Below are 562822 nucleotides of genomic sequence, written 5' to 3' on the forward strand. Positions count from 1 at the left end.
AGGGACAGAGAGAAAGACAGAGAGACAGACAGGGAGAGAGAGAGACAGAGACAGGGAGAAAGAGAGAGACAGAGACAGGGAGAGCAAGAGACAGAGACAGGGAGAGAGACAGGGAGAGAGAGAGACAGAGAGAGAGAGAGACAGAGACAGGGAGAGAGAGAGACAGAGACAGGGAGAAAGAGAGAGACAGAGACAGGGAGAGCAAGAGACAGAGACAGGGAGAGAGAGAAAGACAGAGCAACAGAGACAGGGAGAGAGAGAGAGGTAGAGAGACAGAGACAGGGAGAGAGAGAGACAGAGACAGGGAGAGAGACAGAGAGAGAAAGAGAGACAGAGTGTTGCGTCTGTCGGTCTCAGACGGCTTTGACCTCTGTGCCTCACCTTTCTCTCTGCTCTCCCCACTAGTCTTGGGAAGATGGCTACCGCCGCATCTGCTTGCCGCTCTCTCCAGCGTCCGCGGAATGGCTATGGCAACGCTATCCGCCATGTTTCTCCTGAGGGCCTTCTAGGGTGCATGCGCGCACGCCACCCACATCTTTATCCAAGTCATGGCGGGAACCTCGGGGGCGTCCCCCTCGAGTGACATCACGCCATCCAGGTATTTAACCTGCCCTTTGTTTGCTAACAAATCGAGTTAGCAAGGATTGGATTCGCCTCTGGTCTAAGCTACTCTGCCGCTTCCGTGCTGCCACTGGAAGCGCTCTCTGCCCTTCGGGGTATTTCATCTAACCTGGGTACTGCTCCTCAGGGGCCCTTTGCTTTCTTACAGGTGCCTATCTGGGATACCAGGTACTTGCTCCTCGAGGGCCTGCGCTCCCTGCCTTGGTGCCTGCAATCCAACTACTTCTGCCTGCTGGTATCTACAACATTACAGCTACCAACTTAGTGAGTAATCTAACCTTTGTCAGTCTGTCTCATCTACAGCTCAGCCCTAGGAACCTGCATCCGGAACTCCCTATACCTTTGTGTGCTGGTAACATCTACCATTGTGAGACGAGTCTCCTCTGCCAAGGGTCCCTGGACTGCTACTACTGGATCACCTCACTACTGCCACCTCTGGTGGTATCATCCAGCTGTATAATAAAAGACAAATCTCTGTGTTTGCATGTCTCGAGTCTAGTCTAGTACTGCGGTTCCTCACGGGGCTCCTCCCCGTGGGAGTGGCCATCACCGCAGTACCCAAGAATCCACTCCAACACCTCAAAACCATAACAGATTGCTAACTCCATGGATTCGGCTAAGCTCACCGCATTGCAGGCCATTCCAGGCCTGGCCCAGCGAATCTCTGAACAACAGAACTCACTGGATAACTTGACTACTGCCTTTAACCAGTTGCACGCACAGATGAATACACCGACCACCGCAGGTAAAGAAGTTTTACACCGCCAGAAGTGACTGTCAAGACTACTGTACCTCTATCTGCTCCAACACGCTTCTCAGGGGAAGTTTGGAAATGTAGAGGATTTATCAATCAATGTTGCACGCACTTTTCTCTGCAAGCTAATCATTTTCCTACAGCATATGCCAAGACCACTTATATCCTGTCTTATCTGGATGGAAGAGCGTTGGCTTGGGCCTCTCTGCTGTGGGAGCGCAATGACCCTATCCTGAATCTTGCTGGGTTCCTTGAACTGTACAGATCAGTATTTGATGACCCTGCCCGGTACACAACAGCAGGATTTACATTGGTTCATCTCAAACAAGGTAATAAACCTTTACCAGACCGCCATAGAATTCAAGATGCTGGCATCAGAATTACATTGGGACCCAAGATGCCTGAAGACCCTCTTCTTTGAAGGCCTGAACTCCCGGCTAAAAGATGAGCTGGTGGCTCGAGAGATGCCTGAGACCTTAGCTGAACTAATGAAGTTGGCAACAAGGATTGATCACCGACTTCATGTCAAGGTCCATGAGGCCAAGAGTCCCAGAAGACCACTTCAGGGAGAGACTCAAGTCAAGTTATACCCAGGCCTATACCCTCAGGTCCTGTTGCTGGCAAAGAAGAACCAATGAAATTAGGCTGCAGTCATTTAACTTCTAAAGAGAGAAGAACGCGGAAGAGGTTGGGACTATGCATGTATTGTGGAAAAGCTGGTCATCCTGTGCAAACATGCCCTATATGTCCGGGAAACTGGCAGCCCTACGTCTTTTGGGAGGACTCTTCTTAGGTCTAACTGCACCCTCTCTTCCATTCTCTCTTCCTGTATCTTTAATCTGCGGACCTCTAGAATATCAGACCCTTGCCTTAGTGGATTCTGGGGCAGGGGGAAATTTCATTTTGAAACATCTAGTGGAACATTTGCGGATTCCCACCACTACCATGACGTCTCCGCTACTTTTGTCTCCTATCCATGGGGAGCCCTTACCGGGTGAAGTAATCCTGCTCACAGAACCAGTGAGCTTACGTACCGGTGCTCTTCATACAGAGACTATTTCCTTCTTTGTGCTAGAGAAGGCCATGCACCCCTTAGTACTTGGGCTACCGTGGCTGCAGAAACATATGCCACAATTCAACTGGGCCAATTTGGAGCTTTCACATTGGGGCCCAGATTGCCATGGCAAGTGCCTGATGGAAGTTTCTCCAATACCCTTGTTATGGTCGTGGACCCTTGGACCGGCTGAGACTGCAGATGTTGCACTGTGGGGACCCACAGTGAGTGTCGCTGCTGGGAGATGGCGCTGAAGATAGACTCCGGAGAAGACTTCACCACTGGAAGTCCGAGGTTCCCCCAGGAGGAGCCCGTAGGGACCCGAACCTCTTGGACTTAGGTGGGACCCTCTGCAACCAAGGATCCAGGAAGCGGCCGAAGAGATGGTCGAAGAGGATGGTAGGGCCCAGGAGACTGGAAGAGTCTTCACCCTCGGAAGCCCGCAGCTCTCTCGGGAGGAACCCGTGAGAGCCCGAGCCGCTGGGACTTAGGAGACTCCCCTGGGCCAGCAAGAACCGGATACCTGAAGAGGCAGAGGGAGCAGAAGTCGGAGTCCAGGAACGCAGCAAGGTCAGAAGCCAGAAGTCAGAGGTCCGAAGTCAAAGCCAGGAGCGGGAGCAAAGACGAAGTCAATGAACGAAGCCGGGTCAGAAGCCAGAAGCAGAAGAGACGATCCAAGATCCAACGCAGCAACTAGTAACTCAGGGGACTGAGTGAACCTCGTTGCAAGGCACTGGCTAGCTGTGGCTGCTGGGTTAAATAACCCGGCAGTGTCTGACGTCAGCAGGGAGGCGTCCTCTGTCTTCCCATGCTGGCCCCTTTAAATAGAGAGCCCCTGCACATGTGCGCGCCTAGGGGGCGGGGCCAGTGGTGGATCGCCGGTGGCGTCTCCCTCGCAGGGGAGACGCTGTTGTAGGCCGCATCTCAGGCCTGGGCGGCCGCGTCTTTGGTTCAGCGGACCGGAGGTGAGTGGAGATCCCGGGGCACGACCTGGGATCGCAACAACCCTGCATGCCAACTACTACATTACTGCCTGGGTTGCTACCTCAATATGCATCTTTTCAAGATGTATTTTCCAAAGAAGCTGCTGATGTATTGCCTCCAAACAGATCATACGACTGCGCCATCAATTTGAAGCCTAACACAGAACCACCCAAAGGAAGGGTTTACCCTCTCTCCGTAGTAGAAAATAAAGCAATGTCAGAGTACATCCAGGAGAATCTTCAAAAAGGCTTCATAAGACCCTCCAAGTCTCCTGCCGGCGCAGGCTTCTTCTTCGTGGGGAAGAAAAATGGAACATTACGACCATGTATTGACCTCAGAGATCTAAACGAGATTACTGTAAAGGATCACTATCCCTTACCACTCATCTCGGAACTATTCGATAGACTACAGGGAGCCAAGATATTCTCCAAGCTTGACCTCAAAGGAGCCTATAATCTAGTTCGCATCTGCTCTGGCGATGAATGGAAGACGGCTTTTAATACCAGGGATGGGCACTTTGAATACCTGGTGATGCCCTTCAGCCTGTGCAACGCCCCGGCTGTCTTCCAAAACATGATGAATGACATTCTGCGTGATCTATTCTACCAATGTGTCATTGTGTACTTAGACGACATCTTGATCTGGAAGATGTTAAAAGGGTACTGCAGAGACTTCGCGAGAATCGCTTATATGCCAAGCTGTCTAAATGCGAATTTCACAAGGAATCTATGCCCTCTTTAGGGTACATTGTTTCAAAAACGGTTTCCAGATGGACCCTCAGAAGCTTGAGAGTATTCAAAAATAGACACAACCCTCTGGTCTGAAAGCTCTTAGACGATTTCTGGGATTCACCAACTACTACAGAACCTTCATCAAGAATCACTCTTCACTGACAGTTCCATTAACTGTGATGATGAAGAAAGGTGCCATCTTCGCCAATTGGTCTGCAGAGGCGGTGACAGCATTTCAGAAGCTAAAAGTCGCCGTCTCAAGTAAGCCATGCCTCCACCATCCGGACCCTGCACGGTCCTTCATTGTGGAAGTCGATGCCTTGGATGTAGGCGTAGGAGCCGTGCTAAGCCAGACCAGTGACTCTAAAATCTTGCATCCATGTTCTTTCTTCTCCCGATGTTTCTTGCCTGCGAAGAAGAACTATGGCATTGGGGATAAAGAACTACTGGCGATAAAGATGGCATTCGAGCAGTGGCACTCTTGGCTTGAAGGTGCACAACATCAGATCACTGTTTACACTGATCACAAGAATCTGTAGTACCTCCGTCACGCCCAGCGCCTTAACCACAGACAGGCAAGATGGTCCCTGTTCTTCAACAGAACGTCACAGAAGATGCCCTATCTCGTTTTTTTCTCTCTGACGACATACCTGATGAACTCCAACATATCATCGACTCGAAGAAAGTTATTTTATCAGCTACACATCCGGTACCTTCGGGCAAGACCATTGTACCCTGCAATCTGTTAGCATAGGCTCACAATTCGAAACTGGCTGGACATCCTGGTCAACGAAGAACTCTGGCAAAGCTATAGAAGTACTACTGGTGGCCCACCATGAAGGAAGACACTTTTGCATACGTAGCTTCTTGTTCTAATTGTGCCAGACAGAAACCTCCGCCTGGACGTCCTTGGGGCCTGCTTCATCCCTTACCAGTACCAGAGGAGCCCTGGACCCACAATGCCACAGACTTTGTGGTGGACTTACCACTTTCAGGAGGTAACAATACCATCTGGGTTACAGTGGATCGTTTCCCGAAGATGGCTCACTTCGTGGCTCTCCCTGGCTTGCCTTCAGCCATGAAGCTTGCTAACTATTCATCAGCCACATCTTTCGCCTACACGGCATGCCAAAACACATTGTCTCAGACGGAGGAGTCCAATTTACAGCCAAGTTCTTGTTATGTTTTGTAGGGTTTGGGTGGACCCTTGGACACTGTGGCAGCTTACCACACCCATGGGGGGGGGGAAGTCCCGTGAGGGGCCACAGGTCAGGCTCAGCTCCAGACACACAAACACAGATTATATCTTTTATTAGACAGTTTATGAAGCCAGAGGTGGCGGTAGTGAGTAGAAGATGGAGCCCGGCTGGACTAGTATTCCTCAGGGCGCTGGAACAGCGGCTTCTCCGGTAGCAGTGCTGTACGAAGAAGAACTGAGAAAATGAGTACACTGAGATATTCACAGAGTCCCCAGTATGGAGAAGCCCCGAGATAGGGAGAGCTGGCCCTCGAGGAGCGAGTACCAGATCCCTGGGCACAGAGACTCATTGGCAAGTACTCTTGCAGCAGTTCTCCGTGGAAATGGCACTGGTGCTAGAACAGAGGCAGGCCCTCGAGGAGCGAGTACCTGGTTCCAGGGAAACAGCTCTGAGGAGTAGATGGTAGCAGTACTCACAGATGGTGTCTGTAGCGAATTCTTCCAAGTAGAAGAGGAGATGGACACAGGCAGCGAGTCGGGGAATATGGGCCCTCGAGGAGCGAGTACCGGTTCCTGATAGCGACCTGAAAGAAGCAGAGAGGCCCCCGAGGAGCGGGTACCTCGTTAACAGCAAAGAGTTCAAATAGAAGTTGGAGGCAGAATAGCTGGGTACGGAGAGCGAATCCCATCCGTAGGAATACCCTTGCTAACTCAAAGGCTAGCAATAAACAACAGGCTTAAATATCCGGGCAGCGTGACATCATCCCAGGGGGACGCCCCTGAGATTCGCGCCATGCTGCTTTCTTTGCGCGTGCCCTAAGGTACATGAAGAGCATGGTGGGAGGCAGTGCCCAAGCCGGTCCGGGGACACCGGAGAGGACAGCGGGCAGACGCCGTGGCAGCCAGACGTCCACAGGGAGCAGGAGGACTCACAGAAAAAGAAAGGTAGGTGGAGTGAAGCTGTCAGGCCGTGACTGTTGCAAAGGTACTCCCCTTCAAAGGGCGGTCTCCTCTGTGGGTACCAGGTTTATGTTTCCAAGGATACGAGAGATGGAACTGATGGAGTATCTCTTTGTCAAGGATATTTGCCAGAGGCTCCCAAGAATTTTCTTCGAGGCTGAAACCTTCCCATGAAAGAAGGTATTCCCAAGTCTTGCCTCGTCTTTGGACATCAAGAATGGCTTCGACCTTGTATTCTAGGTCATCTTCTGCATTGATGGGAGATGGTTCCTGAGACTTGGAAGAGAACTCACTGAGAATGAGTGGTTTCAGAAGTGAGACATGAAATGCGTTGTGGATGTTTAATCCAGGTGGTAGCTTCAGACTGTAAGTGATGTTGCCAAGACGTCCGAGGATTGGAAATGGTCCAACATAGCGAGGAGCAAATCGAGTGGAGGGTAACTTCAGTCTAAGATGCTTAGTGGAAAGCCAAACCTTGTCTCCAGGTTCAAAGATAGGCGCTTTGGAATGGTGAGCGTCGTAACATCTTTTAGCTCGATCACTCGCTCTGAGTAGCATTTCTTTCGTCTGAGTCCATAATTGATGGATATCATCAGCAGTGGATTGAGCTGCTGGGGATGTCACTGACAGCTTCAGTGGAAGTGGCGGTGGTGGTAAACGTGCATATACCACTTCAAAAGGTGTTGATCCAGTGGATGTTGTTGGATGAGAATTAATGGCGAATTCAGCCCATGGTAACAGTTCGGCCCAGTTATTCTGACAGCAACTCACATAGGCCCGAATGAACTGTTTCAGGGTCCTATTCATCCGTTCTGTTTGGCCATTTGATTGAGGGTGATAGGCTGATGTATACTCTAGAGAGATGTCGAAGAGTTTGCACAAGGCCTTCCAGAATTTTGCCGTGAATTGTGATACTCAGTCCGATACTATGTGCTTTGGTAGGCCGTGAAGGCGAAAGATGTGGGTTATGAAGAGCTTCGCAAGCTCCAAGGCTGAAGGAAAGCTAGGCAGCACCACGAAATGGGCCATCTTGCTAAAACGGTCGACTGTGACCCAGATGGTATTATTACCTCCAGAGGGAGGAAGATCAACTACAAAGTCAGTAGTGATATGCGACCAGAGCTGCTCCAGAGCTGGAAGCGGTTGCAGCAATCCCTACAGTTGGCCAGAAGTAGGTTTGTGCTTGGCACAGTTGGCACAAGATGCTAAGTAGGAGAATGTATCTTCCTTAATAGTTGGCCACCAATAATACTTCTAGAGCTTCAGCAGGGTACGGCGTTGACCAGGATGGCCAGCCAGCTTGGAATTGTGAGCCCAATAGAGCACTTTCTTCCTGAGATGTTTAGGCACAATGGTTATACCAGCGGGTACAGAATGGGTAGCACCTAAGATGACTTTCTTTGGGTTGATTATGTGCTGAGGTTCTTCGGGAACATCCTCCGAGAGAAAGGAGCGTGACAGGGCATCAGCTCTGGTATTCTTGTCTCCGGGGCGATATTTGAGCACAAAGTGAAAACGGTTAAAAAATAAGGACCATCTGGCCTGTCTATGGTTAAGACGTTGCACATAGCGGAGATACTCTAGATTCTTATGATCCATAAACACGGTAATTTGATGTTGAGCGCCTTTGAGCCAAGGCCGCCATTCCTTGAATGCCAGTTTAATCGCCAGGAGCTCTTTATCTCCAATCCCATAGTTCTTCTCTGCTGGAGAGAAACGTCGCGAGAAGAAAGAGCAGGGACGTAATGCTTTGGAGTCTACAGTTTGGCTCAATACAGTACCGGTTCTTGATAGCGACCTGAAAGAAGCAGAGAGGCCTCCGAGTTGCAGAAAAAGAAAGGTAGGCGGAGTGAAGCCATCGGGCCGCGATGTTTGCAACAGTTCTGGAAGGCTTTGTGTAAGAAGTTCGACATCACACTTGACTTCACCTCTGCATACCATCCTCAGTCAAATGGCCAAACTGAGAGAATGAATAGAACACTCAAGCAGTTCCTTCGTGCCTATGTTGGTTCACGTCAGAATGACTGGGCTGAACTGTTGCCCTGGGCTGAATTCGCCATCAGCTCCCATCCAGCATCATCTACTGGATCTACACCTTTTGAAGTGGTCTACGGACGACAACCCTTACCACCTTTACCACTTCCACTTTCTGTGTCATCCTTGGCAGCTCAATCTACTGCCAAAGATATCCAACAACTAATGAAGGGGAGGGCTACCCACCAGTGCTGAACACCTTGTAACATCCAAGGTAAAAAAAAAGACAAAAAAATTGAAAAAAACTACCTTTGGGGCTGAGAGGAGAATGCCGTGGGGAAGGCCATGATTGAGGGACCCGCCCCCTCCCCTGATGTCATCACAAATGGAGCTGGACCGTCGAAAGGCACCAAGCCAGCAGGCGCTAATGAAGAGGAGGGCTACCCACCAGTGCTGAACACCTTGTAACATCCAAGGTAAAAAAAAGACAAAAAAATTGAAAAAAACTACCTTTGGGGCTGAGAGGAGAATGCCGTGGGGAAGGCCATGATTGAGAGACCGGCCCCCTCCCCCGACGTAATCACAAACGGAGCTGGACCGTCGAAAGGCACCAAGCCAGCAGGCGCCGTGCGTCGAGCGCCGAAGGGGCGCAACAAAGGGGCACTCCCCTTTGTGCGCCCCTTCGTGCAACCCTTAATGTTAACCTTTCCCATGTTTTTATCTCCCTTGTTAACAATTTCCATGTTTATTATTGTTCAGTGTATTGACAAAGGAAATGCTTGATTTCCTGCATTTTTTGTTGGAATGTAAACCGATGTGATGTGTAAAATCGAACACTGGTATATAAAAATAAATAAATAAATAAATAAACAACTCTGGTGAAAGACTAAAGAGATGCTCCAAAAAGCAGGACAAAGAGCAAAGAAAGGCTATGACGCTCACCATAGCAAAGCTCCTGAATTCCATCCTGGTGACAAGGTCTGGCTGTCTACCAAACATCTGAGACTCAAGTTACCATCAGCTCGTTTTGCTCCACGCTTTGTCGGACCTTTTCCTATCCTCCGATGATTGGGTACACTCACTTACAGTCTGAAACTTCCTCCTGCAATGAAGATTCATAATGCGTTCCATGTCTCGCTATTGAAACTGCTTGTCCTTAGCGAGTTTTCCACCAAGATACCTGTACCTACTCCTGTTGATACAGAACAAGACATCGAGTACAAGGTTGATGCCATCCTTGATGTAAGAAAGAGAGGGAGAGTATGGGAATACCTCCTGTCTTGGGAGGGTTACGGACTTGAAGAAAACTCTTGGGAACCTTTGGCTAATATCATGGACAAAGAGATGTTTCGTCAATACCACCGATCGCATCATCATAAACCAAGACCAGGTAGGGGGTCTGGAGGGGGCCCTTTGAAGGGTGGTACTGTTGCGTCCGTCAATCTCAGACGGCTTCGACCTCTGTACCTCACCGTTCTCTCTGCTCTCCCCGCTAGCCTTGGGAAGATGGCTGCCGCCGCGTCTTCTTGCCACTCCCTCCGGCGTCCATGGAACGGCTTTGGCAAGGCTATCCGCCATGTTTCTCCTGAGGGACACCTAGGGTGCACGCGTGCACACCACCCACGTCTTTATCCACGTCATGGCGGGAACCTCAGGGGTGTCCCCCTCGAGTGTCACGCCATCCGGGTACTTAGTCTGCCATTCGTTTGCTAACAAATCGAGTTAGCAAGGATTGGATTCGCCTCTGGTCTAAGCTACTCTGCCGCTTCCGTGCTGCCACTGGAAGCTCTCTCTGCCCTTCGGGGTATTTCATCTAACCTGTGTGGTTGCTGGTAGTTTTATGGGGCATGGTAATGTTAAGGTGTGTGTATGTTTGCTTGTGGTGAATTCTTCTCTCTTGCACTTTTTACTTTGTCCATATCCTGCCTTTCCCCTCCCCTCCCTGTATGTGAGTGTTTGTGCATGTGTGTGGGCTGAATCTGTGAGTGGTGCTGAGCGTGTGATGAGGGAGGACTCTTTCTCCTTTGCACTCTCCATTTTCTCCCCCCCCCCCCCCGGTCACTCACCCCCTCCCCTGTATTTCCTCTTTCTCACTCACAATCCTCCTGTCCCACTCCTCTCCCATTCCTCACAATCCCCCTTCCCTCTCACCTTTCCCTGTGATGTCTTCCCTAGCACTCACCCCCCCTTCCTCCTTTCGTCCCCTCACCCTCTGCACTTTCTTCCTTCCCTGTCCCCCCCCCCCCCCCACTTCACCCAGTGTGTGGGGGTGATGGTGGTGTAATGGGGTCGTGTTTGTGGGAATGGTGGTGTGTGTGTGTGTGTGTTGGGGGACATTCTCTTCCTCTTGCACTGTTCACTTTGACCCTCCCCTTCTTCCCCTAGTGTGGATGTGCATAGGGAGAATGTGAATATGTGTGCATGTGTGAAAGAGTGTGTACATATGTGTGGGTGTATGGGGGGGTGGGGTGAATGTGTGCGTTGAGAGAGAGTGGAGGGAGGAATTGCATGGGTGGGTATCTGGAGCAATTTTTCTCCCTTGCACAGCACTTTTCCCTTGCACACTCCATTTTGTCCCCTTCATCCCCCCACTACCTCTCACTCTACCTTCTCTCTCTCTCACCTCCCTTCCCTATGTTCCCTCCTCTCCTTTATCTTCCCTTTCACTCATCCAGGGCCAGTTCAAGGATATTAGATGCCCTAGGGAGAACTTCAGCCATGCACCCCTCCCCCTCAAAACCCCAGGATCTGATATGTGCAGAGAAAGCAGCATGGAGAGTTTTCACTGGCTCCCACCATCAGAGGTGAAGGTCCTGACAGTGGAGCTGACAGTTTCAGTGCTGCTGCGAACCCAGAAGTGATGTTGGATCATGGAGCCACTGAAAGTTGCCACCACAGGTGTGAGATGTCAAAGCGAGGGAGGTAGAGGAAGTGGCAGAGAGCACATTGGCAATCTCCTGCCACTGTTTCAAGACTCAGGCCCCATATGGTGCCAGCCCAATCTTATCGCTGCTGCCCCCAAACTGTAGTGTTCTAGGCCGTCACTTAGTCCGTCTAGTGCTTCTACTAGTTCTGTACTCACTCCTCCCTCTTACCCCCTCACCTCCTCTCCCATCCTCTTCTGTTATCTTCCCTCCCACTCCATTCCGCCTTCCATGTTGGGCCTGGAAAAAACCCACCAGCCATTCCACCCCTGTGTATCTCTACTATCTTCAGCTAGTGGGGTATGGGAAACACCACCAGCCTTCCTACTGCTGCAGTACTAAGCCTGAGGCATCCAGCAGATCAGCCTGTTACCCAGCTCCAACCACCGATGCCGCTACTCCTTGTCTTCCTCCCGCTCCCGCTGTCCCGGCCGGCCCTCCTCATTTCTACCATCACCACTGCTCCTCTGTGTTAGGAGCTCCTGTGCGATGTGGCTGCCACGTGCACATGCACAGATGTGATACCATGCTTACCTGCAGCCCTAACATTTTTATAATAAAATGGCATATCCTTAGACCTACAAAGTAAAGTCAGAACTTCACATACACCCACCCTCACACATACACATTGCTTCTTATAGCCATCATCACTACCAGTTTGTTTTTAACTAAATATCATCAGACAAAAGATTTCTGAAGTTTCTGCCATGCTGAAAATTTGCTTTGCATGGTTACTAGCTGACATGGTACTAAAGCGGCCTCTTGTGGAATTTTCATTTTTTTGTTGCTTGATCTGAGCATGCTCCGTTGTTTGTGTGTCGACAGCACTGGAGCAAGCAACATCTTCAGCATGCAAATATAGACCCAGCTCCCAGTCGAGCTCATGTACATTCCAGGGAGAAAATACCAACTTTTTACTGGGATTCCTTGTGCTGAGGCATGAGGCAAACTATCCTGATGTGAGTAACATAGTGAAGTCTCAGAAATACGAGTAGCACTGCCTGATGTTTGACAATTAAACTGCTTCAGACAGTAATAACATCTACTGATATGCTGGCAGTTCTAGAACACTATTTAATGTAACATCATGCAACCTCTTAACTGGAACCTGCACTTTGTGTTATTTGTGTGCAAGATGGTTGGACTCAAAAGTGAGTGAATCCGTGGTGTTATTTGGAGTAACATGGGAGCATGGAGGGTGGAAGGACTGAAATGGAATGTACACACATGGAAGGTGGAGGGACTGAGATGGATCATATACCCAAAGCTTATCCCTTGGAGTTTCCTGCTAGTTTTTGAGAAATAGTGTGGTAGGCTACAAAGTGGCACCCAGAAGCTGGGGCTTATGGGTGCAAAATCAAGTGTTGAGCTGTTATGTGCAATAGTGACTGTCTATGCTAGTGTGGCACATTAAAATATAAGATGGCCAAGGGATCTGTCATCATTGAAAAATCAGCAAAAGAAGGTCTTTAGTGTCTACGCAAGCTGGAAGAATTCTCTAACACTATTATGTACTGTCAGGTCATCTCATCAAATAATTGTGGGTTAGGGCATTGTCCTGTGCACTAAGGAGTGTATGGTTCAGCATGGTGTATAGAGGACAGAGTGTGTTAAAAGAACTTTTGTTGAGCGGCTTGAAAGAAAGAGATTACAGAGTACTATTTTCCTGGAAAACTCTTGCTGAGCCTCGAACAAGGTTGGGTTGTGTAGTGTGGATAGAAGAGGATGTGTACCCTTTGTCCGAGGGGGAGTTGGCACTACCTGAAGGAGCGAACCCCAACAGGTCCCCACCGTCAGAAGGCGAGGCTTGAACTGAAGCAAGGGCCGGCTGGAGCTTCACCAATACCAACCCCATTCCCCGTGGGTTGAGCCTTTGGGTGCGTGGGGCCGGCTGGACTTAGGTGGGCCCTTGAGGAGACAAAGGAATCGGCGAGATTCAGTCCGAGGTCAGAAGCCAAGAGTTGTCGGAAGCCAATCCAAGGTCAGAAGCCAGAGAATCGCCAGTCCGGGGTCAGAAGCCAAGAGTCGTTGGAAGCCAATCCAAGGTCAGAAGCCAGGAGATCCGTCCAAGAGGCTGGAGCAGGGAAATAGGAGCAGGACAGGAACTTGGAAGCCAGGAGCAGGACTCGGAAGGTAGGAAGGACACTGAAAGCAGGAACAAGACACAATACCACCAGATTATGGAAGACCTCACAAGAAGTGAAGCAGACTCGTTGTCAAGTCAAAGAATGGGAAGAGGAAGCTCCTATAAATAGTCCCTGACCCCTGACGTCATCCAGGCAGCTGAAAGAAGTAAAGGTGATGATGGCCCTTTAAATGTATGCAAGAGGCGTGGCCGCGTGCCTAGGAAGAGGACGACCCACATGGGCTGCAGGAAGTGCAGGCATGCGGCCTGATACCATGGAGAGGAGGCCGAGAGCCATCTCTCCCATCGTGGAGCGAGGCAGAGGTTCGGCAGCCGGAGCTGCTAGGAAGGAGGGAGTCAGGAGCCTGTATCAGAAGTGCCGGCGGCAGTCTTGGCGCCGCTAGTGAAGGTAGGAGGGCCCAGCCACGGGCAGCTGTGGCTGGGAACTCTAACAGTACCCCCCTTTTTAGGGTGCCTCCCTGGGGGTTTTGGTTTTGGAAGGGTGGTTCGTGTGGAATTTTGCAAGGAGGTTCCTATCCAAGATATTGGCAAGAGGCTCCCAAGTATTTTCATCAGGACTGAACTCTTCCCAGGCTAGTAGATATTCCCACTTTTTCTTATCTTTCCTGACGTCCAGTACCTCTTGGACCTGATAGGTGGAGTTGTCCTCGGTGGAGAGAGATTGTGGTACTGGTTGCATTCTGGATGGCCATGTCAACACCAATGGTTTTAAAAGGGATACATGAAAGATGCTGTAGATTTTGAGGGATGGAGGAAGTTGAAGTTGATAGGCTATCGCGCCTACGCGGCAGAGTATAGGAAATGGACCGATGAAACGAGGAGCAAATCACATAGATGGTAGCTTCAAGCGGATAAACTACGTACTTAGCCATACCTTCTGGCCAGGTCTAAGTGGTTGGCTAGGTCTCCTATGACAGTCTGAAAACCTCTTGGCTGCTTGGTTAGCTTTGATCAAAGCTTGCTGGTTGGAGGTCCAAAGGTGGTGTAATTCTTCAGCGGACAGCTGCGCCACCAGAGAAAGGACAGTCACAGGAATGGGCAGAGGAGGAAGTGGTTGCTTGCCGTAGGCCACTTGGAAGGGTGAGGAGCCTGTAGCAGTGGAAGGATGAGAATTAAGGGCAAATTCGGCCCAAGGGAGCAGGTCCGTCCAGTCGTTCTGTTTGCTGTTAACGTAGGTGCGTAAAAATTGTTTGAGAGTCCAATTAGTTCTCTCCGCCAGACCATTGATTTAAGGATGATATGCTGAAGTGTATTCCAGGGTGATATCAAACTTTTGACAGAGTGATTTCCAAAATTTGGTGGTGAACTGGAGTCCCCGATCAGATAGGATGACTTTGGGTAGGCCGTGAAATCTGAAGACATGAAGTACGAATAGCTGGGCTAGCTGAGGTGCAGAGGGTAACCCAGGTAAAGGCACAAAATGAGCCATTTTAGAGAACCGGTTGACGATGACCCAGATGGTGGTGTTGCCTTTGGACGGGGGTAAATCAATGATAAAGTCTATTGAGATGTGTGTCCAAGGTTCATTGGAGACAGGTAGAGGTTGGAGCAGACCCTGCAGCAACCCTGGGGGGTTCTTGTGACAAGCGCACGTATGGCAAGGCCTATAGTGGAAGACCCACATCCTCCTTACTCTGGCAGCTGAGAAGTTCAAGAAAGAAGCGGACAAGTGGCCTTCTAGTGCCCCAGTTCAAATCTAGAGAACTAATTTGGCTGAGTACATGCAATCTCCACCTCAAAACCCCTTCCATCAAGTTTTATCCACGATTCATAGGATCATTTCCCATGGTTCGCCAAGTGGGGCTGGTGGCTTACCAGCTAAAACTTCCACCCATACTCAACATCCACAGTATTTTTCATGTGTCTTTCCTCAAACCCCCTCCTCTTGTCCTGGCCCTCAAGGGTGCCTCCCAGAGCAACTGAAGTAATGACTGGATATGGATTATGAAGTCCAAGAGATTCTTGATTCCCGGAGATGCCGAGGCCAACTCCAGTGGATCATTTCTTGGGAGGGCTTTGGACCTGAAGAGATCTCATGGGAGCCTGCTTTTAAGCTTCAAGCCACTCATCTGGTAAAAGAATTTCATCAACTTTTCACCCAGAAGCCTAAGCTAGGACCCTGGCAAGAGGGCTTAGAAGGGGGGGGTACTGTAATGTTTGGCCGGTTGTGGGACAGCCCCACAACCAGCTGCACTCATTGTAGAATGCTGCTGGACCATTCTGCCAGGTTGCCTTCATTGCGGCATGGATGCTGCCATCTTGCCTCCTCTTTGGCCCTCCCCTTAGGCGCTCACCAGAAGACAAGGTCCCTGTGGCGGGAAACAGGAGTGGTGCCAGAAGATGATGGCAGCACGGGACGGGGATTTAAACCCCGGCTGCGTTTCCAGACGGTGCCTCACCAACAGGTCCCCTGCCATGCTTTGCCTGCACTGTGCATTGCTTCTCATGTATCTTGACTTGCTGTTCCTTGCCTGCATTGTTGTCTCTCCATCTTGTCTAGTCTTCTTCTGTCCTCCTGCCTTGTCCTGGTCCCCATAGCCTTGCCTTGCCCTTCTCACCCTGCCTGGTCCCTCAGTACCTTGTCCTTGCTTGTTTCATCTGTCTTGGCCTGTTACCTGGTATTGACCTCTGCTACGGACCTGGACCACTCTCTTGCTTGCTACCTGGTACTGACCTCTTCTATGGATCCGGACCAGTCTCTTTGTCTGCTGCCTGCCCTCACCCTTGGCTTGGACCTGGACATTTTCTGCTCGCTGCCAGCTCTGACCATAGCCCATCCCTTGACTCTGTCTAACCACTTGCCTAAGTCCTGCCGGCTTCTGGAACCTAAGGGCTCAGTCTGTGGGGAATGGGGCTTGTACAGGTGAAGCTCCTGTTCAGTTACAGTCAGGGCATGTCTGCCAGCTGTCGGCATGGGCCTAGTAGGTTCGCCTACTAGGCTGCGGCAGCCCCGCCACAGCACTAGGGCTCACTACCATAACAGGCTATATTATTGTTGTCCCTTTGGGTGAATAATTGGTTAATTTATTGATTTTTATAAGAATTTAATATTTAAGGAAAATATTAGGGTACAATCATTAGATTGCCTGCTGATGTTTTGTTTACTTAACTTCAGTTTTTTCATAGTACAATGAAGATGGTCATACCAGAAGTTGCTGAACAGGGATTTTCATCCAAGGATAGTGTTCATTTTTTCTGCTAAAATTATGACTTCCTTAAAGATCTAGAGTGGCGATGGTTCTTTTCCAGGAGTGTGCATCTTTATGAATGGACCAAGACTGCCCAGTGATAGAGATCTAATTATTGGTGTATAATTGTATCTGTCTGGAGAATATTTTAGGATTTATGGATGCAGTTCACCTTAATTGGTGTGTCCAGGTGGAGTCACCTTAAGGTACTATCTCTTGTTTAAAAATTCCTCCATAGGAAGTTCTTTCACAGAGTCTTTGCTAGAGTGTGTCGCAGTCAGAGTGAAAGACAAAAGTATTATATCACCATTAACGTTTTGTCTTGTAAATATATCCTGGGTACAGTGGCATGTGCTGCCGTGGTACCACATATGTGAACATGGATATAGCCAGGGTTAGTTGGTTACCATCATATTTGGTATTTACTAACACACAAGATATTTATAAGGTATCATTGCAGCCATATGTTGTTTAACTATAATGTCATGTTATGTTTTTTGGGTATTGGATGATTAAGCCATATAATACGATGCAGTTTTGATGGGATTGCAGCTATATATATTGAGTGTCTACCATCCATTTATTTAGATATTGTTAAATGTGTGTACCTGTCGAGGATGTCAGGTTTGGGGGGGGGGGGGGGGACTAGGTGACCCATGGTTACTAGCTGACATGTTACTAAAGAGGCCTTTTGTGGAATTGTCAGTGTTCTGTTTTGCTTGATCTGAGCCTGCTCCAGCGTTTGTGTGGCCACTCCTTGGAGCGCACAGGAACAAGCAACGTCTCCTCACGCAGTTTCAAAGGGACCCAGCTCCCTGTCAACCATGGGGGTTACACAAGTCCCACTAATAGTGAAGTCTCAGAAGTTTGGGCAGCACTGCCTGATGTTGGACGATTAAATTGCATCAGACAGTATTAACATCTACTGATGTGCTGGCAGTTCTGGAACTCTGTTGAATGCAACATTTGACTTCTTAACTCAAACCCGCACTTTCTGTGTTGCTTGTGTGCAAGAAAATAAATTAAACGGTTGGACCGAAAGTGAGTGAATCCCATGGTGTTATTTGGAGTCACATGGAGGAACCAGTCTACCCCTTGGAGTTTCCTGCTGGCTTTTAAGAAACAGTGTGGTAGCAGGTAATATTTGCATTCTGAAAAAATAAATAGCAAATGTGGAGACCTGGACAATTATTTATCTTTTTCAAAACAAAACAACAACCTCAGGCTCATTTTGCAGTGGCTGTGTCTGATCTTTTATGCCTTATGAGTTCTGCATTCTCTGAGAGGTGCACAGCCGGCATCCGGGAAAAATTGAAAAACAGAAAGCTGAGGAGGGAATTCCGGGAGCCAAAGCTGTGCAGCACTTCAGAAGACAAAATTAAGAATTTCTCACCCTGTTCAACAATCTGAGGTAATCAAAGAGCCAATTAGGAAAAAACAGTGATCAAATAAGCACATTTTTTGCAGGGCTCCTGCTGTGAGAGTCTAAGACTGCAGGAGCTATGCTTTTTCCACAGCCAACACTGCTGCCTCATTCCCTACAGCATCTCCTGCTGGAAGAGGCTGGAACTGCAGCAGCTGTCAGCAACCCCAAAGCCAGCACGCCAGTTCTGCAGCTGTTATAAGGAGGATTATTGAAGGTCCCTCATAGGTACAGCTTTCTCTGAAACACTTTAGCCTTGTGATTATTTCAGCATATTCCATGTGTGAAATAGTTTCCATTGCTGTTCTTGAAGTCCCTGACTCTTTCCATTTCTTTCTGTAATTTTCTGAGCTTGAGTGGCAGAGTGTGTAATCAAATAAGGATCTCACTTCCCTCCTAGCCTGTTCCATGTCTTTTTAATATGTGCCATGTTGCCACGGTAACAGCACGCTTCCTGGCTCAGTCATTGATGATGATGTAATACCCAAGGGACAAGGCAGTTCCTGGACAGAGCCAGCAAGCTTCCTCAACAATGAGGAAAAAAATCCCCAAGTTTAAAAAAAACATTTACTACTAGTGGGGCCAGCCAGGATGACAACGCTCTGCCAATGCACCTCACTCTTGCACTCCAGCAGCCTCTGCTATTCTAGTACTGAGACACCCACAAGTAACTCCTGCTCTGTAGCACCCCTTGCTGTTCCTCTATTGAGACGATGGGGGAGGTCTCAATACTGAAATAGCAAGGGGTGCTACACCCAGTTCTGCCATTGCACCTCAGTCCTGCTCAGCAGTATCCCTTGTCATTTCATATTTCTGTACCACATTCTTCCAAAAAAGAAAAAAAGGACTCATAGTAATTTACAATATTGTTAAATGGCACAATAAAATAACAATTCACAATATACATATAATACAATAAAATCCTAGTGCATTACCAATCCCTATCCCCACCCCATTCTCACTATTGGCAGAGACAAAACTACATGTGGGCACCAACAACATAGGAAAATGTGGGAGGGAGGTTCTGGAAGCCTAATTTAGGCTCTTAGGTAGAAAGCTTAAATCCAGAACCTCCAGGGTAGCATTCTCTGAAATGCTCCCTGTTCCACGCGCAGGTCACCAGAGGCAGGCAGAGCTCCGGAGTCTCAATGCGTGGATGAGACGATGGTGCAAGGAAGAGGGATTCAGTTTTGTTAGGAACTGGGGAATCTTTTGGGGAAGGGGGAGTCTCTTCCGAAGGGATGGGCTCCACCTTAACCAGGGTGGAACCAGACTGCTGGCGCTAACCTTCAAAAAGGAGATAGAGCAGCTTTTAAACTAGAACAAAGGGGAAAACCGACAGTCGCTCAGCAGCGCATGATTCGGAGAGAGGTATCTTCATTAGAATTAGGGCATTAGAATTAGGGCATCCCAACAGTGAGATTCCAATAATAAGAAAAGTAGTCCAAGTGCTTGTAACTAAAAACTCACTTGAGCTAAAAAATTCCAACTTATCCCTATTATTTAAAAAGCAGAATAAAAATTCAAACAAAAAACAAACTTTGAAATGTTTATATGCTAATGCCAGAAGTCTAAGAAGTATTATATCTTTTTTGAGATGCGGCGACCAGAATTGTACACAGTATTCAAGGTGCGGTCTCACCATGGAGCGATACAGAGACATTATGACATTTTCCGTTTTATTCATCATTCCTTTTCTAATAATTCCCAACATTCTGTTTGCTTTTTTGACTGCCGCAGCACACTGCACCGACGATTTCAATGTGTTATCCACTATGACACCTAGATCTCTTTCTTGGGTTGTAGCACCTAATATGGAACCCAACATTGTGTAATTATAGCATGGGTTATTTTTCCCTATATGCATCACCTTGCACTTATCCACAATAAATTTCATCTGCAATTTGGATGCCCAATTTTCCAGTCTCACAAGGTCTTCCTGCAATTTATCACAATCTGCTTGTGATTTAACTACTCTGAACAATTTTGTGTCATCTGCAAATTTGATTATCTCACTCGTCGTATTTCTTTCCAGATCATTTATAAATATATTGAACAGTAAGGGTCCCAATACAGATCCCTGAGGCACTCCACTGTCCACTCCCTTCCACTGAGAAAATTGCCCATTTAATCCTACTCTCTATTTCCTGTCTTTTAGCTAGTTTGCAATCCACGAAAGGACATCGCCACCTATCCCATGACTTTTTACTTTTCCTAGAAGCCTCTCATGAGGAACTTTGTCAAACGCCTTCTGAAAATCCAAGTATACTATATCTACCGGTTCACCTTTATCCACATGTTTATTAACTCCTTCAAAAAAGTGAAGCAGATTTGTGAGGCAAGACTTGCCCTGGGTAAAGCCATGCTGACTTTGTTCCATTAAACCATGTCTTTCTATATGTTCTGTGATTTTGATGTTTAGAACACTTTCCACTATTTTTCCTGGCACTGAGGTCAGGCTAACCGGTCTGTAGTTTCCCGGATCGCCCTGGAGCCCTTTTTAAATATTGGGGTTACATTTGCTATCCTCCAGTCTTCAGGTACAATGGATGATTTTAATGATAAGTTACAAATTTTTACTAATAGGTCTGAAATTTCATTTTTTAGTTCCTTCAGAACTCTGGAGTGTATACCATCCGGTCCAGGTGATTTATTTTCTCTTCAGTTTGTCAATCAGGCCTACCACATCCTGAAAACCCGTCTGGATATCCTGAATACCCGTCAGGATATCCTGACAACTAGACCCATCTGGATATCCTGACAACTAGACCCGTCTGGATATCCTGAAAACCCGACTGGCTGGTGGGCCCCCAGGACAGGGTTGGCGACCACTGTTTTATAACATTAAGCTATCAGGCCAACTTAGTGTACAGTAAGCACAAAAAAAAAGAACCATAACTAGTTATATACTCATAGGAAGCAGAAGAACATGCGAGTACCATAATGCTTTCCTGATCCCGGGTCCCTCACCATTACGCCATCCTAAGGCAGTGGTTTTCAAACTTTTTCTCTCAGGTCTCAGTGGAAGAAAAACTCTTTTCATCATAAAGATGAAGGGATCAAGGACAGTATTTCCTAGCTATAATTGCTTCATGTCAGGTAACAACTAAAATTAGATATTGAAATTACTTGTAAACCATTCTATACACAGTATACAATAAATATGGTAAAAAAAAAAAAAAAAAAGAAGGGATGAGGTCATTCTACTAACATTTAACATGAGGGCTGGGTCTGCCTGGTCCTGATCTCTCCCAGTCTGGATCAAAAGATGAAAGTGTTGCTTCCATATCAGGTCTTCTGTCACTTGCTTCTTTTCTCTTTCTGGCTCACAGTACTGTCTCATCCCCTCCCCCAGGCCCCATTTCTCACACTCCCAGCCAGCTCCCATTGTTTTCCAGGGCCAGCTTTAAGATTATGGTGCCCTAGACAAAGAACTAGGGGTGAGGGGTATCGCCCTCAAGAAGTCAGAGAGGGCAGGAGTCCTGGTGCCTGGGCGCTTTCAGAACTTGGCACTCTAGGCAGGTACCTACATCGCCTAGGCCTAAATCTGGCCCTGATGCTCATGCTCCACTGCCAACATTCCCCCACCCCCTTTCACTTTTTATCCTCTTCTGACCTCCCAAGACACATGCTAAGATGCAGAGCTGCTCTGCTTCTGGGGTCTTGGGCAGGGCTGGAGTAAGCAGGGAAAGGGGTTACCTGGGGTCTCCCCCTTCTATAGACACTAGTTGCCCATGGCCTCTTTCCAATCTTCCCCTCACCTCTGACGCAAGGCAACAATGTTAAGAGGAAGAGCGCGGGGGGCCTCTAAGTTGGTGCACATGCAAACCCTGCAAAGACTTCACCCTTTCTGATACTAAGGCAGTGTTTCCCAGACTTCTCTTGGAGGCGAACCTAGCCAGTCTGGTTTTCAGGATTGCGACAATGAATATGCATGAGGTAGATTTGCATACCTGGGGGGTGTCTCCCATGTATGCAAATCTATACCATGCATATTCATTATGGATATCCTAAAAACCTGACTGGTCAGGTGGGCCTTCAGGAGAAGGTTGGAAAACACTGTACTAAGGAAACCTGTGTGAAGGGCAGGGCTACAGCAGAGCCTATGAGCATGTACTAGCTCACAGCCCAGCTCTCATCATCTTTACATTGAAGGCAAAGTGGATAGGGAGAAGTGGGGCTTTAGTGCAGAAAAAGGTGGTCACGGCAGGGCAAAGACCAGAACAGGGGTTTCAATCCAGTCATCGAGAGTCACAGCTAGCCAGTCAGATTTTTCGGATATCCACAAAGAATATGCCTGAGGTAGATTTGCATACAATGGAGGCAGGTGCATGCAAATCTACCTCATGCATATTTATTGTGGATATCCTGAAAATTTGGCTGGTGAGATGTGTCCCAAGAGCTGCGTTGAGAATCTCTGCAGTAGTGGGTTACAACCCAAGGCTTGAAAAACACTGTTTCTTCTCAGGAAGGGCAGCGTCAGGCATCTTGGCTGTTTACCAGTTTTCTGAGTGAAGAACGCCCTCTTGTGTTAAAAAATGTGTGGGAATCAGTATCAGAATAGAAGTGCTCTTCTCAATACAATCTCCAGGCTCTTGCCCGCAATGGGCTACAACCAGCATCATAAACGAACACTAGTTTCACATCAATTACTTCTTCCCAAACCTAACTATATTATTTCTAACAATTTTATTGAAATTACATATATTAAAATCACTTATCTTTTCACTTTAATTTCGCCAAAGTTCGGGAAGAAGTAAACGACGTGAACCTAGTGCTCGATAATAATACTGGTTGTAGCCCATTGCGGGCAAGAGCCTGGAGATTGTATTGAGAAGAGCACTTCGATTCTGATACTGATTCCCACACATTTTTTAACAATTTTTACTCTGCTAGGAAGCATTGGATCTTTGCAGGTGTTCTGAGTCTTCCTTTGGGAGAGAGTGGACAGGGCTGATATGTGTCCAGGACCGGCACGAGCCAGGGTGGTGGTCCGGCAGCAGCAAGAAATGCTGCGGGGCTGCCGGCGGCTAAAGAAGGAGAGAGGCCGCAGGCTGCCAGCAGAGCTCAACCCACCGGCGGCTGAAGGAGAGGCCCGTGTTTTCATTTGCATGCGCGTGCGCCCACGTGCCCACGCACAGCTTCCGTTCGCCCCCCCCCCCCAAGGAGTAAGGTCGGTGGGCCATGCTAGAGCTCATCCCACCATGGCTCGATGACACAGGAGGCCCGCAGGGCTAGGGTAGAGCTCATACTACCACTGCCCAATGACAACAGGAGGCCCTGTGTATATGTGAGTGGGAGCCTGTGTGAGTCTGTGAGAGCATGTGTGTCTGTGAGAGCTGTTGTGTCCGTCGGTCTCAGACAGCTTCGACTTTTGTGCCTCACCATTCTCTCTACTCTCACTGCTAGCCTCGGGAAGATGGCTACCGCCGCGTCTGCATGCCGCTCTCTCCGGCATCCCCAGAACAGCAATGGCACCCACGTCTTTATCCACGTCATGGCGGGAACCTCGGGGGCGTACCTCTCGAGTGACGTCATGCCATCCGGGTATTTAGCCTGCCCTTCGTTTGCTAGCTATCGAGTTAGCAGGGATCGTGAATGGATGGAAAGCCTCCGGTCTGAGCTACTCTGCCACTTCCTTGCTGCGCTGGAAGCTCTCTCTGCCCTTCGGGGTATTTCTCTAACCTGGGTACCCGCTCCTTGGGGCCCTTTGCTTTCTTTCAGGTGCCTATCTGGGATCAGGTACTCGCTCCTCGAGGGCCTGCTCTCCCTGGCTCGGTGCCTGTATACAACTACTTCTGCCTGCTGGGATCTCCACCTATACAGCTACCAACTTAGTGAGTAATCTAACATATGGTTATCTACTATGTATATATATAGTTATCGATATGGTTATCGATATGGTTATCTATATGGTTATCTATATGGTTATCTACTATGGTTATCTATATGGTTATCGATATGGTTATCGATATGGTTATCTACTATGAAGGTCGGTATAAAAAACTGCTAAATAAATAAATAAATAAACATTGTCAGTCTGTCTCATCTACAGCTCTGCTGCACTGGGAACCTGCATCCGGATCTCCCTATACTATCTCTGTGAGACGGGTCTCCTCTGCCGAGGGCCCCTGGGCTGCTACCTCTAGATCACCTCACTACTGCCATCTCTGGTGGTATATCTCAGCTGTATAATAAAAGACATCTCTGTGTTTGCGTGTCTCGAGCCTAGCCTAGTACTGTGGTTCCTCATGGGGCTCCTCCCTGTGGGTGTGGTCATCTTCACAGTACCCAAGAATCCACTCAAACACCTCAAAACCATAACAGATTTGCATTTATATGTATATTTCATGGTTCGGTAGGCAGATGCAGGATTGCCTTCCAAAGAAGGGAGAGGTGGGTGGGAAGGGAGAGGGCTGGGAAAAGGTTAATTCATCATAAAGCACATGTTACTATGTAACGGAGACTGCATTGATGTCAAGAGTTATACCAATTATGTTTATTTCATTTTGTGACATTCAAAGCTGTATATGTTAATTTCAATTGATTGTGCTTGTCAAATAATATTCAATAAAAAACCCCAAAAAAACCCCATAACAGATTGCTAACTCCATGGATTCGGCTCAGCTCATCGCATTGCAGGCCATTCCAGGCCTGGCCCAGCGAATCTCCGAACAACAGAACTCGCTGGATAACTTGACTACTGCCTTTAACCAGTTGCATGCAAAGATGAATACCCCGACCACCACAGGTAAAGAAGATACACCGCCAGAAGTGATGGTCAAGACAATTGTACCTCTATCAGCTCCAACACGCTTTTCAGGGGAAGTTTGGAAATGTAGAGGATTTATCAATCAATGTTGCATGCACTTTTCTCTGCAACTAATCATTGTCCTACAGCCTATGCCAAGACCACCTATATCTTGTCTTATCTGGACGGAAGAGCGTTGGCTTGGGCCTCTCTGCTGTGGGAGCACGATGATCCTATCCTGCACGATCTTGCCAGGTTCCTTGAGCTGTTCAGGTCAGTATTTGATGACCCTGCCCGGTACACAACTGCAGGATCTACGTTGGTTCATCTGAAGCAAGGTAATAAACCTTTACCAGACTTTGCCATAGAATTTAAGACGTTGGCATCAGAATTACATTGGGACTCTAAAAGTCTGAAGACCCTCTTCTTTGAAGGACTGAACTCCCGGTTGAAAGATGAGCTGGCGGCTCGTGAGATGCCTGAGACCTTGGCAGAACTAATGAAGTTGGCAACAAGGATTGATCGCCGACTTCGTGACAAGGTTCAAGAGACCAAGACTCCCAGAAGATCACTTCAGGGAGAAACTCGAGTTAAGTCCACACCCAGGCCTACTCCAGTTGCTGAAGAAGAACCAATGCAATTAGGCCACAGTCACTTAACCTGAAAAGAGAGAAGAACACGAAAGAGATTGGGACTATGCATGTATTGTGGACAAGCTGGTTATGCTGTACAAACATGCCCTATATGTCCGGGAAACTGGCAGACCTAAGTCCTGTGGGAGGACTCTTTTTAGGTCTAACTGCACCCTCTCCTCCACTCTCTCTTCCTGTATCCTTAATCTGCGGACCTCTAGAATACCAGACCCTTGCCTTAGTGGACTCTGGGGCAGGAGGAAATTTCATTTTGTAGCATCTAGTGGAACCCTTGCGGATCCCCACCACTACCATGATGTCTCCACTACTCCTATCTTCTATTCATGGGGAGCTCTTACCAGGCGAAGTAACCTTGCTCACCGAACCGGTGAACTTACGAATCGGTGTTCTTCATACAGAGACTATTTCCTTCTTTGTGCTAGAGAAGGCCATGCACCCTTTAGTACTGGGGCTACCGTGGCTGCAGAAGCATATGCCTCAGTTCAACTAGGCCACTCTGGAGCTTTCACGTTGGGGCCCAGATTGCCATGGTAAATGTCTGATGGAGGTCTCTCCAATACCCTGCATGCCAACTACCCCGTTGATGCCTGGGTTGCTGCATCAATATGCAGCTTTTCAAGATGTATTTTCCAAAGAAGCCGCAGACGTCCTACCTCTACACAGAGGCTACGACTGCGCCATCAATTTGAAGGCTAACACTGAACCACCCAAAGGAAGGGTCTACCCTCGCTCCGTAGTAGAGAATAAAGCTATGTCAGAGTACATACAGGAGAATATTCAGAAAGGCTTCATAAGACTCTCCAAGTCTCCTGCCGGGGCTGGAGACTTAGAGAGTCTTATGCATTGACTACAGAGGTCTAAACGAGATCACTGTGAAAGACCGCTATCCCTTACCACTCATCTCGGAGCTATTCGATAGACTACAGGGAGCCAAGATGTTCTCCAAGCTTGATCTTAAAGGAGCCTATAACCTAGTTTGCATCCGCTCTGATGATGAATGGAAGACGGTTTTTAATACCTGGGATGGGCACTTTGAATACCTGGTGATGCCCTTTGGCCTGTGCAACGCCCCGGCTGTCTTCCAAAACATGATGAACGACATTCTGCGTGATCTACTCTACAAATGTGTGCTTACCTTCCGTGGTGGCCCCCTCCCCTTTGAGAGAACCAACCCGAAGATTTAACAGTTATACTCGTGATGAAGTCACAGCCGAACTGTCTATCTGAGTCTTGGGCAACTTCTCTCGAGATGATGTCCCTGAGACGTTCCAATCCGAGTGCTTGCGATGTGCAACCGGACCGCTATCTGGCCGAGCTCGAGTTCCCGTGGAGTTTTCTATTGTCTAGTTGAAGCCTCCGACCAGACCACCCTGTCCTTCTTGGAGTCTCAACCTGGTACTCAAGGTACTTGGGGACCCGCCATTCGAGCCTTTGCGGATGGCCACCATCAAGGATCTTACGCTTAAGTCTATTTTTCTGGTGGCTATTACTTCAGCGCGCCGCATTTCAGAACTCCAGGCGTTGTCCTGTAGGGAACCTTATCTGCGTTTCACGGACTGCGGGGTATCTTTACGCACGGTGCCTTCTTTTCTTCCAAAGGTAGTCTCTTCTTTTCATCTCAACCAGTCGGTTGAATTGCCTTCCTTCTCATCGGAGGACTCTAGACAACTACGATCCTTGGATGTCAAGAGATGTCTTTTGCAATATCTGACATCTACAAATGATTTTCGACTCTCAGACCACTTGTTTGTCCTTTGGTCAGGGCCTAGGAAGGGTTGTATGGCTTCCAAGGCCACCATCGCCCGCTGGTTGAAGGGTGCGATCGCTCAGCGTACCTAATGGCTGGTAGACAACCACCGTTGACTATTAAGGCTCATTCTGTAAGGGCTCAAGCGGCATCCTGGGCGGAGAGTATGTCAGTATCTGCGCAGGAGATCTGCATACCTTTTCCAAGCACTATCGTCTGGACATACGTGCTCCCGTGTTCGGGTCTTTCGGAGATAGTGTCATTCGAGCAGGGCTTTCCATGGCCCACCCGTAGTAGGGAAGCTTTGGTACATCCCACCGTCTGGACTGATCCTGGTACGTACAGGGAAAAGAAAATTATTCCTCACCTGCTAATTTTCGTTCCTGTAGTACCAAGGATCAGTCCAGACACCCTCCCTAATATTTGGGGGGATTCTTGTTTGGGGAACGCCTCTGCTCGTCATCTCTATTCTTTTCTGTCTCTGCCTCTGACATTCCCTGGTTCTCCAGGGGGTGGTCGAGGTTTTGCGTTTTTGGTTTGCAAGTTCCATTGTTGTAAGTGTTTTTTAAAACAGTTCAATTGTTAATTACACTTTTTTGAACAGTTGTGTTTTCTTGATCCCTCCGTCTCCTCTCTTCTTGGCTCTGAAAGTCTTGTTACTGAGGATTCTAGCACCAGGTGTGAGGTCATATAGGACCTCCCCCCTCGAGCTTTTGTTCTGACTCCATCTGCTGGACGGGGTAGCTACACTGTTTTTTGTTTTTGTTTAAGCAGGCTGTCTCAGTCACGTTGCTTGAAGTCCCACAGTTGCCGTTCACTGAAGCGGAGGTATACACCAGAAGTACAGCTCGGTGAGATATTTGTCCAGGTAAGAACACGCTCTCCTTCTTATAAAGGAGAGCTATCAAATTTTATTATATTTACCCATTGGTAAATTGTTATTATGTCTAAGTTCTGGTCAGGAAAGTTAGGAGGTACAAAAGTTCTGGTCAGGAAAGTTAGGAGGTACAAAAAATGTTGTAGAGGTCAGCAAGTCATGTCCGTTAGAACGTGTTATCTCTTTGCACAAGCCAGATGAGAAGTTAATTTGCCTCTGGTTTGTTATGATTCGAGTATATTTAGAAAAAGAGCTTGAATCTAATCAATACCCACCCCCGTACACTGTTGTTACTGACCCCCCAGTATATTCGACGGTGTTTAATGCAGAGTACAAAGCCATCACCTTTAGAGGAAACAGTTACTGCAGTGGGGTATTCTCATTTAGTCCCAACTGCACCCTTGGAGAAGGAACCCCAATTGCGTCCCATGGCACCTACTGATATGCCGATGTCTGGGACTGTTAAGGTAGAAGGGACTCTACACTGTGTCCCCGTTGGAGAGAGTATTACCCCAAAGGAGGGACATAAATCTACTGAGGAAGAAAGGGGAGCACCTCCTGTTGGATCAGGTTTGTGCAGCCCTGCCTCTATCCTATCACATCCTGCAGATTCTTTGGACCCCACGCTTCCTCTATCCCAAACCCCCTCACTTCCTTACCTTACCTGTGATCCCACACTCCCTAGTCCCAAACCCCTAGTCGCCCCGAAGCCCAAGTATAGCCCCCCTCTGTCCCCACCCATTTTTAACTCTGAACTGATTGAGCGTGTGGCTCAATGCCGTTCCTGTATCACCCCAGAGGAAACCCCAAACTCAGAGGACACCCTAGATACAGAAGCAAAAACAGACGGAGTGTTTACGGCTACCAAAGCCATTCATGCTCCAGCAGATAATGTTGCAAGAGGGGTCCCTCCACCCGCTCCGCCCCCTCTTTCACTGACTCCTGAGCAATTAAAAAAAAAAAAAAAAAAAAGAGCCCCAATCCGTTGCATGGCTGGACACTTACTTTAAGCCCACAAATGAGAGCCTATTCTCTGGAAGGATCCCTGACCACAAATGACTTTAATACAGCCTTTAGAGCCATAAGCAATAACCCTGGCATTTCCTTGTTACAGCATTAACCCTGACAGCAGTGGAACTTGGGCAAGCCACTGTATAAACTTACATTAAAGATATTTTGTATGGCTTGTTATCCTGTAAGAGCCTCCTTCCCTTTCCCCCTTCTTTCCGTGATACCCCCAGTTCCTAAGTTTCTAAAAAAAAATCCCAGTATTTGTCTATCTATCCTGCAGTACCGTTTTTTCTCTTTTTTTTCTCACATCTTAATTAAGGTAATCACCATGCGCTAGGGTTCTTTAATCTTCTTTGTTGCTTCTTCTATATTTTGCTTTCAGTAAACGTTTCCAGAGATGGATGGCAAATCGCAAGCATTGTTTTGTGTGACTTGTTTTGTTTGAAGTTATTGACAAAATCATTTCCTGGTGTTATTGTTTAAAAACTCTAATGACACTGGTAGTTAAGGGGTTAATTGAGCAGAATCTTAACAGAAAAAAAGGGAGAAGAGGCAGGAGGGGTTGAATCAGCATGTGGGCTTCCTTCAGTGCAGGCGACCGGAGAGAAAGAAAAAGAAAAAAATTAGGTTTTGTTTGTTTAAACAAACGGAGCATTCCTATTGAAGGCATGTGTATATGAATAAAGATGGAAGTGTGGCATGGTTATGCTACTTAGATTGTTCTGAAAGTACAAAGAGACATTGAAAAAGTCTCTCTGTTCTTTAACGTGCAATTATTGGTGGAGGTTGGTACACAGCGTTCACTAACCATTACATTTCAGGCAACCTCACAAGCTTTTTCTTGGAAATCCTAATTGATTGGTATTTCACATTGAATTTCAGCTCAGAGTGCTGTTGCCTGAATTTATTCTCTAAGGTTGAAATCTAAAATTGGTATTATTCCACAAAGCGGCTTGTGATAGTACCTCCTAGTGGATGCATGATATCACTCTATTACTTTTTTGTATGCTAGCTTTTTTTATTTTTCAGGTCAATGGCCTTCCTGTCATGAAAGAATTAAGGCCAGAATTCTGGTTTTTGTTTTTCTGGCATTTCCCAGGCACTTTTCAAACACCTTTTTGGTTTACTTTTACTTTTGTTTTCATTTTTGAGCTCAAAATATGTGTTAACTGTTGTCTGTCTTGATGTTATGAAGACATCGTATGAATATTTGTGAATAAATGGAAATGTGTCAGTCTTGTGAAACATATGCTCTATGTAGTGTCTGCCGTACCTGAGTTGTCTGTGGTTCTGTTTATTACATTTGACTCCTGCTGCATCAATTTGAATTTCTGTTGCTCCATTACACACACATGTTCCATAAACACACATATTTATCTTAGGCCTTGATTAGCGAAAGATTAATACAACCTACTGAATAAAATGAATATTCCATTGATTGTCAGAATTCAGAGCTCGTCTTGGTGAGCCAGCCCAACATTATATCATTATATGACTGAGTTATCTACTCATTTGGCCTGATTTCTTCTTTGTTTTTATGTTTCGTTATTCTTTACCCTGATGTAGTTTTCTTGATCATATGAATCAATGTACCTTGATCTGCCATGCAATAAATGATTGTTATATGTATCTAGTTATTATGCCTTTTTGCAAGTGCCATGATTTAGATTTGCTAAATCAATGATATAATTTGAGGTCATGCAATTTTTACACTTGTAGAAATTTCCAGTCTTAAAATTTCTATTATGTGATTTCTTGAAATGTTCTTCTATCTCTGTCTATAAGCTAGTTTGTTTACATTTGGGATTCGAGAGGGAAATATATAATTTTTCCTTATTTCTGGTTTTTTATTCTACTACATTTCTTCCTTTTCCTGTGCAAATACACTGATGGTTTAGCGACCCTGCGAAGTACATTATTTTGTTTTAGACCACATAGCATGCTAAATATTTTCTCACAGAGTCAGCTGTCACTTGTTTCTATGATTATCCCCAATTACACTCAGACACACCATCGATCTAAGAGGGGTATTAATCCCGCTTCCCCAGAAGCACCTGAAGATGAAGCAATACAACTAGCCATCAACTACATTAACAGCATATATCCTTTGACCAAAACTTGTTTAGATGCCTTCCCATCCACAGCTGGGTCACCTCTTGGACAGGTGACTGCCACAGTTGAATTAGGAATGTCCATACAGCGATTACTTTCACTGCTACATGTTGTTGTCATAGAACTAAATAGCGCAATTAATACCCTGCAGGACCAGCATGATGTATTGGACTTTTGCTATGCCTTTGCCTACCATGCATATGCCTCTGCCTTCGACGATTTGGATCTTCCATCGCTGCAGCCATGCCCAGGTTGCCCGGACTGAAAATTATGGTCAACTCTTCATCTGCAGTGCAAGATCAAGTAACTACTATCCGTCAGCGCTTAATGATGGACATGCATGAGTTTCTCCATGAATTAGATGGGTAGGGAAAAACAGTGGGCTTAGCCAAGGACAGGTAAGATTTCTTTACCTAAGGCTAGCTTAGGATGTAAGGGACAACCTAAGACACGCAGTCACGGCCCCGCCCATATGTGAAGGGTTTCTAGGCATAACCCTTCAAGAGGGGGATGTATGTAGTATTATGCACTGACTTTTTGAGGCACCTCATTTCTGCTGTATTCCTGAATTCTAGTTTTTAGACAAAGAAAGCAGAGGACCCTGAATACATGCTGGAATGCAATGAGCCGACACCCCAGACCTATTAGCTGATTGGTCTAATACATACTCAAATCAAATGTACCGCACTTATCTAAAAACAACACTCTGAATATGCTCTGATTGGTCAGTATGAAGGGTTTATAATGCAATGCACACTGCTGGAAGAGCTGAGTAGCTGGGTGTTAATACGATTGTTCTGAGGACCTGTCTTACTCCCCGGGACAAATTATTTCCTCATGCTTTGTTCTGGTCCCTGTCCCTTTGTCTTTCTCTAATAACGTTTGGTTTCAGGTTACAATCTGCCTGCAATTTCTCTCGAATAAACAATTATTTCAAACAAAGGTTTCCAAATGGAACCACAGAAGCTTGAGAGCATTAAAAAATGGACACAACCCACTGGTCTAAAAGCTCTTAGACGATTTCTGGGATTTACCAACTACTACAGAACATTCATCAAGAATTACTCTTCACTAACTGTTCCACTAACAGCAATGACTAAGAAAGGTGCCAACGTCACCAATTGGTCTACGGAAGCTGTGACAGCATTTCAGATACTGAAAGACGCCTTCTCGAGTAAGCCATGCCTCCGCCATCCAGATCCGACACAACCCTTCATTGTGGAAGTTAATGCCTCGGATGTAGGCATAGGGGCCATGCTCATCCAGTCCAGTGACTCCAAGATCTTGCACCCATGTTCCTTTTTCTCCTGATGTTTCTCGCCAGCGGAGAAGAACTACGGCATTGGGGATAAAGAACTACTGGCAATAAAGATGGCATTAGAAGAATGGCGCCCCTGGCTTGAAGGTGCACAACATTAGATCACCGTTTTCACGGATCACAAAAATCTGGAGTACCTCCGTCACGCTCAGCACCTAAACCATAGGCAGGCGAGATGGTCCCTGTTCTTCAACAGATTTGACTTTGTGCTGAAATATCGCCCTGGAGATAAGAATGTTAGAGCAGATGCCCTATCTCGCACATTTCTCTCTGAAGATGTACCTGATGAACCCCAGCATATCATCAACCCGAAGAGAGTTATCCTGTCAGCTACACATCCGGTACCTGCAGGCAAGACCATTGTACCCGCTAATCTAAGGAAGAAACTGTTAGCATGGGCTCATGATTCGAAACTGGTTGAACATCCTGGTCAACGAAGAACTCTGGCTAAACTACAGAAGTACCATTGGTGGCCCACCATGAAGGAGGACACATTCGCCTATGTGGCTTCTTGCTCCAATTGTGCCAGACAGAAACCTCCACCCGGACGTCCTTGGGGCTTGCTTCATCCCTTGCCAGTACCAGATAAGCCCTGGACTCACATTGCTACAAACTTTGTGGTAGACTTACCACCTTCTGGAGGTAACAATATCATCTGGATTACAGTGGATCATTTCTCGAAGATGGCTCACTTTGTGGCTCTCCCTGGCTTGCCCTCAGCCATGGAGCTTGCAAGACTTTTCATCACCCACATCTTTCGCCTACATGGCATGCCAAAGCACATCGTCTCTGACAGAGGAGCTCAATTTACAGCAAAATTCTGGAAAACTGTGTGTAAGAAGTTTGACATCTCTCTCAACTTCACCTCTGCATACCATCCTCAGTCAAATGGCCAAACTGAGAGAATGAATAGAACACTCAAGCAGTTCCTTCGAGCCTATGTTGGTTCACACCAAAATGACTGGGCTGAACTGTTGCCATGGGCTGAATTCGCCATCAACTCTCACCCAGCAACATCAACTGGATCTACACCATTTGAAGTGGTTTACAGACGACTACCTTTACCACCCTTACCACTTCCACTTTCAGTGTCGTCCCCAGCAGCTCAATCTACTGCCAAAGATATCCAACTACTGTGGAATAAGACTAAAGAGATGCTCCAAAAAACAGGACAAAGAGCAAAGAAAGGCTATGATGCTCACCACAGCAAGGCTCCTGAATTCCAGCCTGGTGACAAAGTCTGGCTTTCTACTAAACATCTAAGACTCAAGCTACCATCAGCTCGTTTTGCTCCACTCTTTGTCGGACCGTTTCCCATCCCCAAGCCAAGGCCTTCCCATCAAGAATGGAGAGAATAAATGTGGTCTTGACGACGTCTGTAAAAAATTGTGCCGACTGCAGGGTAAAGTGCATAAAGCACTGGTTGAGGAACCCGCCGCACTGCTTGAGGTCGCCAGCATATTTAGGAGCGGGAAGGCGAATGATGGGGGCCACAGGTGCCGTCTGAGGAGGAGGAGGAGAGTTGGTGGGAGCTTCCGAGGTGTTGAAGCGGGCGTTTATGCTGCTGTTGCTGAAATTTCTGAGCCAGACCAGGTATGGCATGGAGCCCTGAGAGGTCCACCAGGTCCATGGCCTCAGCAAGCTGTTGCGATGTGGACCCTTGGACCGAGGCAGGGTTGGCACGACCAGCAGAAGGAGGTCCCCTCCGTGGGTCCCTGTTGTCAGCAGGTGAAGCAGAGTGGTGCAGAGACCCCACTGGACCTTCACCACTACCAACCCTCATTCCCCGCAGGTTGAACACTTGGGTCCCAGCAGGGCCGGTGCAAGGGGATTGGGCACCCTAGGCACCTTCAGCCTTGTGCCGCCTCCAGCCGCAGCCCCCCAAAAAACTTACAAAATACCTGGTGGTCCAGGTGGGGGCCTGGGAGCGAACTGCTGCTCCCAGGGCCTTGGCTGCCACTAACCAGAATGGTGTTGGTGGCCTTTAGCCCCTATCACGTGACAGGGGCCAACCAATGGCACCGGTAGCCCCTGTCACATGGAAGGGACTAAAGGCCACTGGCGCCATTTTGGTTAGTGGAATCCGAAGCCCCAGGAATGGCAGATCGCTCCCGGGCCCTCCACTGGACCACAAGGGGGGCATCGGGAGGGTGGTACGGATAGGCGGGGGCTGGCAGAATTTTGAAAGGGCACTTTTTGCCCTTTCAAAATTCTGCCGCCTGCCGCAACGCCCCCTAAATCACGGTGCCCTAGACACATGCCTAGCTCGCCTACTGGTTCCTCCGGCCCTGGGTCCCGGGGCCAGCTGAACTTAGGCGCAGGTCTCTGAGCGACAAATCCAGGAGGATGACAGGCGAAGGCAGAACCAGATGGGCTGTGTTCAGGGGCAGGCAGCAGAAGGCAAATCCAGGGAACAGGTCAAAGGTCAGGGCAGTCAGCAGACAGACGAAATCCGGGAAACAAGCCAAAGGTCAGGACGGGCAGGAGTCAGACAAAATCTGAAGAACATACCAGGGTTGAAGCCAGAAGAACTATCCAAGGAGCAGGAGAGAAGATTGGGGGCAGGAGCACGGGGCCAGGAGGAGAGAGAGAGCAGGTGCTGGAGCAGGGGCACAGAGAAGCAGGAACTGGAGCAGGAATGTGGAGAAGCAACTTGCTGTCTCAGGAGAGTTCAACTTGTAGCTGAGGCAAGGTTAGAGCAGCAGGAGCTACCTTAAATAGGCCATCCCTGCTGACGTGGACATCTAGGGCTACGGGAAGCTTTCCCACTGCGGCCCCTTTTAGTGTTGTGAGGAACCATGCGCCCACGCCTAGGAAGGGCTGAGGCTGGCAGCACGGTGGCGACAGTACCGGCTCCCCGCCACTTGGGAAGGAAGTGGCAGTGGCGGCTTCGGGGCGTTGGAGAAAGGGCAGGGCCGGCTTGGGATGTAAGTATGGCTGGCTGTGTGTGTTGCGGCCAGCCTTCACAACACTACATTATCCTACATTATCTTCCTAGAGTACTTCCCCCACTCATCCATCTCCCACTATCCCCACTCTTCTTTATCACAACCCTTCCATCATGGGTCCCTTCTCCCTCCCCCTCTATTTAGTAACTAGTCCTCACCCCCCCTCTATCCGGGGTCCTTTTTCCCTTAGTCCTTAGTTCTTCTCTCTCCCAATCCATTCCCTGCCCCTTCATCCCTGGTCTCCTGTCTCTCCAACATGTGCCTGCACCACTTCTACAAAACCTGACTACTATCTTTATCCCCTATCATCTCTCTCTTTCTCAGCCTCCTCTCTTGGTAGTCTTCCCTCTCCTCTAAAAAGGTTTTCCTCAAATAGCCATATACCCCTGTCCCTCAGCTCCAGAAGGCTCTCCTCACATCCTCTTTCCCTAGAGAACTGTCCCTCCACTCCCCAGGGCAGTATGGTGCAGTCTGGTCTGGTCACCCCTTCCCCAATTCCCAGTCCTCTTTCTCTAACCCTCCCCTGGATCTCCTTTCACTAATCCCCATACACTGCTGCCCCTCCCTCTCCATAGGCCTTAATCCAGGCTTCCATCAGGTTTTCATCACCATATCTGGGAACTTGCCCAGAGTTCTGGAATTCTAAAGGAGAAGAGGCAGGATGATCAGAACTACATCCCCATCATGCTGCTCCTCTCGCCAGCTTCTCAGGAGGAAGCGAGGATATTTCTCCACTGACATGTGCTGCTTCTTCAGCAACAGCAAAGGCTGGTATTTAGCAATTTGTAGTTATTTAGAATAGTTTTGGGTTGATCCTTGGACCAGTGGCAAGTGACCACGCCCTCGGGGGAAATCCCAAGAGGGACCACTGGTCAGGCTTAGTGTAGGAGACAGACACACACTAGTTCTTTTATTAGACAATATAGTAAACCACCAGAGGTGGCAGTAGTGAGCTGGAAGCGCCCGGCTGGGCTGTAGTCCCTCAGGTACTGGAACAGCGATCCCAAGGTGGCTGAGCTGTAGAGAAACTAAGAAAGTGAGTAGGCGGTATATGCAGAGTTCTGGAACAAGCCCTTGGCGGTAACTCTCACACAATAGTCTCTTAAGGCAGCCCAGGAGTTGGTATGCATTAGGCCTCGAGGAGCGAGTACCTGGTTCCAGGGAACGCTCTGAGAGATAGATACAGACTCACTGATGTTAAGCAACAAAGACTTCTTAAAAGCAATATATCAAACCACCAAAGGTGGCAGTGGTGAGCTGGAAGCGCCCGGCTGGGCTGTAGTCCCTCAGGTATTGGAACAGTGATCCCAGAGTGGCTGAGCTGTAGAGAAACTAAGAAAGTGAGTATGCAGTATATGCAGAGTTCTGGAACAAGTCCTTGGTGGTAACACTCACACAATAGTCTCTTAAGGCAGCCCAGAAGTTGGTATGTATTAGGCCTCGAGGAGCGAGTATCTAGTTCCAGGGAACGCTCTGAGAGATAGATGGAAACTCACAATGTTGTAAGCAGCGATGACTTCTTAGCAGAAGTGGTATTCAGGAGCAAGTCCGGGACGTGAGCCCTCGAGGAACGAGTACTGGTTCCAGACTGCGACCTGAAAAGTAAAAGAGAGAGCGAGGCCCCCGAGGAGCGAGTACCTCTAGTGAAGTCCGAGGAGGCAGAGTAGCTGGGTTTGCGGGGAGCGAATCCCATCCGCAGCGACTAGGAGAAAGCTAGGTAAACCAATCCCTTGCTAACTCGTCTTGTTAGAGACAACTGAGACCTTAAATATCTGGAGCTGGTGACGTCATCTCAGGGAGATGCCTCTGAGGTTCGCGCCAACGCTGGTACATCAGTCAGGCTGCGTGTGCGCGCCCTTAGGCATCTGGTCAACATGGCGGTTTGCAGCATCAAACCAGTCCGGGAACGCCGAAGGAGGACGGCCAGGAGACGCCCCAGCAGCAGCTAGCCTTCCATCAACCCCGAAGGGAGTTGCCGAGGTAAGGTGGGCAGAGCAGAGACGTCGGACATAGACGGACACAACATTGCTCAATCCGAGACAGCATGAATTCACCAGGGGAAAGTCTTGCTAGTCGAATCTGATTGATTTCTCTGATTGGGTGGCTAGAGAATTGGATCAGGGAAGAGTGCTCGATGTGATTTACTTGGATTTTAGTAAAGCCTTTGATACGGTCCCGCATAGAAGACTCATGAACAAAATGAGAAGCTTGGGAGTGAGCACCAAGGTGGTGATGTGAATTACAAACTGGTTGACGGATAGAAGACAATGTGTGATGATAAATGGAACCCACTCTGAAGAGAGAATGGTGTTAAGTGGAGTGCCGCAGGGATCAGTGTTGGGATTGGTTCTGTTCAACATCTTTGTGAGCGACATTGCGGAAGAGATAGAAGGTAAAGTTTGTCTATTTGCTGATGATACTAAGATCTACAACAGAGTGGACACGCTGGAAGGAGTGGAGAGAATGAGACATGATTTAAGGAAGCTTGAAGACTGGTCGAAGATATGGCAACTGGGATTTAATGCCAAGAAGTGTAGAATCATGCATCTGGGATGCGGTAATCTGAAAGAACTGTATGTGATGGGGGGTGAAGCACTGCTGTGCACAGAACAGGAGAAAGACCTTGGGGCGATAGTGTCTAGTGATCTAAAGATGGCGAAGCAATGTGACAAGCGATAGCTAAAGCTAGAAGAATGCTGGGCTGCACAGAGAGAGGAATATCTAGTAAGAAGAAGGAAGTGATAATCCCCTTGTAAAGGTCCTTGGTGAGGCCTCACCTGGAGTACTGTATTCAGTTCTGGAGACCATATCTCAAAAGGGACAGAGACAGGATGGAAGCGGTCCAGAGAAGGGCGACCAAAATGGTGGGAGGTCTCCATCAAATGACTTATGAGGAGAGGTTGAAATATGTATATCCTGGAGGAGAGGAGGAGCAGAGGAGATATGATACAGACTTTCAGATACTTGAAAGGTTTTAATGATGCATGATCAACAACAAACCTTTTCTGCTGGAAAGAAACCAATAGAACTAGGGGTCACCAAATGAAACTCTGGGGAGGATGACTCAGAATTAATGCCAGGAATTATTTCTTCACAGAGTGGGTAGTGAACGCCTGGAATGCCCATTCGGAGGAGGTGGTGACGACAAAAACGGTGAAAGATTTCAAAACGGTATGGGATAAATACTGTGGATCCCTAAAGGCAAGGGAGAAGGGAATGTAGTAAGAGTGCATGGAGGTAACTTGCTGGTGTGGCGGATACTACCCTTAATAAATAAGCCTTCATACTGTTCATGCAACTCCATCATTGCTCACTGCTTCAATGGCAGGGGGAAAAGAGGAATTGGATGCAGACAACAACCAACAAGGACATTGAACTGTCCAGTCTGTGAAAACAAATAAGCATGGAGGTAACTTGCTTGATGCGGCGGTTACTACCCTTAACCAAAAAGCCTGATATACACTTCTGATACAACTCTAACATTGCTCTCTGCTTCAATGGCAGGAGGTGAAAGAAAATTGGACTCAAACAGTAACCAACAAGAACCTTGACCTTGGTGGTCTGAGTAACTGATAAGTATGGGAAACTGATAAGTATGGGAGACTGATAATTATGAAAAACTGATAACTATGGGAGCTTGCTGGGCAGACTGGATGGGTCATTAGGTCCTTTTCTGCCATCACGTCTATGTTTCTATGTAGAGGCAGGTCCCAGCCACAGGACCACTTCCTGCCACACTCTTCTGCCAGATGACCTTGCTTCTCCAAAGCAGCATTAGGCTAGAGTTGGGACTGCTGTGCTATGTCCCTGAAGGTCTCTTCTCTGTATACCTCCATCTGCCTCCGCTCCTCCAGGTCTGCTCCTCTAGCCTCCAAACTCTTCTCCTCTTTACCTTCCTTCTTCGAGAATGCATAGCTCCTTCACGTTCTGTGTATGGCTTTTAGTGCAGTTCCTTTGCACCATCAGCTCTGTGGCAAATTTTCACATTATCTGCAGACAGGCACACTTTCCCTTCTAATCATTTCCCAATGTCACATAGACCCTGAAGAAGACTGGACGTTCCACTGAACTTTTTGGTACCCTGCTGATCACATTCCCTTCCTCAGCGTGGGCCCCCCATCCCCCATTGATTACCATTCTCTGACTCCTGTTGCTTAACCAATGTGTCACCCACTTTGTAGTTTTTCTTCCAGCTCCCAGACTGGCTAGCTTGCTCATCTTTCTTGTATGTGGAACTATCTCGAAAGCTTTACTGAAATCTAGGTAGGCCACATTTACTGCATCTCCTGATCTACCACTACTCTGCTTACTTCATCAAAGAAATTAATCAGATTGGTTTAGTAAGATTTCCCCCCCCCCCCCCCCCTGTTGTATCACGTTGCCTGTGATCCTGTAAGCCACTGGTTTCAAGCTGCTGCACTATTCTGTCCTTCAGCAGGGCTTCCGTTATCTTACCCAATGCCCACCACTGATGTTAACCTAACAGGTCTGTAGTTTTTCACTCCTTCCTTGTTCCCTCTCCTGGGGAGCGGTGCCACATCTGCTCCTCTCCCATTTTTAGTGATCAGCTGAACAGAGCTGTGGCCTGTGTGTGCAAATAAGTTCTTGAAAGCTAGTAGCGTTTACATTTGTGTGCAGTGTTCTTTGAAGCACTGTTCTATTTTCCTTTTCTTGTGTGTACTGTTTTCCTGTATGCACTTGTTTCTTGACCTGCATGCTCATACACACGGGCAAAGCTTACAGGAAACATTCTGTCCTTGTCTTTTGCCTTTGGTTCCTCACCCTCTCTTTCTAGTGTGAATGCCCAGCGAAAGTATTTGTTTAAGATACCTGCTTTCCTCTTATCCTCTCTTCACTAAAGTTGCCCTCCCCTTTAATTTTTATATTCCCATTAGTCTTTGTTTTATCATAAATACCTTCTGCCTTTACTGATTGGGTAATATACTCCATAAGAACATAAGATTGCTGCACTCACTGCTCACAGGCCCCGACCGTGACCAGCTTCATTCACCCTTCGGCCCAACGTTGCCAGTCTCCTGCTTCCAATGCGGCTCGGATGCCGCCGCCGCCGCTACTACCATTGTTCTCAGCCGCTTCTTTGCAGCCCAGCCGCTGCTGTTACCTTGCTCCGTGGCAGGGAGGGCCGCCGCCGACTCTGTCTTCCTGCGCAGCGGGGAACTCTGCCACGTCTGACACCTCCTTCTCCCCCGCAGGGAGGGCCGCCACTGATGTCTCCTCTTCCGTGGCGGGGAGAGCCGCCACAGATTCCACTTCTTTGTGGCAGGAAAGCCGCCGACGCTGCTGTTCTTCTCCTTCACTCCCCAGGCCCTGCTTAGGCGCGCGAATGCCTCAGTACTTTAAAGGGCCAGCGACGGGAAATGCTCTGCGGCCCCAACAGATGATGTCATCAACCAGTTCTGTCACCAGCCCTATAAAAGGGCTCTGCTTCTTCTCCTCAGGGCCTTCGCATCGGATCTTCATGGTCATCCATGGTTCTTCTGTCCGACAAGGTCTTCCATGGTCTGCTCCTGTCCAGATGGTTCTATGTTCTTTGTTAGATGTTCCTGGTCTCCATGGATATTCCTGTTCTTCATTGGAGCTCCTTTGTCGCCTGTTTCGTGTTCCTGATGTTCCATGTTTCCGGCGTTCCATGTTCCCGCTGTTCCAGTCCTGGTCCTGATATTCCCATCTCCGGCTCTTCGTCCTGCTTCCAGGTTTCCTTCTCGTCCACCTTTCCTGGCATGCCACCGTCGTGGTCCGTGACCAGCCCATGGGAGGCTGTGTAGGGCGCTTCATGGCACAAGACCCGTCTTCATGTCTGCAGCACAAGTCTCCGGAAGGCCCTTGCTTTTAATGCCGAGGTCTGTTCCTGAATCCGAGTTACGAATCCTGAGTCTTGAATCATTGAATCCTGATTCTTGAATCCTGTTCCTGGTCTTCGGAGCCCCTTGTTCCTGCTTCCGTCCATGCCTCAGACTAAAGCCAGAGCCTGCTCCGCTCAGTGTGGTCCTCGACCAGCTATGGGCGGCTGTGTAAGGCACGCCTTGGTGCAGGCCTCTCCTGAATCTTCGTCGTTCCCAGCTTCAAACCTTCATCTTCTCGTCTGGAGTCCGCTTCGCTTCCAGCATGGTCCGCGATCAGCCATGGGCGGCTGTGTAGGGCGCGCTGCAATGCAGTACTCACCCTGTACTAGTCCCTGAATCTTGAATCCGAGTCTGAGTCTTCCAAGGTCCTCGAGTCTTCGTCTGAGCCTTCCAAGTTCCTCGAGTCCTCGTTTGAGTCTTCCAAGTTCCTTAGTTCCATGTCTCATGATGTACCTGCCCTCAGCCTCCGTTTGGCCTCATGCACTCGTCGTTCCCAAGCGGCGGGTCCGGAAGGGCTACTGAGAAGCTGGAGGGCTATTCTTGAGACCAGCATTGCATTGCTGGCTCTCACCCATGTGTACAGGTCCAGTGGAGGTCTGAGCCTGCCTTGTTCCAGTTCCTCTGATGTCCCACACCTCGATCCTGGTCCAGCCTTGCTCCAGCCTGTGCTTGGACACTCTCACCTCCCACAGTGTGTGCCTTGGGGCTCCTCCCTGAGCCTCGCCATGGTCCAAGGGCTCACAATCCTCCAGAGCAAATGACTGCATCCCTGTGTTCGCAACAGATCTTTCATACTGGGTCAGTCCAAGGGTCCATCAAGCCCAGTATCCTGTCTCCAACAGTGGCCAATCCAAGTCACAAGTACCTGGCAAGTACCCAAACATTAAATAGATCCCATACTACTAATGCTGGCAATAAGCAGTGGCTATTCCCTATTGATTAATAGCAAATTATGGATTTCTTCTCCAGGAACATATCCAAACCTTTTTTAAACCCAGCTACACTATTTGCCTTAACCATATCCTCTGGCAACGAATTCCAGAGCTTGATTGTACATTGAGTGAAAAAGAATTTCTCCAATTTGTTTTAAATGTGCTACTTGTTAACTTCATAGAGTGCCCCTAGCCCTTGTATTAACCAGTCTTACTGTCCTTCCTGTCTTTTTTTTTTTTCCTTTTTCTTGGTAATTTTGCTTCTCCTACTCTCGCTGTGTGTTTGTATTTCCTGAGTGCTCTGGGGGGAAAGGGGGTTCTTCCCCTTGCTAACAAGCCTGACACATTATTTGTCATCATTTCACTGCTCCTTTTTTACTGCTATATAGTTTGTCTCCATCTCTTAGAGCCCCTACTCCGACAAGATTTCCTTAGCAAAATTATTTCTTTTCTTTCCTGAAATGTAGGCTCTTTGTTCTCATATAGGCTGGTTCTGATCTAGCTTTTATACTGAACTATATGGCAGTGTTTCCCAACCCTCTCCTGGAGGCACACCTAACCAGTCGGGTTTTCAGGATTGCCGCAATGGATATGCATGAGATAGAATTGCATGCAGTGGAGACCCAGGGAATGCAAATCTATCTTACGCATATCCATTGCGGCAATCCTGAAAACCCGACTGGTCAGGTGTCCCTCCAAAAGAGGGTTGGGAAACACTCGAACCCCAGAGTGTTTCCTGCCGTCACCTTAGTGGTTTTGTCTTCATTTCTCATTTCCAGGACCAGGTCAGTGTAAGACTGGAATCTGTTTGTGCCTACAGCAATTAAAACCATTAATATTTCAGCCATTACTTGTTGGTATTTGACTTGTTAGATAATTTCAGATCATCTTAAAAGTGTCTGTTTACTGCTGAACGTTTCCACTGGAATTGGAGCTTTTTAGTTGTGTGAATGCCAGCTCCCCAACTCCTAGAGGCAACTTGGTTAATTTTACTCTCCAACAAAACCGTTTTATACACTCCTCAGCTACATCTCTAGGAAAGCGGCTTCTGAAGAGCAACCTGTTCTGTCTCTGCTGGTGATGTTGTCCGGCCTAGGCAGAGGAACAGAGAACACAGCTTGCGCTTCATGGTCTATTTCCATGACCAGTAACCGACTGTTAAAAAAAAAAAAACGGGATTAAAAAAAGCTAAAACGGGAGAAGAGCTCCTCTCTACACATGGGGTGGGATTGTGAGACAATTCTGGCGTTAAGGTGGCAGATGTCATTGCTGACGTGACTGCAGTTCCTATATACCTTGCACCCCTTACGGGCCTTCTTGGTAGATGGGATGGTTCTCTGGTTCCCAGAAACAAACAGATATCTGGTGAGTCAAGGGCTCTTAGCGGCTAGGCTCTCCATTGCTACTTTTTGGAAAAGAAAACCCTTGTTTTGAGCATTGGCAGAAACAAGTTCGCCAGGTTGCTGATATTGAAAATCTTTGCTAGGTGCTTCGTCATGAGCAATTTAAATATAAAATCAGTTGGGGGTCCTTATCTTTCATGCCTTGGAAATTCTGCCACTTGATTGTTCGTATTCTCGCTGTTAGGCTCTACCACCAAAGGGCCAGATTTTAAAAACAGCGCAAGGGCGTAGAATCTACGCCTGATTTTATAACATGCGCACAGAGCCGCACGCATGTTATAAAATCCGGGGTCGGCACGTGCAAGAGGGTGCACACTTATGCACCTTGCGTGTGCCGAGCCCTAGGGGAGCCCTGATGGCTTTCCCCGTTCCTTCCAACTTTCCTTCCACCCCCCACCTCCCCCACCTTCCCCTATCTAACCCGCCCCCCAGCCCTAACTAAACCCCCCTCCTGACCTTTATCTCGAAAGTTACGCCTGCCTCTGGGCAGGTGTAACTTGCGTGCGCCGGCCGGCCATCCCTCGGCACGGCAGCTGGCCCGGAGGCTTCGGTCCTGCCCCCGCCACACCCCCGGGCTGGCGCCCTGCCCCCAGAACGCCCCTTTTTGCAAGCCCCTGGGACATACGCGCGTCCCGGGGCTTGCGCGCGCCGCCGAGCCTATGCAAAATAGGCTCGGCGCGCGCAGGGGCAGATTTTCTGAAAATCTGCACTTAAGTGTGTTTATTTAACAGTGTTGCAATCTTTTCAGTGTGTATTGTATTTGCTACCTTTGTTTTTTCCTTCTGTATCTGTATATGATGGAAAATCCAAGAAATAAAAAGTTAAAAAAAACAAAAAACTAAAACTGGGCAGATATTAGCCAAAAGTCACAGAGCAGCTGTAGGTCTCATTTTGACAGTGACATGTAACGGGAAAGAATAAATGAACAGTATAAGAGTGCAGATCGCAGGCTATATAGATAAAAATGGAGAACCCTTTTGCATCCCAAGGTTTGCCACCTCTTTTTAAAAATGTACATCTGGAAAAAAAAACAAAACAACTCTCCTTAAAAAATGTACCTCAATTAAAATGTTAGTGTGATTTCCCGGGCCCAGTCTTCTAGCTGAACTTATACTTTTGCTGGTCTCAGGTACTGAAGAAAGATAGATTGTGTTCTTCATGGGCTGTCTCACAGAAGAAAAGAGGATCCCATTCCCAGCGGGATCTGCCCCAGCAGACTGTCAGTGTTATGCAACAAGAAAAGGGGAGGCAGCTGGCCCTGCCTCGGGCTGGGTTAGCTCTGCAGCGGCTGAGTCACCAAGAGAAGGACGCCTGGGGTTTAAGTTATGCCGCCGTGACATGCCAGACCCGGGACTCAGACTGGGATGATTCCCCAGCTTTTCAGAAAGCACTCGTGTTGCTTTACTGAATTTCTGTAAGAGATGTGAGGTTCTGTATGCTGCTAGATAATCACAAGGCCCATCTATTCCTATGTGCTGCAATTGAATTATTAAGCGTGGACCGAGAGACTATAAATATGGAAATAGCTGGAACCCCCATCCCCACACCCCCTTTTCTACTCCCTATACCCTATGACTGTGCTGTAGAAAACACAAGGCCAGATTTCAGGTCAGAACAACAAAGTGAAGGTCACTTGCTTTTCCACAATTTGGAAGTTGCACATCCTTTGTCCATGGGCTTTAAATTTCCTGTAACTTCAGAAAAAATACATGCACATATCTGGGACACATGGTAACAGATACAAAAGGTTTGAAACTTGTCAGCAGCAGCACAATTATCAAGGCTTCAGCCACTAATGTGCACAAGTTTCAAACTTCTGCTGAATCAACCTCTTTGTGTGTCTGTAACGTCAGGAAGGGGAAAAAATATTCATAGAAAAAAAAATAGCGGAGGAAAAATTGTGCATGCAAAACTGCTGGTGTTCCTCTACAAGTACTAAAGGTAAGAACCAGGACCCTAGGCGCTTTCTCTCATTCGTGCTTGCACAATTTTTTTTTTCTGGTTTTGCTCTGGATTTCTTTTTTTTTCCCATTTTTAGAATTTGCAGGAAATTAAAATATGCAGGCAAAAGCTGTGCGATTTGAAAACCATTTAAGTAAACTGACCAAGAGAATCCCTGCATCTTTTTCGCCCAAAACTTCAACCTGTGTCCCACGGATCTCTGCTTCCCCACTAATCATTGCTTGTGCCGGGGGTGAAAGGAGAGACTGAGGAAAATCAGCTACAGGAAAGGAGGACACATCACAACACCGTGAATCCCAGGAAGAAGCATCACAATTTTATGTACAAATTTTCCAGCCTCGATTTCACATATACAGAATTAATCTCGCGCTGCTTTGCATGGAATGTTCAGCACAAGTGTTGTCCATGAACAGCTTATGTATACAGTTCCTGTGTTCCTCCCGGGCCGCCAATGAATCTGGGCAACGCACTCCAGATCCAGTGCGCGCAACAGTCCAGCCCTCGTGGAACACGTGGATCCGTTCATCCCTTCCATCTCTCCAAGTCATGGCTGCAGAGCCCGGGGGGGGGGAAAGTTCTGCCAGGACTCCTTTTTTTGCCCGCACTAAGCTCCCTGCTCGGCTCACCCCGTCCGCTGCTTTTCTTTGAATCCTCCAGGAAGCTGGAGGGGGTAGTCAGGGGTGCTCCCTCAAGAGGAGACCATCTTAGGGGTCGATGCGGAAAGCCAGCAGTTTCTCGGAGTGCTGGTTGTTGAGGGTCCGCAGGTCTGGAAGCCGGAGTAAGAGTTTGGGGAAGAGCGTGGAATCGTTGGGGTGTTTCTGGGTTATCAGTGTCCTCAGCGCCCGAAGGAGCGTCTCCTGCAGGTACTCCACCGCATCAACGTCAGAGACCCCGGAGCGATCTGCCCAGGAGAGGGAGAACGAGAGAGAGAGAGATTTTGCTAAGAGCTTTAGAATTAAGGGTGCAAATCAAAGAATCAGATAATACATTTTGTGCATTCCTGTTAAATCAATCAGCATTTTTTTTTTAATCTGCCGGGGATTTACCTGATTTAAATAAGGGCAATGGATGAAGGACATCATCAGAAGATGTAAATACATGACATCACCAAATGGGACCAACATGGTGTGGAAAGCTCAGATATATCATCTATGGAAAATTTTTACATTGGGCCAATAAGAGGCATCACAACCTGCAAAGGGTCCAATGCACCCTGCAGTGGGAATATGGCTGCCAACTGGCTCCAGGTTTTCAGGATAGGCTGATCCAGTCCTGGTTTTTCCTCACACACAGACACACACAACCCTTCCTCACACTGCCTGCATGGACTTGTAGCCTTGCCTTTCTAAGGGAAGCAATAGGGATGCAGAACTATGTCTATGCAGGCAGTGCGGTAAAAACCAGGACCAGATCAACCCGTCCTGAAAAATCTGTAATCAGCTGGCAACCCTTCGTCGGTATTCAGCTCTTGTCCTGGTGAACAACCTGATTAGAAGCAACCTAGGTTGAAGCGACTCACCTGCAGACATCAGGATGACTGCCATGAAGAGTGCCATCTCCTGGGGGTCCAGCCGCAGCGAGCCCAGCTTCTCACTGAACTCCAGCATGGCATCCAAGAGTGAGCCCATGCCCATGCCACGCAGGCTGCTCAGCGCATAGCAGCCGCCACCCAGGAAAGTCAGAGACTTCTCCTCGGGGTTAAAGAGCATAGCAAAGCGCACCATCAGGACCTGAGGAGAAAAAGAGAGAAGCAGAGCCTGCGTCAGAGACCGTCCAGCAAGAAAACCCACACCAGCTGTCTCCTCCTCCTCTTAGTTGGAAGGAGACATTTAAGACTGCGAAAATCTTTATTTATTAAGCACTGTCAGACAGACATCGAAAATGAAATAAATACCAAGGCCACTTTACTATTAGTTTCAAGAATACAAAGTTTTGCAAGAAATCATCTTCGTATTTCAAACTGGATTCATCTTGGTTGGCGCAGGTTCCCACACTCAGAACACATGCATGGCTGTGCACAAACATGCACTAACATTCCTCACCATGAACACCTGACTGACCGCACATATGTGAAGGCACATACATACTTGCTCATCCAGACATGCATGACGGCATACGGGTGTGGCTATAGCAGGGGTAGAGTAGACAACCCCAGGCAGGCATGCCATGTGGTAGCACCTGAAAAGATTGGGCGACCTGCTCCCTGGTACTCAGAACCAGAGAGCATTGTGTTAAGGAAGCACCAGCCTGGTCCCGGACCTGCGGTGCATCAGCAGCACATGCTGTCCTCCGCAAAACCTCCCTTGCTTCCAGTACCTGTCTTGGTGCCTCCTTAAAAAAACAGTCTTTTCTCCCACACATAGCAGGAAGGAAGGTGGACAGAGAGAAAGACAGAAGAGACCTGTCCAACCTGGGAGAGAGAGCTGTGAGCGAAACAGCAAATGAGAGAAGGAGACCTGGGCAAGACACAGGCTGTGAGAGAGAGAGAGGGGGAACGAGAACCTAACCCATTCACTGTCCCCACCCCCACCACTAATTTTGTTGGTCTTGCATGATGTATTTGTTTTGTCACTGCCCCAAAATGTTACTGATCCCTGGGTCTATAAACTCACTCACAAACATGCATGTAATCAAGCACGCTCACACATATTCATGTGATTGCACCAGGGCGGGTGCTAGATTTTTTACTGATCTGGGCAAACAATTATTGTGCTGTCCCCTTCTAGTTCTTTTTTTTTTAACGCTTAATTTTTGTTGTTTTTCCAATAACAAATCACAATAGAAATAATCTGTTTCAGTCTGTTAAGAAAACAGGACAAGGCAGGCTGCTATAGATCCCTACATAGAAACTGCTTGCCAGCAGAATACCCCACCTTGGTCACACACGCAAAACACAGGCAGACCCTCACCAAATACAGAATAAAGAGATCAAAAAGTATAAATAGAAACATGCAGACAACAACTGAACTGGAAACTGCAACAAACCAGATTCTGTATGCAGTGCAACAATGGAAAAACAGAAACATCACCATTCCTCATATAATATCAAACAATAAAATCAAGAAATATAAAACATTAATCAATAATAAAAGCATACTAACAAAAAAGAATAAATATTTCAAAACAGCTAATGAATAGAATAACATACAATAATTAAAAACTCAGAATGTTTTTTATTTCCCAGACACCAAAAAAAGTTTCAAAACAGCAGACACATCAAGTAATACTCAATAATAAATACACTAAGGATTAAAAAAAATGTCCTGCTCTGAGTTTGCCGTGGATTAGTGTGTGGGGGGATAGGGGGCAGCACAACATTTCTCCTCACACACATGAATGTTTTCTGTCTCTCACAAAACACACACACACATACACATATGCTTTCTCTCTCACATACACAAACATGCACACAATTTTTCTCTCTCACACACGCATGTACTTTCTCCCAAACACATACTTTCTCTCCCTTACACACACACACACACACACACACACACGCTTTCTCATGCAGCTGGGGGTTTCTCATTCTCATTCCTTTGTTTCTTCAGCTGCAGGCAGGATAAGCTCTGCCAGTGGCTTGTTGCAGCTTCTCTCTCTCTTGCACCAGGATTGGGTCAGAATGGCAAAGAGAGCAGGGGGTCAGCTGTCAGTGGCAGGATCCCATTCTGCAGATCCTCCTTGTGAACCGGCCCTGTATCATGTTCGAAACTGGCGGAGCTTGTACCTCCATGCTGACCTCACGATGCACAAGATCAATATAGAGGAAGTGCCAAGTCCCACCAGTTCTGAATATTGCAGGACCTGCGTATAAGAAAGGAAGAGTGGCAGAATGGACTCCTTTTTCTCCTTTCCCTCTCGGGTAGGGTCATGCAGGCTTTTAGGAGTGGCTTGCGCACACACGCGCTCAACTGAAAAGGAATACTGCTTGCCACTGGTTTAAGGAGAAAAGCATCTCCTCATTTTTGCCGCCAGGATTGTTTCTGTCTTTTATGACAATAGCCCTCTTCCTTTCTTCTGCTACCCCCCCCCCCCCCCCCCCCCCACAGTGTGTCACCCTGTACAACTGCAAAGTTTGCACACTTGGCAGTGCAAGGCCTGGATTGCCCACACACTTGCAAATCTGCATACGTGACTGCAAATGCTCACGCACACATGCGACTGGCACACAACATACATGCTTGCTCACAAACACTTATTTGCTTAATCCCATGCACGTGCTTTGTCAGGGCTTCGCAGAGGCTGACCTGGAAGGTTCCCGCCTTGAGCAGCATGACCTGGTCTTGCTGGCAGAGCGACTGGAAGCCTGGGATGCTCTTGGCGAATTCAACCACCTCCTTCACAGCTGGGGTGAAGCACTGGGAGAACTCTTCCCACACCTGCTGGCTGCTCTTCCCGCTACTGCAGTAAGGACTGAAATTCAATGGGCATGCCTGGGAAAAGAGAGAGGGGAAAACAAAAGCACAGCTTTAATCGCTGTACGATGTCATGTCCTGCCCTGCAGCACCCTCTGCTGTTCAAGTACTGAGACCTACGCACAGCTCTTCCCGCCCTGCACCAGCTCCTGCCAGCCCAGTAGTGAGGCACTCGCACCCATCCCCCACTAACACACCTCAGTGCTGTTCCACTGTCGAGGACACAACCTCCTTCCCCCCTCCCCCAAGCCCACCGCTTTGATAATAAACCTTTAATCCTGCCCTGCAGCGCCCCCTTTATAATCCCAAGGTCCAGGACCTCTCTCGGTAGTGGACTGATTGATTATTTGGCGGTTTGATCCTCCCAGTTTGGCTGGGGTCACAAACAGTTTCCTATCCCCTGTGGGGTTGGATGGTAGGTTGTTAATCCCTCATATTACACAGGTTCTCCAGTTCACCAAAAAGGCCAAGAAGTGTCCGCCCTCGGGCTACGATTCAGACCTCACATTTATCTAAGCCAAAAAAAAAAAAAGGGCTGAGAAATTATCATTCCAGGTCAACTAAGAACCTAAGGGAACACAGGAACCTGGATCTGCAGGGATGAGTGGCTCATGACATAACGCGCTACGTTAAGATTACTGTGAGCTGAAATCTTCTACCTTAGAGGACATCTGTAAAATAAGAAACATGTCCTCAATCTTTGCACCTCCAGTTCTTTTCCCCCCCCCTACAGCTGTGACTTGGATACGCCAGCCTCTCCCCTGACTGTACCAGGTATCTCTTCTCCCCAGCTACAAATGTCCCCTGCTACTCACTATGCCTTTGCTGATGGCGGATCTCCATGGACACGACCTCTGACCCGAAGTTTCAAAGTCTGGGTAGCAACCGGTGGTGTTCTGGGTGTAGACTGCCTGCTGTGCCTGGTAGATGTCATTCCCAAACTTGCGCTGGACGTTGTCTATTTGTCCTGGGTGCTCCGGGGAGTAGCTGTAGCTGCAAAGGCGCATGGCGGTCTGGTCATACTGGCCATAGCTGTAGGCGTTGTTCAGCTGCTGGTCACTGTAGCCGGGGGAGTAGCTGTCGGCCAGGCAGTGCTGGGTTCCTCGCTTGCTCGGTCCGTCCTGTCTGCTCGCAAAGATTTCGTGATAGGCCCGGGAGACGGCGCTGATGGCCTCCTCCACCTGGGAATCTGGGCTGGGGGGTGTCTCGGGCCCTGTGTCTATGTCCATCGGGGCCTCACTCAGGCTATTCATGTAGCTCTGCATCTCGTCCAGCAGCCTCTGCTTCTCACGCTTGGGGATGCGCCCGAAACGCACAGCTGAGAATTGGAAAACAGACACAATGCAATCGTGAGTCAAGGGCACCACCTAGCCACAATCCCAGTGTATCGCATAACACCAGAACTTCGAATAGCGCAGTGCAAAAATAATACCGAGGAGTTGCACATCCACACAATGCAACAGTTATCCCAGGGTATTTACATAACAGGAAAGAGCAATAATCCCAGGGAGTCACTGTTACATCACATGTCAGAAAAATCCAACACTGAATGAAATGAGCACTATAAGGACCAAAATGCATTGGGATGAGGGTTAGAAAACTTGAAGGTTTGTATCAGATCAAACTCAAGTCCAAATGTCTGCTGCTATTCTTCTACTGCACAGAGGCCCCAGTGTAATAAGGTGTGCAAGAATGTGGGTATGCTAGCGTGTAGTCGGGCACCTATTTTTGTGTGTACAACTTTACTCTCAATTTAACAAGGACTTTTGCACACAAAAGCTGTGTGCACAAAAATATGCAAACGCGTTTGCATGCCTCCATGCAAATCCCATGTTAATGAAGGCATTAGCTATTATTCCCCAATGCAGGGAGGTGCATTAAAGGCCCGAAGGCTTGACCTGTGTTTTTTTTTTAATGGTGGAAATTGAACTCCTGCTCAAAGATGGTGTAAAGTTAACTCCCATTTCAGGGCTGCGTTTCATCTATGGTGGCTGTGCCACAGTGTGGTCCTGGACCTGGATTTTGGGAGCCCTGGACTTGGGATCTGCGCGCATATTTTTGTGCACACAGCTTTTGGGTGCAAAAGTCCTTGTTAAATTGAGAGTAATAGCTGCGGGAAGGGCTGCAGGAGATCTGGGGACCAGATCGGGGAGGCAGCAGCTGGTCAGCAGAACATTTTTCATTCCCTCCCATGTTGACAGGTGGCAGAAGGAAGATGAGGAGAGCCCTTGGCCACATGTACACCCATGTGGTTCAAAGCAGCAGTTGGCCAGGCAGCACAGGAGGAGAACGTGGCCCGGGGCATCACTGATCTCCTTCTACCACCAATCAGCTGGGGGGGGGGGGGGGTGTGTGGAGAGAACCAGGCTAAAGGGAGGGGTAACTAGAGAGAATAGGAGTTGTGTAATTGCTGCTGGTCAGATTCAGAGCCTAGGCTGGGGGAGAGGAGAAAGAAAGGAAAAGAACGAGGGTAGGATGGAGTGGTGCAAGGAGAGAGAACAGGGGAGAGGGAGGGGTTATATGGGCCATAGGGAGGACAGAGAAAGAGATGGTTGGGGGGCTGGAGGTCAGAGAGAGGGGCAGGGGCTGAGCTTGGTTGCATTGTCGTCGTCGTCGTCCCCCAAACCGAAAAGGCATTCTGATGCCCCTAACTTTTATGAGCATAACTTTTATGCTCCTAACTCATGTTTTGTGCACAATAAGTATATTTCTGTGTGCATGCTTTTTTAACTTTTGAATCATGGCATTAGGTCTAAACACTTTTTTGTAGCATGTGAGGAAAGCAAATATGTGCGGAAATTCAGCGCACATTTTATACTTATGTCATATTACATCATGCCAGAAAAAGAGTCCCGCTGCCCGCCACCCCACACATTGTCTGTCTGCTACAATCTTTCCCTGTCTCTTTGTGGCAGGACGTTACTAGGAAAAGGCTCCAGGAGCCCATGCATACAATGTGTTATAAAATATTCTGCAATCTGGATCTCCGAGCTGCCTGCCCATTGCCCCACATCTGTAAAAAAAAACAAAAAAACAAACCCAACACACAAAAAAACCCCCCATAACCGCAGCCTCAAAACAAAAGCAAAGCTGTAGGTTTCAGTACCTCTGCCCCAGATTCTGAGTATAAGTGCCCTCTCAGGTAGTGTTATTTAATAAGGCAATGCCATAGAACAAAATGCCTTTTGCTTTAGATGAGTTTGGGGGATGGCCAGGTCGCACCCGAGGAGTGATAATATCCACAACTGGGCTTTTTAGGAAGCTGAGAGAGACAGAATGTTGCATTCCCACTAACTAGAAGGTATTTTGGGAGCCCGGCAGTTTCCTCTTGTGCTTCCTTCAGGCTTCCAGCTCCATTGGAGCTGGCCTTCCTTAACAAGAACCTGGGAGTAGGTAAGCCCGTCCGTCCATGCAGCTCAGTCACCGAAGCAACTGTCCTCAGCCAGAGGCCCACACACCACAGCCGCCCTACTGAGCCTTGCAACTGTGGGCCCTGAATCCAGCCACTCTGCATTACCAGTGTGCGATGATCGTGACTACCTCCCAGAGGGCTGTGAGCACTGCCTCCGCAGCATCCCCGACCCCACAGCCAACAACAGGGAACGGAAGACCTAGCAACCCTGGAATCCAACCCTGGCTTTCCACATGGCAGTGCGTAGCTCCCAATCACGAGGAGCCCGTAATGCGAGGATACCTTACGTGTTTACTCAGACACATCGGTTCGGCACACTAGCTCCCGCCGCAAGGCTAAAGCCCCAAGGCTGTGAAAAACATTTTCTGATAATGCAGTCAGTAGTTAAAACACAACTGTCCTCTTTCCTTGAGCAGACACTGAGGTCTGATGTAATCAGGCAGAGAGGGAGTAAAGTCTATGGGGCTTGGGGGCCTGCACTTGTGATTTTATGCACAGAAAATATGATTTATACAGACTCAAAATGTTTTCTACGTGGAAAACATGGTCTATGTGCATAAATCAAGTTGTATATGGCCTAAGCGTTTGAGTTTTTTTGAGTTATTGTGTTTATTTTAAACTCCAGGTGAATCAGCATATCGATAGCTCACTGCATCAGGAGTAAAAATCTTTTTATAGTGCCTGAGTAAAAAAAATGTGCGCTGCAACTTTATTACATTGGGACCATTAGTGTTATCGAGTTTTTGAAACCTCCTTGAATGGGACCCCCCCCCTCTGCTCACTGAGAATATCTTAAAAGAACACAGAATGATTACGAGAGTAAGACATTTCACAAAAGCTGGCCTGGTTTCCTGAAGGACACCCCGGGCCATTCTTAGTACTTTTCTGACAACTAGCCTCCAATGCATTCTGGTCCCTGCTGCACTGCTCAAGGCAAAAGGAAAGACTAAAGAGGTTAGGACTTTTCAGCTTGGAGAAGAGACGGCTGAGGGGGGATATGATAGAGATGTTTAAAATCATGAGAGGTCTAGAACGAGTAGATGTGACTCTGTTATTTACTCTTTCGGATAATAGAAAGACTAGGGGGCACTCCATGAAGTTAGCATGGGGCACATTTAAAACTAATCAGAGAAAGTTCTTTTTCACTCAACGCACAATTAAACTCTGGAATTTGTTGCCAGGGGATGTGGTTAGTGCAGTTAGTATAGCTGTGTTTAAAAAAGGATTGGATAAGTTCTTGGAAGAGAAGTCCATTACCTGCTATTAAGTTCACCTAGAGAATAGCCACTGCCATTAGCAACGGTAACATGGAATAGACTTAGTTTTTGGGTACTTGCCAGGTTCTTATGGCCTGGATTGGCCTCTGTTGGAAACAGGATGCTGGGCTTGATGGACCCTCGGTCTGACCCAGTATGGCATGTTCTTATGTTCTTAAGGCAGAAGCAAGGACCAGAGATATCACAACGCACACTGGGCTGCCAGTGCCAGAACCAAAACTGGCCCGAAGGTTCCCTCCAGGAATGCTCCTGCTGCCAGAGAGCTTGTGAGCTTAAGTCTGGCCGCAGAGAGGTTAAGTCACCAGCTCGACATCACACAGAGGGTGGTGGAGAGGGGACCTGACTCGGGTTTGCGGCTTTATGGCCCTCAGAGGGTCCAGCTGCGTTAAAAGAGGAACTGCTCCAGCCCTAGAACCAAGCGTTCCGAGTGGAGACTCACCCGCTCAGCTCACGCTTCAGTAATGTTATGAGCGCCATGATTAATATCAGCCCTTGCACTGTTATTCTGATTACATAAACCAGGAGACTGGAAGGGCTGTTTTGACAGTTGCTGTGGTTAGCAACTCAGAAAAATGCAAATCTAGTTAGAAACCACAAAGCTGTATGTGTCAGCACCACAGTGACCCAGAAACCCTCTTTTAATCATGGCAGAGACGGTGGAGGGAGGTTAGAAGAGCAGCCCAGTAACCCCAGACACTCCATTTAATCCCAGCAGGGGGGGGAGGGGTGAGGATAGCAGTCCAATAACACCTCCGACCTGACCCCCCTCCCCCCCACGGAGGCTGAACATGTGAAGGGGGTCTGAAATCCGGCGAGATGGGATGCTTTTCCACCTAATCACCCCTCATCCGCAGGCTCGTGTCCTGCTGCAACGCCACACGTCCCTAGCGAGCGGCACCACCCTGTTCTGGCACAGGCGTGTATATATGGGCTGTAGACAAGCCCTGATTCTGTACTGCAGTTTGAGGGAGATTTCTGTGACAAGGCATGCCAGAATGTTAGAATTCCATGGCAGCACTCTACCATGCCTACAGCAACAAAAGGTATTCCCATATCCTCCTGTGGAGAGCGAAAAACAAATCACAGCGCATGGAAGGAATGCATTTCTTGCATTAAGAAGAGGCTGAAAACTATGTTACTATAGCTACACAACTATTCCTAGGTACTGTAACCAAACCACACCGGATCGCCTTTAAATGCTATGTCAGGTTTGGTGTTGGTAAGAAGGAAGGCTGTTTAACATACTGTATCACAGCCAGTTCACCTACGAGCAGACTGTCTCAACATGTTCACATATTCATTCAATGTTAAAGCCTCGGTGTTCATGCTGAATGCACATAGTAATCACGTTTGCCTTTGGTGTTGTATCCATATCACTTTTCAGGACATGTCAGGGTTCCCAGAGGTATCCTGACGGGTGGGGGGTTTTTTGAATGCAAGCATGCACATGCCCATCCCAAAACGCAGGCTCCATTTGTTCTGCCTGAAGCTTCTTGGTTTGCAGGAATAGCTGCGAAAGAAGTAACTCAGAAAGGAAAGGAAAGGTTCTGCAGAAACGAGCATATTCTGCGGCCATTGCTTGCGTTGGAAGAATCACAGGAAACTAGGAGCTTTGGTTTGTAGAAAAAGCTGCGTATTTGTTTGCCCTACCTCCTGCCCGTGCACCCCCTCCACCACCACCACCAAGGTGGAGCAGAAAAATCTGCTGTGTGGTGCAGCTAGAGAATAGCTCTGGGAATCTCCCAAATGCTCCATTTGGAACTTGCAGTGCTTCGGTGTGACTGTGGGCGCTAATCCCCGACGACCCACGTGCCCACGGGGCTCCGAGGTAAAAGAGCAACCGAGCAAGACCTGGTTAATTGCAACAAGACAGGAAAAAAAGAGCACTTGTACTCAAAATAGTCAAAAGGTCCACAACGGTCGGGGATCTCACCAGGATATCTCTTTATTCATAACTTTTGGAGCCTAGGACTTAGCTGACGCTGCTACTCTACCACATGCCCTGTTTCTAGTGCCTCCGAGCAGCTGCTGCTTGACACTGCCGAGTGAAACCGTGGTAGGTAACTTGCGAGAAAGGGCTCCTTCCCAACAAGACTTCTGCAGTACTTGAAGGGTTAAGTCAGTGACACAGTTTGTAAAGCCGAAAGCCTGCACAGTTCTTAAATTAGTTGCTGGGTATTTTTTTTTTTTCCCTTCTATCTTGACACAAATTAATCATCTGCTGATGGGGGGAAAAAAAACTGGGATTCATTAATCATTGCTCTGTCTCAGGAGAAAACCAGAGCAGGGGACGGAGAGAGAGAGAGAGGAAGGTTTGCTTTTTCTTAGGTTTCACTCGTCCTCTTGTCCCCTTTTCTCATCCCGCTGCCCTCCACAGCATCCTCGTCAGTCGCTGTCATTAATCAGCCATCCAACAGTGGCCCACGGGGTTTAAAATGCCAGAAGTGACGCCAGCCCCAGCAATGGGGCAGCAGCTTACACTCTCAAACACTGCGCCCCATAGTATGGTTTGTGAGAGGCAAAGGTGGGATTGCCAATCATCAGTGTATAACGGGGGAGGAGGGTCACCAACAAGCTCCATGTCACTGGTGACGGAGCTGAATCAGTCCTGGTTTCAGCACTCACCCCCACCCCACCCCCATCCCTCCCCACTGCACTATATAGAATATGGAAACATTGAGTCCGATGGCAGATAAGGAACGTGATGCCCATCCACGCTGCCCAATTTAATTCCTGGTGTAGCTTCTGTTTTTCGTTTTTGTTTTTAGAGAAATTGCAAGAATTTCAATAGGCTTGGGGCAGATGCAGATTGCAGTGGTAAGGGTGGAGGCGGGGGTGCCTAGGTGATAAGGCAAATGGAAAGAGGGGAGGGGACCCTGAGTATTTTATCAGTCCTTCTGGAACCTTAGAGAGCCAGAAGAGGGGAGAATAGAAGGCAAATAGGGCAGAGAGAGGCAGTATGGCTGCATCGGGCTTCCAAAAAGGCTGGAGGAACCTGCCTAGAGCAGCCACAGTTACAACCCTAGCACTGGCCCCATATTTTTGGCACGTTTCCATTTCTTCTATCTAGTGATCCCCCGCTCCCCCATAGCAATGTACTCTGGGGCCAATACAATGAGACGCCCGTTTTCCTAATATGCAAGCAGCCACATCCCCTGGGCACTCGATGCTTTATTTAAATCAGGAGCTGCATAAAAAAAAAAAAAGATAACTGTGCTTCCCTAGCACCCAAATGCCTTGGACACTACAATCGCACTGGGCGCTCAATACGAGTGTACATTTTTATCCCGCTTCTTCTGGCCGATTTTGCTGAGGTTGCTGAATAGGCCCTTAGCTAAGTGCCCCTTGCTATGGGCGTCTAAATTGTGCATCCAGAAGATTTTTTTTTTTTTTTAAATCAAGCCAATATACATTTATTTTTCAATACCGCAAGCAGTAAATTTAAGTGTCACAACGATACTAAGTAGTAGGAACCAAGAGGACCATATTTTTTAACTTCTCATGAGCCATTGACTCACAGATTGACTTTACGCTACTTCCGGGCTGGAGTTAAATTTGCTGCGCTATAAAGTGTTCATTGGGCGCCCAGCGATTTTCTGCATCGGGGGGGGGGAGGGGCTAATAGTTAATAGCCTCGTCTACAAGGAGTTTACTTGTGATGGGCACTATCGGCCACGCATTGTTTGGGCGTGCGTTTTGGACACGCTAATCTCTTTATTGCATTGGGCGCTAGTCTAGTGCATTTAAAACGCATGTCTAACTACGTGTAAACCTGTGCACCAGGCTGGGCACACTTTTTTGCATCGTCCCCTCTGTGTCTATCCCAAGCATGCTTAAATCCTTCTGATGCCTTTAAGAGAAGCAGGAACTACAGTCATATAGCACTGCACCAGGAAATGTTTTTGTGGCTGCATAAATTACTACAAAACCTGGCGGCAAGACATGGAAGGAGGGCCTGGTTGTTGGATTAAGACAATTATAGGTCTTGTATGAACCAAAAAGGAAGATGACAAGGCCTGGAACAGCCTCCCAGCAGAGGTGGTGAGGGTCAATACTGTAGCAGAGCTTAAGCATAATTGGGATAGATAAGGCAGGTAGCGGTGGGAACAGGGTTGAGAAATTGGGTAAAAAGACATGGGGGCCCTGGTGTTGGTCTAGGTATGATAATTTATATGTTCATCTACCCAAAACTAGAGAAAATAAAGGAAGAAGACACTAAAGCAGACTGGATGGGCCAACTAGCCTTTATCTGCCATCATCTTAGAACTACAAATCTATAAATTCCCTTGAGGTTAAAACCAGGCCTGGCTCAGCCCACCCTTGATGACATGGAGCCGGCTGGTTACCCCATGTAGTTATACTGATGCCAGACTGGAGCAGTCCGTTGAGCAAAACAGTTTAGTATTAGCTAGAGGAGGCATCTGGTGGTGGTGCGTCCTGTACTCACCGTCTCTGGACATGCCAACGGAGAGGCACTTCTTGAAGCGGCAGTGCTGGCACCGGTTCCGATTCATCCGCATAATCAGACAGTTCTCATTCTTCATGCACATCTTGTAGTGAATATTTTGCTGGATGCTTCTCCGGAAAAAGCCCTGCAGTGGCAGAAAGTGTGGGGGTCAGCTCGTCAAATGATTCCCTGACCCAGTATTTCCCAACCCTCTCCCGGAGGCACACCTTTCCAGTTGGGTATTCAGGATATACATAATGAATATGCATGAGATAGATTTGCATGGTTTGGAGACCCAGGGAAACCACTGCCCAGGCCAGTGCCTCTACCTACACTGAAAAACATTGGGAATTCAAGGCTGGCCTGAAAGATTTCATGCACCCTGGAGCAGTTCTTTCATTTCTTGAGATGCCAAGAGACCCAGTTCCTGGCAGAAGACTTCATGGCCTAGAGTTTAGGAGGTTTTGATTACCCCTACTACTCTTCCACAATGCCTTCTGGTACCTGCAGTGCTGGATGCAAATGAAAGTGTCGGGTACTACAAATACCAAAAGGCAAAGGGACTGAAATTTTGAAGCCAGAACTATCCAAAACGTATCCTTCCAGGTTCTGGGTCACTTGTAACCCTGCAGATGGCTGGGCGATGTCACCTGGACAAAGGGAGCACAGTTCCCTACTCACCTTGCACCCCTCACAGGCATGGACACCGTAGTGGAAGCCAGACGCGATGTCTCCACACACTTTGCATAGCAACACCATCCCGCCTGTCTCTGCAACAAAAGAGCCCAGTGCCTTGTTAATACACAGCACGCATGACCCAGATATGCCTTGCACATTGCCTGCTCATTGCCAAGTTTACCCAGTCGTTCCCTTTTCCCCTGTCCTCTGCTATCCAAGGGCTAGAACAGGGCTTCTCAAACCTGCCCCATAGCCAGCTGGGTTTTCAGGATATCCACAATAAAAATGCATGAGATGAATCTGTATATATTAGGTCTCCAGCATATGCAAATGTATCTCATGCATATTCATGACAGATATCTTGCAAACCTGACTGTCTATGGGGGTCCCCAGGACATGTTTGGGAAGCTCTGGCAATAGTTCTGCTACAGTTCTCGGCTGACTTCATGTTGCCTGGGACAGGCAGTTCCAATCCGGGTGTTTTCCCTACGGCACGTATGAAGAGGGCATTCTTATTTCCCTGAAGAAAAAAAAAAAAGCTTATAGAACTCCCTGGTACATATAACCTTCTGGGCAAATGTGATTTACAGATTGCCAGCCACTCACTTGTGAAGGTGCCCGTCATGCTGTTTTGTTTGGCTCCTGTTGATCTGCCCTGGGAAGGGGGCGACTGTCCTTTACTGGGGTACTTCACTGCCCTCTCTGGAAACTGGAAAGCCGCCTTGGGGGACGCTGGGGAGGTGGCCCCCCGTGGCTTCAGTGCTCCAAGATCAGTCGGTGTCATCTCGGGCGACGCCGGGAGGGAGGGCGGCGAGGGCGCCAGGTCCCCACTGGAGGGACTGTTCGGGGAGGGTGCAGAACAGGCTGTGGAGCCCACGTAGAGGATCACACCACCTGCAAGGATGACAAGTGGAGAGACATGCTCAGCTTCTCCTGCCAGACAGGTCCCATGGCACTGTACGAGATGCTGTAATTCTCAGGCTTACGATGTCCCTGCCCCAGAGAATATACGATTTAACTCTGAGCACAAGGAGGTTACGTGACCTACTCGGTGTCGCAGGCCGCACTGCCCACTAGAATGACAATCTGGACTCTGAACCACAGAATACGTTAGAGGGAGTAACCTTGTCCTGTGAAAGCAGTGTATTACTCTTGGTTTTTTTTTTGTCTTTTTTAAGCATTATTTTAATCCCTGGCCAGCTGCAGACATATATTTAGAAATGTGCTCTACCTCTAGAGACCCATGAATTAGTAGAGCTCTGTTTCTGTGTCTCTCTGCTATGGATCTGTTTCTGACCTACTTAACACTTCGGTGATTTTGCTGATAAAGATTTAGGAAAATGCCAGAATTTCTACGTGTCCTCTCCACATGCTGCCCAAGGATCTATGTAGCAAAAAGTGGTGGTGGTGGGGGGGGGGGGGTTTTCTCTGCCACTGGTCGTGGTATAAATAAAGGAATAGAGGAAAAGGATCACAAGAGGAGGGGAGGTGGGGAACACGGCAGAGAGGAGAAAGGAAATGCAATGTGGAGAGCGGGAAAGCAAGGCAAGAAGAGAGCGAGATGGAGTGTGAGACTGAAAGGAGGGGACACGAGACAGAGTGCCAGAGACTGACACAAGAGTGTGCGTGTGTAAAACAAGAGCCACACGAGCAAAGGGTCTCTAAAGAGACAGAAAGATCAAGAGTGTGAGACAGATGCTCAGAGCATGTGAGAGGGAGGTAGGGCGGATGTGAGAGGGATTGTGTCCGAGAGCGGGAAGGGAGGAATGGAACACAGTAACATCGTAATTGATGGCAGATAAAAAGGTGAGACCTCAGGTCTGGAGACCGCACCTTCAAAAGGATATAAAGCAGATGGCATCGGTCCAAAAGGTGGCTACTAAAATGGTCAGTGGTCTTTGTTCTAAAATATATGAGGACAAGCTTGCAGATCTAAACACGTATACGTTAAAGCAGTGGTTCCCAAACCTGTCCTGGGGACCCCCCCAGCCAGTTGGGTTTTCAGGATATCCACAATGAATATGCATGAGATAGATATGCCTGCATATTCTGCCCTAGAGGAAAAGTGGGACATGTCAGAGACATTTAAGCACCTCAGAGGTGGGTCTTTCAACTGAAAGGAGGGGTCATGGGATGAAGGTGAAAAGGGTGGACTAATCTAAGGAATATTTCTTTACAGAGAGGGTGATGGATGTATGGAACAGCCTCCCAGTGGAGGTGATGGAGATAAGAACAGTATCCGAATTCAAGAAAGCAAGGCACAAGCACAGGCAATTCTTGTTAATGAACTTTCTGTTCCTTTTAACCATTGTCTTGCTTTATGAAAAACCCCAAGTCTCTTTCCTGTACGTTTGTCTTATCAGATTGTAAGCTCTATTGAGACGGGACTGTCTTTTTGTACGTTTGTACAGCGCTCCGTATGTCGTGTAGCGCTATAGAAATGTTAAGTAATAGTCGTAGGGAATCTCTGAGGGCGTGGCAGGGATTGTACAGCTGAGCAGTTGTATGGATGGGCACACTAGATAGGCCATATAGTATTTTTCTGCTGTCATGTTTCTATGTTCTCATAAAGTTGTTTTGCTTATTGTAAAGCCTACCAGCATCTAATGGCTTTGAGTGATCCTTGGGTCAACCCGAGCTGACAAAGCAATGATCAAGAGAGGAAGGAGTCCTGGGTGTCACACAACAAGAACACCCACTGACCGACTCGGAAGCATATTTTTCCCAGGTCTCAGAGGGAGCTGCGACCCGTGCCTCAGTCAGAGGACTGTCTCTAAAATGACAGGGCTAAAAAGAGAAAGGGGAAGACCCTGGCTAAGCTGCACATGGAAGCTCCTATCTCCAGCTGACTGCAGGTTCCAGCTGAATTAGAAACCCAAGGGAGCAGGACGAAACTGGGGGGATATGACCTCCTCCCCTCCCCCCGCCTTCTCCCTTCCCCTGGCAAACTTGGGGGAAAAGTAACTAACAGTTATCTCTATTACTTATGTTTAAAAAAAAAAAAAAACAATCTGAATACTTGCTTACAAACAAGTCCCTGTTGCAATAACTCGTTAAGTTACGTTTCTTTATTGCTGTTAACCTCGGGGCCGATGCAATAAACGTGCGCAGAAAAATGACGCTTAGTGTTGAGCGCCAGTTTTCCTAACGCGCGCCCAGCCGCCTCTCCCGGGCTCCCGATCCAATATTTAAATGAGGGGTCGCGCTAAAACGGAAGTGCTAGGGACAAACGTGCGTCCCTAAGCGCTTCCTCGGCGTGGGGCGCACGGGAGAGGTGGCTGTCAAGCCGGTTGGGAAAACGGACGCTCAATCTACGAGCGTCCGTTTTCTCCCGCTACCGGCATAGACACGCATAAGATACACGGCCTGGACCGTGTATCTCGTGTGTGTGTGTGTGTGTGTGTCGGGTATCCACAATTTGTTTTTCAAAGATTTCTTTTTTAAATAAATACTGTTTTATTTGGTTCCCCCTACTTAGTATCACAAAAATACTATTAGGAAAAATCTCAGAAAGCAGGATTTTTTCTTTTTTTTTTCAATGTGCCCTTGAGCGTGGCAGACCTTTATGCCAGCCTCGGGCGTGTTAGGCCGTGCGCGGTGGCTAGCGCATGGCATCGAATCAGCCCCCCCCCCCGTGTTTGGGACCGGTGTGGCCCCCTGCACTGAAAGTAAAGGAACTGCTTTCCACACACTGGTCTAAAGGGAAGCAGACATGTCATCTCCTGGGGTAAGGGGCGAGAAAAATATAAACCTACTTGTTACACATCACAGGACCGAGGAAGGAAAGCCAATCCTGGCCCCTTATACTGCTGGCACCAGAATTGTGCACCCATGCCCGTGGCGGGCCATGGATCCTCGAATCTCACCCACACAATGGCCAGTCATACCTCTCTGCAAAGCTCTGATCTGTTGCCTTTCCATTGACATAAAGCACTCATCCATGCAGCAAATGCCCTTTGGATATGTCTTTACAACACACAAAAAAAAAATAAAATGTTGGGATTTCTAATAACAACTCAGCAGTACATAAAAGGTTACAGGGCAGAAAAGAGGCAGCCTTTCACCCTGCTACCTCCACAAATAGTATCCCTGATTAAAATTAAACTGAAACGATCCTTCCGCCTCCCACCCACCCCACAGTCAGAAGACACTTTTCCTCGGGAGAGCAAAGTGCGTGCAGCCCCACTGATGCCGGCTTTGGCAAAGCTGCCGAGGCAGTCGTTCTTGTGCCCTTCCCCCACACCCAGCATCTCCAGTTCCCGGTAATGCATCGAAATGCACCTTAGTCATGCCTTCCCTTTTCAGATGCCCTTCCTTCTTTTACTACAACGTAAGCATAACTTCCTATTCCCCCCATCCCCATCCTGTCATCAATCAGTAGTAAATGGCTGTGGGAGATACGATAAGAAGAAGGAAAAAAAAAAATCAAACACCATTGCAACGTTAGATCTGTAGAAGCTGTTGTCATTCCATGCAGATCTGAGGCAGATATTTCAGTTCCCTCGCCACATATCGTTTTAAACCCTGTTGTCTTATACATTAGGATTTACCTACCAGGTAAGGTCGGTGCTGGCCAGGGACTGGCCTCAGTTAGCCTTCCCTGTAGCCACCTATTATCCTCTTCCTCCTGCTGCATCTCCGCTTGCACGTTGCTGTAACAACAGCCGGAAGCTCCGCCGGTACTTCCCTGCTAGGGAGTACCCACTTACTCTCTCTGCACAGGTACAGACCACCCCTCATTCTCTCCCTGACACCCACAAGACAAGAATCTCTCAGCCTCCTCCTCCTGGAAAGCTGAGGAGCTCAAGGGCTCATCTCCAAAGTGTGCGACAGCCTCAACCCGTTTGTGGAGAGACAGAATTTGGTCTGCAGGATTCTTCCTGGGCTGGCGATTCGCTTAGGTGTAAAGGTGAGAGACTTGAATTCCGACTCCGAATGACGAGACAGTGCTTGGCAAGAGCTGCCCTGGGTAGTCCGATCCTAGTGTTTTCCAGCAGGAGACGCTGTGGGGAAAGAGGGTCACAGCTCCTGCAGTCCCTGCCTCTCCCAAATGGGGCAAGAATACTAGCTAAGTGCAAAGACTGGAATTCAACATCTCACTATTTATGCTTATTTTTTCTTTTCTCTCTCTCACACACACACAAACATATATACAAACACACACTCTACATTGAAACACTTCCACAGACTATGTATGTGTGTGTGTGTGTATGTATGTATATACACGTGCACACACACACTCTCTCAATGTGTATTTAAATATGCCCACAGACTAAAAGATACACACACACGTCAGTGCAAATACAGAGACATAAATACAACCACACGGATATATACCCCCCTCACACCAAAATATAAATACACTTTCACACTATTACAAAGAGAACCAAGCTTTTGGTTCTATTCTACTTTCATAGTACTGTTTTCTCTGAATTTGGTGATAGTCCCTAAGGCTGAAAGGGGGGGGGGGGCTTATTCCCAAATAAAACAAATGTTGCATTACAAGTTCACAATCAATCACACTGCTCTTCTTCTGACAGAGCCAGAGAAGCAAACCTCAGCAAAGTCTTTAATTTTTTTGTAGCAATGTAGGACAATTTCTCTGTCTCACACACACATATATACACACACACACATACACACACACACATACACACACACACACACACACACATATATACACATACATATACACACACACACATATACACACACACACACATATACAAAGAACTGCTGATGAGCTGAATTCCTGTACATGGATTTTAACATTTTTGTGGCTCATATGCTCTCATCAATCCTGATTTCACTTACCTAGGTCTATCTGATTACAGCAGAGGACCTTAGAGGGTAGAAACCAGCAAAATGAATGTGCTGAAAATAAGAGCACCTAGCTAACGGTAGACTATAAAGCAGGGTTGGCCAACTCCAATCCTTGAGAGCCAAGAACAGGCCAGGTTTTCAGGACAGTCATGTGGATGCAGCACATGCAAATCTACCTCATGCATATTCATTGTGGACATCCTGAAAACCAGGCCTGTGTGTGCTTCTCGAGGACCCGAGTTGGTCACTCTTGCTATAGAGCCAGCCCAGTGCTTCACTGGTAATGCTACAGCTATACCAGGGCTTCCAAAACCTGTCCTGGGGACTCCACAGCCAGTCGGGTTTTCAGGATATCCACGATGAATATGCATGAGATAAACTGCATATCATGGAGAATCAGTATATTCAAATTTATCTCATGCATATTCATTGTGATATCCTGAAAACCCAGACTGGCTATGGGGGTCCCCAAAGACAGGTTTGGGAAGCCCTCAGCTACACACTGCCATGTGGAGGACCTGGGTTTGACTCTTGTAAGATCCTTCTGCTGCTCAGGCTGGCTGGGGCAGGATGTGCTGCTGAGGTCACATTCACAGCCCCTGAGGGGATGGATTCCCAGCAGCAATGCCTGATATCCAGACTTAGAATCAGAGTTATTGGACTTCAGAGGGAACCAAGGTTTGTGGCCCTTGGCCAAGAACTGTCACTGCAGTGACTGTATTAAGTGACTTGGGATGTGCATACAGGAGAAACAAAATCCCCCAGTAATTTTGAATGAAAGCTTATGGCTGCCAGATCCCAGCCCGAGCTTCAGCTCAGCTAGAAGTAGAAAGAAGGAAACTGTCAGGTCCCAGATGAAGGAACAACTATATATATAAATAGAAAATAGAGGGCTCAGACTTTTGGCTAAGATCCCAGTACACTCCCAAATTGGTCTTATGCTGGCTTTTCTGCATAACACCCTATTTATTTGGATTTAGCTCATACCTTTTCATTAGCAGCTCAAGGCAAGTTACATTCAGGTACCCCCCTGTCCCCAGAAGACTCACGATCTAACAGCCTCATTCACTAAAGCTTTTCTCCCATTCTGTGTCTATGGGGAAAAAAATGATAGTAAATCAGGCCATGTTTATAAGTGAAGGAATGGAGAGTACAGTAACATGTTCATGGTCACAAAGAGCATCAGCAAGATTTGAACTCTGGCTTTCCTAGGTCACAGCCCCCCACTACTCTAACTCCTAGGCTGCCACTCCACTCTAAATCCTGCTTTCTTTTCTGGGCATGATCATTTTTGATACACATGCATAAGAACCTTGTTTCAGAACTCTTAAACAAATATTGATAAAGGTGTAAAGGTGAACTAATTATGAAGATTTCAAATACTCAACATAAGCTATTTGTAGGTCACTTATTTTAGCATTTACTTCTGCAACTATTGACGACTAAGACAATGGCTTCTTCTGGAAATGTTGCAACCTAGTGGAAGCCCCCCCCCCCCCCCAAGTTGGAGTCCAGACTGAAAAACACAGTTCAGCAATTTGTGAAGGAGATGGACAGAGCACACCCTCTCTTGCAGAGGGACACTTTTGTGAGAAAGTTGGTTTTGAATGTGTGGTTTTCCACGGCTGAGATCTTCTGTTTGCAGAGTTTTCTTGTGAGCTGGCTGTTCCGCATCACTTTTTATTTCAGCAGGAGTCTGTTGGAGATACCGGACCATGCTGCAGGCAAAGAAGTCCAAAACCCCTTTCTCGTCCTTCGAAGTAGACTCCCTGCTGCGTTGGGAAAGCGAGAAAGGTCACCAACAGTCTCCAGGCCCTGGTAAAAATGTGAGTATTTTCCTGGGTTGATTCTGCAAAGTCATCAAAGAGCCTGACAGGATTGGAGAAAGGGTGACCTAAATCTGCCCGAGGATGGATCTGAAGGACAAGATGGGCTCCAGCATCTCCTGACAAGTTTCTCTATAGGGGGGTCCCTGCGCTACCCAGGTCAGTCCTAGATCTGCAGGACATGTGGTGTCCTCAGCTGCCAATGGAACAGCTCAGACAGACACTGACCAAGAAAATAACTAGTATCACCTCCTACTCCGGGTCTTCCTACTGCCAATCTGGAGAAAGCTAGGCAGGGGCAACTAGAGGATTTTATTGCCCTACATCTGGATACCCCTTCTACCCTGCTATTCATGAAGGCGTTCAGACTACAAATGTCATGCTCGTTTTATGGATAACAAGGTCATCTATGCTGATCTGTGCAATAGACATCACAAAACATTTGAACATGCTACTGGAAGCCACCTATACCACAGTGTGGCAAACTGTCGAATCTAGGAGACTGGTGAATCATCATTGCATGGATGGCCAAACAGGGCGGTTTACCCATAAGGGTATTCCTGTAAGCATGAGGCCTCTGCAGGTACGAGCACTTCCTGAGGAGATGCACAGCAGAAGAGATGACTTTTAACCTAGTCGGGGAATGCCCCTTCACACAGGATTTCTTGACGCCAATGGACATGGAATTCAGAAATTGCATTTCAGGGAAATATGTGATGCATCAATTGAAATTCTATGGACCATTCCCAAAGACAGATGCCTGGGGAGCCATGTAAGATGCTTGGAGGTTCTGCTTCATCAAGGATGCTCTTATCACTAGGAGCCGCTTCATGCTCCAGAGAGAGGCGGTGTCCACCCAGGCCTGCTGCAAGCAGATCCAGGCCTTATTCCGGGACTACACCATCACTGACAGCCCCAAGGAGCAGTATGAGGAATGAAGATTTTTTCAGTTTAGAAACAAGGTGCTCACTCTGATTGTTACTGGGTTTTTTTATTTGAGGTCATGTTTTTAGCTTAAGAATGGATTTGTTTTAACTATGAATCTGATGTATTGCAATCGGCTTAGTAGGGCTGGTCCGCTATAAGCAAGCTATAAGTGTTTTAAAATAAATAACTAAAACAATGCAGGTCACGGAGATGCCAGTTTGGTACCAGCAGGCTGTAACACCCCAGAACCCAACTAGGTCAGTCTGGCAGGTTGCTGGTGGGGAGGCACCAACTACTACTATGTTAATATGCTAATCTACAATATGTAAATATTTGAATTATTTGCCACACAACAGCAGGTATGTGATTTTCTTAAACTGCACTGCATCCCACCCTTACCATGCTTCTGACTGCAAACAGTTGCTTAAATTTTTAAAGTATTCAGCATGTAAATGTGTTGTGTAATCTATTTATAACAGTTATGGAAACTGATCTGTTTATCTTATTTGCAGGGCAACTGTAATGACTATAATGTATTTAGACCTGCTCTTTGTGTTATTTGCAAAAGCATCAAATGATTGATTGCAAAATTTAAAAATTATTAAAAAAAAAAAGACGACCCCAAAATGATGAAGAACCTAGGTGGTAAAAGCGCAGGGGGATTCTTGTACCCTCCCTTCCCCCCAGGTCCCTCCTTTCCACCCGCATTCCCCCACGAAAGAGAAAGAAATGTGTTGAAGCTCCTCCCCCTCCGCTCCGTCTACACGCAGACTGCAAGGGCTGAAAAATGCCAGGAAAGACTCCGGCAAAATATAAATAGAACCACAGAATATACATCTATTTATATGTATGACAATTCTGTGCTCCTCTCGCCCCAAACAGAAAAAAAAAAGGTTAAGCGAAATAAGGGGCTCACCCCCGTCATCCTAAAGCAGCAGACCCAAGAAAGACTGCGAAGATGCAGGAAGCCACAGCTGGACTCTGCTCTTAGGTAAAGATCCAGACCGATTCCGTCCCCGTGATGAGAAAGCCCCCTCTCCTCCCCTTGCAGCGGAGGGGGTTTGTGCACTCAGGGATATCCTGGCGCCTTGGGTCCACTCATCGCCTGCGGGCCCTGGAAACATTAAGGGGGGGGGGGGGAGAGCTTGATCTGTGCCCTCAGCCGCGATTCCAGCCGTCGGCTGCCTTTCTCTTTTTTTTCTCAGACCGCGCTGCCCGACTTTCCCCCCTCCCCCCCCCTGCCCACGCGCCGCCTGAGCCTTCAATCAGGTCAGGGGCTCACGTGTCGCCTTTCGCTGCCTGCACTGAGCCGACAGGAATAGCGAGAGCTCGGGCAGGGAGCCAGCGCCGCCGCGCCACCTGATCGGCGGCTCACATGGCCTCGGCGGCACACATGCGAGAGGGAGGGGCGGGAGGCCCCTGCAGGCGCATTCCTACAGCTCGCCGAGGAGGAGGAGGAGGAGCCGCAGCGGGCCGCTTCCCACGGTCACACGTGTGCCGGCCACATGCCCGAGGGAGGAACCACACATGCATCTGGTAACCCAGAAACCAGAGAAACACGCCAGGTAGCCAAAGTACACAAGCACAGAGCTACGCACAGCTCCATGCCCAGCCCAGGTACACAGGGCCGGTGCTAGCTTTTTCGCTGCCCCTTGCGAACAATTACTGTGCTGTTTCCCCGCTTCCACCCCCCCCCCCCCCCCCAATTCATTCAGTCCCTGTCCCTCAAATAAAGCCCAACTCCCTCCTGCAATCTATAGTTTTAAAAACTGACTCTCCACCCACTCCAAAACCCATGGATAGGGAAGGGTATTAGGAATTCTAGACAAATCTTACAACCTTGCACACATGCCTGCCTCCCTCACACACACACACACACCCTTTACAGACACACACAAATTATGCATTTATAACAAATTTAAATGACAAAGAACATTCAAAAGTACAGTCTTCTAAGGCAAAAATAACACAACATGCATATTATATTTACATGCACTGTTATGGTGCCAACCAGAAAACTGCAAAAAAGACACTTGGAGCACCTATGGAATTAGACTTTTTGTAACGCGTGCTGGGTGTGAGCTTGACCCTCAGAAAGCCATGAATAAACAGAATAACCATTACAATATAGTAAGCATCCCATACCAAAACAACCCTATATATGAAAAGGCAACACTGCACATATTACACCAGGTCCTAGAACACCAATAATACTCTTATTAGGAAACCAGGCTGCTATAGATCCCTACACAGAAATTACATGCCAGCAAAATACCTCACCTCAGACACATAGCCAGAACACAGAGAGACCCTGAGCAAATACAGAATAAAGAGATCAGAAAGTATAAACAGAAATGTGCTGAGAAGAACTGAACTGGAACCCACAAGCAGCCAGCCTCTATATGCAGAGCAACAATGGAAAAATAGAAACATTACCATTCTTCATAAAGCATTCAATAATAAAATCAAGAAATATAAAACAATCATATAGTAAAATCATATTCAGAAAAATATTTCAAGTCAATTAATGAATAGATTATCGAAAATTTCCCAAACACCAATAAAATATTTCAAAACATCTGATGAATAAAAATTCCAATAATTAAAAAATGGTCTATTCCCCTAAAAAATTTAAATATTTCAAAAGAATAGAAGCATCAAATTAAATCAATAATTAAAACTAATAAGGGTTAAAAAAAATCTCCTGCTCTCCATCCCTGGGATCTTTTGAGATCGTTATGGATTGGGGGAGGTAGGACGCACAAATTTTATTGTCTCTCTTACACACATGCACAATTCTCTCATACACTTCCTCTCTCTCTCATACACAGGCTCCCTCTCCCTCACAGATATATTTTGTATGTGTTTGTGCAATCCTGTGAGAGCCTATATGTGACACATAGGCTCTCACAGGCACATACACAAGCACACAGACTCACACAAGCACATTCACAGGCACACAAACTCACAAAGACAAACACACACACAGGCTCTCACATACACAGGCTCTCACTCGCTCATGCACACAGCCTCCTGTTGTCATTCGGCTGTGGTGGGATGAGTTCCACCATGGCCCTGTGGGCCTCCTTTTGTTGCTGGGCCATGGCGGGATGAGCTCCACAGTGGCCCTGCGGGTCTCCTGTTGTCTTCAGGCCATGGAGGGATGAGCTCCACTCCACCACGGCCCACCAGCCTTTCTGCTTGCGGGGGGAGGGGGGCAGGGGGAGCAGAAGCTGTGTGTGCCTGTGGACACAGGAACACCAACCTCATTTTTAGCAACTGAGCAGCTGGTGGGTTGACTTCTGCCAGCGGCCTCTCTCTCTCTTTAGCCGGCGGTGGATTAGGCTCCGCCAGCATTCCCATGGCCTCTCCTGCCACCGGCCCACCGCCCTGCTGGGTGTGCTGCCTCGTGCAAATGCACGGTATACACACACCCGGTCGCGCCAGGCCTGAACACAGAATGGGCATAGGCATAAAAAATGAGGGAAGACACATAGGCATCTATCTGCACAGTAACTAGAGAAACACCATCACTCGCCAGGGCTTACCCTGCCATCTCTTGTAAGTCACACTGCATACCCTCCACATACCGAGCTGGGATTGGGAGCCCAGCCACCACATCCTGGGCAAGTTACTTTCCCTTCCCGGGACTCCTTTTATCCAACTTGAATCAGAGAACTGCCATACTAAATACATGTTATTCCTTCTTCACTTCCAACCCATGAGAAATGTGCCACCAGGCCATTCACCACAGAAGTGGCTGCATGCTTATTTCTACAGTGCTATATAACAAAGGTAAAGTGCATTGGGATCCTCGTAGGGAGGAGAGGCTAGGAGTAGTTTACCGTTCTTAGTAGCATGGTATTGACTGGGAATTTGTATCACTGGATCAGGCATGGTTGGATTCATGATCCAATAACGGCTGCCTTGCTGGCAAGCGATTACAGATCCTAGCTAAGGGTTAGGGGTGTGGGGAGGGATAAAAGGGGATTCTGTATTTTGGAAAAAAAAAGGCAGTGTGTAAAAGAAATGGGATTAGGAGGGAAAGCAACACGAGATCAGCCTTGGTTTAGTGGAGCTGTCAAGAGACATGATTTACTCGTGCAGTTTAATCTTTCTCCACGTTCCTCCATCAGGGGGCAAGGAGGATGCTGAGAGTTGTTTTGTTTTTTTTTGTCTAAAAGTAGGTTAAGCAAAAGAGTGACAGGTGCATTCCTGCTATGGGAACAGCAGCAATGCTAATGACAGTCACATGGACAATGGATCCAACAATACAGACATAAAGAGAAACTTGGAGATAAGAAGAAGGAAAAACAGCCAGCGAAGGGTAAACAAAGGTAGAAAAAGAACAAGGCAAAGGGAAGAAAAATAGTTGGGGGAATGAGACATATAAAGAAAGAGGGAGAGAAGCATGAAATACACTCGGTTGCAGGGTCTGAAATGGTGCTCTGTTCTTTCAGTCTCTTAACAAGTTAACTGTTGTGGTGGTACCGACTCCTCCATTCTTAGAAGGTCAAAACTCCTTTCTTTATGTTGGGCCCTGTACAGACCTTTCTGCCTAATTATTGAATTCCATCTTTCTGGCCCCTGCTGCCCTACCTTCATTCCAGATTACAAACTGGGAAAAGTGTTACCGGGGGGGAGTTGCTGGCTGGACGCTCTGGTGGGCCAGGTTCCACCACCAGTGGTCACCGCTGATCTGCAGCCCGCCAAGACAAAAGAACGGGTCAGCCATGGCAAGATTTACACCCTCACCGGCAGGCTTTCATTTAGAAGCCATTGCTGGCTTACAGTTGCCCACGCGCTGCTGCTATCTGGGGCATGGAAAGACCCCACTTCATGTCTAGGAGCTAGGGAAGTGGGTGCACCATGGCATGCAGACTGTGAGCTTTGTGGGGCCAGGGATGCCTTCCCCAGTCTATATCTAGATGACAACACACGTCTCTCCTCTTTTCTCTCACCCCCCCAGTTTCCTGAAAAGAAAGGGGTAGAGGCACCAAGGAACAATGTAGGGGGGATGCCATTTTGTTTTTCAACTAATTTATACATCTACAGTGTAAATGGGTTAAAGACAGTCTTTTCACAAACAAACCGAGGGCATGATTTCTAAGGCTTTTCTTCCATTCTGGGTCTGTGGGAAAATGCTTGGCAGATCAGGCCATAAGCTGATTTTGAGAATTTCCCCCTGCCCACCCATACCCCCCACCCATACCCCCCCCACCCAACAGCAGCGGTGGATTCACGATGTCGGACCGGCCCGGGTATTCACCGCCCAGGCTGGCCCAGGACACATCACGTGGTCTGCCGAGCGCGGCTCTGTCACGGCCTCGCACGGCAGACCACGTGACTGGAGCGATCGGCCCACCGGGGGATGTCCGATCCCCCGATAGGCCAATCCGCCCCTGCCCAACAGAGACACACACTATTAATAATAGACCTGACTCAAACTCTCAAGGTTAGTGCATTTGGCAGATTCATCTTTTTTTCTAGTGCCTGAGATATCTGTCACTAGTGATTCCAGAAAAAACAAACAACAAAAAGGAGTATAGAAGATATACAAGGGTCTTCTGTGAGACATGCAGGGAGGCTTCACTAACAGGCCGATTCAGTAAAGTCCGCGGGAGAGCGGGTTGTCCCGGCGCGTGCACAGGCCACTCGCCTGTGCGCGCGATACAGTATTTAAATGAGGCCCGGCGGTAGAAACGGGCAAAAGGAGGCACTAGGGACACTAGCAATCCCTAGTGCCTCCTTTTTGACAGGAGTGGCAGCTGTCAGCGGGTTTGGCAGCCGACGCTCAATTTTGCCGGCGTCGGTTCTCGAGCCCGCTGACAGCCACGGGCTCGGAAACCGGACACCGGCAAAATTGAGCGTCCGGTTTTCAACCCAACAGCCGCTGGCCGACTTCCATTTTTTTTTTTTTTTTTTTTTTACTTTTCGGGACCTCCGACTTAATATCGCCATGATATTAAGTCGGAGGGTGCACAGAAAAGCATAACCCCCTATGCAAAATGGAGATTAGCGCATCCAAAACGTACATCAAATCGAGCGTATAGCTAAAAGCGCTCCTCGCATGTAAAGTACATGTAGATGAGGCTATTAGCTAATCCCCATGATGCAAAAAATTTCCTGCGCAGCCAATATGCCCTTGTAATACAGCAAAGTTTACGCCAGCCCCAAGGGCTGGATTGTAAAAAAAAAACAAAATTCCTGCTTTCTGTGATCCCTCCTACTAGCATTGTCGTGATACTAAGTAGGAGGGCTCACAGAAAGCGGAATCATGTAAAAAAAAAATATATATTGCTAAAAAAAAAATATAAAATTTTTGGGTGCCTAATATGCACTTAGAATATATATAGTCCAGGCCGTGTATATTGTGCCGGTAGCGAGAGAAAATGGATGCTCATATTGAGTGTCCTTTTCCTAACCCGCACTGACAGCCACCTCTCCTGGGCGCTCGATGCCAAGGAGGCGCTAGGGATGCACAATTTCCCCTAGTCTCTCCTTTTTACCATGGCAGCTAATTTTAATATTAAACCGTGCACCCGGGAGGGGTGGATCGGCACATTTTAGGAGAGTGGGCACGCAATCACGGGCTCCCGTTTTACGCGCACCGATATTGCATCGGCCTGAGAGGGAGTTATTTACTAAAGGTTTTCTTTCATTTTCTGTCTATAAGAAAAATGCTTAGTAAACAGGGCCCAGAGCTGGGGGCAGAGGGAAGTCTTACGCTCATGCTTACATACAATAGGATTTTTCTTGAATCACAGTCCAGTACTCTAACCACTAGGCTAATTTCCATATCATCAGAATGAGCTGAAACAGAAAATTTCCCTGGAGTTGAAAACAAAACTAAAATTGAAAAACATTAAAAAATACGGCTTCTTTGGAAGGTGAGAAAAGACTTTAACTCTGTTTGGATGTATCCCTAGAAAGCAACTGCTGGCAGAAATGAAAATATAGCAACATTAAGTAACAGTAATTTTAAATTATAAAGCATCTTTTACCCAACCAGGATCCCAGTGAGATTAACAATTGCAGCCCTTCAAAAGAGCAGACATGCAGCTACTTCTGGGGCAGGAGAGGTACAAGATGGGCAGAGTTTCTGCACTTGACACAATATGAAATAAACTTTGAAGTGCTATTATGGGCAGGATAGCAGCAGTAGTCTTCGGGTAACAGTGATCTTCAGATCCAGCAAATGCCCTATTAAGGTGAATTGGTGTCAAAGCTCTGGATCCCTTGCCTTTCTAAGTCACATTGATCAGCAAACTGGGATAAGCAGATTTCACAACCTTATCTCCTAGTGACAAGAAAAACACTACAGTCGGGAAGTGTGCCACTTTGTTATGCCAATGTTAGCTGCTGCTATGCAAAGCAGTCTAGAGGGACTGAAGATGTGCACTGACCCCTGACAGATTACAAGGGAGAGCTGGGTGGCTGACTCCATGTGCAGCCTGTTTTCTAGGTAGGTGAGCTTACATAAACCAGGTCAGCAGTGTATCCATGCTAATCTTCTCACAACTGGTCACCAAAATCAGAGTCTTCTATGCAATGAAGGTTGAAACTGGATTATTTAACACTTCTCTGTTAATTACAAGATTAACAATCGTTTTCAAAGCGAATACTAGGCAGCCCCCAAAGTGTGGCTATGACTGAATTAAACATCTCTTAACAACTGGTTTAATGCTTTTAAAGCAAGCTCTTCATTCACTTGAACTATCATAAAATCAGACTGATTTGAGACTTCCAGCTCATATCTACTCCAGACAGAAGTCAGAACTGTTCTTCCACAGACTCAGGTTATTTATTGCCTATGGAGAACAAAATCCAAAGTTCAGAAGATGTTGGGTTTTTTTTTCTATAGCTGGTGTCATCAGTTTGCTGACACCACTAGACAATGATAGTTTCATCATCAGTCAGCAACAGAAAGCACACATTTTACTTCTACTTTGAAGTCATGATTTTAGTTATCAGTTGGAAGTCACTTTTACCAACAGTCACTTTAACAGTGGGCATTATTGCTTAAATAGTGTTCAGTTAAGCCAGCCCTGCGGCTCAGGGGCACCTGGGTTTGATTCTCGATTCAGGTTGGGTGACCAAATCTAGACATGCTGCAGAGGCATTGGTCACAACCTGTGGTGGAGAGGGAGCTCCAGTCATCCCACAATGGAAACACCTAATGGCCGCACTTAGTGCCCATGATTTGCATGGCTCCAGAAGAAGTTCAGTCAATGCATTTGGGATGCAGTAATCCAAACAAGCCGTATCTGACTGGGGAGAAGGGGGGAGCAAAAGACTGATGTGCGTGGACTGAGAAAGACCTCAGGGTGAAAGCGTCTGACTATCTGAAGGCAGCAATGTGACAAGGCGGTGACTAAACCCAGTGGGATGCTGGGCTGCATAACGGAATAACCAGCAGGAATAAAGGAGGTGAGAAGGCCCCTATGCAGGTCTTTGGTGAGACCTCATCTGGAGTGCTGTGTTCAGTTCTGGAGACCGTCTCTCAAAAAGGACAGGATGGAAATGGTCCAGACAAAGACAACCAAAATGGGGTGGGGGTATGCATTGAAAACCATATCAAATGAGGCCGAAGGCCCTAAATATCTATACCCCAGAAGAGGAGAGACGGGGATATGATAGACTTTTAAACACTTGAAAGGGATCCATAATGCACACTAATCAAACGTTTTCCAATAAAAAGGAAGCTGTAGAACTAGGGGTCATGATATGAAACCCGCTCAGCTTAATTTTCATCTCACAAATCACTGTTTCTGCTAGCAGAGGATAAAAGCATTACCTGCTCTTATGCCACCACCTATCAGCTGCCAAATGATCACTATTCCTGTCCCAGCTGTTTACTGAAGCAAATAGCACAGTTTGGTCCCACGCCCACATTCTCCACCCCAGCATCTTCTGACTCACCACAGATCTTTGCTAAATTTAACGTGTTCAAGAAACTTGTACACGTGCTAGCTAAAAGAAAAGCAGAATGAAGCAGGAGATGCCAACAGCACTGCCACACAGGGAACATGAAGCATTTTTCTTCTGCAGCTTGCACAGTAACATGTATCTCATATTCCCCTTATGTGTGGTGCCCAAACTATCTGATCTAATTCTATTTTTACTGGATATTATAGCCAGATCTGGTTTTCTAGCCACCATCCCAATTCTGGATTTCAGGAACTGGAATACAATGGCTTTAGAACAGGGAAATGAATAACCAATAAAGCCACTGCATGCTGCCAAAATATACCCCTAACCAAGGATTAAGGCTGCCAACTAGCTCCTTTTTTTCCTGTCTATCCACATTTCCTTCTTCTCCTAGCTCTCGCCCCCCATTGCTGGTCAAGTTCTAGTTTTACCCAATCGCATGCTAGGACTTATATACCTGATTTCTTTAGGGAAATTAGAACTATAAATTAATGCATGCAGTAGGGTAAAAACTAGGGCTAGATCAGTAAGCAACCCTAGCAGAAGAGATAATCAACTCCGGTTCTCTACTCCAGGCAGCCAACAGGCCTTCTTTTCAGGATGTCCACAGTGAACAGTCATCATATGTCTGTATAGGCTTGACATAAGAATCTGGTTAATTTGCATTTCTTGGTTACCCTGACAACCAGACCTGACTGTAGAAGGGTTACTTTTAGGTAAGGCAACCAGATGGATCCGCTTTATAATAGATAGGTTCTGCCAGTCCTGGTTAACCCCTTTACTTTTTTTTTTAATATATAGATAACTTTTTTATTTAAACATCAAGCAGACAACAGCTCCTGTCTCTGTCGTGGGCTTTGGAACTCGCCATTCTTAGATTCAATTGGGTAAAACGCCCCTTAAAACACAGAGTTTGCTGGCCACAGGAGTTAGCCCCACCAACTCAATGTGCAGAGGTAAAGCCAGCATTTGGGGCCCGCCATAGCACGTTCCCCCGCGACCGCATACCGGGCGGCGCTCGTGCTGCTCCCTCACGTGCAGGCGACATGCGCCACGTGATCCGTGCGGCTCCGCCAGGCGCACGTGCATGGCTGGGGGCAGCAGGAACGCGCGGGGAGCAGGTGCAACCCGCTCGCCTGTCGCGGGAAATGCACGCGCCACCGCCGAGTCTATCATGTCCCTCCCCTCTCCTCCAGAATGCGCCAGGATGCAGCTCGCGCGCTGGCTGGGGCTGAGCCGCCTCCTCGTCACGCGTCACCTGAGCCTCTCCGTAGTATCGTGGCTGGCCGGAGGAATCTGCCGCCCGGGCTGCCACAAAACATCAGTGGTAATAATGCTAGATAATGGTGTAGCTCCATTGCCGGAGCCTTTCCAGCCTAGTGAAAGTTACCGTTCCAGGGACGGTATGGGATCCATGGCAGGTGAGGAAGAAAACCAGGGGGGGGGGGATGATAGCTTGTGTGGATGCCGCAGCGCCCTAAAGCGACGCGCCCCCCCCCCAAAAAAAAAAAAAGTGTAAATGAAGGAATTGCGCTATTCCAATCCTTGTCTGGAAGAAATTAATTACTGAAAAAAGCCTCCCGCACAGACGGCCTCATGAATTCATTAGTCACCTCCATATCCAATAGATAATATCTATGCATTTAAAAAGGGCATCTAATAATACCTGGGCAGCACTCCCAATAAATAATATCCATGCAAATAGAGGAGACAATAAATACCCCCCCCCCCCCCCCACACACACACACACACACACACTCTCTTTCCGAATAGTAATATTAATGCAAATAAAAGGGTACCCAATAAATATCCCATCTTAAAAGACACTCTGGAAATAAAAGACCATTTAATATTTAAATGCCCCTTCTGAAATTCAGTAAGAGCCTTTTAAAGTCTGACATACAGAATAAAAACCTCTGGCTGCACTGAAAATCTAAACGTTCAGGAGGGTTGAATCCCTCAGAACAGTTGTCCTATATTCTGAAAAAAAACAACCCAAAACCTGAATTATTAGATTAAGCAGTCAAGCTATGGGGTTATTCACAACCCAGATAAATTGCAGTATTAAGTCCTGTATGTAGCAGAACTGGCAGGAAAGTTGTGACAGTCGTGGGGGAGCACTGATAACCTAGGGCACAATATCCCTGCATCAAACTTCTATGGACAGAAGCATCCTTAAATTGTTGTAAAGGTTTCTTTCCTTATTGACAGTATCTACATTAAAAATAGTACACACACTATTCAAATAAAATAATGTTTGATCTTACCTGGATTATCCATTTTATGTTCTATTTATGTATCTTTTTTGGAGGAGAGTAGTGTTCACAAATGTGCTACTCCAGCATGGATCAGTTTATATATCTGAAAGCAGTGAGTCGCAGGGATTTTGCACCAAAGTCCTTCTTTGCTGGTTTCTAAGCGTCTATCCCAATAGCTTCAGACTGCAGCAGACTGTGGGCTGTACTCTGTCATTGTCTCCACGTGTGACTGGCTGGGTTCAGGGCAGTGCTGTATATATGTGGGTGAGGGTATTTGGTCATGCCCTTGCAGAGGTTTGTGTTCCCTCGCTTAGCTAGGAGGGAAAATAAGAGGAGGTTACTAATTTAGCAGTATGTTTGGCATAGCCATGTATTAGTAACTGGCTCATGTGGAGCCTGCATGTGATAGAGTCGGAGGCATGCCCCACTGACACACATTTCAGACAACAGAGAAGCAAGAGAGGGATGAGCTAAGCTTTCCGCAGCACATGTGCAGGAGGAGGAGACCAGGGTGAGTAAATGTGCCCATTTATACAAAGCTGAGCTCAGCTTGCAGTGATTCAGGGCTGCCTGCCTGCTCGTATTGGGGCTCTCTTTTCAGCCTTGAAGTGGGGCATTGGGAAATGCTGAATTTACAGGAAACCAGTGATAATCAATTTTTGCCACAAATTGTGCCTCATTTAGCAGCAGAACAGCCTAAAAAAAAAAACTAGTTCATGCAGTCTGTACTTACATTTTAACACTTTCCTATTCACTTTTTGATTATTTAACATTTTTTTTTCAGAATCCATTAGAATAAAAGAGCGATGCTAAGGATTTTAAAGAGTTACACTCAGTCTCCATCCAAGAGTCAAGTATAGCTACCGCAAGAGTAGAGTAGAAACCCTGCCATATACTTTTATCCTTAAGAATACACTGCTCCTTTTGTGGTGATATTAGTAACCCCTTGAGACTAATGTAACAAAGGGGCACATCAGATTACTCCTTTATCTTTACCGGCTTTCCCCTTTCACACATTTTGGTATAATAGGCCAGTTCTATGATCTACTGTAGAATTAATCCCATCTGTGAGGGTGCAATTCTTGGCACAACACTGCACAATTGCTTGCACTGGATTTAAGCCCACAACCAAGGTGGCAATATTTTTTTATGGACCGTCTGCCAGATGTTTACTGACCACCTGCAGGGTTGGATTTAAGATTGTGGTGCCTGTAGGCAGGACTGTGCAGCAGAAAGTGAGCTGGAAACAGAGTGCCATGGCTCTAAAGCAGAGCTTTCCAAACTTTTCATGTTGGTGACACACTTTTTAGACAAACATAATTTCACGACACGGTAATTCAGTCTACTAGTAAACCAGAGGTTAAAGGTTAAACGAATGAAACATATTTCGACAATTTATGTATGTTTCCTTAAATATATACATAAATAAAATGTTTCACGACACAACCTATCTCATGAAAACTTTAAATTTATATTAAAAATATATATTCCAAGATTCATGTTATTGTTATAATTTATGAGAAACAATAATAAAACAAATTGTCTGTCCCCCACACCCTCATCTCTCTCCTCCCCCTCAAGCACATGTCTGTCCCCCCAGCACGTTTGCCCCCCACTCACTCATCTCTCTCCCCCCAGCACATGTCTGGCCCCCACACTCATGTACTTCGTCTTTTTGATTGTTGCCAGTTAAGTGCTTCACTCCCTTCCATGATCACCAGACACTGCTGCTTGCAGTCAGTACTCCTCATGGCCAGGCCTCATTGGCAGCAGCAGCCAATGCAAGGATGGCTGGGCTCGTTCCACCCACCAAGCCCCCCCAAAAAACGCGATTGACAGCAAAAATCACCCAATAATAAGCAACCCATAAACTGAAAAAAAAAAGTGAATCTCTAGAAAAAAAAAAGCCCAAACTCGCATCAGAGTTGACCGGGCTTGCGCGACACACCTGCACACTGCAGGCGACACACTAACGTGTCCCGACACACAGTTTGGAAAGCTCTGCTCTAAAGTAAGTGGGAGCAGGATTTTCATGGCCCAGGGATTTGGATCCTTCAAAGATTTGGCACCCTAGGCTGTTGCCTATGGCTAAATCCAGGCCTGACCAGCTAATTTTTTTTACAGACACCTGTTTTACCATCACTATTTTGTGTACAGCTGGACTTGCTGTGCTGAAACCCACCCCTTTATGCACTGCAGAGTTCACCCTCCTATGCATCAAGAGTCTTTAGGTCTGTGTTTCAACTAGAGGACTGCTGCAACAAGTTTCGCTCATCCATATAGGAGGTCCTGTCATGCTCAGGCAGGCCCTGCTGATCTTCGCCACGTGTTGGTTAGCTCTGCTCCCTAACGGGGTCCCAACCTGTCCAGCAATTGCAAACTCAGCCACAGGGGTACAGACAGTTTTCTGAAAGACTTCAAGACTTTCGCTATGCTCCATCCGGGGAGTGCTGATGCAGGAACCATTCTTGCTGGTGGTCAGATGCAGGTGGGTAGACTCAGAGTACTGGAAAATCATGCACGCAGTGGTTGAGATGTAGCTACTGATTCCAGAGGTCTGCAGCCTCGCAGAGCCTGAGCCCCATGGCACCAGAGAAACAGGGCCATTGCGCATGCTGTTTTAATTTTTTTTTTTTATGAACATGTCATTTTTTAAATTCTTTTATTTTTTTTACTTGTCTGTCAATACAGTTAAAATTTGCCAACAGCTGGCAGCCCTGTCTACAACCAGCTTTACCACCTGGGCCTTTTTCATGGAGGAGAAAAAGAAGCAACTCCCTTAACTGAATTAGCAGGAAAACCCTACCTAGTTTAGCCTCCTTAGTCATTTCCTTCCCTTTGTCACCAATGATATGCTGCAGAGAGGTGTGTGTGTGTGGAGGGGGGAGATGCCCTTTGTTAAATAAATTTGTGAGGACAGAGAGCAGCACCAAGTGTAGCAGAGCTGGTGAAACCCCCTTGATAAGAAATTGGGAGCATGTCACTGCATATCATTGTACTGTGTCAAAGTGACCAAGTTTTCCTTTTCACTATTGAACAAAAAGAAATACCTTTAAAAGGTCAATTACCTTAAAAAAAATATAGATGTACTTATTGCTAAAAGTCATCTGTAATATACTGCTATCATCAGTTCTTTCTAGGGTTTTCAAAACTTTGCTGTAGAACAGGGGTGGTGAACTCCAGTCCTCAAGAGCCACAAACAGGCAAGGTTTTCAGCTTATCCACAAGGAATATGCATGAGATAGATTTGCATGTACTGCCTCCATTGTATACAAATCTATATCATGCATATTCAGTGTGGATATCTTTAAAACGCTTGCTTGTTTATGGCCACCCCTGCTGTAGAATATTCAGTGAAGTTACCGGCGACGGGCATATTATATACACCCAGGCTTATCCTTGGGGGGGGGGGGGGGGAAGGTGAAAATCGGGGGGACTGCCACTGCCTCACACTGGCCCCCATGCTGTTGCAGTAGCCCTGCCTCCTCAAGTCTGAGGTAAGAGTGGCAAACTCGTCAGTTCACTCTTCCCATCCCTGCGTTTCACACTCGGAGGGGGATCTTCATTTCTGAGGGGGCAATCCCCATTTTGGCTGCCCCAGGCTCTATTCCCACCCATAGGGTCAGCCCTGTATATACCCAAGGATTCTTCTAATTTACATTTCTCCTCCAAAGCTAGCAAAGATCATTTAATATTCTACAGCAAAGTTCTGAAAGCCCTGCTCCTTGTGACGTTGGGCAAGTCACTTTACCCTCCATTACCTTAGGTACAAACCTAGGGGGTCATTTATCAAGCCATGATATTTTACTGCAGGAAATATCACAGGGGGGGGGGGGGAGAGTTTCTGTGATAATTGGACCTTCTCTGGTAAAATATTGTAGCCATTTCTCTGTGATAAGTTTTATCACAGAAAAAAAAAGCCCACAATAAAAAATATCACAAGGAAAGGGTGAAAATGCACATTGGTGGCCCATCTTTTAAAAAGGCCAGTATTGCCCCCCCCCCCCCATCCCGAATGTGCAAAAATCCCCTCCCGTTCGTAGGTCATGGAAGACCTCTGCCCACCTACTCCTTGCCACCTGTAGAAGTGGTGCACCTATAAAAAAGTGTAAACAAATAGAAAAAAATAATCATACGGTGATGCCCCGCCCCTAGCCAAACCCCTCCCCTTTCTGAAAAAAATCACCCTGTGTTCTCCTTGTCGCAAACCTCCAAAGGCAGCCCATCTCCCCATCCTCCCAAACAGTAGAAGTAGTCACTGGTAGTCTAGTGCCCCACCCTCACCCCCTTCTATGAAAGAAATCACAGTCTAGTGATTTCTAGACTATCCCCTGGGCCATCCTATATCTATAGAAGAAATCCGTGGTGTCTGGTGGGGCCTGGAGTGCTTCCTGAGTCGGTCGATACCATTTTCCAAAATGGCACCGGCAACCTTTGCCCCATGACTAGACTACCAGAGACTATTTCTACTGTTGGTGGAGGGGCGGGATGGTAAGATGCCTTTCGGAGAAAGGAGGCAGTTTAGAACTCCAGGATGGGAGGATCAGAAAAGGGAGGGTTTTGGTAGGGGGGTCGGGGTGTTGCCTCATGATTATTTTATTTATTTATTACACTTTTTTACTGCTGTGTTGCCTCTGCATGCGGCAGGGGGAAGGGGAGGGGTGGGCAGAGGTTTAACTAGACTCGCAGGGGATTTGCCATATTGGTAGGGGGATGTTTTTTACAGGCTATATGGACCTTTTAAGAAGCATCCCGGGGACATTGGGATGTGTGTTAGTGTCCCGATGTCCCCAATATCAGCTACAATTCCTGAGATTGCCTTAGAAAAAGTACCGGTACTTGAATGTAATTTTTCAAATGCCTGAAAAAGCGAAATACATAAAATAAACACATTAAAAAATTTTATCTTGATGCAAGCTGTGTATTTGCATAGGATTTCCTATGAATTAGCTGTTTTATATCCATTTGTAAATTTTGTGCTTGCAAATGCATGCAAAGCAGCTAATTTCAATAGGGACAGACTTTAGATGCAAATATCATGCAACATCACAAATATTGTGTGATATTGTCCCAATATACGATTATGGTGAGATAAACAGCTTTTTACTCGTGTTGATCACTTATTGTGGCTTAATATATGTACCCCTTAGATTGTGAGTCTTCTTGGGATAGGGAAGTATCTGAATATAATCCACTTTGAAGTGCTGAAAGGCGGATTACATTCAGGTAAGAAATAAAGAAAGAAAGGAATACACATCCTAGATGACTTCCAACAACATATGGCTGGTAGCATCCAGAGAAGAATGGTTTCAAACACAAATGCAAAATCTTTAACAGTTATTCAGGAGTTCAAGGCATGATGTCTCCACCTAGGCTAAAAAGGTTTCTTGCATTTGTCTATACATGTAAATGTGCATTCTGAATACAAACTCAGCCTATTTGTGTGGTCGCTGTGTTAGAGCATTTCCTATTGCTCTAAGTCTACACATATGGTTGAGGGTGTTACGAAGGCCGTGGCCGGCTCTTCTCACCTCTTCCTCGTGGCGCAGAGGACTCTCTCCCTCTGCGCGGCACGGCAGGGATGCCGTCGCCGCCCACCTCCAGGCTTCGCGCGTTTCACCCACTGCCGAGCCCCGTTCCGGCCGGGGCCTCCCCTAGCTCTCCCGCACGCCTTTCTCCAAGACTTAAAGGGGCCGCCACGCGCTAGGGCTGCTGGGTCTCCTCTGATGATGCCATTTCCTCAGGGTTACTTAAGGCAAGCTCTGACTACCAGAGCTTGCCTTTGCAACTGGCTTCCTCCGTAGTTGTCTGGGCTCCCTGCTAATTGTGTCTGACTCTGAATACTCTTCTAATTGAACCTCTGCCTGATCTCGACCTCTGCTTGTTCTTCGACCACACTTGACCGCTGCCTGACCTCGACCTCTGCTTGTTCTTCGACCTCGCTTGACCGCTGCCTGATCCCGATCTCTGCTTATTCCAGCGTCTGTCTGCTCCTGCGTACCCTAAGAACATAAGAAATTGCCATGCTGGGTCAGACCAAGGGTCCATCAAGCCCAGCATCCTGTCTCCAACAGAGGCCAAACCAGGCCACAAGAACCTGGCAATCACCATTACACTAAGAAGATCCCATGCCTCTGATGCAATCAATAGCAGTGGCCATTCCCTAAGTAAACTTGATTAATAGCCGTTAATGGACTTCTCCTCCAAGAACTTATCCAATCCTTTTTTAAACACAGCTACACTAACTGCACTAACCACATCCTCTGGCAACAAATTCCAGGTGGTACCTCCAGACTGTCTTACTGGTACTGGCCTCAGCTTGTTCTTTGACCTGCCTGTCTGCCTGCCGCCTGCCTCAAGACCTCAGCCTGCCTTTGACCTCATCTGACCTCCGATACCTGACCCCTGCTTTACTGACCAATCCTCGGACTGACCTCTGGATCTTGACCTTTCCCTGCCTGACCTTGCCTCCAGATTCTGGATCTGTTCCTCGCCTTGTCATCACCAAACTCTGTTCTGGCTCTCCTTGTTCCAACCAGCCTCCAACTTCGAACCCGATCTTGCTGCCCCTGTGTCCGTGGGCACGCCAGACTTCCATTCTCCCAGGAGACCTCGGGCTTCCAGTGGTGAAGCTCTTCACAGCCTCTGTCTCCTCCAGTGCTCCGTCCCCTGGGGACAGTTACCGCCTGTTCCCTTTCAGGAGGCGTTCCTTCACTGTCCCAGGACAAAGGTCCACCCTCGAGTGCAACAGAGGGGGTCTACGAAAAATAAAGTCAGTTTTAAAAAGAACACCCCCATACCTCCTGATCTTTGTGGTGGCCGCTACAATGGTCACTGTAAAAATGTCTGACATCTAATGTATGCAGGTTCCTCTATTACGTCAGTTTGGGACCAAGAACACCCTCCCCCCCCCCAATCTAAGAAGCAGAGAGAGTGAGTACTGGGCTCTCATCCCTTTCCCAGGACATAGGAAGATAGAGAACATAAGAATTGCCAAACTGGGTCATCAAGCCCAAGTATCCTCTTTCCAACCATGGCCAATCCAAGTCACAAGTACTTGGCAAGATCCCAGACAGTAGATAGATCACATGCTGCTAACGTCAATGGATAATTAGTGGCTTTCCCCAAGTTCTCCTAATTATTAACAGTTTATGGACATTTCCTCCATGAATTTTTCCAAATCTTTTTATAATCCAGCTGTGCTAATTGCCTTTACCATACGTTCTGACAATGAATTCCAGGACTGTTTCTATGGCCAAGACCAAAAGCAAAGCACATCAAGTAGCATTGTCTGATTTTCAAGAAGGCTCCTCACCCAGTAAAAATGTTGCTAGCAGTAATTTTTTATGGGTTTGACAGTAGTTTAGTTTTGATTGTAAATATTACTACACTTATCATATGGCTTTGGGGTAACTGCATGGAGTAGCAGTTACTATCCTTAAGAGAAACATCAGGGTAACCTGCACAGCACAGCAGATACGTCCAAAAGAAGCTTGCTGGGCAGACTGGATGCACTGTTTTCTGCCATCATTACTTTGGTATGTATGTTATGTAATTGTGCGTTGAATGAAAGATAATTTTTTTCTGAATTGTTTTAAATGGGCCAATTACTAACTTCATGGAGTGTCCCAAAGTCTTTGTATTTTTTTAAAACAGTAAATAACCGATTCACATTTACACATTATATTCCACTCATGATTTTATAGACCTCTTATTATATCCCTCTCAGATGTCTCTTCAAGCTAAACAGCCTCAATATCTTTATCCTTTCCTTATAGAAGAGCTGTTCCATCCCCTTTATCATTTTGTCACCCTGGGATAAGCAGCATGAAATCTATCAGCCTTCTGGATCCTGCCACATACTTGTGACCTGGATTGGCCACTGTTGAAAACAGGATACCGAGCTTGATGAACCTTTGGTCTGATCCATTATGGCAAGTCTTACTTTCTTGTGTACTTACTTTCTTGTGTACTTTTTCCAATTCAACTATATATTTTTTGAAATGTGGCAACCAGAAATGCACACAGTACTCTAGGTGCAGACTCTCTATGGAGTGATACAGAGGTATTATGACATTCTTTGTTTTATTCTCCATTCCTTTCCTAATGATTCCTAACATTCTGTTTGCTTTTTTGACTGCCTTCGCACATTGAGCTGAGCATTTTAACGTATTGACAACAATGATACCCAGATCCTTTTCCTGGGTTCACTCCTAATATGCAACCTAACATCATGTAACTGCAATGTGGACTTTTCCCTATATAATCAACTTTGCACTTGTCCACATTAAATGTCATTGACATTTTGGCGCCCGTTCTCCCAGTCTCTCAAGGCCCTCCTGCAATTTCTCACAATCTGCTTGTAATTTAACAACTTGGATTAATTTTGTGTCTGCTGCAAGCTTGAATACCTCACTCATTGTACCCTTTTGCAGATCATTTATAAATATATTAGAAAGTATTGGTCCCAGTACAGATCCCTGAGGCACTCTACTGTTTATCCTTCACTACTGAGAAAACTGACCATTTAATAAGAACATAAGAACATAAGAAATTGCCATGCAAGCCCAGCATCCTGTTTCCAACAGAGGCCAAACCAGGCCACAAGAACTTGGCAATTACCCAAACACTAAGAAGATCCCATGCCACTAATGCAATTAATAGCAGTGACTATTCCCTAAATAAATTAGATTAATAGCCGTTAATGGACTTCTCCTCCAAGAACTTATCCAAACCTTTTTTGAACCCAGCTACACTAACTGCACTAACCACATCCTCTGGCAACAAATTCCAGAGCTTTATTGTGCATTGAGTGAAAAAGAATTTTCTCCGATTAGTCTTAAATGTGCTACTTGCTAACTTCATGGAATACCCCTTAGTCCTTCTATTATTCGAAAGTGTAAATAACTGATTCACATCTACCCGTTCAAGACCTCTCATGATCTTAAAGACCTCTATCATATCCCCCCTCAGCCGTCTCTTCTCCAAGCTGAACAGCCCTAACCTCTTCAGCCTTTCCTCATAGGGGAGCTGTTCCATCCCATTTATCATTTTGGTTGCCCTTCTCTGGACCTTCTCCATTGCAACTATATCTTTTTTGAGATGCGGCGACCAGAATTGTACACAGTATTCCAGGTGCGGTCTCACCATTGAGCGATATAGAGGCATTATGACATTTTCCGTTTTATTAACCATTCCCTTCCTAATAATTCCTAACACTCTGCTTTTTTGACTGCTGCAGCACACTGAGCCGACGATTTTAAAGTATTATCCACTATGGTGCCTAGATCTTTTTCCTGGGTGGTAGCTCCTAATATGGAACCTAACATCATGTAACTACAGCAAGGGTTATTTTTCCCTATAAACAACACCTTGCACTTATCCACATTAAATTTCATCTGCCATTTGGATGCCCAATCTTCCAGTCTTGCAAGGTCCTCCTGTAATGTATCACAATCCGCTTGTGATTTAACTACTCTGAATAATTTTGTATCATCCGCAAATTTGATAACCTCACTCATCGTATTCCTTTCCAGATCATTTATATATATATTGAAAAGCACCAGTCCAAGTACAGATCCCTGAGGCACTCCACTGTTTACCCTTTTCCACTGAGAAAATTGACCTTTAATCCTACTCTCTGTTTCCTGTCTTTTAAACAGTTTGTAATCCACGAAAGGACATCACCTCCTATCCCATGATTTTTTAGTTTTCTTCGAAGCCTCTCATGAGGGACATTGTCAAAAGCCTTCTGAAAATCCAAATACGCTACATCTACCGGTTCACCTTTATCCACATGTTTATTAACCCCTTCAAAAAATGAAGCAGATTTGTTAGGCAAGACTTCCCTTGGGTAAATCCCTTGGGTAAATCCATGTTGACTGTGTTCCAGAGGCCCTGCCCCCTTTGCAGTAGAGGAGGACCGGAAGGCTCATCTGCATACTGCTCCCAGCATCCCCCGGGAGAGGAGTCCGGAAGTCAGCACAAGCGATCCAGGGATTGACGCCCACAGCCCCAGCTTCCAGAGGCCCTGCCCCCTTTGCAGTAGAGGAGGACTGGAAGGCTCATCTGCATACTGCTCTCAGCATCCCCCGGAAGAGGAGTCCGGAAATCACTGCAAGTGATCCAGAGATTGACGGCCACAGCCCCAGCTTCCAGAGGCCCCGCCCCCTTTGCAGTAGAGCAGGACCGGAAGGCTCATCTGCATACTGCTCCCTGCATCCCCCGGGAGAGGAGTCTGATTCTAAGAACAGCCTTTCTCTCAGGTTACTAGATCTTTTTCCTCTTAAAAGTCTTGAAAATCAACATCAGGATTTTGAGTTTGTTTCTTTAAGGGACTGGTAGCTAATGTAGTTTTTATAGGATAGGTTACTGATATGATAATGTGGCTTGCATCCCAGTCATGCAGTGGAGTTTTGTGTTAGCTAGAGTCTGTGAAAGGCCTTATCTGTTAAACCCTTATACACTGTGTGTTGCAGTAATTTAATTGTGGACTTCTGTGGCTAGGTTCTTCTTTTCAATGAGGAGTCTTTGCGTTGTTCTTTTTTGGAAGAAGCAGGACTTTAGTGTTTATTTATTTATAAAATGTATAGCCCTCTGATCCATAGAGCTTAGTGGGTTGCAATAAACATACATAATAGATATATAAACTAAAACAGTTACAATTAAACAATTCAAATAAAACCAACAAAACAAAAACAAAGCATAATGAAAAATACATGTAAGCATTTCGTTTAACCTGGAATATCACATCCCCCACATTTGGAGATTTGTGCTGAGGTTTTATTGAAAAAATTGGAGTTTCGCCTCGTCAGGGAGATTGAACTAAAAGGCTAAATTGGTGCGAACAATTTTGGATATTTTATTTGAATTATATGTCTCCTCAGGCTTTGAATTTAGAAATAGAATGGCATTCTATAATTTGACAAGTGTTATGCCAACTATCGTTACGTTCACGTCATTCATTTGAAGTTTCAGGAAATCACATTAAATACCTGTCATTCAACAACTGTCTCTTCTGGTTGGAGACTTAATGCCATCTTAAACTACTATTGTGCTGTCATGTGTGAGTAGAGATGAGTTTGTAATTTATTTATTTATTTATTTATTTATTTTATATACCGACATTCGATCGAAATATCACATCGGTTTACAGGAAACTGAGAGAATAGGGCGGGGACTGCCCTATTTTACATTGTAACAAGGAAGAATGTGACTACATTACTATGTAACTATATCACATTGTAACATTAACAGCATAACAAGGTAAATTATAACTATAACTATGTTACATAATAGTATCAATATTTATGATTGGTCTCTTTTGATATTATGATTGGTCTCTTTTGATATTAGCATCAATAAATACATTTGGAATGATGCAATTATGTTACATGCTTCATACCCCTGATGAAGAAACAGAGGTTTCAAAACGCAGACAGTATCGGGATGGGACTTGCATTTGTGACACTAAGATGAAATAAGTTCTATATGCAATTTAAAAATTATATTTAAAAAAGTTGTGGTTTTTGCCAAATGATTAAGTATAAGACAATGAAGGTCGGTAGACTGGTAGCATCTAAATGATGGCATAATATCTATGCAAGATAGAAATAATTTGAATTCATGTATGTGGGGAATTTTCTCTTTGGACTGTCTTGGTAATTTCCTGGTTGCACTCATGCTTGTTGTTGTTGGATAAGTTAAGACTTAGCCAGATAAGTTGTCCATCTAAGTCAGACCTGCTCTTTAGCAGATGGATACAACTTAACTAGCTACATGGATATTCAGCGGTACTTTCCCCTCTTTTGGATAGTTCTTTCTGTATACCTCCTAATCAACACCCAGGGAATTCTGGCTGAAGATTTCCTCGATTTGAGGGCAGTGGGCAATTTCATGATGAGGAGCTGATTCGTTAAAATAACCTACCTGTGGACCCCTTGTCTTGGCCTCTTCATCTCCTCCATCTACAGAGAACTGTTGCCAGGAAAGGTCACAGCCATCACCCAACCAGTGACCCTTGGGGTCGGCCTCCTACATCATGAACTAATCTTATTCTATGTCCTTAGATGCTGGGTTAACACTCTGATTCTACAACATGGCCCTAAAATGGATTGGTCGACAGGAGACATGTTAACTTGGAGACGTACTGCTTCCAATACTGTCTCTGTCAGGTGGTTCCACCTATGAGTCTTGCTCTCTCAGATGTCCTTGCCTCTCGGATTTCCGCGAGTTTATGCGGCCTACCTGGATTTATTAGTTTTATTTAGTTACATATATTTATATTCAGCAATTCATTACCAAAAAACGTTCGAAGTGAATCACAACATTCTTGTGCATAATAATCTTATAATCTCATAATTAATAATAACAAACATATTTTTAAAATAAAGTAACATCATAACATCAATTTAAAAACATATTAAAAAGAAAGGTTTTCAATTTTTCTAAAATTTTGATAATCAGAAACCAGTTGTATATCTAAAGGAATAGAATTCCATAATACTGGCGCCATCTGAGAAAATGCAAGATGTAACAAGAAGCTAGTAGAGACCCTTCCACCTCATCAGACCTATAATTGCTCTAGCAAACTACAATCAGGGAAGATGCTATTGCATAGAAGAGTCTACCCACTATTCATGCCAGAGACTCAGGCCATGTCCCTATACATCAAGGAGAACCTTGAGAGGGGCTTCATCTGACCCTCTTCATCATCTGCAGGAGCGGGGTTCTTCTTTGTTGCTAAGAAGGACAGGATTCTTAGGCCCTGTATTGATTACCGAGGCCTAAACACCATAACCGTTAATAATAAATACCCCATATTTCTCACCCCTCATTTATTTATTTATTTATTTAACAGCTTTTAATATACCGGTGTTCGTGCGGGCACATCACGCCGGTTTACAATAAAACTTGAGAAAGGAGGAAAATTACAAAAAACAGGGAGCGGGTGAGGGGGCAGGTGAGAAAAGGGGGCGGGAGTGAGGGGGATAGATAGAGGAGGAAGGGATAGCAGGAAGACTGTAGAGGTGTGATAATTTAAAAACTAGAACTTATTTACATTGTACATTCTATACCTTATAACTTATTTACAGCAGTGAGTGATACAATTAACTTATGTTAAGCTAATTCAGGTGGCATGTTAGGGAGAAATCCATAGGAGCGTACAGGAAATGCGGTGGGAGGGGGGAGGCGGGGGGCGGAGTCTAGGGGGTGTCTAGGGGGTTGGCTACATGGGGGGGGGGATAGTCTACGGGGGGATGGTTTCAGGGTAGGCCTGTCTGAAGAGCCAGGTCTTGATGCCTTTTTTGAAGGTGGGCAGGGAGGGTTCAAGACGGAGGTGTGTGGGGAGGGAGTTCCAGAGGGCAGGGCCTGCGATGGTGAAAGCTCTTTCCCTGGTGGTGGAGAGATGTGCTGTCTTTAGGGGGAGTGTGTGTAGGGTGCCTGCTAGGGTGGATCTTATGGGGCGATGGGAAATGTGAAAGTGGGGCATTTTCTTAAGCCAGGCGGAGTTGCTTTTGTAGAGAATGTTGTGAAGTATGGTTAGGGTTTTATATTGGGAGAGGAAGTGGATGGGCAGCCAGTGCAGATCTACAAGAATGCCTCTGGCAGGCGTAACTTGCGCATGCTGCTGGCTCCCTGCCCCGGCATAGGCCTCTGTGTCGGAGCACTCAGCCCCACCCCTGGACCGCCATCACGCCTCCAGCCCCGCCCCCGGACAGCCGCCAAGCCCCCGGACCGCTCCTTATTCGAAGCCCCGGGACATACGTGCGTCCCGGGGCTTGTGCGCACCGCCGAGCCAATGCAAGATAGGCTCGGTGCGCGCAGGGGGAGCTTGGGGCAGGTTTTCGGGGGTTACGCATGTATCTTACGTGTGTACTTCTTTGAAAATCTGCCCCTATGGACCAGATTTCTTGGCAGTACTAGTGACCTCGGATGGTCTGAGACATCCATGTATACATGGAATCATGCCCCAATTGCACCTGAAACAAGCTCTTGCATCACTGTCCTTGGGGTCTTCTCCAGCCACATCCAGTCCCAGACAAACCCTGGACTCACCTGTCCACCGACTTTATTACGGACCTCCCTCTATCTGGAGCCAATAACTTACCATCAGCCGCAGATCTGAAATGCCTCTTTTTTTAAGGATATCTTCCGATTACACGGTGTACCAGAGCATTTAGTGTGCGACTAGGGGACTCAGTTCAACTTCAGGTTTTGGAGGAATCTCTGCGCTCAGCTCAATATTTTCCTCAATTTCTCAATTGGTCTATCACCTTCAGTCCAATGGACTCAATGAAAGAACCCTGGATCAGACCTCGATTCTCTTTCACTCACAACCTTTCTGAACCTCTGCTCTGCTGCTAAGTCCTGCTGGCTACAAGAACCTGCAGGCTCAACCCAAGAGGGAGGTGGTTGGTCAAGAAGAAGACCCAATTTTGAGACAAGCCAGCTGCCAACTGTTAAGGCCTGTCTTGTGCCCTCTTATGTCAATTTGACAGCAGACCAAGAGCTCACGGTAATGCTTTCAGTAATGGTGGACCCTTGGTGCTGTGCTGTGGTTGGTACAGCCTAATGAGCAAGCCTACTAGGCCCACACCAACAGCTGGCTGTTGAGTCCTGTGGCAGAACTGAATGGAGCTTCGCCTATAAAAGCCACCTCCCCCGCAGATTGAGCCTTTTGAGTTCTGATGGCCAACAGAACTTAGGTGGGTCCCTAGGTCAATGCAAAGAATGAGAGTCCAAAACAAGGAGAAGGTCAGAGCGGGCAGCAGACAACAAATACAAGGAGACAAAAGCCAGTGGTTGGGGCAGGGAGCAGACAAGGCAAGGTCAGGTCGAAGGCAGGGATCACATCCAGGCAGCAATCCAGAATGATCAGGGTCTAAAGCAAAGGTTAAAGTGTGGGAAATCAGGCCAAGGGGAAGACAGGACAAGGGCAGAAACACAGATAGGGATATGGCAGGGCAAGGGAGAAGGGAACCAGGTGAGTCAGGGGCAAGGCAGCGCAAGGGCAAGGCTAGGCAAGGAGGAACAGTGGAACAAGGCAAGGAATCAGGAGCGAGGCAGAAACTCAGCAATACTGGAACACAAGAACAGGAACACAGGAAAGAAGGCAGGGATAAGGTAACATGCACTGAAGACCAGGGTACTAGAGGAGACCTGCTGCTGAGGCATCAATGGAGTGTCCGGGTTGGTCTTAAATAGAAGGAGGCCTCAGGTGTCATCAAAGGGCACCACAGCCTCTTTAAGTGCAGGAAGGTTGGGCACCTAAGAAGAACTAGGAGGCATGGCAGTTGGGCAGCAGGGGAGCCTCACGAAGCAGCTATTGTGATGCTAAGCGGTGTCCCAGCTGCTGAAGACCTCCAGCCACATCCGGAGTGAATAGGGTGGCTTATGGGGGCCATCCCGCGAGTTCACCAAACATAACACTCACTTCCACTCAGTGTGACACTGACATTGTACCAGAACACCTGTCGTGTTCAAAGTTTGCGGAACAGGTTCTATGGGGCAGATTTTATAACATACACGCAGGCATACGTTTCTGCGCGCAACCCGGCGCGCACATATGTATGCCCGATTTTATAACATGCGCACACAGCCGCACACATGTTATAAAATCAGGGGTCGGCGCGCGCAAGGGGTGCACACTAGTGAACCGTGTGTGCGCCGAGCCCTCGGGGAGACCAGTTGGCTTTCCCTGTTCCCTCTGAGGCCGCTCCAAAATCGGAGTGAACTCGGAGGAAACTTTCCTTCCCCCCCCCCCCCCACCTTCCCCTACCTGTCCCGCCCCCAGCCCGAAAAAAATAAAAACCCTGTACCTTTATTTCACAGATCATGCCATGCCTCTGCCTCACCCCGCCCCCGGACCGCCCATTTTTTCAAGCCCCGGGACTTACATGCATCCCGGGGCCTTATGCACGCCGCCGGGCCTTTTGAAAATAGGCCTGGTGCGCACATGTTATAAAATTGGCCTGGCGCATGCATGTTATAAAATCGGGCGTAGCTTTGTGCGTGCCGGGGTGCGTGCACAAATCTACGCCTGCACGTAGTTTTTAAAATCTGGCCCTATGTGTGTAAATATACTTTACCTGCATTAAGTGGCATTTTAAGGATTGCCACAAGATATGCTATTGAATTGTCCATACATTTTACCCACATTAAGTGTACTTAACACAAGTAAATGTCTTTTGAAAATTGCTGCATAGCATTGTGCATAACTACTTTGAAAATTGACCCGTTAGCTTCAAAAACCCTCTGCATAGAAATCTTTGGGTCCTTGCAGAGATTAGATGCCCTATCAGAGCCAGTGACTATCCCAGTCTACGACATTCTGAACGTTTTGAAGATGAAAATGTAGAAATACCTATCTTTGGCATTCCTTAGGGTACAAAGCTGAATCTTGAATGAGAATTCAAACTCTGTGGGGTTTGGAATCGTCTAACTGCCGCATCAATCAGTCATTGTTGGGTCTGCCCTGAATAAGGCTGTTAGACATTCTTCCAAGGAAGTCTTCCAAAGCTCTATATTTACTGCCTGTATCTCTCAGCACCGGTTCTAAATGGTGCAATATCCTCATGACTGTATTCAAAATCTGAAGGTTTTTTTCTGCAATCTGCAGAAGGAGGGTCTTATTACCTACAGCCACTTTTGAAGGCAGAAAAGAGCGCATTTGTCACCTTCTCTGTTCTGTCTATGAGCTTTTCAACTCTTTTTCATGCATCAGCTTTGATTGGAGCTTGTTGTCCACTGACTTGCCTTTATCCAATATCTACATAGAGGTCTCCTCTCTCATTGGGATCGGCTGACCCATCTATTATCCACCACAGTCCAGATTTCCAAGGTGAGAGCTACTCTAGTGGTAAAACCACTTTGACTGTTTCTTATCAGTTCTTGCTAGCAATAGATACCTTCTCAAAAGGAAGGAGGCACTCACATGGGATCATTGCAATCCCAGGGTGAGAGTAGCTCTCACCTTGGAAACCTGGACTATGGTGGATAATAGATGGGTCTGCTGATTCCAATGAGAGAGGAGACCTTACAACAATCAATTGATGAACTATTCATTTTGGGGGATTGGTTGTCATTTGACCTGTTTGCACTAGTGCAGAGCATATAACTAGATTAGTTTGTTCTTATTTCTACCCAGTGATATCAGACTGACTTAGCGTCCTTTCCTCCTTAATTGGGGGACAGGCCTCATGTATACTTTTCCACCACTACTGCTGATTGCCAGGGACTACAAAGCTGCTGCAAGACCATGCTTCCTTACTTCTTGCTCTAGAGTGGCCTAGAAAGACATAGTTTGCATATCTCGTACAACTTCCAGCAGTGCCCCATATACTTGAGGGACAGACCCTATATTGTTAACTCAAGATGAAAGAACAATCTATCATCCAACCCAATTGGTTTAGATATTGAGTGTTCAGTACTTGCTCATCTGTCTTTATCTAAAGACCTTTTGGTTCTGGCCTAGAATGCAGTCCGCCAGAGAGTGTTATACCTTCCATGGAGTGAATATTCCAAAAAGAACCAACAGAAAACCTATGATCCATTTTCTTGTGAGCCCAAGCATTGCTGATGTATTTGTTCCTCCTTTCTGATTCAGACCTGCCACATTGCTGGTGAAATTCATCTCAACACCTTAGTGGCTTACCACGTTTCAAGTAAACTAAACCATCTACCAATCCATTGATATCTAGCTTTATGAAAGGCTTTTGGGGTTTCCTTTCTGGGCTTTTGCAGTTGAGGAATTTTTCTTTAATAAAATAATAAATCTTGAATTTTGAGAACCCTGTTTTTGGTGGGAAACAATGGTCTTTGGTTTGGGTACTTCCAAGGATAGGATAAGTCGAATATACAAGGCTCTTCATAAGTGAGGTGAGCTTGGGAATCTGCCTTCAATTAAGGTTTGGGGGAAGGAATTGGAAGATAGCTGGGAAAGTGGGGTCTGGGATCAAATTGTTTCAGGAATCTGGAAATGTTCTCTCTGAGCTCAGGTGGTGAATCAGCAATATCATATTTTTATAACAGCATACCTCACTCCTGAATGCCTTCATGTTATGGATTAGGCTAATTATGCTAGAGAGATTGTGACAAGATAGGGCATCTACTGCATATAATATACTGAATGGATGCCTCATTCTGCAGAATTTTTAGAGGGAGGTTCAGGGTGTTATTCGGGGTGCTATTGAGATCATAACCAGCATTAAATCCCTCACAATCTGAGAATCTATGTATTCTTATTTCCCTGGATACCAGACAGGGAGAGAGGGAGCAGAGGTTAATTAAAAAATTGTTCTCGGTCAGATCTAAGGTGGCATTGAAAAATGTGAAGTCTAAATGTTCCCCTTCACTAAGAGAATGGTCTGTGGAAATGGGTTTGATGTTGAAACTAGAGATTCTCACTGAAAAGATTAATGATAACTCTACTAAAGGAACAAAAATTCTGAGGACATGATGTATATTTTTAAAATATCCATTAGGTGCTTGGCTATGGTTTGTATAGTGGGGGAGGAAGAGAGCGTTTTTATCATTCAGTTTTGACTGTTACTATTTTTGTACTGAATTGTATTTTGACTTCTTTGTACTGGATGAGTCAATTGCAATAAAATTTAAGTTAAAAACAAAAAACATGAGTTAAGCCTTCAGGGCTTTAACACAATTCCCTGCATTGGGGAGTAATAGCTAATGCCTTCATTAACATGGGATTTGCATGGAGATGCACTATTTATTTGAAATCATTTATTTATCGCCTAACAGATTACATCTTCCTAAGTGATTTACAAAATAAACTCAAATAAAAAAAAAATTGTATGCATATTTTCGTGTGCTAAAATCCTTATTAAATTATTAATAAGGTTATGCTACTCCTGGGGGAATTCTGCACACAAAAACTTAAAATTCTGCATACTTTATATTGGTCAAAATAACACAATATACATGACCGTCTTTAAGTAATTAATTTAAAATGTAATACAGAAAAAAGTTATTACTTAAAGATGCAGAGTTTTAAATAATTTGAGCAGAATTTCCCAAGAAGTTCACTGTAAGTTCCACCCTTTCTCCCTACTCCCCTGGCCAGTCTCCTTTCACTTTGCTCTCTCAGGCCCCAACTCCTCCACCTGCCACTATCTCTCACCCCCAAGTTCAACTTCTTCCACTCTATCTCCACACCCAGAGTTTGACCCCTATCTCAGTACTGCCCCTCACACAGGCTCCCTGTCCCTCTCTCTCTCGCACACACAAACATCCTCTCATTCAGGCTCCCTCTCTCTCTCTCACACACACACACACATCCTCATACAGACTCCCCCCCTCTCTCTTGCACACACACCCACACAGGCTCCCTTTCTCTCTCATGCATACACCCTAACACAGGCTACCTATGTCTCTCTCTCACACACCACTGCACACTAGCTTCCTCTCTCGCTCACCCCCCTACACATAGCCTCCCTCTCTTTCTCATACTTACACAAATCCTTTCTTACACATACACACACCCTCTCACAGGCTCCCTCTCTCACAATCACCCTCACATACACACAGTCCCTTTTTCACATACATCAGCTCCCAATCTCTCACTCATATTATTATTATTATTAGAAAGGGAATGGTGGATAAAACGGAAAATGTCATAATGCCTCTGTATCGCTCCATGGTGAGACCGCACCTTGAATACTGTGTACAATTCTGGTCGCCGCATCTCAAAAAAGATATAATTGCGATGGAGAAGGTACAGAGAAGGGCTACCAAAATGTTAAGGGGAATGGAACAACTCCCCTATGAGGAAAGACTAAAGAGGTTAGGACTTTTCAGCTTGGAGAAGAGACGACTGAGGGGGGATATGATAGAGGTGTTTAAAATCATGAGAGGTCTAGAACGGGTAGATGTGAATCAGTTATTTACTCTTTCGGATAATAGAAAGACTAGGGGGCACTCCATGAAGTTAGCATGGGGCACATTTAAAACTAATCGGAGAAAGTTCTTTTTTACTCAACGCACAATTAAACTCTGGAATTTGTTGCCAGAGGATGTGGTTAGTGCAGTTAGTATAGCTGTGTTTAAAAAAGGATTGGATAAGTTCTTGGAGGAGAAGTCCATTACCTGCTATTAAGTTCACCTAGAGAATAGCCACTGCCATTAGCAATGGTAACATGGAATAGACTTAGTTTCTGGGTACTTGCCAGGTTCTTGTGGCCTGGATTGGCCACTGTTGGAAGCAGGATGCTGGGCTTGATGGACCCTTGGTCTGACCCAGTATGGCATTTTCTTATGTTCTTATGTTCTTATATACATGCTCATTCACAATCTCCTCACATAGGCTTCCTCTCTCTGGCACCCACACCCTTGCTCCCTCACTCATGTCTCTCTCTCAACCCCAAGGTTCGCAGTCTTACACACACTGTTGTGGGAGTCTCAGTTTAGTGGACCCTTGGGCCGACCTGCTGGAGACTAGGAAAAGATGGACAATGTCTCTGATGAACAGCGGGCCGGGAGGCAGATGTTCAGGCGGGACGTAGATGCTCTTCACCCTGGAAGCTGGTGCTCCCCAGGGAGGAACCCGTAGGAGCCCAACCGCTGGGACTTAGGTGGCTTCACCCTTGGAAGCCGAAGCCCCCCCGGGAGGAGCCCATAGGGGCCCGGCCGCTGGGACTTAGGCGGGTTGTGGATCAGGACAGGTAACTGGAACCAGACTAGGACAGTAGAGATACTGTAACTGGGTACGGGTTCTGGAACCAGGCAGGAACTGAAGCAGGACTCAGGTTCTGGAACCAGGCAGGAACTGTAGCAGGCTCGGGTACTGGAACCAGGCAGTAACTATAGCAAGACTCGGGTACTGGAACCAGGCAGGAACTGTAGCAGGCTCGGGTACTGGAACCAGGCAGGAACTGTAGCAAGACTCGGGTACTGGAACCAGGCAGGAACCAAGCAGGTACTGTAGCAAGCAAGCAGGAACCAAGCAGGTACTGTAGCAGGCAGGCAGGAACCAAGCAGATACTGCAGCAGGAACGGAGCGACGTAGCCAAGCAGGTCACTCCGGGGCGCAACGCAATAGGAAACCAGAATGCTAACCCGTTGCAAGGCAAAGGTTGAATGGCCACGGCCGGCTTATCAAGGCCGCGGCGTCTGACGTCAGGAATTGGGCGGAGTCAGTAGGCGGGAAACAGGCTCAAAGGCACCCAAGTGGCGAGTGCGCGCGCCTAGGAACAGGGCGTCCATCGGTACCTTCACGGTGGCGCTGCCCCAGTGGGGACGCCGCCAAACAGGCCGCAAGCCAGGACTCCGGAGGCGGGAGCCGGTCCAGGAATCACGAGGTAAGGGCCTGGCCGCAGTGCTCGCGGCCAGGACCGCAACAGTACCTCCCCTCTTACGCCCCCTCTTAGCCGGTCCAGGTTTACTGGAGTGGTCCAAATGAAACTGCCGTAATAAGTCCTTGTCGAGGATATTATGGGCCAGCTCCCAAGAGTTGTCCTCGGGTCCGCAACCCTCCCATGCAAGCAAGTATTCCCATCGGCATTGATGGAACCGGACATCCAAAACTTCACGTACTTGATACGTAACCTCGTCTGCTACTGAAGGGTCTGAGGGTTCAGGAGCCCTGGAATGGTATCTGGACAACACAAGAGGCTTCAACAATGACACGTGGAACACATCATGTATGCGCATGGAGGCAGGTAGGCGTAGACGGTATGAGACCGCTCCCACTCGTTCGGCGATTCGGAAAGGCCCACAGAATTTCGGGACTAGTCTTCGAGAGGGAATACGTATCTGTAGATTTCTGGTGCTAAGCCAGACTCGGTCTCCTGGGAGGAAGATAGGTGGTGGTTGACGATGCCTATCCGCCCACTTCTTGGCGGACAGGGCGGCTTTACGAATCTTTTCCTGGGTAGAGTTCCACAAGGCACGGACCTGGCGAGTTGAGAGTTGCACTGCTGGAAGTGCACTAGGTTCAGGCGAAGGCAGAGCCGGATGAAATTGCTTCCCATAAACAATGAGGAACGGGGAACTTCCCGTAGCAGCATGCATGTGATTGTTATACGAGAACTCCGCCCAAGGGAGTAGCTTGGCCCAATTATCTTGTCGTTCGTTCACAAAGGCACAGAGAAACGTCTTTAGGGTTCGATTGGTTCGTTCCGTTTGCCCATTGCTCTGAGGATGGAATGCAGACGAAAGACTAAGTTGCACATTAAAGCTCTTACATAGGGCTTTCCAATAGCGGGCTGTAAACTGTGGACCTCGATCGGAGACGATATCCTGTGGAACACCGTGAAGTCTAAAGATGTGCTGAGTGAACAGACCAGCTAGGTCAGGGGCAGAAGGAAGTTTTGGCAAGGGAATGAAGTGCGCCATCTTGGAAAATCGGTCCACGGTTACCCAGATGACCAAATTACCTCCTGAGACAGGAAGATCCACGACGAAATCAGTGGAGATATGTGTCCAAGGCTCCACCGGGATGGGCAATGGTTGCAATAAGCCCCTGGGCTTCCCGAGGAGCGGTTTTTGAACCGCACAAGAAGGGCATGAGCCCACAAAAGCCTGGATGTCTTGTCTCACCATTGGCCACCAGTAGAAACGGTTTAACAAATCTAACGTCCCTTTCCAACCAGCATGGCCCCCAGTGAGGGAGTCATGGGCCCAAGAGAGGACTGCTCTCCTGGAGCGACGCAGAACGACGGTCTTCCCTTGGGAGGACACCAAGGTTGCAGTAAGGCTGACTTTTTCAGGGTCCAAGATATACTGAGGTGTATCAGGGGTCTCTTCGACCTCAGAAGAGCGTGAGAGCGCGTCAGCTCGAACATTCTTAGAGCCGGGTCGGTAGCATAAGGTAAAGTCAAACCGATCAAAAAACAGCGACCATTGGGCTTGTCTTGGATTCAGGCGTTGAGCTTGCTTCAAGAATGCTAGGTTTTTGTGATCGGTATAAATCGTGACCGGGTGGTTGGCTCCCTCCAACCACTGTCTCCATTCTTCCAGAGCAAGTTTCACGGCTAGCAACTCTTTGTCACCTACACAGTAGTTTCTCTCAGCTGGGGAGAATTTCTTTGAGAAATATGAACAGGGCAACAGCTGTCCAGAATCAGAGTACTGGCTCAGTACGGCCCCCACGGCCACATTGGAGGCATCAACCTCCACCACGAAGGGCCGGCTGGGATCCGGATGATGAAGGCAGATATCTAGTAAGAAGGCTTCCTTGAGGGCCCAAAAGCTTGGCAGGCAGAAGGAGGTCAATCCACCGCGTTGGCCCCCTTTCGGGTGAGGGCAGTTAACGGAGCCACGATACGGGAGTAGTTGGGGATAAAGTGACGGTAGAAATTAGAAAAGCCGAGGAAGTGTTGCAATGCTTTAAGACCCCTGGGCCGGGGCCAATTCTTAATAGCCACCACTTTCTCAGGACACATTAGAAAGCCTGCTGCAGAGACTATGTAGCCTAGGAACGGCAGGGAGGTCCTCTCAAAACTGCAGTTTTCCAGTTTCGCGTATAGACCATGCTCCTTAAGTATCTGGAGCACTTGGCGGACATGTTGACGATGTGACAGCAAGTCCTGGGAGTAGACTAACACGTCATTGAGGTAAACAATTACACAGGTGTTCAGAAGGTCCCGCAACACCTCATTCATCAGGTGCTGGAACACCGCCGGGGCATTACATAAGCGGAAAGGCATCACGAGGTACTCGTAATGCCCTCTCGGGTATTAAACGCGGTCTTCCACTCATCTCCGGGATGGATTCTGACCAAATTATAGGCTCCTCGCAGGTCCAACTTTGTGAAAATCTTTGCTCCTTGAAGCCGATCAAGGAGCTCCGGGATTAATGGGAGCGGGTAGCGGTCTTGCTTGGTAATTGAATTTAGGCCTCGATAGTCTATACACAGCTTCAGTGAGCCGTCTTTCTTGCTGACAAAAAAGAAGCCCGCCCCTGCAGGCGACTTGGACGGGCGGATAAACCCCTTGGCCAAATTCTCTGCAATGTACTCAGACATGGCCCAGGTCTCAGGTATGGATAAGGGATAAACCCTTCCTCGAGGGGGCATGGTACCAGGTAGCAAGTCAATAGCACAGTCATACGGACGGTGCTGCGGAAGGATCTCCGCCTTGGTCTTGGAGAATACATCAGTAAAGTCCTCATAAGGTGCAGGGGGACCCACAGCAGAGTGCATCAACGGAAGTGCAGGGGTCCTAGGCACCTTCATACAATTAGCTAGGCAGAAGGGACTCCATTTAACAATCTGTAGCGTATCCCACTGAATCGTGGGCGAGTGTTTCTGTAACCACGGCAACCCTAGCACTACAGGGTGGACAGCCTTATCCAGTACTAGGAAGGCTATCTCCTCCAAATGGATCGCCCTGGTGCAGAGCGTAATGGGTGCCATGGACAGCTGGACGGGACCAGGAAGGAGCGTCCCCTGGATTGAGGTAATTCGTAACGGGACCTCCGGTCTATGCGTAGGGATTCGCTCCAGAGTCCAGGCACGCCATCGTCTCAAAGGAACCTCCAGAGTATTCCAGAGTAACAGGAACAGTGCATTGAGGAACTGTAGCACAGCCTAGGAGGAGCTCCTCCCGTCCTCCTAGGCCTTGGCGTTTTCCGCACACTCCTGGCAGCGTGCCAAGAAGTGGCCCTTCTGGCCACAATATAAACACAACTTCAACGAACGGCGACGTTGTCTTTCTTCAAGAGAAAGCGGGGCCCGTCCCAGCTGCATGGGTTCGCTGGTGGGGACGTCTGGACGAGAGCTCTTAGGAGAGGGCGCAGGTCTCGGCCCACAAGCCGGCTATGGCGAGAAGAGCGCTGCTCCTTGGCCCGTTATTGTAGGCGGCGGTCTATGCGAGCAGCCATCTCGATCAAGGCGTTGAGGTCTTCCGGCAAATCTCGAGCCGCAATCTCATCCTTAATGCATCTGGAAAGGCCTTCCAGGAAGAAGGCCTTAAGACTACCATCCTGCCAACCTACTTCCTGCCAAGGAGCGAGCCCCCTGACGAAGTTGCAGCAGATCAGACGTAGCCGTAGCTACTCGGGCAGGCTCATCAAAGGCCTGGTGAAAGTTCATGACGAGCAATTGTAAATCCGTTAGTGAAGAATCATTGTTTTCCCAAAGGGGAGAAGCCCATATCAAGCTTTCCCATCGAGCAAGGACAGGATGTATGCCACTTTCACCGCATCCAAGGGAAACTGCCGAGGCAACAAGGAGAACCATACAAAACATTGGTTCAGGAAGCCACGGCAGGTCCTTAAATCGCCAGCATAGCGGGAGGGTGCTGGCAGCTGAGTCACCGACGAATCTTGGGCCTTGGGTGCTGGTTCTGGGGCAGAAGAGGCCCGGGCATCCAGTCGGGCCGACAACTCCCCTACCGAACCAGTGAGGACCTCAAGATATTGTTCCTGATACTGCAGCTGCTGGGCCAACCCTGGCAGGTCCAAGGGAACAGGCGCATCCGCTGAGTCCATGGCCTTGCAATCTGTTGTGGGAGTCTCAGTTTAGTGGACCCTTGGGCCGACCTGCTGGAGACTAGGAAAAGATGGACAATGTCTCTGATGAACAGCGGGCCGGGAGGCAGATGTTCAGGCGGGACGTAGATGCTCTTCACCCTGGAAGCTGGTGCTCCCCCGGGAGGAGCCCATAGGAGCCCAACCACTGGGACTTAGGTGGCTTCACCCTTGGAAGCCGAAGCCCCCCCGGGAGGAGCCCGTAGGGGCCTGGCCGCTGGGACTTAGGCGGGTTGTGGATCAGGACAGGTAACTGGAACCAGAGTAGGACAGTAGAGATACTGTAACTGGGTACGGGTTCTGGAACCAGGCAGGAACTGAAGCAGGACTCAGGTACTGGAACCAGGCAGGAACTGTAGCAGGCTCGGGTACTGGAACCAGGCAGAAACTGTAGCAAGACTCGGGTACTGGTTTCAGGCAGGAACCAAGCAGGTACTGTAGCAAGCAGGCAGGAACCAAGCAGGTACTGTAGCAGGAACGGAGTGACGTAGCCAAGCAGGTCACTCTGGGGAGCAACGCAACAGGAAACCTGAATGCTAACCCGTTGCAAGGCAAAGGCTGGATGGCCATGGCCGCGGCCGGCTTATCAAGGCCGCGGCGTCTGAAGTCAGGAATTGAGCGGAGTCAGTACTGCCGGGAAATGGGCTACAAAGGTGCCCAAGTGGGGCGCACGCGCCTAGGAACAGGGCGTCCACCGGAACCTTCACGGCGGCGCTGCCCCAGCGGGGATGCCGCCAAACAGGCCGCAAGCCAGGACCCCAGAGGCGGGAGCTGGTCCAGGAATCAAGAGGTAAGGGCCTGGCCACGGTGCTCGCGGCCAGGACCGCAACACACACACACACACAAACACGCACACACAGATTCACTCTCACCTGGACCTGCATCATCTTTGCCGCAAGCAGGCCGGCCTCTGCCCGTGGCTCGCCGGGTCCTGTTCCATCTTCACCGTGAGAGGGATGGCCTCCGTCGCAGCATACCAGGGCCTGTTTCATCTTCGCCATGAGCAGGACTGCCTCCACTTGGGGCCTGTTCCATCTTCACTGTGAGACGGCCTCCGCTCGTGGCACATCAGGGCCTGCCAAATACTGCACAGAATCTGCACAGCAGTGGAATTCTGAGCTCCTCAGTAGCGCAGAATTCCACCAGGACTATTATGTGTACAAAAATATACAGATATGAGTAAAATTTACATTCAGCCTGGCCCATTTTATTATGTCGGCCCTAGTGCTTTCCCTTTGAAGACATAGTGTTGTGAGAGCGCTAGGGAGCGGTCCCAATTCTGTAGAGGTTAGTGTGCCTTTGGACCATGGCACGACTGCAGAGGAGCTCCGAGGAAGTGCCAAGGCAGGTAAGGCATATCCAAGCTCGGGCGGACAGGCTGAAGACCGGGAGCCCTGACCTCTACAGAACCTGAACGCAACAGAAAAGACCCAATAACGCAATGCTGGTCTCTGGGGTAGCCATCCTGTCACTCGATAGCCCTTACGGACCTACTGCTTGGGAATGGCAGATGCGTCAGGACGGACAGAGGTCGAGGACAGGCGATGTTACTGGAAGACGAAGGTACTTGGAAACATAGTCAGGCAAGACACTAGGTGAGTACACTTGATGAGTGAACAGAGGACAGCAGGTTTAAAACTCAGGATGAGGTGGAATCCGGGCAACACTCAAAGCAAGTTCCGACCAGAGTAGAGACTTCAGTGACCTGGCGCAACCGGCGACCTGGCAGGTCCACTGCAAGCATGATCCATGGGGGGGGCTAGGGCGAAGCCGGAACCAAGGACATCCGAGGGCTAGGCTTCCAAAGAGAGGAGCTGGAAAGAGTGAACACCAGAAGAAGGAACATCTGAAGACAAAGACATCAAGACATCTGAAGACGGGGACATCTGAAGGCACGGATATCTGAAACTTCTAAAGACAAGGACATCTGAAGATAGGATCATCAGAACATCTAGAAATGAGGACGTCAGGGGCACTGGAGGCGAAGAAATCAGGGACATCAAAAGACGGAGACACGGGATCCGACGAGAGACCAGTAACCATAGACGAAGAAAGGGAATTCCCACGAAGAAAGAGTATCTTGAAGAAGCGGAGATTGACTTCGGAGCCTCCTGGACTGAAGAGCTGGAACAGCAGAGAATCCTTAAATAGGGCTGAAGAGGAGACACCCTGATGGCATCATCAAGAGGGGCCGCGAGGCTACTCCCACTGTGGGCCCTTTAAATCAGCTGAAGAGGCGCGGCTTTGAGCCTAGGAAGTGGGCAGGACTAAGGACAGTGGCGTCCATGCCACAAAGAGAAGCACTAGGCCGCGAAGCCAGGACCTGGCGTTGGTGGCAGCTTTCTGCTGTTGTGGAAACTCTAGAGGCGGTTCCATTTCTGAGGAACTGTGTGCCCCTGGGCCATGTCGCAGCCGCAGAGGAGCTCCGGCAAACACCGAGGCAGGTGAAGAGTGTCCAAGCGTGGGCTGGTGTTGCTAGAAGTACTGGAAGTAGCGGCCTAACCTCTGCCGAACCTGTACACAGCAAAGAGTCCCAACAACGCAATGTTGGGCTCTGGAGTAGTCCTCTGACCACTCGATAGCCCTTTCAGACCTGCCACACAGGAGCAGCAACTGCGACAGGATGGACAGTGATTGAAGGATGAAGACATCAAACGAAGACAGGACTTGAAGACTGGAGACGTGAGGATGTCACGAAGTAGATGAAGATTCAGGTTGATTGAAGAGACTGAATTGGTACTGCCACATCTCGCGCCCTACACAGCCAAGGCGGGCTAGTCACGGACCACGCTGGTAAGCGCGCCCTACACAGCCAGGCAGGGCTGTTGTGGACCACGCTAGTGGTGCCCCACTCATGTTAGTTGAAGAAGACAAGACGAGACTCAGGTTGGTTGAAGGTGAGATGAGACTCAGGTTGGTTGAAGGAAGACGAGACGAGACTCAGATTGGTTGAAGGTGAGACGAGACTCAGGTTGGTTGGAGGAAAAAGGTGGTCTGACACGGGACTCAGATGGATTGATGGAAGAAGGTGGTCTGAGACGGGACTCAGATGGATTGATTGAAGAAAGTGGTCTGAGACGGGACTCAGATGGATTGATTGAAGAAAGTGGTCTGAGAGGGGACTCAGATGGATTGATTGAAGAAGGTGGTCTGAGACGGGACTCAGATGGTTAAAAGTAGAAGGTGATCTGAGACGGGACTCAGATGGTTAAAAGGAGAAGGTGATCTGAGACGGGACTCAGATGGTTAAAAGTAGGACTCTGGAAGGCTGAAGAGAAGGTCTGAGAAGACTCAGAATTGGTGGAAAATAGGAGGACTCTGAAAGAGTCACAGTGTCCACAATACTGTGTAGGTACTGCCACACCACGTGCCCTACACAGCCAAGCCTGACTGGTCACGGACCTCGCTGATGGTTCCCTACTCAGGCTGCTAAATCAATTCAGGATGAAGACTCCGGCGAGGCCTACTCCAAGGTGCGCCCTCCACAGCCAATCAAGGCCAGGCGTGGACCACGCCTGGCCTTGATTGGTCATTTGTGAAATCGGAGGCAGGCGCAATAGACTCCAAAGGTCCGGGAAGAAATAGGAGAAGGATGGAAGCTCGGAGATGGGACTTGGAGCCAGGATCACCGAGATGGGACTCGGTGAAGGAACACTGAGACGGGACTCAGTGCAAGGAGGATTAAAAGCTGGGAGCTTCAGGAGGTTGCGCTGCCGAGGACATGAGGATCAGGATGCATGAAGACAAGATACGTGGAGACCTCTGGAGGAGAAGATTAGGTCACATAAAGACATCTTGGCAATGAAGATCAGGATGTGAAGACATCAGGAGATGAAGGTTAGGTTACGTGAAGACATCTGGTAATGAGGATCAGGATGTAAAAACATCAGGAAATGAAGGTCAGGTTACATGAAGACATCTGACGGATGAACATCAGGAACATCTGGAACACAGAAGCTTGACGAAACGAGAGACCAGGAGAAGACGAAGACAGGATCCCACATAGAACAAAGTGCCTTGAGAAGCTGAAAATGAAAAGTCGTAAGGAGGACTGGATCCTTGCGAAAGCAAGGAAGGAATGAAAACTGGACCTTTTTATACTGCAGGAAAGGTGGGTCCCTTAATGACATCACTGATATGCATTATAAAATGAAGAAAAAAAAAGTCTTAAGTCATGATTTTATAAAGGATGGCATAAAAATCTGAAATATATTCTCTCTGGTTGCTTAGCAACAGACTTGTTGGTTCTCTGTTTAAGTGACATGAAAGACAGCAATTGTCATGTTCACCAAGCAAAAGAATAGAATTAAAAAAAAGAAAAAAACAGATTAGAGAATAAGACTTGTTAGAACACATTATGCTCTTCTCCAGAGCAGTTTCCAATATACATCTAAGCCCCCGCCCCTGCAGTGGCAGAGACGCGTTGGAGCAGCTATGGGGTTTCGTGCCAGAGTTATGGGGTTTCAGGTGGTATGAGAGGAGTCACAAATAAATTCCCTGAGTGGGAAAGGATAGAAAAGGAATTATCCTTCTTACTGGGTCTCCCAATATTAGGAATAGGGGTCTGGAACCCACCCAGCAAGTGTCCCAGGGGAAGAGAGAGAAAGCAGAACCCAAATAAGAAAACTTTGAATGCAAGCAGATGAAAATTTTACAGATTTGAACTGTGACTCAGATTTATTATTATAAGTTTAAACAGTGAGAAATAAGTAATGAAAAATACTATAGTTTTTCAGTTAACAGAACTTGGTTTTCTTTTAATTCCCAGTTAACAAGTATTTTAAATGAAGAGAACCGGTTCTCCTAACTTTATCATAAAACAATCGGATAAGTATGGTTTGAGTATTAATTGCTATACTTTCTATATCAAGAATTTAGTAATTAATGCTACTATGAAGAAAATAAATTTTTGTATCCCAATTCTGGCTTGCAGTTACAGCAGGACAAAATCAGCACTCCAATTGCAGGTAAGTAGATAACAAGTGTTTTGTGGTGTTTCCTTTCTATGTTGTTTGACTCTGTATGTCTATTTAACCTTTTTTTTTCTTTGTCTCTTTCCAGTGAATTCTCCAGTCCCTGTGGATTTTGAGGCTTTTGTACTGCGTGTCCTTCACTTGTGTCTCTGGCACAATTACTTATGTCAGCTGCTGCAGCGATTCTGTACTCTCTTTGTGGTGTTGAAAAGTTTCAGTCTAGCTAGACTTTGTGGGAAGTATACACTTAGTTGACTTTATTTAGGATGAATCTTCGTGCCCTCTGCCCCTGATAGGGGGTGGCTTGCTGCAAAGCTGCTCATGGGCGTGGCTTGAATTCCAGAGGGTCCCAGATGTCGCTCCCTGACTGCGATCCTCATGCTGTATTGGATACATTGTCTCTGGAGCAGTCAGAAACCTATCTATATTCTTTAAATAACAAAAATAGCATGTTCCTCCAATACACTAACCATGTTTGTCTTCCAAAGTGTACTAGGTGTGTTCCCTCAGTGTTTATTTGTGGCAACTAACAGGAACTGGGCTAGCTGATTGTGGAAAACAAAAGATAATTAAATATCCTTACTCTAGCTAGCACAGAGGAATTAAATTCAGATGCTCGCTCGTGAATGGTGAGGATTATTTTCACACTTTCATTCACTCATCTCTCACACTATTACCACAGTGCACTGAGTAAAGGTTCAGGTGCTCAATAGTCACAACCAGTGGCTATATATTTATAAACGTAATCTGAAAAGGCGCCAACAAATATTTTCATATTGGGGATATTATAAGTATTAAAGCACTATTATCTCTACTTCTGTGTACTCGGCCTATGTTCTCAACCTGGAGCAGAGTAAAGACTCATAGTATCAGACTGTTTCCACCTAAGATAAACAACAAAATGGTTCCTCTCACTTTAGAAGCAGCTCTGCTGTTTCACACCGCTTTCTTTTCTTTTAGCTTTCTCAGTGGGTTCTGTTATCAGCTTTGCTATAAGCAAAGTTACAGTTTCATATATCCAGTCTGTCTCTCACTGTAGCACACCACTACAGTAAACTAGACCTTCTCCTGGGTCAGACTCTGGTTCTCCTAGACCAGTTCAACTGGAGAGGTCATACTTCTTTAGGATATATGTGTATTCTCCTATATTATGAGAACTGAAGCCCTCTCCTTGTTAGAGAAAGCCAAGATCACTTATTATTATATATTTCTTAAAAGCAAGCCACAACAGTGGCATATACAGCCATATGTAAGTATAGTAATTGGAAAATCACTCACTTTATCCACTTTACATTTGCCAAATTTCCAGTCAACTCTTATAATATTATCAATGGCTGATGAAAATTCATCGCGATATAGCCAGGTTAATTTAATATTAACGATTAAACTGCCTACCCTGAACCTTACCTGGAATTTACCTTTTTTTTTAAAATAAATATCACACTACACAGTCACTCATACTTCAAACAACCATACTGGAGATGTGTGCCTTCCTCTCTGTGCTCCACTGATGTGTATTTCTGGGATTTCAGCGCAATCTCCGAAGAGAACTGGCCAGATGGCTTCTGCTCTCTCACTTAGTCAAACCCAGACCAACTGAAATCTCCAACTGACACACCCAAGAAAATCAGTGCTCCAAAGATGATCTCAGCAAAAAAAATAGTTCTAAGAGGCATCAAGGACCAGTTTTAACATACTTTTAACTTATGGATACCTCCCATCTTTGTATTAAGTTGTAGAAATGGATGTTTGAGAATTTTGAGGCATACTTTGAAACTGAGATGGAATCTAAATTTCTTTATCTGTGAGAAACTTATAATGTATCAGTCCACTAGTACCTTCACAGAATTTCCCTCCAGAACTGACTCACAAAATGGTATTACTAGCTCATTTGCATAGATGCACCACACTTTCTCTCTGAAATCTCACAAAACCCCTCCAAAAACACAGGATGAGTCTCTGACCTGTCCAATATTTATCATCAGGTTCACTTTAGGCACTTTGGGAAGCTGTGGTTACCTGTTCTAACTGGGGTATTTTTGTTCCAAACCACCTATGCTCACCTCAGGCCTTCCCTTTACATATCCCCAGGCTTTTGTTTTTCTGTATTTTATGTTTTTAAGGAGTTCTGAGCATTTTTAAGATCGATTTTGGCAGCATCTAATTGAGGTTTTAAAACCAAAGTGGAAGCTCAGGCAGGCTTTCTCTACGTAGAATCTACCTTTTTTATATATTTTTTGTTGCTCAGATCCATTTTTATACACTTTTAAAAGTTCTTCCGACCACTGAAAAACCAGGAATTATCTCCTCCAGGTCACTTCCAGGTTGATAATGCACAGCAATTCTTCTGTAATATTATTACACACACCCTGCCAGCTGCTCTGCTTCTAATACAGTACCAATCAGCTGATGGCTGTCCTTGAGCTACAGCTATAGGGTAAGAAACTCTTGTAGCTACTTCTTTTTATTTTCTCTCTCTCTCAGTCTCTCTTATCTATTACAGCACAATGCAAAAACAAATACTGTTTTCTTGCTGCACTGGCCACAACAGTCTCAGTGTCAGCATTTTCTCCAGTATTTTCAGTAAGTATTCCAGGGACCATGACAGCCTTACTGAACATGCAGAATTCATAGCATTCAGACAGAACCATAACAGCTCTCTCTCTGACAGATTTCTAGCAGCTCTCTCTCTCCTTGCAGGACCTCAGGATGTAGGCAAGTTTATTATATTAAAAAATAAATAAATAAAGATATATATATATATATATATGTATATACCCCCTTACTTAAATTTAACCACTGGTTGTGTACATAGTACAGAAGGAAGAGGGACAGGGAAACCAGGGGCAGTAAGGGGAGAAATTCAGGAAAAAATATATGTTAAAAGAACAATATATGTTTGTATAGACATCCCTTGGTCCTTATCCATATTGTCCCTAACTTAAGCCCTAAATTGGGAATTAGGTAGAAGGAAGGAGTTGGCAGACTCTCCCTTTCAGGAACCTCCTGTAAGGATACCTTGGATTGGTCAGCAAGTCTGCCATAAAAGCAGGCAGTGCAGGAGGATCAGTGTGGTATTTTGAGTTGCAGTTTTGAGTAGCAGGAGAGTTTTTCGGACCTCCTCAATTGTTTGGGCCCATAAGCCTGGCGTGCTGGCTGTGCATGGTCCAATGAAACAGGAGCACGGGAGGAGCCAGTGGGGGTGTTAGCCAATGCCTTAAGAGGAGATCCAAGCAGCACTGGAGCGATAGAGAGGCCTACATCTAGGACAGCAATCAACTGGGACAGTGCAAGTTGGCTTTTAAAAGGGCAGCATCCTGTGTAAATGGCAGTCTTTTGAAGATCCTCTGTGCCCTGGTTCTAACTCCCTCACCGCTACTAGAGTGGAAACCTGGACCCTTAGACTGAGTTCATGTGAGGGTGGCTGCAGGATGTCCCCCAGGAGCCCCTGCCACTACAGAGAAGGGGTTGCAGCTGCACTAGCAGTTGGTGCCAGGAGAGTTCCTGGTAGTGATGAGAGAAGCAGAAACTGATCCCAACCTGGTGAAGGAACTAATGGAGAGAAAAGAGGTGCTTTTTTGTGACCTGAGCTCTGCCAGATGATCTGTAATGGAGGTATCCTGTTGTGTGTAAACCCTTGGGCCAAGGCGAGATTGGCTGTACTTGCAGGGAAGAGCCCTGCTGGTTCTCACTATCGGCAGGGTGGACCTAAGCGAATCAGAGAGACTGGTCAGGACCTTCACCTACACCAGCCCATGTTCCTCTTGGGTTGAGCCTTTAGGTGCTGGAGCCAGCAAGACTTAGTTACGGGTTTCTGCTGATGATAGGAGGGGTGATCCAAGGCCAGGCTAAGGTCAGACACAGGCAGCGGGCAGGCGTATCCAGAGTCCAGGCAAAGGTCAAACCGGGTATCCATCGGAGGAAAGAGGATGGATAGGGTTGAGACAAACAATGATTGGAACAACCAGGGCAATGAAGACTGGAATAGGCTAAGACGAAGACTGGATAGCGAGGAAGCAACACGCACTACTCTCAGTAGATGGAAGCTGCTCTTATATAGGGCAATGGTGCTGACGTCATCAGTAGGGGACTTTCCTGCCATGGTCCCTTTAAAGATGGAAAGTTTGTGCGCCACCTAGGGAGAAGCATGGCACATTGTGTTGGCGGTGTCCCAATGCATTGTGGGTGATGTGCAGGCAGCGTTTTGCCACGCTGAGGAGTTGTGTGGCCAGCTTGGCATCTGAAGCAAGGGTGGCGGTAAACGGAGATATTGTTTTTTCAGTTGAGACAGACTGTAAACATCTGTCCTTTGCCTTCTCCATATGTGGCACATGTCATGTTTTGTTTTCTTTCAGATACTGAAATGTTTCCTGTGACCAGGAACTGAGTTTGGTTTGTTTTCAAGAAATAATAGCCCACCTTAGCCAGCAAGTTGAAAGACCTTACGAAGCCACTGGGGTTTGGTCATCTCTTGTAAGGACTAAGGACTGAGTTGCATTTATATTTTGAAATAAAAAAAGAAAAAAAATAGCAAAATTATAAAAACAAAAATATGATGTGCCCTAATTTAATTTAAAAAAATTTTGATGTTTTCCTTTTCAGGTGGGATCCCTATAATCAGAAAGCTCCCATCTCTCTACTAATTGTATTTTCTTTACAGTACCATTCCTAACCTGGGTGGAGGTGGAGGTGGTGGTCTAACAGTGTTTCCTTCCAGTGGAAGGAGGAGGGCCATGTTTCCTGGTCCAGGGAACTCCAAGGACCAAAGTGTGCAGGGAGATATTTCACAGTATCCCAACCAGAAAGGGTAAAAAATGTGTTGTGGTATTTGTGATGTGATGCTGTTCCCTGAAAATATGCAGACATGGATGGACATACTGGAGAGCCAATGTCAGTATTGTCACCCCATGGATTTCTGTCAAGGTAGTGGGCTATGGAAGAGTCCAGGTGTTGGGAATGATGCCCCAGTGTGATGATATAGCAGAGTTGTTAAAGACCAAATGTGGAGGTCTCCACCCTGCAGAGCTACAAAGCGGAAAAAGTAAAAAAATATTGTGATGTTATATGTTTTGTAGAAAGTGTTGCGGATGTGAACCCTTAGACCGAGGAGGCAGAGCTGGCAGAAGCAGAGGCCCAACTGGAGCTTCGACAATACTAGCCCATGTTCCCTTTAGGTTGAGCCCTCGGGTGCTAGGGTCAGCTGGTCTTAGGCGCGGGCCTCTGTGGAGGTGAAGATCCATCACGATGAAGTAATTGTAGGCCAGCATGGAGAAAGAAGCAAAGTCAGGACATGCAGTGTCAGAACAGGCAGCAGTCAACAGGGTCAGGTTCAGATTGTGGGCAGAAGCAGGCATCATTCTCACAGAGATGTGGTTCAGGCAGTGGTCAGGGCAGGCAGAGTTCAGTCAGAAGCAAAAGCAGGCAGTGGTCAGGGATAGGCGGCTGTCAAGGTCCAATCAAGGTCAAGCCAGAATTCCAATCCAAGTCAATGTAGCAACCAAGTAGAATAGATCGGTAAAAACAGGGATTCTTTATTGTTACAATGCAGAGTAGTAGATAAAGCTTTATTGCTACTTTGTTACATTGGAGCGGCTTCCATCTTGATTCCTGGGACCAATCCAAGTCAATGCCAGACGTCTGGTCTGAGGTCAAAGCCAGAAGTCCAATCTGAAGTGATGAGGAGGAAGGAGGATGAGGGACCACAGAAGCAAAACGAGACACTGAAGACAGACGAATGTAAGTGACCACGAAGTCAAGAACTCAGGAGACAAACCATTCTGCCAAGGAACCTGGAACAGGACTCCAGAGTACAGAAATGACATATAGCAGAAACCAGGAATGTGGAGGCAAAGCACTTCTCCGGGAGGAGTCAACCTATTGCTGAGGCACTGGAGGGTTCTTCGGCTGAGCCTTTTATAGGGCTGGCTGAAAGATGTCATCAGGGGGCACCTCAGGGGGATTCCCAGCGCTGGCACTTTAAGTTTGGGGCAGTCATCTCACGTGCGCCATAAGGGTTGGGGGCGCACCTTGGGGATCTTGCAACGTCCTGCTGCGGAGAGGAGAGCAGTTGCAGCCTAGCCTCCTACTACGATCTGAAGAGGGGCCAATACTGAGGAGCAGACGGGAGCCTGGAGGCAGAGGCAGTCACGAACATTGGCCACGTATCTGAAAGCTGGCACAGCATCAGGATAGCTAGCCCAGCCTGGTGGTAAAGGCGGGATGGGCTGCCGAACGCAAGAGTACCCTCTCCTCTAAACCCCCCCTCCCTGAGTGTTTGGGTTTCTGGGAGTATGTGGCATAAAACTCTCTTAGAAGATTCTTGTCCAGTATGTTTGAGATAGATTCCAACACATTCTCCTCTGGGCCTTATCCTTCCTAGGATATGGAGGTACTTCCATCTCTTGCTGCATCCCCTGACATTCAGAACCTTTTTTACCTGATAGGTAATGTCTTCCTCCGAGGAAACTTCTTGAGGTTCAGTGGCCATGAGAGGATTAAGGGTTTTAGTAGAGAAATGTGGAACATGTTGTGGATTCTGAGGTAGCCGAAGTTGACAGTTTACCGGACCCAACTGACATAGAATGGGGAATGGGCCAATGTATCGGGGAGCCAGTCATATGGAGGGCATCCGGAGCCGAATATGGCGAGGACTGGGCCAGGTTTTGTCCCCTGGCTTGAATTGTGGTGCAGGCCTCTAGTGCCCATAGGTAGTCTTCATGGCCCTTTTGGTTGTTTTATTCAGCATCTCCGTGATGTGTTCCCAGAGTTCTTGGAGCTCATGGGTTGTCAGTTGGGCTGCAGGTGAAGGGAAGGTCAGTGGAAATAACGGTTATCGCCCATATATGACCTGGAAGGGCGAAGACCCTGTGGCTCGGACCCTGTGTCACGGACCACGACGGGAGCGGGACAGCACAGGAACACACATCAGGACTAGAAGGCTCAGGAGCGCAGGACAACCGTCCACCGGCAGGCAGTCCACCCAGGAGTACTGCATCTGAGGGACCCCCGGCCTACCGGTACCAGAAGGCTCGAGAGCAAAGACGAGGTGTAGCATAGGGAAGAACATCCAGGAAGGCAGGAACACCAGGACGAAGAGAAACGAAGACACCTGGACATGGACCTCAGGCACGAAGACTTGGACATGGCATGGCAAGCATGACGAGACAAGACGACATCACGGTGAGGAGCTCCACAAGATGAGAAGAAGACCTTACAACGGGCTCTGGCAGGCAGGAGCCTCCAGAGTGAAGAGACGATGACGATGCAAGGCCCCAGAACAATGAACAGAGCAGCCCTTTATAGGGCTGAGCAGGAAACAGTCATCTAGGTGGGGCCCAGACACTTCCTGTGTCTGGCCCTTTAAATACTGAAAGAGGACGCAGCCGCGCGCCTAGGAAGCAGGAAGCAGAGGCTGTGCAGGACCATGGCCAGCGGCCTGCACAGCGTCTGTGCGAAGGAGTGTCAGACGAGGCAGGGCTGGCCTGGAACGCAGGCCCAGCGTGAGCAGCGGCTCCAGCCGCTGCCGGAGGCCCCGGGGGCAGCTCCTGCCGCTACTCGAGCCCAGGGCTACGGCCTGGACGCCACGAAGAGGCGGATGACGTTGGGGGCGGTCCCAGCCCCGTGGAAACCGCGGCTCCGACCGCGGAGCCGAAGAGGATCCAGGGCAGTCTCCGGGCCGTGGAAGAAACTTCAGGCCGCGGCTCCAGCCGCGTGGGAGGGCCGACGTCGGCATCCTGCCGCGTCGGCAGAAGACAAGCAGCATAGGGTGAGTGGCCTGCTCGCGGGGAGACCCGCGAGCAGCGCTAGTTCATAACAGTGTAGCTGTAAGAGAATTCGACATTAGTGAAAAACTCAGAGATTGGAGAAAGAAAAAAAAAAAAAAGAGGAAAAGCTGCTAGAAATGCCAAAGTCAAAGAAAGCCTTACATTTCAAAATTGCACCTTTTAATGGAATGGAAAAGGATTTGAATGACTGGGTAATGGAATGCAGACAGAATGGCTACATTGTGACTTGCTCGAGCGTTAGGATTTGTGCCCTTCAAATGGCAAAAGAAGAAAAATATTCAGCAACCGAAGGTCTGAAAGAATTCACTGCATCGTCTGGTTGGTGTTTGTGGTTCATTAACCGATATAGATTGTGCCTTCATCAGTGCACAAAGATTTCACAGAAACTGCCTAAAGAGCTTGATGAAAAGATCTGTTCATTCTGCAAATTCATTATTCAGCAGAGAATAAAGAATAATTTGGATATGAACAACATTGATAATATGGACGAAACGCCGATGACATTTGATATGGCTGGTGATCTCACTATAGCTGGTATTGGTGAGAAGACCATACTTGTAAAAACAACTGGTCATTAAGAGACCCATTTCACAGTGGTCCTGTCTTGCACTGGGCCCGGTGGTAATATTCAAGAACCTAAAAATTCTGGTAGGCATAACTGTTGGATTCATCCTAAAGGCTGGATGGATGAGAATTGAACAAAATAGTGGCTGTGCGATGTGTGGGATAGGCAACCAGGCGCAGGGCTAAGAAAACAACCGTCACTGTTGGTGTGGGATATGTTCTGCACACATATAACAGAGGATGTGAAGAACGATGCAAAGAAAATGGTGATCACATTAGCAGTGATTCCAGGAGGTCTGACATCAATGCTCCAGCCATTAGATGACTGTCTTAACAAGCCTTTCAAAGACCAATTGTGGCAACAATGGATGTGTTCTGGTCAAGCAACCTGATGAAACTAGACATTGATTTGGTAGCAAAATGAGTAAAGGATGCCTGGGAGTCAATTCCACCAGAAAAGATCAAGAAGTAATTCCTGAAATACGGCATTAGCAATGCTATGGATGGATCAGAAGACGATGCCATCTATGAAGACAAAGATGAATCAGCATCAGATGATGATTCAGCAGCTGAAGATAGCAAAGACAACATTTACGCTGATGACATCACCAAAAGAACAGTTCCATGATTTATTCGGACATTCAGACGATGAAGTATTGGACTTGGAAGGATTTGAATAAGGCACTTTATTCATTTAATAACTAAATAAAAGAGATTTTTTCTTAAGTTATTAAATGATAATGTTTCTTATGAGACACTTTATTCTTCTTTAATAAATAAAAAGTGATTTTCTTAAGTTATGTTTCTTAGTATGGATGTCACCGTCATTTCATAAGCTCCCTAGTTTTTACCCTGAACTTTCCACGGGTTACAGAAATTTCTTACTTTTTGAGCCCAAAAAATACCCTTGACCTATACATGAGATCGACTTATACACGAGTATATACAGTAACCTAGACTGTGATGGTCCCCACCCCTGTGAGCCTAGAGCCCTGGAAGTTGGATTCTCCTCCCTGCCGGATACAATCCTGGTACCACAGGGCCTTCTGTGGACTGAGTGGAGAAAGACAGAAAAAAAAAAGTGGCCCCGGGTACAACAGTATGCCCTGCATTTTAGGAGGTCCTCGAAAGGGGGGGGAGGGGGTTACACTTGTTGGTGAGAGAGCACCCTAGAGAAACTCTTCCTCTGCTTTTTTAAAAAATGTTTTATGTTTGTGTACTGCAGAACCAAAAGTTATCAAAACAAACTTCACCGAAATGACTGTACTAGTGGTGAGGCAGTCAAACCCATCTTCTTTTATGATTTCCTGATGCAATCAGATTTTTGCTGAGAGAGGTTCCTGAGCGAAAACTGTGAGACGAGTTTTAAAGTGAAAATAATCTGTTCTGTAGCATGTAAACTGAAATGTGTCTTAAGTTGGGCATGTTAGTGGGCGATAACCCAGAAATGAGTGCACAAAAAGCAAGAGGCATCAATGTGTCAGTGTATATTAGACAAAGGGGGGAGGGAGGGGAGAAGCAAGGAATAAAGAGGTCATTCATCCTTCTACTGTATAAGGTCTTCATCCAGTCATGTTTGAAAGCAATGGGGGCTCAATTCTGAGCACATAGATATCAACTGTGAGCACTTAAAAATCCCACACGCATAGACTGTATATAGTTATACAGGCCAGATATATTGATCTGTGGTCTCATTTTGTTTTTGATAGGGTTTAAAATGAATCCAGCCTTCTCTACTTGCAAATTTACAGTACATTCAGCAGATGATTTAAATCTACCTGTGTAATTCCCAGTTTCAAACAAGGGGCTCTCTGTATTAAGCATTTTTCTCCCAGACACAAAAGGGAGAAAACCTTTCGTGAGTAATAATTCAAAACTGCCCACATTGGTGCAATGCCCACTGGTACTTTTTACCATCGGGGTTTGCACCATAATGAACGCAAAACTCTTCAGGTTGTTTTCCTTTCATTGTTGCCCCAAGAAAAAGTACCTGCAGGTATTTGGGTCTGCTTTTTTCTGCGAGTGCTTATTTCTGGCCAAAGCAACATACGTAATTTAAAAAAATCCCAAACTCTGTATATTGTTGCCACCCCTGACCTAACCCTACCCTACCCATGGAAACACTTCGAAACAATGCAGGTAAAATTTTGCACATTGTAGAACAACAGGTAATTGTACCCAAATTGAAGGCAGGCAAGTTTCAAGGGGCCTATTTCCATCCGTTAAATGCTGGTTTTACCTACAAAGATGGCTTTGAAAATTGCCCTCTTAATACATAGGCCCCCATGTAGTCTAAATAGTGTGAAGAGAGGGTAGTGGTAAATGGAATTCATGCATTAGGAATACGGCAAGCCAAAGGATCTGGACGCAATGGGGGGAGGGGGAGGGGGGGAAAAGACTAATCTGCACCGACCAGGAGAGAGTCCTCAGAGTGATGGTGTACGACAATCTGAAGGTAGCGAAATAATGCAGCAGCTAAGGCCAGAGGGATGCTGTGCTGCATAAAGAGAAGCATAGCCAGTAAGAAAAAGGAGGTGATAATGCCCCTGAACCAATCCTTGGTGAAGCTTCGCCTGGAGCACTGTGTTCAGTTTTGGAAACCATATCTCAAAAAGGAGAAGCAGTCCAGAGAAAGGCAACCAAAATGGTGTGGGGTCTGCCCCAGAAGATTTATAAAAAGAGGCTGGAGGAACTATATACGCTTACCCTGGATGAGAGGAGAGACAAGGGAGATATGATACAGACTTTTAAATATATGAATAGTATTAGATGTTATGCAAAAATCAAACCTTTTTCAATGTAAAGAAAACTGTAGAACTAGGGGTCATGATACGGAACTCTTAAGGGGCAAGACTCAGGAACAATATCAAGAAATATTTCTTCACAGAAAGTATGGTGGGTGCATGGATTGCCCTTCTGAAAGAGATGATGAAGACAAGAATGGTCATGAAATTCAAAAGGACGAGGGTCAAATACAAAGGATCCCCAATGGCTAAAGAATAGAAATGAAGAAATGGGGTAACCTCTGTTACATATTAAGTTAACAATGCTGCAGGGACCAGTGGTCATACTCAACAGAAGGCATGGAAACTAACCAGTGGCAGTTACCCCTCAGCAATTTGCTGGGATGACTGGATGGACCATTTTGGTCTTTTATCTGCCGTCATTAATATATACTATGTTACCCTGAGGAGAGAAGGGTGATTAATGGAGTGCTTCAGGGACTGGTTCTGGGGCCATTTCTGTTCAACATCATTGTGAGTGATATTGAAAAGGAGTTAGAAGAGAAAAAAAAAGTTTGTCTTTTTTGTGAATGACAGTAAGATCTGCGAGAGAATGGACACCCCTGAAGAAACAGAGAGATGAGAAGTGAACTAAGAAAGTCTGTGGAGTTGTCAAAGGCTTGATAGTTAAGATTCAATGCCAAAAAATGCAGCGTCATGTATTTGGGGTGCAGCAATCCAAAGGAGCTGTATGCGATGAGGCGTGAGAGGCAGATGTGCAGGGATCAGGAGACAGACATTGGGGTGACAGTGTCCAATGATCTGAAGGTAGTGAAGCAGTGTGAGAGAGTAGGGCCAGAGAGATACTGGGATGCATAGGAAAAAAAGAAAGGAGAAGATAATGCCCTTGTACTGGTGAGGCCGCAACTGTAGTTTTGTGTTCAGTTCTGGAGACTTATCTCAAAAAGAATAGAGATAGATTAGAAGTGGTCCAGAGAAAGGCAACCAAAATGGTAAAGGCCTACACCAAAATATATATGAGAAAAGACTTGAGGACCTAAAGAGGGGGGAGAGGAGAGTCAGGGGGGATGTGATACAAACTTTTAAATACCTGAAAGGTATTAAAAATGCACAGGATCAAACCTTTCCCAATGGAAAGGAAGATATAGTACTAGGGGTCATGATATGAAACTCCAAATGGGTACACTCAGGTACAATGTCAGGATACCACGCATCCTGTATGGGCGTTGAGTACCGGGATGGTAACAGCCTTCACGTTATATGAAACCATCAATCTCTTCCATAAAAATTTGATTTGAAATCATTTAAAATAATTACTAAAAAAATTCTTTTGGCATACAAAATGCATGTTAGGATGTAGATATCCTTGGCATTTTCTGTTCATTTCGGGAGGAATGATGCTAACTTATTCTTGGTAACTTTGGCATAACATTTCTGCTTGGGGGTAACCTGCACAGAACAGCGGTGACAACAGTGAACAGAAGGCATGGGGGTAACCTGCATGGAATGGCAGTTACAACCTTAAACACTTTGCTGGGCAGACTGGATTCACCTTTTTGGTTTTTATCTGCAGTCATTTACTATGCTGATATGTAATACGCATCCCAGTCTGTAAAACCCTCATCTAGTACTGCCACCTAGTGGCATTTTAATACAGTCCAATTGAAATCTGTTTTCAGTTTTCACCATTTATTGAGGAGGAAGAGGGGTGGAGACAGAAACTAAATCTGAGACTCCCAAGCAGGGGTGGAAAACTCTGGTCCACAAGAGGTTTGGTTTTCAGGATATCCGCAGTGAATATGCTTGAGATATATTTCCAGGGCTCCAACACCTCAAGGAGCCCCTTAGGCAAAGCTGAGTGATATCACTGACACAGAGCTTCTGGGTGCCTGGCACTGGCAGGGCCCACTCGGTTTCTGCTCTGGGTCCAGTGTGTCTAACACCAGTTCTGCATACAACAGAAGCAGACCATGCACATTTATTTTGTGTATACTCCTTGTGGATATCTTGAAAACTAGTTGTTTGTGGCTCTTGAGGACCAGTCTTCATGCATATCAATCAATCAGATTGTTTCTTTCCGGTTTGGTCCTACCTTATTCAGTATCTCTGGCACTTCAGCTATGCTCCTCTGGTAATGGGTCCATGCACAATAAACGAGCAGTCTCGGCTTTGAGTATGTTTATTTACAGTGCACATGAAATCACAGAATATCTGCTTACCTTCAGCAACAATCACAGTGACAGACACCATTCACATACAGGATTCACCTTAGGTCAGCCATGTATACAGAAGCTGCCTTCTCCTGGAGACCTGAGCCTGATGTGCTGATCCCCGCTGGACTCTGGCTCTTAACCTCCCAAGCAGGGTCCCATCCACAGGGCTCTTCCTACCCAGTAGGGACCTGTTCACAGAGCTCTCTCTCTCTCTCTCTGGGGGGCCGATGCAATAATCTTCGCGGAAAGCGGGCGCTGACTTTTCAGTGCCGGCTTTCTTAACGCATGCATGGCCCCCACAAGGGGAGCGCCATGCAATATGTAAATTAGGGGGTCGCGCTAGGAAGGAGGGGCTAGGGTCGCTTTCGCGACCTTAGCCCCTCCTTGCTAACGCGACCCGCCGCGGCTGCCGGTCATGAAGACCAACGCCAGTAAACTCGGCCTCGGTTTTCATAACCTGCCTGTCTGCCAGTAATGAAAACGGCCGCCGAGTTTTGTGCTTAGGGGGTGGATTAGCACCTATTTAACTGTGTCCGACAGTGGGTTAAACAGTGAGCTCGGCTGTATTGCATCGGCCCCTGGGTATTTAAGGTGGACCAGGCATCTAGCTTGGCCTTGCACAGGTTAAGGAGGAGGAGTAAAGCCACACCTTCACATACCCTCCCCCTCAGCTTTAACCTGTTAGAGCAAGTGTCTTCACTCACTCTGAATCCCATCCAGGGAAGTGGCTTCACTCCCCAATAGACTCTATCTGGCCTCCTGCCAGGTAAACCCTTGGTTATTTATTTATGTATTAAAACAAATTATGTTCCGCTTATAATGGATACCCATGCTAGGCTGATCACAACATACTCAGAACAATAATACAATAATCGTTATTAAATAAAATAATACAAAAATACAATTATTAAAATAAAATCTTAGCAATTAAAATATACATTTTCTCCGAGTAAATGCTGTTACTTCTGAATAAAGAAAAGAGCTCTTAGTTACTTAGTGAAAGGTCAGAACATCGCCTGTGATTGTTAGCCAGTCTGGAAGGTTATTCCACATCCCCGGACCAATGACATTAAAAGCCCATTTTCTTGTTTCAACTAAATGTGCCTGCCTAACAGTAGTAATAGTTTCCCTTGGGATCGTAAATCACGAGTTGGTACTTATCTCTTTAAAAACTCTGACAAATAAGAAGGGCCTTCTGTCTGTTATGGTTTTGAGGTGTTGGAGTGGATTCTTGGGTACTGAGGTGATGGCCACTCCCACAGGGAGGAGCCCCGTGAGGAACCGCAGTACTAGGCTAGACTCGAGACAGGCAAACACAGAGATTTGTCTTTTATTATACAGCTGGATGATACCACCAGAGACGGCAGTAGTGAGGTGATCCAGTAGTAGCAGTCCAGGGACCCTCGGCAGAGGAGACCCGTCTCACAATGGTAGATGTTAGCAGCACACGGTAGTATAGGGAATTCCGGATGCAGGTTCCCAGTGCTGAGCTGTAGATGAGACAGACTGATAAAGGTTAGATTACTAAGTTGGTAGCTGTATAGATGTAAATCCCAGCAGGCAGAAGTAGTTGGATTGCAGGCACCAAGGCAGGGAGCGCAGGCCCTCGAGGAGCGAGTACCTGGTATCCCAGATAGGCACCTGAAAGAAAGCAAAGGGCCCCCGAGGAGCGGGTAACCAGGTTAGATGAAATACCCCGAAGGGCAGAGAGAGAGCTTCCAGCGGCACCACAGAAGCAGCAGAGTAGCTTAGACCGGAGGCGAATCCAATCCTTGCTAACTCGATTTGTTAGCAAGCAAAGGGCAGGCTAAATACCCGGATGGCGTGATGTCACTCGAGGGGGACGCCCCCGAGGTTCCCGTCATGGCGTGGATAAAGACGTGGGTGGTGTGCACGCGTGCACCCTAGGAGGCCCTCAGGAGAAACATGGCGGATAGCGTTGCCATAGCCGTTCCGGGGACGCCGGAGAGAGAGGCATGCAGATGCGGCGGTAGCCATCTTCCCAAGGCTAGCGGGGAGAGCAGAAAGAAAGGTGAGGCACAAAGGTCGAAGACGTCTGAGATCCACAGACGTAACACTGTCTTCAAAGCTTTGAAGACAAGCTTCATTAATTTAAAATAAATGCATTCTCTCACAGGCAACCAATGAAGATCAGACAATAACGGGGGCACATGGTCCCATCTTTGGCCACCACTAATTAACTGGGCAGCAGAATTTTGCAGCATCTGTAAAGGCCGAATAGTAGCGGCAGGAAATCCAATATAAAGAGCATTACAATAATCAAGAACAGTGATTACAAATGCTTGAATGATTGTCCAAAAATAATTTTCATCCAGGACAAACCTGAACAGAGACAACTTATAAAATCCAGTCCGCAGCACATGGTGTATTTGGGGCTGAAAAGTTAATTGGCTGGGCTATAGGGTCGTGCACCCCTCTTCTCACTAAGGATATCCCAAATGCCACCATCATTACCATCATCCACTGTGCCCTTACCGCAGTATCCACTCCCAGTCCTTCAACTGAGTCTGTATAGAGCTCTGGGTTCCATTCCTCCTCCAATCGGACTCTGGAATCTCCTATATTGGCTTTTTTTCTACTTGTTGCACAGATTAAGGAGTAGTAAAACCACACCTTCACATACCCTCCCCCTCAGCTTAAACTCACCCTCCTTCAGGCTTCCACTCTCAACTGTTGCCATGGCATTTTCTGATTCATCTGTGCCATCTCCATCTGCAGCACCTCCCTCTGGCCATTCTGCAGTGGTTGTATTTGGCCACCCTTCAGTGCCTTAGAACATAAGAAATTGCCATGCTGGGTCAGACCAAGGGTCCATCAAGCCCAGCATTCTTCCTCTGGCTCCTCTGTTGCACCTCTCTCTGGCCTTTCTGCCACACCTCTCTCTGCCTCCCTCTGTAGTGCCTCCATCTGGCCTCTCTGCAGCATCTCATAAGAACATATACATAAGAACATAAGATATGCCATACTGGGTCAGCCCAAGGGTCCATCAAGCCCAGTATCCTGTTTCCATCAGTGGCCAATCCAAGTCACAAGTACCTGGCAAGTACCCAAACATTAGATAGATCACAAGCTACTATTGCTTATTAATTAATAACAGTTTATGGATTTTACCTCTAGGAACTTATCAAACACTTTGAAACCCAGTTACACTAACTGCTGTAACCACATCCTCTGGCAATGAATTCCAGAGCTTAACTATGCGCTGAGTGAAAAAGAAGTTTCTTCAACTTGTTTTAAATGAGCTACTTGCTAACTTCATGGAGTGCCCCCTAGTCCTTCTATTATCTGAGAGAGTAAATAACCGATTTACATTAACTTGTTCAAGTCCTTTCATGATTTTGTAGACATCTATCATATCATCCCACAGTCATCACTTCTCCAAACTGAACAGCCATAACTTTTTTAGCCTTTCCTCATAAGGCAGTCATTCCATACCCCTTATCATTTTGTTTGCCCTTCTCTGCACTTTTATGAGATGCGGCGACCAGAATTGCACACAGTATTCAAGATGTGATCTCACCATGGAGCGATATATCCATTGTTTTATTTGCCATTCCCTTCTTAATAATTATTAACATTCTGTTTGCTTTTTTGATTGCCACAGCACACTGAGCTGACGATTCCAATGTATTATCCACTATGACACCTAGATGTCTTCCCTGGGTGGTAACTCCTAAGACAGAACCTAACTTTGTGTAACTACAGCAAGGGTTGTTTTTCCGTATATGCATCACTTTGCACTTGTCCACATTAAATGTCATCTGCCATTTGGAAGCCCCTTCCCTCACGCCATTCAAAACTGCTTCCATCTGGGCACTCTGTGTTGCCTCTTTCCTCAGCCAGGCTGTAAAGTTCCACCATGAGCTCTCTTGTATCTCAGTCACAATCACTGCATGTTCAATCAGCTGACGCTCCTCTATTTGTAAGTCAGGCATCTCTTCTGCCACCTGTCCCAGTGGTGTGCTCACTGGTTCCATGCCAGGTTTTCCTGTCACAGCATCCACAGACTCTGCTCTGCCTCCAGCACACTTGCTGCTTTTAACTTCCTCTGAAATTTTATCCACTTGGATTGCACCCAGTTCTGACTTTACTCTTGTCAAGTTGGAACTTAAGAGCCATGCTGTTGCTTCTCATTCTTTCATAGCACAGGCCCAAGAATTCTGGCACCTTTTTGCACCCTGTTGCGCTTGTCTCTGTCCTTTCAAGAGGCTTAGAAACACAGCTTGCATTTTGGCTTCCTTGAACTCTAGCTTTGAGCAGGATGCCTTCTGCTGGAGGGCCATACCCTATTCCCACACAGCCAACACTGGCAGCTTCACTTCTGCAGGGCCACACTGTTAGATTTTGTGGACCCAATGGTAGTGCAACAGTCTTACCTGACTCGGCTCAAGAAGGAATCGTAGACCTGAAGCTCCCGATGATAATCCAGCACCCTCTCAGGAGGAGAAACAGGCAACTGGAACCCTAAGACAGTCAGCAGACAGGCAGCAGCAGACAAGGCAGGCAGCAGACAAGGGTGATCCAGACAATCCAGGTGCAAGGCAGGCAGCAGACAAGAGTAATCCAAAGATGATCCAGGTACAAAGCAGGCGGCAGACAAGGGTAATCCAAATACAGTCCCAAACAGCAGCAAGACATGAGCTCCGAAGACAGCACCAGCACAAGCGAGCCTGTAGCTGAGGCAAGGGACTGTCAGATTAAATACTGTAGTTTTCCCACGCTAGGCATGGGGGCTGTCAGGAGGGATGCCAATGAAAGGGGAGGGGCAACGCTGTGTCGGCTTGAACACTGCATCGCGGTGCAGTACTGCGCCAGGAACGGCCTCGATCACGGCGGATGGCCAGCAGCAGAGCAGGGGCACAGGTTTGTTTCCTGACACACACTTTGTTCAAGCCCAGTCTCTCTGCACCGTTTCTCTTTTTTTTTTCCTGTCTCTGAGCAAAGGGAAAAAAAAAGGCAAAACAAATTCCACTTTTTCAGTCTTAACTTATTCCAACACCCCCCCCCCCCCCTAGAAAGCTACTCTCCTTAGCCTGTTTAAATTCTAACTCTCCTAAAACTTTTAAACTGTTAGGCTTTGTGCTCTTCCCTGAACCACAGTCTTTTACAGTCCTCAGTGCTGTGTGTACTCCTGTGCTCTGTACCCTGTTTATACTCTTCAGCATTGCTTTGCCTCCAAATTTCTTGGCAGACCACACATACAACAACCTTTCTTTCACAATCTCCCCTGGACACTTCAATTTTCTCTGTGTCTTGAGTAGACAAAAAAATCCTGCTGCTGACACCATATAAAGCATGATAAATGAGTGATCAAGGCTTCTTTGAGTACAGTGGACCTTTGACTTACGAACTCAATTCATTCCAGAGGGCTGGTTGTAACTCAAGTTGGTTGTAAGTCAAGACTATTTTTTCCATAAGAAATAATGGAAATACCCATAATGCGTTCCGAACCTCCCAAAGCACCCCTCCTCACCCCTTCTGAGCATATCTCTGGCCCCCCACACGCGCATTTCCCCCCCCCCAAACCCTCTGAGCACATCTCTGGCACACCCCCCCCCCCCCCCACATGCTCATTTCCTCCCCCCACCCCCTCTGAGCACATCTCTGCCCCCCCACACGCTCATTTCCTCCCCCCACCCCCTCTGAGCACATCTCTGCCCCCCCCACACACTCATTTCCCCCCCCCACCCCCTCTGAGCACATCTCTGTCCCCCCACACACTCATTTCCCCCCCCCCACCCCCTCTGAGCACATCTCTGTCCCCCCCCCCACTCATTTCCCCACCCCCTCTGAGCACATCTCTGTCCCCCCACACACTCATTTCCCCCTCCCAGCATACTTATTCCTCCCCTCCTGATACTGTACCTTGCCAGCTGAGTGCTGTTCCACGATGCTGTTGCTTGCTGTAATGCCGTGCCGGGCCTGCCCACGTGCGCCTGAGATGGACAGGCCTCATTGGCAGCAGCAACACCAGCCAGTCAATCACTGTAGAAGTCCCGCCCAAAAAGACCAAAAAAACGCGATTGGCAGTATATAACGACCAATTATAAGCAATCCGCAAAAAAAAAAAAAAAAAAAGCACACATGAGCGGCATTCGGGTCATAACTCGAAATCTGGTCATAACTCAAAACCGAACAACTTGGTCGTAACCCAAGTTGTTCGTAGGTCAAGCCGGTCGTAACTCAAGGGTCCGCTGTACTTTTATTTACATTGCACATGAAATCACAGCATATCTGCTTAATTTCAGCAACAATCTCCATTCATATACAGGATTCATCTTAGGTCAGCAATGTATAAAGAAACTGCCTTCTCTTGGAGACCTGAGTCTGGCCTGCTGATCCCAGCTGGGCTCTGGCTCTTAATCTCCCCAGCTAGGTCCCACCCACAGGACTCTTCCTACCTAGCAAGGTCCTGCCACAGAGCTCTCTCCTGAGGAAGTCAAAAAAGCTGTTCAATATAATGCAATATAGTTCAATTTAGCTAATAATTATAATTTGTTCTTTCCTAATTTATGCTCTGCTTGCTTACTATGAACTAAGATAGAAGCTACTTTTTAGATTATAATAATAAAACATATGTAAATAAATTTGTACAAGTTTGTACATCGGTAGACCTTTTGGCTCCATGGTCAAGATAAAAGATAATTATAATTGGTAGAAAATAGATATAATGATGTGTAACCTTTTTCTATCAGTAATAAAATGTGCTGTGCTTGTAAATAATTGCAAATAGAACATAGGTCAGGCAGACCTGTTGATTAGTCAGGACCTAAAACTTATGGTATATGAATAAAATAGTGATGTACTGTTATTGGTCAAGTTAAGATAAAATGATTTTAATGTTTTGCTTTATCATGCTAACCTTGTGTTTAGAAACATTATATAAGGTTGATTGTAATTACTGGATTTCAAGACTGCCCACTGAGATCCTGTTCGAAGTGTGGTTTTCTCCCATGTGATATTTTTCCTATGTGAATATTACATGTCAATTAAACTTGGTAGATTTGTACTGCAACAGATTCATTTTTGTCTATTTTCAAATTGTGGTGCACTATACTCCCTCTGTGGGATTTAAGGTGGACCAGACATCTAGCCTGGTCCCACACACGTTAAGGAAGGGTAGTAAGGCCAATCCTTCACAGGGACTCATGGCTCACGGCTCACTGGAGTCCGTCCTTAAGCTGGCTGGCAGGTAATGGTGCAGAGAAGGGCTTCTGAACCACAAAATCCCGGGAGACATATTGTGGGGCCAGCAGCTCTGATCTACCGGGTGGGAGGAGGCTCCTTTGTCAGGCTCGACATGATGCCGCTTTCTTCTTTTCCTACAGGCTGATTCAGTAAAGTCCGCAGGAGAGCGGACGAACGCCCGCTCTCCCGGCACGTGCACCGGCCCGTCGCCGGTGTGCGCAATGCAGTATTCAAATTAGGTAGCACGGTAGAAATGGGGAAAAGGAGGCGCTAGGGACACTAGCGCGTCCCTAGCGACTCCTTTTTGACAGGAGCGGTGGCTGTCAGCGGGTTTGACAGCCGACGCTCAATTTTGCCAGCGTCGGTTCTCGAGTCCGCTGACAGCTACGGGCTCGGAAACCGGACGCCGGCAAAATTGAGCATCCGGTTTTCAGCCCGAGCGGGCCGAATTCAAATTTATTTTTTTTTTACTCTTTGGGACCTCCGACTTAATATCGCCATGATATTAAGAAGAAATTAGTGCCGACCTTTGGGTCGGTGCTAATTTCTGAAAGTAAAATGTGCCTGCACATTTTACTTTCTGTATCCCGCACGCATACCTAATAGGGCCCTCAACATGCATTTGCATGTTGAGGGCCCTATTAGGTGCTGCGGGTTGGACGTGCGTTTTCCTCCCCTTACTGAATAAAGGGTAAGGGAAAATGCGCATCCAATAGCAGGCTAACAGTGCGCTTCATCGGAGCACACTGTACTGTATCGGCCTGCTAGTCTGGTGGGAGGCTGATCTCTTCTCTTCACCAGGTCAGGGCAGAATCTTACTGACTCTTCTTCTGGTCCTGGCAGGACATCAATTTTATCTCCCACTGTGATTGTTGAGGCTCTCTTCACTCCATGGGGCCCAGAAATGTCAGAAGCAGGAGGGAGAGAGTTGCATACTGCACATACACAGAATCTGCATACCTGAAAGGGAGAGCTGCAGCCAACTCCTCTCTCTGCTGCTTCTTGATAAGAAGAGTTGCTTCTGCACTGCTGCCAGTAAGGAGTAGGTAGAGCCTGGATGCAGGTTTTGAGGCTGGCTGAGAGCCAAGAGGGGGAAATGTATGTGCTGCTAAGCAGAGCAGGGTAGGGCTGGAGAGTATTTGGGTGTTAACTAAGAAGGGAGGGGTCAGGTAGTCGAGACTGCTTTGCAAGAGGAGTAAAGAGGGAGCCATGGGCCTGCTGTGTAGGGAGTGATGGGGGAGTCAGAAAGCTACTTGGCAAAAGAAAAGAGAAGGGGCTGCTGGGCAGGAGGAGGAGAGAGGAGTCAGAGATGCTGGACTGTGATGGTCCTCTGTATAGTGGGTCAAGCATTTAAATATGTGTCCCGATGGAAAAAAGGTTGAGAATTGGCATACACCATGACAGGAATGAAACAAAGATATGATGGGTGCAATCTCAGACTCAAATTTAATGCTAATTCCTTTCTTGATACTTGTATTGTTTTATTTGTCGAGTTTTATTTTATTTATTTGTTGAGTTTTATATACTGTCGTTCGGATTTGCCATCACAATGGTTTACAAAGAGAGCCTCTTTCTGGAGTTCATATGGTGTAATATATATTTACTAGCCGTTAAGCCCGTAACAACGGGCTACATTAAAAAAAAATTTCGGTCCATTTCCTTCCCCCTCCCCCTCACTCTCCTCCATCCCACCTCATTCTCCCCTCCCCCTCTATTCTCCCCTCCCCCCTCCCCTCAGTCACTCCCTCCCCTCAGTCACTCCCCCTCCGGATGGCACAAACAGAAGATCTCCGGGGGAGATCCCTCCCTCCCGTGCATGCGCCGCTACTGAGCCTTGCCGCCGCTGCTCCTCGCCGCTGCCCCTCGCCTCCACTGCTGCTGCTCCTCATCGCCGCCCCTCGCCTCCGCTACCGCTGCCCCTCGCCACTGCTCCTCGCCGCCGCCCCTCACCTCCGCTACCGCTGCTGCTCGCCTCCGCTCCTCCCAGCTCCATTTTTGTTATGGGCAAGCTCTGGCCGACGTGCTCGCCCGCGCATGCGCGGTAGAGCTGCTCTCTACTGCACATTTGCGGCACGTCGGTCAAGCTTCGTTTATTAGGTTGATATATATATACACATACAGCAAACATATTAAGGTGCATTTGGAAGTTCTCATTTTGGTAGTTTCCTCCAGCTCAATAAGAACTAGGACTGGGATCTGGCATCATAAGCCTTCATTCACAACATATTCATTCCCCTATTTTATATCCCCTTCCAACTTTCGGGCCGATACAGTACCGACGCGTAAAAAAAAGTGAGGCAATGTCGGGCGCCCTCTCATTTGACACGCGCACATTTTGGTTCTCGATCCGCTCGATTCAGTATTCAAATTAGACGCAAATACAAGCGGCGCTAAAGGAGTACCAAAAGAGCGCCTATGAAGCGGTAGGCGTTTGCAATCAATTTTACTGTATAGGGCGGTATAGAGCAGTATAGAGTGCCTATACAGTATCCAGGGTGTGCTGATCCATACCTGTCATTTCTAATGTCATTTTGAAAATGTAGGAAATGTTATCGATCTGGAAATGTTACATTCCAAACTTTTCATCGATCTGGAAACTTATCCCATTTTCCCCCCCTCGCCGCGTCATAATCCTACCTTGGACGTGTATATGTCACATTGCCAAGTAGCAAAAATCCCTTTGTATTTGGTTCGGGCCAGGACAGAGCGGTTACAGCGGTACCTTTGGATATCATTCGGATGATTGGCAACGCTTTCAGCAGGTAAGTGGATGGTTCTTGCCAACGATCCCGCATGGACACCAGGGCTGCTGCTCTGAGCATCCAGACATGTATGATCGGAGGCCCCGCTGCCTTCCAACGTCCATGGCCACTGCCTTGAGTGCCTGGACACTGCCTTGAGTGCCCGGACGCTGTCTTGAGCGCCTGGACGTGGAAGGTAGCGGGGCCTCCAATCAAGGACGTCCGGAAAGAGGCGGGAATGTCAGCCCCTACCTTCCACATCCGGGCGCCTGTGAAGGCCTGGAAAGGCGCTCAAGGCAGCCTGGACGTCCGGAAATAGCAGCCTTCCAACGTCCATGGCCGCTGCCTTGAGCGCCTTGAGGGCCCAAACATGCAAGGTAGGGGCCTCCGATCATGGACGTTCCCGCCTCTTTCCGGACGTCCATGATCGGAGGCCCCGCTGCCTTCCAACGTCCATGGCCGCTGCCTTGAGCACCTTGACGTGGAAGGTAGGGGCCTCCGATCATGGACGTTCCCGCCTCTTTCCGGGCGTCCATGATCGGAGGCCCCGCTGCCTTCCAACATCTATGGCCGCTGCCTTGAGCGCCTTGAACACCCGGACGTGCAAGGTAGGGGCCTCCGATCATGGACGTTCCCGCCTCTTTCCGGACATCCATGATCGGAGGCCCCGCTGCCTTCCAACGTCCATGGCTGCTGCCTTGAGCACCCGGACGTGCAAGGTAGGGGCCTCCGATCATGGACGTTCCCGCCTCTTTCCGGACATCCATGATCGGAGGCCCCGCTGCCTTCCAATGTCCATGGCTGCTGCCTTGAGCGCCCGGACGTGCAAGGTAGGGGCCTCCGATCATGGACATTCCTGCCTCTTTCCGGACATCCATGATTGGAGGCCCCGCTGCCTTCCAACATCTATGGCCGCTGCCTTGAGTGCCTTGAATGCCCGGACGTGCAAGGTAGGGGCCTCCGATCATGGACGTTCCCGCCTCTTTCCGGACATCCATGATCGGAGGCCCTGCTGCCTTCCAACGTCCATGGCCGCTGCCTTGAGCACCCGGACGTGAAGGTAGGGGCCCCGATCATGGCGCTCAAGGCAGTGGCCATGGACATCTTTATTGCATGTTCTGCATATGCTCTTCTGTTTTGTTGATTTTCCCTCTTTATTGTATTCAATCTTTATTGTATGCTCTACATGTGCTCCTCTTCTGTTTTGTTGATTTTCACTGTTTTCTGTGCTCTTCTTCTGTTTTGTTGATTTTCACTGTTTATTGTATTCAATCTTTATTGTATGCTCTGCATGTGCTCCTCTTCTGTTTTGTTGATTTTGACTGTTTATTGTATTCAATCTTTATTGTATGCTCTGCATGTGCTCCTCTTCTGTTTTGTTGATTTTCACTGTTTATTGTATTCAATCTTTATTGTATGCTCTGCATGTGCTCCTCTTCCTTCGGGGTCATTCTGTTCTTGATTATCGCTTCATTATTTGATCCCTTTCCTCCGTTTTTTTTTCTCCTATTCAGACAATCATGCCAGGAAAACATTCCATTGTATGGGTAGAGGCAGAGTCCGGAGATCGGCAACCGATGGAAGGCACTAGTTCAGGCTGTTGCTTGATGCTGTCCATGGGCCTCTCTTGTTTCTGATTCAATATTTTTTTCATTTATTCTGCTTCGGTCAATTTCCGTCATGCTGTCTCTCCATTCATTCTTCTTTTTTTTCCCATTCAGGCATGCTGGAAAACATACTATTGCGCAGGTCGAGGCAGAGTACGGTGAACATCAGGAGCAGGAAGGCACAAGTTCTAGCCAGCTGTCCAAAAAGCGAACCCGAAATGCTCGCTTCACAGATGAAGAAAAGGAGTTACTGTACCGTGCTGTCTGTGACAAATATAAAGTTCTCTTCCAGTCTTCCAGTCCTCTGCCGATGTGTCTGAAAAGAGAAAAAGTGAAAGCGTTACTGCTGTCGCACTTGTCGACATTTTAAACAGGATCCTAACCTCTAGCATTACAGTAAGTATGACATTTAAAAATGCAAATGTGATCGGCGTGCCACACAGCATTATACATCCACATGCTTTAACTATGCTGATGCTATTAAAGCTCACCTTGCTGTTCCTCTGGAGGAACAGATTCAGCGGTGGATGACCCCTCCGTGGTGCTCTCTGAAAACAGAAATAGCAAAAGTGTCACAGCTGCGCATGCAAAGATCCAGAATGGTACAAATGTTAAATTTCTTATTGACATTACTAAAGAAGACCTTGCTGCTTGCATGGCAACCATGACAATTGCTACAGCACATACCTTCCTCCGCTCTGCAGTGGGCCCGCAGGACCTGCAGGTATTCAGGCTCCTCCTGCCTGATGCGCCTTGCCCGCTTTTTCAATGCCTCAACCTGGCGGGAATACAACAGAAATAGGAAACACAAGTTGATATAAAACTTTTACTTTGCTTTTGAGGCAAAAAACAATTCAAACCAAACAAGTCAAGTGTCAGTTTTTCTTTTCTCACCCATGGCAATACAAAACAACCCCCAAAATACTAAATGTAATTTTACTTGGTTTTTTTCCTGCGTGCTAGAAGCTTACAAGCAACATAGACCAGACCTTAGCCAACCGCAACAGAGGCCTATGAACTTATCTCCCTTGGGTAGGAAGACTGGGCGTTGAATTGCGCCCTGAGCACCCGCCAGGCCTCATCGGCCCAGTCCTGGTCGCGTAGGCGCCCAGGGCGGAAATACAGGTGGCCTTTATTTTCAATAATCAGGGATGCCAGCAGCCTCTAGCATTACAGCCTGGCATACCCCTCTGTAAAGTTTGGCATCCTGCCACGCGGCATGTTGTTAGTCAGTGTTTAACAAAATGGCCGTCTGGGCATGGCGTTACACGTGCAAGCATCCTGCCACCTGCTTCCGGCATCTGTACAGGTGATGGACCCGCGGAGACGCAGGGACGCCTAATTGTGGACGCCGGGAGAAGGCCTGGCGCAGTGTCCTTCACCCGGCGTCCATACAGGCATCCATGGCTGCGATGGACCCGTGGAGCCGCAGGGATGCCTAATTGTGGACGCCGGAAGAAGGCCTGGCGCGGCGTCCTTCACCTGGCATCCATACAGGCATCCATGGCTGTGATGGACCTGTGGAGCCGCAGGGACGCCGAAATAACTTAAGGTAAGAAGCTATAATAAAAGGAAAGGACCTCTAAATTATGCAATGGAAAATACAGAGAAGACAAGGGAAAATTCAAACTCTATTTTGTTTCACAATTATTTGTTAATTTAAATCGACTTTTGTGCTTGCTGGGAAATGGTTTGATGGATGGATCAGCTTGCTGGGAAATGGCTAGATGGATGGATCACAGCTCCTGAAAGAAACACAACACAAGATTTAACATACAGTTGTGTACAGGCATTTAAAGTATTATATCTCGAATTATGCAGAGCTATGAGCAACAATAAAAACGCCATATCTGGGGGGCGCGCTGACGTCACCGGCAGGAATAGCCGCTTAGTGTGCGAGTTCCCAGCGCAGCTTTAAGAAATCAGCCTGAATCCTAACCATCCAGCCTGAATATCTCGCACTACTTACCTTCAAACGGCAGCGCTATCACTCCTGATGGCCCAAAAGAGAAAAACTCTCGATCTCACCCAGTTCTCGTATACTAAGCTCGGTGAAGATCGCGGCGTGGCTATAGAGGATCAGGCTGAGGGCGAGGCCCTCTTGCCAGAGCCGGAGCGCAATGCCCCTGAAACTCTCTCCGAACTGCCTTCTCGATGTGAAATGAGAGACTGGTTTATACAGCTGAGAGCGGATATGAAACAGCATAAGAGGGAGCTCCTACAGTCTATATCAATAGACTTGGGAACTAGGGTCAATGAACTGGACACCCGCGTGGAGCGGCAGGAGGATGTGTTGAATAAAATGGAGGAAGCCCAGCAGCGAAGCAACACTGAACAAATGATACTAGCTGAAAAAGTGGAAGACTTAGAGAACAGATCGCGCCGCAATAATTTGCGAATTCGGGGGGTCCCCGACACGCCTGACTATGCTGATAGTGAGGAAGTGGCTAAGAAGGTATTCCGTCATCTACTGGCAGCTGGGTTGGCAGAGGAGGCGGCCATTACGGAGGACACATGCCCTTTTCATATTGAAAGAGCGCACCAGACACTAGGCCCCAGAATCGCGGACAAGCCGAGAGACATACTGGTTTGCTTACAAACCTATAAAGAAAAATCGCGTCTGTATGAGGCATCCAGAAAATCGCGGGATTGGCTCTGGGAAGGTAATAAACTTTCTATTTATAATGATCTTGCTGCCATCACCCTGCGCAAGCGTTTTTTTTTTTTTTATATGTAAATAATTTTTATTGTCAATCATGGCATATAAAACACATACAGAAAATTTAACAATCAGTACTGAACGATAAGTACACAGCAAATAAGCCCAAGCGGGCCAAAGTGCTTCAAAATATGATTGACCAATTTTAGAAACAGACCCCAATCCCAACGCCCACCCCCCAAACAACTGGGTATGCATTAAAAGAGGTAAGGATAGTGATAAGAGAGAGAGAGGTATGGAACACCCGTACATGGTAGGGAGCATTTATACAATAAAAGATAACAACTAAAGAGAGTCAGGGAATCAGTAAAAGCTGCGAAACATGATATTGCTTAGCCACAAACATATGCAATCAAGTGTTGAGAAGAGCTTGCTCATCTAGCCATGATGTGTAAGGCCCCCAAATTTTACCAAACGCACCTATGCGATCCTGATGCACCGCTGTAAGTCTCCCCAGTTGATAATATGAATGAAGCCTATTTTGAATCTGAGCTAAGCTCGGAGTGGCATTGTCTTTCCAGTGTAACGCTATTTCTGATCTGGCTGCAATAAAAACCTGCAACATGAACTTGTGTGTGTCCTTGTTGTATCCAGGTATTGGAAGACCCAGTAACACATTCCAAGGTTTAGCCTCCACCTGTGCTAATAAAACCCATGATAGCCAAGACAACACCTCCCGCCAGACTATCACCACCTTCGGACACTCCCACCAAATGTGGTAATAAGTGCCAGCTTGTCCACATCCCCTCCAACAAGAGTCAGATAACACAGGCCGGAACCTGTGTAACTGCACTGGGGTATAGTGCCAGCGATAAAGCAACTTATAACAGTTTTCTTGCAACCCCGCTGAAATAGAACATTTATGGGCTAAGGAATATATACTGTCCCAGTCCTGCTTTTCAAGTCTGTAAAGAAAATCAGTTTCCCACTGTGTACGATGTCGTGGAGGCTCTGAGAGCGGCCCATTTAGCAGAGCATATGTTTTAGAAATAACCCCCTTGATAGTGGAAGCATTCCGACAATATGCCTCAAAGAGTGTACCGGTCAATTTTAAAATACCACCACGTAGACCCCTATGAATGAAGTGGTACAATTTGGCATAATGCAGGAAGTCAATTCCTGTCAATGTGTAGGTATTACAAAGTTGGCCAATGGACATTAAAGATCCTTGCTGTTGAATATGAATTAGTCTGGTTATACCTACTCGCACCCAGTTAGTCTTAGACAGTGATCTATCTGACAGGGGATATACAGTATTAGTGAAAAGATGGGTCATATTGGTATAGTATTCCTTCCCCACTAGCCTAGACCTCCACTGTTGCCAAACCCTAAGTGTTGTCCGTAAGGCAAAGGGTAAGGGGGAAGCCAAGCTCCAGGACGATTGAGGCTGCCAGGGAAGGGCTGATAAAGGGAAATTCCCTATTAAATTTTGCTCCAAGTGGACCCACTGTGGGATATCATACGTTCGGTGGAAAGCCACCAGGGCCCGTAATTGTGCAGCAGAATAGTACCACGTCAAATTAGGCATCTGTAAGCCACCCTGAGACTTCGGCAAGTATAAGGTGGTCCGTGCCACCCTTGGAGGTCGCTTGCGCCATATGAAACTGCATACAATTTGTTGCCATTTCCTGAGTATGAAAGAAGGTAAGCAGATGGGAATGGTAGTAAAAAAGTATAAAAAGCGGGGAAGAATATTCATTTTAACTATGGCGAGACGCCCCAGCCATGTGTGGGTTTGGTGCTGCCATGTCGCCAAGTCTTTTTGTACAGCTTTAATAAGAGGCTCATAATTGAGGGCATACAATTGACTAACTGAAGGGCCTAAATGTACTCCCAAATACTTCAAAGAAGAGGTAGTCCACCGAAATGGGAATTGCCTACGAAGTAGCTGTTCCACTTCTGAGGTCACAGTGAGATTAAGAATCTCGGACTTATCATAATTCACTTTCATACCGGAGACAGCGGTGAATCTTAGCAATTCCGCCATGACCCCCTGAAGGGAAGTTTCTGGCTGAGTAAGGGTAAACATCACGTCGTCAGCAAAAAGTGAAATCTTATAATGATTAGATCCCTTTTGTATCCCAAGGATGTTTGGGGCCCCTCTAATGGTCGTAGTGAATGGTTCTAAAAATAAAGCAAACAGAAGGGGTGAGAGCGGGCACCCCTGTCGAGTACCCCTTAGTATCTCAAATGGGTCACCATAGCTCCCATTAGCCTTAACGCGGGCAAAAGGATGTTCATATAACTTCAGTATCCAAGTTATAAACGAGGGACCAAATGACATATATTGTAAGGTTTTAAATAAAAACGGCCAGTGCACCAAATCAAATGCTTTTTCAGCGTCCAGTGATAGGAGAACCGCAGGTGTCCCATCAGATTGAACCAAATCAATGATATCAACAATCCTCCTAACATTGTCCGCCGCCAGTCGCCCTGGGACAAACCCCACCTGATCATTGTGAACCAAGCCAGGTAACACCCCATTGAGTCGGACAGCCAATATTCTTGCCAAGATCTTAAGGTCAATGTTAATAAGGGAAATAGGCCTGTAAGAACTACACCTGGTGGGGTCCCTTCCCGGCTTAGGTAATACAGTGATACCCGCTGTGTTGGTGTCCCTACTAAGAGACGCCCCGAGCAATAGGGAGTTAAACGATTCCGTCAGTGGACCCACTAATGTGTTGGCAAATTTACGATAATATGTACCAGTAAAACCATCGAGGCCTGGAGCCTTCCCCGGTTTCAAGTGCTTAATAGCGTCAAGCACCTCCTGTGGTTCTATAGGCTTATCTAAGAACTCCCTTTGGGGTCCCGTAAGCGTAGGGAGTATTACAGAACTTAAATAATTATCAATATCTTCAGTGGTGATGGTATTATCCTGGGCGTATAACTGAGAGTAGAATTCCGTAAATGAATTCCGTATGTCCTCTGATGTTGTAAGAGGTGGTCCCTGTGTGGTATGGATTTTGGCTATCACCGCCCGGGCCCTAGCATCTCGCAGCCTGTGTGCCAAATAACGTCCTGCTTTATTTCCCCCTTCAAAAAATTTTTGGCGCAGTAAAAGCAAATGATGGCTAATGGCGCCATCATCTAAGGATCGGAGTTGACCCTTAATTTTTAGCATTTTGTAATAGACAGATTGGGAAGAGGTGGAGCTGTGTTTTTGAGTTAAAGTGCGCAATTCAGCTAATAATGTAAGTCTAGTGCGCTCCCGTAGCCTATTACAATATGCAGCCTGAGAGATACAGATCCCCCTGATAACCGCCTTTGAGCATTCCCAAATAACCAGGGGAGACATACCTTCCGTGCGATTCTCCTGAAAATAATGTTTCATATGCTGTTCCACTTTAAGGACAAAGGCCTGATCTTTAAGGAGATTGTCATTAAGTCTCCACGGTTTGTACCCTGTAGCTGAATCTTGGAGAAAAATCTCAAGCCAGATGGGAGCATGGTCGGACCAAGTTATAGAGTCAATCTCCACTTTGTGAACCCTATTTTGAGATTGGGTAGAAACAAAAAGATAATCTATTCTGGTGTATGTGCTATGGGGGTTAGAATAAAAAGTATAAGACCTAGAGTGTGGATATCTTTTCCTCCAGACATCGATAATACTCCAGGTAGTCAAAAATTTACGCCACTGTGCCCGAAACTTAGTGGCTGGGGCTTTGCCAGTGCTATTATCCAGGGCAGGGTTCAGAGTAGCATTAAAATCACCCCCAAGGATTAAATCACCCTCTAAATGTTTGTGAAGAATATCCTCCAGCTGTCGCAAAAAAGCCACTTGGTCAGTGTGAGGAAAATATACATTTAGGAACGAAAGTATACACTTACCCACCCTAATTTTTAAGAAAATGAACCGGCCTTGTGGATCCAATGTACGAAATAACTCTTCATGCACAAAAGTATCCGAGATTAGTATCCCCACTCCCGTGTATTTGTTTGCCTTAGAGCTCGCCGCCCAATAGCAATTAGAATATTGAGGAAAAACGAGCAAGCGCTCGTGATGTTTTCTCACGTGCGTTTCTTGTATGAAAGCTACTCCCACCCTCTGCCGTTGGAGTTCTCGAGTGAATAGCAAACGCTTTCTGGGAGTATTCAACCCCTTCACATTAAGGGAAAATATCTTAGTAGCCATCAGTTGTAATTAAGACAGAAGCCTCCAGAGAGAGCAAGAAATCCCCATTCCATTGAAAAATTCCAAATATAAATGAAATGGTCCCAAGTGTTCCAGCCCCTCCCAGGAGCTAAAGTTAGACAACATGACCCCAGTGTATTCCCCAACAGTCCTATAGTATCCCGCCAGCTGCCCGTGGGATACTCTAATATCGGAGGCCTTGAACAGCCGACAGTTCTCAGACAGCAGCCATCGATTTCCCCCCCCCCCCCCAACCGTTAATGAGAAACAATTGTAATCTTAAACTTATAACCCATTTTTGAAACAGAATATAGCAAATATACCAACATAAACATCAGATTCAAAAAATGAAGCACTGCAACCAACTATCAGTGCCTAAAGTATCATGGATGTGCAGTCCCCAGAGTTCTGCTGCAGTTAAAAACATGCAAAATGTAGAGAACTCCAACCAGTTTAATACCCAAGATCACCAAGTATCATGTCATCCCTGATCCGACTGTGGCGACCTGCGTGCATCAGACTGCCTCCGGAGTCTTTTTCCGCCTTTATCCGCTCTTTGCCATCGTGGTGCATGGTCCAGCTTTCCCAGCGTAGGCGCCATCTTGGGAACTTGAAAGGAGGCAGGAATATTCGCTTTATTAAAAGCCTCTAGCGCCTCCTGAATAGATTTGATCTTATAAGTCACTCCTTGTACTTGGAACATCAGTCCAAAGGGATATGTCCAGCGATACTTAATGTTCTGAGCTCTCAAAGCGAGCGTAGCTTCCCGCAGATCATATCTTTTTTTTAGGGTAACTGGAGCAAGGTCCTGATAAATGAAGATATGATGATTGTTCCACGTGATTTCCTTCTGAGAGCGTGAACTAGCAAGGATCCGCTCCTTCAGCGTGTAATTGTGGAAACAGATTACAATATCTCTGGGCCTTTGATCCCGGCGGGGGCCTAGTGCTCTGTGAGCACGTTCCAGACTCACTGTGGGTGCTGCAGGTTGGGCATTATCCAAGGGCTCACGACCCAGTGAGAGCAGATGTTGGCAAATTTGTAGGGCCACCGCCATTGCATCAGAGTATTCTGGGCTATCCGGCACTCCGCGGAGACGAAGATTATTCCGTCTACTCCGGTTCTCCAGGTCTTCCATTTTCTCCTGGAGGGCTGTTATTTCGGAATGCTGTTGTAAAGACTGAGTCTGCAAATGATTTAATGCATCTCCCTGCGAGTCCACCCGGTTTTCCACATCATCTACCCTGTTTACTAATGCTGCCAGGTCCTCTTTAAGATCCGCAATGGAGGCCATAATATCCAGTTTATGCTGTTTAAGATCCCCTCTCATATCCATGAACCACTGACGAAGCTCAGCACGGGTGATAGAATCATCTGCCGGTGTAGCAGGCAAGTCTATGTCAGAGCCGGTAAAAGCTGCCGAATCTGCTTCAGCTCCCGCGGAGAGCCCTGCTGCGTCGGCGCCATCTTGTTCATCCTCATGTGGCAGCTTGCTATAGGAAAAGTGCCGTAGATCGGCGGTTTTCCGTTTGTGAGACATCTAAAAAGCAACGATGCCACTGCCTTGTGCAGGCTATAGAATTTGATGAAAATTCCGGAGCTTTTCGCCAGCTTTTGATGGGTTTTAGGCGGCTGGGGGAGCGGAGCACTCCGGCTACCCGTCCGTTCGCATCGGCTGCTAAACCACGCCCCCTGCGCAAGCGTTTTGAATTGCGTCCTGCCACAACAGCTCTGCATGACATTTCCATTCAGCCTTCAATTTACGGTGGAGGGGGTCACTCACCGAGTAAAGTCGATGGAAGACACGGCAGCAGCTCTTACTAAAGCCAACATCTCTCTGCCTTCAACTGTTACTCGTTCGGCACCTAGCTCGCATACTGTACCACCACCACGCTGGCAAAGGGTGGGCAATAACAGGCGCCTGGAACGACAGAAGCGAACGCCACAGGATTAATCTGTTCTGAGGAATACTGCCTCACCAGTGCGCTGAATACCAGACTTACTTGATGACTGTTCTTCAATATCTAGTACAGCAACTTTGATTCGGGACTGAGTTTTGGAATTACTTATGGGTTACTCGCCGGGACTGCGGCTAACTTGTTGGCGGCTAAGACCCCTTGGCAAGGAGTTATCCAAATGGGGGATACAAATGGTAATTTGGGGGGGTGGGAGGGATTATGTCCATGAGCTCTAGGGGAAAGTGTTGTCATTTTACCAGGTTAAGTTATGTCAGCAATGTAGATGGTAACAGGGAGACTCAGCAGGGAGCCCTTTACACCTCTAGAAACCGACTATGGCTATGAAACTTTGGTCCCTAAATGTCAAGGGACTTAACATCCATACTAAGCGCCAGTTGCTCACACGTGATCTCCACCGCCAACATATTGATATAGCACTGATACAGGAAACACATGTGCGGAAGCACCATGAGCGGTTGCTGCAATTTAAGGGATATCCTACCTCCTTTTTTGCGGCCAGAACTAAAACGTCCAGATATACTGGAGTGGGTATTCTTATTGCTCAACATATTACATTTGATTATAAATCCCACATAGCGGACCCTCAAGGACGCTATTTACTACTAAAAATACAAATGGACAAGCAATTGTATACTATCATTAATATCTACGCTCCTAATGTAGAACAGGGGTCTTTTTTCCAGGCATTGACGGAGGTTATCTCCGCGTTTGCTGAAGGCCACCTATTATGGGGAGGAGATCACAATGTGGTGTGTAATCCAAGGGTAGACACTTCTCACTATAGAAATGCAGGGAGTTGGAAAGCAACTTCAGTGTTATCTAGCCTCATGCACGATTGGGGACTGGTGGGCGCCATCCCACCTCCAGGTCCTACACATTTTATTCTAATCCCCACAAAACATATTCTAAGATTGACTTTGTATTAGTTGATAGAGGAATACAAAACCAGGTGATAGATACAGGAATAGAGGATATTACTTGGTCGGACCATGCTCCGGTATGGATTACCATCCTATGGCTGACCCAGACCCAGGTTACCACTATTGGAGATTGAGGGAAGATTTATTGAGGGACCCCACACACAGCAAGCTTCTTTTGGTCCAGAAGGAGGGCTCCCTATGGGAAGTTTCGAAAATAGTCATGAGGGGTCGCATTATAGCGCTTACTTCTGCCCTGTGAAAACAGAAGGAAAAGCAGCACACTGCATTGCTTCGCACAATTGCGCTCTTAACTCACAAGCATATACAGCACCCTAATGACCATGACCTTAAAAAATTACAAGCAGCACGCACTGAATTACACGTATTAGACGCTGCGCAGATAGCATACAATTTGGACCGCCTGAAACATCGTTATTTTGAGGGCCATAACAAGGCCGGTCGGGTCCTTGCCAGGCAATTGAAGCAACGCTATACCCAACATAATATTGCTAAGATTAAAGACGAACAAGGCCAAACATTGACTACCTCAAAGGATATAAGGGAATGCTTCACCAAGTTTTATTCCTGACTATATAGCGGGGACCAGAACATTACACCAGACAACATTGATAGATATTTGCAGTCCATTTCCTTGCCCACTTTAACTACCTCCCAACGACATTTCCTGGATAGTCCAATTCATACTATCAAGGTGCAAGCGGCTATAAAGGATCTTAAGGCTGGAAAATCACCAGGCCTAGATGGCTTTTCGGGAGGTTATTACAAGAGGTACAGTGCACAATTGGTGGGGCCCCTTACAGACTTCTTTAATGGGCTACGCGACGGGGACTCCTTACCTTTGCATACTAATGTGGCTGGACTAACTGTTCTGGTGAAACCGGGGAGGGATCCAACTCAATGCGGGTCCTATCGGCCCATATCCTTGCTTAACGTGGTCTTAAAAATGTTAGCCAAGGTTTTAGCAGCCAGACTTAATACCTTTCTCCCGCAGTTAAGTCCACAGTGATCAGGTGGGCTTTATTCCGCACAGAATGGCAGCGGATAATGTTAGGAAAGTTACAGATGCCATTTGGTGGGCAAAAAAGACAAAAGTCCCGTTAGTACTATTGGCCATTGATGCCGAGAAGGCCTTTGACCTTGTGCATTGGAACTTCTTGTTCGCCACCCTAGCACGGATGTCATTTGGACCCAGCTTTTTACGTTGGGTTCAGTGCTTATACCAAGACCCCGGAGCCAGGATAAAAATGAATGGTGGATATGGGGACCTTTTCCAGGTTCAGAGAGGGACTAGGCAGGGATGCCCCCTGTCCCCCCTTGCTATTCGCCTTATTCCTGGAACCCTTCACTACAAGGATACGGACTTCTGATTATATAACAGGAATCCACATGGGACGCATCTCTTTGAAAATATCTCTTTTTGCAGATGACATCCTATTGACACTTACTAATCCCAGGGCATCGATTGGAGAGGTTGTGGAAGAGATACAAGAATTTAGTGCAGTTTCAGGTTTTAAAATAAACCTGGATAAAACGGAGTTGCTAAACATAACTGCAGGCCAGGATGTCATTCTGGACTTGGTGAAGCATTATCCCTTTAAAATAACCCATAAATCCCTCAAATACTTGGGGGTCCACATTGGAGCGGATGTGAGTGACTTGTTCCGACTCAATTACATACCGCTGTTACAAAATATACGGACAGACTTATTAAAGTGGGATAGAGAGCAATATTCATGGATGCGGCGCGTTGCTATCATTAAAATGAATATCCTACCCAGATTCCTTTACTTCTTTCATACCATTCCAATTATCATCTCCACACCTATATTGCGCTCCTGGCAAAAAATCCTGTTTGACTTCATTTGGCGTAAACGCGCGCCCCCCCCCCCCCCCCCCCCCCCCGAGTCTCCAGAAGATTGTTGTTTCAATCTCGAGATAGGGGAGGCCTAGGAGTTCCCAATATAGAGTGGTATTATGTTGCTGCCCAATTAGCTGCAATTCCAGATATGCATAGGAAGGGTTCTCCTAAACAGTGGGCTAGTTTTGAAGGACATATCATTGGGGGTGTGCCCTTGTCAGCTCTGGTGTGGCAACCACGTTCCACCTGGGTAGCGTCTGGACAACTGACGGCAGCACTAGATACAACTTTGCGATTATGGGACAAGTGGAAAAAGAATGTGGTTGGGGGATCGGGTGTATTATTATTCCACAGGTTTATATTATAATTCGCAATTCCCGGCAGGACATTCAACCCCAGCATTTCAAGCATGGAAAGCGAAGGGAATACATCGAATTGAACATTTACTTAAAGGCGGATCTTTAATGAACTGGCAAGACATAAAAACTTTATAAAAGCTGCCTCCTGCGAATTTTCTTGCAGGGAGTCAAGTTTTACATTTTCTCCGCAGTCCCTTGATTCTCTCCTCTCTTCAACAGGGGAAATCGTTATTTGAGACATACTGTACGGAGATTGACAAAACACGGGGGATCATTTCTAAGATTTATACCCTTTTACTTGGAAGGACAGATGAACCCTTCCCGCATATGCAGTCCTGGGAATCGGATCTGGGTAAGGGCGCGAAACTTGGGAGCATCCCTCCGTAGTGACGTCATCCGCTTCCACTTTAAAAGGTCTTTGCTTGCAACTATGAATCGAGTTAGCAAGGGGAATTCTTTCTCCGTTGCTCTGCCTCCACCACCTTACCTAGGGGTACCCGCTCCTCGGGGGCCCCGCTCTCTCTTCTTGATTTCAGATTGCTAAGACGGGATCCGGTACTCGCTCCACGAGGTCCTACGTCCCTGAATGCTCAGAAGACTCCTTACTACCTGGAAGCGATCGCAGACATGAACACAGTGAGTTCTACAGATAGGAACCGGTACTTGGTCCATGAGGGCCTATGTTCCTAATCTCCAAAGACTCCCTTCTGTCTAAGACGTTATCGCAGGTACGGAGATCGTGAGTCATTACTGCAGATTGCAGATAGGAACCGGTACTCGCTCCACGAGGGCCCTTGTTCCTAAATCCCTTCTCAACTCTCTTCTATATCAGAAGCTATCATCTCTTCTATTTCAGAAGCTATCATCTACCTATATCTTGTGCATTACTATTATAGATTGCAGATAGGAACCGGTACTCGCTCCATGACAGCCATGTTCCTAAAACCCTCCAGACTCTCTTCTATTCCATAAGCCATCTCATACACAGATATTGTGAGTTCTCATTCCAGAATGCATATAGGAACCAGCACTCGCCTACGGCTCCTGTTCCTGAATATACTGAAAACTCTCTGTTGCATAGAAGCCATTACAGATATCTACAATTGTGAGTGTATCATCTACTACTGGTTATGTATCCTGCATACCCTGTTTACTCACTACCTATAGTCTCTCTCTACAGCTCAGCAACCCAGAGACCGCAATTCCAGTTTCTGAGGGACTTCAGCCCTGCCGGACACATCAGCTCATTACTGCCACCTCTGGTAGTTCTACTTCCTGTCTAATAAAGAACTATCTATGTTTGTCTCCATACTCCAGCCTAGCTGGTGGTCCCTCTCAGGATATCCTCCTGGGGGCGCTGTCATCTACCATCAGCCCAGGGATTCACCAGTTTACCTCAAGTGTTCATTCCTTATACTACTAGAGCGGTATTCTACATCTACCACTCTGTGGGAAGCCAACCCACCACAGATCATTAACTCCGCCTATGGAAAATTATAATTGTTAGCTCTTCCCCTTGGCAGGGTGATCTATAACAGACAGTTAACTCCTTGGCGGACTTATATCAGATTGCCACTCCTAGCAGCAGGGATTGATAACAGATTGTTAACTCCTCCCCCTCCAGGAGGAGATCCATAACAGACTGCTAACTGCTCCCCCTACAGGAGGAGCACGATAACAGATTGCTAACTCTGAGCAGCAGAATTATAACAGATTGCCAACTCCTCCCCTCTGGAGGAGCAGATTTACAACAGATTGCCAACTCCTCCCCTCTGGAGGAGCAGATCTACAACAGTTGGCTGTTGTTTCCAATAGGCCGTCTAGAATTCGCTCGCAGAGCATTTCTTAATCTCCTTCGCACCCATTGAAAAAAGATCGCCAAAGCCTATACATGTAGTCCATGATGCTGTCCGATGCTGTCCATTGGATATTCACAACTGTCAAGAGCACAGCACCACACTAATGCCAGGGTCAGGGTAGGCGGTAAATATTGAGGATAAAGACACGGAAAATGTGCAGGTTAAAGACGCGCTATTTTGGGCGCGCGTTACTGTATCGAGGGGAATAGCTAATCAGCTCATTATACATCATTATATATCTACATGCAGCGGGCATCAATTGTTACGCGTCGTTTTCAGCTCGCGCTAAGGACGCGGTAGAGCATATACTGGATCGCGCGTCTGTCTTACACGTCTAAAACGCACGTCCAAGTCGCGTAAAAAAGCGCGCAAGCCGGCCCGCGCTTTACTGTATCGGCCCGTATGTTAGTTCATCATTGCAGTAACAGTCCTGGGTCAGGGTCATACACTAGAACAGTTTTCCAAACCTATCCTGAGGACCACACAGCCAGTTGGGTTTTCAGAATATCACAATGAATATGCATAAGATAAATTTGAATATCATGGAGCCTCAGTATATGCAAATTTATGCCATGCATATTCATTGTGGATATCCTGAAAACCCAACTGGCTGTGAGGTCCCCAGGACAGGTTTGGGAAGCTTGCACTAGAGCTCCTACCAGAATCCAGCCACTAGGTGTCACCCTTAAGCAAAAATTATGATTTTGGATGCTGTTCTCACTCACACACAGCCCACGCCCCACTGATCCCTTCATTCACACCCCTACCCCCTTTGACCCTCTCACTCACCATACCCTCTCTGATCCTCTTCTTTCCACACCTATTTGTTCCTTCACTTTCTCTCCATACCCCCCTACAATCCTTTGCTTTCTCCCCACTCCCATCCCCATACCCCATCTCCTCCATTCCCATGCATCCTGCATGGTTCTCTGTGTGACATCAGCCCCAGGCAGCAGAGGACAAAGTCTCCTGCAGCGATTCCATGAGGTACAGCCAATTCTGTGGCAAGGGTCTGATTTTGCAGTCCTTTTGCACCTGTGGAATTGTGGGAGACCAGGGACCCTGTTTATAGTCAATCTATCTCTACTAAGGTTTTGGTTTTACTTACAGCTGGTCGTGATGGCTTTATTCAGCATTGACTAGTCTTCAGTTCCATATACTCCCCTCTTGTTGCCCATCTCTTCTAACCAAGATGTTACTGGAATCTATATGATCACATATTCTATCTGCATCTGTTCCAGTGAACAGTAGGCAAGTTATAGGTTGGTAACTTTGGAGAAAGTTACCGTACTTGTTTTTTCCTTTGAGAGGAGGAATGTTTCTCCTTTTATTAACCATTGTGGTGTTAGTTCTGACTTTCTTATCAATTTTTTAATTTTTTCCAGGTCCTGGTGGAGTGATATTAAATGTTTTGAGCCAAATGTTTGCTACTACATCAAGCCAGAGCTCTTCCAGTCTGAGGCTCTTCTTAATCTGGTTTACAGCTCTTTTGTTATTTACTGCCATAATTTTGAGGTTTTCATTTTCTGTATTCTCCTGTACACTAGCTAACCATTCACTTATCTACTCTGCTCCATGAGATTGTCCTATAACATTCTTCAGAACTTTTCTGTTTTGACTTTATTTGGCAATATTTTAACTGCACTTGTATTCTCCCCCCCCCCCCCCCCCCCATTATCTGTAAAATTACTTTGGATTGTCAAGTGGTGCTAGGTTTCTTCAGTGAGCGTATTTCCACTTTTTCTGCCATTTCAACTCTAGAATGTAGTGGATGTATTAAACAATAATGTAGTATAAACCAAGAATCTACCATCTCCTATTAATGTCACTAGGAAGCTATTCCATGCATCCACCATCATCACCCTTTTTGTGAAGAAATGCTTCCTTGTTTCTATTCTTCTCATATGATGGACATCTATTCTAGAAATGTATTTCTACTTAAAAAATGCATTTCATATATAATTAATGCACATAGTTTCTTGGTTTATAGGGTATTAATTATAAAATGCATTTTTTTCAGTAGAATTTTCTAGAATACTGTCCATCATATGAGAAGAACAGACAAACAGGAAAGGGTTAGCAACCTTCATAGTGACAGGTAGAGATATGCAGTATGCTTGTCTTCTTTCAGTTCCTTCCATCTCCCCTGCATATTATCCACTTGCTGTTCACCTATCGATATTTAAATGTACTCCTTAAGAGCTGCAGTCTAAATGTTCTTTGGACATTTCAGATCTAAGTATGAAGTAAGTAAATATGAGAAATACTTTATAGATATTTTTTAAGATGACCGGATTATGAATGAATGTGAAAGATGTACGAATGAGCAGCAGGTAGAACTGAAGTCTTGGTAATTGGTGCTACTGCTTACAAGATTCAAACTTGTGCTAATTCAATACCTTTTGGGGTCAGTATGCCTTAGTGATTTCAGCTAAAACATCCAATACAGGTCTTCTGTATTTTGCTAAAATCTGCAATGCTCTATTTTCACCCAACTGTTCTGCATTTCATTGGAGTTGCTAGCCAGAAACATCAGTGAATTCTATGTCAGCAGGGCCAGGATAGGCTAGTCTGAGTTCTGCTCATAGGGCATGCTGGGATTTGTAGTTCTGCAAATTCAAGATTGACTCAGCACTTGCTGCGATTCCAGCAGGTTCTCGACCAAAATTGTATGAGACACCCTTAGTTAGAAAAATGCTTCACGCGTAGGGAACGCTTTGTTAGCAGAATCTGCCGCGCGAGGAGGGCTGCAGGCTGCGCGAGAGGATCTCATGTCACGTGGCCTAACCACCAGCAGGGCGGTCTCCGAGATGGCTTCGCTTTTCCCGGAAGCGGAAGCAAAAGTATCCAGGTCTTTTGCTGGCCGCGAACTCACAGATGTCGCGTCGTACAGCCTCTCCGGGAGTGCTAGAGGCAAGCAAGGACGTGGCGTGAGGAGCGGGTGAGCGTTGGGCCGGCGGAGTAGGACAGACAGGGTTTATGACGGCACACGCTTTCTGCCCGGTCCCCCTTTCACCTCAGCTCTGGGAAAGTGAATTCCCGAATTTAATTAGGTCTTATTGAAATGTTCGCCTTTTAGGATGCAGAATGAAATTAAGAGCGCTTCTCCCGGGTGTTTCTGCCGGCTGCGCTCAGACTGGGGACTCTTTTGGTCTCGCATGGAAATTCTCTGCGGACTGCGATACCTTTTATTGGACCATCATAGGAGCTATGTGAAGATGAGCTTTCGAGACCGTGTAGGCCCTGTCTTTAGATTTCTTTGTTTTCCTCATGTTTCCCTTCTCTTTTCTTTCAGCGCTTTTCCGGGATTCCGTTTGTGACCACAGGATGCGTTTCTGAAGCACCATGTTGATTGCCACGTACGTCGCTTTCCTTATACTGCTAGTGCTGTGCTTGGGCTTGGAGCTATCTGCTTGTCGGTCCAAACTGAGCGTCAGGTCTTGCACCAACCCAGCCTTCTTGAAGTTCCAACTGAATTACTACCAGGTCTACTTTCTGGCTCTGGCTGCAGACTGGCTGCAGGGCCCTTACCTGTACAAACTCTACCTGCACTACCATTTCTTGGAGAGTCAAATCGCAATTATCTATGTGTGCGGATTTGCATCCAGTGTGCTTTTCGGGCTGATTTCTACATCCCTGGCGGACAGGCTAGGGCGCAAGAAGACCTGCATCCTATTTTCCTTGACTTACTCTATCTGCTGCTTGACAAAACTTTCCCGGGACTATTTTGTGCTGATAGTTGGTCGGATATTAGGTGGCCTGTCCACCGCCTTACTTTTTTTTGCCTTTGAGGCCTGGTATATTCATGAGCATGTGGAAAGACATGATTTTCCCCCTGAGTGGATTGGTGCCACCTTTTCAAGGGCAGCCTTCTGGAATGGTGCCATTGCCATTGGAGCTGGGGTTGTTGCTAACATTTTTGCCGAGTGGCTGGTGTTGGGGCCAGTGGCTCCTTTCATGGTCTCCATCCCTCTTCTTGTGCTGACTGGTGTTTTCATCATGAAGAACTGGGATGAAAACTATGGCAAAAAGAGCAACTTTTCCAAAACCTGTGTAGAGGGCCTGAAGTGCCTCTTATCTGATCGGCGGGTCCTGCTCTTGGGGACCATTCAAGCCTTATTTGAAAGTGTCATCTACATCTTTATCTTCCTGTGGACACCTGTCTTGGACCCCCACAATCCTCCTTTAGGAATTGTCTTCTCCAGCTTCATGGGTGCTAGTATGGTGGGTTCCTCACTGTACCGTATTGCTACATCCAAGAAGTACCACCTTCAGCCCATGCACATACTCTCCCTTTCTGTCCTCATGGTGTTTTTCTCCCTCTTCATGCTGACTTTCTCTACTAATCCAGGTCAGGAAAACCCATCTGAGTCCTTCCTGGCCTTTCTGCTTATCGAGCTGGCCTGTGGACTCTATTTCCCTGCCATGGGCTTCTTGCGTCAGAAGGTGATCCCAGAGAAGGAGCAGGTGGGCGTGTTGAATTGGTTCCGAGTGCCTCTGAACCTACTGGCTTGCCTGGGCATGCTCATTCTTCATGACAGTGACAACAAGACTGGTACTAGGAACATGTTCAGTATCTGTGCTGTGATGATGGTCATGGCACTGCTGGCTGTCGTTAGCCTTTTCTCTGTGGTCCGCAACGATGCAGACCTCAGGATGCCCCCTCCTCCAGAACAATCCCAGCAGCTGCTGGCCACTCCAGAGTTGTAACTTGCTCTAGTAATTTACTGGACTTGCCATGACGTCTTGCAGTTGCAGGCTCCTCTTTATCAGGAATTGATGTCACTACTTTTGAGGATTTTGGTGACTTTGCTCAGGAGACGCAGCTTGGCTAGGGGAGCAGACTTGCAATCTGAGACAGTTCTTATGTTCTCTCACATTTTGTTTTAAGCATTTACAAATTGAGGGCATAGGCAACCCGATGCCTTCCTCATTTGGCATGTGAGGTTGTGCTGTGCAAGTTTATGATATTAAGTTGAATGGTGAAAGTGCAGCTGTATTGCTGATGCCAAAAATATAGCAGTTGGATGATTTACATCACAAGTTTATAGTAAGTAAAATGTATTTTCTGTGTGCAGTATAGTGTTAAAAGTCACATGACCAACAGTAATACTCATATTTTGGCAATTAAAACATTGTTTTCTTAATTTAAAACCTATATAAGTGGTATTTTTGCAAATTCTCCTGCATTCATGTTAGTAAGACTAGGGTATTGCATTACACAGGTTGGATTAACACATATTGACTATGATGTCAAGCATGATCAGGGACTCAGTTTTATTGAATTTCTCTTCTAGCAACTTAATGAAAAGAGCATTTTATTTTGTGTGGCTTACCAGTACATGAAAACCCTTATCTGGTTCTGATACACCAATGCTGCCACTACCTTGTTCTACTGCTTTCATGGCCTCTTCCCTCCCTTCTATGCCCTGATCATCTGCTGCGGCTACCTCCGGTCTTCCTCTATCTCTGATATAGTGTGTTGATACTCTCTTCCACTTCCTTCTGCAGCCCCAGTCTTCAACAGCAGCCAATAATTTCACATTATTAGGAGATGTTGATAATTTTTTTTTCTTGTGATAAAATTTGGTTTCTACAAATGACATGCACTGTGTAAACCAATTGAATCTTGTAATGCTGTACATTGTATGACACTTCCAAACAACACTTTCGAAGGATGTTGGGGGGTGCAGCTGAGTGATATTGGTTTAGTTGAAAGTGCTATAAAAAAATAAAAATGAATATAATTTATTAGGATATTTATTAGTGTTACTGTTTATCGTATACTCTTTTTAAACCTAGTTTAGTATGTAGAGGGCCTGGTTTCTTTAATGATTCTGCATGAACTGCTATATGCACCAGTGATAGCACTTTTCAGATAGGGCCTAATTCACTAAGCTTTTTTTTCTCAGATATGGAATGGGATGAGTGCTTTAGTAAATCAAGCTCAAAGAGTTTTACCTTGTTTGAAAAGAAGTAGGATTTCCATAAAATAAGAGTATCTGTCAGCTGTGTGATGTGCTTGAGACAGCACTATTTTGTGACTCATTGACTTTTATATACATGTTGACTACTTGTGAACTTCATATTTGTTGTATAGGTTTTCTTGTCTCCTTTTTATTTTTTAAATTAAAAATGAAAATGTTTTTATATAGTCGAATGGCCTGATTACTGTTTCTGTATGTAAGATGATGGTATGGATGGGTCTTCAGTCTCGCTGATTCTTCTCCCTCATTTCTAATAGAGAATTTGCATATAAGAGGGTGGAACCACAACTAAAGTTGTATGTAAAAGTTTACAGGTATCCTGGCTAAATAGTTTCAATGATTTGTAAGAGAACAGAAGCTGACACAACCTTTACATTGTACAAAGAACATATTTCTGTATTTTTTTAATGCAAAATTTGCTGATTTTAACAGCTTGAAAAATAATAAAACAATGAATATTATGTGCAGAAGTTTGGACACTCAGTTCTATGAAGAAATACTTTCTTAGATTACTCCTGAGTTTATCTTCATCCCATGATTAGAACCTCCTTTTCTTTGAGTTAATCTTATTAGCAAATAGTACAGAACCTAATAACAAAAAAGAATAACAAAACAGAACAAATGCAGGATGGATTCCACACATTGTAGAAAAAAAGGCAAATGTGATTCTTATCAAAATATTGGTAAAATAAAACAATAGAAATTATTGCTGAGCTAGAAAATCTAGCATAGATTTAAGCCCTATGACTAAATGTACCATGGGCAGCACTTTCAAATTTATACACCATACATAGAAAGTTCTATCAAAATGTTACATTAAAAAAAAAGTACGCTTCCTCCAATTTTCAAGAATTTCATGCAAAGCAAGATCAAGCAAAACATCTAATAGCATCAAATGATTAGACAAGATCATTCCCTGGAACTCTAGCCTCCTTTCCTTTGAAACAGGTCCACTTTATGTGCATAGAAACCTTGCAGATATTTAAATGTCTGTAGTCTTTTTTAAATAGAATTGCTAACCATCAATTTCAAATGTCAGAAACATTATTAAGAAATGGAAGTAACATGGAACTATTGAGGTCAAGGCAAGATGTGGAAGACAAAAATCTTATAGAACTACCCAAAAATGGTCAGATCTACAAAACAGAACTCACCGATCACTGCAAATGACCTGCTGAAAAGTTTAGCTGATAGTGGAGTAGTTGTCCACAATACAGTGTTGCTTATACAATGATCTGTATGCCTTGGCTGCCAATGTGTAATTACACAATGATTATAATCAGTCTCTGCCGTAAGTCCACCTCAAAATTGATTGTTTCTGCAGTGATGACTTTCTCCTCTGCCTGATACATCTTCTGGACACCCTTCTGCAGACATTTGTCAATCGTATTCATATTGCCCTCCTACTCCCCCCTAAAGAAGAAGAATTCAATATGTTGCAAATAGGCCTCAAGTAGATGCATGGCCTCATCTTATGCCTAGAGCCTCCACCCCTATGATAGGTAAAAGTCCTAACCTACCTATTGCTCTGTAGGTCAGGCCCACATGGGACCAACCTGAGGCCTGGATTTATCAAAATGTGGTAAAGATTGAATGTGATGGGGGGGAAAGGTGCGTGTTTTATGGTAATAGGGAGTTTATTGCAATTTTGCACTAATACCTATGTGAAGAGCTAAGTTACCGCACATTGTGATCACTTTTTTGCACTTTGAGATAAGTGCCAGAATGTATTTCCTACATACAACCACTGGAGGGACTATGTTTACTACCAGGAAAGGAAGGGGGGGGGGGGGGCGGGAGAGAGAGAGAGAAGCCATTATACCCTCATACTAGATAGGTATTTATATCTCTATGGGAGGCCCACCTAGTAACTCGAGATGAAGTTTAGGTATTAGTGTAGGGGTTAGGGGCCACTTTGACATTCAATGCGAGATGTACGAACAGAACAGTGCTCTCTTGTGAACATTTGATGACCCTCGGAGTGAGGAAACTCACCCAGAGATGAGATTTGTGCAATGTTCTCTCAACCTAGCTTGATGGACTCTCTACCTGGGTAACATAGAAGTGTGCTGAAGAAAATACCGCCCACAATTCAGTCTATGCTGAAGATATGGGACCTATGGAAACATAAATTAATAGGAGATAGGGAATTCTTTTATAGAACTCCAATTTTCCAAAATTTGGGGTTCCCCCCCTGGCCAATCTAGGTTTGCGGCCTGTCGCTGGGATTTGGGAGGATGTTCTTGACTTGAACACAGGGAGCTACAGGGAGGTGTGATACGGGAATTCCGTGACTTGTTGGGACACACTGGTATCTTACCCTCTGATCACTATCTCTATATACAGATTCGACATTATAAGTCCCAGCCTCAGGTTAAGCAGGACCTTTTGAAGGGTAAAACATCGTTTGAGGGTTTCTGCGATAAAGCGGACACCATCCCTAAGGTTATATCAGAAATTTATGTTTCTGAATGGTGATTTGTCGAGCGTGCCTACTCATATCCAAGGATGGGAGAAAGATATCCCAGAGCTGCAGAATTCGAAGGTTGAAACAGAGCTCTGTTTCGGCTTCACTGGTAGAACAAGGTTATAAAGTTCTGTACAGATGGCATATTACCCTTTCCAAATTGCACAAATTTGCCCCGAAGTGTGATGACCTTTGTTGGAGAAAATGTGGAGAAAGAGGCACATGTGGTGGACATGTCCTAAAATAACCATCTTTTGGACAATGGTTGCGAACCTCATATTCGAAATAACTGACACACATATAACTCAAAATCCTTCTATGTTTTTATTGAATATACAGACGTCGGAGGTCTCAACAGATCAATCTCATTTAACACACAAATACTAACAGCAGCTAAAATAGAAATTGCTAGGAATTGGAAACAGGAAGAGGCTCCTTATAGATAGAAAATCATTCAGAAACTCGCTAACATTTTCTATTTGGAACAACTGACAGCTCTGGGGCATAAACAGATGGGTACGCTTTAAGAAGCGGTGGCATAAATATGTATCATGGTCACAATGCGAGGTTTCAGATACTAATCAACATTCTGCAGTATAAGTCCTAATTTCGGTGTTCTGGGCTCGAGTTGTGGCAACATTAATCATACTGTGCCTGTAATCCAAGAGGTTTTGAAAGCGATGACACTGAGGATGGAGACATTGGGGAAGGGTTGGGGGGTGGTGAGGGAGGGCGGGAGTGGGAGGACAAGAGTACAAAATGTGGGATACCATAGCGGGATCCTTGGATCCGTGTACATTGGACTGTTTATGGCTTGATTGTACCTTTTATTTTTCTTTGTGTTTGCTATAACTGTGGGCTTGGCCCAGCTGTTGTACAATGGATATCCTTGAAAAACATTAAAAAAAAAAAAAAGAAATGCAGAAGTGTACCAAAGAATAGGGCCTGCATTCCAGCTTAGCTCTAGGTTCATCTTACACACTGATAGTATTTTCATATTAAAGATCAGGAATTTGCATTAACCACTCGAAGAAATGTTTTGCTAGATAAGTAGCTGTCATTGGTGTATAGATTAGAGGTGGTGACCTATTTTAACCTATTGTATAAGTAAAGAAGCTTTGAGAGACCTCCTGTTTCATTTTGCATGGTAATGCAGTAGCACTCCATAAGATATCTTGCTTGCTTTTCTGAATAAAAATATTTTTCTCTTCTAGCTGTTGATATTAAGCGGTTCTTTGCAGCCCACAACACCTCGCTGTCAGCTTCAGAGTGTGATGGGGCCTGCTCATGGGCTATGTGTCCTGTTGGTGCATTTTGAGCTTGTGTTCCTCCCCCCCCCCCCCCCCCCTTGAAATAGCCTTAAACTCCATTTTTTGTTTGGAGGACATTTTGCCGAGGCCATCACGATAATGTAGACTACTGTGGTCATGATCTGAGTGCCAAAGTGCCCACATTTAAGCTATTTATTAAGCATCCGGCCAGAGTCCATGAGTTAGGCAGCCATTTGCAACTGTGATGCAGTTCCTCCTTAATATCTATTTTTTGTTTTTGCCATGCCCATTTGTCATGAATGTTATTTGGGGGGAAAAGGAGACCTTCATGGATCCATGGGAGATTCTTAGGGGGTACAGTAGTATTGGATTTAAGAGGGGCCAGGGTCTTAGCTGTAGAGAATTCATTTTTCCATTTCTGGACTAATGGTGAGTATGTCGAAGCTGGGGTTGTTGGTATGTTTGTTTGTTATTTATTTATTTAAGTATTTTTATATACCGCGGAACATCACCTCGGTTTACAGGTAACATAATGCAGCAACAGGCTTTACAAAAAACACAAAGCATAAAAGTGATTGAATAACTATGTGAGAGGTATGAATAACCATGTTAAGAATATGTACAAAAAGAATAACAGCAAACTGAATAACCATGTGAGAGGTATATACAAAAAGTACCCAGTAATGAAGTTTGTTAACGTTCAGGAGGGTAAGTTGAGGGCTGAAAGAGGGAAGTAGATGGGCAGAGTATCTGCCTGTAGGGGTATTGAAAGGGTATTACAGGGATTTCGACGGGACGTGTTCACAGGGTATTTACAAAAGAGTATTGAGAAAGGAGTATTTGGAAAAGAAGGGGTGGTGGAAGCAAGGGAGGGGGGGGGGGGGTGAAGGAAGCAATGGTTCAGGTGAAAGCCTGTTTAAAAAGCCAGGTTTTGAGGTTCTGTTTGAATTTTTTTGGACATAATTCCTGGCGAAGACTGGGGGGCATCTTGTTCCAAAGAGCAGGCCCTGCGATGGAAAGGGCACATTCTCTGTTGGTGGTGGTGGTGAATTGATATGTTGGTGTACACAATGTTTGCATGTGGAGGAGGACAGTGTCATGACAGCGGCCTGGGTCGGGGGCCTGCTGTGAAGGCGCGCGTAAATTACTACTGCCCAGAGGCAGTAGTAACTTTTCCAATAAAGGTGGGGGGGGTCTAGGTAGGGCCGGGGGGGTGGGTTAGGTAGGGGAAGGGAAGGTGCGGGGGGGGGGGGGGGGGTTAGAAAGAAAGTTCCCTCCGAGGCCGCTCCGATTTCGGAGCAGCTTTGGAGGGAATGGGCAGCACGCGCAGGGCTCTGCGCGCGCAAGTTGCACAAATGTGCACCCCTTTGCGTGCCGACCCCGGATTTTATAAGATACGCGCATCTTATAAAATCCAGCATACTTTTGCTCGCGCGTGCGTGCTCTCTTTTAAAATGTACCCCAATATCCTCTACCCCTCCCAATTTGGCTTCCGTAAATTCCTAAACATGGAAACTCTCCTAATTTCACTCACAGATACGCTCCTTAAGGGATTAGATAAAGGCCAATCATACATACTCTCACTACTTGATATCTCATCCGCATTTGATACCGTTACGCAATCCATGCTCCTAAACCACCTCGCTGACATAGGCATCTCAGGAACCGCTCTCCGCTAGTTCGAATCCTTCTTGAACACCAGATACAAGGTCAGAATAAACAACAAGGAATCCTCCCCCATCAGTTTAACTCAAAGGGTCCCCCGAGGCTCCTCCCTCTCCTCCACTCTTTTCAATATCTATCTTTTACCACTCTGTCAGCTTCTCGCAGACCTAAACCTGACTCATTTTGTATATCTGACGATGTTCAAATCCTTATCCCCATAACAGAATCCCTCCCCAAATCGCTTAAGCCTTGGGACAACTGCCTTCACTCCATCAACTTCCTCCTTACCAGCCTCAGCCTTGCTCTTAACACGGCCAAAACCGAACTCCTCTTTATCTCACCTGACCACAACAACCGCTCCCGCATCGAGCCCTCCACCTCCACTATCCTACAAGTAAGAAATCTCGGCGTTGTCCTCGACAGCCAGCTAAACCTAAAAAAATTCATTAATACCATAACAAAAGACTGCTTCTTTAAACTCCAAGTCCTAAAAAAACTTAGACTCCTCCTTCACTTCCATGATTTCTGCACAATCCTCCAAGCCACCTTATTCTCTAAAATCGACTACTGTAACACCCTTCTTCTAGGCCTCCCCGCAACCACCACAAAACCCCTACAAATGCTCCAAAATGCAGCTGCCAGAATCCTTACCAACACACACCAAAAAGACCACATTACCCCTATCCTCAAAGATCTCCACTGGCTCCCCATCCGCTTTAGAATTCTACATAAGAGTCTTGCTATCATTCACAAGACCCTACATAGCCAGCAATCAATGTGGCTAAAAGACTCCCTGCGCTTCCACACATCTAGAAGACCAGTCAGAACCGCCTACAAAGGTTCTCTCCACATTCCCCCAGCCAAACTCACTCTTCATACCTCCACCAAAGAACAAGCCTTCTCCCTAGCAGGGCCATCCCTTTGAAACTCCATGCCCCCTGAGTTACGCTAGGAACACTGCCCCTTTACCTTTAGAAAAAAACTTAAGACCTGGTTGTTCAAACAAGCCTTCCCTTAGTTACAGACTCCATTCTTGCCTCCCCCCCCTCCCCCCCCAATCTTTCTTCTACGTTTTCTTTTCCATCTTCAGAATGCTTCCGATAAAGATACTACCTGTTGTAAAAATATGCTACCTTCTGTTAAATTTACCTGCTGCTGAAACATGTGATCCCGTAAATATGCTTCCTCTCAAATGTTTATCCCACAAGTTTGACTCCCCTTAAATGATGTCACCTCATTAACATGTACTTTAAATGCACTTTGCGAATATGTACGTTATAAATATGTCATACTAACTACTATCTAGCCACTTTTGAAACCACTATAACATGGTTTCCTAAGCTCCTCCCCACCCTCTCCTCCCCTTCTCCTCCTTACCCCCCTCATTAACTCACTAACTTTTCCCCTTATAGCCTACAGCCAATTAGGTTACGTTATAAACGCTATGTTATATGCTATATCAACTGTAACATGTCATAAATCCTATGTTATGTGCTATGTTAAAATCCTCCCCCTCTATCCTATTATTATCTCTTTATGGACTCTATATCCATTTCTCTGATATTGTTTAATGGTTCAATTGTTTCTGTACCGCTACTCACTTATTAAGAAACTGTTTACTGTTCTTACTAATTCTTAGTTACAAGATATTTACACTTTTGTAAACCGTTATGATGGCTCAACCGAATAACGGTATATAAAACTCATCAAATAAATAAATAAAATACTATATCATCTGTATCTAGACTTGACCTTCTTCCTGTACTTTCCGTTATCGTAGTTTCATGACCCTGTTTTATGTAATTTAACCTTCTTTCTAATATTATATTTCCCCTGTTCTATGTGAACCGATATATGTTTACATGAATGTCGGTATAAAAAAGATTTAAATAAATAAATAACCATCTTCTGGACCTGGATAGAGCACTTCGTAACTTTTTCTGGAACAACAACAAATGGGCCCGGTTAGGTTTTACCAAATTACAGCTTTCCTGGGAGGATGGTGGGATGAATTTCCCCAATCTGCAATCCTATAATTTAGCTTGTTTGTTGAGAAATGCTTATGATTGGGTACTATTTTCCCCTCTTAGTTTCCTATAAGCTTGGTGTAAACCTTTTCTTGTGGGGAATCTGCTGTATGTGCCAGGTCATCTGTTGCCGGCTTACATTCAATAGTTAGGGCATGCAGACAGCCTGGAGGCTGTTGTGTAATAAGCTACAGATATCTTGGGAAGTCTCCCCTCTTTTGTCTATTTTGGGTCATCCATGGTTCTTACTGGGCATGGGAAATACAGTTTTTCTAGAGTGGGCTCACAGGGGGCTGATATCTTTGTCAGTTCCTCCAAGAAGATGAGAGAACGGTTTGTAGTTTTAGTGAACTCCAGTCGGAGTTTACACTATCCCACAGAGAATTTTATGCTTATTTACAAGTTTGGCACTTTATTGATCTTCTTAAATGTTCTCCACTTGTTGATAAAACTAAATTGGGGGGGGGGGGGGTGTTCAGTACCTCTGGGGAGGAAGATGTCTTGTGCCTTGCTTATTGCAGGTCTTAAAGGAGCGATACCTTGGTCAATGATCCTGGTTAATCATTGGAATCAGGAACTGACTACCCCGATTTCCCTCCAAATGCTCAATGGTTGTTTTGCACATCTTAGTGAAGTTTCTGAAAATGTGTTATTAAGGGAATCACATTTTACATTTTTTTGTTGTATCTATGTGCCCACTACTTGGATATTTAAAGCCAAATTAGTAAGCTCAGATCTCTGTATAAAATGTAGTGCTGCCCCAGGTACCTTCTCTCACAGCTTCTGGGATTGCATTGTTATAAGTGCATGCTGGAGAAAGGTTCTAGGTTATTTAAGCGAATTGCTCCATTTAGTAATACCAGTCTTTCCATTGTTGTGCTTATTTGAAAATTTTGCGGATTCCATCACTGAATCACAATGGCTGTTCCTGCAGAAAGCCCTCTTATTGGCCAAACAAATCAATTTTAGGCCATTGACTTGCTGTGGAGGCTTCATCTGTTATCTAGTGGAGGTTGCACCTACATAAAATGGCGGTCTATGAACACTTGACTGCTTGCCAGTCATCTCCAAGGAAATATGCTTCTTTCATGGACATTTGGCGAACCTATTTAACATCTTTAAGTACTAAAGCTAGAAATAACCTATTGGCTTTACGATAATGGAGGACTCTGAATTCAGTGCCCTATTTCCATGTTTCCTACGCTTTTCTGTAGGCCTTTTAGTTATTTGATCTTCCTGAGCCAATGAGGTGGAACATAGCAGGGCAGACAGGACTCTTGTACCCCGGTTCAAGTCTTGCCAGCTCTAAGCTCAGGGGAGGGGGTAAAGGGGAAGTTCTATGATTATATCCTGTATTTCATTCTCGATTTTAGTTGTTTGTTGGATGTAATTGTTGAAAATGAATATAAAGGATATATATACATAAAAAGTACTTTAACCGTAATCCTTTGTATAACAGACTGCCAGTGCAATAGTTTACGCATGGGAGGAACATGCTCGCTCACTCTACCCCCAGTTACGAACCGAGCAGCAGCATTTTGCAATATTTGTAAAACTTGCATATGACATTAGGCAAACCCCAAAGCAATATGTAACAATAATTCATAGTTGTTAATAAAAATGTTTGTATAATAGATCTAAGATCTCCTTTTGTAAGATATATTTCAGGTGTCATAGGCCTGGATTTATCAAAATGCGGTAAGTACCGCATGCGATAGCAAAAGGGGCGTGTTTTATGCTAATGTAGCATTTATCGCAATGTGCACTAATTATCTCTCTCTCCCCCTCTCCCCCTCTCTCCTCTCTCTCCTCTCTGAAATAAGCCTTACGGGACACATCACAAATGGTGATAAAACCTGACCCGCATGGTCATGGCATGATTGCCCCTTCTTGCGAGCCTGAAGTGCAGCCTGAAACCAAAACAATTCCTCAAAAATCTATGAAAATTCAACCACTGAAAAAATACAAAACAAAAGAAATAGCAGATACCTAATGAAAAAAAAAATCAGAAGAAATTACTATAATCTGATTTATTCAAAGTGTAACAACAATCTCACTGAAAACCTGCTAGGTCTGTCCACCCAAACAACTGTTTGGGGGTGGTGCTCTACATCTGAGGGTATAGCCCATAATAGGGTGGTGAAGTGCTGGCTTGAGGCACTGGTGAAGTGCTCTATGTGTGTGACTTATTAAGTGCCATTGCATTAAGCACTTGCTACATACTGACGTGCCACCAAGGATGACTGTACTGTACACACTTGTCCTCATGAGACACAACACACTCACACGCCTCCCCAGATTAGCTTACACCTTACAACAATTGTAGCTGTATTGGGCCGTACCTCTGTCAGTCCCTAATGCCATCATGGTGACATGCATATCGGTGCATCATTGACGCACATTTGGACTAATGAACCCAACCTACGTCACTCTTACCTTATTTGCCAACCCTCAATCTTATTGCCATGTGCGTCTTGCAGCAACACTAACGTCCCTTCAGTATGCAAGTGGTATCAGTGAGGGCCTAGGCAGCAGAGCCTCAATACACAGCAGGGAACACATATCAGTCCTACAACATCCTGATGCCTCATGAATGGGTGGGTGAGAAAAATGCACATCTAGTGCTGCACAGACGTATCTGAAGGTGCCTCATCACTGTAGCATCCCACAGCATCACACCTCTGGGATCACTGCAGCTGCTCGAAAGGAGAGCCAGCTATCTTGTTGCATGCACCTGGTTGTGGCGGCTGTATGCTGCTACAACCAGGTGATGATGTACAGTTTGCTCCCCCACACAGCTATGGCAGTATGTAGCCCACTGTGCTGTCCTGGGCCCAATAATACTGTGTATCAGCCTCCATAAACACATGTAGTACAGACCTGAAACTTCAGTCAAAGTTTGTACAGTGCCAGCTCCCACGAGTCGGTGGTTGGGTTTCACACACACCCTTCAACGGGCTCCCTGTAACTGACTATGCATGTACATGTGTTCTACCCTACATATCCATGCAGTACCACTTGAAAACTATCGCTGCTCACATCATGTATTGGGCTGCGACTGTGAAACCAGTGATGTGCGGCTCAATGGGCAGCCTGGCATAGCTGTCACAACAGGGCAGTTGTGGCTGCAAAGGCTGCAGACACCGTGTATCTTGTGTATGAATGTCAATCCTGAGGTGCTCATGTGCACATTGTGTACTGTACATGTATATGGTTTGTGAGTATTTGTACAGTAGGTAACACCCTGCCCATCATGTCCCCACTAACAGTATGAACTGTTTAGTCACAGTACAACTACTGATGGAACAGCAGCAGAGCTCAGCCTTGGTGTCTGAACTCAACACCGCCAACAGTGCCTGACATGAGCACTGCTATTGGAATAGACCGCTGCTCACCCCTTTCCCTTTCCACACAGATCATAAGAACAGGCTTACATCAGAACACTCCCTTACTGTGCAGTCCTTGTACTGAGGAACAGTACCTCTTCTAGTGTGAGGGACATGTCATGTACTCCCCTAATGTTTACTCTGCAGGGTCCCCCTTACCACCATACTATTATTATTATTATTATTTATTTCTTTTATATACCGACATTCAATCGAGATATCACATCGGTTTCCAGATAACCAAGGGAATAGGGCGTAGTCCGCCCTATTTTACAAAAAACAATTATAACATATTATAACAGTGGTACATGGAACAAAAGGTTATAGGATATAACAAAAGGTTATAGAAAATAACATATGTACATGAATGTGTTGTTGATAAAATAAAATTGGGATAAGGGACTTGTTGGGTAGGTAATTTAGGAATAGAGGTGGGGGGGATGAGGGAAGGGAGGGGGGGTGGGAGGAAGGTGGGGTGGGAGGAAGTAGCGGAGTGAGGGATTCAGGGGGGTGAGAAGACTTGAGTATGGGATGAGGTGGGTTGCGTTCGGGCAGGTTAAGGGTCGGGTGGGAAGGCTTTTAAAAACAGCCATGTTTTTAGGTGTTTTTTGAAGGTTTGCAGTGATGGTTCATTTCTGAGACAGGTGGGGAGGGTGTTCCATAGGGTGGGTCCCGCTATTGTTATGGCTCGTTTGCGGGTTGCGTTGAGGTGTGCAGATTTGAGATTGGGGATGGCTAGGAGGCCAGTGTTGGTGGATCTGAGGGTTCTTTGTGTGGGGTGTGGATGTATTGCGTTGTTTAGCCAGTTCATTTTGTTGTTGTGTATTTTTTTGTGCATGAGGGTGAGTGTTTTGTAATGGATTCTTTGTGTGATGGGTAGCCAGTGGAGTTCTTTGAGGGTAGGTGTGATGTGGGAGGATTTTTTGTTGTTGGTGATGATTCTGGCGGCGGCATTTTGTAGAACTTGGAGGGGTCTGATGTGGATTTCTGGTAGGCCGATGAGAAGGGAGTTGCAGTAGTCGAGTTTTGAGAGGATAATTGATTGAAGGACTGTTCGGAAGTCGTGCGCTTGGAGAAGGGGTTTAAGTTTTTTCAGGGTTTGGAGTTTGAAGAATCCATCCTTAATTGTATTGGAGATGTGTCGTTGAAAGTTGAGTTGGCTGTCAATTGTTACTCCTAGGTTTCTTGTGGATGGAGTGAGTGAGATTTGTGAGATCTGTGGCACTCCCGTGTTGATTGAGGTTCCTGGGTGGTTGGAGGGGGTGCACTTGAGGGGATAAGAGGGACGGTCATCGTGGATGTGAAGGATTTCTGTTTTGGCTTGGTTGAGGCATAGTGATAGTTGGGATAGTAATTGGGACAGATTTGAGCTGAGGTTGTTCCATTTTTCCATGGTGAGTTGGATGGACTTGTTTATGGGGAGAAGTATTTGTATGTCGTCTGCATAGACGAAGTAGGTGAGGTTTGCATCTGAAAGGTATTTGCATAGTGGGAGGAGGTAAATGTTAAAGAGGGTTGAGGAAAGGGAACTACTATTTGAACATAACTGTAAGGTATTTCAATAGCAGGTGCAGATGTTGCTATACTGAACCTCAGACAGGGGGCAGTTGTGAAAATCAGCATTGGTCCAACGTGTGATGCAGCATGTTAGGAGTGGCGGGTGTACACCAGGGGCACATTAGGAACATTACGAGGACACAAAAGGTGGCATGGTAAACCGGAATTTTATTCCTTACAACATTGTGCAGGGCATCGTGATGTATTAGATCATCAGTTTAACCATACATTAGATGTTCCTAGGTAGTCATAATCTGCAAGTACTAGATAGGTAATAGATCCAAAGTGGTCCAATTCCATGCTATTTACTTCACTTCACCATAAGGTGTATATACTGATATGCAGATAGTGGGTGTTATCAGAAACATAGAAACATAGAAATGACGGCAGAAGAAGACCAAACGGCCCATCCAGTCTGCCCAGCAAGCTACGCACTTTATCCATTTTTTTTTTCCCTTTTTCTCTCTCCCACCTTTTACTATTGGCTTCCAGTACCCTCCAGCCCTAATTCCCCTCCACCCCACCACCAATTTAGAGAGCAGCGCTGTATCTGCATCCAAGTGACATCCAGATCAATTAGGGGTAGCAACCGCTGTAACAAGCAGGCCACACCCTTGCCCCATACTCTTACGCACCCCTGTTTTTATTTTTTTGTTTGTTTTTTTATTTTTTTTGGAGATAGCAGCCCTCCATCCTTCCGCTCCGTGAAGGTGGAACACTAACTACTGGCCACTGGCATCCCGCTCCGTGAATGCCTCTGTGGCTACTGCCGCTCCGTGCAGTGTTTTGCTGCCTCCACTTTATTCACGCCCTCTAGACTTGATGGTTCCACAGTGTTTATCCCATGCCCCTTTGAAGTCCTTCACAGTTTTAGACTTCACCACTTCCTCCGGAAGGGCATTCCAGGCATCCACCACCCTTTCCGTGAAGAAATACTTCCTGACATTGGTTCTTAGTCTTCCTCTCTGGAGCCTCAGCTCGTGACCTCTGGTTCTGCTGATTTTTTTCCGACGGAAAAGGTTTGTCGTTGTCTTTGGATCATTAAAGTTTTTCAAGTATCTGAAAGTCTGAATCATATCACCCCTGCTCCTCCTTTCCTCCAGGGAGTACATATTTAGATTATTCAATCTCTCCTCGTATGTCCTCCGATGAAGACCCTCCACCTTCCTGGTCGCCCTTCTCTGTACCGCTTCCATCTTGTCCTTGTCTCTTTGTAGATACAGTCTCCAGAACTGAACACAGTACTCCAGGTGAGGCCTCACCAAGGACCTGTACAAGGGGATAATCACTTCCCTTTTCTTACTCGATATTCCTCTCTATGCATCCCAGCATTCTTCTGGCTTTTGCTATCGCCTTGTCGCATTGTTTCGCAGACTTCATATCTCTTCATATCAGTACTGGCAAAGCATGATTACCTAGGAACAGAGAAACAGGAAGTGGCACCCCAATAGCTAGGATCCTGCAATACATAGATTACCGCTGGACAATATACAATGTGTTGACTGGCATAGGCCCCAGGCGGTCCATGTTGAAAGAGTGCACTGAAAGGGGACTGCCTGAGAGGCCGGCCGGCAGAGTGAAAGTCCAGCCAACAGACACGGTATCCAGAAGTTCAGCTTGTAGGCAGCAGGCAAACAAATGAAGGGTGTGGCAACAGCAGTGAAGGCCCAGGAAGACACAGCAGCGGAATGGCAACAGGCGGAGGCCCAGGACAACACAGCAGCGGCATGGCAGCAGGAGGAGGCGCAGGAAGAGACAGCAGCGGCATGGCAACAGCAATGAAGGCCCAGGAAGAGACAGACCAAGTGCCATTTGGAGACATGAGGCACAGAACGCACCCCACAACCAGCATTAACAGCCCTTGAGCAGACAGGTCATCCCACAGCACACTGCCAGAATTTGTAGCCCTTGAGAACAGAAGGCGGCACACAGCAGAGTGGCGCATCGGATGCAGATGGCACACCGCAGAGTGGCGCAGCGGATGCCGGTGGGCCAGGTGACTAGGTGGGTGGGAGGTGGCGCCTCATCAGCTTTGCATGGTGCATCCTCTTCCATCTCGACGGCACTGCCCCTCTTTGGGGAGCAGCCAGTGGTGCATCCTCTTCCATCTCGACGGCACTGCCCCTCTGTGGGAAGCAGCCAGTGGTGCATCCTCTTCCATCTCGACGGCACTGCCCCTCTTTGGGGAGCAGCCAGTGGTGCATCCTCTTCCATCTCGACGGCACTGCCCCTCTGTGGGGAGCAGCCAGTGGTGCATCCTCTTCCATCTCGATGGCACTGCCCCTCTGTGGGATGGCCATCCCAGTGGTGGGTGGGAGTACCTGCCATACCCAGTTTGTGGTGCCTGATGGTCCCCTCAGGGCCCCTTGCCACATCATAATGGTCCTGTGGGAGGTGGCAGGTTCTTGGGGGGACAGCCCCTGCGGCCTCGGGACCCTGAGGGACTTGGCTGGGGTGTTGACGTTGTGGATGTTGATGACGCCTGCTGGTCCGGCATCCGCTGCAGGATTTGCAGCAATATTGTATTGTGTGTGCCAATCGCTGCTGCGATGCTGGTGGCTACCTGTGTGGTTGCTGCAGTCTGGAGCTGGAAGTCGCGGCTCAGCTGTCTGACGGCTCTCCTCAGGCCACGCAGTTCCATCCTGATTTGGTCAGCCTGTGTGGCAGTCATCGGGTCGGGGTTCGGTTGGAAGGGTGGCGCTGCTGGAGGTGCTTGTGGTGCTGGTGTTGGGACTTCTGGTGCTGGGGGATGTGCCATTGCTGCCCCAGCTGCTGGTGCAGGGCTGCATGGAGACATGACTGGTGTGGACCGAGTGGGCGGAGTTCCCTCAAAGGTCTGGGTGCAGAGCAGTGGGGGAGGTCCCCCACGCCATATCCTCAAGGGCCTCGCTCAGGGTGAGGGGGCTGCCTGTGGCTGCTGTTGTGGGCCGCACCTCTTCCTCCTCCTCCGATTTCGACCACTGTGTCATTGCATCTATGTGATAGGGCCTGGTTACCATTGGTGGTCGCCTTGTCCCCGGTGGGTCACTGCTGGTGTCTGGGCCCTCCCAGCTGGCATCTGTCATCTGCTGCGTGGGACCAGAGTGCTCTGTAGAAGATGGGGGAAAAAAGGATAGACAGCATCAGTACCACAGCGTTTGGTTGAATTAGAGTAACATCAAACAGGGACACAAAATCTTTGACCAACATGTCATTCTGCTTATAAAGTTAAGATGTTTATTTGTACCTAATGGCATGGGGGATGGGCCTGGGGGATGGGGCCTGAACCCTGGGCTGTGCACAGCACATGGGGAAACTGACAATGTGAACAGTTATAAGCATTTCTTTCACATTTCAGACTGGTAGCCTCTGCCTGGGGGAGGAGGAGATTTAGACAAACTGCTACTTCAATTAGAACAGAGGTACATTTTTTAGTTCAATAAAATAGAACCACATGGTCTAAACTTAGAAGTTGATTATTCTGTTTTCTTGTAATTTTATATTGCCTGGTCTCATGGATGATTTTACCAATATTAAGAATTGTTTTTTTCATTTTGTTACAACTTCATTTTTATCATTGTTAATTTAAATTTTTTAAATTTTTTATTTTTTGCTGTGTCCCTGATTTTGATTCACTGATGACCATAATTTTTGATTTTGTGTTCATTTAGCTACCAGTCTATGGGGCGGATTTTCAGAGCCCTGCTCGCCGGTAAGCCTATTTTACATAGGCCTACCGGCGCGCGCAGAGCCCCGGGACTCGCGTAAGTCCCGGGGATTTCGGAGGGGGCGTGTCGGGGGGGGCATGTCGGGGGGCGGGCCCGAACCGCGCGGTGTTTTCGGGGCGTGTCGGGAGCGTTCCGGGGGCGGGCCCGGGGGCGTGGCTACGGCCCGGGATGGCCCGGGGGCGTGGCAGCGCCCTCCGGACCCGCCCCCAGGTCGTAAATCCCTCGACAAAGGTAAGGGGGGGGCTTAGACAGGGCCGGGTGGGGAAGGTGAGGGGAGGGCAAAAGGAAGTTCCCTCCGAGGCCGCTCCGATTTCGGAGCGGCCTTGGAGGGAATGGGGGTAGGCTGCGCGGCTCGACGCGCGCCGGCTATACAAAATCAATAGCCTTGCGCGCGCCGATCCAGGTTTTTAGCAGATACGCGCGGCTCCGCGCGTATCTACTAAAATCCAGCGTAATTTTGTTTGCGCCTGGAGCGCAAACAAAAGTAGGCCTATTTGCGGAGTCTGAAAATCCGCCCCTGTGTGTTTTTGTCCCAAAGAAATGTTTCATCATGTGCACAAGTCATTTTTCCCATGCTAATTATGACTGTTTTGTTTTTCTTCTTTTTTATGTGTTTATTTTTCATTCTCTCAACTTACTCAACTGCTATATTGTTTTTTGCCTCCTTTTTCGCCTTTCCATTTCATTTGCGCCCTAATTCAATTAGTTCTAACCTTATAGTGTTTTCCTAGCTATCACAATATAGTCCCCCTGTTAAAGTTATCTCAGAGATGCGACTGCCTTGGTTTTGCTGTGATTTCAACCAGCGCGCAAAATTTGTACTCAATCATTTTTCATATTCCACAGCAGCAACAAAGTTTATTTGTATTTTTCATTAATCCATTCATTTTAGACATATATATTAGTATTGTAGCTAGTTCATTTGGATACACCAGTCTATTGTATAGAGGCAGTAGATACGGGCAACAATGGCACCGCCCATCCTATTTGATTGACATCCATTTTGGCGCGTTTTTCACCGTTTTTAACCACCAGACACTCAGTTAGTTTTTCCTGTCCCGTTGAATAGGAGACGAGCGCATCGGTCGGCACTTTGTCCTGAGTAATTTTATAGGTTCCACTGTTAAGATTCATTAATATTAGCCTCATTCGATGGTTTAGTTGGTTCCCTATGCCTACGTTTATTCTCCCCTTTACTGTAATCTTGATATGGTCAGAATTCCGTCACTGCTCACATGATTGTTTTAAAAGCGTTAAGTTCGCCTCACATATATGCGTTTAAAGTCTTCATATTATTGCTACTATTTTTGTTTTGTTCCATTTTTGCGGCACTTATAGATTTTTTGCTATAATCACACATCCATTGTTGTAGCCTGTTTATTTATATGAAATTTATCCCAATGTGACGCACAGTGTCTCTGCTTCATATTCGCATTTTATTTGGATGAACCGCCAAATCAGAGTCCAGTGCAGTGTGTTTTGAAAGTCGTATGACAGTCAGTCGGTTTCACATTTTCATTTATTTTTCCTTATTTATTTATTTTTTTTCTTTTTTAACCCCTAGGCATCGATACTTCAATGATGTGATTGACTATTGTTACAGCCTTGGTTATTTCAGTCATAAACCCTCAGTTAGATGTCCTCCACCCTTCCCTCCCCTTAGTTATATTTGTTCTTATCATTTTCTGCTTGGTTGTCTTTTCTTTAGTTTACACGCCCACTGTCCTGTGTATCAGCAGACTCGGCAAGATTCCCAGCACATTGTAAATTACTATATTAAAGATACTATCGCTCGGGGGCGCGTGACATCACACGCATCGATGGTAGCTTGATCCGGGAGCTCCTGCCGTCCCTCACCTAATCCTCCAGAATCTGCGTTCTTACTTCACCGATAATTGTTACATTATATACGACTCGATCGCCCAAACCAAGAGCTATGACGCTCAGAAAGAAAAATCCGGACTTTCAGCGATTTTCCTACCGAAAATACGAGCTTGATGATCCACCGGGCCGCGAGGCTGTAGAACAAGATGGCGCCGGTGCGCGATATGAAGGCCCGGAGCCCCATCAGAGCTGCCCTGAATCCACCGAAACCCAACTCTCAGAGCATCCGACCCGGGCCGAGTTCAGAGAATGGTTCTCTAGCATCAGGGCAGATATCAAAACTTACCGACAAGAACTCTTGGCACACATGGAAGAAATGAGGGAAGATCTAAATTCATTAGGACATCGGGTAGACAATCTTGATGAGCCCCTGGAAGGTAACCACGAGCTTTCCACTACTAATAAGGTTATGCGATGAGCTCCGGGCAGACAATACTCAATTATATTCTAAACTAGCCGACCTTGAAAATAGAACAAGACGGAGTAAGCTCCGTTTTAGGGGTTTCCCCGAAGGTCCGCCAACGGAAGATTGCCATGCGCTCATTAAAAGTTTTTGCCTCCATGTATTGCAGGAGACTCGCAAATGTGATCTTGATAATCTGCCCGCACTTCAATTTGACCGGGCTCACCGAGCATTGAGGGCTCCCCAGACAAATAAAGCACGGGACATAATTGTGTGCTTTACTGATTTCTCACGAAAGAAAAAGTTGTGACTGCTGCGAGAGAGAGAAACAATTGGACCTGGGAAGGTCATAACATCTCTATTTTCCCTGATCTCTCCTATGCAACTCTTCAAAATCGGCAAGCATTTAGGGATATCACGGTTTTTCTATGCACCAAGAACATTAAATATAGATGGATGCACCCATTTGGAATTTCATACTCCCTGGAGGGAATCACGCACAAATGTCTGATTCCAGACAAAGCATTTTCTAGCCTGTCGGTCATTGGCTTTTCCACCCCGCAGCCAATGCAGAAGAAAGGTGGCTTGCAAACAACACGTCCGTCATTCCCTGCCTGGCAAAGGGTCGGGCCTCGCAACAGCCGCCTGTGCAGGCACTCGGGAGGATCTTCGTCCAGTCAGGGCCCTACCTGATTTCTTCTATTTGGGCGACGCTGGATATTCTCATGAAGCAGACCGCATCTACTCTGATGAGTTCATTGTTTATCGATATATCATATGTGTATTTATTAAGTTGTGCTGAATGCTTCAGTATTGTTCACACTTTTGACGCAGTTTTCTGAGTTATTGTTGCTGTATTCTATGCTATGGAGGTTGGGTGGGGGCTGGCAGAGTTTGGCATCCCTCCGGGATCATATCTACACCCCCCACACCAAGATGGTAGTATACCTGCCTGGAGGGATTTGCAGGTTGTTCTTAGGGGTTCGGAGGACAATTACAGTCCTCCTGGGGATCATGCTATTATTAAGATTTCAGATTCTAATAGACCAGTCATTGTTTGTGCTTACTTTTCTAAACATTGGGAGGATGGGTCCCTTTTCCATTTTCCACTACTTTTATGGTACTTATTCTTCACAAGATACCCACAGTGTCTAGTATTACCATTGTTGGTATCTCTGATGACACTCTCTGGGAAATCTTCTTTATTCCAACCATAGATTAAGTTCTTTTCATGACATCATGGCTCAACTGAAAATTCTCTCAATGTGAAGGGCCTTAATTCCCCTCAAAAATGCTCCCTTTTTTATAAAGAGATGTCACTATCTATGCCGGATATTATACTACTACAGGAGACTCATCTTACTCGCAGATATGAGTCTCTCATGAAATCCTCTAAATTTAATGGTCAGTATTTTGCAGCAGCTACTAAAAAATCTAAATATGCTGGGGTTGGAATTTTATTTGCTTCTCATTTGGTTTTTAAATGTAAAAAATGTCTTACAGATCCTATGGTGCATTATATTCTTCTCTGTATTACTTTGCATAACACGGATTTCACTGGGCTGCTTTCTTTCAACAAATTCAACACCTCATACTGCAACATGTGGATGGACGGCTTATCATTGGTGGCGACCTGAATGTCATTATATCGCCCTCTATAGACACCTCAAAGGGTTATTCAAATACAGCTATTTTGCACACTAGAGCTCTTAAGGATTTATTGCAGGCACATGATCTGGTGGACCCCTGGAGGCTGACCTATCCACATTCCAGATCTTATACATTCTACTCTAAAGCCCACGATTCTTACTCTAGAATCGACTACCTGTTGGTGGATAAATCTCTATATCACAGTGTTCAGCGCTCTGAGGTGGGAATAATATCTTGGTCAGATCATGCCCCGATCTCTATAACGCTCTACCTCACGGGTGGTGACCTCGGGAGCAAATTCTGGAGACTTAATGACTCTATATTACAAGATCCCCTGTTCATTAAATCCACAATGTCTATAATCAATGAATATTTCCAACTAAATGAGAACTCAGTCTCCTCACCGATAATATTATGGGATAGTTTCAAATCCTTTATTCGGGGTCATTTTATTTCTCACACAGCTTTTCTTAAAAAAAAGGAGAGAAGCAGCCTGTGTCTCACTCCGGGGTCAAATTAAGTCTTTAACGCAGACTCATGTACAGACTGGGTCCAAGAAGGTTCTCACTCAGCTATCCAAGGCTAGAGAGGACCTCCAGAGACTTGAGTTGGATCATATTGCCCATGTGTTAAATCTTACTAGACAATCCCATTTCGAGGGGGGCAATAATGTTACGAGCGCGTGCGGGCGCGGTCGTCGTAAGCGGGTGGTGGTGAGCCCTTGGGCCACGGCAGGACTCAAGGAGGAGCCCCAAGCCACACCGTGGGAGGTGAGCTGAGCAGGCATGGTGAGCCAGGCAGGCAGGAACAGAAGCAGGGAGTCCGACCCTCAGCCGGACCTGCATGCCCATGGTAGCCAACACGGGGAAGTTGACTAATGAACGGTCCTCCGACTGTTCCTGGCCCTTTCGGACCTGCCGCAGGGAACTGCAATGGGCAGCAGGCCGGACAGAGGCGAGGGCAGACAGAGTCCTTAAACAGAAGACATCAGACGGGGCAGAAGCAGGCTGAAGCAAGACGGAGACATCAGGACAAGGGCTGAAGCGAGACACAGGAAAGATCCAGGCGAGCAGGAACTCCGATGCTGGGATACTCACATCCGAAGCCCCCTCGGCTGGCAGAAGCTCAAGAGCCCGTGGGACGAATCCCTCCTGTTGGCCACTCCAGGGCCCAACAGGACAGAAGGCTCAGGAACCAGACGAGGACGTAGGTCAAGGCAGAGACAGGAAGACATCCGGGCAAGGGCTGAAGCAGACACTGTAGACAAGGCTGGACGGAAACATGGCACTGTCCATCAGGGCGCCCTACTCAGCCCACCCGTGGGACTGAGTCGCGGACCACCCTGTCCCAGACGCGCCCTACACAGCCCAGGAAGGTTGGTCGCGGACCATGCTGAGAAGGAGGGTGCAGGGAAACTCCAGGCGAACAGGAACTCCGATGCTGGGATACTCACATCCGAAGTCCTTACGGCTGGCAGGCACAGGAACAAACATCTAGGCAGAGACACTGGACAGGAACCCATCAAGGCATAGGCGAAACCAGGGGACCTGGATCGGCAAAGTTACAGACGACTGTAGAGCCCGATCCGAAGGCCCTTTGCAAGTGAACAGAAAGTCCTTAAGTACTGGAGGTAGAAGGCAACTCCCTGGGAGGAGCTTGCCAGGACCGCCCACCGCTGGTCCTATAAGTCAGGTGGAGAGCTGCGGGCCAGCCCCTAGGAAAGGGCGTCGCCAAACAGGAAGTCCAAACGCTGGCAAGCAAGCCACAGGCACAGCTAGGCCTCTCAGGCCCTGGAGCAAGTCCCGGATGGAACACAGGCGAGGCCCAGGCTTCAGAGCGGCCCCCGGAGGAAGGTAAGAGACCTCCTGTAGCGCAGCAACAGGGGGGATCGCAACAAATAAGGCTGGAAAGATCCTTGCTCATCAACTAAAAAAACAAGCCCTTCAAAATCATATTCTCAAAATCAAAACAGACCAGGGTCACATTGAATCCACTCATTCTGCTATTGCACAACAATTTCTTAAATTTTATCGATCACTGTACTCTGCAGAGTCACATATACAGCACAGAGACATTGATCATTATCTTCAATCTATCCAGTTACCCCAACTAACCCCTGAAATGACGGACTTACTTAATGCAGAGATTACCACACTAGAAATCTTGGCAGCCATCAAGAATTTAAAGGTTGGAAAGGCCCCGGGCCCAGACGGCCTTACTGCCAAATTTTATAAGTCCTTTGGTTCCAACATCGCGCCATATCTACAGCCTTTTATACAGCCTACATATCTTACCTTTTACAGTGTACACGCATTTGAAGGCGTGGGAGCGAGACCTAGCCAGACCTGTATTGGAGGAGGATTGACAGGCCATCTTTTCCAGGATCACGCAGGGAAATGTGTCCGCGAGGATAATCGAGGCGAATTATAAAATGTTGTACCGATGGCATCTCACACCGGCTAGATTGCATCGCTGCTTCCATTCGCTGTCCCCATTGTGTTGGCGTAACTGTCGACAAGAAGGTACATATCTGCATATTTGGTGGGACTGTCCTCATATCCAACCAGTTTGGCATTATATATCCACTGTCCTTTCAACCATACTCTCTATCCAATATGTGGTTTCGAAAGAACAAGCGCTATTATCGCTCTTCAATGATGACTTACCTCCACATCAACAAACTCTCATCCAACAGATATGCACAGCTACCAGAATGGAGATTACACTTTATTGGAAACGACCTTTTCCACCCACTCCCATCGAAATTCTGAACCGTATTGATAGAACCTGTACTCTTTATCGTCTCACAGCAGTGAAAAATTACCGCCTTCTCAAATTCAATTCTATTTGGGAACCATACATAACCTGGAGGGGTTTGACCTTTTAATGTTTCCCTTCAGTATTATTGAATTACTCATGAGTCACCACTTTCCTCCCGAATGGAGAAGGGACTACCTCCTACGGTCAATTACTTGATTGGTATGATGTATTTCTATGTATTTCTTTCTTTCTTTTTATTCTTATCTAGCATGATGTTGGGGGGGGGAGGGGGGGAACATATCATTGTTTGATGTACGCTTCTGGCACATATTGGTTATAAGCTGTTCACCGACTTGTAGTCTTATTACTGTTCATGTCTTTAAACTGATTGACAGCAATAAAAATTACAAATTATAAAAAAAAAAGATACTATCGCTCAACAGATGATCAGTTTTGCTGGTGTCAAGTAAGATTGTTTAATCACCTCCGATAGTTGCTGTCACCATTTTATTCTAGATGCCCTTTTCATTGATTTTAATACCATTGGCACTGCCAACCTGCATAAATCACATACGTTCCTCTTCCTTTTTTTCACCAGGTGTTTGGTTGTTTTTTGGTTTAATTTTTGCAGCTTCATGCACGGTCTGAGAGCCTTTTTTGGCATGTATTACTTACAGTTCTCAAATTTAAATACAGACATGTGCTTTTACAGAAATACTACAGTATACATATGAGATAAGTATTATGTTTTTATTACATTTATTATAGGGCACAGCTTTTTTGAAAATATAACTGGCGCAAGACAATTTCTACACACAAATAAGACATTTCTTACACAGGTAAAATCATCCATTTTTTCATATATGCACATGTACTTGCTACTCCTGTATTTTACATTTTTCACCACATATGCCATTTTATATGTCCAATGTATATGTTCCAATTATACATGTTTCATTCCATGTGTTACCATGTTATTGTCTTTATGATTTGATTTTTGTTTTTTTTCATGTTTGTTTTTTTTAAATTACGTATTCGTTATTTGTGTTTGTAGCTCCTGAGGCAGCCCCTGAGGGGACGAAACTCGGCTTGAGTCACCCTTGCCTCTTGCCGTGGGATTGTACGTCACCAGAGACTCCCCGCCTAAGTCCAACCGGCCCCGGTACCCAAGGGCTCAACCTGTGGGGAACGAGGGCTGGTAGTGGTGAAGGTCCAGTTGGGTCTCTACAACGACCAGTTCCACCTGCTGACGATGAGGACCTGTTGGGATTCCCCCTACAGGTAGTGCCAACCTCGTCTCAGCCAGGGGTCTACTACTGGAACAGATTGAAGCCATAGTGACAGTCATTGCTGACCAGTTTCATATCTACGCTAATTCATCCATTTCTATGTGTGATTGACTTCACAATTGGAAGTGTTGGCCCCATATCTAGTAGCTTTTAATTGAATTCAAGGGAGGATATGTGGCCCTAACCCCCTGAGGGCTTTTTTCTGCAGGGTAAGAGGATAACTTTCAAACATGTGCGTGTGTATATGGCTGTACATAGTTTTGCCATAGTATTTTATAACCCGCATGTATGATATATACATATTTTATAAAATATGTGCATCTCTACCTTGCAACATATGCACGTATGAAGGCTTATGTGCAAATACATTGAATGTGCAATACTTTTCCTATTTTATGCTTGAAAGTAAAAGAATGACTTACTTGTGTAACTCCCACTTTATGCGCATAAGTTGGTCAATTTTAAAATATGTGTACAGCAAGGAATCTACCAGTTTTGCTATTTAGTCCATCAGTTCACCCAATCCTTCTCTAGGTCATCGAGAACTTCCTGGTTCTTCAGCCTGAACGCTACCCCCCCCCTCCCCCAGACCTCCCATCCAGTCAGTACTACACAATAAAGATGTTTAATATCACTTCTGCCAGATAATGAGTAAGTTTTTGCAATGATAGCGCTGAATGTGCTGACAGAACTGAGGGTCTATGCATCGAGGACTGAGGACTTGTGCATCAATGGTGCCAGTCAGGACAAGACCTTGAAAAGGACTTGAGCTGGTTTTAGCCCCAGAGTTAAGGACAAGAGTCCTAACCTGTAGACTAGTTGGAAACCTATACCAAGTAGAAACAGCAGGAAAGAATAGTTTAGGAATCCCTTCAGACCATACTCCTGGGTATCAGGCATTGGCTGGGGCTTGGCTAAAGTGAACATAAGAAATTGCCATGCTGGGTCAGACTAAGGGAACATCAAGCCCAGCATCCTGTTTCCAACAGAGGCCAAAACCAGGCCACAAGAACCTGGCAATTACCCAAAAACTAAGAAGATCCCATGCTACTGATGCAATTAATAGCAGTGGCTATTCCCTAAGTAAACTTGATTAATAGCCGTTAATGGCTTGGATACAGCAACCTGAAGGCTAACATGCCTTTTGCAATAGAACCTGCTACTTCCAAGAATGCAACTCATTCCTGATTCCAGCATCTTGCCCAAGTCTGCTTCCATATGAACTATTTCCTGACTGCAGCTGCTAATATGTAAATTCAGCTTCCTACTCAATCTTGCTTTCATATGATCTTGGCCCTGATTTGAGTCCCAGTTCCTGCTCAAACCTGTTTCTGTGTGAATCTATTCCTTACTCCAGCCTCTGACCAGCAACTGCAACTTACAACTCAAGTCTGCTATTGTTCTGGCTTGCAACCCGCTGGATTTTAAGCTGTTCCCAGTCTGTCTTAGGCCTAGCCTGAGCACTCATGACTGGAGCTTAGTCCTGCTCGAGCCTTTAAGTTACAGGAAGGCAGGAACCTAACAATGAGCAGAAAATAATAATAGGCAATAGTCCAACCATCAAAGATGAATAGCCAATAAGAGGAGGAAGGAAGTTTTATTATATATAGGCAAGAAAAAGTGTTCAGTCAACAGCATCAAGCCAAATGACTATTAGTAGATTCACAGTCCCCTGACACAGGCCGTGTTTTGAAAAGATTGCATCAGGAGGGAGCCAACGAGTAATTAGGAACTCATCTAAGTAGTGAGTGGTGTTATGGCAAGCCCCGTCAGTGTTCACTTGCCTGCTTCAAATCCTGGTAAATTTGTACTATCCCCGATAAGATTACTATAAAAGTTTTTCTGAATCAAACAATTTCCTTAAAGCACTATTCAGAAATCCATTTGAATATTTTTCTTTATTCGTTTGGGGATTCGCGATGCCACTCGCTGGCTCCCCCCCGACGCAGTCTTTTCAAAACACGGCCCTTATCGGGGGACCATGAATCTACTGATACAATCATTTGGCTTGATGCTGACGACTGAACTCTTTTGCTTGCCTATATATAATAAAACTTTGCTCTTGAACCTTATGGACCTTGTTGAACCAGTGATGGCTATCCTGCGGTCACAGACACAATCCTTGAAGCCATTGAGCAAGACCTTTTTGGAAACAGACATCTTCTTCCTAACACTTTTTTCCTTTTTTTTTTTTGAGCTCTAAAAAGTACTATTTGAGGGGCTGCCAAGGTAGCGAGAAAAAAATAAAATAAAACAACAGAGAAGATAAGCTGTAAGGCAGAGACAAAAAGTAAGAGAGGAAGTGCAAGTCTATTTTGAAGCCTGGACAATAAAAAACTGAGGGGCTCATGAGGCAGGGGACGACTCTTACACATGATTAGAAGCAGTCAGTTCAGTGCCATCGGATGATGTTACCCCACATGTCATGGCTAATTCAGCCCTGTGTTTGTCAACAGAGAATGGGATTCTACGAGTTTGATAAAAAGGGGGAAGCTAAATAGACATAGGCCATACTTGGGGAGGAAAGGGTTGTAAATATGGGAAACCATGTTGCTGTACTAGCCTCATCCCCAACACTATAATTTTCTGTTAGCTTGGAACCGTGCATTTCAGCATTCCAGAGTACCTCCGGCCCGTGGTTAGTTCATCCTGGTCCCTCTACCTTCCTTCCTAGGGTCATCCCTGGTTCAACAATTATTATTGCTACATTTTTTTTTAGAAGATACCCAACCCAGGTAGCTGACCGTATAGATCGGTAACCAATCAGCCTGTTATTGACTTTTCCTAGGCTTTCGGTCCAATCATTTCTTCACTTCAAAGGACTGAACAATGACCGATCCTTCCCTCTTCCTGTACTGGCTGGCCAGAGGCGAGACCGCATCCCAACCCAAAAAAAAGTCAAGCCAGGTCACAGAACAAATACATACTATTATGACCAATGAATAATCATTCTACTTATCCTGACAACTAGCTCTGCTATGGGAGCCACGAGAAGCTCAGATGTGCAAAGCCAGCCCGAAGTAAACCACAGTCCCCGGCATGCCGAGCGCCCAGCGCGATGACGTCCTTCAGAGAGCGGTCCGTCTGATTGGTTACTGGTCTATTTTTGAACGGGCCGGAAGCGCGAGTCGGCTTAATCCTAAACGGCTGGATGCGTGAGATTCTTCCGTATTGCGAGAAGGGGAGTAAGGGCAGCGGGTGAGTGGGGGTCCGGGCATCTCTTATTCCGCTAGTTCCCCCCCCCCTCTAACATATTCGCTAGAATAGACGCACTAGTGTTGTGAAAGATTTTGCCCCTTCCATTCATAGTTTGTTCATATGTGTCTGAATGTGTGTATGTTTTGGTTTATTTCTCTAAATATTTACACTTTTAAAGACACCTAATTCAAGTTTTTATTTTTTAATGGAAGCTTTTTTTTTATTAACTATATGTGAAGGATAGCCGTTGATTTTATTTTTGTATTGCATTTATGTTCTGAAACATTCAACCAATTTGATCAGTGCTGATTACAATGATCTAGTTCCCCCAGCCATTGGTTATGTTCACGATAGGCTGAATTTAGGTCGTTGGGGCAATGCCCATGGTTGCTAGAGCCTCTGATAACTAGTGCAATTTAACTTGCTTATTGGCAGGGACTGTAGATAATGTACATCTTTGAGGACTCCTGGTGCACATTGACTCAGTACTAGTGCTAGAGTATTAGCTGCCCTAGGCAGATCTTATGCCCCCAGTCCCCTCCCAAATAACTTACTGGTGGCAGCTCCAGCACATTGCTCTTTTCTTTGGCAGCATCGGCTTTGGCACAACACAGCCTCAATTTCCACACTCTGGCTAGCATCACCTCTCCCTCCCCTTGCCCAATATATCTTCATCCTTTTTCAGCATTTTCCTTGCTTTTCCTTCCACTTCATGCTTAGTAATGCTAAAGTCACCCCCCCCCCCCCCCATCTCTTTATACAGTGACAGTATTCTTTCTCCACCCACTCATCTGCCCAATACTTTTTCTCAATCCTGCTAATTGCTCAGTATATTTTTGCTTTCAGTACCCTGTCACCTGCTTAGTGCACGTTCTCAATCTTTCACCTGCTCAGTATACATACACTCCCCACCCCCATACCACACTTTTTCTCTCCCCCTCCCCAGCTTGAGATTCTCTTGTCTCTGCCATCACCCCCCACCTGCCTAATACCCTTTCTCCGTGCCTCCAGTTATTCAGCATTCATGTCCCTGTCTCTAACCCTCAAATGTGGAAGCTCCAGGCCTCTTTCTGGTAGGGAGGGCTCTACCAATGGCCCTAGGCCTCTTTTTGATATTTAGTTGCTGCTGAGAGGCTCTGCCAGTGGCACTACCACTAGAACACTTCCTGTTTTTGGTTGCTGGCAGGCTGGGCTCTACCAGCAGCTCCAGGTTTTGTGCTGATAGAACTTTGCCACCCCTAAAACTTTGAAGCACTAACAGGTCGATACAGTACAGTGTGCTCCAGTGGAGCGCACTGTTAACCGGCATTTGGATGCGTGTTTTTGATGCGCTAGCTTTACCCCTTATTCAATAAGGGGTAATAGCATGTCGAAAACGCGTGTCCACCCTCCCCCCCCCCCCCCCCCCCCCCCCCCCGAGACTAATAGTGCCCGCAACTTGCAAATCCATGTTGATGGCCCTATTGGGTATTCCTGTGCGATTCAGTAAGTAAAACGTGCAGCCAAGCCGCACATTTTACTTTAAGAAATTAGCGCCTACCCAAAGGTAGGTGTTAATTTCTGCTGGCACCGGGGAAGTGCACAGAAAAGCAGTAAAAACTGCTTTTCTGTGCACCTGCCGACTTAATATCATAGAGATATTAAGTCGGAGGCCCCAAAAGCTAAAAAAAGCTAAAAATAAAAAAAAAAATTTAAAATGGGCCTGTGGCTCGCGGATTGAAAACCAGATGCTCAATTTTGCTGGCGTCCGGTTTTCAAACCCGTGGCTGTCGGCGGGTTTGAGAACCGATGCCGGCAAAATTGAGTGTCGGCTGTCAAATTTGCTGACAGCCACCGCTTCTGTCAAAAAAGAGGAGCTAGGGACGCACTAGTGTCCTTAGCGCCACTTTTTACCGTGGGCCCTAATTTAAATAAATTAAGTTAGTCGCGCGCGCACAGGAGAGTGGCCTGTGTGTGTGCCGGGAGAGCGGGCACTCTCCCGCGTGGTTTAATTTATTTTTTTTTATTTATTTAGAATTTTTATATACCGGCAATCATGAAAACATATCTTGCTGGTTTACATAAAACAGGAGTGCATTATATACATAAAAACTAGAACTGTGGTGACCGAAGGTACAGTTACATTTAACAAGGGTAGCCGAACTTGGAGAAGGATGAAGATAGGTTTAATGTATTGGCCCATAAGTGACTAGTTTTCCTAATGAAGCATTGACCCTGTGTCCACTCCTGAGCCTTCCATTGGGAAGGGGCTTCTTGTACATGTGTATTAAAAATGCTGTAAACTATCTTCCATATCTAGGAAAGTAAACTAAAAAAATTAAACTTGGAACTGATACAGAATGCTGCAGCCCGTTTGGGCATTCCGTTATTTCAGCATTTCCACCTGGTATTGAGGGGATGCCATTGGCTACTGCTGCAATGGAGGATAAAATTCAAAATATTGATAATTTATAGATTACATGACAGGGAAACAAGTTCTTTGAAGTCTTAAGTTACAGAACTGAGCCATGGCATTCATTGTGATCACAAGAAGCAAACTTATTATGTGTGCCTCTGTTAAAGTATTGCAAACTTGGGGCTACCCAGGAAAGAGCATTTTCTTATATAGCTCCCACCTTGTTGCATGCACTTCCTTTGATTTGCATCAGGAAGTTGTCATAAATATTTAGAAAAAAAATTAAAAACACTATTTTTTAATGAGGCATATGGCTTGATCTAGGCTGCTCTTTAAGGTAATTTTATTGATTGTGTAAACATAATGTAAATGTATGACTAATCCACCTCATACATAATTTGTTGAAAAGGTGGAATACAAACATTTTAAACAAAATTGAATAAACCAGTTTGTAGCATTTCCACACTATTACTATTCTGTGTTAAGTCATTTAATATAGCATTGTGCAAAAGACTTTCCTCTCAAGCAGCTTAGCAGTCTTGTATAACCTGGCAGCTATACTACATTTTGAAAGTCTGTGTATCAGCTGCATATTTAACATGGATCCTTGCATAATTAAAACTTTCCAGGCTCTATTTTCATAACTTTTTGTCCTTTCCAAATTCCTTAGCACTTAGAGACATTTAAAGTCTTAGTTTTATCATATAGAGCTGCTCAAATCTGGTCCTTGAGTGCTGCAAACCAGTCTGATTGCCACAATGAACACGAAGGAGATTGATTTGTATGCTTTGCCTCTGTTATATGAAAATACACCTCAAGGATATTTATTGTGAAAACCCTGAAAATCACCAGTTTGGGTGACCTCTGCTATATGAATTGTTTTGGACCTGGGTTAGAAAAAGGGTGATAAAATTGACCCTATTTTTCTTTTGTACTCTTGGGTCCTGAAAAGCAGGATCCAGGAAGGCTAGGGAACTAATTGAAAGGTTATCTCCAATGCTGTTTGGTTTAAGTTTGAAATCTGTTATGAGGCCTGAAAAAGGCAGAATATCAAATGTGTGAAAGATCTCTGGCATAATCTAGTACCTGCCATACTAAGCTTCATATTTCTTGTTTAGTGTCTGAAAGCAAAATGAAGATTCTTAAGGGAGCAGACTTTGTGAAACAAACAAGCACCCAAGAGGCAGCAGAAAAGCTGCTTGCTGATGTAAAGGTGAGAAATGCCTTCCAGGTAGCTTGGCTTTTTCTTAACTGGACTGAATAAAACAGCCCACATCTATTGTTTTGGTGTGATGACTTCTCCTTCTAGCTGTTTGAACCAATACTGGGTTCCTGGTGCCAAGAGCTTTAATTTTCAGTTATCCAGTGACTTTTTTCCTTTATCTTAATAGACTCTTCCCCTATTCTCATGCTGTGTACAGTGCCTTGAAGCTATCTTTAATGAGATGTGTTTAAACTGCTATCCATTGTCTAGTGACTGCAACTGTCGTAGATCTGGGGGCCTATGCATCAGGGCTTTTACTGGAACCTTGCATTGTGGGCTCTAAATGTTGGCTCTCGAGGCTGAGTGTTGTGTCCTTGCATCCCCAGCTGGCTCAGGGTACAAAAGGCTTGATGGAGAATTGACTTTGTACTGTTTGGCAGTGATCAGAACTGTCACTAAGCTGTTGGGTTGACCTAGCCCACGCTATCTAAAAATGAACAATTAAAAAAAAAATTGTTAGTTAGGAAGCTGCTCTTGTGATGGAAACTTTGCTATTTGGTTGTCTGGTGTACTGCATTCTGATCACTACTTTTCACATGCAGCTAGACTAAGGTATAGTGCTGGCTCACTATAGGAAAAATGGAAGCTTCCTATATAACTGTATCAGTTACATGGAAACTGAAGTAAAGTGGTTTCTGATGTTAAATGGAAATGGTGGCACATGAAAAATACAATTAGGAAAAAAAAAAACTAAGTTGGCTGGGAATGAGGCAGGGAGCTTGCATTTTTTCATTTTAACATGAGATATCCATAAGATTAGTGTACACTTTAATTTGTATATTGCATTGGGCAATTCAGTTTTGAAGTGGCAAAGCAATGTCTAAACATGGTTCTTTTAAGAAAGATTCAATTTTTTTATAGTAGGAAAGCAAGCTAGAACACATGACTATATATAACTCCATTGATAACTTTTCAACTTCCTTTTAGGATGTCTTTATTGCCAGCAGCCCAGAGGAGCAGTTGACTGCAGACCAGATTGCTGAGCGCAGGGTGGTATTTGACAGAATACTCCGTGCTTGTAACCAGCATGTTGGGGAAGGCAAACTATGTCCACGGCACTATGAAAGTCTCTTGTACCTAGCAGAGCTGGCATGGCAGGGTTACATGGGAACAGGGCCACAGAGGACTCCATTCTACCTGGAGAAAGTACTCTTCCACTTTATAAAGAACCTCATTGCTCAGGGGTGGTATAATGCATGTGCCAAATTTGCTAATCACTTGTGCAACTCATTGAGGAACTGTGGCTCCTTGAAGATGCATGAAGACCTGTTGAAAGACTATGAGGCGATTGCCAAGAGTGCTTTTAGCATCCTGTGGAAAGGGGCAGAAGGGGTCTTCAGGTCTGAGCAACAGACTTCGGCAGAATGTCGGGAGGCGCTTTGCATCAGGCTGCAGGCTGTCAGTTTCCTCATGCTCCTGGAGGGCACAGGTCCATCTGTGCTGCCTGGTGAGCAGTCTTTCGGGTCTCTCTCTGCTCGTCATGCGTCTGCCGCCTTGGCAATGTTTGAAACCCAGAGCAGCTCTATGACGCAAGAGGAGGCTTGTTTCCAGAGTGATCAAGTTTTCTGCCTTTTGATCCGTCCCTTCATGGAAGGGAGGCAAGATGCTGCACCCTTGACACTAGCCCAGTCCTTTTGTATGATTGAACTCACATTGGAGAGGTGTAGGCGCCTCTGTAGAAGTGGCTGCTTTTCAGAAGGAAAGGAAGCTATTAAGCAAGCCGATTACTACTTCAGAACAGGCAGGCTGAGCCAGAGCTCTGTTGCTCTGGAACTCTGCCGCATTGGTGTAGAACTGCAGGAGACAATGTCAGGCTGTCTTCTGTCCCAGGCTGTTGCTGCTTTGCATCCTGTCCTTGGTGAAGGGGAGGAGCACTGTAGGCTGCTGAGCGGATGCTGCCAGTTTGTGGTCTCGTGCATAAAGAAGAATGATGGCAGATCTTTCTCCCTGGAGGATCTTCTGAGCCTCTTGTCCTTCTTGGAGCTCTATGACCAGCTTCTCAATTGGCAGATGACACAGGTGAGATGTTAAGCTTGGTTGGTCTCTTGTTTTTGTTTTTCTAAGTGCTAGCCCATTTTAATGGGGAAGGATCCAGTCAACCAATCTGAAATTCGGATCCTGACTTGGGTGAGGTGTATTTTTTAATAATTCTCCAAACTCTAAAGTAGGGTGGCCAAAGAACAAGAAGGCACAATATTAAAGCTTTAAGGGTTTGGGGTGCAGGGTCTGTCCATAAGCTGTCAACCTTCCCTCTTCCCCACCAGAGGCTCTTGCTCTTTCAAAATATTCCACGATTGGCACAGTTTCTCTCTTCCCATTGGTGATTTCTTGCCCTGGGTGGGCTCTCACCTGTGCCCCCAAAGTAGTAACTTGTGGGCTGGCACTCCTGATTACTGCTGCACAATGCATGGGATCAGATTTGGCCCTCAAGTTTCAAAAATGTGCACCAGCAGAACCACAATTGTGGATAGACAGGAGTTGAGCATTCTGGGAAGAATGCAAAGCCATACTTTAAAGAGGATTATGTGGCTCTCGTGATAGTGGTTGACCACCCCTGCTATAAAGGGATAAGACATTCCTTTGGAATCCTGAGGACTGGACTTGGGAGGCACTGATTGAGTCAACAAATCTGGCTTTCCAGTTATAAATATTCATGGGATATTGGCATACATGGACAAAAGTTAAAACTTGGTTTGGTTACACTGAAAAATCAGACCTATATTGGGTCTCTGGCTAGAATTTTGAGAAATTACCTTGGATTCCCAGTTAAATAGAAAGTCTCGCACCATTCTAACTATGAAAAACCCTTTAAATTGTCTGTACTTTACCATTTTTCCTTGGATTGTAAAATCATTAGAGAAGGGGTCCAGATAACTTTTTGTTTATAGATGTGGGTATCCTGATCCCTTTATCTTTCACTGAACTTTAGCATTCTCTTGTACTTGATTTTGTGATTTGTTTACTCAGGGCTATGTACACCTCTGCTGCTGCTTGAAATTTTAGGTTATATGCAAGTTGTTACCTCTGTTGTGTAAACTAGCATCTTCTCCTTCTACCCCTGTTTATGTGGCCAGGATGCTTTTAAATAGCCAGTGCAGAGCATATGCGGATATCTATCCTCTTAGACATTGAACGTTTGAGACTGTGGCTCCAGATACTGGGATCCCTAGCAAGTATGAAGATCTGTTTGCACAGCTTGGATGTATTTTGATGACTTAGATTTCTATAGCTGAGCTTTCATCGTGGTATTGCTTTGTTTTAATGGACTTCACTGTATGGCTTTGGTCTTCCTACTTTGCAGCTTCCTGCAGACAGCACAAAGTTGCAGAAGAATCTCAAGCAGCAGCAGTACAACAGTCTCCAGCTCTATACAAATGCTGTTTATAACTTCCTTCAGGATTTCCAGGTACTATAAAAGGGATTATATTTTTAAATGGTATACTGCATTATCTGTAGTTGTAGTATCTTCTAGTGTGGAACCCTTTTTATTTTGTCCAAAACCATTGCAGGGGTCAAACCAGTGAAATCACCTCATTTTCCAGCTGCAGCACCATGTTAATGTTATCTTCCATGATCCACTTCCTTTCCCCACCATATGCTTGCTGTCTAGCAGGTGAAAGTATGCTACAGATTCTCTGCAAAAAAAAAAAATCTTGCAGGCATCTCACCTGTCTAGTTTTGAATCTGCAGCAAGTTTGAAAGGTCTGGGCCTGTGAAGCCATCAGAGGGGAGCAAAGGTCTAGCCTCCAACTCTGGGGTGCAGGAGAAGCAGAGATGGGGATAGTTCCAGTTAACATCTTGACCCATGTACAAGAAAACTCCTATTAGTATGGGAATGCTGGCCTGGTTGAGTAGCAGCTTTCTAGGCCATGGTGCTCTTGAAGATTTATTTTCCCTTGAAGACAAACTTTAGAGTGGTTAGGGTTGGCTTGCCTGACATCTTCACTTGTTGGAAACTGTTCATCTAACTGTAGGGTTGACAACCATTCTCTGGGTTCAGCTACTCACTAATGTATGGAATGACTCTTGCTTGTGTAGGGTGTTTGGGGAAGTCACCTTTTTTTATAAAAGGTTGCATCCATATGCATTAGGGTAATATCCAGTTCCCGAGTTGTAAAGAGGTATGGGAAGATTACACTTACAAGGGAGGTCACACTTTTAAGCACTGCTGGGCACTGAGCTACTCTGCACAGTGTTGGAACACAGGTTCTGGGATGGAATGGGCCTAATCTGTAGGGCCCTAAAGGGATCACTCTCGGAAAGTGTAATCCATACAATCTTTCAAAGTTGAACTTACTGGAAGAAATCAGCCATTAGTATACAGCAGAGTACAAAAAAATCCAAGCAGGAGTTTAGTTCATAAATGAAGTTAGTTTCTTATGCAGATTAAGACCACTTCAAGTGTATGTAGGATTTTCAGATTAAACAAATTGTAGAGAATTGTTCCCTGTACATACCTAGATCAGTCCAGACTACTGGGATTTGCCTCCCTGCCACCAGATGGAGATAGTTTCACTGACACTGTACATAACCCAGTGTGCTACCTGCAGTCCCTCAATGTCTCCAGCAAATGGTAGATGGTATAAAACCCCAATGGGGCTTGAATGCAATGGAATCAGTTCTTCCAGCTTCTGACAGTCTTAACCAATTTCATGAAAATATATCGGATGGTGACACTGCCCAAGTTTATTAGGTCTTCCACTTCAACTACAGATGCATCAATTTAGCTTCACCATGGAGCCTCTACCCAGGGCTTGGGGTATGCATCTACAATTCAAGGTGCAAGGATAGTCACTCCAGGAATCATATTGCCATATCTCCTAGAGCTCACAGCAGTGTCATGCCTCAGGGTTGTGCTGGAAGACTACATTGTGATTTGGTTGTTGGTATGAATCATATGCTGAGAATGTATTTCAACAAACAAGAGGACATGAAACCTTAGCTATGTGGAATTGGACAAATCTACCATGCTACCCTCCAGGCTGTCTACCTTAGAATTGCAAATGGAGGCAGCAGACTCTAGAGTTTTCCAACACAAATGGGCTCTTTCTCAGTCACAATCTGTTGTGGTTTGGGCTAGCCTTGGATAAATCTATTCGCAACAGAATAGGAAGACCAGTTTCTGCTTTTTCTACTCAAGCTGCTACAAGGAAACACAGAATGCGTCCTAGTTTCTTGGTCCCAAGGGCTTCTGTATGCTTTTCCTCCAATCCCACTCATAGCAAGAACAGTACAGAAATGTGTGAGATGGAGCCAAGATAATAGCCCCAGCATGACCCAGACAACCATGGTATGCATCTCATTCAACTTTCAGAGCCCCAATGAAGTTTAGGAACAGATCCCCCCCCCCCTAAGGAGGGAGGGTTACTCCTCCATCCCTTGCATCCTTCTCTCAATCTCACAGCATGGAAATTGTGTACTCAGCCCTAGCAGGCTTCCATTTTTCATCGGAGGTCAGACATAGTTTCAGTAAGGAAACATCCACTCTGTAATTTCTTCAAATAAAAATACTGCATGGTGTGAATGTTCCACAAACCTAGGTTACTGATAGATTATCTTCACTACCTTTTCAACAAAGGTCTTCACATCTTCCATTCAAGTGTACCTGAGTGCTATATCCCTGAGGGAAATTCCATATCACACATCCTCTCATTTCTCAATTCATGAAGGGATTTCTGCATTTATGGCCCCCTTGCAGAAACCTCCTGTTCCTTGATGTTATAGTTCTGTAGGGACTGATGGAGCCATCTTTCAAACTCTTGGATAATGCCACACTAACTTTCCTAACCTGTAAAGTCTTTTTAGTGGCTACATTAGTAAGAAAAGTGAACTGCAGGCACTACTGCACTTCCCTTACAATTTTTCCATGATAGTGAACCCTGCCAAAGGTTGCTTCCACCTTTCACATCAGTCAATTATGCTTCCCACATTTTTCCAAAACCACAAACATTTATTTTTTTCTATACCAATGTTCAATCAGACATCACACCGGTTTAGTGACAGGTTCTATAAGAAGCTTATTTTACATTGAAACCTTTTAACATATGTAACAATATAAATTGTGGGGTAATAGTTATTTCCCTAGCTCTCTGGATAGCCTATTTACATTGATTCTTTTTACAAGAATGTAACAACTTGTGGAGTAAACATGAGGAAACTGCATTCTCTGGACTGCAAGAGGACCGTGGCCTAATATAAAGTGAACACAAAGACATAGAAAATCCTTTAAGCTTTTCAGCCTTATAACCCAAACAATTAGGAATGCAAGTGGCAAAACGCGCTCTCAAATCCTGTAAACAGTTATGCAAAGTAATCCCTTTGTCTCATCCTGTAAAAGCACATCAAGTTAGAGCAACAGCTTTCTTTGTGCATCTGGAAAATGTGCCCCTTGAAGACATCTCCAAAGTGGCCACATGGTCGTCCATCCATACATTCACATCGTGCTGTTGCCTAGGTGAACAGGCAAACTAGTAAGAGCAGTATTGTACCATCTTTCATCCAGATGTCCACAGAGGAGTCTGGGTTGGGGGGGAACACATGGCTGGCTTCTCTACCAAAGTATTTTTGTTCACAATCCTCAGCTTGGGATTCCCCATTCAGCATTGCTAATTCAGCCTGCTTATTAGCGGATAAAAGTACATTTGCTTTCTGTAAAGCGTTTTCTATCGTTAGCCATGTGTTCCTGCCCTTCCTCCCTGGACAGCATCTCTAGACACTATGGATGTTTTTGCTTTGATATGAACAGAGGAGGCTTCTGGAAGGTGCAGGAATTACTGCACATGCCCAGTAGGGCAAAAAGCCTTGAGACAGCTTGCCTAATGCTGCCCTGATGTCACCCATTCAGCATGGCTAATTCATCCTGCTATCTACAGAAAAGTTTGTGGTAAACTTATATTCTGACTTTTGGAAATGTTCCTCTGACATGCAGCAAAATAGATATCTATGCCCTCTCTCTTCTATGGCTTTCTTGCCTCATTTGGGTCCTTCTTGCCCAGGAATGTATGGCCATTGGTTATGGGAGTTTGGGGCAAGACAAGACCCTGAATACTTGGTGTCTGCCAGATGAGCCACAGATTAAACAATCCTCTCCCTCCCCAAGGGCTCATATCAGGTCACAGGCTGCCAGACTTTAGACTATTTTATTTAAGTCTTTTACCTGACCTTCCTAATTCAGGGCAGAGTACAAATAAACATAATTGTTAAATATTGTACAATATTTAACAAACTGCAAACATAAGATGTTACATAAACATCCTACCAGATCACAAAAATATTTAGTATGGAGATAAATCTAATAGTGTTACATATTCAACATGTTTCTATAGACAGTGAATCACACAATCTTAGTCTTAACCATAATAGTGAGCCATCCTTGGTGAAGCAACTTGCTGATTAACTACCTTTGTAATTGAATTAATGCTCTAAACTTATTTTACTGCTTTAATTGACTTTAGTGTAAACTGCTTTGTGACTGTATAGCTGCAAAAGGAATATCAAAAATTAAACTAAATTCACAGGGAGAACAGTCTTGGCAAAGCTGAGTTCCTCCCTCCAAATCCTCCTCATTCAGTCAGACCAGTCCAGACGAATGGGTTATGCTCACTGATCAGCAGATGGACAGACTAACAGGTCTGTGCTGTCACTCCTTTATGCATCTGTGCTGACCTGAGCCTGCTAGTTAGCTATCTCCAGAAGATGGTAGGCAAGCATCTTGTGCTGTGGGCTGAACAGAATACCAAGACTGGAGGCAGCTCTTGAGTTGAGACAAGTTTCTTACTCCCTCAATTGAGCAAGCCCCCTGCTGAAATGAGGCAGCTCCTGAGGTGAAAGCCTAGTGTTCTCCCTGTTGAGCAGAGGCTTTCAGGGGTCTTGAGGGTTTAGGCTGTTTCTCTTGCTTTATTCCCTCTTCTGTTCTCTTTAAATCTTTAGCTTTCTGAGGGGAAGAAAGTTTAAAAAAAAAAAAAAAAAAAAAAAAAATAGTAGCAGAGTGTTCAGTAACTATAATCTGATGACTTGTTTCCAATAGCAAGGATCCTGGGTGAGTTGCTAAAGCTGTACCTGGGTTTTTTGTTTAGCAGTTTTTGAGTGCTGGGACTGCTGAAGATGGTAACAGCAACTTCTGCACAGCATGGGAAGAAAACCATTGCATGTAATCTGAGAGGTGCAGTTTGAGGGAATTTCAAAGTTGTGCCATAGTTAGAGGGGACTTGAAGAGGAGCAATCTTGTTGCTTCAGGCGGGGAAAGGTATCAGCAAAAGGCTGTCGACTCTGCAATTGCAGTCAGTCCTGATTTTAAACTGGCAACAATGTCTTAACTGCAAGGTATCAAAGGAGATCTGAGATCTGTTACTCTGGCAGCCTTGAGCAGATGGTCTGCAATGAATTTTGTAAGCAGCTTCTACTCACTTTCCACTAGATGCTTCCGCCTGGATTTGGACCATGGTTTCTAAGATTGTGAAATACAGCAGGTATTTACTTTGGATCAGGGACCTGACCCTGGAACTGCTTCAACCCTACCCTCCTACAGAATTGGCAGGTGGCTAAGGAAGAAAATACAGAAAGTGTCAGTGAGGAACACATTTTTGGTTGAGTCTTATGGATTTTAATGAGTTCCACAAGGAAATAGTGAGGGAGAGTTGAAAGAAGGGAACATCCTCCCGAGGATAGTACATCTGTATCTCCTAATGGAAGAGATTGCATCCCTGATTGCCCAATGCCTGTGTACATTAACTATTAAAGGATAAAATGGCAAGGGCAACCACTTCTTCCACTGAAATAGTATCATTTTCATCAGATTGCCAAACCTCAGCAATCTGCTTCGGGCTGAAGGACTGTTTTTTGTTTTACTTTATATAGTCCGTAGGGAAGGCGGCTCTCCTGTTGGAGGCTAAGACCCCTGAGATGGGAGGTATCTCAAAGGAGGATACATATGACCTTGGACAGGGAAATGAGGGAGGGGACGAGGAGGGGGGTTTACTATCCATGAGCTCTTTGGGGATATATTGTTGCCTGTCTAGACATGATCATGTACACTTGGGGGGTGCTTGTACCCATATGCGGGTTTTCTTATTGGTAGGCTGATTCCACCCATGGCCCTGCTTATTTGGTCCCTTAATGTTAAGGGACTCAATACACCTACCAAACACCAATTGTTGCAGCGTGACCTACACCGGCAACATATTGATATTGCACTGCTCCAGGAAACACATACACGTAAACACCACAAGCACTTGCTGACCTTTAGGGGCTACCCAACTTCTTACTTTGCCGCTAGTACCAAGGCATGCAGGTACGTTGGGGTGGGTATTCTCATAGCCAATCATGTCATATCTGATTACAAAGCACACATTGCTGACCCACAAGGATGCTATCCACTCCTCAAACTTCAAATTGATAAACTCTATACTATTAACATCTATGCCCCTAACATAGACCAGAAGCATTTTTTCCACTCTTTACTGGAACTCCTCACTGCCTTTGAGGGTCTGTTAATATGGGGTGGGGACCATAATGTCGTACGCAACCCCAGGATTGATACCTCAAATTACAGAAGTGCGGGAGGTTGGAAGGCTACAGCAGAGCTCTCCCACCTTATGCATGATTGGAGTCTCATTGACATTTGGTGGCACCGAAACCCCACTTCCAGAACTTACACGTTCTACTCTAACCCACACAATACATAACTCCTGGATTGATTTTGTATTAGTTGACAAAGGAATACAAAATAAAGTCCTGGATATGGGTATTGGGGACATCCCAGTGTGGATCCATGTCTTACTAGCCAATATGGATACTGGCATACGCTTTTGGAAACTGAGAGGACATCTTGCATGATCCTATGCATAGTAAAGACCTTTTAGACCACTTACGGGAATATTTTCAGATAAATAAGGGTTCGGTTAAAGCAGCGAGCACCTTGTGGGAAGGTTCTAAGGTGGTTGAGAGGACGGCTTATAGCTTTGACATCTGCTTTACGGAAGCAGAGAGCAGCGGCGTGTTACACTATTGCGCTCAATCGCTACCCTCACACACTTGCATTCTACTCTAAATTCCAAAAATCTATCTAAGTTGCGAGCTGCTCGATCTGAATTGAATGTTAGATGCAGCACAAATCGCCTATGACTTGGATCGTACTAGGCAATGTTATTTTGAAGGCCATAATAAGGCGGGTAAAGTCCTTGCACAACAATTGAAAAGACACATACTTCAGTCTAACGTAGCTAAGATTAAGACACAGCAAGGGGATATATTAACCACCACCAAGGACATACAGGACTGTTTTACTTCCTTTTATACTTCCCTGTATCGTAGAGATCAGGCTATAACACCCACACAGGTAGACAATTATTTACAATCCATTATATTGCCTAGCCTTACTAAATCCCAACAAAGATTTCTAGACAGCCCTATCCATATTTTAGAAGTACAAGCCGCTATTAAAGACCTTAAGACGGGCAAATCACCGGGACTTGATGGTTTCACTGGGGGCTACTATAAAAAGTATTGTATGCAATTAGCAGGATATCTTGCTGACTATTTTAATGGGCTACTTGAAGGAGATTCCCTACCCCTTCACTCCAATGTAGCTGGCATTTCAGTGTTACTAAAGCCGGGGAGGGACCCTACTCAGTGGGGGTCCTATCAACCTATTTCATTGCTAAACGTAAACTTAAAGATTCTGGCTAAAATATTAGCATCTCGACTTAACTCCTACCTTCCACAATTAGTGCATAATGATCAGGTGGGCTTCATCCCCAATAGAATGGCGGCCGATAATGTTAGAAAAGTTACTGATGCCCTCTGGTGGGCTAAGACGACAAAGGTACCTTTAGTATTGCTAGCTATTGACGCAGAGAAAGCCTTTGACCTCGTTCATTGGGATTTCCTATTTGCTACTCTGGAAAAGATGTCTTTTGGCCCTGGGTTCCTCCGATGGATCCAATGTCTATATAAGGATCCCGGTGCTAGGATAAAGGTTAATGGGGGCTATAGAGAACTCTTCCCAGTTCAATGTGGAACACGACAGGGCTGCCCATTGTCTCCCCTTTTTGCTTTATTTCTGGAACCCCTGGCCACTCGAATTTGAGACTCCGCCTAGTCACAGGAATCCCATTAGGAACTTCTCAGATGAAAATCTCACTCTTTGCCGACGACATCCTCCTCGCCCTAACTAATCCCATGACATCCATCGGGGAAGTCACTGAGGAGTTTCAGGCCTTTAGTACAGTTTCTGGTTTCAAAATTAATATGGATAAAACAGTTACTAAACATTTCAGTACCCCAGATGCATTTTCTACTCTGACGCACTACCCTTTTAAGATTGCACATACCTTTCTGTGAAATATTTTGGGATCCATATCTGCACTGAGACTAATGATTTATTCTGCCTCAATTTTATACCATTGCTACAAGGAGTACGAAGGGATCTTCAAAAATGGGACAGAGAACAGTACTCGTGGCTGGGTCGTGTAGCTATTATAAAAATGAATATATTACCCCGGTTTTTATATTTCATACCATTCCTATCTTCATATCCTCAACTATACTGCGTTCTTGGCAAAAAATCTTATTTGACTTTATTTGGCGCAAGCGACCCCCCCCCAGGGTCTCTAGAAGACTGTTAGGTTATATCGACCCCAGGGTAAGGGAGGACTGGGTGTTCCCAATTTGGAGTGGCTTCATGTAGCAGCCCAACTCACAGCTATCCCTGATATACATAGGAGGAGATCCCCTAAACAATGGGTACTCTTTGAGGAGAAGGTTTTTGGGGGCCCAGCACTACATACCCTGTTTTGGCAACCACATCGTACTTGGCTACAGAATGGGACAAGGACAACAGCGCTGGATACTACGTTGCGCTTATGGGGGAAAAAGAAGAGAAAACTGGCTGGAGACCGGGAGTATTCACATAACCAGTCTTTATCACCACTCCCATTTCCCTGCGGGGCGCTCAAACAATGTTCCAAACCTGGCAAGCAAGACATACACCGTATTGAGCATTTACTCAAGGGCAGTACCTTGATGACTTGGAGGGACATATAAACCCTGTATAAACTTCCTGCCATGGACTTAGCGGGAAGCCAAGTGCTGCATTTTCTTCGCACCCCAGCAATCTCAGCACTCCAGAGGGACAAATCTGATTTAGAGACTTATTGCACAGTGATAAAATTCGTGGCATAATTTCCAAACTTTATGCACTCTTACTGGGACCTTCGGATACTCCCTTCTCGCATACCAGACACTGGGAGTCTGACTTGGGACTGCAACTGACAACCAAGGACTGGTCAAAAATTTACCAGCAGGCCCGTACTTGCTTGGTATCGGCCTCCTTCCAGGAGAATTGTTAAAATGATTACGTGCTGGTATCTCACTCCACAAACCCTACATCAGTGCTATCCCCAATTAGATGCCACCTGCTGGAGAGGCTGTGGACATACAGGCACCTTTTTTCATATATGGTGGTCTTGCCCTAAGGTACAGGTTTTGTGGAGCGCTACAGCACAATGGATCGAAAGTATATTGGGAATACAGCACAGACTGGACGCTGCCTTTATGCTCCTCCACCACACCCCACCAGCCTTAAACAAGACTCATGCACGTTTTTGTCACAAAGTCTTTATTGTGACTAGACTAGCGCTTGCTAGATTCTGGAAACAGGAGCTACCGTCTTTAAGGCTGATACAGCAGAAAGTGCATTTTTTTTTGTAAGATGGCGGCTATTACAGCAGAGCTTCACACAACTTCCCCACAATTCCGAGAGGTTTGGGACCCATACCTGCAATGGGAAAAACAAGCGATGCAGGCACTGAACTTATTCTCAAACTGTTTCTGGTGTCCTTAGGTGTTACCTTGTCCTTTTTCTTCTTGTGATAACCCTCCCTGTATGGCCTATTCAGTATTTTCACCTCCAGTACACGGGTAATTTGTTTACATATTTCCGATATTGTCTATTGTTATAGCTAATGAGCTCATGGATATGGGTGGGGGGTTGGGAAACAGGAGGGGGGGTTAGCTTGAACTCTTGTACTGCTTCACAGTTTTGTATTTTCTATTGCTGTTTTGGGTAACTAAAACTAATAAAACTAAAGTTACAATTCCCAGGACAGGTTTTTGACTGGGTCATAAGCGTGGTCCAGTGACCCATCTCTGGGGCAATGGATCCACCAGTGGCCCAGTGTATACTTAGACTAATAGGTTCCATCTGTCAAAGGGGCCAATTTGAACCTATTGACTGTCCCACCAATTGCCCTCCAAGTCCATTTTTGGGGTCAGTAGCATATCAGGATGTACAGCTAATAGCTCTCCTCCCTCTTAATGGCCAGAGTGGTCAAGCTTGTTCCCCAGGGCAAAGAGGGTGGGGATTTTACTCCAGGTACTTCCTGATTTCAAAGAAAATGGAGGACCCCTTGAACAAATTTATCAGTTAAGTTTCCCTGGGCACCTTGATTTCCCCCTTGCAAAAAGGACTAGTTATGCTTCCTTGGCCTGAAGGACACATTTTATTTATTTTAAAGCTTTTATATACCAGTGCTATGTCAGGGTACAAATTATATCGCAATGATAGGGAGGATCAACTTGGTCGGGGTGTGGCACTTCATGTCCGGGAGGGTATAGAGTCCAACAGGATAAAGATCATACAAGAGACTAAATGCTCAGTAGAATCTATATGGGTAGAAATCCCATGTGTGTTGGGTAAGAGTATAGTGAGAGGAGTATACTACAATCTACCTGGACAAAATGGTCAGACAGATGAGATGCTAAGAGAAATCAGGGAAGCAAACCAATTTGTTTATTTTTTATTTAACTTTTTTATATACCGAGGTTCTAGAGACAGTCACTAAGCACTTCGGTTTACAGAGAACAATTGAAATGACTGAAAGTGAGTCTTACAGAGAACAAGGAAATGAAGAACTGGGATGTTACTCAATTTAAACTCATTATGATATAGAAACCTTAAATGACAGAATCAATCAATATAATAATGGTAGTCAAACATGTAACAGTTGATTAAAAGTGACTAGAGTGATATGTGATTAAATCTGAGGTTGTTTGGTCATGAAAAACAAAATAATCTGAGTCAGGGAGGATAGGAAGGATTAAATCCAATTAGTCGTAGGCAAGGGTGAAGAGCCAAGTCTTGAGTCTTTTTTTTTTGAAAGTAATCAGGCATTGTTCAAGTCTAAGGTCTGAAGGGCGAGAGTTCCAATGATTCGGGCCAACTGTGGAGAAGGCTCTTTTATTTGAAAATGATTTAATTGGAGGTGTTTAGAGAGCCTTGTTGGGCAGCTCTCAACGGACGGGAAGCTTAATATAATTGTAAAGGGATCCGGAGGTCAAGAGGGGAGTTTTTGTAGATGGATTTGTGGATGATTGAACAAGTTTTGTAGAAAATTCTATATTTTATAGGGAGCCAGTGAAGATTCTTTAAAACTGGAGTGATGTGGTCCCTTTTTTTTTTGATTTTGTAAGAATCCTAGCTGTGGCATTCTGTAGCATTTGAAGAGGTCTAAGGGATGTCGCTGGGAGACCAATTAGGGCATTACAATAGTCAATCTTTGAAAAAATGATTGCTTGCAGAACTGATCTGAAATTTGGCAGTGCAATAATAATGGGAGACTTCAATTACCCCAATATTGACTGGGTAAATGTAACATCAGGACTTGCTAGAGACATAAAGTTCCTGGATGTAATAAATGATTGCTTCATGGAGCAATTGGTTCAGGAACCAACAAGAGGGAGCTATTTTAGATTTAATTCTTAGTGGAATGCAAGATTTGGTGAGAAGTAACGGTGGTGGGGCCACTTGGCAACAGTGATCATAACATGATCAAATTTAAACTAATAACTGGAAGGGGGGCAATAAGTAAATCTGCAGCTCTAACACTAAACTTTCAAAAGGGAAACTTTGATAAAATGAGGAAAATAGATAAAAACTGAAAGGTGCAACTGCAAAGGTTAAAAGTGTTCAACAGGCATGGACATTGTTTAAAAATACAATCCTAGAGGCGCAGTCCATATGTATTCTGCACATTAAAGGTGGAAGGAAGGAAAAACAATTAGTCATGGTTAAAAGGTGAGGTGAAAGAAGCTATTTTAGCCAAAAAAAATCCTTCAAAAACTGGAAGCAGGATCCATCTGAAGAAAATAGGATAAAACATAAGCATTGTCAAGCTAAGTGTAAAACATTGATAAGACAGGCGAAGAGAGAATTTGAAATGAAATTGGCCATAGAGGCAAAAACTCATAAAAACATTTTAAAATATATCCAAAGCAAGAAACCTGTGAGGGAGTCAGTTGGACCATTAGATGACAGAGGGGTTAAAGGGGCTCTTAGGGAAGATAAGGCCATTGCAGAAAGACTAAATGAATTCTTTGCCTCTGTTTACAAATGAGGATGTTGGAGATACCAGTTCCGGAGATGGTTTTCAGGGGTGATGAGTCAGACGAACTGAACGAAATCACTGTGAACCTGGAAGATGTAGTAGGCCAGATTGACAAACTAAAGAGTAGCAAATCACCTGGACCGGATGGTATGCCTCCTAGGGTCCTGAAGGAACTCAAATGAAATTTCTGATCTATTAAAATTTGTAATCTATCATTAAAATCATCCATTGTACCTGAAGACTGGAGGGTGGCCAATGTAACCCCAATATTTAAAAAAGGCTCCAGGGGTGATCCAGGTAACTATAGACCAGTGAGCCTGATTTCATTGCCGGGAAAAATAGTGGAAACTATTCTCAAGAACAAAATTGTAAAGCATATAGAAAGACATGATTTAATGGAACAGTCAACATGGATTTACCCAAGGGAAGTCTTGCCTAACAAATCTGCTTCATTTATTTGAAGGGGTTAATAAACATGTGGATAAAGGAGAACCGGTAGATGTAGTGTATTTGGATTTTCAGAAGGCATTTGACAAAGTCCCTCATGAGAGGCTTCTACGAAAACTAAAAAGCCATGGGATAGGAAGCAATGTCCTTTTGTGGATTACAAGCTGGTTAAAAGACAGGAAACAGTAGGATTAAATGGTCAATTTTCTCAGTGGAAAAGGAAAAACAGTGGAGTGCCTCAGGGATCTGTAATAGGAATACGAGTGAGGTTATCAAATTTGCAGATACAAAATTATTCAGAGTAGTTAAATCACAAGCAGACTGTGATACATTGCAGGAGGACCTTGCAAGACTTGAAGATTGGGCATCCAAATGGCAGATGAAATTTAATGTGGACAAGTGCAAGGAGTTGCATATAGGGAAAAATAACCGTTGCTGTAGTTACATGATGTTAGGTTCCATATTAGGAGTTACCACCCAGGAAAAAGATCTTGGCATCATAGTGGATAATACTTTAAAATAGTCAGCTCAGTGTGCTGCAGCAGTCAAAAAAGCAAATAGAATGTTAGGAATTATTAGGAAGGGAATGGTTAATAGAACGGAAAATGTCATAATGCCTCTATCGCTCCATGGTGAGACCACACCTTGAATACTGTGTACAATTCTGGTTGCCACATCTCAAAGATATAGTTGCGATGGAGAAGGTACAGAGAAGGGCAACCAAAATGATAAATGGGATGGAACAGCTCCCCTATGAGGAAAGGCTGAAGAGGTTAGGGCTGTTCAGCTTGGAGAAGAGACGGCTGAGGGGGGGATATGATAGAGGTCTTTAAGATCATGAGAGGTCTTGAACGAGTAGATGTGACTTGGTTATTTTCACTTTCGAATAATAGGACTAGGGGGCATTCCATGAAGTTAGCAAGTAGCACATTTAAGACTAATCGGAGAAAATTCTTTTTCACTCAATGCACAATAAAGCTCTGGAATTTTTTGCCAGAGGATGTGGTTAGTGCAGTTAGTGTAGCTGGGTTCAAAAAAGGTTTGGATAAGTTCTTGGAGGAGAAGTCCATTAATGGCTATTAATCAATTTCTTAGGGAATAGCCACTGCTATTAATTGCATCAGTAGCATGGGATCTTCTTAGTGTTTGGGTAATTGCCAGGTTCTTGTGGCCTGGTTTTGGCCTCTGTTGGAAACAGGATGCTGGGCTTGATGGACCCTTGGTCTGACCCAGCATGGCAATTTCTTATGTTCTTATGTTCAATATTCGTAGGAACATCATATCAGAGTACATGGAACAGGGTGCAAGTAACTTGGAGAGGGTTGAACTGAGAAATTTCATAGGGAAAGTGGATATACATGATATGGGTAGAGGAAATATATGCAATAGGGAAATAAGAATACATATACAACTTGATAATATTAGTAGAAATATACAATATAATACAAACAGTACTATGTGCTTTCATTATTGCAATACTCCAATGCTAATAGAATCTGCTATATGGGTTGTAGGGTGACATTGGGGGTGAAGTGAAGGGGTAGGGTGCTATTCAGGGAATGCCTGTTTGAAGAGCCAAGTCTTTAGTTTTTTTTAATTTCTGGGTGCATGGTGTTCCAAAGGGTGAGTCCTGTGAGTTATTGGGCTCTATCTTTTGTGGAGTTAAGGTGGGTGGTCTTGGGAGAGGGTTTATAGGGTTCCTTTGTATGCTGCTCTAGTGGGGCAGTTTGAGGTTTGGAGGCAGAGGGTATTGTCTAGTCAGTGTATCCTTACCATTGTGTATGGTTTTATGTATAATTGTGAGGTTTTTGTAGAGGATTTGGGAGGATATTGGAAGCCAGTGGAGTTCCTTGAGGACAGGGGTTTGATATGTTCTGTTTTGCGGGTGTTAGAATTCTGGCGGCAGTGTTTTGCAGCATTTGGAATAGTTTGGTTGAGGCGGGGAGACCTAGTAAAGAATTACAGTAGTCTATTTTAGAGAAGTGTGGCCTGTAGGACTATGCAAAAAATCATTGCGATGGAGACATTTCAGTTTTTTTGAGGACATGGAGTTTGAAGTAGCACTCTATGGTTGCACTGAATTTTAGGTTAAGTTGATTGTCAATGGTGATGCCCAGGTCTTGTACATTTTGCTGGAATGAAGTCTGGTGGGGGGGACGGAGGAGGTTACTGTCAGGGGAAGGGATAGGATTATTGCATGCTGAGATGAGTTCAGTTTTTGTTGAGCAAGGTGGAGGTTGGTGAGGAGGTGGTTCATAGCATTAAGGCAGGATTCCCAGGCCTTGAGACTTTGATGGGGATTCTTGGATGGGTATGAGGATTTGGCCTCACTACATGTAGATGTAGTGAGTGAGGCCAATATCAGAGAGGAGTTGGCAAAGGGGCAGAAGATATGATGAAAAGGGGGGGGGGGGGGGATGAGCGAGGATCCTTGGGGGATGCCTTGGGTAAGTTGGGACAGTTGTGGATTCTGTTTCCAATTCTGACTGTGTAGTGCCTGTTCTCAAGATAGGATTTGAACCAGTGCATGGCTGTTCCTGAGATGCCAATTTCAGGTAGGGATGAATGAGCAGACCTTGTCTCAGCAGAGCTGCTGCCACCACTATAACTTTGAATGGGCGGGGAGTTGTGGCCAGCCTGAACGGCAGAGCACAAAACTGAAAATGCTTGCCCAGGATGACATGAAGAAATTTGGTCTTTGGGTATGTGTAAGAATGCTTCCATCAGATTCAGGGATGCCAAGAACTCACCTTTGTGAGTTCTTGGTAAAAACATAGTTGCCAGGATGCTGTGACTGAGCGAAAGTTTCCATATGGCAGTGTGGTATCTTGAGAGCCTTGTTTACTTTTTTCAGGTCTAGAATAGGGTGGAAGGTACCCTCCTCTTTTGGGACCACAAAATAGATGGAGTATTGTCCCATCTTCCATTCGTCCTGGGGGGACAGGAGTTATTGCCCCTAAGGACAGAATGCGCTCGAGTCTGCCGGACGATTTGAGCTTTGGCACGGGATCCACAAGGGGAGATGAGAATCTTGGAGCTGCTGTGCAAATTCCAAAGTATAGCCGTGTTCTATGATGCTTACAACCCACTGGTCTGAGGTTATTTTGGCCCGTGCCTCGTGGAACTGGGGTAAGCATCCCCCCATGTGAGGAATCGAGGGATGGGCCGGCCTTATCTCATTGAGAAGTCTTGGAGGCAGCCTGGGCGGCGCTACATCACAGGAGTGTCTTCTCCCATGAAAGGAGGAAGACAGGACTGTAGCCTAGTCTATGGCTGTGGTCTGCTGGGACAAAATCTTCATTGGCCACATGAACTGAACAGAGCCTCTGCACAGAGATCTCCTTTTGTACTCCCATCAGACTAGAGAATTCACACATTCAGGGCTAGTGTCCTGTCTGAAGGGCCAATTGTTGCACAAAGTAATTACAATACTTTCCCTGACAAGGGGCTTTCTCATAGTAAGTTTTCTGGCCATTGGTACTGCAGTATGTTCAGGGTTACTGGGCTATGTATGCTCTTCAAGTCACCATCCTAAGCCTCTGTCAAACACCACCTGCAGGCTAGCACAGAGGAAATGGGCTCTTTGGGGAAAATGGTCAGTGCAAAAAACCTATGCATGCAAAAACCCTGTTTCACCAGTTTAGACATGTGCTTTGTTTTGAACTTGCTGCTCAGTTAAGTATCACTTATATGTAGTGATTGCTCATTGGAAATTATTGTAAATGTCAAGCTGTACTGACTACTTATTCATATTTTGTCAGGGTGGAAGGCCACCAACTGACATGGAGCTTCTGGTGAAGGCTTGTAAAAACATAGTTGCCAGGATGCTGGATGCTCTTGAGGACATCACCGAGCAAGATCTTCCAGAGTATTTATCTGTTACAGGTCAGCACTTTGGGGCTCCTATTTCTCCATACAGATGGAAAGCAATAGGGGAGGGGAAGATGCATTGTTTGATATGTATGTTGGAATAATCTTTTTTAAATTTAACCTTTTTGGCAGCCTCCTCAGTGTATAACCTGGGCTATGGATTTTATAGTTTGAAGCTGTATTCTGAGGCATGTGACATAACCAGTCTTCTCTGCAAATGGTTAAGCAAGGCTGGGGCCAGTGAGGTTCCTGAGCTACCTATTGAGAGGGTAAGTGTTCAGTGTTGCCTTTTCAGGGTTGCTTACACTTCAGTTTGAAGCTAAGTATAGGTTTTTCAGTGCCGCCATACATTCATTGGGCACTAATGGTTTTAGAGTCAGGAAAGGTAGTGATACAGTTACTACAAACTTAAATTTTATCAGCTGCATAAAAAAATAGCTCTAGTGCAGTGGTTCTCAACCCTGTCCTGGGGACCCCCCCAGCTAGTCGGGTTTTCAGGATATCCACAATGAATACACATGAGAGAAAATGTGCATGTTATGAAGGCAGTGTATGCAAACTTTCTCATGCATATTCATTGTGGATATCCTGAAAACCCGACTGGCTGGGGGGGTCCCCAGGACAGGGTTAAGAACCACTGCTCTAGTGATAGTTTAATAACCTAGAAGCATTTGTATACATTGCTATTGCATAGATTGCTGAGATGTACGATTTATGGCTAGTATCTGAAACCCTAGGAACAAGCACTAGAATAAGTTGTCAGTTTCTTTTAGTCACATGTTTTCTTTTCTTGCCCTCAATGCAGTTCCACAAGTGTTTCCGACTGCAGGTGGAGTGCTGTAAGAAGGCATGTCAGTTTGAGCGTGGCTTTGAGTTGATTGCACTCTGGCTGGTGGCTCTGCGAGGCGAAGTCACTCAGCAGATGGCAGAGCCCATCTCTCTTTGGGTTCGCATGAAAATGGAGGGGGTCAAGAATGGCAATGAAGATCTGCGTCTGAAGTAAGGCCCATGAATTCTTTTTTTTGCGAGGGCATTCTTTACATGGGTCTACTAAACTGTATGGAGAAATTCTTACCTTTCCTTCTGTGTAGCCAGATACTCAGGACCAATGGGTTATGCTCTCCTGCCAGCAGATGGAGACAGATTTCAAAGCTGACATCACCCTACATATACCCCTGCAGTGTCCTCAGCCCTTCAGTATTCTGTCTCCAGCAGATGGTGGATGTACCTATGGGGATTGCTGTACTTTTTGGAAGAAGAAATTCTACATTTAAACTGGAGAAAAAATTGAGCCCCCTCTCCTGTGGTGATACCTAAAGGTCCCTCCCCAGTTGAGAATTTCTGAGGAGATTTCAAAGATCCCTCAGATGTGCCATGGTCCACTAGCAGGTTCCTGGCATGGACTTTGCTGCTTAAGCAGCTGAAAGGCAGTGGGTGTAGGGAGCAGAGTGCAGAGGTGATGGCCAAAGCCCTCTTCCTCGCAGTCACTCTGTACTCAGCTGGTAAGCACTGAGCCCAGGTAAGAAGAAGAAAAATTACCTCCTACTTCAGAGACATTTGGAGGGATTTCAGTAAGACTTAAGCAGGTCTCTTTGCTCATTGCACTGTCCCAAACTTATTCCCAATCGCGTTGGGGTAAGGGAAAGAGGGTTTCTGAGCAGGTTGAGTGGCCCTGCTTTAGATTTGGTCGGCACACTGCGTGGTGCACCATGTGGCATCTTACTGCATGCACAAAGACGCATGCATCTCCTCCATAGAACATTGGTAAGCAGTATCAGCTCTGCACGTGCACTGCGCACATCACATGTGTACATATGTGCTCAACCTACTAAGCACAGAATAAGACCAAGCTGGGCGCACAGGCTGTGCGTGCACCTTGTGTCCTGCCTAGGCGCCTGAAATCTGTGCACATAACTTGTCTGCTCGTGCTTAGTTACTGCCATCAATGGCTCTGGCAGCCAAACAAGTTCCTTTGTGTGCTGCTTGTTGATTAGGGCTTAACAGTCTGATCTGGATTCCAACTTATGGTCAGCACTGTGAGGAAAGCCCAGGGAGAGTTGGCCTCCCCAGACTTTGCTAAGCCTGTCTCCTCCCATTCAGAGGATGGGTTAGCCACAGCCTTAACTGGAAGTATCCCTGGGACTGGCTCATTAAAGGGAGAGGGAAATTCAGCAGCACCTACTCCAGTACCTCCTGGGCTAGGCATGGATCCAGCTGCCTTCTCTTGGGTGGAATTTTTTTCCAGGGCCCTCAAGCCTTTGAACAGACGCAGTCTGCTACCTCACTTGGCCCTGTCTGGACGACTTCAGCTGGTAAGCCCTCCCTTTCCCAGTCCTATCGGCAGATCTCAAGGTATGCTTCGCCCTGCCAGGAATACCCTTTGTGAGGACCCGAATGGCACGGACGAAGAGGTGGGTACATATTTTTTGGAAAATAGGGAAATTCCACTCCAGTTCAGAACCATATTAGGACCATGTTAGTTTTTCCATAGACAAATTGCTGGTTCTAATTTCCCACTCTGAAGCAGGGAGTTCCTGAGGCAGACTCTGGAAGCAAAGAATCCCATTTTCATTTCTCTGCAGAAAGCCTCTTGCTACTTTCTAGTACTGGAAGCCATCCAGAAGTTGATTGACCTGGAATGGGATGCCCCAGAAGCGAGTGTTAAAGGGGGACAAGCATTAGAAGCTCTATACCCAGTAGATCCAGCAGTAAGCTTTTGCATTTCCCTAATGGGGATGCACTGGTCTAAGCGAACTCTGTGGATGGGGAGGAGTGGCCTTGATGTGTCCAATAGACTGAATCCATACTTAAGCCTTTGACACAGTAATAATGACCTTACAGATTGCTTCTTGTGCCCTGGTAGCTCAGTACTGCTTACTCTTCTCCCAGGAGGTGGATGACTTGGGGAATTCCAGAGTGGTTATGGACCCTACCACCTTTTTAGCTGATGCAGGCTCAGATCTAGTCGCTACTTTGGCCAGAGTGGCCTCATGGTTGATGGCTAGAAGACAGCTATGGCTTCAGAATTGGTCAGCAGATGCAACTTCCAAGGCACATCTTAAAGATGCTCTTTAATTGATCACTCCTCTTTGGAAGCAAATTGGAAAAGCTGGCCAGTAAATGAAGCAAGAATCCACTTCCCTGGCTACCAGAAGATGAGAAAGCAGTTGCTGCCCCTTTTCTGAGGGGTCAATCCAGGGACTCAAACACTTTCACCCCCACAAACTCGACATTTCAGAGGTCTCAGCCATTTGGAAGGTCTGGCCTTCTGTAGTTGACAGCCCAAGAGGAGAGGGTAAGCTCAGGTTTAGGTTAGTCCCAAACTCCCCAACAAAATTTTGCTGACCCACCCTCGAACAAGGAGGTAATGGGTCGACTGTCCCTCTTCTACCAGTGGTGGCTCAAGATCACTTTGGACAAATTGGATACTAGAGGTCATACAAGGATATGTACTGGAATTTCACAGCACTATTTGGGACATATTCATGATGTCTTGCCACTCCCAGCACAAGAAGCAGGCAGTGGAGACTACCCTGTGAAGGCTCTTCAGGATGAGGGCTATAACCCCAGTACCTGCACCCCAGAAAGTACAGGGTGTTCCATCTATTTCATTGTTCCCAAGAAGGAAAGTTCCTTTAATCTCATCCTGGACCTCAAGAGCATAAACAGCCATCTGAAAGTGGAAATCCTATGCTCTGGCCATACAATCAGGAGAGTCCTTAACCTCTGGCCATACAATCAGGAGAGTCCTTAACCTCTGGACCTATCTGAGGCCTACCTACATACTCCAGTCAAGAACAGTTTCCTATGCTTTGTGCTACTGGGTTGCCATTATCAGTTCTGGGCACTACTCTTTGGCTTAGCCACTGCCTCCAGAACATTTTCCAAGTCTATGGTGGTCATAGCAACAGCATTGAGAAAAGAGGGAATCCTGGTGCACCCACACTTAGACTGCCTGATCCAGGCCAAGTTCATGGAAGAGTCTGAGGGTGACCAACAGGGTGACACCTTGCTTCAGGATCTTGATTGTAAACCTGGTCAAAAGCAGTTTCAAGCCCTTCTAGTCCTTGGAATATCAGAGTCCTGATTGACACCAAGCAGGGCAAGGTCTTCCTTCAGACCATGTGGATAAGAAGGAAGTTGAGTACGATACACCCAACAGTGTGGAGCTATCTCCAAGCTCTGGCAGCAACCCTGGAAGTAGTACCTTGGGTGAGGGCAGACTCGTGACCACTATTTCAATACTCACTACTGACACATTGTAACCAGTCTCAAGACTTTTCAATTCACCTTCACTTACTGATGGGAGTATGCTCTCAGCTCCAGTGGTGGCTGCAGGAAGCTCATCTGAGCAGGGGAGTACCTCTGTCCTCCCCAAACTGGCTGGTCCTCACATACCATGAGCTGCTGGGGATCTCATTGTCAGGAAGTGACAGCCCAGGGACGTTGGACCGAGGGAAAAGGCCCTCTGGAACATGGACTGCCTGGAAGCCCAGGCAGTCAGATTGGTGTCTTAACATTCAGCCACAGACTTTCGGGGTCAAGCAGTCCACGTAATTTCAGACAATGCATAGACAGCCTACATCAACTGCCAGGGTGGAACAAAGAGCCAGCAAGTGTTAAAGGAGATGATGCTCCTTATGGAATAGGCAGAGGCAGAAATCTAGATTTTAGCCTCCCATGTCAAGGGAGAGTCTTGATCCAAGACAGTGGGAGTTCTGTCAAAACCTTTCAGCTGATTGCTGGGGTATCCCGTTCATCAACCTGTTGGCTGCATCTCACAATGCGAAGGTTCCCAGAGCCTTCAATTGCAGGTCCCTGGAGACATTTCTGGCTAGGTCTGAATGAGAATTGCTATGCCTTTCCTCCATGGTCCTTGCTAGGTAGGGTCATTGTAGAGTTGAGCACCTACTAGTAACTCCAGATTGGCCCAGGCAGACATGCATAGACTCTTGGTGGAGGACCTGCTACAGCAGGGACCAGTCCTTCACAAGGATCTGACTCTTCTGTCTTACAGTCTGGCTCTCAACTCACCTGATGAAGCCTCCTTACTCTACACTCTGTTCTCTACATCTCTAGAGTATGTGTAGGTCTGGAGAGTATTTGAGGCCTGGTGCAAGGAACACAGGGGCTGCCCCCTGAGTGGTCAAAATCCCACTAATTCTGGAATTTTTGCAGGACAGCTTGAATAAAGGCTTGATCCTTAACTCCTTGAAGATCCAGGTAGCAGCACTCTCCTGTTTCAGGGGTGAGATGAACTGAGCCCACCTGTCATGTCATCTAGATGTGGCCAATTTTCTGAAAGGGGTGAAGCACCATAGCCATTCTTTGTGGAATCTTAATCTAGTATTGAAGTTTTTGGCAGGACCCTCCTTTCGGCCGTTGCGCAGTCTTTCCTTGTGTTCCTGTTGGCTATATGCTCGGCATGTCTCATCTCTGAACATCAGGCATTGTCGAACTGTTCCTCCAGATGACTCCAGGAGCATAACAGCTTTGTACCATTCCATCCTTCTTGCCTAAGGTAGTCTCAGTTTCATTTAAATCAGTCCATTTTGTTGCCATCCCTAGATTTATTTATTTTATTTAGTGTTTTTATATACCGGCATTCGCGATAAAGTTCACATCATGCTGGTTTACATTTAACAAGGGGTGTAAAATGAAAATAACATAGAACTGTAACAAGTGAGGAGAAACTCTGAAGTTACAATAATTCTCACAGGACAAGCAGGATGGTTGTCCTCACAAATGGGTGACATCGAGGATGGAGCCCACCACGGAAAACTTCTGTCAAAGTTTAAACAGAACTTTGACTGGCCCCTACTGGGCATGCCCAGCAAGGCACTGACCCTGCAGCCAGCAGGGGTCTCCCTTCAGTCTTCTTTTTTCCGCGCAGCAGTTGCCACGCGGTGAAAGGAGCTCTCTTACCACGTTCCTGACAGGAATTCGGTATTTTTCTATCCGAAGAAAATTTGCCCCTCAGGGGTCTCCCTTCGACAAATTTTTGTCACTTTCGCGGAAACCGGTAAGTTTTTTTCCCTTTTTTAATCGGCGGCCGTCGATTTTGGCCCTTGAGGCCTGTGGGAACTTACTGAGCCCGCGCCTAAATTTGGCCTTAAGCCATGGCGACGGGGTTCCGTCGATGTCCGGATTGTACCCGGACTATGTCCATCACTGACCCCCATAGGGTTTGTGTTTTATGTTTGGGTAGTGAGCATGATGTCCTGACTTGCACCAAATGTGCCTTAATGACACCTAAGGGTCGCAAGGCCAGGATGGAGAAGATGGGGCTCCTCTTCCATGCACCCACCCCAACGCCATCGATAGCATCGACGTCATCGGAACCGGCACCGTCGAAGTTGCACCACCATCGCCAACCCGCCGGTGACCGTCCACCATCGATGACTTCTCGGCCGTCGACTCCTGTCCCCTCCCCGGATGACCGAGGAGATCGGAAGGATAAGCATCGCCATCGACGGCACAAGTCTCGGCCCGTCGAGGATCCGCAACCATCGACCTCTGAACAGGCCGAGCCACCGAAGAAAAAGCCTCGGTCGGACCTGGCACCGTCCACGTCTCGTTCGCAGGCACCGAGGAAACCCTCACCCTCCCGGGGTGCGGGGGCCGTGATCCCACCGGTTACGGTGGTCCCTCCGGCCCTGCCTCAGCCTCCCTCTCCCGTCGAGCCGGGTATGCTTACCCCTGGTCTCCGGGCAGAACTGGACCGGCTGGTCCAGGAGGCCATCGAGAATGCGATGCGAAGATTCCAGCCTCCACCGGCACCGCCTCCGGCACCGATTCCGGCACCGCCTCAGGCACCGACCTCAGCACCGACTCTGCCACCGAGGATGGAACCGACCACCGAGCCTATAGTGGAAGCGTTGGCACCGATACTAAATCGTATGGAGGCACTTATGCGCGCCCTTCCATCGGTGATTTCATTAGCACCGACTACACCATCATCTCCGGAAGGACATTCATCGACAGGAGAAACACCGTTCCGGATTCCTCCGTCCGGTGTCGTTCCATCGGTGCCTTCACATACCTTTCCACCGATTTATCCTTCGGCTCCATCGATTCCAAGATCGGCACCGATTCCATCGGTGGCCCCGAAGCCCTCGATGCCGTTCACTGTTCCGCTTGCAGCACCGGTTCCATCGATGCCTTTGGATCCTCTACCAGGTCCTTCAGGACAGCAAACCTTACATGATCCTTATGATACCTGGGGTGATGATTCATCTTCAGATACAGATTTACCATCCCCACCATCTCCTACAGAGAGTAGAAAACGATCTCCTCCTGAAGATCTCTCCTTTATAAATTTTGTAAAGGAGATGTCAGAAGTTGTGCCTTTTCAGCTGCAATCTGAGACCGATGACAGGCACCAAATGATGGAGCTGCTCCAATTTCTGGATGCCCCCAAGATCATCGCTTCCATCCCCATTCACCAAGTATTTCTGGATCTTTTAAAGAAAAACTGGGAATCACCTTCATCTGTGTCACCAGTCAATAAAAAAGCTGACTCAACCTACCTCGTTCAGTCAGCACCAGGATTTCAGAAGTCTCAACTGGATCATCGCTCTGTTGTAGTTGAGTCTGCGCAAAAGAAAGCCAAGCGTTTAAAGCCACACTCTTCCACTCCCCCTATCAAGGACAACCAATTTCTTGATAGTGTGGGAAGGAAAGTGTATCATGGGGCTATGTTGATATCTCGTATAGCTTCATACCAACTTTATATGACTCAGTACAACAGAGCTATCCTTAAACAAATGCAGGACTACGCTGACACCTTACCGGACCAATACCAGCCACAGCTTCAAGCCCTCCTTCACAAAGGATTTGAAGCTGGGAAGCACGAGATCCGAACGGCCTACGATATCTTCGATGCTTCCACGAAAGTCTCAGCTACTGCCATCTCAGCCAGACGTTGGGCTTGGTTAAAATCATCCAACCTTCGCCCAGAGGTTCAGGATCGTCTAGCCGATTTACCCTGCTTAGGGGATAATCTGTTCGGAGAACAGATTCAACAAATTGTGGCGGAATTGAAGGATCACCACGAGACGTTGAAACAACTTTCGTCTGTTCCATCTGAGGTATCCTCCAAACCACCACCTAAGAAGGACTCCAAAAAGTCATTCTTTCGGCCACGTCGTTATTACCCTCCGTCGACTAGGCCTCGTCCGGCTCGATCCTCCACCAGACCTCAGCCACGCCAACCTCGGAAACAAAGACCTGCTGTAGCCCCACCCCCCGGGCCTGCGGCAGGCCTTTGACTTCCCGACTCGGAGCACATGCCATATCCCACTCCCCCACATCCCTGTAGGGGGTCGTCTGTGCCACTTTCTACAGCATTGGATACGGATTACCTCAGACCAGTGGGTGCTGGCGATTATCGCACAGGGTTACCACCTCAATTTCATAACTCTTCCGGCAGACTCCCCGCCGCTTCAAGCGTGGAGTCTATCCAGCCATTTGGCTCAATTACAACAGGAAGTATCTCTTCTTCTGCAATCAAATGCTATAGAACTCGTTCCTCCCTCTCAACGAGGCAAGGGATTCTATTCCAGATACTTCCTAATTCCAAAGAAATCAGGAGGGCTACGTCCAATTTTAGACCTTCGAGCCCTCAACAAGTATCTGCAAAAAGAAAAGTTCAAGATGGTAACCCTGGGCACGTTACTCCCTCTGTACTCCCTCTGCTGCAGAAAGGGGATTGGCTATGCTCCCTCGACCTCAAGGAAGCTTATACCCATATTGCGATAACACAATCCCATCGCAAATATCTGCGGTTTCTCGTAGGCCGCGACCATTATCAATACCGAGTACTGCCTTTCGGTCTGGCATCTGCTCCACGGGTCTTCACCAAATGCCTCGTAGTTGTAGCAGCATTCCTCAGGAAGGAAGGTGTCCACGTATACCCCTATCTGGACGACTGGCTGATCAGGGCCTCCACCCCTCAGATTGCCCGGTCCTCCCTACAATTGACAATCAACACACTCCTTTCCTTAGGGTTTCTTGTCAATTACGAGAAATCTTGCTTCGTCCCATCTCAAACCTTATCTTTCATTGGGGCAGACTTGGACACCTTACAGGCAAAGGCCTACCTTCCGCTACAACGGGTCCAAACTCTCATGTCCCTAGCTCACCAGCTCCAGTCTCAAGACACTGCCACAGCTCGCCAATTCCTAGTTCTCCTAGGACACATGGCATCCTCGGTTCAAGTCACTCCCATGACCAGACTAGCCATGAGGGTAACACAATGGACTCTACGACAACAATGGATTCAAGCTTTTCAGCCTCTGTCCTCCATAATCACAGTCACACAAGCGCTGCGCCTATCCTTAACTTGGTGGACGACTCAGGTCAACCTCCTTCAGGGCTTACCCTTTCTTCCACCGGATCCGCAAGTTATCCTAACCACCGACGCTTCCCACATCGGTTGGGGGGCCCATGTGGACAATTTTCAAACCCAAGGGTTATGGTCCAACGAGGAAGCCGAACACCAGATCAATTTCCTGGAACTTCGAGCAATCCGCTATGCGCTCCGCACTTTCAAAGATCATCTCTTTCATCAGATAATCTTAATCCAGACGGACAACCAAGTGGCCATGTGGTACATAAACAAGCAGGGAGGCACAGGCTCCTTCCTTCTGTGTCAGGAAGCTGCGCAGATCTGGGCGGAAGCCCTCTCCCACTCTATGTACCTCAGGGCCACTTACCTGCCGGGAGTAGACAATGTATTGGCAGACCGGCTGAGCCGTGTCTTCCGACCGCACGAGTGGTCACTCGATCCTCTGGTAGCGACCTCTCTGTTTCACAAGTGGGGTTCTCCCCGCATAGACCTCTTTGCGTCCCCTCAGAACCACAAAGTGGACGATTACTGCTCTCTCTCATTCGGAGCCAGAACTCTCGGCCGAGGGATGCATTCTCCCTCAAGTGGACAACCGGTCTGCTCTACGCATTCCCCCCACTTCCTCTTGTGTCAAAGACTCTCGTGAAGCTACGCCAGGACGGAGGAACCATGATCCTGATAGCACCTTACTGGCCACGCCAAGTATGGTTTCCAATACTCCAGGATCTCTCCATCCGCAGGCACATTCCTCTGGGAAAGGACCCGCATCTGCTCACTCAAAACGACGGATGCCTCCTCCATCCCAACCTCCAAGCCTTGTCCCTGACGGCATGGATGTTGAAAGGTTAGTCCTTCAGCCTTTCAACCTTTCAGATTCCGTTTCTCGAGTCCTGATAGCTTCACGAAAGCCTTCCACAAGAAAGTCTTACTCATACAAATGGAAAAGGTACACATCATGGTGCACTTCTCAGTCCCTTGATCCCCTTTCCTGTCCAATTTCCAAATTCTTGGACTATTTATGGCATCTATCAGAATCAGGTCTAAAAACCTCTTCCATTAGAATGCATGTCAGTGCGGTAGCCGCCTTCCATAAAGGTGTACAGGGTGTCCCTATTTCAGTACAACCCCTAGTAACACGTTTTCTTAAAGGCTTGCTCCATCTGAAGCCACCCTTACGGCCTCCGGCCCCATCCTGGGACCTTAATCTGGTTCTTGGTCGTCTAATGAAACCTCCTTTCGAACCTCTGCACTCCTGTGAGTTAAAGTATCTCACATGGAAAGTGTTATTCCTTTTGGCTATCACTTCAGCTCGCAGGGTTAGTGAATTACAGGCCCTAGTTACCTATCCGCCTTACACTAAACTCCTGCAGGACCGGGCGGTACTCCGCACTCACCCTAAATTTTTACCTAAGGTAGTTTCTGAGTTTCATATCAATCAATCCATCATACTACCTATCTTTTTTCCCAGGCCCCACTCCAACTCTGGAGAACAGACCCTGCATACCCTAGACTGTAAACGAGCTCTAGCCTTTTACCTAGACCGTACAGTTTCTCACAGGAAGAGCACTCAATTATTCGTCTCTTTCCATCCTAACAAGTTAGGACAACCTGTGGGTAAGCAGGCTCTTTCCTCCTGGTTGGCGGACTGCATTTCTTTCTGCTATGAGCAGGCTGGCATTCCTTTCCAAGACCGTGTCAAAGCACACTCTGTGAGGGCCATGGCGACGTCAGTGGCACACCTTCGATCGGTGCTGCTTCCTGACATCTGCAGGGCTGCAACCTGGAGTTCTCTCCATACCTTTGCAGCCCACTATTGTTTGGACAAAGCTGGAAGACAGGACTCCATCTTCGGCCAATCTGTCTTGCGTAACCTTTTTCCAACCTGATGTACCAACACCCTTCCACCTTCCCGGTAGGGTGCGGATGCCCTTTCCCAAATTCCACCCCACTTGTACTGCCTGTTGCACGTCGTTGGGTGCATTTGGTGCAAGTCAGGACATCCTCAGCTCGGTACTCACCCATTTGTGAGGACAACCATCCTGCTTGTCCTGTGAGAAAGCAAATGTTGCTTACCTGATGTAACAGGTGTTCTCACAGGACAGCAGGATGTTAGTCCTCACGAAACCCGCCCGCCACCCCGCGGTGTTGGGTTCGTTTTGTTTTTACTTTCTAGGCACTGCCTGTAGCTTTGAAAATCAGACTGAAGGGAGACCCCTGCTGGCTGCAGGGTCAGTGCCTTGCTGGGCATGCCCAGTAGGGGCCAGTCAAAGTTCTGTTTAAACTTTGACAGAAGTTTTCCGTGGTGGGCTCCATCCTCGATGTCACCCATTTGTGAGGACTAACATCCTGCTGTCCTGTGAGAACACCTGTTACATCAGGTAAGCAACATTTGCTAACAGGGATGTTTAAAACTGGGAGAAGGAGAAAAAGGTGAGGAATTTAACAGAGCAATTTACAATTGATTACAATGTTCTAAGAATGTCTGACTGTAGTTGTCGGTGAATTAGGGATCAGTTGTGGTCTAGAAAGGCTTGCTTAAACAACCACGTCTTAAGCCTTTTTCTGAAAGTTAGCAGGCACGCTTCCTGTCGAAGATCAGTGGGATGGAGTTCCATAGCAGTGGTCCTGCTGTAGAGAAGGCCCAGTCTCTGAAGGTTATATGATGAGCAGTTTTGGTGTGTGGTACTTGTAGAGATTCTCTGTAAGCCTCTCTGGGTCTGGAGGTATGTTTTCTGAATGGGATTTGTAGGTTGAGTGGAGCATGGTGATGGATGGCTTTGTAGACAGTGGTAATTGACTTATGTATGATTCTGTAGTGAATTGGCAGCCAGTGTAGGTCTTTGAGGATGGGAGATGTTCTCTTCTCCTTGTGTTTGTCAATATTCTGGCTGCCGTGTTTTGGACCATCTGAAGAGGTTTGGTGTGAGAAGAGGGGAGACCTAATAAGAGTTACAGTAGTCTATCTTAGAGAAGATTATTGCTTGCAGAACTGTTCTGTAATCGTGAAAGTGGAAGAGTGGTTTTATTCTTTTCAGGACATGTAGTTTATGAAAACAGTCCTAAGTTGTTTGGTTGTTAAATGATTTCAGGTTTAAACAGTTATTAATAACTCCTAGGTCTCTTGCTTGTGAAATGTGAAGGTTGGCTGGAGGATTCATAGTGATTTTGCTGTTTTCAGGGGATATAAGGAGTTCGCTTTTTGAAGAGTTTAGTATTAAGTTTAAGCTGGTAAGGAGGCAGTTGATTTCTTGAAGGCAGTTTTCCCAAAATTAAAGTTTTTGTGATGGATTCTTTAAGGGGATCACGATCTGGACATCGTGATCCCCCTTAAATGAGCAAAAAGATGAATACTGCCTCATTTGAATGTCACTTGGTGAGGTATCTGGAAGTTTCAGAACTGGTCCAAAAGACAGACCACCTGTTTGTCCTTCATGGTGGAAGGAAGCAGGGCAAACCAGCTTCACGGGCTACCATAGCTTGCTGGATTAAGGAGGTGGTCACGAGCCTGTGGTGGCAGGAAAGCCATTACCTTATGTTAAAGCTCATTCCACTAGGGCTCAAGTGGTCTCATGGGCTGAAGTTAAAATGTCTCCCATCAATATCTGCTGAGCAGCAATGTGGTCCTACTTGCACACTTCCTCCAGGTTCTATTGCCTGGACATACAGGCCCAAGAGGATGCAGCCTTTGCAAGGGCAGTGTTAACTGGACTGTATGCAGCCTCATGCCATGATCAGGAGTAGCTTTTGTACATCCCATTGGTCCTGAGTCCATCTGGCTACATGCTTGGAAATGGCGTTTACTTACCTGATCTTGTTGTCCTTGGTGTAGACAGATGGACTTAGCATCCTGCACATGGCTGCCCAAGAATAGTACCAAGGATTTGCCTGTGGACTGGATATCTATTCCAAGAAATTAGAGATAAGCCATCATCCAGTCTTCAGATCAGGGCATCTATATTCTTACTGGGGTTCAGTGTTTGAGTACAGTTATAGTTATCAGTTTTAATCAATTTTCAATGGTATGTTCACTCTTTTTTGAAGAGAATCATGAAGGGCTGAGGTCACTGCAGGGGGTGTGTAGGATGATTTCAGCTTTGAAATCTGTTTCCATCTGGCAGGGGTGCATAACCCATTGGTCCTAGTCCATCTGCCTACACTAAGGAAAAGGTAAGCAATTTCTCCATTCTAACTTATTTTCCTTGAATTTTGCTAGATCAATTCATATGCATTGGTTTATGCTATCCTGCTATCAGATGTTATCCAAAAAAAATGGTTTATAGCCATCATATTAGGAGTGCAGCCTGGGAACCTGGCAGCATCCTTGTGTCAAAGCAATGGATTGGAGTCCCCTGTGACCTATGAAATTCCTTTTCGTTCATTCAGGCCAGTCAATTACACACGAGTTATGCACTTCTACCAGCAGATGGAGATAGATCAACTGGCTCACTCTCACTCCTTATATGCATCTGTGCTGACACAAGTCTGCCAGTATTCTCATCTCCAGCAGATGGTGGACATATTCCATGCTGGAAGCTGAGGCCTGGCTAGGCTGGATGAATAAGAATATGGTTGGGCAGCTCCTGAGGTGACAGCTGAGCCTCCCTCAGTTGACTAGGACCTGGACCTGAAGACTATGCCAATAAGCTTGGCAGCTCCTGAGGTAGCTTTGGATTCCTTTGCTCATTGGAGCACTGCAGAGGACAGGGTGACCACTGGTCAGAGTACTTCGTGGCTCCCCTCCTGTCTTCACTGTGCATGAAAAATGACAAGTCCTTTTATTTTCGTGTTTGGTTTGCCTTCAGCTGAGTCCTAATTTAAAAAAAAAAAAAATGGGGAGGTTGTGGGGGGAGGGAGGTACTTTCTGGATGGGAGAGGTGGGTCTGGGGAACAGGATTCGATTCTGGCGATCGGGGATGTATAAAACAATGTCGGATTTCTTTTCTGTTTCAGTTCAGTAAACATTTTATACTAAAGCCCACCAAAAGAGAGAGTGGACTCGGCATCTTCAGTGAAGGCTGGCTGGGAAAGTAGCAGGGGCTGTTCAGAATGCTCTTGCAGTTTGAAAGGCAGAAGCTTGCACTTGTGGCAGTGCAACTGGCATTTGCGGTGCTGGTCACTGAGCCTTTCAGTGTGCAAACTCCCAATGGTGGCAGGGATTGTATCAGACCCACACAAGATCTATGGGAGCACAGTAAACGAGTTGAGTCCAAGCTGCCTTAAAAGTTGCAAGAAATTGTTTGCACCTGACTGCAGCTGTGTGCTGGCTCTGCTTGGGACAGTGGATTTGGAAAGTGCATTTGTAGCCTTTTGAGGGGGGGGGGGGGGACCCACGTCAGCAGTCCTGGCTTGCATTGTTCCCACTAGATTTTCTTTTCTGAGGTGGAAATGATGGGCCATTTTGTGGCATGGGGGCAAAGAGGCAGGGTGAGAGGGCTCTGCTGATCCTGTTCCCATTGGTGTGCCTGTCCAGTTTCTGATGTGAAGGACAACCATGGCCTCAGAAGTTTGCAATTGTAATTTTATCTGCTACAGTGCTCTGTGTGAAACTGAATATTGGCAGAAGGTTTTCAATATTGGTTGATTTAGAACATGAGATGCCATACAAAGTCAGACCAAGCCCAGCATTCTGTTTCTAACAGTGGCCAATCCAAGTTGTATATATCTGGCAAATACCCAAACATTAGATCACAAGTTACTATTGCTTATTAATTGCCATAATTTATGGATTTAAGCTCTAGCAACTTATCCAAACCTTTTTTAAACCCAGTAACACTAACTGCTAACCACATCCCCTTGCAATGAATTCCAGAGTTTAACTGTTGCATGAAAGTTCTCTGATTTGTTTTAAATGAGCTACTTACTAACTTCATGGAGTGCCCCCTGGTCCTATTACCAATCTACATTAATTTGTTAAACTCCTTTCATGATTTTGTAGACTATCATATCCCCTCTGTCATTTCTTCTCCAAACTGAACAGCCCTAACTTCTTTAGCCTTTTCTTATAGGGAAGCTGTTCCATGCCCCTTATTTTGGTTGCCCTTCTCTGTACCTTCTCCAGTGCAGCTGTATCCTTTTTGATATGTGGTGACCAGAATTGCACACAGTATTCAAGGTGCAGTCTCACCATGAAGTGATAGAGGCAGAATGACATCCTGCTTTATTTCCATTCCTTTTCTAATTCCTAACATTTGCTTTTTGATGGCCACAGCACACTGGACAGACTATTTCAATGTATTATCTATGACACCTAAGTCTTTCTTGGGTGGTGACTCCTAAGATAGAACCTAATTGTGTAACTACAGCAATGTTTTTTTTCCCCTATATGCATCACTTTGCTCTCATCCACATTAAATTTAATCTGCCATTTGGAAACCCAGTCTTCAATCTCACAAGGTCCTCCTGCAATTCATCACAATCTGAGATTTAACTACTCAGCATAATTTTTTCTGCAAATCTGATCACCTCGCTCGTCGTACCCCTTTCCAGATCATTTATAAATATATCAAAGCACTGGTCCAAGTACAGATCCCTGAGGCACTCCACTGTTTACCTTTTTCCATTCTGAAAACTGACCATTTAATCCTACTGTTTCCTGTCTCTTAACCAACTTGCAATCCACAAAAGGATATCCCTTCCTAACCCATAACTTTTAGTTTTCTTAGAATCCTCTCATGCAGGACTGTCAGGTGATTTCTGGAAATCCAAATATACCACATCTACTGGTTCACACCTTCAAGAAAAAATGTAAATTTGTGAAAAGACTTCTCGAGTATTCCATGTTGGCTGTGTCCCATCAAACCATGTCTATCTAAATGTTTTGTGATCTTATTCTTTAACAGATTCCAGAATTTTCCCAGCACTGAAGTCAGGCTCATCAGTCTGTAGTTTCCCATATCACCCTTGGATCGCTTTTTTAAATATAGGGGTTACATTGGCCATCTTCCAATCTTCAGGTACATTGGATGGTTTTAATAGGTTACACTTTTACTACTAGTTCTGAAATTTCATATTTTAGTTTTCAGAACCCTGGGGTGTATACCATCCAGTCCAGGTGATTTACTACTCTTCAGTTTGTCAATCAGGCCTGCAACATCTTTCAGGTTCATCGTGAAGTCTGATCAATCTGCATCAATGACATAGGCACTGGATCTGGGAGCCATACTGCTGAACATCTCGCCATCGTCAGCAGGACAGTCTGCCACCAGCAAATGACTGGTCTGTCTCCAGCACCTCTAACTCCTCCAATTGAGGACATCTGGTTCCTAGTCATTGACCTCTGCATCAGGGAAGGACCAGGCCAAGCATTAAGGTAAGCCAAAGCATTGGCACCAGTCCCTATCAATGCATGGTGCCAGGCAAGGCATGCACTGGCTTGACACAATGCCCCTGAATCAACTCCCACAGTGAGTGCCAATCCTCCATCAGTACCAGGACTGCAGTAGTCTCCACTGGTCCTGATGTCAATCACCAATCTGCCTCAGGGGTCTGAAGATCTGGCCACCCCCTTCCTCAGTTGGTGTTGGCATCAGCAACGTTTGGGGATGGAGCACAGCTTCCAGCTGGCAGTAAATCAGGTGCTACAGCGTTTTGGTCATATGTCACCAGAGCCAGTGCTGGAGAAGCTAAACATGCTTTCCTAGCGTATAGCAGATGGACTCAGGACCAACGGGTATAGTGTACTCTTGCTAGCAGTTGGAGACGCATCAGATTTGAATCTGACGTCGGCCCCTAGTACATATACCCCTGCAGGAAGTGTATCTCTTCAGTATTTTCCATCTCCATAGCAGTTAGGGACTATCTGCATGCTCTCACAGCATTCAAACAAATTCAAAGAAGAAAATCCAAATTAAGGAAGAAACCTACCTGAAGTTGAGTCCTGCTCTCCTGTGGTGATACCCTCGGGTCCCTCCCCCAGTTGAGATTCCAGAGATGATTTTCGTGGTCCCTCGGAGGTAAGCCTCGGTCCGGCGGCTGAATCGCAGCAAGGACCTAGCCCCGATCCTCAAGTGCGGCTGAGAGGCAGCGAGTGCACCCTCGAGCGCAGCAGTGAAGGTATTTGCCCTCTCCCCTGCAGCCAGAGACCACCCAGGACGAAACGGGGAAGTGCCGAAGACAAGGTAAGGTAGAAATCTTCTGCTTGAATCCGGTCTCCAAGGATCGAGGAGGAGCACAGGTCGCCGGCCGGGACCAGTGCCACTGGGTTGATCCGCCCAAGCAGGGCCAGGCCCTGGTTATTTCCAAGGGTCTACCCACGTGGAGACTCTCAGAGGGGGTCACCGTATTGCCCGTGTGCTCGCAGTCACCATCTTGGCCCTATTCGCCATGCCGTTCGGTCCGAGCGCACAACTCTGACCTAGGCGCACAAAGCACTTGTGCGCATAGTCGAAGATGCACATCAGGTCTTGCGCGCTTAAGTTAAACGCTCAGAGCCGGGTGCACAGCTACGCGCACAACTACACACTTACCTTAAGCGCACCGGTGCGCATAAGAGTTTACACGCCAACAGCCATGGCACCTCCAGAAACAGATAAAAGCTCAAGGCCTCTGCCCAGCATGCCACATCAGAGCCGCACAAAGTGGAGGCCGACGCCCTGTGCACCCAGTGCGAGGAGGCCCTGGGAGATCAGGCTCAGGGCCAGTCCCACCCAGGGCCGAATTCTAGCTCCTTGGGGGTTCCCCAGACCTAGCCAGGGGGACCTCCCCACAGACAGGAATCTCCAAGGAACCAGCACTCCTCAGCTTTGACTCAGCATCGATCTCATGGGTGGAGTTCTTCAAGGAGATTCACACCTTTGTTCAAATGCAAACAACCTCTGGCTGTCCAGCCACATGCTCCACCGGAGGACCCTCATGCCCCAGGTCCTTCAAGACCTAGGCAAGGATTCCACTACCCAGAAGCCCCACCTATGGGGACTCGGACATCTCTGAGGAGGAAGCCAAACCCCTGGAAGAGGGGGAGCTCCCTCCGGGGACAGAGCCTCACCGAACCATGAGACGCTTCTTCACAAAGGACAAGCTCCTGGACCTGGTCAACCAATGCCTGACGGAACTCGCTATCCCGGGCCCAGGTACTTCAGGGGAACCTGAATCGAACCCCCTGCTGGAGGGTCTCCAACAGACTTTTTTCGCCTTTTCCCTCTGTTGCAAGCAGCACAACAGCTGATTGACCTGGAATGGAGTGCTCGAGTCCACATTCAAAGGGGGACAAGCCTTGGCAGCCCTGTACCCCCTGGACCCAGCAACCAAAGATCTTCTCGCATGCCCAGGAGTGGATGCCATGGTCTGTGCGGTCTCTAAACGCACCACTATCCCAGTGGATGGAGGAGCTGCATTCAAGGATGCACATGACTGGCGTCTGGAATCCATCCTCAGTCATTTGACGTAGCTGTTATGTCTCTACAAATTGCGGCCTGCTGCACCATGGTGATACGTGCCTGCTTATCACAAACCAGGAACACCCCGGGAGAATACATGGAACCAGCAGTATCATTCCTCGCGGACGCTGCTTGCAGCCAGTGTGTCATCTGTGGTGGCGGCCAGGAGGCAACTCTGGCTCCGAATCTGGTCGGCCGACGCATCTTCCAAAACGCGCCTCACAAGGATGCCCTTCAAAGGATCCCTCCTGTTCGGCAGCGAACTAGAGAAACTGGCCGACAAATGGGGCGAATCCCCATTGCCGAGCCTGCCGAAGGATAAGACTAAGAGAAACCAGCGACCCTTCTCCAGGGGCAGAGGTTCACAGTGCTTCAATCCTTACAGGAGCAACAATCAAGCCCCCCCGCCCTACGGGCAGGAACCAGTCCTTTTGGATCAAGCACAAGAGGGGAACCAGCTCGGGTGCAGGCCTCAGCCGACCCATCCAAGGGAAGAAGCCATAGGGGGCAGACTAGCCCTATTCTACCGCAGATGGGTCGAGAACCTCGGACAAGTGGGTCCTAGCCATCATTCGGGAGGGGTACTACTTGGATTTCCTACGAACCCCTCCGGACAAGTTCGTGGAGTCCCCCTGCCACGACCCCTTCAAGAGGGTGGCAGTGGAAGCTACTCTATCAAGATTACTGACCCTTGAGGCCATAACCCCAGTGCCTCCGCAGGAAATACATACTGGACATTATTTCATTTATTTTATCGTCCCCAAGAAAGAGGGAACGTTCAGGCCCATCCTGGACCTCAAGTCGGCCAACTGCCACCTCAGGATTCCCCGCTTCCGCATGGAAACCCTACAATCTGTTATAAAGGCGATACAACCAGGAGAGTTTCTCACATCCCTGGATCTTTTGGCGGCCTACCTGCACATCCCAATTCATCAGGAATATCAGTGCTACAGGAAAATTGTTTCTTACCTGATAATTTTCGTTCCTGTAGTACCAAGGATCAGCCCAGGAAGACGCCTAAGAACGCAGAGAGTGGGCCTTAAGCCCGTCCGGAACGGACTTACCACAACCAATGTACGTGGACGCGATCGAGCTCTTCAGCCAGCGGGCAATAGTTGCTTTAGAGGCCTGTAGTCCCTTTTTGGGCCCCTGCCACAAGACAAACAGGTGATCCGACCGTTTAAAGTCATTGGTGACCTCCAAATATTGCAAGAGCACTCGACGAACATCTAAATGCTTCAATTTGGAACCTTGAGAAGACTTCAGCTCCGCCTCCGAGAAAGAAGGCAAATCTACAGACTTAACGTGAAAAGCCGATACAACCTTAGGCAAGAACGAAGGAACCATACGTAACACCCCGGAGTCAGAAATACGTAAGAACGGCTCTCTGCACGAAAGCGCCTGTAACTCTGATACCCAACGGGCGGAAGCGATGGCCATTAAGAACACTGTCTTGAGGGTGAGATCCTTTAAGGAGGCTCACCTAAGCGGCTCAAAGGGGGCGACAGTGAGGCCCTTGAGAACCAAATTCTAGCTCCAGGACGGACAAGGGGCTCAGAGGAGGACGTAAGTTCCGAACGCCTCGCAAGAACCTGGCTACGTCCGGATGACATGCGAGAGAGGATCCTTCAATCTTCCCTCTCAAACAACCCAGAGCCGCCACCTGGACTCTCAGAACTCAGCAGTCTGGACTGATCCTGGTACGTACAGGGAACTACACTTCAGTCTGGAACCGGCACTACCCTTCAGGTTAGCCAGAGCACCCCAGACGTTCACCAAGGTAATAGTGGTGGTGGCGGCAACACTGAGGAAGGAAGGAATCCTTGTTCACCCTTACCTGTACAATTGGCTGATCAGGGCAAAGTCACCGAAGGAAAGCCACCAAGCAACCAGCAGTGTCATAACTCTACTGGAGAGCCTAGGATGGGTGGTCAACACACAAGTTCCCTACAGCCCTCAGTCTCTGGAATACCTAGGAGTCCAATTCAACACCAAAGAGGGCAAGGTCAGCCTGACCCCCACCCTACTGGGTGCAATCATTCTCAAGATACAACTACACAAGGGACTAGTTCTTCTGGTTGCAAGATCAGGTCAGAAGACTTTAGACTGTTTCATGGCAGCAGCATTGGACTTGGTTCCCTGGGTAAGGGCTCACATGTACCCTTTAGAGAACCTTGATGGCTCAATGGAATCCCCAGTCAAGATTACTCGGTGATTACCTCTTCTGGTGGAGGCTGGATTTTCCTGCTTTTGAGCAGGGGGATGGATTTGATACCTCCCATTTAAACTGTAGTGACCAGAACAAGCCTTTCCAGATGGGCAACTCACTATCAGGAACTCAGTGTAAGGTTAGTGGTCCAATATGGAGGCAAAGTGACCTATCAACTGTCTGGAGACTTTGGCAATTCATCTGGCACTCTTCAAATTCATGCCATGTTTATTTGGAAGAGCAGTGAGTGATATTCAATGCTATGGCAGTAGCATACATAAATCAAGGAGGAACCCGAAGCCAGCAGGTCTTTGGCGATGGATGTGATTCTTCCTTCAGCAGAAATTTCACATAGGAGACAACATGCAAGCCAATTTCTGTCACTCTGGATCTGGGAGAGTGGCTTCTCTCCAGGGCTTTGGACCTCATTGTCAACAGGTGAGGGTCAGCCATTCATGGACTTGATGGTGATGGGCTAGAATGCAAAAGCTCACTTCAGTCACAGGAGCGATCTGAAGTCTTTAGATCAATGTCCTAATACAGGATTGGCCAAGAGCAGAAGGCTTGTATATGATTCTACCTTGACCCATGATAGGGTGGTTCAAAAGATTGCCAGACATCCAGGCCTAGTCCTAGTGCCTCCTGATTTGGTTCTGGAAGCCATAGTATGCAGATCTCACATCTGTTTGACAGTCCTCTTTGCATCCAGCTTCTCGAACTTGCTTTGCCAGGGTCTGGTATCTCAGGATATAACTATGGCTTGGTCCTTGAAAGGGTGTTTATTGTGAATGGTTATTTGCCAGCTGTAGTCTCTTTGCTTTTGAAGGCCAGGAAGTTTTATACTTGGTCTATGTGCATGTGTCTGGCCATGCTTCAATTTTCCAGGTTTTGGATTTCATGCGGGAGGGCCTTAGTAAGGGTTTAGCTTTCCATACTTCCAAGCTGCAGGTGGCAATGCTAACTTGCTATAGAGGATGGGTTCAGAGTCTACTCCTATTCTCTCACCCAGCTATGTCTTGATTTTTACAAGGCATTAATGCATTCATCCACCACTCTGGATCTAGTTTCTTTTTTGGGAGATTAATTTTTTGGCAAGCCCTCATTTTGTTCAAGAGTTTCTCTGCACTTGCTCACATTGAAGACTTTCTGATTGTGGTTTGTTTGCAGACTTTCTCAGAGAGCCTTTTTTAACCATTACTCAGGACAGGGTACAGCTTCACATGATACACTCCTTCATTCCAAAGGTAGTTTCCTGTTTTCATATGAATTGGTCAGTCCTTATTGTCACTGAATAAGCAAGGGGACATGTGTGTGGCAGCATCTTCCACGGTAACTCAATGTTACTAATTTTGAAGCTCTGATCACTTCCTTGTGCTGTACAGAAGGATGAAACTACTGTTAGCACTACAGAGGCATGCTGGATTAGTTACCCTCTGTTTCTGTCCTTTTTAAGTTGTCCTTGGATAGTTCCAAGAATACAGTGACAAACCTGCCCAATTTTGGGTTTTGCAGACTGACCCTGAATCCATGCTTTTGTCAAGCTTTGACCTCATACATCTGGGTTTTGGCTCTGGTACCACATACTGCCTAATCTTAATAGACATTTTGGCTGGATTTGATGCACTCAAACATAATATATTGTTGGGGTTGACTTGAATCTCTAGGAATTGGTTCCATGGTTTGTTCTTTGTTTTATTCCTTCCTGTCAAATATGTCCTAGAAGGGTCATACTTGGGGACTTTATATCTCCTTGTCACCAGTGTCCCACAGGACTTAGCTTTCTATCATATTCCACACTATTGCTTCTATCTGCTCTCTTCAGTTGGCTGTGACTTCCAAGCTGCATGTTGACTGGTTTTTTCTTAACTATTTCTTCCACATTTGATCTTGTTTTCACAAAGCTATCAGTCTGACTAAAATAAAAAACTGACTTTATGCCAATAGATTGGCTTGGAATACCAAGAAACTGAATTCTGCTTCCCAGATCTCTTGCTCCAATCCCCCTGTAAGTTTGTTTTGATGTCTCTCTAAGCTCATGACCTGGGAATCAGGGTGGACGCCTCACTCCTCAATCACATATCAATGTGCTGATCAGCTCCCCCTATTCCTAAACTGCATCTTCTACATAAATTGAAATAAACTCTTTGGAAGCAAGACTTCCAGCTAGAAACCCAATCTTTAGTACTCTTATCCCTTGACTATTGCAATGTGTGGAGAATCAAAGTGGCATTCTGTTTGAAGTCTGAACACAACAGAAGCATAAGATGCACAAAGCATAAACAGCCATACCTGTCCTCCCTCATAACCACAGATGTCCAATAAATATTCAGAAGTAAACTTCTAGTCTGGGTAGGTAAAGAAGCCATATTGTCAGAATTCTCTGCTTCTTGGAAGAATGACTACACCTTCCCAGCACTAATTCCATGATTAACAGGTGGATAGTGTTCCTCCAGAAATCAAAGGAAGGGTTCACATCCTGGCTCCAATAATGCAGAATAGTGTTGAGCACCCAGCAAAGCTTTAGAAACCCATAGCTTTTGCAGTATAAGCTGTAGCCAGAGGAAAAAGCCCAAATACAGCAAGTTGTACAGATAAGGGCAAGTGTAGACAGTGGCTTCCAAATCAAATACTTCCAAAACACTTGAACATTAGTACATGACCAGATAGTGTCCTAAGGTATCTTCTGCAGTCATACATTACGTAAATCAGTCAGGTCCATTAAATAGGCTTGCTGCTGGGAAATGTTCTTGACGACAATTTAAATCGCATCTCCCACAGTTCATTTTGTGTGATATTAGGCACCAAAAACAAGCCTGAAAGTCAGACTAAGGGGGAGAGGTGTGCAGGTCATGGTTCCACTTGGACCAAATGGGTCCTAAAGAGATGCTACCAAGTGAGAATTGTAAAGATTTAAGAAAAAATGAATGTCCAGATCTTCTATATCAAACCAGTCCTGGAATACCTCCCATCCCTTAGCTGCAAATGCCTTTCCATCCAAAGATTTCACATAATGTAATTGTAAACAAACAGAATAGTAATGAGGAAAAATGTCACAAGGAATCCAGGATGAGCAATTCACCCTTGCTCACAAAGAATGTTTATTAGAGAAACCCCTCCCTGAGTCCAAGTCAGAAAAAATCCTGCATTCCAACCCTGGTGAAAAGGCCATATTACCAAGAATAGGCAAAATGGAGACCACAGATGTGAGTCTCTAATCGTAGAGGTGATCCAATGCCACACCCAAGTGGGCAGTAAGCACATGTGACTTCAAGTAAGAGTTGTGATCCAGTAACTTGTAGTATAAACTGGAGCTGAAATGGAAAGGTAACAGCTGCCTCATAAGCCTAGTCACAATAAGATGTAGTTAAGAGCCAGTCACCAGTATGGCAAAGGTGACTTCCATAGTTATATAATAGAATATCTGGAAGACCCATCCCTCGTCTGCTGGTGGCCAGCATTGATAGGGGAATCCTAGGTTTCTTCCCCCTCCATATGTCAAAGCTCCTTATGTAATCTGAATATCTTGATTAGAAAGAAGTAAAGGGAGAACATTGTAAAGCCATTTAGGGAAAATGGTCATCTTGTACAACTGAATGTGCCCCCCCCAGGAAAGATGCAGCCCTGGTGACAGTTATTAGGGTGGTAGTATAATTCATAGAGGAAAGATCCCCTGGAATCAAAATACCTAACTATTTTAGTTCTGCCCATTTTAAAGGAAAGGGGCCTATGCAATCACACCTTTCCATTGGCCAAAGCTTCAGGTTTGTTCAAATTTAGTTTCAAACCAGCTATGGTACCATATTGTACAACAAAGTTGGGAGATGGGAGTTGAGGATCCATAAGATGAATCAGATCAGCAAAAGCTGTGATTTTAAAAGTATGGTTCTGATGGTAACCCCTGGAATTCTGTCATTGAGTATGTGGACCAGGGGGGTCTAAGGGTGATAAAAAATGGAGAAAGGAGCGCCCTGAGTGCCCCACTGTAATGGGAAGGCAGCAGAAAGGGTGCCATTGACCAAAACCCCTGCACTAGGGTTCTAGTATAGACTACATATATAGTTCATGAAGCTACCCTGAAGCCCATACTTCCCAAGCACAGAAAACATGTAACTCCAATTCATGTGGTCAAATGCTTTCTCAGCATCAAATCTGATAAGGAAAGACTTCAGATTAAACTGCAGAGTGGGCTATGGAAGCCAACACTTTATGCATATTTGCCACAGCATATCTGCCTCTTATAAAACTCACCTGTTCTGGAGAAACTAAAAGGGGAAGGAATTTAGACTATCTGCTAACAATTTGGCCAGTAACTTCAAAGTTTAATGAACTGGTCATCTGCATCCTTCCGTGGCTTTAGAATTATAGTCACTGTATTAGTCTCCTTAAGTAGGGCACCCTGTTATAAGGTGGTTTCATACTCTTCCCCAAGGGTTATCAGATCATATCAAGTAGAATCTTATAAAACTCCCCTGGCAACCCATTGGGGCCAGGTGCTTTACCCAGGGGGGTGCCTGACATAAGAATACATTTCAGCAAACATGAAAGGAGCATTTAAAGATTGCAGCTGATCCTTGGTAAGCTTAGGGGTCGCAATCTAATTAAAAAATGACTATTTTCCACACCTTCCTCTGAGTATAAATGGCAATAATAGTAGCAAATCTCCTATTCCTATAGTGTACTGATTGACCACTAGGCCCTTTTATTTTCACTATGAGTCTTCCACCCCCTCCAATTCTGTACTAAATTAGCCAACATGACCAGTCTTGTTTCCATGCAGAAAAGCACAATCTTATGGACTCTTGAACATGGTGGATCAAGGTATTAAATGCAACTTGTTAAAACAGGAATTTTGATTTATGTATCAGGGTCAAGAAGTTTATCTGAACATAGAAATGATGGCAGAAAAGGACCTATGGTCCATCCAGTCTGCCCAGCAAGTTTATGATAGTTTATGTTGAGCCATACAAGTCCTCCATTCTTATCAGTTTCTCAGGCTGTCAGTCAGGGCCTTTGGTTGCTGTTAGTCCAAATTCCCTGTTACCTTCTGCCGTAGAAGCAGAGTACTGTTGGAGTTGCATCAAGAGTTTCAAGCTTATGGGTTAAGGGTAGTAACAGCCACATCAGCAAGTTACCCCTGTTTGTTTTTCCCAGACCGCAAAATTCAGTGTCCTAGTTATTTGCTGTCTAATTCCCTTTTCTTCCTGCTGTTTAAGCAGAGAGCAATGATGTGGCTTATTTGGCTAACTGCCACACCAGCAAGCTACCCCATGCACTCATTTTATCATATCTATCCTCTAGCCTTTAGGGATCCACTGTTTATCCCATGTCCCTTTGAAATCTTTCACAGTTTGTCTTCACCACCTCCTCCAGGAGGGCATTCCAGGCATCCACCACCCTCTCTGTGAAGAAATATTTCCTAACACTGGTTCTGAGTTCTCACTAGTTTCATTATATGACCCCTAGTTCTACTGATTTTTCCAATGGAAAAGATGTTTGTGCATTATTAACCTTTCAGGTATCTGAAGGTCTGTATCTCTCCTGCACCTCCTCTCCTCCAGGTCCTTCAACATCTCATAATTCATTTGATGGAGACACCCCCCCCACCATTTTGGTTGCCCTTCTCTGGATCACCTCCATCCTGTCTCTGTCCCTTTTGCGATACTGTCTCTAGAACGGAAGACAGTCCTCCAGGTGAGGCCTCACCAAGGCCCTGTACAAGGGGATTATTGCCTCTAGTTTAAAAAAAGTTATTCCTCTCTATGCAGCCCAGCATTCTTCTGGCTTTAGCTATCGCCTTGTCACATTTGCTGTCTTCAGATTGCTAGACACCATCATCCCAAGCTTCCTCATGCTCTGGGCACAACAGCCTTTCACAGCCCCCCATATCAGATACAGCTCTTTTGTATTACCACCCCCCAGATGCATGACTCTACATCTCTTGGCATAGTATTGAATCCCAGCTGCCATATCTTTGACCACTCTTCAAGCTTCCTTAAATCACATCTCATTCTCTACTCCTTCCGGCATGTCCACTCTGCAGGGTGGACATGTCGGAAGTATCCTATTTGCAATATCAAACTTTACTGTTTTATCACTAGTGCTGAGGTGGGTGCTCCAACAAAAGAATCTCCTTGGCCTGCCTCCATTTTTTCCAGACTGCCACCGAAATAGCCCAGCTTTAGCAGCATCCCAATATAAGAGCATCAGTGAACACTACATTCCACATACTCTTTTCCAATAGTCAATGAGGAGTGAAAAACCTTATCAGTATATAGCCTGCACTTGTGAGAAGGAAATCTGACACTAATATATAATCAAGTCGGGACTGTCATATGTCCACCTTTAGAGGATGACACCGCCAAACATCTACAAGACTAGATGTTTCCATTTATATGGAATACCTCTCCTGTGAGAACTCCTACTGGGGGATCTAGCCAGGCACAGATCTATTTGGGAGTCAAAAACCACATTAAAGTCCCCACTAAGAAGGATAGGTATAGGAGAATAAGGGGCCAATAGCTAAACTATCTGGGTAAAAAAGGCGTAAGATATTAGGTGCATAAGTACTCCCGAGAAGTAGCAGATGGCTGAATAGTTGACCCTCCACAAATAACAACCCTCAGGATCCTGCATCACATTTAGCTGTTGAAAAGGTAGAGATTTATGTATCAATATAGCTATGCCTGCTTTATGAGCAATAGTGCAGGCATGATATACTCTCCCAACCCATTGTTTCTGCAATTTAGCATGTTTTATAGTAAGGTTTCTTAAAGCAGTGCTACGTCAGCTTGGAAGTGCCGCATAGCCTGCAAGAGCTTGAAGCGTTTCACCACATTACCACTACCATACACATTCCAAGAAATACATCCTCCCTCTCAAAGGATAGAAAATAAAGGAACATGCATTATTACTGAGTAGACGCCCCCAGCCTAGGTCACCCTCCAGGAGAATCCATGTGGAACAGGACCTGTGAGACTCAAAATGAAACCTATATCTGTGGATAAACCTATAAACTCCCCCCAGGAAACTACCAAGAACACCATGTGGCTAAAAATCCCCAGAAAACTAAAAATAGTACATAAAAACCATCTGGAATCCACTCAGGGGGACACATTTCATGCTACGAGGATTCCTCCCCCCAAAACCCAGAAAAATCAGTTGTGTAAAAATTATGAAAAAGCATTAGCAACTAAGCCAATTGTTGGCCTGCTAAATACCAAAAGTATAAGGGGAATCAACAGCAACAAGTAGCCAAATATAAGGAAAAGAATAGTCAAGTACTATCTCTTGACAGACACAGCGCTTGTGGAGTAGTGAACTGTTATGCCTTGCCCTGGTGTATGACACATAGTTTAGCAGGAAATAAATGTACAAGTTCTTGATCAGTTAGGTGTAGGGATCTTCTCTTCCCTGCCACACTAGCAGAGTAATCCAGGAAAAGTAGAATCTTTTTTCCCTCACTGTAGATCACTCTAATTCCTGTATGCCTGGAGTATGTCCATCTTTATAGGTAAAGTTGAGAACATGAAAGATGACCACACATGCCTTAAGGTTCCTTCCAGCAGACTAAGAATGATTGTGGTGGGCCTATTCTGTGTTCTCTCTACATGTAAGGGTCCCTTAGAGGGAGAATTTGCTTGCGGCAGCCATGTTTCCAGGGTCTCTACCAGGCAAGAATCAGGAACGGACTCTGGAAACCCACTAGTCTAAGATTGTTTCGTCGGTAGCAATTCTCTAAATCATCCACTCTCACCAGGAGAAGCTCCTTAGATATTATCACAGGAGTATCCTTAGGTACTATCACTATCCTTAGAGTTCTGTGATAGTACCTTCTAGGGCTTGCACAGTCTTCTAACCCAGATATTGTGTTCTGCTTCAGTCAGGCTTTGTTTAACCCTAGTGATACGGGATCTGATGCCTTCAGTTTGCTCAGTTTAACCATTCTTTAAGGGCAGCAACAATTGTGACTGCCAATTCAGAAGAAGCAGGTTCTACTGTTGGTGCTGCAGCCTCCGGTGCTCTGCCTGCTGTCAGTCTTAGAGGTTGGCCATTTTGAGCTCTCCTGGCCTTTTCTCCTGGTCCCTTTGCGCTGCTCGCGTCAACATTCGGGAAGCTATCTGGAAAAGGACACTCTCAAAAGCAGGAAGTAAGAAGTTGTTGAACCGCAAAGTTCATGCTGCAATAAAGGTTATGAGCAAAATGGGGAAAGGAGTCCCCGGAGAGATGGCAACATGTGACCAGTCTCTCAGCATCATGTGACCTCCTTGCTCCTTCATGTATATCCTCATAGGTCCACAGCTACCACCCTACTCACTCTGTTCTGCTTCTCAAAATATGGTTCAAGTTCCTTCAAGAATGTCTGTCTGATTAGTTGTGGCTGGACTGGTACTGTGGAATAATCTCCCTGAAGAAACTAGAGCGGGACATGAACTACTTCATTTCCAAACATTACTTAATTCTCCTGTTCACCTGTGCATTCACTGCTTAATCTTGCTGTTTTAGCTACGAGCATTTCCTGCAGTTTTAATTGTCTCTACATTTTGAGGCTCACTGTCAGCTGGATCTGTTCATGTTTGTTTCAAGTGTCCTGCTGGGGTCTGACAGATGCAGTTTTGTTATGAATGTCCTGTTGTGATCCACCAAGACTTGTGGATTAACAGAATATAAATTTTATGAATGTGATCATAACTGCATACATAGATTGAGGTGCTCTTACCAAATCAGGTTTGGGATCATTTCATGAGCACGGGGCTACTTCATGGATGGGGTTCCAGCTGGTGTCTGTCAGACTTGTAGGTGAGTACAAAAAGAATAGATGCCTTAATCTTTTTCAATACTTTGATGCAGAGACGTTTCAAATCAAATGCCCGACTCAGGCCGAGTTTCGCAGCTTGTAGCCGCTGCCTCAGGGGCTCAAAACTTCAAATCACTGATACTGTATAATCCACTCTGATTAAACAATATGCCATCGATGAATAAACAACTTGAAAACAAAAGGTCCAGATCAGATTTCTGTGGCAAACCGCAGTCTCTGCTTCTAGCGAGAAGCAGAGACTGCGGTTTGCCACAGAAATCTGATCTGGACCTTTTGTTTTCAAGTTGTTTATTCATCGATGGCATATTGTTTAATCAGAGTGGATTATACAGTATCAGTGATTTGAAGTTTTGAGCCCCTGAGGCAGCGGCTACAAGCTGCGAAACTCGGCCTGAGTCGGGCATTTGATTTGAAACGTCTCTGCATCAAAGTATTGAAAAAGATTAAGGCATCTATTCTTTTTGTACTCACCTGACTGTATCATAGATCGCCTACCTCTTTGCTTTCTTTGTCAGACTTGTAGGACAGAAACCTGGTCATCCTTGCATACCTTTTCCAGACACTAATCTGGATGTCTGAGTTAGGGAGGAGGCTGCTTTTGCTTCGGAAGTGTTGCAAGGGTCTCGAGCAGCTTTCCACCCACAGGAGGAGTAACAACTTTTTGGTACATTCCATGTGTAATGGACTGGCCTGACTGAACATAGAGGAAGGGGAAATTACCACCTGATTTCCTTTCTTCTAGAGCAGTCAGGCTAGTCCATGTTCTCTCCCAGTGCTGATAGGTTTGTCACTGGGATCATTCTGGGAGCTTAGCCTTGACAGGGCTCAACAGGGGAGATTGTAATTTTGCCAATCAATTCATTCTTTTGTGTGAGGATGCCTCTTCACCTTTTACCCTGTTCTTGCTATTGTCCATCTTCCTTCTGGTCCCTTTGATTTGTTGGTCTTCAGAAATTTAGAGGGAAATGTATGTAGTTTCCAGTTCTGGTTTTAAAGCTGTTCAGTTAGCTTTTGCAGATACTGGCAGGCTAGTGTCAGCATTGATGCATATAAGGAGTGATTATCAGCAAGCCTGTTATCTCCATTTGCTGGCAGGAGTGCATAACCCATATGTAATGGATTGCCTAATGGCTCTAGAGGAAAGGAAATGCAGGTAAGCAGTAACTTCACCCTATGAAAGTCTGAAAATAGGAGACTCTCCAAATGAAACCCCTCTCGAATTCCAGTAGGGAACACAGTGGAGAGAGAATGCACAGGTTCTCTCCATAGAAACTGAAAACCTTTCGAGACCAGGAAAGATCTAATCAAAGGACAAGCAAAAATGTGGACTTCCTGGGAGGGTCCTGGTCTGGTCTAGCTTGATTTGAGGAAAGGAAGCTTAACAAGCAAGACTAAATCTATTTTGCTATACCAGTCGGTGGGAAGAAAACATGTCCCAAATGCAGCATTTCACTTGGCTTGCATGTCTATACCGAAATGTTAAGGAATGTAAGGAAGACCCAAGTTGTCATTACAAATGTCTTCTGGAACCATAACTATAAACTCTACCCAAGATGAAAACTGAACCCTCATTGAATAGGCATTTACTCTTAGTATGCAGGCTTCTCAGAAAATATGCTGAGAAGATCGTGACTTTTGATCTACTTGGAAAAGATTTTCACTTGAGGTTTGCTGAACACAGCCTCTTGGTCTCCCTAAAAGGAATAGTCTCTTTAGATTGAGGATTCAATAAACACAAAAAGCAGATGTCTTTATGATCCATATATGGGGATGCTGGGAGAGACCATAGTAGAATGGAAAAGCCACTTGTACCAGTTCAGAACACCATTTTCTGGTACTGTTCCTAGGCTGTTCCTAGGCTGCAATCCTTGCAGTCTTAACTGGTTGTGGTTTTCTGTCAACTTGCTGTCACGACAGCAATAGGCACATCTGGACTATTCTAGTAGGAAGTAAAGAATATCAAGAATATCACAGCATACATGAGTGATCTATAGGTATGTGCATTAGCTTCATTCATTTTGGTGTATGTATCATGAATGGATAGGCGTGCAAAACTGGTATCTGCATATGTGGGTGGCAGACAACATATGCCTGTGCCATCAGTTCTGCACACCTACTATCCATTCGTGAGATGTGCATACTGCCAAAAGAAATGGAGCAATGAACGCATATCCCTAGTGATCTGTGGCTCTCGTACACTTGGGTTCTTGAATCAAATGTGTGCAAAATCTAAATTTTTTTTCTGTAGATTTACTGAAAACTTAACTTACTGTGAATTTTGAAGTGCAGCTCCCTACCATTTAAGATAGATCCTTGATTTTCCTTATTGTATGAATGATCCTCAATAGTGCTTGCTTTTCTCTTGAACCACCACTGCCAATCTTGAATTTCTTGATCAGTCCTACCAGTACTTAGCACAGTTCACTGGACCAGAGCTTGGATAGAAACTGCCTCTTAAGACCAGGAACCAGTGTAAGTTTGAACCACTGTATGCCATGATTAGATGGTCCAGTTTCATGGCCAGTTCAGGAATGTCATTTTAAATGTCTTGCTGTGCATCTGACCCTAGGACCGTGAAAGATGCCCTGGATGAGTTCAGTCTGGAACAAGATACCCTGATTCAGCTTCTTTCTGAGGAGCTGAGAGCATACAAGGCTACGCACTCAGACACTGGGCAGGAGCGTTACAACACAATCTGCGACTTGCTGGAGATCTGCTCAGAGGAGAGTGGACGGCCACATGAGCGGGCAGTATACCTGTTGGAGCTGGCACAGGTCCTATGCTACCATGACTATACAGAGAGCACAGACTGGTATGGATGCTGCACAGGAGGGGAGGGTGGGTGCTTGGGACCAACAAACTAGCCACACAATTGTTAAACTAAATCCTCAATGGTGGCTTATTGTAAAGAATATTTTTGGCTGTAAAAGATATTACGGAGTTATTTCCTGTTTGGTGATCTTACTCTTAAGTATTCAGATTTGAGTGCAGTGGAATATGGGGGCAGGGGATGCATTCCTGTAACTTTGTGAGGAATGCATCATTCCATACCCTGAAAATTGGAGTGTAAGCTCTGTTCCCTGTACCTACCCAGATCAGGCCAGACTCCTGGGTTTTGCTTCCCTTCCAGCAAATGGAGAGAGCTTTACTGACCCTCTTCACCTGGTGTGCCTCCTGCAGTCTGTCAGTATTTCTTTGTCTCCAGCAGATGGAAGGTGGTGCAAATCCTGCAGCCTGAGGAGGAAAAAAAAATATACAAATTTTAAAAGTAGGTTCCCTGTACGTACCAGGATCAGTCCAGACTGCTGGGTTATGCCTCCCCTCCAGCAGATGGAGTCAGAGAGAAAACTGAAAGCACCCCCTAGATATACTGGTGTGCCACCTGCCATCCTTCAGTATTTCCTCTGACTCCAGCAGATTGAGAGGCATAACCTGCGGTCCTGTCTGTTCTGACTAAAACAATCTTTCAGGTGTTCTTTATGATTTTTATAACTGTGCTGGCTAGATCAACTTGTTTTATTCTCTTCCTTGCTTAGTGTAAAAAAAAAAAAGTTGACATTTTTGTAGCAGTTTGTTGGTTTTGCTAGCGCAGCGTACAGGCAGGCACTGAGCTTGGCTCTCATTGTTTTACCCGGATTAGTGTCCCTTTTGGTCTTGGGGGAAAGTTTACCGGTGGGCCGGTCACCCTCCCCCCCCCCCCCCCCCCCCAGAAGTACAGTGATTCCAGACTTTGATCTGAAGAGGGCTTTACTTGAAAAAAAAAAAAAAGAAGAAAAAGAGTGAATAAAAAGTGGATGCAGGACACATAAGCCCTGTTGGTAGCAGGCAGTGATCCATTTTCAGCCCTAGCCTGCCGCGCTGGTAATTAGCCTGACCAGGGACTCCGGAGGGGGTGGAGGTTTTCACCCGGCGTTAGAGGCGCTTGCACAGGGCTCCTATTTTTGGCACGCTTTTCTTCTGCCTCCTCGATGCCGCGTTCTTCGGCCTGCACGGCCTGCGGTAGGGCGGGGGCACGACTCTCCCGGGAGGGTCTCTGCTCCCGCTGCATTCCCGGGGGCGAGGTACCCTCCCGGGGGCCAAGCGCAGCCCGCAGCGGCGCGGATCCGTCCTCCTCTGCGCGGCTGAGGAGGCTGTCGGCACCGCGATCGTCGGCCTCGCATCCCAGTGAGGGGGAGCCGGTGGCCATCTTGTCCACGAGGCAGCAGGTTGATTCTGCCTCTGAGGAGGAGGATTTTCCTCCGCTTTCACCGCCGGCTTTGAGTCCTCATAGTGGCTCTGAATTTGATGCCCCAAGAGCGCCCCCCCCCCCCTCCGGTGCGTCCCGTGGGGGGATCAATTAAAAGGAAGGTGCCTTTCTCCTCCAAGTTTGTGCTGCTGATGCACCAGGCTTTTTTGGAGGCAGAAGCAGGCTAGGAGCCAGACAAACCCCCCCCTTCTAAAAGTGCCTAAAGTGTCCTTGGTGCAGGACAAATCGGGAGACCAGGAAAAGGCTGAAGCTCCGGGCAAATCAGGAGCTTGTTCCCTTGGGGGTGCCGACTATCCGGGGTTCCCGGATCTCACCCAGGGCTCACCGGATGGGGCAGGGGCAGACATCTCCGACGCTCAGGGGTCTCTCGAAGGGGACGACACCCTGGTTTTACGCCTGTTTGGCAGGGACGAGCTGAACTATTTGATTCTTCATGTTTTGAAGGAGCTGGAGATCCCAGCGCCGCAGCAGGACACAGATACTTCCACTGGGGACGTAGCTATGGCGGGTCTGAGAGCCCCCCCCGCAAACCTTTCCCTTGCACTCTAAGGTATTGCAGATCGTATCTAAGGAATGGGAGGTTCCAGAGGCATCCCTGCACGTTAGCAGGGCAATGAATAAATTATATCCTCTGCCCTCGGATTAGTTAGAGATTTTTAAGGTCCCTTCAGTGGACTCGGCAGTCACTTCTGTGGTTAAGCATACTACCATTCCCGTCACGGGAGGGGTAGCCTTGAAAGATCTCCAGGACCGGAAGTTAGAGGTCCTATTAAAGCGCATTTTTGAGATAGCGGCTTTAGGAGTCCGGGCTGTGGCTTGTAGCAGTATGGTCCAGAGGGCCACACTGCGCTGGGTGCAACAATTACTAACCACCCAAGAACTCCCGCTGGAAGAGGCGGAGCAGGCCAATTGTGTGGAAGCGGCGGTTGCTTATACAGCGGATGCCCTATATGATTTGCTAAGGACCTCGGCCCGCACTATGTCCTCGGCTGTTGCGGCCAGATGACTATTGTGGCTTCGTCATTGGTCGGCAGATGCCTCTTCTAAGTCGCGACTAGCTTCTTTTCCCTTTAAGGGGAAGTTGTTGTTTGGTGAGGAGTTGGATCAACTCATCAAAGACTTGGGAGACAATAAGGTGTATAAGTTACCGGAGGACAAGCCCCGACAATTGCGGTCTTTCGGAAACACGCGGTCCCAATTTCGAGGGCAATGCTGGTTTTGCACGGGAAGGGGTGGATCTTTTCCCCAAAGGCAGCAGGGCCCCAGGTCTCAGTCTTGGACTCCTTCCTTTCGAGGCAGACGACCACAACGAATGGGTTCCTCGCAGGGTTTGGCCACAGGCAAACCTGCGCAATGAAGGCACGCGGGCCCATTCCTCCTTCCCACGCATCGGAGGCCGGTTATCCCAGTTTTGGGAGGAATGGGTCAAGATCACTTCAGACCAGTGGGTCCTCGACGTGGTGCGTCACGGTTACGAGTTGGATTTTGCTCAGCCCTTCCGGGATCTTTTTATGATATCTCCTTGCGGTCCTCCGGAAAAGCAACTGGTAATAGCCCAAACCGTGGCCCGGTTACGATCCCTGGGGGCAGTGGTGCCCATTCCGCCGGATGAGACCAGAACAGGTCGGTATTCCATTTACTTCCTGGTTCCAAAGAAGGAAGGTACGTTCCGGCCAATTTTGGATTTGAAGAGAGTAAACAGGGCCTTGCGCGTTCCCCGTTTTCGCATGGAAACTCTTCGATCTGTTATTGCGGCCGTCCACAGGGGAGAATTTTTGGTTTCTTTGGATCTGGCCGAGGCGTATCTTCACATTGGGATCAGGAAGCGCCACCAGAGGTACCTGAGGTTCATGGTGCTCGGGGAACACTTTCAGTTTTGCGCCCTCCCGTTCGGGTTAGCCATAGCTCCGAGAGTGTTTACCAAGGTTCTCGTCTTAGTCGCAGCCTTCCTGCGCCGTCAGGGAGTATTGGTGCATCCCTACCTCGACGGTTGGCTTATCTGGGCGAAGTCAGAGGACTCGTGCAAGCGAGCAGTCCAGGTGGTGGTTCAGCAACTGCAGTCGCTAGGTTGGGTAGTCAACTTTGCAAAGAGCCAGCTGGTTCAGAGTCAGTGTTTGGAATTTTTGGGAGCACGTTTCGATACCTTGGTGGGCAAGGTATACCTGACTCAGCAGAGACTGGAGAACCTGATGCTTCAGGTACAGAACCTACTGGATCTCCCCTTACCTACGGCATGGGATTATTTGCAGGTCATTGGACATATGGTTTCTACTCTGGAAATGGTGCCGTGGGCTTTTGCGCATATGCATCCTTTGCAAACCGCTCTTCTTTCTCGCTGGGACCAGAAAACCGGGGATTACGGTGCCCAGTTGCCGCTGATGGAACCGGCTCTGTCCAGTCTAGCTTGGTGGTTGATCCCGGACCACCTCTTGCAGGGGGTAAATCTCGATCCTCCTCAGTGGGTGGTAGTGACGACGGATGCCAGTCTAACGGGCTGGGGAGCGCTCTGTCAATCAAGAGCGGTACAGGGAACGTGGTCCCCTCGCTAGGCCTCTTGGTCCATCAACCGACTGGAGACCAGAGCGGTACGTCTAGCCTTGCGCCACCTTCTGCCCCTGGTACGCGGTCGGGCGGTTCGAGTCCTCTCAGACAACGCAACCACGGTAGCATATATAAATCACCAGGGCGGTACAAGAAGTCGACCGGTGGCGACCGAAGCAGCGTTGTTGATGACCTGGGCGGAGCGTTATCTGTCCCGCATCGCGGCCACCCACATTGCAGGCAGGCGGATTATCTCAGTCGACAACACTTGGACCCCGGAGAGTGGGAGCTCTCGGCCGAGGCAATGAGTCTCATCACCCTACGATGGGGGATTCCGCACCTAGACCTGATGGCGACTCGGCACAATGCAAAGGCGGCACGTTTCTTCAGCCGAAGGCGAGAGCACGGGTCGGAAGGAGTGGATGCACTCGTGCTTCCATGGCCTCGTCACGTCCTCCTCTATATATTTCCTCCATGGCCTCTGATCGGCAAGGTGTTAAGACGCATAGAATCGCATCGTGGTCGGGTGATTTTAGTGGCCCCGGAGTGGCCAAGAAGACCATGGTTCGCGGATCTGGTTCATCTTGCGACGGACGGGCCTTTACGTCTCAGTCATCTTCCGAACCTCCTTCGGCAAGGGCCGGTATTTTTAGATCTGGCGGATCGCTTTTGTCTGGCGGCTTGGCTTATGAAAAGAGACAATTAAGGAAAAAGGGTTATTCTGAGCCTGTCATTTCCACACTGCTTCGGGCACGGAGGCCCTCTACTACGCTTACTTATGCTAGAGTGTGGAAGGTGTTTGACTCCTGGTGCGGTGTCTCGAAGATTGCGCCACGTCGGGCTTCTGAAGCTCAAATCCTTACGTTTTTGCAGGACGGCCTGAAGAAGGGTTTGGCTTACAGTTCTCTGAGGGTTCAGGTAGCAGCTCTGGGGTGTTTGAGAGGAAAGGTTGAAGGGTCCTCTCTCGCCTGTCACCCAGACGTAGCACGCTTTTTACGTGGTGTTCGGAACTTGTGTCCTCCGCTGCGGCCTCCTTGCCCGTCTTGGAATTTGAACTTGGTTCTCAAAGGCCTCAATGCGGCCCCCTTTGAGCCTCTCAGGCGGGCCTCCTTAAAGGATTTAACTCAAGACGGTGTTTCTCGTGGTGATCGCGTCCGCTCGTAGGGTCTCTGAGTTGCAAGCTCTTTCATGTAGAGAACCGTTCTTGCATATTTCAGACTCAGGTGTGTCGTTGCGTACGGTACCTTCTTTCTTACCTAAGGTGGTATCGGCCTTTCATGTAAATCAGACGGTGAAATTGCCTTCCTTCTCGGCGACAGAACTACAGTCTTCTCAAGGGTCAGATTTGAGATGTTTGGATGTTCGTCGCGTGCTCATGCGATATTTAGAAGTTACCAATGATTTTCGACGGTCTGATCATCTGTTTGTCTTGTGGCATGGCCCCAGGAAGGGGCTTCAGGCGTCCAAAGTAACTATTGCCCGTTGGTTGAAGGGCTCGATCGCTGCCACGTACATTGGTGGCGGTAAGGCTGTTCCTGAGGGGCTCAAGGCCCATTCTCTCAGTTCTCAAGCGACTTCGTGGGCAGAAAGTCACCTGGTTTCGAGCCAAGAGATTTGCAGGGTGGCCACTTGGAAGTTGTTGCATACTTTCGCTCGACATTATCGGGTTGATGTTCGAGGGCCGTCACCTACTTCCTTTGGAAGCAGCGTACTTTGAGCGGGACTCTCGGGGTCCCACCCCATTTAAGTCAGCTCGGGTACATCCCAGCAGTCTGGACTGATCCTGGTACGTACAGGGAAAGGAAAATTAGGTTCTTACCTGATGATTTTCGTTCCTGTAGTACCAAGGATCAGTCCAGACGCCCGCCCAGTAATGGTGTTTCAGGAGAGTCCGCTCGTAACAGTATCTTTTCCACTCTTTCAGGTATCGATAACTTGATACGGTAAGTGATTATTCATTTCGTTGCCTTTTGGCTTTGTTTGCTTGGTTGGCTCAATAGTGTTTGAGCGATGTTAATGCTTACTTTTGCAGAGTTTTACTACTTGATTTAGCCAGTGGCCATAGTTAATTTTTGGCGGAAGGATGATCCATTTCTTCTGCTTTGATATCAATTATACTGAAGGATGGCAGGTGGCACACCAGTATATCTAGGGGGTGCTTTCAGTTTTCTCTCTGACTCCATCTGCTGGAGGGGAGGCATAACCCAGCAGTCTGGACTGATCCTTGGTACTACAGGAACGAAAATTATCAGGTAAGAACCTAATTTTCCTTTTAGGATTACTGCTTAGCCCTCCCTGAAGGTCGATAGCTCTTGGTGGGGTCATCTTTTCAGGTAGAGGAGTGGATGAGCAGGAGGATTTGGAAACCCTGGATCTGTCTGGATCCTTGATCCACTGAGGGGGGAGATAACTGGGGCCAGTTCCCTCTCATTCTACAGCTGGAGCCTGCACCCGCAAAAGGGAAGTCTGTTCTATAAAATTTTTAAAAAGCCTGTTTTTATTTACTGTTTGTGGTGCTGGTCAGGTTCTTTGGCCAGGTTTCGCAGCATTCCGATTCGGGGACGTCGGGTGAGCTGGTGCGGCGGTTGCAAAAAACAATTTCACAGCTATGCCATGTGGCAGGCTGTACAGTATGAGAGGACACGCGTGCCTTTCTCTTGCTGGCACTACTCCCACTGAATCTCCAGGGAGAAGGCAGGTCAGGGAGCGCAAGGGGAGCCTTGGACAGGCAGCGATCCTACACAGGAACTGCAGGGGAGCCAAGCAGCCCAAAGATGTCTTCCCGATTTTCGGCAGGAGCGGTGGCTATTTTCTTTTGCTACCATGATTGACAGGGCCTGCAAGGATGCTGCCTCCCCCCCCCCCCCCCCCCCCCCCACCACTGCTGTTGCTGGCAGATCAAAGACCCTCAGAGCCCTGGGGGTTCTGGGATCCTCTGGAGGAGGAGGAAGACTTCCCAGAGCAGGATCCAGATGAATCTGGGGATTTTGTTCTGCTTATGCATAACCCTTTTTTGGCAAAAAGGGTGGCTAGACATCCTCCAAAGCCAGTGGACCTGCAAAAGCCAGTTATGGTCAAGAGGATGTGTTTGGCTCTATCTGGTGGGGTAACCAGGGTTTGGAGAGTGCTAGCTCGTCAGTTGCCTTTGGGGAATACAGGTAAAAGCTCAGAGCTTGGAGCCTGGTGATCCTCTGGCTGGTGATCAATATGGGGTAGAATCTCATTTGGGCAGCACGGATCCTGATGCTTGTGATCAAGCATTATCGGTGTAGGGAGATGACCTAAAAATCGTCTGCCTTTTTTCACTGGTGAGGAATTGTGGCCCTTAATTCCATGTGTTCTAAATGAACTGGGGAGGACTTGGAGGTGCCTGTGAAATTTGAGACCAAAAGGCACAAGCTTCCAGAGGACAAGCCAAAGGTCGGCAAGGGTTTCTCTTTTGGCAAGGGCTCATTTCTGGTTGAACAGACATTGCCAGCAAACTAGTCTTTCAGGAGGAGGTCAGAAGAGGTGCCGGGAGGCAGCAGTCTTGGAATCAGTGTGTTTGAGACTGTCAACCAATCAGAAATGGTACCGGTCAGGGATCCTCAAGTCCTCCCAGTGAAGCAAGGCTAGCCTACTCCTCCGTTCAAGAATCTGAGGTCAGGTAACATTTTTACTCATTGGGCCTAGATCATGTCTGATCAGTTGGGTCCTAAATGTGATAGAACACGGTTACACTTTGAACAAATCCTTTAATGGATGGGAACATTCTACTTACAAGCAGAAAAGACATGTGATTAGAAACTGTTGGGGGCCATCGTCTGTGCCAGTTGGAGCAGGAAGGTATTCCATTTTGTGGTACCAAAGGAGGACTGCATTTTTCGTCCAATTCTGGATTTAAAGGTGAATGGCGCTCAAGGTACCTCATTTTTGGATCAAAACAGTCTGATCGCTGCAGTGCATAAAGGGAACCCTTGTCCTCAAGCGGAGGCAGTAGTGCTCCAGTGCTTATGATCCCTGGACTGGGTTGTGAATTTGCACAAAAGCCAGCTGTGCAGTCTAAAGTTCTGGAATTTCTGGGAGCATGCTTTGACACCAGGCTTGAGTTTTTTTCTTACCGAAGAACAGATTGTCAAGATCCTGGGACAAATTAGATTGCTAAGCAGGGTGGCTCCCAGGGTCTGGGATTCTGCAGGTTCTTGGGTCTATGGCTTCCACTTTGGAATTGATCCCTTGGGTGTTCACTCATATACATTCACGTCAATCAGCCTTGCTCTCCAAGTGGAACCCAGTATCAGCAATTTCATCTACCCCTGCTTCTTACAGAAAGCGCCAGGTCGGGGGGGGGGGGGGGGAGGGCACTATACCAAAGGCATCCAAGATGGACGTGTGAGAAACGAGCTCCTCACCCCATGCGATTATCCCACTTCCTCAAGCCACACAGATTTAGCCTCCAGCTTTTAAAAGCTGCTGCTTTGCAACCTTGAGGCACCAGCATGACTTCCTGGCAAAAAAAGGACTTAAAGCACTGTAGCTTCGGGAAGCAACCAACCAATTGACCTGTGCCAAACGGCTCACAGGCTGAAGAAGCTGCAGATGAGTCATTGAGTAATGACGCAGTATGGGCCTCATCTCTGGCATCCCAGGCAGCTGTGTTTTTTTTCACCCAACAGGAGATGAGGCTGGTTCCAAGAAGTTAGTGGACCTAAAGAGAGAAATCCTATCTGCTGGCATCTATTGCAGAAATGTGGGAGGACCTAGCAGCATTGGCGACCCAGGTGGATGAATTAGATAACTGGGTGGAAGATCATGCAACTTCCCTGGCTACTCTATCAAGCCCAGCAGTAACTCTTGCAAAATGAGACCAAAGCCTCAATGAAAACCTCAAGGACCTCTTAACAGGTCCAAACGCTGTAACTTCAAGATAAGAGCTAGATGTTTATAAAAATGTGAAGTCTCTAAAGACTTGCTCCTTTTTTCCCTAAGTAAATTCATGGCAGCCAGTACATATTCTGAGGATCTCCTGCCATAGCAATCAAATGAGTACATAGGGCTATAGGCTACCATCCCCCCCACCCCCCACCCCACTCCCCAACCCTACTCCCCACTCCCCAACCCTACTCCCTTATCACCCACCTCCCACCCCACCCTGTGCCCACCCTCCTGCCTTTTATCATTCCTGAATCCTGTATATAACTACTATTTATGTTAAACTATTTATTCCACCTTCTCCTCCTCAATCTTTTAACCACTCTTTTTACTTAAGACATAACGAAATGCTTACCATGTTATCGTGTATATAGTTTCCATGTTATAATGTTAAATAGTTAATATACCATGTTATAATGTAAAATAGGGCGGACCAACCCCCCCTATTTCTCAGTTCCCTGTAAACCGATGTGATATTTCGATCGAATGTCGGTATAAGAAAATAAATAAATAAATATCAACAAAAATCTCATATCTGAGGCATTCTTGAAAGCAAGAAGTGGCAATGGGAAGGCCACACAATAGCTATTTTCCAAGACTTAGCACCTATATCACTATGCAAGTGATACAAACTGTGGGAGGTCACCTGCGCATTGTGCGAGGAGCAAATAAAATATCACTAGACATTCCCGTTTGGACTTCTTTTCTCACTCCAAGGGGGTCTTACAGAGTGAAAACTAACAGCATTTAAAAACACAGGACAAAGTTTCCTTCAATGTGCCAAAAATGGTGAACCCTATTTCTAAAAGGGACAAGAATCTGATGGCAACAAGTAACAAACGGGAGATGCAGGCTATGCTGACAGTCTGGCGAACAGTCAAAGATAAATAGCAGTCAGGTTTTTGATATTAGAACTCTTAAGTTAACACCCGCAACTTAGGGTAGTCTATTGGTTTTGGCAGGCTCCTGGGGAAGTTAAAGCTGCAGTGGGGACAGTGGGAGGGTTTGGGGGTGGACTTGTTTTCATTAGTGTCCTGTTCAATGTACCCCTCCCCCATAGGTGGGGTGATCTGCTATATGGGTTTGGCAGATGGGTAAAGGGGAATTATGGAGAGGGTGATCATACAGTCATTGAATTTTTTACTATAGGCTAGAGAACCTGGTGGTTGGCAAGTTTAGAGGGGAATACTTAAGAACTTGACAAGGCCTGAGTATCTATATGAATAGGTACACCTCTCAGTGTAAAAGGCCTTAATACATTTTGGAAGAGACAGCTTTTATTTCCAAGAGCTACAATAGCTGCCTTACAAGAAACACTTAAAGAAATGAGACTTCCAGTTCGTTAGGATCTCTGTATGCTGGAGTTGCTATATTAATTTCTCACACTCTAGTTCGAGGTTTATCAACATCCAGACCCTAAGGGGCACTTTCTTTTATTATGAATAAGGGTGGGTAAAGATATAATCACCTTGATCAATTGGTCAGTTTCTGCAAGAGGTGGATACAAAGTTATTAGACTATGCAAAAGGCTTGATGGTTATGGGAGGAGCTTTTAATCTGATAGGAAAATACTCTGTGTAATCATGATTAGCTGGGGACTGGTAGATATTTGGAGGCATGCACCCCTCTTCCCGTATGTACACTTTTCATGCCTCAATACACAATTCGTACTCCCGCATTGATTTCTTTCTGGTGGATAAACAGCTGCAAAATAGTTCTAGATGCAGGCCTGGAGGCAATTACCTGGTTCGACCATGTGCCTATAAGGCTAGATTTCATGCCCTCTGAAGAAAATAGTGGCACATGTGTTCGGTGCCTTAAGGAGAAACTGTTGTATGTCCTTAATTTTTTGTAATTCCATTGAAAAACAAACTTGCTGGATTATTTCCAATTGCAAAACAGGACACCTGTTTGGTAATGTTCCGAAGCAGTGGCTCGGACACTTCATCTCCTGAGCAGCTGCAATCCATAGATGACTAGATGGTGGTCCATACCTTTGCTTTAGCATATTAAGGCTACTTCGAGGGAGAAAACAAAGCCGGTCGCTATGTAGTGCACCGACTGAAAGTTATACAATTGCAAAGTGCAGTAGCGAAAGTTAAGAACTCTAGGAAGGAATGACTCATTTGGCAGACATCGTCAATGTTTTGCTCAATTCTACACTACCCTTTATAGCACGAATCTGTCTATCTCAGACAGATATTGATTGGTACCTAGCCTCAATGATTTTGCCCACTCTTTCATTAGAACAGCAACAACTGCTAGATAACCCTATTACTACCCCAGAGGGCCTTCAAGCTATTAAATTGTTGAAGAGTGGGAAATCACTAGGCCTGGATGGCCTCTCAAGTAAATATTAAAACATGTGAACTGTTTATAACACCTTTGACATGTTTTAATATAGTAAGAGAATGGACCTTTGGGACCCCACTCTAGCATAGCAGGGATATCTGTAACTGCTAATGTGGACAGAGACCCTGCTTTGTGTAGGTCTTATTGCCCGATATCTCTCAAATTTAGACCTTAAAGTTTTGGTGGGAGTTCTGGCTAAACGATTAAACTTCTTCCTGAGCTAGTGCACCATGATCAGGCAGGACTTATAACCCAACATCTGCAGCCAATAACATGTGCTGAATTGTAGACCTAATCTGGTAGGTGCACAAAGAAAACATCCCTAGTCTGTTAGCTATTGCTGCTGAAAGTGTTTGCCATAGTGCACTGGCCTTTTCTGTTTAAGATACTTGAAAAGATGAGCTTTGGCCATAGCTTTCTGCAGTGGTTGCAGCAATTTATATAAATCTGAAAGCAAGGGTCAGTTAATGGAAGTTACAGGGACTGTTTCAACATCACTCGTGACACCAGACAAGGTTGTCTCCTTCCTCTGCTATATGCCTTCCTCCGTGGTGGCTGCTGGGCAGGGTCATGCGTAGAATTGAGCATCTGAGGATTAGCCCTACTAGTAGCTCCAGACTGGCCCAGGGATCTGTGATATGCGGAGACTCCTTTGGGAGACTCCCTGTGCCTCCCACTATAGCGGGGACCAATCCTTCACCAGGATTGTGAGGACATTCAGCAGCAGTAATTGCCATCCTACTCCACACGTGGAAGTTCTCTATGTCCCTAGCATATGTGTGGGTCTGGACAGTATTTGAGGCCTGGAGCGAGGAACATGGATGTCAAAATCCCACTAATTCTGGAATTTTGGTAGGACAGCTTGAATAAAGGTTTGACCCTAAACTCCTTGAAGGTCCAGGTAGTGGTGCTCTTTCAGGGGTGAGGTGCATGGAACCTGCCTGTCAGCTCATCCTGACCAGGCCCATTTTCTGAAAAGTGAAGCACCTCCGGCCATCCCTACAGTAGTCAGTTCTCTTGTGGAATCTTAATCTAGTATTGGAGTTTTTGGCAGGGCCCTCCTTTCAGCCAATGCGCAGTCTTTCCTTTCGTTTGTTTAACCCTTTAAATAGTGTTCCTGGTGGCTATATGCTTGGCAAGTTGCGTCTCTGAACTACAGGCCTAGTCAGGAACTGTTCTGGATGATTCAAGGAGTTAAAGCTTCATACCACTCATCCTTCTTGTCAGAGGTAGTCTCAGACTTTCATTTGAATCAGTCCATTTCATTACCATCCTAGATAAGCACAAGGACAGAATTCTGCTGCCTCCATTTGTATGTCAGTAGGATTTTGGTGCAATATCTGGAAGCTTCAGAACTGGTCTGAAAGACAGATGCCTGTTTGTCCTTCACGGTGAAAGGAAGCAGGGTGAACCAGATTCGTGGGCTACCATAGCTTGCTGGATTAAGGAGGTGGTCACTGGAGCCTATGTGTAGGCAGGAAAGCCATTACCTTTCAAGTTAAAGCTCATTCCACTAGGGCTCAAGCGGTCTCATGGGCAGAAGCTAGACAATCTCCCGTCAACATCTGCAGAGTAGCGACGTATTCCTCCTTGCACACCACATCCAAATTCTATAGTCTGGACGTTCAGGCCCAAGAAGACTCTGCCTTTGCAAGGGCGATTCTAACTGTCTGCAGGCAGCCTTCTGCCCCTATCGGTAATAGCTTTTTTTTATATCCCACTAGTCCTGAGTCCATCTGGCTACACACTAGGAAATGGAGAAATTACCTGAATTTTCTTTTCCTTGGTGTAGACAGGTGGACTCAGCATCCCAGCCAAGGCTGCCCAAGAACGATGCCAAGGATTTGCCCGTGGAGTGAATATATTTTCCAAGAAATTATGGGAAAGCAGAGATCAGGTCAGGGCATCTATAATAATACTGGGGTTCATGGAGTATAGTTGTTTTTAATCAAACTTTCTATAGAATGTGCACAGTGGCTTTTGAAGAGAATACTGAAGAGCTGAGGTCACTGCAGCAGTTTTGAAATCTGTCTCCATCCACTGGCAGGGGAGCATAACCCATTGGTCCTGAATCCATCTGGCTACATTAGGGAAAATGAAATTATCTGAAAGTAAATTCTCCATTTTCCATCTTGGCTTGGGTACAGGTCAATACTGATAACTTGGTATGCCAGCTGCAGTCTGAGACAGTGTCAGTAAAGCTTTCTCTGACTCCATCTGCTGGAAGGGAGGCAAAACCCAAGAATCTGGATTGATCTGTGGTACTACAAGAACTAAAATTAGCAGGTAAGAACCAATTTTCCTATCTTGATATTTCATAAGCTTTTTCAAAAAGGAACAATGTTTTGACTGTATGTTGGTGTATTGATGGTGATTCTAAGATGAGGAAGAGTAGATTACCTTGAATTCATTAATGTGCATCTGGCACTGGGAGACGACTAAAAGATGGCAGACATCTTGTGAATACGTGGAGATTAAAATGGGTTGATCATTTCTGCCCATCTCTAACACCTGACACCCTAAGCCAGGTTGCAATGCATATCATATAGTGGTAAAAAAAAAAGGAAGTATGTTTTTTGGGGAGAAATATTTGCTGTGCATCCTTGCCCACTGGGATCTAGACTGAGACCATCTCAGATCCATTGTCATCAGCTTTTTTTGGTGGTAGTGATTCACTACTATTCTCAACCAGATTTTGAAACATTAAGTTGAAGATGAAAAAGTAACCCTTTAAACTTTCAGTCCCCTATTAGTTTTGTCTGTCCTTTGTGTATGACCGTCTTCTTTGTATGCAGCTCAGCCCTGGACTCTGTGCAGGAGGCACTGCGCTTACTGGATACGATCCCAGAGCATCCTGATAATGCAGATCAGCTGATGGATGATAAAGCACGGGCTTTGCTCTGGCTCCACATCTGTACCATGGAGTCAAAGATGCAGGAGGTAGGCTTACACAGCATTTGGGTGATAATCTCATGTTTGGGGTTCAGTCCTTAGGATATTAGACTATAGGGATGCTGTATGCATTGCAAGAAGGGGCATTGTTCACATGCATCATCACTCCTTGCTATGATTCTTGGGGCAGGTCCTTATATGTGCAGCAGAATGAACCAGTAAATTTTCTTGTACTGGAACATGTCAACCTTACAAAGATTTAGCATATCAGGAGGATGTTGTGCACACAATCACTTTGTGGCAGGGAGTTGTATTGTGGTCCCCTGACTACTGGCTACTGACTTTGGCCAGCATTGTGTTAAGGCAGACATCAGTGACTTAATCTTCTAATCACGTATGTCAACATTCAGAAGCATATAACATAAGAGATGAGACAAAAGGTCAGTCAAACCAAGCATCCTGTCCGACAATGGCCAATCAAGTACTTTGCAAGATCCCAAAGAATAGGTCAATTCTTGCGTTCAACCAGGGATAAGCAGTGACTTTCCCAAGTCTACATAGTTAATGATTCTTCCAGGAACTTGTCTAAATCCTTCTTAAATCCAGCTATGCTCACTGCTTTCATCAGTTACAGCTAACTTTCAGATCGATCCAGTAAAGTGTGGCCGCGTTTACCCCGCTCCTAACTCGCGTTCTACTCACTTTCCGGCCGCGTTAGCCCTTCCTGCGATACACTATCCCCTTTAACTTACTCCTACCACGTCCTAAAATCCCCAGGCATCCCCTTCCGCACGCGGCATGTATATTGCATGCAAACGATCAAATTAGCTATTCCCTACCATCCAGTAATGCGCGCCCTGACTATCCCTTTTTTACCCTGCCGTTTTGCCGTGCATTTAACCTGCTAACTTACCACCTACCCCTGCGTTAAAGGCAGGGGTAAGGGTAGGCGGCAAACTTTCCCCCAGCTCCTGCCCTGGCCGCGTCCATGGGTGCTGGTCTCCGGGGCAGCCTCAGTCCTCTCCCCTCCTGAAGCAACAAAAGCAAAAAAAATCGAAAAAAGTTGCAAGAGAGGGGAGAGGACAGGCAGTCCTACGCTTGGGATGGCCAGTCCCTCACCCCTCCTCCCGAGGCAAGGCGTGAAAAGCAGCCTTGCTCCGGGAGGAGGGGAGAGAGGACTGGCAGTGTGAAGCGACCAAGCGACTTACTTTTTTTTGCAGCCCTCCGGAGGAGATGGCCATCAGCAGAAACGGATCGCGGCTCCCCTCCCCTGCCTCCCGGCGAAGATTGACGCCTGCATGGGGGAAAGCGGCCCCTGTGTGTGCAATTGGCCGCTCAAGACATGACGTCACATGCCGTGAAGCCAAACGTCGTGACGTCACGTCTTGAGCGGCCAATTGCACGCACAGGGGCCGCTTTCCCTCGTGCAGGCGTCCATCTTCGCCGGGAGCAGCGATCCATTTCTGCTGATGGCCGTCTCCTCCGGAGGGCTGCAAAAAAAGTAAGTCGCTTGGTCGCTTCACACTGCCAGTCCTCTCTCCCCTCCTCCCGGAGCAAGGCTGCTTTTCGCGCCTTGCCTCGGGAGGAGGGGAGAGGGACTGGCCATCCCGAGCATAGGATTGCCCGTCCTCTCCCCTCACTCTTGCTACTTTTTTTTTTCGCTTTACACTGCCAGTCCTGTCTCCCCTCCTCCCGGAGCAAGGCTGCTTTCGTGCCTTGCTTCGGGAGGAGGGGAGAGGGCTGACAATCGCTCGCTCCCGCCTCGAACTCGCTCCCACCAGTAAGTTAACTTTTTTTACACTTTTGTTTTTTACACTTGTTTTAATTTTCGCCTGCGCCTTGCTTCGGGAGGGGAGAACCATCCACTTCCTGGTACCTTAATACAGCGCCTATACAGTAAAATGGGTTGCGTGGGCCTAACCCTTCGCCTAACGCTTCGCAGACGCGGCTTGCATTTGCAAGCATTTTAAATAGAGTATCGAGCGGTATGTGAGCAGGACTGTGTGTGCGGGGAATGCCGCACTCTTTCTAACGCGGCCTTGCTGTATCGACCTGTTTGGGAGTTAGGTCAAAACTGCAGGATCTGCCCAGTTGTCTGAAATTGCTTTGGTCTCAGAAATAATTTTGGATCAAAACTAGATCTCTTCACTTGTGGTTTATAGGAGCTTATTTTGGAAGTGAAAGCTCAATTTACAATAGCTTTACATTTGTGATTTTAACATAGAAATAATTCCTGTTCATACCCTAGATCAGTCCAGATAAGTGGGTTTATGCAACCCTCCCAGCAGATGGAGGCACAGAATGAAAACTGAGGCATTACTACATAACTGAGTGCCACCTGCAGACCCTCAGTATTCTTCTGTCTCCAGCAGATGGTAGAGGTGCAAACTTGCAGTCTGGGGTTTAAAAAAAAAAAATAGATATAGGTTCCTTTGTGGGCCATCCCTTGGGTGGAGCAGTGCAAGCAGGAGGTTGGTGACACCTGAGCTTGCTCAGCCCTTCTCAGTCAGGGGAGGTGAAAGCCAGGGGTCCTGGTTCCCTCACTTCCAGAGTCTGTTCCCTCTGTATCCAAAAGCAGGGAAGAAGCCCTTTTTTGTGCTTTCCTTGTTTGCTGGTTCTTTCCTTTTCAGTGTCTGCCTTGAAAAACAAAAAAAATCTATCTCTCGGAACTTCTCAGGTACTGATCTGCCAAGCTGCCAGGAGGCAGGACTGGGTAAGTGAGGACAAACTCCCCACCCCCCCCCCCCCCGATCACCAGGCTGGGGCCTTGCGTATCCCCTACTGGTGGTGCATCAGATACTATTTTTAGGCCCGACCACGATTCAGGCTGATGCCTTCTTAGCGTGGGAAAAGTCGCCACTGTGGCAGGAGTTCAACTTGGTACAACCACGTTGTGTGCGGAGGGTGCCTCGGGAGGGGCTGGGACCTACCTTCATATCCCAATCTGTCAGGACAAGCATTTCCTACACTTTGTGGTAGTGGGATGCCATTATCGGTTATAGGTGTTGCCCTTAGGCCTGGCAACTGCCCCAGAACATTCTCCAAATGTATGGTTGTAGCAGTGGCACTGAGGAAAGAAGGGATCCTGGTGCACCCTTATTTAGATGACTGGCTGAACTGGGCAAAGTCATAGGAAGAGAGCAGTCAGGTATCTGCTTCAGGAATTCAGTTGGGTTGTGAACATGGACAAGTGCAGTTTCAAGCCCTCCCAGTCCTTAATGTGCTCAGGAGTCCGGTTTGACACCAAGCAGGATAAGGTCTTACTCCCTCGAAGATAAGGATACTGATGTGCCTAGTGTTTGGTTAACTAACACAATGTGCCCCAGGGTGTGGAGCTATCTCCAGGTCCTTGGTCTGATGGCGTCAACCCTGGAGGTAGTACCGTAGGCAGGGGCACACATGCGGCCACTCCAACATTCCCTGCTGTCACGTTGGAACCCACTGTCTCAAGACTACTCTTATTTGCCTCCACCTACTGATGGAAGTATATTCTTGGCTCCAGTGATGGCTACAGGAAGTGCATCTAAGCAAGGGTGTAAGCCTGTCCCCACCAAACTGGTTAGTCCTCATGACAGATGTGAGGGTGGGGAAGTCCACTGTAGGGGACGATGGACCAAGGAAGTGCGCTGGAACATAAACTGCCTGGAACTCTGAGCTGTCAGATTAGCGTGTCTGCAATTCAGCCATAGGTTCCAGGGACAGTCTGCATGATGTTGAACAGCACATCGACTGTAGCCCTCATCAACCACCAGGGAGGAACCAAAAGCCACAGCGTGTCTCTGGAGATAGACCCCTTTATGGAATTGGTGGAGTTAAATCTACAAGGGATCTCAGCCAACACATTATGGAAAAAACATCTGAGCAGACTTTCTCAGCAGGGAAAGTCTGGATTCAGGGGAATGGGTGTTGACCAGTCTTCAAGCTCCTAGTAGATCGCTGGGACCTCCCATCCATCTACCTATTGACCACAACTCAATGTGAAGGTCCCCCAATTCTTCAGTCACAAGAGATCAGCTCTCCTAAGGAATTGATGCCCTTGTCCAGACCTGGGCAGAGGACTTACTGTACACCTTCCTTCCATGGCCTCTGCTGGACAAGGTTATTTGTAAGATCTAACGCCACAGGATTAATCCTTCTGGTGGCCCTGGATTGGCCCAAATGCCTGTGGTATGCAGACATGGGAGGCTTCTGGTGGAGAGCCCCCTATGCCTCCCCTGCACAGGGACCTTCTCCAACAAGGTCCAATCCTTCATAAGGACCCAACTCTGTTTGCTTATGGTCTGGCCCTTGAGGGCTCGCCTGACAAAGCATGGATGTTCGGTGGCTGTAATCCCCACCTTGCTCCGTGCGTGGAAGTTCTCTACGTCCTTAGTGTACATGCGGATCTGGAGAATATTTGAGGCCTAGTGCGAGGAACGCGCAGGGTACCCCTTAGGACAGTCTCAACTACATGAAGGTCCAGGTGGCAGTGTGCTCCTGTTTCAGAGACTAGATGAACTGAGCCCACCTGTCAACACATCTTGACTTGGGCCTGTTTCCTAAAAGGAGTTAAACACCTCTGACCACCTTTAGTGGCTGGCCCCCCTATGGAACCTCAATCTAGTATTGTACTTCTTAGCAGGGCCTTCCTTTCGGCCGCTGCATGCTCTAAGCCTGTTTAATGTTGAAGACTGTATTCTTGGAGGCAGTATGCTCAGCTTGTCACATCTCAACTACAGGTGCAGTCATGTCCAGAGCTATTCCTCCAGTTGATTCTAGGAACGTTGCAGCTTTGCACGGTCTTCCTTCTTGCCAAAGATAGTCTTCGGTTTCACCTGAATCAGTCCTTTCCTTACCATCCCTAGAGAGATACACAGACTTGAAGATTACTGCCTCCTATACCACTTAAACGTCAGTAGGCTGTTAGTACGGTATCCAGAACTTACAGAACCAGTGCACAAGACGGGCCACTTGTTTGTTCTTCATGGTGGAAGGAAACTAGGTGAAGTAACTTTGTGAATTACCATAGCTTGCTGGATCAAGGAAGTGATCACAGGAGCTTATGAAGAGACAGGGAAGCCTTTACCCCTTCATGTTAAAGCTCTTTCCACTAGGGCCTAGGCAGTATCTTGGGCAGAAGCTAAGCTATCTCCCATTGACATCTACTGAGCAGTGACATGGTCTTTCTTGCATAACTTCTCCAGGTTCTATCGCCTGGACATCCAAGCCTGAGAAGATGCAGCCTTTGTGAGGGTGGTGCTAACCAGACCACAGGCAGCCGCCTGCCCTGCTTGGGAGTAGCTTTTGTACATCTCATCTATCACCCTATCCCTAGATCTGGGCATCTATAATATTGCTGAGATTCAGCACTTATGTTTGAGTACTGTTACGGTCACCAATTTTAATCAAGCTTTTAAACAAGCTCTTAAATTGTATTCAAGTTTTTCAATAGTAGTTCCACAATGGCTTTTGAAGAGAATACTGAATGGCTGAGGTCATTGCAGGGGTATATCTAGGGTGACTTCAGCTTTGAAACCTGACTCGGTCTCCATCTGCTAACAGGGAAGCACATAACCCATTAGTCCTGAGTCCATTTGTCTACACTAAAACAATTATCAAAGTAATTTCTCAACACTATCTACTGGTATACTTTTATCCACATTTTTTATTAACACCTTAAAAAAAGGCAGATTTGTTAGGCAATCTTGCCTTGGGTAAATCCATGCTGGCTGTGTTCCATTAAACAATGTCTTTCTATATGCACTGATTTTTTATTTTAGAATGGTTTCTTCTATTTTTCCTGGCACTGAAGTCAGGCTCACTGGCCTATAGTTTCCTTGATTGCCCCTGGAGCTCTTTTAAATATTGGGGTTACACTGGCAACCCTCCAGTCTTCAGGTAGAATAGATATTGATTGGTTACAAATTTTTAACTAATAGATCTGAAATTTCGTTTTTGAGTTCCTTCAGAGCCCTGGAGTGCATACTATCCAGTCCAGGTGATTTTTGCTACTCAGGTTAAGTGATTTGAGTCAGTTCATCTGACTCACCCTTGAAAACCATCTCTGGAACCAGTATCTCCCCAACATCTTCATTAGTAAACACAGAAGCAAAGAATTGTCTCCCTGCAATGGCCTCCTCTTCCCTAAGATGTTATCTAACAGTCCAGTAGACTCACAGGTTTCTTGCTTCAGATATATTTAAAAATCTGAGTTTGCCTCGAAGGCCAGCTTCATTTCAAATTCTTAGCTTGCCTTATCAATGTTACACTTAACTTGACAATGCTTATGCTTTTTTGTATTTTCTTCAGATGGATCCTTCCAGTTTTTGAAGGTTTTTTTGGGTAAAATAGCCTTTCACGCACCTTTTAACCATGCTGCTAATTGATTTGCCTTCCACCTTAATGTGTAGAATACATCTGGATTGCGCTTCTAAGATTTTTAAACAATATTTTTATATTGTACACTTAATCTTTGCAGCTTCACCTTTCAATTTTTCTAACTACTTTCCTCATTTTATCAATTTTGAAAATTAGAGCTGTAGATTTACCCATGCCTGCTTAATAGACTTGCATTCTGATATATTGCCTTCTGAATAGCCAGTATAAGAATAAGCAGCACAGTCCTATGTTAGGCACATGGAATGTTTCCAGCTATTAGGTCTGGTAAATCAGCACGAATGCAGTCCAGTTGCTTTCACATCTTTTGCAAGAGATTCATGACCTCCACATAGTCCATATAAAGCAGTTCATGAGTATTTATGGATGATCTCTGAGCATTGGCAGATAAGCTTTCAGTGAGTTTGTAGCCAGGACCTAATAAAGTGAAGCATCCAATAGAATTGACCATCCAGTGACAGACAAGAACTTGGCAAGCAGTAATAGGTGGGAGACTCCTAATCTTAGGCCAGTAAAATTTCACAGCCTTGATAAAGTCCTTCATGTAGAATGAGTGTGATCAGGTATGCCACAATGCATTGGTATGTGATTGGATTTTAGAAGCTGCTGCTGTTTAAACACATTCCCAGCATAGTTCATATAGCAAGGACATGTGCTGGTTAGAGACTCTGATCAGAATACACTACTTAAGTGGATACCAAGTCTATCCTAAAGCCATAGCTGTTTCATGTTTGAACAGCTGAAACTAGCCAATACAGACATTGTCCTATTTTAAATAGCAGTTCTTAGTCTCAATACATTTTTGCTGCATCCATCTTGTTACTCAAATTCCATTTTGTTTGGTAAAATTCACATAGGGGGTGCTGTTGTGCAGTCGATGAGAGCAGACGTGTAGCTGCTGTGCTCCATTCCCCCAGCAGCCCCTATCCCACCGAAACCAGTGCAAACACAGCAAATTTTGTATAAAATTACCCGGGACAGTGCCTTCTATCGCAGGTATCTCCAACCCGATGGCCACGAAGAGGAAAACTGCCGATTTACGGCAATTTTCTTATGGCAAGTTACCGCTAGACCTGGAACATGGCACCTCTGACGGAGGAAACATAGCAGGAGAGAGTGAGGCTGCCATGGCACCTCACGAAACTGGTCCAGACAAGACTGCAGCTTCGGAGGGAACCTCCCTGACACGCAAAGAGGTGAGGCAGTGGTTTATAGACTTAAGGGGAGATATGACGCAACATAAACAAGAGATAATGGATTTGGTTGCTGAAGTAAAGGAGGGCGTGGCGGCATTAGGGAACCGGGCAGATGAAATAGAAAATCGGGTCGACTTGCATGGAGAGGCCTTAATTTGCAATCTCAGGGACTTCAACACAGTGCTGACATGGCGCTCCAGGAGAAAATAGAGGACCTGGAAAACAGGAATAGAAGAAACAACCTTCGCATCAGGGGGGTGCCAGACACCCAGGAATTCTCTGATGCGGTAGCCCAACAAATCTGTCTTCATATCCTTTCCGAGGGATAAGGCAGCGCTAATGATCCCCAGCCCGCCAACCCGGAAATTCTATTGGATCGTGCACACAGGGCCCTTGGTCAGCGCCGAGATCAGCGACAGAGGGATCTTGTAATATGCTTTCACAGCTTCCAACTTAAGGAGAAAGTCTACGCTGCCACACGCTTGATGGAGATAAGCTGGAATAATCAACATATAACCATTTTTCAAGACTTGGCTCCAGTCACTTTGCAAAAGAGGTATGAGCTGCGAGAAGTTACATTGGCACTGCGGGAGAAGGATATCAAATACCGATGGACCTTCCCTTTTGGGTTACTGTTTCAAGTTCAGGGAGTGACTTACAAGATTAAAAATAAGGTGGAGGCGCTGGAGGCCTCTACTAAAGCGCAACTCCCTGCATCATTTCAAGCTCCCAAGATGGCATCCCCAATGGAGAAGCTGGATTCGGCTCCCAGATGGCAGTGGGCTGACAAGGGAGGGAAGAGACTCCAGAGGCAGTCTGACATACATTGCTCCCCACAGAAGGATCAAGGCTGATTTTTTTTTGACTGGAGTAGTTAAATACATGGTCGGCTGCATGATAGCAGCTACAGAAGCCTTCTGGAAAATGCAAGGACTTGACATTTTCTGAATATTTGGCTGGGTGCAGAGGATAACATGGTGTACCCTGCACTGGTTTCTTTTTGTTTTTGCTCAGTTTGTTATAGTTACAGGAAATTATTAGGTTCATCTGTTTTAGATTACATTCTGGGGGGGGGGGGGGGGCTGTGTTGGCAGCTGTTGGAAGTCGGATGTACATGGCCTCCACATCAATGTATCCCATGGAGGGTTGGAGGGATACTGTAGGACTGGTGGGGAACACACTGGGACACATTTGTTCTTGCGTGTCTACTGGGAACGGAGGGGACGCTTAGGGGAAATTCTTTACCAGGTTTGGTATGTTTCGAGGGTAGGGGAATTCTCATTTCATCTATAGGAGGGGCTACTTATTCCATATGAGAGATGGCTACTAAGATTTTATCACTCAACGTGAAGGGGCTGAACACCCCGAGGAAACGCTTGCTGCTCACTAGGGAGCTTCAGCGTCATAAGGCGGGAATAGCATTTATTCAAGAGACACATGTGAGGAAACATCACAAAAGGCTATTAGCTTTCCCTCATTTCCCCACCAGTTACTGGGCAGCTAGCTCTAAAGGTCAGAAATACACTGGGGTGGGCATATTATTCTCGCCTGTCTGTGTTCATGAGGAATTTAAAGTGCTGGACCCCAAGGGCAGATACTTTTACCCACCCTTATTTTTAAGAAAATATATCATTTCCCTCCTTAATGTTTACTTCCCAAATACAGACCAGGTGGCCTTTCTGAATCAAATTGACAACGTCTTATCACAGCACTTAGAAGGGGACTTAGTGTTAGGGGGTGATTTTAACGCCACTTTACACCCCTCCCTGGACAACAGCACAGGTACCAGTACAGCACTTAGCTTTAGGACTAAGTGGCGCAGCTTCCTGGACAAATTGTTAGACATATGGAGGCGGAGGTATCCACACTCTAGGTCCTACACCTTTTATTCTCACCCTCACGGCACATACCCCAGGATTGATTATTTGTTTCCACTCAAATTCAAAACAGGGTCCGGAAAACGGAGATAGACCATATCACCTGGTCTGACCACGCTCCCATCTGGATAGAGGTTGCACTACAGGGCACAGATTCAGGGTACAGGCTGTGGAGACTTAACGATGGCTTACTTAAGGATCGGGACTTTGTCACTAAGTTAGAGTTACATTTGAAACACTTCTTTCAGGAAAACCAGACAGAGGGTATGAACCCCTTAACGGTATGGGAATGCTCAGTCTGTAATGAGGGGACATTTTATTTCCCAAGCAGCATACTGCAATAAGGCTAGGGAAAATACTAGGCTCACTCTATTAGCTAAACTAGGGGCCTTGACCAGGCAGCATAGCACTACTTCCTCTAATTCTGTTTATCATCAGTTATTACAGGTTGAGCCAACTTCGGTCCCTGGATGATGTTATCAGTCATCATATGCTTTTGTTAAAACAGAAATTCTTTGAGGGAGGAAACAAAGCAGGGCACTATTTAGCGCATAAATTGCGGGCTGCACGGGCGATTATTGCTAAGATAGTCACCACAGAGGGTCTAGCCACTACAACCTCTGAGGGCATATGGAGCTCTTTCACTAACTTTTATGCCCACCTATATTCCACCGATGGCACAGTGACTGACGCTGCCATTGACGATTATTTGGGCTTGGTGGCTTTGCCTTCCCTGACTGATTCACAAAGGGCGTTCTTGGATAAGCCTATTGAGCCTAATGAGGTACTCACTGCCATTAAACATCTAAAGCCAGGAAAGGCACCAGGCCTCGACAGCTTCACAGGTATTTACTACCATAAATTTGCACAACTCCTGGTAGGCCCCATGACGGACTCGTTCAACTCTTTATTACAGGGGTCGACTCTTGGTAGAGATGCTAACACCACAGATATCACGGTGCTGCCAAAGCCGGGTCGGGACCCCACAAAATGTAGTTCATATCGGCCTGTCTCATTAATTAACATAGACCTCAAAATACTAGCTAGAGTTCCAGCCGCCCGGCTCAATGGAGTTCTGCCAAATCTAGTACATAATGATCAGGTGGGATTTGTCCCTGGACGGTTAGCGGCAGACAACTTCGGAGGATAGTTGACATCGATTTGGTGCATGCTGAGGGGGTGCCAGCCGTCCTATCTTTAGATGCTGAAAAAGCTTGACTTAGTTCACTGGCCCTTTCTATTTAAGACACTGAAAAACATGTCATTTGGTCCCTCCTTTGTGACTTGGTTGGAAAAGCTGTATACCCATCCTTTTGCCTGCGTTAAGGCTTATGGGAGTTATGGTACCCCGTTTGAGATTCAGAGGGGAACCAGACAAGGGTGTCCTTTGTCCCCTTTATTTGCCTTATTTCTTGAACCTTTTACCATGACCATTCGGAACTCCCAGGGCATTGTGGGCGTAAGGAAGGGGGCGCACCATTTTAAGATATCACTATTCGCCGACGATGTGATGCTCACTTTCACTGAACCGGAGTCCTCACTTTGGGGGGTTATGTCAGAACTAACAAGGTTTACCTCTGTTTCAGCTATGACAAATCGGAAATTCTCAATCTCACTTTGTCGACATCTGGGGTACAGTCGCTGGGGTGACAATTTCCATTTAAATGGGCTACCACCTCACTTACATATTGGAGTTAGGTTAGGATCAACAGTTAGCCAGTTATATAAGTTAAATTATGATCCTCTTGTACAAACCATCCACACAGATTTAAACAAATGGCAGCATCAGATGCATTAGTGGATGGGACTAGCCATAATTAAGATGAATATTCTGCCCAGGTTTTTATATTTCTTGACCACGATCCCCATTTATTTGCCTACTTCTATACTAAAGAAATGGCAGCAAATTCTATGCAGCTATATATGGCGTAAACGCCCTCCCAGGGTGGCCAGGATGACACACTGTATAGGACAAAACCTCAGGGGGAGTCAAGTTACCTAACTTGCTGTGGTATTATCTAGCGGCGCAGCTTCGGGCTTCAGTAGCTCTCCACCGCACAACTGATATACCACAATGGGTGCGACTGGAACAGGCACTCGTAGGGACATTCCCCATATCAGCCCTCCCATGGCAACCACAAATGACTTGGGGAACTATTGTACATACCCCATTCGCGCTCCGCACCACACTCAAGGTATGGTTTCAATGGAAGGCTAAATTGGTAGGGCCTGAGCGGTACTCTGACTCACCTTTATACCAATACTGTATACCCCATTCATGATAACTCTGCGACTGTGAAACTGTGGGTATCTGTGGGTATTACCAGATTGGTAAATGTGCAGCAACAGGGATCTCTGACTCTTGAACAATTGTCACCAATATTCAGTGAGTGGAGGGGACTTCTTGCACTACACCAAACTCTATCATTTTGTCAAACGAGGGATACGGGGGGGGGGGGGGGGGCACTCTGAAGCTGATAGGGACATTGTTCGAGACTTATTGTAAATATGCTTCTACAGTACGAGGTGTCATCTCTAAGATATACGGCCTTTTTAATGGTCTCCTGAAAGCCTCCACGTCATCGCGCGCTCTGGGAAATGGATTTTCAATGCCAATTAGGTGACCAAGACTGGGATTCTATTTACTCATTAGCCCATAAATGCTCTCTCGGCTGGCTTACAAGAAAATTGTGTTAAACTAATTTACCGGTGGCATTACATACCAGAGCGGCTCCACAAGTATCAACCAACGTTATCTAACCTATGTTGGCGGGGCTGTGGCCACATTGGTACCTATTAACATATATGGTGGGACTGCCCCAAAGTGGCACAAGTTTGGCAGGAGGTGTTGAGATGGCTCTCAACGGTTGTTTTAGCCCCAGTGAGGGCTGAACCATGGCATGTCCTTTTAGGTCTTCCTCTGAGTACAATAAAGATACACAAAGGTTTTTGTTACAAGTTTTTATTGCAGCACGTACTGAAATAGCATTACACTGGAAAGGAGTTAGCGCTCCTAGTTTAGCTAAGATTCAATACCGATTGCACACATATTACCAACTTAGCAGACTCACTGCGGTACTTAGAGACCAGCTGGGAGCTTTTGAAAGAATGTGGGGATATTATACTAAGTGGCTTGACCTTCATAAATGATTGTTGCTGCAGCTGTTGTACATACTTTAGAGTATTTTAGTTCAACATGAACTGGTTATGTCCTTCTGATTGCTTGTATACCAATACTTCCTTGTACATGAGTTTCCTCCAAACAGGGCGGCTGTGGGAGTATTACTCTGCTCATATTTCCATTGTATCGTTTTTTCTGTTTTCTCTTTTCGTTTTGTTCTTTTCCCATCACCCTCTTAGCTGCTTTTGCTAATGTAACTTACCCTATGGTCATGTGGTCCCAGATGTGTGTGGGGAGTGGGAAGGCTGGGGTGGGGGTGTGTACAAATGATAACATTGGTCAATCATGGTTATGTACTGTTTTACCTTGATGTATGCAGTTAATACCAAGGCATATTTATTGTTATGGCTTATGCTACAGGTTTTATGTGCTTCTGTTTTGTGCTATCATTTTGATTTGATTGACATTAAAATTCTTTAAATATAAAAAAAAAAAAAATTCACATACAAACCTTGTAGTTTTAATTCCCCCCCCCCTTTCCAATTAGCTAGACTTTAGCTGAGTAAAATGGCAGGACTGGGGTATATCCAGTGCACAGTTTACTTTGAGCCATGTAACATTAAACACTGATCAGTTATGCATAAATTTAGGCCTGCTTTCTGGATAATTTAATCCAGTTAGCACTTATCTCGATAAGTGCTACCAGATATCTTGTGCTCTTAATGTCTATATTCAATCATGCTCTTTTAAAAAAAAAAAAAAAAAAAAAATTCATCACAATCTTTTAGTGACAAGATTAAATTGTCCAAAGGCTTACACTATAAACTTGAGGAAACAAGTTAAACTTCCTAGTGTAGCCAGAATGACTCAGGACTAATGGGTTATGTTCCCCTGCCAGCAGATGGAGACAGTTGAGTTTCAAAGCTGTCACCCTAGGAACATCCCTTCAGTATTTCTCAGACTCCAGCAGTTAGTGAATGTGCTTTCCTTATGGGGATCATTGTACTGTTTGGAAGAAAAAAATTCTATTTTTAAACTGAGAAGATTGAGCCCGGCTCTCCTGCAGTGATACCTAAAAGTTGAGAATTCCTGTAGTACTTTCCAAGATCCCTCAGAGATGTTCCTTGGTATGGTTCCCGGTGTGGACATAGCTGCTTAAGCAGCTGAAATGTAGCAGGTGCAGGAAGCAGAGTGCAGTGGTGATGGCCAAAGTCCTCACCCTACCGGCAGCCAGAGACACTCTGTACTCAGCCACAAGCTCTGAGCCCAGGTAAACTTAAAAAAATAAAATAAAATTTACCTCCCAATTCAGACGTTTTAGAGGGGTTTCGATAAAACCTCTCGTCTCCTTGCTCGGCGCTCCATATTGATGTCTTTCCAAGTCCTGTTAAGGGGAAGTGGGCTTCTGAGCAGGTTGGCCTCCCAGTGGGCTGGGTCCTGTTTTAAGCTTGGTCGGCACACTGCGTGATAGGCCGTGGCAGTGCAGTCTTGCACGTGCCTTTGTGCGTGCTGTATTGCCCACCATAGTGTCAATACACAGTGCGTGTCTGTTCTGTACACGAGCTATATGCATACCACACATGCATATGCACTCATTAGGTGCAGAATCCCAGAAAAGTTGGGCGCATGGGCTGTGCATGCACCTCTTGCAAGCCCACATAGGCACCCAAAATTTGTGCGCATAAAATTTTAAGCGCGAGCAGACTGAACACTGTTACCATTACTAATGGCTCTGGGAGCAAAGAAACAGTGCCTTTCTTTGTGATGCTTGTCATGTCTAGGCTTCGCAGTCTGACCTGGATTCTTGCTTATTCAGCACTCTGAGGAAGCCCAGGGAGAGTTGGCCTCCCCAGACTTTGCTAAGCCCGGCTCCTCCCTTTCAGATACTCAAGTCAGCCCCAGACTTGAGTATCCCCAGGACTAGGTAATCCATAGGAGAGGGAAATTTGGCAGCATCTAACCCAGTACCTCCTAGGCTAGGCATGGATTTGGCTGCCTTCTCTTGGGTGGAATTTTTTCAAGGCCTTCAAGCCTTAGTACAGTCTACCTCACGTGCCCCTGTCCAGATGGAACCTCAGCTGGTAAGCCCTCCCACTAGCAGTCCTATTGGCAGACCTCGAGGCATGCCTCTCCTCCAAAAAGGGTGTCCGTGGGAGGGACCTAGATAGCATGGACGAAGAGGATACAGATTCCTTGGAAGACGGAGAAATTCCCCCTGGTTTATTTAATTTCTTTTACTATACCGATGCTCAAGACCAGGTCTTATCGTACCGGTTTACATTGTAACTGAGGGGAAACCAATTAACATCTAGGTAGAAAGTAAAGTTACATTAAACAGGGAGCGTAAAACATGGGAGATGGAAGACAGGACAGATTTTAAACTAAAACTGGAGAGTGATAAATATAATCAACAAAAAACTGTTAAAGATACATAAACAGATTTATCCTAGGCGATTATTACCATGGTAAGTCCAGTGGGAGGAGGAGAGGGGTGAGGTGAGTGGGGGGGGGGGGGGGGGTGGAAGGGTGAGAGTCAGTGATGGTTGAAGTTCCTTCAACGGTAGGCTTCTGCGAACAGCCAGGTTTTCAGTTTCTTTCTGAATGTTAGATGGCATTGTTCCTGGTGTAAGTCTTGGGGAAGTGAATTCCAATGTAGCGGACCTGCTGTTGAAAGTGCTCGCTTGTGAATAGAGTTGTGGACTGAGGATTTGTTGGGGGGGCCTTGAGCGAACTTTTGTAGGCAGTTCTGATTGGCCTTGCGGAAGTATGTAATTCGAGTGGGAAGGTGAGTTGGAGTGTGGATTGCTGGTAGACGGATTTGTGGATGATGGTGAGGGCCTTGAAAAGTATTCTATATTGGATGGGCAGCCAGTGTAGGATTTTTAGGATTGGTGTGATATGGTCCTTGCGACATGTGTTTGTAAGGATCCTGGCCGCTGCGTTTTGCAGCATCTGAAGAGGTTTGGTAGACGAAGCGGGGAGACAGAGTAGTAGAGCGTTACAATAGTCGATCTTTGAAAACAGTATGGCTTGAAGCACTGAATGGAAATCCTTGAAGTGTAAGAGCGGTCTTAGTTGCTTCAAGACCTGTAGCTTGAAGAAGCATTCTTTAGTTGTAGCGTTAATGAATTTTTTGAAATTCATTCTAGAGTCAAGGGTGGCCCCAAGGTCTCTGACCTGGCTTGCTATTGGGATGAATGCATTATTGGCGAAGGGGTTGTTATCACTAGGGGAGATAACCAGGAGTTCTGTTTTGGACGTATTTAGGACCAGGTTGAGACTAGAGAGAAGGTTGATGGCGTGTAAGCAGTTGTTCCAGACATTTAGAGGAGATGGGGTCCGATATGGGAATTATGATTTGCACATCGTCCGCGTATATAAAATGGGTGAGGTTGAGGCTATTGAGTAGCTGGCATAAAGGGAGTAGATATATATTGAACAGGGTAGGGGAAAGTGAGGAACCCTGAGGTACTCCTTGGTTTGATGGAATGGAGTGGGATTCTTTGTCATTTATTTTGACTTTGTTGTGCCTGTTCAGAAAGGATGTGAACCAGAGCAGTGCAGAACCAGATATGCCTATTTCCATTAAACGGTTGATGAGGATAGAGTGGTTTACAGTGTCGAACGCCGCAGAAATGTCGAGTAGGGCTAGAAGGTATGATTGTCCCTTGTCAAGGCCCATCAGGATGTTGTCCGTTAGAGAAGGAGGGATTCTGTGTTTAGGCGTTTCCTGAATCCGAATTGAGAAGGGTAGAGAATATTGTGGGAGTCAAGGTAGTCTGTGAGTCGGATGTTGACTAGCTTTTCCATTAGCTTGGCTATAAAAGGTAGGTTTGCAATGGGGCGGAAGTTTACAGGGTTGGCTGGATCCAGGTTGGGTTTTTTTAGTAAGGGTTTCAATGAAGCAATTTTTAAGGAGTCCGGGGACTGATCCTTGATTGAGGGAGCAATTTATGTCTGCCAGCGGTTTTGTAATGGTGTTAGGGATGGTGAGAAGGAGTTTGGTCTGTATTTGGTCCAATGGATGTGAGGAAGGTTTCATTTTCTTGATTATTGATTCTATTTCCAGGGAGGATGTCTGTTCAAGAGTTTCTAGTGTCTGTCTGTGGATAGTTGGAGGAGGGTTAGTGGTTGCAAGGCTTAGTGGTTGCGAAGGGTTTGGAGAAGTGTTAGTTGATGCCAGGGGAGCAAGTAGGTTTTTGATTTTGTTATCAAAGAAGATAGCCAACTCTGGATTTGTTCTGGGCTTCTTCTGGGATGGTAAGGGGCATAGGTGTGGTAAGGGCAGCAACATATGAGAACAGAGTTTTTGGGTCATATAAGAAGCCGTGTATTTTTTTGGCGTAGAAATCTCGTTTGGTGCGGGTAATGGATGTCCTATAGTGGCTCATTGCAGTTTTGTAAGAAGCCAGTGAGGAAGGGGAGGAATCTTTCCGCCAGCATTGTTCTTTGTTGTAGATCTTGTTTGAGTTTTCTTAATTCAGTTGAGAACCAGGGTTTTTTGTTCGTGCGGGCTGGGTTGATAACTTTTGAAGATACGGGGCAGATTCTGTTTGCTACTGTGTGTAATAGTTTGCCAGGAGTTAATAGTGGTATCAGCATCGGAGAGGTCCAGTTTAATTAGGTCTTTGGCCAGGCTGTTGAGTGTCCATGGAACAAGGCTTCCTGAACTAGATCGAGGATTTAGTAGCAATAGGGGTCAGTTTTTGTGTGTTAGATAATTTTGTAGTTATCGAGTGATCTGACCAGGGGATGGGGGTGCAAGAAGGTGGGGAGATGGGCGAGATGGTTTCGTTAGTGAATATCAGGTCAAGCGTGTGGCCTGCCTTGTGTGTGGGATTGTTTATAATTTGTTTGAATCCCATAGCCTGGAGAGATGGGCTTTGCAATTAGATGATGGGGTGGGGGAGTCAACATGGAGGTTGAAATCTCCTAAAATGATAGCAGGTGAGTTAGTGTTGATGTGTTTGGCTATGATTTCGATGAGTGGAGAAGGGTCGGATTCTAGGAGCCCCGGGGGGGGCGTAAATAAGGCAGATTTGAAGCTGGGAGGATTTGAATAGTCCGATTTCTAATTTGGTCGTCTGTTTAGAACCGTATCGGACCATGTTAGTTTTTCCATAGACTAATTGCTGGCCCTGGTTTCCCAGACCCTGAAGATGATGGGGTGGACTCTGCCTGAACCAAAGAAGAATCTCATTCTTTCTCTACAGAAAGACTCTTGCTACTTTTCCAGTACTGGAAGCCATCATTTGATTGACCTGGAATGGGACACTCCAGAAGCAAATTCTAAAGGTGAAGATTGTTAGCTCTATACCCACTTGATCTGGTAGCAAGAGAAGGTTTGCATTTCCCTACAGTTGGATGCGCTGGTCTGTGCCATCTCTAAGAACTATCCCAGTGGAGGGAAGAGCGGCCTTAAAAGGGTGCGCACGATGGAGTCCATCTTTAAACAGGCCTTTGACACAATAGCAATGACCTTAGATTGCTTCTTGTGCCCTGGTAGGTCATTCGTGCCTGCTCCTCCCTTGGGTGGTGGATGACTTGGGGGGGTGAATTCTTGAGTGGTTATAGAACCTGCTGATGTGGGCTTGGACCTAGTCCATACCTCAGCCAGAAGAGTGGCCTTAGTGGTGGCAACAAGATAGCTATGGCAGCAGAATTTCAGCAAATGCAACCTCCAAGGCAAATCTGACAAAGATGCCCTTTAAAGGATCACTTCTCTACAGAAGCGAATTGGAAAAGCTGGCCAGTAAATGGGGCGAACCTCCAGTTCCCTGGCTACCAGAAGAAGAGAAAGTTAGCGCCCCTTGTCTGAGGGGTCCATCCAAGAGCTCCCAGTGCTTTCACCCCTACAGAAACATTTTGGAGGTCTCAGTTCTTTGGCGTCCTGTCCTTTTTTGGAGCAGACCCCTCAAGAGGGGCAAGCTCTGGTTCAGGCTCATTCTGAACCCCCTAATGAGATTTTGCCAACCCACCCTCAGAACAAGGACATATGGATGTCAACTGTTCCTCTTCTACCAAAAGTGGGTCGATCACTTCTGACAAATGGGTATTGGAGGTCACATGAGAAGAATATTCCCTTAGAATTTCGCAACACTCCTTGGGGCACATGATCTCTGCCACTCCCAGCCCAAGAAGCAGGCAGTGGAGACTATGCTGTTAAGGATTCTCAGGATGAGGGCTTTATTCCCAGTACCTGCACCCCAGGAAAATATGGGGTGGTGTTCCATCTATTTCATCTTAACCAAGAAGGAAGGTTCCTTTTGACCCATCCTGGACCTCAAGAGCATCAACTGACATCTGAGAGTCCATACAGTCAAGTCCTTAAACCTACATATTCCAATCTGTCAAGAACATTGTTTCCTACACTTTGCAGTACTGGGTCACCATTATCAGTTTTGGGTGCTGCCCTTTGGCTTGGCCACCACCCCCAGAATATTTTCCAAGATTATGGAGGTCGTAGTGGCAGAATTGAGAAGAGAGAATCCTGGTGCACCTTTACTTGGATGACTGATCCAGGGAAGAGTGTCTAGGTGACCTTCTTGCTTCAGGAACTCAGTTGGGTTGTAAATCTGAACAAAAGCAGTCTCAAGCTCTGTCTTTGGAATATCTAGGAGTCTGATTCATTCAATACCAAACAGGGCAAGGTCTTCAACTTCCTTATCCATGTAATCTGATGTCCCAAGTGCATCAGTTGATGAACATGATACACCTAACAGTTTAGAGCTATCTTCAGGTTCTGGTAACGTGGGTGAGGGCACACATGTGACCACTTCACTTCCTGCTGTCTCATTGGAACCCATAATATCAAGACTTAGATTCACCTCCACTTACTGATGGGAGTATGCTCTCTGCTCCAGTGGTGGCTGCAGGAAGCTCATCTGGGCAGGGGTATACCCCATCCTCTCCAAACTGGCTGGTCCTCAAACACAACCCTCCAGAGCAGGGGACCTCACTGTCAGGAACTGATGTCCCAGGGACATTGGACCAAGGAAGAGGCCCTCTAACACAAACCACCTGGAAGTCCAGGCAGTCAGATTGGCCTGTCTAGAATTCAGGCACGTACTCCAGGGTCAAGTGATCTGCATGTCTGACAACACAATGATGTTGGCCTACATCAACTGCCAGGGTGGAACCAAGAACCAGCAAGTCTCTCAGATCTCCTTGTGGAAATACATCTACAGATCTCAGCCTCCCATGTTGCAGGAAAAAACATCAGAGCAGACTTTCTAAGCAGGGAGAATCTGGATCCAGGAGAGTGGATGTTGGCTAAAGCCTTTCAGCTGGTAGATCACTGGGATCTCCCATACATAAACCTGCTGGCTGCATCTCACAACACAAAGGTTCCCAGATTCTTCAGTCACAGAAGTCAGTGGTCCCTGGGGATCGATGCACTCATTCAGACCTGGCTGGAAGAGGAGTTGCTATACTCCTTCCTTCCAAGGCCACTGCTGGGCAGGGTCATTCTCAGAATCAAGCACCACAGTCCTAATAGCTTCAGATTGGCCCAGGTATCTGATATATGTGGACATGTGGAATCTCCTAGTGGAGACGACCCCCCCCCCCCCCCCCGGTAACTCCTACTGCACAGCGATTATGCTACAACAGGGACTAGTACTTCATGAGGATCTGACTCTATTCTGTCTTGAGAAGGCTTACCTGATGAAGCAAGGATATGCGGCAGAAGTAATTGCCACCTTATTCCATGCTTGGAAGTTCTCTACATTCTTAGCATATGTGTGCGTCTAGAGTATTTGAGGCCTGGTATGAGGAATACTGTTTCCCCTTGGATGATCAAAATCCCACTAATTCTGGAATCTTTGTAGGAAGGTTTGAACCTTCATTCCTTGAAGTCCAGGTAGCAGCGCTCTCCTTATTTTATTTAACAGTTTTATATACCGACATTCATTGGGGATATCACATTGGTTTACATTAAACGAGAACTATGCTTAAGTGGCGTTTGACAGATAACATGAAAAACTATACAAAACCAGGAACAGGAGATTTGAGGAGTTTTAAGATAAGAATAAATATATATGGGAACCTATGTACACAGCACTAACACTACTTATAAAGTCGCTTACAGAATAAGGCAAAAGTTATCTATTAGTTACAGAAATAATTTAATTGAGTTTAAATGGTGCAGAAATAATGGGAGGAAAAGTACAATGACTTGAATTTAGGTGAGGGCAGTTAGGATGAGAGGGAATATTGCATTTTAAACATGTATCAAGAGTATATACCTGTTTTTCAGGGGTGATGTGCATAGAACCCAGCTGTTGGCTCCTCAGACATGGCCCATTTTTTCTAAAAGGGTGAAGCACCTCTTGCCACCCTTATGGTGGAATCTTAATCTAGTATTGGAGTACTTGGCAGGGCCCTCCTTTTGGCTGCTGCATGGTCTTTCCTTGCATTTATTAACCTTAAACAGTGTTTCTGGCTGTATGCTCGGCATTGTATCAGGAACTGTTCCGGGTGACTCCAAGAGCATTACAGCTTCATACCGTTACATCCATTTTGTCTCGAGTTTCATTTGAATCAGTCCTTTTTGTTGCCATTCCTAGATAAATAGGACGCAGAAGAATGCCGCTGCCACAATCAATTGAATGTCAGGCTTTTGGTGCAGTATCCAGAAGCTTCAGAACTGGTCTGAAAGACGGACTGCTTGTTTGTCCTTCATGGTGGAAGGAAGCAGGGCAAACCAGCTTTGCGGGCTACCATAGCTCACTGGATTAAGGAGGTGGTCAAGGGAGCCTATGTGGAGGCAAAGCAACTACCTTTTCAAGTCAAAGCTTATTCCATTAGGGCTCGGGTGGTCTCATGGGTGGAAGCTAGACTGCTGTCTCCCGTCAGCATCTGCCGAGTAGCCACATAGTCCTCCTTGCACACCTTCTCCAGGTTCTAGCACCGTGACGTTCAGGCCAGAGAGGCTGCAGCCTTTGCAAGGGTGGTATTAACTGGACAGGGGTCAGCCTCCCCCCTTTTGGGAGTAGCTTTTGTACATCCCATTGGTCCTGAGTCCATCTGGCTATATGCTAGGAAATGGAGAAATTACTTACCTGATACTATCATTTTCCTTAGTGTAGACAGATGGACTCTGCATCCTGCCCACAACTGCCCAAGAATGATGCCAAGGATTTGCCCATGGAATGAATATCTATTGCAAGAGATTACAGGTAGGCAGTCATCCAGTCTGTTGACCAGGGCATCTATAACTTTACTGGGGTTTCATACAGTACAGTTATCTAATTTTTTACAATAGTATGTCCACAGTGGCTTTTGAAGAGAATACTGAAGGGCCGAGATCACTGGAGGGGTGTATGTAGGGTGAAGTCAGCTTTGCTGGTAGGGGTGCATAACCCATTGGTCCTGAGTCTCTCTACTAAAGAAAATTATCAGGTAAGCAATTTCTCCAATTAAGGTGCTTGTTTTAGATTGACTGCACATCTTGGTTGAGGTAAATGACCTTACTTTGCACAGTCCATTTGTGTTAGGTGTACATTACTGTAATGTATGAGGCTCTGTTTAAGAGCTTATGGTCTTGTTCTTTTCACCAATTGCAGAGCAGAGAGAGGGATGAGCGAGCAAGGAGTGCAGACATACAATTGCAAAGGGCCTTGGGAGATTTTGAGCCAAACGACCTAAACTATGAAGATAAACTCCAGGATGCCAACTGTGTGCATGATGGGATTGCCTTCAATCTGGTTGCAGAGTCTGGTGAGAAGGGTTTCGCAGATTCCTGGCTATAGATAAGATTGCCTCAAACACTGCTCTTGGCAGTAGGATTCTATAAGCAATAGACTGCTTCTCCTAGGACAAGTAGGATGTTAGTCCTCATGTGGGTGACATGATCAGATGGAGCCCAGCACGGAAAACTTCTGTCAAAGCTTCTAAAGCTTTGACTAGGCACACATGGGGTCCCTTTTCAGTCTTTTCGGCAGAGCTGTTGCCTTGCAGACTTGGAGCTCGCACTTTTTTCCTTTCAAAAAGCTTACTTCGAGTTTCTTCTCATTCCTACCCACGCTGGGTCTTTTCTTTCCTGGCCCTAGTTAGAGGCATTGTGGCAAGTTATTCACATTATCTGCGGTCGATTACCGGCAGTACTATCCAGTGGCTGCTGGCCATAGACTGCTCCAGTAATTTCTCTATGGCTTTCTCTGTTCCACTGCTGCCACCAATGCCCTTGAACCATGTCTATCAGACCCCCATGAGGTCTGCATCCTGTGCCTGGGGGCCTTGCACGATATGCACAGCTGCTCTTTTTGTGCTCAGATGATCCCCCCCTAAGGGTTGTCGAGCACACCTGGACAAGATGGACAAATTGGAGCTAGGACGTTGGATCCTTTTAACTTTGTTGGGACAGGCACCTCACAGCAAGGAAGATCCCAGAGGTGTTGGAGCTGTCTTGTTCTCTCCCTTGTCAATCCCCCAGCTGGAGATAGGGATAGCTGGGGATTAGCCTGTATCAATTTCTCCCCCCTCAAGGTCTGGATTGTTGCCATCATCCTCAACACTGGGGAAAGACCAGGCTGAGCACCAGGGGAAATGGAGGAAGCACCAGCATCAATCAACTTCCTCCCATGGCTCCAAGCTTGGAAAAGCACTGGCTTTGCCCCAATGCCCATGAAGTGGCCCTGTACTGACTAGGCATTGATGCCTGTCAAAGTTGAGGGCCCAAGGCAGTCCCCCACCAATGTCTGTCTGCCGGGCACCGGTTCCTCTCAGGGCTTTGAAGGGAGCCAGGTTACGCCTCCCCCCCCCCCCCCCCCCCCCCCCCCCCAATCAGGCTGTACTGTCAGACAGCATTTGAGGAGGAATTGGAGTGCAGGGTGGGTCTGGTGGTAGGGTGAGCCCTACAGGGTATTGACCTGCCAGCCCCTCTGTGCCTCCCCCGGAGCCTGCACCATCCATGCTAGCACTGTTGCTGGAGCACTGGGACCTCCTCGATGCACTGCTGACACAACCCATGCAGATACCTCACTACCATGAGGGGCACCAGTGAGGCCACAGTTGAAAATTCCCATTGAAGATTCCTCATTCAGCACTGCAGCAGACTTCTGCCACAGGTTTTTGACTGGCAGTAGAGGAAGTTTAAACCAGTCACCAGTATAGCCAGCAGTGGGCCCTCTAGTCAGGTCAGCTCATGTCCTTTGTGGACCATTGGAGAGCAATCACTTCAGATCGGTGGGTCCTCTCCATCATTCGCCAGAGGTGTTGGCTACATTTCCAGGAGACCACGCCAGATTCTCCCATGTCCATCTTGGAAGTCTTTCAGGGATCTGAAATCCTTCTCAAGGAGTTCTCCACCCTCAGTGGCCAGAGTGGCCTAACCCATATCTCCCCATCAATGGGGGAGTGGATTCTACTCCAGATATTTCCTTATCCCAAAGAGAAAAGGAGGCCTTTGCCCGATTTTGGACCTGAGGGCCTTGAACAAATTCCTCAAGCGAGAGAAGTTCAAGATGGTTTCGCTGGGTCCCTTTATTCCCCTCCTGCACAAGGGGGACTGGCTTTGCTCCCTCAATCTACAAGATTCCTATGCTCACATAGGCAATATCTCCAGTTTGTGGTGGGCAAAATCCATTTTCAGTACAGGATGCTGCCCTTTTGACTGGCATCCTCTGAGATGCCAATTAAGTTTTCACAGTGCCTTTGCAGTGGCTGGGGAACTGCAAAGGCAGTGCGTGCAAGTCTTTCCCTATCTGGACGACTATCTGATCAAGGGTGCCTCCAGACAGAGCACTGCAGTCCCTACAGGCCACATTTGAATCTTGGAACTTTGTTTTTTAATAAACTACTCCAAGTCCCAGCTGCTCCATCCCTGCATCTGAACTTCATAGGTGCCAAGTTTGACACAGCTCAAATTTAGGCTTTTTTGCCCAAGGATCGAGCGATCACCTTGGTTTTGGCAGGGATGATCTGTCGCCATATCTCAGCATACACCATGTTGCACTTGCTGGGGCACATGGCAAAGACTGTCCATATCAGCCCCTTTGCTTGTCTTCACATGCACAGGACACAGTGGACCCTGTAGTCTGTGGCGCCAGGTCACTCAGGACCTTTGGGCATGCATTTAGGTCACTGCATCGCTCAGACTCCCTATTGTGGGTGACTTCCCAATTTGGAGGTGGGGGTTCTGTTCCAGTCTTCCCTATTCAGGTTGTACTCACTACAGATGCCTCCCACTTGGGTTGAGGAGCTCATGTGGGGGGACCTTTACACCCAGGGTTGCTGCTGAGCTCAGGAGCTGAGGTGCTGGATCAATTTTCTGGAGCTGTGGGCAATCTGTTATGCCCTCTGGGCATTTCGGGAGCAACTGTCCGGCAAGGTCGTATTCATCCAGACAATCGGGTAGCCATGTGGTACCTCAACAAACAGGGAGGAATGGGATCCTTCTTCGAGCTAGATACCTGCTAGGATGGGAGAATGTGCCAGTGGACAGCCTAAGTCTTTTCTTCCAACTGCACAAGTGGTCCCTGAAGCAGGAGGTAGTGGACCAGATCTTCTGTCTTTGGGGGACTCCGGAAGTGGACCTCTTCACTTCCCCTTGCAACAAAGTGGACCAATTTTGCTCCCTGACTGGGAGGGAAGAACAGAACATCAGACACCTTTGCCCTCCATTGGGGCAGGGGTCTTTTATACACCTGTCCTCCGCTCCCTCTGGTCTCCAAGACTCTCCTGAAACTCAAACAGGATTAGGAGACCATGATTCTTCACACCTCATTGGCCCCAGCAGATCTGGTTCCTGCTCCTGCAGGATCTTTCCCTCCCAGGACCCAATCCATCTAGGAACATCTCCGGACCTCATAACTCAAGATCAGGTGAGGCTGTCATCCCAACCTCCAGGCTTTGTCCCTTTCAACTTGGATGTTGAAAGGGTAACCTTACAGCCCCTGAATCTGAGGGAGTGTCTCAGGTCCTGCTGGAGTCCAGGAAGTCTTACAGCCTCATGTGGAAGATTTTTAGTGTGGTGACAGCCAGGGGTTGAACCCATTCTTGTGTTTCACCTCTAAGTTGTTGGATTACCTGCTGTACCTCTCAGGTGCTGACTTAAAGACCACTTTGAGAGTACATCTCCATGCAATTGGAGCCTACCACCAAGAAGGTAGATGAATCGCCCATCTTAATGTAGCCTGATGTGGGTCACTTCATGTGCAGTCTATTCCAACTGAAACCTCCCTTCAGGCCCCCTGCAGTTTCCTGGGACCTCAACATGGTCTTGGCCCACCTGATGAGGGCTCCCTTTGAGCATTTGTGCTCTTGCGACCTGAAATACCTGACCTGGAAGATAATTTTGGTAGTGGTCACTTCGGCGTGCAGGGTTAGTAAACTTCAGGCACTGTTATATCCACCCAACACGAAGTTTTCATGATAGGGTGCTTGCAGAGAATCATCCAAATTTCCTGCCAAAGGTGATGACTGATTTCCACTTTAATCAGTCCATCATCATACCAACCTTCTTTCCTAAGCCTCATTCACATTGGGGTGAGTGAACTCTGCACACCCTAGATTGCAAAAGGGCTGGAATGCACAGCAGGCTAGTTAAACTCTCCATTTCATTCGACAAAAATAGATTGGGTATTGCAATATCCAAGCAGACCTTGTCTAACTGGCTTGCAGACTGCATCTTTCTGCTACATGCAGGTGGATCTGCAGCTGTGTGGCCATGTCAAAGTTTATTCCATTCGGGCCATGGTGTCAGTGGCCCACTTGTGTGCAGTCCCTGTAGATGAAATATGCAAAGCTGAAACCTGGAGTTCCTCCACATCTTTGCCTCTCACTTCTGCTTGGATAGAGAAGGTTGACATGATGGCCATTTTGGTCTGTCAGTCCTGCAGAACCTTTCAGTAGTTAAAACCCAACTCTACCAACCTATGCCTCTTGTTTGGGTTCAGGCTGGCTCCCTCTGTCACCAGCACTAGTTTGTGCCCATTGGCACCTAGTTTAGTGCTGTGTGCCTCTAGTATGTACAGGAGTAGCCTGTAGCTAGGTATTCACCCACATGTGAGGACTAACATCCTGCTTGTCCTAGGAGAAAGTTGCTTACCTGTAACGGGTGTTCTCCTAGGACAGTAGGATGTTAGTCCTCAGTGGGTGGAGGGTGAGCTTCCTGAGTTGGGTTTCTAAAGGCTTGTTTTATTGTGAATTCTATATTACAAGAAGGATCCCACATGGATAATGGAATGCTGGGCATGCTCAATGTGCCTAGTCAAAGTTCTAGAAACTTTGACAGAGGTTTTCTACCCTAGGCTCCATCTGATGTCACCCACATGAGGACTAACATCTTGCTGACCTAGAACACCTGTTATAGGTAAGCAACTCTGCTTTCCCTGTATGTACCCGGATCAGTCCAGACTGTGGGTTATGCCTCCCTTCTAGCAGATGGAGACAGAGAAAAATTTGAAGGGTGCTCTTTCTTAACCCGATGTGCCACCTGCGTCCCTTCAGTATTTGTCTCCAGCAGATGGAAGTGGTGCAAACCCTGCAGTTTTGCCCTGATTTTAGGGATAGGACTATATCCCTTAAAAAAAAAAAAAAAATTTACAATTTGCAATGAATCAAGCTTTAAAAAAAAAAAATCCTCCCGGGGGGGGGGGTTCTGGTGAGCCATTCTCCCCTGGTAGAAGGCTAAGGAGCTGGGGTTGGTTACCCTGTGGGGCTCCTACAAGGTAAGGCTCTGGAGAAGATACTGGTTGTCCAGTCCCTCTTCCCTTGCTGCCATGAGTCTATTTCAAGAAAAAAAAAAAAAGCAGCCTGTCGCTATTTTTTTCTATATTGTGGCTGTGCATTCAAGTCGGGGCATTTTTTTAAACTATGCTTTCTTCTGGCTCCCTGCTGTTCTTTGATGTGATTTTTCAGCTCCCCCTTCGCTGCCTCGATGCTGCAGCCATCTTGCTGCAGTGTCTTTCAACAGACTCTCCCGTTCAGGCCTTTGTTCTCAGTGCCTCTCTGGTGGGGAAGGCAGTTCTGCACAGGAGGCAGGCAGCTTGTTTAAGCCCCGAGGTGCCTTATAAAGATCAGCACCTTGGGAGCCTAGGGCCGATCATTCCCCCTCACTGTGGGAATGGTGGCAATTTTGGAATCTTTTAAAGCAGCAGAAGCCAGAGCATTGGGAGCAAGGGAGCTATCTCCCTATTTATCTCCAGTCCCTACCAGTCCTGGGGAATCCTTCTGTCTAGGATGTTTGAGGGTGAGCTTGATCCCCTTTTGGGGGAAGGGGCTGGTTCTAATGCTTTCACCCTGGACTTTGTGCTTCTCATGTACAAGGCTTTTTTGGCTTCTCACTCAGCAAAGTAGTGCTTCATGTTTGAGTCGTCCTGCTGAGCCTCCAAATAAAATTGCTAAGCGCTTAAATTCCCAGGCTTCCCTTCAGGTCACTAAATTACGTAGATTGTCCTCAGTAGGAGCGGACTCAGCGGATGGTGGGGTTCTGGATGTGCTGGCCCCCTCCTGGCACAGGCTCCAAGGAGGATCTGATAAAACACTCCCCTCTGGATGGCGATGACCCGAAGGTGGTCCACCTGTTTCACAGGGAGGAGTTGGAGCCTCTTACTCCTTCAGTCTTATCTGAATTAGGGGTGGATCTCCCACAAGATATCCTCCCACAGGATTCTGTGGATCCAGTCTTAGCGGGGCTGTGGGCTCCAGCTAAAGCCTTTCTGTTTCATCCTATGCTGCACCAGCTGATGGCATGTGAGTGGGAGGTCCCAGATGCCAGCTTGAGTAGGTAGGGCTATGGATAAACTTTATCCCTTGCCAGAGGATTCTTTGGAGCTTTTGAAGTCTAAGGTTGACTTCTGTGTCTGTGGTCACAAAGCGAGCCACCATTCCTGTCACTGGGGCAGCGGCCCTCAAGGATCTTCAGGATAGAAAACTTGAGGTTCTTCTCAAACGCATCTTTCAGGTTTCGGCCCTGGGTATTTGCGCAGTGATGTGCAGTAGCTACATGCTGCGGGCAAGCCTCTGGGTACAATTATGGACTTTGAGAGATCTTCCAACCGGAGAGTCTGAGCAAGCTGAATGCTTGGAAGCAGCAGGTGACATATGGAGTGGATGTGCTGTATGATCTCCTTTGTAAGTCCTCCCGCACCATGTCATCCGCTGTATCTGCATGGAGGCTCCTTTGGCTGTGTAACTGGTCAGCAGACATTTCCTCTAAAGCTGTTAGGTGCATTGCCATTTAAAGGAAAGTTCCTCTTCAGTGAGGACCTGGAGCAAGCTCCCTGAGGACAGGCAGAGGCCTTCCAGGGGTTTTCCATCAACCCAATCTGTTTAGAGGACAATGGAGGTTTTGCCAGGCTAGACCACAGCCTGCAGGGCAGAGACAGCTGGCGCAGAGTATGCAATTCTGGAATTCTTCCTTTCGAGGGCGCAGAGCAACCTGCGAGACAAGCTCCGCCATGCCCCTTACTTCCAAGTTTTCTGAATGAGACCAGGCCGAACCATCCCTCATTACCTCGAGTGGGGGGAAGTTTGTCCCATTTCTACGAGGCAAGGGTCAGAATTACTTCCAATCAATGGGTCCTAAGCATCATAGAACAAGGCTACACTTTGGAATTTGCTCGGCCACTCCCAAGACTTCTTCATGGTCTCCCCCCTGTGATGCAAGAATCAAGGCTCAGATCTTACAGCAGACCCTAGACCGGCTCCTTGCTGTCGGGGTAATAATCAGTTCCCCAACCGGAATGGAAAACAGGGCATTACTCCATTTATTTCGTGGTCCCAAAAAAGGAGGGATCCTTCTGGCATATTCTGGACCTGAAAAAGGTGAACAAGGCTCTAAAGATACCACATTTCCACATGGAAACCCTACATTCCGTGATAGCTGCGGTTCGCAAGGACGAATTTCTGGTGTCCCTGGATCTGGAAGCATACTTGTACCCATCCGCGAGGATCATCACAAATTTCTCCACTTCATGATATTAGGTATGCATTTTCAGTTCTGCACGCTGCCATTCGGTCTGGCTACGGCCCCTTGCACGTTCACCAAGGTGGTTGTGGCAGCAGCTCTGAGGAAGCAAGGCCTTCTAATTCATCCCTACCTAGATGATTGGCTCATCAGAGCAAAGTCCAAGGATCTCTGTATAGAAGCTATCAGCAAGGTTGTCAGGCTCTTGGAGTCACTTGGCTGGGTGATCAATCAAGCCAAAAGCAACTTTGTCCCTTCTCAAATGATGGACTTCCTGGATGCCCGCTTCAGTACCAATGTGGGGAAGGCTTTCCTCCCCCCGGACCGAAGAAACAAATTGGAGCAAATTCAGTGCTTGTCACTCCAGCCTTCCAAAGCCTGGGACTATCTTCAGGTCCTCTGCTCCATGGCATCCACTTTGGAGGTGGTTCCCTGGGTTTTGCTCATGAGGCCATTACAATGAGCGTTGCTTTCCCATTGGGACCCCAAGTCGGAGGAGTTCCAGTTCCCTCTACCGCTCACCGATCATACCAGGTCCAGTCTTGGGTGGTGGCTGTGCCTGCACAACCTGTCTCAAGGGGGTGGACCTCAAGTCCCGAAATGGATAATAGTGACCATGGATGCCAGTCTCTCAGACTGGGGAGCAGTCTGTCAATCCCACTCTGTCAGGGCCACTGGTCCAAGGAAGAATCCAGCTGTCTATCAATCGCCTGGAGACCAAAGCAGTTCGGCTGGCCTTGAGGCACTTTCTCCCATTGCTGCACAATTAGGCGGTCTGAGTTTTGTCTGACAATGTGACAACAGCCTACATCAACTGTCGAGGCACCAAAAGTCAAGCTGTAGCTGAAGAGGCAGAGCATCTCATGGCTTGGGTGGAAAAACATCTTGCACTGTTAGCAGTGTCTCATTGCTGGCAAAGAAAACATACAGGCGGATTTCCTGAGTTGGAAATGCATAGATTCAGGAGAGTGGGAACTTTCTAACAGAGCAATGGATCTAGTTTCCCGCAGGTGAGGGACACCCCACGTGGACTTGATGGCAACAAGAGACAATGCCAAGGCCCCTCACTTTTTCAGTCACAGAAAGGATCACGGCACAGAGGGAGTCTATGTGCTGGTGCTTCCCTGGCCAACCTCCGCTCTCCTGTATATGTTCCCTCCTTGGCCGCTAGTGGGCAGAGTTCTACACAGGATAGAGGCTAATCTATGGCGCATGATTCTAGTGGCACCGGAGTGGCCCCAACTTCCATGGTTTGCAGATCTAGTCAACCTGGTGGTGGATAGGCCCCTACAACTCAGGCATCTTCTGCAGCAAGGCCCTATATTTTTCGACCAGGCAGATCGCTTTTGTCTAGCTTTGGAAAGGAGGAGATTGAGGAAGAAAGGGTATTTGGAGGCTGTCCTAACTACTCTGCTTCAAGCCAGGAAAACATCTACCTCTTATGTTAGGGTGTGGAGAGTTTTCAAGACCTGGTGGAGTGATCGAGGAGTCTCTGCAAAGTGGCTTATCCAAAGACTTGTCTCTTTCTAATTCGCTTCATGTGCATGTGGTGGTCCTGGGCTCCCTTGTCAGTAGCTCAGTAGCTTTGCAGTCAGATGTTTCCTCAGAGTAAGGCATTTGTTCCTCCTGTACATCCTGTGTGCCCGTCCTGGAGCCTTAACTTGGTGCTTCACATCTTGTGATCCGCCGTTTGAACCCCTTAGGAAGGCGATGTTGATCTTACATTAAACGGTATTTTTGGTGGCCATCTGCTCGGCTCAGTCTCCAAACTACAGGCCCTCTTGTAGGGAATCTTTTTTGAGAATTTCTGACTCAGGAGTATCTTAGAACAGTCCCTTCTTTTTTTGCCAAAGGTAGTTTCAAATCTTCATTTAAGTCAATCGGAGCTTCCGGCTTTTCCAAAGTTATCAGCTGATGTCCCACATGTGAGAGAACTTTGTCGTTTGGATGTCAGACGTGCCTTATGCTATTTGGAGGTCATGAATCCTTTCAGAATTTCAGATCATTTGTCTTGTGGAGTTGGTCCCAAGAGAGGTCAGAAAGCTTCTAAACCTATGATTGCACGATGGTTGAAGCTATTTCCTCTGCTTACATTTTGTAAAGGGCGACCCGTTCCTGAGGCATTGAAAGCACATTCCATTCGTTCCCAAGCAGCTTCTTGTGCTGAATTAGTTGGTTTCGCCACAAGAAATCTGTAGGGCTGCTATTTGGCAGACGTTACATACATTTGCTTGTCCCTACTGCTTGGACGTTCAGGCTCCAGATGTCAGCAATTTTGGCAGTGGAGTTCTTCACCTGCCCTGTTTAGGGAAGCTTTGGTACATCTCACAGTCTGGACTGATCTGGGTCCATAAAGGGGAAAAGAAAATGGTTCTTACCTGCTAATTTTCATTCCTGTAGTACCATGGATCAGTCCAGATGCCTGGCCAGGGAGTGGGTGTTAAGAGTCCGTGCTCATATTCACTGCTTAATGCAGAACACTAAGGAGAAATACCACAAGTTGCTCTAATTTTTGCACTTCTACAGTTCTATTAGTGCTTGATTCCTCCTTATTCTTATGTTCGATTTGTATAATCTTTATATTGAAGGGATGCAGGTGGCACACCAGGTTAAGAGAGGGTGTTCAAGTTTTTCTGTCTCCATCTGCTGGAAGGGAGGTATAACCTACAGTCTGGACTGATCCGTGGTACTGCAGGAACAGAAATTAGCAGGTAAAAACACATTTTCTTTTCCCTCTGGTCTTTGATTCAGTAGATATAGTAGTTTTTAAATTACCTATAGTGCTGCTTCTTAGTCTTCATATTTTGTCTGAACTTGTTTAGCACAAAGAGGCAGCACATGCTCAGAGATACTTAGTGTTCCTTTTTGGAAGGAGTGGCCTGTAAAACATGAACCTTCCCTCTACTTATTGAACAAAGCAGGCCAGACTTGTTAGCTCAGCAGTGACAGATTTCAGCCATTTCAAAGCATATTTAAGGCTTTTTGATTAAATTTGATATTTGGCTTGCATATTTCAGATCAAGTAAAGTCCTTGGATGATGCCCTCACTCTATGGCAGAAGCTCCTGAATCTGAAGAGTGTGCCAGCAGTGCGGAGCACAGAGCAGACCGTGGCTTCCCTGCACATCCTGGCATCCATTTATAGGCTGCTGGAAAAGGTAGAGCTCAAGCACTTTGTCGGTCTGCTTCTATCCCTTAATAGAACCAAGCCAGAAATCACTTTTAGGTAGGTGATCAGATTACAGCTCCCTCTGGAACTAGATGTATGCACATTGAGCCTGGCCCAGTATCTATTGCCTTTGATAGTTGACTATAACTGGCTAAAAGACAGGAAACAGAGTAGGCTTAAATGGATAATTTCCTAGCGTGTAGCAGATGGACTCAGGACCGATGGGTATAGTGTACTCCTGTTATCAGTTGGAGACTGATCAGATTTCAATCTGATGTCAGCCCCTAGTACATATACCCCTGCAGGAAGTGCAGCTCCTCAGTATTTTCCGTCTCCATAGCAGTTAGGGACTATCTGCACGCTCTCAGAGCATTAGACCAAAATTTAAAGAACAAAACCGAAATTTAAAGAAACCTACCTGAAGACGAGCCCTGCACTCCTGCGGTGATACCCTTGGGTCCCTTCCCAAGGTGATTTCCATGGTCTCTCGGAGGTGAGCCTCGGTCCAGTGGCCGATTCGCGGCAGGGACCTAGCCCCCGAATCCTCGGGCGCGGCGTAGAGGCAGCCTCGGTCCGGTGGCCGAATCGCGGCGAGGACTTAACCCCCGATCTCGGGCGCGGTTGACAGGCAGTGGGTGCACCCCCTCGAATGCAGCGGTGAAGGTATTTGCCCTCTCCCCCCGCAGCCAGAGACCGCCCAGAGCAAAACCAGGAAGTGCTGAAGACGAGGTAAGGTGGAAATCTTCTACTTAATCCGGTCTCCGAAGATCGAGGAGGGAGCACAGGTCGGCAATCGAAATCTGTGCCACCAGATTGATCCGACCTAGCAGGGCTAGGCCCCGGCTGTTCAAGGGTTTGCCACGTGGAGACCCTCCAAGGAGGTCGCCATATTGCCCACATGCTCGCCATCCGATCCGAGCACACAAATTAAGCTAAGCGTACAAAATTATTTGTGCGCATATTCTTAGGCGCACATAAAACATTACACGCATAATTTACACGCACAGTACAAGGTGCACATTTACAGCTAGGTGCACATCTGCGCGCACATATCAGATGCAATGGAGCGCATAAGAGCTTACGCGTCCACAGAAATGGCACCTCCAGAAACAGGAATAAAAGCTCAAGGCCTCTGCCACATTAGAGCCGCAGAGAGCGAGGAAGCAGACGCCCCATGTGCACACTGAGGAGGCCCTGGGAGATCCAGGTCAGGGCCAGTCCCGCCCAGTGCTAGCTCCTCGGGGGGCACCCTGGACCTAGCAGGCCCCAGTGAGTCCATCCCACAGACGGGGACCCCCAGGGAACCGGCACCCCTCAACTTAGACCCAGCATCGATCTCCTGGGTAGAGTTATTTAAGGGGATTCATGCCTTTGTCAAAATGCAAACTGAACCCTAGGCGGACCAACCATATGCGACACCGGAAGACCCTCATGCCCCAGGACCCTCAAGGCCTAGGCACAGGCTCCCACCACCCAGAAGCGCCACCTACGGGGACACGGATTTCTCAGAGGAAGAAGTCGAGCCCCTTGAGGAGGGAGAACTTCCCTCGGGGACAGAGCCACACCGAACCATGAGACTCTTCTTCTCAAAGGATGATCTTCCGGACCTTGTATCCCAATGCCTATCGAAACTCGCTATCCCGGGCCAAGGCACCCCAGAAGAACCTAGAATGAATCTCCTGCTGGAGGGCCTTCGACAGACGTCTTGCCATTTTCCTCTTACAGGCGGCACAACAGCTAATTGACCTGGAGTGGAATGTGCCGGAGTCCTCATTCAAAGGGGGTCGAGCCTTATCTGCCATGTACTCCCTGGACCCAGCAACCAAGGAGCTTCTGGCGTGCCCTAGAGTGGACGCCATAGTTTGCGCGGTCGCTAAGCGCACCACCATCCCAGTGGAGGGAGGAGCGGCGCTCAAGGATGCACACGACCGGCGCCTGGAAGCCATACTAAAACAAGCATTTGAGCTGGCAGCCATGTCCCTGCAGATTGCGGCCTGCTGCACCGTGGTGACACGTTCCTGTTTATCCCAAGCCAGGAACACCCCAGGAGAAGACATGGAATCAGCACTATCATTCCTCAGTGACGCGGCTTCTGATCTAGTGCGCACAGCAGCCAGAGGAGTGTCATCCACAGTGGTAGCCAGGAGACAACTCTGGCTTCGAAATTGGTCGGTTGACGCCTCCTCCAAAACACGCCTCACGAGAGTGCCCTTCAAAGGATCCTTCCTGTTCGGCAGCGAACTAGAGAAACTGGCTAAGAAATCGGGCGACTCCCTATTACCTCGCCTGCCGGAAGACAAGACGAAGAGAAACCAGCGTCCTTTTCCCAGGTCCACCAGAGGCAGAAGCTCACAGCGCTTCAACCCTTACAAGGACAACTATCAAGCGCCCTGCCCTACGGGCAGGAACCAGTCCTTTCGGAACAAACACAAGAGGGGAACCAGTTCGGGTCCAGGCCCCAGCCACACCCCACAATGAGATTCAGCCGACCCATCCAAGGGAAGAAGCCATAAGGGGCAGGCTAACCCTATTCTACCGCAGATGGGTCGAGATAACTTCGGACAAGTGGGTCCTAGCCATCATCCAAGAAGGGATTGTGATAAATTGCAGGAAGACCTTGTGAGATTGGAAAATTGGGCATCCAAATGGCAGATGAAATTTAATGTGGATAAGTGCAAGGTGATGCATATAGGGAAAAATAACCCATGCTATAATTACACAATGTTGGGTTCCATATTAGGTGCTACAACCCAAGAGAGATCTAGGTGTCATAATGGATAACACATTGAGATCGTTGGTACAGTGTGCTGCAGCAGTCAAAAAAGCAAACAGAATGTTGGGAATTATTAGAAAGGGAATGGTGAATAAAACGGAAAATGTCATAATGCCTCTGTATCGCTCCATGGTGAGACCGCACCTTGAATACTGTGTACAATTCTGGTCGCTGCATCTCAAAGATATAATTGCGATGGAGAAGGTACAGAGAAGGGCTACCAAAATAAGGGGAATGGAACAGCTCCCCTACGAGGAAAGACTAAAGAGGTTAGGACTTTTCAGCTTGGAGAAGAGACGACTGAGGGGGGATATGATAGAAGTGTTTAAAATCATGAGAGGTCTAGAACGGGTAGATGTGAATCGGTTATTTACTCTTTCGGATAGACTAGGGGGCACATTTAAAACTAATCGGAGAAAGTTCTTTTTAACTCCACGCACAATTAAACTCTGGAATTTGTTGCCAGAGGATGTGGTTAGTGCAGTTAGTATAGCTGTGTTTAAAAAAGGATTGGATAAGTTCTTGGAGGAGAAGTCCATTACCTGCTATTAAGTTCACTTAGAGAATAGCCACTGCCATTAGCAATGGTAACATGGAATAGACTTAGTTTTTGGGTACTTGCCAGGTTCTTATGGCCTGGATTGGCCACTGTTGGAAACAGGATGCTGGACTGGGTCAGACCCTTGGTCTGACCCAGTATGGCATTTTCTTATGTTCTTATGGGTACTACCTGGACTTCCTTCGAACCCCTCCGGAGAAGTTCGTGGAATCTCCCTGCCACGACCCCTGCAAGAGGGCGGCAGTGGAAGCTACACTGACCAGACTTCTGGCCCTCGGCCATAACCCCGTTACCTACACGGGAAACACATACTGCACATTACTCCATTTACTTTATCGTACCCAAGAAAGAGGGTACATTCAGGCCCATCCTGGACCTCAAGTCAGTCAACAGACACCTAAGGATCCCACGCTTCCGCATGGAAACCCTACGATCGGTCATATGTGCAATACAGCCAGGAGAGTTCCTCACATCCCCAGACCTGTCGGAGGCCTACTTACACATCCCAATTCATCAGGAACACCAGTGCTACCTATGCTTCAAGGTCCTGAATCGTCACTACCAGTTCCGGGCACTACCCTTCGGGTTAGCCACTGCACCCCGGACGTTCACCAAGGTAATAGTGGTGGCGGCAACACTCAGGAAGGAAGGAATCCTCGTCCATCCTTACCTGGACGATTGGCTGATCAGAGCAAAATCACCAGAGGAAAGCAACCAGCAGAGTCATAGCTCTACTGGAAAGCCTGGGATGGGTAGTCAACACAAACAAGAGCTCCCTACAGCCCTCGCAGTCGCTGGAATACCTAGGAGTCCGATTCGACACCAAGGAAGACAAGGTCAGCCTGACCCCCATGAGGAGATCAAAGCTGTGGGACCGGCTCCAGACCTTGCTGAGCGCCCCCGTCCCACAGCATGGGATTACCTGCAAGTCCTCGGACTAATGGCATCCACACTGGAAGTGGTGCCATGGGCGTGGGCCCACATGAGGCCCCTGCAACACTCACTCCTATCACGGTGGAGTCCACGATCCCAGAACTACTCCGTACGTCTACCACTACCAGGCAGAGTCCGGACCCAGCTAAGGTGGTGCTATAGACCAGCCACATGAGCCGGGGATCAAGACTATCCTCCCCAACCTGGACCCTGCTCACCACAGATGCCAGCCTACACGGGTGGGGAGCACACTGCGAAGAGTTAACCGCCCAAGGGCGGTGGAACAAAGAAGAGGCGGGGTGGAACATCAACCGCCTAGAAGCACGGGCGGTCAGATTAGTCTGCCTGCGGTTCGACCACAGACTTCGAGACAAAGCAGTCAGTGTCTGAAACGCCACGACGGTGGCCTACATCAACCGGCAGGGCGGAACCAGAAGCCAACAGGTGTCCTTAGAAATAGACCCTCTGGCTTGGGCGGAAGCAAATTTCCAGGATATCTCCGCCATCCACATCACCGGGAAGGACAACACCACGGCAGACTTCCTCAGCAGGGAAAGTCTAAACCGAGGAGAATGGAAGCTGTCACCACAGTCTTCAAGATGTGCATCAGTGGGGGACTCAAGACATGGATCTTCTAGCAAACAGATCCAACGCTCAAATACCCAGATACTTCAGCCGCAGGCGGGATCCGCAGTCCCAGGGGATTGATGCCCTGGTACAGACCTGGCCACTGGGGACCCTGCTGTACGCCTTTCTGCTGTGGCCCTTACTGGGCGCAATCATTTACAAGATTCAGCGGCACAGGGGACTAGTTCTTCTGGTGGCCCCGAACTGGCCAAGACCCTGGTATGCAGACATGAGAAGGCTACTAGCAGGGAGTCCACTACCCCTGCCCCCACACAGGGATCTGCTATAACAAGCTCCCATCCTCCACGAGGACCCAGCTCAATTCTCTTACGGTATGGCCATTGAGAGGGCCCGCCTGAGAGAGAGGGGATACTCGGGGGCAGTAATAGATACTCTCCTCCGAGCATGCAAGTTCTCCACATCTCTAACATACTTAAGGATCTGGAGAGTCTTTGAGGCCTGGTGCGAAGACCACAATGTCAAACCATGTTCCTCTAAAGTTCCTTTGATCCTGGAATTCTTACAGAACGGACTACAGAAGGGTCTGTCCCTCAACTCCAAGGTACAGGTGGCCGCATTGTCATGCTACGGCTCCAAGAGCGAGGACTACAGCTTAGCCTCGCACCCAGATATATCGCGCTTCCTGAAAGGAGTCAAACACATTCGCCCACCACTAAAGTGGCCAGTGCCCCTGTGGAACCTAAACCTCATCTTGGAATTCCTAGTGGGAGCCGCCTTCAGACCCCTCCAAGGCCTGTCCCTCCATCTGTTAACCTCAAAGACTGTGTTCTTGCTGGCCGTGTGCTCAGCCCGCCGCATCTCAGAGCTACAGGCCCTGTCCTGCCGTGAGCCATTCCTCAACTCACCCCGGGGACCATTCAGCTACTCACGGTTCCCTCCTTCCTCCCCAAAGTGGTCTCACACTTCCACCTTAACCAAACCATCTCTACCTGCGATGGATGGCTTGAAGTCGGAAGAAGCCCGTAGTCTGCGCCATCTCGACATCGGCAGACTCCTATCCAGATATCTGGAAATGTCGGAACCAGTACGAAAGACGGACCACCTTTTCATCCTTCACAGCAGGAAGGGGCAAGGGGAAGCGGCCTCGTGGGCAACCATTGCCCGCTGGATCAAGGAAGTCATCAAGGCAGCCTACATAGAAGCGGGAAAACCACCAACTCTACAGGTCGAGACCCATTCCACCAGAGCCCAGGCGGTTTCCTGGGCAGAAACCAGAATGCTGTCACCTGCCGAGATCTGCAGGGCGGCAACATGGTCCTCCATCCATACCTTCTTCAGATTCTACAGTCTGGATGTTCAGGCTCGGGAGGACACAGCATTTGCAAGAACAATCCTCAATGGACCACGGGCAGCCTCCCACCCAGTTTGGGAGTAGCTTTTATACATCCCATTGGTCCTGAGTCCATCTGCTACACGCTAGGAAATGGAGAAATTACTTACCTGAATTTCGTTTTCCTTAGTGTAGACAGATGGACTCAGCAGCCCACCCTTGGCTGCCACTATACATGGTCCTTCAACAATTCAAGGGTAAGCCATGCTTTCATTTCCTTAGGGCATCCGCCCTGCCGGGTGTCGACGCTTTCCGGTTGGGCACACTGGCGGTCTCCGGCTATAGTCAACCAACCAAATCAAGTTAATCAAGTTTTTAACGTTCTAACAAAAGTATCTAAGTTAATCATATTAAGTTAATCAGTCAGTCACACATATATCCACAATGCTTTGCAAGGAAGAATACTGAGGAGCTGCACTTCCTGCAGGGGTATATGTTCTAGGGGCTGATGTCAGATTGCAATCTGATCCGTCTCCAACTGCTAACAGGAGTACACTATACCCATTGGTCCTGAGTCCATCTGTCTACACTAAGGAAAACAAAATTATCAGGTAAGTAATTTATCCATTTTCTCAGTGGAAGGGAGTGGGCAGCGGAGTGCCTCAGGGATCTGTATTAGGACCCTTACTTTTCAATATATTTATAAATGAGCTGGAAAAGAATACAAGTGAGAATTAAATTTGCAGATACAAAATTATTCAAAGTAGTTAAATCACAAGCAGATTGTGATAAATTGCAGGAAGACCTTGTGAGACTGGAAAATTGGGCATCAAAATGGCAGATGAAATTTAATGTGGATAAGTGCAAGGTGATGCATATAGGGAAAAATAACCCGTGCTATAGTTACACAATGTTAGGTTCCATATTAGGTGCTACTACCCAAGAAAGAGATCTAGGCGTCATAGTGGATAACACGTTGAAGTCATCAGTACAGTGTGCTGCGGCAGTCAAAAAAGCAAACAGAATGTTGGGAATTATTAGAAAGGGAATGGTGAATAAAACAGAAAATGTCATAATGCCTCTATCGCTCCATGGTGAGACCGCACCTGGAATACTGTGTACAATTCTGGTCGCCGCATCTCAAAGATATAATTGCGATGGAGAAGGTACAGAGAAGGGCTACCAAAATAAGGGGAATGGAACAGCTCCCCTATGAGGAAAGACTAAAGAGGTTGGGACTTTTCAGCTTGGAGAAGAGACGACTGAGGAGGGATATGATAGAGGTGTTTAAAATTATGAGAGGTCTAGAACAGGTAGATGTGAATCGGTTATTTATGCTTTCAGATAAGACTAGGGGGCTCTCCATGAAGTTAGCATGCGGCACATTTAAAACTAATCGAGAGTTCTTTTTCACTCAACGCACAATTAAACTCTGGAATTTGTTGCCAGAGGATGTGGTTAGTGCAGTTAGTATAGCTGTGTTTAAAAAAAGGATTGGATAAGTTCTTGGAGAAGTCCATTACCTGCTATTAAGTTGACTTAGAAATTAGTCACTGCTATTACTAGCAATGGTAACATGGAATAGACTGTTTTTGGGTACTTGCCAGGTTCTTATGGCCTGGATTGGCCACTGTTGGAAACAGGATGCTGGGCTTGATGGACCCTTGGTCTGACCCAGTATGGCATGTTATGTTATGTTCAAGAAGCTATATCTGGGAATGTAACTGGTGTCCCATATGCAATTGGGCCATAAATGTAGGGCAGGACCATCTGACTGCTTTTTTTTTCATGATGCTTGAATGTTTGAGGGATGTTTCTGGAGAGGACTGAAAACAGTCAGACTACAAAATACCTCTCATGCAAACCTAACAATCCATACAGAATAGTTTTATTATCCAATTAGCTGTGAAATAGTAACCATTGCTAAGGCATCATGTTCTAGACATTTTAAAAAATAAATTTCTAAAACATAAGGAATCAGTTACCAAGCTGCAGGCAACTGAATGGCTTTGCTTCCTGCTTTCTCTACCTCTGTCCTGCATTCTGTAGCCACTGCAGTCTGTCGAGACATATCTTCTGCTTAGAAGACTGACTGAGTTGCTTGAAGATGGTCTGGGGATGGTGAATGCCTTGTGCCAGCTCACTAAGCTTCTCTTCCAGCTGGAGTGCCCCAGCTATGCCAAGGTAAGTGATACCATCCTTGTAAAAATGGGTGGGGTTGGGGGGGGGGGGGGGGGTGCAGAAGGAGGTATCTTCAACTTATAGCCTTGAAACCTGAAAGATGGAGGATTTTGATTAAAAAGTGAAAAGGCACTTTCACACCAGTCATATATTCTAGCTTAGTCTTTTGCTTTGTTCTCTACAGATGTACCTGGATGAAGCCATGTCCTGCTTGCAGCGCACAGACTGCAGCACAGATACGCATTTGTTGATGAAACTGACGTGTAGTGTTCTGCATAGCCAACTGTACCATGTCACTTTGAAGGTACTGTACCCAGGGGAAGGGAGAAATGGGGCACAGCTGGCATGTGGTATGTACAGGCTGCTATGCCCTTGTAGGAGACTACCTGGACCCTCCTAAACTGTGGTAGCTGGGCAAGGGGGGTTTCTTCTGCAGCAAGTAAGACATAGTCTTTGTGTATAAAGAGCAGGAATGCTTAGACTGCTCAGAAGCTGTAGTGTAGCAGCACTGAGGCAAGGAGAAAGTTCCTGTATGTACACAGATCAGTGCAGACTCCTTTTTTGTCTCCCTTGCAGCAGATGGCGATAATAGTGCATTTGCTGTTGCTAGCCCCAGTACAAAACAGAAATTTAATACTTCCCTTCACAGGCGGGACCTCCAAATGCAGAGCTGTCAATAGAATGAATGCCTCCTCATGGGGAATGAGGGCTCTGGACCAGATATACACTCCCACAGAATCTTGGAGCAAGCTGCCATCAAGACTCACCAACCCCCTGCTTGTTAACCTCAAACCAAGGGGGATGGCCCCACCAGGTCCTAACAACCCCTCCTGGGAAGGACTGGAGTTCTTATATGCAGGCTTTACACAGTCTACCATCTGCCGGAGACAGAAATACTGAGACTGCTTAGAAGCACACTGGGTTTCGTAGCAGTGTCAGTAAAACTTTTCCTAGCATGTAGCCAGATGGACTCAGGACCAATGGGTTATGCTTCCCTGCCAGCAGATGGAGACTGAGTCAGATTTCAAAGCTGAAGTCACCTAGATACACCCCTGCAGTGACCTAAGCCTTTCAGTATTTCTCGGTCTCCAGCAGATGGTGGACATACCTCTTTTTGGAAGGAGAAATTCTATATTTAAATTGGATAAAAAAATTGAACCCTGGCTCTCCTGCGGTGATACCTAAAGGTCCCTCCCCTAGTTGAGAATTCCTGAGGCAATTTCCAAGATCCCTTAGAGGTGTGCCTTGGTCCAGTAGCCAGTTCCTGGCACGGACTTTGCTTCCTGCACCTGCTGCCTTTCAGCTGCTTAAGCAGCAGAGAACGGTGGTGATGGCCAAAGCCCTCTCCCCCCGCAGCCAGAGATAATCTCTGTACTCGGCCAGTAAGCTGATTGAGAATTAGGAGGGGTTTCGGTAAGACTTTCTCAAGTCTCCTAGCTTGGCGTAACATACTGATGTCGTTCCTGATCCCGTTGGGTAAGGGCAAGTGGATTGAGTGGCTCCCTCAATGGGCTAGGCCCCACTTTAGGCTTGGTTGGCACAATGCATGGTAGGCTGCGGCGGCGCCATCTTGCATGTCTTTGTGCATACCGTATTGTCCTCTGTAGAACATATGTATGCACAGTATGTCGGCTCTGCACACATACATACACGCACAAAAGTGCGAGCAGACACAACAGTTACTGCTGCCAATGGCTCCAGCAGCCAAGAAACATGCACCTTGTTTTATTAGGGCTTCAGGCTGACCTGGATTCCAACTCATGTCAGCACTGAGGAAGACCAGGGAGAGCTGGCCTCCCCGGACTTTGCTAAGCCCAGCTCCTCATTCAGAGGATGGTTTAGCCACAGCCTTAACTGGAAGTACTCCGGTTCTTAGTACCCCCTGGACTGGATCATCCGTGGGAGAGGGAAATTCAGCGGCACCTACCCCAGTACCTCCTGGGCTAGGCATGGACCCGACTGCCTTCTCTTGGGTGGAATTTTTCCAGGGCTTTCAAGCCTTCATACAGGCACAGTCTGTTACCTCACTTGGTAAGCCTTCCCTCTCCCTGGCCTATTAGCAGACCTTAAGGCATGCCATGCCTCACCAAGGGTATTCCTGGCAGGGACCCGGATGGCACGGACGAATAGGATACAGATTCCTTGGAAGATGGAGAAATTCCCCCTGGTTTAGAACCATATTGGAGCATGCTGTGTCTTTTCCATAGACTAATTGCTGGCCCTGGTTTCCCAGACCCTGAAGATGCTGGGAGTTCCTGGGACAGACTCTGACTGAACAAAAGAACTTCATTCTGATTTTCCCTACGGAAAGCCTCCTTCTACTTTCCAGTACTGGAAACCATCTAGGAGTTGATTGACCTGAAATGGGATGCCCCAGAAGCAAGTTTTAAAGGGGGCCTAGCATTAGAAGCTCTATACCCACTGAATCCGGCAGTGAGAGCGTCCTTGTTTCCCTAAAGTGGATGCACTGGTTTGTGCTGTCTAAGCGAACAATCCCAGTGGAGAGAGGCGCGACCTTAAAGGATGTGCATGATAGACTGAGTCCATCCTTAAACAGGCCTTTGATGCAGTAGCAATGACCTTGCAGATTGCTTCTAGTTGTGCTCTGGTAGCTCGTTCATGCCTACTCCTCTTTCAGGAGATGGATGACTCGGGTGAATTCCAGTGCGGTTATGGAACCTTCCACCTTTTTAACTGACGTGGACTCAGATCTAGTCCATATTTCAGCCAGAGGAATGGCCTTAATGGAGGCAGCCAGAAGACAGCTATGGCTGCGAAATTGGTCAGCAGACGCAACCTCAAAGGCAAATCTTACAAAGATGCCCTTTAAAGGATCATTCCTTTTTGGAAGCAAATTGGAAAAGCTGACCAGTAAATGGGGCAAGTCTCCAATTCCCTGGCTACCAGAAGATAAGAGAGCAGTTACAGCACCTCACCTATGAGGGATCAATCCAGCCCTATAGAAACTCCATTTCACAGGTCTCAGCCCTTTGGGAGGTCTCAGTCCTTTTGTAGCGAGAATCCGAGAGGGGCAGGCTTGGATTCAGGTTCATTCCAACCCCCCCCCCCCCCCCAAAATGAAAATTTGCTGACCCACCCTCTGAACCAGGAGATAGCACCTTTATAACTGTCCCTCTTCTACCAGAGGTGGGTTGATCATTTCGGACAAATGGGTACTGGAGGTCTTATGAAAAGGATATTCTCTGGAATTTCTTGAACTTGTTAGTTGTCCACAGGTTAGGTTGTTACAGAAGTATTGATAGGCTGGTGTAAGCACATATGCGCATGACTGACATCAGCAAGCCTGTTTCTTGATCTGCATCTGGTATGTAAGCATAACCCATTTGTCTGGACTGGTCTGACTGCACTTAACTGAATTTCCTTAAGTAATTTCACCATTCAACCCCTTCTAGCACTTTTTTTAAGAAAACCTTCTTGTATTTTCTGTTTGTGTTCATTATCTCCCAAGCCATTGAACCTAAAGCAACCAAATTTTCAAGAGGATAGGTTTAGCCATATAAAGCTAGAAAATTTTCTAACTATTTATACATCTAGCCTGAGATTGAAAAAAGCACTCTGAGAAATTGCAAAAGACTATCCCAATGGAGTCCGCTTTCGAAGCAGTATTTTCTTTCTCTGCCCCTTCCAAGGGAAGCCAGGTCCAGTCTGTGGTGGATGACACGGAACAATCTGGAGAAGGGGAGTGCCCCTTGAAGTCCCAGATTGGTTGGTGGTGACCACGGATGCCAGTCTCAAGGGCTGGGGGCGGTATGCCTGGGCAGAACAGCACAAGGTCTCTGGTCGGTCTTGGAGCAGTCGTGCTCGATCAACTGCGATCAGTGCACAGAGCCCTCCAGGGGTTTCTCCCATTGGTCAGCAGTCATACGGTGAGAGTATTTTCGGACATGACTACTGTGGCTTACATCAACTGCCAGGGGGGAATCAGGTGCCCCGCTGTGGCTTGAGAGGCTCAGCTATTGTTGAGTGGGCAGAAGTCCATCTCGAGGGCATTGCTGCTTCTCACGTGGCAGGCGTGGACATGAACTATCTCAGCGGACAACAGTTGGATCCAGTGGAATGGGAACTGTCCCCGGAGGCCTGGGATCTCATCTGTGCTTGCTGGGGGACCCCTTCAGCTGGACCTCATGGCAACAAGAGCCAACGCCAAGACAGGTTCTTTAGTTGACAGAGGGAGACCGGGACGATGGGCCTTGATGCTCTGGTGTGGGCGTCCTTTGTTTTTCCCCCATGGTCTCTCATAGCGAGGGTCCTCAGGCGGATAGACTCACCCAGGGGCAGTGGTGCTGGTAGCGCCAGAGTGGCCACTGCGTCCGTGGCTGGCCTATCGAGTCACTGCATCTAGTCCACTTGCAGTGGTTGGTAAGTCAAGGCCCCATATTTTCGGATCAGGCTGATCACTTCTGACTTGTGGCCTGGCTTTTGAGAGGCAGCGGTTGCTTCTGAAGGGGTATTCAGACCAGGTTATTGCTACATTGCTTCAAGCTCGGCAGCTGGCTACCTCCCTTTCTTATTCCAGAGTATGGAATGTTTGAGTCCTGGTGCGCGCCACAGGGCCTGGATCCACTTAAGGCTTCTGTTTCACATGTTTTGTCCCCCTTGCAGCAGGGCTTGGCCAAGGGATTGGCCCATAGTTCGCTTAGTCCAGGTTGTGGCCTTGGGTTGTCTCAGGGGGAAGGTACAGGGCAAGTCCTTGGCTTCCCATCCTGATGTGCGTTTCCTGAGGGGTGTTCAGCATCTCTGCTGCCCTCTTCGGAATGTGTCTGGAATGGAATCTGGTGTTGAAGGTTCTCTGCAGGGATCCTTTTGAACAGTTAGGTCGAACATCGTTGAAGGTCCTTACCTTGAAGACTGTCTTTGGCTATTTGCTCGGCTAGACAAATTTCAGAATTGCAAGCTTGTTCTTGCCGTGATCCTTTTCTGAGAACCGCGACAGACATGGTTTCTTTGAACAGTGCCTTCATTCCTGCCTAAGGTGGTTTCTGCCTTTCATGAAAATCAGATTGAGTTACCAAGTTTTCCAGACTGGTCTTGTGATCCCTCTGTGGGCAGGAATCTCCATCTTTTGGATGTGCAGCGTGTCCTGATACGTTATCTGAAGGTTACTAATGCTTTCTGACGCTCTGATCATTTGTGTTCAGTGGCTCTAAGAAAGGGGTTATGGCTTCTAAGGCTTCCTTAGCTCGCTGGTTGAAAGACTATTTCCTCCACCTTTGTGTCCACGGGCTGGTCGATGCCAGTGGGACTTCAGGCTCACTGTACTCGCGCTCAGGCGGCATCGTGGGCAGTGTGTCTGACAGTGGTCTGGTCTTCACTTCACACTTTCACCAGGCATTACTGTTTTAATGTGTGTGCCCCAGAGGTGTTTCCTTTTGAGTGTGCTGAGTGGGTCTTTCGGGTTCCCGCCCAGTATAAGCAGGGCTTTGGTTCATCCCACTTGTCTGGACTGATCTGGGTATGTTCAGGAAAAGAAAATTGGTTCTTACCTGCTAATTTTCGTTCCTGTAATACCACAGCTCAGTCTAGTGGGAGAGAGGTTCTGGAAGCCAAACTTAGGATTTTAGGTAGGAAGCTGAAATCCAGAACCTCCAGGGTGGCATTCTCTGAAATGCTTCCTGTTCCACGTGCAGGTCCCCAAAGGCAGGCAGAACTCCAGAGTTTCAATGCATGGATGAGACAATGGTGCATGTTCTAGAATTTCAGTATTTTTCTTTGGCTATCCAGTTCAGGGGTATCATCCCAGGGGGCTTGTTCACCAGATTGTTAAATTATCTTGGCTTGGGTATAGGTCAATACTGAAGGACTGCAGGTGGCACACTCGGTGATGTAGCAGTGCCCAAAGTTTTGTTCTCTGCCTCCATCTGCTGGTAGGAATGAATAAAACCCACTTGTCTGGACTGATCTGTGGTATTACAGGAATGAAAATTAGCATGTAAGAACCAATTTTCCTTTATAGAACAGAGCATTTTTGACAGTGACAAGTGTAGACCAGCTTACCTTGGAATAAAGAGCAGAATCTGATCTATTGAAACTTAGAAAACTAGACCTGGTTAATGATATTGGAGGTATATGAATGGTCTTTGAAGACTGAGGTTGACTGGGAAGCTGAGGCTGGTTGAGTAAATATTTGTATTGTGGTAATCTATTGTAGGTGCTATGCCCAATGTATTGATAGAGGTAGGGTTTTGGATGAATTTGCTTTAATGTTTTGTTAGCTGTGTATTTTTTAATCTATTGTACATTGCTCTGGGTGATCTCTTGATTTGGAAAGCAGTTTATAAATGCCTGTAAGTAAACAAAATGTGTAGCTGCATTGGAGACACAAACTATATGCATCCTGATTTCAGAATAAATTGGTAACTGAACAGAAGGCTGAACAAAGTGGCCAATCCTGCCTTAAGTGATTAAAAGGTTTCACCATACTTTTTTGGCTTTTGTGGCTTAAAGATGGGCATTCTTCTCTATTCCATTCCTCCCCTTGTTAACCATTTGTTTTCTGCAGATGAACGAAGGTGTAGCTCTGCTGTTGGACACACTCCAGCACCCTGCCTTACAGAAGTCCTCTAAGGTCTGGTATTTATTGAGGGTTCAACTCCTTCAGCTGCTGGCAGCTTACCTCAACTTGTCTCCTTCCAGTCTTTCCTCGGAGCTCCGGGAACAGCTTGCTGCCCAAGGTAAAAGGGGTGAATGTGAGAACCTGTAGTCCCAATCCCCTGTGTCTAGAGTAGTTGGGGGGGAAATGTGTATAAAAGGGAGAATTCTCTCCAGAGCTTCATTGCATAGAAGGTTGGAAATAAAACACTGGAAATCTGACACATCCAGATTTTACATGTTGGAGACTTTACGGCAGCACTGTCAGTGGAAACTGGCAGGCTACAGTCTCACCCGTCTAAATTGACTTCTGCTTCCCCCTTCAGGATGGAAGACTCCAGAAACGGCTCTGACTGATGCCCATAAGCTGCTGCGCAGCATCATCCTCTTGCTGGGCAACAATATCCTGTCCTTAACAAAAGGTGCTTCAGATACAAGATTTGTGGATCATGGTAAGCTGGAGGCTGCAGTGAAGGGTTGGGTGCAAAAGGATGCTCTAGTTTGGCATAAAATACAGGGTGGCCAATGGAAAAGTAGCCTGTCTCCAATGCACTGATATTGGAGGAGGGCTACTTTTCCATGGGCCACCCTGTACATCTGAGCCTTATCTACTGTAACGTTTAGGTTCTGGTACAGCAAACATATTTAGCTAGTAAATTGGTGAATGCAAACCAAAGCTCTGCAGCTTGTACCAGTTTCAGGCTAGCATAAAAATATATTCCATGTGACATATCTAAACCACCTAAATTGATAGGATGAACAGTGTACCCCATAATCATGTATTCCTGGAATCAGAAGTAGTAGAAACATATTCCTTTTCCTGCTAGACTAGTATATTTTGTGGGTTTATACCACCCTGCCAGCAAATGGAGACAGGACACAAACTTTCCAATGACTTCATCACTGCTAATGGTATTAGAGCAGCACAAAACCTAGTATAATCTCCAGCAGATGGTAGGACAAGTACTAGACTGGAGGCAGCAGGGTGTTAGGCTCCCATGATTAGAATAGAGCCTTTCCTTACCACATCCAGGGCATCCATCTTGGGACTGGTTGCCCTGATGGGAGCAAGGTCTCTGGCACCTAGAGCATTAGGAATATCATGGTCTGGTTGAGCTGGCCATGGATTGAGGTCCTAGGGAATTCCTGGTTGAACAGCTTTTTAGAAGGGCTCCTTGATGCTTTGAGCCCTGGGAGGAGGAGGAAGACTGAAGCTCAGATTAGGTCCTCACTTGTCAGGATTTTAGCAGCCTTAACTTATTCCAGATAGTGGATTCAAGCTGTATGAACAGCTCCAGCTTTCTCAGTCGACAAACAAGGCTGAATTAGTCATGATCTATGGTTGGTTGGCATCTGACAGCATCAAACAGGCCCATGTCATTGCTCAGCAGTCTTTTTTTTTTTTTTTTTTTTTTTTAACTGAGCATGGACAGTGGCTCCTGTGCATGTGCTGCCTCATGAACCCCTGTCTTTTTTTTTTATCCAAGCTTACACATGGCTGATCTCACAAGTGTTTTTTATATTCTTATCTACCTCATTGCAGTTTGGTTTTTCTTGTCACATGTTGCCTTGGCGGCCCCTCAACAGAGCTTCTGCTATAAAGTCTTTACATAGACTAGCGAGGGTCCCAAAAAAAAGGTGGCCAGTAGCTTTAAGCCTTGTCTGCAGGTTGCCTGCATTTTATCATGGATGCCCATGAGATCTGTTACAAATGTTTAGGCCCAGGCATGGCACAAACTGCTCATATCTCCCAAAGCCCAGCACTTATGGACCTGGAAGATGCAGGAGCTCCAAAGGATACTTAAGGACAAATTCTAATGAGTCTGGTCATAGGAGCCATTCACCTTCTTAGAGTAGTGTTTCCTCTGCTTGACACCACGCTGAATCAAGCAAGGGCTCTTTATCATTGCTCCACAGACAGTTCCTCCTGCAGCTCCAGATCCTGAATCTGCTGCAGGCATGGGGGTCAAAAGCTCAGAAGTACTTGACAATAGGAGAGGTGCCGAAGCTTGTGCCTAAGGGCTTATCCCCAAGGCAAAGCTCATCAGTGCCAAAGAGGAAGAAATCACACCATGACTGAGTTTTTCATCATCCTGGACGTTCATCAGAGCTATGCCGGCAGAAGTCTCCTCTTTGGTGCTGGGTCACTTTTCCCAGATCCCAGTGCATTGAGCCCCATCAATAGCTATGGCACAGAGCATATTCCATGATGCCTTTGGCATGGAATCTTGACACTACCAACTTTGTCCACAATCCCTGTTGTGTTGAAGATGCCAGACAGCATGGATACCCAAGACCCAACAGCTAAGCCTCTGTAGATTGGCACAGAGCACCTCAGAACCGATCAGGCTATGTACAGGGAACTTTTTCTTTATTAGAGCTAAGTACTTCAGTTCTACTCCAGCAGGCAGAGAAGTCTAAATGGATTTCTGAAGAGGATGTATGTTCTCCAGTGTCAGCCCAGAGCACAATAGCCAGCGAACCAGCTTGCTGAATAGAATTTCTTTGGCTCCTGAGGACAGGAAGTGTCTTGAAGCCCTTCCTATCTAAAATGGGTGAGGTGTTCCAGCTCCACACCAATGCACAGCCCTAAACAAGAGGTGCCTTCTATAGGTGTTAGCCCTCAACAGTCGAGCAAGCCTTCATCTGCAGTGGGGAGTGTTCCATACAGAGTTGAAGTATGACTGAGCTTCAATAGGGACAGCATCCTTCTTGGGCATATTCCCTCCCAAATGCCTGGGTCCCTGTACGTACCTGGATCAGTCCAGACTCCTGGGTTTATTCATTCCTGCCAGCAGGTGGAGACAGAAAAGCCCTGGTGCCTCCTGCAGTAGCTCAGTATTTCTCTTGCTCAGCAGATGGTAGGTGCATAAACCTGCAGTCTTTTTCTTTATCCTTGCTTTTAGATTTTTTCTATTATTGAGGGAGCCTTCCTCCCAGGGAACGGGTTCCTTGTGGAACCTTTTCTTGTTTGGTTGAGGTGGACCAGTTAAGGTCCAATTTGATACCGTGGGGTGTACATCTGGTGGTCCAGATCCCTCCCCTCACGAGGCCAGCCGTGTGGCTTACAGCCCTTTTTTCTTTCAGGGGATTTCCTCCTTGTTCAAAAAAGCTGATTTGTGCTGGACAGTTCCTTTCAGCTTTGGAGGGAATCTATCTGTTTCTATTCTTTTTTAACTTTAAAGTTTAAAAAAAAAAAAGTTTGTCAGGAAGTCGGCTGAAGGGTAAGGCTCCAAGGAGATCCCACTTCACCCCACTCTCCCTCAGGTTGCACTGATGTTTTAGAATTTATTTTTAGATTTTTGTTAGCTGTTTTCCTCTGGCATGGTTCACAGCTCAGCATACCGCATGTGCAGAGCGGTTCCAGTGAGACTCAGCCGTTCAGGGCTGTGCTCAGGCTGCGTTTTGGGGGGGAAGGGCCCTTCCTCCCTCCTGGGGGTGACAAAATGCTGGTGCCTGTGTAAGCGCATGGCTGCTGCGGTCAGGCCATTTTTAAAGCCTCCTGAGGTCCCCGGAGCTGCCGGCTCCCTCAAGGTGGGAGCGGCAGCCATTATAGCACTGGATTCGCACATGCTGCCATTTTGGGAAGGGGATTTACCACCGCAGCTGTCCCCGGTTCATCCCGGTCGAACCCCCCCCCCCCCCCCGATGCACAGGGGTTATCCGGGGGTGGGGGGGGGGGGGCGGCAGATCAGCCAGGTCCCTTGCCTCAGAGGTCTGGGAGAGACCAGAACCCGATTTTGTCCCTGGGTTCGTGACCTTTTTTGCCAGATTTTATTCTCCTGCTGTACCAAGCTTATCCGGCACAGCAGGAGGGTTTAGGGTGTCCACCTTTGCCTCTTGCTCCTCAGGATCCGGGTCTGCGGCCTTCGGGTCCCGTTGCAGGGTCCATGCGGCCACGGGACGCCAGCATCCTGGGGGTGCCTAGCTCCGGAGGGGCAGCAGGAGGTTTACAGGGTCCAATCTCTCCGGCAGGAGCAGTGCTGCGCTCCGCAGCGCTAGGTCTGATTTCTCCAGACCCGGATCAAGGGGATGATACAGGCATGCCATCGGTGGAAGAAGGGGATAATCTCAAGATTCTCCGGTTATTCCGGAGGGAGGAGTTGGCACCTCTGCTTCCTCAAGTCCTTGAGCTGGGTTTAAAACCCCCCTCAAGCTCCAGAATTGGATGGGGCGGACCCCGTTCTGGACAGTCTTCAGGCTCCTCCTTCCGCTTTCCCTTATCATAGGTCAGTGCGACAATTAAGCATGAGTGGGATTCCCTGGACTCTGGTTTGAGGGTAGGTAGGGCTATGGCCAAGCTCTGTCCATTGCCAGAATAGACCTTGGAGCTTTTTGCACTTCCGCAGGTGGATGTGGTGGTTTCCGCAGTCACAAAGACTACAATTCCCGTAGAGGGGGCCGCAGCCCTTAAGGATCTCCAGAATCAAGTTAGAGCTTCACCTTAAGAGGGTGTTTGAGAGTGCAGCCTTGGGGCTCCGTGCTGCCATGTACTCCGGCTTTATGCAGAGGGCATGTCTGAGGTGGGTGCAGGGTGCACCTCCTGGTCCCGACTCGGATGCAGATCGCATGGAAGGGTCGGTCGTGTATTAGTGGATGCGCTGTATGACTTGGTGTGTTCGCAGTCGCGGGTTATGAGTTCAGTGGTCGCAGCCAGGTGTTTACTTTGGCTCTGTCACTGGTCGGCGGACACTTCTTCCAAGGCCCGGTTTGCCTTTCAAGGGTCATCTCTTGTTTGGGGAGCAATTAGAACAGCTCATCAAGCAACTGAATGAGACAAAGTACATAAGCTGCCAGAGGACAAGCCAAGGAATTGCCAGGCGTTTCAATCCAGGTCCCGCTTCAGGGACACCAGACAGTCTCTTCCAGAGGTCCCGTAGGGGTGCGGTCTCAAAAGCCTTTTCAGCAACCACGGGGCTCGAATTGGGGTAAGTCCTTTCGTGGCGGGCGCAGACCCTTCAGAGCTCCCTCGGCAGGGGAGCAACAGCTGTCAAGTCCTCCCTATGCGAGGCCGGTACACGCCGCCGTTCCCTATATAGGGGGCCGGCTGGCAGATTTTTACGGGGAGTGGACCAAAATCACGCAGGATCAGTGGGTCCTCTCAGTAATAGGAGATGATTATGCTTTAGAGTTTGCACACCCTGTTCGCGACATCTTCTTGGTCTCTCCTTGAGGGCTCTCTGTGAAGCGTTGGTGGTTTGGGAGTGGTAGTCCAGGTGCCGCCTTGCAAACAGAGCAGGGGTCGTTACTCCATCTACGTCATTGTCCCGAAGGAGGGAATGTTTCAACCCATTCTGTTCTGTCAAACCATCTGAAATTACAAGTCTTCCTCCTAAGGACCTCTGCTAATCCAGGTTCCTGAACAAGTTGGCAAAAGCACTAAACATCAATGTGAGAAAGGAAGCAGATCCAAGAATATGGCTTTTGACCATTTGCAGCCCCTGGCAGTGATCCCTGTACACAGGTTGCTATGATATCTCCAGTTCTGTCTGTATCTGGATCAGTCTAGACTCCTGGGTTTATGTATCCCTGCCAGCAGAGAGTTTTACTGACACTGCTACATAATCCCTGGTACCATCTGTAGTTCCTCAGTATTTCTCTGTTTCCAGTGGATGGTGCAAAACCTGCAGTTTTATAGTGTGGAGAGTATTTGTTTTTTGAGCCTTCCTCCCAGGGGGTTTTTGGGTCCTTACCTGTCTGAGGTGGACGAGCTTGGGGGTTGGTGACCCTTTTGTGTGCTCGTTCAGTTGATCCATGGGGTGTAAATCTTGTGGTCTATATCCCTCTCCTTCACAAGGCTGCTGAGGTGCCTCTAGGCTCAGGGCAGCTGTTTTTTTGTCAGTGTGCCTCTTCTTTTTGAATTGGGCTGATCCTCCTGAAGTGCTGGATAGCGGTCTTGCATGCTGAGGGATTCTAAGTTGGGGGTTTTTTTGTGTGCCTGGGTACAGGTCAATGCTGTGGAACTGCATGTGGTACCAGGGATTATGTAGCAGTGGCAGTAAAACTCTCTGCTGGCAGGGATGCATAAACCCAGGAGTCCGGACTGATCTGTGGTACTACAGGAATGAAAAGTAGCAGGTAAGGACCAACTTTCCTTCTAGGATGTGGCAGAACCCCACTGCTTAACTGCCAGTAGCCAGGAAGTGCAACCTGAAGTACAGGGTGCAGCCAGCCCCTGTTTTTGGTATGGTACAGCTTCCTCACCATTTAATGATAGTCTGTTCTCAGTACCAAGGATACTAAGGAGATTTCTAATATCCCTCCAGGTAAGGACACATCTGCTAGCTACTTGGAGTCTTTCTACAGTTCTTAAATAGTTCTCATAGTAGTGCACCAGCTATACATGGTGCAGTACTTACAATGTTAAGATAAAATACCTAGACCCAGAGAAGGCTGCAGTTTAAGGTGGTAGATGCTGAAGGATGAATGGCACTTGGACTATGTAGTGTTAGACACACTAGCTGGGATTTTGGCTACCATTGGAGCCTGTTGGCTGGCTTGGCTGCATGCCAGTGGTCAGATTTCATATTTGCAGACTTCCCTTATGGAAGACAACCTGTTGGCTCAAGTCAAAATGCAGCATAGATTGAATAGTAACCTATTTCTTAGCATGTAGCCAGATGGACTCAGGACCAATGGGTTATATGCTCTCCTGCTAGCAGATGGAGATGGAGTCAGTTTTCAAAGCTGACATTGCCCTAGATACATCCCTGCAGTGGACTCGGCCCTTAAGTATGTCTCCTAGTAGATGCGAATGTGTTTTCCTTATGGGGTTCGCTGTCCCCTTTAGAAGAAGAAATTAGACTTTTTTTAAATTGAAGAAAGGAGTGCAGGGCTCAATCTGTGATATCTAAAGGTCCCTCCCCCCAGTTGAGAATTCCTGAGGCGATTTCCAAGATCCCTCCGAGGTGTGCCTTGGTCTGGTAGCCAGTTCCTGGCATGGACTTTGCTGTTGAAGCAACTAAAAGGCAGAAGGTTCAGGAAGCAGTGTGGCGGTGATGGTCAAAGCTCTCTGCCCCCCATAGCTGGAGACCATCTCTGTACTCAGCCGGTAAGCATTGAGCCCAGGTAAGTAAAAATAAAAATATACACATATACATACATATACATATGCATACACGTGTGAACAATTTTTTAAAAATATATATAATTTATATAATATAAAAATTCCTCAGATTCAGAAGTTGGAGGGGCTTTGGTAAGATTTCCTCCAGTCTGCTTGCTTGGTGTGTCGTACCAAGGTTCTCTATCACGTTGGGGTAAGGGAAAGTGGTTACGCTTTAGAATTTGCTCGATCTGCATGTAGTCTCTCCTTGCGGATGGCTGAAGCGGGCTGCCATGAATCACTCTCACTAGGCTCCAGGGACTGGGGGGGCCATTGTCCCAGTCCCGGCGGACAAACTTGGTGCCGGCCAGTATTCCATCTACTTCATAGTGCCGAAAAAGGACTGTTCCTTCTGTCCAATTTTGGACCTCAAGAGGGTCAACCGGGCCCTCAAGGTACCACATTTTCAGACAGAGACCCTGAGGGTGGTCATAGCGGCTGTTCACTCCAAATATCTGGCCCCTCTTGACTTGATGGAGGCTTACTTACACATCCCGATTCGTCACGAGCATCAGAGGTACCTTCGCTTCCACATCCTGGACCAGCATTTTCAGTTCTGGGCGCTGCCATTCGGCCTAGCCACCGCGCACTTTCACCAAAGTTGTGGTGGTGGCGGCCGCCCTCCGAGAAGGAGTCCTGGTCCATCCTTACCTGGACAACTGGCTTGTGCGGGCCAAGTCGGAGATTCTGTCGACAGGCAGTCGACCGGGTCCTTACTCTCCTTACCACCCTCTCAGGTAGATAGTTGCTTTTGGGGAAATTGACTTAGTTGTCCCAGGTGTTGGAATTTTTGGGGGCACGCTTCGATACCCGGGTCGGCAAGGTGTTCTGCCACACACGCGGGCTCTCACACTTATGGAGAAGGTAGTCCCTCGCTTCCTACGGCGAGGGACTACCTTCAGGTCCTGGGGACCATGGCTTCCACCATCGATCTGGTTCCCTGGACTTCTGCGCATATGCGACCATTATAGAGATCTTTGCTATCCCGCTGGAAGCCGGTGTCGGAGCAGTTTCAAACTATTCTCCTGCTTTCGGACTCCACAGTCGTCGACATAGTGGTGGCTATTGCTGCCGTACCTTCTGCATTCATTCACCTTCGGCAGGAGCTGCTGGAAGCCGCTTTGGCTCCCCTGCCCCCACCGGCGAAGGTGAATGAATGCACGCCTGTGTACACCTGTGCGTGCAATTTGGGTGCTCAAGGCAGTGCATTAGCGAACGCCAACGTCACATGCCGTGACGTCACGCCTTGAGCGCCCAAATTGCATGCACAGGCATGCATTCATTCACCGCCGGCAGGGGCTGCTGGAAGCCACTTTCACCGCCAGCTCCCTCCACCTGGATGAATGCATGCCCGCCGGCGAAGGTGAATGAATGCACACCCGCCGGCTCCCGCCTGGATGAATGCACGCCTGCCGGCGTGTACGGGCGTGCATTCATTCACTCACCTTTGCGGGCATGCATTCATCCACCTTAGCCGGTGGGGGCTGCTGGAAGCCGCTTTCGCCGCCGGCTGCCCCCAGGAGGCAGGGGAGCTGTAGTGCGCACCTCGGGAGGAGGGGAGAGAGGACTGTGAGAAATTACTTACCTGATAATTTTGTTTTCCTTAGTGTAGACAGATGGACTCAGCATCCCACCCACAGCTGCTCAAGAACAGTGACCAGGAATTGCCCATGAATTAAATATAGATTCCAAGAGATTACGGGTAAGCAGTTGCCCAATCCCTAGATCAGGGAATCTATAATCTTGCTGGGGTTCAGTGTTTGAGTACAGTAATGGTTATCCATTTTTAGTCAAGTTGGTTTTAATCAGGTTTTTCAATAGTATGTCCACAATGGCTTTTGAAGAATACTGAAGGGCTGAGTTCACTGCAGGGGTGTATCTAAGGTGATGTCCGTTTTGAAACCGGACTGTCTCCATCTGCTAACAGAGGAGCATATAACCCATTGGTCCCAAGTCCCTCTGTCTACACTAAGGAAAACGTAATTATCAGGTAAGTAATTTCTCCAATGCTCCTTCATCTATTAATGGGAGGAGGGAAGTCTTCTGAATTCTTACCAGTGTCCTCAATCCACCCCTGCCATGCAGCAACAGCTTCTTGCCAGTTTGGTAGAGGCATCTTAAAACCCCACAGCATTTGAAACCTAGGCCTAGTTTTTGATGTGCCTCAAGCCTGACTCTCCACTGCCTCTGAGAGAAAGGTACAGATCTTTTACCTCAGAATGGGAAACCTCACCAAGAATTTAGGTCCTGAAAATTGATCTGAACTGGAATGAAAATACAGTAAGAGAAATGCAAGTGGTAACACTTCAGTCTGGCCCATCTTCAGCTGGAGGTGGAATTGCTCCCTCAACAGAACAATATTTTTCTTCCCAGGAACAAGGGCAAAGATTTTATTCCTGTTAACTTATTCCTAAAAAATCTAGAGAACACTTATTTTGAATTTGTGAAAACACTTGTGTGTAGAAGTTAGATGAACTCCTTTCACATAGTCTAATCACAAGGCTAAATGGAAAGATTGTGCCCTAGACCTCAAGGACACATTCTTGTATCTCAAGTCATCATTCACACTGGAGGTATAATTCAAAATCCCATCAAACTTAAAAACGATAAATTAGTGGAGTTAAATGATAAGGCTAGAAACCTAGGAGTAATTAGAGACACAGAAATCAGCCTTAAACACATCAATAAAAGTAAGAGGAGACTATGCCAAACTAATGGTCCTTAGAAGACTAAAACCCTTGTTAACTCAAGAACACTTTCGTACAGTACTACACTAATATTTGCTAGCACGGACTACTGTAACACACTTTTCCTAGGATTACCATATACCACAATCAGGCCACTGCAAATACTACAGAACTCAGCTGCCAGAATACTTACTGGAAAAGGCAGAGATCATATCATCCAAACACTTGCTGATTTACACTGGCTCCCAATAGAACAAAGAGTACAATTCAAAATGCTATGCACAATTCATAAACTAATAAATGACAAAAAGCCGATTGGCTGAACACTGCACTACGATTACATGTCCCTCAAAGATCTCAGGTCGGCCAATAAAGCACTACTAACCATTCCCTCAGTCAAAACAGCAAAGTTGACCCAAGTTAGAGAGAGAGCACTATCTTTGGCAGGACCATTATTATGGAACACATTACCACTTGAACTAAGACTAATGAAAGAATTAAAACTCTTCAAAAAAGGCCTAAAAACTTGGCTTTTCAAAAAAGCATTTCACAATGAGTGCGCCAACTAACAAATACAGCTGAAAGTCACCATAAAAAGGTAGAATTGACAATTTTATTTTACCCATAATTAAATATTAAATTAAACAGTATACACATGATTGTTGAATAATCATATAAATAGTAACCCCAACCCACTTCTCATTTAGAGTATATTATTGAACTATGTAACTGTAAAATATTGGCACACTATGGATAACTTAGAAACCAAACCTATTTTGTGCCAAAATGTAAACAGTTGTGGTGCATTACTAAATGACGGTATAGAAAACCTTTAAATAAAATAAATAAGGTTCAGAATGGGGGGGTACTTATCAGTACAAGATCTTGGCCTGTCAGTAGCCCCAAGAGTGTTCACCCAGTACCTGGTAGAGGTAGGGTTGTACCTATGCTCGATGAGTCTAGATCTTCCCCTGACTGGGATGGGTTCATCCAGTCAGGTAGCTTGGAATCCCTGGATAAAACAGTTAAACTTCAGTCCCTCTGATCAACTTTACCAAACAGCTTCACCCCTGTCCAGAGGGTTCAGTTTGGTACCAAGCATTTCTCCCCAAAAAAGGGCCTTGGTGCTAAGGGGACTAGTAAAACTTCTCTGCAGTGGGATCATGCTCCCAATACAATCCATCCTAGCCATCCTGGGACACATGGCAGCAACACTTTGTTGTCCCATTGACCTGGTTACAAGAGGCATACAATGAAGGCTTCATTGTCAGTGGGACCAGCTGTGATCGCCACTGGCTGATTGCATCAGGGTAATGATTAACCTGAAGTCTGCTCTGGTGGAGGTTGAAACCATTGGCCCTGGAGTGTCCGTCCATCATCCTGGGGGAGAGCTCATATAAGTGCAGCTCAAACACAAGGAACATAGTTCTTGGTAGAAAATTGTCTTCAGATCAACCTCCTGGAGCTATGTGCCTTGAGTATATTCTGAAGGCTTTCTCAATTTCTAGCAGAAAGGAGAATCCTGATTCTAAGAATCAGGTTTCCATTTTCTATATAAACAAGCAGGGAGAGGTTCTCAGGCTCTGGGCTTGGCTATCCACAATAGAGCTCAGCTACAAGCAACATACCTTCTAGGATACCAAAACATTTTAGATAGTCTCTAGAGTCCTACCTCACAAGTAGTCTCTGGATCAGCAAGTGGTAAAACGTTTGACCTCTGGAGTTGGTTGACCAAAAAGTGCTTGTTTGCAACAGAGAACAATAAAAAGCATAAGATTATGCTCTGTGCTTCCAAGCAGGTTTGGTTCTGCTCCTGACTTTTTTTTTTTCTGCTACACTGGAATGCCAGTTTTTCTGCATATTCACCAATCCCATTAATTGGAAGGTCAATCTAAAAAGGGTTTCAGACATTTGCAAAAATGATTCATGGTGCACCAGCATGACCAAGATAAGTGGGTCCCCTATCTTCTATTGTCAGTCTTCGGTTCCACTGGGAATGTTTCTGTGCCATCTGAATCTGTCCCCTTCAGCCTTCACAGTCTGAACACTTGGCAGTTTCCTTTCTGCTCTGTGCTAAAGAAATAGAAGATATTTTAATCAACCAGAAAGCCTTTGACCAGGAAGTTTTTGATCCTGGTTGCAATGTGGCTGTTTGTACCCATTTGTAGTCTACTTTCCCCTTTTTGTCAGGACTGTATCTCTTTGAGTGTTGCCCAGTGCCATTACAGCATACCATCAAAGGTAGAAGGTGCTCAAATATCCATTGATCCTTTCACAAATTTGGATACCAAGTGTCTTGGAATCTTAATGTTATCTTAACTCACCTTATGAAGCCTTCATTCAAACCTCTGCAGTTGGTTCCTTTAAAGTGACTCTGAAAGGTGCTGTTTCTAGTTGTCACGCATCTGCTCGACAGGCCCATAAGTTGTAAGCTTTGCTGTCTTTATCTCAGGTCCTTCCTAAAGTGGTCTGCTTTTCACATAAATCAAGCCCATTGTTCCTGCTTTTTTTCATGCTCATGAAGGCAAGAAGGCTCTTCATTATTTGGACTGCAAGAGTCTTGGCCTACCCCCTTTTTTTTTTTTTTTTTTTTTTAAATCAAAGCCAACTGTTAAACTGGCTGTCATGCAGTTATGTGCTAGCTGGTCTACAAATCTGTCAAGTGATCCATGGCAACTTCAATGGATCACCTACAGGCCATCTCAATGGAAGACATCTGCCAGCCTGTGACTTGGTTGCCTGCACACTTCACATTCCACTAGTATCTGTACAGCATGTCAACAGAATCGTTTTGGGTAAGCAGTCTTGTGCAAGCTTTTCTGTTAGTAGCCCACTCTTTACTGGTTGGGTTGTCTTGAATACTCTGCTGTGCAACCCTCAGCTTGGGACTCCTGACTTGATACTGGAACCCTGTATCCTGACTTGATACTTGAGACTGGAACCCTGCCTCTTAACTTTTAGGAAAGGACTTAAGACTTGGTTATTCAAGCAAGCTTTCCCAGACACAATCTAATATCACGTTATAGATACAAACCAAGGACTTCAAATATTCAGCCATTAATCATGCCATTTTTACATAGCATTTAATTTATTTGTATACCGTTTAACCGTTTATTCTTTCCTATCTCTTCCTTCTTATCCTAGTTCTGCTACCCTTGTTATTTGTAACTGCTCCTTCGATCACCACAGTTCTAGTTGTTGTATTTAATGCACTCCCGTTCCATGTAAACCAGCAAGATATGTGCTCATGATTGCCGGTATATAAAAACCTTAAATAAATAAATAAAATAAAAAATAAATATGGCTAATTCAGTTCTGCTTATCAGAAAATATAAGCTTGCTTACCTGTAAACGGGGTTCTCTGAAGACACTGTGAATTAGCCGTGCTTATTTCCTGCCTCTTTCCCTGGAGTAAACTACCTTGCTAAATCTGAGCTCTGAAATTGACTGAGCGGTTCACAAGGCAGCACATGCTGGAGCCTCCACACATCCTAAGTAAACTTTATTTTTTTATTTTTTACTGTACTGAGTCCATTTGGTGCCATCTGACATCACCCACATAGCATGGCTAATTCATCCTCTCTAGGGATGGCAGTTTCTGGAGAGTCCAGAGGTGACCAGGTTGGAGAATTAGGGATGCCTTGTACAATCTTGTAAGGATGGCTTAGATTGCTGTGGCTAAGGAATTAAGCAGCAGATAGTTTCTAAGGCCTGACTTAAACTTCTCTTTAAGGTTGTTGAAAAATACTTTGACAAGTTGGAAGAATCTAAGGAAATCAAAGCCCCAAAGACTACAGAAAGATTAAGAAGCAGTATGAGACCTAAACAGCCATAATTATTTCAGGGAGACAGTATTAACTGGGGAAATAACTTAAGGCCCTGCCCATTAGATTTCAGGGGAGGTGTTGGCTCTTTTTGGGGAAGGAGGGGGGGGGGGGTGCCTAGGTCCAACAATTTAAGAGCCTCTATAGCTCCTGCCCTCAAGCAACTCAATGAGAATCTGATTCCCTCCAAGGTCACCTTCACTTCTCTCAGGAGTGGACCCATATCACTTCAGACCAATAGGTTTTAATATTCAGAGGTTTTTGCCATTTCCCTTTGTTTCCATCCAATGGCAGGGAGAATCTAACCCACTTGTCTAGACTGTGGTAGAATGAAAGGAAATTAACAGGCAAACCTTTAAATGTCACTGCAGCGCTGTATAACTGGCAGAGAAGTATAAGTAATCTTGCTGCTTCCCCCCCAAGGATCTAAGAATGCCTCAGCACTGCATGCATCAGTCTCGCTTGCACATAAGTCCCTGTCTTACTGTCTTTCCTTACAGGTGAAAATCAACTCCAGAAGTGGCAGGCACTAGCAGAGCTGTTGAGCTGCTCAAAGGGGCTTGTCTCACTCCTCAGCAGGGCAGGCAGCATGTCTGAAGCTAAAGCTCTCTGTCTAGAAGCGCTCAAACTTTCCATGAAGGTGCAGACTATCCGGCAGTAAGTGACTCACTTGAATGGAAGGACTGGAATGCATTAGAAACTAGTCAGCCTAGTGTCTGGGCTACTGGTTTAGGATCTATGGTCCCCTTTGGAAGAGCAATGTTATCTATTGGTGCATTGACTCATGATCCATTGCTATGGATATTGGTCCACTTTTAAGATTGATCCTTAGAATCATCTCTTTGCAAAAGTATAGGCTTCTCCCCAGAAGGTCCTTGGAGAATACGAGATGGTCTGTCATTAGACTGCCTAGTCTGTAATGGTATATTGGAGTCACTTGTTTGTGCCCTGAGGTTTGGGAGGGAAAAGCAGGATCACTCATCCAGCTGGTTTTGAAATACAATTGAAGGGCTGTCATGCAGAATTTTCTTTCAACCATTGGCAAGATGAAGGGGAGAAATGAAAGTGGTGGTTTCTCTCTTCAAATCTTTGCATTAAAACATTTTAACTTTTCTCAGATGTACAGAGTTCCTGATCTTGAAGGCTGAGCTGGAGTGCAAGCGCACAGAACTTGAGCTATGTCACCTGGACCTGCAGCAGGTGGTGTTCCTACTGGAATCCAGCACAGGTGAGCAGCCTTCATATCAAGTCAATGAGTTAGCAAGTAGATTTCCCTGTACGTACCCAGATCAGTCCAGTCTCCTAGGTTTTGCCTCCCTATCAATAGACAGTTTTGCTGACAGTGGCATATAACTGTTGCGCTCGAGGCATTGGTAATCTGTTGCATGCGGAGAGTGGAGTGTGACCTTGGACCTCTGAACCGGGAGAGGAGCTCTGAGGAAGCGCCAAAGCAGGTGAGACTGAGCCTAGTCTGGGCAGAGACCGGAAGCCTAGTCCCTTGCCGACCTGCACAGCCTCAGGGAGGCCAACCACGCAAGGTTGGTCTCTGAATAGTCCTCCGACCACTCCAAGCCCTTTCGGACCTGCTGCTGGGTAATGTTAGAGACTGTAGGCCGGACAGGAAGTAGAGGTGGACAAGGACATCTAGCAAGCGTGGACACTGGATATAGAGGTGCTGACGAAGACTCGCGAATGGAAGACAAGACAAGCTAAAATCAGACAAGTAAAAGTCCAGAGCCTCCAGGAGAGTGCAGGACCTCCCGCTGCTCACGGACACTCAATGAAGAGCAGCGTAGAAGCACAGGACGGATGACTGCCCCACAGGGAGTCCAGGAATAGGAAGACTAACATCTGGATATAAGGACAGACTGATGAAGGAATACGGCCAGAACTCATAGCAGCAACGTCCTGGACTGAGCTTCGGGAGCCCAGCATGATTGAAGCACCTGACAGGTCATTCGATGGAAGATGAAACCTCCAACCTGGCGTGGAAGACGCAACAGAAGGTCATACCAAAGTTGGACTGAGGCGGGCCACTAGAAGGTAATCTGGAGCCAGGGACCTAAACAGTCTTGACGAGGGACTTGGAGACTACTCAGTGACGACTGATGGGACTGTCCCCCGAGCGCCCAGCTGGGGTGGTCGCAGACCACACAGGGAAGGGACAAGCGGAGCCTCGAAGATATCTGGACAACGGAAACATCAGGAACATGGAGGGATGTCAAAGACCAGGAACAACTAAGACGAGGGATCCCACGAACAAGGAACCAGGCAGAAGCAGGAGTCCTAAAGACTTATCCCCTTGCGAAGGAGGAGTAACGACTGAGCCCTCTTGTAGGGCTCTGCAGGAAGGCACCCAGGGAGGAGTTCACAGGTGGGGTCCGGGGCATATCTGGCCATGGGCCCTCTAAATCTAATAGAGGCAGGGCCTTGCCCCTTAGGAGAAAGCAGGAAGGAGTGCAGGACCTTGGACAGCAGCATCCTAGCTGCTGCGTGCAGGAGCAGGAAGAACGGGCCGCAGGGCAGGCCCTGATGTGGGAAGCGGCTCCCTGCTGCACGAAGGAAGGTGGAGCAAAAGCGGCATCCTGCCACTGAGGAGCAGGCCTGCAGGAAGGCAGCGGCCCAGGCCCCAAACAGAGGCTGAAGTCCGTGGCTCCCTGCCACGGTGAAGGCAGGCAGCGGCTCCCTGCCGCAAGGGACATCAGGAGTCAGGCCGGCTGGCTGAAGGGAGGTGAGAGGCTGCCCGCAGCTACGGCTGCAGTCAGAATCACAACAATAACCTGGTGTGCCACTTTCAGTCCGCCAGTATTTGTCTCCAGCAGATGATGGTGGTGCAGAACCTGCAGTCTGAAGAGTAGTTAGAAAAAAAAAAGGGGGGGGGGGGGTGCATAAAACTTCGAAATCCTTAGCATGGTGGCTGAAGGAAGCGATAGGTTTGGCGTACACATGTCAAGGTCATTCTGAGCCTATGGGAAATTGCCCACTTTCGCCAGACATTGTTTGGATGTTCAGGCTTCGGATGCCATGGGCTTTGACAGTGTGCTTCGAGTGGGACTTTCACAGTCCCATCCTGTTTAGGGAAGCTTTGGTACTTCCAGAAATCTGGACTGATCTGGGTACGTACAGGGAAAGGAATTTTTTCTTACCTTCTAATCTTCATTCCTGTAGTATCACAGATCAGTCCAGAGGTCCCGCCCATTAGGATGAGATGATTTGGAGTGTCCACTCAAATCTGTTGTAGATTGTCTGAAGACCGTTGCAGATGCAGTTTTTTTGTGTTCTTCTGGTTTTAAGGTTGAAAATGATCATTCCTTTGTACGTACACAGATCAGTCCAGACTGGGTTATCCTCCTTTCCAGCAGATGGAGACAGAAGAACTTGAAGGGCACCCCCTCATAACACTGTGCCACCTGCGCCTCTTCAGTATTTGTCTCCAGCAGATGGTGGCAGAACCTGCGGTGCTCTAGCTTTGAATTTTTTTTTTATCCAGGGGTTTCCCTTTTTGTTCTGACTTTAATAATCTATGCTAGATCAAGCAAGTTTTTCAGAGCACCTTATTTAAATAAATAAAAGGAAACAGCACTGCTGTTCCGGGGGCGGGGGGGAGGTTCGATAGGGACCATCCCTCCCAGTTGTAGGTCGAGCTAGGGGTCAGTGGCCCAATAGCTTGTTGACCCAGTTGGGAGACTTCTCCTTGCAGAGGTGAGTACTGGTGGTCCCATCCCTCCCTCTTCTTTCCCAGGGATGCTTAATTCCTCTGGAGGGCCTGTTTAAGGAAAAAAAAAGTACGCTGCTGCTTCTTCTCCCAGGTCTGTTCAGAGAGTTTCCTCTTGATCGTGCCTCCCTCCCACCATGCTGCGTGCGCCGCGATGTCAGGCCTGCTGGGAGCCGGCGACTCTGCTCTCCCGAGATGGCCTCTGTTCGGGCTGCCTCCCCGGGGGGGGGGGTTTGTGTCTTTCGGCGATTGTAAGGAGGTGTGGCGCGGTTCATCTCCCAGCTTTCGGGTGTGTCAGCCTGCCCCGTTCCCGCTGAGCGCAGGAACTGTGGCCATCTTGGTTCCTGTCTGCCGCAGGAACGCAGGCAACGGAGGTTGTGCTGCCTCCACTTTCCCCTCCCGATTTGAGTCCAGATGCTCCCCAGCTCCAGCAGCCAACAGACGATTTCCTGAACCCCCAAGGGGGATTTTCCAGGACCTAGGCCCCTTTTACAGCTGACTTTGTGCTGATGATGCACAAAGCGAATTTGGCCAGCCTGTCACAGCAGGGTGAGCCAGTTTTGCCAGTACCAGGTTTTCAGGGCTCAGGCCTTCTCTGAAGGTCCCCAGGCTTACAGAGCCACAAGAAGCTGTCAGAATTCGCACTCTCCAAGATCAGGGGGACCAGGGACTCCAAGCCCCACCAGATATTCTCTCAGACCCGCTGGATACTCCAGTCTCTGACCAAAAGGACGATCTTACCTTGTGTACACAGGCAGAAGGGGATGATCTGCAAGTGCTCAGTCTGTTCCTGCGGGACGAGCTGGCGCCACTTATTCCGCACGTCCTGACCGAGCTGGGAATAGCACCCTCTCCGGAGATCCCAAGTGACTGTATGGTGGACCCGGTTCTGGCAGGCCCTGCGTGCTCCGGCTCACTTTCCCTTTTCATCGATGGTCCTGCAGCTCATGTTACGTGAGTGGGTTACTCGGAAGGGAGTCTACGAGTGGGGCGGGCAATGGATAAACTTTATCCGCTGCCTGAGGATTCCTTGGAGCTGCTCAAAGTTCCGAAGATGGATGCTTCACTGTCAGCCATCACCAAAAGGATGACTATCCTGGTTGCAGGAGCAGCAGCTCTTAAGGATCTGCAGGACCAGAAGCTTTGAAGTTCACCTCAAGAGGATTTTTGAGGTTTCAGCCCTTGGGGTCCGGGCAGTGGTGTGTAGCAGTCTCATGCAGCGAGCAAGCCTGAGGGGTGGGTTCAGCAACTCCTCAGTGCCATGGATCTTTCTCCCCCAGAAGCAGAGCAGGTGGAATGTTTGAAGGCTACAATGGTGTATGGCACTGACGCCCTCCCATTGAGAAGGGTCTACTTTATTGAGAGTCCGCTCGATTTTTTTTTTTCATAAGAATTTGAGCAATTGCGTTTTATATCAAGAATTGAGAGAACGGTAAACTATTTTTGAGGGATAACTGATGTGCACTTTCATAATGAAGCATCGTGTTTCGATCAGTTGGTTTTTTTGAAAACACCAGTAACCACTTCTGCTCAAAAAAACAGAATCAGGAGACGTGGTTACTAGTGGTTTTCAAAAAACCAACTGACCGAAACATGCTTCATTATGAAAGTGCACATCCGCCACCCCTCAAAAATAGTTTACCGTTCTCTCAATTCTTGAGATATAAACGCAATTGCTCAAATCATATTTTCAGACAACAATCCGAGAATCTAATTCAAGATTTCAAACTGTTACGCAAATAAATGCATTAAGCATGCATTTTAAAAGAGCTTTATATTATGACAGAAATGCATTGTTGACTCCGTCAGAAACAGAATGAATCGTAGTCACTTGTGTAACCAAGTATTCTCCTACATCGAGAAATTATCAGAAGTGTAATCATTGGCACATTGTCAAGATGGTTCCTGGGTTTCAGAACTTGGAATTTCGAATGGCATTCTCCAGATGCAAGAATTTCAGAGATTTTAAGTCCCTCAACATTATCAGAAAAGATTGATAGAATTGAAACTATCGATGGGACAAAACTTTTGGGACATTATAAATGTGGTCATTGCAAGATCTGTGATCAAACAGAATTAAAAATTCACTTGTCAACATACACAATACACATAAATTAAAAAATTTCACTACATGTCAAACCAATTTTGTGATTACATCAAATTTCCCTGCAATAAAATTTGTCAGACCACCAGATCATTAAGATTGTGCATCAGTAAACATAAAAGCTGTTTGAAAAATAAAGAATTTGCTCCAATGGTTGCGCACTGTATTGCAGAAAATCACAAGATTCAAGATCTACGTTGGTTCGCGATAGACCATATCAAATCAGACATAAGAGGAGGCAATCGTGAAAGATGGCTATATCAGAAGGAACACCAATGGATTTTTAAGCTGGTGTACGGCACAGGGCTTTGATCCTCCATGCTTTGGTTGCCATAATTCTTTCTTGCAAGGCAGTCTCTAAGGGTTTATCCTCTAGTTCCCTGTGGGTCCCGGTCTCAACCCTATGATGTTTATGGGGCAAGATTCATAGTTCCGCTTAGGCTGCTCATCCAGATGTGCATTTTTCTCTGAGGAGCAAAGCATTTGCAACTCGTGTGCCCTTCCTGGAGCCTAAATTTCCTTCTCAAGGACTTGTGTGACGTGCTGTTTGAGCTGCTTAAGGCCAACATGAAGGATCTAACCTAAAGTTGGTTTTCTGGTGGTGATTTGTTCAGCCAGGAGGGTTTCTGAGCTCCAGGCATTATCATGCATGGAACCTTTCTTGCATATTAGTCTGGTGTCTCCTTGAGCAGTTCTGTCTTTTGCTGAAGGTAGTCTCAGCCTTTCACTTGAATCAGCTGACGCTTCCAGCTTTTACAGGTTTAGAGAATGATGTTCCTCATGTGAGAATTGAAGTGCCTGGATGTCAGAAGAGCTTTGTTGTGATATTTGGAGGTGACAAATAGTTTGGCTCACCTCTGTTTTATGCTGCGGTGTGACGTGCCAAAATGCCTCAAAAGCCACTATAGTGTGTTGAAAAGCCATTGGTTCTGCATACTTGTTGCAGTCAACCAGTCCTGGAGAGGTTAAGTGCTCATTCTACTTGTTCACAAGCAGCTTCCTGGGCAGAATGCCAATTGGTTTTGCCACAAGAGATCTGCAGAGTGGCTACTTGGAAGTCTTTACATACCTTCACCAGACACTACCGCTTGGATGTCCAGGCTCCGGACATGGACAATTTTGGCAGAAGTGTTCTTCGAGCAGGACTCTTGCAGTCCCACCCTACTTAGGGAAGCTTTGATACATCCCAGGAGTCTGGACTGATCCGGGTACATACAGTGAGGAACATTTTGGTTCCCTGTACGTACCTGGATCAGTCCAGACACCTGGGTTTTGCCTCCCTTCCAGCAGATGGAGACAGTTTCAGAGGCTCTGCCTCATAACACCATGTGCCACCTGTGACTGCACAGTATTTGTCTGCAGCAGATGGAAGAGGTGCAAAATCCATGGCTCTGTACCTGGATGAACTTCAGGAAAGAGAAGAATAGCCTCCCAGGGGGTGGTGAGGTCCTTGTGAGACTACCCCCCTGGTTGGAGGCAGGAACGAGCAGGGGTTAGTGACCCCAAACTTCTGTGCTCCGTGGTGCACTGGGGGTGATAGCTGGGGGACCAGTTCCCTCCCCCCTCTATAAGCCTGCAGCTTCTGCCAACCCTCGGGGAAGCTTCTCTTCTGGTACTCTTTACATATTTGCCAAACATTATCGTTTGGCTGTGTGGACCAGGAAGGAGGCTTCCTTTGCTTTGGTGGTATTAAGAGTGGGTTAGCAGTATCCGGCCCATGTCAGAAGTAGCTTAGGTACATCCCATTGGTCTGGACTGGTCTGGCTGAATGAAGAGGAGCAACTTATGTCTGTCTTTCCCTGAATCCAACCAGATCAGTCCAGAGCCTTTCCTGATCTGCCAAACTGTTTTATGGCCCCATTACTATATTATGAAACTAAATGCATATGAACACTAACAGAGAAGGTTTGTTGTCTCTGACTTTATATAATGTTTCCCTTGGAAGCCCCTGGTTTGGAGGAATAAGTAAATCATTAGCTTGTTACAGGTAATACTAGCAGGCTGAAGTCAGCATGTGAGCCTATAAGGGGTGACATCAGCAAATCTGGACTGATCAGGCTGGATTCAAGGAAAGGAAATGATCAGATAAACCAAAAAGAGAACTTATCTAAGGTGGATATGATATTTTGAATTTATGTAATTCAATGTTCTATTGAAATGTATTATGAAAAGCATGTTTTGAAGATATCCCTCAGTGTAATTGTTGTCCTTTCAAACACTTTTTTCTCCAAGCCACACATTCATAAAACAAACTTTATACAATATAAATTGTAAAAGATCCATTGCCTTTTACTTGTAGCAGAATTAAGTCCATAAAGTTTACCCAAACCTTATTTTGACCATAAGAGACAGAATTGCTGTTTCCCAAAAATATTTTAATTGGATAGCAAATGGCATCTGTTATGCCTGGGCATGTCAAGGGTTATGTTAGCCATGGCAGCATCGGTGGTTCATCTGAGATCATCTTCTATGGAGATTTGCAAAGCTATGTGGAATTCTGTTCACATGTCTCTTATTAGTCACTCTCCAGTCTAACATCCCATGTCTCAGAAATAATATCAAACTCAATCTGTTGAACTGAAAGCCTAAGGGAGGAGGAGGAAATCCCTAGCTAAAGGCTGCTTTTTTTTCTTGACTCTAGCTTTTGGAAGATAAGCAGGATGAAATTGCTTTTATGTAACGTGTCCTTGAAACAGCAGGGTAATCATCCAACTACACATTTGCTGCTCCATTTTGGATCTGAATTACTTTAAGCTGAGGGGATGCATTAACAACTGGACAAAAAAATCCCATGTCTAATAGCTACTGCCTCATGGGGAGCTCCTCGAGCTTATTTAAAAGCTAAAAACATTTTGGCTTCAAAAGGGGAAGGATGAGTGGTTGATTATCCTGCTACTGTTCAATGAGAATATTTTACAGGTACGCAACTTAGTTTTCTTTGCTGCTTGGTTTCTTTCCCAGAATCTGATCAAATGCCTTTCATGCCATATTCCAGTGCCTCACTAGTAGGAAAGGTATTAGGAGTAGTTTAAAAAAAAAACCTTTTTAAAATATCAATGAAATAATGACTAAATTGCAACAAGTGATTAAGTCACTGAAATAAGTTTTAAGCATGCATGAATTGTCCTGTTCCCCTATGGACTACAGTCCTCAACTTTAATTTGGCTCATTCCTCTACTTGAGCAAAATTTTGAGAACTTTAAAGGATGGTACAAATTGCATTCCTGTTGGGGAAGGGGGGTAGGGGGGGGAGCATGCTCATACCACCTTAAAGTTTTGTAAGGCAATAACATTTGCTGCATGACGTAAGGGTTGGAGCTGAATTCATTCTCTCCCATTCCTTGGCCTTAAGCAAATAATTTCACCTCCCTGTGTAGGCTTTGATTGGAAGCTCCCTGGGCCAGGGACATTGTTTGCCTTAGACTGACTTTCTCATTATGCTTCTGTCTTAGATTTCAAAATGAGAGAGAACCTGAAAGGAGAAATGAAGATTAAGCTGAGGAAAGGGAAATGTGCTGGGAAGAAAGTGAAAGATGGTGCTGCTTTACCAGAAGAAGATTGGTTCCTAAAGGGGCTAGCGCTTGAATTTGTTGATACAGTCAGCATGGGAAAGGATCTAACCTCCTCTCCAGTCCTAAAGTCTAAGCTGGAGGACTTCCCTCACTTCGTGTCCCACCACTCTGCATGTCTCTGCTCCCTTTGTTCAGACCTTGTGCTCTCCATGCTCTGCACCCATTGGATGGTGGTATTTGCAGAGAAGCAGGTGGCAGCTGGGAACCAGGCTGAGGGTTTTGCTCTCCTCCAGTCTGCCTTGGAGCGCTGCACTGCCTTCACATCTCGCTTCTCCAGCGTCCTTCAGAATTGCTGCTCACAGGGAGATGGCAGCAAGAAGTCATGGAGCCGGGGGACTTGCACCATGGGGCTGGCAGATGAGCTCATGGCTCAACTATATGTTGCACTTTCCTCCCTGAGCTCTGATCTTACTAAGAAAAGAATGGACTATGTCCAAGCTGGCTTGAACTTTATCACATCTAAAGCAATCGGTGGGCACAGACTGGAATACAGAAAGGCCAGCTTACTGCTAGGCAAAGCCATGGCTTCAATTTATAACCTTGCCTCTAAGCATGGGGGCTGTGTAGCTGACATCTTCTCACCGGCCTGGGCATGGAAGCCACTGTCATCCAGTGCTGCTGCAGCAACCAAGGTGACAAATGTAAAACACTTGAAAAAGCAAGCTGGGAAAACTGAGACCAAAACAGGAAAAAATGCTGCCCCCAGCTCAAAAAGCAGATCCCTCTCTGTCAAGAAAAGGACTCCACAGCTGAAGCTCCCACCAGCAAGTTCTGGAGATGTGTTCTCCATGGATGACTCTGAAACAGACATCCCACCCATTATGATCAAAGCAGCACAGACCCCAGTCCAAGAATGCCATACCCTCAGCGGTGCAGCGCTGGCAGAACCAAAAGCCAAGTCAGCTTTCAGAGTCTTTAATGAGCTATCTCCTCCAAATGTAAAGCAAGAGCTACCCAAGGTCTTAAAAACCAGGAGGGTCAAATCCCGGCTAAAGGTAAACTCAGTTTTTTTTTTTTTATTGGTGGAAAAATTTAATTTTTGTAGTGCTTTATAGATGTCGTGTTTTTTTAATGTTCCAACATAAGAATTGGCTAAATATTTTATACAGAAATAGGATAGAAACACTTAGAAAACTTGGGTACCAGCTGAAATGTTAGCTAGGGCAGTTTCTAAACTTTGTTTCCCTGTACGTACCTGGATCAGTCCAGACAGTGGGTTATGTCCCCAATCCAGCAGATGGAGTCAGCACAAGCTTTGAGGGGGCGAATCCATATATCCTACTACCCCCTCTGCAGGAGTTCAGTATCTTCTGACTCCAGCAGATGCGAGTAGGGGAATCAGGCTTCTTCTCCTTTTCCTTCTTTCTCACTTCCTTTGCTTGATTATTTTGCTGCCTTTTTCTCATGGATCAAGTTTGTATCAAGTCTTGTATAAAGTTTTAAAAAAAAAAAGTAAAGCAGGGTCCTTTCACCTTTTGGGGAGTGGCTTATCTCTCCTGTCTCTTTTCTGCAGCCGTGCTGTTTTCTTTGTCGTTGCAGGGGTAAGTACGTTTTTCTTCCTCTGTAGTTTTTCTTCACAGCACAGCTCCTGGTGCCCGCGAAAGCCGGTGGTGCTGGCCTCTTCGTTTTTCTTCACTCACCCGTGGCCATTTTGCAGCTCCTCGTGGGCTGCTGCCGCGCTTGGGAAAGACTTCTGGGGCGGGTTGTGTGGCCGGGAAGGCCCCCCCGCGGCACCCCCCTGTAATTGCGGACAGCGGGCAGTGCGGGCCGCCCGGGCCCCCCCGCAGCGGCGCTTTTGTGCCCCCCCGCAGCGGCGCTTTCGTGCGCGTGGCTCCCCCCGAGGCTTTTGCTCTTTTTTGCCGCCGTTTTTTCATCTCTCCCCCGGCGATCCCGATGCTGCGGCTGTTGCGCTGTGCGGCCTGCGGCGACCCGGGGTCCCGGATTTCCCGGGAGGGCATCTGTGCACGATGCCTTCCCGGGGGGGAAGGTACCTCACAGTCCCTTACTGAATTTTCTTTTTTGCCCGGGCGGTGCGGGCCAGCCACTCCGCCATTTTTGGCGGGAACGGGGGCCAGCTTACATTCTGAGCGCCCGGAGGCGCAGGACACGAGGGAGAACGTCTCTCGGGAAGACCCTACAAGCGGGGGCGCCCCCCCCCCCCCCCCCCCCGATTCTGGTGCAGGAGCCAAGCACCCAGAGCCAGGGAGCAGGAACCCCGCCGCCCCTCGAAACGCACCCGGGCAGGCCAGGATTCTCTCCGGAATTTATCCTGCTCATGCATACCGCTTATCTACAGGGGCTGGACACATCTGTGGGGCCCCCCCGACCCTTCAGGAGCGGGGGCCTCCCGTCCTCCTACTCGGGTCCGTTCGGCGCCAGCGGCAGTGGGGGCGGTGCCCGACCCAGCGGGACAGGGACCTGACCTCCCGGACGGGGGCCAAAGGGACGGCACGCAAGAAGGGGATGATCCGCGTACCCTACGCCTCTTCCAGAGGGAAGAACTGGACGACCTCATCCTGCAGATCATTCAGGAATTAGATTTGGACCCTCCACCGGACCCGCCTGCTCCAGTGGCTCCCGCTGTCGTCACCTCCTCAAAGAAGGGAGATCCAGTCCTGGCGGCGCTTCGGCCGAGGGCTCGGGTTTTTCCTATCCATGACTCGTTTTTACAACTTCTCACCAGGGAATGGGACACCCCGGAGGCCTCCCTGAAGAGCAGCCGGGTGATGGAAAAGCTGTACCCGCTCCCTGAAGATTTTCTGGACCTCATCAAGGTCCCAAAGGTGGACTCCGCAGTGTCGGCGGTCACGAAGAGGACGACTATCCCAGTAACAGGAGGTGCGGCATTGCGAGACACACAGGATCGTAAGTTGGAGGTTTTCCTTAAGCGGGTCTTCGAGGTCTCCGCGCTTGGCATGCGGGCGGTGATGTGCAGTTCGCTTGCCCAGCGGGCTAGTCTCCTTTGGGTACAACAACTCCTCACGTCTCAGAATCTGCCGGCCGATGAGGCTGCCCAGGCGGATCGGCTGGAGGCCGCGGTGGCGTATGGGGCGGATGCCTCGTACGATCTTTTTCGGGTCCTCGCAAGATCCATGGTATCAGTAGTGGCAGCATGCAGATTACTATGGCTACGCAACTGGGCGGCAGATACGTCCTCGAAGTCCAGTCTGGGCTCTCTCTCCCCTTCAGGGGCAAGTTCCTCTTCGGGGAGGATTTGGATCAGATCATCAAGTCCCTGGGGGAGAACGCTGTTCATTGGCTGCCGGAGGATAGGTTTCGTCCATCCAGAGCGTTTTCTTCTCGGACCAGAGCCAGAGCGCAGCGGCGCTACAGGGGATACAGACAGGCGGCCGCCCGGCCATCCGCCCACAGGTCTCAGCCCTGGTCGTGCTCCTTTCGCGGGCGTCGGCCCGCACGCACTACTCCCGGACCTGGGAACCCCTCTAACAAGTCTTCACAATGATGCCAGTCTCGCCCACTCCTCTGTCCCCAGGATTGGGGGCCGGCTAATGTTTTTCTACACGGCTACGCATTGGAATTTGTCCGCCCTCCGCAGGGAAGGTTCATCTTTTCTCCCTGTGGCTCGGACCTCAAAAGAAGGGCGGTGCAGCTGACTCTGGACAGACTCCTGGAGATAGGCGCTATTGCGCCCGTGCCCTTCGGAGAAGTGGGCTCGGGCCACTATTCCATCTATTTCGTCGTGCCAAAGAAAGACTGTTCCTTCCGGCCTATACTGGACCTCAAGGAAGTCAACAAATCCCTTCGAGTCGTTCGGTTCCGCATGGAAACGCTCCGATCAGTGATTGCGGCGGTACATCGGGGGGAGTTTCTCGCCTCCCTGGACTTAACGGAGGCCTACCTGCACATCCCCATCCGCCCGGACCACCACAGTTTCCTTCGTTTCAAAATCCTGGACCAGCATTTTCAGTTCACCGCTCTCCCGTTCGGATTGGCGACGGCGCCGCGCACCTTCACCAAGATCATGATAGTCGTGGCTGCAGCCCTCCAGAAGGAAGGCATCCTGGTTCATCCTTATCTGGACGATTGGCTCATCCGGGCGAAGTCATTCGATCATGGACGCTCAGCGGTGACTCGAGTAGTACGGTTTCTACATTCCCTGGGATGGGTAGTGAACTTCTCCAAGAGCTCCCTCACTCCCTCGCAACGCTTGGATTTCTTGGGGGCGACCTTCGACACCCTACTGGGCAAAGTTTTTCTGCGCCAGGACAAGGCTCAATCCTTGCGGGGTCACACGACTGTTCTCTGCATTACCAGAGCCCACCTCCTGGGACTACCTACAACTCCTGGGAGTGATGGGGTCCACCATCGACCTTGCACCTTGGGCTTTCGCGCACCTCAGGACCTTACAGTGGGGGCTCCTCTCCCGGTGGAAACCAGTATCACAGGACTACCAGATGATTCTCCCGCTCCCGCAAAATGCCAGGGACAGTCTGGGCTGGTGGTTGGATCCGCCGAACCTGGCCCGGGGCATGTCCCTCGATCTGCCAAATTGGGTGGTGGTGACTACCGATGCCAGTCTAGCAGGCTGGGGTGCAGTATGCGATCGAAGCGCCACGCAGGGGACGTGGTCCGCGGTGGAGGCGAAGTGGTCAATCAACCGTCTGGAAACCAGGGCGGTCCGGCTAGCTCTGCGACATTTCCTCCCGCTTCTTCGGAACCGGGAAGTCAGAATTCTATCGGACAACGCTACCACCGTGGCCTCCATCAACCGACAAGGAGGCACGCGCAGCCCGCAGGTAGCGCTCGAGGCGGCGCTACTGATGCAATGGGCGAAGCGTCATCTCGTTCGGCTAGCGGCCTCGCACATCACTGGGGTGGACAACGTCCAGGCGGACTTCCTCAGTCGTCAACTGCTGGACCCAGGAGAGTGGTCTCTCTCCGACAAAGCGATGCAACTTCTCGTCCATCGGTGGGGGGCCCCCCACCTGGATCTGATGGCGTCCGCTCTCAACGCCAAGGCTCCACGCTTCTTCAGTCGCCGGAGAGAGCGCGGTGCGGAGGGAGTGGATGCCCTGGTCCTTCCGTGGCCCCCACATCTTCTGCTCTACGCTTTTCCACCGTGGCCTCTGGTGGGCAGGATGCTCCGCAGAATAGAAAGCCATCAGGGGACCGTGGTCTTTGTCGCTCCGGAATGGCCTAGGCGACCCTGGTTTGCAGACCTACAGCTGGTGATCGATGGGCCAATCAGGCTGGGGCACCTCCCCCAGCTCCTACATCAGGGCCCGGTATTTTTCGAGCAGGCAGAACTCTTCTGTCTTGCGGCCTGGCTTTTGAGAGGCGCAGCCTCCGGCGTCGGGGCTACCCGGAGGCTGTAGTATCCACGCTATTGCGGGCACGAAAAACATCGACGTCGGCGGCCTATGTTCGGGTCTGGAAGGTGTTCGAGCTGTGGTGTACCAGCCAGGCCACGAGACCCGCTAAGGCTTCTGTACCTCAGATCCTTCAATTTCTACAGGCGGGAGTGGAAAAAGGGCTCGCCTATAATTCACTACGGGTTCAGGTGGCCGCCCTTGGTTCGCTGTTGAGCGATGGGGGCTCTCTTCTACAGCACCCTGACATTGCTCGTTTTCTCAAGGGTGTCAAGCATATGCGTCCTCCGTTGCGGGACCCTTGTCCCTCCTGGAATCTTAACCTTGTGCTTCGCTCCCTGTCGGGACCACCGTTCGAGCCGCTGCGCAACGCAACAATAAAGGATCTCACTCTCAAGACTGTTTTTTTTTTCTTGTGGCCATCTGTTCCGCTCGACGCATCTCGGAGCTGCAGGCTCTGTCGTGTAGAGAGCCTTATCTCCGTTTTTCCGACTCTGGAGTTTCGCTTCGCACCGTTTCCTCCTTCCTGCCGAAGGTGGTTTCTGCATTCCATGTGAACCAGACGGTGGAGCTGCAGTCCTTCTCAGAGCCGAAGACTCTCCGTCTCTTGGATGTCAAGCGCACTCTGCACCTCTATCTGGAGGCTACAAATGAGTTCCGGATCTCTGACCATCTCTTCGTACTCTGGTCCGGACCTAAGAAGGGGTCTCAGGCCTCGAAGGCTACCATTGCCAGATGGTTGAAGGCCGGCATTGCTGCTTCCTACATTGGGGCGGGACGGATTCTCCCACCCGGCATCGTAGCGCATTCTACACGTTGTCAGGCGGCTTCCTGGGCGGAGTCTCGCTCGGTATCCTCGCAAGAAATTTGTAGAGTAGCCACCTGGAAATCATTACACACGTTCTCGAGGCACTATCGTCTGCACCTCGCCTCTTCGGTCTCTGGACACTTTGGCGAGCAGGTTCTCCGAGCAGGCCTCGCAGGACCCCACCCGGTTTAGGGAAGCTTGGGTACATCCCACTGTCTGGACTGATCCAGGTACGTACAGGGAAAAGAAAATTATTACTTACCTGCTAATTTTCGTTCCTGTAGTACCATGGATCAGTCCAGACGCCCACCACGTTTTTGGGTTCTTGATCCTGCTCAGCTATGCGTTATTTCCTGTTCACAGTGCTCTGTGTCTTCAGTCGTTTCCTTTTTGCTGTTTTTCACAACTCCCTACAAGTTGGTAGGATGTTTGCAGTTACTTGTTGCGGTTACAATTGTTTTAATTATCTGTTTCCACAAACTTGATCCTTCGGGGGTTTCTACTCGGGCTTTGATTATACTCGATACTGAACTCCTGCAGAGGGGGTAGTAGGATATATGGATACGCCCCCTCAAAGCTTGTGCTGACTCCATCTGCTGGATTGGGGACATAACCCACTGTCTGGACTGATCCATGGTACTACAGGAACAAAAATTAGCAGGTAAGTAATTTTCTTTTTCTCTAATGTACCCAGTACCTGCGGATGCATTGGCTCTGCTGAAGCTTCCTAAGGTGAATGCTTCTGTCTCAACTTTAACAAAGTAGATCACCATTCCGGTGTTAGGGTCGAGAAGTTGAAGATACATATCACAGATGCTTGGAGTCTCTGCATTAGGCATCCACACAGTTGGCTGCAGTAGCTCCTTGGCATGAGCCTGTTTGCTCTGGGTTCAGCAGCTTCAGGTGAAAGGAATGGTGTCCTCTGTCCCTGTCAAGCAGACAGTGTTTGGAGGTGGGGATAGCTCCTCACGTCCACCAGGTGTATGGGATCAGCAGTTTTGGCCAGAAAACAGCTACGGTTGTAGAATTGTTTAGCAGATGTCTGGTCCCAGTTGCAACTGAGCAATCTCCCTTTTAAAGGTAAGCTTTTGTTTGAGGAGGACCTAGAGCATTTGAAGCATTTGGGTGAGTTGAAAGAACATAAATTGCCTGAAGACAAGCTGAAAGGAAGCAAGAGCAGCTTTCCAGCCAGATAAGGGAAGCAAGGAGATAGGGCCTCTTCCTTCTCCCAGTGGTAGAGGGCTTCCAGGATACAGTCCTCTTGTGGATCATGTAGGCCTGGCTGGGGGAAGTAAAAACTCATGAGATGCAGCTAGTCCACTCTCTCTCCCTGAGAGTTCATTAGACAGTTGGCCCTCATTTTACGAAGGGTGGACCAAGTTAACACACCAGTGGATTCTGGCAGTCTTAAAGGATGACTATGCTTTAGAATTGGATCATCTGATCCACAAATCCTACAGGATCTCCTTGTGCCAAATGAGGTGGTTTGTACCATGCTACTGGCAATGACACTGGAAGGCAATAGTCCCCATAGCCCAAAGGGAGCAGGAAAGAGGGAAGTTATTACATCTATTGTGTGGTTCTGAAGGAGGGTACCTATCTGCCCATTCTCGATCTGAGGAAGGTGAATGCAGATCTGAGCTTGCCACATTTTCCGAATGGAGACTTTACGCTCTGTGATTGTGGCAGTCCACAAAGGGGGATTCTTTGCTTCTCTGGATCTTAGAGGCTTATCTACATATTCCCATCGGGGTGGAGCATCAAATTCCTTAGTTTCAGGGTACTGAGAGCATTTTCAGTTTTGCGCGCACCTGTTTTTGGTCTAGTGACTAGCAGCGCCTCTGTTCACCAAGGTGATGTCTGCAGTGCTATCTGGGATGGACCCAAAAAACAACAGGGTAGGCGATCCAGTAGAGCCGTAAGGAAATAAAGTGGTGGATGCCACAAGAAGTCTTTTTCAAATATTTATTAATGGAGACGCTAGAAGTTTTGTGTGAGTGGAGACGGACCGTGCCGGTGTAGAAATAAGATATATACATGCACGTCTGAATCTATTTAGACCATCATCCCACTGATTCTCTGATGCAAAAGCCCCTGAGGCAGCCACCTGTAGTGGAGAAACTCGGCCAGAGTCGGGCACTTGCATATGATTTTAACGTCTCCATTAATAAATATTTGAGAGACTTCTTATGGCATCCACCACTTTGTTATTCCCTGCAGTGCTATCTGGACAATGGGCTCATTCGAACAAAATCTTTTATTAGCTTTTATCTGTAAAACAAATGCCATTGCCCAAAGCGATGTACAACAGATACAATTAGCAAACTTACAATAACAAAATATAAGTTTAAAACTTGACAATACATAAACATATAGACAAAATGCAGCTCATCAATTTCCTATCTCCACCCTCCTTACCTAGACAGGTCAATTCTGCCTGATAAATCAAAATGGCCAAAGGAGCAATACCACTAGCTACTGGCAGACATAAACCAAGTTTTTTATTTCTTCTGAAATTTCATTTACCTCTTCTCTCACTTCCAGAGGTAAATTATTCCACAAACTTGGGATAACATTAGAAAACTATCTGCTATCCAAACAAGAATATTTACATCTTTTCACTGGCGTGGGATGCAAATACTGTCTTCCTACAGAACGCAGATTTCTTTTGGCTACATGCCATTCCAAAGAATCCTTCAGTGAAGAACCAAATCAGTTGAAAACGTTAAATGCCAAAACCAAGCTCTTGAACCTACATCGGTCTACTACAATAGGTAACCAATGCAACTCCAACAAGGGTTTGGCTGAAGTTCTCAAGTTTTCCCAAAACTATTGAGCAGCCATGTTTTCAATGGCTGCTCAATAGTTTTGGGAAAACTTGAGAACTTCAGCCAATAAGTTGTAATCTTCGAATCAATTTTCCCTGTAATCCCAAAAATCAGTTTGTGAAAGAATTGAGGCATACACTACCACCTTAAAGTGCTGTCAAGCCCAAGTATGGTCTCAATTGCCTTAATTTTAATTTAAAGTACGTATTACATGCCAGCTGTGATGTTTTTGCAGAGAAAAATCAGAATCCAAGATCACACCCGAGTCGAAGACCCTATGATAAATTAGTTCAATGACTTTTGCAAAGGTTACAGACCCCGGACTAGGTAGTGAATCTGGCAAAGAGCAACTTGGTTCCAACTCAGTTGCTGGAATGCCTGGGAGCTGCTTTGATACCAGACTAGGTAAAGTGTGTGCTCAATGCAAAGAGGGTACTGAAATTGCAGGCACAGATTTGCTGGTTGCAGCTTTCAATACCCAGTGTCTGGGATTTTTTTTGCATGCCTGGGTTTTATGGCATCTACGCTAGATCTAGTTCCCTGGGAGTTCATGCATATGCGGCTTCTTCAGAGGGTGCTTCTATCCCACTGGAATCCTTAGAGAAGTTCCAGCTTCAGCTACCACTGCAAGGGGAATCAATGTCCAGTCTCTCCTGGTGACTTTCTTGGGCCAGTTGGTTGCTGGCCATGGAACTGAAGATCCTGTTTTGATGGTAGTGACCACCAATGCTAGTCTGAAAGGCTGGGGGGGAGCCATTTGTCAGGGGTAAGCAGCACAGGGTCAGTGGTTGGTGAAGGCGACATGCTCTATTAATCATTTGGAAGCAAGGGCAGTTTGCAAGGTGGCATCTTCCTTCTGCAGTTGCACGACTGGCGAGAGCCCTATTGAACAATGCGACAGTGGTGTCTTATATCAACCATCAAGAGGGGAACAGGATTCTCGTGGTCTCGAACCCCAGGAGTCTTTCTACTGAGCAGAACAACACTTGGTGACCACCTCAAGTCGCCGCAGTGGCAAATATTCAAGTAGACTTTCTCAGCCGGCAGGCACAGGACCTCAGAGAATTGGAACTGGTGGAACACAATGGCTCTCATTTGCAATAGGTGGAGCATTCCTCAGCTAGAATTGATGGCATCAAAGCAGAGCACCAAAAGCACGCCACTTTTTCCATGTCGGGCAGGAGGTCAAAACAGATGGCCTCGACACACTTGTTCTCCCAAGGCCACCCAGGTTTTTGTGTCTTCCCTCTTTAGCTCTTAATAGGAAAGGTGCTAAGGCATCTTGACTCACCCAGTGTGGGTGAATTTCGTGACTGGAATGGCTGCATTGGCCATAGTTTGCGAACTTGGTAAATCTGGCAGTGGACGCCACTCTAAGCCCCAGGCACCTTCCCAAGTTGCTTCATAAAGACCAACTTTCGTGAATCATGTGAGTTGCTTTTGTTCTCATGGTTTGGCTTTAAAGGAATCATTTGATTGAAAAGCTATTTGGAGGAAGTCATTACCACCTTACTGCAGATTAGGAAACCTTCCACATCATTGGCTTATGTCAGGATGTGGAAAGCTTGATATGCTGCCTTGAAGAGGGTATTGTGCCTCTTTGAGCATTGGTGTCACATTGTGTGGTTTTGCAAAAGGGCTTGCATCTAATTATCTAACAGTCCAGGTGGCGGCCTTGGGTTGTTCTAGTGGTAAAATGCATGGGGTATCTCTGGCTTTGCATCCGGATGTGGTCTGTTTTTTATTTGAGGGATGGAGCATTTGCATTCCAGTGAACAAGCTTTCCCCTCAAAGAACCTTAATTTAGACGTGCAAAATCTCTTCCTTTCAAGACGTTGAGAGGCATTGCTGAAGGACTTCCCACTAAAGGTAGCCTTTCTAATGGCAGCTTGTTCGGATAGAATGATTTCAGAGCTTCAAGCATTCTTGTAGGGATCCTGTCCTTCAGATTTTGGAGGATGGGAAGTCTTTGCACACAATGTCTTCCTTTATACCAAAGGTGGTATCTTCTTTTCTCCTCAGACATTGGAACTTCCCTCTCCCGAATTTGGACTCTTCTGTTCCACGTGTGAAGGAACTTCATTTGTTGAAAATGTTGAGTCCTCTCACACTAGTTGATCAGTTTTTCAGAGGTCTGATCAACCAATTCCCAAGGGTATACAGGCACATTTTACTAAGGCAACGCCCGGGACTGAGTGTCAGTTGGTTTTCCCACAGCAATCTGCGGCCCATAACCTTGCATTCTGTACACACAACATTCCCTAGGCTACTCCCGACTAGATGTTTGGGTGCTGGGAGCAGCCTCTTTGGGAGCACATGTGTTGCAAACAAGTCTTACATTCCTGCCCAGTTAGGGAAAATTAGTTTGGCTGTTCTGTTAGAAGTTGAAGCTGCTTATTCCCCATATCCTGAAGGAGCTGGATGTTAAACTGGTCCAGGAGGAGTCTGATAATGAAGGGGTGGACCCAGTCTTGGATGGCATTCAGGATACTCCAAAAGCTTTCCTGCTCCCGAAAATGATTAAGAAACTGGTAATCTGTGAATGGGATTTCCTGGAGGTGGGCCTGAAGGTGGCGAAGTTGTATTCTCTAACAGAAGAATTTCCTCAGCTATTGGAGTTGCCCAAATTGGATGATTTGGTTTCAGCAGTCACAAGAAGACAACTATCCTGGTGGCAGGGTCAGTGGCGTTAAAGGATGTGCAGGACAGTAAGCTGGAAATTCACCTGAAATGGATGTTCGAAGTATCAACTTTGAGGCTGCAATCTGTAGTAGCTTCATGCAAGGGCATATTTTGTGCTGGGTCCAGAAGTCTCAGGAGAAGTCCTCAGCTAATGCTGGTTCTGATAGCCAGGCAGCCCAGATGGAGGCTGAAATTGCTTATGTGAGGGATGCTTTTTGACATGATCCAGACTTGGAATATGGTTGCGGTGGTCTCGGCATGCTGGCTGTTGTGGTTGCGAAATTGGTCAGCTGATATGTTGTCCAAATCTCAGCTCTGTAATCTTCCCTGGACCTGGAACAACTAAGGTGCTGAGAGTCTAAGAGTCATAAGCTGCAGAGGACAGGAAGACCACTCAGACTTTTCTGCCTCATTCCCACTTTCGGGAAGGATGACGTTCTCGTTTCCTGAAGGGTTCTGTGCTAGTTGTGGGGCCGAAACAGGGATCTGGATGGCAGCAGTCCTTTTGAGGTGCCCAGAGAACTCTGGCTAGGGGGCCAGTGGCAGTAAGAATTCTCGATGAATCTCTCAATGTGGTGGCTGGGGGCAGTCGATTGCTGTCTTGAGGAGTGGACCAGAATTGCATCGGATCAATGGGTTGTAGAGGTAATAAGTGACAGCTACACATATGGAAACTTTGTGGTCAGTTAATAGTCGGTTCGTCAAGGAGAATTGCTGGTATCTGTTCTTGATGGAAGCCTATCTCCATTCCCATCAGAGTGGAGCATCAAAGGTTCCTGAGTTTTGTGGTCCTGGGGCAACACTTCCAGTTGTGTGCCCTCCCATTCAGTATGGTGACAGCACTGTGCACATTCACAAAGGTGGTTGCAGCAGCTCTCCACAGAAAGGGGATCCTGGTTCATCCTTATTTGGACTGGCTGATTCAAGGAAAATTGGAATAATGTTGACAGTCTGTTCTGAGTGTGCTGGAACTGTTGCAGTCTGTGGGCTGGGTGGTCACCTGTGCCCTATCCAGATGCTGGAATATCTGGGGGCATTGGCAAAGCTTTTCTCACTTCCAAGAAGATTCATAAGTTGCAAGCTCAGGTGGGATGGTTACTGCCAATGTCAGTCCCCAGGGCTTGGGATTATCTTCAATTGCTGGGGTCAATGGTGTCTACATTGGATTTGGTGCTGTGGGTCTTTGCCCACGTGATCTCTGCAGAGGGTGCTGCTGTTATGGTGGAATCAGTCTTGTGAGGAATTTAAACAGTTGCTGCTGGGGGCCACCAACTTGGAAAAGGGGGTTGGATGTGGAGATTCCGAACTTGGTGGTGGCTTCAAGGGTTGGGAAGCAGTCTGCTGGGGACAGTCAGTGCACAGTCTGTGGTCACCAGCAGAAGCAGCATGGTCTATCAATCATTTGGAAACAAGGGTGGTGCGCAGTGTGTTGGCGTTCCTTCCACTAGAAAGCAAAGAGGTAGGCGATCTATGATAGCTGTCAGGAAAACAAAAACAAAATAGATGCCTCAGTCGTATTTCGATTGTTTATTCAAAGAAAGATGTGTTCAGAAGATGCCCGAGTTTCGCAGCTTGTTAGCCGCTGCCTCAGGGGCTTGAACACTTCAGATTCCAAATCGACACTCTGCAAATTAGTTTCATCAAACATTCAGCAATTTTATGAACGTCATTGGTAGCATACCGCACTCAATCTGACATTGAATCACTGCAGAGTGTTGATTTGGAATCTGAAGTGTTCAAGCCCCTGAGGCAGCGGCTAACAAGCTGCGAAACTCTGCCTGAGTCGGGCATCTTCTGAACACATCTTTCTTTGAATAAACAATCGAAATACGACTGAGGCATCTATTTTGTTTTTATGTTCCTTCCACTAGTCCAGGGTCAAATGGTCAGGGGTTTCAGACAATGCCCCTACAATGGCATATATCAATCGGCAGGGGGGAGCGAAGTCGCTCAGTGGCTCAGGAAGCTCAAGAACTTTTTGTCTGGGTGGAACTACATTTGAAGGTGATAACTGCTTATGTGTTGGGAGTGGTCAATGTGCAGGTGGACTATCTCAGCCAGCAGCAGCTGGACCCAGGAGAATGGGAGATGTTGAAGCCTTCGGTCTTATCTGCTCGCATTGGGGCAATACAAGCCTGGATCTGGTGTCCTGGAGCAATGCAAAAGTAGCAAAATTCTTCAGTCTCAGGTGAGAGGTCTGAGCCTACACATGAGGATTCTTCTGTATGTGTTCCCCCTGTGGCCTGTAAGAGGCTAGGTGTTAAGTATCGAGAGGCATCCAGGCTAAGTGGTTCTGGTCACTCCAGAATGGCTGTGACACCCTTGGTTCGTGGATCTTGTACAGCTTGCAGTGGATGGGCACCTGAGATTGGCTCATTTGCAGGGACTGTTAAGATGAGGTCCTATTTTCTCAGATCAGGCAGATTGCTTTTGTCTCGCAGCTTGGCTTTTGAGAGGGAGACATCTGATTTGAAGGGGTTACTTGGAACCAGTGACTTCCACTTTGCTTCAGGCTAGGAGACTGGCCATGTCTGTATGTTTGGGTATGGAATGTTCAGCAGGTGTGTAGAGGAAGGGCTTGATCATTGCAAGTGGATATGCCACAGGTGTTGGCCTTCTTGCAACATGGCCTTTCCAGGGCTTGGTTTACAATTCCCTGCAGGTTCAGATGGCAGCCTTAGAGTGTCTCAGATAAGCTCTGAGGGACATTTGGCTTCACATCTAGATGTAGTGAGGCTTCTGAAGGAGGTCAAACATCTGCATCCACTGGTGTATAGCTTGTGTCCAACGTGGAGATTGAACTTAATCTTGCAGGTGCTTTGTGGGCCTTCATTTGAGCTGTTGAGGAAGGCATTATTGAAGGACCTCACTTTGAAAAGTTTTCTGATGACTATTCAATTTGAAGAAATTCAGAGCTGAAGCCTTTGTCCTGTAGGGAGCCCTATCTGAGAATCTTGGAGGAGGGAGTGTCACTGCATACTGTTTCCCCATTCCTACCTAAGGTGAGTTCCTCTTCATCTGAATCAGCTTCCTGCTTTCTTGAATTGCACAGCTGAGTCATTGGGGTCCAAGGAGCTCCATTTCTTGGATGGCTGTCAAGTGCTGTTGAATTATTTTAAGGTCACCAACCGTTTTCAGCAAGTGGGCCATTTGTGGTGTTTGGAGGTGAAAAAAGGGTTGCAAGGCCTCAAAGGGCACACTAGTGTGGTGGCTGAAAGAAGTGATTGTCTTGGCCTTCATTTGTAAAGGGAGAAATTCTCCGGAAAGGTTGTGTGCACACTGTACTAGGGCACAGACAGCCTCTGGGCTGAGTGTCAGTTGGTTTCACAGCAGGAAATTTGTAGAGCGGCGACATGGTCATCCTTACACCCTTTCTCGTCATTACTGATTGGATGTTCAAGCTCCAGGTGCAGTGTCCTGTGACAAAAGTATGTTGCGAGGTGGTATTTCGCAGACCTGCCCAGAATAGGGCTGCTTAGTACATCTCACATGTCTGGACTGATTTGGGATGTGAAAAGGAAAATTGGTTCTTACCTGCTAATTTTCAAAGAAATTAAATCAAGATCTTTACCCAAGATTTAATTTCTTTGAAAGGTATACAGTCACTGGGGTCAGCCATTTCCTGTTTAATGCCCTGCTGTTTTCTTTGACTGGGTATGGACAGGAACTACTCTCCTCTCTTAATCACACTGAAATCTAATGTCTTTCCCCAAGTGGAGGAAACATAAGAAATGCAGCATGAGTTTTTAGGCCAGATGGAAGAGAAGGAAATGAAACAAGATTTCATTTATTAACTTTATATATATCCTGCCTGTAAAACCTGTTTAAGTGGTTGACCAGTTTTCTCATTCAACTCAAGTAGCCTTAAGTTTAGGAAATCGAGCTATTCATACCAGCTTGCACTGCCGAGGTAATTATGGATAAATGAGCGTATGCTGAACTGTTTGTTGCAGGATGACTGTTGCTACTTGTGATGTGTAATACCAAATTATAGATAATATCCAGTTGATACTGTCCCATTAAGATTCTTACTAAACATTATCACCCCAGTTCTGCTGCATATCTGTTTGTTCTTATTGTTTTGGTCTGTTAATCTTAGGCTGTGTTCAGCGATGATGACCTAGAAGTTCCTGGTGCAGAACACAATGCTGGGGGAGAAGGATCTGCTGCAGGGGGAGATGTGCTGTCCCCCAACAGTTGTCATGGTCAAGCTACGCACAGCCAGGCTCGGGCAGGTCGCAGAAAAGCTCAGAAGATTGGAGGTGGTGCTAGAACAGACAGTGTGGAGACTGCAGAGAATCCCCCAAATAGCAGCGTGTCGGACAGCTTAAACCCTTCTAGGAAGCGCCATCTCAGCTCCAAGAAAGGGTCTGGTAGCGTTCTGAAACAAAAGACAGAGAAGACCTCAAAACAAACTCCCGGGAGGGTAAGAGTGCTGCAGGAAGATGTGGAGCTCCCAAGAACCATCGAGGAGGAGGAAGAGGACCTGGAGATGAGCTTGGAGATCTTAAGAGGCTCAGATGATGAAGAAACACTAGTGGCAGGTAGAGTAACTTGAAAGAAAAGGCACTTGGGGGATGTTTGGTAATCAAGGCTTTGTAAAGCAGCACGACCTTGCAGAAACATTAAATTCCTGTCAAGTAGAGTAATAACACATAACTATTCTCATATGTGCACGTGTATTTTCAGTTATCTGCTGCTGTGAAAGAGGCATATTTCTTGCGTGCAAATTTAATTGATAAAACTCAGATAATTGTTTCTCAATTGCTGGGATCAGTGGGATTGCTGCTGGATGCTGCAGTTCCTATTCCCTCAGGGTGGCTATCGAGTTTGTCAACAGAGGAAATAGACAGTTTTTCTCAAACCTGCAGAGCACTTTTTGTTCATCTGCTAATGCTTTACTGCTTTATTGAAGTTTTGAGAGATGAAACTGTTATATCATATTCGTTGGAAGGCCGGGTCCCAGTTTCTTTGAAGTTGGCTACTGGGCAGTCTTGTTTAAAGAAACTGGGTTTGGATTGTTCAGTTGTGGGTAACCATTGCTCTACAATCTGCCTTGCTAAAATCCTAGAAAAGGCTGTCTTGATACAGCTGTCTCAGTATTTGACTGATTCTCAATTTGATTTTAGGTCAAATTGTAACACATTATCCTTAACTGATCAAATTGGGGTTTGATATAAGAACTGGTTCTCTTTTGGTTATGATTGACTTGGTTTCTGCATTTGATATCTTATTGGTGTCACGTTTGAAGCAGTTTGGTATCTGTCAGTGTTTTGCAGTGGTTTGAATCTTTCCTATCTGGTCATTTGAAAACAATAGTATTACATTCTCAGAGTTCAAGGAACTTTTTTCAGTTGGAGTTCCACAAGGTTCTGCCTTGGTGGCAGCCCTATTTAACATTTTTTATTCTTCCCTTTCTAAATTATTGAAGTGGCTAGGGGTTACTGGGCTTGTGCTGACTTCCAATTTTTGGTACCAGTTTCTTCCTCTGAAGTCATTGCGGAATGCAGACTGTTTTAGTTAAATTTAATGTCAGTCGATTTTCACAGAACCACACTGAGGTCCTTCAGCTAGAATAGATCTTCTTTTGCACAAGCTCCAGGAACTTTCCTTTTTGAAGAATCTCCAATGCAAATAAATCACACACAATCTGGGGAAATCTTGGCTTTGTCATTCCTGTGGTTCTAGAGGAATTGGGCATAGACACCTCTCAGGCGGACTCCCAGATGGGAGCTATTGATCCAGTTATGGTGGGTCTCCGTGGTCCGGCGCAGTCCTTCCCTTTTCATATTTCAGTCACTGACCTGTTTCGGGAGTGGGATACTCTTGATTTAGGTTTGAAGGTCAGTAGAGCAATGGATAAGCTGTACCCTTACTCTTAGGAGACCACTTTCTTGTTTCCCCGTGCTTGTACGAAGAGAAGCATTGGGCGGTGCAGGACACATTGCAGCGCCTTCTCAAGCTCTGAGCCATTGTACCAGTCCCTAAGGTGGAAAGGCCGCTATTCCATTTACTTCATGGTGCCCAAGAAAGAGGGCACGTTCCGGCCTATACTAGATTTAGAGTAAACAAGTGTCTTAGAGGTCCTCTGTTTCGAATGGAGACCCTGCGGTTTGTAATTGCTTTGCACAAGGGAAAATTCCTAGCGTCGTTGGATCTGACTGAAGTGTACTTGCACATCGGAATCCAGGCCGACCAGAAATTCCTGAGGTTTTCCATCCTGGGGGATCATTTTCAGTTTTCCACTCTGCCTTTCAGGCTTGCCACGGCACCCAGGACCTTTACCAAGGTAATGGTTATGGCAGCGGAACTCCGGAAGGAGGGATTCTTGGTTCATTCATATCTGGACAACTGGCTGATTTGAGTGAAGTCTGAATCTGGCGGACTCTTCACCTCTTAAGGTCGCTTGGTTGGCTAGTCAGTCTGGCCAAGGGCCACTTGGTTCCTTCCCAGTTCTTGGAGTTCCTGGGAGCCCTGTTTGAGACACACCTGGGCAAATTCGTGCCTTGTTGACCAAGAGACTCTCCAGGGTCTGGGACTTCTTGCAGGTCCTCTGCTCAATGGCTTCCACCTTGGAGCTAGTCCCATGGGCCTTTGCTCATTGAGACATCTTCAGTCATCATTGCTTTCCTGTTGGAATCCAGTGTCTGAGCAATTTCATCTTCCACTTCCTCTACACATTCCAGCCTTGATTGGTGGCTCCTTTCTGACAATTTACACCAGGGTGTAGACTTGGAACTTCCCTCTTTGGACGGTGGTCACCACGGACGCCAGTCTCTCTGGCTGGGGAGCGATTTGTCAGGGGAAAGCGGTACAAGGCCAATAGTCAGTGAGGGAATCCTGGTGGTCAATCAATTGTTTGGAGACCAGTGCAGTTAGTGCTACAGGCTCTCCTTCCAGTGCTGCAGAGAACATCGGTCAGGGTTCTGTCAGTCAATGCGACGGCAGTGGCTTATATCAATCGCCAATGAGGAACAGTCAGGTGCTGTCTATCAAGGCTTGGCAGTTGATCAGCTGGGCGGAGCTGCACCTAGTTAGAATTGCAGCCTCCCACATCGCCGGAGTCGACAACGTTCAAGCAGATTTCCTCAGTCAGCACCAGCTCTATTCCGGGGAGTGGGAGCTCTTCGAAGCCTTCCATCTCATGTGACAAAGTAGTCTAGGCCAAATGTGAACTTGTTGGCGATGTTTCAAAATGCCAAGGCCCCTTGCTGCTTCAGTCTGTGCCAGGAGTGGAGGGGGTGGATGCCTTATTCTTGCCTGGCCAAGGAGCGTCCTACTGTATATGTTTCCTCCTTGGCCTTTGGTCTGAATGGTGCTGTGGCACTTAGAATCTCATCCGACACAGGTGATCCTGGTGACACCGGAGTGGCCAAGATGTCCGTGGTTTGCGGATCTAGTCAACCTAGCGGTTCCAGTCAGTCTTCGGGCGCATTCTGCCTGTTCACTGGAGGCTTCGTGGGCTGAGTCAGCAAGTTTCACTGCAAGAGATTTGTAGAGCGGCTACTTGGAAGTCTTTGCACACCTTTGCCCAGCATTATCGGTTGGATGTCCAGGCCCCAGGCTCCGGGGGGGTTTGGAGAAGGTGTGCTTCGAGCGGGACTCTAAAGGTCCCACCCCACATACAGCTCTGGTACATCCCATGAATCTGGACTGATCCAGGAACATACAGGGAAAGGAATTGGTTCTTGCCTGCTAATTTTCATTCCTGTAGTACCATGGATCAGTCCAGGGTCCCACCCATTTCAGCGTTGGGATAACGAAGAAGTCTGCTCGTTCAATACCTTTGTTTTTCTCTGCAGATTAATTCTCAGTTATAACGGGTTCTGTTCTAACTTGCGGTTCATGGTTGAGCAGGATGTTTTTGGCATTGCAAGGTTTCTCCTACCCCTGTCCTTGAAGGGGTCAAATGGTTCATGTAAACTTTAATTGTTCTGCTTTTATAATGTAATACTGACAGACTGTAGGTGGCACCTCAGGATATAGGGCAGTCGGTCAAAAACTTCTGTCTCCATTTGCCTGACCCACCTTTTTAACCAGCTAACTAGATAGGGCTTATCCGGCTATTTGAATATCGGCTCCATTATAAGTTCAGAATGCTTTGGCAGAAAAAAACTTTGTCTGAAATGGTTTTAAGAACCATAATTCATGTATTTTTATGCAAGACTATTGTAATGGATTATTTACAGGATTCACAACTGACTGTGCATTACAGTGTAGAATTCCACAGCTTGCCTAACTTTCAGCTCGATCCAGTATCGTCCGCTCGAGGATTGCCCGTCTGTAACGTGCTCGTAGCGCACAATTCGGGCGCGCAAGGCAGTTCGGCGATACAGTGTCCAGTTTCACGCGTCCGTATCGCTTCTGAAAACAGACGCATAACCCTTTCCGCACCCGGCATGTAAATGAACGAAAAAGCTGTATAATGAAGGAATTAGCTATTCCCCTGCGATACTGTAACGGGCGCTGATATTATCTCCTCCGTAACCCGCTGTTCTGCCGCGGCCTTAACCTGCTAGTTTACCGCCTCCCCCTAGTAGGAGTTAGTGTAGTGTAGTGTAGGGTAAAAACATTGCTTACCCGCCCTGGTCCCGTCCGGTCTCCTGCAGCCCCGTCCGGACCGGACGGGGCTGCAGGAGACCGGACGGGACCAGGGCAAAAAAAAAACAAACGAAAAAGTAGCAAGGCTCGGGCCTGCTATGGTAAGTGTAAAAAGTGTAAAAAACAAAAAACCTGTGTGTTATATAAAAAAAATAAAACAATTTTAAATACCTGTCGGAGGACCGTGGGTCCAGGCGGCCGGTGGGCGGCGGGCAGCCATCAGCGGCATCCGGTAGTCCCTTCTCCCTTCCAAAATCGCCAAAATCGCACGGGCGGGTCGGCAGCGGGGGGGGCGGCAGCAGGATCCGGGAGCGGCGGGTAGGCAGCAGCGGGGTCCGGGGGCTCCGGGGCAGCGGGGGGGCGGCAGCAGGATCCGGGAGCGGCGGGGTCCGGGGGTGGCAGCGAGATCCGGGGAGCCAGCAGCGGCAGCATGTTCGATCGCGCAGGCAGGTAGGTGGCAAAGTAAAGATGGCCGCCTGCACGGGAAAATCGTGCAATTGGCCGCTGAAGACGTGACGTCACGACGTTTGGCGTCACGGGGTGTGACGTCACGTCTTCAGCGGCCAATTGCACGATTTTCCCGTGCTGGCGGCCATCTTTACTTTGCCACCTACCTGCCTGCGCGATCGAACATGCTGCCGCTGCTGGCTCCCTGGATCTCGCTGCCACCCCCGGACCCCGCTGCTGCCTACCCGCCGCTCCCGGATCCTGCTGCCGCCTCCCTGCTGCTGCCCCCCCCCCCCCGCTGCCCCTGCCCCCCCCGGACCCCGCTGCTGCCTACCCGCCGCTCCCGGATCCTGCTGCCGCCCCCCCCCCCCCCCGCTGCCGACCCGCCCGTGCGATTTTGGCGATTTTGGAAGGGAGAAGGGACTACCGGATGCCGCTGATGGCTGCCCGCCGCCCACCGGCCGCCTGGACCCACGGCCCTCCGACAGGTATTTAAAATTGTTTTATTTTTTTATATAACACACAGGTTTTTTGTTTTTTACACTTTTTAAACTTTTTACACTTCCTGGTGCCTGTCATTTCAAATGTCATTTGAAATGACAGGTACCAGCGCACCCAGGTTACTGTATAGGCGCTGTTACAGCGCCTATACAGTAAAATGGGTTGCGCGGGCATAACCCTTCCCTAACGCTTCACAGCCGCGGCATGCATTTGCATGCGATTAGAGGAGAGTATCGGGGAGTTAGTGAAGAGAACTGTGCGTGCGGGGAGGAAGGGTGCGCCTGACACTACCTCACTGTTTTTACCGCGGCCTTACTGGATCGAGCCGTTTGTAGGAACATCTCCTGCCTGTACTGCAGGATCTGCATTGACTATCAAATAAGGAATATGTTGCTAGTGGTCTTTAAAGCTTTGCAGGGTTTAGCACCAAAATGTTTCTTCTGTTTTGAATTTGTCATCCAGACCTCTATCTTAATTCCAACTCTTACTTGATATCCTGTCACTTAGACAATTTAAATTGAATGGAACTAGGTCCTGTTTGTTTTGTTATAGGCCTTGTGTGGTGGAATGCCCTTCCTTTTGAGCTGAAACATGTTACTGGAAGCTCATTTATGCTGTCTTGCATATGAGGGTCTAGGCAGCCAGTTTAGTTTTTGTTAGATATATTTAAATGTTTGTTTGTTTTAAATAGAATTGTCATTTAATTGTAGATGGATGTTTATGTAATTTTAACTGTTCATTGCTTAGAAGTTTGATATAGTGGTTTTAGAAACTTTTATAAATCTCAGGTATTTTACCGGAAATACTTTAATAAATTATTGCTATGCTTTTATAGCATTGGTCTTCTAATTTATGCTGTAGCAAGGTTCTAGAATTAACTTTAGAACCTTTTTACAGCAGTCTTACTTGCAAAAAATGCATAAAGTTAAGACCAATGAGAGAAAAAGCACAGTGAAAATTTGCTAAAGCATTTCTGGTAAAACACACGAGCTAAACTATTCATTGGGAACCAGGATTATATTACACTTGACTCAGTGTACAGTAGATAAATGTTATGCCAGTTTGTGAAAAAAAAAGGAGCATTACTCATTGTTTCTAAAACCAATAAGTGTGGGAAAACCTGAGCTTTCTGGAGGCAAGAAATCTGCCTTTTGTATGATGGCCTTTCACAACAGCAGATAGTTGAATGCTTCGTTTGATTACAGATCTCATTTTGCACCTTGTTGGTTTACTTACTGTAATAATCCACCAGCATGAATTTTCCCCATGGTGGTCTTGTTTTAAATAGGGGAGAGGTGGTTTACATTGAGCTAATTAGGTCCTGTGATTGGCTGGCTGCTCCTTCCCTTTCACAATGTCATGTTTCTGGCTGCCCTTCAGGGCCACATGATTATACTGTCAAGGGTTGTGTTCACTGCCTCTAGAGCAGTGGTTTCCAACCCTGTCCTGGGGACCCCCCAGCCAGTCAGGTTTTCAGGATATCCACAATGAATATGCATGAGACACAATTTGCATGCTCTGCCTCCATAACAAGCAAAATTTCTCTCCGTTCATATTCATTGTGGATATCCTGAAAACCCGACTAGCTGGGGGTCCCTCAGGACAGGGTTGGGAACCACTGCTCTAGAATCTGCATTTATCCTCTAAGCAGGAAACCTAAACTTGGTCTTTAGTGTTACGTATGAAGACTTAGGGGCCGATGCAATAAATATGCACAGAAAGCGGGTACTGAACAGTCAGCGCCTGCTTTAACACTCTCCCAGGTGCCCCCCCCCCCCCTTGGGGGTGCCATGCAATATTTAACTTAGGGGGTCACATTAGCAAGGAGGCGCTAGGGTCACTTACACACCCCTAGCGCCTCCTTGCTTACGAGAACCCGATTGGTGTCTGCCGTCTACTGGTTAGGAAAACGGTTTATCAGCATCAGTTTTCCTAAACTCTGCACAGCCAAGGGGGTTCAGGAAACTGATGCTTGTCAGTTGAGTGTCTGTTTCTTCCCCTGACTGCCGGTGTGGTTTTTTTAACTTTAGTTTTACTTTATTTTGTTTTGTTTTTCCTCCTACTTAATATCGCAATATTTAAGTAGGAGGCAGTACAGAAAAGCAGCTTTTTTTTTCTGTACTATTGTTAAGAGTGCTCAGCTATTAACACCTGCTCTGGGCTAAATGTGCATCCTAAATGCACATTTTTTTTTTTTTGCATCGGGAGTGAATACCTAATAGCCTCATTCACATGCCATTTGCATGTGATGAGCGCTCTTAGATTCTGTGTTGAACACACGTTGTAAGCTAATGCCCTTATTGTATAAGGGGATTATTAGCGCCTATACAACCCGAGTCCAACTGTGTTGCATCGGCCCCTTAGTGAGCTTTGCTGTTTGGTTAAAACCAAGCTATAGACTACCACCATGACCCTTGTCTAGCCCCTCTTTATATCCTGAAGTAAGTCACTTATCCTCCTGTCAAATAGGATTATAAAATGTTTAGCACACATTAACCTTGAGAATTTATACAGCCCTGTATATGGTAGTACTATTTAATTCTCTTGGGACCCTTCCTGAAACATCCCTGTTGGATGTTACTTCTGACTCTTAGGATCACTGGGTCCTTAGCATGTGGCCAGGATTCTGCTTTTTCTGCATGACTATGCATGCTGCTTTTCATTTGCAGGTGGCAGGATGAGGGCAGGAGTGGATGGGGAATGTGACGTTCTGAGACGTGACCTCAACTTAGAGCTGGGAAGCTGGGCCTTAGAACTAGAGAAGAAAGGGAGTGACTCAACTACGTTCAACATGCAACCTCTTGCCTCTGCCCTAGAGTCAGTCAGTAAGTGACCCTTGGCATTATTGGATATTTAGAGTTCCCAGGTGGCTATCTTTGACATGACTTCTTCCTGATGGCTTTAGTTCTGCTTTAAGAGTTTTGTTTTATGTACAGGCTTCTCCTTAACATGTATCACTAACCTGTTGCGTTTACAATAGTTTATCCCATTAGCAAAATGTGTGTAAATGAAAGAAGCAACAGCTTTGACCTAGGAATGGAAAGCTGCTACTGATCAGTGCTGCAAGTGACCCATGCTCTGCATATTATGCATGGATTTGCTAATGCTTTTGAACTTTGATCCTAATGAAAATGATTTCACCCTTATCAGATTAGTCTTTCATAAAATGTTCCACCTTTTAGCTCCCCCAACCCCTTTCAAATTTTGACCAGAAGGGTGAATTTTTGTGGAAGTTTGCATGTGCCCAGAAAAACTGACAATCACTGCTATAATGCTTTTATCCTTGGTTTGAAAAGTGCTAATAAGCTTTAAGGGAGCTGTCTGCTTTTTCAGATATGTTAATATACCTTGGTGGTGGAGCCTTTTTCTTTAGACTGCATAGAAATTTACTTTCCAAACTAAGAACCTAATCAGTTTGTCTATGGTGGTAGTGTTATGTCAGCTCTCTTTAGTGCTTCGTTAATCCTGAATTTTTCTGCTAGATGTTACTACTGAACAACGTCTGGAGCTTCTCCAAGCACAAGAGGCTGTGAGCACTGCCTCAGCAACATTGTGCTCCACAGACCAGTTGGCAGTCTTGGCCCAGGAATCAAAACCCAGGTCTTCTGCACAGCACTACCAGAGTCACCAGGCTAGCCCAGAGCATCAGTTTTCCTTCAGACTTAATTTGTGTTCAATCTATGCATGAGATCTACAAAGGAAAATTGGTTCTTACCTGTTAATTTTCATTCCTGTAGTACAATGGATCAGTCCAGACTGGGTTATGCCTCCCTTTCAGCAGATGGAGTCAGAGAAAAAGCTGAAAGGCACCTCCCATATAACTTGGTGTGCCACCTGCGATCCTTCAGTATAATCACTATCAAAGCAGAATGAAGCAATTTAACAGCTAATGACTAGAACTGAACTTATATGAACAAACTGTGAACGATATAGAGTACTGATATAGACCTTCTGTATCTTGGTGTGTGCTTTTTTTTTAATTTGTAGTCCTTGAAAAGCACTGTGGAGAAAGATAAGGAAAACGAGCGGACGCAGTAGAACACAGTACCCCTGGGCGGGCGTCTGGACTGATCCATGATACTACAGGAATGAAAATTAGCAGGCAAGAACCAATTTTCCTTTCCCTGTACATACCAGGATCAGTCCAGACTGCTGGGATGTACCCGAGCTGCCTTAAATGGGGTGGGAACCGGAAAGTCCCACTCAAAGCACACTGCTGCCAAAAGAATCGACGTCTGGAGCCCGAACGTCCAAATGGTAATGTTTAGCAAAGGTGTGCTCTGCAAACTTCTTGCGGCGAAACACACTGGCTCTCTGCCTAAGATGCCACTTGAGATCTGATCGAATGTGCCTTAAGATCTTCCGGCACCTGCCGCCCGTGACAAATGTATGCCAAAGCTATAGCTTCCTTTTACCATTGGGCAATAGCCTTGGATGCCTTATGGCCCTTCTTAGGGCCGCTCCATAACACAAAAAGATGGTCTGAGAAACGGAAGGGATTAGTCACTTCAAAGTATCAAAGAAGCACCCGGCGGACATCCAATTTTCTCAACTCATGAGCCTGAGGAGAATTGAAATCTAAATCCGAAAAAGCCGGTAACTCTACGGACTGATTCACGTGAAAGGCCGATACTACCTTCGGCAAGAAAGAAGGCCAAGTCTGTAGCATAACCCCAGAATCTGATATGCGCAAGAACGGTTCTCTGCAGGAAAACGCTTGAATTTCAGATATCCTTCTAGCAGAACAGGTAGCCATGAGGAACGCAGTTTTGAATTGTCAAATCCTTCAACGTAGCCCGCTTGAGGTACAAAAAGACTGCACAACCCCCGCAGGACAAGGTGTAAACTCCACGAAGGACGCACTGGTGGGCATAAATGCTTGGCCCCCTTCAAAAAAAAAAAAACCACCCCACATCAGGATGCCCTGCAAGGGAAACAGTCAACTTTACCTCTTAAACAGCCCAACGCCGCTACTTGTACGCGAAGTGAGCTGTACACCAATCCTTTCTTCAAGCCATTCTGCAAGAAAGCTAGAATGTGTTCAATAGTGGCTTTGAGTGGGGAAACCTTCAACCCACCGCAACAGGTATCGAAAACCTTCCAAATAAGCACATAAGTGAGTGAAGTAGAGGTCTTTCGCGCCCGTAGCAGAGTAGAGAACTGCATCTGGATAACCTTTCTCAACTGCCTCTTCTCATAAGCCGAGCTGCCTAATCGAAAAATACTGGACCCTGACAAAGTATGTTCAGAAGGTGACAGACGCAAGGGGCTGTCCACCGCCAAGTTGATCAGGTCTACGAACCATGGCCTCCGTGGCCACTCTGGGGCTACGAGGATAACCGACCCTTGGTGGGACTCTATTCGCCTCAACTTTTCCCACTAATGGCCAAGGTGGGAACACATAGAGAAGCACGTCGCAGGACCAGGGCATCCACTCTTTCTGCCCCGTGTTCCCTCCTGCGACTGAAGAAACGAGCAACCTTTGCGTTCAGCCGAGTTGCCATCAGATCTAGTCAGGGCACTCCCCACAGAGTCAGGAACCGCATCGCCTCCCCGGACAGCTCCCATTCTCAGGGGTCTAGTTGTTGACTGAGAAAATCCGCCTGTACGTTGTCTACTCCGGCTATGTGAGACGTCTCAAACCGGGCCAGATGACGTTCCACCCAGACCATGAGCTTGTCCACTTCTGCGGCCACCGGCCAACTTTTTGTGCCCCCTTGATTGATGTACGCCACAGTTTTTGCATTGTCGGATAGAACCCTTACTGACTGCTGAACGAGAGGAAGAAAACTGAGCAGAGCTAGACGAACCGCCCTAGTCTCCAAATGATTTATGGACCACTTGGACTCCTGGGTTGTCCACTGACCCTGTGCCGATCACGACTGACACACTGCTTCCCAACCTGAAAGACTGGCATCTGTTGTCACAATCAGCCACTGGGGATTCTCCAGGTCCATCCCCTGTTGTAAGTGTTCTGGAACTAACCACCATCCAAGACTGGTCCTGGCTGGATCCATGAGGGGTAAGGGCAAGTAGAACTCCTCTGACTTGAGGTCCCAATGGGAAAGCAACGCTCTCTGCAAAGGCCTCATGAGCAAAAGCCCAGGGAACCAACTCCAGGGTAGACACCAGAGCCAAGAACTTGTAAATAATCCCACACTGTGGGCAAGGGGAGGGCCAACAGCCAACGAACCTACGTCAGCTTATACACCCTCTCCTGAGGAAGGAAAACTTTGCCCACCATCGTGTCAAAACGGGCTCCCAGGAATTCCAGTATCTGGGACGGTACCAGCTGGCTCTTGGAGTAATTGACAACCCATCCGAGCGAATGAAGACAGTGCAATACTGACCGAACTGCTACTTTGCAAAGCTCTTCCGACTTTGCCCGAATGAGCCAGTCTAAATAGGGGTGAACCAAAATCTCCTCTCGCCGGAGAGCTGCTACTACCATCATTACCTTGGTGAAAACCCAGGGAGCTGTCCCCAAACCGAACAGAAGCACCTGAAACTGGTAATGCTCGCCCAAGACATGAAGCGTAGAAACCTCCGATGAGGCTCTTGGATCCCTATGTGAAGATAAGCCTCCGTCAAATCCAAAGAGGTCAAAAATTCTCCTTTATGGGCGGCCTCAATGACAGATCTCAATGTCTCCATGCAAAAACGGGGTACCCGAAGCACTCTGACCTTTTTCAGGTCCAGTGTCGGATGTAAGGAGCCCTTCTTCTTGGGAACCGCGAAGTAAATGGAGTATCTGCCGGTCCTGCGCTCATCCAGAACTGGTACAATCGCTCCAAGAGCATGCAACCAGCACAGGGTCTGAAGGACCCACCTGCCTTTTTGCCTGAGACCTGCAAGGAGACACCAAGAAAAGATCCCAGAGCGGGCGAGCAAAATCCAAAGTGTAACTGCGTTCTATGATTAGAACCCACTGATCCGAAGTGCTCTTGACCCATTCCTCGTGAAACCAAGACTACCTCCGATCATTGGAACGGAGGAATGGGCCGGCGCACCTTCATTGGGCAGACTTGTTTGCGGAGAATCCTCAGGAGGCTCCATCACAAGGTCATCTGCCGAGAAAGGAATGAGTCCAAGCCTGGGACTTCGCAGACTGCCGCAGAGCAAAGGATGGGGCTGACCACGAAAACGACCCCAAAAAGAACTGAAGGGGCGAGAAGACCTGAGCTTCTCAGGGAGCTTGTAGACTTGTTCCCTAAGGCCTTAATGAGATGTTCCAACTCGCCCCAAATAAGAGTTTGCCTTTAAACGGGAAAGAACCCAGCTGAGACTTGGAGACATCAGTTGCAAAGCCAAAGGAGCCACCTCGCCGACACTGCCAAAGACATCGTGTGGGAGGAGGTATGAAGGAGATCATACAAAGCATCCGCTTTGTAAGCCACTGCTGCCTCCATACACTCCACCTGCTCAGTCTCTGCCAGGGGAAGCTCTTCAGTGGTGAGCAGCTGCTGCACCTAACGAAGGGTAGCCCCGTTGCATGAGACTACTGCAGACGGCCACCCTAACGCCCAGTGCCAATACCTCAAAGATCCTTTTGAGAAGGACCTCCAATTTCCTATCCTGAAGATCTTTTAGCACAGCCCCACCTGTCACTGGAATCGTGCGCTTGGCAATCGAAACGGCCGCATCCACTTTTGGAATCTTAAGATCTAATGAAACGTCTGGAAGCGTATAAAGCTTTTCTATGGCCCTACTAACCCTGAGACCAGCCTCCGGCGTATCCCATTCCCAGGTCATAAGCTGCAAAAGACTCGGGTGACAGGGAAAAGTTGCAGGTGGAGCCCAAAGTCCCGACAGAACAGGATCCCCTGAGGAAGGCTCCACTACTGGCTGCGAAGCCAGAATATCAAGTTTCGCTAGAACATGAGGTATCAGAGGTTCTAGCTCCTCCCAGCGAAATAGTCTGAGCACCCATGGGTCATCCCAGTCAACTGGAGCGGCATTGTCAACATCATTGCTCGTGGCAGCCGCGAGAGGGTCTTGGGGCGCGGGATCTGGAAGGTTAAACGATGGGGTTACCATCTCATCAGGAGCTGGACAGGGCCTAGGAATCTGTCAGTGGAAAAGACTGCAAATCCAGATCTGCCTCTGCCTCCATATAAGCTTTATGTAGCAATAGAACAAACTGAGATGAAAAAGGGTGCTGTCTCTAAGGTACCCACAGGAGGCAGCGGAGGATGTCCCACATCAATAGGCCTTTCAGGGCTTAAATTAGGAGGGGAAAGCTGTGGTGGAAGATCCCCCTCCCCCAGAGCCCTGCGCAGGATTGGAGCCCAACAAAGGTAAAATGGCCACCATTCCCACGCTTATCAGGGTTGGGGCAGACCAGTGGAGCTGAGGGATTCCTCCCCAAACCGCGCGATCGTGGCAAAGAATCTTTTGCCTGTAACAGGCAATTGTGAAGGCCCTTCTCCCCCGGGGATGCAGCGATAAGAGGCCTACGCGGGAGAGCCACGTTGCCGGCTCTCCACAGGCCAAACACCGTGATCCCTGCGGCATAGTAGGGTCGTCACACTTATTTTCAGCAGCTGATTTCTTTGAGTATTTCCTCCGGAGGCCTGGGAGAATAAAGCAGGCTTTGGGTTTTTTTTTTAATGGAGCAGAGTAAGCAGGGGAATGCACATCCCTGGTCTTAAGCACACAATGACAGCTCCCTTCAGAGGAATGAAACTTCTCGAACTGTAGGGGGGAGGGACCAGCCCACGGTAAACTCCCCCCCCCCCCCAACTCACCGGGTCTTGTAAACACTTTCTGGGTATAGAGGCTCTAAGGCAAGAAGCCCTGCCTGCTATCAAGGGTGAGACAAAAACTGCCCTCCCCCATTTGAGAAGATCTGTACTCAGTTATTTGTATAACTGGCGCCTTATGTTTAACTTTTTTTTTTAATGCAACTTACTAAGAGCTGATCTAGTCAAAGGCAAGTAAGGGTAGAAGAACCCCCTTCTTAAAATAAGAACCAAATTTGCAAGGAACAGGATCGCAGCTTGTCTTCCTTCATCTACTGGAGTCAGAGAAATACTGAAGGATAGCAGGTGGCACACCGGGTTATCAGGGGGTGCCTTTTCAGCTTTTTCTCTGACTCCATCTGCTGGAAGGGAGGCATAACCCAGCAGTCTGGACTGATCCGGGTACGTACAGGGAACGAATAGTTTCTAAAAGAGTAATAAGAACTATTAAATGCTTCCTTGCATATTGTATGTAAAGTTTGTGCCAAAGTGCATGCATAGTGTGAAGTGACAGTCACAGAGGACCTTAAAGATCATAAGGTCAGCATGTCAGACTACATGCAAAATTATTTAAATCAGAAAAGGAGCCCATACACTATAAAATGTGTCCTTTCTCTGATAGTTTCTAAAATTTGACTACATATTAATATAAGACTTGCAACTGCAGAGGCTAAAAATCCCTGAATCTGTGGCACTGCCTGCAAGGTCTTTTTCTTATCACAAGTAGATGGTATTTGTAGAATTAGCATGTGCTTTATTGCAGGAACTTGTCAATTATAGCACATATAAATAGATGAAACTACAGAAGTGCAGGGTTCTATTTTACACATTTATGTAAGGATAAATTAACCATTTTAAGGTTCCATATGTAGTAGCAAATCGGCTGATTAACTATGCCTACATCTGGTGATATTACTGCAGTGATCTGATATATGTTGAAAACTGGTATAACGTTTAGTCTTGGTGCTTATCTAATGGATTCATGACTGCAAAAGTTGTTTTCTGTAATTTTCAGACCTTGAGCATATAACTAGTCTTTCCTCAATCCTACACTAGCCCAGACAAGTAGGTTATTTCCTCCTGCCAGCAAATGACAACAGAGAACTGTTCTCGTGGTGCTGGCCAGAAAAGGTAAGTCTCTCTGCCTCCAGCAGATGGTAGGATGTACTGGTGGTGCGGCAGAATTGATTGATTCAGGCCTACCTAGCTTTATTTGATTAGGTAGGGTCCCTGTTTCTGGTGATCTCGGGGCCAGGCAGCTGGCTTTCCAAGGTAGCATGCCTTACTGTGGAGGCTCAACTTGGCAGTGCAGATAGAGGATAAGCAGTGGGAAAATTCTCCAGTCTGCCACCTCTGCCCCCCCCCCCCCCCCACTTTTTTGCTGAAGCCTTACTTCAAATTTAAAAAAAAACTACAAAAGACTTGAAGGCTGAATTCTTGGGAGCCCTGACTGGATGAGTGGCTGTCAGTTTCTCAAAAGTGAGTAACTGTTCTGGAGGAAGCACTAGACTAGTGTTTCATACTCTCTTCTATGTGTTGTAGTGCTGTTTGTGGAGCCTGCAGATGCTGGCAGGCCTCTTCTGCTCCAGGTGCTTTCTGTGCAGCCTGCCTTAAAGGGGGATGTGCTGAGAGGTGTCAGTCTTTGATCCGATTGTAACTGTGCTAGCTGCCACAGGGAATGAGTCCTTTTCATGCTCTCTCCTGGAAAGCAGGGTGCCAGAGCCTTCAGATGTGGAATTTTTGGTGGGAGTGGCTACTATTTTAAGTGGTGTGTTTGCTGGGCAGATGGCCTCTGGCCCAGTTTGACCATTTTAGGCTTCCCCCCTCCTCCCAGTGTGAACAAGGAGATGTTTTTGAATGCTGGCATTCTTACCTGAGGGGACTTCACCCTGGAGTTCTTTGAATGGTACGACATGCCTGGTGGGTAATTAAAGGCTTGACAGGGAAGGAGAGATTCAGGGTTATCTGAAATGCGTCGCTCCACAAGTTTTCATTAGTGTTCCGTAAAGAAGCCAGGGTATCCTCTGGGCAAAGAGGGAGAAGAATCCCTTGATTCAAAGGAGCCATCTTTTAAGGATCCTGATTACCTTGAGTACAGGCAGCATTGCCTCTAGAGGATTGTGGTGTTCCCTCAGAGGAAGGATAACATGTTAGCCTCAGAAATAAGGGTTGCTAAGGTAGAAGAGATCAGATTGGGATCCTACTAAGGGACTTTGTGGACATACAAATTATTCCTGCTTCATTCAGAGGTGGAGGAATTTATTGATGGAATGGGAATCACCACAGGGCTTGCCTCAGGGGTGTTAAGCTTTTGGTAAAGAGTATCTGCTCCCACAGAATGACATGCAGTGTTTAAGATTTGTTAAATTGTCATCCAGTTATAATGTTCTATATGTACCACTGTTCTATGTAAAGCCCCCTTATCTATGTTGGGCAGTTTATCGTTATATGTAAACCGGAGTGATTTATAGTCTCTATAAGAACCTCGGTATATAAAAATTAAAAATAAATAAATAAAGATGTCCTGAGTAGATGCATTGGTGTTGGCAGTTACCCAAAAGACCTCTATCCTGGTATAAGGAGGGCACATCGCTTAAGGATCCCCAGGACCGACTGAAATTCCCCTGAAAGATATGTTCATTGCTTCTGTCCTGTCCATGAAGATTTTCCCAGCATGTGGATAGGGGTGGGTGTGTGTGTGTGTGTCCCCACTCTCCTGCAGTGATACCAAATGGTCCCTCCCCTACTTGAGAATTCCTGAGGTGATTCCATGGTCCCTCAGATGTGTGCCTTGGTCTGGTAGCTGGATTTTCACTGGCATGGACTTAGCTGACCGTACAGCTTAAAGGCAGTGGGTGCAGGAAGCCAAGCACAGCAATGACTGCCTCCATCTGTTGGGGGAGAGGGCATATGCTGTCTCTGTACTCGGCTGGGAAGGGCTGAGCTCAGGTAAGTTTAAAATAGATACCTTATGGAGACAGTCAAGGAGGGTAGTTCAGGGATTTCCCTTCCCTGGTCTCCGAGCTTGGCATGCCGTTCTGACTCATCCTGCCCCAAGGGAGGTTCTAGGACAGGAGGGGGCGGGGCATTCTCTTTTGGCTAGGCCCCACTCAGAGGCCTTTCCCCTGCATGCCATGAGGTAGGCTGCAATGGAGTTTTTGCATGCATTTGCCTACACGTTCGGCTGCCCTCTAATACGTCCATTCAGCGGTGCGTCCTGATTTGTACCTAGGATGTGCTTAACCTGGATGCCCAAGCAGACTCAACTAAGTGAAGTATGGCTTGGACATGTGCTTATCCTGTCAAACAATTGAACATATGTTTGTGTGCACTTAATTTAAGATGCCTAATCTTGGGACACCTGGTGCTTGGACACTTAAACATATAGGCACCATATGTATATAGTTAAGCCTAAGCATCTTGCCTTGTGTGTGCCACCTGTCGTATTCAGGCATCTCAGCCTGGCATGCCCTCTAACTTGTGCCAGTGCTGTTTAGAGGCTAGGGAAGAACTATCTTCCTCTGACTTTACCAAGCCTGGTTCTTCCCAGCCTGATGAGGTTAAGGGTAAAGATGTCAGGAGGAATGTCTGGTATTAGAACTCCCTTGACTGGTTCCTTAGCTCTCAAAAAGCTGAAGTGAGGGATCTTTTTTCTTTCAGATTTCAAATGCAGATAGTCTCGGGCAGAGGACTAATTGTAAATGCGGTTGAGAGCTATCCTTAGCTCAAATGTAAATAAAGTACTTCAATTAAGGAAATGAGTGCAGCTGGTAGAGTATCTGATTAAGCTGCTTTCCTTGAAGCTAAGTTGGGTCATTGTGAATTGGTGAATTATTTTATTAAGTGTTGCTTTTGTGGTTTTTCAATAATTGCAGTTTATTGGAAATCAGTTGAAGGCTTTTGATCAAAAAGTTGTGGGTTGGCAGTGTAAAGACAGGAGGAATTAAACTGCACTCGTTTCCTTAATTCAGAATGTCAATTGATTGAGGGAGGATAAATTCTCCTTTGTCTTAATACCCTTCTCCCCACAGCAAATGTCTTAAATGGTTTCCCACTCTCTCTAAATCTAGAGGACTGAAGAAAAGCACAAAAATCCTAGGATCTGATGGTATCATGTCCCAAAAATATATTTTGAATTATACCAGGAATGGAAGCTCAGGAAGCCTTAACTGGGCAAGCAAACAGAATGGGACTAGGATCTCCTCTCCCAACATTCCCTTCCACACAAATCACATTTGGAAGAGTCCATTGTCTTAAGGTTGGAAAGTGTATTGTCCTAGGACAAGCAGAATGGTAGTCCTCATGCATGGGTGACATCAGATGGAGCCTGGCACAGAAAACTTCTGTCAGTTTCTAGAACTTTGACTGACTGACACACTGAGCATGCTCAGCATGCCTTAGAGGGACCCTGCATGGACATGATTGTCTCCCCCCCCCCCCCCCCCATCTCTCTGTGGAGCTGTCCTGCAATCTTGGAGCTCATGCTCTGGGTCCCTCTCAGTTCCCCCTGCCTCTAATCAGTCTAGCAGCATGGTTTGTTCCTGGCAGGCTGACTATTCACCGGCCTTGTTTTCCATATGGAGCAGAGTTTTTGTTGCTACCCTTGGTCTGTGTGCATCCTCTGCCTGGGGGCATCCCATGATGTTCTGGGGGGGGGGGGGGGGGGGGGGTGTGCAGCCTGTGTGATCAAATGACTCCCAAGAGCTGGAAGGCCTGCCTTGACAAGATGCAGAAGCTGAGTCCAAGAGGTCCGAGCCTTCTACGTCAACATCTGTCTTCAACACCGAAGAATCATGGGGAACCGATGGGCATAGATTCCTCACCATCTGACCCACCATTGGTAATGCCGGAGGAGTGGGGGGGGTTGGGGATCAGGCTTCTTCAGTCTCTTCTAAGTCAAGTGTCTGAATCTTCACAGTCCACCTTGGCACTGTGGAAAGACAGGGCTGAGCACCATGGGAAGTCAAAGCATCTGTTTATGGGCTTGGGCTGGCACCAGTTCTTATCACAATGCTCCTGAAGTGTTCCTGAGGTAAGGAGATTATACCCTCCATCGATGGAAGGGCTCTGAAGCGTGTGCCAGGGGCCAACCTCCCTCGATGTTCCTGAATTACTACCCTTAATATTGGAAGACTGCCTAATCATTCTACCAGTAATTCAATTACTTAAGCTAACAGTAATGGCATAAAAGGGCTCCCTCTAGTACTCCTACCTAATTCAAAGTAACCAAAAGAGACCCTGTTAATGTTCTCACTTCTGCTAGAGGAGACCAATAAATTGCCTGCGCCTACATTAGTCTTCTCCAAACACAAATCCAAAACCTGCCTAAAGCCTCCCTCAAAACTTCATTCCACTTTTTTGAAGGCTTTTTCAGCATCTGAAGAAACTATTGTAGAATCTCCTCTACATAAAATTCTCAAGGTTCAAGTCAAATTCACTAGTGTCTATCTGAAATAAAGCTCATTTGATCTTTGTAGATGTTTTCCCAAAATTCTATCAAATTGCCAACATCTTAGCAAAAATGTTCATATCTGTATTTAACAAGGAAATTGTGATATAAGGCATAGTCCTCATTAACCTACCTAGTTTAAGAATTAGCTAAACAATTTTATTTCCATACCCCAAAGAGACAAACATGGTACATAAGGGAAAAAGTCATAAACATAGCAACAGTACAAACCCACCATGTATTAAGCATATCTTGCAGAAATTACATAAATAGTAAACCATCTCTACATAATACTGCCAGACTCAAACAGCAACAACCTTGCCTATGAAAAGGCAACACTGCAAATATTACACCAGGCCCTAAAACACAATACACTTCCTATCTAGGAAAATAGAACAAGCTGCTAAAGATTTCTATACAGAACCTACATTCTAGCAGAATACCTCACCTTGGTCACATGTGCAGAGCACAGACTGACCCTAACATAACAGAGACTATAAAGTAAAATAGCATGCAAGCAAAAACTGAACTGGAAACCACAGCAAGCCAGACTCTGTATGCAGTGCAGCGATGGAAAAACAAATATCAGTCCTCATAAAATAAGAAATATAAAATCAATAGTAGTAATTATAATAAACTAATTTCAAAACAGTTGATGAATAGGACATCTATAATTACTCATAATTTCCAGACACTAATAAAATATTTAAAAACAGCAGCCACAAAGACTCAATTAACCCTTAAGGATAAAAATCCTCTGCGCTCCATACCTGGGAACTTTTTGATTTCCAGGTACCCTAAGACTGACATGAATTAGTTACAGGTGGGGGGAGGTTTGCTTGCAAACGTTCGCCTCATTTACACCCTCCCACCCCACCTGAATCACAAGTGGCAGCAGCCTCTTCCAGCCCTGTGGACCCAAGAAAAGTCCAATTGGCCACATAACTGATGCTGCTTTTCCTATTACTGATCACCAGTTGCTCCTCTTCTTCCTCTGAGCCCTTGCTGCTTCTCCTGCTAAGGTGTGGTGATGCTGGTACTTCTACTGTGGCATGCTTTCCTTCTTTCCACACGTGGGCCCATTGTATACCACTTGCCCTTCTGGGCTGTGGGAGTGGAAAGGAGGAGCCATACTGCAACTACTGCTGTTCTGCCCCAGCTGTCGGTGTTTTCAAGCCCAGGCATATCTCGGGGCAGAGGAGGGAAGAGCTGCTGGTCAGCAGGAGATCAGGAAGCATGGTATCCTGTTGGCAGAGGATGGCAATGCACTAGTTTGTCGCAACACACTGGTTGGGAACTGCTCTAGAGTTTGCCACTCTGCTTCCTGATGCCTTTATTTCTTGTACCTCAATCACCAGAAGGGTAGCAGTGCAGACATTGCTCCAAAAGCTTCAACTGTTAAAGGCTGTGGTTTCATTTCCACATGAACGGGACTGTGGATGCTATTCCATTTTGTTCCAAAGGATTGCTCTGAACCGTCTGTCTCCCATTTCCAAATGAAGACTCTTCAGACTGTTTTGATAACAGTAGAGGAGACACATTCATTGCCTCTCTGGACATCTCAAGTGTATTTTTCTATTCCCAGCAGGTATGACCATTGGAGGCTTCAATTTTCATTCTGAACCAGCTCTTTCAGTTTAAGATGCTTTGCTAGGACTCAAAATTGTCACCAAAAGTCGTGGTTGTGATTTTGAGGCAGGAAGGGATTATGGTTCATCTGTATCTAGATGATTGTCTGACCAGGGCCAAGATTTATATGAAGGTCTCTGCTTCTAGCAGAGTAGTCAAGCTTTTAGAAAGCCTGGTGGATGATCAATTTTGCAAAAAGCCACCTTCCTTAATCTCTGGAATATCTGGGAGCCCAGTTTGATATGAAGGTGGCTCACCTCTTCCTGACTTTAGAGAGAGGTACCATGATCATAGACCTAGCACAGAGGTTCTTGGTTCAAAGAGCCTCCAGAGCTTAGAACTTTCTCCAGCTTCTGGGCTTTATGGCAGCTACCTTAGATCTGGTTCTGTGAACCAGAGTAGACATGTGTTCCCTGTCACTACAAGCTCCATATTTCAGATTTAAGGGACAATGTCTAGTGGTAGACAGTACTCAAAATTTGTTGAATGGTATGAAGCTGGATCTCCTTCCTTGTGGATGTTGGTCACCACAGATGAGTTTGAAAGGTTGGGAGAGCACACTTGTCTAGATCAGGTAGCTTAAGGCTATGGCTTCCAGAGACGACATCCTGTGCTCCATTTATATGAGAGCACAAATATTGCCTTCCCCTTCAACAAGGGAAGAAACTGCAGTACATCAGCAGTAGCATACACGAACAAACAAGACAAGCATGTTTGGGTGGAAGAGAATCTTATAACTGTTAGCAGCACATTTTGTGAGCCAGGAGGACATTTAGGAATATTTCCTAAGCAGAAATCTTCTTCAAGAGCCAGGTGAATGGCAATTCAGTAGTGTTTGAGGTGGGGGCTCTCAAGTGGATCTTATGGTGAGTCACAAATCCCAAGGCCTGCTGGCTTTACAATCTGTGCAGGGAAGCTAGATCTAAAGGCATATATACAAGTCCAGCCCTAGCCATGGGGGACCAGATGTAGGTTTCCTCTTTGACCGTGATGGGGAAGGACCCTGAAGGGAACTGGTCTAGGCTGTCATGGTACTCAGGACTGGCCAAGGAGATCCTGGAGTGCAGATTGCTGAACATTCCAGATCTGCCATTGTGGTTTTCAGGAGCCCAAGGTCTGTCTGAGCAGGGACTAATTGTCAATTAGGACCTGTCTCCATTCTTGCTTATAGCTGGGCACTTAAGGTGTCACTTGCGAAAGAAGTAATCTTCACTCTGAAGGCCTGTAAGAGATGTACCTCTCTGGCATATATTTCAATCTGGTGCCTTTGAAACATGTCGCAAAGATTGGCCAGTTCTGTGGTGAGCAGATGTTTCTATCATTTTAGCTTTTCTTCAGTGAGGTCTGGACAAAGATTTGGCTTTGAATTCTTTGAAGGTTCAAGGGGCTTCAATTTCCTGTTACAAGAGTAGTGAGCAATGATTTTCAGTTGTATACAATCCTGATATTGCTAGCTTCCTTCAAGGAGTGAAGAGGATATAATCTCTTGATCCTCAGTGGGATCTCAACTTGGTTCTCAAGGCTTTGGTTTCCCCTGCCCTTTGAATTCCTGAGGCACATTTCCATCCAGGATGGATCTCTCTGAAGGCAGTATTTCCAGTTTTTGATGTTCCATTAGGAGTATCTCTGGAATTTAAGCTCTCTTATAGAGATCCATTTCTTGTATTTTCTGCAGATTCAGGATCTATTCGGCAAATGCTGAAAGTGCTTTCAGCCTTTTATTTGAACCAGTTCATCTTCCAGCTTTCTCCAGAGGAATGTAGGGGCATCCTCAGTTATTGGATGTTCGTTTGGATTCTCCTGAAATATTAGTGGTCACTAATTTGTGGTGGTTAGATAAACTGATAATCTTATTTAGAGGATCTCTCAAGAGCAACACAGGTTCTAAAGCAATTCGAGCTAGATGGATTAGGGAAATGATTGCATCAGCATACTTTAGTCAAAGGTCGACAGGTCCCAGAAGTTTTTTGGGCACGGTCTACTTCTTGGGCCAAAACTATGGCTATGGCTCTGGAGGGCATTTTATTTAACGTTTTTATAGAGCGACATTCGTTGGGAATATCACATCTGTTTTCCAGGGAACAGATAATGCAGTGTAACAGAGCTTTACAATAAAACATAATTTCAGCTTGGGGGGGGGTGAGATTTATTATTTATTTATTTATTTAGAAACTTTTATATACCGGTATTAGTGGGGACATCATACCGGTTCACATATCAACAAAAGATTTAGAAGTACATTTCAACAGGGGAGGCGAACTGGGCAGGGGGTTAACCTAGAGCAGTAGGGAAAAATAGATTAAACAACAAGAAATCAACAAGAGGTCATAACAAGAAGAAAACAATGTACATTGTGATTAAATTCCTTAATATAAGGATTAAATTCCTTAATATAAGGAAAAGGTTAAAACAGGGGAAACTATAACAAGCAAATTGGGGAATGATATAAAAAGCGAGCAGTAAATCACATAAATCAAGATCCATCGGAGGTCAATAAGATGGAAAGGATAAGGGAGACGGGTGGGAAAGGCCGAAGGGAGAAATAGTTGAGGAAAGTTATACCAAAGGCGGCGCTGGATCTATTTACAGGCGCTGAGGCAATTAACAGGGTTGTAATAGAATAAAATTAGTTCAAGAATGTCCCGGAGGATGGAGAAGGAGAGAATGGAGCGTTGCAGAGGAAGGAGAGGATAGGTGCTGAAGCTAATTACAAATTATGAGGGGGGAGGTAGGGGAGGGAAGTGTTGCAGGATCAGGGGGGAAGGAGAGGGTGGGGGGAGGGGAAAAAAGAAAGGAGTCAAGGGAACGGTGACTGCGAAAGGCTGGGCAGTGAGGCAGATGAAAGGCAAATAGTGAGCTGAGGAGTGGGAGGGGGGAGATGAAGGGGTAGGGGAGGCTTAATAGGTGTTAGCAAACAGCTCTAGAAACAATGGGGGAGGGGAGTAGGAAGGAGAGGGGGAGAGTAACAAACAAGCAGTGTGCCCACCTACATTCTGCATTCTTTAAGTATTACCAAGTGGATATTTGGTCAAGGGAGGACTCTGCCTCTGGAGCTGCAGTCCTATGTGGCCCTTACTACCACCCAGATTAGTTGGGCTTTGGTACTTTCCTCTTGTTGGGACTGGTATAGGATGAAGACACTTACCAGTTTCCTTGAGTCCTACTACACCAGGCCAGGAACTGCCTGGGAAGTTGGGCCATAAGGCAGGTGAAGTATGTAGCATTTTTTTATCTAGATCAGATGTGCTGAGGTCATTCAAGATATGTTAAAAGTACACTCCCCTACTTATTCATGGTTCTCTCGTGGGGCGAAACAGAACAAGTTCTCTTAATATGGCTTTAAGTGGAGTACTTTAAGAATACTGGGATCTTTTTCTGGACTGCACCACACATAAGTAGCTGTGATGTAGCACAACTCTCTGCCTCACCTGCCGGCAGGGGACTATAACCTACTTGTCTGGACTGGTGTAGTACGACTCAAGGAAAAGTTTCTTCAACACAACTTTTTAAATTTTACTTTTATGTATCTATTACTTTCCCTGTGCTCCCATGGCTCACAATGAGAGAACTTGTGTTCAGTATCTCAAATGTCTCCACTATTTTTCCTCAGACTAGCTATTCTCACAATAGGACACTTCCAATTTCTGAAGTTCCTGAGTTCAGTGTTCAGGATATATAAAATTGCATTTCTTTACTGTAGTCTTCCATCTGGAGGAGTCATTCTTCTAGCCAATAACAGAAAATGCCCCAGCTTCTATGTACCACAGCCTTTGTCCCTAGAATTGCATTCCAAAATCATCGCACTTGTAATAGATGTGACATTTTTGTCATATTAGGAGCCACAGTTATATTCTCCATACCAGTCCAAAGCAAAGCTGCTAATAAGTAGCTTAATGAGAGTTGAATAGTAGCACTAAACTACCAGTATTTCCTGCTCTACAAAAGCATGTGTGGTACTTGGATCTTAGTCCAAATAACAAAGAACTTAATTTATTACAGCAAAGAAGCTGTTTGGGATTTGACACAAATATAAAACAATAGAAATTGGGGCAAGAGGGGGATGCATGAGTAATCAGGTAGCAATTAAATCTACAAATCACTTAGATTAGGGCAATATTAAGGGTCCTACTTACTAAGCACTTTTCCCCATAGATACAAAATAGGGCCCTATTTTCAAAAGGTTTTCTCCCAAGTTTTTGTAATATTTCTCAATTGAACTTCTGACACTCAGGTTACTGTAAATACTATATTCATAAATGAAATTTCTAGAACTGAAAATAGGACCATTGAACTGGATCAAATGCGTTATTGCTAATGTTAGTAATATTGTTGAGGGCCCACCTTCCAAAAACCCAATGGACAAAATTTTAAGGCATGTCTGCATTCCTTCCCTGCCTCCAAACTAAAATGCCAGCTTGATTCCAGTGGATTATATCAAATACCTCTAATCTTTTCATTTTTGCATCTGTATGTATCAATTTATCTAAGAAGCTGAAATGAGAATCCTAGTTCTATAGATAACCATAGTACTTAGGTTTGAAACTTCCCTCCATTGAGTTTGGACAGCATTAAACTTAAACATTGACAGTCAACTAAAATAACATTTAAATAAATTGGAACAAATAACTAGGGACCTCTTTATTTTCAGGTTTTTTTTCCCTGTGAATTTCAATGTTCTAACAAAAAAAAAACCAGTGGAAAACTGTTCCACTGACCTTTTTTCTCCTGTTAAATCATTTTTCCACTGATTTCATAGCATTGAATGAATTTCCCAGGGAAACAAATACAAAAACTAAAGTCCTTAAGATAACCATTTGGACATGCCATCTTTCCTGAAGGGAGAATTTTCAGTGCTCACTCGGCCTTTGACTATACTATAAGAGCAATTTCGAGTCTTAATACCACCCAAAAAGGTTGCAATCTGTAAGATACAGTCACAATGAGCAGAAATATAAAGTTAAAAAAAAAAAATCCTTGTAAAGCAATGCACAGCTTAGTCATTCAGATCATGCCATCTACCATCATATTTCTACAGTTTGTAGAACTTTTTGTGAAATGGTGGCAGAAATTATAGCAAAGCGCTTCTATTTGGACAGGGTGTGTACAGTTAGTGTTGTGGGAGGAGGCTGCAGTTGAAGCTATGATTCAGGAACTTCAGCTGATGCTAGTCAGGCAGGAATATTTCACTGTTCTATAACTGACTATAGATGTAGGTTACCACAGAGCTGTTGCGCAATGAGAATTAGACATGAGCATCTGGTCATCTGCCAGCCTTAACCAGCTGTTTCTCCCTTGTTGCTTCAGGTGTTTCCTACTTGGACTCTATCTACAGTCACTTACAAGAGGCCTTTCTCTGCATTGGGCACTACCCTCCAAGCACCCTCTATGTTCAGCTCTGTCGGCTCATGGCACTCTGCACTGGCAGCCACAATCCCTATACCACTGCCTTCCTGGTTTCGGAATCCCTGTCTGTCACCATTCGTCACCAGATGATCAACAATGTGAACAGGAAGCTTCGGTAAGAGCAATAATCCAGCTGTTGTAGCTAGAGCTTAAGTTGGTGCTGCAGTACAGCACCAAAGCAATGCACAATGAAGCTTTGTCTTAATGTCTCAGACAAGGTAGGATGAGGGAAGGGATAGAAGTAGCCAGGCTAAAGCAGATGAGATGCTCCTACTGGCTTAGCCAGAGGAGCTGCTGTTTTAGCTGGATTACAGCATCACTGACTAAGAGCCAGCAGGTTGCAGGATGATATACCTAGCTGGAGAATAGGCCATGACACTGCACAATGATCAACCTGCTGGCCATTGTTGCAGATCCTAGGAGGAAACTTGGTCATGAAACTTCCATATACAGGGATAGTATCCAAAAGATACTAGCTCAGGTGATTCCTTGCCAATGACCATCGGAAACCTGATCACTGTTTTCAGTTCTCGTCCCCCTCAACCTTGGCATTCTCCTGCTTCTGTCTTGTCAGTTTGACACCCAGGGATCAGATTACCCAGATATTTCTTCTCTGCTTAGTACAGATCTGTTACTTCCTCGCACACCCCATCCCACTGGATGTACCATCTCCCTTAGATTTGTCACCCCTGTGCCACAGTGTGAGATTTATCTGGCAAACATTCAAACATTCCTTGAGTTCTTAGACTGCTCCTCATTCTATCTACTCATATGAAGGACCAAGGGTGACAGAAATCTAAGGGAGATGGTACATCAAGTGGGATGGGGTGTGCGAGGAAGTAACAGATCTGTACTAAGCAGAGAAGAAATATCTGGGTAATCTGATCCCAGGGTGTCAAACTGACAAGACAGAGGCAGGAGAATGCTAAAGTTGAGGGGGACGAGACAACTGAAAGCAGTGATCAGGTTTCTGATTGTCATTGGCAAGGCATCACCTGAGCCTTGGATACTCAAAGGTATAGACAGGAAATGGCCCAGAGAAGGGCTACCAAAATGGTGCGGGATCTGCACCAAAAGCCCCCTGAGAATTTTATACATCTTATATTCTGCAACTTTTCAATGGACTACTAGTTCAGTGTGGATTACATATAACATTCATAAAACTTGTACATATGTAAACAATGACTTTCAGGTTGTATAGCCAAGGGGGAACGGGGAATGGAATATAATAGACCTTCAAATACCTCAAAAGTATAAATGCACAGAAGCAAACGTTTAGATGGAAAGAGATCTAGAACAAAAAGATACAGTATGATGCTCCCAGGGGTGAACTCAGAAGTAACAGAAAAATTCTTCAGAGGGTGCATGGAACTGCCTTCATGGGAGGTGGTGAATTCAGGCTAAACCAGTAACAATTCAAGAAAGCCAGGGATGAGCATGTTTGATTACATTTTTAATTTGTTTTCCTAGCGTGTAGCAGATGGACTCAAAACAAGTGGGTATAGTGTGCTCATGCTAGCAGTTGGAGACGGATCTGACGTCAGCACGGGTACATATACCCCAGCAGGAAGTGCAGCAATTCAGTAATTTCCGTCTCCAAAGCAGTTTGGAGCTACCTTATGCTCGCTGAGCGTTTTTCCAAATTATAACGACTAAATTCTTAGAAGAAATCCTACCTGAAGAGGAGCCCCGCACTCCTGCGGTGATACCCTCGGGTCCCTCCCCCAGTTGAGTTTCCCAAGGTGATTTCCGTGGTCCCTCGGAGGTGAGTGCCTCGGTCCGTGGCCGGATTGCGGCAGGGACCTAGCCCCCGAGTGAGAAGGGCTCGGGCGCGGCTTAGAGGCAACCTCGGTCCCGGTGAGGACTTGGCCCCCGAGCGAGACGACGTTCGGGCGCGGCTTAGAGGCAGCGGGTGCACTTCCTCGAGCGCGGCGGTGACGGTAATCACCCTCTCCCCCCCCCGCAGCCGGAGACCGCCCGGGTCGCAGCCGGGAAGCGCCGAAGACAAGGTGTACATCTTTACTTACTGGTCTCCGAAGAGCGAGTATTAGCAGGGTCTGTCTACGTGGCAGCCCGCCAAGGAGGTCGCCATTTTGCCTGCTCACCAGCCCTGGTTCGCCGCCTCGATCTAAGCGGGACGGGCGCGTATGTTAGGCGCCCGAAACTATTTGGGCGCACGTTGATAGGCGCACAGACCCAATGGAGCGTAAGAGAGCCCATGCGGCCGCAGAGCCGGCACCTCCAGACTCAGGCATAAGAGCTCTAGGCCTCTGCTCAGCATGCCACCTCAGAGCCACACAGAGCGAGGAAACAGACTCCCTATGTGCCCAATGTGAAAAGGCCCTGGGAGTTCCAGGCCAGGGCCGGTCTCAGCCCAGTTTGACTGCCAGTTCCTCAGGGAACACCCCGAACCTAGCAGGCCGCGGTGAGCAGCCAGGGAACCCTACAGACCTGGTGCCCCTACGGCTAGAACCTGCTTCCCTCTCCTGGGTGGAATTATTCAAGGGGATTCATGCCTTCGTCAAGATGCAGTCTGATCCCCGACCGGACCCATACACACCGGATGACCCTGCCCCGGGACCCTCAAGACCTACGCATGGCCACCCGGAAGCCCCACTTATGGGGACTCAGATTATTCTGAGGAAGATGGCGAGCCCCCCGAGGAGGGAGAACTTCCCTCGGGGATAGAACCATATTGAACCATGAGATGCTTCTTTCCTAAGGAGGATCTTCCAGACCTGGTCTCTCAATGTCTGTCGGAGCTGGCTATACCGGTCCAGGGCACCCCAGGGGAACCCAGAATGAACCCTCTGCTAGAGGGCCTGCATCAAACGGCTCACCATTTTCCCCTCCTACAAGCATCACAGCAGTTAATCGATCTGGAGTGGAATGCGCCAGACGCTTCCTTCAAAGGGGGGTCGGGCTTTGTCTAGCATGTACCCCCTAGACCTGGCAACCAAGGAGCTGCTGGCGTGCCCGATGTTAGATGCCATAGTTAGCGCACCACCATTCCGGTGGAGGGAGGGGCGGCCCTCAAGGATGCACATGACCAGCGCATGGACGCCATTCTGAAACAAGCCTTTGAGGTGGCAGCCATGTCCCTACAAATTGCGACCTGCTGCACCGTGGTGACGCGCTCCTGCTTATCACAAGCCAGGAACAACACCCTGGGAGAAGAAATGGAATCAGCCCCTCTCGTTCCTCACTGACGCTGCCTCCGACCTAGTTCGTACAGCAGCCAAAGGAGTATCATCCTCAGTGGCAGCCAGAAGACACCTCTGGCTTACATAATTGGTTGGCCGACGACTCCTCCAAGACTCGCCTCACGAGAATGCCCTTTAAGGGATCCCTCTTGTTCAGCAGCGACCTCGAGAAATTGGCTAATAAATGGGGCGCCTCTCCATTACCCCGTCTACCGGAAGACAGGTCCAGGAGGGCCCAGCGCCCTTTTCCTAGGCCATCCAGAGGTAGAAACTCTCAGCGCTTCAACCCTTACAGGGCTCGCTACCAAGCACCTCGTTCTCAGGCCAGGAACCAGTCCTTTCGGACTAAGCACAACAAGAGGAGAACCGGCTCGGGCTCTGGTCCCGGCCGCACCCCACAATGACAATCAGCCGACCCATCCAGGGGTAGCAGCCATAGGGGGCAGGCTAACCCTCTTCTACCGCAGGTGGGTCGAGATTACCTCGGACCAGTGGGTCCTCGCCATCATCCGAGAAGGGTATTACCTGGATTTTCTTCAGCTCCCGCCGGACAAGTTTGTGGAATCTCCTTGTTCACCCCTCAAGAGGGCGGCACTAGAAGTTACCTTGCGGAGGCTCCTATCCCTAAAAGCCATAATCCCAGTGCCTGCATGGGAGGAAAATTCTGGGCATTATTCCATTTAATTCATAGTACCCAAGAAGGAGGGCACTTTCAGGTCCGTCCTGGACCTCAAGTCAGTCAACCGGCACCTACGGGTCCCCAGCTTTCGCATGGAAACCCTGCAGTCTGTCAAGAATGCAGTACAGCCAGGGGAGTTTCTCACATCCCTAGATCTGTAGGAAGCCTACTTGTATATCCCGATCCATCGGGATCACCAGCGCTATTTATGCTTCAAAGTCCTGAATCAACACTTCCAGTTTCGAGCTTTACCCTTCGGGTTAGCCACTGCGCCGCGAACCTTTACCAAGGTCATAGTAGTAGTGGCGGCGTCACTCAGGAAGGAAGGAATCCTCGCCCATCCCGACCTGGACGATTGGCTGATCAGGGCAAAGTCCCCAGAGGAGAGCCACCAGGCAACCAACAGAGTTATAGCTCTTCTGGAAAGCCTAGGATGGGTAGTGAACAAGAGTTCCCTACAGCCTTCTCAGTTGCTGGAATGCCTAGGAGTCCGATTCGACACCCAGGAAGACAAGGTCAGTCTGACCGCCAAGAGGAGAGCAAAGCTCTGGAATCGTCTGCAGGCCCTGCTGAGCGCCACCCGGCCCACAGCTTGGGATTACCTACAGGTCCTTGGCCTTATGACATCCACGCTGGAGGTGATACCATGGGCATGGGCTCATATGAGACCATTACAACGTGCCCTCCTATCTTGGTGGAGCCCACGATCACAGAACTACACCGTACACCTACCTCTACCAGCCAGAGTGCGGAATCGGATACGGTGGTGGTTGCAGCCCGGCCACATGAGCCGGGGGTCAAGAATGTCCTCCCCAACCTGGACCCTGCTCATTACAGATGCTAGCCTGAATGGATGGGGAGCACACTGCGAAGAACCCGCCGCCCAAGGGCGGTGGAACAGAGAAGAGTCGGGGTGGAACATCAACTGACTAGAGGCACGGGCAGTCAGGCTAGCGTGCCTGCGGTTTGCCCACAGACTTCGAAACAGAGCAGTCAGAGTGATGTCTGACAACGCCACCCACGGTGGCATATATCAACCGACAGGGCGGAACCAGAAGCCAGCAGGTATCCCTAGAAATAGCCCCCCTGATGACTTGGGCGGAAGCAAATCTCCAGGACATCTCCGCCGTCCACATCGCCGGGAAGGACAACACCACGGCAGACTTCCTCAGCAGAGAGCCTAAATCCAGGGGAATGGCAGCTGTCGCCCATAGCTTTCCAGATGATTGTGGATCAGTGGGGGACGCCGGGCATGGACCTACTAGCAGACAGGTCCAACGCTCAAGTACCCAGATATTTCAGCCACAGGCGCGATCCTCCAACCCAGGGGATCAATGCCCTGGTACAGCCATGGCCTCGGGGTCCTGCTATATGCCTTTCCTCCATGGCCCGTTCTGGGCGCCATTATACACAAGATTCAGCGGCACAGAGGCCTAGCTCTTCTAGTGGCCCCGGACTGGCCAAGAAGACCCTGATACGCAGACATGAGAAGACTACTGGCAGGGACTCAGTTTCCCCTGCCTCTTCACAGGGACCTGCTGCGGCAAGGTCCCATCCCCCACGAGGATCCAGCTCAATTCTCTTACGGTCTGGCCATTGAGAGGGCTAGACTGAAGAAAAGAGGATACTCGGGGCCGGTAATACACTCCTCCGAGCACGCAAGTTCTCCACATCACTAACATATATAAGGATCTGGAGAGTATTTGAAGCCTGGTGCGAAACTCACGGCACCAAGCCACATGCCGCTAAGATCCCTATCATTTTGGATTTCCTGCAAGATGGACTTCAGAAGGGTCTGTCCCTCAATTCAATCAAGGTTCAAGTGGCAGCGCTATCCTGCTACGGTCCCCGGAGTGACGGCAACAGCATTGCCACACCCAGACGTTTCACGTTTCCTGAAAGGAGTCAAACACATTCGCCCGCCACTGAAGTGGCCAGTGCCCCTGTGGAACCTCAACCTAGTTTTGGAATTTCTAGCGGGACCCGCCTTCAGACCCCTTCGAGGCCTGTCCCTCCGTTTGTTAACCTGGAAGATGGTGTTCCTGCTGGCCGTATGCTCAGCACGCTGCATCTCAGAGCTACAAGCGCTGTCCTGCCGTGATCCGTTTCTCAGAATCACTCCAGAGGCTATCCATCTTCGCACGGTTCCTTCCTTCTTACCCAAAGTAGTCTCTCACTTCCACCTCAACCAAACCATATCCTTGCCTACCACGGAAGGTTTGAAGAAGTCGGAAGAAGGTCGAATACTACGCCATCTCGATATCGGCAGGCTGCTGTCCAGATACCTGGAAATGTCAGAAGCAGTACGAAAGACGGACCATCTGTTTGTCCTTCACAGCGGGAAGAAGCAAGGGGAAGCGGCCTCACGGGCAACCATCGCCCTCTGTATCAAAGAAGTTATCAAGGCAGCCTACGTAGAAGCGGGAAAACCACCACCTCTACAGGTCAAGGCTCACTCTACCAGAGCTCAAGCAGCCTCTTGGGCAGAAACTAGGATGCTGTCGCCTGCAGAGATATGTAAAGCGGCGACGTGGTCCTCCCTCCATACCTTCTCCAGATTCTACCATCTGGACGTCGAGGCCAGGGAGGACACAGCATTTGCGAGGGCAATCCTGAAGGACCTCTGGCAGCCTCCCGCCCAGTCCGGGAGTAGCTTTTGTACATCCCACTTGTTTTGAGTCCATCTGCTACACGCTAGGAAATGTAGAGATTACTTACCTGATAATCTCATTTTCCTTAGTGTATGCAGATGGACTCAGCATCCCGCCCGGCTGCTGATATACATGGGGATTCACCGACTCACGGTAAGCCATGTTTTCTTATATAGGGCATCCACCCTGCCGGGTGTAGACGCCTTCCGGTTGAGAACACTGGTGGTCTCCAGCTACTATCAATCGGTCAGGGTAATCCTGTTCATTTAATCGATCGGTCAGTTACACATATATCCATAAAGCTTTTGCAAGGAAGATTACTGAATTGCTGCACTTCCTGCGGGGGTATATGTACCCATGCTGACATCAGATCAGTCTCCAACTGCTAGCACGAGCACACTATACCCACTTGTTTTGAGTCCATCTGCATACACTAAGGAAAACGAGATTATCAGGTAAGTAATCTCTACATTGCATGGACTGATCTGTGGCATTCCAGGAACAAAATTTAGCGGGTAAGACTCAGTTTTTCTTTAATCAAGCTGATTTAGGGAATAGCCACTGCTACTACTGGCATTAGTAGCATGGGAATATTTAATGTTTGGGTACTTGTAACCTGGATTGGCCACTATTGGAAACAGGATGCTGGGTTAGATGGACCCTTGGTCTGACCCATTATGGCAGTTATGTTTTTAAATGATACTGAACAGTAAATACTAGCCTGTGCCTAATGCTGTTTTTTTCTAGGAAACTGAAGAAGTTGGGTGTAAACAGTGTTTCTGATCAGCTGAAGGATTTAAGATTGGAGGATGGCATCAAGGAACAACACTTGTCCCACCTAGAGAGCATATTCCAGTTCAGCACTTTAGGACTGGACATCAGTCACTTCAGAGAGCAGCTGCAACAAATTCCTAGTGGTAAGATCCTTCCTGCTCCCAACCAACTGTCTACAAGTTTGAACATTAAATAATTTGCATTGTTTATAAAATTGTTTAAATCCTGAATCTAGTACTGCACCACAATAGCACATAGAACTAGTCATACAGATCACATTAGAGTGCAACTGGTATTGCCCCAGGTTTTAAGATTGCTCCTCATTTGCATTTTACATGTTAATACTTGATGATTACACATTAAATAGAGCCCCCAAAACACAAAAAGCCAGTCCACATCTGTATCATATCCAGCTGGTAGTTGTAGATTTTATTTATACGATATTACAGGCCTGAGTACATGATCTTATTTAGATATTTGATAGTACTCAGACATGAGTTCAGACTACTGTCAATCGTGAGTGTATAACCGGATATTTCCTAGCATGTAGCAGATGGACTCAGGACCAATGGGTATAGTGTACTCCTGTTAACACTATACCCATTGGTCCTGAGTCCATCTGTCTACACTAAGGAAAACGAAATTATCAGGTAAGTAATTTCTCCAATAACTTATATGAATCCCCCACTCTCACCCCTTCAATCCCAGATGATAGACACACTTTAGTAGCAAAGGGTTCCAAAAATAAGGCAAAAAGTAATGGACAGCAGACAATCCTGCTTCATTCCTCTTCCTACCTCAAAATGCTCCCCATAACCTCCATTTACGTTCACACATGCCTTTGGGGTATCAGTTTTGCAAGCCATTGGAGGAAAGATCCAAAGCATAACCTTTCCAACATCTTAAATAGGAATGACCAATTCACCATATCAAATGCTTTTTCAGCATCAATAGATAGCAACAATGAAGGAACATGCTCTCTAACCCACCAAAGTAGATCAACAATTTTGTATACATTGTCTGCGGTCATGCGATTGGGTATGAATCCAGCTTGGTCAATATGAACCAACTTGGAATAACCTGATTCACTCTCAGCTAGAACTCTGGCCAAAATCTTGAGATCCAGGTTAATTAGCGATATTGTTCTATAGGAGCCACACAGATGGAGCCTGTCCAAGTTTCACTATTGATATGCCCGTTACTTTGGACTCAATTGGGATAGAGCACCCAACTCTTATAATTAAGCAACTCCGTTAAAGGGACTGCCAGTGTGTGAGAACTTTATAATAGCCACTGGAAAAACAAGGCCTGGTGACTTGCCCGTTTTGAGAGTTTATATAACCTTCAGAACCTCAAATTGATGGGACTGTCCAAAAACTGCCTTTGCTCACAAGTAAGAAAGGGCAAAGGAACCGAAGATAACTATTTCATCTATGCTCTTCTCTTTCATATAAAGAAGCATAAAACTGACAAAAACACTTCCTAACATCCTCTGTCAAGGTAAACCTCTCACCTTGTGGATTCTTAAGTTTAGCTAAGGAGCCCTGGACACATATTGCCTTCAGTCTTCTGGCTAAATACCACCCAGCCTTACTGCACCCTTCATAATAGGCTTATTTAGTGAGATTAAGAGGTAGTCATCCAAGGACTGAAGCTCAGACCAGACAAATGTCAATTGCCGGAAAACAGTTTGTTAGCATATGCAAGCATGATAAATCAGTAATTTTACCTAATAATTGATTCCGCTGTTTCTCTCTCTCCCTCTTGTGAAAGGTAGCATGGGATATTAGTATATCCTGCACAACAGCTTTGGAACCATCCCAAATCATCATCCCCATGGGAACTGACAGGGCCAAGTTAAAATGAAAATCTTGCAGCTGCAGAGGTCTATAAATGCTTCATCTTTCAATAAGCTCTCACTGAAGTGCCAAAATCGCTGGCCATTATATCTTGAACATCAACACACACCACCTGATTCTGCACAAGTTTGTCAATTAAAAAATAATCAGTGCAAGAATACAATTATAAGGAGAGATGTAAAATGTATAAGTTTGAGAGTTGATGTTGCCTCATGTCTACTAAACTCCATTGGGTCATCAAAGAGCATGTTCCTCAACCTCTGCAAGGATTTAAAGGTCTGAGGCATCTAATTTCATATTTCTAGTAAAATTAAAATCCCCACCTATAATCAATATCCAGTCTGTATGAGAGAGCAAAATTTCTCTTAGGGAACATAAAGGCAATTGGCCTCTGGATGTGTATATAGTAGCAATCGAAAACATGTCTCTACCAGTTGTTTGATCAGTAAAAATCTGCCTTGGGGATCCTCCAGATAAAACAAGGTGGTAGGAGACTAAAATGCCTACCCCTGGGTACTTTGCCCCACTAGTGCTTGCTGCTGATGCGGGGAATCCCTAGAAAATAAAATACACTTTTTTTTTCTTTTTTTTTTCCTCAAGTGTCTCTTGGATCAGTGTGATGGAAACCTTGTGATAGTTCCTGATAAGAGGCTATGCTTCCAGTGAGTGTTGAGGCTCTTAACATTAAGGGAAAGGATTCAGATACAATCTTTTTTTTTTTTTATGGATGGCTATCACCTACAAATATCCTAGTACAAAAGCTATAATGAAACCTGCGACCACCTCTGTGTGCATAAAAAATGCAGACAGTAAACCCCCTGTCCCTGCTACCTCCCAGCAAAATATGATCTCCCATACCCATTCAGTAGAGGGCTCAAACAGGCAGAGATGAATACACAGCTGCACTCGCCCCCAAACATCATGATTAAGAACAATTTTAAAAAAAATGCTATCATAGGGAAGAGATATAAGGTCATCAAATGTATCTTGGGGAAAAAGAAAAGAAAAAGCTACAGTGCAAATATACAGTGTAGTACAAACCCCAGCATAACTCTAAGAATGGCAAGAAGGCAGTGTGATACTCATAAGCCGAAATACAATAAACAGCATCAGCCCTGATCAGAAAGAGCTGAACGGGAATCCTCTGAATGACACTTGAGTTGTCTGTTGCCCTTGCTGGCCCACCACTATCATAGGTAAGTGTCAGTCTTCTGTGTGGAATTCACCTGCTTGGGCACTGCAAAATTAACTGGGAGATTAGTCTGAAAACTTCCATGGCTTCCAATAGTTTTACGTTAGTATGTAGTACCATTCAATGAAAATTAAAGTCCACTGTAGTGCACATTCTTAGTTCAGAGTACTGTGTGGCTCTCCCAACGCCAGTCAGCCTTCCTCCTCGCTGCTTCATAAAGGCATGCTTTTAGGGCGTAGCTATGCAGACAAAAATATCCCTGGCTGTTATCCAACTTGGGACCCAGAATTCAATGGGCGTGCTCAATAATTCAGTGAGGCAGAGTAGTTGGTGATGCGCCGTCATCTTTGAAGTCAAACAGTTGTCAAATCTTCGCCGCTGCCACCTTTGAGTCTGCATACTCCGGAAGTTCTGGCATGCCCTGTAAGTAGTGCAGGTTGTATCACCTGGAGCAATTCTCCAGATCCTCCAGTTTATCTGCAAGGAAGGGCATATTCAGTTTGCAGGGCTTCCTGTTGCTTGGTGTTTTAAGCCACCCTGACTGTCCAATCTGGTATCCAAATCATCCACCCGGTACCCAAGCGCAGCCATGTCTTCCTGCACTTCAGAGATTGAATCCAAAGTCAAGTTTGGCTGCTTCATATCAGGGATGGTCCAAGAAAACAGAGGTAGGTGATCTATAATGGCCATCAGGTAAATACAAAAGAATAGATGCCTTGATCTTTTTCAAGTGTTTATTAAAGTAGAGACGTATTTATAAAACTGCCCGACTCAGGCTGAGTTTCGCAGCTCAACAGCCGCTGCCTCACGGGCTTAAGCAATCCAAGGTCTTGAGTGAAATATAGTAGTGTCATCAAGCAACAAATAACTACTATATTTCACTCAAGACCTTGGATTGCTTAAGCCCCTGAGGCAGCGGCTGTTGAGCTGCGAAACTCAGCCTGAGTCGGGCAGTTTTATAAATACGTCTCTACTTTAATAAACACTTGAAAAAGATCAAGGCATCTATTCTTTTCTGTTTACCTGCTTCATATCAGCACACAGCTCCACAAACCAGCTGCGCAGCTAGTCTCATAGGTAGATCAGAAGCCCCTGGGTAAAGTGCATGCCTCTGTCCAGCTCTTTGCCATTGGGTCCTGCCACAGATTGCCCGCCATCTTCTCCCCTGTCCTCAGAGGCATGTTTTGTGAAGGAAAATTGCCTCAGGTCTCATTCCTTTTTGCAGCCATCAGGAAGAGGGTATGTTGGGATGACCAAAAAAACACAGATGGCCAGGCTAAACAATGGGTCCAGTAAAGGAGAGATAGGAGCTCTGCAATTAAGCTTCCATCCTGGCCAGTGACATCAGCAAACCCTCCCCCCCCCCCCCCCCCCCCCCCATACTGTTACTGTGGTTTTGTCTTCATCTGCTGGCAAGGTGGCATAAACCCATGCATCTTGCTGGTCTAGCAGGATTTAAAAAAAGAAATTAACAGGAAAGACTTTCCAACTTTAAACATTCATAAGCATTAAAGGTATTAGTCTGTTAAAAGTAAAGCTAGTAATTGAACATAATACTGTACTTCACATACTATAGAAACATTAAGTGCAATATAGTATCCAGTACCACTAAATGTATGTAGTGTTCATTGTAAATGTTAATTCTTCTAGGCTATAAACCTCTTAATTTTTCAGCTGAAGTCATTGGTTTTAATCTTTGGGTGTGTTGGCATAGTTCAGGCACATATGTCTGACCAACAGCACAGCTGAGCACCCAGGTCTCTGATAAGGTACTGGGTATAGCTAAATGAGTGATTTTTGTTTAAACTTCATAGGTCTGTCTTGGGAGCAGAACAAATTGAAACAATTTTTGTGCGGTGGAACCAAGTGCCTTGTAGTGTTACCTTAAGTATCAAGCTCCCCATACTCATTCTTCATTCTCTTAATCTGTGTTCCTTCTTTTACAGATGTTACTGTGTGCATGCTGACCCTGGTTGACACCTTACCAGGTGCTGTGGGTGACACCTTGCTCCTTACCAGGCTAGAAAAGGCCTGCAGTCCTGTTACAGTATGCATTCCCACCACCCAGGCAAAGGTGAGCGAAGAGCTAAGGTACCAGAGCTAGTCCATGGCCACCTCGTTATCAGACGTTCATATTGTCTCACTTTATTTACCCCCCCATTTTAGTTGTCTCTGAGCTCAGCCCTTCGTGAATTTGACGCTATACAGAAGGAGCAAAGAGAAATGAGTAACCTTACAGATAGAAAAGAATGGTGGGAAGGACGGATAGACCTGGACAGGAGGCTGAAGGTGAGATGATGGTGTTGTAAAGGGGGGTTTGAGATGGGATTCCAATTCTCCGCTTTCCTAGTTGGGGGGAGAAGGGCTTGTAAATCTTCCAAACTCCGGTGTTAAAATGTATACTTCCTTATCCTGTTACCCCAGTCCAGGTGGTTTAGGTTATGTTCCCCTTCAAGCAAATGGAGGTAGAGCACATGACGTTTTCTGTGACATCACTTACATGTGGTGCAGTGACAGTTAAAGCCAGTATTCTCTAGCAGAGGAAGAATGTCGGTGGTTCAATAGGTTTACTCTAAAAATTAAAACAAATTTAAACTTGCAGTAAATGCTGTACATACTTGGCTGTCTGTGGGTCAGGCACTGAAATATTTCAAAGTAGCAAGCCCTTAATTCATTGCTCCCAGCCCAACAAGGGGTGTTGGTAGAGCCTAAAATGAGTTTTGAGCTCTTTAAGATGGAGAATACTGAGAAATTGTCCTTTAAACCCTCCTTCCCTCTTTTTCTTCAAGTATAAATTTTCGAAGGAAGTAAGATTCAGAAGGGCGGAATCAAAATATCTGGCAAATGCTTGATTTTTTTTTCCCTAAGAGGCGGTTTTAAAAAGCCTAATACTGGAACAGCATACCTTTCAAATGGATTATATATATATGTTCTGGAAGCTAATGTAGGTTCTTAAGTAAAAAGCTGAAATCCAGAACCTCCAGGGTAGCATTCTCTGAAATGCTCCCTGTTCCACACGCAGGTCACCAGAGGCAGGCAGAGCTCCGGATTCTCAATGCGTGGATGAGACGATGGTGCAAGGAAGAGGGATTCAGTTTTGTTAGGAACTGGGGAACCTTTTGGGGAAGGGGATGACTTTTCCGAAGGGATGGGCTCCACCTTAACCAGGGTGGAACCAAGCTGCAGGTGCTAACCTTTAAAAAGGAGAGAGCAGCTTTTAAACTAGAATAAAAGGGGAAAACAGTCGCTCAGTAGCACATGGTTTGGAGGGAAGTTCATTTGGAGGGAGGTTGGGATCCCCTAATGAAGCATTAGGGGATCCCAACAGAGCTTCCACTAATAACAAAAGTAGTCAAAGTGCCTATAATTAAAAACTCACCTGAGTTAAGATTCCAATTTATCCCTGACAACTGAAAAGCAGAATATTAATACAAACCAAAAATACACTTCTGGCATTAGCATACAAAGATTTCAAAGAAGTAAAATGGGAGAATTAAGGTATAGCAGTGCATGATGACATATACTTAATTGGCATCTCAGATATGGTGGAAAGAGGATAATGGGATAGTGCTATACCGGAGTACAAATTATATCACAATGACAGAGGAGCATCTTGGTGGCAGAGTGGCGCTTTATCCTGTTTGACTGTGCCATCCCGGACATAAAGATTCTGCATGAGATTAAATGTACAATCAAATCTTTATGGGTACAAATCTCTTGTGGTGTTAGGGGAAGAAAATAGTGATAGTATATTACCGTCCACCTGGCCATAATGGTGAGAAGGACAGTGAAATGCTAAGAGAAATTTGCAAAGCTAACTAAACTTATAGTGCATTCCCTGTACGTACCTGGATCAGTCCAGACCGTGGGTTATGTCCCCAATCCAGCAGATGGAGTCAGCACAAACTTTGAGGGGGCGTCACCCTATATACCACTACCCCCTCTGCAGGAGTTCAGTATCTTCTGACTCCAGCAGATGCGAGTAGGGTATCCTGGGATTCTCCCATTGCTATAGGTTTCCCTGTGATTTTCTTACTTGTTTTTCACTTTGGCCTCTGCCTTTTTGTATTTCTTTGGATCAAGTTTTGGTATTTAAAAAAAAAAAAAAAAAAAAAGAAAAAGTTTCAATTTTTAGGGAGCTGCTTTTTCCTTACCCTCTGTCTCTCTCTCTTGCCTGTGCTGCTTGAACGGGGTAAGTTTGGTTTTGGGTCTGTTGCCTTTCTTTTTGCAGCTCTCTCACCTTCTGTACCGAGCGGATGCCGGTGGAGCCGGCCTCTCCGCACTGATTTTTGCTTGCCGGCGGCCATTTTGCAGCTCCTCAGGGGCTGCTGTGGCAGGCAGGGAGGACGTTTTCGGCGGGTCGTGTGGCCAGGAGGGCCCCCCGCGGCGCTTGGATCCTCACCCGGCGGGCAGTGCAGGCCGACAGGGCCCCCCCGCGGCGCCGTTTTCCTTCACTCGCGGCCCCCCCGAGGCTCAGGTAATTAGTTACCACGGTTTTCGCTGCCATTCTTCGCTGCCACGTGATCTCGATGCCGCGGCCTTCTCGCTGTTCGGCCTGCGGGGAGCCGGGGTCACGCATCTCTCGGGAGGGCATCTGCGCTCTGTGCCTCCCCGGGGGGGAGGGCACCTCGCAGTCCCTCACCGATTTTGCCTTCTTTCCCAGTTTGCCCGGGCAGCGTGGGCCGGCCCCTCCCCCATTCCTGGCGGGAACGGCGGCCATTTTACACACCCAGCGCCCTGAGGGGAATCAGGGACCGCTGGAGGATAGGGAGGCGGTTGCGGTTTCGCCCCCGACCCTGGTACCGGAGCCGGGCCTGCAGGGACAGTGTACCACGGCCTCTCCTCCGTCCGGAGCCCCCTCGGGCCGTCCGGGGTTTTCTCCAGAATTTATTCTGCTTATGCATACGGCATATCTGCAGGGGCTGGACACGCCGGCGGAACCTCCCCCGGCTAAGGTACCTCGCACGTCGACGTCTGTGCTGGCCCCCCCGTCTTGACGGGAGTGGGGGCCCCCAACCCCCCCGTTCGGGTTCGGCCTCCCCCAGGACCGGTGGGAGCGGCGACCGGATCAGCGGATCCCGACCCAGATGTTACGGACTTGGGCCTAGCGGACTCCACACCGGACGGGGAAGATCCGCGCACGCTGCGTCTCTTCCAGAGGGACGAACTGGATGACCTGATCCCGCTGATTATTCAGGAGTTTGGACCTGGACCCTCCACCGGAACCGCCCGCGCCGGTAGCGCCCGCGGTTGTCACCTCGTCGAAGAAGGGGGATCCGGTCCTGGCAGCTCTTCGTCCGAGGGCCTGGGCTTTTCCCATCCACGAATCTTTCCTCCAGCTTCTCACTAGGGAGTGGGACACCCCGGAGGCTTCCCTGAAGGTCAGACGTACCATGGAAAAGCTGTATCCTCTGCCTGAAGATTTCCTAGATCTCATAAAGGTGCCAAAGGTGGGCTCCGCAGTGTCGGCAGTCACGAAGAGGACGACGATCCCAGTGACGGGAGGAGCGGCCCTGCGGGACACGCAGGATCGCAAGTTGGAAGTGTTCCTTAAAAGGGTCTTTGAGGTCTCTGCGCTGGGGATGCGAGCAGCAATGTGCAGTTCCCTTGCCCAGCGGGCAAGCCTACTCTGGGTACAACAACTTTTCAAGTCCCAGGTCCTGTCTCCTGAGGAGGCCGCCCAGGCGGATAGACTGGAGGCGGCGGTGGCGTACGGGGCGGATGCCTCGTATGACCGGTTCAGGGTGCTGGCACGATCCATGGCTTCGGTTGTGGCGGCTCTGCTTTTGCTGTGGCTTCACAATTGGGCGGCGGATACGTCCTCCAAGTCGAGTCTAGGTTCCCTGCCTTTCAGGGGTAAGTTCCTCTTTGGGGAGGATTTGGATCAGATCATCAAGTCCCTGGGGGAAAATGCGGTGCATTGGCTCCCAGAGGACAGATATCGGTCTTCTAGGGCGTTTTCGTCATCTCGGACCAGAGCCAGAGCACAACGCCGCTACAGGAACTACAGACCGGGCTCCAGATCCTCCGCTCCCAGGTCTCAGCCCTGGTTGCGCTCCTTTCGCGGGCGCCGGCCCGCGCGCCCTGCCCTCGGGGCGGGACACCCCGCTCCCAAGTCCTAGCAATGATGTCAGGCTCGCCCACTCCGCCGTCCCCAGGATTGGGGGCCGGCTGGCGTGGTTCTACCAGGAGTGGGCGCAAATTACAACAGACCAGTGGGTCTTGGACACCATAGAACACGGCTACGCATTGGAGTTTGTCCGCGCTCCGCAGGGAAGGTTCATCTTCTCCCCCTACGGATCGGGACCCAAGCGCAGGGCGGTGCAGCTGACGCTCGACAGGCGTCAGGAGATCGGCGCTATTGCGCCCGTGCCCTTAGGAGAGGTGGGCTCGGGCCATTATTCCATCTACTTCGTGGTGCCCAAGAAGGACGGCTCCTACCGACCCATCCTGGACCTCAAGGAGGTCAGCAAGTCCCTCCGGGTGGTCCGGTTCCGCATGGAAACGCTGCGGTCTGTGATCACGGCGGTGCATCGGGGGGAGTGCCTCGCCTCCTTGGACCTGACGGAGGCCTACCTGCATATCCCCATCCGCCAGGAGCATCATCGCCTTCTCCGGTTCAAGATTCTGGACCAGCATTTTCAATTCATAGCCCTCCCATTCGGGTTAGCAACGGCTCCGCGCACTCTCACCAAGATCATGGTGGTGGTGGCGGCTGCCCTGCGGAAGGAGGGCGTCCTAGTTCATCCTTATCTGGACGCTTGGCTCGTTCGAGCGAAATCTTTCCACCACGGGCAGGCTGGGGTAGCCCGGGTGGTACAGTTCCTGCAGTCCCTGGGATGGGTGGTGAATTTCTCCAAGAGCTCCCTCGTGCCCTCGCAGCGTTTGAATTTTTGGGGGCGACCTTCGACACCCGTCTGGGCAAGGTTTTTCTACGGATGGACATAGCGCACTTTGATCACATACAGCGGTTCTCTGCGTTACCAGACCCACCTCCTGGGACTACCTGCAGCTCCTGGGGGTGATGGGCTCCACCATCGACATGGTCCCTTGGGCGTTTGCGCACCTCTGGCTCGCGGCGTGTCCCTCGATCTGCCGGATTGGGTGGTGGTCACCACCGATGCCAGTCTCGTCGGCTGGGGAGCAGTGTGCGACCGCAGCGCCACGCAGGGGACGTGGTCCGAGGAGGAGTCGAAGTGGTCCATCAATCGCCTGGAGACCAGAGCGGTCAGACTAGCTCTGCGACACTTCCTGCCCCTTCTTCGGTATCGGGAGGTCAGGGTCTTGTCCGACAACGCGACCACCGTGGCCTATATCAACCGCCAAGGCGGCACTCGCAGCCCGCAGGTCGCGCTCGAAGCAGCGATGTTAATGCAGTGGGCAGAGCGACATCTGGTCCGCCTAGCGGCCTCGCACATCACAGGAGTAGACAACGTCCAGGCGGATTTCCTCAGTCGTCAACCACTGGATCCCGGAGAATGGGTACTATCCGACGAGGCGATGCAGTTGCTCGTCCATCGGTGGGGGCCCCCCCCACCTGGATCTGATGGCGTCCGCTCGAAACACCAAGGCTCCCCGCTTCTTCAGTCGCCGCAGGGAGCGAGGCGCGGAAGGAGTCTATGCCCTGGTGCTTCCGTGGCCGTCCCACCTTCTTCTCTACGCATTCCCGCCGTGGCCGCTGGTGGGCAGAATACTCCGCCGAATAGAGGCTCATCTGGGAACTGTGATCTTCGTCGCGCCAGAATGGCCCAGGCGTCCCTGGTTTGCAGACCTGCTACAGCTGGTTATCGACTGACCCATCCGGCTGGGACATCTTCCCCACCTCTTGCATCAGGGTCCGGTATTTTTCGATCTGGCAGAACTCTTTTGTCTTGCGGCATGGCTTTGGAAAGGCGCCGCCTCCGGGGCTACCAGGAGGTGGTAGTGCCAACGCTGTTGCGCTCACGGAAGACGTCGGTAGCCTACGTTCGAGTCTGGAAGGTGTTCGAGTCCTGGTGTTCCAGCCAGAACGCGGGACCCACTGCAGCTTCTGTTCCTCAGATCCTGCAGTTTCTACAAGCGGGGGTGGACAAGGGGCTCGCCTATAATTCCCTGCGGGTTCAGGTGGCCGCCCTTGAATCGCTCTTGCGCGATGGAGGCTCTCTGCTACAGCACCCGGACATTGTGCGTTTTCTCAAGGGTGTTAAACACTTGCGGCCTCCGTTGCGAGATCCTTGTCCATCCTGGAATCTCAACCTCGTCCTTCGCTCCCTGTCGGGACCTCCGTTCGAGCCCCTGCGGAGTGCAACGCTTAAGGATCTCACCCTTAAGGCAGTGTTTCTGGTGGCGATATGTTCCGCTCGCCGCATATCGGAACTACAGGCTCTTTCGTGTAGAGAGCCTTATCTACGTTTCTCTGACTCTGGAGTTTCCATCCGAACCGTTCCATCATTTCTCCCGAAGGTGGTGTCTGCGTTTCATGTGAATCAAACGGTGGAACTGCCGTCCTTCTCTTCGTCTGAGCCGAAGTCTCTCCGTCTCTTGGACGTCAAGCGCACTCTGCGTCTCTATCTGGAGGCTACGAATGATTTCCGGACGTCTGACCTTCTCTTCGTGCTTTGGTCCGGCCTTAAGTAGGGGGCCCAGGCCTCGAAGACGACCATTGCCAGATAGCTGAAGGCTGGCATTGCAGCTTCCTATATTGGGATGGGGCGGACTCCCCCACCCGGAATTGTCGCGCACTCTACACGTTCTCAGGCGGCCTCCTGGGCGGAGGCTCGCTCGGTTTCTTCTCAGGAAATCTGTAGAGCAGCCACCTGGAAATCGTTACATACGTTCTCGAGGCACTATCGCCTACATCTCGCCTCTCCAGTCTCTGGGCATTTTGGCGAGCAGGTTCTCCGAGCAGGCCTCGCAGGACCCCACCCGATTTAGGGAAGCTTGGGTACATCCCACGGTCTGGACTGATCCAGGTACGTACAGGGAAAAGAAAATTATTACTTACCTGCTAATTTTCGTTCCTGTAGTACCATGGATCAGTCCAGACGCCCACCGCGTATGGGTTTTCTCAGTCTGCTCGGCTCCTCTCTGAGCCTGGATCTTCTCTGAGCCTGTCCTTCATGGCTCTTTCAGATTCTACTGTTTTTCGCAGTTCCCTACAGGTTGTATAGCTGCGTTCAATGTTTCCTACCCATTGGTAGGGACTTGCAGTTTTTGCGTTCGTTATTATAGTTGCACGGCGTTTGGGGCCGATTATTTGGAAACTTGATCCAATAAGGGGTTCTGTTTTTCCACTCGGGCTTTGATATACTCGATACTGAACTCCTGCAGAGGGGGTAGTGGTATATAGGGTGACGCCCCCTCAAAGTTTGTGCTGACTCCATCTGCTGGATTGGGGACATAACCCACTGTCTGGACTGATCCATGGTACTACAGGAACGAAAATTAGCAGGTAAGTAATAATTTTCTTGTATTAATGGGAGATTTCAATTACCCCAATATTGACTGGGTAAGTGAAACATCAGGGCATGCTAGAGAGAAAGTTCCTGGATGGAATAAAACAGTGTTATGGAGCAATTGGTTTAGGAACCGACATGAGGGAGCAATTTTAGATCTATTTCTCAGTGGAGCACAGGATTTGGTGAGAGTTAACGGTGGTGAGGCCACTTGGCAATAGTGATCATAATATGATCAAATTTGAATTAATGACTGGAAAGGGGGTAGTATGTAATCCATGGCTCTAGCACTAAACTTTCAAAGGGGAAATTTTGAGAAAAATAGAAAAAAAAACCTGAAAGGTGCAGCTACAAAGTGTGCAACAGGCATGGACATTGTTTAAAAAAAAAAAAAATCCTAGAAGCACAGACCAGATGCATTCTGTCCTTTAAGAAAGGTGGAAGGAAGGCAAAACTATTACCGGCATGGTTAAAAGGTGAGGTGACAGGTTATTTTAGCCAAAAGATCTTCATTCAAAAATTGGAAGGAGGATCCTTCAGAAGAAAATACAATAAAGCATAAGCATTGGCAAGTTAAATGTAAGACATTGATAAGACAGGCTAAGAGAAAATGTAACCCAATATGAAATTTTATGAATACCGGTGTAAAAATAGTGGAGTGCCTCAGGGATCTGAACCTGGACCGGTGCGCTTTAATATATTTATAAATGATCTGGAAAAGGGGTATGACGAGTGAAGTGATCAGATCTGCGAATGACACAAAATTATGCAGAGTAGTTAAATCTCAAGTGGATCGTGATAAATTGCAGGAGGAAGATTGGGCTTCCAAATGACAGATGAAATTTAACAAGGACAAGTGCCAAGTGATGCATATAGAGAAAAATAACCCTTGCTGTAGTTGCACAATGTTAGGTTCTACTTAGGAGTTACCACCCAGGAAAGATATCTAGGCATTGAAATAGTCAGCCCAGTGTGCTGTGGCGATCAAAGCAAACAATCAGGCCGATACAGTAAAGCGCGGCCGCGGTTACCCTGCTTCTAACCCGCTTCTAACTCACAATTTGGCCGCGTAAGTCCAACCCGCGATTCACTATCCCTTTTAACTCATCCTTACCGCTTCTTTAAATCAACCGATAACCCTTTCCGCCCGCAGCATGTATATGAGATGTAAACGCTCCGGTTAGCTATTCCCTCCCATACAGTAATGTGCGCCCCGATTATCTCCTCTTTAACCTGTAGTTTTGCCGTGCGTTTAACCTGCTAACTTACCGCCTACCCTTAACCCTGCGTTAGTGTGGAGCGTCAGGTCAGAGAGACGAAATTTCATGGGCAACGACCCCCTCGCAGGGCGAAAATTGGCTCGACATGTCATTAAAACAAAAGTAAATAAAGTATAATAAAAGTAAACTTACTGCATGTGAATTGTCTTTGAACAGTCCCGGCTCCCCTGCCTCCCGGGTGAAAGCGTACAGGCGAAAGTGAATGAATGCATGGCCGTACGCGGCGGGAGCCGGCGGGTGTGCATTCATCCAGGAGGAGGGAGCCGGCGGCGAAAGCTGCTTCCAGCAGACCCTGCCGGCGAAGGTGAATGAATGCGCGCAACTTGGTCGCTCAAGGCGTGACGTCACAACGTTTGGCGTCACGGCGTGTGATGTCGGCGTTCGCTAATGCACTGCCTTGAGCGCCCAAATTGCATTCATTCACCTTTGCCAGCGGGGGCTGCTGGAAGCCGCTTTGGCTCCCCTGCCCCCGCTGGCGAAGGTGAATGAATGCCCGCCTGTGTGCAATTTGGGTGCTCAAGGCAGTGCATTAGCGAACGCCGACGTCACACACCGTGACGTCAAACGTTGTGACGTCACGTCTTGAGCTCCCAAATTGCACGCACAGGCGCGCATTCATTCACCGCCGGCGGGGGCTGCTGGAAGTCACTTTCGCCATGGCTCCCTCCACCTGGATGAATGCACGCCCGCCGGCTCCTGCTGCATACGGGCGTGCATTCATTCACTTTCACCCGCTGCTTTCGCTGCCGGTTGCCCCTGGGAGGCAGGGGAGCCGCAGTACGCGCCTCGGGAGGAGAGAGAGGACTGTTCAAAGAAAATTCACATGCAGTAAGTTTACTCTTATTACACTTTATTCACTTTTGTGTTAATTTTCGCACTGCCTTGCTTCGGGAGGGGGGGGAGAGGACTCGTAATCCCCCCTGGTACCTGTCATTTCAAACGTCATTTGAAATGACAGGTACCAACGCACCCAGGATACTGTATAGGCGCTGTATAGTGCTCTATACAGTAAAACAAATTATGCGGGCCTAACGCTTCACGGACGCTTCTTGGACACGGCTTGCTTTTGCAAGCTATTTAAATACAGTATCGAGCGGTAGGTGATCCGAACTGTGCGTGCGGCAAACGCGGGTGCGCCCAGCCGTAACGGACCTCTTCCTACCGCTCCTTACTGTATTGGCCTGAATGTTAGGAATTATTAGGAAGGGAATGGAAAATAAAAAGGATATAATGCCTCTGTATTGCTCCATGGTGAGACCTCACTTTGAATACTGTGCAATTCTGGTCATCTCATCTCAAAGGATATAGCTGCAATGGAGAAAGTGCAGAGGAGGATGACCAAAATGATTTGGGGCATGAAACAGCTCCCCTATGACGAAAGGCTAAAGAAGTTAGAGCTGTTCACTTTGGAGAAGAGACAACTGAGGGGGGGATATGATAGTCTACAAAATCATGAAAGGACTTGAACAAGTTAATGTAAACTTGTTTTTTACACTCAGATAATAGGACCAGGGGGCACTCCATGAAGTTAGCAAGTAGCTCATTTAAAACAAATCTAAGAATTCTTTTTCACTCAGCGCATAGTTAAACTCTGGAATTCATTGGCAAGGAATGTAGTTTCAGCAGTTAGTGTAACTGGGTTTAAAAAAGGTTTGGATAAGCTCCTAGAGCTTAAATCCATAAACTGCTATTATGGTAATAAGCAATAGTAGCTTGTGATCTATCTGGACCCTTGGTCTGACCCAGTATGGCATTTCTTATATTATGTCAACAGATGGGGGGAGGGACACAAAGCTCTCATGGTGCAAGAAGTAGTGCTGTTAACAAAATGGGCAGACAAGCATTTTGATGGCCCATATTGTGGACTGGGAGAGCATTCAGGCAGACTACTTGAGCAGACGTTCTCTGGATCTGGGAAAATGGAACTAGGAGAAGCAAGCTTTTGATTCATTTTGAAAGAATGGGGCAGACTGCAGATGGACCTGTGGCTTTTAGGGGAAATGCCAAATCCCAGATACCCTTCAGCAGGAAGGAAGCTGGGGCCCAAGGAAATAATGTCCTAGTGCAGGAGTGGCAATTAGGTGATCCCCTTTGTTTTTCCTCTGGGGCGTGGTGAGCAGAGTAATTCAGAGGATCATGAAACATCTAAAACAGGGAAAGGAAAATTGGTTCTTACCTGCTAACTTTCATTACTGTAGTAACATGGATCAGTCCAGATGCCTGCCCGGGAGGGGAGAAATGGAGAGTCAGCTAGGCCAGTAGCTAATCAATTTTTCTGCAAGTTTTACTGACTGCCCCCCTTTTTCAGGGAAAGGTCTTGGGCATGTTTCGTTCATTCATTGAGTTTCATGTTTTCATCTTCTGCTCTTCAAGGGGAGGTTGTTTCTGGTTGCCGTTATGGTTTATATAATTTCTGCTTGGATACAGTGTAATACTGGCAGACACTAGGTGGCACCTCAGGGGTATAGGACAGAGTCCACAAAGACTTTTTCTGTCTCCATCTGCTGGAGGGGAGGCAAAACCCAGCTGTCCTGGACTGATCCATGGTACTACAGGAACAAAAATTAGCAGGTAAGAACCAATTTTCCTTTTTCTTTTCCCCTCAAGAGCTAGGTGAGTATTGACTTCCTTTCCGCCAAAGGTTGTCTTTCATTTAAACTGGATCATTTTCCTTCTGGTTTTTCAGGACTGAGGAACAGAGAATCTCCAATAACTGTCTGGTTCTTTTAAGATAACTGAAGATTACTAGCCCCTTCAGAAAATTAAATAAAGTATTGGCCGCCATCTCAGCATATCAAAGGGCTCTATGCTCAATCTATGGGACCGATGTAATAGTGTGCTGAAGCTGCTGCAGGTTTGTGCGTGCCTGTACACGTGTTCGTACGTGTTTTCCCGCACAAAGCCCTATACGGGGATGTAATAAGTTTTGTGTGGGGAGGGAAAAAAAGCATGTACGAACACGCTTACACATGGCTTTTCCTGCGTGGATACATGCTAACAGCATGCAAAGGAGGTGATTAGCGCAGCTCCCTGCATTGCCTATGATTAGCTAATGCTAGTACGGGTTTCTTAATGCGGGCTTTTTACTGCCATAGTCGGGGCACAAGTTAATTGTCAGTGCCGATTTCGGGGGGGGGGGCCTATGTCGGTGTCCTGAAAACCAGCTAGCCTAGCGCCTATCTCGGCATCCGAGTGGCCATCTTAGCTAGGCGCCTTTCTGGGTGCCCGATGGCATATATTCGAGACCAAGTAAAGGGCCTAGCTACGATTGCTGCTCGGGCTCTGAGCTAGGCACTTGGTAGTTAGGCACCTTTCTGGGCACCCGACGGCATACATTGGCGACCAAGTAAGCACCTAGCTCAGTGCCCAAAAGACAAGGTAAGCTAGGCACAGAGGTAGGCGCTTCCCTGTGCGGACAGATACACAGCCAGAAGAGCAGCAAGATTGTTCTTAATTATCACCCATGAAAATATTTGTGTTCTGCAGCACAGTTAATTGGAAAGTGTTTTTAATATTTGTCATACTTTCCCTTAATAGGGAGACCCATTCGTGCTCTCACTCGCTTCTATGTGAGGATTATCGGCACTATTTTTGAGCAAGGATGCAACCACTTATTACATAGGCCCTGTATCATGTTTTGGTATTTGCATTTTTCTATACAAGTATGGATTTCGGCGTACAAATCATTTGCATAACTTTTTACAGCCTGCAGAAACGGCAGCTTCAGCTGCGTGCGGTGATCAAAACCCATGCACATAACGAGCGCCTGATTTGCCATGGGTCTTACATTGGCCCATATATGCTCACAGGCATCTTGGGCAAAATATATATGGCAATATTTCGAAGAGGTTTCTAGAGGCGATGTGGTCTTCCTTACCTTTGTTTTCCAGATATTATAGACTAGATTTGCAGGCCAAGGCTGAGACTGCCTTTGAGGGAGTTTAAAAAGCTGCATTGACTTCCTTCCACCCGATTGTAAGGAAACTTGGCTATTTCCCAATGATCTGGTAGCAATGCTGAGTGTGGTGAAATTTATACTTACTATTTTTAGTCCAACCAGACCAGTCTTCTACCCACTTGGGAAATATGTGGCCATGTGGTAAGGATGGTATGTTATGATGGTGAGGGACACTGCTGTTTTGAGAGAAGAGCTGGAAGCCCTTGTTGGATAAGTGCCCTGCTAAAGTGAGGAGAGAGCTTTTAAAAAGCTTTTTTTGTCTCAATCTGCTGGTAGGAGGGGGAGCAACCATTGATCTGATAGGACTAAAGGAAAGGAAATTGGCAGCAAGAATAAACTTCATTGTGACTTTTGTGGGAGTGAGGGACAGAACCCAGGTACTTCAGCTTTTTTCTTGTACATCCCTGGGCTTCATTTCCTCCTGTGCAGCTGCTGATTGAGTCGCTGGAGGAGCACATCCTTGGGTGCTGGAAAGGGGTCCTGCTTCCATCTAGTAAGGATCCTGCTGTGGCAGAGGAGGCTTGCAGTCTGCAGAAGCAACTAAGAGAATATGGCTGGGAAAACTGTGACCTGGCCCTGCTGAAGGTAAGATTTCCGCCCTCCAGGACACTATTGGTATGGATTCTGCACGTGTCATGATTATGCTAGATTAACAAGAGTCAGGATGGCTCGGTTCTACTTTAGCAAATGTACCGTGGTATTGACTCTTGGGCATGCCAGAGCAGGTTGAGTACAAAAGTGGCAACTGCTTAGCTGAGTTGCTGCCCTTCACAGGCCTGCTGGACATTTCCTTTGACCAGGCAGGTTCAGAGGACTGGGCAGAGAAATTCTGCCAATCTGGTTTTTAAGATAGCCACAAATATGCATTTATTAATCCTGGGAGAATTCTGCACACACAAATTGGAAATTCTGCATATTTTATATTGGTCAAAATAACACAATATACATGATTTTTAATTTAAAATGTGATACAGATTTTTTTAAATATTTTGAGTAGAATTTCCCTAGAAGTGGTTGTCCTTCCACCCTCCCTCCCTGCTCCCCTGGCCAGTCTTCTTTCACTTTGCCTTCTCAGGTCCCCCAACTCCTCCACCTTCCACTCTCTTCCCTTCCCCACTAGGCTCAACCCCTTCCACTCTGTCCCTCTCAGACACACAGGCTCCCTCTTGTGCACATACACACCCCCTTATACAGGATCCCTCTCACAGCCACCCACTCCCTTTGTCTCAAACACACGCCTGCACATTGGCTCCCTCTCGCACACTACACACTCACACGCACACTACACACACACACCAGCTCCCAATCTCTCACACATACATTCCTTCCCAATATCCTCCCATAGACTCCCTCTTTCTGGCGCACTCTCACCCTCACACATGGTCTCTCACACATACACCTCTACACCTAGCCTCGCAGTCTCTCGCACAAAAAACCTCTACACTCACTCACCGGGTCTGCTCCACTTGCAGCATGCCAGAACTTGCACCTCCAACTTTGCTGCGAATGATGGGCTTTGCTCATAGCACAACGGGACCTGCACCTTCGCTGCAACGGGATGGGTTCCACTTGTGGGAGAAGAGGAACTCTGTGCAAATTCTATGCTCTGCAGTAGTACAGAATTCCCCTAGGAGTAATGTATTTATGTATATTCACTGTGGATAGCTTAAAAACCAGACTTAACTGTTGTCCCTGAGGACTGGATTGAAAATTGCCCTAGCAGGCTCTGTGCTGGCATTGTAAACAGCACCTCCCTTATTTCTGTTTGCCAGCATTGAAAAAGAAGCTCATAAGTTTCCTGTACGTACCTGGATCAGTCCAGACCATGGGTTATGCCTCCCTTCCAGCAGATGGAGACAGAGAAAAACTTTGAGGGCGCTCTCTGCGTCCCTTCAGTATTTCTGTGTCCAGCAGATGAAGGTTGCAGAACCTGCGGTTCCCATTTAAAATTGTATTTAGGATAGGAACTTTGGGAGAATCTCTTTTCCTTCCTACTAAATTAAGTGCAGTTATTCTCTTGGATGGATCAAGTTTAAAAAAGTTACTTTCTCATTTGGCCTGGTTAAGGCTTGCATTTTGAACCTGCATTGAGTTTTCAGATCTCTAAGTCTCTGGTAAGACCGGGGACATTTTCCTTTGGATTTCCTGGCTCGGGGGGTGCAAGTTGGTGGTCCAGCCTCTCCCCCTGCACTACAACCGGCTGCCCTGAGATGCTGCATTCCTCGGGGCAGCACTAGCTGAGAAGCAACATTCCTCAGCTTCCTTGTTTAAAAAACAAAACAGTGCAGTCTTCTGTTCTTTTGGAGCGGAGGTTAGAATAGCTCTTACCTGCTCCTGCCAGGCTCCGGGGATGGTTTTCTGCCAGCCTTTAGCATTCCCCAATGCTGTGATATTCAGCCTGCGGGGAGCCTGGGACGCGGCTCTCCCACGAGGGCATTTGTTCAAGGTGCCTCCCCGGCGGGGAGGGTTCCTAGAGGGCTGCTGATGGACCCAGCTCGCGCTCTCAGGCACGGCTTCTGACAGGGGATGGCGGCTATTTTGAATTCTGATTCTGCTGCTGCAATGCAGCCACATGGCAGCCCAGACCCAGATTTTTCTCCCCCACACCCGCTTTAACTTCTGTTAACCTGCCAGCCTTGGGGGTAGAACCAGGAAGACAGTTCAGCTGATCCTCCTCCTGCCCCTAACCCCCTCACATGCTTTTTCAACTGATTTTGTTCTCTTATTACACAGAGCTTACTTGGCCAGCATTACTCAGCAAGAAGGTTCAGCTTCAGGGCCCCCCTCCTCCTAAAGTGTTTAGCATCCTGTGAATCTTGCAATCTACAGGGGTTTCTCAGGGATCCTCCCGGGTTCGGGTGGTCCCCAATCCGGTTCTGCCTGATCCTCCTTCCGCTGATCCTGATCTGGACCAAGATGATCCTGCTTCTTACATGCAGGTGGAAAGGGATGATCCATAGTCTTGCGTCTTTCAGAAAGATGAGCTAGATCCCCTTGTCCTGGCGGAGTTAGATATTGATGTGCCACAGGATCCACCAGGCACCAGTGCAGGGACCACTAAGGGAGATCCTGTCCTAGCAGGGCTATGCCCTCTAGCAAAAACTTTTTCCTTTTCATCCCATGCTACTACAATTGCTGTCCAGGGAATGGGATGCTCCAGATGTTCCTCTGTGGGTAGGAAGAGCTATGGATAAGCTCTATTCTCTTCCTGATGAATTCCTGGAGCTCCTCAAGGTGCCCAAGGTGGATGCATCTGTGACGGTGGCCACGAAGTGAACTACCATTCCTGTGATGGGAGCCCTGCGGGACCTACAAGACCGCAAGCTGGAAGTATACCTCAAGAGAATCTGAGGTATCAGCCTTGGGAGTCAGAGCTGCAGTATCTAGCTCCCTCATGTAGTGAGCAGGTCTTTGGGTGTAACAGCTGCTCAGTACACAAGAACTACCGCTGGGGGAAGCCCAACAGGCAGAACGCCTAGAGGAGGTGATAGCTTATGGGGCAGATGCTCTCTATGATCTCCTTTGTGTGCTGGCTAGGTCTATGTTATCAGCGGTCTCTGCTAGACGCCTTCTCTGGCTCCGTAACTGGTCGGCAGACTTCTTCGAAGACTCAGCTGGGATCTCTCCCCTTTAAGAGCTAATTATTGTTTGAGGATTTAGAACAGATCATCAAATCCCTGGGAGAAAACAAGGTACATAAACTTCCAAAAGACTGTCCGGAATTCCAGGACGTTCAGTTCTTCCAGGAACTGTTTCCGGGGCCAGCGGCGTTTTCATCAGGCGAGGCCTGTCTCACAGAGACCTCCTTCGTCAAGATCACAATGCTGGTCTCATTCCTTTTGTGGCCGTAGACCCTCTCGGGATGGATTGCCACAAAGCTCCGCTTCAAAATCTACACAATGAAGGGTCGCCAGCCCACTCCTCACCTCCCCGGATAGGGGGGCGTCTCTCCCTGTTTTACGAGGAGTGGGTCAAAATTACATCGGATTGGTGGGTTCTGGATATTCTACAGCATGGTTACGCTTTAGAATTTTCTCAGCCCCTAAGACAGGTTCATTTTCTCTCCCTGCGGTCCGCTGAAGAAACAACGTATTGTGCATCAGACTCTCAACAAGCTTCTCGATCTTGGAGCCATCCTTCCGGTACCCCAGAAGGAACAAGGATTAGGCCACTATTCCATTTACTTCGTGGTTCCCAAAAAGGAAAATTCTTTCCATCCGATCTTGGACCTCAAAACAGTCATCAGAGCCCTCAAGATCCCACACTTCAGAATGGAAACGCTACGCTCTGTTATTGCGGCAGTACACGGTGGGGAGTTCCTGGCTTCCTTGGACCTCATAGAGGCTTATCTCCACATCCCCATCCACAAGGATCATCAGCGATTTCTCCACTTCAAGATTCTCAGCCAGCATTTTCAGTTTCAGGCCCTTTCGGTCTGGCGACCGCTCCCCGCACCTTCACCAAGGTGATGGTGGAGGTGGCAGTGGCCCTACGGAAGGAGGGAGTCCTGGTCCATCCCTATCTGGATAACTGGCTCATCCGGGCGAAGTCCCGGGATCTTTGCAGGCTGGCAGTCGACAAGGTGTTGCACCTATTAAGCTCTCTTGGATGGGTGGTCAATTTTGCCAAAAGCAGCCTCGCTCCCTCTGCATTTCTTAGGAGCACGCCAAGATTTTCCTTTGTCAGGATCAAGCACTCAATCCCATTTCTCAGGTACAGCACCTCTGTTGCCTTACACTTCCCACAGCATGGGATTATCTACAAGTCCTGGGCTCAGCTATCAACTGTAGACTTAGTTCCCTGGGCATTTGCGCATATGCGACCTTTGCAGAGAGCGTTACTCTCCCATTGGAAACGAGTGTCACAGGAATTTCAAGCTCCCTTACCGCTATTGGAAGTTGCCAAGGACAGCCTGGATTGGTGGCTCAGTCTGGATCACTTGCTACAGGGAGTAGACTTGGAGATACCACAGTGGGTGATCATTACCACGGATACTAGTCTCTCCAGCTGGGGAGCTGTCTGTCAAGTTCATTCAGCTCAGGAGCAATGGACGCCAGAGCAAGCGAAATAGCCGATCAATTGCCTGGAAACCAGAGCGGTTCATCTCGCGCTGAAGCATTTTCACCCCCTAGTGCAGGGCAAGGCAGTAAGGATACTGTCAGACAACGCAATCACGATGGCGTACATCAATCGGCAAGGGGGAACAAAGAGTTGGCACGTCTCTCGGGGAAACAGACAAGCTAATGGCATGGGTGGAATAACACCTATCCCGCCTGGCAGCATCCAACATTGCAGCAGTGGACAACATACAAGTGGATTTCTTAAGCCGTCAACACACAGATCCCGGAAAGTGGGAACTTTCAGAGGAAGCCACAGCGCTTCTAGTCAGCTGGTGGGGGACTCCCCATCTGGACTTGATGGCCACTCAGAGGAATGCGAAAGCTCTATGCTGCTTCAGTCACAGAAGGGAACACGGAGCAGAAGGAGTGGATACTTTGGTGCTTCCCTGGCCCCATGACATCCTGCTTTGTTCCCACCATGGCCTCTAGTGAGAGAGGTTCTACGGAGGATAGTTCCACCATGGAGCTTTGATCCTAGTGGCATCGGAATGGCTTCGAAGGCCATGGTTTGCGGACCTAGCCAACCTTGCAGTGGACAGCCCTCTTCGCCTGGGACATCTTCAAATCTCCTTCACCAGGGTCCAGTATTTTTCGACCAGGCAGATCACTTCTGTCTTGCGGCCTGGCTTTTGAGGCAGCGACTGAGGAGAAGAGGCTACCCAGAGGCAGTCATCTCTACCCTCCTTACAAGCCAGGAAAACTTCCACCTCACTCTCTTATGTCCGGGATTGGAAAGTTTTTGATTCCTGGTGTGAAGAAATAGGGGATGATCCTCGTTGAGCTTCAGTAACTCAGATTCTCTCCTTCCTACAGAAGGGTCTAGGTAAGGCCTTGGCTTACAATTCTCTTCGGGTTCAGGTAGCAGCCCTCTGCTCCCTTGTAGGTCGCCTGGAAGGAGCTCCTCTGGCATCTCATCCCGACGTCGCCCAGTTCTTGAAGGGGGTAAAACACTTGAGGCCTCCAGTCCATGCTGTGTCCTCTTGGAGCCTGAACTTGGTTCTTCACGTTTTGTGCAAGCCACTGAAGAGAGCTACCCTCAAGGATTTAACTCTCAAGACTGTCTTTTTGGTTTCTCTTTTGTTCTGCCCGCAGAATCTCGGAAATTCAAGCCTTGTCTTGTAGGGAGCCCTACCTCAGTTTGTTTCGGGAGTTTCGCTGAGCACTGTACCATCTTCTTCCCAAGGTGGTATCTGCGTTTCATCTAAATCAGTCTGTGGGGCTCCCAGCGTTTCTGGAAGAGGACGCCAGAGAACTTAGACTCGATGTTAAGCATGTTCTCATTCGCTACCTGGAGGAGGTCACTAATGATTTTCGTTTCAGACCATCTGTTTGTCCTCTGGAGAGGACCCAAAAGAGGGAATAAGGCCTCTAAGACCACTATAGCTCGTTGGTTGAAGGAAGCAATCATTTCAGCGGCCTCCGGAAGGTATTAAAGCATATTTTCTCCTTTCACAAGCGACTTCCTGGGCAGACGACATTGCACACTTTTGTGCGTCACTATCATTTAAATCTACAACCACCAGTGTTTGGTTCGTTTGGCAAGCAGGTCATTTGAGCAGGGCTATCCAGGGCCCACCCTATGTAGGGAAGCTTTGGTATATCCCACAGTCTGGACTGATCCGGGTACATACAGGGAAAAGAAAATTAATCCTTACCTGCTAATTTGTTTCTGTAGTACCACGGATCAGTCCAGATGCCCGCCCTGGGGACTTATGGGGTTGTCTTTGCAGAATTTTTTCCTCTATTCAGAACAGGTAGCCAACTCGCCAGCTTGAAGGAACTATACAGATTCTCGAATGCTTGTTTCCATTTGCAAATTTTTACTCAAGGACATGTATTATCTAATATAACATGTACATAGTTAATATAGTTACCTCTGAAGTTTGGTTTGCTTGATCCATTCACCAGTTTGGTACACTTCCAATTTCTGCTTTGATATTCTTAATACTGAAGGGACGCAGAGGGCGCACCAGGTAAATAGAGGGTACCCTCAGTTTTTCTCTGTCTCCATCTGCTGGAAGGGAGGCATAACCCATGGTCTGGACTGATCTGTGGTACTACAGGAACAAAAATTAGCAGGTAAGGATTAATTTTCTTTAACTTTTTTGTCTTTAGCGTACTTTTACAAATGCTCAAGTTTATAGCATGATTCGAATTCAGGTATAATCTGGCTGTAGGTTTCTTGTTCTCTGTTCTGGTAGCCAGAACTGTCCCTATGTTATGTTTTTTGTTTTTTTTTTAATTCTTGAGTTACTACCTCTGCTCAACTGTCTCTTCTCCTTCAGGTGATTCTGAATGGATCTCACCAACTCACTCCCCAGCATGTGAAATCTCTAGCCCATGGACTCTGCCAAACACAACCTGATCAAGCTCAGATCTTGCTGCAGACAGCTATGGACAAACTAAGAAGTTGCACTGCACAGTCCAGTGGGCATCTGGTATTGATGCTTGATAAGGTGAGGCTGAAGTGGTAGGCACTGCACTTCTGCTGTGGGGGTTAAGGCACTTCCAGTTCCCAGGACATTTAGGTACATCGCAATGTCTACAGCAGATAATAGGAAGGCATGTCTTGTGCCCTGAGGTGAGGCCTAATTAGGCTGTTTGAAAAAGATTGGATTGGAAGGGCAGCTCCTGTGGTGAAAGTCTTGTGCTCCCTCCCCCATTTGAGTATGGTCTTAGACCAAAGGGTTTTCAAGGGTTTGGTTTGGGCTCCCCATTTCATTCTGTTGCCTTGTTTCCTCCCAGCCCCACCCCAAGCTTCTTCCCTCTTCTCTGACTGGACTGCCTTTTTAAAAAAGGAAAAACTTGGGTTGGGTTGATTTCCCCATCTGCCTTAATTTTCATAAACATGTAAAAAAAAAAAAAAAATAAATCTGCAGACTTTCCTTTCAGGAAGCTGTGTTCAGCAGTGCTTCAGACAGGGAGTAAAAAAAAAAAAAAGCAAACTTCTTTCACATCCTGGGAATTCTTTTGAGGTGAAGGGAGTATGACCCCTCCAGTAGAGCATGGAGGAAAGCCCATGCTCTGTACACATTGTAGAACACAGGGATAGATGGAGAGGAAGTCATTGAGTCATAACTCTGCAGAGGAATTTGGCAAGCAAAAAGAGATCTATTCCAGAGGACTGTTCCAGTGAAACTGGTAGTGCAGTCAGTTCCAGTCAGTGGTTGGTCTTCTGTGGCTGGTCTGGTGGCTAAATTGTATGGTACAGCAAGAGGTTTGAACTAGGCCCTCCATACTGGGATCCCAAGGTGCAGGAGCCTATGGTCTGTTCTTCCAGAACTACATAACTGCTGATTTTTATAATCTGTTTTCTCTCCCTAATGTCTTTCCTCTGCAGCCTGTCATCATTTCTTTGGACTTTTTAAGATGTTACAACAGGTGTTCCCTGTACGTACCCTGATCAGTCCAGACACCTGGGTTTTGCCTCCCTTCCAGCAGATGGAGACAGAGAAAGTTTGAGGCTCTGCCTCATAACCCAGTGTGCCACCTGTGACTCCTCAGTATTTCTCTGTCTCCAGCAGATGGAAGTGGTGCAAACCATGTGGCTCTGTACTTGATCCAAAAAAAGAACTTTGGGGAAGAGAATATTCTCCCAGGGCGTCATGAGGTCCTGGTGGGACTATCCCCCCCTGGTTGGAGGCAGGAACGAGCTTCTTGGTGTGCCTCTAGCAGCCTCTGCCAGCCCTCAGGGAAGGGATTTCCCCTTTGTTTCCCTTCCCTGCTGACAACTGTGGGTGTATAAAAAAAAAAAAAAAAAAAAAAGGCAGACGGCCCACGCTCCTCGCGGCAGGACTGTGTTTTTGCGGCCGGGGGGGGGGGGGGCTCAACCGTACGAGGGATCGTGCTTTGGGTAGTGAGTGTTCGGTAGTGGCTCGCTTTACCCTCCAGTGTTGGTTGGTGCTTCAGGCGTGACTTGCTGTGCTCCTCAGATGCCCCGCAGCAGCTGTTGCTCCGCATATGGGGAGAGACTCCCGGGGTGGGAATTTGCCATGCCTGCCACCACAGTGGTGAAGGTCCCTCCGGCGCTCCTATGGCGGTTCCCGGCTCTCCAAGCCTTGCCTGACCTGGCGCTGGCAGAGTTCAACCCTCGGGCCAACCCATTCCCGCTTAGCGTGGGAATGGCAGCCATTTTGGAAGCTTTTTGCAAGGCGGAGGAAGTAGCGAAAGGGGGAGGGGAAATCCCCTCCAGAGCTTTTTTCCACTGATTCAAGCCCCGTTAGGGCCTGGGGGGCCTCGGGAGTGGATTCTGAGGACCAGGACCCTGTAGTCGGACTGGCTATAGGGGCTTCCGGTTTTTCCACGGAATTCATCTTACTTATGCATCAAACCTTTTTTGGCCAACGACACCCACAAGAGAGGGGATCAGGAGTTCTGTTCATTTGTGGATCCCCCTCAGAAGCTCCCTAAGAAACCGGAAGCGGCATCGGCTGTTCGGATCCGCAAGATACAGTCCCCCAGGTCCCGGACACAGTCACTAGTGGAGCCCTTGGAAGGCTCAGACCCTGCTGGCGGATGCTCTCATCTTTCTCCTTCCCCTGCGGGGGCACACAGGACTGATGATGGGGGCCCAGGGGTGCCCCTGGAAGGGATTGACCCTAGGGTAATGTACTTACTCCAGTAGGATGAACTGGCTCCATTGATACCTCACATCCTGGCGGAGCTGGGCATTGAACCCACTGTGACGGATACAAGCCCGAAGACCGTGGATCTGGTTTTGGTGGGCTTATGGGGTCCGCCTGCGACCTTGCCTCTACATGAGATGATGCAGCAGCTTATGATCCAGGAGTTGGACGTCCCGGAGGCGGGCCTCAGGGTTGGCAGGGCAATGGACAAGCTCTATCCATTGCCAGAAAATAAGTTGGAACTCCTGAAAGTTCCGAAAGTAGACTCCTCTGTTTTGGCAGTCATGAAGAGGACCACTATTCCTGTTGCCGGAGCAGCAGCGTTGAAAGATCTACAGAATCGGAAGCTAGAGGTTCTCCTCAAGCGAATATTCGAGGTGTCTGCTCTCGGCATTCGAGCGGCCATCTTCACTAGTTATATGCTGCAGGCGAGCCTCCGCTGGGTGCAGCAGTTACAAAGCGCCCAGGACCTCACGCTCCCAGAGGCACAGCAGGTGGAGGGATTGGAGGCAGCTGTGGCTTACGGCACTGAAGCCCTGTAGGACCACCTTCGCACTTCCTCCAGGACTATGGCTTCAGCGGTTTCAGCTCTGAGGATTTTGTGGCTCCGAAATTAGGCAGCTAACGTGTCATCGAAGGCACAACTCGGGACCCTTCCATTTAAACGGAAGCTCCTCTTTGGGGAGGACCTTGAGCAGCTGATTAAGAATCTGGGGGATAGCAAGGGGCTTAAGCTCCTGGAGGACAAACCACAAGCTCTCAAGGGGTTTCCAACTCGTCCTCTATACCAGAGTCAATGACGTTTTCGTCCAAGCAGAGCTCCAGCCTCTGTTCACTGCCGGCCCTCGGGGAAGACTGCATCTTGGTTTGTCCTTTCATGGCCGCAGACAGCCCAGGGAAGGCTACTCCCAAGGAGTCGGAGGACTTAAGTCTACACAATGAGATACTGCCAGCCCACTCCTCTGTTCCACACATCGGGGGCAGATTGGCTCTTTTCTACCAGGAGCGGGCCCACATCACGTGGGACCAATGGGTGTTAAGCGTGATCCGTCAAGGCTATGCTTTAGTTTTCTTACCCACTAACAGACCTGTTCCTGATGTCACCTGGCAGTTCCTCCGCAAAGCAGCAAATCATGCATCGGACGCTTCAACGGCTCCAGGAGCTTGGAGCCATCGAGCCAGTTCCCATCCAGGAGCAGGGGCAAGAGAGGTACTCAATTTATTTCATGGTACCGAAAAAGGAAGGAAGCTTCAGACCTATCCTGGACTTGAAACAGGTCAACCGGGTCCTGAAGGTGTCCCGGTTTCGTATGGAAACCCTTTGGTCCGTGATCGCGGCCGTACGAAAGGGACAGTTCCTGGCGGCTCTAGATCTGATGGAAGCATATACCCCGATTAGATCAATATTTATACATAGTTAGAATTGTTTCCCTCAAACCTTTCTACGATGTTTCCGTTATGTCTAGTTAATATGTCTAGTTAATGATACCCATTTTTATGTTCGTTATCTGTATCAAGTTATTTACCTGTATCAAGTTGTTATACTGTAAACCGGAGAGAAAGCAGACTGCTATTCTTCGGTATATAAAAGACTTTAAGCATACCTGCACAGAGGGATCCACAGGGATCATCAGCGGTTTCTCAGATTTATGATTCTGGGTCAGCATTTTCAGTTCTGTGCTCTGCCCTTTGGCCTAGCCACAGCCCCGAGGACTTTCACCAAAGCAATGGTTGTGGTGGCAGCAGCCTTGAGACGGGACGAGATCTTAGTCCATCCCTACTGGCTGATTTGGGTGAAATCAGAACAGCAGTGCTTTCAGGCGGTGGCATCTGTCCTCCAACTGTGCTCTCTGGATTGGGTTGTCAACTTAGCCAAGAGTCACCTGTCTCCATCTCAAGGTTTGGAGTTCCTGGGGGCCCATTGAAATACTCACCTGGGCAAGGTTTTCCTTTTGGAGGAGAGAAGTCTCAAGTTGCATGCGCCCAGGTATGACTCCTGTTGTGAAACAGAGCCCCCAGGGTCTGGGACTATCTCCAGGTTCTTGGCTTCATGGCGTCAACCTTGGAGCTGGTGCCATGGGCATTTGCTCACATGGGGCCCCTGCAGAGTGCTTTGCTTTCCTGCTGGAATCCATCGTCTAACAATTTCATCTCCAGCTCCCGGACATTGCTAGATCCAGCCTCAAGTGGTTGACTCCAGGCCACTTGGAACGTGGGGTGGACATCGAAGTCCCGCAGTGGATGGTGGTGATTACAGATGCCAGTCTCTCCGGGTGGGGAGCAGTATGCCAGTTGCAAGTGGCTCAAGGTTGTTTGTCAGCGGAGGAAGTGACTTGGTCGATCAATTGTGTGGAGACTGCGAGCGGTGAGGTTAGCACTCGAGCGGTTTCTCCCCCTCCTGCACAATTGGGCAGTCCGAGTTCTGTTGGACAATGTGACGACTGTGGCCTACATCAATCGGCATAGTGCTACCAAGAGCTGGCCGGTGGCTCTCGAAGCGCACATGCTGATGACTTGGGCGGATCGTCATCTGAAAACTTTAGCAGCAACGCATATAGCGGAGACCACCAATGTGCAGGCAGATTTCCTCAGCCGTCGCCACATGCACCCCAGAGAATGGGAGCTGGCGAACAATGTGATGGATTTGATCTCCCACAGGTGGGGGATCACTCACGTAGATCTGATGGTGACGCACTTGAACGCCAAGGCACAGAGATTCTTCAGCCACAGAAAAGAGCATGGGGTAGAAGCCATGGATGCGCTAGTGGTTCCCTGGCCGCACAGAGTCCTCTTGTACGTGTTCCCACTGTGGCCCCTCATAGGCAAGGTGATCAGGATAGAAGCTCACCTAGACCCTGTGATCCTGGTGGCTCCAGAGTGACCATGTCGTCTATGGTTTGCAGATCTCATCAACCTGGCGATAGACGGACCTCTGCGGATCAATAACCTACCGAATCTTCTACATCGAGGTCTTATATTTTTCGTTCAGGCAGATCGCTTTTGTCTAGTGGCTTGACTTTTGAGAGGAGGCAACTGAGAAAGAAGAGGCTATACTGAGGCTGTCTTCTCTACCCTCTTGAGGGCGCATAAGCCCTCCACCTCCATGGCATAGTCGTCTGGCGGGTCTTGGAGTGTTTGTGCAAGCCGCAGGGTATTGACCCTCGCCAGGCTTCGGTATCTTCAGTTCTCTATTTCTTGCAGGATGGACTAACGAAGGGATTATCATTCAACTCCTTGCGGGTCCAGGTGGCAGCACTGGGGTGTCTGAGGAGCCATATTCCCGGGTCCACTCTCGCCGCTCATCCAGATGTGGTCAGTTTCCTCGGAGCTAAACAATTGCGCCCTCCAGGTCAGAATGTGTCCATCCTGGAGCTTGAACCTCATCCTTAGGGCCCTGTGTGATCCACCCTTTGAGCCCCTCAGGAAAGCATCCTTAAGACCTCACTTTGAAGGTGGTCGTCTTGGTGGCCATTTACTCAGCTCAAAGGGTTTCGGAGCTTCAGGCTTTGTCCTGCAGGGAAATGTTCCTGCGAATTTCAGACTCGGGAGTGTCTTTGAGAACGGTTCCGTCCTTCTTGCCCAAGGTGGTCTCTGCTTTTAATGTCAGTCCATGGAACTCCCTGCCTTTACAGACCTGGACCTGGTGTCCTCACAGGCTAGAGATTTGAGGCTCCTGGATGTCAGGAGGGCTATCCTACCGAATTTGGAAGTCACTAACAGTTTTCGCTTGTCTGATCACCTTTTTGTTTTGTGGCATGGCATCAAGCTTCAAAGACCACCATAGCGAGGTGGCTCAAGGAGGCTATTGCATCTTCTTATATCTGCATTGGTCGCCCGGATCCGGATGGTTTGCGGGCTCACTCTACATGTTCCCAGGCTGCTTCCTGGGCTGAATGCCAGCTGGTCTCCCCGCAGGAATTTTGCAGGGCGGCCACCTGGAAATCTTTCCACACCTTTGCTAGACACTACCGGTTGGACATCCAAGCTCTGGGTGTCGATCATTTTGGAGAGTGTGCTTCGAGCAGGACGCTCCATGTCCCACCCTCATTAAGGGAAGCTTGGGTACATCCCAGGTGTCTGGATTGATCTGGTACGTACAGGGAAAAGAAAATTGGGTCTTACCTGCTAATTTTCATTCCTGTAGTACCACGGATCAGTCCAGACGCCCACCCGTATCAGAGGTTAGCTTTTGGAGAGTCTGCTTGTTTTCTGATAGTCTCCTTCATTGAGGTTGGCATAGGTGCTGCTGCGATTTAGGCAACCAGTTAATCCAGTTGTTCCTTGTTCATTCTCGTTGGGGGGGGGGGGGGGAAGAGTTTAATGTTCAATTTGGTTTGTTTCTTCAATGTTAAGCTTGGGTACTGATCAATACTGAGGAGTCACAGGTGGCACACTGGGTTATGAGGCAGAGCCTCAAACTTTCTCTGTCTCCATCTGCTGGAAGGGAGGCAAAACCAGGTGTCTGGACTGATCCGTGGTACTACAGGAACGAAAATTAGCAGGTAAGACCCAATTTTCTTTTCTCTTTGGGTCAGAGTACAACCTCAGTTCCTTATCCTGGGATTTCATTTTCCCAGGGGAGCAACCTTGAGATTTCAGGTGTTAAGAGGATGAGAAGATAGGACAAATATCTAAGTCAACGATTCTGCCTGGCCCAGAGTGGCTTAAAGGAGAGTGCCAGAGGGGGAGAGTTGGAGGATGTGAAGTGTTCCCCTGAAGGGGAGGACAGTTCTACTGTTAGATTGTTTCATGAAGAGCTGTTGTCCTTAATTTCCCATTCCCTGTATGTACCTGGATCAGTCCAGACTGTGGGTTATGCCTCCCTTCCAACAGATGGAGACAGAGAAAAACTTGAAGGGCACCCTCTCTTAACCTGGTGTGCCACCTTTATCCCTTCAACATTTTGACTAGTATTTGACCCAAGCAACAGAAAATGCTTGCTGGCTGCCAGTCGGGCTGGCTTGGTTTCCTCACGGTAACAGGTAGAGGCTATAACTTACAGGATTAGTACAGGGGATGCTGTTGGCTCACTTGGATGTGTCATGTATCTTGAAGAGGGTAATGCATCCAAGACCACCTGTTCAAAAATCCTTGTCTTCATGGAACTTCAGTTTGGTCCGAGATTTGTGCAAGCCTCTGAATCTATTGGGAGGAGGTCATTGATTTTCTGAATGTGAGTAGGTCAGGGGCCACCTGTCACCTGGAATAGTTCCAGAGAGTGAGGGCTGCTTCTGTGGATGGATGTTCTGGTGATTGAGAGTTTGTTCTCTGGGGACTAGCACAACCAAGCATACTTGAAGTGAGTGTAGTGGGTGGGTGAGTGTGTAGGGGGGAAAGATCTTGCAGATAAACAGGTGCTAGGTCTTTGAGGGCTTTGAATGTGAGGACCAAAGTTTTGAATACTACCTGGTAGTGTGTAGGGAGCCAGTGAAGGGATTTGAGAAGAGAGGTGAAGTGATCATTTTCTGGCCTTAAGTATAGCTTGAGCTGCTGTGTTTTAAATGAGCTGTAGGCGGTGGGCCAGTTTCTTGGGGAGACCAATGTACAGCACATTCACTAGTCCAGGCAGGATATAACAGGCCTGGATCGCAGTTACAAATGCACAATTGTCGGAGAAGACAAAGGTGAGAGAGCTGATGTAACTGGAAGCAAGCAGATTTGCTTACTGACAGAATTTGGGCTTCAGTGGTGAATTTAGAGTCCAGGAGGAAACCTAGACTTCTGACATGAGATGAGTTCCAGCTAGTCACCCTTGAGAGGGTGGAGGAGTGGTCTTGTTTCCCAAGCCTCAGGATATGTGTTTGAGGTTTAATATCAATTTGTGGTCAAGCCAGTTTTTAGACTTTCTCTAGGCTAGTGTTGAAATCCAAGATTGCATGATTGGGGTGAGGGCCTAGGGGGCACAATAGCTAGATGTTGGCATATCTGTGAAAGAGAATGTTGTCATCTGAGTAGCTTACAGAGCAGGATCGTGTAAGTGATAGAGGTTGGGAGGCTCCAAACAGGAGAGAACAGGGGTGTGAGGATATATGCACCAAGGAAAATGGATTAGGTGCAGCCTCTAAGGAAGGATTGAAGCCACTTAAGTGCTGAGCCCGAGATGTCCAGGTCAGTAAGATGGGTAGTCAGTATCTAAGGCAGCAGAGAAGTCTGAGTACTAGGAGTGTGTGTTGTCGATTATCTAGACAGATCCTGAGATCATCAACTAGGTTCACTAGTACTGTTTCCGTACTGTTAGGTTCTGAATTGTGATTGGCAGGGATCAAGAAGGTTGTCCATATTTAGGAAGTTGGTGAGTTGTAGGACTGCCTTTTTGATGACTTTGCTGAGGAATGGGATACTGGAAACTAGTTGATTAGTTATTTAGGTCATTCAGGTCTAGGTCTGGTTTTTTATAATGGCTTTATTGTTGCTTTCTTTAGAGATTTTGGAAGGTGGCCTTCAGAGAGTGAGGCATTGATAGGCTGGAGGAGGTATCTAAGACCAGATTTGGCTAGTTTGATTCATGATGGACACAGGTTTTCAGGGCATGTGGTAGGTCTAAGGTTGGTCAAGAAATTGTCATTTCATCCTGTCAAAGGATGTCTTGAAGGTGTGAATAGCTGTGTGGTGCTCTTCTAGCGATGGGCAAGTCTTGATGGCATTGTCTAGTTCTGATCTAATGTGGATGATTTTTTTTTTTGGGGTGGGGGGGGTCTGTAAAAAAAAAAAAAAAGAGGCTAGTTTGTCACAGTGGTCATTGGTCACAGGAGGGGACTAAGCAGCCAGACCTAGGAGCTTATTGACTGTGAGGAAGAGTTCCCTGGAAGAGATTTCCACTTGAGTGATAGTCTTGGGGAAAATAGGATATTTTGGCTGTGATGGGTTTTACATTTTCCTAGCCTTGGACAGATCTGTATTTTTGCCATTTTTCACTCAAGCCATCTTCCAGTTTTAACTCTGAGTTCTTAGGAGAGCCAGGGAGTAGGTTTGGTATTTTTGATGCAATCAATCTTTGGGGCGAGTATGTAGGAAAATTGGTTCTTACCTACTAACTTTCTTTCCTGTAGTATCACAGATCTGTCCAGTCTCCTGGGTTTTACCTCCCTGCCAGCAGACAGAAACAGAGAAAGTTTCATTGATACTGTACATAACCCAGAGTGCCACCTGCAGACCCTCACTTTTGACCTGTACCCAAGCCAAGATGGTTGCTTACAAGTTTTTGTTGCTGTCTTCCCCTCCAATGAGCTGGAGGAAGGTGAAGGTTCCCAAAAAGCAATGGAAAATTTTTTCCCAAATTTAACATAAGTGATCAGCATTGAAAACCTCCAAATCCACACTAATATACAAAGCAACAGTATGAGCAGCAGAATCCTCCCCCCCACCCCAGCAGTAAATGGACAGATCTCTGGACTGATCTGTGGTAGTACAAGAAAAATTCAAGTATAAACCAATTTTCCTTTCCCTGTACATACTCTGCAAATTTCATGCGGAGACAGCTGTTGTGACTCTACCCTGGAGGTCACCTGAGAATGGGTCGTGTGCCCCTAACCCTACCCCCCCAGCACTGGGTGCACTTTAGAAATGTAAGTAGACTCAATCATTTCCTTCAGCCACCACGTACTTGTAGGCTTAGCTCATTAATAACCTTTAGATATCTCAGTAAATCACACCTCCCATCTAAGAGCCTAAGCTCCCTCGCTTGAGGCATAGAGGAATCTAAATCCAGAAAAGCTGTAAGTTCCACTATCTAAGATTGAATACTGAGACTACCTTAGGCAGAAAAGAAGGTGCCATGCATAAAGATACCCCTGAATCAGAAATCTGTAGGCAGGGATCTCTATACAAGTGTCGAGCTCCAAAATTCTCCTGGCTGAACAAATAGCCATGAAGAAAACCCCTTTTAAGAGTAAAATCCTAGCCCTCTTTAGTGGTTGAAACCAAGCTTCACAATCCTCTAAGGACTAGATTCAGATTCAGACTGACAAAAGTTCTACACCCGAGGATGCAAGTTCTTTGCACATCCAGATGTGTTATAGTTCCTTTGGGGAGCTGACAGATGATACCCTTGCACCTTACCCGGTGACAATCCAATGTTGCTACCTGGACTCTGAGTTAAAGGCCAGGCCCTTGACACAAACCTTCCTGTAGAAAAGCCAAAATATGCAACACTATAGCCTGAACAGGCTGAGGTTGCACTCTGTCAAAAGCAGACAAAGACCCTCCAAATTCACACACATTGTAGGCTGTGACCACCTACATCCTTGGCATAAGGTGGAAATAACTGCCTCAGAATAACCCCTCCATCTCTGCCATCTTCTCTCAGAAGCAAAGCCAAAAGACAAGTGAGCGGCCTGACCCAAAAATATTGGGCCCTGGTTGAAAAGCTGACTGGCCATAGATGGGCTATTGAGGATTGGACATGTTGATCAGATCTGGGAGCCATGGTCCACATGGCCATTCTCGAGCTACCAGGAACACATTGTCTTGATGTTTCTCTATTTGCTATAATTCCTTGCCACCAGAGGCTAGGAAGACACAGAATCCCTCAAGTCTATGGTAAAACCATAGCATCAGGTTCTCTTAGGTGGTTGTAAAACTGCAATGCCTTCATGTTCTTTGGTCACCATTAAGTTAATATGGGGATAACCCCATCTTCCATGAATGACACATCGCTGCCTCCAACAGCTCCCATTCCCCAGAGTCTAATTATCTCACTGAGAAAATCCACCTGAACGTTGTCCACCCCAGTGATGAGACATTGCCAGCCACACTCAAGTGCTGCTCTGCCCAGATAATCAATTTGTGGGCCTCTCAAGCAACCGCTTGATTCTTGGTTCTGCCTTGATGGTTTATGTAGGTCATAATTGTCACATTGTCCAATAGGATCCATACTGGATGGCCACGTAACCATGGCAGACGTGCAAGCAACGTGAAATGCACAGCTCTAAGTCTCTAACCGATTGATAGACAGAGGCCTCATGTTTCATCCACTGGTCCTGTGCCGACTGATCTTGACACCCCGCCCTCCATCCAGAGAGGCTTGCATTGCTGTTGACTATTAGCCAGTTCAGAACCTCCAATTCTGCACCATGCTAGAAATTGGTGCGAGTAAGCCACCACGAAAGACTGTCCCTGGTTTCCCTCTCTAATGGAAGAAAAAGATGAAACTCTTCCAATAATGGATTCCAGTGGGAGAAGAGCTCCCTGCAGAGGCTGCATTTGCACAAACACCCAATGCATCAATTCCAATGTTGATGCTATAGAACCAAGGACCTATAAAAATAGTTCCAGACCTGGGCACCTAAAGCTCTAGCAGATGCAGGATCTGACATGCTGGCGGAGAGAGTGTTTCTCATAGAGAGAGTGCTGAAATTGCAGAGTCAAACTGAGCTCCCACATACTCCAGAGTTTGAGGGGACTAAATGGCTTTTATAGTTCACCCATCCTAGGCTTCAAGTGCATTGGTACCTTTTATACTGATTGACAGAGGTCCTCTGATTTCCCACAAATGACCCAGTTGTCCATACACAGAGGCACCAACACACCCTCCTTTTGTAATGCATCCGCCACCACTATCACCTTGGTGAAGGTACGTGGCGCTGTCGCCAGCTGAAGAGAAGGGCTTGAAACTGAAAATGTTCCCTTAGTACCTTGAACCTCAGGAATCTCTGGTGCTCCAGCCTAATAGCAATGTGCAGATATGCTTCTGTCAAGTTGAGATGCCAAGAACTCTCCCTTGCATACTGCAGCTATTACATACCTCAGTCTCCATGTGGAAGAGGAGCCCTTTGAGAGCCACATTTACCTTCTTTAAATCCAATATCGGCCGAAACTTCTTATCCCTCCCCCCCACCCCACCCCCCCCCCCCCCCCCCCCCACGCCTTGGGAACCATGGAATATAGGAAACTTTTCTCCCCCTTTGTAAATCTTGCCTCCAGGGCATTCCACTGAAGGCCAATTAATTCTTGAATTGGATCCAGGGGAGGGAAGAAATAGAATGCTTAACTTAAATTGACCTCCAGGCCACACCAAGCGTGTTCAGGGTCTGAGCCAACAAACTCAGCAAGACATCTCTGCGAAAAAAGGAAAATCCGAGCAGAGTCAAATACTGCTCTCAATCAGATGTAACTTCTCCCTCTTCTAGAGGTGAGCGCACCAATTCCTCCTCTGAATACTCCAATGTCTCATGATACAGATCCCTTTAAACATTATCAAGGACAGTCTCCCTGTGGCATTTGGCTGCCATGACTGACAAATGGGGGGCCCAGCATACAATCCCTACATAGTAGGTTGCTTTGCCTTCGCTGGGCACCCCTGCAGAAAGGCCTGCTTGCCCTGGAAAACCTCACCCAGGAGAAGGATGGATCTGTACCTGAGCCCATAGGCCCAACCTTTCCCTCTCCAGGAAGCTTCTGCCATTGTGAACGGAGGAGGAGGAGAATTGACCTTTGCCTCCCACTCCACTCCCCTCCAGAGACACCATAGGCTGAGGGGATGTCCCAACATGGGCAAAAGCTGGAGTAGTCAAATCACTTTGAGCATCTAAACACAGATGGAGAGAGTGAGGACTGAATTGTTCTCAGGCAGCAAGCCTCAAAGATACCAAGGTACTTGGAACTGTTTGTCCCCAGTGCCTAGTTCTCCTGAACTTCAGCTCTAGGTGGCCTCCTGTGCCTTCCCCACCAGGGATGCACACAGAATACAAGCCGTCTGAATTTAGGTACAACACCAGTGTGCACGTTGCCACACGGCCTGAGCAGTGTGCCACTATCGCCACCCCGCTTAACTGAATTTTAGGAAATGTGACAAAACAATAAACTGGTTCAGATCCTACCTAAACAGGTTCTTTCAAGTCCAGATAAACACATTATCAGAAAAATTTAAACTTGAAACAGGAGTACCTCAGGGTTCAGCGCTGTCTGCTACCCTCTTTAACATATATATGCTACCCTTATGTCATCTGCTGGCAGGCCTAGGGATAATACATTACATTTACGCAGATGACATTCAATTAATTCTACCAATAGATGACACAATTGAAAAAACATTAAGTCTAGCTAACATGTACATAGACATAATTAAACTACTAAACCAGATGGAACTGGTTATCAACATTGACAAAACTGAATTCCTTTACCTTGAGAGAAAACATACTAAAATCATTCAAACACTGATAACCCTAAGAAATAACCAAACTATTGAGCTAGCCGAAAAAGTAAGGAATCTGGGAGTAATAATGGACCCAGAAATCAACCTGAAGCAACACACATCTATAAAAGTAAGAGAAGGCTATGCAAAACTTATGGTCCTCAGAAGATTGAAACCATTACTCACACCTGCCCACTTCAGAACAGTATTGCAAACACTTATCTTTTCTAGCACTGACTACTGCAACGCACTCTTACTAGGACTCCCAAGCACATCGATAAGAACACTCCAGATACTTCAAAATACTGCAGCCAGAATACTAACGGGAAAAAAGAGGAGAGACCATATAACCGAAACTCTAGCAGACTTACATTGGTTACCCATCGAATACAGGATAAAATACAAAGCCTTATGCACCATACACAAACTAATATATGATAGAGAAGCAGACTGGCTAAACACAGCTTTACGAGTACACGTTCCACAAAGAAACCTCCGCTCAGCAAACAAAGCACTACTAACAATCCCTTCAGTAAAGTCAGCAAAATTAACCCAAGTGAGAGAAAGGGCTTTATCATTGGATTTATCATTTATCAAAGGCCCATACTATGGAACACGATGCCCCCCCGAACTCAGATTACAGAATAATCTCAAAACTTTTAAGAAAAATCTAAAAACATGGCTCTTTAAAAAAGCTTTCACTAAAGAGTGTGGAGGGTAGAGAATGAAAGTACAGGGTAATGCAGATGAGAATGAATTTACTCAATCCTACATTTAAGAAGTAATATTTCAAAGGGATAGTAACTCAATATACCTGGACTTGACCAACATTACTCAAATAATGATTTTATTTATGAAATTGTAACCAAACTTTATTGGCACCTGTTAGAATGTACGATATCCTACATTTACTTACCTTAGTCTATGTGCCTATTTGTAAACCGTTGCGATGGTATATAACTTAGCGATGGTACAGAAAAGTTTTTAAATAAATAAACCCCCAGGTGAGTAGTTCCGAAGCAGCAATCAAGGCCCTGAGTGACTGGCATGATTCCTCTGCCTCCCAGTTGCTCTTGCAGTTTTTTTTGTTTAAAAAAAAATAAAAAAGCTTTAAAACTGCATCCACTACTATTACTAGCCCCAGAGCATAGATTCAATACTTCCCTGCTCAGATAGGACCCGAAATGCGAAGCTTCCAGGGGAACAAATGCCTCGTGGAGGATAACAGGTCTGGGCCTCCAGATATATACACCCCCATGGAATCTCTGAGCGAACTGCCATAAGGGTCTCCAACCCCTCTGCTCATGCGCCTCAAACCAGAGGAGATGGCCCCACCAGGACCTGGGGCCATCTCCTCTGGTTTCCTTTTTTTATATATATATATATATATATATATATATATATATATATATATATATATATATATATATATATTCCAGACCAGCGGTTCTCAACCAGTGTGTCACGTACCCACTGCTCTTTCCCCCTTTCACCTCAGCGAGATAAGCACTGCTGCAGTTCCTGCTCGGGCTATCAGCACATTCAAGCCCCGAGGGAAACTGCAGCAATGTTTGTGGAAGCCGGCAACAGGAACATACCCTTTTCTTCCTGCCCCTGTGACCCGGAAGAGGAAGTGGTTTACCAGGCACGCGGGAAAAGAAAAGGCCATGCATGCTGCTGCTGCAGAAATCGCATCCCAAGGCTCTCCCTGGCCCCACTGCACTCAGCAGTTTGCCTGTGCTGCAGTCATCGTGGCACAGAGCAATCAGCTGAGAATGTGGCCGCCAGGATTTCCTACCTTGCGGCTGTTGGGGGAAATCCATCCATTAGCTGCCTGGACCCAGAGCTGAAGATCAGTGCTGGCTGGCCACTTTGCCAGGGGCTGCAGGAGTAAGACACTGTTCCCCCCCCCATCCCCCTGGCTCCGACCTCGCCTTCTCTTGCCAGCGCAACACCAGCAAGAAAATATAAAATAATCAAACTGCAAAAAATAAATAAGGCTGGGGTGGGGAGAAGAAAAAGCATAGAACATTCCCAGCTCATTGCTCTGTGCCGCGATTGATCGCAGCACAAGCAAACAGCTGAGTGTTGCCTTCTCAGCAGCGGGGGGGCGGGGGAGGGGGGGGTCACTCCTGTTGCAGTTTCCAGCCTGTCAGGACTCTGCTTTTAATAGCAGCATACCGGCTACCATGTGCTGTTGGTGGGAGTGAGAGACAGTGAGCCAGTATGTGTGTGTGTGTGTGTGAGTGTAAATAAGAGAAGTGTGAGAGCAAGAGACTGCTCAGGAAAGTCACTGGTGTGTAGGAGAGAGATTAGTCAGGGACGAGACTGGTTTTTGTGTGAGAGAGAGATTGGTCAGGCAGGTGACGTGTGTGAGGGAAGCTAGTCATGGGCCCTAAGGAAGAAGAGCGTGAGGACAGCTTCAGCAGCCATTGCCACTTCTGGTATGTGCTATTGGCCTACAAGGGAAAGGAGTAGGAGAGTTACTGGAGAGGGTAAGTAAAGGTGGCTTTTTAAGTTTATCTTTCTTGATTGACTGCCATTTTAATTGGGTATTATGTGATGTCTGCTGTTAGAAATATTTTATTGGTGTTTGGAGAATGTTATAATTTTGAAAATTTTTAATGATTGGATATTCCATTTATCAGTTTTGAAACATTTATTATATTCTAGTTTTAGAATTAATTTATATTTCTTGGGGAATGTATAAATAGAAATGTGGAGATGAAAACTGAACTGGAAACAGCAAGAAGTCAGAGTGTATGCAGTGCAACAATGCAAAAACAGCTTTATGGTCACTTTATTCTGTATTTGAGGGTCTGTCTGTTCTGCGTGTGTGACGTAGCTAAGGGTGTTCTGTGAGCTTGTAGTTTCTTGGTAGAGATCTATAGCAGCTTGGCTTGTTCTGTTTTCCTAATAGGTGGTGTATTGGTGTTTAGGGCCTGGTGTAATTTTTGCAATGTTGCCTTTCATAGTTTGGGTTGTTACTGTTGAGTTCCATAATGCAGGTATAACTTTGTGCGCATTAGTTTGTCCATTATTTCAGATCCTGGAAGTCTGATAGATGCTATATTTTTGTTTTGCACAGAATTCAGTGTCTTTTTTTGGGTTTCCATTCCAGTTTGTTTCCATATTGTAATTTGTGGTCTTTCTGTACTCGGTGAAGGTTAATTCTGTGTGATGGATGTGAAGTATTTTACTAGCATGTAGGCATTTATATCAATATTTGTTGTGTTTTCTCAATAGAATATGCATTGGTAAATTACTGTTTTCATAAGGATGGCTATTGCACCTGCTAGGAGAGAGAATGTTTATGTTGCTGTTATTGAGATGACACCAGAAATATCTTTTTTTTTTTTGTATTGTAAATTGAACAGGGAATGTCTAGTTCTGTTCTGTAGCCATTGTTGGGTGGTCAGGGTGGATCCTGTAGATAGAATGTTTACATTAAGTCCCGTGACAATCATGTGTTCAGTGTCACTCATGTGAGAACCATCTGTCAATTGTCTCGACAGAAAAAAGGTTGAGAACCACTGCTCCAGACTACAGTCTGCTGAAGACAAATACTGAGGGGCTGCAGGTGGCACACTGGATTATATACATTGTCAGTGAAGCTCTCTTCCTCCATCTGCTGGCAGGGAGGGAAAACCCAGGAGTCTGGACTGATCGGGTACATACAGGGAACTATTTTAAACATTGTGGTTCCAGTGATTGACTAGTCTGACAGTCGAGTAATTATCTTGGCTGGTGCTAGGACATGAGTAGGGCTTGTGAAGGTCATGTTCTAGTGCAATTTGAAGCAAGAGATCTGTGAACATGTTAGTTAATGGTTAGATTTTTGTGGTTGATAATCTTCTTTGTGAAAGGTAGTCTTATCACACGGCTGATTAATGGTCAGACTAGGAGAGAGTCGGAGAATAGATGTTGATATGAACTCTGTGAAGGAGTTTTTATGGAACAATTAGAGGTCAAGGGGGTGGCCTGCCTCATGGGTTAGGCTGCTAATTAATTGGATCAGACTGAGGAAGTCCAGGGTGGCTAGGAAATCCTTTGCAAGTGCAAAGGATTTTGAAGTCTCCAAGGAGAATAGTCCTTGGGCATTCAAGTTTGTCACAGGGCCATGAGAATGTTCTGGAGAATTACTTGTTTGATAGGTGGGCAGTAAAGTAGAAAGAATGCCCATTTTGGGGTAGGTATTACAGTATTGAGTCCACATTTTTACAATTAAAGCTCTGGTATGGAATGAGCTGCAAGTCAAGGGTGTCCTTAGAGGATTGATGCTCTGCCATGTTGCCCCTTGCGAGGGAAGTGGGCATAGAAGATTTGGGAACAGAGTAGCTGGCAGTGTGGATTCTTTGTCCAGAACTACATTTTTCTTTATCTACTTTGTACACATTTATCTATTAAACCATTCAATTTACAGCATCAAAAGTTTTGGGATAGGTATATCAATAAGCCAGAAACTGAAATTTTTCCCATTTAATCTATGAATAATTGGAAACCAGTGAGGAAGCTAGATTTCATAAAATGGAATACTCTAGTCTTTTTTTTGCATACAACAGTTTTTCCAGAATCAGTGGATTACCTATGGACTGAATTAGTTCATAATACAAAGGAATTCCTGTATATTGAGACCAAGTAAGTCTGATTCATAAAAATAATCTTTTTTTTTTTTTCTGGACAAGTACTATTGTGGCTGGGCTGACTCTGGGAAGGATTGTAGGAGTGCAGTACCCTGGGTGATTCAACCATTCCCCTCTCCCTAGGCATTGGGGAGCAGGGGGCATTACCTTCTGGTCTGGCACAGATGTCTGTGCATGGTTCACTGCAGCTCCTGCCCCGCCTGCACATCAAGGAAAATGATGGGAGACTACAACTGGCAGAGTAGGCCTCCCAGAGCTCAAACTAACCTGTCCAGTGCCGTGGTGGGACTGGACGTCATTTTTCTATCACAGTTCTGTGGGGAGTTTTATTCACACAAACATCTGTAATTCTTTTTCTAACTTTTTTTTTTCCCTTTAAACAGCACCTCCAGAAGCTGCCATGGGAGAACATGCCCTGCCTGGTATCCAGGCCTGTGACTAGGATGCTGTGTCTGCGGTTCCTTCTCAGCTCCATGCTTGCGAAACAGGTGACGGGGGAAGAGCTTGCTTTCTATTTACCTATAAGGGCACTTTAAGCTTTTGCTATTTAAGGAGCCACTCAAGTCATAAGTAAATGTTGAGTCTCATGCCAATTTTATTAGCCTCAGTTCTATTGGAAGACTCTTATTAGATCATACTGATGTCTCCCTGATTACTTGAAAATATCTGTAGGTGTGATTCCCTAACTTTGGGGAGTTGCAGGTGCTTAAGAGATGAGCTTTGTACTTTGAGGTTCCAGAGTAATTAGAGATATTTCCTGCTGTCCAATCTAGACACGCATTCTATTCTGCACAGCAGCAAGCTGCTAGAGCAAATTTACTATCCAAGTGGAGAGGTAGATAGAAACAAACTGGGCCAACATTATAAATAACCTTTGTTCTAAGTATTGGCTTTTCTATGGCACAGAATAAAGCGATAGAAACCATGCATAAAAGCACCACAAGTGATAGATGACAAAAACTGTAAATGTTATACCAAGAAATAATTTCAAATATATGCAAGCAACATCAATCATCCAGAGATGTATTTAGTATTGTATAGAAGCACTCATTCCTATGCAGCTGTTCACAAATATTAATGAAATTATCACAGCCCCACCTATTCTATAAGTTCATACTATACAAAAAAGCCCTCCAATAATACTGAAAGTATCCTGAAAAAGGATACTTAGCTGACAGGAGGGACTCTTTGCCAAAATGTTCTGGCTCATTCAAACTCTTGCCCATATAATTTGGTGTACATCACCTGCTTCAGGGGCTACTACAGATTTTCAATGACTAAATTTAATCAAAAGATCAATTCTGCATATTTTGTGGCACCTGCAGTACCTTCACACTGGATACATTCGACAACAATTGCACTGGAAATGCATTAATAAGTCATTCTCCCAGCGCTAGCTGACATGTATACCAAAAAACCCAACTCGGATCAAACCTAGTGCCCTCACATGGCAGTGCATAGCAATTCTATTGAGCCATCATGCTGGCCCCAGTTCAAGGAGCTATAATCCCATTCCATCTCAAAATTAAGGCTATTAGCCTGATTCATATTTAATGCCCATACACTGCTCAAGAAAGGACAGCTTCCTTATCCATGCCAGACCAGTCCAGATGAATGAGTTATGTCCCTGCCAGCAGATGGAGACAAAAGAATAAAGCTCAAATCTGACTTCAGTCCACCTATCCAAGTCTGGTGCTGCCTTCAGAATTTCTCAGTCTGCAGCAGATGGTGCAGGCTAATTCAAGATGGAGCCACAGTGTTTATATTCATGCTTTTCAGGAGCTCCCTCCATATTGATGGTCATTACAATCTTGACCTTTTTCTACAGTTTTACATAGCCCTCAAGTGCCCTGGTGAGTCAGATTTGGTGTGGGACTGAGTCCTACAATGTCTAGCAGCAGCTCACATAGTCAACACATCATTGTACAGGCAAATGTTTTGAGCTGAAACGCTTGATATCCTCGAGTGTAAGGACTGGCAGAAGCAGTTTCTGCCCTGTTAGCAGTCAGGTGGTGCACGGATATGTGGATTTCAGATAAGCCCAGTGAAGCTTCAAGATGAGCAAGTTCTTTGGCTGAAAAAAGTAAACAGTAGCCAGAGATTATGATCCTTCAAGGATATCCTATCAGGTATTTAGTCTCCTGCATGGGTTCCCTCAGAGCTTGGACATTCCTTAGACCAGGGGTACTCAAACCAGTCCTACAGGCCCCCTAGTTGGGTTTTCAGGATATCCCTAATGATATGAATCCCTAATATGAATCCCTAATGATATGAATGATATGATATCCCTAATGAATATCCCTAATTCGGGTGCGCACCAGGCGTCGCGCACCCGAAGGAGCGCAACCTAAGGGGCTTGCCCCTTAGTGCGCTCCTTGGAGCGTCCCAGAGCAAGAGCCATTACCCACCCTTATCCATCCATCCAGCGATCACACATCCACCCATCCAGTCTCCAGCAGCACTCATCCAATCTCCTGCAGCACTCATCCAGCAGCACTCATCCAGTCTCCTGCAGCACTCATCCAGTCCCCAGAGGCACTCATCCAGTCTCCTGCAGCACTCATCCAGTCTCCTGCAGCACTCATCCAGTCTCCAGAGGCACTCATCCAGCGGCACGCATCCAGTCTCCTGCGGCACGCATCCAGCCTCCTGCGGCACATCCAAGCTCCGGTAGCACTCATCCAGCACCGATCCAACCTGAACAATAATGTACTACCGACCACGCACCTACAAATCACTCATCCCAATTATGATTTCCCCCACTACACAGTTACTAGGCCTCACCCTATTCACCATAATCCTATTCAACGCCCAATCTCTCACCAACAAAACTCTTATACTCAACGACATACTGCAGGACACAACCCCAGACGTTTGCGCCATAACAGAAACATGGCTCAAATCCACGGACATCACACTCATTAACCAATTACCAACGCAGACTTACGATTTCTTCTCCATCCCAAGACAAAAAAAAAGAGGGGGTATCTTCCTAGCTGCAAAAAAATCCTTAAGGTTCTCACACCACCCCATCAGTACAGTAACTAAACTAGAACTAGGATTGTTCAAATCAGAACAACTCCAAATCCTGCTAGTCTACGCCCCGCCAGGCTTACTAGAGTCAGACTCCTCTCCTATCATCGAAACCATAACTCTGCATCTCAATCTTGACTCCCCTGCTATAATCCTGGGTGACTTCAATTTACATGTTGACAAAGTTCCCCTCTCTACAAACTGTGAAGCCCTCCTCACCGCACTGTCAGCGATGGGATTCAGACAACAAATCAATAAACCCACCCACAAAGCAGGCCACACGCTCGATCTACTCTTTACAAACACTGGTATTTCTCTTACAAAACAACCAAATTGCAAAAAAGTCCCATGGTCAGATCATTCTCTAATCTCCACCAGTTTTTCCTTACCTCGATCAGACTCCAAACTCAACTCAAGACCCTCTTTCCTATACAGAAAACCTTGCAACTCGGAACATCTAAGTAAAGCTCTAACCTCGGATCTACCACTCATTGAAGTATCTACCCCTAACGCTGCCCTCCAATCCTGGTCCAAAATAACAAAATCTATAGCAAACACTCTCTGCCCACTGACAACCAAAACAAGGTCTGCTAATACATCCAAACGTCAACCCTGGTATAATGATGAACTACGAAAACTCAAACAATTACTTCGGCAAAAAGAAAGAAAATGGCGCAAAGCCCCTTCACCAGCCTCACTCTCTGATTACAAACGATCACTCCATCTTTACAAAAGTACCACGTTGAAAATCAAGAGACTACTATGCCCGAAAGGTTCATCATCTCAGCTTTGACTCAAAAGCTCTATTCGCCTTCGTTTCCAGCCTCACTAAACCTATCACTCCAGATATACCACCCGAACAAGCCCAGACTAAAGCAGACGAATTGGCTCTTCATTTTAACAAAAAAATATCGGATCTCCTTAATCAGCTGATTCCAAACACTACGTCTCCAGATAACACATATCTTCCCCAAAATAAAGACATCCAGCTTAATGCCTTTGAACCCATCACAATCACAGAGATACAAAATGTATTAAAAAGAATGAAACCGTCATCACACCCATTTGATCAAATCCCTACCAAAATGCTTCTTCTTATCCAGGACACAATAGCAAAAACCCTAGCAGATATTATAAACTGCTCCTTATCACATGGCATCTACCCAGATGACCTAAAAACTGCCTCAATCAAGCCACTGCTAAAAAAACCAAATCTAAATGCATGTGATCCCAACAACTTCCGCCCTATTTCCAACCTACCATTTATAGCTAAAATCATGGAAAAACTGGTAAACACCCAACTATCCAACTACCTAGAGGACCACAGTATTCTGTCCCCAAACCAATATGGTTTTCGCAAAGCCGCAAGCACCGAAACGCTACTAATTTCACTCATGGACTACCTACTCTCTGGTATTGATAAAGGCCAAGCATATTTTCTAATCCTCCTTGACTTCTCGGCGGCCTTTGACACCGTCAACCACGCCCTTCTTCTAAAACAGCTGGCAAACATTGGTTTAACAGGTGCCACACTAAACTGGTTCAAAACATTTCTAGAAAACAGAGGATACAGAGTCAAAATTCATAATAAAGAATCCCAATACCACCCTTCTAATAGAGGAGTGCCGCAAGGATCATCACTTTCACCCACCCTTTTCAATGTCTACCTGCTACCACTCTGCCAACTACTAACAAAATTAAGCCTGAAACATTTCCTTTTTGCAGACGACGTACAGATCGTAATCCCTATAAAAGAATCAATCTCAAAAACAATGGAATACTGGGACAGTTGCCTATTAGAAATTAAACTTCTCCTCAACAGTCTAAACCTTGTACTCAATGCTTCGAAAACAGAATTCCTGCTCATATCACCGGAAAACAATAACACACTTCCTAAACCACCCACACTCCTTCAAACAACCCACGTAAGAGACTTAGGAGCCATCCTAGACAATCGTCTCAACCTCAAAACATTCATTAACCAAACCACCAAAGATTGCTTCTACAAATTACATATCCTGAAAAGAATAAAACCGCTGTTTCACACTCAGGACTTCAGAACAATCTTGCAAGCAATAATCTTTTCCAAACTAGATTATTGCAACTCATTACTATTAGGCCTCCCAGCTTCTTACACCAAACCTTTACAAATGGTTCAGAACTCTGCAGCCAGAGTCCTTACAAATTCCAGGAAAATTGACCACATTTCACCTATTCTCAAAAACCTCCATTGGCTTCCGATCCACTATAGAATCATGTACAAAACCATTAACATCATATACAAAACTATCAACCAACACACGCAACTTGACCTACAAATACCACTTAAAAAATTCACCTCCGCCAGGCCTATCAGGGAACACTACAAAGAGTCACTCCAAATTCCAAAGGCCAAAACCTACCAACATAAATCCTTGAGTCTCAGAGCCTTCTCATCAGCAGGTCCAGCTCTCTGGAACTCGATCCCACCTGATTTGAGACAAGAGCCATGCTCTTTAACATTTAGGAAAAGACTAAAAACTTGGCTTTTCAAAAAAGCATTTCCAAGCCTTGAATAAAACCTCCTCTCACTAGCACTAACTCGTATGCAATAATGGAATGTAAACACGAATCAACCAACCTCAAACCCTCTCTCACTAATTCCTGCTGAATATTTATCATACTATTACCATTCACAACTGTCATATTTATTCATTTGATTACCTATGTACCGTTTCATAGTCTTATTTTTTCACTTGCTATTCTAATGTATCAATAGGCTGAAATGTAAATATTGTGCTGTTCAATTTCTTCCCTTCCATCCCAAGTTTATTTTCCTTGTTTTTTGTAACTTTCCCTCTCCCTTTTTCTGATTCACTGTATTTAAAGTTCAAGGTTCTTATTGAAAATATTGTTTTTTACGTTACGTTATGCTTTACACTCCTTGTTATTTGTAAACCGGGTTGATGTGATGCCTATCATGAAACTCGGTATAACAAAAACAATAAATAAATAAATAAAATAAATAAATATGCATGAGAAATATTTGCATACACGGGGGGTAGTGCATGCAAATAAATCTTACATATTCATTAGGGATATCCTGAAAACCCAACTGGCTGGGGGGCCCGTAGAACCAGTTTGAGCTCCACTGCCCTAGTTTGAGTTCTGAAAGTGCAAGCAAGGGTGCTCCTTCATTTTCTCTGATCAGAAGATTACCTAGATGATCCCTTCTATTCTTTTGCATTCTTGGTTTTTGAGAGAACAATATTACATACAGGCCGATACAGTACAGTGCGCTCCGGTGGAGCGCACTGTTAACCCGTGTTTGGACGCGCGTTTTCGACACGCTAGCTTTACCCCTTATTCAGTAAGGGGTAAGAGCGGGCCCTAATTTGAATAAATTGTTTTCTGAATTGCATGCAGAGGAGAGCGGGCGCTTGCCCGCTCTCCCGCGACTTTTACTGTAGCGGCCTGATAGTGAGGATCCTTAGTGGTTAGGGATTACAGCCTTCTGTGGCATGAAAGACTACTATGTAGCAAACCTGACTTAGAGTTTGGAGCCTCTGCAAGGTCATCTTACTGAAGAGACAATGTTTCCCTTTGAGGGATCCTTCAATCCTATCCCTTCATCCTGGTTTCCTTTGGCAGGACAACTCCAAGTCTCAGAGCAGAAACTCTCTGGCTTGCAGCAAGGGACACAGTCATAGAAGCTGTCCTGCTGTTCTCTGATGGGATACTTTCTTCCATGGAGTCAACGCAAGCCCCCACTGTGGAAGTCTACTCAATTTGGAATCTGAACTTAGTTTTGAAGGGATCTGGTCTCCCTTTCTCTCACAGGCTGAATTTTGAGGAAGTTGTCTCCTTTATGGCCTTTGGGTAATCCTAAAGGAAAGGGCATCTCTGCACCCAACACTCCCTCTTTAAGGGTAATGTTTCATTCCCTGTATGTACCCGGATCAGTCCAGACTCCTGGGTTTATTCATCCCTGCCAGCAGATGGAGACAGAGAAAAGCCTTGCTGACACTGCTTGAAAAAGCCCTGGTGCCACCTGCAGTAGCTCAGTATTTCTCTGTCTCCAGCAGATGGCTGGTGCATAAACCTGCAGTCTTTTTTACTTTACCCTTGCTTTTAGGTTTTTTCTCTTTCTGGGTGAGCCTTCCTCCCAGGGGACTGGTTCCTTGTGGAACCATTCCTTGTTCGGTTGAGGTGAACCAGTTAAGGTCCAATTTGGTGCCGTGGGGTGTACCTCTGGTGGTCCAGAGGTATCTCTGCACCCAACACAATCCCTCTTTAAGGGTAATGTTTCACTTCTGTCAGTCAGTCTTCTCTCACTTATAACAGTGAGAAAGTTGGATGATGTAAGCCAGAACAGGGACGGCCATTCATAAATTGCCTGTTATACTTAAACAACAACAGGGTTGTAAAACGTTCAGGAAAGCTTTAAGGGCGGAGCTTTTTCAAGAAGCATTTGGATGAACTGGTGATTTTAAAGCACTTACGTATTTGTAATGTCTTAAATGTCAACTTTTGTGTATTGTAATATTTTAAGATTTTGACTTGTTTGTAATCTGCGCCAAACAGTTGTCTGGAGGTTGCGGAGTATAAGATTCTAAAATAGTCAGGGTTTTTTTCTTATATAGATCTTAGAAACCACTGTGCTTTAATTGGATACAAAGGCATTGGATTCAGAAGAAATCAGAGAATGAGGGCTTCAGTCTGCTCAAGCAAGAGTTTGCAGGTCCCAGAGATTTGATGAGGAAGGATTCCTAGTATGCAGAATCAGAACTTTTTCTCTTCGGAGAATAATGGCAGGGCAGCACCCTTGTCTCATTACATCCCTGCTCTATGCACATTAGTGTAGGTGTGCAGGCTGAGAGGGGCTCCTCATTGGATTCAAAAATCCTGAGTGCTATTGTGGCTTTTTTCTGCCCGGACTGAGTGGAGCTTGGGTATGTCCCACTTGTCTGGACTAACATGGCATGGACGATTAGGAAGGTGAAATGTTAAACTTATTTAGATTCCTTTTCTTTAGTCCTGCCAGACCAGTCCAGAGCCCATCAGGAATGCCACAACAATCAAGGGTTCTCAGTCTGACAAGTTTAGAAAACTTGATGTAAGTTGCCCACTCTGAAGGTAGTTGATCTTTTCCTGTCTTTGGTATAAGAATTAGCTATATTTCCTGTATTAATGACCATGGAGTGACGTTTCTTAGCTGCATCAGGTTTTGGTTGTAGTGATTTGGAAACCAAAATGATAGTTTTGACATAGGATGCTGAAGGCAGCACCCTACTTCTATAGGGTGAGGGAATGTTTAAGTTCAAAACAAACCATATATGTGAGCAAGGTGATCTACAAATGAGGTTTCCAGCCTGTTCTGTAGACAACTCCTTTATTCAGTTAAGTGCATCATTACATCTGTTTGTTGCTGCTGTATAGAAGGTCATCTCATTACTTAACTACCATGGTTAATGTTTATCTGTATACAAGTAGAAAACCTTTGTGTACCGCCAAGTGTATTGGGAAAACAGAACAATGACCATTTAAGAAAAGGTGTCAACCTGTGGCTGTCCTGTTCCGTAGGTGTCATTTTTATTTGTGCCACCACAGCCATAGCCTGGATACTTCTACCATGGAAAAGGGCCATGAGGGAGTGCTTCTCAAACTGAATGCACACCAACTCATACCAGTGTTAAATCTTCCTGCATGATGAAAATAATTACAGGGACAGTTTCATGACGGTTTGTAAATATTCACATAGGAATGAGTGCCCCTTTATATATCTCTAAAAATCCCTGGATGATGCTTGCATATTCAAACTTATTGGCATTTCACATTTCTGTAGTTTCACGAAACAGTGAATCAGACTGAAGGTTCTGCAGAGCTTCAGGTGTGGTGGTCCTGACCTAGTATATAGACTCATGTAGGGTAGCATGGGGGGCACTGTAACACTGGTTTGTGTACAATTTCCTTTTCCCAAAGATGATATGGTCTGAGTTTAAATAAGGGAAGTTAAGTAACTTAGGGTCACACTAAATGAGGGGAGGAGTAAATCTCTAGGATCTCGGCTCTATGCTTATCCATTCCACAGCCTGTAAGGTGTTTGTGGTAATGGCAACTGGCTTGAATCTGTAACCTATTAAAATCTGCCACTGTACCTGAGCTCTGGAGGGTAGCCATGTACCTCTAATCTTTTAAAAAGGCTCCAGAAGGGATTCTGGAAGCTACAGGCCAGTGAAAATGACATGGCTTCCACCATTTTGTGCAGCACCAATTGTTAAATTACTGAGCTTATGAATAAATATGGCTGAATGGGGAAGAGCCAGCATGGATTTAGAAAAGTTGATTTACTAATCCCTTGGATTGCTTTGAATTTAAGCATCTGGATAAGGGTATACTTGTCAATTTTTATAGTGCATAAATTTTCAGAAGACATTTAAAGTCCCTCATACTTCTAAGAAAATAGTCATGGGATAGGAGACATTCTACTGTGGATTGGTAATTGGTTTAATACTAGTAAGTTAGTAATAGGTGAACAATGGTGTGCTCCTGGGAATTGTGCTGGGACCAGTGTTTACCCCCTTTTCTGGATCACTAAAGAAAAAAGCTGGTCAAATTTACAGATGAGTGGGATCTTCATTTTCAATTTTTTTTCCTGGGAATTTCCATGTTATAAAAAAAATATTGGTGGAAAAATGACTCACTGACTTTTCTCCTGTTATAATACTGTCAATTTTTATTTATGTAGATTTTTGCAGATTTTACTGTTATCCACCTCAGACTGTGGACGAGGTGGGATATAAATGCTATTTATTTCTTTTTACATTAACATTCCCAGGAAGAATGAAAAAAAAACTGAAAAATAAGGTCCCCACAGATGTTCAGAGTACTTTCAAGAAGTTTAAACTAGAACTAAGAATTTGCTTTCAGGAACATAAGAACATAAGAAATTGCTATGCTGGGTCCATCAAGCCCAGCATCCTGTTTCCAACAGAGGCCAAACCCAGACTGCAAGAACCTGGCAATTACCCAAACACTAAGAAGATCCCATGCTACTGATGCCAGTAATAGCAGAGGCCATCCCCTAAGTCAACTTGATTAATAAGTTAATGGATTTCAAGAACTTATCCAAACCTTTTTTTAAACCCAGCTACACTAACTGCACTAACCACATCCTCTGGCAACAAATTCCAGAGCTTAATTGTGCATTGAGTGAAAGAATTTTCTCCGATTTAGTCTTAAATGTGCTACTTGCTAACTTCATGGAATGCCCCCTTCTATTATTCGAAAGTGTAAATAACCGATTCACATCTACTCATTCAAGACTTCTCATTATTTTAAAAACCTCTATCATATGCCCCCTCAGTATGTGTACCCAATCAGTCCATGTCTTCGTGCACACCTTTTTCCCTTTGGATAGTAGGCTAAAAACAGACTGAGGAATTGCGGGAGCACCTCAGAAGTAGGCATCTGAATGACAGAACTTAATGTGAAAAAGTGCAGTGTGATTCACATAGGGAAAAATAATCACAACCATATGAATAATGTTGGGCTTACTACTCAAGGAAAGGACCTTGTTTTGAACAATACACTACAATCCTTGGCTCACTGAGCAGTGGTTTAAACAATGCTAGGAATTTGGAAAGGAATAGATGGAATAGAATATTGGTTTTCTATTGCTCTGTGGTGTGACATACAGTATTGTGTGTGGTTCTGGTCACCTTTCAAAAAATAGAACCAGAAAGTGTAGAGAACGGCAATAAAAAGGAGACTTAACTGGTTAGGGCTCTTCAGTTTAGAAAAGGCAGAGGAGATACAATAGAAGTTCATAAAATCATGGAGTGGTGGGGAATAGATCTTACCTTAGTACTAGGACAATGGGGCACTCTTTCAAACTGTGCTGATACTGGCAGATTTAAAAACATTTTTTTCAATCTGAAAACTAATTGCTGGAGAATCACAGACAGTAAGCCTGCTGGTTGGATTAAAGGTTTGAGAGTCTGAAGGACAGGTCCATTAACTATTAGCAACATAGGCTTGGGTCATGCAGTCTTACTGCTGCAAGTGAAGAGTGATTGGATCTGTTGGTTACTCCCACATGATCCAGATTGGCCACTGTCAGGCAGAATGCTGGGCTCAAACAATTAGTCTGGCTCAGTATGGTATTAAGGCTATTGAGAGAAATGGATCTTGGTGTATTGAAATAGCAGTGCTGCCTCCCCCAGAAAGTACTCAATTTGTAGTAGTATAATTCAGATGAGGGATGAGGCTTTACTAATGTCTTGGTTTTCTACCAACCATGTCAAATTGGGCTGACTGAACTTTACCTAGTGAACAATACCCCGTTTTTTTTCATTTCAGTATCGGCCACAGTGTGTCTTCACACAGGGGGTGAATTCCAGCAGCACCTTCTACGTTTTGAATCCTCATGCTAACCTTCCTGGGACAGAAGAACGCCTTCGTGATTGGTTCCAGAGGTTTGCATTCCATTTGGTCCTTTTTTTTTTTTTCCCCCCCCCCTCTAGACTGTAATTCTGGTATCATTGGTCCCATAGTTTGTGGGGTCTGATAGCTGAGAGGATTTGGTATATGCTGGGATATGAAAGAGATGTGGATGGGGTGGAAATGGTCATCCATCATATGAGGGGGACACAATGCCAAATCATGTAAATTTGCAACTGATATTCATATAGCTTATACTTCATATCGTAAGCTAGCAGATCAGTTACACATCCTGTGACATCACTCCATTGTTCTAATATTGATTGGTAATTGGCAAAATCTCAATTGATTTACGGTGCTATATAACAGATGCAAATTAGTCTTTATGCTTGTCTATTTGAGGTTGCAATAGATCATGCTAATGAACATGATATAGCAGAAGTATGTTAGGGGCATCGGTTGCCAGCCTTCCTATTTCTGCCTTCATCTGCAAAGGAGACATCTCATTCACCAGCCAGTTCTTCACTTGTGTTCAGCTGTAAAAGGCATTGCAGAATGTTGCTAATAGTTTTCTCTCTTAAGGGATAGGTCTTTAGCCCTGTTCTGCACCAAATTTGTAATCTGAGAAACACTTCAGTCTAAGGGCTCAGACCCAAATTATCCAAGCTGATGTCCGGTTGCCTAATGAGTTTAGTGAAAAATATTAACTTTCTATTCTGTTCCTTGGTTTTACAATTTTATTTTTGTCAGGTTCTCACTAACAGGCTCTCATTTTTTTGTTTCTCAGTTTGGGACCATCCTGAGCTGCTTCAGTTCTTTTGGTGCTAACAAGCAGGCAGTGCTATGCATGTAGTTCTCAGAAATTAGAACACTGAGCAGCAATTTTCCCTCCCCCACCCTGCAAAAAAATCTTTCCCTTAACACCCTCCATTTGCTTTCCCTGTTTGAGGCCTCAGCCTTAGACTAGCTGCATGAGCCACAAGATTGCCCTTCTTTAATCCAGCAAGCTATCTCAATGCCAGGCTAAGTGTGTGGCACATCTCTTCTCATCTTGCAGTGAGCCTGGATGGAAGGGTGTTATCGGGGAAGCTCCAGCACCACAGCAGGTCCAGTCTGCACTCTCGGAGCATGACTTATATATGTAAGTACTGCTTGTTCTAAGACTTTCACATCCCAGTTTAAAAAAGCAGTTGGGATAAAGACTTACTGAATGGCTCAAACGTACTAGGCCTGGGGGAGACTTTTAATGAGGTATTTTCTGTTTCATTATTTGTAGCAATATATAGGTTATGGTGAGTTGACCAAAAGTGGCCACTCTGTTGGGACTTGACTTCCTCCTGGCTTCAGATGGGTTGAATGGTATAATGCTGTGGAGAGCTTCCTGCACAAGTTGCTTTTGGTCTCTGATCAGACTCTTTGCTCCTCACAGCTTGCAGGAAAAGTTGTGATTTTTAAAACCGAACAAAACCTACCGTATTTTTCGCTCCATAAGACGCACCTAGGATTCAGAGGAGGAAAATTAAAAAAAAAAAATTTTTGTGCTAAACCGGTTCTGTCCCCCTGGCGTCTGTGCTTCTTATGGAGCAAAGTAGGGGAGTGCATAACATATTTTTTTTTCTCCCCATTTTGTTTTTGGGTCTGGGGAGGGCCATTTCAGTCCACTCCCCAGATCAGAAAACTTTTATCTTTCTCTGGGGAAACCCCCCCCCCATCCCAACCCTTTAAATTAAACAACCCCACCCAAGACCTGCCAACTTAATTTACTACAACCCCCACCCTCCTGACCCCACCCCCAAGACCTGCCAACTTAATTTACTACAACCCCCCACCCTCCTGACCCTGAAAGTAAATGAAGTGGGGCAAAATTTCCACCACAGACTGGCATAACCACAATATCAGCATCAGCATCTTGCATTCTCTGAGGACAAGGATGGTAGCTCACACATGGGTGACAGAGCCCTGATGTGGAAAACTTATGTCAGTTTCTAGAATTTTGACTCTGCACATTGAGCATGCCCTATACCATGCATCCACATCGGATCCCTCTCCAGTCTCTCTCTCTCCATGGAACTGTAAGCTTTGTGATGCGAGTGAGCTCATTTTGGCTGTTTTTGGCCTTGCGGAGAAAACTTTCCTTTTTCTCGTGTTTTTATTGATTTTTATCCCAGGACAAGCAGGATGCTAGTCCTCACATATGGGTGACATCGGTAATGGAGCCCTGTACAGAAAAACTTCTGTCAAAGTTTCTATGAAACTTTTGACTGGCACCCAGAGTGTGCCCACTGAGCATGCCATGATATTCCTGGCCACAGGGGTCTCCCTTCAGTCTTCTTTTTTCTGTGGAGCCGTTAGCCTTGCAGTTAAAGTGGAGTCCTGTGGAAAATTTCACTACAATTTAAAACTTTAGAAAAAGTTAGAAAAACTTCCCACCGCAAGGGTCTCCCTTCCTTACCATCGCGGTAAGTTTTTCTTCTTCATTTTCGTCGGTTCCATACTGTTTTTTCGCACCATAGCCGTCGATGGCTGTCCGACTAAATGGCCTCTGGTTTTAAGAAATGCCCAAATTGTACTAGAAATGTCCATAACGGACCTGCACCAGGAATGTGTGCTCTGCCTCGGCGAGAAACACGACGTCAGTTCCTGTAAGTTGTGCGCCGAGATGACATCGAAGGGACGTCGACTCCGGATGGAGAAGATGGAGCACCTTTTTAAGATTCAATTGCTCCCAACAGCATCGACATCCGCCCAATCCTTTCTCTCTGGGTCGATACGTCAGGTAATCCTTAAACGACTTCCAGGTGAGGCCGGAGATGCTTCTACTCCCTCCCCCTCGCCATCGTCCAAGGCGTCCACATCGGGCAGTGAGAAGTCGAAGGAAAAGCATCGGCAAGGACATAGATGCCCGCATGCCATCGAGCTGGTGCCCGCCACATCGATGGCATCTGCCTCCTCCACTAAGAAAGCTCGGCTGAGCGTGGAGTCTCCAAGGCCTACGATTCCAGGGTGATCCCCACCGATACCGGTGCAGGGTACCGTACCTCCTCAGGGCTCTGAGGAGGTACCGGCATCGCCATCACCACCTCCCCCCATAGCTGCTCTGATTCCATCAGCTATGTGGGCGGAACTTGATGGAAATATCTGTCAAAGCAGTTCGACAAGCACTCATCGATACGATGCCATCGACACCAGCTCTGGTGCCATCGGAGCCGGTGCAGTCTATGCCAATTATCACCATCGATTCCGCCACCAATGCCATCTGTACCGCTTTCGATTCCGGCGTCAATGCCGGCCTCAGAGGTATCTTTTTTCCACCCTCTGATGCAGAAACTGGATACTTTAATCAATGCCATGTCCAGGAAACCGCAAGACATCGACGAAGAACCCATTCCAGGACCTTCAGGAGTTCCTAGGCCTCACTAGCCACAGTCTCCTCCATTCCCAACAATTCCAAAAGCTCCACCATCTATGCCTGCAAGGCCACCGCCAGTGTTCCACCCAAGGGATACGGGCACAGATACTCTGATATCTCTTCAGAGGAAGATATGCTTTCGGAACGATCACCTCCCGAGGACCGTAGAAAGTCTCCTCCGGAAGACTTATCATTTTCCAACTTTGTAAAGGACATGGCGAAGACTATCCCTTTCCAACTACAGTCTGAGAGAGATTCCAGACAAAAAAATACTGGCGGTTCTACAATTCGTAGATCCTCCAAAGGAAATTTTGGCTGTGCCAGTGCATGAAGTACTACAGGAACTCATGTACCGAATGTGGGAACATCCTGGATCACTTGCTTCGGTCAACAAGAGATCAGATGCGACGTACCTGGTTCAACCAATTCCTGGATTCCAAAAGGCTCAGCTACCTCATCAATCGGTGGTAGTTGAGTCCGCTCAGAAAAAAGCTGAGTGAAAACTCACTCCTCCACGCCACCAGGAAAGGATAATAGATTCCTTGATAACTTAGGACGTAAGGTATTTCAGGGATCTATGTTGGCATCTCGAATTGCAGCTTATCAACTCTTCATGAACCAGTACCAACTTAATCTTTGGAAGCAGGTCCAGGAGCTTACCCAGACACTCCTGATCAGTATCAGGAAGCCTTTTTCCAACTGGTGTATAAAGGCCTAGAAGCAGGCAAGCATGAGGTTAGGGCGACTTATGACAGTTTTGAAACAGCATCTCGTCTGTTAGCTTCTGGCATTACAGCTCGTCGATGGGCCTGGCTCAAGGCATCAGATTTGAGGCCAGAGGTACAAGAGAGACTGGCTGACCTTCCTTGTCTTGGAGACAATCTTTTTGGGGACAAGGCGAAAGAAGCAGTCACCCCGTTTAAAAGAGCATACAGAAACTCTAAAACAGCTCTCTTTAATACCTCAGGAGTCTCAACCCCCTTCCAGGAGACTTCCCAGACGGGATACCAGGCGTCCATATTACCGCCAACGACACTACTATCCTCCCAACCAGCCGTGCAAGACCATCTTGCCCAACTCAGCGTTCCCAGTCTAGGCAAAGACCTTCCAGGCCTCAACCCCCTCCTCAGACTGCATCAACATCGGGGTTTTGAAAAATACTCAGAGCAGAACCGCCAATCCACTCCCACACCTACCAGTAGGAGGTTGCTTAGCCTTTTTTCATCACGCCTGGATCTCCATAACTACAGACCAATGGGTACTTTCCATTGCAGCTCATGGGTACCGATTGGTGGAGTGTCTTTTGGTACAGTGAGAAAATCCAATCTCCTCTTGGACAGTGAACCACCACTCCAAACTTCTAAAAACAGAATTATCCACCCTTCTGAGAGCCAGGGCCATAGAACCAGTTCCCGGCCCTCAGCAGGGCAGAGGATTCTACTCCTGCTATTTCCTCATTCCAAAGAAAACAGGAGGCCTACGTCCTATCCTAGACCTCAGAAATCTCAACAAATTTCTCAAAGAAAAAATTCCGGATGGTATCATTAGGCACCATGCTACCTCTCCTTCAAAAAGGGGATTGGCTCTGCTCTCTAGATCTTCAAGACACCTGCGCTCACATTCCCATCTTTCCTCCTCATCGCCAGTACTTGCGATTTCTGGTCGAAGGACAACATTTTCAATACCTGAGTGCTCCCATTCAGCCTAGCCTCAGCACCTCTAGTATTCACAAAGTGTGTGGCGGTGGCACACCTCCACAAACAAAAGGTGCACGTATTTCCTTATCTAGACGATTGGCTCCTCTGGAGTCAGACGAAAGAAGGAGCTCTGAATTCCCTCAAGCTCACAGTCAACTTACGTCACTCCTTGGGGTTTCTCATAAATTATCAGAAATCCCATTTCACACCATCTCACCTTCTACAATTCATCGGTGCAGATTTAAACACATAGCAAAAGCATTTCTTCCAAGAGACCGTACCCATACACTCATTCTCCTGGCACACTCTCTCCGAACTCAATCTCAAGTTACAGCTCATCAGTGCCTCACCCTTCTCAGTCACATGGCCTCCACAGTTCACATCACTCCCATGGCCAGATTGACCATGCGACTAATGCAGTGGACACTCGAATGGATTCAAGCCATTCAACCGTTGCCCTCTCAAATTCAAATAACTCAAGAACTGCATTCTTCCCTCCTTTGGACATCAATGGACAATTTGCTCAAAGGTCTACCGTTCCACAAGTAACACCAACTACAGATGCGTCCACTTTAGGTTGGGGAGCACACATTGGTCATCTAAAGACACAGGGGATGTGGACAAAAACCGAAGCCTCTTTTCAGATAAACTTCCTAGAGCTTCGAGCTATACGTTATGCGCTGCATGCGTTCAAGGACTGCCTTTCACACAAGACAGCTCTGATCCAAACAGACAACACAGTAGCCATGTGGTACATCAACAAACAAGGGGGAACAGGTTCCTACCTCCTTTGCCAAGAAGCAGCACAGATTTGGGACTGGGCCCTAGCACATTCAATTCTTCTACGGGCCACTTACCTAGCAGGCATCCACAACATAATAGCCGATCGCCTCAGTCATCGGTTCCAACCACACGAGTGGTCCTTGGATCCAACGATAGCAACAAAGATCTTTCAACGCTGGGGTCAACCAACAAATAGATCTCTTTGCATCTCACCTGAACTACAAAGTGAACAATTACTGCTCCGTGCTACGGCAGGAGAACAGCCTACCAAAGGACGCCTTTGCTCGCCATTGGAACTCAGGCCTCCTATACGCGTATCCACCGATACCGCTCATAACCAAGACTCTAGTGAAACTGAAACAAGACAAAGGGTCCATGATACTCATGGCCCATACTGGCCTCGACAAGTATGGTTTCCCACACTGCTAGACCTCTCAGTCAAGAATCCCATTTGCCTGGGAGTAGCTCCCAATCTCATAACTCAGGAACAGGGTCGGTTGCGCCACCCCAACCTTCAATCCCTATCCCTGACAGCATGGATGTTGAAAGCTTGATTTTACAACCACTCAACCTCCCAACCACTATATCTCAAGTGTTTATAGCGTCACGTAAACCTTCCACTAGAAAGAATTATTCCTACAAATGGAAACTGTTTACTTTGTGGTGCACTCAGAAATCTATTGATCCTTTCACTTGCCCCACTACCTCACTACTAGATTACCTATACCATCTTTCAGACTCTGGTCTTCAGACTTCATCTGTAAGAGTACATTTGAGTGCAATCTCAGCCTACCATAAGCTGGAAGACACAGCCTCTCGTCAGTAGATTTATGAAAGGTTTAACTCACCTTTAAACCTCCTTTTCATCCCCCAAGCATACAGTGGGACCTAAACGTAGTATTAACCAGGCTTGAGCACATGTGGGCTTCGGGGCACTAAGTGTGACAACAGACCCATGCTCCTGCAAAGGTGCAGTTGGGGGAGGGTAAGGGGGGGAGGGTATAGTTATATACGGGGAGGGATTGACTACTTGTTCGTACAACCATCTGGGATACATTGAGTGCTCATGCTTTGGAAGGAGTACCACTATATCTGTATGCACTACACTTACAGGTGTCGTAAGTTTTGTATCTGGGATACTGCGAGGAATATAGCATATACAATGGGAAGCAAGACTGCATTACAAGTAGGTGGCTCTATCCATGGGAGAACTTTAAAATCTGTTCTTGGAATGTCAAGGGACTAAACACCTACCATAAGAGAAAATGTCTTTTACAAGATGCTATCAGGGACATGTAAATGTGTCAGGAAACCCATTTGAGGAAAAAATAAGAAATTGCTGCTGTCCATTTTCCCACTCAATACTTTTCAGCGACCACTAAGGATAACAAATATGGAGGAGTAGTAATACTCTTTGCTAAGTCCATCACAGTAAATGTGCTCTGTGTCCTGAGGGTTACTGAGGGAAGGTATATTCTCAAGTTTTGTGCTGGGATCTTCAATATACACATTGGTCAGTGTATATGTACCTAATTCTGGACAAGTCATTTTTTGGCGAAACTCTCAAATACTATGAAGCAATGGGTTGACGGACAGCTTCTTATAGGCGGTGACTTCAATTTGACTAGATATCCGTTCCTGGACTCTAGTAAGGGGAGTGGCAGTTATTCAGGTGCCCATAGAAATGACAGCAGAAAGACCAATCGGCCCATCTAGTTTGCCCAGCAAACTTCCACACTTATTTTCCCATACTTATCTGTTTCATCAACCACCTAGTTCAGGGCCTTTGGTAACTGTTTGATTCAAATTTCCTGCCACCCCCTGCCATTGATGCAGAGAGTAATGTTGGAGTTGCATCAAAGGTGAGCATAAGGCTTAATGGAAAAGGGTTACAACTCCTTATGTGAGAATGGAATCTAATTGATGCTGGCGACTGCTCCATACTACTGATCATGACTACACATTTTATTCTAAGGCCCACCAATCCTACTCATGGATTGACTAGTTTTTTGGTTGATAAAGCTTTGAATAAGGTTCATGACACAGGGATAGTGCCCATATCCTGGTCAGATCATGCTGCCATCTGGATCACACTGAAGGGACTGGGGGTTCAGTCTGGGGAGAGATACTGGAGATTAAATGAGTCTTCTGATGGACCAGGAGTACTGCGACATTTTAGAATGGGAAATGACACAATATCTTATGGAAAATAGTACGGGGGATGTATTAGCAGTCATAGTATGGGAATGCTTTAAAGCAGTGGCCCGGGGTAAATTGATCGTGAGGGCATCACATGTGAGGAAGATGGAAAACTCAAAACATTTAGGCTTATTACAAAGGATAGGTAAATTAGAAATCAAGCATAAGAGGACTTGATTTGACTACTGGACAGCAATTGGATCCATTGCGTAGAGAACTCCAGGATTTATCTATAAAAGAGGTCTTCCAATTGGACAAAGCTGAACGTTTTTTGAGGGGGGCAGCAAGGCAGGCCACAGTTAGCCAGGAAATTAAAAGCTAGGATGGTTCACAAGCAAATATTAAAAATTCGAACAGAAACCGGACAGCTGGTCACAAATAACGATAGTATCAGTCACAGTTTTACCCAATTTCATCAAAAATTATATATGGGGAGATCGATATCACCAAAAATATAGACAACTACTTAGCTGATATACTCTTACCGCGTTTGGAAGAGTCCCAAGCTGTGAGTCTTAATCATGCGATCACTGAGTTGGAAGTTACCCAGGCCATTAAAGATTTGAAATTGGGAAAATCCCCAGGTATTGATGGCTTTACTGCTGGTTTTTACAAAAAAAAAATAAATTGATAGCAGTAGTTTCCCACCCTTTGGTGGCAGCCTTCAATAGCTTATTGGGGGTCAGCCAAATTACTACCCATGCAAACAAGGCTGGCATCACAATCTTAGCCAAGCTGGGAAGGGACAATACTCAATGTGGATCATACAGACCTATATCTTTAATAAATTTGGATTTAAAAATATTAGCAACTTGCCTTTCCCAGGTAGCCTCCTTGCTGATCCACCCTGATCAGATGGGATTTGTCCCTGGCTGATTACCTGCTGATAATGTGAGGAGGGTGGTTGATATTATATGGCATGCAAAGACGACGCAGCTGCCTGTCATACTCCTTACTGTGGGGACACTGAAAAGGCATTTGATCTGGTCCCTATGGGACTATTTATTTTCGGTATTAGAAAAAATGGGACTGGGGGGAAGCTTTCTAACCTGGATTAAGAAGCTATACTCCTCCCCTAGTGCCTGTATAAAGGTGAATGGGGGGTTATTCCAAGACATTTGGGATCGAACGGGGAACTAGACAGGGTTGTCCCTTGTCCCTGTTGCTTTTTGCTTTATATTTAGAGCTTCTGGCCATGAAAGTCTGCGGGGCCACAGGGAGAAGAGGGGTCTCAGTAGGAGAGCATGAATATAAGCTTATGATGTTTGTAGACATCTTGTTTACTATAGTCCAACCAGCCAGCTCATTAGGGCCGTTGATGGAGGAGTGTAGAATCTTTAGTGCAGTCTCTGGCTACCAATTGAATGTGGATAAATCCAAACTGATGAATGTTACCCTTTCAGAAGACCAGTTATGGTAGATCAAAAAGAAGTTCCCCTTTAAAATAGTACATTCAGCTTTAAAATATTTGGGAGTAAAAATAAGTTCTAACCTGGCAGATTTATATAAGATAAATTATGAAGGAATTTGGGGGAAAATCCTTGCAGACATTCAAAAGTGGGATCGCACAGATTTGTCCTGGTTAGGCAGAATTGCCACTGTTAAAATGAATATCCTCCCCAGATTAGGATATTTATTTCAGACCCTGCCTATTGAAATACCTACCTCGACTATTCGGAGGTGGCAATGGAAGCTATTTCAGTTCATTTGGAAGAGACGCCCTCCCCGAGTTAGTCGGGCTGTCTTGTTTCTATCTAAGGAGAGAGGAGGATTTAAGTGTACCATGCCGCCTCTGGTATTATGTAGCCTCACAATTACATACTATTATTGACTGGCATAATCAGGGGACAAATAAACACTGGGTGCAATTGGAAACAGACCTCTTACAGGGATACCACCCACGTCTCAAGTATGGTTATTGAGTAAGAACAGATTGAAGGGGGCTGGGACATTCCTTTGATAGCTCTCACCCTGAAACTGTGGGATCAATGGAAGGCTAAACTGGTGGGTAATAGGCAATATTTTTTTAACCCAGATTTCCTACCTGGTGTTCCCAAAAGTAGAGCGGCAAGGTGGGAGGTACAAGGCTGCTCCAGACTAGCTCACCTTTGTCTAGGGGGTCAGATAATGGAATTTTTAGAGCTTCAGCAAAAATACGATTTGCCTTCTTCCTCTGATCACTATTTTTATTACCAGCTGAGTCGTGTCCCAGAAAAATGTCAAATCTGATTTAAGCAGGGGGAAATCATTGTTTGAAAGGGTATTGTGATCAAGCGAGCACACTCAGATGGCTGATATCAGATTTATGCCTTTTTTTAAAATGCTGATCCTCAGCATTCCTTGGCACATATCAACCAATGGGAAAAGGACCTGCAAATAACTTTAACCCCTACACAGTGGACCAGGTGTTTCCTGTCTGTCAGGAAATGCTCAGTATCCACATCTTTGAACACAATTATAAGATGCGTTATCATGGCATATCACCCCTGCCAAGTTGCATCTGTTTTACCCAAGGTTATCGGATAACTGTTGGAGAGTGTGTGGTGCAGTGGGAACTTACCTTCAAATGTGGTGGGAGTGTGCTACAATTATACATTACTGGGATGCTGTAATCCAAATGATCTGTGACTTGATGGGAGTCTGCATTGTCAGGGACCCGGCATTCATTTTACTAAATCTCAATGACACCTGTAACATACCCGCATGTATATCTTATTCACCAAATACTTATGGCAGCAAGGGCTGAAATAGCCTATAAGTGGAAACCAGTAGACGCACCCCTGTTGAGTCATGTACAAATGAGACTGATAAAGATGTGTTATTTAACCAAGTTGACTGTAGTGTGGCATAATCAAATGTTCAAATTTGACACACTATGGCAACCATGGATATCCTGGCAAAAGCAACAGCTAGGTACCTAGCAGTTATTGCTGTCACTTTGATAATCTAGTAGGGGGGGGGGGGGGTGGAATCTGGGAGAGGGTTGAGGGAAGGGGTTAGGAGACCTGGGAAATAATGACAAAAACACTTGTAAGGAACAGAATTGATAGTTTGTTTGCTGCAGTAGTTTACAATGGATAACCTGAAGTTTATTTTTATTTTATTTAGGTTTTTTATATACCGGCATTCATGACAAGTCACATCATGCTGGTTCACAGTAAAACAGGGGTGCATAATAAACTTCAAACTGGAACTATAGTGCAGTAAAAAGCAGTTACATATACATTTTATTGGCAATTGTTCATTGTATTGTTTTGAAGTCTTTCAGCAAAAACCACTGCTTTGTATTTAAATCCTGTTACTTTAAAATTATAAATTAAAAAACAAAAGGTGGAAAGAAGGCTAAACTACTACTAGCATGGTTGAAAGGTGAAGTGAGAGGCTAAAATATCTAAAAGAACATCTTTCAGGAAATGGAAAAGGGATCTGAATGAAGGAAACAGGAAACAGGAAACAGCATAAGCACTGGATGAATTCTTTACTTCACTATTCACCAAGGAAGATGTAAGAGATACCCATGCCAGAAATGATATTCAAAGGTGATTCAGAGGAGTTGAAACAAGTCTCATTGAACCTGGAAGTACTAGAGCAAATTGTCAAATTAGAGTAGCAAATCACCTGGACCAGATGGTATACATCCCAGAATGCTGAAAGAATTGAGTGTAGTTGCTTACCCCGTAACGGGTGTTCTCCTAGGACAGCAGGATATTAGTCCTCATGTGGGTGACATCATCCGATGGAGGCCGACATGGAAAACATTTGTCAAAGCTTCTAGAAGCTTTGACCAGCAGACTGAGCATGTCTAGCCTGCTACTACCTGTACGTCCACCTTGTGATATTAGGCAAGTCACTTTATCCTCTATTGCCTCGGGATCAAACTTAGATTGTGAGCTTCTGGGAATAGGGAAATACCTGAAGTACCTTAATGTAATCTGCTTTGAAGTGCCGAAAAGCAGAATGTAAAAATCGGAGATATAAAACTAGAACTTCTTGCTGAACCTACAGCAAATCATGAACTCTCAACTTCATTTTATCTAAATTATTTGTTCCATTGTTCCAAAATTTTATTCTTTCACTGAGATTGAAAACTGTATCCAAATCCAAAAAGGAATTTAATTTTTTAGATTTTTTTTTTTTGTTTTAGACAGTCAATTAAAATCTGACCAGCTCTTTATATAGTGCAAGCAAAAAATCTACCCACTTCAAAACCATTTTCTCATCAGATATACTTCAGATGCATATGTAATTCAATGCTATATATGTAAACTGTTGTGATCTATCTCTGGAATGATTGTATATTAAAAAGCATAAATAAAAGAAAATAAATTGTTTGTTTTTGTGTAAGATTGATAGCTTTTGCCAGTGCAAAGAAGGCACAGGCATCGCTCAGTCTGCACCATCACCAGATAGCAAATATATAGACTTCATCAACTAACAACATCCTTAAGTATTCAGCTGAACACATTGATTATTCTAGGTGGCTAATTGTATTCATAGTATCTTCCAGCAAAGTACTGGAAAGCTCTATAGCATGACATTGCCCAGCAGAGCTCAAGGCCTAACAGAGAAGCCTTTGGTCTCCATTCACTGCAATCGCTACACAATACCCTTGGTGCAGATAATTCTTATCTTGCCATAAACTACTGTTCTATGTCTCTCCTACAGATATGCAGGGCATGGGGCAGGGGTCCAGTTTCTGGATGGACAGTCTCTCATGAGACTAGATGGCAATGCTGTGTCCTTGCTCTTTGGATGTAGTACAGCTGCCCTGGTGGTCCGGGGAAACTTGGAAGGAGTCGGTATCATCCTTAAGTACATCATGGCCGGATGGTGAGTGAAGACCTTCAGCACTTCTAGAAGCAGATATTTGCTTTTGAAGCAGCAGAGGCTGTCTCTGCACACTGAGCCATATGACCTGTAAACCACCTCAAGGGTATTTTTAAGCATCAGACTCTAATATGTATGACTCTTGTAGTAAGTGTAATGTACAGTTCTAGTAGTTGTGTTGGTTCTGGGGAAAAAAAACTAATGTTGTAATGTTTTTACTTGGGCCAATATCTGAAAAAGGGTGTTGGTATGTCTAAGGGACCTAGGTGGTCACAAAAGCTCTTGTATGTCTTTGCAGTATTCTGATTTTCTTTTTATAGCTTCTTTTGCTTTATTTTGCAGCCCTCTGGTACTGGGAAATCTCTGGGACGTGACTGACCGAGATATTGACAGATACACAGTAGCACTGCTCCAAAGCTGGATAAAGGCTGGATCTGGAGCCCCAATCCTCAGATACGTTGCTCAGTCCCGCCAGGCACCTAAACTCAAACACTTAATTGGTGCTGCTCCAGTTGTTTATGGATTACCAGTCTCGCTGCGATAACACAAGTATAAAACTGCAGACTAGCGGAGACTTCCAAAGATAGGGTATTTATTGCAGATTTTCCTCTATCAGTCAACTACTTGTGCTATGATAGTAATCTCATGTTTTCTTAGGATGTAAGAAGCAAACCAAAAATGAAAACCTGAAACTATAAAAGCTAGCACAGTAACCTAATAAGAAAAATGGCTTTGCCCATGGTGTTCCTGCTTGTCATGGCTGTCTCTGCTTTCAGGTGTATCTCCTCAGTGCTGGCTAATGAAGCCATTGGCTCCCAGTTTGTCGTGCTTTCAGAATAGTTTCTGGTAGCTTGATATTGGTCCATAGTGCAGACTTAGTTTATACTGTTGCAGCCGTTATTTATTAAATGTTGAGATTTCTCTCTGAATCTTTTCCTACCTAAAGTAAGAGGAATTTTCTCTTGCCTTTTTTTTTTTTTTTTTTTTTAAGGAAAAAGGCTTCTGGCTCTTATACTTAGTATTCTTAAACTTAGGATTGCATTTTTAATATGTATTTGTATTCAGAAATTTAAGTTGAAATGTTTTATTGAAATTGTATTTTATTCATCGATTTTACCATAAATGATCATTTTTGTTTGATATGTATAATAAAGATAAGAATATTACAGCCTGTGTTTAGTTTTCATTTAAGACCAATGGATAACTGAACAAAACTTCCAGTCCACTTAGGCTACCATTCAGTTTCTCAGATTAAAGATGCATGTGGATAAGTAAAGCACTGTACCATGTTCACTTCAGTCAAAAAGTGGATACTTGTTGATACAATACAGTTTGGAAAAGAACAAAATGTATTAAATATACCCCAGCAATTTTAGCAAGTCACCTTAAGTTTTTTTTTCATTCTTCCAAAGTAAAAATAAGCAAATGGACTATAAAGTTTGAAAAATACCACTTTGAGGTGGTAATTTGTGGAATCAGTGCAAGTACATTTTAATGTTCTAAATACCTTAATGGATTGGGATTTAGTATGAAATGGCATATAGCTGAGGGTAGAGCACACTCCTTGGCATGCTTGTCATGGCAGGTTTTGGGGAAGGGGAAGCAGAGCTTGAGTGCTTGGTACTGACTGGGCTCACTAGTTTCAGCCCTGAAACTTGTTTTACTTCTGATAATTCCCAAAGGTTAGCACATTAAATTCTGGACCATTCCATTATATAGCAAGTTCAACGCATGAAGGGTTTTTACTATAGACAAGAATCAGCTTTAGAAAATCTTTCCTCACAAAGCCTTTGTTTCAGCCATCTGTTTTCTTCTCTAATGGCTTGGCAGTTAGTTCTTTCTCTGGAGTCTAGCAGATCACCTATCATGCAAGTGGGCCAAATGACCATGTCTGGCACCAAGCAGAACATTTTCCAGAGCTTTCTCAAAGTCCATACTGAATACACACAGAACTTGCCATGCTGTGATGACCTGCAGCTGCTTTTTGTCAATTCAGTTGAACAAGCTGAGGAAGTTGCAAAGTTACAGGAGAATTTACCTAAATTTGTTCTCACCTTATTTCCCTAGTCAGATTTTGTGGAACTCGGGGGGTCTTTTCTTTGTATTGCTTTAGTCAACTATACTGCTAGACTCTGCAGTCCCCTTGAATGTGCCTCCTCCCCAACCTGATTTTCTCCTTGGTACTAAGTCACAGAACAGGCCTACTTGCCACTTTCTCAGAATAGATATTTGAAGTAAAATTATTGCCCTTTAGGACCAGGTTGAGCCAACAGGAAGGCTGATGCCACCTGTCTGGTGCAGCAGGCCATGGGCTTTGATTGGTGGTATCACCCCCACCAGTCAGCGGTTGTGGAGTCTGCCCTTAAAGCTAGATGTTCCCAGACGCACGTTTCTGCCCCTCCAGGGCGCGAACACAGGGAACCCGAAGGCATAGGGAGAAAAATGTTTCAAAGGGCCATGCTGGTGGCCCCTATTGCGGCCTACCAGCTGTACAGGTCCCAATACAACCGCAATCTGTGGAAACAAGTCAAAGACCTTGCGGAGGGTCTTCCCCAGCAGTAGCAGAATCTTACAGCCAATGCCGCACTGGGCCTTGAGGCGGGTAAGCACGAGGCGAGGTCCACCTATGATGTGTTTGAGACCGCAGCACGCCTGGCCGCCGGGGGGCGTGGGCACCAGTCGACTGGCTTGGCTCCAAGCCTCAGGACTCCAGCCGGAGGTTCAAGGAATGCTCGCAGATCTTCCCTGTACAAGTGAGAACCTGTTTGGGGACAAGGTGAAGGAGGTCATGGCGAAGCTGAAAGATCAGAATGATACTCTTCAACTCTCAGCCAGTCCCTCAGAAGGCCCTTCTTCCACCATGAAGACCTCTAGGCTGGGGTCTCGCAAGACCTTTTACTAGCCTGTGCTTGCCCACATTGGACCAATCCCAGAGGTTGTGGCTGGCAGCAGCAGGCTCCAAGGGCCCAACCAGCCCCCCAACAGGTCCCATCTATAGGCTTTTGACTGACGAAGGGGCATGAGCCAGATGCTGGTTCCCCTGGTGGTTGATCCCCTGGTCTGTGGCAGGCTCCTTTGCTTCGCCCACCATTGGGAAATGATCACTGCAGACCGTTGGGTCCTCTCCATTGTCTGCCAGGGGCTACTGCCTGAACTTCAGCAGGCTCCCAGAGACCGCTCCCCCATATCCATCATGGCGTTCGCCCGCTCATCAGGTCATCCTTCAGTCGGAACTTTCCTCCCTCCTAGCAATGGGCGCAGTAGAACCAGTCCCCCACAAGCAGCTGGGTCACAGCTTCAACTCGAGGTATTTCCTCATTCCGAAGAGGAACGGCGGCTTGCGCCCCATTCTCAACCTCAGGGTGTTAAACAGGTTTCTTGTAAGAGATCCTAGTGGCAATCTCCTGACCCCAAGGCAGGTGTGGTTCCCTTTTCTCCAGGACCTGTCAGTGAGCGCCCCTGTCCAGTTGAGGACAGCTCCCGACCTCATCACAGAATCGGGGCACCCTGCGCCACCCAAACCACGGGCTTTGGCTCTCAAGGCGTGGATGTTGAGTGCATGATCTTTCAGCCTTTGCAGCTCTCGGAGGTGTGTCCAAGGTCTTGAGTCCAGAAGTCTTACAGCTCGAAGTGGAAGCACTTCTCCATTTGGTGCGGTGGTCACGGACTGGACCCTTTCTCCTGTCTGCTCCCCCACCTGCTGGATTACCTCTGGCATCTGTCCAAGTCTGGCCTCCAAACCAGCTTGGTCCGCGTGCATCTCAGCACACACAATGCCTACCACCAGGGTGTCGCTGGTGTGCCCGTTTCGGACCAGCCTCTTGTTGGATGCTTTATGCAGGAGCCTCGTTCAGCTGAAGCCCTGCTTAGACCTCCAGCTACCCCATGGGATCTCAATGTTGTCTTGGCGAGGCTAATGCAGCATCCTTTCAAGCCTCTTAAGTCCTGTGACCTGAAGTTCCTCACCTGGAAAGTTATGTTCCTGGTGGCAATCACTTTCACTCGCAGGGTCAGTGAGATCCAGGTCCTGGTTACGTACGCTCCCTACACAAAGTTCTTCCATAAACATGTGCTGTGTACGCATCCCAAATTTCTACTTAAGGTGGTGACTGTTTTCCACATCAACCAGTCCATCATCCTTTCCACTTCTTTCCAAGGCTTCATTCCCACCCGGGGGAACGTGCTCTCCACACCCTGGACTGCAAGCAGGCACTTGCATTCTATCTGAATTGTACAGCGACCCATAGGCAGTCTTACCAGCTTTTCGTGTCATTTGACCCCAACAGACTGGGAGCAGCAGTGGGGAAGCAGACCTCATCGAACTGGCTAGCGGATTGCATTGCCTTCTGCTATGAGCAGGCAGGCCTTCAGCTGGCTGACAGTGAAAGCTCACTCTGTGCGGGCTGTGGTGGCGTCAGTGGCCCATCTGTGTGTGATCCCTGTCGCTGAAATTTGTAGAGCTGCAACCTGGAGTTCTCCACATGTTTGCTGCTCACTATTACCTTGACAGGGATAGTTGTCAGGAAATCACTTTTGGCCAGTCTGTCCTGTGCAATTTATTCCAGTCCTGAACCCAACTGTCTCTTATTGTGCTCTCTCTGGGACCAGACCGCCCCCTGTATTTTCCCACAGCGCTGCAGTTGTGTGTGCCCATTGGCAGCTTGTTCAGCTACTGTGGGGGTGGGGTGTCTCTGCTCAATTGGGGCAGTCTGGAGCTCTGTAATCACCCACATGTGAGGTCTGTCCTAGGAGAAAGCACAGTTGCTTACCTGTAACAGGTGTTCTAGGATAGCAGGATGTTAGTCCTCAGGAATCCCGCATGCCTCCCCACGATATTGGGTTCACCTTAGTTTTGTTTTTCGCTTGTATTTTTTGCTATATTACAAAACTGAAGGGGGACCTTGCGTAGACGTGCGGATAGCAGCAGGCTGGGCATGCTCAGTCTGACAGTCAGTTTTCTGTGTCAGGCTCCATCGGATGATGTCACCCAAATCTGAGGACTAACATCCTGCTGTCCTAGGAGAACACCTGTTACAGGTAAGCAAAGGCGTTTTAGGTTGTGAACTTTTAAATAATCTAGCCAATATTCTATTGGCTTCATTAGCAAAGCAAAATATTTATGGTTGATTTTAAATGGCCGGCATGCGTAAAAAAGGGGATTACACGCACAAGAGCCGGGCCAAAGAAAGATGGTCCAGGGGGTGGGGTGGAGCTGGAGGTGGCCTGCACAGTGGCCATTTGCCTCTGTGCCGGGGGATCGCACGCCGGCAGCCTGTCAGTGCGCGCAACTTACACCAGCTCCTTTGTTCAAAAACAAAGTAGTAGGGTATTTTAAAGGGTCAAAGAGGAGAGGGATAGAGGGAGAGGAAGAGTAGGTGGGGGGGGGGGGGTGTAGGAAAGTTCCCTCCCCAGTCCGCTCCTTAATTGGAGCGGACTGGGATGGAACTGGGGATGCCCGATCTCGTAGCCGCTCATAAATTGCATTTTTCAACTCCTCCTCCCCCCTTGCGTGCGCTGCCCAGGATTTTATAGCATGCGTGTGCATGCCGGGTAGCGCTTGCATTTTTTTAAAATCTACCCCTTAGGCTTGGAAGCCCTAAATAGACCCTAAGGCCCATTGATGCAACAAATAATTTAATCTTTACCTCAGAAAATCTAAAGTTTATTCATCTTTACCATATAAACATGCTGTCTTTTAGCAGCTTGTATTTGATGTGAAAGTCACAAGTTCCTGGACATACCCAGATCAGTCCAGACAAGCAGGTTTTATTCATCTCTACCAGCAGATGGAGGTAGAGAACAAAACTTTGGGCACTGCCACATGAGAGTGCCACCTGCAGTCCCTCAGTATTTCTCTACCTCCAGCAGATGGTAGAGGTTCTAATCCTGCAGTACTGACTGGATATTTTAAGGAAAATTTCTCCCTGATGTGACAGGCTCCAGCAGCAGGGTCATCCTTCGGGTTGAGTCAGGCGAACGGGGTGTTGGATGCCCCTGGCCAGCTTTAGCCTGGGACCCCTGACAGCCAGTGGTCTGGTTCCCTCTGTGGGCCCGAAGCCCCTCTGCCTGCCCAGGACAGGGAAGTACCCTTTTATTTTTGTGTTTTCCTGTGTGTCTGGGCCTTTAAATCTTTGTTTAAAAAAAGTCACCGGCAGCTGTCTGCTTTTGCAGAAGCATGTGGCAGGCTGTGCGGGCTGGCAGGCTGAATGCAACAGAAGCATGCGGCAGGCTGAGGTCCTCGGTGAGATCGGATGCAGGCTGGGCAGTAAGTGGGTGGATTGGGGGATAATTTGGAGGGGGGGGGGAGTGATATCAAGTGAGATGGCTGCTTGACTGGAGGGCACCAAACCTAAATCTATATTCAGCCTTTGAATAGAGCAATCTCTGGTGTCAGCGATTCGTGGTCAGTGCAATATCTCAGCAATTATACTTAATATAGTGTTGCAAAGAAAGAAATAGATCTGAAACACTTCTCCTTTACCTCTGTGGTGGCAGCTGAAATAGTGGGGCCTGGAGAAGAAATGGTGCTGGAGCAGGAAGCATTGGAGCTGCACCACAAGCAGAGTGTAGTGGAAACTGAAGGCACGCCAACCTGGGCTGAATTTCAGGCCTGGTTTAGTGAACTGAGAGGTGATTATGGCCAGCCTCCAAAAAGAGACTGGAGACATAATGATGGATGTTCGAGGTGAGATAATGGACTTGTGCCGATGGGTGGAGGAATTTGAAACTCTACTAGATGAACATGCCTCTGATCTAATTAAATGGCGGGATGAGCAGAATATCAGCAATCTTTTGGGTTGTTTTACAATAAGTGGAATAACATCTCGTATGAAAACCGCTGAGGAGATTCTATGAGTGACTGGTATGTTTCCACAAGTGGCAGCAGCAATGAAATTATCAGAAGGTGACAAGCGGCGAGAGTACCTACCGAGATGGCAAAGGAAGAAGGCTGTCGCCAATCGGGTGGATCCTCCTCTTCCACAGAAGCTCCAAGTTGAAAATCTAGGACTAAAAGCTTTTTTGGGACATTATTCTGTTGCTATTATCTAGCTGGTTATATTGGACATGCACCAGAGATTTGGTAGCTTGTTTAAGGAGGGGTCACTATTACTGAATGTGAAATAAATGGGTTTGGGTGAGGGGAGCAATGAGTAGCAGTCTGGCAAGGTGACTTCATTCCTCAGCTTGGAGGGGGTCGATGCTGGTGGAAGGTGGACCGAATTTGGGAATGGGTGTGAGGGTGCTAAGGCGAGTGGTGGAGGAGCTGTCACTAGAGCTCAATTTGGTGCATGAGGTTACAAGGGCAATGGGCAATGAGATGGTTTGGTATTGGGGTAGTTCCTGGGGAGAATTACTTTCTGGATGGGAGTATGGCAGATAGGATGTGAAATAAAGCAGGGAAGAGGGGCTGATCCTTTCCAATGGGGAGTTTAAAAATAGTTTCTGTAAATACTATGGGCTTGAGTTTGCCAGTTAAGAGATGATGTTCTTTCAAGAAATGCTGGGGGTTAAGGCGTCAATTGGTTTTTTTCTAAGAGACTTGACACTGCGGTGTTTCCGCTACAATTTCATGCTGCAGCCCCAGTGTGGAAGAAGTATTGTGGGGTGGGTATACTTTTGTCTAAATACATGCTTGCAGATATAAAAGCAGTTTGAAGAGATGCAGAGCATAGATATAGAAACATAGAAACATAACATAGAAACATAGAAATGACGGCAGAAGAAGACCAAATGGCCCATCTAGTCTGCCCAGCAAGCTTCACACATATTTTCTCTCATACTTATCTGTTTCTCTTAGCTCTTGGTTCTATTTCCCTTCCATCCCCACCTTTAATGTAGAGAGCAGTGATGGAGCTGCATCCAAGTGAAATATCTAGCTTGATTAGTTTGGGGTAGTAGCCGCCGCAATAAGCAAGCTGCACCCATGCTTATTTGTTTTACCCAGACTATGTTATTAGCCCTTATTGGTTGTTTTTCTTCTCCCCTGCCATTGAAGCAGGGAGCTATGCTGGATATGCGTGACGTATAAGTCTTCTCCCATGCTGTTGAAGCAGAGAGCCATGCTGGATGTGCATCGAAAGTGAAGTATCAGGCCCATTTGGTTTGGGGTAGTAACCGCCGTAACAAGCCAGCTACTCCCCGCTTTGTGAGTGCGAACCCTCTTTTCTTCTCCCCTGCCGTTGAATCAGAGAACTATGCTGTATATGCATTGAAAGTGAAGTATCAGGCTTATTTGATTTGGGGTAGTAACCGCCGTAACAAGCCAGCTACTCCCCTCTTTGTGAGTGTGAATCCTTTTTTCCACATTTCCTCTTGCTGTTGAAGCTTAGAGCGATGTTGGAGTCAAGCCTGTGTATGTTTATTTAATAAGGGTATTGACTCCAGGCAGTAGCCATCATTCTGGCGAGTCACCCACTCTTCATTGGCAGCCTCTTGACTTTATGGATCCACAGTGTTTATCCCACGCCCCTTTGAAGTCCTTCACAGTTCTGGTCTTCACCACATCCTCCGGAAGGGCATTCCAGGCATCCACCACCCTCTCCGTGAAGAAATACTTCCTGACATTGGTTCTGAATCTTCCTCCCTGGAGCTTCAAATCGTGACCCCTGGTTCTGCTGATTTTTTTCCTTAGGAAAAGGTTTGTCGTTGTCTTTTGATCATTAACACCTTTCAAGTATCTGAAAGTCTGTATCATATCACCTCTGCTCCTCCTTTCCTCCAGGGTGTACATATTTAGATTCTTCAATCTCTCCTCGTACGTCATCCGATGAAGATCCTCCACCTTCCTGGTCGCCCTTCTCTGTACCGCCTCCATCTTGTCTTTGTCTTTTTGAAGGTACGGTCTCCAGAACTGAACACAGTACTCCAGGTGAGGCCTCACCAAGGACCTGTACAAGGGAATAATCACTTCCCTTTTCTTACTCGATATTCCTCTCTCTATGCAGCCCAGCATTCTTCTGGCTTTAGCTATCGCCTTGTCGCATTGTTTCGCCGACTTCAGATCATTAGACACCATCACCCCAAGGTCCCTCTCCTGCTCCGTGCACATCAGCCTTTCCCCCCCCATTGAATACAGTTCATTTGGATTTCCACTCCCCATATGCATGACTTTGCACTTCTTGGCATTGAATCTCAGCTGCCATATCTTCGACCACTCTTCCAGTTTCCTTAGATCCCGTCTCATTCTCTCCACTCCTTCCGGCGTGTCCACTCTGTTGCAGATCTTAGTGTCATCCGCAAAAAGACAAACCTTACCTTCTATCCCGTCCGCAATGTCGCTCACAAAGATATTGAACAGGACCGGTCCCAACACCGATCCTTGCGGTACACCACTTAAAACCGCTCTCTCTTCAGAGAAGGTTCCATTTACCATCACACATTGTCTTCTGTCCGTCAACCAATTTGCAATCCAGGTCACCACCTCGGCACTCACTCCCAAGCTTCTCGTTTTATTCACCAGTCTCCTGTGCGGAACCGTATCAAAAGCTTTGCTGAAATCCAAGTATATGATATCGAGCGCTCTTCCTCTATCCAATTCCTTGGTTACCCAGTCAAAAAAGTCAATCAGATTTGTCTGACAGGATCTTCCTCTGGTGAATCCATGCTGCCTCTGGTCCATCAATTCTCCGGACTGTAGATAGTTCACTATTCTCTCTTTCAACAGTGACTCCATTACTTTTCCCACCACTGAAGTGAGGCTAACCGGTCTGTAGTTACCAGCCTCCTCTCTGTTCCCACTCTTGTGAAGCGGGACCACCACCGCTCTTCTCCAATCACTCGGCACCACTCCCGTTTCTAGGGATCTATTGAACAGGTCGCACAGCGGTCCCGCCAGCACATCTCTGAGCTCCCTCAATATCCTTGGATGAATCCCATCAGGCCCCATGGCTTTGTCCACTTTCAGATTCTTTAGCTCTTCCCATACATTATCTACTGTAAATGGATTTTCCTCTGTTCCGCTTCCCTCCAGTTTCTTGTTGTGTAGAGATGGTCCTTCTCCAGGGTCTTCTTTAGTGAACACAGAGCTGAAGTATTCGTTTAATATTTCTGCCATTTCTTCGTCTCCCTCCACACATTGATCATTTCCACCTTTCAATTTCACTATACCACTTTGGACCTTTCTCTTTTCGCTGATGTATCTGAAAAATGTTTTGTCACCATATTTTATCTCCTTGGCAATCCTCTCTTCTGCTTGACTTTTTGCCAACTTGATTAATTTCTTTGTCTCCCTCAGTTGATACAAATATTCTTCTTTGTGCTCCTTCCTTTGGGATCTTTTGTATTTCTTGTATGCAGTTCTTTTAGCTTTAATTTTGTCAGCCACCTCCTTTGAGAACCAGATAGGTTTCATTTTTCTTTTGCTTTTCTTTACATTTCTAACATATAGAGCAGTTGCCTTGGCGATTGCTCCTTTTAGATTGGTCCACTGTTGATCCACATCTCTCTCATTTTCCCAACCATTTAGTTCTTCCTCTAGGTACTTCCCCATTTCCTCAAAGTCTGTGTTTTTGAACTGTAAAACTCTGGTCTTTGTGCTCCTTTTCCATATTCTTTTAGTGATATTAAACCATACCGTTTGATGATCACTGGTGCTGAGGTGGGCGCCCACCTTGACATCAGAGACTATTTCTCCATTATTGAGCACTAAGTCGAGAATAGTTCCTTCTCTCGTGGGTTCCAATACCATTTGTTTGAACAAAGATACTTGCATGGCATCCAGTATTGCTCTACTGTTTTTAGATTCTGCAGATGGGATTTTCCAGTCTACATCTGGCATATTAAAGTCACCAATGATCACCACTTCCCCTTTCTTACCTATCTTATGGATGTCTTCAACCAGATCTCTGTCCAGCTCTTCCTTTTGGTTTGGAGGCCTGTAAACCACTCCAATATAAATGGATGCTCCATCATCTGTTTTTAGGTCTACCCATAGTGCTTCTTCCTTGCCCCAACTTCCTTGCAGCTCAGATGCTTGGATATTATTTCTGACATAAAGAGCCACACCTCCCCCTTTTCTATCCACTCTGTCCTTCCTTAACAAATTATAGCCTGGTATTGCCGTATCCCAATCATGAGATTCTGTGAACCATGTCTCTGTGATAGCAACGATGTCCAGTTCTGCCTCTGTCATTAGGGCCTGCAGATCTGGGATTTTATTTCCCAAACTATGAGCATTTGTAGTCATAGCTTTCCAGGTACTCTCTTTACGGTTATTGCTTTTCCTGTACTCCTTATGAGACTTTAGTTGAGATTTGTTATTCACTTTACTTGTTCCTTTTGCAGTTGTGCCATTGATGACAGAGTTATCCATCTCAATGTTTTTCTCTAGAATTTCTTCAGTTAATATAGGGAGGGCTTTATGTTCTTGTTGCATTTGATACTGTGTGTGTCTCCTTGTTACAGGTCTAATTCTACTAGAGCCCACTGTGATCCTGTTTTTTAATGATTTACTTGATGAACTGATTGAGTGGGGGGGTATACTTGTTGGCTTCCCATCTGTCAAGAATGGGTGACTGTGGGACACATGTGTTATCCTACCTGAGTCTACTGTATTTCTTTTTCTTGACTCCTGGTTATTCTTTGGTGTTGGGGAATTATTTTCTGAGTAATGCAATATGGGTGTAATTCTTTTAATTGAAGCTAATTGAGCTTTAACCTCAGTCAGCTCCGTTTTCAAAGAAGAGAGCTGTGCACAGATTGGGCAAGCTCCAAGTCTCCAGATGCTTTCCCTCAGAATAAAGGCTCTACAACAGTTGCATTGGATAGTTCTCATATTGGTTAAGTTTTGGATTGGTATGTCCTTAGCTGTTAACTTACTAATTGATCTTGTTGCTAATGCTAATTTAGACAGTCTATATTAGTAATCTAATCCCAGGGGTGGGTGGGAAACAGTTGAACCTGGGACAAGCAGGACACTTTCTGGAACTTTATTAGTCCTTTAGCTATTAAAGGACCCCCTCAGCACTTCTGTGCCAATATTAACCAGATTATTAAAGAACAGCTATACAATAATAGAAAAGCAGGTATACTGGATCTTAAAAATAACAGTTTGCAAGCAACAGTTACAGTTATTGTATAATAACAGACCTAGAGAAAGGTATAAAACACAGAAGTTCTACTGCTCAGAGAGCCCAGATTTTAGTGCAGCACAAAGCAATTAGAAGAATAGTGAAAGAAAACAAGCAGGGGTTTTTTTTTGGTTTTTTTCTTTTTTCCCTCAGAAGAGCACCCCAGAAATTTAAGAGTCTTTTATCCCCCAGAAGAAATTTAAGAGTCTTATCTGCACAGGAACAGAAGAAGGAACCTCTCTGGGACTGCCTCAAGTAGTCTGCAATGCCCAGCCAGGTCACTATTTACCTTCTCTGCCACACCCAAACTGGCCTTAACTGGACACCTTAGGAAACTTCTAGTTCTTACCTATACCATAGTTAAGGTAAAGGTGAATGATGTAATGTACACCCTGCTCAACTTATACGCTCCTAATACTAACCAAGACCAGTTCTTGGATAAGACATCTGGTATTTTGGGGGAGTGGGCAGAAAGCCCTCTTATTGTGGGAGTTGATTTTAATATAACTACCCTGTTTCCCCAAAAATAAGACCTAGTAGAGGTTTTGCTGAATTGCTAAATATAAGACCTCCCCAGAAAGTAAGACCTAGCAAAGTTTTTATTTGGGAGCATGCCCGTCACACAGAACACTAGAGCATGCAGCTGTAATTTTTTTTACCCTGCAGGATTCACAGTTAGTTGTCATCACAAACCAGCATAACCAGACAACTATTCAGAATATAATAAATGTTCATTTTTTTGTTCAACAATATATGTGAATTCTTCTTCATGGAAAAATAAGACATCCCCTGAAATTAAGGCCTAGTGCATCTTTGGTAGCAAAAATTAATATAAGACACTGTCTTATTTTCGGGGAAACACGGTAGGTATTCCTATTTAGATAATACAGGTTCAGGGATGGGGAAGTAGGAGGAAACCTAGGCAAGCTTTAAAGAACTTGATTAAAGATAGAGGATTGGTAGGTATATGGAGGTTGCAGAATCCCACAGCTTGGAATTATACCTTTTTTTTTTTCTCATTTGTATAATTCTTACTCCCAGTTAGATTTTTTTCTTAATAGACAGATCTATGGTGGGTTCTAATAAAGAAGCGGATCTTGGTAACATTACATGGTCAGCCCATGCTCTGGTCCGGTTAATTTTAAAATCTTCCAGTAGGGGGGAAGGAAGTGATGTCAGCGATAGCAATGGCCGCCTGAATCTGGAACTCCCGACCGAGAATAATCTGCCCCCATCAGATATGCCTGCGGCGGTTCCCGGTTTAAAAAAAAAAAAAAGCGCCGTGGGAGGTTGCTGATATCTCCAGAATACTAATCAAATAGAGATCTCCCCAAGTGTTATCCTAGTAATACTCTCAAAAACACACGTGGCATATATGAATTTTTTATACACAATCGTTTGCTCACTTCAAATGATTGTACCATCTGCACACCAAAAAATTTTTGAGGAAAAAGGATGGTTTCATACATTTGTCAATAGGCAGCCCTCTTTCGGTGCCTTCCTTTTTTAATCATTAATTCACCCTCCGTCCTCCCTTTCTGTTATTGAAAATATGAATTTTAAAACATTTTTGATAGTGGGCAACAGGTTACCTCTATTCTTTTTATCTTTTATTTTAACTTGTTTTAACTTATGTCCATGTAATATCTTCGTGTGAAACCACACTTCTTACTTATATAATAAACCGTCAGACAAATGACTGAATTTTACTTAGCTTTGAACTGTCTCAATGTCCATTCTTGCTTCGTAAAGAATCCCGACTTGCGTAAGTTTTGACACCCAATGTCTTCATCAGGGATTGTTTCCCCCTTTGTTCTTCCTTTTCCTTTTCTTTTTTATGAAATTCAAAGCAGTACTTCTCGTGTTCAACCGCTTCTTCCAGTGTCAATTCGGTGCTCCACAAGCCTCCATGTAACGCTGGCTCTGACGGTACTCAACTCTAATTCACTTCCTGCTTAAAGAACTCCCCGGATACCGGCTCGACCAATCATAGCCTATTAAACCAGAGACATCCAAGCCAATTGCTCGTTGAGCCCTGCTGGCTGTTCAGAGCTTAATTTGAAAATCCATGCTTGCTCCCGATAGTTAAGCAGTGACAGACTCCCCTGTTTTTCTTCATCGATGCTATCAATCACCATCCATCTTAGTTGGTCATATGTATGATTAGCCTCCATACAATGAAGTACTATAGGTGCTGTTACCGTACAGGTGTTTAATCGGGAACGGTGCTCCGCTATCTGTACTTTGACTGGCCGACTGGTTCGGCCAACATATACCTTCGGGCAGGGACATATTATTACCTATATTACTGCTTTGGTGGTACAGTCTGTTGTAAATTTTCTGTGTACTTTGTATCTAGTAACTGGATGAATCCACTCCTCTCCCTCAATTGTAGTGTCACAGACAGTGCAATTCCCACATTTGCTGTGGTGCCCTCTACCATGGGGATTCTTCATCTTCTGCTGTGTGTGCACTACTTGATCCCGATGAACAACTGACTACATTTGTGACATGGATTAATACATTGGATGGTAACTTGAAATTCACTCATGACTGTAGTACAAAAAGCATTGCTTATTTGGATGTGATGATCAAAATTGAAAATAACATACTCCATACTACAGTAAACAGAAAATCCATGGACAAAAATAATCTGCTCCGTTATGAGAGCTATCACCCGGTGGGGTTCAAGCGAGGGCTTCCGGTCTCCCAGTTTTTTCGGCTATGCCGAATTTGTGCCACGTTAGAATAATTTAAAACACAAGCTGACATTATAAGCCAAAGATTTTTAGAAAGAGGGTACCTGAGGAGTGTAGTAAAGAAATCTTACAAAAGAGCCAGATATAGTGATAGAGAGGCTTTGTTGCAGTACAAGCCCATTAAGGAACAGAATTGATTGGTATGCACATAGCTACTGTGGATGTACTTTGTGGCAATCAAGACGTCCATTAGAAAACATTGGCATATAGTGGCACTCCATAAAATTTTGGAAGAGGAATCCCTCATGACAACACAGAGAGGGAGGAACATTCGGGATCAAGTAGTGCACGCACAGCAGAAAACGAAGAAGTCCTGTGGTAGAGGGCACCACAGCAAATGTGGGAATTGCACTGTCTGTGACACTACAATTGAGGGAGAGGAGTGGATTCATCCAGTTACTGGATACAAAGTACACAGAAAATTTACAACAGATTGTACCACCAAAGCAGTAATATATGTAATATGTCCCTGCCCGAAGGTATATGTTGGCCGTACCAGTCGGCCAGTCAAAGTACGGATAGCGGAGCACCATTCCCGATTAAACACCTGTACGGTAACAGCACCTATAGTACTTCATTGCATGGAGGCTAATCATACATATGACCAACTAAGATGGATGGTGATTGATAGCATCGATGAAGAAAAACAGGGGAGTCTGTCACTGCTTAACTATCGGGAGCAAGCATGGATTTTCAAATTAAGCTCTGAACAGCCAGCAGGGCTCAACGAGCAATTGGATTGGATGTCTCTGGTTTAATAGGCTATGATTGGTCAAGCCGGTATCCGGGGCGTTCTTTAAACAGCAAGCAGGAAGTGAATTAGAGTTGAGTACCGTCAGAGCCAGCATTACATGGAGGCTTGTGGAGCACCAAATTGAGACTAGAAGAAGTGGTTGAACACGAGAAGTACTGCTTTGAAATTCATAAAAAAGAAAAGGAAGAACAAAGGGGAAAACAATCCCTGATGAATACATTGGGTGTCGAAACTTGCGCAAGTTGGGATTCTTGACACGGGATTCTTTACGAAGCAAGAATGGACATTGAGACAGTTCAAAGCTAAGTAAAATTCAGTCATTTGTCTGACGGTTTATTATATAAGTAAGAAGTGTGGTTTCACACGAAGATATTACATGGACATAAGTTAAAACAAGTTAAAATAAAAGATAAAAAGAATAGAGGTTGCCCACTATAAAAAATGTTTTAAAATTCATATTTTCAATAAAAGAAAGGGAGGATGGAGGGTGAGGTAATGATTAAAAAAGGAAGGCACCGAAGGAGGGTTGCCTCTTGACAAATGTATGACACCATCCTCTTTCCTCTCAAAAACTTTTTGGTGTGCCTATGGTACAATCATTTGAAGTGAGCAACAGCGTGTGTCTAAAAAATTCATATATGCCACGTGTGTTTTTGGGATTTTGCCAGAATGGCAGCCCAATGAAAAAAAATGGATTTGCAGAAATTTTCATTTGCTGCAGCCGCGGTACAACTTGAGGCTGGCTCAGACAGTGCAGTGCAGGTTGCATATACGGCTGCGGAGGTGAGTGAGATCAGTAACACCAGGTTGGGGAAACCCTGCCGAGCCACACTGATTTTATCCATTCGTGTGGGGAGCTCCGATATGGAAGGGCTAAAAAAAAAAAGAATTACAGGGGATCATGGCCAACATCCAGAAGGATGTCAGAGCACTGAGATACAGAGTGGCAGTCAAGGAGGTTTGCCTGGAGGATCAAGCCTCTGAAATATCAGGCTGCAAACTTGCCCAGGATAAACTTATGCAGGCCAACAATGATCTAATGAACAGGCTTGACGACCTAGAGAACAGGTCCAGGAGAACCAATCTTAAGTTTCGGGATATACCTGAATCCCAGGAATTTAGTAATTGTAAACAAGTGGTTGGCAGTATATGTGCCCAAATCCTCAGCTCTGAATCCATGTCAGTGGAAGCGACAAACTAGAACGAGCTAATCGCGCACTGGGGGCAAATCGTTCCAACCGGTCCAGGGACATTATAGCCTGTTTTCACAGCTTCTCCCAAAAAGAGGATATCCCCTTACAGTCACGTAAGTTTGGTTCTATACAATGGGAGAACCATAAAGTGGAGATTTTTCAAGTTCTAGCCCCAACCACCATCTGCAGATGGAGAAGTCTACGTGATGTCACCATCATTCTTCGGGCCAATAACATCAAATATAAATGGTTGTTTCTGTTCGGACTCAGCTTTACTATTGCTGGAGTAATTTTGCGGGTATCCACCATAGAGGAAGCAGCGGATATTTTTCAAACTGCTGGCATGCGTCTTGCAACAAAAGATGACGCCTCCGAATTGAGTACTAGCACCAGATCCCGCAATAACACACCCAGATGGCAACTCGTCAAGAAGGGAGGCAGACACCTGTGCCGACATTCCAGTGGATCTCTTCAGGTTCATGATCATCCTGAGTGACTAGCTACGATCCTTCCCTTTTTCTTTTCTAGTGAGTGGGATCATGGTCGGCATAAGAGTGATGACTTTATTCTGATATGCTTTATGCCTGACTTCTCTGTTTACAGTTTGTGTTGGGGGTGAGATTGCACTACCTTCATTTTTTGTTGCATATAAGCTCATTATGGTTGGGGGAGATCTCTGAGGAGGGGGCCAGAAACAGGGATGACTTCAATCCTCCAGGAGGACTGGGCCCAACACAGATGGATATTGGCTGTTGGTCAGGGGACTACTGGGGGTGGGGGGTTAATTTGGAGGAGGTCTTGGTTATTGCAGGTGTATATACGGGCACTTTCTAGATCAGGGGTTTGTAGCAGAATGCTTTTCAGTTTACTCTTGGATGATCACCAATAGAGGGTAGCTTATATATATGTTTTACTGATACCAGATGCCATGGCTAAGCATAATTTCTATTAATGTGAAGGGCCTAGATTCCCCAACCAAGAGGAAATTATTTTTTCAGGAGATGAAAAGGGGGGCAGGCAAATGTCATCTTCTGCCAGGAGACCCATCTATTAAAACAGGTAGAATGCCTTCTTTGGGATAGATCTTTTCCTCAACAATTTTTGGCCTCTGCATCCATTCATCGGAAGTATTGCAGAGTGGGGATTTTATTTTTTAATTCTCTTGTTATAGATGTAAGAGACATTCAAAGGGATCCCGAGGGCAGATATACAGCCTTAAAAGTTTTAATTGATAATACCTTGTTTACACTTCTCACATTATATGGTCCTAACACAAACCAGCAATCCTTCTTCCACCATATCTCCACATTATTGGAGACTTGGGCAGAGGATAAAGTAATATTTGGCGGTGATTTTAATCTCACTAGGTATCCCTACCTAGACAATTCGGGTTCGACAGGTGGGGGAGGTTGGATCCACAGATAGGCTTTAAAAACCTTAATTACCGAAAGGGGATTGGTTGACATCTGGTGCTTGCAGAACGCCACTCAGTGTAATTACAACTTCTTTTCCAACTCTCATCAATCATACTCCCGTATTGATATGTATTTAATTGACAAGGATATTTCAGAATTGGTAATTGAGTCAGTCATATCACTTGGTCAGACCACACTCTTATTTGGTTAGAAATTGGTTTACTTCAAGGGATAACAAATGTTAATATATCTCAGCAAAACAAGAAGATAGAAGTCCTGGAGCAATAATTTGAGGGGGTTGAAAAAGTGCAGCACAATTTGGTACAAACTGACTCTATAAATAATAGAAAGCTGGAAAATATAGAGAGCTATTTCCGTTCCCATAACTTGAGACTTCTGAACTTTCCAATTATTTATTTGATTTCTCCTATGGAATTGTTTGATATATATCTCTCAAGTTTTGAAGATACCAGAATCTACTAGACCAGTGGTTACCAAAGCCTATTACTTACCTTAGGTAAGAAATACTGGTGAAGAAGCGGAGGATCAGTTGCTGGCTATGGACATCTCTGAGGTCCTCGAGATGTCTCAAGAGACATTAGTTGCTAGAAGAAGAGCTCTTCTAGTATCTTTTGCATTTTTATTAGATCGAAATAATATTCTAAGGCAATTTTTTCATAATAGGCTTGTTTCATTTTATGGCCAAAAGGTCTGGTGTTGTTCGGACCTAACTAAGGTTACTCAGTCCAGAAGAAAGAAATTTCTATCTATGCGCCCTGAAGTGATACAAATGGGGGGCACAGTTTCTACTGTGCTACCCATGTAAATGTTCTGTTAAATATCAAGATCAGAATTATATTTTTTTGACCTCTCCCAATTAAGGGGGTTCTTGGATTCACGTACCTAATGTATCCCTAGCTTGGCTTGGTAAGTGTAATGTTTGTTAAATCTCAGTAAGTAACCTTTTTCTTTAAATTTTCCCTTGTATTTGTCACACTAATTTCAGAGCCTCCATATTGGTGGTGGATGCCTGGAATGGCCTTCCAGAGGAAGTGGTTAAGTCTAAAACTGTGAACGACTTCAAAGGGGCATGGGATAAACACTGTGGATTCATCAAGTCTAGAGGGCGTGAATAAAGTGGAGGCAGCAAAACACTGCACGGAGCGGCAGTAGCCACAGAGGCATTCAAACACTGCACGGAGCGGCAGTAGCCACAGAGGCATTCACGGAGCGGGATGCCAGTGGCCAGTAGTTAGTGTTCCACCTTCACAGAGCGGAAGGATGGAGGGCTGCTATCTCCAAAAAATAAAAATACAAAACAAAAAATAAAAACAGGGGTGGGTAAGAGTATGGGGCAAGGGTGTGGCCTGCTTGTTACAGCGGTTGCTACCCCTAATTGAGCTGGATGTCACTTGGATGCAGATACGGGGCTGCTCTCTAAATTGGTGGTGGGGTGGAGGGGAATTAGGGCTGGAGGGTACTGGAAGCCAATAGTAACAGGTGGGAGAGAGAAAAAGGGAAAAAAATGGATAAGGTGCGTAGCTTGCTGGGCAGACTAGATGGGCCGTTTGGTCTTCTTCTGCTGTCATTTCTATGTTTCTATTCTCCCTCACTCGCACCGGCAACTTTATAGACCTAAAGACTAATCTATTGTCTAAGCCTGCTACATTTGTTTATTTGTTAAACTCTGTTATTTTAAATCTTAGTTATGTATAACTTATTATACTAATTGTTTGCTTTCGCTCTCTACTCTCCCATCCTGTAAACCCCTTGTTCTTTGTAACTTTATTTATTTATTCTCATAGTTAATTGGTTACCCCTTGTTTCAATGTAAACCAGTACGATAAGACACCAGTCTTGAGTATCGGTATATCAAAAGTATTTAAATAAATAAATAAATATTTAAACAGTCCTGTATATAATTACAGATGTATATGAATCTGAAATACTATTTTTGATATTCTTTGGCGCTGTAATTTCTCTACAAGATTTTTGCTTGTGATTATTGAAAGTGTTGATAAATAAAAAAAAAAAATATTGGGTCACTTACCAGACCCCCTTGATAGTCGTCATAGGCGCCTAAATGATAGCTTATTAAATGATAAAACCTTTGTGGAATCCTTGTCTGGTGAGATCCAGGAGTATCTGTGACTGAACTGTACAGGGGAAGTAGCCCCTGGAACAGTATGGGACTGCTTAAAAGCAGTAGTTCGGGGGAAACTAATAGCCTGGACTAGCTTCCTTAAAAAAAAAAGAGAGGAATGCCAAACACCTACGCCTTATGCAGCGTATTGCTAAACTAGTTTAAGTCAAAAACGATATCTAGATCCTAAAAAGTTCAATGAACTTCAGTCCACCAAAAGAGAATTGCAAGCCCATGACTTAAAGAAAATAGCATTCCATCTTGATTTGCTGCATCAGAAACACTTTGAATTTGGCAATAAAGCAGGACGCATGCTTGCTAAAAAACTTAGAGAGAGCTGCACAATCCCTTATCACTAAAATCAAGGATGCCACAGGGACGATGTTATATGAAGCCGGTGAGATCTGCACCGGATTCACCTGCTTCTATGAAGAACTTGATGCATCAGATGACCTGGAAGGTGATACGATTATAGATGATTATTTAAAGAGTGGAACTACCAACTGTTGCGCTCCGATGGACGGGAGCACCAGGGGGCGCTCCTAAGTGCGGGACAAGATGTGTGCCCCTGCGGTGAGACTAGTCCTAGGTAGAGACAAGGAATCTGGAGAACCAGAGCCTCCACCGGACCTGCAAGCCCCAGAAAGACCACCAACGCTATGGTGGTCTCTGAATGGTCCTCCGACCATTCCCAGCCCTTTCGGACCTGCCGCAGGGAGCAGCAAAAGCGGCAGGCTGGACAGAGGTCAGGATAGCTGAAGAACTTGGAACAGATGAGACCTTGTAACTTGGAACAGACAAGACGAGGTCTAGGAATTTGGAGTGAACGAGACGAACACTTGGAACTGGGAGTGAAGACTCTGATGTAGAGCTTGGGACGAAGACAGGAAACAGGGATGAGCAAGACCCTCAGGCACCCTACACAGCACGGGGGGCTGGTCGCGGACCACACTGTCCCCATTGTGCCCTACACAGCTGGATGGCTGGTCGCAGACCATGAGGAGATCAGGACAGGCTCAGGAAGCCTCATAGCACACGTTAGTGGAAACCCCTCGATTCCTCTGGAGTTGGAACTAGGAAATCAGATAAAATCTTGGAGTATGGAAACTCAGAGTAAAAGCGGGGAATCTCCGGAGGCACAGGTCACACCTCCTGGTGCATTAGGACTGGAGCCATGACGGAACTTGGGACATTGGAACATCGGAGATACTGCAGATATCTTCAAAGATCAGGATACAAACACCATCAAGGAACGGAGACAAGACAGCTTTCGTTTGTTTCAAGTCTTTGAATCCAGTGACTGCACTGCTATTGGCATGGTCTGCAACCATTCCCAAGGTTGTATAGGGAGTGAGGCGACACCGAACTCTCTCAGAGCCTTTGTCATGTTTCCAAGTCCCTGCGCCTTCATCTCATTCCAAGTCTTCAGTCTCATGTCCAAGCCTTTCTCATGTCTTCAGTCCTTAACCTTCGTCTGTTCTCATGCTTAAACTGCATGCAAGCAGCAGTCTGCAAAAGCTTTTGAGTAGCTGGAGGGCTACCCCACAGACCAGCATTGTGTTGCTGGGTCTCTGTTTCTGGTACGTGTTGGACATCCGAGTGTTCCTGTTTCTGAGTCGAGTCTTCTGTTTCCAAGCCAAGAGTGTTCTGTTTCAGTCTGCCCATGCTCGGATGTGTTCACCCACCAGTGGTGTGGCCCAATGCCAGGTCCAGGGTTGCACAAGTTGCATCATGGCACAGGGGCTCATGCTCTCGAGAACCATCAGTGCTTGCAACAGATTGTGAAGCCTATGACCTAGTTGAACGTGTCCTTGCAACAGGCCTTTCATGCTTGACTCTTGTTCCTTCCTGAGTTTTTTTTCTCCTCGCCTATGACCTGTAGGAAGCACCTGTATCCAGATTTATTTTCAAGTCCTGCAGCACAGGGGTTCATAGTACAGGTTATGCATCCTTCTGGTAGCCCCCTTAGAATTGCCTCCACTTAATCAATGTCCTCTTGGAGATTACACTCCAGAATTCCACAACATACCACTTTTAACTCACAGATCAGTTGATGTAGACCTGTCCATAAGAGCAACAGCATCATGGACAAGAGCCTGTAAACAGAGCCATATTCAGCAGGGACACAAGCAGCGGGGGAGGGGGCACTTACCCTTGTCTGGTTCTCCCTTCTGGCAGTTACTAAAAGCAATTAGACATAGCCCTAGAAGAATAAAAATAAAAGACCACTATCTGTATTAATGCTCCCAGGATCTCAAGCAATCTTGCGCATTGCTTCCAAATGTTTAGGCACAGAATTGGTCAAAAATGGCATGCCCTACTTGAATTATGGTATGACAAGAGAGTCTTGGGATCATAGAATCTACTGCTGGGGTTAGTGCCTAAGTTTCTAGTTTCATCACCCCTGATTTCCAAAAAAAGGGTTGCAGATGATATAGCAATCTTATGAATTGTCACCTGTGGATTTAAAGTTATTTGGACATCTGCTTTTGAAAACATAATCCCTGAGCTTGCAGACAAACATCCGTTTTCAATTTCTACAGAGCTTTGCTTTACTTCCACAAGGATGTTTTTATTTGCATCAAAAAAGTGTTCTTTAAATAATATAGGGGACTTGTAATAACAGAACTCATTTTATACCTATGATTATAAACACATTAGCACCTATTATTTATTTATTTGTTTTTATATACCGACATTCAATATCTGTCATCACATCGGTTTATTATTTAGGACAGAAGACACTAAATATTATGATGAAGTACTGATGTTTTGATATGAGGTCATTATTACAAAGTAGGTATTTTGTAAAAATGTCACTGAGTGACATTGTTTATGGTAGGTAGGAGGGAGGCATGCAGGACTATACATGTACTCAGGAAAGAATTCCTGCACATTTAAGAGTCAAAGCTTTTGTCTTTTGTTGCTTGGAGATGCTGAGAGAACCCAAATGTTGTTCTGGACCTAAGCATCAGGCAAAGGTGACTTTTCTGTGGCACACCTGCTCCGGTCTGAAAGCACACTTATTGGGAAACATTGTCATGATACGAAGTTGGAAGAAGGGAGGTTCAGAGGAAATGTGAAGAAATACATCTTCACTACTAGTGGATGCCTGGAATCATCTACCAGAAGCGATGGTAGCAAAAAATGAAGTGAAAAATTTCAAGCAGCCTGAGGATGCAGAGCTACGGTGAAAGCAATAACTGGCGAGACAACGGAATCTGATGGCACAGCAAGCAGGGAATAACTCGCTAGACTGGGTGAGCTAAATGGTCCTTAACTGTTAACACACTTTGGGGCCGATGCAATATCAAGCATGAAAAAACATGCATCCAAACTGGGTGCATGTTTTTTCAACACACGAACGTCCCCCTCTCCTGGGTGCCCAATACCATAGGCAAATGAGCTGCTGCGCTAAAAAGAACGTTAGGAATAAATTGTACATTCTTAGCATGTCCATGGCATTGGGTGCCCAGATATGGCTGTGTGCCAGTTAGAAAAATATATGCGCAATTAACGAGCATCCGTTTTCCTAACCTACGCACAGCCACGCGTTAGGAAAATGGGCACTTTTAAATTGAGAGTCCATTTGCCTAACTTGACTGCTGTCAAGATTTTTTTTTCATGCTGCTTCCTGTGGTTCCTCTTAGTTACTTACAGGCCAATACAGTAAAGTGCGGCCGCGGTTACCCTGTTTCTAACCCGCTTTGCACGCACAATTTGGACGCGTATGTCTCACCCGCGATTCAGTATCCTGTTTTACACGTCCTTACCGCTTCTTGAAATCGATGCGTATCCCTTTCCGCCCGCGTCATGTATATGATATGTTAATGATCGGATTAGCTATTCCCTCCGATACAGTATCGTGCGCCCCGATTATCTCCTTTATAACCTGCTATTGTACCGCGTCTTTAACCTAATTTACCGCCTACCCTTACCCTAGTGTTAGTGTGGTGTTCGGTCAGCTTCGTACCGGACAGCGCCATGGACAACATTTATATTATTGCTCTGGCGCTATTTTTCGTTCAGTTGAGAAGGAGAATGAGAAATGCTCGACTGAGAAACGCTGGAAATGCTCGGCAGATTGAAGAGGTGAACAGGGGGGCCCCGCAGCAAGGAGAACCCATCCGACCGGAGAACCCAGCAGCAAGACCGGAGGAGGTATGTGATATGTTTCGGTTTAACTGTACCATCCATCCATCCATCCCTGGGCCTCTCTGAGTCTCCAAACATGGACGTAGAGATCGGCGTCCATGTCTCCGGACGCCGGAGAGATGGGCGCCCGTAAACATCGGCGTTCGTAAAGGCGGAGTCAGGGACGCCTCTACGGACGCCGGAAAGATGGGTGCCTGTAAACATAGGTGTCCGTAAAGGCAGAGACAGGGACGCCTCTACGGACGCCAGACAGATGGGCGCCCGTAAACATAGGCGTCCGTAAAGGCCTTGGACGTCCGGCCGGGCGCTCAAGGTACATGAACGCCGAAGTTGAGTCTTGGGCGTCCAGCTTGGGCGCCCAAGGCAGCGCGAAGGTCCACGAACGGACCTTTGAGCTGAGCGCTGAAGGCAGCGTCTTGCACGCCGTTCGAGGACCTTCCCGCTGTCTTGAGCGCCCAAGCTGGACGCCCAAGACGCGACTTCATGGACCTCGAGTGCCCGGCCGGACGTCCTTGAGCGCCCAAGCTGGACGCCCAAGGTCCATGAACCCCTGAAGTCGCTGCCTTGAGCGCCCAAGCTGGATGCTCAAGACGCGACTTCGGCCGTTCATGGACCTTGGGCGTCCAGCTTGGGTGCTCAAAGACGTCCGGCCGGGTGCTCGAGGTCCATGAAGTCGTGTCTTGGGCGTCCAGCCTGGGCGCTCAAGACAGCTTGGGCGCTCAAGGCAGCGGGCGTTCACGGACCTTGAGCGCCCGTCCAGACGTCCAGGAACGACGTCCGCACAGCGAAAAAAAAAAATCCACTGACCTGTTGGAATGACATTTCAAATGACATTTTTGACATTTGAAATGACATCTGAAATGACAGGTACCAGCGCACCCAGGATACTGTATAGGCTCTGTATACCGCTCTATACAGTAAAATGGATTACACACTCCTTCCGCTTCATGAACGCACTTTGGACGCCGCTTGCATTTGCGTCTCATTTGAATACTGTATCGAGCAGTATGAGAACCAAACTGTGCGTATGGCAAACGCGGGTGTGCCCGACACTACCGCACTCTTTCTTACGCGTCCTTACTGTATCGGCCTGTTAATATCAGGATGGGAGGAAGCACAGAAAAGCAGTATTTGGGGCTTTTTAAAGACAATTTGGAGTGCGTGAAGACAACGCCAGCTCCGGGGCTGGAGTTTTGAATGTTAAAAATGTGTGTGGATTTAGTGTGATTTTTTTTTTTTTTTGCATCGGGGTAATAGCTAATAGCCTCATCTACATGGCAATTACATGTGATGATCGCTATTAGCTACGTGCTGGTTTGGATGCACGTTTTGAATTCCCTAATCCAATTATTGCATTGGGAGTTATTCTAGTGCGTCCAAAAAGCGCATCCAACCACACGGCAACCTGTGCGCTAGGCTGATGCCTTAGCCCCTTTGTGAATACCAGCGTCTTAACAGATGCTTTCACAATATATTTTTTAGTCTTCTTGTAAACGTAAGCATGACTGCTGCCTAAACATTAATCAATTTAAGTCTCAAATGAATTAAAATAACATTTCTTTCCTTTGTCCAGTAAAAGATATCACGCCCTTCAAACCTAAATAACTTGTAAGAAAAAATAGCATATCCCATAGGACTTGATCCCCTTTTCCAGAAGCTGAAGAGAACTAATCGGACTAAAGTAAGAATAACAGAAACAAAAAACAGATAAGCTGGTCTGAGCAACCATAGCTACCAGGAAACCCTAGAATAGAAAGTTGAGCTTTAATCAACGAGACTGGCAAAAAAAAAAAAACCACGCTAGAGTGTCCTTAAACTTCCGGTCCTCTCCTATATCCTCCGGCGTCCGCGGTAATGGACCTCCTGTCCCACCGAGAGGATGGCTAGAGTGTTAGCGGCTCTCCGTTTCCGCTTCCGGGTCCGCCCTCCAGGAATGGCGCAGGCGGTGAATATCACGGAGCTCTCTTTGCAGCAGCTGGAGGTACTGAAGAATCAACTGGACCAGGTGAGAGGCGGCTGGGCTAGGGTAATGATGGAAGGAGAAATCTGGGACACGCACCTGTCGTGTTGAGATTGTCTGGGCTCGCCTGATCACTACAGTGAACCCAATTTGTACTGTTCGACACGAAGTGATGGAGCGCAGAATGTTTTTTTTGTTTATGGTGCTACGTCAGTATGTCCTGCCTGGCGCAGACAGATCTGCAAATCAGGAAAATGTGTGGGTTAGTTAGTTATTTATGTATATTTATTTAGTGAACTGGGGCTTCTGTCATTTAGTTATAAAAGGTTTTTTTGTTGTTTTTTTTTCATGATGCGGAGAACTAGTGACCAATATTGGTCCTAGAGGAGACTTGACTCTATGATACCTTTTTATTGGATAAACATGAAGACTGTCTAGAGGTGATGATTGTGTGCGAACTTTTTTTTTTTTTTAAGATAAAGATGGGCGCTATATGATTTCAGAAGCTTATATACAGTATCAGGACAAATAGTGCCTTGGGCGAAAATAGTTGATGGGTCTCCTCTCGGTTCTTGGTGTGGATTAGCGAGTGATGGAAATGCATCTGCTCCCTGCTTCCTACTCCCCTACCTCAGTATCCTATCCCCAGTATTTTTACTCCTCTTTGTTCCCAGTATCCCCTAACCTGCCTCTTACCTCCGTATTTTCTCCCCTATTTCGTAATTGCCCTCCATTCCTGGCATTCTCTTCCTTGCCTCTTAATGCTCCTCAACTCCAGTATCTGCTTCCAGTCTCCTCTTGCCTCTCCCTGCTAGTGCCACTACATCTACCCATTCCCTATGCTCCCAGGTCTCTTCCCGAAGAAAAAAACCCCCCAACCTGTTTAGTAGCAGAATACAAGTGCCGGCCATGAATTTTTAATGTGCCGTTCAGGGTCTGCCCGAATTCTGCTCCATTCTAACTATATTGTAATCCCCTTTGAGGCCAGCCTGGAAAAAAACAGATTATCAAATGTTTGGAAATAAAGGTGCAAAATGGTGAATAGTTATAGGCTCTCACAGTTCCTTCTGATGTCCTGCCAGGGCTGGGTCTGTGCAACTTTAGATATGGTGTGTGTGTGAAGACTTGAGGAATCCTGTGCCTGCATACACCATAGGAAACTGTGAGTGCTCACCCTGACTGGTAGCACCCATCATCACATGCTACCCTAAATGACTGCACTGCTTGCCCCATCCTAAAGCCAGTACTGTAGTGTATCATTTTTGGAGAATGTTTATTCAATAAAAGGCATTGCAGCTTGCTGAGAATCCAGCTCTTCCTCGCTATTCTTCTAAACTGCCACAAACAACTCCAGCTGTCACCTTTTTCCCATTTATTCTGTTGATGTATTTTTGACAGCCCTCCTGGATTCTTTCTGTACTTCTAAACCTTGCTGCTTTCATCCCCCAGGAAGTGGAATTTCTCTCCTCATCAATTGCACAGCTCAAGTTGGTTCAGACAAAATATGTAGAGGCCAAAGATTGTCTTAATGTGCTAAACAAAAGCAATGAAGGCAAGTAATGCTTCAAGCCTTAAAAAGTTCTTTATGTATTCTTTTATTAATTGCATTATAAGAGAGATTTGTTTGGATTTATAAAGAGAAGTGAGACATTTAGCTAATCAAAGCATTCCATGGGTAGTAGCAGAGGGGATGGGGTTTCATTTTCCCTGCCAAAGCACCCAATTCCTTCTAAAATGAATAAGAATATCAATTAGAATACTCTTGAGTAAATGCATAAAATGCAGTACTTAATGGTATTCTAATTGATGAAGAAATTGCAGTGGTAAGATCTTGTCCCCCTGATGCAAACATCCAAACCACGGTCCCATGTCAGGGATTGGAATCTCCATAATGAGCACAAGAGAAGTGAATTTTTAATTGCTTAAAAAACCCCCCCCAAACTTTAAAAAATGGATATTGATTAAGTAAAAGGCAAGGAAGGTAATATTATACCATGAGTGCCTAGTATGATGGCCACAATAGATTGTTTGTTTGTTTGTTTTTATTCTTATTGGGTGCTTTGGTTGTATTATATTTTTCCTTTAGTTTCTTGCACTAATTGTTGTTGTAGTTCATTTTCTCTGTCAAAAAATTATAAAGAAATAAAATATATAAAGCACCTTCAGATGTGAAACTTTGTAATTTCTTTATAGTAAAATCAAGTTTGGACAAATACTTAGAAAATGTGGCACCAGCCAAAACTTTTAAGAACCAGGGTAGGGAGCAGTTCTAGGCTGCAGTGGTTTCCTTCAGGCCTTCTGAATATCTTTCTTTGTCCTGAGCCTGCTACAGGCCAGTAGTAGGTACCAATCTTTGGGTGCCTGGGAAATTTCTACCCCTACTAGTAAGTAAATTGGCCCCTCTAACCAATGGTAATATCATTTTGTTCCCTGTACGTACCCAGATTAGTCCGGACTCCTGGGTTTTGCCTCCCTGCCAGCAGATGGAGACAGCGTTTTTACTGACACTGTACATAACCCAGTGTGCCACCTGCAGTCCCTTAGTATTTCTCTGCCTCCAGCAGATGGTAGCTGGTGCAAAACCTGCATTCCCTGTACGTACCCGGATCAGTCCAGACTGCTGGGTTTTGCTTCCCTTCCAGCAGATGGAGACGGAAAAACTTTGTGAGAACCCCCTCTTAAGCCAGTGTCTCTTCAGCATTACTGTCTCCAGCAGGGGGTTGGCAGGTCCTGGTGGGACCATCCCCCCCTGGCAGCAGGTACTGCGGGAGCCAGGCTTGGAAGTCCTCAGTACTCCCTGCTGTTGGTGAGATGCCGGTGGTCTGCGCCCCCCCCCCCCCAAATTTCTCTGGGGATTTGGAGCAGCCTGCCCATCTAATGGTACTGTACCTTAAAAAAAAAAAAAAAAAAAAAGTCAAACTGCAAGTCGGTGAGCACAGCAGGGCCGATTTCAGGCTTTTCTTCAGCATGCACTTGCTCGTGGTGACCACATTGGCAGCCTCTGGAGGGTTTTCTTCAGGGGGGTACCCATCTGATCACTCAATCTTCCTGGTGGCATTATGAGCCTTCCTCCCAGGAGGTTTTGGGTCCTAGTGGGTCCTTCCCTGTCTGGTCAAGGTGGGTGAGCTGTGAGTTGGTGACCCTTTTTGTATGCTCTCTCCTTTCTTACATGGGGTGTATATCTGGTGGTCCAGATTCTTCCCGTTCATGAGGCTGCTGAGGCAGCTACAGGCTCAGGGCGACTGTTTTCTCTTAGTTCCTTTTTTAATTTGGCTGATTTTTCTTTTTTTCTGCTAGCAGCTCTGTGTTCCATTCTAGGGAGTAGCTATTGTAAGTTTGGTAAAGTTTTGAAGAAAAAAAAAAGTCTGGCTCTTTTTTTCTGATCTGCCATGCGGCCTGTGCTCCTGGAACCTGAACCTTTGCACCAAAGGGAAGTATTAGTTTCTATGTATTTTTATTTGTTGTCGGTGAAAAAAAAGAGAAACCAAGGAACTTGTTCCCTCCCTGGAACAGTGATGTTCCAGGGAGGGACGCTATCTTAGCAGCTTGGGGAGCTCAGTGATGGAGTTTTTCAGTGGCTTCTCTGCCTGCTTAGGAGACCAGGTGTTGGCTCTGTGGCGCTGAGGGACTGTTCCCCTGCTTGCTGTTGAGGTGCTGGTAGTGCTGTGGCTGCAGGGAGGAACAGCTTCTAAGTGCAGCAAAAGCATTCAGAGGTCTACGTTGAGCATAGCCCCACCGGTAGAACAAGACTCACAGATGACAGGGTCTAGCACTGAGGCTTTCCTCCTCAGTGTGGAAATGATGGCCATTTTTGATTCCCTAGCAGTGTTGGCGGGATAGGCAGGAGAATCCCCTCCTCAACTATTGCTGGCAGTTCCCTGTCCCGTAGAGATACAGAAAGGTACTTTCACTGAGGAGGAGTAGAGATCTTCTGGTTTTAATTTGCTTATGCGGAAAGCATGTTTAGTGATGTGCCAGCTCTTGGCCCCGGTCTCCATAGATTTTTGGCCAGTCAAGAGGCCTGAGGTGTTGAGAAGCTCTTCAGGCCGATTTTCGGTGCCGGATGTTAAACAGATCTGGGCCTAAACGTGCTGAAGGTGCAGGCAGGCTTTGCTTGACCATGTGGTAGGTCAACGCATTCTCACTGCATGGCAGTTGCATGTGCTGGGACCTGTGCGTGTAAGGCCATGGCCTAGAATTGAGCATGTACGTCTGCAACCAAGACAGGAGTGCATATTTGTGCAGGTACATGAGCGCGTAAGGTTGTGATCTAGACAGGAGCGCATATTTGCGCAGGTACCTGTGCGTGTCAGTCACAGCGGGCAAATGCTGCAGGGAGGCTGTCCCTGGTAATGTTCAAGGGGGTGTACATCATGTGACATTGGAGGATTCTCACATGGGGAATTGGCTTTCTCACTTCTAGAAGAGGGAGAAATTGCATATGATTGAGAGCTGCTTTGGACTCTGCTCAGATTTTTCTTTTTCTCACAGAGATGTCTTGCTGAGTTCGTTGGCTCAGACCCTGAACACGCTTAGTGTGGCCAGAGGTCAATTTTAAGTTAAGCATCCTGTTTCTTTACCCCCTGTATCCAATTCAAGAGATATTTGATTTTAAAAGAAGGTAAATGCAGCTCTTGTGGTTCCCTGTTTCCACATGGAAACTCTGAGGTCTGTCATAGCGGCGGTACACTAGGGAGAGTTCTTGGCATCTCTCGCCTTAATAGAGCATACCTGCACATAGCCATCAGGCTGGAGCACCAGAGATTCCTGAGGTTCCCAAGGGAACATTTTTTGTTTCGAGCCCTTCCCTTTGGCTGGTAACTGCTCCACATACCTTCATCAAGGTGATGGTGATGGGAACAGCTGTGTTACAAAAGGAGGGTTTGTTAGTAAATCTGTATCCTGATGACTGGCTTATTCATGCTACATCAAATGACTTCTATTGACAATCAGTACAAAAGGTACCAATGTGCTTGAAGTCTCTAGGATGGATGATGAGTACACCGACTTCTGCAAGTATCTTGCCTACGCCTTGTATATTCCTGTAAATAGTCCGTTGCAGTTTTTATTTATTGCTTTAACTCCTCCACCTCCTGCTCTTTGTATACTCCTCCTTGTTCGCCCTCCCTGTTCATTGTAATTTCTACCTTTAAAGTTACATTGTAAACCGGTATGATGTATGCATACTAATACAGGTATATAAAAGTTTTTAAATAAATAAATAAAAATAAATGATGAACCTAGCAATGAGCCATTTAGTCCTCTTACAAACCCTGGAGTATTTCGGAGCTCAGTTCAACACACAAGTGGAGAGAGAGTGCTGAAAATTGCAGAGTCAGATTAGGCTTCTCCTAGAGTTTTCTGTGCCCAGGGTCTGGGAGTATATGGGTCCTATTAGATATTGTGATGACAGTGGATTACATCAACCATCAAGGCGGAACCAAGAATCAGACAGCGCTCGTTCTGCCCAGTAGTTTATTCTCTGGGCAGAACAACACTTGGAGCAGCTGGCAGTGTCTCACATCACCAGAGTGAACTACATTCAGGTAGATTTTCAGTCTGAGAAAGCTAGACCCTGGGGAATGGGTGCTGTTGGGGCAGCAATTTGTCTCATTCACGGAAGATGGGGATATCCTGACCAAAGAGAACATCAAGGCGTCATGGTTTTACAGCCGATGACCAGAACATGGTATAAAGGGATCATAGCTCTGGTGCTGCTGTGGACTTTAGGGATTCTTCTTTTCTTCTCTCCTGTTGTCTCTGGACAACAGGAGAGAACAGGATGTTTCTCTATCCACCATTACGGTGGATAGAGTAACATCCAGGCAATGTGATCCTGGTAGCTCCAAAGTGGCCACATCGAACATGCTTCACAGATCTGATCAACATAACCATAGATGGGGCCCCTGAGGTTTGGAAATCAGTTAACTTTTCCACCAGGGCCCAATATTTTTGGGTCAGGCGATTCACTTATGTCTTGCGGCTTCACTTCTAAGAGGAGACAACTGAGATGGAGGGGATATTCCAACGCGGTTATTTCCACCTTCTACATCCTTGATGTATGTGTGAATTTGGAGGATCTTAGAGTCCTGGTCTGCTGTTGATGGAATGCACCCTCAGTCTGTTCAGGCTATGGTGTCACACATTTTGCCTTTTCTACAGAAAGGTTCTGGTCAAAGACTGGTCTTTAACTCTGAATGTCCAGGTAGCGACATTGGATTGTCTCTGGGGTAAGGTGCAAGGGTATCCTCTGTCCACACATTCAAATGTTCTATGGTTCCTTCAGGGAGCTAAGAACTTGTTTCCTCGGGTGTGGAACATTTGTACATCTTGGAATCTGAATCTAGTCCTTGGAGGACTTTGAGACTGTTTGAACCACTAAAGACAGATACGGTTAAAGACTTGACTCTTAAAATGGTTTTCTTGGTTGCTATTTGTTCAGTCAGGAGAATTTCAGAGTTCCAGACACTGTTGTGTTGATATCCCTTCCTACAGGTATCTTTATGCATGGTGCCTTTATTTTCTGCCTGCGGTAGTCTGTGTTCCATCTTAGACAGTTGAGCTTCTAGCTTTTATGGATTTGGATTCCTCTATGCTTATGCGGGGAGCTTAGGCTCTTAGATTGGAGGCATGCATTATTAAGGTATCTAAAGGTTACTTATGACTTCCATAGATCGTATTACCTCTACTGAGGTGTGGTCCAAAGAAGGGAAATCGTCTAAGGCTACAGTTGTGCGGTAGATGAAGGAAGCAATCGAGTTGACTTACATTTCTAAAGGGTGCCCGTTGTTGGGAGATTTAGGGGCGCACTTGACTGGTTCTCCAATGACTTCCTGGGCTGAGTCGCAGCAGGTGTCTCTGCATGAAATTTGCTGGGTGGCTACTGGGAAGTCATTGCCCACTTTTGCTAGCCCTTATTGCTTGGATGTCGGGGCTCCGGCTTCCATGTGCTTTAGTGAGAGTGTTCTACGAGCGGAACTCTCCACATACCACCTTTAGGTGCATCCTAGGAGTCTGAACTAATTTGGGTACATACAGGGAAAGGAAAATTGTTTTTTACCTGCTAATTTTTGTTCCTGAAGTACCACAGATCAGTCTAGAGAACTGCCCATTTATTGGGGGGGAAGAGTCTGCCGCTCATACTGTTGCTTTGTATATAGTGTGGAGTTGTTGGAGGTTTTCAATGCTGATTGCTTATGTTAAATTTGGGAAACAAGTTTTCCGTTGTCTTTTTGGGCAACTTCACCTTCTGGCTCTTTGGAGGGGAGCAAGCTTGCTTAGAAATTTTATGGTGGTTTTTGACATCTTGGGTACAGGTCAATACTGAGGGACTGCAGGTGGCATTCTTGGTTATGTAGCAGTGTCAGTAAAACTTTGTCTCCATCTGCTGGCAGGGAGGCAAAACCCAGGAGTCTGGATTCTGGACTGATCTGTGGTACTACAGGAACGAAAATTGGTTCTTACCTGCTAATTTTCCTTTACAAAGCTTCCTTGCAGGAAGAAGGAATATTTATGCACAAAGTGAATCATTTAAGGTGACTAATGCTCTTATCACAATCTGTAGTTCCTTATAAAATCGATGTGGTTTGAGTTAATGTAGACTGACAGTTTTCTGCTAGCTGAATTGTCATTAACCTATGTTTTTTTTTGTCTCTGCTTTGCTAGGAAAGGAATTGCTTGTCCCATTGACCAGTTCTGTATCCTTTCCAGTAAAAAAAAAAATAAAATAAAATAAAATGGCCTGACTTCTTATGAGATAATATAAAATATATTTGTCTTTTCCAACAGTGGGTCATGTGGGGAGCCTTGGCAGAAGAGGAAAATCAAGAATAAGAGGCATGACAACTCATCCATAATGATGTTTTGAAATCTGAAGTTATACAATGAATCTACCTCCCTTAGTGTTGTTGGAGATGAGGAAACTGAATGCAAATTGGTACTCTAGTATGTGGGAGTAAAAGAGCAAATCAAGCAGCTGGAAGCTGTGCATGGGATACTGACCCATATGTGATGCGCTCTCTAGCTTTGAAGTCTAGTCATTGTTAGAAGTTTTTGTTAGGAAATTAAGCTGACTTGCTTTTGATTATTGTTATTCCTCATGTCGTTCTGTTGTAAGTCAAAGGCAGAACCAGGTGGATGTACTCAGAAGCACAGACTTTTATTTCATCTTGCCTTATATTCATGGTGGTCTCAGTGAGTTACAAATAAGTAGATCATAAAAAAACTACACAAACACATCTTACATAGACACGAAATAACTATGTAACATCTAGTACGTATAATTACTACTATTGACATGCATGTTAGGATATGTGCTTCAAACTTCTTTCCCTAGGGGTAGGGCTGAGATGTTAGGAAGCGTAGCATGCCCATCTGTTCCTTCTGTTATCGCTCCCATCCTTCCTTAACTTTCATCTAGATGTATGTGCCTGGCAAGCTGAATGATGTAGAGCATGTGCTGATAGATGTGGGAACCGGGTACTATGTTGAAAAGGTGAATAAACATAGATCGAGCTTTTTCAGTGCTACTTTACTGTTATAGGTCAGTTCTGTTGTATACAGAATTAACTCTTTAGCAGAAGCATGGAAAACAGGACTAAGGATCAACAACAGTATGAAGGAACCGGGTGAGAGGACAGGCAGCTGGCCAGCTGGTGTGCACATAGCCTCCCCTCCCTCACACCCAAACATACTAATCTTGGCTTGGGAACTGGGGGGGGGGGGGGGGGGTTGAAATAAGTTATTGGCTACATGGGGGAGGGAGTGTTGCGAGAACCAAGGCTGAAAGGGGGGGAGAGAAGAAAAAAAAATCATGCCAGCAAGTATCTTATTACTTCCTATTTTGACTGAAATACGGAGTCTAGAAATTATGTTAGACTCAAATGTAACATTTAAACCACATATTTTTCAACTGGCCAAAATTGACTTATAACTTAAAGCTATTGTACTCACTAAAATTTTTAACCAGTTAATGTTTCGTACTGTACTGCAATCACTTTATTGGGTGATATTGACTATTGTTGTACTTTATGGGTTGGGTTATCTGAATTGCTTAGGGTGCTACAATTTGTTAAACTTGATGCTGCCTGTTTACTTTTGTGACTGTCATGATATGATCATGTTACCCCAGCATTGGCTCCCGATTAAAAAGCAGATTCAATTTTGTCTGTTAGCAATTTCGCATAATCCTTTATATGGGCAATGTACATGATCCTTAAAAAAAAAAAAAAAGTCTTAAATGGTAGGGATGTGCATCGTTTGTTTTTTTTTGACGGATGAAAATATCGTACGATATTTTCTAATCTGTCAAGTATCGGGGGGGGGTCCCCGAAAATGATAGGAAAACCCCACAAAAGTTTTGTGTGGCTTTCTTATCGTTTTGGGGGGGGGGGAGAAAACCCCAAAACCCATCCCGACCCTTTAAATCTAATTATTTAGAATCCCCCCCCCCCCAAAAGAAAAACTTTCCTAAAGTACCTGGTGGTCCAGCAGGGATCCCAGAAGCGATCTCCCGCTCTCGGGCCGTCGGCTGCCACTAATCAAAATGGCGCCGGTGGCCCTTTGCCCTTACCCTGTGACAAGGGCTATCTGTGCCATTGGCTGGCCCCTGTCACATGGTAGGAGCAATGGATGGCCCATGCCATTCATTGCGAGAAACATTTGGTGTTAATGTTCTGTTTTTATTGGTTTTAATTGTTTTAAATGTGTATGTGTGTGCTTAATATTTATTATGTATGTCTTTCTATAATCTGCCCTGGACAGACTGTCTCTGGAAGACAGCGGAATATTAAGATTGTGAAAATGTCTGGGGAGGGGAGAGAAGGTACTGAGGGAGAACGAGATTTGTTTGGGGTGGGGAGGACCTTTCCCCCCTTCTCTCTTTTTGTCAGTGACCCCTCTTTTTTTACTTTTTTTTTTTTTTTTTGGTGAGAGGGGGGAAAAGGGGGCAATTTGCAAAGGAGTTATGTGCATAAGTGTAACATACTATCATAGCAGTTTTCAAAAGCCCAATTACACACTTAAGGTGCACTTATGCAGGTAAATCCTATAGCATTGCCATGGAATATATTACAGTAATTTTCAAAAGCCCCTTAACACGCATAAAACCCAATTTTAAGCGCATAAATCCTCTTGAAAATTACCCCCAATATGAACAAAACATATCATCCAGAAACAAAAAGGTTGAAAAGCTACTTTATTTGTATAATGTAAAGTAAAATGTATATTACCTACTGTGGAAATATGCCATCAGATTTTCTAGCTTGCTGTAGGAATTGGGGGCTGCTGTTCTGCAACCATTTCCAAGGGAACACAAATTTTGCCTCAGCTCTTGCACGTCGCATGAGGCTTTCTGATGTGGAAAAGAATGAAATTGATTTTGTAATTCATTTAATTTTATTTAACAGTATCAATATACAGAAACATAACAAATTATCCAGTTTACAAAGGTCCCTGTACGTACCCGGATCACTCCAGACTGTTGGGTTTTCCCTCCTTTCAAGCAGATGGAGACAGGAAATGCTGCCATGTAATACAAGTTGTGGCAAAGCACTAATGTATTTCCTTTCTCTTTACTTCTCTGACCTCATTTTATTTTTATAGACTGCAGATGATGCCCGAGATTTCTTCAAGAGAAAGATAGACTTCTTAACAAAGCAGATAGAAAAGATCCAGCCAGCACTGCAGGAGAAGCACGCCATGAAACAAGGTGAGGGGCTCCAGGCCCATGGTCTTAGATTAAATAATGTGCAACAGGCATGAGTTCGGAATTTGAATAAAGGTCTCCGTTTTATTTTTAAATTCCTATTGATCTGCCTTTTTTGTTCATGCCCTTTGTATGTGTCTTTTTTTTTTTTTTTTTTTTTTTGCCTGCATCAACCTCGTGCCTTCACATGCCCTGGAATCGACTCCCAGCCACCCAAGAAGCTTTCAATTAGGGAAAGTAGCATTATTGTAAACTGTATGATCTGTAATACGATTTGGTAAAAGAGTGCTCTCAGAACAAACATTATGCTGTCCTGTCACTTTTTGAACTTGGGGAAACTTGTTTTTCAAGCAAAAAGCTGTCTCAGCAGGGCTGAAGCAAGAGAGTAGCTGGTTTGTGTCTGACCTAGCAGGGAAGAGGGATGCATGGCCAGCAGTCTTCTCCTGAAACGGGAAATTCTCAGGCTCACTTGTCTGCACGTACGCTTGTTTACAAAGCCCTATAAAAGTTCGGGGTTCTCCAGTGTGAGCCCGGAGCCTCACCTGTGCACTGATGAGTGGCGCAGGATCTTTCCCGTTGAAGCTGTGTGCTTCTGTTTTTCGGTCACACCGGGGTTCCCCGACCTGATGAGTGGCAGGATGCTGATTTGGTATGTATTATAGTCACGTGAAATGAAGCATGTGTGCTGTAAATAAAGCTATATTTTCATAACTGTATATTTCGTATCTTGTATCATAGTGTGTGTCTATCATAGTGTGTGTCTAGCACTGTGCGTGGTCTGCCTATCTCCCATTCGGGCATCTTGTAACATTGTCTGAGACTGAGCCACACCACATACCTTCATAGGGATTTGAATATTGCTCTTCTGGCACTTTTGGGTCTGTTGCTGCAGAAGTAGTGTGTTTGTTTTGTTTGGGGTTTTTTTGTACTTGGCTACCTGCAGAAGCCATCTTTGCACCACATAACAGCTGTCCCCTTGAGGTTTACAGTACTGAATTCACAACACACATCAGCCTGGTCAGATAGGACTCTTAAACTGAATTTGGTAGAGGAAATGCTGTCACCAAACCATGGAGCAGCTTATTCTAACTTTCATGTCCTCTAACAAATTTAAGTGGCTCATATTTTTAATTGTAAAATAAACTGGTGCACAAGGCCCTAGTGGTAGAGTAAGAAGGTAAGGCTGCTAAGACTTATAAAATTAAGAATTTAGGGAAAGTGCTTTTTTATATCTTACATACAGAATTTGGTCTAAGAATAGAACTGGAGATGACTGAAGGCCCACTGTTTTTGTTCTTTGGACCACAGAGGTGGCCTCTGAGAGAGAGGAAAAAGACTGAAGTTGGCTATAGTTGGAAGAGCTCCTGATCTAATCAAAATTATTGCCATAAACATAGAGAAAGGGAAATGCCTCCAGTGATTATGGGGACAAAGTAGGATATCTGCCAACTTTAGTTTAATTTTGTGCATCATGCTGTGTCCCGTCCTTGACTGGCGACACCCTCTTCCTAAAACTCTCTTTAATTCATGATTATTTTTTTTCTTCTGTTTTTCCCCTACCCTTTTCACCCCTTTTTTTTTTTCCAGCTGTAATGGAGATGATGAGCCTGAAAATTCAGCAGCTTACAGCTTCTCAGGCTGGCACGGCCAAGGCCTAGTCCCAGCCTACCTGGAGTCCATCGTCAACCTTCCTCAACCAACATCTTCCATCGACATTTCTCTAGTCCCCCAGGTCAGCACAGAGTGACTGACAGAGAAGCAGTTGCTTCAAAGTCTTAATGAAGCAGTCAGGAGGAACTCTCTTCTACCTGGGTGTTCTTGTTTTTTGTTTTTTTTATTAGGAGGAAGGAAGCTACCAGTTTGCAGGCCTTTATTTATACCAAGCTTGCTGTGCACTGTCTTAAATTAAAATGGGGTGAGGACTTTTTTTTTGTATTTCCAATGCAAAACAACACAAAATAAAAGTTTGAAAATGTTAAAGCAGTGTCATGAGGAGGGCCTTTGAGTGACTTTATTTCTGTATCTGCTAGAACTTGAAATTCCATAGGAACTAAAATGTCTCCTAAGAGCATAAGATGTGCCATGCTGGGTCAGACCAAAGGACCATCAAGCCCAGCATGTAGTCTCAAACAGTTGCTAGTCTGGGATCTGCAGGCTACCCGTGAGGCAGAGTAGATCTGTTATTTGGTGCTTATTCCCATGGGCAAGTACTAGTGCTTTTTCCAAATGACCTTTTATGCCAGGAGCTTGTCTAAACCTGATTATGCTAGATGACTACATATTCTGCCAACAACTTACAGCTTGTTTGTATATTGAATGAAAATATTTTCTCTGATTTTTGTTTTATCCTTATATTTGTTTATTAGAATAAAATGCATCTATAATGAAACATGTATGGTGCACATTTTAGCTCTGATACATACCATACATAGGCCAATATTGAAAAACCAAACCAGAGTCATGAACTTAACTTCTCTCATCTCTCCTCCCCTACCCTCTTCTCCGATTTTTGTTTTAAAAACTACTATCTGCTAGCTTCATGGTGTATTTTTTTTAATACTGTTTGAAAAGGTAACTGTTTCTACTTTACCTGTACTTCCCCTCTTATGATTTTATAAACCTCATTCCCTGTATATACCCAGATCAGGCCAGACGCCTGGGTTTATGCATCCCTGCCAGCAGATGGAGCAGAGGAAAACTTGACTGACATGGCTTCATAAACCCTAGTGCCACCTGCAGTTCCTCAGTATCTTCTCTGTCTCTAGCAGATGGCACAGGATGCTGAATCTGCAGTTCTGCTGTTTTGTTTTTTGTTTGTTTGGTTTTTTTTTTGTTTTTTTTACGTTTTTTTTTTTACATCTCCGGGAGTCGATTCTTTCCCTCCCCCAGCATGACCCAAGGTACCGCATGCCAAGCCTCTGGCTCGGCGCGCTTGCATCTTAACAGGGCCGGCCTCTGTGCCCCTTGCTCGGAGGCCAGGGAGGGCTCCTCTGCCTGCAAAGCAACGTCTATGTTCGGGTGATTCGGCAGCTATTTTAGGCTGCGACTCTGTCCTGGGTGCTGTTTCTTCCTGTGAGGGCACGGGAACGGTGGCCATTTTGGATATAGGCAGCTGTTCCCGCATCAGCGATGGGAGTGGGGCAGGGTCCGCCGCATTTGTCCCCAGCCCGTTCCGACTTTGGGGCCGGTCGGGGGGCTGGAGAGAGAGGACATCGCACAACTGCCTGGTGTTGCCGCTGGCTCTGAGGGGACTGGGGCAGTAAGAATGTTCTCCCCAGAGTTTTTGTTGCTACATGAGACATTTTTGGCCAGTAAACAGCCTGACCGGGGAGTCACTTGTCACAGTTCTGAGGGGAGGTTCACTGTCTGGCTCCGGGCCGGCACTGGGTATCAGGCCCTCTTTGCCCCCGACTCAGGTCTCAGGCACTGCCTTCGACAGGCCGGTCTATCAGAGGGTGCCATGAAGTCTCCGGTGATGCTCCCCGGGGTTCTGGCGAGGAGCCTGATCCAGGGGTATTGGCAGGTCCCTGGGTATTTTTCCATATGAGGCTGTTACAAAGGGCGCTTCTGGCGCATTGGAAGCTAATCTCAGAGGAATTTCACTTGCCGTTGCCTCTACAGGGGGCGGCCAGGGAGAGTTTATTTTGGTGGCTTCAGTCTCCCAACCTCTAGTGCGGGATGGACCTCGAGATCCTGGACTTGGGTGGTAGTGACGACGACTGGGGGGGCGCGGTTTGTCAACGCCATTCAGTCCAGGGTATCTGATCTGCGAAAGATTCTGCATGGTCTATCAACCGGTTGAGACCAGGGTGGTTCGGCTTGCCTTGAGGGAGCTCTTACTGTTAGTGAAAAGTCTTTCGGTTCGGATGCCGTCAGACAGTGCGATGGCAGTGGCGTATATCAGCAGGGTGGAACCAAGAGTCAGGCGGTGGCTCGGTAGGCACAAGTCTTGATTCATTGGGCGGAGTCCCATCTAGTGCAGATAGCGGCGTCTCACATAGGTGTCAAATGTCCAAGCGGATTTTCTAAGTTGTACTCTGTTAAGTACAGGCGAGTGGGAATTGGCGGAAACCATGATGCAGCTGATCCGGAGATGTTGGGGGGGGGGGGGGGGGGAGGAGTGAGTGTCTCCTCACGTGGATTTGATGGCAACTCGTCAGAATGCCAAAGCATTTCGATTCTTTAGGCGAAGGCGGCAGCACGGAGTCGAAGGCGTCAGCACTCTTGTTCTGCCTTCGCCTGTGGGGGTGGGGTTCTACTTTGTGTTCCCTCCTTGGCTGCTGGTGGGCAGGGTGTTGCGTTGCATAGAGACATCACAGGGAAGTGATTTTGGTCGCTCCAGAGTGGCCACGGCATCTGTGGTTTGCAGATCTCATGAACATTGCAGTGGACGGCCCGATTCATTTCGGACATCTAAAGGACCTTTTTCGGCAGGGCCCCATATTTTCTGACCAGGCCGATCATTATTGTCTAGCAGCTTGGCTTTTGAGAGGTGGAGGTGGAAGCATAAAGGATATCCAGGTTCTGTCATCACAACCTTGTTGAAAGCTGGGAGGCAGTCCACTAATCTAGCTTACATTAGAGTCTGGCAAGTGTTTGAGTCCTGGTATACTGCACATGGTGTCCACGCCCTCCAGTCCTCCATTCCCAATATTTTGTCCTTTTCTGCAGGAGGGTTTCACTAAGGGTCTATCTCGGAGTTCCCTTAGAATTTAGATGGCAGCCTTGGGCTGCCTTCAAGGCAAAGTAGGGGATTCTGCTATTTCAGCTTGTCCGGATGTGGTCAGGTTCCTCAGGGGAATGATGAATTTTCAGCCTCCAGTTAGAAGGGTTTGTCCATCCTGGAACCTTAATCTCGTCCTACGAGGAGGTCTATAAGTGCTGCCGTTCGAACCTTTGTGGAGGGCGATGTTGAAGGACTTGACTCTCAAAGTGGTTTTCCTCATAGAGATATGCTTGGCTAGGTGGATTTCGGAATTGTAAGCTTTGTCCTGTTGGGATCCCTTCCTTCAAATTTCGGACTCAAGAGTCTTGATAAGGATGGTGCCTTCCTTTTTTTCCTAAAGTTGTTTCCATGTTTCATGTGAACTAGTCGGTGGAGCTTCCTGCCTTTCCGGCAATGGAGGCATCCACTGCCCTGGCGAGGGAGCTCAGGCAGTTAGTGCAAGAGAGCTCAAAACATCTATCTTGAGGTGACTATTGAGGTCCGATCACTTTTTTTGTTTTGTGGAGTGGCGCGAACAGAGGTTTTAAAGCTTCGAAGGCTACCGTTGCACGTTGGTTGAAGGAAACTATTGGTTCCACTTACATTACTGCTGGTCGGGAGGTTCCAGAGGGCTTACATGCTTATACTACACGGGCGGAGGCGCAACTGGTGTCTCCTCAAGAAATTTGCAGAGCAGCAACTTGGAAATCATTACATGCTTTTGTACAACACTGTTGTCTGGATTTGTGGGGATTCTGGGTCTCCTTTTGGCGAAAGTGTTCTGCGAGTGGGATCTCTAGGTCCCACCCCAGATAAGGGGGCTTTGGTACATCCCAGGCGTCTTGACTGATCCGGGTACGTACAGGGAAAGGAAAATTTGATTCTTACCTGCTAATTTTCGTTCCTGTAGTACCACGGATCAGTCCAGAACCCACCTGTTTCCTGGAGGGGTAGAGGTGCCCACATAGCTCTAGTATTACTGTATGTGTACAGTAATACTAGAGCTATGTGGGCACCTCTTGTTTATAGTTTTGCATGTTAGCAGAATGTTTAGAGTTTGTTGTTTTGTTTTTTTTTACACTTCATTGGTTTTGGCATCGAAAGCTTTTTTTTTTTTTGCATGGGTACAGATCTATACTGAGGAACTGCAGTTGCCACTAGGGTTTATGAAGCAGTGTCAGAGAAAAACTTGACTGTCTCCATCTGCTGGCAGGGATGCATAAACCCAGGCATCTGGACTGATCTATGGTACTACAGGAACAAAAATTAGCGGGTAAGAACCAACTTTCCTATCATATCCTCTGTTATCTCTTCTCCAAGCTGAAGAGCTCTAACCTGTTTAGTGTTTCTTCATAAGTTCCATCCCCTTTTATTTTTCTTGCCCTTTTTCTAATTCTGCTCTTTTTTACTGCCACAAAACCCTGAGTTGACTATGTCTACATATTGCCCACTGGGCTTCAAAAGGATCCTTTTCCTGGGTGATGTCTTAGTATGGCACTCAGCATTATGTATATAATTAAGACTATTTTTCCCTATTTTGCACTTATCCGTATTAAATGTCATCTGCTGTTGGATGCCCATTCCCCTATACTCACAAGGTCCTTCTGTAGTTCCTCCCACTCCACTCATGTTTTTTAATAATATTGTGTCCTCTGCAAATTTGATCACCTTGCTAGCTGCTTGCTTTTCCAGATCATTTATGAAATGTTACAGTATAGGTCTTAGTACAGATCTTTAGGGAACTCCATGTTTGTTTACATCAGCGCTTCCCACACTTATCCTGGTGCCCCCACACCTGGTTGGTGTTTCAAGATAGCCACACTAAGCGAAGTGATGTCACCTTCTCAAGATGGATGCTTAAGAGCTGAGCTCACTGAGTCAGTGGCACAAAATGTTTAATAATGCCCATATCTGCAATCTCCTGCCTACTGTTGGGTGAACCTGGAGGCTGTATTTGAAAATGTCCACTTAGAAGAGGTGTGTCAGCTTGGATATCTTCTGGTAGTGGGGTGATTGTGAAGGAGGAATTTGTTGCCAGGGGACATGGTTAGTGTAGCTGGGTTTAAAAAAGGATTGGATAAGTTCTTGGAGGAGAAGTCCATTATTTGCTATTAATTAAGTTGACTTAGAAAATAGCCACTGCTATTACTAGAAACAGTAACATAGGATAGACTTAGTTTTTGAGAACTTGCCAGGTTCTTATGTCCTGGATTGGCCACTGTTGGAGATAGGATGCTGGGCTTGATGGATCCTTGCTCTGACCCACTATGGCATGTTTTTAGGGGCAGAGTGTGGCTGTGACCATGTGTGAAGACTGAGAAGGCCCTGCCACAAGGGAGATGCCTAATTCAAGAATGGTTTGAGGACCTGAAGGATGACATTGCCTCAGTTAAGAAAGAGATCTTTAGAACTGTGGCAGAGCTGAAAGATATTGGTGCGGTTGGGAAAAGAGCAAAGGAAGCGAAGCAGCACCTAAATGATGATCCTGCTACTGAGGCACGCTTACAGAAAGACCTTCAGTGGCTTGAGTAAACTAATGGGGAGAGAGCAGATAAACTTGAAGATTTATAGAACCACTTTCACAACTGTAACGTGCATAAGAGGTGCCCCGCACCAGACAACTCCATTGAGTGTGGTGAAATAGTTTGTAATATTTGCTCAGGCATCTTCAAAGCAGCTGACTCTCGCAGGAGTCTGGCAATAGGATGCTGAGGTCCCCAGTAAAGAACAAGTCTCATGCGATTGTAGTTTGTTTCCATCCCTTTGTGACTAAGGAGATGGTTATGAAGCAAGCAAGAGCCCATGTTACAGTACGGTGAATGGGCACATCCTAGAAATTTTCAATGACTTTGCATTAACCATGTTGAGACAATGCAGGGAGCTAAAAAGTTACCAACTCTTAAAGCTGAAAATGTGCACTACAAATGGCTCTTCCCATTTTCCTTTTGTTCACTATTAAGTGATTCTACATTAAGGGTTCATACACTGGAAGAGGCAGTAAAGGCTTAAAAAAAAAAAAGTGGGATTCCTGTTAAACAGAGCATTGTAGACCTTGAGTGGTTGCCTGGTGGGGATAACACTTGGCAGAGAGTCACTAAAAAGGGAAGTGTCAGAAGAAATTCAGACACTATATCTCAAGCCAAGGGTTTAGCAATTGGATAGTTTTATTTCTCTTTTTACTTAAACGATCATTATTTTGAATAGCGCTGCTAGTTGCAGGAGATCATTTTTACTGGGAGGGCTCTTGGTGGAACTTTTCTTGAGTATTAGGTTGAAGTTGTGTATTTTTTCTTTGTGTATAAATATATTGTCTAAGGAGGATCCTCTGGCCTAATCACTCCATGTGGCTTAGTGTGCTAGTAGGATAGCATGCTATTGATGTGTTGGGGGGGGGGGGGGTTGTGTGTTTTTTTTTATTTTTTGGGGGGTGCTTGGGGGTTTTGGAGTAGGGATGGAAATGGTAAAATCTGTCTTATGGAAGTGGGTTGTTCATGGCTGATATTGGGTCTCTTTTGTTGTTACTATGGTACATGATGTCAAAGTGGTCTCTTTAAATATTAAGGGCTTAAATTCCCTTATGAAAAGTTTAGTTATTGCATAAGGAGGCAATAAACTTGCTTCTATCTTTATCCAGGAGCTTCATTGGAGGAAATGAGATAAGGCATTGATGAACTGTTCATAATTTCAATATGTTTTTTGCTTCAAAGGTTATATATCTTAAGAACATAAGTTGCCATATGGGGTCAGACCAAGGGTCGTTTAAGCCCAGCCTCCTGTTTCCAACAGTGGCCAATCCAAGTCACAAGTACCTGGCAGGATCCCATACATTAAGTAGATTCCATGCTACAACTGCCAGTAATAGCAGTGGCTATTCCCTAAGTCAACTTGATTAATAGCAAGTAATGGACTTCTCCAAGAACTTATCAAAACCTTTTTTTAAACCCAGCTACACTAACTGCCCTAATCACATCCTCTGGCAACAAATTCCACAGCTTAATGGTGTGTTGGGTGAAAGAATTTTCTTTGATTTGTTTTAAATGTGCTACATACTAACTTCAGGGCGTGTCCCCTAGTCCTTCTATTAGCCCACCATGCAGGGTAGGCTAATAGAAGCTTGTGGAGATAAGGGATAAAGAGGGTAGATACTTCCTGTTGAAGTTAGGAAATATTATACAGTCTTTTTCTTCTTTGGGGGAAATCTTAGGGAGGGGGATTGGAGGGAAAGAATTGTTAATATTCTTTCTCCCCAGTTGGATAACTCTAAATCCTAAGCCACTTCCCTGAACTCTGTGTTGCACATTTTAAAATTTTAATTTCTTCTTTGGGCCTGGTGGATATATGGCAATTATGGAACCCTTCTCAGAGAGATTATACCTTTTTTTTTTTTCTTCTGCACCACACAAAATTTACTTGAGAAGTGATGTATTTTTAGTTAGTAGTTCATGTCTTGCAGAAGTGTTGGCGGTCAAGTTTGGTTCCATTACTTGGGCTGCCCTTGCCCCACTTGACAGGGAGATACATCAAGCTGTGGTGGGACTATAATGCATGTTAAACTGTATAAAGCATATCACCACACACTCTCTCTGTGATAGGGGTATATTTACACTAATTAGCATATTTTGGGCTAGATTCCCTCCCCTCTTCCGATGAGCTGCTTTGGATAGGATTTGCATGCATGAATTTTGCAAATCCATGCAACGTAACTTTTGCATAGGTAATCTCATATAAATAAAATATGGCTGACTTTGAACATTAGCCATGTTGTTTTATTGCGAAAACAATCTAATGCAAGAACATGGAGACCCTAACATGTTAGATTTAAAGGGGCCAGAAAAAAAAACCAAGCAGAAAAAATAGTAAAAAGTGTCCAGTGATCAACCATGGCCGCCCTCGTCACCCCAGGGCCACCAAGCACGGTGGCCCTAACAAAAGTTTTAATAGCATGCCATGAATCCTCAATGATTCCCCCCAACCCAGACAATATAGAATCAATAAAAGGGACAGGTTTTCACCCCTGCCCTCCTTCCCATAAAAAATTAGCCAGGCATGTTTATCTTGTAAAACTTATTGGTTGGTAATGAATGGTTACTTTTAATAAAATCCCTTTGAAAACAAACAAAAAAAAAATAGCCAGGCATTTCTCCCCAATTCCTGCATTAAAAAACCCCCAAAAAAACCTGGTATAGTGACACCCCTGGACCCTACAAGTTCATAGAACAATTTGGGTCTAGTGGGGTGCCCCTCCTGCCCCCCATTACTTAAAATGCTAGAAAGACTGCCAGCGGAAGGGTCAGAGGTGCCCCCTAGCCATGTGCTCAGTCAGTACCATTAAGCAAAATGGTGCCGGTCCAGGCATCAGCCCACATGACTGGGATGAGGTCAGGTTGGCACTATTGTATAAGGGTGCTGCCAGGAGATAGAGGGTGCACTGGGCTCTTCTGCTTGCAGCTTTTCCAGGATTTTAGATAATGGGGGTATTGGGGAGTTGGAAGGGGTGCCCCACTAGACCCCAAATGATTATATGAACTTGTGAGGTCCGGTGGTGTGGAGGGAGAGGGTGCCACTTTCCAAATGCGTTGTTTTTTTTATTATTCGGGGATTGAGTGGAAAAGGGGAAAGTGGTGGGGGGTGAAATGCCAGGCTAACTTGATGGAAAGGAGAGGGGAGGTGTAAACACTGTCCCTTATATTGATTCTGTGTTGACTGTATTAGGAGGGGAGAGGCCGGTGGCATGCTCTTATTACATTTTTGTCATTAGATCCACTTTGATTACCAGTCTTGGGGAGAAGGAGGTGTCATGATTGACTCCTGTATACTTTACTATTTGTGGCCACATTTTTTTTTGGTGGTGCTGAACCCTTTAAGGTGATGGCAGCCTCATGCATTGGAGGCCGCCATCACATGGGAAAGGCTATGATGTTTTGCCATGAGACAAAACGCAGCGATCCAGCCATGTTTTTTTTTTTTTTGGGGGGGGGTGGGAGGTGCAGACCCTGGATAGTGGTCTGTGATAGTGTGGACCCTCCCAAGAAAAAAAAAATGCAGCTCAGTGCATCTAGGCCTGAGTTTGTTTTTTCTGTTATGTATAAAGATAACGGTACGTGCTTCAAGAGGCTAAATGATTCTTTATTAGATGATAAATGCTGTGCACAGTTGTGGAATGATTTATTGCAATATCTTAAGTTTAATGATCATGCGGACACATCTGCACAGACTCTTTGGGAGTGCCTTAATATTGCCATCAGGGGTAAGTTGATATCCTGAGCAGTGGCTAAAAAGAAGCAGAAAGAAATGGAAGGTAGTAAGCTTCAGACCTCTATATGACTTTTAAAAGGTGTGGGAGTCTTATCAATGTTGATTTGATAAATAAGTGTAATGTATCCCTTTTAAATTTTGGCTATTGGGGGGGGGGGGGATTTGGGAAAATTGTGAACCTTACAGTTGACGATGATATAAGAACATAAGAAATTTCTATGCTGCGTCAGACCAAGGGTCCATGAAGCCCAGCATCCTGTTTCCAACAGTGGCCAAACCAGGCCACAAGAACCTGGCAATACCCAAACACCAAGAAGATCCCATGCTACTGATGGGGAATAGCCACTGCTATTAATTGTAAGTAAACTTGATTAATAGCAGTTAATGGACTTCTCCAAGAACTTATCCAAACCTTTTTTAAACCCAGCTACACTAACTGCACTAACCACATCCTCTGGCAACAAATTGCACAGCTTTATTGTGTGTTGGGTGAAAAAGAATTTTCTCCGATTAGTCTTAAATGTGCTACTTGTTAACTTCATGGAATGCCCCCTAGTCCTTCTATTATTCGACAGTGTAAATAACCGATTCACATCTACTCATTCAAGACCTCTCATGATCTTAAAGACCTCTATTATATCCCCCCTCATCCGTCTCTTCTCCAAGCTGAACAGCCCTAACCTCTTCAGCCTTTCCCCATAGGGGAGCTGTTCCATCCCCTTTATCATTTTGGTTGCCCTTCTCTGTACCTTCTCCATTATAACTATATGATGATGATGATGTGTTCGCAACATGAATGCCGGTATATAAAAATGTTAAATAAATAAATAAACAAACTATATCTTTTTTGAGATGCGGCAACCAGAATTGTACACAGTATTCAAGGTGCAGTTTTACCATGGCGCGATACAGAGGCATTATGACATTTTCCATTTTATTCACATTCCCTTTCTAACAATTCCCAACATTCTGAGAAACCAAAGAATATAAAGTTAGCCAAGGAATATAGGTATGAATAAATAAATAACAACCTCCTTTAAAATTAGCTTCTGGAGACACCCTCTCCAGATCAATGAGATCCTGTTTTGTGCAGAGGAAAGGACTTACAGTGTTTTCGAATGCTGTTCATAATGGGATTTTCAGAAGAGCTAAGGGAGTCTTTTTTTTTTTTTTTTTTCCTCTGCAGTACTCACAAGGACTGAAAAAATGAGAGAAGAGAGCTCCTTATGAAAGAGCCGCATCATGGAAGAGCCATCCTCTCTTTCCAGAGGATACTCCCCTTCTTCTAACTGTCCCTCATTAATACCTTCCCTTAAAGTCTTAAATTCTTCTAGGAGTCCTCTGATTTGGATGATTTACCCTCATCCATCTCATCAATCGTTGTGATGGCGAAACCGAATGACGGTATATAAAACTCGATAAATAAATAAAATAAAATCCTCTCTCCTAAGCCTTTTCTTTCCAATCCCTCCTGAAACCCCTTGAGAAGAAAAAAAGCCCAGAGCAGAACCTGGGACTGATCTCTGTCCCATACAGAATGCTTGGTGACTACATTTAAGAATTCCTTGGAAACTGAAGCTCAGGCTGGCGAGGAGGCTTGAAACATTGAGGAGAAAAGTGCTGTATCCCTGGAAGTAGCAATCAGCATCTATCCCAATAAGGTCTAGTTTGACCTGTGTCCCATGGGACTCAGAAAGGGAGACTAGCTCCCAATTTCCCTGATATCTTCCCAAGATGGCTGCCATTCCCGCCTCAGAGCACTGCCAGTGGGAACTGGAACACTGGCTGGGCCCCGCCCCCTCCAAGAGCAGTGGAATTGCTGTTTTTAATTGTCCCCCTCTCCTCTGTTCCTCTGTATAAGAATGGAAAGCAGGCCCCTCTAGACTGAAGCTGCCGCACCCACAATAAGCCAACATAGCCATATTCCTCCCAGCACCTCAAGCTGAGATAAAAACTCACCGCCTAGGCCCATAAAATGAATACTGAATACCAAGAGAGCTCCACCAGAGCTCTCTTGGAGAACCGTGGTCTTTCCCCTGCTGCGGCTTCTTAGCCAAGCTCCTATTTGCTTTTTTTTTTTTTTTTTAACTTTATTACCCAAAGATGTAACAGAAGGCAGCATGGAAGAGAAATCAAACACCTTTTTTTTTTATGCTTGACAGTAGAAAAAAATCACCCAAAGGGAGAATCAACCCAGAGAGGGGAAGCAAGTACAGACCATATTCATTGCCCACTCCAGAAATAGACCTGGAAGCCCCCTGGCCCAGAGTGATGCTCAACTGAGGGAGCGAGTACTAGCCTTTCGCCTCAGGAGCTGCCCTTCAGTTTGGATTCCTTTTTTTTTTTTTTTTCAGCCTAACTAGGCCTCAACTCAGAGCATGGGATGCTCACGGAAGACAGAGAATACTAGCAGGCTGAGGTCAGCAAGGGAGTCTTTAACCGGTGACATCAGTGAACCTGTTAATCTCGGTCTCCATCTGCTTAGTGGTGGCATAATCCATTTGACTGGATTGGTATGACTGGATGAAAAGTAATTTAAATTTCTGGTCCTTTAGTCTGTACTTGTATTTTGTGTGTTACAGAGGTGAGGGATTCTGCTAGCATATAGTTTCTGTATAAGGATCTATAGCGGTTGGGCTTGTTCTTTTTTCCAATAGGAGGTGTATTAGTGTTCTAGGACCCAGTGAAATATTTGTGGTGCTGCTTTTTCTGGAGTAGGGTTGCTGCTGTTTGAGTCCTGTGCGTTAGAGCTGTTTTGGTATGGCAGATTGTGCAGTGAATTTTGAGTCATTCAAAGTTATGTTAAATTGATGTGCCTCAAATCTTAATTTTTAACTATAAGTTTTGAATATTAGCAGTGATTTCTGATTTTATATTACATAAATTCTAAGGTGAAAAAGCCAGAGGTTAAATTTACAGCAATAGAGTTTGGTATTGGATTTTAAAAAACATGATATCATTATAGCATGTCCAGATTAGAAGGTGTTTTGGCTTCCTAAGGGCTTTCAAGTACTTCTGGAGTGACTGAGGAATTTTAGGGGGCCTGCGCTCAAAAATTTGAGTTAGATGTGTACTAACTAAACATGATTAAAACTGCATTCGCGGGTAGGAAATACTCCCTAAGAATTATGGACTCATGGAAAATGTTAGTCTGAGGTTCCTTAATCAGTAACATTTCGTAACCTTGATTATCAAAATCCAAGGGACATTTTGACCTGCTGACTAGTGGACGCGCGCGCGCACACACTTAATAATGATCACTTGAAGATCGCTCTCAGAGGGGCAGCAAAGTGCATGAGCGTGAAAGCTCTGAGCTAGGGGGTAGTTCCCGCTTACGTTTTGCTACTGATGTAAAGGACCAGGCGCCTGGGCGGTTGCCACGGAGACAGTGGAACCCGGACGTGCCGGGCAGGGCGCGCGTGCCGCACCGAGCGTAGTCCGTCCGTGCGCGCGTGCCGCAGCTCCGCATGTTCCGCGGCCTGCAACGCCTGACCCGTTCCCTTGCGCTTCGCCGCTCCGGACTTAGGGCTCTGTCCGCTGCCACCGAACACCCGCTCTCCGCAGCTGAACTGGAAGCCCAGCCGCAGACCAAGCGCCAGAGGCGGGAAGAGAGCATGCGGCCCAGGATCGGCACCCACAACGGCACCTTTCACTGCGACGAGGTGCTGGCCTGCTTCCTGTTGCAGAGGCTGCCCCAGTACCAGGTAACCGAGCCTCCCCCAGCACCGGTATCACCCGCATTTCAGTCAGCTTCTCTTAACATAGCTGAGCATTCATATCGGTTTTCGTGGTTGCTGCCCTCATTCCTCATTCCGCAACCCTGCAGCGTACGCACTAGTACAACTAGTTCCAGATTTCTAAGTGATATTTTTAAACTTCTCTGACCAGGTCAGCCGAATAAAGTAATGCAGTCCCGGTTTTTTCCATATTGCATGCATGGATTTGTAGTTTTGATTTTCTTAGGGACCTCGATGGGACATCAGAATTACAAAGCCATGCAAAACCAGGACTGAATCAACCTGTCAGTGCTGCCAACTCTAACTTGAAGAAAGTTTATTAGATCTACTGTGAATCGTCTTCAGATTACCTAAAAAAAAAAAAAAGCTAAAAGCACAGTATGAACAGTAAGCATGGTAATAGGGGATTTTAAAATGATTTAAAGTTCATTAACTTTAAAATCCTCTAGAAGACTATCACACTCTTCAAAATCTGACTGGCTACATGCAGTAGCAGATGAACGTAGCGCCAGTGTACCGATTGTACTGATCAAATACAGGCTGTTGCAATATTGGTGCATGTAAAACGGACGCTCGATCTCGAGCGCCCGCTCTCCTAATGTGTGTCGATCCACCTCTCCTGGGTGCCCGATTTTATATTAAAATTAGCTGCTGCGGTAAAAAGGAGGCATTAGGAGAAATTATGTGTCCCTAGCGCCTCCTTGGCATCGGGCACCCAGGAAAGGTGGCTGTCTGTGGGTTAGGAACCACGCTCAGTATGAGCATCTGTTTTCTCTGGCCACTGGCACGATATACAACCACAATATAAACAGCCTGGACCATGTATATTGTGAGTGTATATTGGGCGCCCAGAAATTTTATTTTTCTTGAACAGTTTTAAAAAAATAATCCTGCTTTCGGTGGTCCCTCCTACTTAGTATCACGATTATACTAGTAGGAGGGATCATAGAAAGCTGGAATTTTGGGTAGTTACAATGCGCCCTTGAGTGTGGTAGACCTTTATGTCAATCGTGGGCGGTGTAAAATGTGCTGCATTGCAAGGATGCATTGGCCGCACGGGAAATTTTTTGCATTGTGGGTAATAGCGTTCATCTACATGTATTTTACATGTGATGAGTGCTATTAGCTATGCACTTGATTGGACGTGCGTTTTGAATGCGCTAACCCCCGTTTCACGTGTCCAATCACGTGTTGAACCATGCGCTGGCCGCAGCACACGGTATTGCATCAGCCTGATATGTGGTCATAAGTGCCAACACTGCAAGTGCTTGAGCACCATCAATTTTGAGCATTTTTTTGCCAGTTGCTTAGAGATCATATCAAATATATGAAAATTAAATTCATTGTACATAGTGAGAGGTGGTTTCTTAATCTATTTTAATGACAGTAAAATGGCTAAAGACACGTTTTGCATCTGCATTGCTGTAAGGCAGATGAGAACAGTAAATGCCAGATTAAACAGATAAGAGAATGGTTGGTTTCTCACCCATAGCATCTGTGTAGGATTACACTTCACACCCAAATTTTTTAGTGTCATTAACGTTTTCCCTTTAGATATAGTGTGTGACTCTTAATTCTGTTTATTTCCTCTGGGGGAAGTCACAAGCATTTCCTCCAGCAGTGTAATTGTCATTGATTTCTTTATTTATATATATATATATATATATATATATATATATATATATATATATATATATATATATATATATATATTTATTTATTAATTATACTGCGGCACGTTTACAATAAACAATAACTCAGCAACTCATACATACATTGAATAACTTCAACAGGGCACAATGCAGACATTTATGTTGTCTGGCAAATGAATTTTGATCTCTTCTGATAAGAGCATTACCAACAGGTCAATACAGTAAAGTGAGGCCGCGGTTACCCTGCTCCTAACCCGCTTTCTACTCACTTTTCGGCCGCGTTAGTCCAACCCGCGATACATTATCCCCTTTAACCCATTCTTACCGCCTCTTTAAATCACCGGGTAACCCCTTCCGCCCGCGGCATGTATATTAGATGTAAACGATCGAATTAGCTATTCCCTCCCATACAGTAACACACGCCCCGACTATCGCTTTTTTAACCTGCCGTTTTGCCACGCATTTAAACTGCTAACTTACCGCCTACCCTTACCCCTGCGTTAGAGGCAGGGGTAAGGGTAGGCGGCAAACTTTCGCCCAGCCCCCGCTCACCTGCCCTGGCCGGGTCCATGGGTGCTGGTCTCGGGGGCAGCCCCAGTCCTCTCCCCTCCTCCCGAAGCAACGAAAGCGGAAAAAAGCGAAAAAGCGAAAAAAAAAGTAGCAACGAAGTGGACAGTTCTCCTACGCTCGGGATTGCCAGTCCTCTCTCCCCTTCTCCCGAAGCAAGACGCGTAAAGCAGCCTTGCTTCGGGAGGAGGGGGAGAGAGGACTGGCAGTGTAAAGCACCGAAGTGACTTACTCTTCTTGCAGCCCCCCTCCGGAGACGGACATCGCCGGAGACGGACCGCGGCTCCCCTGCCTCCAGCTGCCGGCGAAGATGGATGCCTGCACGGGCGAAAGCGGCCCCTGTGCGTGCAATTGGGCCGCTCAAGGCGTGACGTCACGACGTTTGGCGTCACGGCATGTGACGTCACGTCGTGAGCGGCCCAATTGCACGCAAAGGGGCCGCTTTCGCCCGTGCAGGCATCCATCTTCGCCGACTGGAGGTAGGGGAGCCGCGGTCCGTCTCCGCCGATGTTCATCTCCGGAGGGGGGCTGCAAGAAGAGTAAGTCACTTCGTTGCTTTACACTGCCAGTCCTCTCTCCCCCTCCTCCCGAAGCAAGGCTGCTTTACGCGCCTTGCTTCGGGAGGAGGGGAGAGAGGACTGGCAATCCTGAGCGTAGGAGAACCGTCCACTTCCTGGTACCTGACATTTGAAATGACAGATACCAGCGTGTCCGTGAAGCGTTAGGCCAGCGCATCCAGGATACTGTATGGCGCTCTATACAGTAAAATGGGTTGCGCAGGCCTAACGCTTCACGGACGCTTCTTGGACGCAGCTTGCATTTGCAAGCTATTTACATACAGTATCGAGTGGTAGGTGAGCCGGACTGTGCGTGCGGCAACCGCGGGTGCGCCCGGCACTAACGCAGCTCTTCCTACCGCTCCTTACTGTATCGGCCTGTTTGTTAGTACAGTGCTGCTTCTGGCACGGCATCTCTCCTGAATGCCTTCTCGACCATATATCCAAGCCTAGGCTGAGGATCCATGTGTGTTGGTGGATATCACCTGTAAGAAAAGTCAGATGTGCAGTAAGAAGAGCCACATTGTTTCCCTGGAATGCTTAGTTGATGGCTTGCACCTCCAGGCACATTTTTGGACAAACATCAAAACGGGCCTGTTTGGTAGCTCATAATTCAGGCGATATAGCTGCTCTGCCATGTAACAGCACTCCTTCTCAAGTGCAACCACAAATAGTGTTTTCAGTTCAAGCCGCTCGCTGATGGTGAATTCACCTTACTGCTGGCTCTACAGAAATCCATCTAGCTGTGCATAAGTGCGATATGTGCTTTGGCTCTGCCCCATTTATTAACTAGCAACAAATATCTTCTTGTAGATTATTTGCCTTCCAGCACTAATAGAGAACCAACTGTATGCCTCCTTAACTAAAGAATCCCAGAACTTTGGGAGAGACATCATATGCCCAAGAGACTGTAAGAACTAAATTACAGCACAAACACACTGTACTAGAACTAAGTGGGGAAGTTCCGATTTAGCTTTGTATATTCTCCATTTGTAGCCCTTTTGCCAGGGTGGTTGCCTGCTGACCATGGGTTTCTTCTACATATCAGTCAGTCGGACCTTGAACTGGATTTCATGCACTTTTCCTTCTGTTCGTACAGCTCTTCCCCCTGTTCTGTGGTCAGGCACAGTGAATACTTTGAGATACAACTCTCTAGCTTTTATGTCATGTATGATGCATGCAGACATTACAATCCATAGGGTAACACGATGGTTCTCAAACGTTTATGACTACTGTGCTCCTTTCAGGAGTTTGAGAAGCCTTGTGTACTCCCAGGGTCGCAAAAAAATAAATGTTCATAGCAAATGGAGACAGTGCCCCAGGCTCCCGCATTATTATGTGGTTGGGGGAGAAACTGCATAATTAGCTTTGTGCTGCATAATTAACAATCTGTTGCTGAATCAACTTTCCTGAAGCTTATCTACCTCCTTTTCAATCTTTTGAAGAAAGCTCAGGGTGCTTGTTTGCCTTCAGTTTAGGCCAGTGTTGCCAGATGGGTGGTTTTCACACCCAGTTGGGCTGCTTTTTGTGAGCATGTGCGGGAAAATGTTTTGGGTTTTTTTTTAGGTGTGGGCTATTTTTTTGGCGTGTGTGGTTTTTGGGCATCTTATCAGAAGGGGAGCAGAGGTGGGCAGGGCATGCGACTTTAAAGCTGGAAGCACTTGCCTTTCACTAAGGTGTCACAGGCTACTACACCGGGGACGGGCGGTGACAGGAGGTCGCGAAGCGGGTGAGAACAAGCTTGAACGCTTGTGCCTTCTGCCCTCTTGTTTGTATTTTTACATGGGTGTGGGAGAAGAAAGTATAAGAAGAGTGGGGGGGCTGGTCAGCGAGGGAGGACTCCCCACCCCCCCCCCCCCCCACCTTGGGCCTCACACATGGAGGCACAACGTCACGGGCATACATGCGCAGAGAGCTGCTGCCCGGCTCCCTCCTATAGACTGCCTCCTCGACCGCCTCCCTCCCCCATGATCCAGACCACTCACTGACCAACTGCCTCCCCTCCCTGCGAACCAGCGCACTCGCTCCTCGAGCAACTCACTCCCCTTCAACCAGTGCAGTTATTCGACGTGTCCGCACCAATCGCTGCCCGAACGCCTCTCCAGTCCCTCGCATCTCCCACCATGAACTGAACCACGTGCTGCCCAACCGCCTAGCGATTCCCCCAAATTCAAGAAATGGACCACTCGCTTGCTGCCCAATCGCCTAGCGCACCCCTCGCAAACTGACCGCTGGCTGCCCCCATCCCCATAACAGATCACTCGCTACCTGACCACCTCGTACCGTTCCTATCCAAGAAAAGGACCACTCGCTGCCAGACTGCCCTCCTGCCCCCCCCCCCCTATTCCTGTGATCGGAACCACTCACTCCCTTTCCCGGGCGACCCGGAGCGCTTGACTATCCGACTGCCTCGCTGCCCCTTTTCCCCCACAGGATCTGGACTACTCGCTGGCTGACTGCTTTGCCGCAACCTTCCCCCTTCCCAAAATTTGGACCACCGTGCCACCCCTCTTCCCCACGATGCAGTCTACTCACTGCCTGATCATCCCTGCCTCCCCCCCCCCCCCCCCCCAGTCAGACCACTCTGCCCAACTGGCTCGCCGCTCCCTCCCCCTGTAAATTTGAGTGCAGTGCAGGAATTTGTGTACAATCTTGCATAATAAAAATTGTTTTTGCAACTTTTGAGTTTTGGGCTACTTTTGGGCTAGATTTGGCGATTGATCGGGCTCTAAAAATGTTTGGCATCTGGTAACCCTGTTCTTTTTTTTTTTTTTAAATTTGTATTTTATTGATCAGAAACTGAAGGACATACAAAAGATAATATCACTCCACAATGTAGAAGACGTTAAGGCTCAGAGGTATATACAATGTACACTACAAACAATGCAAAGTGAAAGCACAGAACTGTTATACAAGCACGTCAAAGCTCGGGATCACCAAGAACCCGCTGAAGAGGATACCCCCTCCTGCGAGGAGGGGACCCAAGTCTGGGATGCAAAAGCTCAACTACGACTCGGCATTGCCCAGTATATATATGTATCAGGAGCAACACATTGTGTAACAGCAACTTGGTGGTGTGAAACTAACTGATGAATAAAACTTTTAAAACTATAATGAGACCCTCGCAATCTTTGCTTCCACTAAACCCCGCCCCCTCCCCCCTCCCCCCCTGGTAACCCTGTTCTTAGCTCTCTCTGCACCTGCTCCGGCCTCTCCCCTCACACACAGCCTACACAAAATCATCTTGTCTTCAGAAAGAGTGAAACGTTCTTCAGAGAGCACGTGTTACAAGTAAGCAACTTCATTCTCTCTTCTATTTGTGTCTCCTTAGGATGCGAAGATCATACGAAGCCGGGACCCTAAAGTCCTAGCCGAGTGTGATATCGTGGTAGATGTAGGTGGGGAGTATGATCCGCTGAAACACAGATATGATCATCATCAGAGGTAAGCCAGTAAGGAGGCGTGGCACAGGATAGCAGCATTGGAACAGAAAGCAGGGGAAGCTGGAGATTATGATTAGGACTTTTGTTTTTCAGTGTCTATAAAATGTGTATTCCAGGGGCTGGCCTGATGACACAGTGACAGATGTTGTGTGCTGCCAGGCAGAGGACATGGGTTCAGTTCTCAGAACAGGTTTTCTGTGTCCTGTGACTGGCTGCAACTGTATTTCCCTGTACGTACCAGGATCAGTCCAGGACACCTGGTTGTGACTCCGCACCAGTAGATGGAGACAGACTAAAACTTGTGGGCGGAGCATATATGCCCCTGTGCCAGTCACAGCCCCTCAGTCTTACTCTGTCTCCAGTAGGTGGTGCAGGTCCGGTCACAGCCCTGTCGGGCCTGATTCTGGTTGTTAGTCAGGTTCGCTTTTTGGGTTTTATTTTCTATTAGGCCTATTTGGTTTTTTTCTGTAAATTGGGTTTTTTGTTTAATTTGGTTAATTTTAGTCCCGGTTGCCCTGCCTCCCTGGGGAGTTGAGAGGTCCTGAGGGGACTACCCTCCCCAGGTGGAGGCCGCTGCTAGGGTTGAGGACCCGGCTGGACTAGTAGCAGCGTCAGGGGTGACACCGGGGAGCCCGGTTCACTCACCCCTGCAGGACAGAGGGCTTTTTCAGTACCAGGGACAGCGTTTTCTGTAAAAAAAAAAAAAAAAAAAAAAAAAAAAAGTGTTTGACTTTTGTTTCTGTCGGCTCTCCGTTGCCTGGCGTTGCGCTCCGTCCCGTCCCGCTCGGGGGGGGCGTCGTCGGCAGGGGGGAGGTCGCCGATTTTGCCGCGGTGATTTTTTTCTTTTTCTTCAGCGCCCCTCAGTGTTTTTCGGCGCGTCCTTTGTTTTCCCGCGATTTTCTCGATGCCGCGCGGCTCGCAGTGCAGGGCCTGCGGCTCGGCGCGCGCGCGTCTCTCCCGGGACGGCCTTTGCTCGGCCTGTGTCCCGGGAGACGAGGGATCATCGGGGGCACCTCGGGGGACCCGTTCCCGGGTGGCACGATCGCCGTCGCAGGGGGGAGGGGCCCCTGACAGGCCTCCTGGTTCTTTCCCGGTTTTCCGCGGGAGTGGCGGCCATTTTGTCCACCGGCCGGGTAGTCTCACGCGAAACGGTGGAGGCCTCGGTTTTTGCCCCCTGAGCTCTCCCGCAGTGGGGTGCGGCGGGGGAGGCCCCCTCGGAGGGGCCCCGGTCCCAGGGGACTTCGGAAATCGATTCTTCGGATTCGGGCGAGCTCTCAGAGGATTTAGCGCTTTGCTGCGCAAGGTGCTCCGATATAGGCGAAGCAAGCGCAGTCGGGGGGACGCCTCGCGCGCTCGGGTCCACCGGTCCCCGCCGAAGAAAAGCCGGCCAGGAGGACGGCGAAGGTCGCCCAGGTCCGCGGGCCGGAGCAAGCGGATTCCGCGAGGGGTGCCGCAGGGCTCGGAGTCCCGAAGAATCTGCCGAGGCGGACACGGAGGCCTCTGAGGAACCCCTGCCGGGAGCCGGGAAGGCAGCGTCCGATGGCTCCGCGCAGCTCGCTACGGGGAAAAGAGCACAGGCCGTCGATGGGGATGACCCCAAGGTGGTGCGTTTGTTCCTTAGGGAGGAGCTGTCGCCGCTTATCCCGGCCATTCTCCAGGAGCTGCGGATTGATGCCCCTCCGGTGGTGGTCCGCCAGGAGGGCAAATATGGATCCTGTCCTGCTCGGGCTCACAGGGCCGGCGGTTGCTTTTCCTTTTCATTTTTTCGTCCACGGATATCCTCTTCAAGGAATGGGATACTCCGGAGTTGGATTTGAAGGTCAGCAAGGCCATGGACAAGCCTTACCCTTTGCCGGAGGACGCGCTGGAGCTCCTCCGGCTCCCAAAGTGGATTCGGCGGTGTCCGCTGTCACGAAGAGGTCTAACATCCCGGTCACGGGAGCGACAGCCCTCCGGGATATTCAAGACCGGAAGTTGGAGGTTCAACTCAAAAAGATTTTCGAGGTCTCTGTCCTAGGAGTGCGGGCCGCCATGTGCACGAATTTTGCTATGCGGGCTAGTCTGCGCTGGGCTCAAGTCCTTCAGGCGAATGCAGGTCTCTCTGCAGAGGAAGCTTCTCAAGCAGACAGGTTGGAGGCAGCCATTGCCTATGGGGCCGATGCGCTCCATGATCTGTAGCGCACCTCAGCTCACTCCATGGTGGCAGCGGTGTCGGCGCGTCGTCTTCTTTGGCTGCGCAACTGGGCAGCGGATGGCTCTTCCAAGGCTCACCTCGGGGCATTGCCATTTAAAGGGAAATTGCTATTTGGCAAGGAGTTAGATGATTTGTTGGTTTCCCTGGGTGAGAATCGAGCGTTTAAGCTGCCGGAGGATAGGGCCCGTCCGCGATCTTCCTTCTCAGGCAGAGCCCGGTTCCGGGGGCCCAGGAAGTCCAGACCGCAAAGATCCTCTGGAGCCTCATATAGGTCGTCCTCCTCGCGGAACGCTCAGTGGCAGCAGTCCTTTCGGGGCAAGCGTTTTGGCCGGCAAGGAGGGGCTCCGTCGGGTGCGGGGGCCAAGCCTTCACAATGAAGTCCGGCCGGCCCATCCCTCCTCGTGGCCTCGGCACGTTGTCCCAAACGTGGGGGCGCGTCTCTCCTTCTTTCTCGAGGAATGGGCCAGCATGACGTCGGATCAGTGGGTCCTCGACGTGATAAGACACGGCTACGAGTTAGACCAAGAAAGACGGCTCTTTCCGCCCCATTCTGGATCTGAAGGGAGTCATCAGATGCCTTCGGGTTCCTCATTTCAAGATGGAAACCATTCGTTCCGTGATCGTGTCAGTGCGCCCCGGCGAATTCCTGGCGTCCCTAGACCTCACAGAAGCATACCTTCATGTAGGCATCCATCTAGCTTTTCAGCGGTTCCTGCGGTTTTGCATTCTGCGCAGGCACTTCCAGTTCCGGGCGCTCCCGTTCGGCCTAGCGACAGCGCCTCGGACATTCACGAAAGTGATGGTGGTCGTGGCGGCGCAGTTGCGGCGGGAAGGCCTGCTGGTTCACCCTTACCTCGACGATTGGCTAATCCGAGCGAAGTCTCAGAGTCTGTGTCGGCAGGCGGTGACCAGGGGGTTACAGCTCTTGCAGTCCCTGGGCTGGGTGGTCAACTACAACAGAGTCATCTCGAACCTTCTCAGTCCTTGGAGTATCTTGGAGCCCTTTTCGACACGAAGCGAGGCAAGTGTGATTCTCTCTCAGGAACGGATATGCATCTGCAGTCTCAGGTGCTACGTCTTCTGTCGCTACACCGGCCACGAGTCTGCGATTACCTGACGGTTCTGGGGTCTATGGCATCCACTCTGGCGTTAGCCCCTTGGGCGTTCGCTCATCTACGACCGCTGCAGTCCTCATTGCTTTCCCGCTGGAAACCGGTTTCCAAGGATTTTTATCTACCTCTCCCTCTCGAGGGTCAGGCGCGAGCCAGCCTGAGCTGGTGGCGGGATTCCAAGCATCTCTCCTGTGGAGTGTCCATTCTGCTGCCCGACTGGACGGTGGTGACCACGGATGCCAGTCTTTCCGGCTGGGGGGCAGTGTGCCAAGGGAAGTCGGTTCAGGGTCTGTGGTCAGAGTCGCAGACCCGGTGGTCTATCAACCGGCTGGAGACCAGAACGGTCCGTCTGGCGCTGCATGCTTTTCTACCCCTAGTATGCGGACAGGCGGTCCGGGTATTGTCGGACAACGCTACCACCGTGGCTTACATCAATCGCCAGGGCGGGGCAAGAAGTCCTCTAGTGGCGGAGGAGGCGTGGCTCTTGATGCTCTGGGCAGAGCGGCATCTCAGCCATCTCGCTGCGTCCCACATTGCAGGAGTCGACAACGTCCAGGCGGATTTTCTCAGCCATCACCGTCTGGATCCCGGAGAGTGGGAGCTGGCGGAAGAGGCGTTTCTCTTCATCTGCAAGACTTGGGGAACGCCCCACATGGATCTGATGGCCACGTGGCACAGCGCAAAGGCTCCGAGATTTTACAGTCGACGTCGCGAAAGGGGCGCAGAGGGAGTCGACGCGTTGGTGCTTCCCTGGCCGGCGGATGTGCTTCTGTATGTGTTCCCACCGTGGCCCATGATCGGCAAGATTCTGCGGCGCATAGACTTGCACCCGTCCAACGTGATCATGGTGGCGCCGGAGTGGCCGCGCCGTCCCTGGTTTGCGGACTTAGTCCAGTTGTCGGTGGCCGCCCCCCTTCGCCTTCAGGGGTTCGCGGGGCTTTCTTCGGCAGGGCCCCATCTGTTTGGAGGATGCGGATCACTTCTGTCTCGCGGCATGGCTTTGAGAGGTACCGGTTGAAAAGAAAAGGCTACTCGGATGCGGTCGTTACTACGTTGCTGAGATCCCGAAAACAGTCTACTTCCCTGGCTTATGTTCGGGTCTGGGTAGTGTTTGAGGAATGGTGCGTGGAGCGGGGTCTGAATCCCACTTCCGCTTCTATTTCTGATATTTTGGCGTTTCTCCAGGCGGGGCTCGCCAAAGGTTTAGCGTGCAATTCCCTTCGGGTCCAAGTGGCGGCGCTTGGGTGCTTGCGAGGTGAGGTCCGGGGAGTCTCTCTGGCTCTCCACCCAGATATCTCCCGCTTTCTTAGGGGGGCTAAGCACCTCCGTCCTCCGTTGCGGCCCCTTGCCCGTCTTGGAACCTCAACTGGGTACTCTCAGCCTTATGCTCAGCGCCGTTTGAGCCCCTGAAACGTTATACGCTCAAGGATCTCACGTTGAAGACCGTATTCCTGGTGGCGATTGCATCAGCCAGTCGTGTTTCAGAATTACAGGCGTTGTTCTGTAGGGAGCCCTTCTTGCGCATCTCCGATTCGGGGGTTTCCTTGCGGACGGTTCCCTCCTTCCTTCCTAAGGTCGTGTCGTCGTTCCATTTGAATCAGTCGATTGAACTTCCCGCTTTCATGTTTGGGGAGTCTTCGGACCCGAAAACGAAAGACTTGGGAAAACTAGATGTGCGGAGGTCCCTTCTTCGCTATCTAGAGGTTACTAATCCGTATCGGGTGACGGATCATCTGTTTGTGTTGACTTCGGGTCCAAAGAAAGGTGCTGCGGTGTCCCGCACGACAATTGCCCGTTGGCTCAAGGAAGCCATTGGTTCTGCGTATCTTCTGCATGGAAAATCGCCGCCAGTGGGTCTTCGGGCTCATTCGACGCGGTCTCACGCTGCGTCTTGGGCGGAATCTTCTCAGGTGTCGCCTCAAGAGATTTGCAGGGCGGCTACCTGGAAGTCGTTGCATACCTTCTTTAAACATTACCGGTTGGATGTTCAGGCTACTGAAGCTGGGGGTTTTGGAGAGAGGGTACTCCGAGCGGGACTCTCTGCTTCCCACCCTCGGTAAGTTGGCTCTGGTACATCCCAGGTGTCCTGGACTGATCCTGGTACGTACAGGGAAAGGAAAATTAGTTTCTTACCTGATAATTTTCGTTCCTGTAGTACCAAGGATCAGTCCAGGATCCCGCCCACAGTGCTGCGCTATAGTAATGGAGAGTCCGCTCTTTATTGTTTCTTTCACTACGCTGACCCTTCTTGAGTTGCTCTCCTGGTTTGGGAGTCTGGTTTCGGTAGGGGTGTTGGATTTCTTTCGTTTCCCTACCAAGTTTGTATGGTTAGTTATGGTTGCCTTTTTGGCTTTTGTCTACTTTGACATTACGTATGACTGAGGGGCTGTGACTGGCACAGGGGCATATATGCTCCGCCCACAAGTTTTAGTCTGTCTCCATCTACTGGTGCGGAGTCACAACCAGGTGTCCTGGACTGATCATTGGTACTACAGGAACGAAAATTATCAGGTAAGAAACTAATTTTCCTTTTATCTGCATGCAATCGTGGATGTGATTTGTAATCTGTATTGATCAGCTTGTTGGATACTATGGAATATAAGTATGAATACAAATAAGAAATGACAGCTTCTGATGGACGGGAGTCCTAGTCATCGCCCACTGGTGATATCTAGTGACCAGACATAGGGCTCATTATTACAGAGTTCTAGAGAGAGCCCGGGTGTGGCTGTGATTTAATTCTTTGGCACTCCTATCAAAGAGATTGATCCAATTTGATTGACATGATGTTCCTCTGTGAAAACTATGTTGCGTTGGATCCTGAAACTTGTTGGACTCTAGATACTTCACTATCTTTTCTGATATTAGAGTCTCTATTCATTTAACCACCACTGAGGTCAGTCTAACTGGCCTGTGGTTATGAGCCACGTCTCTGTCATCCCTTTTATAAAGAGGGATGACATCCATCATCCAGTCCTGTCTCCAAAGAGTGAATGAACTGTACTGTCGGTTTTGATGCCAGAATCTCTCTGAGCTCCCAAAATATCTGAGGATGTATCCCATCTGGCCCCATTGCCTTGCCTGCTTTTTCAGGTTTTCTAGTTCCATACAAGCTCTAATAAGATGGCCGTTTTGGCCTTGATGGGTCCTATTGGATGGCTCGATTGAGTCTGTACCCAGTAGTATGGGATCTGGTATTTGTTGGGATTCTTTTGAGTATATGTCTAAGGTAGAGGTGGAGAGTCTTCTTGTTCAGATGAATAGATCTCACTGTCCATTATATCCCTATCCTCTGTGGGTTATAAGTTCCTTCAAAGATGGATCAGTCCGGACTCCTGGGATTATGCTTCCCTTCCCGAAGATGGAGACGGAGAAAGTTGCACTGTCATATAACCCGGCGTGCCATCTGCAGTCACTCAGTATTTCTCTTGTCTCCAGCAGATGGTAGAGGTGCAATCTCTGCAGTCTGGGGGAAAAAAAAAAAAGAGGGAGAAGAGAATGAAGAGTATTTGATAGATCCCCTCCCTGAAGGTTGTTAGGCCCTGGTGGGGGCTATCCCTCCTGGTGGTGAGGGAAACGAGCAGGTAGTCGTGGACCCTTCTCTGCCTGGGCTTTTTGCCACTGGGGGGTGATTAGCTGGTGGGTCCAGCTCCCCCCCTCCCCCCCCCCAGGAGAACAGGTGGAATCCGGCAGCTCTACATCAGGAAAGTAGCCTGTTTTTTCTTTCCTTCCTCTGTATGATTAAAGTTTAAAAAAAAAAAGAGCTACTTAAATTGCAAACAGGGGAAGAGGTGCTGTGAAGCACAGGTACTAGCGGGCAGGAAGGCTGCGTTTGGGCTGTTCGGAGGCAAGTTCTCAGGCGGCAGGTGGTATTGTAGTTCCCGGTGCACAGTAGCGGTGCTGCTTTGTGATTCGCGGTAGGGCCAGGTGCTAGTGGCGTGGTGTTTGGCTGGTAATGGCGCATGGTTGTCCCGCGCCGGACTGTGTTCCTGCTGCCTCTCTGGTGAAGAGGGCAGGTCAGGACTGTCAAGTGCCACATCGTAGCGGCAACCTAAACAGCGCTCTGGCGCAGGAGCGCCTTTGAACTCAGCCAGGTGCGGGAAAGGCCGCCATGTTTTTGGATGCCGATGGCTTATCTGGACTGCTTCAGGGGAGTGAAGACCTTCCTCTCCCATTATCTCCAGTTGGGCAAGACTCTTGTTTCCTGTAGAGAGGTGGATCTGGATGGTGAGGGGGGGCTTTCCTGGACAGAGGTTGGGGATTCCCACCCCATTCCCTTCTGAGTTTATTTACTTATGCACGAGGCATATTTGGTGCGCCAGAACGCTGGGAAGTTCTCAGAGAGGCCTGGCGGACCGCGGCTGGGCAAGAGACCTGGGAGGGTCACATTGTCCAGTTCCACGAAAGGCGCCCATAGAAACCTGCTTTTTCAGACCCAACTGGGACTGACAAGGTCCCGGTGGGGCCTGATAACAGCCTGGATGGTTAAGATCCAGATGAAAATTTGGACCAGCTGCTGGTGGCAGAAGGGGATGACCCGAAGGCGGTGCGTCTTTTCTGGAAGGAAGATTTGTGGCCCTCGATCCCTCAGGTTCTTGGGGAGCTGGGGATCAAAGTTCCTCAAGAGGAGTCTGATTAGGAGAGTGTGGACCCAGTCATGGATGGCCTCGGGGGGTCCAGCGAAAGCCTTCCCTTTTCAGAAGTCTGTTAAGCTGGTAGTCAGGGAGTGGGATACTCCCGAGACTGGCCTTAAGGTAGGCCAGGCGATGGCTAAGCTGTACCCATTGCTGGAGGACATGCTTGAGTTATTGGCACTTCCTAAGGGGGACGTGTTGGTGTCGGCGGTCACTAAGAAGACCACCATTCCTGTTGCTGGCTCAGTGGTACGGAAAGATATTCAAGACAGGAAGTTGGAGTTCACCTCAAGAAGATATTTGAGGTGTCTGCCCTTGGCATTCGTGCTGCAATGTGCAGTAGTTTCATGCAGAGGGCCAGTTTATACTGGGTGCAGCAGCTACAGGCTACTAGACTGCTAGCTCCATCCAAGGCTAAGCAAGTGGGACTGCCTAGAGGCAGCAGCGACCTATGTTGTGGATGCATTATATGACCTTATCAGAACTTCCTCCAGGATCATGATGTCTACGGTGTCGGCCAGAAGACTCCTCTGGTTGAGGAACTGGTCGGCTGATGTTTGGTCTAAGTCTCGTTTGGGAGGCCTACCATTCAAGGGGAAGCTTCTGTTTGGAGAAGACTTAGAGGAGCTTGTGAAGCAGCTCGGAGAGTCCAAGGTTCATAGTTTGCCTGAGGTCAAGTTAAAAGGGAATAGGGGTTCCTTTCATGGGTGCTCCCGTTATCGGTCGAGCAAATGATTTCATCCTAGTAGGTCCTCGGCAGGAGGAGCTCAGAGGAAAGATGCCGGGAGGCAGCAATCCTGGAATCAATCCTTTTGAGGAGGCAGGAAATCAAGATAGAGAAGGTCTTGGCCAGGGTTCTGGCAGGGCAAAGTCCCAACAATGAGGTGACGCCAGTCCACTCTTCTATCTTTCGTATGGGAGAATGTCTGACTCTGTTTTACGAGGCGTGGACCAAAATCACAACAGACCAGTGGGTCCTCAGTGTGATAAGAGACTGCTACACGTTAGAATTCTCTCGCCCGCTCCGGGACTTGTTTATGGTTTCCTCCTGTGCTCCAGGCTACAAGAGAAAAGTGGTTCAAGGAACAGTGGATCTGTTACAAGAGCTGAAAACCGTACTTCCCGTTCCTGTGAGGGAACAAAGGATGGGAAGGAATTCCATTTACTTCGAGGTCCCAATTTTAGATCTGAAAAAGGTGAATGTGGCTCTCGGGGGTTCCTCATTTCCGCATGGAGACTCTGCAGTCGGTGATTGCAGCAGTGTGCAAGGGAGAATTCCTGACTTCTCTAAACTTGACCGAAGCATATCTGCACATTCCAGTTCGCCCAGCTCACCATTGGTTTCTGCGCTTCATGGTCCTTGAGAAACATTATCAGTTTTGTGCCCTTCCATTTAGTCTGGCCACTGCTCTGCGCACTTTTAGCAAGGTGATGGTTGTGGTGGCAGCAACACTGAGGAAGAAGGGCATCTTGGTTCATTCATATCTGGACAACTGGCTCATTTGAGTGAAGTTGGAAGCTCTGGTGACTCAGGTCTTGGAGCAGCTGCCGTCTTTGGGCTGGGTAGTGAAATTGACGAAGAGTCATCTTACCTCGTCTCAAGTTCTGGAGTTCTTGACACCGGAGTGGAGAAGGTGTTCCTTATGGACGCTCGTATTCTCAAAACTGCAGCAGCATGTGTGCAAGCTGTTGGATGCAGCGATTCCCAGAGTCTGATATTGTCTTCAGATGTTGGGCTCTATGGCCTTGACATTGGAGCGGGTCCCTTGGGTCTTTGCTTATATGAAGCCTCTGCAGCGGTCCCTCTTTTTGCGCTGGGATTCATTGTCTGAGCAGTTTCACCTTTTTTTGTTGCTCGAGGAGCCTGCCAGGTCCAGTCTTTCATAGTGGCTTGGTCAGGATCATCTCAGGCGCGGAGTGGACTTGGAGGTTCCAGACTGGGTGGTAGTTACCACTGATGCCTCCGGCTGGGGGGCAGTGTGCTAGAATCAGTTGGCCCAGGGGCAGTGGTCTACGGAAGAGAAATCCTGGTCTATCAATCGTCTAGAGACAAAGGCAGTGCGGTATGCGTTACTTGCTTTTCTGCCTCTATTGAGCGGCTGCTCAGTGCACATATTGTCAGACGACGCAACCTCGGTGGCTTACATCAACCGACAAGGGGAAACTAGGAGTCGGGCAGTAGCCCAGGAAGCTCATAACTTGTTTTCTGGGCAGAGCAGCATCTGGTGATCCTTGCAGCGTCTCACATTGCCGGAGTGGGCAATGTACAGGCGGATTTCCTCAGCAGGCAGAAACTAGACCCCAAGGAGTGGGAGCTGTCAGAAGAGGCGATGGCTCTGATATGTCTTCGGTAGGGTACTCCCAGCTTGGACCTGGTGACATCGCGGATGAACTGGTTCTTCAATCATAGAAAAGAGCATGAAGCAGAGGGCTCTGGTTCTGTTGTATGTTTTTCCTCCGTGGGCCCTATTGGGGAAGCCGATAAGGTGAATAGAACATTTCCCCGGAGAAGTAATTCTCCTGAAGGTTATATCTGCGTTTCATGTGAATCAGACTCTGGAGCTGCCAGCTTTCCCGGATTTGGATGCATCTGTTCCGCACGCTAAAGACCTGCAATGTTTGGATGTAAAACTGGCATTGTTGCGTTACCTCAAAGTTACTAAAAACATTAGGGTTTCTGACCATCTTTTTGTGTTGTGGAGTGGCCCGAAGAAGAGGCAGAAGACTTTAAAGTCTACAATAGCATGATGGTTGAAGGAAGCAATAAGCTCGTCTTGTATCTGTAAGGGTCGCCCTGTCCCGGTGGGATTAAGGGCTCATTCAGTTTGATCTCAGGCGACATTTTGGGCCTGGCAGGAAATTTGTCGGGTGGCTACTTGGAAGTCAATGCACACTTTTGCCAGACATTATCGGATGGATATCCAGGCCCCAGAGGCCATGGACTTTGGTGAGAGTGTTCTACAAGCGGGACTCTCGCAGTCCCACCCTATTTAGGGAAGCTTGGGTACTACCCAGGAGTCTGGACTGATCCAGATATGAACAGGAAAGGAAGTTCGTTCCTGCTAATTTTCGCTTCTGGAATACCACAGATCATTCCAGACACCTGCTCTGTGTGGGGGGAGAATCTGCTCGTTCTTCTGTCATGGGTCTATTGTATATAGTCTGCAGAGATACATACTACAGATTTCAAGTTTGTTCTCTTGGTTGGGAGTTACAAAGAAAAGAGTTTTCTTTCAGTCCTCTTTCCCCTTGCTCATTTTGTTGTAAATTATTTGCATGTTTGTAAGGATTGTTGTGGGATTAATTTTAGCTTGGGTACAGGTCAATACTGAACGACTGCAGGTGGCACTATGGTTTATATGCCAGTGCCATTGAAACTTTCTCTGTCTCCATCTGCTGGAAGGGAGGCATAATCCCAGGAATCTGGACTGATCCGTGGTATTCCAGGAACAAAAATTAGCAGATAAGAACCAATTTTCCTTTCTTACAAAACCTGATTTTTTCCTAGCATGTGGATAGATGGATTCAGGATCAATATTCTCCGTCTCCAGCACATGGTGGACGTGCAGCTCCCTACTGGTGATGCTTCATATTTTAGAAGGAGAATTTTAAAAAGAAAGTCCCTTTCTCCTGTGGTGATACCAAATGGTCCCTCCCCCAGCTAAGAATTCCTGAGGTGATTTCTGTGGGCCCTCAGATGAGTGCCTCGATCCGGTAGCTGTTTTTTTCGGTCAGCGTGGACTTAGCTGATTGTACAGCTTAAAGGCAGCAGGTGTAGGAAGCTGAGCACTGCAGTGATGGCAGATGCCCTCTCCCCCCACAGTCAGAGTCCGTGCTCAGCTTCCTACACCTGCAATGGCCTTATCTTCCCTAAGAACCCCTTTAACCCCTCTGTCATCTAATGGTCCAACCGACTCCCTCACAGGTTTCTTGCTTCGGATATATTTAAAAATGTTTTTATTATGAGTTTTTGCCTCTATGGCCAACTTCAATTCAAATTCTCTCTTCGCCTGTCTTATCAATGTTTTACACTTAACTTGACCTTTTAACCATGACCGTGGTCTGAAGGGCTGGCCCTTCAGACTTGGGCGGGGCTACCATAATAGCACAGTAGAACCCTGTGCTACTGTGGTAGCCCCGCCCCCAAGTCTGACATCACTTCCTTGCTTGAGAGTGCTGGCGGGTCAGGAATTGCGGCAGCATGCCCTGGTGGTATGGTGGCAGACAGGCCCCCCCACCGTAGTCTGCAGTCTTGGGGGCAGAAGGGAGTTCCCTGAGATTGAAGAGCAGGAGGCTGGTTTGTGGGGTTCGTCTGTCCCCCACCATATCTTCAGGTCTCAGCCGCTGCATCTCCAAGCACCCCTTAAAGGGAATCCAGGATCTCTGACTTTCTGCTTCTGAAGATTGGATGCTCAGTCAACATCTGTTAGAATAAAGCTGGCCCAGTGGCATACTGCACACTGAAATGTGGAGGGGATCTGGCCTCGATTCCTGGCTCAGGTCTTCTGCTCCCTCAGCTGGAGCTGCTGTGACACCTAGAAGTTAAAGTTAGGGCCCAGGATTGCAGGACTCTGGAAGGAGCCCAGGTATGTGGCCCCCGCCCAAGTACTATCACCACAACGACTGGACTAAGTGAGTTGGGAGGAGATATGAAATGGGGGGGGGGAAATATCTCCTGGTGCCCGATCCCAGCCCTGGTTCTGATTGAGCTGGAAATACAAAGGCATAAGAGGAAACTGCTCCCACCAGTAACATCTCCCCCTTCATTGCAGTCTCATGTCCTGGAACTAGATCTCCAAACTCTGTGCGCCATTCATTCCACATGATGGGTTTCAAAACATTCCCAGAGTGCTGCCGCCTCCCTTATTTACTTTAAAATATTTGTATGCCACTTAATCCAGTGTCCTTAGCGGCTCACATAGGAATATACACAGTATTCATATAAACATAGGGAAACAATGAGACAACATAATGACTAATCAACACTGGTCAATACATCACGCCACCTCTGACATTAAAATACAATCATCTATATAAGTGTCCATATCAAAGCTAATCTGCTTCACAAAGGATCAATACATCAAGATCATTCAAAGTGCCATCAATCAGCCAAAAGCTTCATTAAATATGCTTTCAGATTTTTCTTAAACGATTTCAGAGTTGCCTCTTTTCTCAAAGACCTGGGTAACAAGTTTCATAGCCTAGGACCTGCCACTGTGAACATTTTGTTCTGGTTCTCCTCAAGTCTGATGTCTTGGCTGAAGGCACATCCAGTAAAGAGCAACAGGAGGATCACAGTTCTCTTGCTGGACTGTAGATTTTTTTTAACATGGCAGAGATACAGCCTTGCACTGTTTGTTCTTCTTTGATTGGCATTTTTGGAATATCACCTCTACTTTTGTTTGCAATCTGCTTTGCGGTTCAGTAAAAAATCTGAATTCAAAGCAAAACATGGCAGAGATACATGGTGGAGTGTCACTACTCAGAGTTTAAACATCACAGTACATATTTTGTATTTTATATGCCAGTGAACCGGCAGCTCTTCTCCATACCCCCCTATTTCAGTTGTTTTAATATTATATTTTTACATAAAATGCTACTCCTTTCCCTTTTCTGCCTGCCCTGTCCTTCCTGAACCAGGCTATAGTTTAGTATAACCATATCCCAATTATGGGACTCAGTGAACTAGCTTTGTAACGCTTCCTGGGCATTTCTTCTTCCTTTCTCGTGGGAAAACACCTCAGTGATTATACTAGAAAAATGCAGCTTTGAGCTCATTAGGGAGAGAGCTGTTTGTGTTTCACAACAATCCTGAAGTGATATTTTTTTAAAGAAGCTTCCCCTCCAGGGAAGAGATTGAAGCAGCTGAGATCAGAGGCTTTGTAGGAATTGCTTACAGCTTTGGGAGGCAAAACTGAGTGTTCCTCATTAATAGTTTCCGCTCATTATCCCTGACAGTTTGCATAGAAAAACAATAACATCTGTGCAGCTAGAAGAAGTGCTGGACAAGGCACTGTTGTGAGGAAGCTCACAATAGTCAGCTGAAGTCCAAGCTGACACTGGCAGGTCACTACTGCGAGGAAGCTTACTCTGCCTGAGTTCCAGTTGGAGCTAGCATCCAGTGCTCATCCTCTGAATTGTAGGGATGTGCAGAAGGAAAAAAAAATTCTTATTCATTTCGCCAGGACCTAAATTCATTGCATTCGTTTCATGGGGAAAACCCCAATTTGTTTGATTCGTTTGATTTGTTTTCCGATTTCCCATTAAAGTCAATGGGGGAAGTATTTGCAGCCTATTTTTGGCAGCAAAATTGGGGTTTTCTTATCAATTCTGATGAAACTTCTGGGAGCAATTATCAGAACGAGAAAAGAGCTCCAAGGCACTTAGACTGTGGCAAAGTGGCACCAAAGTGGCATGAATAGCCTAAGGCACTTTAAAGGGGCAAACGGGTACCAGGAGTGGCAAGAGTGCTTTAACAAAGGTGCAAAGAGCAGAGAGAGTGTCAAAAACACACCACAGCTTCAAAAGAGAGCACCGATAACAGATGCATGAACCTTCAAAGGCAGCACGACAGACAAAGTGGCAAGACAAGTGGCATCAACATCCTACAGCACAATGAAGGGGGAACATAGCAAGCAGAAAGACTAGCACCAACACACTGAGGAACCATGAGAGTGGCAAGAACACCACAAGGAGTTGAGTGAGTCATCTGGTGTATGGCAGCAAGGCAGAGTGGCAGAAAGTTGATAGGGGCAAGACAGGCTGGCAGAGCGGATGTAGTCAGGTCGCTGTGCTTTTGATAGGGGCAACACAGGCTGGCAGAGCGGATGTAGTCAGATCGCTGTGGTGTTGATAGGGGAAAGACAAGGAGGCAAGACAAGACGAGGCTCAGCATGCGGCGCGACTGACAACCGGGGCGTAGTGTCCACCTGATCCGTCTTGAAATACGGACCAAGGAGTCTAACACGCGTGCTAAGACATGAAACATGAACTATAACTGGGTGGGGTGGAGCGTTACTCCTGTGCACAGGGCCGGTGCAAGGGTATTAGGCACCCTAGGCAAACTTTACAGCCTGGGGCCCTACCCCCACCTCCCCATACACAACTTTAAATTATGCATTTAACACATATTTTACATGAAAAGTGTCATTCTGAGGTAAAATTAATATATATGTTATTGTGATAATTTCATGCACTGTTGTGATGCCAACAAGAAAACTTTGCATCTTGGAATTCATATGGCATCATACCTATTGTGATATATTTCGGCATGGTCCTCCCGTATCAACATAGTACTATCTCTGCCAACACTCAAAGAATAAGAACCCTACCTATGAAAAAGAATACCACAAATATTACACCAGAATCTAAAATATCAATACACCTCCTATCAGGAAAACAGAACAGGCCAAGCTAAAGTAACTATAGATCCCTTCAGAGAAACCACATATTAAAAGAATGCTTCATCTCAGTCTTTGCATGCAGAACACAAACCCTCACCAAATACAGAATAAAGCCACATAAAGTATAAATAGAAATGTGCAGACAACAACTGAACTGTAAAACGCATCACGCCAGGCTCTATACAGTGCAACTAAGAACATAAGGAAATGCCATACTGGGTCAGACCAAGGGTCCATCAAGCCCAGCATCCTGTCTCCAACAGTGGCCAATCCAGGCCACAAGAACCTGGCAAGTACCCAAAAACTAAGTCTATTCCATGTTACCATTGCTAATGGCAGTGGCCATTCTCCAAGTGAACTTAATAGCAGGTAATGGACTTCTCCTCCAAGAACTTATCCAATCCTTTTTTAAACACAGCTATACTAACTGCACTAACCACATCCTCTGGCAACAAATTCCAGAGTTTACTTGTGCGTTGAGTAAAAAAGAACTTTCTCCGATTAGTTTTAAATGTGCCCATGCTAACTTCATGGAGTGCCCCCTAGTCTTTCTACTATCCGAAAGAGTAAACACCGATTCACATCTACCCGTTCTAGACCTCTCATGATTTTAAACACCTCTATCATATCCCCCCTCAGTCGTCTCTTCTCCAAGCTGAAAAGTCCTAACCTCTTTAGTCTTTCCCCATAGGGGAGTTGTTCCATTCCCCTTATCATTTTGGTAGCCCTTCTCTGTACCTTCTCCATCGCAATTATATCTTTTTTGAGATGCGGCGACCAGAATTGTACACAGTATTCAAGGTGCGGTCTCACCATGGAGTGATACAGAGGCATTATGACATTTTCCGTTTTATTCACCATTCCCTTTCTAATAATTCCCAACATTCTGTTTGCTTTTTTGACTGCCGCAGCACACTGTACCGACGATTTCAATGTGTTATCCACTATGACACCTAGATCTCTTTCTTGGGTTGTAGCACCTAATATGGAACCCAACATTGTGTAATTATAGCATGGGTTATTTTTCCCTGTATGCATCACCTTGCACTTATCCACATTAAATTTCATCTGCCATTTGGATGCCCAATTTTCCAATCTCTCAAGGTCTTCCTGCAATTTATCACAATCTGCTTGTGATTTAACTACTCTGAACAATTTTGTGTCCTCTGCAAATTTGATTATCTCACTCGTCGTATTTCTTTCCAGATCATTTATAAATATATTGAAAAGTAAGGGTCCCAATACAGATCCCTGAGGCACTCCACTGTCCACTCCACTCTCCACTCCACTGTCCACTCCCTTCCACTGAGAAAATTTCACCATTCCTCATGAAACAATCAATAAAATCAAGATATATAAACCATTAAACATAATAGTAAAATCATACTAATAAAATAATTTCAAAACAGCTGATGAATAGAATATCCAGTATTTAAAGACTCATGCAAATTTCGAAAGCTTTACCAAATACCAATAAAATATTTCAAATAGCAGACACATCACATACTACCCAATAATTAAAATGGTAGTCAATCAAGAAAAATGAAATTAAAAAGCCATCTTTACTTACCCTTTCCAGCAGTTCTCCTACTCCTTTCCCTTGCAGGCCACACTAGAAGCAGCAGTATCTGCTGAAGCTGTCCTCACTGTCCTTTTCCTTAGGGATCACAACCAGTCTCTTCTGTCTCTCTCACACACACACACCAGACACACCCTCAGGACCAGTTTCTGTGTCTCGCAAACCAATCATCTCCCCAACCAGTCTCTCTCTCTCTCTCTCACACACACACATATGTCACCTCCCTGGCCAGTCTTTCTCACACACACACACACACACACACACACACGTATGTCACCTCCCTGGCCAGTCTTTCTCACACACACACACACACACACACACACACGTACGTCAGCTCCCTGGCCAGTCTTTCTCACACACACACACACACACACACACACGTCACCTCCCTGGCCAGTCTTTCTCAATCACACACACATACACATACACACGACACCTCCCTGGCCAGTCTTTCTCAATCACACACACACACACACACACACACACACATGTATGTCACCTCCCTGGCCAGTCTTTCTCAATCACACACACACACATATGTCACCTCCCTGGCCAGTCTTTCTCAATCACACACACACACACACACACATGTATGTCACCTCCCTGGCCAGTCTTTCTCAATCACACACACACACACACACACACACATGTATGTCACCTCCCTCGCCAGTCTTTCTCAATCTCACACACACACGTACGCCACCTCCCTGGCCAGTCTTTCTCAATCTCACACGCACACGTACGCCACCTCCCTGGCCATTCTTTCTCAATCTCACACACACACACGTACGCCACCTCCCTGGCCAGTCTTTCTCAATCTCACACACACACGTACGCCACCTCCCTGGCCAGTCTTTCTCAATCACACAATGCTCTCGCTCTCTCTTACACACAGGCTTTCAATCACACACATGTTCTATCTCACTTACAAACAGGCTCAATCACACACATGCACTCTCTCTCACAGCCACAAGCCAGCCAAAAACATGCTCCATCTCTCTCTTGTACACACACATTGACACACACAAGCACCCTCTCTGATTCACATATATGAAGCACCATTCCTTTCTCACATATACACCACACATACACAAGCACTATTCCTTTCTCACATACACAGAAGCACCCTTCCGATCTCAAATACATATACACACAAAGGCCCCCAGCTGAACAGCTCGTCTCTGTCGGCGGTTGGCAGCGGCCATCTTCATTTCTTCGGCCTAGTCTTGGGCTGCGCCGGTCTTCATTTCTCTGGCGGCGGCCATCTTCTTTTCTTCGGCCTAGTCTCGGGCTGCACCGATCTTGTTTTCTTCGGCCCTGCTGGCCTGCTCTCCGTCAGCGGCTGACTGCGCCGGTCTTCATTTCTCCGGCGGAGGCTGGCAGCGGCCGTCTTCTTTTCTTTGGCCCCGCTGGCCTGGTCTCTTCATTTCTTTGGCCTGGCGCCCTCAATGGCCCGGAGCAGAGGAGGCCACGTGATCCTCTAGTCCGGCCCACTGGGGGAAGCCCGATCCCCCAATAGGCCAATCCGCGCCTACTCTCACATGGCCTATTTCTAAAACACCGTGGTGCGAACCAAAAGAATGGAAACGTATGATATGTTGCATTCGTGGGGGATCACGATACATTTCGCGGACCCACGAATGCAACGAATAGGGACCTATATGTTGCGGATTGCGCATTAGTTCAAAACGAATGCCCATCTCTACTGAATTGCACATTAGTTCAAAACGAATGCCCATCTCTACTGAATTGCACCTCCCCCTGTGGCCACTCCCTGTGACATGTCCACATGCAGCACTTGGGGGGATTTGATGGATTTTAACGTATTCCTCGTCGCTGCACTCAAATCCTGTTCTCTGAAGATTTTAACAAGATATTTTTGAAGTAGCACCCTCAGACAGTAAAAATACAATACAGGATCTATGATAATCAAGAAACCCCCCCCAGCAATGTAAATCATTACTACGACACAAGGCCTGCATACACTGTACAGGTCAGAATACTGAAGTGGAATTGCCAATAATCAGATGGCCTGTATTTTTTTGAAATGGGAGCATTTCTATTGGAATTAATAAGCTATGTTTCAACAAACAAGACTGCTTGGAATTAAGGTGGGCATTTCTGAATAGAGGAATACATCACCACCCCTTCCCTTCCTCCTCTCACACTTGAGGATGCTATTGCAGAGTTATGTTTTAACCAAGGGATGAGTAACTCTGGTCCTTGAGGGCCTCTTACTTGTCAGGATTTGAGGATGACACCGATGAATACGCATGAAATAGATTTGCATCCAGTTAAGGTAGGGTCTTGAAAATCCAACCGGTCAGAGGTTCTCAAGGACCAGAGTTGCCCAGAGCTAAGTTATCTCTAGAGCCAAGCTCGTTTTCCAGGCTGATGGGCAGTAGAGACTGTCACTCTGAAAGAAATATTTATGAAAACATTCTTTATCTTCCAGTTGCCAAACATAACCCTCTGGGACTCCCGTACCCGACTGGCTGTCATGGGAGATTAATTTTCTTAATGATGATGAATACCAATTAAAAAGGAAAATCAGTGCAAATGCTTTGTTCCTTAAAGCTGGACAGGAGTGACTCAAACTGTCTGTATCTTATTAAAAGGACTTACACTCTCAGGGGCAGGGTTCGGGGTGGGGAGAGTAGAGCTAGGTAAGAGAGAGACTTCCTCCTGGGGGGAAGGAGTCTCGGCCATCACCCAGCCGTAATACACAGTGGGCAGATTCAGGATGCCCATTTACCAGGTTCTTAAGGGAGCTGCAGTGTGTGTGTGTGTGTGGCCGCTAACTGAGGATCATTGCTGAGGTGATGGGGCTAAATAGGAAGGGTGTGTGACGAAATGAAGGTTTTGGGGGGTAGTTATGAATTAAAACTCATGCTGCAGCAGCCCAGTGGAGACTGATTTCAATTGAGCTGGAAGCCCAAGGGAGCAGAGTCAAAATTCTAGCCCAACAACACCTAATAAAAGAGGAAATAAGAGAGCCTGATGAATGACCTTTTTTTTTTTTTTTTTTTTTTCTTCATTGTGCTCTGGGCCCAAATTATTGATAGGTGGGCAGGAGCAGATGTGGTCAAATTTCTTCTATCAACCTCATAGGTGTATATATAGAGCATATGTGGAGCCATCTGTGCTCACTTTACTTCCTCTCCTGACTGCAGATCCTTTGCAGAGACCATGAACAGCCTGAGGCCGGAAAAACCTTGGCAAACCAAGCTGAGCAGTGCTGGGCTGATATATCTCCACTTTGGCTCCCAGATCTTGGCAACCATCCTGGATACAGACGAGGATGATTCACGGATCCCAGTGCTGTACAACAAGGTACGTTTTGGGATCAGTACCTTTTACATTTGCAGTCACACTAGGCTATGCCCCTAAGGACCCATTAAGAGCTACAGCATCAGAATGATTACTGCATTGCTCTGCTGCTTAGAAAAGAACTCGAAGACTTCAGAAAGAAGTCATCCAAACCTAGGGTCAGATGTACTAAAGAGATTTTTCCATTCTGTATTTATGGGAATAAATTATCAGTACATCTGACTCCATGTTTGATACGTAGTGCCACTATTATCCAAAGGTAAGGATTTTCTGTGGATTCATGGTGCTGGTTCCTTTGGCCTGTTGTGTGCTGCTTGGAAGCTTCCCATCTAGACCAGCTGTCCTGGTGTGCTTGAGGCATGGCACCAGCTGTCCTTTGCTTGTTTGAGCCATCTGTAACCCCCCCTTTTTTTTTTTTTATGGCTCCTTGAGGAATTTCTCACATTCACTCTGCATTCACTTCATTGTCCTTTAAGACAACAAGGTTTCAAGGTCTCTGATAGCATTCTCATTCTGTGCGAATAATTTGTGCTCTAAAACTATTCTGCACTGTTGGTTTGGAGCATTAACTCTTATACTTTGCTTTTCCTCTATGCTGTAATCTTGTTCTGTAACTTTAGGTCAGATTTTATTCAACCAAGGTTTATCCAAGTCTTCTTGGATAGCACTGCTGCTGTGCTATCCAAGAAGACTTGGATAGCACAGCAGCAGTGCTATCCAAGTCTTCTATTCCTTGGGCAGGCTGGGACTTGGGGACAGACTGCCCTCCACTGTCAGCCCCTTCTCCTAGGGAGAGTGGGAGCTTGGTGCTCTTAATGACAATACCTGCTGTCCTGGGATGTACTGTTATTTCTTTCAATTAGTGGGCACTAATCCTTTTTTTAGAATGTGGTCTTTTGCATCCTTAGCTTTTTCTTGCTGACCTTCTTCATCTGGTTGATCTCCATCAACGTGAATCTGTTTAAAATGCCTGCTTTCCTGGCGGCTGTGTGGTTGTGGAGAGACTTGCCTGGGAGACAGAGGAACCATCGTTTTCACCGTCAGGGCTGTTGAGCTAGACGCCGAGACTTTACCTGTGAGCCAGAGAAACCAGCGGAACTCCGCCCCCGATGCCCCTGACGTCATCGGAAGGGGCCCACGTGCCCATATAATCGGCGCTGGTGAGACCCTTAATGCGGCTGTGTGGTTGTGGAGAGACTTGCCTGGGAGACAGAGGAACCATCGTTTTCGCCATCAGGGCTGTTGGGCTAGACACCGAGACTTTACCTGTGAGCCAGAGAAACCAGCGGAACTCCGCCCCCGACGCCCCTGATGTCATCGGAAGGGGCCCACGTGCCCATATAATCGGCGCTAGGGCGGCGCACCGCTAAGCCGCGCGCCCTAAGGGGCGCGCCGGCTTGTTCCAGCTTAGTCCAGAGCAGGACGGGGGGACGGAGGAATACCTGCGACTCACTACAGCTCGTCTCAGGTGAGAAATAACACAATTGTGCTGGACATATACGGATACCTGTTAATTGACCAAGTTTTGTTTGAAAATGCCGCCTAAAAGGAAGGGGAAGGTCAGGGGTTACCCCTCGACCTCATTCACCTCTCCTATTCAACAGGAGATTGTCCGATTATATGACAGCATCTGTACAAAAGATACCAGCGACCAAGGAACCCGCAGATCCAGGTCAGGTGGGAGAGAGACCTGGATACATGGAGGAGGCATCGCTGAGTCCAAATCCTGATATACCTCCGATGCAAAGGGTGATTGAGATTTCACCAGGGGAAACATCTGTCCAATTAGGTTCTCCTAATGAGAGAACTCCAGATGAGGCTGAAGTTTCCACAGGTCAGAATTTAGAGCAGGAGGAAGGTGGTTCCCTCGGGTCTGTGGACGGAAGGGAGAGGATGGCAGCCACTGGAGGGACCCTGGAGCATTGACACGCCCAGCAGTGGTAACTCTGGACTTTGTGTGGGATTTGATGGTTTCCATGTCAAACAATATTAAAGGTCTTGAGAAAAAGATAGATTCTATTTCAGGGAAAAACCAACAGGATATCTCGCAAATCCAGGGAATAGTAAAGAAATCCGAGGATAGAATCAAGAATTTAGAAGACAATAATGAAAGGAATATTGAATTTCAATCGGCTGTAGTAAAAGATAGAGAGATCCTGTCTAGACGAATAGAGATATTTGAAAATAACTCCAAACGTTTAAATTTGCGTATACTTAGTTTTCCAAGAATAGCAGGGGAAATTGCGTTAGAAACATTAAAAAGATTTCTTATGGAAGTATTACTATTTTCAGAACAAGAATTACCTGATACAAGTTACTGTAACTTTTTACCTAAGAAAAATTCTAATTTGAACGTTTTGGAGTTACCTTTTCAAGGTAATTTAACTAATTTTCTTGAAGATTCAAATAATTCAATAATTGATAGAGGGATTTTGTTAGTATCTTTTATAAACTTTGTCGATTTAAATAAGGTTATGAAAAAATATTTTTCAAAATACCCTATCATGTTTCATGATAACCCTGTAAAGATTTTTCCGGATCTTTCATTCACTACTCAGTTAAGGAGAAAACAATTCTTGATTCATCGGCAGGATGTAATAGACTTGGGATATGTATTTAATTTGAGATTTCCCTGTAAATGCGTGATAAGGAAAGAGCAAGATGTCTTTATATTTTTCTCACCAGACCAGTTAAAAATATTTATAGACCAGAGGAAAATAACCACCTCCTCCCCACTATCCAGAGAAGAACAAAATTAATGTACAGGTTGTGTTTTTCTTGTTTATATAGTTGGTGATAAATATTCTCCCCAATGTTTCTAATAAGCCTCTGAAAGGTTGACAAAAGTACATTTACCTTTGTTATGAAAAACAATGTATGGATAAGATATTATAATGAAAGGGTTGGGAAGATATGTACCAACCCTATCATATTTTTTTCTTTTTCTTGATCTTAAATTAGTTTTGTTTATGTATTAAGATTGAAAATGTAATAAAATATAAATTAAAAAAAAAAAAGCCTGCTTTCCTTATTTTGCTAACTCCATCCAGAATATTTTATATACCGTCAATCTGTAAACGGTCTAGATGGTGTACAGTCAATAAAATACAAAATTGAAAATAAAAATGTACAATAAAGAAATAAAAGAAACAATACAAAAATTGAACTAAAATTAATTTAAAATATATAAATTATCTAAAATATTTTAACCTAAAACGCAACTTGCTTAATAAAAAGAAAATGTATATCATAAAAGACACTTCTGACCGCTTATTACTGCCAAAATAATTGATAGGGAAAAACTACTGCGTATGTTCTCTGGACCACTCTGAATCGCCATCTTGTACAGACATTCTCTCATGTGTGTGATCACTAGTCCTGCACTTTATCTAAACTTAACCAAAAGTCAGCATATGTATCACTAATATCATGTTTCAGGTAACAAGTAATCACTACTGTTTAAATCACTATTTAAAGTACCTGTAAATACTGTCTACTTTTTAATAGACATATGCCAGGTATTTGCAGAAGTGGTGTTCATATCTGTGTGACCTTGAAGCTTGCAGACTTTAAGTGGCAGGGAGGGGTGAACTGTAGGCTGTGAGGCATTCCAGGCTGCTTCTAGTGAAGGAAGGGGTGGGAACTGCGAAGGGGGGCCATGAGCTGTGTGTGCATGCTGACCTTGTACGTAATAATGGAGTCTAACTTGTAGTTTCTCTAATATCCTCGTTCTTAATTTCCACCATCTTAACTAACTCGTACTATAGGAGAAAAGGTGGAAGCTGGAGGTGGGTTGTGAAGCAAGAACTGTTTCTTAATAAATACAAGCCAAAAGACTGCATGCAATAACTGTAACTCATTATAAACAAATTATAACTATATGGCAGTATTTCTCTCTCATAAGGGACAAAAGTAACCCTTCGAGTGATACATCCACAAGACTGTCTCTTACACACTAATACAATTGGCTCAAAGGAAGAAAGGAGGAAATGGAATTGAGATTGACAGTATGAGTGGAAAAATAAGAGGGGAGAAGGCATGAGAAGGGAATGAAGGAAGGAATGGAGGATAAAGAGGGAGAATGAATCCATGATTGTCCTGGTTAAAGGGAGTGAGAGTGAATAGCAGCCTATCAGGGGAAAAAGGAGGACCCCCAGGAATCATGCTGGACAGAGGTAGAAAGAGGGAGGATTAGAGGACCATCATGGACCAAGAGGGTGAAAGGAAAAGTTGACCACCAGGGATCAAGGAGGAGGGAGAAAAAGAAAACAGCCAGGTATGGATATGACATTAAACACAAAACTTATTTAGAAGGACACACAGACAGACATAGAGATCTCATAAGCATTCCTTCCTTTGGGGGGAAAAATATATATATATACACAGTAATCAAATGTGCAGAATCCGTGCACAGGAAACAGCAGATGTAGACCAGAAGCTTTATTTAACATGCACCATTTCTTCTATCCCCACTGTGGATAGAAGAAATGGTGCATGCTAAATAAAGCTATACAGTTGCATCCATCGTATTCTTTGCATAGACTCTACAGGATTTATTATAAAGTGGACTGTGTCATTACGTGATCAGGAGGAAAGATTGGTAGTACTTTTATGGCTATTATATTTGATTGTATTTGACTGTAATTTAAAGAAAAGATTTTACATTGTTTTTTGCAATAAAATATTAGTAACTTTTGCTTATAAAATTATATTGTTCCTTCATTTTTTGTACTCTCTCGCTTGTGTATATGGTTGGAACTTGAGTAGATATATTTCGCACGTTTTTATATAACTATATTTCCTGTAAATTCTCAGATCATTCCAGACCAGTGGGTGGTGTATCCCTACCAGCAGATGGAGTCAGAGAACAAAAGCTTTGGACACTGCTACATAAGAGAGAGTGCCACCTGCAGTGCCCCAGTATCTCTCTGACTCCAGCAGATGGTAGAGATGCAAACCTGCAGTCTAGGGTTTAGTTAAAAAATAAATAAATAAATAAATAAATAAAAAGAAGGTGTAGTTAGTTTAGGTGAGCTGAGATATAGGTGCACACACTGGCTCACAAATGCACCGACAGGCAGAAACAACACACAGGAAGATGCACACATCCACAAACACACACACAGGCTGCTATAGACCAGACTATCCCAGCAACGCCCAACATTCTTTGCTAATAAAGTATAAAAGAAAAGAAGGCTAAAAGGGGGTCAGTTTTCAGGAAGGGTGAATTTCAAAACTTTTGTGTGGATTAACACCTGTTTACTTCTGTAAAAAGGCCCTTTTGAAAATTACTGTGACCCCGCCACAAGTACCCATGCTGTGAATAGCAAGCATACTTTTACCAGCAGGGGAGAAAAGAAGCAGGGTCTGATTAGAGGAAGGAAAGTGCATGCAGAGATTTCATTTTGAAATCCTCATGCATATTTTCACACATGTACTTTGCTCCTGCTTCAAAGCAGATGAAAAGCATGCAGGAACAAAAAGTACTGGCTTTCCCCCGCTGGCCTGAGTGTTGAAAAGGAAACACTGTTGGCAGTTTCCCTTTGAAAATTAGGTTGCAGGTCTGCAGGTACCAGGGATGATTTTCTGCCAGATCAAGGCAAGCTGCCAACCTGCAACTTTTGAATTTTCTTCTTTTCCCCAATTGCAGCTGGATTGGAAGGGGGAAATGGCCTCAATCTTCAGTTCCGAGGGCAATTTTAAATAGCTTTGGAAATTGCTCTCCGTACATATTCAGTTTCTATCGACATTTTATACAGTATGAATGATTCTGGAGTGCATCTTTAGTTGTGGCATGCAGAAATTAGAGAAGTGTGTGTGGTGGGGTACATGAATATTTGAAGCTGAAAAAGGGTCTGTGTTTCCTGAAAAGCTGAGGGTTCCTGTACCATATGGAGGCTCTTGTAGAGGTGAGGCCACCTTGGCCAGATAGATTAGGAGGGCGATTTTGACTGTGTACCTACTGAAGGGCCAGCACGCACTGAAGGTGCTCCAGGCTTATTCCACAAGGGCCCAGGCATTGTCATGGGCAGAATCCTTTGCAACGGCCCCAAAGGATATATGTAAGGTAGCTACTTGATCGTCCTCGCGTTTCTTTGTTAAATATTACACCTGAATTAGTTTTGGCTCGGGTACTGGCCACTAGACTGGACTGGGCTAGCAGGATGATAAATAAGGAGAAATTGAATTTTACCTGTTAATTAACCTACCTTGAGTCCAGCTAGGCCAGTCCAGGACCCTCCCAGGAACACAGCGGTTCTTTCTCTCTTCCTGGCTAAAGCTTCCTCGGGAAGATGTAGGCTTCTGTTCTCTCTGCCTCAACTTATCTCTTTGCTTCTTCTTAATGGTTTCTGCTAGAGGGTCCCTTCCATCCTGTTTTTAGGTTATAAGTGAATAAGGACTTTTTGCTTCATTGATTTGACCTAAGTTTACTGGCAAATGCATGGTCTGCACCTCCCTTAGAGCAAGTGATGAATTCACAGAAAAAGATATGTCCTCTGTTTCCATCAGCTGACAAACTCGCTCGTCTGAACTGGTCTAGCAGGACTCAAGGAAAGGAAACTAACAGGTAAGATTCAGTTTTTCATTTGTTATGGTTCTCCAAAGGTGGTATTGTGCATTCTCAGTTTGCTCCAGCACTGGTCTCTCAGGTGAAAAGGAACTGATGGTTAGAACAAGTGGGTGATTAGCCGAGCCATGTGCTTTGAGCACAGTAGAATTTTGAGTTCCTGTGCATACTTAGATCATTCCAGACCAGTGGGTGGTGTGTCCCTACCAGCAGATGGAATCAGAGAACAAAGACTTTGGACACTGCAGTCCCTCAGTATCTCTGACTCCAGCAGATGGTAGAGATGCAAACCTGTAGTCTAGTTTAGATGAGCTGAGCTGAGAATTTGCTCCCTGAGGTGTTAGGCACCACTGTGGGCCACCCATAGCTCCCCTTCAGTTCTTCCTAGCTGCTGAGAATGGCCATATTTGATTATAGTGCCATAGACTGCTTCATATAAAATGGGTTCTGTTTTGTGTGTTTTATGTGATGTCAGTTTTGACAATGAGGCCATTATTGGTCAATCCAAATCATGTTTGTGAGAATGGTCCACCACCATTTTTTTTTTTATATAAAGGGCTCACTGTAAATAGAATAATTGAACCTGGGTTGTGCTGCCAGCCATGCAGTCAGATTGACTTAGTTGCCAGCTCAGCAGTCTGATTGGTTCTGATCCCTTAGCTTCATTCTATGTTTGATTGCTGTATTTTCCACCTTTCAGCCACTTCAAAGTGGATTACATTCAGGTACAGGAGGCATTTACTTATCCTCTGAGGGCTCACAATCTAAGTTTTTACCTGAGGCAATGGAGGGTGAAGTGACTTGTCCAAAGCCACAAGGAGTGGCAGGAGGATTTGAATCCTGCTTGCACAGGATTCGCGGCCCATTGCTCTAACCACTAAGCAGCTACTCCACTCCCATTCTGACTCACCAGTTGTGGTCCATGTTTCATTTTCCTTTTCAGCTGTATGAGAGTTTTGTAGAGGAGATCGATGCCATTGATAATGGAATCTCTCAGTGGGATGGGGAGCCTCGCTACGCCATCTCCACCAACCTCAGTGCTCGGGTGAGCCACCTGAACCCCCGCTGGAATGATAAGGAGCAGGACACAGAGGTAATGAGGGTTGGGGGAAGGAGATGCAGGGCCGAGGGAACATCAAACGTAAGGTTTGGGAGAAGAGAAAATGACTTGTTCAAAGTCATCCATAAAGCTAGGATTCACTAGGATTCAGACTCAGTGTGAGCAGTTCATATGACCTGTAGCTACTGTCTTGTAATCCTAAGACCACACTATCTTCAATGTAGAATTGACAAGGGAGCGGGGAGGGGGGGGGGAGATGCTATTGGAATACTTAGTGAAATTGAGTTAGTCAGTGTTCATGAAACTACGCTAAAATGTTCGCATTCTCTAAAATTCTCCTGCCCTTTCATCCATTATAGATCCATTCCCCAATGTACATGTGTGCTGGGGGTAGGATGTGTTCAGAGGTCATTTGCCAAAAAATCATTGCATGGTTACAATCTGCTGAAGTTTGTAGTTACAGTCCTAGCTGGAGGGGCAGGGGACAGCATTGTTTCTCTGTTCTAGAACAGTCCTGGGGTTCCAGCTGAAATACCGTATTTCTTTACCCCCGTGTCCTTTCCAGTGGATTCTCATGTGCTGGGGTAAAAGGAGAATTTGGTTTCCATGCACAGTGCAGCCTGGCATGTCTTCACCCTTGAAGTCCAACTCTGCCATAAAGTAACCAACCAGAGACCTTGGAGCTCAACCTGATGAGCTTTCTCACAGGAGCAGAGCCTGTGCCCTCAGCAATCCCTGGGCTGCTGTAATTAATTCTTTGATGCGGATGGGATTGGGAGGTATTGTTTGCATTGCTGAGCTGGAATCAAGGTGAGCGTGGATAAAATAGAATAATGAGAGATGACACACGTCAGGAGCAGTACTGAGGGCTTAGTCTGGACCCTTTATTCCTAGGTGCTATGATATAAGGAGCAAATATTGGATCTGCTAGTTGCTTGCATTCATTCTTACTGTGCCCCGTAGAATAACAATTTATTTTCTCTTCTATCCCCTCTTTGATCTTTCTCATGAACTGGCATGGGTTTCAAACATTTCATTCACTGGCTATCTCCTTTCATCTTCTTTTCTTGCCTGAACTGGCTGCCGTACTCTAGTGAGTCTATTAGTAGCACAAAGGAATGGATAGAGGAGAGCTGCGCTTGTATTCAAATTTTTTTATTAGTTCTAGTCAAATATTCTCACAACTAACAGAGTTCCAGCTCAAAGAGATAGTAAGTACAATGAAAGCTTTTTTTTTTTTATACTGGCGTTGTAATACAATCAAATATAACAGTGTACAAAAGGATACAAGGGAACACTTAGAAAAAATGATATCATAATGCAGGGGTGAACAAACTACACGACTCACAGCAGTGATGATGCAGCCTCAAATAGCATCTACCACCTCCGCTGCATGTTTCCCAGATGGCCCCATGATCAGTTGTTTCTATGAACAGCCGATTTTTTTTTTTAAATCACTGTGGTCCTGACTTACAGATTTACCACTGTCACTGTTTAGGTAAACAGTGATAATGCAAAACCCAGAAGTTGGGCCTGTGAAGATTAAGTAAAATCATCTGTTCATAAGACCAGCTAATTGTGGGGCCTACAGGAAAACGCATGGTGGTGGCAGTAGATACCATTTCAGACTGCACACTGTGTCGCGGCACCTGGAATAGGAGGGGGGCTGCAAACGTTGGCTGTTGCCTACATTAGAATCTGAGAGGGCCTACCCTCCCACCCCTCAATCAGAGCTGTGAGGGGGCACCCCCGGTCCCTGGTGCAGGCAAAAACAACTAATGTGACCCTTTATACAAAAAACAAAACCTACTTCTTTCATATAATCAAGGGAAGACAGCATTCTCTGCTCTCTACCCTCCCCAGTTGTGTGCACATGTTAAGAGGTACTAACCCAGATACAGATATTGTGCCCAATGAAAACAGATATTGTGCCCAATGAAAATACTGTGTGAGAAAAGAGACTAATTTATTTAAGGTACCTTTTTTAGATTTGCTTCCACTGGCGTATCTAAACGGGACATGGCAGGTGCTGTCTGGCCTTCTTTCTCTGAGAGTGAAAGCAAATAGGGATTCCAGATTAAATTAAGTTTCCCTGTCATCGCCAGCTTCTCTAGCTGACAGTACTTCCGTTATCAAATATTATATCTGATTCTTTCACATTGTTAGGTCTGGTGGGGGTTCTTTTCTAATCAGTTAATTAGGATATACTTTTTTGCAATCTGTCATGCTTTCCAGAAAAAAGATGGACACTTTGTCCTCCCCAACACATTATTATCAACATCATCGAGAATGCATAAGCTTATGGACTTGGGAATACTCAAGCCTGTGGTTTTTGCAACTACTTTTTCCCAGAATTTTGAAAATATTGAGCAAGACCATATACGATGGATACAAACTATGCAGGATAGTGCATTTTAGGCATGCAGTTGAGGATAGTGTGCTTGCTTTGTTCACCCAGGCCAGATGAGCATACGGTCTGTGTGGAATTTTACATTTTAGAGAGAGCTGCACTTGTGATGTTCCTTTTTCAAATACAGCTCTCAGAGATGCAGATCCTCTCAGATGGAAAGGCTTCTATAAAGGCACACAAAAAAACAGATACTCTTTTTTTTCACAATTTCTACTGGTGAAATATTGTTCTCTTTTTATTTCTTTTTCTGGAAATTAGCAGTCTGACTGCATGTTAGACCTTGTTGCAGGAGGACCCAGTACACAGCCTTGGTCATGTGCATCAAACTCTGGCCTGCAACACACTCTAATATTCCTGTACCGAGACCCCAGATGCCAAAATCTCATCCAGTGCACCTCAGTACTGACCAGCAGCACCCTAGGCTATTCCATTTCTAAGACGCACAACATAACTTTGCCAGTGCAATTCAGTCCTGCCCTTGGTCAGATCTTCTGGGCCAGCTGAGGATGCTGCAGATGCAGCATTCACAACCCCTGGTGGGAGGGAGTCGCGGTCACTGCACAAAAGTACACTTAAGGTGTTGCAGAGCAGGATTACGGTGCTCTGCAACACCACAGATTTATGGCCCATGATTGCAAAGTTTCAGAAAGTGTGCCATGCATGGTCCACAGCCAAGGGCTGCCACTGTGATGAACAGGCTAGATGAGCTGGGAGAGAATATAAAATAGCAGATGAAATCCCTGGATAGTTACGAATAAAAAGGCTCATTCACATCCCAGCCCCGGTTCTCCGTGAACTGGGAAACTAGAGGAGCAAGAGGAAACTGCCAGGCCAGGCCAAAAAAGAAGATCACTCCTTAAACAGGTCAGTGTTTGTCATCTTTCTCTTTGGTTCTTACAGGTCTCACGTTTAACCAAACATCCAAGTGCCCTCCCAAGTCTTAACAGTGAGCTTTGTAATAAAAAAAAAAAGCCAACTAGTACTAATTTTTGTCCTTAGCTTCATGTGGCCAAACAATTTCACCAAGAAGGATTCAAAGCTCCACCTTCTGGCTGAGCGGTGCAATAATTTTACTGCCACGCTGCAGGCTCAGCGCTCCCTGCTCTTCCAGTATTGAGAACACGCCATGAACTCCACCTTACTTTTGCTTTGCAGCACCCTGTGCTGTGTCCGTTCTGAGACCCTGCCCCCTCCGAAACATCTCTACCAGTGCACCGTAATCCTGCTCTGCAACCCCCCCCCTGCTATTCCAGTGCTGAGTTCCACAGAGACACAGCTCTGACAGTGCACCTCAGTCCTGCCTTGCAATACCATCACGGAGGTTCCCTCTCCCTCTCAGCACAGATATATCTATAATGCATTCCACGCTGGACATGCATTGTCCTCTCTTATTTCTTTATAGGATATTGCTGTGTAGAGTTCTTCAGGAGACTTACTGCATGTTGACCATACAAACCGCTTTACCAATACAGTGTGGAGTTAGAAACTGCAAAGATGGAGAAAGAGAGATAAAAAGAGGACTTTTACTGTGCTGTTTTTTGGTTTTTTTTTTTTTTTTGGAATGGTGAGCACAAATAATTGTAAAATGTCCCAGAAGATCTCTGATGTTCTCCCAGCTACATGATGGAGCTCAGAACAGATGCATTCCTGACACAGTGATGCTACAAATTTTTGTAGCACACCAAGGCAAAAGATACTAATCTGAAAATCTGTGTAAAACTATTTCTAGCGTAGAGCTATGGAATGGTATCAGACCACATAGTACTTGAAACTGAAATCCTCAATTTGTCCACAGAGTAGGGACGTTTTGGGAAGCAACAGTGCATACTCACTGCCCCATGGATGTGACTCTCAACAATTCTGAAGGGAGCACCTTTAGAGGGTGAGGTTAGTTTCATTGTATGTCAGAAACCAAATCACTTTCAGAGGCTAATAACTTTTGGTCACTATGGACTTTAAGTGATTTTGACTACTTGACCTACAGATAATAGGACCTGTCCCTGCGCCCATCCCCTGAGCCATCCAGTCCTAGAGGTGAGAGGCTCTGTATCCCTGTGCCCATCCCCTGAGCCATCCAGTCCTAGAGGTGAGAGGCTCTGTGTCCCTGTGCCCAACCCCTGAGCCATCCAGTCCTAGAGGTGAGAGGCTCTGTGTCCCTGCGCCCATCCCCTGAGCCATCCAGTCCTAGAGGTGAGAGGCTCTGTATCCCTGTGCCCAACCCCTGAGCCATCCAGTCCTAGAGGTGAGAGGCTCTGTGTCCCTGCGCCCATCCCCTGAGCCATCCAGTCCTAGAGGTAAGAGGCTCTGTATTCTTGTGCAAAGCTTCTGAGCCATCCATGCCTTTCATTAATCTATTATAAAATGTATTCTCCCACTAAAATGTACAGCAGTGAGAGTGGCAATATCTGCCTGACCAATGTGAAACTCAGCAATTTTAGCTACTACACCACACTTTCAAATCACACCAAAGCAGTACATTCCTCTGTTTTGCCTGTGATAAAAGGTTACAGACGGATGAACATGATGATCTTATAAGGTGTTCCTGAACATACCCAGATCAGTCCAGACAAGTGGGTTTATTCATCCCTACCAGCAGATGGAGGCAGAGGACAAAAACCTTGGGCACTGCTACATATCAGAGAGTGCCGGCAGTCCCTCAGTATTTCTCTGCCTCCAGTAGATGGTTAGAAGTGTAAACCTGCAGTCCTGAGTGATCTGAGGATTAGCGCTCCCCGAGGTGCCAGGTTCCAGTCGAGGGCTATCCCTCTGGTTGAGCTGGGCGAATGGGGGGGGTTGGGGGTTGGATACCCCTGGCAGTTGCAGCCACAGATAACCAGGGCACTGGTTCACTCAGTGGTTCCCGAAGTCCCCTCCTGCCCACATGACTGAGTCAGGGAAGTACCCCCACTCTGGGGCCTTTCTTTCTGCTCTTGTGCTTATCTCTGCAAAGTTTGTTTTTTGTTTAAAAAAAGAAAAATAGTAGGGATTAGCTGCAGAGCACAGGGAGCTTTCTCAGCAGCAAGACCAGCGGCCAGTGCGGCAGGACTGCTAGAGGTCGGCTTCAGAGGTGCAGGGGGGGGGGGGGAGCCGGCTTCGGCCGTGGCACCAGAGAGTCCCCAGAGGTGGAATCTGCTTCTGGGGAGCCTGTTTTTGCCGTGATCAGTGGCGCACACGTTTCCTGTGATGGCTGCCAGTTCTTTCGCACCAGCGGGAAATTTGCACAGCGCACGCATCCCTCTGGCCTGGTGGCGGCAGCCGCATAGTGAACCCCCCTCCCCCCCCTAACATTTTTAGTTCCTTCTCTGGTGCGCTTTTCTTTTTTGGTCCTGATGGTGGACAAACTGCGTGTGGAGGTCTGTCGGGCCTGCAGTGTCTGGTCAGCCTATCTTAATTCTCTCTTCCTCTGCATGTCTTGTGCATCTGGGGAGGGGGCTTCCTCTAAAGGCTCTAAGCCTCGGTGGTCCTCTCTCTCTTTGGGGGCCGTGGGGGGGGGGGCAGGGGCGCAGTTCCTTGCCAGTTGAGGGGGGCTTGAGTAAGGGGGCTCAGTCTTCCCAGGGATCTGGGGACTTTTCCCCTTCCCCTCTCTCCCTCAGTTTTCCAGCGCGAGGAGGATGGTCCCGCATCGGGGCCTAGTAGCCCAGAGGGGCCCTCGGGGGACCCAAGGGGGTTTTCTTTCAAATTTATCCTTCTTCTTCACGAGGCGTTCCTGGCCTGTGAGGCAGGAAAGCGGAGGTTTAAGGATAGTCCTACGGATCCCGCCAAAGGGCCGCAGGACTCCCGATCCGGGTCCATGGGGCAGCAGGAGCAGCCTTGGAGTTCCCACCCTGCGCCCATGGAGTTGGATCCAAGGAACCTGGGGGACTCAGATGACCCTCAGGATGAGGATAACCTCTCTCCAGCAGCGGATCCGGACACAGTCCCAGATGACATGCATCCCCAGGATCCGGATGGCCCTAGGGATGATCAGGTCTTATTGGAGGGCCCTGAGGCTGAGGTTGATGACCCTAGAGTGGTCAGCCTTTTTAAGGGGGAGGACTTGAGTCCTCTTATCCCCCAGGTGTTGGGGTAGTTGAGGGTCAAGCTCTCCTTGGAGGAATCGGATAATGAGGGCATTAATCCAATGCTGGCGGCCTGCAGGTGCCCCCCAGTGTTTTCCCCATCCCGAAGAAGATCCAGAAGTTGATTAGCCGGGAGTGGGACTCCCCACATTCAGGTCTGAAGGTAGGGAGAGTGATGACGACACTTTATCCTTTGCTGCAGGAGGATTTGGACCATTTTAAGACACCGAAGTTGGATGGCACCATTTTGGTAGTCACTAAGAAGACTACCATCCCTCTAGCCGGGGTGGCCGCCCTGAAGGATGTGCAGGACCGCAAGTTGGAGATTCATCTTAAGCGGACCTTTGAGATGTCTGTGCTGGGCCTCCGTGCAGTGATCTTTGCCAGCCTCAAGCAGAAGGTCTGTTTATGCTGGATCCAGAAGTCACAGGAGCAGTCGGCCTCGGGCATGCTGTCTCCTGCCCAAGCCTCCCAGCTGGAAGCGGGGGTGGCATATGTGGCAGACACCTTGTATGATCTCGTGCGCACCATGGCGCAAAGTATGGTTTCCGTGGTGGTGGCAAGACGGCTGTTGTGGCTGCGCAATTGGTCGGTGAATCTCTCTTTGAAGTCTCTACTATGTAACCTGCCTTTCAAGGGCAAGCTTCTGTTCGGGAGGACCTCAATCAGCTTCTGAAGTCCTTAGGAGAAACCAAAGGTAAACAGCTTCCAGAGGATAAGAAAACACCTAAGAAGCCCCTTCTGGCTCGATCCAGGTTTCGCGAGACAAAGTGATTTCGCTCCAGGAGGGTATCAGATTCACTGGGCTGAGACAGTTCTCGGGTAGACAGCAGTCCTTTCAAGGTTCAGGAAAGTCTTCTTGAGGAGAGCCCACTTAGGGAGTGGGCAGAAATAAATCTTCCCAATGAAATCAGGCCGGTTTACTCCTCACAGGCAACAATTGGAGGCAAGGTTTCTCTTTTTTATGAGGAGTAGACCAAGATCTCCTCCGATCAGTGGGTTCTGGAGGTTGTCCAGAATGGTTACACCTTAGAGTTTATTCATCTGTCCAGACTGGTCTTTCTGGAGTCGCGCGGCCATAGAGGAGACACTGCAAAGATTAATCAGACTAGAGGATACAGACCCAGTTTCGTTGTCCGAGCAGGGATAGGGAAGGTACTCCGTTTATTTTGTGGTTCCAAAGAAGGAGGGCACCTTTCACCCCATTTTAGATCTGCAAAAGGTGAATAGGAGTTTGAAGGTTCCACGCTCCCGGATGGAGACCTTGCGTACCATGATTTCGGAAGTCTGAAAGGGGGAATTTTTGGCTTCGCTGGATCTCACCGAGGCCTACCTTCTCATCTCCATTCGTCAGGACCATCAGAAGATTCTTGGGTTCAAAGTGCTGGATCAGCATTTTCAGTTTCGGGCAATTCATTTTGGTCTTGTCATAGCTCTTCACATCTTCACGAAGGTGATGGTGGTGGTTGCGGCAGCCGCTGAGAAAGGGCGGGGTGTTGGTGCACCCCTATCTGGACGACTGGCTCATCCAGGCGAAATCACAGGAGGAATGCTTGCACTTAGTGCTCCAAGTACGGTCTCTGTTGGAGTCACTGGACTGGATCATCAACCTGACGAAGAGTCACCTGATCCCTTCTCATTCTCTGGAGTACTTGGGGGCCCGATTCAATACTCAGCTGGGCAGAGTGTTCCTCACAGCCGACAGAGTGATCAAGATCCAAGGCCAGATAGTTTGCTTCCTTAACCTCTCTGTTCCAAAGATCTGGGATTACTTGCAGGTCCTGGGCTCAATGGCCTCGACATTGGAACTGGTACCTTGGGCATTTGCTCATATGTGTCCGCTACAGAAGGCATTGCTATCCCGTTGGAATCCCATGTCTGAGCAGTACTTTCTCCCCCTGCCTCTGCTGAGGGAGGCAAGATCCGTCTAGCGTGATGGAAATCAAGGATCACTTTGGAGAAAGGAATGCCCTTTGAAGTCCCAGAATGGGTGACGGTCACCACGGATGCCAGTCTCAGGGGCTGGGGGTGCAGTGTGTCTAGGCCGAATGGCCCAGGGCCTTTAGTCAGTGTCGGAGCAGTCTTGGTCCATCAGTTGGTTGGAGACATAGGTGGTACGCAGGGCCCTTCAAATGTTTCTTCCCTTGGTCTGAGGCCGGATGGTGAGAGTGTTTTCGGATAATACGACAATAGTGGCATACATCAATTGCCAGGGAGGAACCAAGAGTCCCACTGTGGCTTGCGAAGCTCAGCTCTTGTTTGTGTGGGCGGAACTTCATCTCGAGGGCATCATGGCCTCTCACATTGCAGGAATGGACAACGTTCAAGTGGATTATCTCAGCCAGCAACAGTTAGATTCAGGGGAGTGGGAGCGCTCCCCAGAAGCCTGGAATCACTTTTGTGCCTGTTGGGGGACCTCATGGTGACATGGACCAATGCCAAGACAGACAGGTTTTTCTGTTGCAGGTGAGAAGCTGGAGCGGTGGGTGTTGACGCTCTAGTATGCCTCTACGTTTTCCCTCTGGCCTCTCATAACACGAGTGCTCAGATGGATAGAAGCGCGTTCTGGTAGCGCCGGAGTGGCTGCGCCAACCATGGTTCTAGTACATCTGGCAGTGGACAAACAGTTGCGGTTGGCTCACTTGCAGGGTCAGCTGTGTCAAGGTCCCATATTTTTGGATCGAGCGGATCGCTTCTGTCTTGCGGCCTGGCTTTTGAGAGGCGGTGGTTGCGTCTGAAGCGTATTCGGAGCCAGTTATGGTTATGGAAGGGTTTTTGAAACCTGGTGTGATTAGAATGTGGATCCGCTTCTGGTATCCGTTTCACATGTTTTGTCCTTCTTACAGCAGGGCTTGTCCAAGGAGTTGGCTTATAGCTCGCTTAGAGTCCAGGTCTCGGCTCTGGGTTGCCTCAGAGGGAAAGGTGCAGGGCAAGCCTTGGCCTCCCATCCCAATGTTGTGCATTTCGTGAAGGGCGTTAAACATCTGTGTCCCCCTCTATGGAACATGTGTCCGGAGCGGCATCTCAATTTGATGTTGCGAGTTCTCTGTGAGGCTCCCTTTGAACCTTTGTGTCGCACATAAGGTCCTTACCTTGAAGACTGTCTTTTTGGTGACCATTTGCTCGGCCAGGTGAATCTCAGAATTACAGGCCCTTTCTTCCTGCGATCCTTTCCTGCAGATTTCTACCAACAAGGTTTGTTTACATATGGTGCATTCGTTCCTTCCTAAGGTGGTCTCTGCCTTTCATGTGAATCAGACGGTGGAGTTGCAGGGGTTCCCGGACTGGTTTCGTGATCCCTCTATGGGTAGGGATCTCCAACTCTTGGATGTACAGCGCATCCTGTTGCGCTATTTGAAGCTCACCAATTCTTTCAGATGATTGGTGGAGCTAAGAAGGGAGAGAAAGCATCCAAAGCTTTGCTGGCTCGCTGGTTGAAGGAAACTATTACCTCGGCCTATGTTGCTAAGGGTCACACGGTTCCAGTGAGTCTTAAAGCGCATTCCACTTGTGCTCAGGCATCGTCGTGAGCAGAATGTCAGCTTGTATCTCCCCAGGAGATATGTAGGGCCACTGTTTGGTCCTCACGTCACACTTTCACTAAGCATTACCATTTGGATGTGTGCATGCTGGAGGCAACATCTTTTGGTGAGAGTGTACTGGGGGCGGGTCTTTCGGGTTCCCGCCCAGTGTAAGAGGGCTTTGGTACATCCCATTTGTCTGGACTGATCTGGGTATGTTCAGGAAAGGAAAATTGGTTCTTACCTGCGAATTTTCATTCCTTTAGTACCACACATCAGTCCAGGAACCCACTCTCGGTGTTTCTGCCGAAAAACTGCTTATTTTGCTGCTGGGTCTGTGAGCTCATAAGAAAGTTTTACAGTCGGTTAAGAATGTTCATTTTTTTTGTTCTGGAAGTTTCAAAGTTTGCTGGAGGTGTTTTCTTTGGTTGGTGGCTAGCTGGTTTAGGGGTATCCATCCCAGGGGATATGGTTCCCCTGTGGTTAAATTATCTTAGCTTGGGTACAGGTCAATACTGAGGAACTGCAGGTGGCACTCTCGGATATGTAGCAGTGCCCAAAGTTTTTGTCCTCTGCCTCCATCTGCTGGTAGGGTTGAATAAACCCACTTGTCTGGACTGATCTGCGATATTACAGGAATGAAAATTAGCAGGTAAGAACCAAATTTCCTTTCTTACTGTACTTCGTACAAGAATGCTTACAAATATTTTGAAATTTCACGTTTGAATTCTCATTTCTTTTTCCCTGTCTTCTTCAGTCTGTAGCATCCCCAGCTTTTCTCCTCCTGTCTTTTCCATGGCGTAATGAGTCAGTTAACATTTGAGGTTGGTAGTGCAGTTTGTAGAAACTGGTGGCCTCTCTTCAGCAGATTTGAATGCCGTTAAGGTACAGGAGATCAGGCTGAGAGGGAAGTGTTAATTGACAGCATCTGTTAGCATTAGTGCAAGAGAATGCCATGCACTCTGTGTGTACTCTACCTCAGTCAACTCTTTTGATAAGCAGTAGAAGGGCCCAGGTATCCACATGCCCCTAAACAGCCAAGGGCAAAGTAAGCTTGCAGTTGAATTTTAGAAATGAGACAGGTCAGCCCGGTGGCTCATGTAGAGGGACCTGGGTTCGATTCCTGGTTTAGCGCTTTTTCTGCCTGGGTTTGCCGGGGTTTCTGTGGAGGCAGCTTTCACAGCTCAGGATGGTGGGAGTAAAGGGAAGAAGGAAGTCCTGGTCCTTACTCAGTGATGACAACTAGTGGCCATATCCAGGGCCTATGATTACAAGGTGCTATAAGGAGCCCCTACCTCAGGACCATTGCTGCAATGACTAGATTGGATGAGTTGGAAGGGAATATAAAATACGGGAAAAAATTCTAGGTGGTTGCAAATGAAGGCTCATGGCGTCAGAGGTTTCTGATTGAGCTGGAAGCCCAAAGGATTAGTTAGTAACTGCTAGGCTAAAAATAAAGAAGTCAGATGGGAATCTGTCAATTCCTTTTAAGTTGAACATACAACTTCCCTGGAACTGTTACTAATAGGAAGCACAGTCTCCATAGCAATCCCTTCCTCTTCATCCAGCCAGACCAGTCCAGATGTATGGATTTATGCTCCCCTACCAGCAGATGGAGAGGGAATAAAAAGCTTGCTGTGATTTCGTATAGTGTCCCATGCTGACCTCAGCCTGCCAGTATTCTCTGTCTCCAATATATGGTAGAAAACATCCTGTGCTGTAAACTGAAGTCACGCTTAGGCTAGGTGAAGAGTAGTTAGAAGAGATCAAGGCTGCTCCTGAGGTGAAAATCCTATTGGGCTGTCCCTTCTCCAGTTGAGCTTAGCCTTCTGCAGTGGGCTTCCAGGGGGCATTGAGGTGCACCTGAGCCAGGGATTGGTTGACTGGGGATTTTGCTTCCTGCCTTCTGCATTCTAACTCTCCCCAACCCCACCACTACCATTTTTCTCTCCTGGCTCTCTCTCTCTTCCTTTTGGCTGCTCTCCCATCACCTCCTGAGCAGACTGATTAAAGTTGAAAATTTTTTTTTGAAGAGAGCCAAGGCTTTGGAGGAGACTCCAGCAGTCATCACCAGGCAGTGGTCCATGCCATGGCAGTTGGCCATGACATAGAGCAGTGCTCCAGGAGCTGGGGAGGTGAGGCAATGCCAGGATTGGCCAAGTGTGGCAATCCCTGTAGAGCATATGGGGTCTGAAGTTCTGTCACAAGGAAGGGCAATTTGTGCAGACAGTACCAGGAAGAGGGGAAGGGAACTGAAGAGGGGGAATCTTGCCATGATGGAGCCAGCTTTGAACGGAGTTCCTGCCAGTGGGCTCACTGCAGTGGTGGGAACAATGGCCATTTTGGGACTGCATATAGCAGCGGGAAGGCCAGAATCAGGCTTCCTTTTCTATTGTCTGGAGTATCAAGTTCCTTCTGGCTTAGGGCTTTCTGGAGCGATTTCTGCTGCTTCTTTCAGTGTTCCCGCTGCAACAATGTCTTCTCTGTCCCCAGAGCTTTTGCGTTTGTTAAATCAGTTTTTTGTTGGGGCAGAATGCAGGACTGGGGGCTTATTAGGTACTCTGTCACCATAAGGAGGTTTTCCCTCTGGCTCAATGAGGAAGCAGCTCCAGGGAGAGGAGGTCTTGGATTTGGAGGAGGAGATAATCTGGCATATCTGTAGTTTTGCTGGATTATGGTCAGGAGAATAATATGGAGGCTTTGGAAGAGGGCAGGCTCTCCTCCAGAGAAGATAGCGTCCTAAGATTTCAATTTGTTTAGAAAAGAAGAGCTGCTTTCCCACGTCTGGTAAAGCTGCCTTTTAAAGGAAAGCTTCTCTGTGGGAGAAACTGAGCAAGCTAGTTAAGGATTTGTTAGTCTTAAGTCTACCAAGCCTAGAAGGGCGAGGCAGTATCAATTGGGAAAGACTTTTGACCGTTCATGCTAGCCTTCCTTCCATTAAGTTGCAACCCTTTCAGACTGCCAGGAAAGATGGTAGAGAAGGCAACTTGAGGAGTGTCAGGGTTGCTTGTAGATCCCAATGAAGGTTTAGGGAATCATTCTTTGGATTCGCAAGTAGGCAGTCGTTTGACATGTTTACTGGAGGTGGATTCTGGATATTGTGAGAGACAGATACACTTTGGCATTTTCACACCCTATTTCAGATGCATTTATGGAGTCCCCTTATTACTCAGATTAGCAGAGGGCTGCTGTATGGTCCACACTGGACTATTTTTAGTAGATAGGAGTGGTGGTACCAGTCCTAGTGTCTCAGTGAGGATAGGGAAGATACTCCATTTACTTTGTGTTTCCCAGGGGGGGGGGGGGGGGGGCTTTCGACCCATTCTAGATTTGCAATAAGTCTGAGGGTCTCTTATTTCAGAATGGAGACAATGAGATTGGTTGTGATGGTGGTGAGGGATAGTATTTGTCTTCCTGGGATTTGACAAGAGACCTATCTTCATATTCCCATCATGGAGGAGCATCAGAGGTTTCTCTGGTTTGCAGTCCTGAGGGAAGTGTCGGCGGTCACTTTCAATTCTAAGCACTGACTTTTGTGCTGTTCATGGCTCCAAGAACCTTCGCTATGGTGATGGTAGTATCGGCAGCAGCTCTGTGCTGAGAGAAAATTCTGGTGCATCCGTATTTGGACAATTGGCTGATCCAGATGAAGTCAGCAGCAGAGAGTCAATGCGCCACTGCTAGAGTCATCCAGTTATTACAAGTTGGAGCCCACCCAAATTTTAGAGTACTATTGAGCTTGATTTGACACCAGGAAGTGCTGAGTGCATATAAGGATTCAGAAGCTTCAGAGTCAAGTGCAATGTATGCTTGCAGGTCAGAGGCCCAGAGCATGGAATTATCTTGCCTGGAGTGGCTGCTAACGCCTTTGGGCAAGGGCACGCATGAGACTTTTGCAAAAGTCACTTTTATAAAGATGATTCCCCCAGCTGCAGGGATATTCCGCAAAGCTTCTCCTGTCAGTGGACGTCAGGGCCAGTCTGAGTTGGTGGCTCTTAGTGGACCTGGAGATGGGGGTTAGATCTGGAAACTTCGATGTGAATAACTGTAACAACTGATGCCAGCCTGTTCAGCTGGGAAGTTCATTGTCAAGGGCAAGTTGTTTAAGAACCTTGGAATCCATTAGCATCTAAATGATTCATCAAGGGCCACAAAAAGAATGTGTTCTGTAAGAGTTTGCTCCTTTTCTACAGGGCTTAACAGTCTGAGTTCTATCTGACAACACAACAATGGTTGTGTATATAAATCACCAGGAGGTTACCAAAAATGCTTAGGTGGCCAGAGAGATGAGCCTGTTGCTAGAGTGAGTGGAAAAGCATGTGAGAGTGCTTTCAGAAGCTCACATAGCAGGGGTAGAGAATATTCAAGCAGATTTCTTAGCCAACATACCCTAGACCTAGGAGAATTGGAGCTATCTGAGTTGGCTGTCTCTCAAACAGTACACAGATGGGGAGAGTCAGTCATGGACTTCATGGCCACTGGCAGGAATAGAAAGGTGGCAATGTTTTTCAGCTGTAGGAAGAAGAATGATTTGGTGGGTCGATGCATTGACTAAATTTTGGCCAAGCAGAGGTCTTCTGTATGTCTTTCCTCCGTGGCCTATGGTGGGTTGATTGCTGCAAAAAATAGCTGGGCATCAAGGATTAGTGATTGTAGTGGCCTCCAACTGGCTCAAATGCTCATAGTATGTGTATCTAATCAGGTTGGTAAAAAGGGTTCCTCCATGGCTTCCCTAAGCCAGGGGTTTGTTGTTGTCTCAGAGTCTAGTGACTCTCAAGGATCCATCGCCATTTTGTCTTGACAATCTGGTTGATCAAAAAAGATACGTAGAGTGGTGTCATCTCTTTGCTGGGCCCAGAAGTCTTCTACTTCACTAGCTTATGTTATGGTGTGGAGAATTTTTGAGGTGTGGTATGCTAAGAATGGATCTCGTCAGCAAAAGCTTCAGTGGTTTCTATACTTGTTATATTATGTGATTTGTATGATTTTATGTGTATTATGTTATATCCCATCGCAAACTTTGGATACGTGCAGGCTATAAATCTTTTGAATAAATGTTGACCATTTTGCAGGATGGCCTGGATAAAAAATTCTCTCGTGGTGTAGGTGGCAGCTATAGTCTGTCATAGGGGGCTGCATTACGGGCAGATCGCTAGCAGTTCACCCAGACTTTGTCTGTTCTTTTAAGGGGAGTCGAGCATATTCATCCTCCAGGAGAGATGGTTCCTTCTTGGGATCGTAATTTGGTCCAAAGATCATTGTGCATAGTTCCTTTCAAGTCTTTCAAGAGAGCATCAGTTGAGGATGTAATTCTTTTTGGTATGTCTGTTCAGCTAGGTGAATTTTGGAGTGGCAGGTCTTCTTGTATAGGGAGCCTTTTTTGTTGCTCTCAGAGGTGTCTGTGTCTATCCACATGTTCCTTCATTCTTGCCTAATGTAGTATCTCAGTTTTGTCTTAATCAGATATTTTTTCTGCCTTCCTTTACAAGGGAGTCATACGAGAAAGACTACGTTTCATCGGTTGTCTGTCGCAGGGCTCTATTTCAGTATCTGAAGGTGACTAATCTGTTCAGAAAGTCAGATCATCTTTTTGTTGTTTTCAGCTATCTTTGGCTTCCATAGCCAAATGGATTAAGGAGGCGATCAGCTTGGCATATATTGGTAAAGGCCTGCTGCTGGCTAAGATTCTTCAAACTCATTCTACTATGGTGCAGACCTCGTCATGGGCAGAGTTCTGACTGTTATCGCCACTGGAGATTTGCAGAATGGCTACTTGGGCTGCCTTACTTTCTTTGTCAAAGCATTTCCATCTAAATGTCTAAGCCAAGGAGGATGTTGCCTTTGTCTTGAGCGCTTTAAGAGCCGGGATAGCAGTCTAAAGGGTAGCTTGGGTACATCCCATGCATCTGGAGTTATCTGGCAGGATGAAGAAGGAGAAATGTAGTCAAATTTCCTTTCTGTGAATGCAGCCAGACCAATCCAGAACCGTTGCAGACTGCTAGATGGTGCTCTTATTTTGACTTGGGTATCTTGTTGATTCAGGTGTTGATGATCCTGTCTGCAATAATTAACAGTTGCAGGTGGCCTCCCTTATTGTTGAGGTGGATCTTAGTTGCATACTTTGGAAGCCTCCGAATTAGAGAGGATATGGGAAGATGTTAACTCTTTTAAAGCTTATTATGAAGAATACTAGCAGGCTAGGATCAGCACAGGACCCAATATGGGGGCATGCCATCAAGCCTGTTTTTCTGTGGTAGAGGAGCATAAGCCAATGTGTCTGGACCAGTCTGGCTGGACACAAGGAAAGGAAGCTAGCAGGTAAGACTAAATTTCTTTTTTATGCCCCTTTGTGAAAATCCTTGTTTCTAAATTTCTAAATCTGCTTCTCAAGTACTAGCCTCTCCAGCCATTTTAGTTTTCAAGGTAACCAGCATCTGTAAATTAACAGAGTTTGTAGATTAGCACTATGCTAATATCTCTGATTAGCATTCACTAATGATATCCTGAAAGCCAGATATGTTAGGACTTCTTAAGAGCCCCATTCTAACCTACCTATACAGAATCTGAGGAGTATGTGCTTTGGGTAGAAGGATGTTAAAGGTTCTTGGTGCTTTCTTGTTTGCTGACAGGTTACTAAGTCAGTGGCTGGTAATGTTTATTCTCCTGTGCTCTCTTCCCTGAGGCTGGGTTCAAGAACGCGATGGAGTTGGTTGGAAGAGAGTTCCTGGATCGGCTTGATTTTTATCAGCACTCCTGGCTGCCAGCGCACTCACTGATAGAAGAAGCTGTTCGTAAGCGCTTTGAGGTATTTCGGCTCCAGTAGAGTTTTGGTATGGGAGCAAGGAGATGCCTTAAAGAGGTGGCAGCACAGTCAGAACTTGGAGCCAGCAAAAGTGTTTTGAATATGAGTGTATGTGAGCACAGCTGTGTCCAGCCCTGGAAAACACATTCGGATTGGTTACAGTAGTTGACATGACCCTAAAAATCATAATTTTCTGCTGATAGAGCTTTTAGCAGATACCGTAGAAAATAGTAATGTGGTTACAGTATTGTTCTGCTTAAATATACAGAAATAAAAGTCCACAAAATTCTTTTATTGGACTAACTTAATATAGAGATTGTGCTCCAGCCTGGTCTGAGATGTATTAAGTTATTTCCAATATTACTGAGTATAACTAGGGGGCAAAGGTTTATCAAAGACAGATTTGAATAGCACATGTGCATTTCACTATTTTGACGACTGAAGTAGTATGTTTTTGCCTCAATATTTGGCCATATTGAAACCAGGGTTCTTAGTCTGGCCCTACCCTGGTCAGTAACAGCAAGGTGTGAGAGACCTGCTGCTAAGGGTGCAGTGATACTGTATTTTGATCTTATTTTTGTCTTCTCCTTCTTGCGTTCCCCCCCCCCCCCCCTCCCCGGCCAATGCAGGTTGACAATAGTGGAGAGATCATGATCTTTGCACAGGGAGGGTGTCCATGGAAAGAGCATCTCTTCCACCTGGAAGAGGAGCTGAGCATAGAGAAGCCCATCAAGTTTGTGCTATACATGGATCAGAACAGCCATTGGCGGGTTCAGTGCGTTCCTGCAGGGCTCAACACCTTCCAGAACAGGTAAGGAGGGACTTCAGCTAACGAGAGGTGTGAGTGTTACTGCAGAGGGAGAGGCCAGTGATGTATCAAGACTGGTGTGGATTCATGGTGGATCAGGAGAATACTCCATTCTGGTTGCTTGACCAGGTATAACATAGGCAGCAGAAACTTTTCATGCAACAGTGCTTTTTTCATTCTGGTAAAATTCTTTATATGAAGGGCAGCCAGATTAGACTGTTTCATTGTTAAAACAGTCTTTTGTAAATTAGAATAAATACATTGTAAAAATAAACAAACAAACATGCTTATATAGAACTTTAAAATTAAAAATAGTGACTTCAATTTGCAGCAGATCCCAGGAGTTGCAGTTTGTGGCTGACCAATCACTGCTGACTATGTATGTGTGTGTCTCTATGGTGATATATCCCATATCACTCGCTACCTCTCACACAGAGAGGCTGTCCCTCCTGGGTGAACAAGGAGCGAGTGTCTATCAGTGATGTTTTGTCCGACTGGCCTCCTTCTCCTGTTCCAGGTTATCCCTCCTCGAGGAGTGGCGGGGGCTTAGAGATGAGGCACTCTCGAGGCTCAGCGGGATCCCTGGCTGTATCTTTGTCCACGCCAGCGGCTTCATTGGGGGGAACCACACAAGGGAAGGAGCTCTGCAGATGGCTCAGAAAACCCTGGCTTCGCAGAAGCCCTCCAATGGAAAGTGACCTAGAAAACCTGTCCCTTTTTTTTTTTTAATTATTATTATTATTTACATTAAATCTTTTTGTAACTGTCTGAGTTTTTTTTCTTCTGAATATTTTGTGTCATTTGCTGTTACAGTTCTCCGTCCATACTTCCCTTAGGCCAGATAATAGCTGATTCCCTGTGCCTTTTTCACCTGGATAATCACCTTGCATGTCTTCCATAAACTCAGAATTGCTGACGTCCAGCCCCTTTTTACTAGCCATGTCAGGGATGGGGCCCTTTTTCCGGAGAATTCACATATGGTCGAAAGTAACAGTCCTCGGATTGCTGCTGAAGAAGTGAATACTATATATCCCATGCTTGGTATTATATATACTACTACTACTACTGCTAACCATTTACACAGTGCTACAACACCTACACAGCATTTTACAGAAAGGTATAAGACACTTCCTGCTCTGTGACGCTTACAGGCTAGTCAAGACAGATAACAACCAAGCATTGTTGTGGAGGAAAAACTGATTTGCTGGGCGTGCTTTTTATTTTCAGTGTGGATTTTGACGTAATAGCATTCAGGGGCAGATTGGTCTGGTTGGGCGCCGGCCTGCATGGATTGAGAGCAGGAGCTCTGTGTGTGTGTGGCAAGCAGAGAGGGCGCCTTTCCTCCTTTGCCTCCCTCCACCCGCACACCAGCCCTCATTTACTTAAGCCACTTGTTCTGTATACCAGAGAACCAACGAGAAAAATCTGTTGGTCCCCGATACAGAAATAAAAGGAAATGTGTGCTCCTTTAGGCCGTAGGGGAGTTATAAGTCCCAGAGAGCAGAGATTATGCAGTGAAACAGGATGGTGACGAAAACAATGTGCCCAAATGACTTCTCTCTGAAGGGGCGGAAGGCTTACACTTATAGCTGAAAATGATCCCAACTCAATGGCATTTCTACGTGAAAAGTAGCAGCTCAGTTGAGAGGAAGAGGAATGAAGCACCCTCACTAACTGAGCGGGAAGGAGGGGATGGGGCAGGTGCCTGCGGAATGGCCAGGGCAGAGGTTCCCTACGGAAGCAACAGCAGTCAGGGCGTCACAGAAAAAGGGAAGATCTTTTCTAGGTAAAGCCATTTCCTTATCGTCCAAGCCAGACTGGTCCAGACAAGTGGGTTATGTCCCCCCCTACCAGCAGATGGAGACAGAGTAAAAAAAAAAGCTCAAAGCTAACAACTGGTGCTGCCTTCAGCTCTTCAGTTTTTCTGTCTTTAGCAGATAGTGCAAAAGTGGATTGGTGCTGTAGCTACAAGTAGGCTGTTCTCGGGAAGGCTTTAGGGCTAGGTTATGGTGCTTAAGTCTTGGGGGCACTCTTGAGTAATGGTCCTGGTGGGCCTGATTTCTCCCTTCCCCTTTGGGAAGTGATTCAGTTGGGATCTGAGTTCCTCCACCGATGCACTGGGTTGCCTGCTTTATTCCCTTGGTGGGTCTGACAGCAGAAGCTACTGACAGCTCTGTCTCCCTCTAGTCTGGGAGAACATCAGGGAGGCAGTAAAGTTTGTTTTTTTTTAAATAAAGGCTTGCACAATCTCTCACCTGGTCTGCCTCCCAGTCTCCTATGGTGCTGTGCCAGATTTGGTCTCGGTCTGAGGTGATCACTCTCCTTGCTCCCTCCATTTGCTTGCTTCCGATAAGGCTGAAAAAAAGTGTGAGGCACAGCACTACAGGTAAGTTATGGTGGCTGAGTGTGTCAACAGGTGCGATCCATGGTGGGTCAGCACCTTCCCAAGAGCAAAACTGAGTGAGTTCCCTAGATCATACACAGGCCCAGTTCTTGTAGTGCAGATGGAACTGGGCCTGGTCAGTACTCCTGTTTTGGCCAGAACAGCAGACATTTTATCGCTGCTTTATGCCAAAGATAAATAATAAATCAAGCGTGCCAGGCTCTTTATCTGGGGCTGCTGCAGCCCCCATTCTCTCTCTCTCACACACACTGGAGGCTCCCATTCTTTCTCTCTCTCACACACACATATACCCCCCCTCCCCCCAGGCAGGCTCCCATTCTCTCACACACACCCTCTGCCCATCCCAGGAAGGCTCCACACACATACACATCCCAGGCAGCCTCCCATTTTTACACACACCCATCACAGGCAACCTCGTGTTCACACACACATATGCAGACCAGGCAGTCAGGGTCCACAAGTCATTCCTCCACTGCTGCTGCCAGCCTGTACCTTCTTTGTGGAGAGCAGCTGTTCTGCAGCTCCTCTTCATATGCTGGTCTTGAGGTAATTCAACACTCGCAGTGCTAGCACTTCCTGTATTCTCATCACGAGTGTTTTATACCACAAAGCCAGCACATGAGGAGGAGCAGCCAGTCAGACTACCTCTCTCTATGGCCTCCTGCTTCTTCTGCTGGTGGGATCAGGTCCACCAGTGGCACCATAGGCCTCCTGCTTCTGCTGCTGGTGGGATTGGGTCCAACGACGGCAGCACGAATCTCTTGCTTCTTCTGTTGCTGGCGGTAGGATCAGGTCCACCAGTTTCACCAAGGCCTCCTGATTCTTCCGCCACTGGTGGGGGATCAGAACCACCGATAGCAGCATGGGTCTCTTGCTTATTCTGCCGCCAGTGGTGCCACCATGGGATTGGGTCCATGGTGGCACCATGGATCTCCTGCTTCTTCTGCTGCCAGTGGGATCAGGTCTACTGGCGGCAGCATGGTCCTCTCCCTGCTCCCAACGCCGCTCCACCAGGTGTGCAGCCCTGTGCAATTGCACAGTTTATATGCCCGGTGGCGTCAGGTCTCTTCAGGTATTCGAAGGTCTGTATCATATCTCCCCTGCACCTCCTCTCTTCCATGGTATACATATTTAGATCCTTCACCCTCTCCTCATAAGTCTACTAATAGAGACCCCCACACCATTTTGGTCGCCTTTCTCTGGACCGCCTCCATCCTGTTTCTATCCTTTTTGAGATATGGGCTCCAGAACTGAGCACAGACCCCAGGTGAGGCCTCACAAGGACCTATACAAGCTCACGTTTCAAAACATGGTCACTCACACACCACCTACCAGCTCAAATAGACTGACACCTGTGCACTCAGAAACACACTTGCTCTCACCCACTCACTCACATATGCATACTCTCGCTTAGACACATGCTGGCTCACACCTGCAAACTCCACATGCTCACTCACATAAAGATAAATAAGCTTGTTCATATACATGTTCACTGACGCACATGTTCAGATATGCTCACTGATGTCTTTTAACCAGTTTGCAATAATAAAAGGACATCTCCTGCTCTTCGATGACTTTTAAGGTTTTTTTAGAAGCCTCTTAGGAGGAAATTTATCAAACACCTTCTGAAAATCCAAAATACACCACATCTACCAGTTCACTTTTATCCACATGCTTATTCATACTTTAAAAAAAAATGTTGCAGATTTGTGAGGCAAGACTTACCTTGGGTAAATCCATGCTGGCTGTGTCCAATTAAATCATGTCTGTCTTTATGTTCTGTGATTTTACTCTTTATAATGATTTTTCCCGGCACTGATGTCAGGCTCATTGGTTTATAGTTTCCTGGATCACTTCTGGAGCCCTTTTTATATATTGTGGCTACATTGGCCACCTTCCAGTTTTCAGGTACAATGGATGATTTTAATGATAGGTTACAATTACTTGTAATAGGCCTGAAATTTCATTTTTTAGTTCTTTCAGAGCCTGGGATGAATCCAATCCAAGTGATTTGCTAGCTAGGGGTGGGTAGGAGGGAAAGACAAACACACACAAACCCTAAGCTTTTACCTACCTTTTGGCTTTCTTTTTATTAATAAACACATACACACATGCACACTAAAGAATATACCCCAATAGATTACCTCTCCCCAAAACTTTTTAAGTTCTAAAATTTCCCAAAGCAATACTTTCTGAACCTCTTCAGCCACCAGCAAGATGATCCTCTCCTCTCAATGCTCCCACTTCTGTTGGAACTAGCTTTTCTCACTTATGATGGTGAGAAAGTCAGGTGATGTAGGCCAGGACAGGGGCAGCTTTCGGAAGTCTGTTGTAGGTCACTTTTGAGATGTTTTGTAGCTGACCAGTTTTTTCTTGGATAGGTCTTTGGTTGCTAAGGCATTGATTTCAGAAGGAGATGAACACTTCAACCTGCTCCAGCAAGAGTTTGCAGGTCCCAGAGAACTTTCAAACCCACTCAACAAGGGTGTAGGACTCATTATAGGCAAAATCAGAACTAGCCAGGGCCAGTGCTAGGTTTTTGCTGGCCTCTGCAAACAATTACTGTGCTGCCCCCCCCCCCCCCCCCCCTCCCCGATTCATTCAGTCTCTGTCTTGGCCCATCAAATAAAGCCCAGCTCCCTCCTACAATCTATATTTCTAAAAACTGACACCCCCCCCACACCCTCACCTCTGGCACATATGCGGAACATAGACAGATCCTCACCAAATACAGAATGAAGAATTCAGAAAGTATAAACAGAAATGTGCTGAGAAGAAATGAACTAAAACCCACAAAAAGCAAGCCTCTATGTGCAGAGCAACAATGGAAAAACAGGAATATTACCATTCTCATAAAACATTAAATACAATCAAGAAATATGAAACAATCATAATAGTAAAATCATATTTCTAAAAAGAATAAATATTTCAGACCAGTTAATGAATGAGTATCCAAAATTTCCCAAACACCAATAAAATATTTCAAAACATCTGATGAATAAAAAATCCAATAATTAAAAAATGGTCTATTTCCCCCCCCCCCCCAACTTAAATATTTCAAAAGAGCAGAAACATCAAATTACACCCATACCTGGGATCATTGTGAACTGGGAGAAGTAGGGCTGAACAAATTTTATCTTCCCCTTCGCACACATGCAGAATAACATATTCATTCTCTCACACATTCTCTCTCTCACATACACAGGCTCCTTCTCCCTCACAGATATGTATGTGTGCCTGAGAGCCTATATGTGACACACAGACTCTCACAGGCACACAGACACACCCCAAACACACACAGAGGCTCTCACACACACACATATGTGCTCACATAGACTATCAGACAGACACACACTGACTCACACACACTCGTGCTCACAGACACGCATAGGCTCTCTCACAGATAGGTTCTCACAGTCACACACAGGCTCTCACAGACACAAATAAGCACACATATATACATACAGGGCCTCCTATTGTCATCGAGCTGTGGTGGGATGAGCTCTACCTGCTTGTGGGGGGACGACCAAGTTGAGTGCGGGCGCATGCGTGACACAAAAACACAGGCTTCTTCAGCTGCCAGCAGCTTCTCTTCTTCATCCGCCGGTGGCCTCTCTTCTTCAGCCAGTGGTGGCTCCTTCAGCCGCTGGTGGGTTGAGCTCCGTCAGCAGCCTCTCTCCTGCTGCTGGTTGCCTTTAGCCGCCAGCAGGTTGAGCTCCGCTTGCAACCTCACTCCTTCATCAACCGCTGTTGGCTTGTAGCCTTTCTCCTTCCTTGCCACCAGCGGGTTAAGCCCCACCAGCGGTTTCCTTCTTCAGCCACCGGCAGCCTCTCTCCTTCTTCAGCCACCAGCGGGTTGAACTTTGCTGGTGGCCCCGTGGTTTCTCCTGCTGTCACTGGCCTGCCCCCCCCCCCCCCCCCAGGTGTGCCGCCCTGTGCAAATGCATGGTATGCATACTCGGTCACACCAGGCCTGAGGGTAGCGGCCTTGGATCCATTGTGTCTCTCAGTGTGGGTGTGCAGGCCAGGAAAAGCTATGCCTTTGTTGCAGGCATCCTAAAATCTATTGTGGCTTTCTCTTACCTGGTCTGGGTGGCGTTTGGGTACATCCCACTAGTCTGGACTGGTCTGGTTTGGACAATAAGGAAAGTGAAATGTAAACTTCCTCTTCATCCAGTCAGGTTAGTCCCTACAGATATGTTATGCACACCAACCAGCAGATGGAGACAGAGATACTCTTGTGCTGACATCAGCCTGCCAGTATTCTCTGTCTCCAGCAGATGGTGGACATGCAAACAATTCTGTGAATGTAGGCCTATTAGGATTGGGCCTTGGTGCTCCTAAGTTGATAGCTGACACTTCCTCCTTCCATTGAGCTAAAACTGGTGAGGTACAGGTGAAGGCAGGTGCTCTCTCTCACGAGGGAGACCATGGAATGCTTCCAGAAAGATAAGGCAGTATTCCACCCTTTTGCTTATTCCCATTCCTTTCCCCTCCCCCACTCTAGCTCTGATTCTTGCTCTACTTTCCAGGTCAGTCAGCCCCTACCCACAGAGATGGAGCAGTGCTTTTAGGACTGCTGTGTTCTGCTGCTGGTGGTTAATAAAGCCCAAAAAAATAATAAAAGGCAGACAAGGAAAGCTAACAGCACAGTTGTTTGATCACTTGAGGAGGCAGCCATAATAGGGGGTGAGCTGCATTGGAGAAGGAGGATTTACTGGTGCGAGTGCAGATTGCTGGGTCACCGTGTATTGCAGACTCCAGGGAGAGAGGAAGGAATATGGTTCCAGGCAGCCAATGCAGAAAGAATCCCATACTGAGTTCTGACTGCAACTTAAGGTCTGTGTAGGCAGGGAGTGTTTCCAAAAAATACATTGTTGCCCATGCTGAAGGAATTTGGCCTAATCATGACCTTGGTGTAGGGATTATCTAATTCCTGGGATAATGGAGTGAAGTTCCTTGGTTGTATCAGATTTTGGTTGTGGTGGTGATTTGGAAACTAAAACAAACAACTGCCTTCAGTTAGCTTTGACATTGGATACTGAAGAGCTGAAGGCAGCTTCAGATCCTTAGAGGGGGAATTAAGTCATCTTTGTCTTCAGCTGCAGGGCATAACCCACTTATCTGGATTACTCTGGGAGGACTAAAGAAAAGGAAATTAACAGGCAGTTTATTGCTTAAAACACCCTTAATTTAAAGCAGCATTACAAGCAACGTACTTCCAAATTTTCAACTTGGTTGTGGTTCTATTGCTTCCACCTTTGGTCTCAAGAAAACTTTCCTCGTCAGTAAGAACAATTGGAGAGATATCTCCCTTAGCTAAACTATGACAATAATGTCGAGCTTTGAGAATTGCAAAAAATGTGTGTCTTGGTAAGTCCCACTACTCCCTCAGCTGCTCGAAGGAATAGAGACACAACAACTCAGCATCTGCCAATTGGACCACCCAGTGAAGACCCATCATGGTCCAGCCTTGAAAAATGGAATTACCCAAACCAGGGATAAAATTTCGGTTGCCAGTCAGTGAAAGAAAAGGGGAAATACCGCACTACGAGCCTCCAGCCTCCGCCACCAGACCCAGGCTCTGCGAATAGCCATGAATCAAAATGTGGAAAGTTTCATAGAGGACAGTTTACCTGAGGGGAGATGCATTAAATTGATCTGAGTATAAGGAGCCGTCCAGTCCAACATCAAGCCCATATCAGAACGGCATGATACCCATTCCTGCAAGTAAAAAAGTAAACAGGCCTCATTATAGATGCGCAAGTCCGCCAGAGCAACTCCACAATGTTTACGGTCAAGCCTCAGCACATCCAACGCCACCCGTGCCCGTCTATTGCGCCATAGAAAGGTACCCACCACAGAACAGTATGCCCGGAGCGTCTAAGCAGAAAGCCACTGCAGGAGCATTTGTAAAGGGTAGAGAAACTTAGGGAGGAGCACCATCTTAACCAAGACACTTCTACCTAGAACAGAAAGAGGGGGGGCCTTCCATCTCAGCAATAAAGCCTTAACATGACGCATACCATGCCACCTGTATGCCCAAGTATGTAAAATGAGAACCTGTGTGTGGTATTGTGCACTGACTGTCTAAAGCACCTCTTTCTGCTGTATACCTGAATACTAGTTTTAGATTAAGAATACAGAGGACCCTGCCTACGTGCTGGAATGCAGCCAGCCAACACCCCAGACCCATTAGCAGATTGGTCTAATACATTCTCAAATCAGATGAACTGCACTTATCTAGAAACAACACTATTTCCTCGTGCTTTGTTCTGGTCCCTGTCTCTGTCTCTATCCTCTTTGTCTCTGTCTTTCTCTTATTAAAGTTTTATATTATATATTGCTGCAGTGTTTCTTTAGAATTAACAAACCTGCCCAGATGAATGGAAATGACCCATCCCAAATAGCCTGCAGATTGGGAGACAGAGAAAAGGCCACCAATTTCCCATAATTTTAAATCCCGAAAAAGAGCCAAACTCATTGAAAACTGCAATAATATCCCCCAGGCAATCGATGGGATTACCCACATAGAGCAGCATGTCATCAGCAAAGAGGCTTAATTTGATAGATTTTTTTTCCGGATCCAAATGCCCTAAAAAGAAGAGCCCGCAACTTACATTGCCAGGGGCTCCAGAGCAAGGACAAATAACAGGGAAAGGGGACAGCCCTGCCTGGTGCCCCTGCCTAGTAAAGCCTCAGAGAAGGTCCTATTCACCAATAGCTGCACCTGAGGTAAATGATACAGTAATTTGACTCAAGCTAACAGAGTCTCCAAAATTGTAGTGATCCAGAATTTGAAATAAGTATGACCCGTCCACACAGTCACATGCTTTTTCAGCATCAAGACTGAGGAGAAAGCCATCAGAGGTGCTGGATGCGGGAGAAAGGGTAACCATAAAAGTTTTCAAAAGATTGGAGTTAGAAAGTCTCCCTTTAATAAATCCCATTTGATCCGGAGCAACATCTTCGGTAATCACTGAGTTCACCCTCTGGGCCAGAACAGCTGCTCACAGTTTAATGTCTTGGTTAAGGAGAGAAACAGGCCAATAAGACGGGGTGAGAGTCGGGTGTTTCCCAGGTTTAGGTAACAAAACCACAATAACAAGCTTATGGCCACTATCAAAATCCCCCCGCTCCTGAGCAGCATGGAACATATTTTTTTAAAGGAAGTAGAGTATGGTCACCTAACAACTTTTACAATTCTGGTCCAAGGCAGTCATGGCCCGGAGCCTTTTGCTGGATAGCCTGGTGAATTTCTGCCTCCTGAATTGGCATGTCCAAGAGCTCCCGGGCGTGTGCGCTCAGGACAGGCAAATCCAGGCCACGAAGAAACTCATGATAAGCACGCTTATTAATAGGCCCAGCTGTGTACAAAGATTTATAATAAGAGACCTTTGATATTAGCGGAATGGTGGTGAGATGCACTGAGCCATCCTTGAGGTGAGTAATAAGCCCTTTCAAACGGCCAGCAGAATTCACTAGCCGGGCCAGCAGTTTACCAGACTTGCTTCCCCATTGATACAGTTTGTATTAAAGGTAGAGAATATTCTGGCGCACCATTGTGTCCAGGAGAGAATTCAACTCCCTGCGGGCCGCTTCCAGGCGCTCGTTTGTTCCTATCAAGATCCCGCATATGGGCATGCCGCTGTGCCATAATCTTCTTTGTAAGCAACAGGATGGCAGAGTTCCCATCTCGCCTGGAACGAGCTTGATAGGCTAAAATATGTCCCCGCAGCACAGCCTTAGCCGCGCTCCAAAAAGTGATAGGGTCAACTTCTGGGTCAAATTCAATTCAACATATTCCTTCCATTTATCTTGGAGAAAGACAGCAAACTGTTTTATCATTATAGAGGTAAGGGGACATAGACCACTGAAGCTGACCCTGAGGCAGGGGAGGCAAGTTCAACGTTACAAGCACTAGGGCATGATCAGAAAAAGGGATATCATGAAACTTACTGGCCACCAACTTATTATAAAAAAAACTCAGAGATAGGATTATCTAAAAGGTATCCCATTACCGCAGATAGAGGTCCAACAGCAGGGCCTTCTCAATAGGGAGATCTCAGAACCTGAGGTAGCACGGGTAATCCAAGGTTTTAAATTGGGCAAATCACTGGAGGTGGACGGTTTCACGGCAGGGTTCTATAAGAAACTAGTTACTATAATAACTATTAACTAGGCCCCTTACTCAGGCCTTTAATAACCTATCGCGGGATGGGCTGATTGCTGAAGATGCCAACAAAGCGGGGATCACGATCTTAGCAAAACCTGGTAAGGACCAGATCTTATGCGGATCTTACAGCCAATATCCCTCATAAATCTCGACTTAAAAGTATTAGCTAAGGTCTTGGCTAATCGCTTAAGCAGAGTGGCTACCCATTTGATATACCCAGATCAGACAGGGTTTGTTCCGGGCAGGCTTGCTGCGGACAATGTGAGATGGGTAATAGGACCTAATTTGGTGGGGGCAAGAGACTAAAATTCCTCTGGTACTCCTTACTGTCGATGGCTGAAAAGGCCTTTGACATGGTCCACTGGTATTTTCTTTTGCTGGCAGTCTTGGAAAAGATGGGATTGGGAGGGGAATTTCTCCACGTGGATCAAACAGCTTTACCGTAACCTAAATGCCTGTATCAAAGTTAATGGACTTATTCTAAAACTTTCCAGCCAGAACAAGGAACTAAGCAGGGATGGCCCACTCTCCCCGCTTCTTCTTTGCCATTTACTTGGAACCATTAGCGGTGGCTATTAGAGCGGCTCCTACCCTTAAATGGGTTCAAGTGGGGAACCAGGAGTACAAACTCTCAATGTTCGCTGATGATATCCTTTTTACTATTGCACACCCGGATACCGCTCTGACACCTCTGGTCACAGAATTGACTTAGGTTCAGCGCGGTTTGTGGTTATCAGGTAAACGCCAATAAATCTGAGCTAATAAACATAACAGTCCCAGAGCATCAATTTGGGAGACTCAAGAAGAATTTTCCCTTTAAATTGGTCAACAAATCCCTGAAGTATCTCGGGGTGAAGGTAGGCCCTAATCTAGAAAAGATATTTCAGGCTAATTATGAAGGGGATGTGGACAAGTATGGTACATGATTTGCAGGCATGGGATAGAAAGGGACTTTCATGGCTGGGGAGAATATCCACGGTCAAAATGAACATTTTATCTAGCATTAATTGCTTATTCCAAACATTACCGATAGAGATACCTCTGAATTATATCAAACAATGGCAGAGGAAATAATTTCGCTTTATTTGGCGGCAATGTCCGCCCAGGGTTAGCAGCAAGGTACTTTATCTTCCCAAAGAAAGAGGCGGTTTAGGGGTTCCGTGTCTTTTGTGGTACTAAGTGGCGGCCCAGTTACGTGCGGTAGTACATTGACATACGACAGGGGACAGTAAGAGATGGGTGAGATTGGAAATGGATTTGACACAGGGGAATTCCCTAGCTTCGTTAGTGTGGCAGGCAAAAAAAGACCGCTATATTTTAAATAAGCCTCCACCTACTGTCCAGCTTATGTTGAAGATTTGGGAAACATCATTTGATAGGGATAGGGTTCACTTCTATAGGTCACCTATATTTCACACGCAGGGGTATATCCCTGGACAGTCGTTTATCCCTGGACAGTCTAAGATTCTGGCTGGTCGATGGGAAGATGGGGGCTGTGTTCCAGACTTGAACACTTGTTACAGAGAGGTGAAATATGGGAATTTTCTGACATCAAGGGACAATTCGGCATTCCTCCTTCTGATTATTACTTCTACTTGCAAGTATGGCACTATATGTCCCAGTCTAAGGTCAAAAGCGACCTCTTGAAGGGTAAAACCCTGTTTGAAGTTTTTGTGACAAGGCAGACAATATGCCAAAGATTATTTCTAGAATTTATTTGCTCTTGAATAGGGATCTGCTGACTTCCCCCTCCCATATTAGGGGAGTGGGAGAAAGATATACCAGGGCTCCTTAATCCAAAGTGCTGGCCCAAGGATTTCCACATGATCAAACGGAGCTCTGTCTCGACCTCACTTTTAGAAACTGGATATAAGTGCTGTACAGATGGCATATTACACCTACCAAGTTACATAAGTTTTCTCTGAAGCAGGATAATCTATGCTGGAGACAATGTGGAGAGATTGGCTCATATTTCCACATGTGGTCGACTTGCCCTAAAATAGTCTCCTTCTGGACAGAGGTAGTGAATCTTATCAAAGCAATAACAGACATATACATGTTGTAGAATCCACTTTTGTTTTTATTGAATATACAGACACCAGAGGTGACAACCAGCCAATTTTATTTAATAACACAAATATTAACAGCAACAAAAATGGAGATTGCCAGGGGCTGGAAATGCAGAGAGGCATCCACTCAGTAGACAGTAATACAGAGAATCGCTAACATTTACTGTGACAGATATTAGACACAAATGAATAGATCGCTTCTTTAAACGCTGGGAAAGATACATATCATGGTTAAAAAGAGAGGAGATAGACCCCAATACGTCATCTACGGTATGAACCATGGGACATATACACCTGTCAATTTCTACCCACACAAGCTATATATAATATTTACATATTATGTACACCTTTCAACCTACAAGTATAGAGAGAGATGCTCTCACCAACTGCAGAGGTCTGGGGGAGTGGGGGGGGGGATTTCTTGTAAAATGTGGGATAACATGGAGTGGTCTTTGGAGAACTGGTTATCAGTTTGTACAATGTTTTGCTATATTATTACTTTTTTTTTGTTCAATGTAAGAATATGGGCCTTGGGCCATTTTATTGTATAATGGTTATCCTTGAAAAATCATTAAAAAACCCCAAAAACTCAGAGATGAGAATATAATCCAATCTAGAGTATACTTTATGCACATGTCAAAAAAAGGTATATTCCCGGTCCTCTAAGTGACAAGTACGCCAGGCATCAATGAGTTGCAACTCATGAGAGAGAAAACCTACTCCCAAATCAGCCTGTGCTTTCTTATCAGTGTTAGATGGCTTGCAATCTACCAGCTGGTTGTCAACCACATTAAAATCCACACCACCACCCCCCCCCCCCCCCCCCCCTCACTATCACCGCATGCCCTTCCCAGGCCACAACCTTGGCCAACAGAATGGAAAAAAAAATCTATGGGAATAGACATTGGGGGCATAAGTATTGACCAGGATCACCTTATTATCCTTCAGCTCCCCTACCACAATAACAAAGCAACCATTAAGATCAGTCAGGTATCTCATCAAGGAAAGGTTGACTCTCTTGCTAATCAAAATGGCCACTCCTCACTGTTGAGAGGTAAAAGAAAAAAAAAACCCAATGGCAGACCCATTCCCTCTGCAATTTTCAGTGCTTCACATCATCTAATGGGTCTCTTGAAGAAAAGCTATATGCTTCCCACGTTTTCACAGATCAGTTAAATGTTTTTTTTCCTTTTAATCGGTGAGTGCAAGTCATCTATATTGAGAGTAGAAAGAACACGATTAGCCAAGAGAGCAAAAAAACAGCATAAATCCAAAGAATTACCTTGAAAAACATAGAGGAGAGGATCCCCCAGCATAGATCCGCTCCTCCCCCATAAGAGCACAAGATCACAACCAAAAAATGAACTGGAGATTCAGGTGGGTCAGCACGCACACATACCCAGACACACAGCAACCATACACAAAACAATCCCACTAACATGATAGACAACCTTAACTCTCAATCTCCCAATCAGGAGGAGCACCCCCAAAAAATACAAGGCGAAGAGGTGGTTCCTTTCCTCCTCACCGATAGGGTGCGCCCACTACCAACCGGGGGCTCCCGAAACCAGCAGGGTCCCAGACAAAGCATTCCCAGCTCACATAAACCAATAAAAAAGTCTCAGAGCCAGCGGGGATGAAACAAATGCACCACATCAGATAAAAGGAAAAAAGAGTCACAGTCCTGTATATCCATTGCCGGAAAAAAGAGAAAAATATTACGATAAAAGCAAAGAGAATTAAACAAGTTCTGAGAGATCCAGTAAAATTAGGGCAACAAAAATAAGTTCATATCAAACAGAGCAAGGGCCAAAGAGCCAGGGAGGCACTTCAAAAGCAGCCCCTCCTTTCAGAAGATATAAGTGAAGGGAGCACAAAGCGGTTCCTGGCCTCATCCCAGTCACTGGGCGATGAACTCCTTGACTTCATGGGTCGAGGAAAACATTTTGGTCTCGCCCTGGAGAAAAACCCACAACCTCGCCGGATACTGAAGAGCAAACTTGATCCCACGCTGATACAGCTGTGTGCAGTAAGGAGAAAATTCCTTGCATGCCGCTTGTACTTTATTGGAGAAATCAGGAAAGATTAAAAGTTTGGCATTTGAAACGTGAGATTTTTCAAATTACGATAGGCTTATAGGATCTTGACTTTATCTGTATAGTTCAAATAGCGAATAATGACCTGGCGAGGGCGCAGCTGATTTGGCCTCCTTGCTCGCTCCACTACAAAAGGCCTCACAGCCATGCTAAGCTGTAATTGATCAGGGATCCATTGCTCGCAAAGTCTTACCAGTTCTTCTCCAGACACCAATTCAGGGTCCCCTACAATCTGCAAATTATTCCTAAGGCTGAGGTTTTCCAGATCTTCAAACATGTCTTCAAGAAATCTGTGATGGGTCCCAAGCTCAAGAGTGCCCGCTTCCAGCGTTGTCAGCCGGTCCTCATGCGCAGCTATTGTAGTTTGCACCCCAACCAAAGAAGATGCATAGGCTTCCATTCGGTCGAGGTTTGAATGCGATGGAGATGATCCGCCAGTGCGGCCGAGACTGCCCGGATGAGGTAGTTTACTGCCATCTTAGAGAGAGCTGAAGAGAATCCCTCTGGAAACGGGCCTTCCGTCGCCATCTTGTCTTCACCCCTGATGGCTCTATTGGGGCCAGTACGCTTTGTGCGTCCTGCCATCTCCACCAAAAGCTCCAATTAGGAGTGCAGGAGTTTAACACACTTTGTAGACCTGATCTCCAACGTTTGTGGTTATTGAGGAGCAGATAATATGAGGGAACCTCCCCGGTTCCTAGGGAGCAAGAGGAAGAAGCATGCGCTCAAGCAGCCAGCATGGACACACACCCCAGACAGTAAAAAGTTTAATAAATGCTTTAACAAGTTTTTTGGAAAGAGAAAAATCCTTGTATCTCGCTTTCCAAATTAAGTAAAGAATGGGGGTAGGATGGAAGGAATAGCTATTCCTGACCCGAGGAAATACAGCCTAGCATGTAGTTTACAAGCTTTAGTAGATTGGATGAAGGGTAAGTAATACATTTACTTTCTTGTTTTATCTATCCTTCCTACTGCCTATTTATTTTACCCCCCCCGCCCAGTTACATTCTCCTTGTTGAAATGTATTTTCCAAGCTTTAAGTTATTATGTGAACCGGTATGATGTACCCACTAATGCCGGTATATAAAAGTTTCTAAATAAATAAATAAATACAAATATTCAGTTAGAATATGATATTATGAAACCATACTTGCCTGTCAATGTGGTTCATGCATAGAGGGAACTGTTACCTGAAAGGATTTTGAAACATGTTTTACTTAAACCAGACCGGATGGCATGGATGTTCTTACATAGATCGTGGAAGTTGATGACTAAATACTCATCTTTGATGTTACTTCTTGATAATCCAAGTTTAAACTAAGCATGGAAAATACTCCTTAATGGAAAGAGAAGGATCTCTAGAACATAATAGCCAAGTTAATCAGGAGAATGGAAAAGTTACCATCTGAGAAAAGACCAGGATAGCTGGCAATGTTGACCTTGAAGAGGATCTTAAGTGGCAATATAAGTACTTGCAATATTTTGAATGGTACTATGTGATTTGGTTTATGGTAATTGAGGTGATCCATTCCCCTGCCGAACTGATGTATAATTCAGATATTCCCTCACCTAAACCCAGCGAGTCTCTAAAATATGTTTATGTAAAAGAAAAAATGAGCATAGAGATTGTGCAATATTTAAGAAAGCAATCCCAGGGATTGTTCAGCTCAGTCAGTCTGAGATGTGGGGAAAGCAGATATCAAGGTCTAGTAGCCTCACATGGAGTTGCCCTACAGTAAAAAAAGAAGACAATAAGATACTTTTAAGACTAGAAAAAAAGTCAGATTACAAAAAAGACAATCTAGAATTTTCCCAGTATGTGGAAATCTTCAAGTATTATTGAAAGTCAAAGAAGAGCACTGTAGGATCTCTAAAAAGGAGGAATTTGCTCTACAGATCCTGAGCTGGGCAATGAAAGCAGCAGTTTACCACAACTGGGCTGCAATATAGTATCTCTCATAAGCCAATGTAATTGGATAGTAATCATTACATTGCTTGTCACCAACCTGGAAACTTTCATGGAGTCCACCATATACAGAATATGCTACCCACCCCAGGAGTGGCAGTAGAATCCATCTTACTATTCAACTGCAAAGTGCCTTTGGAGTCTGCTTTCTGCATCCAAATGATTATCACTTATATTATACAGGACTCAATGTATTCTTATTCCCAGAGCTGGAATCACTGATCTCATGGAGGATATCTAGTTAGAATAAAAAGGGAGAGCAAAGGTTGCTGAAGACAGAGGCAAAGGCAAGAGAACCAGAAGGCTTATCTGATTTAAATCCCATTCCAACAAATTTGTGTGTGTATATATATATGTACAGAGAGAGAATAAATCTCTTATATCTTCTATCTACTGTACATACAGTAGTGGTAATTTCCAGAGTCATTTATGCACATAAAACCCTGTTTTATGCTCTAAATGGCTGTTATAAAATCAGCCAGGGATCTGCATTAAAGGACACACATATCCCAATGCTTTTATGCAAACTGAGGAGAGGAATAGTCTGCACTTAGGTACATCCTTATTGATTTTAAAAACTGCACGCAAGTGTATGTGCACAAGCTACACCCTCCAAAGAGGAGGACTAAATTTTTGCAAGTGAATCTCTGCATGTATTTGGCTACTTCCCTGCAAATTTTCAAAGAGAACTTTTGCATGTAGGTTTGCTTTGAAAATCATTGATAAAGGGGCCGATGTAAAAATGTTGCGCTGAAAGCGGGCGCTGAGTGTTCAGCACCCGCTTTTCTAACGCACCCCCAGGCACCTCTCCTGGGGGCATGGTGCAATATTTAAATTAGGGTTCACGCTGTCATGGTGGCACTAGGGGCGATTGCACGTCCCTCATGCCTACTTCACAGTGTGCGCCCGAGAGAGGTCCGCTGTTGGTGGCTGTCCGCCAGTTAAGAAAACGGATGCTGAATTTATCAGTGTCGGTTTTCCTAACCCGCACACATGCATGGGTTAGGAAAATGGACGCTGATAAATTCAGCGTCCATTCTCCGAATCTGACTACTGGAACCCTAAGGAGTGTATAAAACAATATTAAAGTGTCGGGAGCTTAATATTAATTTATTCACTTCTTCACTTATTGCTGATTGGTCCCTTCACTGTCACATGTCAGTGAAAGGACCAATCACCTTTCAGAAGGCTATCCTGAATGTTTGCAGAATTTACCATGTGCAGGCTATTTGAAAATGATCCTCAATATGCTTCTGGCTCTTGGTATGGAGTTGTGTGTAAATGATTGTGAAGGGGGTCCTGTGCGCCATACAATGCATAGCCTTAGCAAACAGTGCACACCAGCATGCTCTTTGCAAAGCCATAGGGTCACAGCATTGGAAGAAGGCAAAGGGCTGGTTGGCCTGGAAGAGAAAGGATGCTGCTACATAATCCTTGCAAACTCGTAGGACTGCAGGGAGACGGAGGAGTCTGGAGCTTGAGTGGTACCAGGGGTGAAAGGGGAACAGAGTGCGAACTGGGCCCCAGGGGGAGATGGAGTATGTTGTTGAGCTGGGGGGAGGGATGAAGTGGAGACAGGGTGGAGAGCGCAGGGTTCTGGGATTCTGGCTGGCACTAGGACCAGTTCTCCAGTGAATCTTCAAACAGGTGACAGCTAGTGTTCTGGGTTCTGGCTGCACACATACACAATAATCCGAGGGGCTTGCCTGTACTCCCACACAGGCCTAGCTTGGGGCTAATTCTCAGGAAAAAGGGAGATACCAAGGGGCTTTATACCCCGGGGCTTCTCCGATCCACCAGCAAACGTGCACAGACACTGAGTCAGTACACCAGGATCCAGGTATTAGATGGAAAGTTTATTCCCTGTACGTACCCGGATCAGTCCAGACACCTGGGTTGTGACTCCGCACCAGCAGATGGAGACAGAGTAAAACTTGTCGGGCTCCCTACATATAGTAAGGCGCCACCCACAGCCCCTCAGTCTTTCTCTGTCTCCAGCAGATGGGGCAGGTCCACCCACAGTCTCTGGGGATCCCTGGTGCCTTGGGGTTTTTCTTAGTTTAGTCAGGGATATTAAAAAAATAAATAAAAAAATAAAAAATAAAAGGAAGATTTTATTGAAGCTGAAGAAAGGAAAGGCTCCTCCGTCGTCAGCCTCCCAGGGGGGAATCCATTCAGCTCCGGAAGTCTGAAATAAGCAACAGGCGACGCTCACTGCTGTTCTCATAGCCCTGCTTACATTTACCCTAACTTGCAAAAAGCAGGAACAGAGTCTCCCTCCCTCCTACTGTTTTATCATCCTCCAGCACATCTACTTGGTACTGTCTGGTGTTTACTGCCGCCGCCGCTCCCCTGTTACTCCCAGGTTTCTGGTCTGACCTTGGGCTAACAGTTCTCATGGTTTCAGCACACAAGTATTTTTAGTATCTGCATAGCCTTTGGAAACAATATTAACTTTTAGTTCCCAGAGATATCTAGAAAGGACTCTCTACAAATAACAGCAATTGTAGCAGGTGTCATAGACATCTTCCTTCTCTGTGGCCTCTCTTACCTGATAATTCTTTCATTAACTGAGGTTGGCTAATTGTGGCCAGCAATTA

The 562822-nt window shown here is 46.5% G+C and overlaps 5 protein-coding genes across 8 annotated transcripts; 4 read left to right on the forward strand and 1 right to left on the reverse strand.

Moving 5' to 3' along the window:
* Positions 1-45829: 45829 nt before the first annotated feature.
* On the reverse strand, positions 45830-79851 carry LOC115087645 (nuclear receptor subfamily 1 group D member 2-like). 4 transcript variants are annotated; one of them, XM_029595073.1, is made up of 8 exons: positions 79536-79851; positions 60368-60655; positions 59765-59853; positions 59084-59228; positions 50763-51265; positions 49780-49965; positions 47055-47265; positions 45830-46436 (listed from the first exon to the last, which is right to left on the reverse strand). In XM_029595073.1, the coding sequence occupies exons 1-8, from the start codon at positions 79546-79548 to the stop codon at positions 46240-46242; spliced, it is 1632 nt and encodes a 543-aa protein (XP_029450933.1). In that variant the 5' UTR covers positions 79549-79851; the 3' UTR covers positions 45830-46239. The 4 variants fall into 4 exon arrangements, with proteins under 4 accessions (XP_029450933.1, XP_029450934.1, XP_029450932.1 ...); XM_029595074.1 differs by lacking the exon at positions 79536-79851 and adding an exon at positions 69254-69458; XM_029595072.1 differs by lacking the exon at positions 79536-79851 and adding an exon at positions 64316-64679.
* Positions 79852-151456: 71605 nt separating this feature from the next.
* On the forward strand, positions 151457-154849 carry MFSD5 (major facilitator superfamily domain containing 5). Its single transcript, XM_029595076.1, has 2 exons — positions 151457-151640; positions 151995-154849. The coding sequence occupies exon 2, from the start codon at positions 152045-152047 to the stop codon at positions 153407-153409; it is 1365 nt and encodes a 454-aa protein (XP_029450936.1). The 5' UTR covers positions 151457-151640; positions 151995-152044; the 3' UTR covers positions 153410-154849.
* Positions 154850-181852: 27003 nt separating this feature from the next.
* ESPL1 (extra spindle pole bodies like 1, separase) lies at positions 181853-441132 on the forward strand. Its single transcript, XM_029595078.1, has 31 exons — positions 181853-181950; positions 185464-185558; positions 186537-187628; positions 188911-189015; positions 205201-205324; positions 205442-205578; positions 206115-206308; positions 237626-237868; positions 251902-252046; positions 274134-274287; positions 284497-284636; positions 292880-293014; positions 293196-293315; positions 299532-299703; positions 299947-300072; positions 313737-313893; positions 314355-314464; positions 322508-323622; positions 338375-338819; positions 346494-346649; positions 364948-365161; positions 372327-372496; positions 377351-377478; positions 377571-377693; positions 390506-390661; positions 397482-397652; positions 415979-416083; positions 426969-427084; positions 428107-428190; positions 439803-439967; positions 440307-441132. Exons 2-31 carry the CDS (start codon positions 185478-185480, stop codon positions 440506-440508), a joined length of 6585 nt encoding a protein of 2194 aa, XP_029450938.1. The 5' UTR covers positions 181853-181950; positions 185464-185477; the 3' UTR covers positions 440509-441132.
* Positions 441133-466301: 25169 nt separating this feature from the next.
* On the forward strand, positions 466302-479109 carry PFDN5 (prefoldin subunit 5). The gene is made up of 6 exons (XM_029595079.1): positions 466302-466456; positions 467861-467963; positions 474077-474108; positions 474831-474905; positions 477014-477119; positions 478704-479109. The coding sequence occupies exons 1-6, from the start codon at positions 466331-466333 to the stop codon at positions 478772-478774; spliced, it is 513 nt and encodes a 170-aa protein (XP_029450939.1). The 5' UTR covers positions 466302-466330; the 3' UTR covers positions 478775-479109.
* Positions 479110-491363: 12254 nt separating this feature from the next.
* C3H12orf10 (chromosome 3 C12orf10 homolog) lies at positions 491364-544279 on the forward strand. The gene is made up of 7 exons (XM_029595080.1): positions 491364-491780; positions 497921-498033; positions 518128-518287; positions 525796-525945; positions 542584-542706; positions 543333-543514; positions 544029-544279. Exons 1-7 carry the CDS (start codon positions 491544-491546, stop codon positions 544207-544209), a joined length of 1146 nt encoding a protein of 381 aa, XP_029450940.1. The 5' UTR covers positions 491364-491543; the 3' UTR covers positions 544210-544279.
* The last annotated feature ends 18543 nt before the right edge of the window (positions 544280-562822 follow it).

Source organism: Rhinatrema bivittatum, chromosome 3, assembly GCF_901001135.1.
Source record: "Rhinatrema bivittatum chromosome 3, aRhiBiv1.1, whole genome shotgun sequence".
Lineage (NCBI taxonomy): Eukaryota > Metazoa > Chordata > Amphibia > Gymnophiona > Rhinatrematidae > Rhinatrema > Rhinatrema bivittatum.

Excerpts from the sequence above, each read along its gene's own strand:
- LOC115087645 (XM_029595072.1), bottom strand. The coding sequence starts at position 64,397 with ATGCAGCAGGAGGAAGAGGATAATAGGTGGCTACAGGGAAGGCTAACT. Across the intron at positions 51,266-59,083 it reads CGTTGGCATGTCCAGAGACG|CTGTGCGTTTCGGGCGCATC; the intron begins GTGAGTACAGGA and ends TCCAATTCTCAG. Across the intron at positions 46,437-47,054 it reads AGTCATCCTGATGTCTGCAG|ATCGCTCCGGGGTCTCTGAC; the intron begins GTGAGTCGCTTC and ends TCTCCTGGGCAG.
- MFSD5 (XM_029595076.1), top strand. The coding sequence starts at position 152,045 with ATGTTGATTGCCACGTACGTCGCTTTCCTTATACTGCTAGTGCTGTGC.
- ESPL1 (XM_029595078.1), top strand. The coding sequence starts at position 185,478 with ATGAAGATTCTTAAGGGAGCAGACTTTGTGAAACAAACAAGCACCCAA. Across the intron at positions 293,316-299,531 it reads TGTACCATGTCACTTTGAAG|ATGAACGAAGGTGTAGCTCT; the intron begins GTACTGTACCCA and ends TGTTTTCTGCAG. Across the intron at positions 365,162-372,326 it reads AATGTGAACAGGAAGCTTCG|GAAACTGAAGAAGTTGGGTG; the intron begins GTAAGAGCAATA and ends GTTTTTTTCTAG.
- PFDN5 (XM_029595079.1), top strand. The coding sequence starts at position 466,331 with ATGGCTAGAGTGTTAGCGGCTCTCCGTTTCCGCTTCCGGGTCCGCCCT. Across the intron at positions 467,964-474,076 it reads GCTAAACAAAAGCAATGAAG|GAAAGGAATTGCTTGTCCCA; the intron begins GCAAGTAATGCT and ends CTGCTTTGCTAG. Across the intron at positions 477,120-478,703 it reads GAAGCACGCCATGAAACAAG|CTGTAATGGAGATGATGAGC; the intron begins GTGAGGGGCTCC and ends TTTTTTTTCCAG.
- C3H12orf10 (XM_029595080.1), top strand. The coding sequence starts at position 491,544 with ATGTTCCGCGGCCTGCAACGCCTGACCCGTTCCCTTGCGCTTCGCCGC. Across the intron at positions 491,781-497,920 it reads AGAGGCTGCCCCAGTACCAG|GATGCGAAGATCATACGAAG; the intron begins GTAACCGAGCCT and ends GTGTCTCCTTAG. Across the intron at positions 518,288-525,795 it reads TCCCAGTGCTGTACAACAAG|CTGTATGAGAGTTTTGTAGA; the intron begins GTACGTTTTGGG and ends TTTCCTTTTCAG.